The sequence below is a fragment of the Heterodontus francisci genome, chromosome 4, assembly GCF_036365525.1.
Source record: "Heterodontus francisci isolate sHetFra1 chromosome 4, sHetFra1.hap1, whole genome shotgun sequence".
NCBI classification, from domain to species: Eukaryota; Metazoa; Chordata; class Chondrichthyes; order Heterodontiformes; family Heterodontidae; genus Heterodontus; species Heterodontus francisci.
In genome coordinates this window covers 29,169,056-29,701,935 of record NC_090374.1, presented here as the reverse complement: position 1 = coordinate 29,701,935, position 532,880 = coordinate 29,169,056, and the positions used below count along the sequence as shown (strand labels likewise).

The 532,880-nt window shown below is 44.2% G+C and overlaps 1 protein-coding gene across 3 annotated transcripts; it reads left to right on the top strand.

The window, feature by feature from the left end:
- Nucleotides 1-46,070: 46,070 nt before the first annotated feature.
- LOC137368949 (proteolipid protein DM beta) lies at nt 46,071-332,442 on the top strand. Of its 3 annotated transcripts, none has more exons than XM_068029315.1 (8): nt 46,071-46,162; nt 46,742-46,803; nt 284,016-284,208; nt 289,105-289,261; nt 312,803-312,956; nt 314,187-314,263; nt 318,528-318,593; nt 329,719-332,442. In XM_068029315.1, the coding sequence occupies exons 2-8, from the start codon at nt 46,767-46,769 to the stop codon at nt 329,869-329,871; spliced, it is 837 nt and encodes a 278-aa protein (XP_067885416.1). In that variant the 5' UTR covers nt 46,071-46,162; nt 46,742-46,766; the 3' UTR covers nt 329,872-332,442. The 3 variants fall into 3 exon arrangements, with proteins under 3 accessions (XP_067885416.1, XP_067885417.1, XP_067885415.1); XM_068029316.1 differs by lacking the exon at nt 46,071-46,162 and adding an exon at nt 46,254-46,288; XM_068029314.1 differs by lacking the exon at nt 46,071-46,162 and having other exon boundaries at nt 46,340-46,803.
- The last annotated feature ends 200,438 nt before the right edge of the window (nt 332,443-532,880 follow it).

Genomic DNA, 532,880 nt, shown 5'->3' with positions numbered 1-532,880 from the left:
AGGTTGCTAGGTTAATTGGCCATTACAAATTGCCCCTAGTATAGGTAGGTGGTAGGGAAATATAGGGACAGGTGGGGATGTGGTAGGAATATGGGATCAGTGTAGGATTAGTATAGATGGGTGGTTGATGGTCGGCACAGACTCGGTGGGCCGAAGGGCCTGTTTCAGTGCTGTATCTCTAAAACTAAAAAAAACTAAAAATATTTACCCAGCTATTGAGAGCTATTTCCTAACAGCAGTGACTCACCAACCAATCACCTTGCAGCTCGCCCGTGACGTCACTGTTGGCGTTGTTTTTCAAAACTCAGACGCGCTGCCGCTGTACTTTCAAACTCTGCCAGTTTCACTCAGTCTTGCTCCTTCCTGCTGCCGCTGCACTTTTAATATCTCTGGCGGTCTCGCTCAGTCTCCTACAAGATGCACTGCAGTAATTCACCAAGGCTCCTTCGACATCACCTTCCAAACCCATGACCTCACAGGCCCGATGTGTCCATGCCGACCATAATGCCTATCTATACTAATCCCACCTGCCTGCATTAATTCCATATCCCTCTATGCCTTGCTCATTCAAGTACCTGTCCAGATGCCTCTTAAATGTTGCTACTGTTTCTGCCTCCACCACCTCCTCTGGCAGCTCATTCCAGATACCCACTATTCTTTGTGTGAAAAATTCAACCCTTTGATCCCCTTTAAACCTTCTCCCTCTCACCTTAAATCTATGCCCTCTAGTTTTAGTCACCCCTACCATGGGAAACAGACTCTGGCTATCTACCCTATCTATGCCTCTCATAATTTTATATACCTCTATCATGTCCCCTCTCAGCCTCCTTCGCTCCAGGGAAAATAGACCCAGCCTATCAAATCTCTCTTTATAACTCGAACCCTCCAAACCAGGCAACATCCTTGTGAATCTTTTCTGCACCCTCTCCAGCTTAATCACATCTTTCCTGCAATGCGGCGACCAGAACTGCACACAGTACTCCAAATGCGGCATAACCAACGTTATGTACACCCAACGCTTGTACTCAATGCCTTGGCCGATGTAGGCAAGCATACCATATGCCTTCTTCACCACCCTGTCTACCTGTGTTGCCACTTTCAGGGAACTATGTACTTGCACCCCAAGATCTCTCTGCTCAACAACACTCCCCAGGGCCCTGCCATTCACTGCACATGTCCTGCCCTGGTTTAACTTCCCAAAATGCATCACTTTGCACATGTCTGTGTTACATTCCATTTGCCACTGTCTTGCCCACATTCCCAATTTATCTATATCCTGTTGTAACATTACACAACCTTCTTCACTGTCCACCAATTTTGGTGTCATCTGCAAATTTACTAATCATGGCCCCTACATTCTCATCCAAGTTATTAATATATATGACAAACAACGGAGGGCCCAGCACTGATCCCTGTGGCACAGCACTGGTCACCGGCCTCCAATCGGAAAAACAACCCTCCACTACCACCCTCTGCCTCCTATCACCAAGCCAATTTTGTATCCCATATGTTCGAACCTTCCGGACCAGGCTACCATGCGGGACCTTGTCAAAGGCCTTGCTAAAGTCCATGTAGACAACGTCCATCGCCCTGCCCTCATCAATCCTCCTGGTCACCTCCTCAAAAAAACTCAATCAAATTTGTGAGGCATGATTTCCCACGCACAAAGCCGTGCTGACTATCCCCCTAATCAGATCTTGCCTTTCCAAATGAACAGCACTTGGAGGAAGCACTGAGGGCGGCAAGGGCACAAAATGTACTCTGGGTGGGGGACTTCAATGTCCATCACCAAGAGTGGCTCGGTAACACCACTACTGACCGACCTGGCCGAGTCCTAAAGGACATAGCTGCTGGACTGGGTCTGCGGCAGGTGGTGGGGGAACCAACATGAGGGAAAAACATACTTGAACTCGTCCTCACCAATCTGCCTGCTGCAGATGCTTCTGTCCATGAATGTATTGGTAGGAGTGACCACCGCACAGTCCTTGTGGAGACGAAGTCCCACCTTCACGTTGAGAATACCGTCCGTCGTGTTGTGTGACACTATCATCGTGCTAAATGGGATAGATTTCGAACAGATCTAGCAATACAAAACTGGGTATCCATGAGGCGCTGTGGGCCATCAGCAGCAGCAGAATTGTACTCTACCACAATCTGTAACCTCATGGCCCGGCATATCCCCCACTCGACCATTACCATCAAGCCAGGAGACCAACCCTGGTTCAATGAAGAGTGCAGGAGGGCATGCCAGGAGCAGCACCAGGCATACCTCAAAATGAGGTGTCAACCTGGTGAAGCTACAACACAGGACTATCTGCGTGCCAAACTGCATAAGCAGCATGCGATAGACAGAGCTAAGCGATCCCATAACCAACGGATCAGATCTAAGCTCTGCAGTCCTGCCACACCCAGCCATGAATGGTGGTGGACAATTAAACAACTAACTGGAGGAGGTGGCTTCACAAATATCCCCATCCTCAATGATGGGGGAGCCCAGCACATCAGTGCGAAAGATAAGGCTGAAGCATTTGCACCAATCTTCAGCCAGAAGTGCCGAGTTGATGATCCATTTCGGTTTCCTCCTGAAGTTCCCAGCATCACAGATGCCAGACTTCAGCCAATTTGATTCACTCCACGTGATATCAAGAAACGACTGAAGGCACTGGATACTGCAAAAGCTATGGGCCTTGACAATATTCCGGCAATAGTACTGAAGACCTGTGCTCCAGAACTTGCCGCGCCCCTAGCCAAGCTGTTCCAGTACAGCTACAACACTGGCATCTGCCCTGCAATGTGGAAAATTGCCCAGGCATGTCCTGTACACAAAAAGCAGGACAAATCCAACCCGGCCAATTACCGCTCCATCAGCCTGCTGTCAATCATCAGTAAAGTGATGGAAAGTGTCATCAACAGTGCCATCAAGCGGCACTTGCTTAGCAATAACCTGCTCAGTGACACTCAGTTTGGGTTCCGCCAGGGCCATTCAGCTCCTGACCTGCTTACAGCCTTGGTTCAAACATGGACAAAAGAGCTGAACTCAAGAGGTGAGGTGAGAGTCCCTGTCCTTACCATCAAGGCAGCATTTGACTGAGTATGGCATCAAGGAGCCCTAGCAAAACTGAGGTCAATGGGAATCAGGGGGAAAACCCTCCGCTGGCTGGAGTCATACCTCGCGCAAAGGAAGATGGTTGTGGTTGTTGGAGGTCAATCATCTGAGCTCCAGGACATCACTGCAGGAGTACCTCAGGGTAGTGTCCTGGGCCCAACCATCTTCAGCTGCTTCATCAATGACCTTCCTTCAATCATAAGGTCAGAAGTGGGGATCTTCGCTGATGATTGCACAATGTTCAGCACCATTCGTGACTCCTCAGATACTGAAGCAGTCCGTGTAGAAATGCAGCAAGACCTGCACAATATCCAGGCTTCGGCTGATAAGTGGCAAGTAACATTCATGCCACACAAGTGCCAGGCAATGACCATCTCCAGCAAGAGAGAATCTAACCATCTCCCCTTGACATTCAACAGCATTACCATCGCTGAATCCCCCACTATCAACATCCTAGGGGCTACCATTGACCAGAAACTGAACTGGAGTACCCATATAAATACTGTGGCTACAAGAGCAGGTCAGAGGCTAGGAATCCTGAGGCGAGTAACTTACCTCCTGACTCCCCAAAGCCTGTCCACCATCTAGAAGGCACAAGTCAGGAGCGTGATGGAATACTCCCCACTTGCCTGGATGGGTGCAGCTCCAACAACACTCAAGAAGCTCGACACCATCCAGGACAAAGCAGCCCGCTTGATTGGCACCCCATCTACAAACATTCACTCCCTCCACCACCGACGCACAGTGGCAGCAGTGTGTACCATCTACAAGATGCACTGCAGCAATGCACCAAGGCTCCTCAGACACACCTTCCAAACCTGTGACCTCTACCAACTAGACGAACAAGGGCAGCAAATACATGGGAACACCACCACCTGCAAGTTCCCCTCCAAGTCACACAGATTCCTGACTTGGAACTATATCGCCGTTCCTTCACTGTCACTGGGCCAAAAACCTGGAACTCCCTTCCTAACAGCGCTGTGGGTATACCTACCCCAAATGGACTGCAGCGGTTCAAGAAGGCAGCTCACCACCACCTTCTCAAGGGCAATTAGGGATGGGCAATAAATGCTGGCCTGGCCAGTGTCACCCACATCCCATGAATGATTTTTTAAAAATGCATCTAAATCCTGTCTCTCAGAACCTCTTCCAACAACTTTCCCACCACTGATGTAAGGCTCACTGGCCTGTAGTTCCCTGGCTTATCCCTGCTGACCTTCTTAAATAAAGGCACAACAAAGGTACAAAAATCTCTGCTGGGGCCCCAGCAAACTCCTCCCTTGTTTCCCATAGCATCCTAGGATACACCTGGTCAGGCCCTGGGGATTTATCCACCTTAATGCGCTTCAAGCCCTCCAACACCTCCTCCTTTGTAATGTTGATATGCTCCAGGATATCGTTGTTCCCTCCCTTGAACTCACTAGCTTCCATGACCTTCTCCATGGTAAATACAGACGAGAAGCATTCATTTAAGACCATGCCCATTTCCCGTGGCTCCACACATAGATTACCACACTGATCCTTAAGGGGACCTTCTCACTCCCTAGCTACCCTTTAACTCTTAATATACTGATAGAATCTTTTAGGATTCTCCTTTATCTTATCTGCCAGGGAAATCTCACGGCCCCTTTTCGCCCTCCTAATTTCCTTCTTAAGTGTACTCCTACATCCCCTATACTCCTCGAGGGACTCGCTTAATCCCAGCTGCCTATACCTGACATATGCCTCCTTCTTTGTCCTGACCAGACCCTCAATATCCCTCGTCAACCAAGGTTCCCTAAACCTGCTAGCCTTGCCCTTCCATCTAACAGGAACATGCCGGCCCTGAACTCTTCCTATCTCACTTTTAATAGCCTCCCACCTGCCAGACGTCCCTTTACCTGTAAACAGCCTCTCCCATTCAACTTTTGAGAGTTCCTGTCTGATGCCATCGAAATTCGCCTTCCCCCAATTTAGGACTTCAATCTGAGGACCAGTCCTATCCTTTTCCATAACTATCTTGAAGCTAATAGAGTTATGGTCACTGGTCCCAAAGTGCTCCCCCACTGACACATCAACCACCTGCCCAGCCTCATTTCCCAAGAGGAGGTCGAGTGTAGCCCCTTCTCTAGTCGGACCATCCACATACTGCTTCAGAAAACTATACAGGACACAGTTAACAAATTCTTCCCCATCTGATCCCTTAGCACTAAGGCAGTCCCAGTCAATATTCGGGAAGTTAAAATCACCTACTATTACAACCCTATAATTTCTACATCTATCTGTGATTTCCCTGCATATATGCTCCTCCAATTCCCTCTGACTATTGGGGGGCCTATAGTGTAATCCCATCAAAGTGATCACCCCTTTCTTATTTCTAAGTTCTACCCATACGGCCTCACTGGACATTCCCCCTGGAATATCCTCTCTAAGTACTGCCGTGATATCCTCTCTAATCAATAGTGCAACTCCCCCTCCTCTCTTACCTCCACCTCTGTCACGCCGGAAGCATCGGTACCCCAGAACATTGAGCTGCCAGTCCTGCCCATCCCTCAACCACGTTTCCATAATAGCTATAATATCACAATCCCATGTACCGATCCATACTCTGAGTTCATGTGCCTTACCTGTTAGGCTTCTTGCATTAAAGTAAATGCAGTTTAACCGACCAGACCTTTCACGCTACCTGTCCTGCCCCTGCCTGGCCTGCCTATTGGACTTGCTTGCTTTAACCTCTACACCTGCCTCAACTATCTCATCGGAGAAACTACTACTTTCGGTCCCACCCCCCTGCAAGACTAGTTTAAACCCTCCCGAGTAGTGCTTGCAAACCTCCCTGCAAGGATATGGTCCCCTGCCATGTTCAGATGCAACCCGTCACTCTTGTCCAGGTCACCTCTGCACTAGAAGAGGTCCCAATGATCCAAGTAGCTGAAGCCCTCCCGCCTACACCAGCTCTTCAGCCATGCATTCATTTGCCTTATTCTCCTATTCCTACCCTCACTAGCACGTGGCACAGGGAGTAATTTACAATGACAATGAGATTACAACCCTTGAGGTCCTGCTTTTTAACCTTCTGCCTAACTCCCTATATTCACTTTGCAGGACCTCATCTCTCTTCCTGCCTATGTCGTTAGTACCAATATGGACCACGACCTCTGGCAGCTCACCCTCCCCTGTCAGAATGTCCTGCAGCCGCTCTGAGACATCCTTGACTCCAGCACCAGGGAGGCAACATATCAACCTGGAGTCTCTTTTGCGGCCACAGAAACGCCTATCTGCACCTCTTATGATAGAATTCCCTATCACTATCGCTCTTCCACCCCTTTTCCTCCCCTGCTGTGCAGCAGAGCCCTCCGTGGTGCCACAAGCTTGGCTGTTGCTGCTTTTCCCTGGGAGGTCATCCCCCCCCCAACAGTATCCAAAGCGGTATATCTGTTTGACAGGGGGATGGTCACAGGGGACTCCTTCACTACCTGCCTGCGCCTACTACTCCGTCTGGTGGTCACCCATCCGTTTTCTGCCTGTGCAGCCATTACCTGCAGTGTGACCACCTCACTAAACGTGCTATCCACGACATCCTCAGCATCACGGATGCTCCACAGTGAATCCACTCACAGCTCCAGCTCCGTAATGCGGGGAGTCAGTAGCTGCAGATGGATACACTTCCTGCACACATGGTCACCAGGGACACTGGAAGCATCCCTGATTTCCCACATAGCGCAGGAGGAGCAATTCACGGGGCTGAGCTCTCCTGTCATGACTTACCTTAGATTAATTAGTTACTCCCTGAATCAAAATTACTAATTACACTAGGGGCCTTGTTCTACCCACTAATATCTAAAGTCCTTAATAAATTACACTGAATTTTTAAAAAACACTATAGTAGTACTCATCTTATCACCAGAGGTTTTTATTTTCAGCAAAAAAACCCTTTCCCCTTTTTTAAAGATATTTAAATACACTAACAGCAGTGACTCACCAACTAATCACCCTTCAGCTCTCCTCTGACGTCACTGTTGGCTTTTTTTTTTCAAAACTCCGGCACGCCGGAAGAGCTCCTCTCCCGGCAGGTAAGAGACCTCGATCCTCCGGCTCGATTTATAGGCTCCGCTCTCGGCGTTCTCCCCACAGGTCCGCTCCACTCAGTCAGGGGATTTAAGAAAATTATCATTGAACAAAACGCATTGGCGTAACACCTCCTGACTACGTGCCATGAAATGTGACAACTGGAACACTTCATTATGAGGTCACAAATTAATAAGAAACTGTACAAACACACTCATCATGGCCATTGGCCACTGTCATGGCCATACTTTAGTTTTTTTCTCATCTGGGATTGGGCACGAGCATAACTGGGGAACACCAAATGCTTCGACTGGGCTCAATCAGCTTGTGCTCCAGCCTACATTGAATTTCTTCATGTATTTCTACAATATCATCCTTTTTCAGTTTCTCTACATCAGTGAACTCAACCCTGGATTCAAAGTTGTTCATAACTTTGTGAAGATCATCCAGTGCTATTTGTACATGTTTTTTTTTGTGCTCATCCAGCCTGGCCCACAATTCCTTCTCAGTTAGGGTACTTAACTTGCAGTCACTACCACCATCTCCACCCTCCAAATCTGCAATAAAACCCTTTTTGGGCTTCGGGTTTACCTTTGGCTTATGAGATTTTCTGTATCCCTTCAGAATTTAAATCTTTAATTTTTAGGTCTTCAGTCTGAATTTCCTCCCGCACCTGGGTCAGTTTCCTGGGACCTAGGTGATATGGATTTTGCTTTTTTGGGAAGTGTCTCTCCTGCATCCACAGCATGTAGAGTTAGGGTTGTGCAATCTGGTTTGGCCCTGCAGATCCCTTTAAATGCTGTGAACAGCCTTGTTAGGTCTCCTCTCGGTTCTGCATTTAAATAGGAGAGTATGGTGTCTAATTTCCTGAACATTTCAGTGTTAGCTAACCGGACGGTAGGGGGTTCAATTTGGGAATCCTCAAGGCTTCCCTCCAACTCTTCCTTGTCCCTTTCACCCTCCTCTTTCCTGACTGCCTGACTTGTGATTGTTTGCCCATTTCCTGACTGTAATAATCTTTTAACATATTGATGTGGCACAGCCTTTGTTTTTTCCTACAATCTGGGGTGTTAGTTATATAATTCATCTGGCTAATTCCCTTTATTACTCTGTACAAGCCACTGAACCAGGCTTTCAATGGTTCTTCCTGTATTGCTAATAGCACTAACACATGGTCTTTGGGCTGAAATGTTCCGGCCTTGGCATGTTTATTCGTCTGCTTTTTCATAGCTGTCTGGGAGGTTTTTAGGTGTTCCTGAGAAACTACACAGGCTCTCGTGAGCCATTCTGGGAAAATGGAGATGTAGTCTAACAGAGAAAATTTGTCCCTGGGTTCCAAAAACCTCTCTGATTAGTTTTCGAAGACCTCTCAGCTTATGTCCATAAACTAATTCAAATGGACTAAAGCCAGTGGACTCATTGGGTGAGTCCTGGTAGCAAACAGAAAAAATCCCAAATTTCTGTCTGTAAGCTTCAGGGGCCAACTCATTAGCAACGAGAATAGCCTTTGTGCCATCTCATAATCTGCAGAAGCCTCCTCAGAAAGCATGGCATAAACTTCATGAGCTCTGCCTATCAACCTGCTTTGCATGAGCAGCGCCCAGGACGGTTTGAGGGCTCTTCGCTACTTCCTTGAACAGAGGCCCAATCAGTCCCCATCCACCACCACCCTCCTCTGCCTGACTGAACTTGTTCTCACATTGAACAACTTCTCCTTCAACTCCACTCACTTCCTTCAAGTAAAAGGTGTTGCTTTGGGTACCCGCATGGTAGTTATGCCTGTCTTTTTGTGGGATATGTCGAACATTCCTTGTTCCAGTCCTACTCAGGCCCCCTCCCCCAACTATTTTTCCGGTACATTGATGACTGTATCGGTGCCATTTCCTGCTCCCGCTTCGAACCGGAAAACTTTATCAACTTTGTTTCTAATTCCCACCCTTCTCTCACCTTTACATGGTCCATCTCCGACACTTCCCTTCCCTTCCTCGACTTCTCTATCTCCATCTCTGGGGATAGGCTGTCTATTAATATCCATTATAAGCCCACTGACTCCCACAGCTACCTTGACTACACTTCTTCACACTCTGCCTCCTGTAAGGATTCCATTCTCCCAGTTTCTCCATCTCTGACACATCTGCTCTGATGATGCTACCTTCCATGACAGCGCTTCTGATATGTCTTCCTTTTTCCTCAACCAAGGATTCCCCCCACTGTGGTTAACCGGGGTCTCAACCGTGTCTGGCCCACTTCCCGCACCTTGACCTTCACCCCTTCCCCTCCCTCCCAGTACCGCGACAGGGTTCCCCTTGTCCTCACTTTCCACCCCATCAGCCTCCATATCCAAAGGATCATCCTCCGCCATTTCTGCCACCTCCAGCGTGATGCCACTACCAAACGCATCTTCCCCTCCCTTCCCCTGTCAGCATTCCAAAGGGATCGTTCCCTCCGTGAAACCCTGGTCCATTCCTCCATTACCCCCACCACCTCGTCCCCTTCCCATGGCACCTTCCCCTGCAATCACAGGAGGTGTAATACCTGCCTATTTACCTCCTCGCTCCTCACTATCCCAGGCCCAAACACTCCTTTCAGGTGAAGCAGCGATTTACTTGTACTTCTTTCAATGTAGTACACTGTATTCGCTACGCACAATGTGGTCTCCTCTACATTGGGGAGACCAAACGCAGACTGGGTGATCACTTTGCAGAACACCACCGCTCAGTCCGCAAGCATGACCCCAAGCTCCCCCCTGCTCTCATGCTTACATCTCTGTCCTGGGATTGCTGCAGTGTTCCAGTGAACATCAACGCAAGCTCGAGGAACAGCATCTCATTTACCGATTAGGCACACTACAGCCTGTCCGACTGAACATTGAGTTCAATCATTTCAGAGCACGACGGGCTCCCATTTTACTTTTATTTTTAGTTATTTTTTTCCTTTTTTTTAATATATTTTTAATTTTAATGTTATTTTATTTCATCGTAGTTTGTTCAGTTTGCTTACCCACTTTTTTCACTTTTTTTCACGTTTGTACTTGCGGCTGTTCAATTTTCAGTCTGTTAACACCCTATCTGTCCTAATGCTTTGGCTTTCAACACATCATTAACATATTGTTTGCCTTTGCTCCATGACCTTCTGGTCAGCTATACTTTGACCTTGTCCTATCTACACCTTCTCCTTTGTTATCTCTTGCCCCACCCCCTCTTTACTTGCTTATAACCTTTTACATTTCTAATATTTGCCAGTTCTGAAGAAGGGTCACTGAGCTGAAACATTAACTCTGCTTCTCTCTCCACAGATGCTGCCAGACCTGCTGAGTATTTACAGCATTTCTTGTTTTTATCCCAGTTTTCTTTTGTTTAGTTAACTTTTCAAAAGAATGAACAATACCTGTACATCCCTGTCCTCAAACTTCGGGAGGGCTTGCACAAATTTAAACAGCTCTCCACTGGGTCCTGGGCTGGAGCCAAATCTTTCACCATCAGAATTTTCATCAGGGTCAAGAGTATTCTTTTTTAGTTCCAGCCTTTTTAATTGGAATACCCTTTCTCACTCCTTTTCTCTCTCATGCCTGTCTTCTCTTTCCCTTTGCAATCCTAGTTACAGCTTATGAAATGCTCTTTCTTTTTCCTTTTCTTCTGTTTCTCTTTCTTGGTCCTTTTCTCAATCCTGCTGCTGTGCTTGCTCCCTTTGAAGTGCCCTTTTTCCTTTTATTCTGTTTCTCTTTCAAGTTCAAGTTTCCTCATTTCTTTTTCCTGTTCAAGCTGCTTCATCTGCAACTGAATTCTAATAATTCAACTGAATTACCATATTGATTGCCTTTTCCTTCTTCCAATTTCAAACACACACAGACAGACACTGGTTAAAGGAAACATAAAGAAGCTTTCTCTGTAGAGATCAACTTTACAAATCAAAAATACTTTGGCCAAATACTTGCTAATTCTTGAAGAAAAAGGATGATATGGGATTTTCTAGATGTTCTTTGGTCTGGCATCCAGGTACACAGAGATGGGTATCAAGAGACACATGAGGTGGTCACTGGGATCTTTTCAGAAGCAGTTTGTTCAGGAGATGTTGAGAGAAAGTCTTGCAGAAGCTTCTCAGGCGAAATGTTGCATCAGTTTTTCCAGTTATCACACTGGATTCTCAGAGTTTCTCAAAGAGGTGTAATCGGATGAGCCGGTAGCCTTCCTATCTTAGCAGACTTACACCCCAACTGTCCATTCAAACTGTTAAAAAATGAAACCAGCTCCTGACCACCATAAATCTAGACATGTCCCTTCTCTGTAGCCAACTCCAATAGTCAACAAGGCTCCTGCTGTTTACTTAGCTCAAGACATGTGACTTCCAGTAAGTGTTTGTTTTTAAACAAAGTCCGAAGTATACTTCCAGTGACCCTTTAAAAAACAAGTCCAACATCTCCTCAAATTCTCCACAGACTTTTACACACAAGTCCTCAAAAATATGAACAATGGAACCACATTCATGCGAATAGTCTGATGAAATCTCATCAGGCAGCAATGAATAAACCTCATCTGCTTTTCCTGTTAATTTGCTTTGCAATAACAGTGTGCAGCTGTCTACTGGCCACTTCAACTGTTTTGCAAGATTTTCAAAACAGATTTTAAAAAATGCTTCTACATCCCCCTCATTGAACTTTGGTATCAACTGGGAGAACTTTTAAGAGCTCAGCACCCGGTCCTGAGCGAGGGGTAACACTCTCACTCGCGGTGCCTTCACTGGGAACACCACTAGTCATGTCCTTCGCATTAGAGAATGAACTTTAATACAGAAGAAAAATACTACAGATGCTGGAAATCGGAAATAAAAACAGAAAATGCTGGAAATGCTCAGCAGGTTAGGCAGCATCTGTGGAGAGAAAAACAGAACTCTGATGAAAAGTCATCGACCTAAAGCATTACCTCTGTTTCTTTTTGCATTTGCAATTTTCTAATTCAAAAACACAGTTCCTGAATCTAAAGACCTTTGGAAAATTATGACTAATCCATTTGTAATTATCACCTATATCTATTTTAATACCATGGAGTGTGTTAAGTTCCTCTCCTTTAGTATTTTAGTTTCCCTTGTATCTCTGGTATATTGTCCTCGTTCTCCATTTTTTACTACCCATTATTGGCTCACTTGCCTTAATGGGCCCACATTTTCCTCTATCACTCTATTTCTCTTAATATATTTATGAAAAAATGCTATTAGCTTTGATATCTAGTGTAAGTTTTTTATATTCCCTCTTTCCATCTCATTACTTTCTTTGTATTTTTATTGTTTTATAACGCTCCCTGTCTGCCGAGTTTCTACCTTTCCTTGCTTTCGGTAAGCCCTGTTAGCTATATACAACAACATTAATGGCTCCGATAATTGCGAGTCATAAAAACAGGTTTGTGATGACACAAAGTACAGTAAGGAGTGTAGATGGGAGCATAAAATTACAAAGAGACATTGGTAGACTGAGTGGCCAAAAGTGTGGCAGATAGATTTCAATGCAGGTAAGGGTGAAGTCATCCCTGCTGGGTCATGAAAAGGACAGATTTGAGTAATAAATAATTTATTAATCAATTTAATCTCAGTCTCATCAATTTTTTAAATGGTGAAAAGCCAGGAACAGGTGAGATCCAAAGAGATTTAGAGGTCCCTTTACACAGATCACTAAAAATGTAGTGATCAGATACAATAAATAATCAAAAAGGCTAATGGTATATACAATTTTATAACCAGAGAATTTAAAGGAGAAGTAGTTTTACTCCAGATGTTGTAACACACGGTTTGATATAGAAGTAGTAAAACTACTTCTATATCAAACCGTGTGTTACAACATCTGGAGTACTGTGTACAGTTCTTAGCACCGCACCTCAAAAAGGATGTATTAGCCCTGGAAGGAGGGCTGAACAATACAACAGAATGTTACCAGGGCTCCAAGGGTTAAATTATAAGGAGAAATTACATAAATTAGACTTGTATTCCCTGAAATATGAAAGGTTAAAGGATGATTTTATTGAGCTATTTTGGATTTTGAAAGGAGTTAATAGGGGTAGAAACAGAGAAACATTTTCTGTTGATTGAGGAGGCATAATTGGAAAATCAGAGTCAGGCCTTTCTGGAGAGAAGTTAGGAATCACTTCTTCATAGAAAAGATGGGAGAAGTGTGGAACATTCTTGCACAAAAAGCAATAAGTGTTTTCTCAATTAATAACTTTATATCTGAGATCGATAAATTTACCTTCTGGTTCTTTTGCCAGTCACCTTAAATTGGCGTCCTCTGGTTCTCAACCCTTCTGCCAGTGGGAACAGTTTCTCCCTACCTATTCTGTCCAGACCCCTCATAATTTTGAACATCTCTATCAAATCTCCTCTCAACCTACTCTTCTCTAAGGAGAACAGCCCCAGCTTCACCAGTCTATCTATGTAACTGAAGTCTCTCATCCTTGGAACCTTTCTCATAAATTTTTTCAGCACCCTCTCCAATGCCTTCACATCCTTCCTAAATTGTAATGCCCAGAATTGAACACAATATTCCAGTTGAGGCCAAACCCCCTTGAGAACTTTATCCTTTATTTTATTTTATTTTCCTCATTCTTCCCAGCTAATGTATCACTTCACATTTCTCTGCATTAAATTTCATCTGCCACGTGTCCACCCATTGCACCAGCCTGTTTCTGTCTTCTTGAATTTTATCACTATCCTTCTCACATTTCACGATACTTCCAAGTTTTGTGTCATCTGAAAATTTTGAAATTTTGCCCTGCACACCCAAGTCTTGGTCATTAATATAGATCAAGAAAAGCAGTGGTCCTAAAACTGACCCCTGGGGAAACCACACGATATAACTTCCTCCACTCCAAAAAGCAATCGTTCACCACCACTCTCTGTTTCCAGTTACTCATCAACTTTGAATCCATGCTGCCACTGTCCCTTTTATTCCATGGGTTTAAACTTTGCTGACAAGCCTATTATGCGGCATTTTTTCAAATGCCTTTTGGAAATCCGTGTACACCACATCAACCATATTACCCTCATCAAAACTCATTGTTACCCATCAAATTAGTTAAGCATGATTTGCCCTTAACAAATCCATGTTGGTTTTCCTTAATTAATCAACATTTGCCCAAGTGACTGTTGTTCCGGATTATTGTTTCTAAAAACTTTCTCACCACCAAGGTTAAACTGACTGGTTTGTAGTTGCTGGGCTTATCCTTACACCCTTTTTTAAACAAGAGTGTAGCATTCGCTGTTCTCCAGTCCTCTAGCACCACCCCTGTATGCAAAAAGATTTGGAAGATTATGACCAGTGCCTCTGTAATTTCCACCTTTACTTCCCTCAGTATCCTTGGATGCATCTGATCCGGTCCTGGTGACTTATCAACTTTTAAGTACAGTCAGTCTTTCTAATACCTCCTTTTTATCAATTTTTAGCCCATCCAGTGTCTCAACTAACTCTTTCACTATGGTTTTGAAAGCATCTTCTTCCTTGGTAAAGATAGATGCGAAGTATTCATTTAGTACCTCAGCCATGCCCTCTGCTTCCATTTACAAATCCCCTTTTTGGTTCCTAATCGGCCCTACTTCTCCTTTTACCACCCTCTTACTATGTATATGCTTTTGGAACACTTTTGGATTCTGTTTTATGTCAACTATCAGTCTCTCTCTCACTCTAACTTTGCTGCTTTTATTTGTTTTTTCACTTCCCCTCTGAACTTTCTACCTTCAGCCTGGTTCTTAGTTGTATCTGACATGTAACCTGACATCTGCCATACACACCTTTTTCTGCTTCATCTTACTCTCTATCTCTTTCCTCCCCCAGGGAGCTCTGGCATTATTTGCCCTACCTTTCCCCCTCACCCCAACAAGACCCTCCCTCAATTAATTATTTTTACTCTGGATTGCTCCTTGTCCCTTTCCATAGCTAACCTCCTTCCTTCGGTACTGGAAAAATACTAATCAAGGAAATTCGCATGAACACGCTTTTAGAAACTCTTTCCCCTCTCCGGTCTTTACACTATTACTATCCCAGTCTATATTAGGATTATTAAATTCCACATTATAACTACTATAAAGGAGAGATTTTGTGGAGGTGACGGGTGTCTCGGTTTCCAGCTGGAAAGCCAGGGAGAGACATGCACTCTCTCCTGCTGGAGATGCCCGCTGTATTACAAGCCAATCAGGCAACTAACAGGCCAACATTGCCCTTTCTTAGGATCAGGACCCTGGGGGTGGGAAGTCCCACCTGCCGAGAGCTGTCAGACAATCAGAGGCCAGCAGCTCTTCTGCTCAGTAGCGCCACTGAGGAGGTGATGGTTGCTGTGGGAAATACAGCCACAGAAGGCCCAGGATCATGGCATGACCTAGGCCAGAGGTAATTGACGGTGGGAGGGATTTGGCAGGGTGGGGGTTGTGGGGCATGGGAGTGTAGGGGACGTCTGCAGAAAGGGCAGGAGGGTATCTCTCAGTGAGCACTCCCCTTCCCGATGCTGAGGCCCTCAATCAGGCACTGACTGCCTTTGAACAAGGGAGCTGCCCAGGTGACCACAAGGTTTGCATGTCATGCTCCCTGTGTGGCTACAGGTCCGCCCATCACTGGGTTCATACCAGCTGGGACAGGAAAAGCCCTGAACTAGGGATTAATTGCCCACTTGAGGGCATCAATTGGTGTCAGGGCAGAAAGGCTGTCCAGGGGCCTTCCTCCACGTACTTAATTGGGGTGGAGGCAGGAAGGTGGTGGGATTCCCACCTGCCACCATCCAGCCCCATCAAATGCCCTCCCTGTCTCCAATTGCGCCACAGGCGAGAGCACAAAAAAACACCCATAGTTTTTGGCATCTCTTTTTATTTCCTTGCAAATTTGTTCCTCTAGATCTTTCCCACTAGTTGGTGGCCTACAGAATACACCCAGGAGTGTAATGGTACTGCTATTGTTTCTTAGCTCTAACCAAAGAGATTCTGTCCTTGACCCCTCTCGGACATCCTCTCTCTCCATTGTAATGCTATCTTGTCACCCCTCCTGCTTTCTTTCCTTCCCTATCCTCCCAGAGCACTTTGTATCCAGGAATATTTAATACTTAGTTCTGCCTTTTTTAAGCCGGGTCTCTGTTATTGCCAGAACATCATATTCCATGTGACTACCTGTGCCTGCAGCTCACCAGCCTTATCTACCACACTCCATGCATTCACATACGTCATAATAAAACCAATTTAGGCTTATTGCAATCCCTCTTACTCTGGCCCCACCTAATACTATTTCTTTCTGCAGTGCTATCTGTCTCTCCCAATTCTTTGTGCACGATGTTTTTCCTCTCTAATGTTACCTCCTGGTTGCCATCCCCCTGCCAAGTTAGTTTAAACCCTCCCCAATAGCACTGGCAAACCACCCCACAACGACATTGGTCCCGGCTCTGTTCAGGTGCAACCCCTCCGGCCTATACAGGTCCCATCTCCCCCAACACAGCGGCGCAGTGGTTAGCACTGCAGCCTCACAGCTCCAGTGACCCTGGTTCGATTCTGGCTACTGCCTGTGCAAATTTTGCAAGTTCTCCCCGTGACTGTGTGGGTTTTCGCCAAGTCCTCCGGTTTCCTCCCACAGCCAAAGACTTGCAGGTTGATAGGTAAATTGGCCATTGTGAATTGCCCCTAGTATAGCTAGGGAAATTGAGGGAAGGTGGGGATGTGAGAGGGTAATGGGATTAATGTCGGATTAGTATAAATGGGTGGTTGATGGTTGGCACGGACTCAGTGGGCTGAAGGGCCTGTTTCAGACCTGTATCTCTAAATTTTAAAAAAAATGATTTCACGGACCCAGAAATCTAAAGCCTTCCCTCCTGCACCATCTCTCCAGCCATGCATTGATCTTCCCTATCCACCTATTTCTATCCTCACTATTATGTGGCACTGGGAGCAATACGGAGATTACTACCTTTGAGGTCCTGCTTTCTAGTTTCTTTCCTAGCTAGATAAAGATGAGACAGTTAAGAGATGACCTCACAGAAATGTTCAAAATTATGAGGAACTTTGATAAGTAAATAGGGAAAACTATTTCCACTAGTCACTAACAAAATCTACAGATGAAACCAAACTGAAGGTTATAGCTGACACTGAAGAAGAATGCAGCATTATACGAGAAGACTTCAGTAAACTTGCAAACTGGGCAGTTAAGTGGCAAATGAACTTTAACATTGATAAATGCATTTTGGCAGTAATGATAGAAACATTATTTACACATTAGAAAATAAGGAACAGAATGAGATAGAAACACAAAGGGCTCTAGGGATCCAGGTGAATAAACCATTAAAAGCAGCATTTTAGGTCAGTAATGCAACTAAAAATGCCACCAAAACAGTGCAAGGCTGGTCAGGCCGCACTTAGAGTACGGTGCACAGTTCTGGTCTCCACACTGTTAAAGTTCATAAAGTCACCAGAGTATTTGCAAGGATGGTACCTGAGCTGAAAGATTATCTTTAGCAGCAAAGATTGAACAGTTTGGGGACATTTTCTTCAGAAAAGAGACTTAGAGGAAACTAGATAGAAGTCTTTAAAATAATCAATTGGTTGGACAATATAAATGTGGAGAGAATGTTTCCACTTGTGGGAAAACTTGATGCCATAAATACAAAACAGTTACACTAAATCCAACAGGGAAATAAGGAAAAATTTCTTTACTCAGGGATTGGTTACAATATGGAACCCGTTGCCACTGGAAGCGGTTGAGGCATATAGCTTAGATACTTTCAAAAGGAAGCTAGAGGAGTACAGGAGAGAAAAGGGAATAGAAAGCCATGCAGAAAGGCTGAGATTAGGTCGATGGAATGGGAGGAGACTCATGCAGATTTTAAACATGAGCACGGGCTCGTTGGGCTGAATGGCCTGTTTCTATGCTGTATATTCTATGTACTTCTTTATAATTGAAGGTCATAAATGTAATATAATCACAAAAAAGGAGACATTTTACTTGCACACAGTGGGGCTGGATTTTGTGTGTTTGTTGAGGGCAGGAATGGTGGGAGTGGTGGTGGGCGCGAGGGTGGGGGTTGCCAGAGAATCGCAACGCAGCCATCTGCCTGGAAATCCGGCATCGTGATGTCAGTTCCGGATTTTGTTAGTGGCGGGAAAGCACAAAGGCGGCACACTCACTGCAATGCTGAGATGCTGATTTACATGTATTTAAATATCATTATAAGCGATTTAATGTTCAATGTCTGATTCTCGGAGCGCGGGCAGCACTGACGTGCCTCTGTTTTCACGACCAGTGAAAGTTGGCGACACAAAAGCGAGAGGGCACATTGAAGAGATGGGTAGGCAGTATTGAGCACAGCTGCATAGGGGAAAAGTGGGGTTTGGAGGCCATTGTGGTAGACATTGCTGCAGGTTCTGTAAAGGGGTCCAGGATAGCAGGGATCTGTAAAGGGGTAGACAAACAGCTGTATGTTGGGTCAGTGTGATCACACAGCTGGAACAGAGGGTGGGCCACCATCAAGGTTGGGATCTGAGGTCCATGAGCGACCACACCAACAGAACTTGCACATCTTCATGTACTAAGGCAGGAGGCCAGACGGATAGAGCTAGGTGCGAAGGAGGCAAGAGAGAACCTCACAACGATCGGTTTGCAGCCATCCTGGTGGCCATTCACAGAGTGTGAAATAAAGGCTCACCTTAATGCCTGAGCTCTCTTATGCCCTTTCCATTTGTGGTCCCTGTCTTGCGTGCAGATGGGCAATGTGCACAAGTGCCCATGCGAGCTGCCCCTTGGCCTGTGATGACTTTGGCGGGCGTCCTCTGGCTGCCTGAGGCCTGGAAGGCCCTGGTTGCCTGGGGGCATCCTGGACTGGTGCTGGCTTCGCGACTGCTGGAGCTGGGCTCACTAGTGGAGGGGCTGGGGAGCCAGTGGCCACACTCGGAGCACCCTGAGGGGAGCCCCCAGATATGGATGACAGCCTCTCCTCACTTTGAAGACTCTCTTGAGCCTCCCTGTTCACCACTACAGAATAATCTGGGCTCCTGTTTCTTCTCTTGCCTTGCCATTGCTGTGCGAGCTCATGGCCAAGGCAATGGTTTGCAGGTCAGCGCGAATCTGTGGGATCTGACACTCCATGAGTGTCACCAACCTCTCAATGAAGGAAGTCATGTGCTCATAGGCCTGAGACATGGCAGCTGGCATGGCATAGATGGACTCCTTCATCATCTGCTCATGCCTGCACATGGCCTCTGGCATCTCAGCCGTATTTTGCCCTCCCCCTCTCTGCAACTCCAGCATGCCCTGTGCTGTCTACACCAAAAGCTCATCATGATCCTGGGGCTCAGCATGGGCCTGGCCACCCACCATTCTCCGACTGTCAGTGGCCTTGGCAGTCTCAGCCTCAGTCAGCTGCTCGCGCTTGTGTGTGCTCTCACCAGCTTGTGACCCTGATTCTAAAGCCAAACACAAACCCACTGAGGTAAAATTATCTGCACTAGTGGAGGGTGCAAAAGAGTCATGGGGCAGTGCCTCCTCTGAGTCGTCTTCCTCCTCAGACAGAGGTGGATGGCTGTCTCCCAGTGGTTACGGGCCCATGCGAATGGCTACCTGCATGAGAGAAGACAAACATATGAGTCTTAGGCTTTGCAGATTTCCTGATTCCTACGAAGCATTACGTTCGTCTCCAACATTGATGCGTATGCTGACGGAAGGCAATCCTCACGCTCCTCTGCAGGGACTCCAATCTCACCATCCGCTATTGAGCTGTCGCCCTGGGTGCCTGCCTGTGCCTATTCCTCGGCGGAGGTCACTGGATGCACGGTTGGAATTCCACCACCTGTCCGGAACATCTCCCTCCTATTTTGGGCCCTCTTGTCCTGCAAGAGGAAGGATGGAATGATTGAGAATGGGACATAAATCAGCATGACAGTTCTGCTCATTTCAGCCCCTCATCCCCTACTAGAGAATTTGATGTCTCTCATTCTGACACTCGCTGTCAGGGAAGTTAAGGGCAGGGGGGTTGCTAGCATGGGGGGTTGGTGGGGGATGGGTGAACTATGAATGAAAGTGGCCTGTGGCTAAGAGACTTCCATACATCTGTCAGGAAAAGACAAAACCCTAGCTACTCAGCCAATGCTGCAGCGCTGCTACCCTCCCAATGTCACGCAACCTCCTGTGTAGTGACATGCAATCCTCAAGAAGGTGATTGGGATGGAGCACTCACCTTGGCAGAATGCAGGAGGTCATTGACCTTCCTCCTGCGCTGGACCCAGTTGCATTGGGTGACCCCATGGCTGCTAACCTCCACTGTGATCTCCATGCAGTCTTGCTTGGCCAGGCGGGAAGAGCTCCTCTTGCCATTGTGGGGGAGGAGAATCCCCTGCCTCTCTCTTGAAGCTGGCAGGAGAGTCTGCGGGGATACATCACTAAACTGTGAGGCCATTCTGTGTGTTGCCTTGGCCATCGTCCTCTGCCCTCATTTGGGTACCGTTGGGTGGGGGGGTGGCGGGGGGTGGTGGGGATATTACAAGAACCAGTCAGACAGAGCTGTAGGCTGCACCAATCTGACAATGATTCCAGGACAGAAGTGAATGCAGGGCTGACAGGCCTTTAAATATGATACCAGCTCCAGCTGCAGAGACAACTGTCGCCGTAATCAACAAATTCTCTCCTACCCCTGAAGGACAACAAGGGGTTAACTCCATGTTTGAGATTCTTAAATTACAAGGTTTCAGTGGAAACAGACAGTTTCCCAGTTAAAAATCAAGGGTACAATAAGCATTTATGCCTTCTTCTTCTTCTTCTTTGGCCTCCTTGTCTCGGGAGACAATGGGTAAGCGCCTGCAGGTGGTCAGTGGTTTGTGAAGCAGCGCCTGGAGTGGCTATAAAGGACAATACTAGAGTGACAGACTCTTCCACAGGTACTGCAGAAAAAATTGGTTGTTGGGGCTGTTACACAGTTGGCTCTTCCCTTGCGCTTCTCTTTTCCTGCCAACTGCTAAGTCTCTTCGACTCGCCACACTTTAGCCCCGCCTTTATGGTTGCCCACCAGCTCTGGCGATCGCTGGCAACTGACTCCCACGACTTGTGATCAATGTCACAGGACTTCATGTCGCGTTTGCAGACGTCCTTAAAGCGGAGACATGGACAGCCGGTGGGTCAGATACCAATGGCGAGCTCGCTGTACAATGTGTCCTTGGGGATCCTGCCATCTTCCATGCGGCTCACATGGCCAAGCCATCTCAGGCGCCGTTGGCTCAGTAGTGTGTATAAGCTGGGGATGTTGGCCGCCTCAAGGACTTCTGTGTTGGAGATACGGTCCTGCCACCTGATGCCAAGGATTCTCTGGAGGCAGCGAAGATGGAATGAATTGAGACGTCGCACTTGGCTGACATACGTTGTCCAGGCCTCGCTGCCGTAGAGCAAGGTACTGAGGACACAGGCTTGATACATGCGGACTTTTGTGTTCCGTGTCAGTGTGCCATTTTTCCACACCCTCTTGGCCAGTCTGGACATAGCAGTGGAAGCCTTTCCCATGCGCTTGTTGATTTCTGCATTGAGAGACAGGTTACTGGTGATAGTTGAGCCTAGGTAGGTGAACTCTTGAACCACTTCCAGAGCGTGGTCGGCGATATTGATGGATGGAGCATTTCTGACATCCTGTCCCATGATGTTCGTTTTCTTGAGGCTGATGGTTAGGCTAAATTCGTCGCAGGCAGCCGCAAACCTGTCGATGAGGTTTTGCAGACACTCTTCAGTGTGAGATGTTAAAGCAGCATCGTCAGCAAAGAGAAGTTCCCTGATGAGGACTTTCCGTACTTTGGTCTTCGCTCTTAGATGGGCAAGGTTGTACAACCTGCCACCTGATCTTGCGTGGAGGAAAATTCCTTCTTCAGAAGACTTGAACGCATGTGAGAGCAGCAGGGAGAAGAAAATCCCAAACAGTGTAGGTGCGAGAACACAGCCCTGTTTCACGCCACTCAGGATAGGAAAGGGGTCTGATGAGGCGCCGCTATTCTGAATTGTGCCTTTCATATTGTCATGGAATGAGGTGATGATACTTAGTAGCTTTGGTGAACATCCGATCTTTTTTAGTAGTCTGAAGAGACCACGTCTGCTGACGAGGTCAAAGGCTTTGGTGAGATCAATGAAAGCAACGTAGAGGGGCATCTGTTGTTCGCGGCATTTCTCCTGTAGCTGACGAAGGGAAAACAGCTTGTCAATGGTCGATCTCTCTGCTCGAATGCCACACTGTGCCTCAGGGTAGACACGCTCGGCCAGCTTCTGGAGCCTGTTTAAAGCGACTCGAGCGAAGACTTTCCCCACTATGCTGCGCAGGGAGATTCCACGGTAGTTGTTGCAGTCACCGCGGTCACCTTTGTTTTTATAGAGGGTGATGATATTGGCATCGCGCATGTCATGTGGTACTGCTCCCTCATCCCAGCACAGGCAAAGCAGTTCGTAGAGTGCTGAGTGTATAGCAGGCTTGGCACTCTTAATTATTTCAGGGGTAATGCCGTCCTTCCCAGGGGCTTTTCCGCTGGCTAGAGAATCAATGGCATTACTGAGTTCCGATTTTGTTGGCTGTACGTCCAGCTCATCCATGACTGGGACAGGCTGGGCTGCATTGAGGGCGGTCTCAGTGAAAACATTTTCCCTGGAGTACCGTTCTAGGTAGTGCTCAACCCAGCGGTCCATTTGCTTGCGTTGGTCAGTGATTGTGTCCCCTGATTTAGATTTGAGGGGGGTGATCTTCTTGATGGTTGGCCCAAAAGCTCTCTTAATGCCATCATACATTCCTCTGATGTTTCCGGTGTCTTAACCACCATATAAAAAGGGATTAGCGCCTGATGAACTTAAGAACCAGACAATGGAAGGTGATGGACTCAAGCACTGTGTAAATGTGAGGATTGAAGAGGTGTGAAAGACTGGCCTTCCTGAAATCGATTATCAGCAGAATACAGGTGAGTGTGTCTTCCACGGAAGACCTTTTGTTCTTTAAAAAAAGGTATATCAAGATGAGGACATAAGTTGCCAATCAGAACCAAAGGTTTGGAGCATTGCCAAATTTGGAGATGAGGTGGCCCAGCCAGCAGCAAGAAAGGTATAACTGTACACGGAGATCGGGATATGTTGCTGTTCCTGTAGGCAGTCAAAGAAGATGGTAGAGCTTGGTCAACTCCACTGAGGGACATACAAACACTGACGGAAAACCGATCGAGGGGTGATTGTAAGTATTAAGCTCGGAAATTAAATTAGGAATGGGGGTTTAACCTATGTTTAGCCTCAAGCAGGACAGGGTCCTGGGTCATGTAACTGTAGTTGCAATTGTAACTTGTGATTGCTGAGCATAACCCTTCTCTAAGGATTGTGAATAATTGAATGAAGTTCCTTTCTTCCTTCCTTTTGGTCTCCTTGTCTCGAGAGATAATGGGTAAGTGCCTAGAGGTGGTCAGTGGTTTGTGGAGCAGCACCTGGACTGGCTATAAAGGCCAATTCTAGAGTGACAGACACCTGTTGCTGCTGCTCGGAGGCTGGAGTCCACTGGACTTTACACCTAATGTGACTTTGCGTCTGTTTTTACTGAAATTGCATTTATACATTTTATTTGTAGAGCCTTAATGGCTTCCAGGGCGACCGTGAGTCCGGGGCCGGTCTGGCAGTCACGTTTCGAGGGCTCGGAGAGCCGGGGTGCAGGGGGCAGCTTTGCTGGTGAAATGTTTCCGGGTGAAGGTGGATTCTCTTCATTCGGCACTCATTTGCCTCGAATTCAATAAAGTGATTGTAAGTTATCAGAAGAAACTTGTCTCGCTGGTTATGCTGTTCTAGTCATACATTTGTAATTCTGGTGTCACGAACTCAAGTGAAGTGGGGGTGGGGGGGTGGTCTTCAAGTGAGGAAGAGAATCCCCTACCCCCCGCCAATTGACTGGGCAGAACCTGCATCTCCCTTATGCAAAATGGGCACCTGCCGCATAATCACGGTGGGGCAGGCGCCCATGTGACGATGGTAAGGGCACTATTTGCCAGGCCCGTCACCAGGCTCGTCGGTGGGCTCATTAAATTCAGCCCACCGATGGTAAAGCATAGCATGCTCAATTAGAAACAGTGGAAGAAGCAGCATCCATAATACATTATCAATAAAGGGGGTTACAGTTTCAAAAAGAACATTTTTAAAGGATGTGAGGAAAGGACAGAAGCAGGGGAATGGTACATAGCTCTTTCCCAGGGCAACCATAGGCATGAGAAGCTAAATCGTCTTCTTTTCTGTATGATGCTATGTTCAATGTGAAATTTCTGCTTCAAAATATCTCTGCTTACCCTTAGCTAGATATAATGGATTCAAAACAGATTGCATAACCACTTTAATATTATGCATACTAACTGATGCTATTTTTGCAGCCTCAAGCACTGAGCGTCTCACAGATTTTTTTGTCCTGCATTTAAGATTGCCTCCTCAGTGCATTTCTTTGGTTAGCAGGAACTGAGGACCTATTAAGGTGATTAAGAAGTTAATTATGATTTAAGTCAGTAATGGCTTAACCTGATATGACTGGTTTTGTACTGGAAAGATAGGGCTGATCCGCTACAGGAGGCAGCATGCATGCATTATCACAGTTCACATCATGAGCTGTGATGTATAGGTAGTCCTGACAATCAAGGTTCAGGAATGTGAGAGGGGACCACTGTCTAACTATCAATATATATACTTCACACCTCAACCCTCCCTATCACTGCAACCTCTTCCAACCTTACATCCCTCTGAGATACTGTACTGTTCCAGTTCTGACTGATTTTAAGCACTCTGCCATAGATGGTCATGCCTTCAGCTGCTGAGTCCCTAAGCTCTGGAATTTCCCTCCCTAAACCACTAACATAGAACCATAGAAAAGTTATGGCACAGAAAGAGGCCATTCAGCCCATCGTGTCTGTGCCGGCTGAAAAAACAAGCCGCCCTATCAAATCCCACTTTCCAGCAACTGGTCTGTAGCCTTGCGGATTACAGCACTTCAGGTCCAGGTCCAGGTACCTTTTAAATGAGTTGAGGGTTTCTGCCTCCATCACCGATCCGGGCAGTGAATTCCAAACACCCACCACCCTCTGGGTGAAAATGTTTGAACCTCTTTCCCTCTCTTTCCTCCTTTATTTCGCTCTTTAAAACTTACCTCTTTAACCAAGCTGTTGGTCATCTTCCCTGATGTGGCTCAGTGTCTAATTTCATTTGGTATTCTTCCTGTGAAGCATCTTGGGATAGTCTACTATGTTAAAGGTGCTATATAAAGACAAATTGTGGCTGTTGATGGATATGGATGAGGGGAGTCATTGCTGCTGCAGAGAGCTGGCATGGACATAGTGGGCTGAATGGCCTCTTTCTGCGCTGTAACCATTCTATGATTCCGAGAAATGCCCTTGGACAGACCCTCATTTAGCTGTTACTACCATAGTCACAACTAGGTGCTGCCAAAGCCAGCATTAAAATCCATTTAAAAGAGCAAGTGTTAAGTCAAAATTAACATAAAGATGAACCAATACGGTCTACATTTGAACTGAGCCAAAAAGTGGGAAATTCGCCAATTGTAAGCGCTGATGACAGAATTGCAACAACTCACTGGAAGATGCAAGCGAGGCTGGTGGTGCAAAGAGATTATCAATAGACACAGCCATAAATTGCACAGGGGATCCTTTGATCTTTGTCATGTCAGCTACTTTAATACAGTTGATTGCCACCAGCAGGTTAGATAATTCCTCAAAGGAATTTCTTTCTTAACATTAAGAGTTCAATCAGAAATACCAAAAAGAAAATTGTTAATATCAGTGACCATTTTTCTATGAGAGTTTGCAGTGCAAACACAACACAGTGAAAGCACATAATAGAGTGCTCAGTCAGACACAACACTATTGGAGGAGGCCCATTAACGAGCATGGGGACCACAATGCACGGTTATTTCACACCCAACGGAAGTGATGCGGGCAGCACACAAATTTCCTGCGGCCTGGTCATCCACCTTATTGTGATGTGTAGCCTGGCATTAAATTTGCTGCTAAGTGGTTGCACCCTCAGGCAGCGGCTCCCAACATCGTATGAGGCCAGCACCAATTAAAACCAGCCTGCACCTCTTAAAAAGGAGCAAGTGCTGAAAGTGGCTGCGAAAGACTTTCTGAGCAGGATGAAATTTGGACAATGGAGCAGCAGGCCCGAGAGAGGAGTCCCAGGCTCTCAGATGCAGTGCTCGAGGCATTACTTCAGGAGTGGAAAGGAGGAGAGAGGTTATCTTTCCAAAAGGGGCCATAAGACCCTCCAGACAGTCAGTGGAAGCAGGTAGCCAGAGAGAAAAATGCCAGGTGTCTGGCCCCACGAACTTGGATGCAATACTGGAAAAAGTTCAATGACCTTATACGAGTGGTAAAGGTCAGCAAATGCATCTTCAAATGGCATATCCTATCAACTGCACCACCTACCTTGCTAAAGACATAGGCAGGAAGAGAGATGAGGTCCTGCAAAGTGAATATAAGGAGTTAGGCAGAAGGTTAAAAAGCAGGACCTCTAGGGGTGTACTCCCTGTGCCACGTGCTAGTGAGGGTAGGAATAGGAGAAGAAGGCAAATGAATGTGTGGCTGAAGAGCTGGTGTAGGTGGGAGGGCTTCAGCTACTTGGATCATTGGGACCTCTTCTGGTGCATAGGTGACCTGTACAAGAAGGATGGGTTGCATCTAAACTGGAAGAAGACCAATATCCTTATGGGGAGGTTTGCCAGTACTACTCGGGAGGGTTTAAACTAGTCTTGCAGGGGGATGGGACCCAAAGTAGTAGTCTCTCCGATGAGATAGTTGAGGCAAATGTAGAGGTTAAAGCAAGCAAGTCCAGTAGGCAGGCCAGGCAGGGGCAGGACAGGGAGCGTGAAATGTCTGGTAGGTTAAACTTTAATGCAAGAAGCCAACAGGGAAGGCAAATGAACTCAGAGCATGGATCGATACATGGGATTGTGATATTATAGTTATTACGGAAACGCGGTTGAGGGATGGGCAGGACTGGCAGCTCAATGTTCCGGGGTACCGATGCTTCAGGAGTGACAGAGGTGGAGGTAAGAGAGGAGGGGGAGTTGCACGATTGATTAGGGAGGATATCACGGCAGTGCTTAGAGAGGATATCCTGGGGGGATATGTCCCATATGGGTAGAACTTAGAAATAAGAAAGGGGTGATCACTTTGATGGGATTATACTATAGGCCACCCAATTGTCAGAGGGAAGTGGAGGAGCATATATGTAGGGAAATCACAGATAGGTGTAGGAATTATAGGGTTGTAATAGTAGGTGATTTTAACTTCCCTAATATTGACTGGGACTGCCTGAGTGCTAAGGGATCAGATGGGGAAGAATTTGTTAAGTGTGTCCAGGATAGTTTTAGGGGCTACACTTGACCTCCTCTTAGGAATTGAGGATTGGCATGTGGTTGATGTGTCAGTGGGGGAGCACTTTGGGACCAGTGACCATAACTCTATTAGCTTCAAGATAGTTATGGAAAAGGATAGGACTGGTCCTCAGATTGAAGTCCTAAATTGGGGGAAGGCGAATTTCGATGGCATCAGACAGGAACTCTCAAAAGCTGAATGGGAGAGGCTGTTTACAGGTAAAGGGACGTCTGGCAAGTGGGAGGCTTTTAAAAGTGAGATAGGAAGAGTTCAGGCCGGCGTGTTCCTGTTAGATGGAAGGGCAAGTCTGGCAAGTTCAGGGAACCTTGGTTGACGAGGGATATTGAGGGTCTGGTCAGGACAATGAAGGAGGCATATGTCAGGTATAGGCAGCTGGGATCAAGCGAGTCCCTCGAGGGGTATAGGGGATGTAGGACTACACTTAAGAAGGAAATTAGGAGGGCGAAAAGGGGCCATGAGATTTCCCTGGCAGATAAGATAAAAGAGAATCCTAAAAGATTCTATAAGTATAGTAAGAGTAAAAGGGTAGCTAGGGAGAGAGTAGGTCCCCTTAAGGATCAGCGTGGCAATCTATGTGTGGAGCCACGGGAAATGGGCGAGGTCTTAAATGAATATTTCTTGTCCGCATTTACCGTGGAGAAGGACGAGAAGAAGAGCACACCTCTGAGGAAGAAGCACCACCACTTGATCTGACACTTGCAGCCCACCAGCTCAGGTACTGGCACTGCACAAACTTTAGAGTTTAGAGGCGGAATCTGCACATGATGAATCACCAGGCCTGAGTGGGCTGCACCAGGGCAGGGGGAAAGGATAGCATGTATGTCAGCTCCCTGGAAGGTGAGGTCACAGACTAGTTCTGCTGCAGAAGACTCAGATAAGGACTTTGATGGGGTGGCATACAGAAGAATGATGATGGGCATGCACACTAAGATGGCTGGTCTGTCACGGAGCCTCTTGTCACTGTCAAGGAGCTTGGAGGAGTCCAGCTCCAACTTGCAGATGGTTCCATGCAAAGCTTGGAGCCCATCCTTTCCAGCATGGAAGTGGTGGCCAACTCCATAACCAGTTATGATGCAGCTTCTGATGGCCGACGTCTTAGATTCCATTGCAGCATAGGCAGAAGCCACACACCATCTCGTGCTGCAATGGAAGATCAGCCTAAGGTCATGAGATCTCTGCTTGCTGCCGTGCGAACCCAGTTTGGTGCCAGGCACGCTCAAACTGTTGCCATCATGGCTGCGGATACCAGTGCTCAAAGGGGCATGCAGGCTCTCACAGCAGTCCAGCAATCTGTGCTCCAGCAGATTACTAGGATTGCTGAGGCATTGCCCCAGGGGAGTGGCATTGGCTCCATGGAACACGAATATGCTGTCCTCTCTCTGGATGACAGCATTTGTGTTCTGACTCCCACTCTGATAGTGCCTCTGCTGTTGCCCGTCAGCCAGCCAGCCATCCCAGTCTGTTGCCACCAAGCTGAGGCCCAGGGCTGCTCAAGGACATCCTGCAAGGTCATCTGCATTCTCCTTCATTGAAAATCTGTAGCCTTCCACCAACCATGCTGCAGCCACTGGGCCAACATTGCATAGCAGCACGAAGGCAGGCAATGCTACCTGCAAGACAAGCACAAGGGTGAGTGTTGTATGGAGCATGGAATGTGCTGTTGGATAAAAGCATGGAAAAATTGCCTTGTGGTGGTTTCTATTTCAGGGTTGTGGTCAGAAGGAAAGTCTGATAATCTGTCACAGGAGAATGCAAAGGTGGGATTATGAGGAGCAATGGTGATCTGGGGATGTTTTCAAGGGGACCAGCGTCTGAGGAGATGCTCATGAACAGTCTGAAGTGATTATGTCCTGGATGCCTCCTTCCCTTCCTCCCCTTCCTTCGCCTCCTCCTCTTCCTGAGGTAGTCATCAAAGGCCTGGTGGCAAGCCTTGCAACTTCAAAATGGCTAGGTTGTGGACAATGCAGCAGACCACCACGAATCGCGAGGCATACACCAGTGAGTTCTGGATGGCTCCCCAATGAACATTCCAGGTATTGGAACTGTTGTTTCAGGATGCCTATGGTCTGTGGGAAGAAAATATTGTCACACCAACCTGCTTTGTTGAATGATAATTTTCTTTAATCCACTGACTGGAGATCTGAATTTATATTTTTTGAAGAAATTTTTAAAAGAACCAATAAAAAAGATGTGCTGGCAGCTTAGGATGGCCACCTAATTTGCAACACAATCCTCCCTTGCAATGCCTATAAGGAGGGAGATGAAATGTCTGCTCATTCCCCAGCAAGAACCAAGACCCAGGATGTTTAAGGGAGCTACCTGTTCTTTTTAGCAAGAAGAGAAACACTGCTACCATGTTGAATCAGAGTGAGTGTCATGTGACAAGCCCCTCCTCATCTGTGATTTTAAGCTTCTGTTTCTCTACATCAGAAAGGTAAAGCTTCTGAACATGTGTAGACCCAAGTGACGGTCCCTCTCTCTCACTTTCTCTCCATTTCAGCTTCCAAGCTTCAAACTCTGCCTGTTGACTGACCATCTTTGCACACTCTGGCTACAATCAGAAACCCTGTTGGAGAAAATCATCCATATCACTGTCTCCAAGAGACCCACTTAACCAGTCATCTACCGCTTCAAACTAAAAGCCTCAAGACCACTGAATTCAGCTAGAAGCCAGCCTAATCACCAAGCCGCACAGACTGTATACCTCTTTTTTTCCATGGACCCTAACTCAACCAATCTACCTTTCCCCATTCTGTAACTTATTTGAATGTGTGTAAACCTCTAGTGTGTGTGTGTGTATGTGTGAGTGAAAGTTGGCACATAATTTATTATTTTCATAAATTCTGTTTAGGCACAATAACGTTAACCTCTTTCTTTTTTAAACTCAAGAAAACCTGTCCAATTTGTTCTTGTTATGAGCATAGCAAGTAAGTAATCAAACACCTACTGAATTGGCCAGTACGTCCACTTTAAGAAAGAATTAAACCTGTTGTAGTCAAACTAGGAGAAGAAAAAGAGGGAAGCCCTTCGACCCCTCCTCACATGACCATAACAATAGTTACAGTTTCAGATCAATGGCCTTTCATCAGAACTGGGAATTCACTCCCTCTCCACAGATGCTGTCTGAGCTGCTGAGTATTTCCAGCATTTTCTGTTTTTATTTCAGATTTCCAGCATTCGCAGTATTTTATTTTTGTGTTTAAATGAGGTCCCCTCTGCTTGTGTACAGACTCTTGGTTACCTCCTTAATGCAGTGATGCACCATGTACTGAGAAATGTTGGCGATGTCACCGGCTCCAGCCTGGAAGGACCACCAGTTTAGAAATTGAGGGCTATGGTGACGTTGATGGCCACTGTTCGTGCTATCCTTCCCCTATGCTTTGGTTGCAGGTCTGGGTTGAGGAGGTGGCACAGTTTGGTCACCACCTCCTGGTGAAGCATAGCCCCCTCAGACACTGTTCCTGGCTGAGGTGGAGGTAGAAGAATTGCTCGCTGAAGACCCTGGGGGGGGCAGGGGGTGAGGGCTTCCGTTGACAGGTCTTCTCCCTCTGTGCTCAGCTTCCCCTATCTGTAGGCTCTGCTCCATCTGCCTGTCATACTGCAGCCCTAGACGGACTGCAATTATAGCGCCCATGAGTGTGAGCAAGTTTCTGCTCAGAGGCCTTTAAATCTATACCTTCCTTCCAAAGGTTCAGCACTATTCCCTTCTGACTGAAAATAAACCTCTGTCAACTCCTTCAACAACACAGTACTTCCACTAACTCTGCAGCAGTAAAAGCAAGTTGAACGGAGATCCCTTTAAGTAGCACTAGTGAGGGTTCCCCATGGCCTGATGGCCTACATCCCAGTGTTCTAAATGAGCTAGCTGCAGAGATAATGGATGCACTGGTTACGATTTTCTAAAATTCCCTAGATTCTAGAATGGTCCCAGCAGATTAGAAGTTAGCAAATGTAACACTATTCAAGAAAGAAGGGAAAGAGAAAACAGGGAACTATTGGCCAGTGAGAGTGACATCATTCATCGGGAAAATGCTGGGAACTATTATTAAGGAACCTCAAAACTTAGAAAATCATAGTATGATCAGACAGAGTCAAAATGGTTTTCCGAAAGGGAAATTGTGCTTGACAAATTTATTAGAGATTCTTGAGGATGTCATTAGTAGGGTAGATAAAGGGGACGTAGTATGCTTGGATTTCTGAAAGGCCAGATTGGGTGCCACATAAATAGATTAATATGTAAGTTAAGGGATCAAAGAGTTGGGGGTAATATATTAATATGGATGGAGGATCAGTTAATGCACCGGAAGCAAGAAGTCGGGATGTTTTAACCAATAATAAACTAAAGCATAAACACACAGATTGAAATTTTAAAATTCCCATTTTAACTTAGCTCCTCACATTCACATCCACACACACATCCGGTTACCGGAAAAATAAAAGGGATTTTTGTTTAGAGCTCTATACAGACAAAACAAACCCCACTTGGGCTGAATACTTGCTCATTCTTGAAGAAAATAGCAGATGAGATATGGTGTGTTCCGAAACTGGAAAAGAACAGGTCTTCTCAGACAGCGTTGATAATTAATTTGACAGGCTTTTCTTCAAAGACAGGAGCGAGATGAGTTGACACAGTGGACTGCTCAGTGTTTTTTAGACAGGTGCTGGAAAGCTGAGCTGGGTTGTGGTCATCTCCCCTTCCTTGAGAATTCTCTTCTCTCTTCCTTTTTCTGCAAGCTTCTAAATGAGATGGAACAGGCTGGGCTGAGCTGGGGTTCTGTCCTTCAGTTTTTAAAAAAAATTCCAACCTCTTTTAAAAAGTTCGTTCCCAACTCCAAACAATGCAAAAGTGAAGCCGGAAACAGAAAGTCCACCCTCCAACCCATCACCTCTCTGTACACATCTTCCCCAGTTACCAGGGTTTCTGTTCTATTTTTCACTTGAGTCATGTGACAACCAGTGACTGTTGTTGTCAAATAAGTCTTTTCTGTATTCTTTTGATGAACCGCTTGGAAAAAAAAACTGGTCCAACATCTCTTTAGCTTGACTATGAATTCTCAAAAAAAAACTTTTAACAAAAACAGAAGCACTTTCGAAACAAGACAAAGATAACAAAAGTAATGTATTTAAGTATTCTGATGATAAAAAGCTAGGTGGGAATGTAAGCTGTGAGGAGGACACAAAGAGGCTGCAAAGAGATATACACAGGTTAAGTGAGTGGGCAACAAGGTGGCAGATAAGCATAATGTGGGGAACGGTTGAGGTTATTTATTTTGGTAATAAGAATAAAAAAGCAGAATATTTTTTAAAAGGCGTGAAACTTCTAAATATTGATGTTCAGAGACTTGGCTGTACTCATAAAAGGAATACAGAAAGTTAGCATGAAGTGACAGCAAGCAATTAGGAAGGCAAATTGGCCTTAATTGCAAGGGGATTGAAGTACAAGAATAAAGTATTGCTACAATTGTACAGGGCTTTGATGAGACCACACCTGGAATACAGTGTGCAGTTTTGGTTTCCATATTTAAGGAAGGATATACTTGCATTGGAGGCAGTACAGTGAAGGTTCACTAGATTGGCTCCTGGGATGAGAGGGTTATCCTATGATGAGAGGCTGAGTAAATTGGGTCTATACTCTATGGCGTTTATAAGAATGAAAAGTGATCTCATTGAAACATACAAGATTCTGAAGGGGCTTGATAGGGTAGACACCTGAGAGGTTGTTTACCTTGCTGGGCATTTCGAACAGGGGGGCATAGTCTCAGGATATGGGATCAATCATTTAGCACTGAGAAATTTCTTAACTCAGAGGGTTGAGAATCTTTGGAATTCTCTACCCCAGAGCATTGCGAATACTCCATTGTTGAGTATATTTAAGGCTGAGAGAGACAGATTTGTGGTCTCTCAGGAAATCGAGGGATATGTGGAATGGCGGGAATGTGGAGTTGAGGCAGAAGATCAGCCATGCTCGTATTGAATGACAGAGCAGGCTTGAGGGGCCGTATGGTCTACTCCTGCTCATATTTCTTATGTTCTTATGTTCCCTTGCAGCTGATGCATGTTCAACTGGAGGTGTTTAAGAGAGGATGTGAACAGAACCTGCAAGGTCCAAAATGGCAGGTTGAGTGCCAAATCAATGTTAGATGCTGACTGACATCACTACCCATTTTGCTTCCAGCTCATGCATGGGACATCTGCTTTGTTGTCCGTCCTAACATGGTGATTAGGGCTCGCCATGCTGGACGTCGTTGGGAGCAGTCCTCCTGCCATTTTGTTCATCTGTTGTCTCCCATACTGCGGAAACACGCGTGCTATATAGCCAAATTTAGGGATCAGTGGATGCCGCTGATAGAATGTGCAGTGCAGTCACAATCCAGTGAAAACCTTTGGTACAGTGTGCAACACAGACAGAACACAGTGGAAGTACCTGATAGGGTGTGCCTTGTGTTAAAATTCCTGTTTAGGTATATTTTGTCACATTCCAAATATATTTACATTTCAGTTTCAAATATTGTCCAAATTTCTCAGCTGTTCAAGTGTTCAAGAGGATCGAACACGTCCACAGGATGGAAGATGGTCGCATACCCAAGAACCCAAAAATTGGCCTTCACAGCCATCAGCAAAGGTGCACCAAGAGAAGACACCCCACCTATATGGATTGTTTACTGCGTGTCCACCATTGTTCATAGGCAGAAGGATGCCAACCAAGCGCTAAAGTGAATCTTTCCAGTGAGATTTCCTGTTGGATTAGTTGTTGCCGTTAGTTTGGACAAACCATTATTTGTTGGTGGTATTTTCCTCTTTTGGGTGTCTTGTAGATGTTCTGATGAGAATGGGCTTCACTGCTCTGCACAAAACACCAAAAATGCCAATCTGAATAGTTTATCTAAATTGATCTGTTTGATATCTCATTACTCACACACTGTCAGTTCTACATTTGCATTCTTTCAATCCTAGGCTTTCAAACTGGGCTGCCCAAAACCTGGTGGCGAGGGGGGTCCGCCAAGGGGTGGGACCTGGAATGCAAAGTCACAGATGTAATGAGTTCTTTATGTTGTCTTATGCAACATAAATGAGATGCATGGAGTCCAGTTTGCTGAAGATCTCTAACAGATTTATTAACAGCTAAACCAGTATGTACAGTCAAGAGCAAACTATTTACAGAACCTTCCTCTGGGTGTTACAGTTGCAGAGTGACCTGGCTTGTAGTCACATGACTACATCTTGGTACTTAGCTCATAAGCATACTGAGATCTTAAAGTGACATCACTATTAAGGCAATCATGCAACATCCCCTTTCTTGCCAAAGATAAGTCTCGTAAACACATAAAATTAGATAATAACAAAATTATTTACACAGGATAGATATTATGAAATTTATATGTGCAGAAGCTTAAGAGTTCATGTATTGTTTCGGTGGTGTGTCGGAGACTTTGCTTCCAAGCTGTTGTGTTTTTTTCTGAAGTTTCTCCCTCTCTGTATTCAGTTTCTGTTGCTCTGCCTTCAGCCTGTTAAGATACTCTATTGCTTTTCTCAGGACGACCACTTTTGAGGCCTTGTCATTCTTGGAAAGTTCCGGCACCTTTTCTCGCAGAGCCAATAGACAATGCTACAACTCATTCCTCCTTTGCCTCTTCAGGACATTGTATGTCCTTCGCCTCTCCTCATCCTCAGCATCTGAAGGCCTGGGGCTAAAGGTCGAGGACTTATTGGGGGAGGAGTACGTGGCCTCATGGAGGTACATATCCATTCTGGCTCGTTTTGGTGCTGGCGGTTCTCTAGAGAGCAAAAGTGAGGCTGTGGCATAGTTGTGCTGTTGCTGGATTTCCAGACTGCACCGTTTGATGCTGGCCAGAGTCTGCGAGTGGGTTCTGGTGCTTGGAGATTTACTCTTGGCAGTGCTCCCCACTGCCAGCCTTTGCTTCTCAGTGGTTACAGCATCAATCTCTTCTTCAGCACAAAGAAACACTGCCTGTTGACAAAGAACTTTCACAATCTGAATTTAGATCTTCATTCTCTGGTGTGGCGTCTCTAGAAAGGGGCTGATACTTTCCAAACCAGAACCACTGAGATCCTGGAAGGACTGTGACTCAATGTGGGTACCCTTGGTCTCTTCTGTTGTAATGGGTACCTTGGTGACCTCGTGAATAGTCACAATGTTGAGGTCCTTACACGCTGGTAGGTCTGCCACTGCTGGTCCGCTCGTGCCTATCAGGTAAAATATTTGCAGTTTCCATGCCGACTTGCCAGAGCTGCATTGCATTATTAGTGTGCCACTGCAAGGGATGGGTGACCCATTGTATGCATATTACTTTGCAGTTTTTGTTTATATCATTGATTTTCAATGACTCCGGTACATATCCTTGAAGATTCGGACTGGTAAGATATTTGCACCAGCTCCAGTATCAATCTTAATCCTGAGTGTGTGTTTGCCAATTTTCTTTGGCACATGATATTAATGGTAGCAAAAGCTTCCAGTTGTTTGACTTCATCAACACAATGGGCTGGATTTTATAGAGGCCTTGATGTCCGGAACAGTGGTGGGGGGACGGGTATGAAGATTGCCCCAGATGAGGCCCGCCACGGACCTCAACGCCAGCAGGGCCTGTCCCAATATTGCCGCCGGCGGTGAGGCCTCGTGGCAGCCCCCCTGCCGCTCAGCGATGGGACCGTAATTTATATATTCAAATAAATGTTCATAGCTGCATCAATGACTTTCCCGTCACCTCTTGAAGTGCTACCGCGATCTTCATCCTGGCGGCCGGCACTGCTGCGCCTTCAGATCCCCGTCCGGGAAAATGAGGTGCAACACTGGTGAGCTGGTGAGGAGGGGGGAGGAGGTAGTTTATCAGTGTGGGTGGGGGCGGGGGAAACAGGGTCAAATGAATGTCACAGGTGTAGGGGATGGTGGGAAGGGTGATAGTTGAATGTTTGTACAGTTTGCCGGGGGGGAGGTCAGATTGTGAAGGTAAGTGTCTTTGGGAGGAAGGGCAAATAATTAAGTTAATTGATATTGGGAGGGTGGAAGAGGGGCAAAAGAAATGTATTTATTTTCTTGCATCCAATGTTTCTTTAAATATTTAAATTTACTGGTAGGACTAACAGCCCTTTAAAATGGTGTCAGCCGACGCCATTGCCAGGGACGGACAGCCCACCCCCTCCACGTGATTGGGGGGGTGCAGGGTGGTGGCCTGCCCCGGCTATTTAAATGAGCTGCTTCACTTGGAATAGCGGTGGCGCTTTGGCGTGCAGCCCGTGCGGGCGGGGGCTGGCTTTTAAAATTCAGCCCAATGTGTCAGGTGCACAATGTGAAATGACTGCTCGTCTTCTGGCTGAGAATCACTCCTCTCTGAGTCTTGTTTCAGTTCGATTTCGCTGTGGACTTTGTGTATCGGCTTGCGTTTACTCAGGTCTCTGGCTCTTTCCTTGCTGCTGTTGTCCTGTTGCTGTGCCTGTCTTCTGTTTGTTTGTGTCCTACTGTGACTTCTGGCTGAGTCTTTGGAGCCATATTTCTTGCATAAGCGGGCCCAGTGTCCTTTTGCACCACACGCCTTGCACAGGGCTTGAAATGCAGGACAACTTCACGGTGAGTGGGACCAACCACACTTACCACAGAGTTTTCTTGCTCTTTTCAACCTGGTTATCGTGTCAATAATGTTGACTGCACCTTGTGCTTGCACATGCTGTTGTCCAGCTACAATGGTTTCATATTTCCTACCATCTTCTAGCAGTGCATCAATGCTGTGACCTTTCTTTTTCCCCCTAGAGGTCTTTCTGAAATTCTTTACTGAGTGTTGAGACAATCACCAGCTCCAGTAGTCTCTCCGACAGCTCAGTTTCTAAAAAATCACATTCATTGCCCTTACTATGGCATCTGCTGCTGAATTGATCTATTGATTCCTGTGACTATTTCCTGTAGGATATCGATTCGAGGCAGTGAATTCTAAAATTCACTGTTAATCGGAGCTGATTTTCTAGCACTTTCCATATCTTTGCAGGATTTTTCTGGTCTTTTCAGATAGTCGAAAGGTACCGATTTTGTATAATCCCTCATTTCCGACTGCAATCAGTATTTTCACAGCCTGCTTCTACGAACATATGAACATATGAATTAGGAGCAGAAGTAGGCCATTTGGTGTCTTGAGCCTGCTTTGTCATACATTAAGATCATCCCTGATCTGTTTGTGTTTCTAATTCCACACTCCCATCTACCCCCGAAAACCTTTGATTCCCTTGCCTAACAAGAATATATCTACCTCCGCCTTAAGAATATTCAATGACCCCGCCTCCACCACCTTCTGAGGCAGAGAGTTCCAAAGTTGCACACCCTCTGAGAGAAAAATATTCTCCTCATCTCTGTCTTAAAAGGACGACCCCTAATTTTAAAACAGTGCCACTCGTTCTGGACTCACCCACAAGAGGAAACATCCTTTCCACATTCACATTCTCAAGACCATTCAGGATCTTATATACTTCAATCAAGTCTCCCCTCACTCTTCTAAACTCCAGTGAAAACAAGCTCAGTCTGTCCAACCTTTCCTCATAAGACAATCTAGTAAACCTCATGTGATCCACCTCCAAAGCATTTACGTCCTTCATTAAATAAGGAGACTAAAACTGCCTACAGTATTCAAAATGTGGTCTCACCAATGCCCTGTATAACTGAAGCATAACATCCTTACTTTTATTTTCAATTCCTCTCATAAGGAAGGATAGCTTTCCATTAGCCATCTTTATTACTTGCTGTGTCCTCAGTACCTTGCTCTATGGCAACGAGGCCTGGACAACGTATGTCAGCCAAGAGCGACGTCTCAATTCATTCCATCTTCGCTGCCTCCGGAGAATCCTTGGCATCAGGTGGCAGAACCGTATCTCCAACACAGAAGTCCACGAGACGGCCAACATCCCCAGCTTATATACCCTACTGAGTCAGCGGCGCTTGAGATGGCTTGGCCATGTGAGCCGCATGGAAGATGGCAGGATCCCCAAAGACACATTGTACAGCGAGCTCGCCACTGGTATCAGACCCACTAGCCGTCCATGTCTCCGCTTTAAAGACATCTGCAAACGCGACATGAAGTCCTGTGACATCGATCACAAGTCGTGGGAGCCAGTTGCCAGCGTTCGCCAGAGCTGGCGGGCAGCCATAAAGGCGGGGCTAAAGTGTGGCGAGTCGAAAAGACTTAGCAGTTGGCAGGAAAAAAGACAGAAGCGCAAGGAGAAAGCCAACTGTGTAACAGCCCCGACAAACAAATTTTTCTGCAGCACCTGTGGAAGAGCCTGTCACTCTAGAATTGGCCTTTATAGCCACTCCAGGCACTGCTCCACACACCACTGACCACCTCCAGGCGCTTACCCATTGTCTCTCGAGATAAGGAGGCCAAAGAAGAAAGAAGACCTGCATACAACTTATTGTGACTCATGCACTAGAACACCCTATATCCCTCTGCACCCCAGAATTCTGCAGTCATTCTCCATTTAAGTAATACTCTGTTTTTTTATTCTTCCTGCCAAAGTGAACAATTTCACATTTTCCCACATTATACTCCATCTGCCAGATTTTTGCCCACTCACTCAACCTATCTATATCGGTCTGCAACCTCCTTATGCCCACTTCATAACATACTTTCCTACCTATGTTTGTGTCATCTGTAAATTTAGCTACCATGCCATTGCTCCCCTCATCTAAATCATTGATATAAATTGTAAAATGTTGAGGCCCCAGCACAAACCCCTGCGCCACTCCACTCATTACATCCTGCCAATCAGGAAAGGTTGGCACAATGGTGCAGTGGCTAGCACCGCAGCTTTATAACTCCAGTGACCTGGGTTCAGTTCTGGGTACTGCCTGTGCAGAGTTTGTAAGTTCTTCCTGTGACTGTGTGGGTTTCCTCTGGGCACTCTGGTTTTCTCCCACATGCCAAAGACTTGTGGGTTGATAGATAAATTGGTCATTGTAAAAATTGCCCCTAGTGTAGGTAGGTGGTAGGAGAATTGAGGGAAGGTGGGATATGAGAGGGAAAAACGGGATTAATGTAGGATTAGTATAAATAGACAGTTGATGGTCAGTGCAGACTCGGTGGGCCGAAGGGCCTGTTTTGGGACTCTATGACCCATTTATGCATACTCTCTGTTTTCTGCCAGCCAGTCAATCTTTTATCCATGCTAATATGTTACCCCCTACACCATGAGCTCCTACTTTGACACCTTTTATGTGGCACCTTGTCAAATGTCTTATGGAAATCCAAGTACAGTGCGTCAACTGGTTCTCCTCCATCCACAGTGCATGTTACTCCTTCAAAGAACTCCAATAAATTGGTTAAACATGATTTCCATTTCACAAAACCATGTTGACTATTCCCGATTACCTTGAGTTTTTCTAAGTGACCAGCTACAGCCTCCTTAATGATTGATTTAACACCTTTCCCATGACAGATGTCAAGCTAACTGGCCAAGAGTTACCTGTTTTCTGCCTCACCCCTTCTTGAATAGAAGGGTTATATTTGCCACTTTCCGGTCTGATGGAACCTTTCCAGAATCTAACGAATTTTGAAAAATTAACACCAATGTGTCTACTACCTCATTAGTCACCTCTTTTCAGACCCTAGGAAGAAGCCTATCAGGACCCAGGGACTTGTCTGCCCACAGCTCCATCAGTTTGCTTACTGCTGCTTCCCTGGTGATTGTAATTTCACAAAGTTCCTCTCTTCCTTGCACCTCCTGATTTACAGCTATTACTGGAATGTTTTTTGTATCCTCCATAGTGAAGACAGAAGCAAAATACTGTTCATTGCATCCATCATTTCCTTATTATCTACTATTAACTCTCCATTCTCACTCTATGAAGGACCAATACACACTTTACTTACTCTTTTCCTTTTTAAATACCTGTAGAAACTCTTGCTATCTGTTTTTACATTTCTAACTAGCTTCTAATTTCTTTCTCCTGATTAACCTTGTAGTCATTCTCTGCCGTTCTTTATATTCTGACCAATCATCTGACTTGCCACTCATCTTTGAGCAATTATATGCTTTTTCCTTAAGTTTGATGCTTTCCTCAACTTCTTTAGTTAACCACGGATGGTGGGTCCTCCCCTTAGAATTTTTATTTATTGTAGGAATATACTTATTCTGAGTATTCTGAAATATCCCCTTAAATGTCTGCCACTGCTTCTCTATTGATCTATCTCCAAGCCTAGTAACCCAGTTCACTTCAACTAGCTCAGCTTTTATGCCCACATAGTTGCCCTTATTTAAGTTTAAAATACTAGTCTTAGACCCACTCTTCTCTCTTTCAACAAAAACAGAAAGTGCTGGAATAACTCAGCAGGTCTGGCAGCATCTGTGGAGAGAGAGGCAGAGTTAACATTTCAGGTCAGTGACCTTTCATCAGAACTGGCAAAGATTAGAAACGTAATAGGTTTTATACAAGTAAAGTGGGAGTGGGGAGAAGAGAACAAAAGAGAAGATGTGTGATAGGACAGATGGCCGGAGAGATTAACTGACAAGGCCATGGGACAAAAGCAAAGAGAATGTGCTAATGGTGTGCTAAAAGACAAAGCATTAGTGCAGAGGGAGTGTTAATGACAGAATAATGAGCAGCCCTAGCCAAAAGCACAAACATGAAAAAAAGTAGGCAGGCACATGGTAAAAAAAAGGAACAAAATAAAATAAAATAAAAATAAAAAAGGTCCAGTCATGCTGTGAAATTATTGAATTCAATGTTCAGTCCGGTAGGCTGTAGCATGCCTAATCGGAAAATAAGGTGCTGTTCCTCAAGCTTACATTGATGCTCACTGCAGCAGGCCCAGGACAGAAATGTGCGCATGAGAGCAGGGGGGTGTATTGAAATGGCAAGCGACTGGAAGTTCGGGGTCCTGTTGTCGGACTGAGTGGATTTGTTCTGCAAAGCAGTCACCCAATCTGCATTTGGTCTCCTCAATGTAGAAGAGACTGCATTGTGAGCAACGAATACAGTATTGAAAGAAGTGCAAATAAAGCGTTGCTTCACCTGAAAGGAGTGTTTGGGGCCTTGGATAGTGAGGGGGTGGGGGTTAAAAGGGTAGGTATTACACCTCCTGCAATTGCATGGGAAGATGCCAGAGAAAGGGGATGAGGTGTTGGGGGTAATGGAGGAGTGGACCATCAAACTGGATGTAAAATTCAATCATATTGTGGTCACTGATACCTAGAAGTACCTTTACTCTGAGGTCATTAATTTATCCTGTCACATTACACAATACCAAGTCTAATATAACCTGCTCTCTGATTGGTTCCAGAACATACTGCTCTAAGAAACTATCTCAAAAGCATTCTATGAACTCTTCATCCAGGCTACTATTGCCAATCTGATTTTTCCAGTTTATATGTAGATTAAAATCACCTATGATTATTGCTGTCCCTTTAGCATAAGCAACCCTTTTTCTTCTTCCATACTTCGTCCTACATTGTGGTTACTGTTAGGGAGCCAGTAGACCACTCCCACCAGTGATTTCCTTCCCCTACTATTCCTCATCTCCACCTAAACTGATTCTACATCCTGATCTCCTGAACCAAGGTCATCTCTAACTATTGTACCAATGCCATTCTTGATTAACAGTACTACCCCTCCACCTTTACCTAGCTTCCTATTCTTCTTGAATGTTATATACCCCTCAATATTCAGGACCTAATCCTTGTCATCCTGCAGCCACATCTCCGTAATGGCTGTCAGATCATATTTATTTACTTCAATGTGCGCTATCAATTTGTCTACTTTGTTATGAATGCTACGTGCATTCAGATACAGAGCCTTTAGATTTGTCTTTTTGTTATCTTTGTAACATCTAGTCTTGACTGTTGGTGTGTTCTTGGTTTTTTTCTCTCTGTCCCTTTTGCCATTCTCTGACCTTGATTTCCCATATTACTATTCTGCTCTCCTGCCTTGACTCTACCCCTTAATTTGTTACATCTGCCCAGGCTTAATCCCTCATCCCCTTGTTTAGTTTAAAGCCCTCTCTACTTCCCTAGTTATACGGTTTGCTAGAACACTGGTCTCAGCATGGTTCGGGTGCAGACTGTCCCAATGGTACAGCCCCCACTTTCTCTAATACTGGTGGCAGTGCCCCACGAATTGAAACTCACTTATCCCACACCAGTCTTTGAGCCACGTATTCATTTCACTAACCTTATGTGCCCTCTGCCAATTAGCATATGGCTCAGGTAATAATGTAGAGATTATTACCCTTGAGGTTCTGCTCTTCAATTTGTTGCCTAGCTGCTCATACTGTCTAAGCAGAACCTCGTTCCTATTTCTATCAATGTCATTGACACCTACATGGACCACAACAGCTGGATCCTCCCCCTCTCACTCCAAGTTCCTGTCCAGCCCTGAGCAGATGTCCCAAACCCTGGCACCTGGTAGGCAACACAGCCTTCTGAACTCATGCTCTTGGCTACATAGAACAGAGTCAACCACCCCCCACTCCCCCCAAACCACTATACTATCCCCTGCTACCACTACATTCCTTTTTGCTTCCTTCACTTGAACGGCTTCCTTTACCACAGTGCCATGGCCAGTCTGTTCATCCACCTTGCAGACCTCACTTTCGTCTACACAGGTTGAGAGCACCTCAAACCTGTTTGACAATTGCACAGTCTGAGATTCCTCCACTACTGTCTGCTCAGTCCCACTACCTGCCTCACTCACAGTCACATCCTCCTGTCCCTCACTGCTGACCAAAACATATGACCCTGTTCTAGGAGGTGTGACCGTCTCCCAGAACAAAGTGTCCAGGTAATTCTCCCCACACCCTCTCTGTTGCACAGTGTTGGCAGTTCAGTTTCCAGATCAATAATCCTGATCTGGAATTCCTCTAGCTGCTTACACTTTCTGCAGACCTGTTTGTCCTGGATCACCTTGGCATCCAGGAGCTCCCACATTCCACAGCTGCAACATAACACCTGTTCTGCCATTGTTACTTATGATATTAGTTAATTTACTTTAATCACTTCCTTAATTAAATTAGAATAATTCCTAGAATAATTCCTTAGAATAACTCCTCAATATAGTAGAATGTAATGTGCTTATTTAAAACTAGTACCACCTACAACTAAAGTTATACTTTCCTTCATTAAACAGATATGGTGTTTTAGGTATTTATTTTAATTATTTTATTTTACCTTTTTTTATTTTACATTTTTATTTTATTTTAAAGTGTTAGTTCTTTTTATAGATCTACCTTAACTCTGGTGTCCTAAGCTAGCTACTAACACACTGTCCCTTACATGAAGCACTTACCTGGCAAAAACTAGCAAAACAGAACAGTAGACATACCAGCTGTTTCCTTCTGCTTGTGAGCCTTAATTAATTACAAGGTAGTTACATCAATTTTAATTTTAAGTTTTTTTTCCAACTTGTAGCTATTTACACATGCACACAAACAGTAGTGTACTAACCCAGCTATTTACAGATACTCCCTAACAGCAGTTACTCACCAACCAATCACCTTACACCTTTCCTGTGATATCACTGTTCACTTTTTTTACAAACTCATGTGCGCCTAGACTCCTGTCTGCCGCTCTGCTGGAAGGTAAGTGTTGTAGACCATGATCCTCAGCCTTTATCTAACTGCTCCCCACTCTGTGTTCCTCCTGCAGGTCCGCTGCTCTCCCAGAAAGCTCTGGTTCTAAAATCACTTGAAGCATAACTGCATTCTATGCTTGAAAAGTTTGAACTTGGATAGGATATCAATGGCCTTCCAATTCATCCTGGGAAACTTGGTATCCATCTTTCTGCTGTTCTTTTGCTTTCTGGTCTTTATTTAACTTTGTTATATTCACTCTGCGCTGTTTTCCCTTCATTAAATTCTTTGTTGTTTAGACAGGCTGCTTTTATGGAGGGGAGCAGGTGTTTGATTGTGGTCTCTGTCTAACTTGTTTTCAGCACTCTAGCTTGTCTGTTTACACACCTGTTCAATAGGCAGTTCAGTTGCTTTTCTTAGAGTTTCTGTATGTTCTTTACGCTCAAATGGTTTAATGATTTAAAAAAAATTTTGGCTGCGTGAATGGAGAATCTGCAGTGTTCAGGTTTTTCCCGCCCTTTTTGCTATTGGACGCCTCCTGTAATGACACCGACCTCGATCAATTTGGGAGAAGAATTGGGTTTTCCTCTTTTTTTCTCTCCCACAGCGCCTTTGAAAAAAATCAATTTCTTAAGTACTTCAAAGCTTGTTTTTTTTAAAACTTGGTTTCCTCAACCATCGGCACAATGACTCACCCAATCACAGGAATTTACTTGCAGCCTGCAATTCTGTGCTCTGCTACAGTTGGACATAGGTTATTTCTTCTTTCCACTTTTGGGCTAGTATTTCTTTTGAACTTACTCTCTTTTGGCTGTAGGAAGGGTTGTTTTCAAAGCTGTTTTACCTGTGGTCTTCAAGCTTAGATCTTGTGTTTTCATCACAGCTGCCACCATGTAATAAGTTTTTTATGTTGTCTTATGAAACATAAATGAGATGCGTGGAGTCCAGTTTGCCGAAGATCTCGAACAGGTTTATTAACAGCTAAACTAGTACAGTACAGAACAAATTATTTACAGAGCCTTCATCAGGGTGTTACAGTTGCAGAGTGACCCTGGCTTGTAGCCACATGACTACATCCTGGTACTTAGCATACTAAGATCTTAAAGGGGCATCACTCTTAAGTTGATCAAACAACAGATACCAGTTCTTCTCTTATCAGGTTCCTGTGTTATCCTGTAACTATTGACAGATGAGTGTTCAAGTTCTGTTGTTGCACACGAATAAAAAAAATGTTCCTGCAGCGATTGCACAGCTTTCATTTGCATAGCCGATACTAGTGTTTGAAAGCACAGTCAAGGGAGGCATGAATCCTGATAAGGATTGAATATTTTTAAAGGGACCCCAACGTGGGAACATTTGAAATGTTATTTGCAGCTGTCCTTAACCATTAAAAATAAACGTTTTTCGAAGTGCCCACACTTTGTGTGTGTGCTCTTTTTAACTTTGTATTACAGATCTATGTGAGCAATGTTTGAAACACACACCTCTGCAATGTTGACTTCATTATAGAAAAAACAAAATGAACTCTCGACCCAAAGTCTGATTTTATTCCACAGGCATTAGTGTAAAATTGCTAATCTATTTCCAGATTGTACCATGTCATTTGCATTCAAAAGCATACTGCAGAATGCTCCCCGAATGATTAGGCACCCTGTGGTGAAATTTGCATAATATATTTCCAAAGCAACCCGCAGAAGTCTGGCAGAATTCATTTGGTGTTGTGGGGTAAAATTCTGTCCATGTTCAAGTGGCTATTTAATAGAAGTGCAATCTAAACTGTGTACCCATTTTATGGTGTTAAAATGTATCGTTATAACACCCTAATCAGCGGGGAAGTGCCGCTTCTGTGCATTTAACAAATGCTGCACACACAAGGGGTTACCCCCTGACCTGACTGGCAATAGGCAATAGTTATTTAAATGCGGTGATGGTGTTGACAGACCGATAATATTCAAGTTAGAGAGGTTTATAAACTTGTCAATGGAGATCCAGATTACTAGACACTAGCAGCGGATATCCAATTGCAAACAGATCAAGATAAAGGCTTATTTTTTTTCTCTGCAAGGTTTGTGTTCCTTTTTTAGAAAAAAAAAGGCATAAACACACACCCTGCATTTCTCTGGGTAAGAATGATCAGCACAAAAGCCCACAGGCAATCGGGCTTTCCCACTGTGGGAAGAGGGGGAGATGGGTTGGTGGTCTTTTCTCATGTTAATTGCACACCCCTTCCAGAAATGCTCTGTGCTAAAAAGCCTCCTCGTCGTCTAAGTCACCAAAATTCTGCACAAAACACAATTTGTTGAAATCATTCTGTTTGCAGGAGTAAATCATTCCGAAGGAAACATTTGTGTCACAGAAGAAAGCACAATTCAAAGTTGTGCCTGAATGCAGCAGACTAGTCATTTCAATACATGCTTACAGTGGTACACAATGGGCAGTATTCAGGAGAAAAATTGATAATCTTCACGGAAGAGTAATTTGAATGAAATTACACTTGACAAGCAATCTTGAGGCAAAAGAGGGGAGTGAGAGAGTAGGAGCCAAGCTCTGAATTGCCTAAGCCACAGCTACAAGGAAGATCCAGAGGGAAAAAAAATTTCTCTTCCTAAGCTCCTAATTGAGGCTTTTGTTTAATTCTGTGCAGCATCTTGGACTGACAGCAAACAGCAATGGAAGAAAATATGGAAGAGGGACAAACACAGAAAGGTACTGCTTAAAGAAAATACATTAAAAGGCATGATTTTTTTTTCTTGTTGATCTTACTTGGCTAAGGTTGCATGGTAAATGTGTAAGTAAATACCTGGTATTAGTTCGATGCTGTGATTTGGTCTATTCTCTGTTTCTTTCAAAAGCTGCTTTACCTCTGTGAATTACTGGGTATACATATGAATGTGTATGTATGTGGATATATATCTGTGTGTATGTGTGTCTATGTCAGCATATCTATATATGTATGCATGTATGTGTGTACATATATGTGTGTACATGTGTACATGTGTGCATGTATGTTGTATATATGTATATGTGTGTGTGTTTGCATCGCTTTATGCAGATTTATGGCTGCAGGAATTCTGAGTTTAAAATGATACAGAATTGTTTGAAATATTTATGCTGGGTGGATCTTGGACTGTCCATGAGAATTGTCTTTGTTAGCTCTCTTCACACTTCCTTACCCTGTCTGAGCAGGTCATGAGTGTCTAAATTCCAAAGAAAACAAGTTACTTATGTAGAGTGAATCTACAAAGTGAGTCATTATATATATAATAATTTAATATTTTTATACAATATTTTAATTTATCCTTTAAAAAAAAGTTATCCCTAAATCTCTGTATCACCTTTTCCATATCTCGTTTTTTTCCTCCAGTGATCATATTTTTTCTGTACAGACATATGTGTCTTCAGTTTGAAGATCTGATTTGTTTAGGAAAAAGAAAACATGTTGTGAAAATGCTGAGGCTCTTAAAATAAAACAGGAGTATTTGGCAATTGAATGCTTGTTGTTTAGTGAACAATATGCACATGAGCTTTATACTGGGCACCGTCACCAGTCCCTTTATACTGTTGAATGCTGGCCATCAATTAGCGGTCTGGCTGTTTTTTTTCTCTTGCTCCATGCACTGGATCTGATGTCTTTAGTCTAAATTTGGCATCAAGCTTCTGTCTTCCTAATTGCTTATTTGCCTTGGGGGCGTAGGACCTGGCTGTACTCTGTCCTGTGTACATTGTAAGGCCTTGTATAATGCATAAGATGTGGTGAATTGCAAGAGGTAGCAGAATGGTAGTAACAAATGCTTCTAACCTCAGCATAGCTGCCATTTTGAGTCATGGCATGAGACCTAACCTTATTGGATGATATAAATGTTACGGTTGCTTTATTTAAAATATATATGTTTTACTTCATGTGATGGTGATTTTTATTATCCAATTGCATCTTCTGATCAATCATTTGTCCACGTCTTGTCAGAAACTGCCAAGCTCACGCATTAGAAGAGACCCATGAGAAAAAATAGGCTTGATGGAAATGCATTCATTATCTTGACTTATGTTGCTGTTCTTTATCAACAGTAAATTTTATAAAAGCAGTTTTCACCTCAACATATGTGCCTCAAATGAGTTCATCTGGCACATTGTGGGATTTAACAGAGAAAAATGTCCCCATTCTGTACTTGTCGAAGGGTGTTTACATTATACTTTCTTTTAAATTAGTTAGGAGGAAAGAAACAACATTATCAGAACTAAAGTTAATGATGAGTGGAATTTGGACATGTTGTGGGGGGCGGCCGGGGGGGGCGGGGGCGGGTGTTGGGGTGGTGGTCACAAAACTGGAAATCTCAAACCTGAGATTTATCAGCAGCTGTCATGAATAAGGGGGTCTCACACAAAGAGTTTTAAACCACCATCTTTAGGTTGTGTCCTATGGAGGAGAATAGGGTTCAAAGCTGCCAATCAGCAGTCATTTTTTAAAAATCAGTAAGGAACCAAGCTTTAGGAGTCGAACAATTAATTTCCATTATCAATTAACCTGAGTGACTGAATCATGGGAATGTAGACAGAACAGCCATTTGCATTATAGGGCTGTTCCAGACCTATGATACGTTAATGCAGTAATTAGATCTCTATGCATTAAGTCCATTACACCAGCTGGTCAAATGTGTGGTGGACTTAGATATTATAGTCTCATCTATGCAATCCCAGAAACTGGTTTAAATGTTCTATAAATCTTAGGCTACTGAATTTATTGTGTTTTTTCCTTAAAACAGCAACTAATTTTCACCAAATCTTAAGATGAAAATTAAGCTTTCATTTTGGACGGTACACAAATGGTGAATTCAGGTATGATCTCCCCTTGCCTCTGCGCTTGCTGTCATTACCCTTGCAAGCGGTGAACCGAAGTTCCATGTCTAACTAAGGCCACTCCTGAAAATGGCAGAATCCAACACAACCATAGTTACGGTAAATGTCCGAAGTGATTTCGCCCCCTGTGGGATTTCAATCCCATTGATTCCTTTTTGTTGTTATCCACCAACTTCCATTAAGCACTGGGATGTGCATTGGCTCAATTATGGTGAATATTCAAGGTTTCAGTACAGTACACGAGAGTAATATTCTGCGTTCATATTTTCTGTCATTATAACAGTAATTTGTGTGGCATTACAAAATTCTCTGTATCATAGCATAAAAAAACTAGAACCGAACAGGAGCGCATAAGCCACTGTGCCATGATATGGTAAAGCATGAGTTCACACTCAGAATTCCCTAAATAAAAAGTGTCTTCACAGAGCCCTGTGTCGTGAGGAGAAGGTGTCAAGCAGAGGCCAGGCAGTTGCCAACAGAGAGGAAGTGAAAATCTGATGCTTTGCCATATTTCCTATGCCGGTTGTACACAACTGCCACAAATCTGGGCACGGGTAACCTGCTGTTGCTGTTGGCTGGGAATTAATCTGTTCTGAGCCCTGAAAGAAGAGAAAAAAAAAAATTCAATATGGGATAATAGATGAAAACAAAAAATCTCCATGAGCGACAGCAACTTGCATTTATATAATCCTTTAACTGTAGTAAAACCGCCCCAATGCAATTGACAGACTGGTGTAAGCAAAATTTGACACCAAGGCTGGAATTTTACTGCACCCCAACGAGCGGGCTGGTGGCAGGAGGCGGGCAAAACATTGAGTGGGAGGTGGGGGTGGGTGCATGGTGCCATTCCCGACACCTTCCTGCTTCTGCTGCAATTTTATGCGGGGTGGCGGCAGTGGGAAACGGCCTGCCTGTCCCAGGCCTATCAAGGCCCTTAAGTGGCCAATTAACTGCCACTTAAGGGCCTCCTCCTGCCGCCGCTGGTATTTTACCCACATCGCTGTTTGGCCGGCAGCTTCATGAGGCGGGATTTTCTGCCTCACGGAGGTGCAAGTTCTACCCAAGGCCAATTAAGGGCATGGGGGGGTGAAAAATCCCAGCATGGCTCTCCAGGCCCAGTGGGCGCGGCCTCCCGCCCAACGTTAAATTCCGGCCAAAGACTTGTAAGGAGATATTACAACAGGCGACCAAATGCTTGGTCAGAGAGATAGGTTTTACAAAGTGTCTTAAAGGAGGAAAGAGAGGTAGAGAAGTGGAGAGGTTTGGGAGGAAACTCCAGAGCTAGGGCCTCGACTGCTGAAAGCATGGCCGCCAAAGATGGAGCAATGAAAATTGCGGGTATTACAAGAGGCCAGAATTGGAGGAATCCAGAGCTCTCAGAGGAGGTTACAGAGATAGGGAGGGGCAAGGCCATGGAGGGATTTGAAATCAAGGATGAGAATTTTTAAATCCAGGAGTTGGCAGACCAGAAGCGAGCACACAGTAAACAAAATAGCCCTGTTTAAGATTTAATTAATTTATTTTGACTGCCCAAATATGGAAGTGCCCCAAAAATTTATGAGCTGATGGCAGAAGATTGCAGGAAACCCCTGTGACATTTTCTGGCAAAATACAAAAATAAGTGAGTCGAGGGAATGGAAATAACAGCAGAATATGCAAAAGCTCAAGTCAGAACATTAAAAAGATCAGATCATATTTCAGCTGGGGACAAGTTCCACATGGAATATTTTAATCATGATAAATGGATAGGATTCTTGAATGGCCTATGATAAATAAGGAGAGTTGCTAAACTGTGGATTTTCGGAAACACAGAAATGGAGGATCACTATGAAATGTGACTTTTATAACTATCCCATTGTGCTCTTGTAACAAATAATTGTTCAGTTGACACCCAGTTTATTGTAGAGCTTATAAAATGGCTTTGATAATATTTGTGGACCAGTGAAAGTCTTATACTTGACCAGGGCTAATATATTTTTAATTTCAAAGGGGAAATAAACATCACTGTTCTGTGTACAGTATCACACCGTGCTACAGCAGACATATTCAGTACTGTTCTATACTATAGCTTAGGTGTACAATCATATACTGTGCTATAGCAGGAATGCGTTATAGCAGGGTTTACAATGCTATACAATTCAAGGTTATGCTTTAGAAGGAGTGTACAGAATTGTATTGTGCTATAAATTGATACGATTAATGGGAAAATACTGAGAAGTGTAGAGGAAGTGAGGAACCTTGGAGTGAATGTCCACAGACGACATGTGGATAATGTGGTTAAGAAGGCATATGGAATCCTTTCCTTTATTAGCCCAGGTATAGAGTATAAGAGCAGAATATTATGCTGCAACTGTATAACTCATTGGTTAGGCCATAACCTGAGTACTGTGTGTCGTTCTGGTCACCTCATTACAGAAAGGATGTAATTGCACGAGAGAGGGTACAGAGGAGATTTATGAGAATGTTGCCGGGACTGGAAAAATGAAACTATGAGGAAAGATTGGATAGGCTGGGGTTGTTCTCCTAGGAACAGAGAAGGCTGAGGGGAGATCTGATTGAAACGTACAACATTTTGAGGGGCTTGGATAGAGTGGCGGTGAAAGATCGATTCACCTTAGCAGAGAAGTCAGTGACTAGGAGGCATAGATTTAAAGTGATTGGTAGAAGAATTAGAGGGGAGATGAGGAAAAACGTTTTCACGCAGAGGGTGGTGGGGTCTGGAACTCACTGCCTCAAAGGGTAGTTGAGGCAGAAACCCTCAAGTCGTTCAGAAGGAGTCTGGATATGCACCTCAAGTGCCGTAATCTGCAGGGCTATGGATCAAATGCTGGAAGGTGGGATTAAAATAGGTGAATCGTTTTTCGGCCAGCATAGACATGATGGGCCAAGTGGCCTCTTTCTGTGCCTTAAACTTTCTATGATTCTATAGGAAAGGCCACTCCTAGGTGGCATTGAAGCCCCAAAGATTTAAAGACCCTGTTGTTTTTAAAACCTTGGATTAAGCTAAGGCCTAAAAAAGATAATTTTTTTAGGGCCTACAGATGACCAATACTGGACAATTTTCCTGCAAACAAGGGTATCAGCAAACCTCTTGCTCCTTGCCTAGGATCATCCAACATTCCTCTCCGTAGTACCAGTAGCTGAAGGCAAGGAGATCAGTTAGGTTGCCAGGCCCTGCCTTCCTGCCTCTGTTCACATCCAGCAGGGAGGTGACGGGGCAGTTTGCGGCCTTCCCTGCTTAGAAAAAGGATAGACAATCAGATTGTGGATTGGGTGGTATGCCTCCCTACCTGATTTTTCTTCCCATTTAGCTGGTAAAGCAGAGGAAAATCCAGTCCTTGGATTTATTAATCATGGTTGTTTGGCTTTGAAAGTGTAAATATAGTTCAATGTCTATCTAGATTTCTACACAGTCACTGCTTGTTTACTGATGTCTGAGTTTAGGGGTGGAATTTAATTCCCCCCTCAGAAGTGGGTTGGAAGGTGGGGGGCACTGTTGATTCAGGATGGAAACCAAGGGGGGGGGAGGGTGGGTGGAGTGCCCATCCCATTCCCAACTCCCCCCTCTGATTAAATCAAGGATGGGGGGATGAGGACGTCCCTCTCACCCAGAGTCCAATTGAGGCCTGTAAGTGGCCAATTAAGGGCCTCATCACAGCGCCGCTGACATTCATCCAGCAGTGCTGGGAACCCTGCCATGTGGGACGGCCACCCAGTAAAACCAGGTGGCCTCCCTGTGGGCTGGGGTGAGGGCACTCCTGCTTGGGAAATCTGGGCCCATGGAAGGCCCCTGGCAGCCCCCTGATCCAACACGCCCTCTGTCCTCAAAACCCACCACTCTCCCACACCCCTCTCCCGGACCTGCCTAATTGGCCTCAGAGAGGCCCCCCACCACTTAACCTGCACTCTGGGGCTCCAGCACGGCTTCTGGTCCTGCAGTACCAGCGGTGGCCACCACTCCCAGTGGCACTGCTGAGCTGCCAACCCTCTGATTACCCAGCAGCTCTTGGAGGCGGATCCCTGTCCTTATAAGGGGCGGGGACCCGGTACCAGGCAGTTAACTACATGAGCATTGTGAAATGCAGCCTGGGGTCCCCTAAATGACTGAGGCAGGGTTCCCCTCGCCTTTCTGGCCTGGCCTCGGAAACCCTGCTGGCTGTATAAAATCCAGCCCTCGCATTCTGTTGCATTAATTGCTATAGATATGGAATGGTAAGATTGCTAAACTATTTGTGGAGGGAAGGGGAGGGGATTACTGACAGTGCTTGGAACCAGAAGTTTCCAACCCACTTGTGTTCCAGGATTGGTGCTTAAAGGGACTGTTTTGCCAAATTAAAGTTCATTTTTTGATGGGCTTAGTTGTTAGAATCATAAAAAAATAAATAAATGTCATAGATACCTTTAAGGGAAAGCGAGATAACTATATAAAGGAGAAAGAAATAGAAGGATATGTTGATAGAGTGATATGGTGAGAGGAGGTTCGTATGGAGCTTAAACATCAACACAGACCAGTTAGGCTGAATGGCCTGTTTCTGTGTTGCTGTGAAAATCCAACTGCATTGTCACCACATTGGCTGGTAGGATGGTTTTCTGTGACGGACAGACTCTGCATGGTGGCTTTCTAGAAATTTATAAAGTATTCAATTAAAGATTGGTGACAATAATTATCTTGCTGCCACAGGTGCAATGATATTGTTGCATCAATTAGCTCTTACATATGTTCAAAGACCATATTGTGTTTCACAGGCCATTTCACTGCTAAATTGCAGGCAATTGTGTATGAGGTCAACTGTCATAAGCTGAAATCTCTTCAAACATATAAAATAACCAGCACCCAGATTTCAAACTGTATCCGCAGGCTGAAAAGGCTGTTATGTGAGGCAAGGGAGGAGATAGCAGGGGCTCGAACACAAATTTTCAATTCCTGTCTGGCCACAGGAGAGGTACCAGAGGATTGGAGGACAGCGAATGTGGTACCATTATTCAAGAAGGGTATCAGGGATAAACCAGGTAATTACAGGCCGGTGAGTCTAACATCAGTGGTAGGGAAACTATTGGAAAAAAATCTGAGGGACAGGATTAATCACCACTTGGAGAGGCAGGGATTGTCAGCATGGCTTTGTCAGGTGGAGATCGTGTCTAACTAACTTGATTGCATTTTTTGAGCCAGTGACTAGATGTGTAGATGAGGGTAAAGCAGTTGATGTAGTCTACATGGACATCGGTAGGGCTTTTGATAAGGTCCCGCATTGGAGATTGGTTAAGAAGGTAAGACTCCATGGGATCCAGGGCAATTTGGCAAAGTGGATCCAAAATTGGCTCAGGGGCAGAGGGTGATGGTCGACGGTTGTTTTTCCAAGTGGAAGCTTGTGACCAGTGGTGTACCACAGGGATCGGTGCTGGGACGCTTGCTGTTTGTAGTAAACATTAATGATTTGGACATGAATATAGGAGGTTTGATCAGTAAGTTCGCAGATGACTTAAAAATTGGTGGTGTTGTAAATAGTGAGGAGGAAAGCCTTAGATTACAGGACGATATAGATGGGCTGGTAAGATGGGCAGAGCAGTAGCAAATGGAATTTAATCCTGAGAGGTGTGAGGTGATGCATTTTGGGAGGACTAACAAGGCAAGGGAATATACAATGGATGGTAGGACCCTAAGAAGTACAATGGGGCCTTGGTTTACTTGTCCATAGATCACTGAAGGCAGCAGCATAGGTAAATAAGGTAGTTAGGAAGGCATATGGGATACTTGCCTTTATTAGCTGAAGCATAGAATATAAGAGCAGGGAGGTTATGATGGAAGTGTATAAAACGCTAGTTAGGCCACAGCTGGAGTACTGTGTACAGTTCTGGTCACCACACTATAGGAAGGATGTAAAAACAAGATTTGCTGGAAATACTGAGCAGGTCTGGCAGCATCTGTGGAGAGAAAAGCAGAGTTAACGTTTCAGGTCAGGAAGGATGTGATTGCCCTGGAGAGGGTGCAGAGGAGATTCACCAGGATGTTGCTTGGGCTGGAGCATTTTCAGCTCTGAAGAGAGACTAGGGTTGTTTCCTTAGAGCAGAGAAGGCTGAAGGGTGACATGATTGAGGTATACAAAATTATGAGGGGCATTGATAGTTCAGATAGGAAGAAACGTTTACCTTAGTGCAGGTGTCAATACCCAGGGGGCATAGATTTAAATTAAGGGGCAGGACGTTTAAGGGGATTTGAGGAAAATTATTTTCACTCAGATGGTGGTTGGAATCTGGAACGCACTGCCTGAAGAGGTGGTAGAGGCAGGAATCCTCACAACATTTAAGAAGTATTTAGATGAGCACTTGAAATGCCATAGCATACAAGGCTAAATGCTGGAAATGGGATTAGAATAGTTAGGTGCTTAATGGCCGGCACAGACACAATGGGCCGAAGGGCCTGTTTCGCTGCTGTATAACTCTATGACTCTATAAAAGGAAAGATCATAGCTATTTCTGTGATGTCATTCTTGCTTCATATCAACATGAATTCTAATCCATGGGGCAGAACTTTCAACTTTAAAGGTTGGGTCAGACTCACCGTATCAGATAGATGAATGTCACATAACCCATCCGATCCTCCTTTCAAGCTAATGGAAAATAATCACACTGGTGCCACAGATTATATTGATGTTGTTGCTGATCTGCTGCTGAAACCCTTATCCATGCATTTCTTACCTCTAGACTCGAGTATTCCAGTGCTCTCCTGGCCGTCATCTAACTTGCACCGTCTGAAAACTTAAGCTCCTCCAAACCTCTGCTGCGTATCCTAACTCGCACTGAGCTCCATTCACTCATCACTCCTACAGTGACTGACCTACATCGGCTCCCAGTCCAGCCACACCCCGATTTTAAAATTCTCATCCTTGTTTTCAATTCCCTCTGTGGCTTTGCCCATCCCTATCTCTGTAACCTGCTCCAGCTCTACAACCCTCCAAGATCTCTGCACTAATTCTATCCTCTTAAGCACCCTAGCTTTCATTGCTCCACCACTGGCTGCCATGCCTTCAGCTGCCCAGGCCCGACGTCTAAAATTCCTTCCCTAAGACTCTCTGCCTCTCTCTCCTCCTTTAAGGCACTCATGAAAGCCTACATCTTTGACCAAGCTTTAGGTCATCCACCCTAATATCTCCTTATGTGGCTCGGTGTCAAATTGTGTTTGATAACCGCTTGTGTGAAGTGTCTTGGGACGTTTACTGTGTTAAAGATGCTGGACAAATCTGCCACGTATTGTTGCATCACACAATAATGACATCATTGAGCTCTTGCCCTTGATGACATAGTGACTCACGTGTCTTTTTACTGTTAAATGATGTTATGGTTTGATTTAGTCCCAAACCCCTCATCTTCCTCTCATATCACTCATAAATACAATAGAATTACATTGCACCAGGGTCCTCGAGGCTGCAGTTGGTCTTCAACACTATTATATGTTACTTGGCTAATGCAGCCCATTCTCTTGCTGCTGCTTGTGTAAATCAGTTTAAAATGTTTGGAATTAAAATTTCACCGTCAGGCTACAATTCCAGTATGCTTGCTGACAATCCAAATGGATGATCTGCTGTAGATATGGAATAGCTCGATTCAAATTGAATAACTATTTAATAGCTTGATTTTAAAAACTAGCTGGCTCACTGCTGCATTGTTGCAGATAAAAGGGATTGCATTGAAACCGTAGCATTTTGATCTGTTGGGCAGTATGAGCTATTGAGCATTTGGAATCTTTGTTTCAAAGAGCGTATGCCAGTCAATGCATAAAAAGCAGCAGGATGAGGCATCACAACACTTGATGTGCACTGTTGCTATGGTGACAACCTGAATTTGTTTCATGATCAAAGCTCTTCTTCACCATGACAGTTGCCTACAGCCCAAGATTAAGACCCGCTGGTCATCCAAAGGGACAATTTTAACACATAAGGTACATTATATCCTAATCTTCATTTTAAAAGAAATCTTGTTCCTTTGCACTCTTTTTTTAAAAAAAAAAGATGTCCATGGAATTTAGTTGCACTAGATATTAAAATAATGCAGTTGAAGAGCATTTCTACATAATTCACAATTTCCTAGTCGATTAGTCCTGACAATGAAGGTGCAGTAAGCTAAGCGGAATAGATTTTCAGCCTGAGCAATCTGCCACCCTGAATATTAATATTATATCAATGGTAAATCTTTTGGTTCTACACTCTGTTATGAGCGAGCAGGAGGAGTGCACTGTTTATTCTAGTTCCACTTCTCCATGGGTAACACTAGATTGAGTTATAAAGCACAGAAACAGGCCCTTCGGCCTATCGTGGCTGTGCCGGCTATCAAGCACCTATCTATTCTAATCCCATTTTCCAGCACTTGGCCTGTAGCCTTGTATGTTATGGCGTTTCAAGTGCTCAACTAAATACTACTTAAATGTTGTGAGGGTTCCTGCCTCTACCACCACTTCAGGCAGTGCATTCCAGATTCCAACCACCCTCTGGGTGAAAAAAGTTTTCCTCAAATCTACTCTAAACCTCCTGCACCTTACCTTAAATCTAGGCCCCCTGGTTATTGACCCCTCCGCTAAGGGAAAATGTTTCTTCCTATCGAACCTATCAATGCCCCTCATAATTTTGTATACCTCAATCGTATCTCCCTTCAGCCTTCTCTGCTCTAAGGAAAACAACCCTAGTCTTTTCAGTTTCTCTTCGTAGCTGAAATGCTCCAACCCAGGTAACATCCTGGTGAATCTCCTCTGCACCCTCTCCAGTGCAATCACATCCTTCCTATAGTGCGGTGCCCAGAACTGTACACAGTACTCCAGCTGTGGCCCAACTAGCATTTTACACAGCTCCATCATAGCCTCGCTGCTCTTGCATTCTATGCCTCGTCTAATAAAGGCAAGTATCCCATATGCCTTCCTAACCGCCTTACCTACCTGTGCCGCTGCCTTCAATGATCTATGGACAAGTACACCAAGGTCCCTCTGACCCTCTGTACTTCCTAGGGTCCTACCATCCATTGTATATTCCCTTGCCTTGTTAGTCCTCCCAAAATACATCACCTTACAGTTATCAGGATTGAATTCCATTTGCCATAGCTCCGCCCATCTTACCAGTCCATCTATATCGTCCTGTAATCTAAGTCTTTCCTTGTCTCTATTTACGACACCAACAATTTTCATGTCATCTGCGAACTTACTGATCATACCTCCTATTTTCACATCTAAATCATTAATGTACACTACAAACAGCAAGAGTCCCAGCACCGATCCCTGTGGTACACCACTGGTGATAGGCCTCCATTTACAACAACAACTCTCCACCATTACCCTCTGCCTCCTGCCACTAAGCTAATTTTGATCCAATTTGCCAAATTGCCTTGGATCCCATGGGCTGTTATCTTCTTGACCAATCTCCCATGCGGAACCTTATCAAAAGCCTTACGGAAATCCATATAGACTACATCAACTGCTTCACCCTCATCTACACATCTAGTCACCGCCTCAAAAAATTCAATCAAGTTAGTCAGACACGATCTCCCCCTGACAAAGCCATGCTAACTATTCCTGGTTAATCCCTGCCTCTCCAAGTGGAGATTAATCCTGCCTCTCAGAATTTTTTCCAATAGTTTCCCAACCACTGATGTTAGACCTCACCAGCCTGTAATTACCTGGTTTATCCCTGCTACCCTTCTTAAATAATGGTACCACATTCGCTGTCCTCCAGTCCTCTGGTACCTTTCCTGTGACCAGAGAGGATTTGAAAATTTGTGTCAGAGCTCCTGCAATCTCCTCCCTTGCCTCACATAACAGCCTGGGATACATCTCATATGGACCTGGGGATTTATCAACTTTTAAGCCTGCGAAAACAGCTAATACTTCCTCCCTTTCAATGCTAATATGTTCAGGTATATCACAATCTCCCTCCCTGATCTCTACACCTACATCGTCCTTCTTCATAGTGAACACCGATGAAAAGTAATTTTTTAAAACTTCACCTATCTCCTCCGGCTCCACACACAGATTGCCACTTTGGTCCCTAATAGGCCCTACTCTTTCCTTGGTTATCCTGTTGCCCCTAATATACTTATAAAACTCCTTAGGATTTTCCTTTATCTTGCCCGTTAATGTTTTTTCATGTCCCCTCTTCACTCTCCTAATTACTTTTTTAAGTACCCCCCTACACTTTCTATACTCCTCTAGGGCCTCCACTGTTTTCAGCACTCTGAATCTGCCGTAAGCCTCCTTTTGTTTCTTGATCCAATCCTCTATATCCCTTGACATCCAGGGTTCCCTGGACTTGTTGGTCCTACCCTTCACCTTAATGGGTACATGTTGGCTCTGAACTCTCACTATTTTCTCTTTGAATGACTCCCACTGATCTGATGTTGACTTTCCTACAAGTAGCTGCTCCCATTCCACTTTGGCCACATCCTGTTTTATCATCTTAAAATCGGCCTTCCCCCAATTCGGTACCTTTATTTCCGGTCCATCTTTGTCCTTTTCCATAACTACCTTAAATCGTACAGAGTTATGGTCACTGTCCCCGAAATTTTCCCCCACTGACACTACTAACACTTGTCCGGCTTAATTCCCGAGGATTAGGTCCCGTACTGCCCCTTCTCTTGTCGGACTTTTATTTATTTATTTTTTTAGTTAGAGATGCAGCACTGAAACAGGCCCTTCGACCCACCGAGTCTGTGCCGACCAACAACCACCCATTTATACTAACCCTACAGTAATCCCATATTCCCTACCACCTACCTACACTAGGGGCAATTTACAATGGCCAATTTACCTATCAACCTGCAAGCCTTTGGAGGAAACCGGAGCACCCAGCGAAAACCCACGCGGTCACAGGGAGAACTTTCAAACTCTGCACAGGCAGAACCCGGGTCCTGGAGCTGTGAGGTTGCGGTGCTAACCACTGCGCCGCCCAATGTGTGCTATGTACTGGCACAAAAAGCTCTCCTCTATGCATTTTAAGAATTCTGCCCCTTTTAAGCCTTTTGCACTAAGACTATCCCAGTTGATATTGGGGAAGTTGAAATCCCCTACTATTATTACCCTATTATTTTTACACCTCTCTGAGATTTCCCTATATATCTGCTCTTCTATCTCTCCCTGACTGTTTGGGGGCCTCTAGTAAAGTGATTGCCCCCTTTTTGTTTTTACGTTCTACCCATATGGCCTCATTTGAGGAACCTTCTAAGATATCATCCCTCCTTCCTGCAGTAATTGACTCCTCGATCAACAGTGCAATGCCGCCTCCTCTTTTACCTCCTCCCCTTTCATGCCTGAAGATTCTATACCCTGGAATATTGAGCTGCCAGTCCTGCCCCTCCCTCAACCATGTCTCTGTGATAGCAATACTATCATAATCCCATGTGCTAATCAATGCCCTCAGTTCATCTGCCTTACTAGTAAGCCTCCTTGCATTAAAATAGATGCAATCCAGCCTTGCATTTTTCACTTGTGCCTTAACAGGTCTATATTTGCTCTGCCTTCCAGACTGACTCTGTTTCTCTTCTATAATTTGACTGTGCATCACCCACTACTGTAAATCCACTCTGTATCCCACCCCCCTGCCAAATTAGTTTAACCTCCCCCCCCACCCCAACAGCACTAGCAAACCTTCCAGCCAGGATGTTGGTTGCTCCCGTTCCAGTTCAGGTGCAATCCATCCAACTTGTACACGTCCCACCTTTGCCAGAAACAGACCCAGTGATTTAGGAAACTAAAGCCCTCTCTCCTGCACCACCTCCTCAGCCACGCATTCATCTGCTCTATCCTCCTATTCCTATACTCACTAGCACGTGGCACTGGGAGTAATCCAGAGATTATAACCTTTGAGGTCCTGCTTATTAATCTGCTGCCTAGCTCCCTAAATTCTTGTTGCAGGACCTCATCCCTCCTTCTACCTATGTCATTGGTACCAATGTGTGCCATGACCTCTGACTGTTCACCCCCTCCCTTCAGAATGTCCTGCAGCTGTTCCAAGACATCCTTGACCCTAGCACCAGGGAGGCAACATGCCATCCTGGAGTCTCGTTTGCGGCCACAGAAACGTCTGTCTGTTCCCCTTACAATTGAATCCCCTATCAGTATGGCTCTCCCACTCTTTTTCATCCCCTCCTGTGCAGCAGAGCCATCTGTGGTGCCATGAACTTAGCTGTTGCTGCTTTCCCCGGGAGGCCATCCCCCCAACAGTATCCCAAGCGTTATATCTGTTTGAGTGAGGGATGGTCACAGGGGCCTCCTGCACAACCTGCCTGCGCCTACTACTCCTCCTGGTGGTCACCCATCCCTTTTCTGCCTTTGCAGCCATTACCTGCAGTGTGACCAACTCGCTAAACGTGCTATGCACGACGTCCTGAGCATCACGGGTGCTCCACAGTGAGTCCATCCGCAGCTCCAGCTGTGCAATGCGGTCAGCTAGTAGCTGCAGCTGGACCCACTTCCTGCACACATTGTCGCCAGGGACACTGGAAGTGTCCCTGATTTCCCACATAGCACAGGAAGAGCATGCCACGGGGCTGAGCTCTCCTGCCATGACATAGCCTTAGATTAAGCTCCTTAGTTACTCCCTTTAATTTAGCGTACTAATTACGCTAGGGACCTTATTCTACTCCAAACACTACCTACTACAATTTAAATTTAAATAAACCTTTATTTTTACTTCGGCTATTGAAACTAGTAAAAAAGGGTAGAAATACTCACCTGTTCCTACTTACCTATCAGCTGCCTCCCATTGCAACGTGTCACTTTCTGAACTGTTACGTCAGTCATGGAAATCTCTCGCTGTCCCTGTGAGAGTCTGTGAGAGTATGCCTTTTTAAACTGCTGGGACTCCTGCTCGCTGGTGCCTGTCTCCTTGCAGGTCCGCGTGGTCTCGCTCTGTCCCTGGTCTCTCGCAGCCTCTTTTAAACTTATTGAATTTTTTTCCCACTTACCGATACGGTCAATCATAGTCTCTATTTTTATCCCAGAATAAAACACACCAACCAGATTTCTTTCATAAACAATAAAATTATCCGTTTATTATAAAACAAGTCTTAACCAGTAATGAAATAAAGCATAAATACCCAGACTAAAATATTCAAGTTCCCTTTTTACCTTAGCCCCTCACACTCACACATACACTTGTTAACCAGAAAAATAAAGAGATTTTGTTTTTCAGGCTCTATTACAGACAAAAAAACCCACTTAGGCTGAATACTTGCTCCTTCTTGAAGAAACGGTAGATGAGATGTGTTGTGTTCCAAAACTAGCACACAGTCTGGCCTCCGAGTACACGTAGACGGGTCACTGGGATCTTTTAGAACAGTTCTTTTCAGGCAGCATTGAGAATTAATTTAGCAGGCTTTTCTTCAAAGACAGGAGACAAGATGTGTTGATACAGCGGACTTCTCAGAGTCTTTTAGAGAGGTGCTGGAAATCTGAGCTGGGATGTGGTCTTCTCTTCTTCCTTGGGAATTATCTTCTCTCTTTGGAATTTCTCTTCTCTTCTTGGAAGTTCTCTCCCTTCTTATACAGTTCAACTTCAACTCAAAATAATTGAAAAGTGAAACCGACAACAGGAGGTCAACCTTTTGACTTCCATCAATCTTGATCTGTCACTTCTTTTTAAACAACTTCTCCAGGTGTCCAAATTTCTCTGTTGTTTATTGAGCTGGAAATCAGGTGGTTTCCCGGAAAGGCTTGTTGTTGTTGCTGGAAGTCAGGTGGTTTCCCAGAAAGTCTTGTTTTCCTCAATGCCCCTTTTGAAAAACATTTGCAGGGACTGTTTTTCTAAGTCAAGTGTCCTTTACATGACCCCCTTTGAAAACCCCAAAGTTAAACATTTCTTCAAGCTTTCAAAAATGAATCCTCAAAAAATATATTTAACAGAACACAGAGGCACTTTTGTAGCAACTCCCACCGCAAAACCTCATACCAGACGTGCAGATCCCAACTGGGCATGGAAGGCCGCATGCCCACTACACTGCATAGCCGATTTTACAATCATTAAAGTGATTGGGTGAAGAATCAGGTGAGCCACACTGCAGATGCGCCCAAAAATGTGACCTGTTTCACCGTATGCAAAATCAGCCCTTCAGTTATATACTTTCAGATACCTTCATGGCCTCATCTCTTCCAATCTCTGTAACCTCCTCCAGCCCCTCAACTCTCTGAGATATCTGTGCTCAAATTCTGTTATTTTGCACATCCCCAATTTTAATTGCTCCACCTTCGGTAGCCATACCTTCATCTGCCTAGGCCCTAAGCTCTGGAATTCCCTCCCTACACCTCTCCACCTCTCTATCTCTCTTTCCTCTTTTAAGATGCTCCTTACAACCTACCTCTGTGACTGAGAACCTGTCCTAATAGCTCCTGATGTGATTTGGTGTCAAATTTCGTCTAATTACACTTCTGTGAAGGTGCTATGTAAGTGCAAGTTGCTGTTGACCTCTTTCAAACCAGGGTTTTTAAATGTTGCTCTTGTTAATGAACCAGCACTTGACAACGTCCTAGCCCTTCATACTTTGTTCACTATTTTAGCAGAGATGCCAGTCCATTTTAAGATGATGGGTGTTTCTGGTAAAAGGTCAATATTCTGTTACGTTAACTCGCTTCCTATCCCCATGGATGCTGTCTGACGTGCTGAGTACTGTTTTTAATTTAAAAATAAATTGGCTTAATGCCTGTATTAATTTAGTGGACAGAAGAATAGGACACAATCTCATTAAGTGTTAACTAAAACAGCACAGGCTGAAAATACACAGCAGATCAGGGAGCATCTGTGGAGAAACAGAATTCATTCTGTCAGTCAGCATTTCAGGGCTAAGACCTATGGGTTTAAAGAAAAGCTTGATAAGGCGTGAGGGAAAAGGAATAGAAGGTTATGCTGATGGGGTTAGATAAAGAGAAGTATGAGGAGACTAAAATAGGGAATAGACGCCAGCATTGACCAGTTGAATGGCCTGTTTCAGTGCTGTATATTCTATGTAATTCTATGTAAGACTCTTCCTCATGACTGATTTCATTAATTGCTCGGCTACAAATGTCACTAAAAATCATTTCCAGGTTCAATAAATGCTGCATTTGTCAGCCGGTAGCACGCTTGTCTCTAAATTGCAACATTTTGGGTTCAAATACCAATCCAGGGTTTGAGCACAATAATCAAGGCTGACACTCCAGTGCAGTACTGAGGGAGTGCTGTTGTTTAGATGAGATGTTAAACTCTGCCTGCTTTGTTGGATGTAAAATATCCGATCCACTATTTTGAAGAAGAGTAGAGGAGTTATCCTTGGTGTCCTGGCCAATATTTATCCCTTAATATCACAAAACAGTATATCTGATCAGTATCGCATTGTTGTTTGTGGGAGCTTGCTCTGTGCAAATTGGCTACCATCTTTCCTACATTGCAACAGTGACTACAATTCAAAAGTGCTTCATTGTCTGTAAAGTGTTTTGAGATGTCTTGTGGTCGTAAAAAGCCGTCTATAAATGTAAATCTTTCTTTTTTTTCCTTTGTATTTTCTAAGATTTAACACTCATGGTTGAGTAATCTTTAACTTCTCCACAAAAGGAGTAATGTGGCAAAACTGATCACTCACTGCTTAGAGGACCAGCTTGATCTTTATTCCATTGCGATCAGGTTAACACCCAAGTGATAAAGTTGAAAATTATGTGTGTGCTTATCTGTGTCTGTTTTGAATAATGAGTGATTTGTACAATGATGCCTGTAGTTATATGTTCATGTGCTTTATCCTTCTTTTTTTTTGGAAATGGAATTCCCTGCAAATTTCGTGTTATTGGATGCCTAGGAGGAGATTTACCAGAATGGTACCAGGAATGCGGGGCTTCAGTTAGTTGGAGAGACTTGAGAATCTGTGATTGTTCTGTGTAGAAGTTCAATGGGAGTTTTAGTTGAGGTGTTCAAAATCATGAAGGGTTTTGGTAGAGTAAATAAGGAAAAACTGTTTCCAGTGGCAGATGGGTTGGTAACCAGGGGACACAGATTTAAGGTATTTGGTCAAAGAATCAGAGGCATGATGAGGCGAAATTTGTTTACACAGCGAATTGCTATGAACTGGAATTCACTGCCTGAAAGGGTGATGCAAGCAGATTCAATAGCAACTTTCAAAAGGGAATCAGATAAATACTTGAAGGAGAAAAACTTACAGGTCTACAGGGAAAGAGCAGGAAACTGGGACTAATTGAATTGAATAGCTGTTTCAAGGAGCTGGCTCAGGCACGATGGCCTGAATGGCCTTTTTCTTTGCTGCACCATTTCATGATTTTTAGATGATTGTATTGCAAATTGCAAGTTCTTTGGAAAATATATTTCTGTGACTTCACATTCTTGCTGCTCTGCATTATAATGGAGCTTCCTTACCTTCATGGACAATTCCTCGGGGAATGCAGACAATATATTATGTGCAGAAATAGAAAGAATGGGAAATGTCTCCACATGAGCAGGAGATTCAGTGTCTGGAACTCTAAGATTGCTCCCTCGATGGGAGCTGTAGATAATGCCCATTTCTATTCATTAAGAGTGGATGGTTTTATAAAAATATGAATTGATTTTGATAATATGAATGTGCATACAATTCCATTGAGGTTGTTCAGCATCCCTGGCTGTGTTCCATACATTGGAAAGCCATCATACTTGATGGATTCTGCCTTCACACACTGTAGATTAAAGCCCATTGCTGTTCTTGCTGTCTTTTCCATGTATTGAGTTTCCATTATATCCACACTACTGCAGAGATTGTCAGGTTGGATAGCGAATTGGCGTGATATTGGCGATGCCCAACATGGCAGTCAGGATGGCCCAAACCACTGCAGGTTCGATCGTCATGGCAGTTTGTTGGCAGGAAAATCAACTACCTATTGCACGCAGGTGGTAAAGCCTATTGAGGAGGCTGGTGGTGGGGGTGGGGTGGGGGGGTGGGTGGGTGGTATTGCAGATGTCAGGAGGACCAAGAACGAGCCAGAGTATTCCTGCTTCTCTCGACCCCCAAAGAATTCAAAAACCCAAAATTCCCACCATTTGGGAGAAGACTTTCATTGTTCCTTTGAGAACATATTCCACACATTTCTCCTTGAAAGTTGTAATGGGGTCCTACAACAGCCACAGGACACCAATTTGCATATCTAAATAGTCTCCTGTCCCTTCTGCATCCAGTCTCTTCAAATTGTGGTCTCTTATGCATCCCCGATTTTCATTGCTCCACCATTGGTGGCCATGCCTTCAGCTGCCTGGGCCCTAAGCTCTGGAATTCCCTAAATCTCTCCACCTCGCTACCTCTCTTTCCTCCTTTAGGATGGCCATTAAAAACTACCTCTTTGACCAAACTTTTGGTGATCTACCCTCATATCTCCAATGTGACTCCTGTGAAGAGCCTCAGGATGTTTTACTATGTGAAAGGTGCTATATAAATACAAGTTGTTGATGTTTTTGTTTTCGGCAGGTGTACCAAGCGCCTATTTAAAGATTTGCCTGATAGTCGATTGAGACAGGTTAATGAGTGTACAAGGTCCCCACCATACTTTCAGCTGCCGGTTACCCCTTATTCAGGTGACAAATGCACAACCCTGCGTTGAAAGCCCTTCAGCTACATTTTTAATAGTTTAGTTGCAATTTCATTGCACATTGTTTAAGTCAATGTTTTCGTCGGAATTTCTAGATATATAGCTCAAGACCCTTGGCACTCACATTATCAGTTTTTATTTGAATTTGTTTTTGTCTTGTTTTATTTTATTTATCCCCTCTCCATTGTTTCAACTGAAGACAAGTCACCTTGGGCAAGAAATGAATATCTGATTCCTCAGTCTGGGGGCAAAGCTAAATGATTTGGATTGAAATAATCTCAGAAGAGGACGAAATCATATACATCAGTCTGGCCTGTCATGCACCCAGAGAAAGCATTTTGGCCTGTGTCCCTTGGAACATATGCATCACAGTTAAATTCCATCTAAGTGCCAGAATGGCCTTGTGATTTCTGGTGACCATGATATAATGCTGTCACTGTACTTGCGTTCATCACAGTATGTGTCTGGCCATCCTTCATTACTTGTTAACGTCATGAGTTTAAAAGAAAAGTCAATGGGGATACAAGTCTGCTTTTTGTCCTGAACAATGAGTGCTTGTAGAAAGAATCCATTGACAATCTTGTTATATATAATACATTCTGAGATCTTCCCTCAGGTATAGTTCCTTCACAGCATTGAATATATTATGATACCTCAGACAAGTGAAGAACTCCTGCAAATAAGCTTGAACAGCAGAAACATAAAGTATGACATGATAGAATCACATTTGAAGATGCTGACATGGGCCGGAGTGTTTTACAAGGGAGTGATCTATTGAGGAGTTTAAAATATGTTGCAGACAACAAATGCGATACATGAGGAAATAGCAATGCAACCTGAGACTAAGGAGGTGTTACATCCTTGAAATATGCTCCTGTGTTATACTGTTAGAGCTGGCGGACTATTATTTTCAGTTTTTGGCAAGCATTTCTTTGCTAACATTGGGTGACAGGTAGACTGTTGAAATCAAAATACACGATTTGAACTAAAGCCAGACTTTGCAGTGTTTGGAGCTGCACTTATACTGGATATTGTGTCATTGTCTGTCAATGAAAACACACTGTATGTCACACAGGAATAAATAAATCAATGCTCACTTTCGCTGTGAATTTGCATTGCTTTTCACTTGTTCTTAAAGTGGAAACATCTTCACAAAATAGTTTTTGTTTGGGCAGAGTGAAGAACCACATCATCATGTGCGTGTCAATTCATGAAAATATATTTGTAATCTGATGAGAAAGATGATTGCCAATTATTTTTTACAATGTTCCTTTAAATTGAAACTCTACTGTCAGTTTATCTTTTTTTAAGGCTGCTGCTTGTCTGTCAAGATGGATTGAATAATTTCTTCAAGTGTGGAACTGTATCCTGCATAATTTGAATACACTCTGCTCATGCAGTAGTATTGTAACCCATGTATTACATCTGGAAGCCTTTTAGCAGGAACCTCCATGCCGGCTATTATAAAAGATTATCCTTAAATCCCATTATTACCTGGGTGAATTCAATTTCAGGTCTTGCTGATCACAAATCATATGAGGTATACTCTTGCATTGCCTGGTATCATTGGAAAAATTAGATGCGAATTATTATTTATGATTCATTGCCAGGTTCAATTAGCCTCTGTGTCTATTGAGCAGTTATCTGGAACAATCGAGATTTATGCAACTAAATTTCCAGTAAGGAAATGCAACCTTTTGGACGTGCAACAGTTAAAAACCTTTACAACCCTGAGCAATTGATAGCTGACAAAAAGGACAGAGCCTTTTCAAAATATTAGATCAGTTTGGATATGTTGCTAATGATTAATTTCAGACAGGCTATCAAAAATTGTAAATTCCCCTTTGAAAGTTATTACTGAATTTCCTTCCTCAACTCTTTCAGGCAGTGCATTTCTGATCATAACACCTCACTGTGTAAAAATAATTCTCCTAATCTCACCTCAGGTGCTTTTCCTGATTACCTTAAATAGAGTCATAGAGTTATACAGCACAGAAACAGGCCTTTCAGCCCATCATGTCTGTGCCGGCCATCAAGCACCTAACTATTCTAATCCCATTTTCCGGCACTTGGCCCATAGCTTTGTATGCTATGGCATTTCAAGTGCTCATCTAAATACTTCTTAAATGTTGTGAGGGTTCCTGCCTCTACCAGCTCTTCAGGCAGTGCGTTCCAAATTCCAACCACTATCTGAGTGAAAACATTTTTCCTCAAATCCACTCTAAACCTCATGCCCCTTACTTTAAATCTAGGCCCCCTGGTTATTGACACCTCCGCTAAGGGAAAAAGTTTCTTCCTATCGAACCTATCAGTGCCCCTCATAATTTTGTAAACCTCAATCAGGTCCCCCCTCAGCCGTCTCTGCTCTAAGGAAAACAACCCTAGCCTTTTCAGTCTCTCTTCATAGCTGAAATGCTCCAGCCCAGGCAACCTCCTGGTGAATCTCCTCTGCACCCTCTCCATTGCAATCACATCCTTCCTGACCTGAAACGTTAACTCTGCTTCTCTCTCAACAGATGCTGCCAGACCTGCTCAGTATTTCCGGCAATTCTTGTTTTTACATCCTTCCTATAGTGCGGTGCCCAGAACTGTACACAGTACTCCAGCTGTGGCCTAACTAGCGTTTTATACAGCTCCATCATAACCTCCCTGCTCTTATATTCTATGCCTCAGCTAATAAAGGCAAGTATCCCATTTGCCTTTCTAACCACCTTATCTACCTGTACTGCTGCCTTCAGTGATCTATGGACAAGTATACCAAGGTCCCGCTGACCCTCTGTACTTCCGAGGGACCTACCATCCATTGCATATTCCCTTGCCTTGTTGGTCCTCCCAAAATGCGTCACCTCACATTTCTCAGGATTAAATTCCATTTGCCACTGCTCTGCCCATCTTACCAGTCCATCTATATCGTCCTGTAATCTAAGGCTTTCCTCGTCGCTATTAACGACACCAACAATTTTCGTGTCATCTGCGAACTTACTGATCATACCTCCTATATTCACGTCTAAATCATTAATGTACACTACAAACAGCAAGGGCCCCAGCACCGATCCCTGTGGTACACCACTGGTCACATGCTTCCAATCACAAAAACAACCCTCGACCATCACCCTCTACCTTCTGCCACTAAGCCAATTTTGGATCCAATTTGCCAAATTGCCATGCATCCCCTGGGCTCTTACTTTCTTAACCAATCTCCCATGCGAAACCTTACCAAAAGCCTTACATAAATCCATGTAGACTACATTAACTGCTTTACCCTCATCTACACATCTAGTCACCGCCTCGAAAAATTCAGTCAAGTTAGTTAGACACAATTTCCCCCTGACAAAGCCATGCTGACTATCCCTGATTAATCCCTGCCTCTCCAAGTGGAGATTAATCCTGTCTCTCAGAATTTGTTTCCAATAGTTTCCCTGCCACTGATGTTAGACTCACCAGCCTGTAATTACCTGGTTTATCCCTGCTACCCTTCTTGAATAATGGTACCACATTCGGGTCCATTGGTTACCAACCCTTCTACCAGCTCTATCTATCTACTCTACCAAAACAGCTTATAAATTTCAAACATCTCTATTAAATCTCCCTTTAACCTTCTCTGCTGTAAGAACAATACAGCTTCTCTAGTCTTTCCACATAACTGAAGTCCCTCATCCCTGATAGCATTCTAATAAATCTGTTCTGTACTCTCTCCAAAGAATGAATTTTGGAAAGGGGCCGTAGTTAAATACAGATCATCAGATGACAAACTAGGTACTGTTTAGAATTTGATAGATGGATAAATAGTCCTGAAGAAATTTTAAAGATCATAAATATTGTTTCACAAACATATTTCTGGAAACCTCTGACTATTTTGTATCTCAATTTTACTATTATCCCTTTTTTTAAACTAAGACTCTCAATCTCTGTACTTCTCTGGACAACTGTGTGAAATGGTACGCAAGTACTACAATATTAGCTGTCTGAAGAAGTGTCTCTCCTACTTCAGCCATTGTAAAATTCAATTTGAACGCGCACTCCATTTGGCATTTAACAGTTTCCAAAGAGCCCTGTCAATGGACAAGACAATGAGATGTTGTCATGTTAGACTCTTTCCTCTGTGAGAGACGAGCAGGGATGGAAGTAAGGCAAAATAAGTGGCCAGATTTGCAGTAAGGTAAATGTTACATTAGTCAGCTGCATTCTGTATTCATGGCTATTTTTCTTTGCAGGGCGACAGTTAATAACTGGCAGGCAGTTGCAAGATTGCCATTTAAATCTCTTGAAGCTTGAAAGTTGTTTTTTATTGGCTTAAGACATGTTCAATACTTCATGCTATTGTCTGCTTCCTGTCCTAACGAGTAGGTTTGAGAAAGAGCCAATGAGAGGAATCTGGATCAGTAATATCCAGATTTACTTATTTCCTGGGACGGCCATTTGGGAGGAAGATCTTGAGGCAAGGTGGAACATTTGGGCTCAGAGGCGTTCGAGTATATTAGAATTAGAATTAGAACATTACAGCGCAGTACAGGCCCTTCGGCCCTCGATGTTGCGCCGACCTGTGAAACCATCTGACCTACACTATTCCATTTTCATCCATATGTCTATCCAATGACCACTTAAATGCCCTTAAAGTTGGCGAGTCTACTACTGTTGCAGGCAGGGCGTTCCACGCCCCTACTACTCTCTGAGTAAAGAAACTACCTCTAACATCTGTCCTATATCTATCACCCCTCAACTTAAAGCTATGTCCCCTCGTGTTTGCCATCACCATCCGAGGAAAAAGACTCTCACTATCCACCCTATCTAACCCTCTGATTATCTTATATGTCTCTATTAAGTCACCTCTCCTCCTCCTTCTCTCCAACGAAAACAACCTCAAGTCCCTCAGCCTTTCCTCGTAAGACCTTCCCTCCATACCAGGCAACATCCTAGTAAATCTCCTCTGCACCCTTTCCAAAGCTTCGACATCCTTCCTATAATGCGTTGACCAGAACTGCACGCAATACTCCAGGTGCGGCCTCACCAGAGTTTTGTACAGCTGCAGCATGACCTCGTGGCTCCGAAACTCGATCCCCCTACTAATAAAAGCTAACACACCATATGCCTTCTTAACAGCCCTTTTAACCTGGGTAGCAACTTTCAGGGATTTATGTACCTGGACACCAAGATCTCTCTGTTTATCTACACTACCAAGAATCTTCCCATTAGCCCAGTACTCTACATTCCTGTTACTCCTTCCAAAGTGAAGCACCTCACACTTTTCCGCATTAAACTCCATTTGCCATCTCTCAGCCCAGCTCTGCAGCCTATCTATGTCCCTCTGTACCCTACAACATCCTTCGGCACTATCCACAACTCCACCGACCTTCGTGTCATCCGCAAATTTACTAACCCACCCTTCTACACCCTCTTCCAGGTCATTTATAAAAATGACAAACAGCAGTGGCCCCAAAACAGATCCTTGCGGTACACCACTAGTAACTATACTCCAGGATGAACATTTGCCATCAACCACCACCCTCTGTCTTCTTTCAGCTAGCCAATTTCTGATCCAAAGCTCTAAATCACCTTCAACCCCATACTTCTGTATTTTCTGCAATAGCCTACCGTGGGGAACCTTATCAAACGCCTTACTGAAATCCATATACACCACATCCACTGCTTTACCCTCATCCACCTGTTTGGTCACCTTCTCGAAAAACTCAATAAGGTTTGTGAGGCACGACCTACCCTTCACAAAACCGTGCTGACTATCGCTAATGAACTTATTCTTTTCAAGATGATTATAAATCCTGTCTCTTATAACCTTTTCCAACATTTTACCCACAACCGAAGTAAGGCTCACAGGTCTATAATTACCAGGGCTGTCTCTATTCCCCTTCTTGAACAAGGGGACAACATTTGCTATCCTCCAGTCTTCCGGCACTATTCCTGTCGACAATGACGACATAAAGATCAAGGACAAAGGCTGTGCAATCTCCTCCCTGGCTTCCCAGAGAATCCTAGGATAAATCCCATCTGGCCCAGGGGACTTATCTATTTTCACACTTTCCAAAATTGCTAACACCTCCTCCTTGTGAACCTCAATCCCATCTAGCCTAGTAGTCTGAATCTCAGTATTCTCCTTGACAACATTTTCTTTCTCTACTGTAAATACTGACAAAAAATATTCATTTAACGCTTCCCCTATCTCCTCTGATTCCACACACAACTTCTCACTACTATCCTTGATTGGCCCTAATCTAACTCTAGTCATTATTTTATTCCTGATATACCTATAGAAAGCCTTAGGGTTTTCCTTGATCCTATCCGCCAATGACTGCTCGTGTCCTCTCCTTGCTCTTCTTAGCTCTCCCTTTAGATCCTTCCTGGCTAGCTTATAACTCTCAAGCGCCCTAACTGAGCCTTCACGTCTCATCCTAACATAAGTCTTCTTCTTCCTCTTGACAAGCGCTTCAACCTCTTTAGTAAACCACGGCTCCCTCGCTCGACAACTTCCTCCCTGCCTCACAGGTACATACTTATCAAGGACACGCAGTAGCTGCTCCTTGAATAAGCTCCACATTTCGTTTGTGCCCATCCCCTGCAGTTTCCTTCCCCATCCTACGCATCCTAAATCTTGCCTAATCGCATCATAATTTCCTTTCCCCCAGCTATAATTCTTGCCCTGCGGTATGTACCTGTCCCTGCCCATCGCTAAGGTAAACCTAACCGAATTGTGATCACTATCACCAAAGTGCTCACCTACATCTAAATCTAATACCTGGCCGGGTTCATTACCCAGCACCAAATCCAATGTGGCATCTCCCCTGGTTGGCCTGTCTACATACTGTGTCAGAAAACCCTCCTGCACACACTGGACAAAAACTGACCCATCTAAAGTACTCGAACTATAGTATTTCCAGTCAATATTTGGAAAGTTAAAGTCCCCCATAACAACTACCCTGTTACTCTCGCTCCTGTCGAGAATCATCTTCGCTATCCTTTCCTCTACATCTCTGGAACTATTCGGAGGTCTATAGAAAACTCCCAACAGGGTGACCTCTCCTCTCCTGTTTCTAACCTCGGCCCATACTACCTCAGTAGACGAGTCCTCAAATGTCGTTTCTGCCGCTGTAATACTCTCCTTGATTAACAATGCCACACCCCCCCCTCTTTTACCATCTTCTCTGTTCTTACTGAAACATCTAAATCCCGGAACCTGCAACATCCATATCGGGTGGGCACCTGAACTATTAATGATGCAACGTGAGTGCATGACTCAGAAAGATAAGGGATGAGGCTGACTGTGTGCCATCCAAAAGAAGTTGGGGAAAAAATGACACTGCCTTTCTTCAATTGTCTGTTTTCTATGCAGCGTTTGATTGCTCTGCATTGGACCAACCTTGACTTTTAACAATTTTAGCAAACTTTGATGTGCCCAGCAACAGGCTGCAAAAAAGGAAGTGGCATTGCATGTCATACTGTACTTGGACTTAAATGCCTCTGATTGAGCCAGAAATTCCAATGAGCAATAACGAGCTGGGGAAGTATGAGTGTAAGTTGGGGGTATGGGGGGGATGTGGTGGCTGTGTAGTCGGATGCAAGGGGCATCTCTTTCAGACAAGGCTCATGATTCCTGTCAGGAATCCGGGCACTGACACAGAGCATGGCTACAGCGAGAGCCATCTTACCACCAGAAATAGCATTAAGCAACAGTTGGTGTGCTGATGTGACACTTCTGCTGTCATGTCCAGATTTGCAGTATGTCTATGATCATGCATCCAGATTTCTGATCATTTGCTGCATGTTGCACGACATTGCGATAATGAGGGACTGGCCTTGAGCACCATGTGAGCAGAAAGAAATTCAGGAGGAGGAGAAAGAGAAGGAAGAGCAGGAGCAACATCGTTCTCCAGTGCTCCTAATGGCAACTCATTCAAGAGCACCGAACATGAACTATCCCCACTCACCCCTAATAGACCTACAGTCCTGCAATGCTAATCAGCACTTCCTTACTATCATCTGATTGCCTTCCTTCAGTTCAATCTCATGAGTCTTGCCCTTCACTACAACTATTAGCACCAGCACCAGAAAAAAAAGTCAAATTTCAATTTAATCTGTGTACAAGGGTGCAGAAGTTGCTGAAATATTCAACAAACTGTGTTCACCATTAGTTAGACTTGCCCTTTCCTGTTTAATCATCATGATATTTCGTGTAGCAAGTTGCTGAAAGTGCTAAGTGATAACGGTGCAGTGCCTTCTCCAGAGCATCTGGGATCTGAGTGAACAGGGTAAACAACTTTGTTTAAAGAAACATAATCAGATTGAAGGACTATCAAATTAACAGCACAAGGACTGAGAAAGAAGCGTAAATTAGAGTGAGTGAATTCAATGTCAAATCAGTTACAGGAAGAGAAATAAAGAGAGGGATAAAGTGAAATAGAAAATAGAGACAGAAAGGAAAAGTAATTTAAAAAAAAAACTTTAATTTTAAATTTTATATTTTTGAAAGTTCCAACAATTAAAGCCTGAAGGAATGAGACTCCACATTTGTAATGGTTAATTTTCAGTGCTAGAGAGGTTAACTGGCAGTAATTGACATTTCTCGCAGTGTTAAAAGCATACCTAGACTTGAAATGACTTGACAACTTTCTGATGTGAGTTTACTTCATATCTACCATGCAAGTACAGGAACTTTATGCCATTCAATGCATTTGAATGAGAAGCCAGACAAGACAGCAAGATTCCGCTTTCTCAAAGTTAATGGTGGAGCAGCACATCTCTAACAGCAACTTCTGCATTTCAGTGTTTAATCAGGCATCTGCCCTAGCCTGAAGTTTTTATGGCATTTACCCTTAAATAATGGTGAGCACTATTAGCCTCAATGTTATTTCAACAACCAATTTTAGGCTAATATTTTACACCTGTCTTGTGTGCTTGTTTAGGTATACTAATACTCTTGCAAAGTGTTTCCTAATCGTTACAACTGGGAGGTGAATGACTGCTGACCTTCCACTGAGAAAACTGTAAATGGCCACGATGGACAACCTCGAGCAGCCTTGATGGCCCGATTGCAGACAGCAGCATCTAAGCTGGCTTTGTGGCTCTAACAAGGGCAGTAGCAGAGTGGGTAGTGAGGGAGCAGGGATGCTGTCTTCCTAAGAGAGGAGAGTAAATGTCTCTCCCATAGACCTATGGCCACTCTCGTGGGAGTGCACCTTAGCACTCTGAAAGCTCTGTGCAAGAAGGTGGTTCAGGAGTGAGGTGATGCTCCGGCAACTCCAGTCAATACTGGACTCCAGTGCCCAGATGGTAGCCATCAGTGTGGATTTTATTGGTATTATTAATGAACAAGTAATTCAGCATGCTGGACTATTACTCAAGGAGACTGTGAATTCAAATTCCATTGTGGCAAATTGAAGATTTGAATTCAGTTTAAAACAAAAAATCTGGAAATAAAAAGCTGGTATGAGTAAAAGTGAGCAAGGATCTGTCAGATTGTCATAGAAAATGAATTGATTCACTGTCGTCCTTATCCGGCATGTATATGGCTTCAGTCCTACATTAATTTCACTGCCCTCGAAAGCGGTCAAGCAAGCCACTCAGTTATATCAAGATTTGAGCAGTTCAAGATGAAGCACTTTGGTAGGGCAATTAGGGAGGGACAATAAATGTCATCTTGCCAGTGCTGTATCTTGAGAATGAATGAATGTATAGGACTATTAGTCAGTCTGTGCTGTATTCCTGGAATCAGCAGAGATAGATGAGCCAATTGTGTTGAAGTCTTTGTTGAACTCTGAAAAACAGCTCACTTGTAGCTGGTCATAACTCTCCTGTGATGCTGTAGTATACATTTTGCATTTGATAAAGAGGAAACACGAGATAATTGGAAACACAAGTGTAAGCATTGTGCCCAGCTGTTGGGCATGAGTGCAAAGCATACCAAATCAACATTGGCCCAACCTGCGGCCAACCTGCTAAATTCTTTGGGATAAGGATGCCTAAAACACCTAGTAGACCCCATGGTTATATTAATGAGGGGCCTAGTGGCCTTTTAAAGGACCTTTTGGCGATACTTGTCAGTACAGAGCAGCAAGTGGCTTGAAATTCCATTCAGTCCTTCTGAAGAGCAAGAGGTCTGTGCAGGCATGACACCCAGATTATTTAGCTGAGGCATGAAGCCCAATGTCATGCTGGCCTTGGGCCTCTAGCTCTGTTTGGGTAAGTGCTGCTCGCACAGTGATGAGTCTAGGGCCTAATTTCTTCCTTATTATGTACATATATGTTCTGAAATTACTTAAGGCGACGATGGCAAATGTACACAACAACAATTTGCATTTATATAGCACTTTTAAGTTGTAAAGTCCCAAGGTGCTACAAGGTATTATCAAAAAATGTTTGACACTGAGCCACATAACGAGATATTAGGACAGATGACCAAAAGCTTGATCAAAGAGGTAGGTTTTAAGGAGCATCTTAAAAGCGGAGAGGGAGCTAGAGATGTAGAGAGGTTTAGGGAAGGAATTACCCGATCTGAGGGACAAGGAAACTGAAGACATGGCCTCCAATGGTGGAGCAATTAAAATCAGGGATGCTCAAGAGGCCAGAATTGGAGGAGTACAGAAACTGTGGAAGGTGACAGGGCTGGAGGAGGTGACAGAGATAGGGAGGACTGAGGCCGTAGAGGTATTTGAAAACATTTATGAGAATTTTTAAATTGAGGCATTGCTGGACCGGATGTCAATAGAGGGGTGATGAGTCAATGGGACATGGTAGTATATGGTTTAGTATATGGGTAATATGGGTAGCAGAGTTTTGGATGAGTTCAGGTTTATGGAGGGTGGAAAATGGGAGGCCAGCCAGAAGTGTGCTGGAATAATTAAGTCTAGAGATAACAAAGGCATGAAAAAAGGTTTCAGCAGCAGATGAGCTGAGGCAGGGATGGAGTCAGGCAATGCTGTGAAGGTGGAAGTAGGTAGTATAAAGGATGGTCAGAATATCAAAAGCAGTGTAATACGAAACAAATTCAGTCCATTTGCTACTTACAGGACTTGGTTCTAAAATATTTAAAAGCACTTTAAAATGTGTTGGCTCAAAGCTTCTGCTGTCTAATAATCAATGGTGTAGTCCTTAGAGCATATGTCAGACACTACCATCCAGAACAACTAATTAGCAATTCTCTGATTTAAATAGCGGTTAATTTTGTAAATCCATTGTATCCTCTCTATCCCCTCAAATGGAAGCAACTAGCACTGCACTTCAGTCTCTCGCACCATAAAATGTGCATTAATGTTGCAAGAATCGAGGTGGACTAGACTATGCAATCCATTGTTGCTTTGAAACTTGCCGAGTGCATCAATACAGTCTAGGGCTGTCATCTTTTGTCAACTCAAGATCCAATAAAACCTGTGATGGGTTGGGCAGGAAGTGGGGATCATGATTTCAGTTCTGGGGCCAGCTTTGCTTCTGATGAAAATCACTGAGACACAGAAGTAAGTGGATAAAGTTGGCTCTCTTTTTTGTACTGTATTTTAGAAATTTTTACGTATTTGGCGGTTTGATTTCATAACATTCCTCCTGATAGGTAACCTTTTCTCTCCATGTTTTAAACCGTGCATAGGGCTTTTGAAAGCAAAGAGAAGCAAAATAGCTGAAGGATTTGCTTCTCAAATGTCTGCTTTATTCTTGAGATTTAATTTCTCACACTGAATAAACAGATATGGAAGAAGCGTTAGGTTTTAGTGCACACCCTGATTTTCACAGTTTTTACCTTATTTTCACAGACCCTGACTCTGTTATTTGTCACCTGTGAAATAAGAGCAACTTTAGTACCTGTCACCTGCTGCACTGTGCATATCTTTCACCTGATGAAAGCAGCAAGTTCACCTCCCACATGATTACCCCTCCTACACACAGGCACCACAAAAACACGAGAGATCCTTAGCCTCACGACTGTGCTAACTCTGATCATTAGCGTAATTATGTGTGTATGAATAAATTTCACAAATGCAGTTTAATAGACGAAAGATCCTATATCCAGCTGACCGCTGCATCGAGAAAGAGATGTGCATGCCTGGCATATGTTGTCTTTTGCTGAACCTTGGAATTTGTATAATTTCTGACAATCTTTTATGGCATGAATTTGACAAATCTGTCACATTTAACTAGTGCCATTACATTAGTGCATTTGTTTTATTGCTAGGCAAGATATAAAAGCCCAGAGCAATACAGCAAATCACTTTGATAATATTCCTTTTACATTGAACTTACATCATGGAAACTGGCCAACCAGTCCGTCTTGGGCAGTACTGAGCAGTGGTCCAAATCCTGTGGGCCAACTCTGTTCATATATCCGGTTTTTAATCCTTCTTTCCTTTAACCACTTACATATCCTGTTCTTCAGTGTTGACATAGTTTCTATTTCAATCTCAAGCCTTTAAGAGTCTGCTTAAAACACACCACTTTGACTAATCTTTCAGTTACCCCTCCTAAGATCTCCTCCGTCAGCTCATTATGCCTGATTGCGCTTCTGTGAAACACCTAGGATGTTTTTTATACATAGGAACACAACATAAAAAAGGAGTTGGAGTAGGCCATTTGTCCCTTCAAGCCTGCCCTTTCATTCAATAAGATCATGGCTGATCTACTTTAACTCCACCTTCCCTCACTATCCCCATAACCCTTAATGCCTTCAGTATCCAAAAATCTATCAACCTCTGTCTTAACTATACTCAACGATTGAGCATCCACTAAAATAAAAGCAAAATACTGCGGATGCTGGAAATCTGAAACAAAAGCAAGAAATGCTGGATTCACTCAGCAGGTCTGGCAGCATCTGTGGAAAGAGAAGCAGAGTTAACGTTTCGGGTCAGTGACCCTTCTTCGGAACCCTTCCGAAGAAGGGTCACTGACCCGAAACGTTAACTCTGCTTCTCTTTCCACAGATGCTGCCAGACCTGCTGAGTGAATCCAGCATTTCTTGTTTTTGATTGAGCATCCACAGCTTTCTGGTGTTGAGAATTCCAAAGATTAACAACCCTTTGAATGAAGAAACATCTCCTCATCTCAGTTCTAAATGACTGGCCCCTTATTCTGAGATTATGACCCTTTGTTCTAGATTCCCCTACCAAAGAACGCATTTTCTCAGCATCCATAGTGGTGTAGTGGTAATGTCACTGAGCTAGTAATCCAGAGGTCTGGGCTAATTCCATGGGGACATTGGTTCAAATCTGCGCTATGGCAGCTGGTAGAATTTAAATTCAATTAATTAATAAAACCATTTAATTAAAACAATCTGGAATTAAAAGCTCGTCTCAGTAATGGTGCCATGAAACTATCGCAGTTGTTGTAAAATCTCATCTGGTTCATTAATGTCCTTCAAGGAAGGAAATCTGCTGTCCTTACCTGGTCTGGCCTACAAGTGACTCCAGATCCATAGCAATGCGAATGACTTTGAACTGCCCTCTGAAATGGCCTAGCAACCCACTCAGTTCAAGGGCAATTAGGGATGGGCAACAAATGCTGACATGCCAGTGATGCCCATATCCCATAAAAGAGTTAAAAAAAAAACTGTCAAGCCCCTTCATCATTTTATGTTTCAATTAGATCACTTCTCATTCTTCCAAACTCCATAGACTGTCGGCCAAGTTTAGCCAATCACTTCTCATACGACAATCCCCTCATCTCACGAACCAGTCTTGTGAACCATCATTGTACTTCCGCTCAGGCAAGTATGTCCTTCCATTGGTAAGGAGACCAAAACTGCACAAAGTTCTCCAGATGTGTCTTCACCAATGTCTTGTACAATTGTATTAGGACTTCTTTACTCTTATATTCCATTTGTAACAAAAGCTAACATACCATTTACCTTCCTAGTTGCTTGTTGTACCTGCCTGTTAACTTTCTGTGTTTCATGTACAAGGTCACCCAGGTCCCTCTGGATGAAAACATGTCTCAGTCTCTCAGCATTCAAAAATATTCTACTTTTTAAATTTTTCCTACCAGTGGATAACTTCACACTTAGCTACATTGTGTTCCATCTTCTCTGTTCTTGCCCACTCACCCAATCTGTCTATATTCCTTTTCATCCTCCTTACTGCTTATTCTCCCACCTAACTTTGCATCATCAGTAAACTTGGATACTTTACACTCAGTCCCCATATCTAATTGTTAATATAAATTGTAAATAGTTGAGGCCCAAGTACTGATCCTTGTGGTATCCTGCTAGTTACAGCCTGCCAACCTGAAAAAGTCCCCTTTATTCCAATGGTCTGTCCATTACTTAATCCTTAATGAATGCTAATGTATTGCCCCAATGTCATGAGTCCTAATTTTGTGTAACAACCTCTCGGGTGGTACCTTGTCAAATGTTTTTTGGAAATCTAAATACACTATATCATCTAGTTCCCACTTATCCAACCTCCTAGTTACATCCTCAAAATTTTCTAACAAATTTGTCAAACATAATTTCCCTTTCAGAAGTCCATGTTGACTCTGCTTAATCATATTATGATTTTCTAAGTGTTATCACGACTCTCATAATCGATTTTAGCACTTTTCCTACTATTGATGTTCGGCTAACTGGCTTGTAGTTTCCCATTTTCGCTCTTCCTTCTTTCTTAAATAGAGGGGAACTGTTTGCTACCTCCCAATCCTTGGGAACTATTATAGAATCTAAGGAATTCAGAAAGATCAAAATCTTTCAAGTCACTATATCAATACAAGGGTTTTTTCTTATTTATTCATTCATAGGATGTGGGCATCACTGGCAAGGTCAGTATTTATTGCCCATTCCTAATTGCCCTTCAGAAGGTGTTTGTGAGGTGTTTTCTTGAACTGCTGCAGTCTGTGTGGTGTATGTACATCCACAGCGCTGTTGGTTCGGGAGTTCCAGGATTTGGGCCAGCGACAGTGAAGGAATGGCGTTTTATTTCCAAATCAGGCTGGTGTGTGACTTCGAGGGGGACTTGCAGATGGTAGTGTTCCCCTGTGCTTTCCCATGTTCTTCTAGGTGGTACAGGTTTGGAAAGTGCTGATGAAGAACCTTGGCAAGTTGCTGTAGTGCATCTTGTAGATGGTACACACTGCAGCCATGGTGCACTGGTGGTGGAGAGCATTGATGTTTAAGGTGGATGATGTTGAGTTCTTGAGTGTTGTTGGAGCTGCACTCATCCAGGCAAGAGAGAGTATTCCATAACACTCTTGACTTCTGCTTGCAGATGACGGAAAGTCTTTAGGGAGTCAGGAGGTGAGTTACTTGCTGCAGAATACCCAGTGTCTGACTTCCTCTTGCAGCCAGAGTATTTCTGTGGCTGGTGCAGTTAACTTTCTGGAGTTGAAGACTGGTGGGCAGAAATGTAATGGAGCAATGGGGAGCCTTTAAATAAGGGATGGTTCGGGTACAGCCTAAGCCTTGCCAGAGATGCTCACATCCCATGAAAGAATAAAAAGTTGATGTTGTGTACTTGGACTTTAAAAAGGTGCTTGATGAAGTATCATATTAGGCATGTTAGCAAAGTGAAGCCCATGGGATAAAAAGGGCAGTAACAGCATGGATACAAAAATGGCTAGGGGATAGAAAATAGAGAGTTGTGGTGAATGGCTGTTTAGGGGACTGGAGGGAGGTATACAGTTGAGTTCTCCAAGGTTCCACGGATATTTCCTCTGGCTGAAAGGATGCTTCCCCTGGCTGGGGGGATCGAGAACCAAGGGGTACAGTCTCAGTTTAAGATGTAGGCCGCTTAAGACTGAGATGAGGAGGAATTTCTTCACTCAGAGAGGTGGTGAATCTTTGGAATTCTCTACCCCAGAGGGCTGTGGAGGCTCAGTCATTGAGTATATTCAAGACAGAGATCGATAGATCTCTAGATATTAAAGATATCAAGGAACATGGGGATAGTCTGGGAAAATGGAGTTGAGGTAGATCAGGCATGATCTAGTTGAATGGTGGACCAGGCTTGAGGGGCCAAATGGCCTACTCCTGCTCCTATTTTCTACCTTCCTATGTTCCTATATTCAGTACGGGGACCACTGCTGTTTTTGATATACATTAATGACTTTGATTTGGGAGGCCACTGCACAATTTCAAAATTTGCAGATGACACGATTCTTGTAAGTGAGGAATATAGTAATAGACTTAAAGAGGACATAGACAGGTTGGTGGAATGTGCAAACACATGGCAGATGAAATTCAACACAGAAAAGTGCGAGATGATACATTTTTGGTCGGATGAATGAGGAGAGACAATACATGCTAAATGGTACAATTTTAAAGAGGGTGTGAGAAGGGAGAGACCTGGGGTTTTTTGTGCACGATTTTTTGAAGGTGACAGGAAAGGTTAGCAAAGCAGTTCATAAAGCATATGGGATTCTATGCTTTATAAATAGAGGCATAGAGTACAAAAGCCAGGAAGTTATACTAAACCTATAGAAAACACCAGTTCGGCCCAAGCTGGAGTGTTGTGCCCAATCATTTTAGGAAGGACTTGAAGGCTTTGGAGAGGGTACAAAAGAGATTTACTAGAATGGTTTCAGGGTTGAGGTAATACGGTTACACTGATAGATGAGAAACTGAGGTTGTACGTCTTAGAGCAGAGCAGATAAGAGGAGTTTTGATAGAGGTGTTTAAAATCATGAAGAACGTACACATGTCATCGGGGGGGTGGGGGAGGGCGGTCTTCCCTGTTCATTTAAATGAGCCGCTGTGCTAAATATCGAGGTGGCTCCATGGCGCACATCTCGTGCGTGCACCCCATCGTTTTTGAAGCTCGCCGCCAAGATCGGTGGCGAGATGGAAAAATTCAGCCCAAAGAGTCTACAGAGGGACTTCGATAGGTTAAGTGAGCAGGAAGAATTTTGGCAGATGGAATATAATGTGGGAAAATGTGAGGTTGTCCAATTTGGTAGGAAGAATAGGAAAGCAAAATATTAATTAAATGGAGAGAATGCTGCAGTACAGAGGGATCTGGATGTTCTTGTAAATGAATCACAAAAAGTCAGCATGCAGGTACAGCGAGTAATTAAGAAGGCAAATGGAATGTTGGCCTTTATTGCAAGGGAGATAGAGTATAAAAGTAGGGCAACCTTGCTGCAACTGTAAAGGGTGTTGGTGAGACCACACCAAAGTACTGCGTACAGTTTTGCTCTCCTTATTTAAGGAGGGATGTACTTGGTGGCAGTTCAGAGAAAGTTCACTCGATTGATTCTTGGGAAGAAGGGGTTGTCTTATCAGGAAAGGCTGAACAGGTTGGGTCTATATTTATTGGAATTTAGAAGAATGAGAGGTGATCGTATTGAAACATACAAGATTCTGAGGGGGCTGGAGAAGGTAGATGCTGAGAGGCTGTTTCCTCTCGAGGGGGAATTTAGAACTAGTGGGACAGCATCAAAATAAGGGGTCACCCATTTAAGACAGAAATGAGGAGGAATTTCTTCTCTCAGAGGGTCATTAATCTTTGGAATTCTCTTCTTCAGTGAGCAGCGGAGGCTGGGTCATTGAATATATTCAAGGCTGTGTTGGACAGATTTTTGATGTACAAGAGAGTCAAGAGTTATCGGGGGCAGGCAGGAAAGTGGAGTTAAGGCCGCAATCAGATCAGCCATGACCTAATTGAATGGCGGAGCAGCCTTGAGGGGCCGAGTGGCCTACTCCAGCTTCTATTTCTTATGTTCTTATGGTTTTCTTCTGTGCTGCATTATTCCACGATTCTATGAAAATTGTGGGATTTTTATCCACTATTCGTGTGAAGAAATTGTTGGATATTGGAATGTTATGGAAACATACTGGTACTGTCACCTATTCCGATTGTTAAGTTATTTATATGTTGTCACAGAGGCACACTTTACTCCTCCCTCCAGGTCATGCCAGCACACTTCCTCAATCAGTAGATTATGTCAGTACTCTCCGCTCCTTCCCATAATTCATGTTGATATTCTTTTCCTGCATCTCTAATTCATATGTTGCCCCTCTCTTCCTCCCCACTTTGAGACTGATACACTCCTCTCCCCTCTACATTGCTGTGCTTGCCCCGCTCTTAAATTTTAAATCTTTCCTCTCCTTTCAGTGTTACAAGCCTTGTCAGCCTTGGGTAGCACACTCTGAATCAAAAGTTTTTCAAGTCTCAATCCAGAGCACATAATCTAAGCTAACACTGCAGTGTAGTCCTGAGGGAGTGCTGCATTGTCAGAGGTGCCATCTTTCAGATGAGATGTTGAACCAAAGCCCTTTCAGTTGGATGTTAAAAAGTACTATTTCGAAAAAGAACAGGGGAATTATCCCTGGTGTCTTGGCCAATATTCATCCCTCAACTGCCATCACTAAGAGCAGATTATCTAGTCATTATCACATTGCTGTATGTGAGCTTGCTGTGCACAAACTGTTGCCATGGTTTCTACATTACAGCAGTGACTACATTCTAAAAGCAATTCATTGACTGTAGAGCAATTTTGAGACGTTCTGAAGTTGTACCCACTTTGTGGGTATGAGTTCCTGATCTCAAGACAAGCAACAGTGTCATCAGACTGGAGTTGGAAGTAGAACTGAGGGATGGATCTAGGAGTGGCACTGTTTATCAGGCACAAAGTGATCTCCAAACACAGATGATTAGATTGTGCAGATGACTGAATAATCCCATTTGTGGTTCAGTAGCTAGTTCCTGGTGCTCTTTTTATGGTGCTTCTCAAATACATCACAGCATGCTCCTTCCCTTATCAATAAAGAATTCCCAGCTATCAACCTGGCTCAGTTTAATCAATCTTACCTCAGTCAGAAGGTTTTGTGTGCATGCCTCACTCCAGGGAAGTTTTGAGGGAGTGCTGCTTTACTGAAGGTGCTCTTTTTCTGATGAGACATTTAGTTAAAGCCCTCTCTGTCTTGTTTAATAAAGATTTCAGTGTTCTATTCATTAATTACTAATAATTAATAATTACTACCCACACAATCTCAAGACAATCTCAGCAAGTTAGTGTTACACATTCACATCCATGCATAGCCTGACTGAACGAGTAACTTAAAAATTTGCATATTGAATGTGGTGAATGAACGATGGGAGATTGGTTAAGAAGGTAAGAGCCCATGGGATCCAGGGCAATTTGCCAAATTGGATCCAAAATTGGTTTAGTGGCAGGAGGCAGAGGGTGATGGTCAAGGGTTGTTTTTTCGAGTGGAAGCCTGTGACCGGTGGTGTACCACAGGGATCAGTGCTGGGACCCTTGCTGTTTGTAGTGTACATTAATGATTTAGATGTGAATATCGGAGGTATGATAAGTAAGTTCGCAGATGTCACGAAAATTGGTGGTGTCGTAAATAGTGACGAGGAAAGCCTTAGATTACAGGACAGTATAGATGGGCTGGTAAGATGGGCAGAGCTGTGGCAAATGGAATTTAATCCTGAGAAGTGTGAGGTGATGCATTTTGGGAGGACTAACAAGGCAAGGGAACACACACTGGGTGGTAGGACCTTAGGAAGTACAGAACGTCAGTGGGACCTTGGTGTACTTGTCCATAGATCACTGAAGGCAGCAGCACAGGTAGGTAAGGTGGTTAGGAAGGCATATGGGATACTTGCCTTTATTAGCCGAGGCATAGAATATAAGAGCAGGGAGGTTATGATGGAGCTGTATAAAATGCTAGTTAGGCCACAGCTGGAGTACTGTGTACAGTTCTGGGCACCACACTATAGGAAGGATGTGATTGTACTGGAGAGGGTGCAGAGGAGATTCACCAGGATGTTGCCTGGGCTGGAGCATTTCAGCTATGACGAGAGACTGGATAGGCGAGTGTTGTTTTCCTTAGAGCAGAGAAGGCTGAAGGGAGACATGATAGAGGTATAAAAAATTATGAGGGGCACTGATAGATTAGATAGGAAGAAACATTTTCCCTTAGCGGAGGGGTCAATAACCAGGGGGCATAGATTTAAGGAACGGGGCAGAGGTTTAGAGGGGATTTGAGGAAAAATGTTTTCACCCAGATGGTGGTTGGAATCTGGAACACACTGCCTGAAGGGATGTTAGAGGCAGGAACCCTCACAACATTTAAGAAGTATTTAGATGAGCACTTGAAATGCTATAGCATATAAGGTTACGGGCCAAGTGCTGGAAAATGGGATTAGAATAGTTAGGTGCTTGATGGCCGGCACGGACATGATGGGCTGAAGGGCTTGTATAACTCTGTGACTAATAGCGAATTCAAGAGAACCATCTTTACCTAGAGAAAGGTTAGAATGTGGAACTGGTTACAAGTAGTTGAGAGGAATAGCACAGATGGATTTAAGAGGTAAATAAGCTGGATATGTACATGAGGGAGAAAGGAATAGAAGGATATGTTGTTGGGGTGGGAGGAAGCTTGTGAGGAGGATAAGCACTGGCATAGACGTGTTGGGGCATGCGGCCTGTTTCTGTGCTGTTAATACTCCGGAATTAACCCAAACCCTCGTAATCCTGACATAGGTATTGTAAACAAGGGCATCGATGCAAGCAGTCCTATCTGTGTGCTGTGGGTAGCGATTCCTAATCTTAAAACGCTGTCACAATGTTCCTGCCCACAGCACGTTTCAAGGGCAGCAGCCATATCCCAATGGGAACTACAGGTGTGCTGATACAGCCTCCGAAACAGTGGCTGTCTGTGTCAAACCATGGACAGTTGGCACACTTAGCTAGGTTAGCCGAGCCCAGCTGGAGATCTGACAAGGGGTGCTTTGGGTTAAAAAGAGGATCAATGTAGTGTGATGGCTGCTGGAAGTGTGTGTGATTACTGGGAGAGTACATGATCAAACTTGCCTGTGATGTTCCCTTGTGATTGAGCAGATTACCATCTTCTCGCTGTCTGGGCTCACGAATAAAGCTTAGCCACCAAGGTGAGATACCTGATGCCAAATGCCACCTGCGACCATACCCCAGTGAGGAGAAGGAAAAGTGGAAAAGGAGGAAGAGGAAAAAAAATTGTGCCAGCTGGATTTATATTTTTAGTACTGCTGCCTGTAATTTTTAGTATGTAAATAAAGGCCTTACTACCCTCACTCTTAAATAGCTGTAGAAGACATTGGCTTATTTACAGTCCCTTTCTCATCCATCACATATATTGTGTTTACCTTATCGAGCCTCGAATGAGCTCAAAAACAACAGCTCGACAATCCCCAGCCTTTACGGCGGGCACATCTTTGTTTTCCCACCCATTATCTTTCTTGCTGCTCCCTGGGGTATGGTTCATAGATGCATTATAGTCTAGTTTCCCGAAGGCATTAATATGTGAGGACTGTCTGCTGCCATTGACTTTTGATGGGGATGCATCTCCCAGGCCATTCAAATTGTTTTGAACAGACCAGTGAGTTTCGCAGGAAGGAGTCAAATCAATCCATTCAATGCATTAAATGCATTCAAGAGAAATACTGATTGTAATTCCTTTAGTGCTGGGATATGTTCAAAGGAATTTGGACCAGTCTATTGGCAGTGATGCTCAAAGCCTACAGTCTGTCTGAAGCCACCAGAGATGATGAGTGGAGAGGGTGGTGGAGGAGGCGGAGTGTTTGGTGAGGTGGTGGGGGTGGGAACGCCAGCAATTCCATCTTAGCGTACAATCGCATAAGAAATAAAGAACCACATTTCAAGGCTCAGTTTAATGCTGAGGGTTTGTGCAAGTGATGCATCTTTTTGACATTTTGAAGAGATTAGTAATGTTTGTAATTACTATAAATATATTGTGTACAAGAAATACTGTTTCATGGTCAATAAATTTGTCTAGTGGTTTATAGTCTGTCGTGGTTAGATAGCCTATATATTTTTTCACCTACTGAGGATGAGGAGGTCATGCAGGGGCATTTGATATATTCCAGTGAACCGGAGTCCAGTGACAAGGGCCATCTGTTCATCCATTGGGCCTTGCTTCATTTACCCAGACATTGGGCACTTAAAGGCACACTCTGATTTCTGGTAGACATAAGATCCAATTGCTGTTTCCACTGACAGGAGAGTCAGTAATTAAAGGGCACAGATTTAAGATAACTAGTAAAAGAACAAGAGGGAAGCAGAGACAATACTTATTATGCAGTGAGTTGTTATCTGGAATGCATTGCCTGAAAAGGTGATGGAAATAGTAACTTTCACAAGGAAATTGGAGATATCCCCAGGAACATAACCCAATTACCCATGCGCAGAAAAACTAAGTTCAGTTTGGCTGAGTCAATGCTTAGGGATTCCCAAGTGGGTACAAGGATGCTGCAGCAGTTTAACCAGCGGTTACTTTTTATGAATATTTTATGTCACATATTTCCTGGTGTTGAGCCTCACTGGCTACTCTAGAATCATACAGCACAGAAGGAGGCCATTATACCTGTGCCAGCTTTTTGAATGGCCTCACACCCTTGCTGTTCAATATTTAAACCAATGTCTACTCATCCATCCACATACCAGAAATTTCCTCTATGCTGATGATCTGTGGATAGCATCTCAGGACCAATCCTTCGATATAGTAGAGAAGCCCCTTGGTGATGCACTAGCCGAGTTAACCAACTACTATGCGATTAATCATCTGCAGGCCAACCCTGAAAAGACACAGATCAGTTCTTTTCATTTTAGGAATAGAGATGCAAAGTGAGAACTTAACATATGTTGGTATGGGAGAAAACTGGCACACAACTTTAAGCCAGTATACCTTGGAGTAATGTTAGATCACACCCTAAGCTTCAAAGATCATGTCATCAAAGAAAAGGCGAAGGTGGCAGCTAGAAATAACATCTTAAGGAAGCGGTCCAACTCTAAATGGGGAACTGACCTGAGAACATTACAAACCACTGTCCTTGCCCTGTGCTACTCAGCAGCTGAATATGCCTGCCCAGTCTCAGAATGCTCTCCCCATGGCAAGAAGTTGGATCCTGTCCTCAACATGGCTTACAGAGCTGTTGTTGGCGCCTGAAACCTACCAAAGTGGACAATCTGTCGCCATTTGCTGGTACTGGTCCACCTGCCATAAGGAGGTAAGTTACATCAAGAGTAGAACCGACACAGCAGACCAGTGACCCTCGCCATCCTCCCTTCCAGAAAGAGCTAGCAACAAAGAGGCTCAAATCAAGGGGCAGCTTCTTACATAAGGCCCAGCCCCTAGACTGTAACCCCCACACCTGCCACCTTGCTGATTCGTCAATACATTTACAGATGAAGGCACATGAATTGTCAAATGACCCAGAGGAATCCCTCCCATCAGGACTCAATGAAACAGGGCCACTTGGCTGTGTCTCAATCTCCTTAGGACTGGTGTCAGCTGCTGCAAAGCCCTTATGCAGAAGTGGGGATACAGCCAAATGAATTCTGTGATTGCAGGGAAGCATCTCAAACAATGAGACATCTCCTAGAATGCCCTCTATTACCAGAGCCACCCAGCTCTGAAGATCTGAAGGTGTTCAACTCTCGAGCCAGAGCCTACGTGGAACAGTGATGAGGGAAGGTGTAGCGACATGATGAGAAGAAGACTCCCCGGGTCTTTCCCTGCAACGTTTCCCTTTTCAAGTGTCTATCCAATTTCCTTTTCAAGGTTATTATTGAACTGCTTCCAGCACCTTTTAAGGCACTGCATTCCAGATCGTAACAACTCGCAACGTAGAAGAAAAAAATTCTCCTCATCTCCCCTCTGGTTGTTTTTGCCAATTGTCTTAAAATTGTGTCTTCTGGTTACCAACTCTTCTGTCAGTGAAAACAGTTTCACCTTATCTACTTGATCAAGACCTTCCACAATAGTAAGATAGAATAGGGAAAAATGGACATTAATATTAGCTTTTTTTTAAACTTTAATATTTTGTTAGAAGTACAAATGTTGTTCTTGAATCAATAAATTCATCAACTAGAATCCTGATGGCAGATTGAATTAAACTCGTAAACATTGCCTATTGTGAATTGAAATGATGATACAAAATCTAAGCAAGCAAACCACTGGGGCTTATATAGAGTTAGGTGCTCTGGCAGTAATGATGCTCATTAAAATGATTATTCATCTCGTCCCTCAAGTCTCCCGGAACAATTATTTTTTATGCTCAGTTGCCCCTTAACATAGCATATTCTACTATTTAAATAGCAAGTATCCTTAGCTGAGTTTATTAGCTCTTGTTTTATTTGATTTTTAAAAAATTATTGGCTACCTGTAAAAAAGTGGCACCTCCTTACCTAGCAGGTTGCTTTTACATCCTGTGTATTCCATCATTCCTTTCAAGTATAGTGAGATCTCATTTCCTCAATTTTGTCTCAGAGCCTTGCTTGAATTGTAGCTTCACTGGAGGTCTATCCTCCTGTGCCTGGAGCAGTGGCTAGAATGCGAGTCAGATTCAGATACCCAGGCAGGGGCGAATTACAACGAAAGGTTTTCCTTTCCTTGGCAGACTGTCAAACTGATTGTCAGTTCTTAAACTCTTCTTAAAATGCTCGTTTAACGAGTGAGAAGAAAAAAATGGTCTGGAAATGATCACATTTGTAAATGGGGATCAGGATGACAGAAATGTAACATAAATATAAAATATAAATATATCATTTTGCCATTTGTTGTGCTATTAGTTATAGCAATCTACCTACCTATTCTACTGTGTTAAGCCCAGTGGACTGCGACTGGTTAACTTATATTCTCACTAATTATACCCCTTCCACAGTCTTGAGGTTTTATATTTATACATCTAAAAATGAAATTTGCTACTTCCCACACTAACTTCCCAATGTAGGCAAATCTCTCTGTATTTTGTCCCAATTCTTCTCTGTTACTTGTAACCTCTTGTTCTTCCCCCTAGTTTTCAACAGCTGTTTTTATTTTATCTGTACTCTATTCTAAATTATTCATGTACGTTGCGCAAATTGACATTTCTTATATTGCAACAGTGACTACACTTCAAAAGTACTTCATTGGCTGTAAAGCAGTTTGGGATAGCTGGTGATCATGAAAGGTGCTACATAAATGCAAGTCTTTCTTTTCTCCTTTTTTAAACAGCAAAGCCCCAGCATTGATCCCTGAAAAACCCCACCAGTCATCCCTTTCCATACTAATATGGCTCCATGTAGAACAAGCCTTTTCTCCCTATGAGTGGTACAATTTCTAATCCAGTTCAGACAATAGCTTCCCCCAACCGCCATACCGTATTTTTCAATCTCATGGGCCAATCACTTGCACGATATTGTAATTGACACCTTTGTTAGAATTTAAATTTAAAACATCCCGCTCGAGGTCTTTGAAATTATGAAGAAATTTGATAGAGCAGACGAAGAGAAGATGTGTCCACTGTTGGGGAGTCCAAAACTAGGGGTCATAAATATAAGATAGTCACTAATAAATCCAGTAAGGAATTCAGGAGAAACTTCTTTACTCAGAGAGTGGTTAGAATGTGTAACTCGCTCTCACATGTACTGGTTGAGGTGAATATCATAGATGCACGTAAGGGGAAGCTAGATAAGCACACGAAGTAGAAAGGAATAAATTAGAACATTACAGCGCAGTACAGGCCCTTCGGTCCTCGATGTTGCGCCGACCTGTGAAAACCATCTGACCTACACTATTCCATTTTCATCCATATGTCTATCCAATGACCACTTAAATGCCCTTAAAGTTGGCGAATCTACTACTGCTGCAGGCAGGGCGTTCCACGCCCTTACTACTCTCTGTGTAAAGAAACTACCTCTCACATCTGTCCTATATCTATCACCCCTCAACTTGAAGCTATGTCCCCTCGTGTTTGCCATCACCATCCGAGGAAAAAGACGCTCTCTATCCACCTTATCTAACCCTTTGATTATCTTATATGTCTCTATTAAGTCACCTCTCCTCCTCCTTCTCTCCAACGAAAACAACCTCAAGTCCCTCAGCCTTTCCTCGTAAGACCTTCCCTCCATACCAGGCAACATCCTAGTAAATCTCCTCTGCACCCTTTCCATAGCTTCCACATCCTTCCTATAATGCGGTGACCAGAACTGCACGCAATACTCCAGGTGCGGTCTCACCAGAGTTTTGTACAGCTGCAGCATGACCTCGTGGCTCCGAAACTCGATCCCCCTACTAATAAAAGCTAACACACCATATGCCTTCTTAACAGCCCTATTAACCTGGGTAGCAACATTCAGGTATTCATGCACCTGGACACCTAGATCTCTCTGTTCATCTACACTACCAAGAATCTTCCCAATAGCCCAGTACTCTGCATTCCTGTTACTCCTTCCAAAGTGAATCACCTCACACTTTTCTGCATTAAACTCCATTTGCCATCTCTCAGCCCAGCTCTGCAGCCTATCTATGTCCCTCTGTACCCTACAACATCCTTCGGCACTATCCACAACTCCACCGACCTTAGTGTCATCTGCAAATTTACTAACCCACCCTTCTACACCCTCTTCCAGGTCATTTATAAAAATGACAAACAGCAGTGGCCCCAAAACAGATCCTTGCGGTACACCACTAGTAACTAAACTCCAGGATGAACATTTGCCATCAACCACCACCCTCTGTCTTCTTTCAGCTAGCCAATTTCTGATCCAAAGCTCTAAATCACCTTCAACCCCATACTTCCGTATTTTCTGCAATAGCCTACCGTGGGGAACCTTATCAAACGCCTTACTGAAATCCATATACACCACATCCACTGCTTTACCCTCATCCACCTGTTTGGTCACCTTCTCGAAAAACTCAATAAGGTTTGTGAGGCACGACCTACCAGTCACAAAACCGTGCTGACTATCTCTAATGAACTTATTCTTTTCAAGATGATTATAAATCCTGCCTCTTATAACCTTTTCCAACATTTTACCCACAACTGAAGTAAGGCTCACAGGTCTATAATTACCAGGGCTGTCTTTACTCCCTTTCTTGAACAAGGGGACCACATTTGCTATCCTCCAGTCTTCCGGCACTATTCCTGTCGACAATGACGACATAAAGATCAAGGACAAAGGCTGTGCAATCTCCTCCCTGGCTTCCCAGAGAATCCTAGGATAAATCCCATCTGGCCCAGGGGACTTATCTATTTTCACACTTTCCAAAATTGCTAACACCTCCTCCTTGTGAACCTCCATCCCATCTAGCCTAGTAGCCTGAATCTCAGTATTCTCAACAACATTTTCTTTCTCTACTGTAAATACTGACGCAAAATATTCATTTAACACTTCCCCTATCTCCTCTGATTCCACACACAACTTCCCACTACTATCCTTGATTGGCCCTAATCTAACTCTAGTCATTCTTTTATTCCTGATATACCTATAGAAAGCCTTAGGGTTTTCCCTGATCCTATCCACCAATGACTTCTCGTGTCCTCTCCTTGCTCTTCTTAGCTCTCCCTTTCGATCCTTCCTGGCTAGCTTGTAGCTCTCAAGCGCCCTAACTGAGCCTTCATGTCTCATCCTAACATAAGCCGCCTTCTTCCTCTTGACAAGCGCTTCAACTTCTTTAGTAAACCACGGCTTCCTCGCTCGACAACTTCCTCCCTGCCTCACAGGTACATACTTATCAAGGACACGCAGTAGCTGCTCCTTGAATAAGCTCCACATTTCGATTGTTCCCATCCCCTGCAGTTTCCTTCCCCATCCTACGCATCCTAAATCTTGCCTAATCGCATCATAATTTCCTTTCCCCCAGCTATAATTCTTGCCCTGCGGTATATACCTGTCCCTGCCCATCGCTAAGGTAAACCTAACCGAATTGTGATCACTATCACCAAAGTGCTCACCTACATCTAAATCTAACACCTGGCCGGGTTCATTTCCCAGTACCAAATCCAATGTGGCATCGCCCCTGGTTGGCCTGTCTACATACTGTGTCAGAAAACCCTCCTGCACACACTGGACAAAAACTGACCCATCTAAAGTACTCGAACTATAGTATTTCCAGTCGATATTTGGAAAGTTAAAGTCCCCCATAACAACTACCCTGTTACTCTCGCCCCTGTCGAGAATCATCTTCGCTATCCTTTCCTCTACATCTCTGGAACTATTCGGAGGTCTATAAAAGACTCCCAACAGGGTAACCTCACCTCTCCTGTTTCTAACCTCGGCCCATACTACCTCAGTAGACGAGTCCTCAAACGTCCTTTCTGTCGCTGTAATACTCTCCTTGATTAACAATGCCACACCCCCCCTCTTTTACCATCTTCTCTGTTCTTACTGAAACATCTAAATCCCGGAATTTGCAACATCCATTCCTGTCCCTGCTCTACCCATGTCTTCGAAATGGCCACTACATCGAGATCCCAGGTACCAACCCATGCTGCAAGCTCACCCAACTTATTCCGGATGCTCCTGGCGTTGAAGTAGACACACTTTAAACCAGGTTCTTGCTTGCCAGTGCCCTCTTGCGTCCTTGTAACCATATCCCTGACCTCACTACTCTCAACATCCTGTACACTGGCACTACAATTTAGGTTCCCATTCCCCTGCTGAATTAGTTTAAACCCCCCCGAAGAGCACTAGCAAATCTCCCCCCCAGGATATTGGTACCCCTCTGGTTCAGGTGAAGACCATCCTGTTTGTAGAGGTCCCACCTACCCCAGAAAGAGCCCCAATTATCCAGGAAACCAAAACCCTCCCTCCTGCACCATCCCTGCAGCCACGTGTTCAACTCCTCTCTCTCCCTATTCCTCGCTTCGCTATCACGTGGCACGGGCAATAACCCAGAGATAACAACTCTGTTTGTTCTCGCTCTAAGCTTCCACCCTAGCTCCCTGAATTTCTGTCTTAAATCCCCATCTCTCTTCCTACCTATGTCGTTGGTGCCTATGTGGACCACGACTTGGGGCTGCTCCCCCTCCCCCTTAAGGATCCCAAAAACACGATCCGAGACATCATGAACCCTGGCACCTGGGAGGCAACATACCAACCGTGAGTCTCTCTCGTTCCCACAGAACCTCCTATCTGTTCCCCTAACTATGGAGTCCCCAATGACTAATGTTCTGCTCCTCTTCCCCCTTCCCTTCTGAGCAACAGGGACAGACTCTGTGCCAGATACCTGTACCCCATTGCTTACCCCTGGTAAGTCGTCCCCCGCAACAGTATCCAAAACGGTATACCTGTTGTTGAGGGAAACGGCCACAGGGGATCCCTGCCCTGCCTGCTGGTTCCCTCTCCTTCCCCTGACGGTAACCCATCTACCTACTTCTTTTACCTGAGGTGTGACTACCTCCCCATAACTCCTCTCAATAACCTCCTCCGCCTCCCGAATGATCCGAAGTTCATCCAGCTCCAGCTCCAGTTCCCTAACGCGGTTCTCGAGGAGCTGGAGTTGGGTGCACTTCCCACAGATGCAGTCAGCAGGGACACTCTTGGCGACCCTTACCTCCCACATTCTGCAGGAGGAACATACAACTGCCTTAACCTCCATTCCCACTATTCCAAATTCCCAACAAATCTACTGAAAAACCAAAAACAAAAAGTCAAAACTTGTTAGGTTAGCAATCCAACGGACAGAACTTCTTAAATAAAAAGCTTACCTTATCAACACACCAGAGTCCTTTTTTTTGGTTAGAGGAGGAGGGTGGGTGGGAGACACTACACGTGTAGTGTCTCGGGTACAGCCACCACACAAATATATACTTTTTACTTCCCCAGCAGTCCCCTGGTCCTCCAAAAACAAAAGGGAATTCACTTTTAAACTTACACAGAAATTGACTTCACAGCTGTAAGCCCGCTCACGCACCTCCGTTCCTATCAAAGCTGCAGTCACCGAAACTAAAAGAAAGAGATTTTACACCACACAAATATATACTTTTTACTTAACATATAGAAGTATATGTTGATGGAATTAGATGAAGAAGGGTGGAAGGAGGCTTGCAAGGGGCATAAACAGCAGCATAGAACATAGGAACATGAGTAGGCCACTTAGTCATTCAATAAGATCATGGCTAATCTGGGACCTAACCCCATATACCCGTCTTTGCCCCACATCCCTTAATGCCTTTGGCTAACAAAAATCTATCAATCGCAGTTTTAAAATTAACAATTGATCCAGCATCAATTGCCATTTGCGAAGAGAGTTCCAAGCTTCTACCACCCATTGCTTGAAGAAGCGTTTCCAAATTTCACTCCTGCAAGGCCTGGCTCTAATTTTTTGATTATGCTCCCTGTAGATCTATTGGCTTGTTTCTGTGCTTTAAATATTTTCTAATAGCATAGATGCGGTTAGAAGAAGCACGATAAGTACATGTGGGAGAAAGGAATAGAAGGAAATGCTGGTAGATTGAAATGAATTAAGATGGGAGGTGTCTTGTGTGGAGCATGGACACCAGCATAGACCTTTTGGGCCTAATGGCCTATTTCTGTGCTGTAAATTCGATGTAATTATGTAAATCCATTAACCTTACTACATTCACCAAGTAATTATTTCATCAAAGAACTCTAACAAATTTGTTAAGCATGATTGCCTTCCCATATGCCATATTGACTCTCTTATTTGATGCCGTTCTAGATGCTTCATTAATTTCTCCTTTGGTAGACACTCTAATGTTTTACCAGCTACAGATCTCTGACCTTTGGTTCCATGGCTATCTTTCTGCCCCTTTCTTTATAAATTACCATGACTTCCTTCCTTCTCCAGTCCTTAGGCACTGTTTCCTAATTCCAATGATTCCCTAAAGATACCTGCCAGGACATTAACAAATTAATGAGTCAATTTTGTTTCAGCATCTTGGTGTATAGCCCAACTGTTCCCGTTTCACATGATATATGGTTTATCCTTTCAGTTATGGTGTAGCAATCTATATTCTTTTAAATTCACCTCTTGATATATACCATGATTTAGCCAAGTTTACATGGATCCTGTGATATCGTAGCATAGATTCCAGTATTGTTCCCAGGAAGCTGGGCATTTGTGCACAGAATTTTAAAGTGTTTGTTACTTCCAATTCCTTTGTCTTACCTGATTTTTTTGCATACTTGCGATATCAATTTATCCATTTGTATTATCTTCTCCTGCCTCCTTTGTTCCATAAGTATGGGTTTTGTTTCTTTAAGAAGTCAACCTTTCCCCTATTCTACTTTGTTTATCCATCAGTGAAACAAGCATTCATATGCAGAGGATGTTACAATTATTTTTCTGAAAGGGTAAAGTAAAATTCCCAGCTACCTGTTAGGAGCAGAGGGCCCAGTGTTGGGAGGGAGTTTCCTCAATCAGATGTTGAATGAGTTTCCTCGCACTGGTTGGGACGAAATACCTCAGCCCCCTGATATTAGAAAGGGTGACCCCAGCCCCCCTGTTGTGGGGGATAGGTGGATGCAGGGTGTTGCAAAGGGGCCCCAGCCATCCGTTAGAAGGAGAAATCTTCAGCTGCAAGTTAAAAGATAACATAAGAAATAGGAGCAGGAGTAGGCCATTCGGCCCCTCAAACCTGCCCCGCCATTCAATAAGATCATGGCTGATCTGCCCCAGACCTCAACTCCTCTTTCATAGCAGCTCCTCATAGGCCTCAACTCCCCAATATTTCAAATATCTATCTACCTCCTCTTTAAATACTTTCAGTGATCTAGCCTCCACAACTCTCTGGGGTAGAGAATTCCAGACATTCACTACCCTCTGAGAGAAGAAATTCCTTCGCATCTCAGTTTTAAATGAGTGTCCCCTTATTCTGTAACTATGTCCCCTAGTTCGAGATTCCCCCACTAGTGGAAACATCTCAACATCTACCCTGTCAAGCCCCCTGAGAATCTTGTATGTTTCAATAAGATCACCCCTCATTCTTCTAAACTCTAATGAACCTGCTTAGCCGTCCTTGATAAGTCAACCCCTTCATCCCAGGAATCAGCCTAGAGATGGAGAATCCAGGTAACCTGTCAGGTGAAAGAGTTCTTGGCTGCCTGTTGGAAGAGGCCTGAGGTTTTGTCGGTAGTTGTGTGGAAAAGGTCAAAGAGGTTATATATACGAACATACATATATACGAACATATGAATTAACAGCAGGAGCACAGCCCCTCGAGTCTGCTCCGCCATTCTATAAAATCATGGCTGATCTGATTGTAACCTCAACCCAACATTCCTGCCTACCCCCAATAATCTTTCACCCCCAGGCTTATCAAGAATATTCAAAAACTCTGCTTCCAGTACCTTTTGAAGGAGAGAATTCCAAAGACTCTTGACCCTCAGAGAAAAAATTTCTCCTCATCTCTGTCTTAAATGGGTGACCCCTTATTTTTAAACAGTGACCCCTAGGTCTAGATTCTCCAAGAGGAAACATCCTTTCCATATCCACCCTGTCAAGACCCTTCAGGATCTTGTGTGTTTCAATCAAGTCATCTCTTACTCTTCTGAACTCTATTGGGTACAAACCTAGCCTGTCCAACCTTTCCTTATAAAATAACCTGCCCAGTCAGGTGTTAATCAAGTAAACCTTCTCTGAACTGCTTCCAATGTATTTACATCCTTCCTGAAACAGTACCCCAGATGTGGTCTCACCCTGTATAACTGTAGCATAACCTCCCTACTTTTGTATCCAATTCCCCTCAAAAATAAATGATAACATTCTATTAGCTTTTCTAATTATTTGCTGAACCTACATACTAACCTTTTGCCATTCATGCACTTGAACACCCAGATCCCTCTGCATCTCAGAGCTCTGCAATCTCTCACCATTTAGATAATATGCTTCTTTTTTTATTCTTCCTGCCAAAATGGATGGTACAGTGGCGCAGTGGTTAGCACCGCAGCCTCACAGCTCCAGGGACCCGGGTTCAATTCTGGGTATTGTCTCTGTGGAGTTTGCAAGTTCTCCCTGTGTCTGCGTGAGTTTCCTCCGGGTGCTCCGGTTTCCTCCCACCGCCAAAAGACTTGCAGATGATAGGTAAATTGGCTGTTATAAATTGCCCCTGATGTAGATAGGTGGTAGGGCATATGGGATTACTGTAGCGTTAGTATAAATGGGTGGTTGTTGGTCGGCACAGACTCGGTGGGCCGAAGGGCTTGTTTCAGTGCTGTATCTCTAAATAAATAAAAAATTTCACATTTTCCTACATTATACTCCGTTTGCCAGATCTTTGCCCACTCACTTAACCTATCTCTATCCCTTTGTAGCCTCCTTATGTCCTCTTCACAACTTACCTCCCTACCTATCTTATGGTGTGTTTTGACATGTGGGGCGGGAGAGGGTGGCTATGGTGCAGTTGTATCATTCAGAATTCTCACTTTGAAGTAACCTGTTAGAAAAAGAAGACGCATTTAATGTATTTGCATCACAGAACTCTTGTGGTACATTTTCAATGTGAGATAATATTCAATCTCCATTAGCAGTGACAATATTTCACCATCATTTGGTTATTAAGTTTGAGTTATGCTATTCTCAAGATCGTAAGAGGAACACATTCTGATTTAGTTTGGCAACTTAGTTAGGTTTCCTACATGACAACAGTCACTATACTTCAAAAGTACTTCGAAAACCATAGAACCATAGAAAAAGTATGGCACAGAAGGAGGGCAGTCAGCCCATCGTGTCTGTGCCGGACATCATTGGCTGTAAATTACTTTGGGCCATCCTGAGGTGGTGAAAAGCATTACACAAATGCAAATCTTTCTTTTCTATGGGAAAGGAGAAATTTATTCTTCATTATTATATCTAGTAAAAAGATATTCTCCAGCATCCCAACCTAAATTTAATTTTACATTCAAATTAGGGGACAGAAGGCAAAGGTGGGTAGATGGAGTCAGGTCACATGACCTATTTGAATGGCAGAACAGACTCGCGGGGCTAAGTAGCCTACTCCTGATCTACATTCCTGTGAGTTCCTGCATAATTATTTTTCAGTACAATATGTCATAGCAAATCAAATAGTGGTTTTCAAGCAACAGAAGAAATTGGGGGTGGGGCATGCATAAATTACTCGAGTGATAATAGCCCATTTTATACTCCGCCCATGTTCCTGTTCCACTGACTTCAATCGGAGTACAAAATGGGCTACCGATTCGCTGTAGAGAAATAGTCACCTACTGCCCAAGGTGAATTTACACCCACATTGAGTTCTGTTGGTGAGTGGAGTACTTCAGTGGTACAGCAGAATGGAGCACCACCTGCTGCACCACAGATGGATGGTATATGGGTCTATGCCGAGGATTTCCTGTGTGGTGTTCTCAGAGGCGCTGTTGTAGAGAGACTCTGCATTTGACCTTGAGCAGGACGGGAGACCAGTTGGTGGCAGGATCACGCCCAGGCTCTTTTTGTGTATCTACTGACAGCGGGTTTCACTGCAGAATTGTCTGGGAGCAGATTGCCTGAGGGTAACAAAGGAAGAGCCACTGGAGAAACCACTACCATAATGAAGGGGAAAAAACATCACCTGAAACCACTTAGATAATAAATGAGAGGAGGGACCTTGCTATAATTCTCAAACCTTAAGTAGTTTATGTGCATCTTTGTAATGTTAAAATTACCTATTCAGATAGTCTATTTTTTAAAATGTAGAAGTGACTGCCACATTTATAAACACTAATGTTCATTATTCCAAGACAGGCAAAGCACTGCATGTTTATGCTGTATGGACTAATTGGGCCATGTGTGTAATAGGTCAGAAAAGATTTTTTCCATCTGCTTCTCCTCATTAAATATTGAAAAGCCAGACTCTGAGAGATGGGAACTGATGGAAGTGTTAGTGCTTATTTTGTTTCTGAAGTGCTGTGAACCGGGTCTGTACCATCTGTGCTTTCTATGCGCCCAACGTATCACCTACTGTTGCTGTCACCATCTCTTGCTGCGACAGAATCACGCTCACCTGAAAAATCTCAAGTGAGTGACTGCAGCTTTTTCAGAATGTGGCCAGACTCGGAAACTGAAATTTGCACCTTAAGTAACATTTTTAATTAACAATACTTTACAAAGGACATCAAAGCATCTGGAGAAGGTGCAAAGGAGATTACCAGAGTGGTGCCAGGGATGGGAGGTTTCAGTTATCTGGAGAGACTAGAGAAGGTGGGATTGTTCCTATTCGAGCAGAAAAGGTTATGGGGAGATTTAATGGGAGTGTTCAAAATTATGAGAGGTCTTGATAGAATTGATAGGGAAAAACAAACAGTATCCACTGGCAGAAGGGTTGGTAACCAGATTGAAGGTAATTGGCAAAAGAACCAGAGGGAGATCAGGATATTTTTGCTCAGCGAGTTGTTACGATCTGGAATGTACCACCTGAAAGGGCGGTGGAGGCAGATTCAATGGTAACTTTTAAAAGGAAATTGGATGTCTACTTAAAAAGGAAAAAAATGTAGGGCTCTGGGGAAAGAGCAGGGAGTGGAATGAATTAGATATCCCTATCAAAAAGCTGGCACAGGCAGGAAAGGACTCTTTCTGTGCTGTATCATTCTGTGATCCCATAATGTAGTATTATGATGTACCCTCATATTGATGGAACATTGAAACTGCTGCAAGTGATGATTATCTTGCTATAAATTGCAGAGATTTGCTCACAAGCCGTGCAATGTGGAAAAGTGGAAGTGCACATTTGTCAAGTAATGTTGACTGACCTAATGCAGTAGGAAAAGTGCGAATGAAGACATATGTGGGACTGACTGGATTGCCCCACGGAGAGCCGGCATGGCCTTGATGGGCTGAATAGCCACCTTCTATACCTATGACTCTATGACTTTATAAAGACTCTATGTCAACAGAGTAGCTTATTATTTGAACAGTAATTCAAGCATTTGGGTTCTGTCATGCTGGAGTCAGGTCCAGTGGATATAATTCCCCGGAAGTGCAATTTTCATGTATTTTGTCTGAAGTAATCCTAATTAAAGGTAGATAGTGACCAAAGGTTGTAGTGGATGAACCAAAGATAGTCACAAAATAGTACATGCAGCTGATTTAAACACTTTGCAGTTATCAGTATTAATAGCTAAATCTTAAATTAGTTCTTTCAAAATTTTCTATAATAATTGAATAATGGAAATCTTTCCCCCACAATGGAAATTAATTTTACTGATGATTAAAAATAAATGAACATTCTATTTTTCCATTTTTTTTTAAAGCTTTAATTTCAATGATGTTGAGAAGGAAATTTGTCTCTGGCAGTATAACAAAGGCCACCTTTTACATGTCTCAATCAATACTCAGCACCAGGCATATATAAAAATGAGGTGTCAACCTGGTGAAGCTACAGCACAGGACTACTTGCATGCCAAACAGCAGAAGCAGCATGCAATAGACAGGGCTAAGCAATTCCACAACCAACGGATCAGATCAAAGCTCTGCAGTCGCGAATGATAGTGGACAATTAAACAACTAACTGGAGGAGGAGGCTCCACAAATATCCCCATCCTCAACGCTGGAGGAGCAAAAGAAAAGGCTGCAAAATTTTCGTACATCTTCAGCCAGAAGTGCTAAGTGGATAATTCATCTCGACCTCCTCCTGAGATCCCAGAATCACAGATGCCAGTCTTCAGCCAATTCGATTCACTCAATGTAATATCAGGAAACAGCTGAAGGCACTGGATACTGCAAAAGCTATGGGTCCTGCCAATATTCCAGCTGTTGTACTGAAGACTTCTGCTGCAGATCTTGCCGTGCCCCTAGTCGAGCTGTTCCAGTACAGCTACAACACTGGCATCTACCCAGCAATATGGAAAATTTCCCAGGTATGTCCTCTGCACAAAAAGCAGGATAAATCCAATCCAGCCAGTTACCTCCCTATCAGTCTACTCTCGATCATCAGCAAAGTGATGGAAGGTCGTCAGTGCGATCGAGCACCACTTAAGCAGCAACAACCTGCTCACCGATGCTCAGTTTGGGTTCTGCCAAGGCCACTCAGTTCCTGACCTCATTACAGCCTTTGTCCAAACATGGACAAAAGAGCTGAACTCAAGAGGTGAGGTGAGAGTGATTGCCGTTCATATCAAGGCAGCATTTGACCGAGTGTGGCATCAAGGAGCCCTGGCCAAATTGAAGTCAATGGTGTTACAACCAGGTGAAAAAGAGGTCTCGGGTTCCCTTTCAGCATTCACCTGATCTTGCTGTAACAGAGTTTAATTTTTAAAACACTGTGTTTTTAGCTCCCACTTGGTGAATTCTTGTTCACCGCTTTCTAATTATAAGGCAAAGAAACCAGCACAAACAGGTTTTCTTAGGTTTAAAGAAAAATAGGTTGAAATTTATTAAACTTAAACTCTAATTCAGTTAATGCCTATGGATACATGACACGCCCACACTAGCTTTAATTTATAAGTCGGTTTCCCTGGAAAGAACCTTTCCTAGTCACCCCCACAAATCCGAAAAGGACAAAGGGTGGTGAGGTGATAGAAGCCCAAGCAGTCCTGGGAGAGAAAGGAAAGCAGGAGACACAGGTGGTCCTCCTCTAGCCAAAACGGAAGGTGCTATGAGCAGGAGCAAGACCCGGAGACCCGTGTGCTTCCATTGTAATAAAGCAGGGCATTTAAAAGCTGAGTGCTGGAAATTGAAGGGAAAACCTGTAGGGTTAATCAGGGCACACCTGCTCAGCGAAGAAGGGAGCCTGATAGCACAGCAGAACAAGCTGTGGCTGTAAGAGTGAGACCCAGGAAGCTTATGGCTGCAAGTGCAGGAAAATAAATACCTGGTGCTCAAATTCCATTGTTGGTTAAATTGGATAAGGGAAGTAACCTCTCTTATTCCTATTGGTATGTAAATATCTTCCAGCCAAGTGTCTGGCAGTCCTTGTACCAGGCCTTCTCTTCTTCCTAGCAACAAATGGAAATTTAATCTCCAGATGGTGAAATTAATATGCCTCATTCTTGGCAGGTGGGGGTCTAGCCTGCCAATGGGAATCATGGGGAAAACTCTGCACTGGTTGAAGTCATATCTAGCACAAAAGAAGATGGTTGTTGAAAGTCAGTAATCTTAGCCCCAGGACATTGCTGTCGGAGTTCCTCAGGGTAGTGTCCTAGGCCCAATCATCTTCAGCTGCTTCATCAATGACCTTCCCTCCATTATAAGGTCATAAGTGAGGATGTTTGCTGATGATTGCACAATGTTCAGCACCATTCGCAACTCCTCAGATACCAAAGCAGTCCGTGTCCATATGCAACAAGACCTGGACAACATTCAGGCTTGGGCTGATAAGTAGCAAGTAACATTTGCGCCACACAAGTTACAGGCAATGACAATCTCCAACAAGACAGAATCCAACCATTGCCTCTCCATATTCAACTGCATTGCTATCGCATGTATCCCCCACTATCAGTGCCTTGGGGGTTAGCGTTGACCAAAAACTGAACTGGAGCAGCCACTTAAATATTATGACTACAAGAGCAGGTTGGAGTCTGGGAATTCTGCAGTGAGTAACCCACCTCCTGTCTCCGCAAAGGCTATCCACCATCTACAAGGCACAAGTCAGGATGGAATACTCTCTACTGCCTGGATGAGTGCTGCTCCAACAACACTCAGGAAGCTCAACATCATCCAGGAGAAAGCAGCCCGCTTGATCAGCAACCCATCCACCACCTTAAACGTTCATTCCATCCACCGCTGACACACAGTGGCAACAGTGCGTACCATATACAAGGTGCAATGCAGCAAGGCTCCTTCGACAGCACCTTCCAAACTCACGACCTCTTCCACCTAGAAGGACAAGGGCAGCAGAGATGTGGGAACACCACCATTTGCAAGTTCCCCACCAAGTCACACAACATCCTGACTTGGAAATATATTGGCGTTCCTTCACTGTCACTGGATCAAAATCCTGGAACTCCCTCCCAAACAGCATTGTGGGTGTACCATGCCAGATGGACAGCAGCGGTTCAAGACGGCAGCTCATCACCTTCTTCTCAAGGGCAATGAGAGCTGGGCAACAAATGGTGGCCTTGCCAGGGATGCCCACATCCTATGAAACAGGTCTAAAAAAAAGAGTTCTATTGAAATCAGGGCATATAACAGACAGTCAATACATGCCTAAGGAAGAAGAGACTGCCCTCAGTCTTCTTGAGCTAACCATGGTGTTAGGCCTGAGCTAGTATAGATCCACCTCAGAAAGTTCTTTACCATCCAAAGTGCCTGTTTCTATACCTTATATATCTCGGGTGCTGGTGGATGTCTCATGTCAATCACTTATTCATTTGTCCAATTACCAAGGGACAGATACCCAAGATAAATCCCACCTATTTCTGTCTACCAGCCCTTGAATTCAGCTCGTGGCTTATTTCTTGCGAGGACATCATGTTAACCTTACTCAGACAGTTTGTCTCGATATGGAGCATGAGATCCCATCTTTTCAGGCTTAGGAATGTCCTGTGCTAGAGTCATGTCCTTGGCAGAGATAACAGGTCTACGCTATTCTGTGTCTTTGTCAGCCTGATGGGCTGTGATAAAGTCTTTCTTAATAAGGGAGAGAGAAAGAGAGATAGTTATTACTATCATATTCAATTAATGTTTTAAGATTTTCTAAGGTGATTAGAGAGCCATTTCTTACATTTACATAATACCTTTGATGTAGAAAAACAACCAAAAACATTTTACTGAGGCAAAACCAGACAACAAATGTGCACTGAGTGAAAGAAGGAGCTATTAGGAGGGGTGGTCCACAGCTTGGGTCCTAATGAAGGTCTTAAAGGAGATGAAGGTGGAGAGATGGACGGATTTAGGGAGGAAATCCCAGAGCTGAACACACAATCACTAATGGTGAGGTTGGATGGGAAATGTACAAGACATTAGGGTTGGAAGAACAGAGTAATTGGAGAGGGGATGGTGTTACAGGGCTGGAGGAATTTAAGGAGAAAAGGGTTGCGTGGTGAAGCCATGAAATTTAACCATAAATCAGAGATTATTAAATATAAAGCATCGGCGTCAGGGGTCCAATGTGGGTATGCAAGGGGCAGGAGTGATGGGTGAGTGGGACTTGGTGTGGGATAGGATATGATTGGTAGAGTTTGGAGGAGCTGAATTTTATGGAATGTGGAGGATGCGAGGCTGACCAGGAGAACATTGGAATATTTGAGTCCAGTGGTGACAAATGCAGACATGAATCTTTCAGCGGCTACAAGATGCTTTAGAGATGCTCATCTTTCCTTTTTCCAGTTACTCCTACTCGCTGAGTTGTTGCAATACAGATATTCAAATGTTCCTCGTCCTTTGCCTTGACTGCAAGTCACTCTAGTGTGCCCATTCCAGCAACGCAGATGCATACATAGGGCTTTCTTTGAAGACGAAAACAAGCAGCAGTGGAGGACTGACATCATGCTGGGTGTACACATCACCCATTGTACTTACCCCGACACCAAAGCTCCCTGTTTTGGGAGCAGCATTGTTCTAACACATTTTTGACTTCCAGTTGAGTCATTACTGATGTAAACAAACTGCCCACAAAGCATTATTCATTTTGGTGACAGACTACCAGTCTCCAGTGAATAAGGAATACTGTTCCTGCAGAACTTTAAAGCGACGGTCACTTTTTAAATGAAATTCCCAGAATAGTCACAGTCGAAGCCTGACCTTCTAATTATCCTGATTCTCTCCGCCTGCCTCACCCTGAGATATTTCCATATCATTTTTGGAACGTAACACGGAACTTGGAGCTTGCTACAACGTGGAATAGTTGAGGTGAATGGCATAGATGCCTTTAAGGGGAACCTAGATAAGTATATGAGGGCAAAAGGAATGGATGGATATGCAGATAAGGTTGAATGAAGTAGGGTGGGAGGAAGCTCATGTGAAGCATAAAATCCAGCAGAGTCCATTTAGGCTGCATGGCCTGTTTCTGTGCTGTAAATTATGTGAAATTCAACGTAATAGAAATCCTTTCAGAGCATAATATGTGAGAATGGTTCCAGGGATCAGAATTTTCAGTTATGAAGATAGAATGGAGAAGTTAGGACTGTTTTCCTTGGAGAAGAGAAGGCTGAGAGGTGATTTGATAGAGGTGTTCAAAATCACGAGGGGTCTGGAGAGAGTAGATAGAAAGAAACTGTTCGCACTCGTGAAAGGATCGAGAACAAGAGGGCACAGATTTAAAGTATTTGGTAAGAGAAGCAAAAGTGACATGAGGAAAAACTTTTTCACGCAGCGAGTGGTTAAGGTCTGGAGTGCGCTGCCTGAGAACGTGGTGGAGGCAGGTTCAATTGAAGCATTCAAAAGGGAATGAGACAGTTATATGAAAAGGAAGAATGTGCAGGGTTATGGGGAGAAGGCAGGGGAATGGAACTGAGGGAATTGCTCTTTCAGAGAGCCAGTGCCGACACGATGGGCCAAATGGCCTCCTTCTTCACTGTAACAATTCTGTGATTCTGTCACTACAAGAAGAATGAATTCACTTCTGCATTTCCTTCATTCATTACGACCAATTATAACAAAATTGTAGGGATGTACATCCTATTCATCATTTTGGGATAGGCAGAGTTCCACAATACCACCATATTGTCTATTTGATTTCTGGTTCAAACACCTTGATGATGTTGGCTATGTTTTTACGCTATTGGCACTCTATTGAATATCTGTCAGTCCAGACATAGTCAGATACTGGAATTGTGCGGGAGTGGACAGCATTTTCGTTCATTTTAGTAAGTGAATTTAATAAAACAGAGAAGTTATGCTAAACATGTACAGAACCTTGGTTAGACTACACTCAGAGTACTGTGTACAGTGCCGGTCTCTATTATAAACAGAATAAACAGAATATAGAAGCACTGGAGACGGTGCAAGAAAGATTTACAAGGATGATACCAGAACTGAAATCAGGAATGATTGAACAGGCTGGGCTCTTTTCATGGGAAAAGAGATGGCTGAGAGTGTGACCTGAGAGAGTTTGATAGGTAGGAAAGTAAGTTGTGAAGAGGACATAAGGAGGCTACAAAGGGATATAGATAGGTTAAGTGAGTGGGCAAAGATCTGGAAAATGAAGTATAATGTGGGAAAATGTGAAATTTTCCATTTTGGCAGGAAGAATAAAAAAGAAGCATATTATCTAAATGGTGAGAGATTGCAGAGCTCTGAGATGCAGAGGGATGTGGGTGTCCCAGTGCATGAATCGCAAAAGGTTAGTGTCATGCCAGGCCCCCACCTGCCATGAATGAGGCACATCAATTTTGTCATGAATATTGGTTTTTAATTTGTTGGAGGGAGAAAATAACTTGTTAAACAGATCAGCCGTGGCTGGAAAAAAATATTTACATGCCAACAGACATCGAAGGTGAGGAAGCGCATTGCAGGGTCTGTTAAGGAGGATACAATCCACAAGGGCCAGAACTGGTTAGCCCAGCTGGTCACATGACTATCTGGCTGTTCCAGGGTTTTCTTTTGAACTGGCCACAGAGAGTTTGAAGGCAGAGTGTCTGTTTGCTCCTGGACTGAGAAGGTCACTGTCCTGTCTGCTCCCATCTCTTTCTCACAAGCCTCTGAATCCACTGAAGACACATGAACCCCAAGAGAGAAAAGTCTCCGAAAATGGACAAGGTTTAAGAAGAATATTAGGCCCCAACGAAAAGCAAGATCTATCTACAATCAAACACTCTACAGTGAGCTCAAAGAATCGTAGCAAAAACTGAAGACTTGCAGGTTGATAGGTAAATTGGCCATTATAAAATTGCCCTAGTATAGGTAGGTGGTAGGGAAATATAGGGACAGGTGGGGATGTGGTAGGAATATAGAATTAGTGCAGGATTAGTCTAAATGGGTGGTTGATGGGCGGCACAGACTCGGTGGGCCGAAGGGCCTGTTTCAGTGCTGTATCTCTAAATAAGTAAATAAATAACTAAATTGCCTCAAACATTTCCACTTTATTTCTTCTGCTCAGTTCTGTCTCTACCTGCATGTGTGTATTGCATATGCATGCTAGCCTGGGCACGTCGTGTATCCATAGGCGTCAATTGAATTAGAGTTTAAGTTGAATAAATTTCTACTTTTCTTCTTTGAACCTAAAAAAGCCTGTTTGTCCTGGTTTCTTTGCCTTATAATTGGGAAGTGGTGAATAAAGATTCACCAAGTGGGAGCTAAAAACAGGTGTGTTTAAAACTAAACCCTGTTACATAAGACCAGGTAAAGGCTGAAAGGGAACCCTAGACCTCTTTCTCACCTGGTCGTAACAGTTGGTATGCAGGTACAGCAAGTAGTTAGGAAAGCTTATAGAATGTTATCATTTATCACGAGGGGAATTGAATACAAAAGTAGGGAGGCTATGTCATAGAGTCGTACAGCATAGAAACAGGCGCACCGCGTCCATGCCGACATAATGCCTATCTATACTAATCCCACCTGCCTGTATTAATTCCATATCCCTCTATGCCTTTCTCATTCAAGTACCTGTCCAGATGCCTCTTAAATGTCGCGACTATTCCTGCCTCCACCACCTCCTCTGGCAGTTCATTCCAGATACCCACTATTCTTTGTGTGAAAAATTTACCCCTTTGATCCCCTTTAAACCTCCTCCCTCTCACCTTAAACCTATGCCCTCTAGTTTTACTCACCCCTACCATGGGAAACAGACTCTGGCTATCTACCCTATCTATGCCTCTCATAATTTTATATACCTCTATCATGTCCCCTCTCAGCCTCCTTCGCTCCAGGGAAAACAGACCCAGCCTATCCAATCTCTCTTTATAACTCAAGCCCTCCAAACCAGGCAACATCCTTGTGAATCTTTTCTGCACCCTCTCTAGCTGAATCATATCTTTCCTCTAGTGTGGCGACCAGAACTGCACACAGTTCTCCAAGGATGGCCTAACCAACATTATGTGCAACTGTAACATGACCTCCCAACTCTTGTACTCAGTGCCTCGGCCGATGACGGTAAGCATGCCATACGCCTTCTTCACCACCCTGTCTACCTGTGTTGCCACTTTCAGGGAACTATGTACTTGCACCCCAAGGTCTCTCTGCTCAAGAACACTTCCCAAGGCCCTGCCATTCACTGTATATGTCCTGCCCTGGTTTAACTTCCCAAAATGCATCACTTTGCACTTGTCTGTGTTAAATTCCATTTGCCAATCCCTTGCCCACTTTCCCAATTTATCTATATCCTGTTGTAACCTTAGACAACCTTCTTTACAGTCTACTGTACGACCAATTTTGGTGTCATCTGCAAACTTACTAATCATGCCCCCTACATTCACATCCAAGTCATTAATATATATGTCAAACAACAGAGGGCCCAGCACCGATCCCTGTGGCACACCACTGGTCACTGGCCTCCAATCTGAAAAACAACCCTCCACGACCACCCTCTGCCTCCTATCACCAAGCCAATTTTGTATCCAATTTGCTGGTTCATCCTGGATCCCATGTGTTTGAAACTTCTGGACCAGCCGACCATGCGGGACCTTGTCAAAGGCCTTGCTAAAGTCCGTGTAGACAACATCCATCGCCTTGCCCTCGTCATTCCTCTTGGTCACCTCCTCAAAAAACTCAATCAGATTCGTGAGACATGATTTCCCATGCACAAAGCCATGCTGACTATCCCTAATCAGACCTTGCCTTTCCAAATGCATATAAATCCTGTCTCTCAGAATCCCTTCCAATAACTTCCCACCACTGATGTAAGGCTCACCGGCCTGTAGTTCTCTGGCTTATCCCTGCTGCCCTTCTTAAATAAAGGCACAGCATTGGCTATCCTCCAGTCTTCCGGTACCTCACCCGTGGGTAACGATGATACAAAAATCTCTGCCAGGGCCCCAGCAATCTCCTCCCTTGCTTCCCATAGCATTCGAGGATACACCTGGTCAGGCCCTGGGGATTTATCCACCTTTATGCGCTTCAACACCTCCTCATTTGTAATGTTGATCTGCTCCAGGATATCAGTGTTCCCTCCCTTGAACTCACTAGCTTCCATGACCTTCTCCACGGTAAATACAGATGAGAAGTATTCATTTCAGACCTCGCCAATTTCCCGTGGCTCCACACATAGATTACCACACTGATCCTTAAGGGGACACTCTCTCTCCCTAGCTACCCTTTTACTCTTAATATACTTATAGAATCTTTTAGGAATCTCCTTTATCTTATCTGCCAGGGAAATCTTATGGCCCCTTTTCGTCCTCCTAATTTCCTTCTTAAGTGTAGTCCTACATCCCGGTACTCCTCGAGGGACTCGCTTGAGCCCAGCTGCCTATTCCTACATATGCCTCCTTCTTTGTCCTGACCAGACCCTCAATATCCCTCATCAACCAAGGTTCCCTAAACTTGCCAGCCTTGCCCTTCCATCAAACAGGAACATGCCGGCCCTGAACTCTTCCTATCTCACTTTTAAAAGCCTTACACTTGCCAGACACCCCTTTACCTGTAAACAGCCTTTCCCAATTCCTGTCAGATGCCATTGAAATTAGCCTTCTCCCAATTCAGGACTTCAACCTGAGGACCAGTCCTATCCTTTTCCATAACTATCTTGAAGCTAATAGAGTTATGGTCACTGGTCTCAAAGTGCTCCCCCATTGACACATCAACCACCTGCCCAGCCACATTTCCCAAGAGGAGGTCGAGTGTTGCCCCTTCTCGAGTAGGGCCATCTGCATACTGCTTCAGAAAACTATCCTGGACACACTTAACAAATTCTTCCCCATCTGATCCCTTAGCACTAAGGCAGTCGCAGTCAATATTAGGGAAGTTAAAATCACCTGCTATGACAACCCTATAATTCCTACACCTATCTGTGATTTCCCTACATATATGCTCCTCCAATTCCCTCTGACTATTGGGGGTTCTTCTTCTTCTTCTTTGGTCTCCTTGTCTCAAGAGACAATTGGTAAGCACCTGAAGGTGGTCAGTGGTTTGTGAAGCAACGCCTGGAGTGGCTCTGACGCCCAATTCTAGAGTGACAGACTCTTCCACAGGTGCTGCAGATAGAATTGGTTGTCGGGGCTGTTACGCAGTTGGCTCTCTCCTTGCGCTTCTGTCTTTTTCCTGCCAACTGCAAAATCTCTTCGATTCGCCATACTTTAGCCCCGCCTTTATGGCTGCCCGCCAGCTCTGGCGATCACTGGCAACTGACTCCCACGACTTGTGATCAATGTCACAGGACTTCATGTCGCGTTTGCAGACATCTTTAAAGCGGAGACATGGATGGGCGGTGGGTCTGATACCAGTGACGAGCTCGCTGTAGAGTGTGTCCTTGGGGATCCTGCCATCTTCCATGCGGCTCACATGGCCAAGCCATCTCAAGCGCCGCTGGCTCAGTAGGGTGTATATGCTGGGGATTTTGGCCACCTCGAGGACTTCTGTGTTGGAAATACAGTCCTGCCACCTGATGCCAAGGATTCTCCAGAGGCAGCGAAGATGGAATGAATTGAGTTGTCGTTCTTGGCTGACATACGTTGTTCAGGCTTCGCTGCCGTAGTGCAAGATACTGTGGACACAGGTTTGATACACTTGGACTTTTGTGTTCCGTGTCAGTGCACCATTTTCCCACACTCTCTTGACCAGTCTGGACATAGCAGTGGAAGCCTTTCCCATGTGCTTGTTGAATTCTGCATTGAGAGACAGGTTACAGGTGATAGTTGAGCCTAGGTAGATGAACTCTTGAACCACTTCCAGAGCGTGGTCGCCGATATTGATGGATGGAGCATTTCTGACATCCTGTCCCATGATATTCGTTTTCTTGAGGCTGATGGTTAGGCCAAATATGTTGCAGGCAGCCGCAATCCTGTCGATGAGTCTCTGCAGACACTCTTCAGTGTGAGATGTTAATGCAGCATCATCAGCAAAGAGGAGTTCCCTGATGAGGACCTTCCGTACTTTGGTCTTCGCTCTTAGACGGGCAAGGTTGAACAACCTGCCACCTGATTTTGTGTGGAGGAAAATTCCTTCTTCTGAAGACTTGAACGCATGTCGAGCAGCAGGGAGAAGAAAATCCCAAAAAGTGTGGGTGCGAGAACACAGCCCTGTTTCACACCACTCAGGATAGGAAAGGGGTCTGATGAGGCACCACTATGCTGAATTGTGCCTTTCATATTGTCATGGAATGAGGTGATGATGCTTAATAGCCTTGGTGGACATCCAATCTTTTCTCGTAGTCTGAAGAGACCACGTCTGCAGACGAGGTCAAAGGCTTTGGTGAGATCAATGAAAGCAACGTAGAGGGGCATCTGTTGTTTGTGGCATTTCTCCTGTAGTTGGCGAAGGGAGAACAGCATGTCAATGGTGGATCTCTCTGCTCGAAAGCCACTCTGTGCCTCAGGGTAGACACGCTCAGCCAACTACTGGAGCCTGTTTAAAGTGACTTGAGCGAAGACCTTCCCCACTATGCTGAGCAGGGTGATTCCACAGTAGTTGTTGCAGTCACCGCGGTCACCCTTTTTCTTATAGAGGGTGATGATATTGACATTGCGCATGTCCTGTGGTACTGTCCCCTCGTCTCAGCACAGGCAAAGCAGTTTGTAGAGTGCTGAGTGTATAGCAGGCTTGGCACTCTTTGATTATTTCAGGGGTAATGCCGTCCTTCCCAGGGGCTTTTCCGCTGGCTGGAGAATCAATGGCATCACTGAGTTCTGATTTTGTTGGCTGTACGTCCAGCTCATCCATGACTGGCAGAGACTGGACTGCATTGAGGGAGGTCTCAGTGAAACCATTTTCCCTGGAGTACAATTCTAGGTAGTGCTCCACCCAGTGGTCCATTTGCTTGCATTGGTCAGTGATTGTGTTCCCTGATTTAGATTTGAGGGGAGCGATCTTCTTGATGGTTGGCCCAAAAGCTCTCTTAATGCCATCACACATTCCTCTGATGTTTCTGGTGTCGGAGGCCAGCTGAATATGACTCCATAGGTGTTGCCAGTAGTCATTTGCCAAGCGCCAGGCTGTTCTTTGTACAGCGCTTCTGGCTGCTTTAAGTGCTACGGATGTTACCTGCCTGGGAGCTTTTTTGTAGTTCAGCAATGCAATGCACTTAGCGGCTATGACAGGTTCCATCTCTTCAAAGTGAGATTGAAACCAGTCTGCATTCTGCTTCACACGTTTGCCATAGGTGGTCATTGCTGAGTCAAAGATGGCATCTCTGATGTGGGCCCACTTGGTCTCTGCATCCCCTGTAGGAGTGTTTTGAAGGGCTATTTCAAGTGAATTTAGAAATTTATGTAACAGCTGTGGATGAGAAACTCTGCTCGTGTTGATGCACGGATGGCCCTTCTCCTTGGAGTGATGCAGCTTCATTGGTTTGAGTACAACCTTGTTGCACACCAGGGAGTGGTTGGTGTCGCAGTCCGCACTGTGGAAGCTGCGTGTGATTTGAACGATGTTTAAAAAGGCTCGCCTTGTGATGATGAGGTCCAGCTGGTGCCAACGACGTGATCTTGGGTGCCTCCAAGAAACCTGGTATCAGGGTTTAGTATCTCAGAATCACAGAATAATACAGCTCAGAAGAGGCCATTCGGCCCATCGAGTCTGCACCGATGAATTAAAGGCACCTGACCTGTCCACCTAATCCCATTTGCCAGCACTTGGCCCATTGCCTTGAATGTTATGACCTGCCAAGTGCTCATCCAGGGTAAAAAACTTCTTCCTCAAATCTCCCTTAAACCTCCTGCCCCTCACCTTAAACTTGTGTCCCCCAGTAACTGACCCTTCAACTAAGGGGAACAGCTGCTCCCTATCCACCCTGTCCATGCCCCTCATACACCTCGATCAGGTCACCCCTCAGTCTTCTCTGCTCCAGCGAAAACAACCCAAGACTATCCAACCTCTCTTCATAGCTTAAATGTTCCATCCCAGACACCATGCTGGTGAATCTCCTCTGCACCCACTTCAGTGCAATCACCTCCTTCCTGACGTTCCAGCTTGCAAAACGAAGGGCTAGTACCTTTCCTTTTTTTGTCGTGCTGTTTGGTGCGGTGTTGCAGTCCACTTTTCGGGCAATGACCCTGAGGTCCAAGCACCCATTGAAGCAGGTGGACTGTGGTGGGACAGAACCTTACTGACCGGGGGCTGCCCGGTTTGAGGCGGGCGGAAGCTGTCCAGTGAGATGCGATGACCTCTCCCACCGACAAACGCAACCTGTGGTGCCCAATCTCTACGCCAATTGGAGGGCCTATAGTATAATCCCATCAAAGTGATTACCCCTTTCATTTTTCCATGTTCTACCCATATGGTCTCGCTGGACGTTCCCCCCAGGATATCCTCTTTAAGTACTGCCGTGATGTCATCCCTAATCAATAGTGCAACTTCCTCTCCTCTCTTTGCTCCACCTCTGTCACGCCGGACGCATCGGTACCCCGGAACATTGAGCTGCCAGTCCTGCCCATCCCTCAACCACGTTTCCGTAATGGCTATAATATCACAATCCCATGTACCGTTCCATGCTCTGAGTTCATCTGTCTTACGTGTAAGGCTTCTTGCATTAAAGTAAATGCAGCTTAGCCTACCAGACCTTCCACGCTCCCTGTCTTGCCCCGGCCCGGCCTGCCTACTGGACTTGCTTGCTTTAACCTCTCTATTTGCCTCAACTATCTCATCGGAGAGACTACTACTTCGGGTCCCACCCCCCTGCAAGACTAGTTTAAACCCTCCCGAGTATTACTAGCAAACCTCCCTGCAAGGATATTGGTCCCCTTCCAGTTCAGATGCAACCCGTCCCTCTTGTACAGGTCACCTCTGCACCAGAAGAGGTCCCAATGATCCAAGTAGCTGAAGCCCTCCCGCCTAAACCAGCTCTTCAGCCACGCATTCATTTGCCTCATCCTCCTATTCCTACCCTCACTAGCATGTGGCACAGTGAGTAATCCTGAGATTACAACCCTAGAGATCCTGCTTTTTAGCCTTCTGCCTAACTCCCTATATTCACTTTGCAGGACCTCATCTCTCTTCCTGCCTATGTTGTTAGTACCAATATGGACCACGACCTCTGGCTGCTCACCCTCCCCTTTCAGATTGTCCTGCAGCCGCTCCGAGACATCCTTGACCCTGGCACCAGGGAGGCAACATACCATCCTGGAGTCTCATTTGTGGCCACAGAAACGCCTATCTGCACCCCTTACGATAGAATCCCCTATCACGTTAGCTCTTCCACCCCTTTTCCTCCCCTGCTGTGCAGCAGATCCCTCCGTGGTGCCACGGACCTGGCTGTTGCTGCTTTCCCCTGGGAGGGGGTCATCCCCCCAACAGTATCCAAAGTGGTATATCTGTTTGAGAGGGGAATGGACACAGGGCACTCCTGCACTACCTGCCTGCACCTTCTACTCCGTCTGGTGGTCACCCATCCCTTTTCTGCCTGTGCAGCCATTACCTGCTGTGTTGCCACCCCACTCAACGTGCTATCCACGACGTCCTCAGCATCACGGATGCTCCACAGTGAATCCACCCTCAGCTCCAGCTCCGTAATGCAGGTAGTTAGTAGCTGCAGATGGGTACACTTTCTGCACACATGGTTGTCAGGGACACTGGAAGCGTCCCTGATTTCCCACATAGCGCAGGAGGAGCATATCACGGGGCTGAGCTCTCCTGTCATGACTTACCTTTAAATAAATTTAGTTACTCCCTTTAAAAAATACTAATTACACCAGGGGGCTGGTTGTACTCCAAACACTACCCACTACAATCGAAAGTCCTGAATAAATTACTCTAATTTAAGTAGTACTACTCACCTTATCACTGGAGTTTTTTTTAAAAAACTTTCCCCTTTTTTAAGCAACGTAAATGCACTAACAGCTATTACTTACCAAACCAATCACCTTGCAGAATGCATCTATGCTTCAGCTATACAGGGCATTGGTGAGACCACATCTTGATACTGTGTCCAGTATTGGTCTCCTTTCTAAGGAAGGATGTAAGTGCGTTGGAACCAGAAGGTTTACAAGATTAATACCTGGAATGGGTGAGTTGTCTTACGAGGAAAGGTTGGACAGCTAGGCTTGTATCCACTAGAGTTTAAGAGTAAGAGGCGACTTGATTGAAACATATAAGATCCTTAGGGGTCTTGAAAGGGTGGATGTGGAAAGGATGTTTCCTTTTGTGGGAGAATCTAGAACTAGGGATCTTCTTCTTTGGCCTCCTTATCTCGAGAGGCAATGGATAATCGCCTGGAGGTGGTCAGTCGTTTGTGAAGCAGCGCCTGGAGTGGCTATAAAGGCCAATTCTAGAGTGACAGGCTCTTCCACAGGTGCTGCAGAGAAATTTGTTTGTCGGGGCTGTTACACAGTTGGCTCTCCCCTTGCGCCTCTGTCTTTTTTCCTGCCAACTAATGAGTCTCTTCGACTCGCCACACTTTAGCCCTGTCTTTATGGCTGCCCGCCAGCTCTGGCGAATGCTGGCAACTGACTCCCATGACTTGTGATCAGTGTCACAGGATTTCATGTCGCGTTTGCAGACGTCTTCAAAGCGGAGACATGGACGGCCGGTGGGTCTGATACCAGTGGCGAGCTCACTGTACAATGTGTCTTTGGGGATCCTGCCATCTTCCATGCGGCTCACATGGCCAAGCCATCTCAAGCGCCGCTGACTCAGTAGTGTGTATAAGCTGGGGATGTTGGCCGCCTCGAGGACTTCTGTGTTGGAGATATGGTCCTGCCACCTGATGCCAAGTATTCTCCGGAGGCAGCGAAGACGGAATGAATTGAGACGTCGCTCTTGGCTGACATACGTCGTCCAGACTTCGCTGCCATAGAGCAAGGTACTGAGGCCACAGGCCTGATACACTCGGACTTTTGTGTTCCGTGTCAGTGCGCCATTTTCCCACACTCTCTTGGCCAGTCTGGACATAGCAGTGGAAGCCTTTCCCATGCGCTTGTTGATTTCTGCATCTAGAGACAGGTTACTGGTGATAGTTGAGCCTAGGTAGGTGAACTCTTGAACCACTTCCAGAGCGTGGTCGCCAATATTGATGGATGGAGCATTTCTGACGTCCTGCCCCATGATGTTCGTTTTCTTGAGGCTGATGGTTAGGCCAAATTCATTGCAGGCAGCCGCAAACCTGTCGATGAGACTCTGCAGACACTCTTCAGTGTGAGATGTTAAAGCAGCATCGTCAGCAAAGAGGAGTTCCCTGATGAGGACTTTCCATACTTTGGACTTCGCTCTTAGATGGGCAAGGTTGAACAACCTGCCCCCTGATCTTGTGTGGAGGAAAATTCCTTCTTCAGAGGACTTGAACACATATGAAAGCAGCAGGGAGAAGAAAATCCCAAAAAGTGTGGGTGTGAGGGATCACTGTTTAAAAATAAGGGGTTGCCCATTTAAGACTGAGACAAGGAGAAACTCTTTCTGTCAGAGGGTAATGCGTCTTCGGAATTCTTCTCCTCAAAAGGCTGTGGAAGCCAAGTCTTTGAATATTTTTAAGGCAGAGGGAGATAGATTCTTCGATAGATAGAAATGGGGGTGGGGGGGTGGGCGGGGGAGGCGGGTGAAATGTTATCGGGAGTAGGCGGGAATGTGGAGTTGAGGTTACAATCAGATCAGCCATGATCTTGTTGAATGGAGGAGCAGGCTCGAGGGGCCGAGTGGCCTACTCCTGCTCCTAATTTGTGTGTTCGTATGATAGGGTAGTCTTTGAGAAGATGTTTCTACTTGTGAGGAAACCAAAATTAGGGGCCATAAATATAAAATTGTCACTAATGAATCTGATAAGGAACTCAGGAGAAACGCCTTTCCCCAGAGAGTGATTAAAATGTGGAACTCGCTCTACCAAAAGTCGGTGAAGTGAATAGCATTGATGTGTTTAAGGGGATGCGAGATAAACAGATGAGGGAGTAAAGAATAGAGGGTTATGCTGATTGAGTTAGTTGAAGTAAGGTGGGAGGAGGTTCGTGCGGAGTGTAACACCAAAGAAACAAACAAAGAACAAACAAAGTACAGCACAGGAACAGGCCATTCGGCCCTCCAAGTCTGCGCCGATCTTGATGCCTGCCTAAACTAACACCTTCTGCACTTCCGGGGCCCATATCCCTCTATTCCCTTCCTATTCATATATTTGTCAAGATGTCTCTTAAACGTCGCTATCGTATCTGCTTCCACCACCTCCCCTGGCAGCAGGTTCCAGGCGCTCACCACTCTCTGTGTAAAAAAACTTGCCTCGCACATCCCTCTAAACTTTGCCCCTCGCACCTTAAACCTATGTTCCCTAGTAACTGACTCTTCCACCCTGGGAAAAAGCTTCTGACTATCCACTCTGTCCATGCCGCTCATAACTTTGCAAACCTCTATCATGTCACCCCTCCACCTCCGTCATTCCAGTGAAAACAATCCGAGTTTTTCCAACCTCTCCTCATAGCTAATGCCCTCCAGACCAGGCAACATCCTGGTAAACCTCCTCTGTACCCTCTCCAAAGCCTCCACGTCCTTCTGGTAGTGTGGCGACCAGAATTGCACGCAATATTCTAAGTGTGGCCTAACTAAGGTTCTGTACAGCTGCAACATGACTTGCCAATTTTTATACACTATGCCCCGACCGATGAAGGCAAGCATGCCGTATGCCTTCTTGACTACCTTATCCACCTGTGTTGCCACTTTCAGTGACCTGTGGACCTGTACGCCCAGATCCCTCTGCCTGTCAGTACTCCTAAGGGTTCTGCCATTTACTGTATACCTCCCACCTGCATTAGACCTTCCAAAATGCATTACCTCACATTTATCCAGATTAAACTCCATCTGCCATTTCTCCGCCCAAGTCTCCAACTGATCTATATCCTGCTGTATCCTCTGACAATCCTCATCATTATCCGCAACTGCACCAACCTTTGTGTCGTCCGCAAACTTACTAATCAGACCAGCTACATTTTCCTCCAAATCATTTATATATACTACAAAGAGCAAAGGTCCCAGCACTGATCCCTGCAGAACACCACTAGTCACATCCCTCCATTCAGAAAAACACCCATCCACTGATGCCCTCTGTCTTCCATGACCGAGCCAGTTCTGTATCCATCTTGCCAGCTCACCTCTGATCCCGTGTGACTTCACCTTTCGTACCAGTCTGCCATGCGGGATCTTGTCAAAGGCTTTACTAAAGTCCATATGGACAACATCCACCGCCCTTCCCTCATCAATCATCTTCATCACTTCCTCAAAAAACTCAATCAAATTAGTAAGACATGACCTCCCCTTCACAAAACCATGCTGTCTCTCGCTAATAAGTTTGTTTGTTTCCAAATGGGAGTAAATCCTGTCCCGAAGAATCCTCTCTAATGGTTTCCCTACCACTGACGTAAGGCTCACCGGCCTATAACTTCCTGGATTATCCTTGCCACCCTTCTTAAACAAAGGAACAACATTGGCTATTCTCCAGTCCTCTGGGACCTCACCTGTAGCTAATGAGGATGCAAAGATTTCTGTCAAGGCCCCAGCAATTTCTTCCCTTGCCTCCCTCAGTATTCTGGGGTAGATCCCATCAGGCCCTGGGGACTTATCTACCTTAATGCTTTGCAAGACACCCAACACCTCCTCCAGCATGGACTATTTGGGCTGACTGTCCTGTTTCTGCGCTGTAAACTCTGTGTAATTTTACCTAAATTCTATGTGGCATTGCAGCTATAGCCATTTAAAAATCAGAGGGAGAATCAGCCGCTTCTCACATTAGACCTTAGGCTCAATTGTCAGCAGCATTGAGGATAGCCTGGGAAGAGGCCACCTGTCCTGGTGGGGTTGACGCCCCTTTGCCAATCCAAGGAGTACGCTGGCATCCCTGGCAAAGGGCCTCTCATTTAATGGCATATGTTGCATCGCGTGGCTGCTGCGAACACGCAGAATGTGACAAAGCCTGTCACAGACTGCACCACCATAGGATGTCAGGAAATCAAGAGGGCCGTCACAATCTCTTGGGCGATTGTGTGCAGTCAAGATGGTGCCTGAGCTGCAGACTGTGCAAGTCCACTGAAACAAGAGGATAAATGGGCTAGTAGCTTAAACAATTGTCCAGAGAGCTGACAAGTGCATGTCCGACAGTGCCAAACGATTTGGGAAATAAAACTTACAGATATTTTTGAAACTTTACTATTCTTTTTAATGTGTTCAGCAGCACTCCTGCCCTCCTTGCAATATGGTGCGCCCCTGCTCATTCTCTGGTTGCCTGAGGCTCAATTTCCTCTAGTTCTGTTGATCTATAGTGGGCCATATGTATATAAACTTGCAAGAGATTAAGTGAAGACTTTTATGAAAATTCAATTTCTCTATGGTGCTACACGAACACTGGATACTGATCCTGTGAAATTTGGGTCCATAGCGCCACTGACTGACAGGGCACCAGAGTGGGTATATTGTGCATGTGCTGGACGCATGCAGAGTGATTTGACATGCGTTCTGCTATTTTGGACTGCACAAGTCCAGTTAATACCCTCTCTTCTTCACTCCCAGCTGAAGATGCATCCAGCTGCACAAGGGACTCCTCGCCCCTCAACTAGAAAAATTAATGAGCCAGCTGATTAATCAACTTCCAGCTGAGGTGCTTTTGACTTACTTAAGCTGGTGCAGAGTTGGTGGAAGTACTGTGTTGATAGTTACTGGAGGGCTTTTACAAACTATTTGAATATTCAAGGGAGTGGTGTCCTCAGTACCTTGCTCTTTGGCAGCGAGGCTTGGACAACGTATGTCAGCCAAGAGCGAATTCTCAATTCATTCGATCTTCGCTGCCTCCGGAAAATGCTTGGCATCAGGTGGCAGGACCGTATCTCCAACACAGAAGTCCTCAAGGCGGCCAACATCCCCAGCATATACACCCTACTGAGCCAGCGGCGCTTGTGATGGCTTGGCCATGTGAGCCGCATGGAAGATGGCAGGATCCCCAAGGACACATTGTACAGCGAGCTCGTCACTGGTATCAGACCCACCGGCCGTCCATGTCTCCGCTTTAAAGACGTCTGCAAACGCGACATGAAGTCCTGTGACATTGACCACAAGTCGTGGGAGTCAGTTGCCAGTGATCGCCAGAGCTGGCGGGCAGCCATAAAGGCGGGGCTAAAGTATGGCGAGTCGAAGAGACTTAGCAGTTGGCAGGAAAAAAGACAGAAGCACAAGGGGAGAGCCAACTGTGTAACAGCCCCGACAACCAATTTTATCTGCAGCACCTGTGGAAAAGTCTCTCACTCTAAATTGGCCTTTATAGCCACTCCAGGCGCTGCTTCACAAACCACTGACCACCTCCAGGCGCTTACCCATTGTCTCTCGAGACAAGGAGGCCAAAGCAGAAGGCACTAATCTCGACAGGGAGATCAGAGGTGTTGGATGGTGTGTCAGGAGAAAGCCTGCTTTGCTCATGGTGGCTATAGTTGCAGGCCCTCTTGGGAAACAGGCAGCAGAGGAAGGAAGCAGTATGCAGAGGGAGAAGGAGGAGGGCTCTCAATAGAAGAATCCACCCACCAAGGGTCTTTAGCGAGCATTTCTCCTGCCTCCACCTCAACTAGTGTGTGATGTATCTGCATTTCACAAAGGAGGTGGTCACTGAACTGTGCCACCTCCTTCAACTCGACCTGCAGCCTCAAAACAGGGCGAGGATGGCGCTGCCAGTGCTGTCAAAGTCACTGTCGCCCTCAATTTCTATGCAGGAGCAAGCGACATTAGCAACATCTCACAGTTTGCCATCCATCACTACATCAGGGAGGCCTGTCTGGAAGGAGAGGGGACTTCATCATCGTTTCACTGGCCAGAGAGGAGCAGGAGGAAAGACCACGTAGATTTGCCAGACTGGCGAGATTCCCAATTGACTGCACTCAGGTGGCTCTACAGACTCCACATGTTAATGGGGAAATATTATGTAACCGTTATATGGACATCCAGTTGGCATGCTCATGCAAAGAAGATGCACGACACGTTCATCCTGTGCCAGTCAACCTACCTGCTATCTTTGGCCCATTGCACACCAGAGGCTGGCTGCTGAGGGACAAGGGATACATACATCTGGACATACGAATTAGGATCAGGAGTAGGCCACTTGGCCCCTCGAGCCTCCTCGCAATTCAATAAGCTCATGGCTGAACTGATTAATTCTCCTCATCTTTGTCTTAAATGGGTGACCCTTTATTTTTAAACAGTGGCCTCTTGTTCTAGATTTTTCCACAAGAGGAAACATCCTTTCCACATCCGTCCTGTCAAGACCCTTCAGGATACCTGCTATACACCTGGCTAATGACTCCCCTCCACCACCCAACCACATGAGGACAGCTTTCCTATAATGAGAGCCATGCAGCAACCAGGAATATGGTGGACCAAACCATCGGTGTGCTTAAGCAATGGTTCTGATGCCTGGATTGCTCAAAGGAAACTCTCCAGTCCTAACAAGAGTGTGTTTGCTGCCACCTGTGTAATCTTGCTATCATGAAGGTGTCGTCTTTGCCACCAGATCTATTAAAGCGACCTTGGGAGGAGGAGCAAGAGGAGAAAGGGAGGAAGCATCTGGGGCCTCTTCGCTCTGGCTGAGCTATCTATGAGCAGATATTCAGACTCTGATCCGCACTTCCCTATTTTTAAATCCATCTGCTACAAAGCATCATAGATTCACTTGGTCCAAATCCTGAAATAAAGCCACGAACAGGAAACATCTCAACAACATTATCCAACAACACTTGCAATAACGTATACACAATTGAACTATTCACCCTAGTGCATTGCTTTGGTGCCTTTGCCTATCCAAGTGCTCCTGCGCAGTGCTACCTCAGTGGTTGCATAATGGCTGGTGGAAGGCTGCTGACTTTCTGTGGGGGAGACTGCAGATGGCCTTGTAGGACACCCTCCAGCAGTTCTGGGTCTTGTGGGCCAGCTTCGGACTGCACCACCTTGGCATGGGCAGCATCAGTCTGCACTGGCTACAGCAAGGGCACTGGCAGTGTGGCAGTGGTGGGAGTATGAAAGCTGGCATCCCGAGAGAGGGCAGCAAGTTCTTGCATGATGGAGTCATTGCCACTCCCTCAGGGCAGCACTTCAGCAATGTGCTAAAGCACATATTGCTGGCCTGCTGTGAGAACCTGCAAGCCCTTTGAGCACGGGTATCTGCGGCCATGATGGCAACAGTCTGAGCCTGCATGGCAACAAGCTGGGTTTGCATGGCAACAAGCATGGTTGACAGGACCTCAATCTGAGCTTTCACTGCAGCACTCAGACATTAGAGTCATAGAGAGATATAGCACAGAAACAGGCCCTTCAGCCCACCGAGTCTGCGCCATCAACCACCCATTTATACTAATCCTACATTAATCCCATTTTTTCCTCTCACATCCCCAGCTTCCCTCAATTCTCCTTCCACCTACCTACACTAGGGGCAATTTTTTACAATGGCCAATTTACCTATCAACCCGCAAGTTTTTGGCATGTGGGAGGAAACCGGAGCACCCGGAGGAAACCCACGTGGTCACAGGGAGAACTTGCAAACTCTGCACAGGCAGTACTCAGAACGGAACCTGGGTCGCTGGAGCCGTGAGGCTGCAGTGCTAACCACTGTGCCACTGTGGTTAGCACCGCAGCCTCACAGCTCCACATTGGGTGGCTTCTGCCTGAGCTGCAATGGAAACTGAAACCTTGGTAATCAGATGCTGTGTCATGGCTTGGTCTGCCAGTCCTTTCATGGAGTCAGACACACCTTCAATGCTCCAAGCTCTGCGTGAAACCTTGTGCCAAGTTGGATTCAGATACCCCTGTGCCCCTTGACAGTGAAAATAAGCTCTCATTGTGCATGTCCATCAGGGTTCTCCTGAACACTACCCCATTGAAATCTTCATTTGAGTCCCCTGCAGCAGAACTCATGTGCATTCTTGCTTTCCGGGAAGTTGGTGCACTCACCATCCTTTCCCCCTGGCCTGGCTGCTGCTCAGTCGTACTCGGTGACTAACCATGTGCTGATGCCTACTCTACCCTACCCTCTGAGGTATACACAGTGCCAGTGTCTGAGCTCATGGCTGCAAGTGTCAGATCAAGTGATGGTGCTTCTTCATCAATGGACTTGTGTGGCTATCTCCCTTCAAACTGAGGCTGCAGTGTCCGGCCAGGTGGCAAATCTTGGGTATCTGAACACAAAATTACAGATAGGGAAGGTTAGGGTTGGAGGGGTGGGGCTGAAAGCAAGAGGTCCATGGTCACACCCTCTAGCTTGCACTTCACACCAGATAGCAGGATGAGCTCAGAGTTGAGAAAGGGCTTAAGGTAGGAACATACCATCATCCTGAATGTCCTCAGCAATGCAACGGGCTCAGTCATGCTGGTCCCATGATGCTTAGCACCATTTCCTTCAGCAGACTCAGCAAATTCAGGCATGCATTTCCCCGGCCGGTTCTCTATTGCTCTCTGCAGTTGCGTGTGACCTGGTTCTACAAGAGAGACAGAGAAGAATATCAGTGAATGTGTTGCAATGTGTTTGTGAGATATGCCTGTCATAGCTGAATAGCTGGAGGTATGTGGAATTGGTGAGAGATTGTGCGACTGGCAGCATTGGTAAGTATGTGAGAGTGAGGTGGAGTACCTCAATGTTCGGCAAGGACCCTGATTGCTAATGGGCAAGTGATGATTGAGCAGTGTGAGAAGATGGTGGTGCAGTGGGTAGGAGATGTCATGTAATGCCTTCACTGACCTTGACCACCCCATGTGAGGTAATTGAACTTCTTGTGGCACTGCTGCCAGAACCTTAGGGCCAGACTCCAGGAATTTACCTTGCTGGCCATCTGCTTGCATTCTATTCTCAGGGTGTCCTTGAAGGCCTCTTGCAGCCCCTCACCACAGGAAACATGGCGTCTCTCCTCCTTTCCACTTCCATCACTGATGCGCCACATCAGAAATGCTCGGAGCCCTCCCTTATGCCTGTTGCTCCATTTTCTGTGCTTTTACTTCCAACTAAGCTTACCAGAGACAGTTGTATCAGCAGGAATGCAGCTCCCCTTTCAGAGATGCTGGCTATCTTTATGATCTGCAGGTTACCTTTAAATACTTGCTGGTCACTTATGCTGCCGGCTGTGCAGCCAGTCAGCAATGCATGTTGTGCTATGTTGCATGCTGAAATAAATTAGATGACGAGGCAGCATGAAGTTTGCATGCTGCTTGCCTCAATAGGACTGGTTGTGCCTCGCAATACGCGCGCTTGTAAACAAGCCTCTTGGACTATTTCCCCCTCAGCGTCCCATCACAGTAACACCACAGAATTGCTTACTTCATGTAAAAGGAGAGGTGGGCGCTGAGCTGGAGGTTCAAGAGTTTGGGGACAAGTTACCAAAGACAGTCTAAGCTTTGAGGAGATTTTCAAGAGAGCAAAGTAGCGAGACCGAATTAATTTGGTGAGTTCTGGAGGTCAGGGGTACAATAACAAAGGTCAGTCCCTTGCGTACAGAGCAGAAGCAGAATTCGATATTTAGAGGAATGAAGGGTTTAGTCTGGTATGTATGGCTGAGGCAGATGTCCTAAAGGTATTGGGGTGACCAGTGTCTCAGGCCAAACCAGACTTAATGGCCGGCACAGACACGATAGGCCGAAGGGCTGTTTCTGTGCTCTATGACTCTATGTCTCTATGTTGAAACTTCAGCATTCAGTTTGACCCTAGACTGTGCTTCCAGCCTTATATCCTCTCCATCACAAAGACGAGCTGTTTCCATCTCCATATTCTATTCTCCTTCCTGGCCTCAGCTCATCTGCTTCTGAAATCCTTATTCTACCTGATGCTTTTGTTACCTCTGGGTGCGACTATTCCAATGCTCTCCTGGCCAGTGTCCCATCTTCTACCCTCCATAAACTTGAGCTCATCCAAAACTCTGCTGCCCATATCCTAACCTTTTCCAAGTCCCATTCACATACAAGCAGTGTTCTCGCTGTCCTACCTTGACTCCTGTTCTGGCAAAAACTTGATTTTAAAATTCTCATCCTCTTGTTAAAATCCCTCAATGGTGTCCCTTCCTATCTCTGTAATCTCCAGCTCTACAACTCTTCATGGACTCTGCATTCCTCCAACTCTCGTCTCTTGTGCATCCCTTACTCCCTTTTCCTACCATTGGTGACCGTGCTTTCAGTTGTCTACGCCCTAATTCCCTCAAACCTCTCTGCCTCACCACTTCTCTCTCCTCCTTTAAGATGCTCCTTAAAACCTATCACTTTGACCGAGCCTTTAGTCACCTTATTTGGCTTGGTGTCAATTTTTCTCTGATTATGCTCCTGCCTTGGGATGTTTTCCTATGTTCAAGGTGCTATATAAATGCAAATTGTTGCTGGAAGTGAGAGTGAGAGTTTTGAAGTTCAAGGAATCTTTACTCTATTCAGGGTCCATCCAACATATGAGGAATGAACAGGTAAACATTTCTGATGATGGGATAGGATTGACTACAAAACTGCACAATTAAAATGACTCATTGCACAATTTTTGTATATTTGTGATGTTCATGGGTGGCTTTTTAAAAGTCGGAAAGGCAAGAAATGTGGATTTTGATGGAATGGAGCAAACTGTTAGGAAAACAATCATAATGATTTTTTTTAAATAGCCATCTGTTATTGAGTTCCTCTTCCAGAATAATAAAGCCTAGGAGTGATTTATTTCTCTTGAGCTGCTTGAATTAACTCAACTGAAACATGGCATAAGCTGGATAAGTTGTGAACAGTGGTTAATGAGTAAACAACTCCTAACATCAGGATGGTTAAGTACAGTTGTCCTGTGGGAATATTGGTTTTGTACTCTGTGGATATCATATTAAAGATCAAAGGACCCATATCCTATATTGAGTACATGGTAGGTAGTTTATTCAACAATAGTTTTGTTGAGAAATGTTGATTATAAGATGCAGACCACTAGGTTTCAGAATAGCTAGGTTCCCTTATCAGGTAAGTAATGAAAAATGTAATATAGATTATAAATAATATAGATTACATTTTTAGGTAACTTTGTAATATTAGTGTCTTGATTTATTAATGGTTGTTAGAAACTTAAATTGGCTTGACTATGTGATAAACTCTTCCTAGTCCCTAATGATCCTTAATGCTCAGTATAGACCTAAATCATGTTTGACACTTAATTTGGCTGTATTAATCTGGAGGGACTCAAGATTGAAGGTGAGGAGACTTGAAACATTTAAAAATCGGGGTGTGTTGGAGAAGAATCAAGAAAGTGATGTGCTGATGTAACCATTGAAGCTCACTGAATGGACTAACAGAGGAACTGTTGTTATCTGAAGTGTTAGCGCTTATTCCTGAAAATACACGATTTGTCATGAGTTGGAATACATTGCCTGAAAGGGTGGTGGGAGTTGATTTAGTAATAACTTTCAAAACGGTACTGGATATATATTTTTTAAAAAGGTAAACAAATTGCAGGGCTATGGGGAAAGAGCAATGGAGTTACTAATTGGATAGCTTTTTCAAAGATTCGGCATAGGTACGGTGGACGAGAAGGCTCCTATCTGGGCTCTATAATTCTATGAATAATTACTGAATAACTTACATTATGTATTGGTAACTAGTATAATTTGTTGTGTTAAATTATTCATTTTTACTGTGTGCCCACTGTTCAGGATCTTCTGAGGGGCAGGATTAGGACTGGATTTGAGGATGGGGATTCCATACACTATTCCTGTTCTACCATCCCAGCCAAGATCTGGCATAAAACATGGAGGCTTGCATGAGAGAGATGAGGTGTACCAGGGAACTATGATTGGAGGGGATAGATGTGGTATAATAGACTAGTAACCCAGTAGCCCAGGCTAATACCCTGGAGACACAGGTTCAGATCCCATTTAGTGGAATAAAATTCAATTAATTGATAACAAATTGAGAGCTTGTCTCAGTAATGGTGCCATGAAAGTAGCATTGATTGTTCTAAAAACCCATCTGGTTCACGAATGCCCTTTAGGAAAGGAAGATATCTGCCATCCTTACCTGGTCAGCAAATGTGGTTAGTCATAGAGTCGTACAGCATAGAAACAGGCCCTTCAGCCCACCACGTCCATGCCAACCATAATGCCTATCTATACTAATCCTGCCTGCATTAATTCCATATCCCTCTATGCCTGGCTCATTCAAGTACCTGTCCAGATGCTTCTTAAATGTTGCTCCTGTTCCTGCCTCCACCACCTCCTCAGGCAGCTCATTCCAGATACCCACTATTCTTTGTGTGAAAAATTTACCTCTTTGATCCCCTTTAAACCTCCTCCCTCTCACCTTAAATCTATGCCCTCTTGTTTTAGTCGCCCTTACCATGGGAAACAGACTCTGGCTATCTACCCTATCTATGCGTCTCATAATTTTATATACCTCTATCATGTCCCCTCTCAGCCTCCTTCGCTCCAGGGAAAACAGCCCCAGCCTATCCAATCTCTCTTTATAACTCAAGCCCTCCAAACCAGTCAACATCCTTGTGAATCTTTTCTGCACCCTCTCTAGCTTAATCACATCTTTCCTGTAGTGCGGTGACCAGAACTGCACACAGTACTCCAAGTGCGGCACAACCAACGTTATGTACGACTGTAAGATGACGTCCCAACTCTTGTACTCAATTCCTCGGCCGATGGTGGCACGCATGCCATACGCCTTCTTCACCATCCTGTCTACCTGTGTTGCCACTTTCAGGGAACTATGTACTTGCACCCCAAGGTCTCTCTGCTCAAGAACACTCCCCAGGGCCCTGCCATTCTCTGTATATGTCCTGCTCTCGTTTAACCTCCCAAAATGCATCACTTCACACTTGTCTGCGTTACATTCCATTTGCCAATCCCTTGCCCACTTTCCCAGTTTATCTATATCCTGTTGTAACCTTAGACAACCTTATAGGTTGACTCCTAACTGCCCCCTGAAGTGGCCTAACACACTACTCAGTTGGGATGGGCAATTAGCAACATCCACATGCCATGAAAGAATAGAAAAAAGTGGAAGTGGGCCACTGAAGACTGACAATTTAGAGAAAAATCCTCATCAGTCTGCTGTATACAGGCACTTCTTGGGGCCTGAGCAACCATCCCTCTTTGGTGGTTATAGGCTGGAATTTCTGGCTTTGTGGGGTAGGCAGGAACACAAGATGCACTAGTAGTGCAGGCACTCACTGACCCTGTGCAAAATAGGTACCATTCCACTGACCGTGTTAACTCTGGTGATTTCCCAGCATGACCACCCAGATTTCAGCCTGTGGATTTTCTGAGCCAATCCTACAACTTATCCTGTAATTGAGCTAACTTAATCCTTCCTGTACTTCAGAATATCCATACAACAGTAATAAAATGATACCATTTATTTCTATCATGGACTGGTGTTAGCATTTAATTTGCACTGGGAGTGTTAATATGTCTGTCAATCTACCAAAGCATCTTCCTTCCTGCTTTGCCATGTTTTAGTAGACATTCATCAATCATTCTCAGCACATGACCCTTGAGTTGCCACTTATGGAATATCAGGTTGCCTGTCACTGAAAGTTGTTCAATTCTTTCCTCTTCAATCAATCATTGCCAGCGGATCTTCAAAATTCTCCTCATACATTGGTTTTCAATCATCTCAACATCTTTCAGACCTCTCTAGCTTGGAGGAATACACTCAATGGAATTCGACCTCTCAAAGATTCCGACCTTTGATGTAGCATGAATATCAGCAACTTGGCTAAATCCAGAGGATGGGAGAAAATACAACATTCAGGAGTATACAGTGTTCAGAAAAGGAAACTTATGTATCCATGTACCTGGGAGATAAAATAAGTTGTTCGTGCTGCCTACGAGGGTGGTGGAAGCAGAGACAATGAATGATTTCAAAAGTAAATTGGATGGGCATTTGAGGAAAATAAACTTTCAGGGCTATGGGAATAGAGTGGGGGAATGGGTCTGATTAGATTGCTCTACAGAAATGGACTCGATGGGTCGAATGGGCTCCTTCTGTGCCGTAATGTTGAGTAGGTAATTTTGGTGTACAACAGCAACCAAGAAATAGTGGAATACTCAATCATACTTTGTCTTGCACCAACTAGTCACAACCCCCACCCCCACTTAGTGAAATTAGACTCATTTTCCACTACAAAACTAACAGGATTATTTCAGAGGATTTAATCTTGAGGCAACTGTACTGCTAAACAAGCTGCCTGGTCTAATTCACTGATGGTAGTGGGGTGGCTAAAGCTTTAGTCACCAACTGATTTGCATCGCCCCTTTCCTTAATAGACTGTGGAATGCTGTATCACTTGCTTCCTAGCCTCAGTAAAATTGAAGCTTTAGTAGGCTGTAGAAAGTAACACCACTACTCCCGGCCAGAATGGTGATGATTAGTAATTCCTCCATCAATCACGCCGGGAGTCTGCACTGCTGTAATTGATTTGGATTGATTGCACGCACATTATTTGTATATGCAACTATCCTCCACTGACTGCAATTTTCTGGAGAAATAATTCATTTGTATTATTGCAACTACTCTTTACTCAGTACTTTTTGTCGGAGACATCATCTTGCTTTTATCAAGAGGAGTTGCTGTAGTTCCAGTCATGAGTTCTGTTTGCTATAGTGTACTGTTTAAATAGATTCTGTTTGTTGAGTAAATAGACTTTGTTTGCTGTCATATGGATGTTCTACTAGGAGCCCTGCCATAAGTCCTGCCCCACCTCAAACTCATTGGCTGACACATGGTGTCAATAAACACTTGGGCTTTTAGAGGGCCTAATGGACGGCAAATTTAGGAGCTCATTCTTCTTCTTGTTTTGCAGCCAGTTGTGCTGCAGACTCCCCAGCAAAGCAAGTTTCACTAATTCTAAAATAAAAACAGAAAACGCTGGAAATACTCAGCAGGCCTAGCAGCATCTGTAGAAAGTGAAACAGAGTTAACGGGGGTAATTTTATGTTCTCCCCTGCGGTGTGTTTTGAGGTGGGGAGAGCATGTAATCAGGTGGGATGGTGGCGTGGGAGGACCTCCGCTGAAATTAAGTCCAGGGCGGGAAGGCCTGTGAACGGCCTTCCCACTCAGCTGCCAATTGATGGCCATAGTGGGCAATTAATACCCAATTAAGGGCCTCATCACACCGCTGCCACAATTAGCTCAGCAGTGTGTGGACCTGTGCTGCACAGGGAGCACAGCAAGCAAATCCCTGCTGGTTGTTTGCCAGCTCTGGGTGTTGGGGGGTCGGTTATGGAGGCCTCTTTAAAAAGGCACTTAAAAGTGCCTGAACGAGGGACCGAGCATCAGGAAGGAGTGGTCTGCTGAGAGCCACCACCTCCGTGGTGGCACTGCTTAGTTAAAGAGCTGCCAGCCTCTGATTGGCCGGCAGTTTTCAGAGGGCAGGACTTATGTCGCCAGGGTTCTTGATCCCACAGAAAGCCCACCATTGTCCAGTTAAGTGCCTAATTGGCACTTAATTCGGCAGGCCTCCCATAGAAGTATCGTGATCCCAGTCGCCTGGATAGAATCCCGGCCAACATTTTATGTCGAAGGCCCTTCATCAGTAACTCTGCTTCTCTCTCCATAGATGCTGCCAGACTTGTTGAGTATTTCCAGCATTTTTTGTTTTTATTTCAGATTTCCAGTATCTGCAGTATTTTGCTTTTGTTTCACTAGTTTCATCCTGTCTTATTAATTAGTCTGTTTGCTGCAGCACTCGAGATTAGTCCCACTCTGCAACTGCTGACGAGCCACTGTTTTTTCTGTGCTTTCTTCAAAGTTGGTCTGTGGCACTGAGTAGCTCAGCCATACAAATCAAGAAGTCCATGATTCATAGCCTGGTCTCTGCTAAGTTTATTGAACTGATCCATCAAGGCAGTTGGCCCCAGCGATTTGTCGTCAGAGAGGAAATAACAGTAGTAGGGGAAGACCCAGGATAGGTGAAAGAAGTGCACTTGTAGCCACCTGGGCATGGTGTTTAGAAATATTATTTTTTACATTGCAGTTTATTGGAGCAAAATAGAACCCACACTGTCATCATGCTTTGTTCTTCAGGGAGGATAGATTCATAGAGGACTTGTTTGCTGCTGATTTACTCAATAATGTGTTAATTATTGGCATGTTCGTGTAGAAGCAAAGAAGACTAAGATGCTGTCATGCTGTGTGTATGGTGGTGGATTGAGGGAATATGTCTTTATTAGAAAACAGGGGAGAAGGAGGTAAGGAGGTAGCGTCAAAGGCTGTGTTACACAGAAGAGAAGACTTGGTTGATGAAACAGGCTATGATGCTTCTTGCAGCAGTTATTGAGGAATCCCCTGAGAGCACAGCAACATGGCAGACTCTGCCATGTAATGTGGTTCCACCAGATCCAGGGCCTCCTCACTAACAAGGTCAAAGTCTGCTCGAGCCATTGTTAGTGGAGTCATTGTACATGGGAGCCTGGGGTAGGCTTTGTCACCCAGAAGAAAGAAAAAAATGCATTTATATAAATGCCTTTCAAGACCTCAAGATATGGCAAAACTCTTTACAGCCAAAGAATCTGGGATGTGTAGTTGCAGTTGTAGTGCAGGAAAGAAGCAATCCACTGACATAGTTTTGTTCACCAAAGAATTCAGAGAGAGCTGAAATTTTTAAGTACGAATGCATTGTGTCAACTCTCACAATTGCACATGCCGCCGTGCAGCATCCTCTGTAGGTCACACGCAATCTGTGCGATGAGGGAACGCAAAACTCCTCATGTTGAGATAGTTTTGAGGGGTTGGGAGCACGCATTGAGCCATTGATTCCACTCTGCTCTTTGGGAGAACCAGCCACCCTGTTAAACTGAAAACTGAAGAACTCGTGCCTGCACTGCAAGCTAGTTGAGATTTCCGAGATCACTGGTGACTCCCTGAAATGAATCATAGAAATTATAGGAAGTTTAAGGCACAGATAGAGGCCACTTGGCCCATCGTGTCTGTGCCAGCCGAAAAATGATCCACCTATTCTAATCCCATCTTCCAGCATTTGGTCCATAGCCCTGCAGCGTACAGCACTTGAGGTGCAAATCCAGACTCCTTTTGAATGAGTTGAGGGTCTCTGCCTCAGCTATCCTTTCAGGCAGTGAGTTCCAGACCATCACCATCCTCTGGGTGAAAAAGTTTTTCCTCATCTCCCCTCTAATTTTTCTACCAATCACTTTAAATCTATGCCCCCTCGTCACTGACCTCTCTGCTAAAATGAACAGACTCTGAACAAAAAACAAAGAACAGTACAGCACTGTTGCCTAAACTAAAACCTTCTGCATTCCACTTCTACTCTATCCTTCACCTCCACTCTAACCAGGACCCTCAAAATTTTGAATCAGTGCCATACAAGTTGAGTTCGATGACCACTTTCATAGCAATGGAGACAGCAATGCAGGCAGATGAGCAGTTCTCATTCAGAAATATGACAAAGCTGCCCTCTTCCTTCTTTGGCGATGCGCAATCTTCTTATACATATTTGCCTGTATATTCTATGGTTGGGGAGGTTATGCACTTTGGTAGCAAAAACAGGAAGGCAGATTATTATCTGAACGGTTATAAACTGAGAGAGGGGAATATGCAGCGAGACCTGGGTGTTCTTGTACACCAGTCGCTGAAGGTCAGCATGCAGGTGCAACAGGCGGTAAAAAAGGCAAATGGTATGTTGGCCTTCATTGCGAGAGGATTCGAGTACAGGAGCAGGGATGTCTTGTTGCAATTATACAGAGCTTTGGTGAGGCCACACTTCGAATATTGTGTGCAGTTTTGGTCTCCTTATCTGAGAAGGATGTTCTTGCTATAGAGGGAGTGCAGCGAAGGTTTACCAGACTGATTTCCTGGGATGGTGGCACTGACGTATGAGGAGAGATTGAGTCGGTTAGGATTATATTCGCTGGAGTTCAGAAGAGTGAGGGGGGATCTCATAGAAACCTATGAAATTCGAAAAGGACTTGATAGGGTTGATGCAGGAAGGATGTTCCCGATAGTGGGGGAGTCCAGAATCAGGGGTCATAGTCTAAGGATACGGGGTAAACCTTTCAGGACTGAGATGAGCAGAAATTTCTTTACCCAGAGGGTGGTGAGCCAGTGGAATTCGCTACCACAGAAAGCAGTTGAGGCCAAAACATTGTATGTTTTCAAGAAGGAGTTAGATATAGCTCTTGGGTCTAAAGGGATCAAAGGGTATGGGGCGAAAGTGGGAACAGGCTACTGAGTTGGATGATCAGCCATGATCATAATGAATGGTGGAGCAAGCTTGAAGGGCCGAATGGCCTACTCCTACTTCTATTTTCTATGTTTCTATATCTGTTTGGCTGCATCTTCATAAATGCTGCCTGACTGTCCTTTGCTCCATCCTGTCCTGCTCCTTCTCCTTCATAATGCCATAGAAGGATATGCTCATAGGGAATGCCATACCAGTTCATAGAATCATGGAATAGTATACACAGGAGGCCATTTGGCCCATCGAGTCTGCGATGGCACTTTCGAAGAGCAATCCACTTAGTTCCACTCCCCTGCTTTTTCCCCATATCCCTGTAATTTTTTTTCCATCAAGTACTTATCCTATCATCAATATCATCAACAACTCCCTTTCCTTGGGCTCTAATCCTTTAAAATTAACCTCATCACCAATGTTCAAAAGACCTAGCTTTGATCCCTCCATCCTCTTGAACCATTACCCTCCCTCTGATCTTTTTTTCCTGTCTAGGGCTATAGAACATGTCATCATCACCCAGCTGCACTCTCACCTCTCCTGTCAATCCATGTTCAAAACCTTATAGTTTGGTTTCTGATTTTCACAAAGTACCAAATTCACCAATGACATTGTTTGTGACCATGAACCCAGTGCTCTATCCTTTATTATTCTCCTTGTGCTCTCTGTGGTGTTCAACAGAGTTGACTAGATTGCCTCGCACAACTGCCTCTTTTGTATTGTGCATCTCCATTGATTAAACTTCTGCTGTTTTAATTGCTACCTGTTCCAATGCAGCTAGCACACCTCCAGTAATATCTTCACCCTCCACCCTTGCACAGTCAACGCAGGAGTCTCCCAAGGTATCACCCTTAGCTCTCTCCTATTCTTTGTCTACATTATCTGTAGGCATGGATTCAGATGACACCACCTCTCTGTCACCGACGTCAACTCCTGGGAAGTCCTCACTGCAGGTAGGGAGTTGATAGTAGGGGTGGGTGGGGAAATGGGAATCTGAGGGAGTTCTGAAGCAAACCAAGATGTGTATTGGCAGGACGGCAAAATAAATACCTCTGTAAAAATGTTGTTCTTGGCTGCAGACATTTTGCATGATTCCCCCCCAGACTCTTTAGGCTCAGAAACCCCTCATTTCAGCCTGTCTCAGTCGATATCAGCCAACAGCTGCTCCTTTTCATTCTTAGCCTGTCTTCCTGAGTGCATTTCAAGTGTAAAACCAAAAAACCTTGAGTGCAATGCCACCGGCCTTCATTATATAGAACATACAGCATAATAACAGGCCATTCAGTGTGTGCCAGTGTTTATCCTCTAAAGGAGCCTGTTCCCAAGCCTTTTCTTCTAATCCGCATAACCTTCTATTCCTTTCTCCCTCTTCTCTCTCATGTGCTTCTCTAGCTTCTCCTTAAATAGATCTATGCTATTTGCCTCAACTGCTTCCTGTGGTAGCGAGTTCTACATTCTAACCACTCTGGATAAAGAAGCTTCTCCTGAATTCCTTATTGAATTTATTGGTGACTATCTTATATTCATGGCCCCTAGTTTAAGACTCTCCCTCCAGTGGTATGTAAATGAGGACAGTTGGGACTCTGTGGGCAGAGCCACAAAAAACGGAATGGATTTTGGGGATGGGGTGCGATTTTCGGAGAAAAATTAGCCGAAACAGTTTTGCCCCATTTTCCTGCCACAAAGACGAACCTTGACCATGTGCCAGAAAAATGCTGAGTAAATTCATCTCCACAATTGTAGCTAACCAGGGTGATACTGGCTCTGTGTAGCCATTGTAATACCCAGACAATGAATGCCGATGAGAATGTTAACAGTTTTGAGAAAAGGATAAGAAGATTTGAGGGAGGGCGAATCTCACTGTTCACTGTTTCATGCTGAAGGCAAGGTACCATTTGCTGTCCCTGACTCCAACTGGCTTGCAAGCCATTGGAGTCCACAGAATAATCCAATATTGTTGAGTTGAGAAACAATAGACACATGGATCATCATCTTCTTTTGGAAGCAAACTTGCATTTTTGCTATTCACTGTTCCTGATCTCAGATATTGTCAAAGCCATCTAAATCCACAAGATAATCCAGTCCTGTTTGGTTTTAGACATATGTTTTTGAACTTCATAACAAAACAAAGACCCTGAGGTGTATAGGACCCACATTAACAAAAACAGCATTTACTGAGAGCTGCTAAATATTGGTCTAAGTCTCCTTTATTTATTTCACACGTGGGTCATGTTACTCTGTGCATTAACAGGGATCAATAGTAACTCCAAGACATTTGCTTTACTCGTTGCTGAGTAAACAATTTTTTTCTTAAATGATTTAAGGCTATTTCTTGGTCCCATAAGAAGCACAACATTTCCTACCTATATAGCGCTGTCTGCGGTAATACAATTACATCCTGCTGTCTCAACAGATGGGCTACATCTTCCTGCTATCACTCTGTAATAACTCCTGCTGGTGCCCAGTTCTTCTTTTTGTTGTTAATCAGCTTTAGGCTCAGTGGTTTACACTGGCATCAGTGCACCCACCTAATTGGAATTTGTCGTGAAAATAAAGGAGTTTCCTTTGGATTTGACTGACGAGGGCGAACCAGTCAGACAGCTAGCACTTCCGTTTCCTCCCTGAAGCATTTTTCCATTTCTGTTTAGTTTCGTTTGATTTTAAATGCTCCAGTACAAGGTAGATGTTAATCAACAACAACTTGCATTTATATTGCGCTTTTAACAAAGTAAAATGCCCCTATGCGCTTCACAGGAGCATTATCAAACAAAATATGACAGTGAGCCATATAAAGAGATATTAGGACAGCTGATTGACCAAAAGCTTGGTCAAAGAGGTAGGTTTTAAGAAACGACTTAAAAGGAAGAGAGAGATGTAGAGAGGCAAAGAGGTTAAAGGAGGGAATTCCAGAGCTTAGGGCCTTGCCAGCTGGATTTAATGTGTACCAAGTGATAGGCCACTTATGGTAGAGCAATTGGAAATCAGGGATGTAAACGAGTCCGGAATTTTAGAAGCGCAGAGATCTTGGAGGGTTGCAAGGCTGGTTGAGGTTACAGAGCTAAGGAAGGCCAAGATCATGGAGGGATTTGAACACAAAGGCGAGAATTTTAAAATTGAGCTGTTGCCGGACCTGGAGTGAATGTAGATCAATGAACACAGGGATGACACCCTCTCCCGTATTTATGCTGGTAAAACGGAAAGTTGACAGGGGTAGTCAATTGCCTGAGCTTAATCAATGTTTGGAGGTAAACGCTATTGTGGCTGCATTCCCACTCCAATGTTGGCGGGGGATCAGTGGAAATTGGGAAGAAACAGCATTAATGGTCGTTTACATTGTTTCTCTGTGAATCTGCCACTGACGTTACAGATTTGGAAGAACCCATGTGGAAGTTTCACCCTGAGGCATTTTCTTTTTCTTTATATTTTCTTACCGAATGTCAGAGGCCAATCCAATCATGAAGTAAAGCAATACAACTGAACACAATCCTGCCTCCATCTAACACACACTTTGAACAGTTGGCAGCAGGAACCTGATGTGTTTATTAACACCTCACAGCCCCTTCCTCTACCTTGCCAGGTGGTTGAGCCCAATTGTACTCTGACTCCAGCTCGGACCAGTACTTGTTACTGATCAAAGATCCAATCTAGGACACTTCTGATCTGTGTGTGGCTCAGTACCAATGCAGCATGTTTTTTTAAAAATTCATTTTGTGGGATGTGGGCATGGCTGGCAAGGCCAGCATTTATTGCCTATCCCCCATTGCCTTTGAACTAAGTGGCTTGCTAGGCCATTTCATAGGGCATTTTTAAGAGTCAACCACATTGGGTCTGGAGTTACATGTAGGTCAGACCAGATAAGGACAGAAGATTTCCTTTCCTAAAGGATATTAGTGAACTAGATGGGTTTTTAAACAATTGACAATGGCTTCATGGTCACCAGTAGACCATTAGATTCATTAATTGAATTCAAATTTCACCATTTGCCATGGTGGGATTTGAACCCCTGTCCCCAGAACATTAGCCTAGATTCTGGATTACTAATCTAAGGACATTACCACTACGCCACCACCTCCCCTTAAATATTATACACTGAACCACAGCAAGGCATCATGCAATGCTCAACTCCAGACACTGAAAATCAAAAATCTAGGCTGACATTTCAGTGCAGTACTGAGGGAGGGCTGCACTGTTGGAGGTGCCATCTTTTGGATGAGACATTAAACCAAGAACACCGTCTGCCCTCTCAAATGGTCATAAAAAATTCCATGGCATTATTCAAGGAAGGGTGAGGGAATTTTCCCTCAGTAACCTGGACAATATTTATCCTGCAACAAACATCACCAGAACAGATTATCTGGTCATTATCTCATTGCTATTTGTGGGACCTTGCAGTGTGAAAATTGGCTGCCTTTTTCGCTTTACAACAGTGATTACACTTCAGAAATACTTCATTGGTTGTAAAGCGCTTTGGGACATCCTGAGACTGTGAAAGGTGCTATACAAATACAAATCTTTCTTCTTTCTTTATACATTGAACCATTGGGGATGCTTAAAAGGAAAATATTTAATTTTTGTTTTCTTTAAACACTTCACAGCCATGAATGATAGGAAACATTAACTAAAAGACAATGAGCACTGCAATGGTGACCATTACCCCTGCTCTACTCACTACTGTTTCCAAAACTGTATTAAAGTGTCACCCGCAGTAGCAGTAACCCATTCATGCCTGGTGAGCACCATTGAGGAAACCATTTTAGCTCTCAGTTACTGCCAAGAAAACTACCTACCGCTAGTAAAGTAAGCCCACAATGATGGTTTGCTGTTTTTTCAATCACATGCAACAATAACTTGCATTTATATAGCACCTTTAACATCACAAAATGTCCCAAGGCACTGCACAGGAGCAATTATCAAGTAAAATGTGACACCAAGATATTTGGACAGGTGGATATAGGTTTTACGGAGAGGCTTAAAGGAGGAAAGAAAGAGGTGCAGCGATTTAGGGAGAAAATTTCCGAGCTTAGGGCCCATTCAGCTGGACTTAATGTGACAAAGTGATAGTTACTTAGCATTATTATTGCTGCTATCTGCGATAGTAATGACATATTTGAGTGCCAAGGTGCTAGACAAGAAATAACTCTTGAGGGCTTACTTTGGATTAGTATCCCCCACATAACTATTCACATTATGGTTCAGTTAAACCGCCAGCCTACTTTTGTGATACTGCTGTGTTTCATTGTGAAAGTGTGGTCAGGGATCGACACAGCATGTTTCAAGTATCCGCTGAGAAAATGACTAATAATGAAAAGTATAAAAAGCATTTGCATCACAATCCTTACCAGGGAATGTTTCTGAGTTTCAATCTCCTTACAGAATTAATGATGATCACTGTGCTGCAATTTTCATTTTTGTAATCCTGCGTCTTGTTGCTGGCAGTGTTTCGGCAACACTAGTGTGAGCAGAAAGTTCTAAATGCCAGCAGTGAATGTGGTGCACTATTAATCAATGTTTTCCTGCCTCTGTTACCACTGCAGTGATGTGGAAATCCTACAGTATTGTTGGAATGAGGAACAAGAAGAGACGATCTTTGCATTGCTTGTGTTATACTAAATATGGCAGATGTGGCTTAGTGAGTAGCAGACTTACCTCTGAATCAAAAGATTGTGGGTTCACATCCCATAAAATCTCGGCTGACAGGCTGAGTGAGTGCTGCACTGTTGGTGGTGCTGTCTTTTGGATGAGGCCTTATCTACCTTTTCAGGTGAATGTATAAGATCTGAAGGCACTATACAAAGAAGAGCAGTTGAGTTCTCCCTGGTGTCCTAGCTAATCTTTGTACCTCAATCTACGTCGCTAAAACTGATGATCTGGACTTGTTTCGCATTGCTGATTGTGGGACCTTGCTGTGCACAAATTGGCTGCTGTGTTTCCTGTACTATAACAGTGAATACACTTCAAAAATTACTTAATTGGCTGCAAAGCATTTTAGGACAGCCTGAGGTTGAGAAATGTGCTATAAATCTTTCTTTAAACTGACTGGTACCATATAATATGGTGCCAGTGTGCAATAGCAACAGGCCATTAGTAATAAAATGTGGGCCTAAGATTATGGCCCGTTCTGTTGCAGTCACTACCTTCACAATCAGTTGCAAGTGCAACTCACCACACTGCTGAGCGAACAGTGAAAGGACCAGGAGCCTGGGAGAAGGAGATTTCATAATCTCCTCAAGCCTGACAGACGGCGGGCACAGGTGAGGCTTATGTACTTCAGCTATTGCGACACTAACAGCTTGGTTCGTGCGCGAGAGAAGATGTGCCGAGTGCATAGATTCATGAATTATTCAGGTTGCTGTTCTGATTATACTTTTTATGTGGTATTTTTTCAAGAAGGGCTGGCCTTTATTCAGTTACCTTCTCAGAGCCTGATAAGTGGTAAATATCTTACTGAATTTATTCGCCTTTTGTGTATTTTTAACTGAACCGAGAAGGAGTGGGTCAAGAATTTTCACTATAATTGCATGTACACAATTCAATTTATGCAGTTCCCAGCTGCAATGGAATCGTTAGTATGTAGGAGTTTGTCAGGCGTCTGAGTCATTATATCTCTTCAGCGAGATCTAGGGGTATTAAACTTAGAGCTTTGATCCAGTAGTTTAGAACAATAAGTTTAGTTTAGAGATACAGCACTGAAACAGGCCCTTCGGCCCACCGAGTCTGTGCCGACCATCAACCACCCATTTATACTAATCCTCCACTAATTCCATATTCCTACCACATCCCCATCTGTCCCTATAATTCCCTACCACCTACCTATACTAGGGCAATTGCTACTGGCCAAGTTACCTATTAACCTGCAAGTCTTTGGCATGTGGGAGGAAACCGGAGCACCTGGAGGAAACCCACGCAGACACAGGGAGAACTTGCAAACTCCACACAGGCAGTACCCAGGATTGAACCCGGGTCGCTGGAGCTGTGAGGCTGCAGTGCTAACCACTGCACCACTGTGCTGCCTCTGTGCTGTGCTGTGCATGAATAAGGTTGGTTCAATGAGTAGGGCATGGCCCTTTGTCCCTTGTTCCAACACTGTCAGTTACCATGGAAATGTCTTTCCGGTCAGGCGCTTGCAATTATAAATTTTAATATTCATGTGGCGAAATCATATGTGCCTCAATCTTGGAAAGTGGAGGGTTTGCATGACAGCCAAGTTGAGGGGAAATCCCAATCCACGGTGAAATCTGCACCCCTAATCCCTGTATCAACTTTTGGAAAACCCTCCAGCAGAGGACTGGTGAATTGCAAGGGACCACTGCCAAGAACAAAATGGGACAGACAGGCACAGGGCTGGCAAAAAGTTAGAGGGGAAAGGGGAAAAAGGGACAAAGGGGACAGCTTAAAGGCGATCAGAGAGGATTCCCAGATGAAATCCGCTACTGCCCAGTCAGTCAACCCCAAAAGGTTAGAAAAATTAGACCCCACATCCTCCTATGTAAATGCAGACACCCCCAGAAGCACCCCACCAGAGTTGCTAACAGCATTTACAGAAACTTGCAGGGACAAAGAAAGTCCTCAAGAGGGCAGAGAAACTGGTCAAAGTGCCATAGGAGAGTGCAGTAGAATCTGGACAAATACCTGCAAGCAGGACAAAGGGAAGATTAGCAAAGAATCTGCCCCTACAGTCAGGAGAAAGGGGAACCAACCATATCATAAAGTGAAAAGCTCTTGTATGACTCATCAAAGCACTGAAAGAGAGATCAGAGTGGATCCACCCACTGCTGACTCTCATGAGCAGAACTCCAAACCAGAGCTAATTAAATATAACCCTCCCACTGCAGACCTTAACAGGAACAAAGGCACCTTAGTCAGTCATGTAAATGTGCAACCAGCAAAGCACCCCAAAAAAAACACGTTTATTGGGATGTCCATTCCCAACGTATTGCAGGCTGATAGTGAAGGAACTTCAAACCTTTTTAGGCAATACATAACTATCTCAAAGCCATCAAGGGAAAAGGAGCAGTTTAAAGTAGCAGTGCTGCAAAGGAAAGAGAGGCTCTAACAATTTCTAAGATTTCTGAATGAATGAGAGAAATGCATGTGCGTTTTCCTGTACTTTCTCTTCTCTCTATTTTTTTAATGAAATTCTCTGATATTGCATTTAAGTCTGTTGGATGTGGAGGTGTGACAAAAACCACACCTGTCAAAAATGAGACATACTAATTTTGTCACATGGAACATTGTTTTTGAACTGTTACTGGACTTGAAACAACTTATTTAAAAAGACAACAGCAGCTGAAAATATGGTTGCACATTTGCATTCTAAAAGACAGCTGCCTGAAGAAGACAATGGGAGTGCCTCCCTGATTCAATTAGCCAGATGGATTTTGTGAAAGAGCCAACATTCAAGTTTTTAGGTTAATAAACCTACACCTTTCTTGTTTAAATCTGAGAAAACCTGTCTGGTTGATTTCTTTGCCATTACAATTAAACAGCAGTGAGCAAGGACTCACTGAGAGGGATTCTAAAACACGGTGTTTTAAAAGTTAAACCCTGATACAGCCAAACCAGGTAGAGGCTGAGAGGGGGAGCCATGGACCCCTTTCTCACCTGGTCATAACACCTACAATAGTTCCCGGTTCAGCAAGGCATCTATTTTAAAATTTTCATTAGTTTTCAAATCATAGAATATTTGCAGCACAGAAGGAGGCCATTCAGCCCTACATGTCTGTACTGGCTCTCTGCAAGAACAATTCCGCTAATTCCGCTCCTTTGCCGTTTTCCCGTAGCCTTGCAAATTTTTAATCCTTCAGACAATTTCCTTTTGAAAGCCACGATTGAATGTGCTTCCATCACTCTCTCAGGCAGTGCATGCCAGATCCTAACCACTCGCTGCATAAAAAAGGTTTTTCCTGATGTTGCCTCTGGTTCTTTACCAATAATCTTAAAGACAGCAGAAACAACAATGGTAAACACAGCCCAGTCATCCTTACTATCAGGGGGCTTGTGCCAGACTTGGGAGAGCTGTCCCATGAGTCAAGCAACAGCCTGACATAGTCATACTCACGAAATCATACCTTGCAGACAATGTCCCAGACACCACAATCACCAAATCTGGGTACGTCCTGTCCGAGCAGCACAGTGGTGTATAGTTGGGAGGGAGTTGCCCTGAAAGTCCTCAACATTGACTCCGGACCCCATGAAGTCTCATAGCATCAGGTCAAACACTGCCAAGGAAACCTCCTGCTGATTACCATCCCCTCCCTGGGCTGATGAATCACTGCTCCTCCATGTTCAACAGCAATTGGAGGAAGCACTGAGGGTAGCAAGGGCACAAAATATACTCTGGGTGGGGGACTTCAATGTCCATCACCAAGAGTGGCTCAATAGCACCACGACTGACCAAGCTGGCCGAGTCCTAAAGGACATAACCGTTAGACTGGGTCTGCAGCAGGTGGTGAGAGAACCAAGAGGGAAAAACTTACTGACCTTGTCCTCATCAACCTACCTGTTACAGATGCATCTGTCCATGACAGTATTGTTAGGAGTGACCACGGCACTGTCCTCGTAGAGGCGAAGTGCCGTCTTCACTCTGAGGACACTACCACCGTGCTAAATGGGATAGATTTCGAACAGATCGAGCAATGCAAAAATGGACATCCATGAGGCTCTGTAGGCCACGAGCAGCAGCAGAATTGTATTCAACCCCAATCAGTAAACACATGGCCTGGCATAGCCCCCACTCCACCATTACGATCCAGGGGACCAATTCTGGTCGCCACACTACCAGAAGGACGTGGAGGCTTTGGAGAGGGTACAGAAGAGGTTTGTAGTATATATAAATGATTTGGAGGAAATGGAGGCAAGTTCTGTTGCCTGGTCTGGAGGGCATTAGCTATAAGGAGAGGTTGGAAAAACCCGGATTGTTTTCACTGGAATGACGGAGGTGGAGGGGCGACATGATAGAGGTTTACAAAGTTATGAGTGACATGGACAGAGTGGACAGTCAGAAGCTTTTTCCCAGGGTGGAAGAGTCAGTTACTAGGGGACATAGGTTTAAGGTGCAAGGGGCAAAGTTTAGAGGGGATGTGCGAGACAAGTTCTTTACACAGAGGGTGGTGAGTGCCTGGAACTTGTTGCCGGGGGAGGTGGTGGAAGCAGGTACGATAGCGACGTTTAAGAGGCATCTTGACAAATACATGAATAGGATGAGAATAGAGGGATACGGTCCCCGGAAGTGCAGATGGTTTTAATTTAGACAGGCATCAAGATCAGCGCAGGCTTGGAGGGCCGAATGGCCTATTCCTGTGCTGTACTGTTCTTTGTTCTTTGAATGTTAATTGCCACTTATCAGCCCAAGCCTGGATATTGTCCAGGTCTTACTGCATTTCTACACAGACTGCTTCATTATCTGAGGAGTTGCGAATGGTGCTGAACATTGTGCAATCATTAGCGAACATCCCCACTTCTGACCTTATGATTGAAGGAAGGTCATTATTGAAGCAGCTGCAGATGGTTTGACCTAGGACACTACCCTGATGAACTCCTGCAGTGATGCCCTGGAGCTCAGATGATTGTCCTCTAACAAACACAACCATCTTCCTTTGCACTAGGTATGATTCCAACCAGTGGAGAGTTTTCCCCCGATTCCACGTGACTTCAGTTTTGCTGGGGCTCCTTGATGCCATACTCGGTCAAATTCTGCCTTGATTTCAAGGTCAGTCACTTTCTCTTGCGTTCAACTCTTTTGTCAATGTTTTAACCAAGGCTATAATGAAATTAGGAACTGAGTGGCCCTGGCGGAACCCAAACAGTGCGTCACTGAGCAGTTTATGGCTAAGCAAGTGCTGCTTGATAGCATGTTGATGACACCTCCTATCACTTTACTGATGATCGAGAGTAGACTGATGGGGCGGTAATTGGCTGGGTTGGTTTTCTCCTGCTTTTTGTGTACAGGACATACAATTTTCCGCGTAGATGCCAGCATTTTAGCTGTACTGGAACAGCTTGGCTTGGGGTGCGGCAAGTTCTGGAGCACAGGTTTTCAGTACTATTGCCAGAATGTTGTCAGGGCCCATAGCCTTTGCAGTATCCAGTACCTTCAGTGTCTCAATAGTGTTGCATCAACAATTGTGTCATCGTGCTACTCAATTTCCAAGTCTGATAAACTGGCGCACAAATGATTTGTTCTGGATGCCCATATCCTACTAAGGATGGATGTACAAACACGTCAATTAATTTTTGAAGAAAATCTTGAATAAAATTTTATTTGCTGTTTGTTACTTGTTCTTTGGCGGTGGGTAATGATGAGATGGCCACTATTGATTGTCTATGAGGAGATGCTGGTTGGCCTTTCTCATGAGCCACTGGAGTCCTTATGCTGATGGTGCTATAATGATGTTGCTAGATAGGGATTCTGAAGTAACGTGTGATATCTGCCCAAGTGAGGGTAGTGCTTGGCTTAGGGGACAATTTGGATGTGATGGGGTCCTACCAGTCTCCTGAATTGAGCCTTGAAGATGGTAGAGGTCTTGGGATCAAGAGGTTTGATATATCTCTATCATTCCAGTCATGTTTGACCCCTTATAATAGAATTTAAGATTAATTCTTGTTATTACACTGACACAAAGACTTAAGAGTAGAAGCACTGATTGGCAAATTAGTATGAATGTTCAGTGCACTCCCACTATTCCTGTATGCTCTTTTTTTTTACACAATTGTTAGTCTGCTTCCTTTAAGAAATTTGGATGAGACTATTTTTGAAAGCAAATATTTCCCAATTTCTTTTGAAGTAATAAAACAAGAGAAGTATTGCCCAGGATCATTAATAATAGCTGCTAGTTCATGTGATTTTTGAACTGAACATTGTAAGCATAGTGATGTGAGCAAAATTCAAATACTTATTCTGCTTTTCAACCTTTGTTTTGTTGGAAAACACAAAACGCCAACTCCCGCCACTTAACCATCAGGCCATTATTGACCTCAGAAATCTGCAAAATCAAGCAGGAGATCGTAATTAATGTTTAGGTAAAAATTTCCTGTGGTGTTTGCTGTTCTATCTCCTTTAGGGAAGGAAACTTGCTGTCCTTACCTGGTCTGGCCTATATATGACTCCAGCCCTACCTGGTTGACTCTTCACTGCCATTTGAAATGGTCCAGCAAGCCATTCAGCTGTCTGAGGGCAATTAGGGATGGGGAATAAATGCTAGTCTTGTCAGCAATGCCCACATCTCGGGAATGAATTTAAAAAATATGTGTGGGAAAATCTAGAGGAGAAAGGGGGAGAAATGTTTCCACTCAGAGTGTTGGGATCAGGAATGCTCGACCTGAAAAGGTGGTGGAAGATGATTCTATAAATAATTTGAAAAGAGAGTTTGACAGGTACCTGAGGCCAAGGAGCTGACAGAGATACAAACTGTAATGAGTTCTTTATGTTGTCTGATGCAACACAAATGAGATGCATGGAGTTCAGTTTGTTGAAGATCTCAAACAGGTTTATTCCAACTTATCTAGCATATACAGTGCAGAGCAAACTATTTACAGACCCTTCCTCTAGATGTTACAGTTGCCGAGTGACTCTGGCTTCAAGTCACATGACTAGAGTCATAGAGTTGTACAGCACAGAAACAGGCCCTTCGGCCCACCGCGTCCATGCCGACTATAATGCCTATCTACATTAATCCCACCTGACTGCATTAATTCCATATCCCTCTATGCCTTGCTCATTCAAGTACCTGTCCAGATGCCTCTTAAATGTCGTTACTGTTCCTGCTTCCACCACCTCCTCAGGCAGCTCATTCCAGATACCAACTATTCTTTGTGTGAAAAATTTACCCCTTTGATCCCCTTTAAACCTCCTCCCTCTCACCTTAAATCTATGCCCTCTAGTGTTAGTCACCCCTACCATGGGAAACAGACTGGCTATCTACCCTATCTATGCCTCTCATAATTTTATATACCTCTATCATGTCCCCTCTCAGCCTCCTTCGCTCCAGGGAAAACAGACCCAGCCTATCCAGTCTCTCTTTATAACTCAAGCTCTCCAAACCAGGCAACATCCTTGTGAATCTTTTCTGCACCCTCTCTATCTTAATCACATCTTTCCTGTAGTGCGGTGACCAGAACTGCACACAGTACTCCAAATGCGGCCTAACCATTGTTATGTACAACTGTCAGATGACGTCCCAACTCTAGTACTCAATGCCTCGGCCGATGAAGGCAAGCATGCCATACGCCTTCTTCACCACCCTGTCTACCCGTGTTGCCATTTTCAGGGAACTATGTACTTGCGCCCCAAGGTCTCTCTGCTCAACAACACTCCCCAGGGCCCTGCCATTCACTCTGGTTTAACTTCCCAAAATGCATCACTTCATAATTTTGATTGTCTGTGTTAAATTCCATTTGCCAATCCCTTGCCCACTTTCCCAGTTGATCTATATCCTGTTGTAAACTTAGGCAACCTTCTTCACTGCCCACTATACCACCAATTTTGGTGTCATCTGCAAACTTACTAATCGTGCCCCTTACATTCATATCCAAGTCATTAATATATATGACAAACAACAGAGGGCCCAGCACTGATTCCTGTGGCACACCACTGGTCACTGGCGTCCAATCTGAAAAACAACCCTCCACTACCACCCTCTGCCTCCCATCACCAAGCCAATTTTGTATCCAATTTGCTAGCTCAACCTGGATCCCATGTGTTTGCACCTTCTGGACCAGTCCACCTTGCGGGACCTTGTCAAAGGCCTTGCTAAAGTCCATGTAGACAACGCCCATCGCCCTGCCCTCGTCAATCCTCTTGGTCACCTCCTTGAAAAACTCAATCAAATTCGTGAGACATGATTTCCCATGCACAAAGCCATGCTGACTATCCCTAATCAGACCATGCCTTTCCAGATGCGTATAAGTCCTGTCTCTCAGAATCCCTTCCAATAACTTTCCCACCACTGATGTAAGGCTCACCGGCCTGTAGTTCCCTGGCTTATCCCTGCTGCCCTTCTTAAATAAAGGCACAACATTAGCTATCCTCCAGTCTTCCGGTACCTCACTCGTGGCTAATAATGACAAAAATCTCTGCCAGGGCCCCAGCAATCTCCTCCCTTGCTTCCCATAGCATCCTAGGATACACCTGGTCAGGCCCTGGGGATTTATCCACCTTAATGCACTTCAAGACCTCCAACACCTCCTCCTTTGTAATGTTGATATGCTCCAGGATATCAGTGTTCCCTCCCTTGAACTCACTAGCTTCCATGATCTTCTCCACGGTAAATACGGACTGCAACCTGGTACTTAGTTCATTAGCATACTAAGATCTTAAAAGGACAACATCCTTAAAGGCAATCATACAAAATCTCCTTTCTTTCCAAAGATAAGTCTGGTACAAGTGAAAACACATAACATTAGCTAATATCAAAATTTGCGGGATATAGATTATAATATTTACATGTCTAGCAGCTTAGGAGTCCATATATCATTTCGAAGGTTTGACAACTGTTCCAGATCTCAAAGGGACATCACTCTTAAAGGCAATTATACCACACGAACAAAAAACGGCACAGTTGGACTAAGCTTAACTGCACTTTAACAGAGCCAGCATAGGCATGATGGGCCGAATGGCCTCCTTCTGTGCTGTAAGTTTCTATGATTCTATGAAATGTTGACTATGGAGAAAATTGGTTCTTCTGTATCCTAATTTATCTCATTCAACGTTCTATTGAATAATACAGCAACTTTTTTATGTTTTGTTTTCGCCTCAAGAAGATGTAATTGCCGCCTTGTCTCATCTTTATTTGTGATACCCGGGGCTCAATCTTGGTAATATGTCAAGTTTGCTATTGTCCCAGCAAATCTGTTGACAGACAGTAATTGGGTCACTGCAGAAAGCCCATGATCTACGCTCAGATCTAGCAGCAATGGTTGGCATGGCAACCACACTGGTCGATTAAAAATGCATAAGGAGAACTTGTGAGCCTGTGGTTTTTAGACACTGGAGAGGGCATGAAGCCAAGTGCAAAAACTAATACTGAAATCTGTCGAGGATTATTTAATTATTTATGGTTTCCACCTTCTTTTTGTTTACTCCACTCCCATCACCGATTTGGTTTTAATACAAATTGTTTAATGTACCAGCATATCACATAATCATAACCAAGTCAAACTGCATCATCAATTCGGGATAGCTTTGTTTGTGGGGATAATTAGAATACACACTGTGGATGTTTGGCCAAATATTTTCTTTGAGATTGCAGTCTGTACTGAGTATTATAATACCATATGCTGTCTCAAAGGGGGAATAAAATGATTCATGAGATGCTTTGTTGAAGGGAGAAAATCCTTCTCTCTTGCATATTTTTGTAGCATAAAATGATAAAATTTATATCAGAAAATATTGAAGCAGTAGCACAGTGCCATCGTCCCTACACATTACCAAAGCAAGTCCCCATGTACAATTAAGCTGTTTAAGAGAGATATCCAGAAAAAGAATCAATATTGTATCATGGCAGTTCAGGCCAATTGGAACTAGTGTGCCATGAAACAGATAACATTATAGGGTCAGATGAAGTAAGTTGGGATGAAGCTCATGTAATGCGTCAACACTTGCATAGGCCAATTAGGCTGAATGGCCTGTTTCTGCACTGAAAAATGTTGTGTAATTCTACTTAGTTTATACCAAGACCCCAACTCATCAAGCTACTGAACATCAACTGCGCTTCCTGGGATGAGGCAATGAGAGGATGCCAGATGATTTCCCCTCAGATGGAGGGAGAGTAACGAGGCTGAGGCACTAGCCTGAGCCAGGTCTGCACCCCTCCCACTTTGGCTGCGTGTGCCGTATGGTTGATGGAAACCTGAATAAGTGGAGGGAGAAAATAGGTTAAATAAACAGATGACTGTGTACCTGTTGAGTGTCAGATCTCAGTATGGAGTATTTCATGGCATGGAGCACTCCATAGGGTTGGCTGTCAATGGTTCGCTGCAGTGACTTAGCAAGCCACTCAGTTGTAATACCACCATCTCAGGGCTACTGGGGTGGGCAATAAATGGCAGCCTTTCCAGTGATGCCCACATCCCAAAAATGAATCAAAAATAAATTCCAGTTTAACATCAGTGATGGGTAAGGTTTTAGAAAAAATAATCAGGGAAAAAATCAACAGGCACTTGGAAAGGTTTGAGTTAATTAAGGATAGCCAGCACAGATTTGTAAAAGGCAGATCGTGTTTGACCAATCTAATTGATTTTTTTGATGAAGTAACAGGGAAGGTTGATGAAGGGAAAACAATGGATGTTGTCCATAAGGATTTTTAGAAAGCATTAAACAAAGTACCACATAAAAGGCTGGTTAACAAAATTGAGGCTCATGGAATAGGAGGGTCAGTGTCAGCCTGGATAAAAAAAATTGGATTAAGGTCAGAAAACAGTGAGTTGTGGTAAATGGTTGTTTTTTAAAAATTTGTTTATGGAGAAGTGGGCGTTGCTGGCCAGGCCAGCATTTATTGCCCATCCCTATTTGCCCATGAGAAGGTGGTGGTGGCCTTCTTGAACTGCTGCAGTCCATGTGGGGTAGGTACACCGACAGTGGTGTTACGAAGGGAGTTCCAGGATTTTGACCCAGCGACAGAGAAGGAGCGGCGATATAGTTCCAGGTCAGGATGGTGTATGGCTTGGAGGGGAACCTGCAGATGGTGGTGTTCCCATGCACCTGTTGCCCTTGTCCTTGCAGGTGAAAGAGGTTGCGGGTTTGGAAGGTGCTGTCTAAGAAGCCGTGGTACGTTGCTGCAGTGCATATTGTAGATGGTACACACTGCTGCCACTGTGCACGGTGATGGAGGGAATGAATGTTTGTGGATGGGGTGCCAATCAGGCAGGTTGCTTCGTCCTGGATGGAGTCAAGCTTCTTCAGTGTTGTTGGTGTTGCACCCATCCAGGCAAGTGGAGAGTATTCCATCACACTTCTGATTTGTGCCTTGTAGATGGTGGACAAGCTTTGGGGAGTTAGGAGATGAGTTACTCGCCACAGGATTCCTAGCCTCTGACCTGCTCTTGTAGCCATTGTATTTATATGGCTACTCCAGTTCAGTCTCTAGTCAATGATAACCCCTAGGATGTTGATAGCGGGGACTCAGCAATTGTAATGCCAGTGAATGTCAAGGAGAGATGGTTAGATTCTCTCTTGTTGGAGATGGTCATTGCCTGGCACTTGTGTGACGCAAATGTTACCTGCCACTTATCAGCCCAAGCCTGGATATTGTCCAGGTCTTGCTGCATTTCTACATGGACTGTTTCAGTATCTGAGGAGTCGCGAATGGTGCTGAACATTGTGCAATCATCAGCGAACATCCCCACTTCTGACCTTATGATTGAAGGAACGTCATTGATGAAGCAGCTGAAGATGGTGGGGCCTCGGACACTACCCTGAGGAACCCCTGCAGTGATGTCCTGGAGCTGAGATGATTGACCTCCAACAACCACAGCCATCTTCCTTTGTGCTCTGTATGACTCCAACCAGTGGAAGGTTTCCCCCTGATTCCCATTGAATTCTGTTTTGCTAGGGCTCCCTGATGCCATACTCGGCTATTGGAATACAGAGCAACATTTGAAATTTGCCGATGATACCAAACGTGGATAAAATCAAAACAGAAAGTGCTGGAAATACTCAGCATGTCAGGCAGCATCTGTGGAGAGAGAATCAGTGCTCTTGCTTCGCTCTACAGATTCTGCTCTGACCTGCTGAATATTTCCAGCACTTTCTGTTTTTATTTCGGATTTCCAGCATCTGTAGTTTTATACCAAACTTGGAGGTGTGGACGGAGTGAGGATAATACCAATTAACTGCACCAGGACATAGGCTAGCAGAATGGGCAGACAAGTGGCAGATGAAGATTAATACAGAGAAGTGTGAGGTGATGCATTATGGCAAACGGGTTAGGAAGAGGCGATGAGGATATTGGGATGAGGAGATTTTTTTTTCTCTCAGATGGTGGTGAGTGTGTGGAGCTCCCTTCCTCGGAGAGCAGTGGAGGCAGGGTCATTGAATGTTTTTAAGGCAGAGGTAGACAGATTCTTGACAAACAAGGGAGTCAAAGGGTATTGGGGTATGCAGAAAAGTGGAGTTGGGTCCACAGAAAGATCAGTATGACCTTATAAATTGGCAAAGCAGGCTCGAGGGGCTGAATAGCCTACTCCTGTTCCTAGTTTGTATGTTGTATAGGCACTGGAGACTAAATGACAGTTCTAAAGAGTGTACAGGGACAGAGGGACCTGGGGGTTCATGTACATAGATATTTGAAGATGGCAGGACATATTGAGAGAGTGATCAGCAAAGCATATGGGATCTTGGTCTTCATAGATAGAGGTGTTGAGTACAAATGCAGGGAAGTTATGCTGATCCTTTATACAGCTCTGGTTAGGTCACACCTAAAGTATTGCATCCCATTCTAGTCACCACACTTCAGGAAGGATGTGAGGGTCCTTGAGAGGGTGCAGAGGAGATTTACCAGCATGGTTCCAGGGATGGAGTATTTTAGTTGCAAGGTTAGGTTGGAGAAGCTGGGTTTGTTCTCCTTAGAACAAAGGAGATTGAGGGGAGATTTATTAGAAGTGTACAAGATTATGACAGGCTGAGATAAGTTCGACAAGGAAAAACTGTTCCCATTAATATATGGTACAAGGACTAGGGGACACAGATTAAGGGTTTTGGGCAAGAGATGCAGGGGAATGTGAGGAAGAACATTTTTATGCAGCGAGTCATAATGACCTGGAACTTGGTGCCTACAAGGGTGGTGGAAGTAGAGACAATGAATGGTTTCAATAGGAAATTGTATGGGCACTCGAGGGAAATAAACATGCCGGGCTATGGAGATAAAGTGGGGTAATGGGACTGACTAGATTGCTAAACAGAGAGACGGCATGGATAGGATGGGCTGAATGGCCTCCATACATTCTGTAATGCCTCTACGACTCTGTGCCCTGCACTGCCACCCTGCAATATTGATTCTTGTTCTAAATGCCCCAGTGAGCAGGTCGAACTTAATTTTGCATGGCAATATGTGGTAACCTTGAGTGTACCATATCTTTGTTTCCCCATTTGTTGAGTTCTGTCAAGTAATTTTGACATTTCCTGATTACAAACATTTTGTTTTATCTTTGATTCAATTTCTTTTTAACTCTCTTCCCTACCACCTCCAAATTCAGGGAACGAAAATAAAACCCAGAAGTCAGACACTTGCAGAGTTTTGAAAATTAAAAAAAAAGACCAATTGTTAACATGGGAGGAACACTACAGGTGCTACAATGTATCTTAAATCACAACAGGACTTTTATCTTGAGAAAAAGACTGACTTTGAGCAGATCTGATAGAGAGGTCTTTAAAAACATGATTGGGTTGGACAGGGTAGATGTGGAGAAAATATTTCCACTTGTGAGAGAATCCAAAATTCGGAGCAATAAGTACAGGATAGTTGCTAATAAATCCAATAGGGAAATAAGGAGAAATTTCTTCAGTCAGAGAGTGGTTAGAATGTGGAACCCGCTACCACAGGAAGTGGTTGAGGCAAATAACTTGGATGCTTTCAAAAGGAAACTAAATGAGTACGAGAGAAAGGGGAATAGAAATGTATGCTGAAAGGCTGAGATGAGATAGGTGGAATGGGAGGAGGTTCATGTTGAGTATAAACAGCAACACAGATAAGTTTCACCAAATGGCCTGTGTCTGTGTTATATATTCTGTGCAATTCTAAAATAAAAGTAAATCGGTATCAACCTTACTTCAATGGTAGTACTCTGCCTCTGAGTCAGAAAGTTGTGGATTCAAGTCAAGGCTTCAGAGACTTGAACACAAATTCTAAGTTGACACTTTAATGCAGTACTGCAGGAATGCTACACTGTCAGAGGTTTTGGATGCAATGTTAAACCAAGGCCCTGACTGCCTTCTCAGATAAACAGGAAAGATCTCATGGCACTACTTTGAAGAAAAGAAGTTTACCCCATTGTCCTGGACAATATTTATCCTTCAACCAACAAGGCTTAAAAAAAATCTGCACATGACTGTGCGTAAGTTGGCTGCTGTAATGCCTACATCAGTGACTATACTTGCCTGGCTGTGAAGCGCATTGGAACACAGGAAGATATAGGAAGATAGGAGCAGGAGTCAGCCATTTAGCCCCTCAAGCTTATTCCACCATTCAATGAGATCATGGCTTATCTATACTTGCCTTTTCCCCATATCCTTCAATATCTTTAGAAGTGTTCCCTTGGCTGGAATTTTATGCGAGTCAAGGAGGTCTTGTCAGTGGGACTGCAAGTTGGTCGTGAGCCCACGGGAGTGGACGGCAGGACCTCAGGGAGATTTTATTGGCAGCAGACAATTAGGAAGCCGGCACTGGGACTGCCATCCAATTAAGGACAGCAGCCTGCCTTTCAGAGCTGCTGGCCCAATCAGAGTCAGCAGCTCGGCAGCCAACAGAGGTGGCCGCTGCTGTGGCTGCAGGGAGAAGGAGAGAGCATCACTGGTGCATGTAAGAATTTTATTTTAATCTGCTGGGGCCAGGCAGGCAGGCCCCGGCGATTGGAAGGGTAAATCCTCCAGTGGCAGGTCAGAATGGCGAGGGCAGCAATTGCCATGGGGGGGGGGTGGTGTGGGAGGGCCCTTCATGGGACATGGAGCAGCCAGAAAAGAAGGGCCCCACCCCCACCCTGGGAGGCCACTTCGATATACCTGACTGTCTCCTCAAGCAGCGGGGGCCCGACCCCGACATCAGTATAATGCTGGCGGGGGCGGAAAGTAGCCACTAATTGGCCAATTAATTAACTAATTGGCTGCCTGCCTCCATTCGGTGGGTAGTCGCGCCACTACCAATCCCACTTCTGGGAAAATTCCGTGAAGTGGGAAGACGTCAGACTTCTCTCCTGACATCTTCTGCTGTCATTTTACTAGTTTTCCCGCCTCCCAGCCCATTTCCAGAGGGCTGCTAAAATTCTGGCCTTGATTTCACTCCTGAAAGGTCTGGCTCTAATTTTTAGAAGCTCCGAGGTCATGAAAGACACGATATGAATGCAAGTTCTTCTTTTTCGTTCAATTGTACAACCTCATCAACTAGAAGAATTGCTTGTGGCGGGATCTTGTCCTCATCCGGAAGACGTGTTTCGTGGCGGTTGAGCGGGAGAATCGGAGCGGAGCCGCCTGCCACAGAACCCGATGCTGGGATTCCTGGTTTCGATCTTCCTGGGGCAGGATAGGTCGACGACGACCATCCCGCCCAGAGGCCAATTGAAGGTCTTAAGTGGCCTATTAATGGTGGGTGGGGGAGGGTGCCTCTGCCATGCGGAATGAAGTGCGCTCCCTGCAGGCTGGTGGTGGGGTTGGGGGTCCCTCCTTCGTGGGCAATTTGTGGCCCATGGAGGACCCCTCCCCCCCACTCCTGGGAACAATTGTACCCCCCCCCCCCCCCCCCCGGACCCTCCCTTCCTCCGCGACTGAATGACCACCCCCCCACCTCGCCAGGGCCTTCCGGACAGGCTCCGGCGACCCCGCCTCATCTACCTGTGTTCTGGGGTTCTGCCACTGGGCCTGAGGCCTCTGCAGTATTGGTATTGGCCACCTCTCCTGGCTGAGCTTGGCCCTTTGATTGGTCGGCAGCTCTTGGAGGCGGGAACCCCCTCCCTATGAAGTCTTTCAAGGGACGGGGATCCCGCCTCCTAAAACTTCGACCCCAAAAGACTGGAGGATTGTTCTGGCAGGCCGGAAAAATGCAGAGGCGGGGTTCCCCCGTCTTTTCTGCCCAGTGCCAAGAGCTGCACGTCCTGCACAAAATCCAGTCCTTAGTGTAGAAATAGATGTTTATATACCTTATCTGAAAGTACATTTTGGAAATTATTCCTCCATTACAAATTTTAGGATATATTATTCGTGACACATTAGGTTTGGGCTTAGGAGCAGAATGTTGACAAACTGTTGAGTAATCAATTGTTCCTCCTTGACATATTTGACAGGGAAACATAATTACATAGCTTTAAGGACAGAAGAAAATGGCAGGCTTTGTTAAATCACCAGTGCAAAACAGGACAAACAAAGTGATTGCACAGTAATGAACTTAGTTGTGTACATGTTGTATGTACCTTTAGAAATCACACCGTGTAAGGTATTAGTTCAATTAAAATGGATTTCGTCACTATCTATCTGTGCGTTGCATCTCTTGGGTATCAGTAATCTCCCAGGAGCTACTAACATGATCATTGAAATCAGTCCTTATTGTACTTTATCTCTGAAATAAAATTACATTATTAACTACCACCCATCCTGCTGCGAAGTGCCTCGTCTTCCCCATTTAATTGGATTGTTTATAATGAATTTCTTCAGAGGCTGGAAAGATAGGTCTATATGCATAGTTATCTGGGTTTGTGCTTTTGTTAACTGCCTGTTAACTCCATGGGATTTTGCATGGAACATAAAAACCTACCTATCTTAATTTAAGAGTTTGGCATGCAAGCCGTAAATATACATTGGACCTTACCTAGTGTTTGTACAGCATTTAATCGTTATCACAATTTGTTTAACAGAACCCTAGTGTTTTATGGCTCGTTAACTTGCAGTGCATTTTTTATAGATTTCCTTAATATATATTCTGCTCTCTGCAAACTGCATACAAGTCATTAATGGATCTGAAGAAACTTGCATAATATTCAGAAGCCATATTACTGCTGTTCACATAGTCAGTGCCAATAGCAAGCAAATCTGAAATTCACAAAGCAAATTCCGAATAAGAAATGCTACAAACAAGGCAAACTAATCTCTTCCAGTGCTGCTTGGAACTTGTAATTACCCTGGGTACACCTTCCTATGAATCGTATCAATGTATAATTCTGGAGTGATGATATCAAAATGACTTCTCACAGTCTAAAATCAACATAATTGGATTGGAGGACTGCTAATGTTGTACTAAAATAAAAGCAAAATGCTGCAAATGCTGGAAATCTGAAATGAAAACAGAAAGTGCTGGAAATAATCAGCAGGTCAGGCAGCATCTGTAGAGAGAGAAACAGAGATAACGTTTCAGGCCTGTGACCTTAAAAGGCTTTGACATGGTCCCACATGGCAGACTATTTAAAATAAAAGTCCATGGGATCCAGGGAAATGTAGCAAGGTAGATACAAAATTGGCTCAGTGGCAGGAAACAAAGGGTAATTGTTGACGGGTGTTTTTGTGACTGGAGGGCTGTTTCTAATGGCGTTCCGCAGGGCTCCATACTTAGTCCCCTGCTTTTTGTGGCATATATTAACAATTTGGATGTAAATGTATGCAGCATGGCCAAGAAGTTTGCAGAAAGCACAAAAGTTGTCCATGTGGTTTTTAGTGAGGAAGATAGCTATAGGCTGGAGGAAGGTATCGATGGACTGGTCAGGTGGGCAGAATGGTATTCAACCCGGAGAAGTGTGAGGTGATGCATTTCGGGAGGTCTAACAAGGCAAAGGAATACACGATTATTGGGAAATACTGAGAAGTGTAGAGGAAATGAGGGACTTTGGAGTGACTGCCCACAGATCCCTGAAGGTAGCAGGACAGGTCGATAAGGTGCTTAAGAAGGCATATGGAATCCTTTCCTTTATTAGCCGATGCATAGAATACAAGAGCAGGCAGTTTATGCTGGAACTGTATAACTCATTGGTTAGGCCACAACTTGAGTACTGTGTGCAGTTCTGGTCACCTCATTACAGAAAGGATGTAATTGTGCAAGAGAGGGTACAGAGGAGATTTACGAGGATGTTGCCGGGACTGGAAAGATGCAACTTTAAGGAAATATTGGATAGGCTGGGGTTCTCCTTGGAACACAGAAGGCTGAGGGGAGATTTGATTGAAATGTACAAAATTATGAGGGGCCTGGATAGAGTGGATGTGAAAGGCCTATTTGCCTTAGCAGTGACTAGAGGTCAGATAGGTTTAAAGTGATTGATAGAAAGATTAGCGGGGAGATGAGGAAAAACTTTTTCACCCAGAGAATGGTGGGGGTCTGGTACTCACTGCCTGAAAGGGTCGTAGAGGCAGAAACCCTCAACTCATTTAAAAGGAGTCTGAATATGCACCTCAAGAACCATAACCTGCCAGGCTACAAACCAAATGGTGGGTGACTTACTTTTTGGCTGGCACAGACACGATGGGCCAAGTGGCCTCTTTCTATGCTGTAAACTTTCTATGATTATATAATAGCCTGGAGTAGTAGCTTCTGTAACAACAACAATTTGCATCTATACTTTTATTCATATTCTTCCATGGGATGTGAACATCACTGGCATGGCCAGCATCTGTTGCCCATCCTTAATCGCCTTTGACAACTGAGTAGCTTGCTAGGTCATTTTAGAGGGCAGTTAAGAGTCAACTACATTGCTGTGGGTTTAGAATTACATGCAGGCCAGAGCAGGTAAGGACAACAGATTCAGATTTCCTTTCCTAAAGGGCATTAGCAAACTAGATGGGTTTTTATGACAATTGATGATAGTTTCATGGTAATATGACTAGCTTTTAATTCCAGATTTTTATTAATTACTTGAATTTAAATTCCACCAGTAGCCATGGTGGGATTGGAACCCATGTCCTGTATCTCTAGATTACTATCTTAGGGCCATTACCATTACACCACTGTCACCCCATGGAAAAGGCAAGGTAATAAAACGTCCCAAGGCGCTTCACAGGAATGTTCTCAGGCAAAAATTGACACCGTTAGAGAATGAGATATTAGGACACGTGACCAAAAGCTTTCTCAAATAGGTAGGTTTTAATAAATGTCTTAAAACAGGAAAGAAAGTGGTAGAGAAGTGGAGAGGTTTTGGGAAGGGAATTCTAGAGCTTAGGGCCTAGATAGTGGAAAGCATGGCATCAATAGTGGGGTGACGGAAGTCAGGATTCCACAAGAAACAAGAATTGTCGGAATGAAGATCTAAACATTCCTCAATTTGTATAATCTAGAAAGAAAAATATTTGAGTACTCTTGCATCTTTTTGGAAGTACCTTCAATTTACTAAGTCATTCTCCTTGCCTTGAGGTTCACGATTTCACATTTCTACTTATTCCCAGAGCTGTTTGAAGACAAAAGCTGGAAAGACCATATGGATGAGTTGAGAAGTTCTCCAAGCCACTTGGCACTTGGCACGTCAGGGTCTTCCTGAATACTGATCCAGAGGTGCCTGAGCCAGCAAAAGTTAATATTGACTTCATGTTTAGTAGATATAAACTAGTAGATATTAAACAGGCTTGTGTTTCATGGGAAGTCACTTTCAGGGTTTTTAATGTTAAAGTACTTTGAAATGTGAACAATTTATTTTTCTCCTGCTTGCTCAGCTGGGAAGGCTGCTGACCATTCTTTCTCCACCTGCCACACCTAAACAATGGTGGGAAGCCAAACCTCCCAATTTCCCTGACTTCCACCTGTGCCACCACTGCTCCCAGGGACGACTAGGAAACGGGTGGCATAAATGCTACTGCTGCCCCTTTTGATGAGAGAGGGCAACATAGTCGGCACCTCCTTCGCTCCTCAGACTCCAAAACCTAAACTTTGCCTGTGCTTTAACCTCCAATCTTCAGGGTTCTGTTTCGCCTTTAAGCTAGGCTCCAGGTGCAAAATTAATGATCCTCCTGCATCATCGCCACACCTTGCTCCTAGGCAATGGCGTTTTGTCGCTTGGTGATAGAGTTCCTGGTGGGAGCTTATCCTGCATACTTAATGGTGCTCAAGAAGGAAACTGGGCCAGGTTGATAGAGGGTCAGAATGAACTGTTCTTGCCTTCCTGGGCTGGATTCAGGAATATGCAGCCCAGGGTCTTGTCTCCACAATGCAAAAACACTCCATGGTGCATTGTGTCATTACTGATGTGCTAAACTGGCCAGACTAAGGAAAGATTTAGCAGCCCAAAGCTAGGTACCATGAGGTCATAATCAGCAACAGAACTGCATATCTCTACAACCTGAAGCATAATGACTTGTCACATTCCTCAGTGCCATCATGCCTATCCCAAATTCAATGGGGAGTGTAGATGGGCATGCCCAGAGTAGCACCAGGTATACATTAAAATGAGATACTGATCTAGTAAAGAAACTATACAAAGCTACCTTCATGCTAAACATTTCCTACCTTACAATAGTGATTGCACTTCAAAGTACTTAATTGGCTGTAAAGAACCTTGGGATGGCCTGAAGATGTGAAAGGCGCTGTAGAATTGCAGGTTCTTTCTTTTGCTGTAGGTGAACACATTTCATGTTGCTTAAACCGCTGGCATTACCCCTGCGCACACTTGGGGACAGATAAATCTTGTCTCTGCCAATATGAATACACTCTCTCAGGACTGAAGTAACTAAGGTGTGGTGTTGCAGAGAGAGAGAGAGAGAGTGTGCACTTTATTTTGGTACCATTGCCCCAAGCGCTTAAGCATGGTACTAGGTTGCAACAAGTATTCGACACATAGCTTCTGATGTAAGAAGATATTTCATGGTCAAAACTAATAGCCATTAAACAGGCTTGTGTTTCATGGGGACTCACTTTCAGGGTTTTTAATGTCGCAGTACTTTGAAATTCGATCAATTTATTGGAATATGATTTTATTGCAGTATTCGTACCTTTGTACTCCTGCCTTTGTTCTGTGTTTTTATTTCTGTCTGTGTGCCATGTAGCAGGTTGTGCTCGGTGATGCCAGTAATATAATCTCAGCAATTCTTAAAATATGCCGTGTAAGGACAGTCAGAAGCGATAGCTGATTAAATAAAACTATATAACTGTGATTTTGCTGGTATAAAAACGTTATTAAAATCAACCAACACTTGGGATTCAAATGACAGCTATACTGTGCGAGCAACAGACAGAGGTACCAAGATCCGACTCTAACTAAAATACTGTTCTCGGATAATAATGGGGTATTTAATCTTTCAGTTGTTGATATTCATTCACACATATAATACCATGTTCTAGTCTGTTTTGTGCTTTAGTCTATCAAACCGTTTCCCATAACCCAGTAGCTAAAGGTCGTGGCCTTTTTCCGTCTCAAAGAGGTAACCACTACGTGGCCATAACTCTGACCCTCCTTAGATAAATGGAGAATGTAACCGTATGTTTCTGTCATAAGTAAAGCTTGACAGATGGGCTGGGAGCTGTACAAGCAGATGGGAGGGGTTCGCGGGGGGGCGGGAACTGTTGGCAGAGGAAAGGATAAGTACCGCATTGAGCACGTGCAATAAATTTGATTCTCAAAGGGTTTTTCTAGTCTATATCTGCAATTTTCCCCCAACGATGGTGGTTTTTGATACAGGAGGATTGATAAGAGATGCTTCCAGTTTTAAGGATTTGAATATTAACATGATAATTCATTGATAGTGAATAAGGGGGAATTCACTTGTGTGCATTGCTAATTTTAAGAATTATTTGGTAACAAGAATGAAATTCTGTCCATTTGGAGTTACCACAGTTTGGAAAGTTTTTGTTTGCAGCAATGTTCCAGGGTGAGCATATTAGGCAACATTTGTTTTGTCAGATAACGATGGTGAAAATGTTTCTTGTGACCATGTTGTCCTCAGTGACTTACAATATCCCACATGAGCTTTGAAGAGATCACTGCCACCTGTCAGAATCAGCTGCCATTAAGTGGAAACAGCAAGAAGCCACTTTCCACAGACCTATCAAGGGAAGGCAACACCAGAGTCACTTTATTGACATTTTTAATAATTAAAACTATATTCCCCAAACACGTGGCAAAGTGTTGGTAACAGGCAAATTTATTATACGCTAATTGACAGACCATTTGGTGTCTTATAGATCAGGATGTTGTGTCTTGTAGCTAAACTTTATCAACAGTCCTTGCTTGTGGCCTCATAGAATCCTTCATGACTGAAGGAAGACATTTGACCCATGCCTGTGCTGGCTCTTTTGTAGAGCTATCTAACAAGTACCTGCTCTTTCTCCAATAGAGTCCTTCAATTTCCCACCCCCCCCCTCCATTTTATCCAATTCCCTTCTGAAAGTTTCTATTGAATCTGCTCCCACCGCCCTTTCAGGCAGTGCATTCCAGATCGCAACAGCTCGCCTTCTCTTGCAAACACCTTGAATCGGTATCCTCTGGTACCAACCCTTCTATCAAAACCATTTATGATTTTGAACACTGCTATAAATCTCCTCTTAACTTTCTCTGCTGTAAAGAAAACAACTCCAGATTCTGTAGTCTCTCCACATTATTGAGCTTCCCTCATATCTGGTGCCATTCAAGTAAATCTCTTCTCCACCCTTTCTAAGGCCTTGAAATTCTTCCCAAAGTGTGGTGCCCAGAATTGAGCACAGTACTCCAGTTGAGGTCTAACTAGTATTTTGGAAGCTTTAGTTTAACTTTCTTCCCTTTTCACTCCATGCCTCTTTATTTAATAAAGTCAAGGATCCCATAAGCTTTTTAACAGCCTTCTCAACTTGTCCTGCCACTTTCAAACACCCCCAAGTCTCTCTGTTCCTGCACTCCCTTCAAAATTGTGCCATTTAGTTTATGTTGCTGCTCCTCATTCTTCCTACCTAAATGTATCATTTTATATTTCTCTGTGTTAAATTTCATTTCTACCACACTATGTCGTCCTGAAGTCTTTTGCTATCCTCCTCATTCTTTATACATTTCTGGGCTTTGTGTCATCTGCAGACTTTGATATTGAGCCCTGTGTACCAAATCAGCCCAAATCTGAGCAAATTTCTTCAGTGGGACTTTGTGATATTTTACAAATTAATTTACACAGTCAAAATGGCAACATGGAGGCATTGCATTTCAAATTTTTACAATTGTACATGGTTTTAAATTATGTGTTATGCACTTCAGCTGCAATTTTTTTTATGTCGTTTAAAAACCATTGTGCATAAGAATTTCCAAACAATTAAAATAAAGGTGTAAGCTATTAAAAGAAACTGTTATTTAACTGTTTGCATTCTTTCTCTTTCTTTCTTCTTTTGGGCCTCCTTATCTCGAGAGACAATGGATACGCGCCTGGAGGTGGTCAGTGGTTTGTGAAGCAGCGCCTGGAGTGGCTATAAAGGCCAATTCTGGAGTGACAGGCTCTTCCACAGGTGCTGCAGAGAAATTTGTTTGTTGGGGCTGTTGCACAGTTGGCTCTCCCCTTGCGCCTCTGTCTTTTTTCCTGCCAACTACTAAGTCTCTTCGACTCGCCACAATTTAGCCCTGTCTTTATGGCTGCCCGCCAGCTCTGGCGAATGCTGGCAACTGACTCCCACGACTTGTGATCAATGTCACACGATTTCATGTCGCGTTTGCAGACGTCTTTATAACGGAGACATGGACGGCCGGTGGGTCTGATACCAGTGGCGAGCTCGCTGTACAATGTGTCTTTGGGGATCCTGCCATCTTCCATGCGGCTCACATGGCCAAGCCATCTCAAGCGCCGCTGACTCAGTAGTGTGTATAAGCTGGGGATGTTGGCCGCTTCAAGGACTTCTGTGTTGGAGATATAGTCCTGCCACCTGATGCCAAGCATTCTCCGAAGGCAGCGAAGATGGAATGAATTGAGACGTCGCTCTTGGCTGGCATACGTTGTCCAGGCCTCGCTGCCGTAGAGCAAGGTACTGAGGACACAGGCCTGATACACTCGGACTTTTGTGTTCCGTGTCAGTGCGCCATTTTCCCACACTCTCTTGGCCAGTCTGAACATAGCAGTGGAAGCCTTACCCATGCGCTTGTTGATTTCTGCATCTAGAGACAGGTTACTGGTGATAGTTGAGCCTAGGTAGGTGAACTCTTGAACCACTTCCAGAGCGTGGTCGCCAATATTGATGGATGGAGCATTTCTGACATCCTGCCCCATGATGTTCGTTTTCTTGAGGCTGATGGTTAGGCCTATATATGGTTTGCATATAGCTGTGGAAACTGATGAGTAAATTTCCTATCTCCTATAATGGAACCCAGAATATATATTTGAAGGATTTATAAACGATCATTATTTCACATGATTCGGTAAAGCTATTGTTGGAATGTTAGCACTGACGTTGTACAAATGGCGCAATTTTGATGAATTCTGATGAAATGTTCCTGTGCTCAGAACTGATCAGAGGTCTGAAAACAAACCTGAAAATGCTAGGAATGCACAGCAGATCCATGAGCATCTGTATGGAGAAAGGACAGGCCATGTCTTGGATGTAGGCCCTTCATCAGAACTACTAGCTATTGTAGGTTTTGTTTTCATTGTGAACATGGTTTTACCAGCTTTGAATTTGTTGTGTCCACTTAAGCTCCTGCATATTCCACGTCTTTAAACAGTTTGAATGTCCTTCCTCTATGATAGTGTGGGTCCCAATGAGGTTTACACCATTCATCAAGTCTTGCAGTTGTCGACGTGTCTTTTCACACAATGCTGGTGTATGGTTATCAATTGTTTGCATGAATAATAAACAATGACACTGAGAACAGTGGCTTTTGTGCCTGGAAAATTTTCATGGGAACAGTGAGGATGTTTAGGCCCCCCGAACGACTTTTGACCTTACAGATTATTTCAAGTAGACTGGTCATAAAAGTGACTTGACCTTGTCATTTGATGGTCAGGATTTTCTCAGCTGGCTCTGCCAAAGTGCCAGGTAAGAAGCAGCATAATTATTGCAGGCCATGGTGCATTTGACACAGAAGCCCCCTACTTTTAAAAAATTTTTTTCAGTTTATGAATATAGCCATTCAGCCTCTGGAGCCTGTCCTGTGATTCAGATAGTTCAGGCAGATGTGTATCTTAACACCATTTTCCTGCCTTGATTCTGTAGCCCTTAATATACTTTGGAAAAGTATTGGCAAAAGAGACAAAGGCAGCATGATGTAAAATGTTTTTATGCAATGAGCGGCTTCAATCTGGAATGGACTGCTGAGAGTCTGGTGGACGCAGATTCAATCGTGGATTTCAAAAGGGAGACAAAATCTCGCAGGCCTACGGGGAGAGGCGGGGGAGTGAAATAGCTGAGTTGCTCTTGCAGAGTGCTGTCATAAGCTGGATGGGCTGACCCATTCAAAGCTCGAACCATTCTATGATTCTATGATATGCAAATGAGTAACCTACTCGATAATAGCTTTGGTAACTCAAGGAAGGGACTAAAGTAAATACAAAAACAAAAAAGGAAGAAAAGTAGATGTGAAAGTGAGAAAACAGATTCAAATGGTAGGCGTGGGAGAACAAGACAAAAGGAATAAAAGCAAAACAGCCTGCCGGACTGAACATTGAGTTCAATAATTTCAGAGCATGACAGCCCCCCATTTTACTTTCATTTTTAGTTATTTTTTCTTCCTTTTTTTTTTACATTCCTTTTTACATTTTTTACAATCTTTTTTTGCATTTATTTCATTTCATCTTAGTTTGTTCAGTTTGCTTACCCACTGTTTTTTTCAGGTTGTTTTTCTTCAGGTTTGCACTTGCTGCTGTTCAATATTCAGTGTATTCACACCTAATCTGTACTAATGCTTTGTCTTTCAACACACCATTAACATATTGTTTGCCTGTTCTCCGTGACCTTTTGGTCAGCTATGTGGCCTGGTCCAATCTGCACCTTATCCTTTGTTATCTCTTGCCCCACCCCCACCTCACTTGTTTATAATCTGTGACTTTTCTAATATTTGTCAGTTCCGAAGAAGGGTCACTGACCCGAAACGTTAACTCTGCTTCTCTTTCCACAGATGCTGCCAGACCTGCTGAGTGATTCCAGCATTTCTTGTTTAAGACAAAAGGAATAACTGACACCATTCACCTCTTTGTTCATGACTGCCTACATTCAATTGTGTGTAAAAAAAAGTGTATAAAATCAAAGCAAGGTGCTTCAGGGCCCCAAGGTGCAAGTTTTCAACAAATAATCATTTAAATTATGCGAGCAGATCTTCCATGTTGATGCTCTCAGATCATTTGAGATCTGAAGGACATATGTGATGCTTCATTGCTTAGATGGCCTGTCCCTTTAATGCCAATCTTGAGGTAATCCTGCAGGGAAGTGATCTAAGTAAGCACATCTTTGGGTCAATTGGAGGCTAATTACTGTTACTGTTGGAAAGTTCTGTAGATTGGCAGCTGCTTGGCTCCTCTCCTTAGGGAGATTGCCTGCACTAAATCTGCCATTGACATCTTGCACTAGCTCATTTGGATAACCCCTCTTAATCAGCATTCTTAGCTGACCCCTCCATGACCTCTAGGTGCTCCGACAGGGTCAGGAGCAGAGGTCACTGGTATATCAAAATTCCTGCTTTGCTTCGTTTAAGGTAGTGGAGTGGGACAGCAGGATTTCAGGCAAGCAGATAGCACTGTGCATATTTCTGGAATAGCAGACTTGATGTGACACATTTGCAAAGGGAATGTAACTGTATCTCGTAACTGACTAATAAATGCCCATTATTGAAGGAGGACCGTTCCCAATAAGATTTGATCTCATCGGGGGTGGGGGGAGGGGGTGCGAGAACTGGAGTGTATCATAACCCTGGGAATGTCATCTTAATTTGATAGACTAAAAAGAATAAGATTTGATCTTAAGGCAGGTACTACTGCATTTTTACAATTGATGTTTGAAAGCAATCCACTTTGGGTGTAATAAAGTGAAGCAGCTGCTCACATAACTCTGTATCTCATTTGTTTTCTGAAAATGTTTTGCCGTGGTTCAGTCCAGTACTTTTCTTCGTGCTCTAGCAGTGTAATTGAAGTAAAGCTGCTGTTTCACTTTTTCTTTGGGGACAATGACACCAATCATTGGGAAGTGTCAGGCAGTTACCGTTAAATGATACCCTGCTAGTTTCTCGATGACCCATTATACTGTCACTGTCAATGGAATCTCCAGTCACTCACAGCCCTTTACATGCATTGTGTGTCAGTAATTAGTGACACCTACCAGTCCTTACCTTCTTGGCTTGTTTCACTCCGTGCCATTGACAGCTTCCTCCGTGCTAATTTGGTTTCAGCCTTTTAAAGCATTTGGACGGTAAAGCTGCTCTATTGCTGGTTGTCTTCATACGACAGAGGAATGTGATGAGAAATTTCTGGTGGTTGTGCAGGGTTTGAAAGCAGCCTTTTTGCTTCTGCCCTATTCAAAGCACCCACTACTCAACAATAACTTGAGTTTCTACATTGCTTTTAATGTAGTAAAATGTCCCAAGGTGCTTCACAGGAGCATATTCAGACATAGCACAGTTCTGCAATCATGCATGCAAATGCATGGACATAGCTTCACTCGCTACCTTGTCATCTTTTGGTTGAGATGTTAAACCGAGACCCTGTCTGCAATTTCAGGTGAATGCTAAAGTTCCTATGGCACTATTCAAAGAAAAGCAGGGGCGTTCTCCTGCTGTCTTGGCCAATATTTATCCTTCAACAATATTTATCCCTCAGTCTAGGAAGGCCTGTTCTCTAGTTGGTTCCTCAACGTATTGGTCCAGAAAACCATCCCGTATACACTCCAAAAATTCCTCCTCTACGGTATTGTGACTAATGTGATTTGTCCAATCTATATGCAGATTAAAATCACTGATAATTACAGATGTTCCTTTATCGCCTGCATCTCTAATTTCCTGTTTAATGCCATTCCCAACATCACCACTACAGTTTGGGGGTCTATATACAACCCCCACTAATGTTTTTTGCCCCTTAGTGTTTCTCAGCTCTACCCATACAGATTCCATGTCGTCAGAGCTAATACCTTTCCTCACTATTGCGTTAATTTCCTCTTTAACCAGCAATGCAACTCCACCGTCTTTTGCTTTTTGTCTGTCCTTCCTAAATTCCTGAATATCCCTGGATGTTCATTTCCCATCCCTGGTCACCTTGCAGCCATGTCTCCGTAATCCCGACTATATCATCCCCGTTTACATCTATTTGCACGATTAATTCATCCACTTTATTGCGAATGCTCCGCGTGTCAAGGCACAAAGCCTTAAGGCTTGTCTTTTAACATTACTTGCCCCCTTCCCACTATTTTTCACTGTGGCCCTGTTTGATTCTGGCCCTTGATTTCTCTGCCTATCACTTTTCTTATGCCTCTTACTGTCTTTTGTCCTTGTCTTTGATTCCCCCCTCCTCTGACTCCTTGCAAAGGTTCCCATCCCCCTGCCTGCCATTTTAGTTTAAACCCTCCCCAACCACTCTAGCAAATACTCCCCCCAGGACATCAGTCCCAGTCCTGCTCAGGTGTAACCTGTCCAGTTTTTACTGGTTCCACCTCCCCCAGAACCGGTCCCAATGCCCCAGGAATCTAAAACCCTCCCCCTCACACCATCTCTTCAGTCATGTATTCATCCGATATATCCTGCTATTTCTACTCTGACTAGCACGTGGCACTGGTTGTAATCCTGAGATTACTTTGAGGTCCTACTTTTCAACTTACTTCCTAGCTCCCTATATTCTGCTTTTAGGACCTCATCCTTTTTTTACCTATGTTGTTTGTACCAATGTGTATCACGACCACTGGCTGTTCACCCTCCCCCTTCAGAATGTCTTGTAACCACTCTTAGACATCCTTGACCCTAGCACTAGGTAGGCAACGTACCATCCTGGAGTAAAAACAAGAAATGCTGGAACCACTCAGCAGGTCTGGCAGCATCTGTGGAAAGAGAAGCAGAGTTAATGTTTCGGTTCAGTGACCCTTCATCGGAACTGACAAATATTAGAAAAAATATTTCCATTCTGGAGTCTCTTTTGTGGCCACAGAAACACCTATCTATTCCCCTTACAATTGAATCCCCTATAACTATTAAATTAAATTAAACCTACTGGAAGATCTTAATGTCCAATAATATCACTTACTCTAGGGGCCCTTCTTCCCTATCCTCGTTACGACAGAACTCCCTAAAAAAAAACACTACCTGCTATATTTGAAAGAAACTTTAAACTTTTCTTACCTGAGATACTTACCCAGCTATTTAGAGCTATTCCCTAACAGCAGTGACTCACTAACCAATCACCTTGCAGCTCTCCTGTGACGTCACTGTTGGCTTTTTTTTTCAAAACTCCGGCGCGCTGGAAGAGGTCCGACTGCTCTCCGCTCCGCTCCCGGAAGGTAAGTGACTGGGCCTTGATCCTCGGGTTCGATTTATAGGCTCCGCTCTCGGCGTTCACCCCGCAGGTCCGCTCCGCTCCTCTCCCGGAAGATAAGGAGATTTATCTCCTTACTCTTAGTGGAAGCTTGCTGTGCGCAAATATGCTGCTTTGTTTCCCTATATTACACCAGTGACTGCACTTCAAAAGTATTTCATTAGCTGTAAAGTACTACCTTGAAGTGTCCTGAGGCCACAAAAGGCGTTGTATAAATGCAAGTTAAAGAACATCAAAACAGAAAAATCGGAGAAGGAGTAGATGCTACAGCCCCTCGAGCCTGCTCTGTCATTGAAGCTGATCTTATGCTTCACTTTCCCGCCCACTTCCCATATCCCTTGAATCCTCGAGAGACCAAATATCTGTCTATCTCAGCCTTAAATATACTCAACGATGGAGCCTGCATGACCCTCTGGGCTCGAGAATTCCAAAGATTCACAACCCTCTGAGTGAAGTTCTTTCTTTATACTGCCAGTGAATTTCTTTAATGTTAGAAAAGGCTACACTGGGCCAATATGCTTTTTTTCCCCCAATGGGAAACTTCAAGGTGGTCCGATATTGGTTGCAGTTATACTGCTGCAAAGCCAAAGCAGAGAAAGTTGTTGAGGTATTCTTCCCCCTAGTGGAAAACCCTGAACTGAAGCTGATTTTGGCTGTGGTTGCACGACTACGAACTGCAAACCATCTCCGCTGTTCATCGTACTACTGCACTATTACATGCCAGCTGCCAGGAGATGGCACCCAATCTACTTGATGTAATGGGAAAGTTAATGTCAATCAATTAAGAACCACAAAGGATGGTCCAGTTTTAAGAGCATTTATTCATCCAGTCATAAGGCATTACACAGAACAGCTGTTGTGCATGGTGAGTGCCCCCAAGCAGTGTGGGCAGGTTGCCCTGCCATCTCCAAGAATTAAAGGCACTGCTATGAGCAACCCAGGAGAAATATCATAGGGGTGTTTAACAAGAATTATGCCTTTTCTTTGAACACTTTCATTTATCAAGGAAAAGAAGGGCTGTTTGACTGTGCGGGCAGTTGGAGGCAGGAAGTCATATGAGGGATCCATCCAATCAGAGTTGGCAACCCAATGAGCAGGTGACAATTGGCTATGTGTTTTGGCAGCTCTTTCCTTGCTGCTGGTGAAACCAGCCTATGCTATAAAAAAAAAAGTGGTATTCTATGAGCAGAAGGGGGAAACATCTAGATATAGTTTTTAAAAGTGCCCCTGAGGTAACAATGAAGCTGAAGTTAAAGTACTTTTTTAGGGTAATGTACGAGATTTCCTGAATTACAAGTACAATGAGTTTGCCAATATCCTCTGCATGTTGTCATGCAGACCCCCACCTGCCAAGAATAAGGCATATAAATTTTGTCATATGAACATTGATTTTAAACTGTTGCTGGAGTGAAGAAATGACTTGTTTGAAGATCACCAGACACTGGGCTGGAAGGACATTTGCATACTAAGAGACAGTGCTTGTGAAGACAAAGGCATATTCCCTGTTCCAATTAAGCCAAACGGTTGATCACCAGACGTTGAAGGTGTAAGAAAGTGCATTCCAGGCCCTGCTAAGATGATCCAATCCACAGAGCCAGGAATGGTTAAACTAGCTGGTCACATGACGAACTGGCTGGTCCAGGTTTTTTGATTTGTGCCATAGGACAGTTTGAATTTCGAAGGCAGTGTGCAACTGAGGCTGGAACAAGGAAGGCTCTCTCTCTCTCGCTCGCTTTCTCACAAGTCACCGGACCCAGGGAAGACACATCAACCTCAAGAGAGAAAAGACCTCGACATCGGAACAAGTTGAAGTGTGAACTGGGCCCCAACGAATTGCAAGACTTACCGGCAACCAAAGACTCCACATTGAACTTAAAGGACTGACTACCAGATATTTTATTTTTATTTATTTATTCAGAGATACAGCACTGAAACAGGCCCTTCGGCCCACCGAGTCTGTGCCAACCATCAACCACCCATTTATACTAATCCTACATTAATCCCATTACCCTCTCACATCCCCACCTTCCCTACCACCTACCTATACTAGGGGCAATTTATAATGGCCAATTTACCTATCAACCTGCAAGTCTTTGGCTGTGGGAGGAAACCGGAGCACCCGGTGAAAACCCACGCGGTCACAGGGAGAACTTGCAAACTCCACACAGGCAGTACCAGAATCGAACCCGGGGTCGCTGGAGCTGTGAGGCTGCGGTGCTAACCACCGCACCACTGTGCCACCCCCTCAAACTTTTCCCCTTTAGTCCTCTACTTTTTCTTTTTCCACCTGCATGTGTGTTTATCGCGTCATATATTCATAGTTGTTAACTGGGTTAGAGTTTGAGATTAATAAACTTCTACCTTTCTCGTTTAAATCTAAGGAAACCTGTTTGATTTCTTTTCCTTACAATTGGAGCAGTGAACAAGGATTCACTAAGGAGGAGTTAAAAACACAGTGTTTTAAAATTAAACCCTGTTATGGTTAAACCAGGCAAAGGCTGAGAGAAAACCCCCTAGACCCCTTCTCACTTGGTCGTAACAATGTAAAAATGCTCTGCACACTGGACTGGATTTTGTGTGGCCCCCTGAGGAGGTATCAGAGGCAGGGTGGAGGGCCCGTTGCGAAGCACCCTTCCGAGGATGGGATAGGCAGACAACAACCTTCCCGCCCAGAGGTCAATTGAGGCCTTTAAGTGGCCTCTTAATGGCCAATTAAGGGGCTTTTCCCGCCGCTGCTGGGATCTTACCAGTGGCGGGGGGGTGGGGGTGGGGGGGTTGCCTTTGCCGCACAGGGAGGATGCCCTGCAACACGAGGCGCCCTCCCTGTGGCCATGTGGGTGGGGGAGGTTCCCTCCTTCGTGGGCAATTTGTGGCCCATGGAAGACCCATCAGGAACAACTTTACCCCCCTCCCCCACCCAGGACCCCCTCCCCCTGGACTGCACAACCACACCACCAGCACACCCCCAATCCCCCCTCATTGGGGATTTCCGGACTGGCCCCAGTGACTCCACCTCACCTACTTCTTCGGGGTTCCAGCGCTGGGCCTGGGCCGAGGCCTTTGCAGTACTGCAGTGGCCACTGGTCCCAGTGGTACTGTCGATACTGCTGAGCTGCTGGCCCTATGATTGGCCAGTAGCTCATGGAGCTGGGATCCCTGTCTTTAAAGGGCTTTTCTCTCTTGAGGTTTATCTTGGCTCGTGATTCTTTGATTTAAAAAGACTTGAGGATCGCTCTGGAGTTGGGGGGGGGGTGGGCGGGGGCAGGTGGGTGTTGGTGCGGGGATGCAAAAATGCAGAGGCGGGGATCCCCCTCGTCTTTTTGGCCCAGTGCCTGGAGCCCTGCCTCCTACACAAAATCCAGCCCACTGAGTGCTGTGCCCTTGATGTTCGGAAAATGTCACTCTCCACACTTTTTAAAGCTTCAGCTGTTTCGCTGCTCCATGTTGAACAGCACTTGGAGGAAGCACTGAGGGTGGCAAGGGTGCAGAATATACCCTGCATGGGGGACTTCAATGTCCATTACCATGAGTGGCTCGGTAGCACCACTACTGACCAAGCTGGCCGAGTCCTAAAGGACATAGCTGCTAGACTGGGTCTGTGGCAGGTGGTGAGGGAACCAACAAGAGGGAAAAACATACTTCACCTTGTCCTCACCAATCTGCCTGCCGCAGATGCATCTGTTCATGACAGTATTGGTAGAAGTGACCACCGCACAGTCGTTGTGGAGACGAAGTCCCGTCTTCACTTTGAGGATACCCTCCATCGTGTTGTGTGACACTATCACCGTGCTAAATGGGATAGATTTCGAACAGATTTAGCATTGCAAAACTGGGCATCCATGAGGCGCTGTGGGCCATCAGCAGCAGCAGAATTGTACTCAACCACAATTTGTAACCTCATGGCGAGGCTTATCCCCCACTCTACCATTACCATCAAGCCAGGAGACCAACCCTGGTTCAATGAAGAATGCAGGAGGGCATGCCAGGAGCAACACCAGGCATACCTAAAAATGAGGTGTCAGCCTGGTGAAGCTACAACAGAGGACTACTTGCGTACCAAACTGCGTAAGCAGCATGCGATAGACAGAGCTAAGCGATCCCATAACCAACGGATCAGATCTAAGCTCTGCAGTCCTGCCACATCCAGCCGTGAATGGTGGTGGACAATTAAAAAACTAATTATAGGAGGTGGCTCCACAAAAATCCTCATCCTGAATGATGGGGGAGCCCAGCACATCAGTGTGAAAGATAAGGCAGAAGCATTTGCAACAATCTTCAGTCAGAAGTGCCGAGTTGATGATCCATCTCGGCCTGCTCCTGATGTCCCCAGCATCACAGATGCCAGACTTGTAATATCAAGAAACGACTGAAGGCACTGGATACTGCAAAACTATGGGCCATGACAATATTCTGGCAATAATACAGAATACCTGTACTCCAGAACTTGCCGCGCCCCTAGCCAAGCCGTTCCAGTACAGCTACAACACTGGCATCTACCCGGCAATGTGGAAAATTTCCCAGGTATGTCCTGTACACGAAAAGCAGGACAAGTCCAACCCGTCCAATTACCACCCCATCACTTTACTCTCAACCAGCAGTAAAGTGATGGAAGGTGTCATCAACAGTGCCATCAAGCAGCACTTGCTTCGCAATAATCTGCTCAGTGATGCTCAGTTTGGGTTCCGCCAGGGCCACTCAGCTCCTGGCCTCATTACACCCTTGGTTCAAACATGGACAAAAGAGCTGAACTGACGAGGTGAGGTGAGAGTGACTGCCCTTGACATCAAAGCAGCATTTGTCCCAGTTTGGCATCAAGGAGCCCGAGCAAAACTGGAGTCAATGGGAATCAGGGGGAAAACCCTCCGCTGGTTGGAGTCATACCTAGCGCAAAGGAAGCTGGTTGTGGTTGTTGGAGGTATATCATTTGAGCTCCAGGACATCACTGCAGGAGTTCCTAGGGTAGTTGCCCTAGGCATCTTCAGCTGCTTCATCACTGACCTTCCTTCAATCATAAGGTCAGAAGTGGGGATGTTCGCTGATGATTCACAATGTTCAGCACCATTCACAACTGCTCAGATACTGAAGCAGTCTGTGTAGAAATGCAGCAAGACCTGGACAATATCCAGGCTTGGGCTGATAAGTTGCAAGTAACATTCGCACCACACTAGTGCCAGGCAATGACCATCTCCAACATAAGAGAATCTAATCATCTCCCCTTGATATTCAATGGCATTACCATCGTTGAATCCCCCACTATCAACATCCTAGGGGCTAACATTAACCAGAAATTGAACTGGAGTAGCCATAGAAATAACGTGGCTACAAGAGCAGGTCAGAGGCTAGGAATCCTGTGGCGAGTAACTCATCTCCTGATTCCCCAAAGCCTGTCCACCAACTACAAGGCAGAAGTCAGGAGTGTGATGGAATACTCTCCACTTGCCTGAATGGGTGCAGCTCCAACAACACTCAAGAAGCTTGACACCATCCAGGACAAAGCAGCCCGCTTGATTGTCACCCCATCCACAAACATTCACTCCCTCCACCACCGATGTACAGTGGCAGCAGTGTGTACCATCTACAAGATGCACCAAGGCTCCTTAGACAGCACCTTCCAAACCCGTGACCTCTACCAACTAGTAGGCCAAAGGCAGCAAATGCATGGGAACATCACCACCTGCAAGTTCCCCTCCAAGTCACACACCATCCTGACTTGGAACTATATCGCCGTTCCTTCGCCGTCACTGGGTCAAAATCCTGGAACTCCCTTCCTAACAGCACTGTGGGTATACCTACTTCACATAGACTGCAGCAGTTCAGGAAGGCAACTCACCACCAGCTTCCCAAGGGCAATTAGGGATGGGCAATAAATGCTGGCTTAGCCAGCGGCGCCCACATCCCATGAATGTATTAAAAAAAACTGCAACAAGTGATTCTCTTAGAACCTAGCCTTGAATAAGTCAGAGCAATTCAAATGTCTGACTTGACCAGGTTCTATTTGACAGCTTTTAAAAACCCAGTGTCCACAAATTTAACAGAGACTTTGGGTGATTCAGTAGTTTTAGCACACTGTCCTCTCGCACAGCTGTTAACATCAGAGTTAACATCATGAGGTAGAAACCTTAAGCATAACGTTTAAAATCTGACATCTCAAATTTAAAATTCCAGTCCTTGTGTTTCAATTTCTCTCTGGTGTCTTCCCCCATCTTCTTAACCTCCTTAAGCCCTACAATATCCTCCTGAAGAACACTTCATTTACCTGACTCTGGATTCTTGTGCATCTCCCCCATCCTTTATCCCACAATAGACTGCAATGCCTTCAGCTGCTTAGACCCCACATTTTTCAATTCCCTTCCCAAATCCCTCCATCCATTCCTTCCTCCTCCTTAAAAAACATGTTTCGCCAATCTATTGGCCAACACTTTTAATTTCTCCTTCTTTGGCTTAGTCTTTGTTTTCCTCTGTGGTTCTGTGCAGCAGTTTGAGCTATTTCCTGACATTAAAGGCATCTTAAATATATGCAAGGTACTTTGCTTGTAAGCAAAAGAAATAAACTTGGTCCAAGTGGGAAGCTGTGTCTGTTACATGAGCCTCACAATATGGGGATATTTCATTAATGCATTTCCTTTTCTGCTTCTGCTTTCAATTTTATTTTCTCCTGGCCAGCCTCCCAGCTTCCACCCTCCATAAACTTGAGCTCATTCGAAATTCTGCTGCACAGGTTCCGTTCTCCAGTAACTCCTGTGCTCGCTAACCTGTGTTAGCTCCCAGTCCAGCAATGCCTTAATTTTAAAATTCTCATCTTTGTTTTCAAATCCCTCCTTGACCTCCAATTCTGGCCTATTGTCCATCTATGATTATAATCACTCCTCCATTGGCAGACCTGCTTCAGATTCCAAGACCCTAATCTCTAGAATTCCCTCCCTAAACTTTTCCACCTCCCTTTCTTCTCCTTTAAGACACTTCTTTAAACCTACCTCTTTAACTATGCTTTCAGTCAAAGTCCTAATACCTCCTTACGTGTTTCGGTGTCTAATTTTGTTTGATAATGTTCCTGTGAAGTTCTTGGATATTATGTGTTAAAGGAGCTATATAAATGCAAGTTCTTGTTGTATCTCTCTTCCATTTCCCTCTTTCTCAGGGTTGTCCAACATATGGCCCGTGGGCCAGGATCCGGCTCGCAAAAGGTTTCTATCGGACCCACGGGTGTAAACTGTACCCAGCGCTGTTCCTTATCCTCGCCAGGAGTCCGTGACTGGAGATGAGAAGTTTCCCATTGTCAGACTGGCATTTAAAAAAAGTCACAATTCAGTTTCACAGCTGACAGCTGCTGACATCAGAAACAGCAGTTTCCCAACTTCAGACAGATGTAGGGTTTTTTGGCGGGTTACGACTTTTTTTTTGAAAAGCTGCCGGAGAGACAACCTTGCTTGAGTCTACAACATGGAACTCAGTCTGACATGTGGACCCATGGGAGGATTTGAGAGTAACTTGGATCATCCCTCAGACTGATAGAGGGGTATCTGATCCGTAGGAGAAGATTTTAGATATTGACTTGTTCAATTGCAGTTTCTTTTCTCTCTGTAACTCAGGGAATGTCAGCGAATCCTTATGTTGACTGTTGCTCCTGAGTCAATTACTGCAGAGAATGTTGAATTGCCTATAAATACATCACACATGGGAAAGTGTTGGTACTTGTGGTTACGAGCAACAAAGATCTTCTCCTGTGTTGTGAAGATGTTACATCCTCATTCTGCATTGAACTCTTAATGTCTTCTGCAGGCTTTGACTGGCATACTCTTGCGAAATGTCCCATTTTTCTTCAGGCATTACACTTCTTTGCTATTGCAGGACAAGTTTTGCAGTGAGGATATGCACCACTGCAATGACTGCATGTTCAAAGGTGATTTTTTAAATTCATACATGGGATGTGGGCATCGCTGGCAAAGCCAGCATTTTTTCCATCCCTAATTGTCCTTGCGAAAGTTGTGGTGAGCTGTCTTCTTGAGCCGCTGCAGTCTGTGTGGGATAGATACACCTGAAGTGCTACAATGCTCACACTTGTTTAGCTTGCCTGAAGACATAAATTTCATAGTGAGGGTTTTCCCTCTGTTGAAAATATTTTGTGAGAGCATTCGTTGCTGCGTCATAATTAGCCTTGGTTCCGGTATCAGTGAGTGTATTGAGGATATCATCAGCTATTGGTTCAGCATAGTGTAGGAGTAATGCTCTCTTTCTTTGGGGTGTATTGATATCAAGTGTCACCATTAGGCGTTCGAATCTTACTAGCCATTTGCACCAGAGTGACTCTGTGTTGCTGTCTGCCTCTGTAAAGGCTAGAAAGATTGGCAATTGTTTTGCTTAGAGCTTGAACAAAATGTTTTTTTTTCAGTTCCAGCCCAGATTTTCTCTCCACTCTAGTTCACTTTTTCTCTCTGATTCAGTCCTGGTTTTCTCGACTTTTTTTTTCTTTGTTTGCTTTCTGTGCTTGGATTCTTCTGTGCCTCGTCTTTTTTTCTCCTCGTTGCCAGAAAATATAGTGTTGTGCTGTGTTCTTAAGTCTTCCTTGAAGATACATGCAGGCTTCATATACGGATTCATCACAAACACTATTTATTATCTTACTTAACTACATTGCATGATTTCAGGTCCAAGTCTTTTCCTGACTGGTGTACATGTCTGCTCTTTGCAAGCCATGTGTTGAGTATGTCTCTCAAAATGGTGTATCATTATATAGATAATATATATATGATGTCATCAGTTGCAACAGTAGCCTGGTTTCTTAAAGGTGATGTTTCTTGAAGGTGAAGTCACCACTACACTACATTACATAGACCTGCCTACAATACAGTAAAATGCTTGAAGATACTGTAGAAGCTTTCTCTGCACTCCTCCAATTCTGGCCTCTTATCCATTTCTGATTTCCATTAATGACTGTGCCTGCAGCAGCCTAGGCCATAAGCTCTGGAAGTCCCTTCCTAAACCTCTCCGTCGGTCTCTCTCTCTCTCTCACTTGCTCCTTCTTTAAGCAACTCCTTGACCAAGCTTTTGGTCATCTGTCCTAATATCTTTCTGTGGCTCACTGTCAAATTTTGTCTGGTGACTATGTTATAGGCGCTACATCATTGAAATTGTTGTTGTTAGAATAAGGCCCATCGCTGAAGCAGTTGGAACTTTATTCTGCATCTGATCTGTCCTATTCCTAAACTGGAAGTCCTTGATGTGGATACTTGGTGCCAAAAGTGTGAAGAAAAACTTAATCACCAGCATCCCTCACTTTACATGAGCACAAGAAAAAGGCAAACAAATTCAACAAAATACTGAACCAATGCATTAAATTCAGTTGCAAAATTAACTTTCATGATGATGATGATGCCATGGACTGAATGAGATTAATAGGGAAACAGGAGTGAAACATACCATTGAACATAGGAAGCACAATGTGGGAAAGAAAAAGGAATACCTTATATGGCACATTACGCAATATCAGGACTTCATAAAGCTGGAAGTATATCAGGAGTTTGAAACTTAAATCATTGTCTTTTTAAGAAGGAATTAATCACCACTTGCAAATAATTTTTTTCATTCATGGGATACAGACATTGCTGACAAGGCCAGCATTTATTGTTCATCTTTAATTGCCCTTGAGAAGATTGTAGTGAGCTGCCTTCTTGACCTGCTACAGTCCCAGCTGGTGAAGGTACTCCCACTCCCACAGTACTATTAGGCAGGGAGTTCTCAGATCTTGACCCAGTAATAGTAAAGAAACGGCAATATATTTCCAAGTCAGGATGGCATGTAACTTGGAGGGGAACTTGCAGGTGGTGGCATTCCCATTTGCCTGCTGCCCTTGTCCTTCTAAGCAATCGAGGTCACGAATTTGGAAGGTTAACTTTGAAATGCAGTAAATGCTATTATGTAAGCAAATTATTGCCCACAGCAAAATCCACAAACAGCAATGAGGTGAATGACCATCTAATAGGATGATTCCACAGTCCAGCACCCTCAGTGAGGAGTGATGTTTGCAGAGAATGTGTTTTGGGACATTGTCACCTGCCCCATAATTTCCTGAGATGTGATGACTGCAGACACTGCTGCCCAGCAGGAGTGTTGGGCAGTTAATTCAGTTGCTGGGAGGTGCTGATTAGGGAGAAATGTTGGTCAGGACACTCAGTGGCCTCTCTGCACGTTTTTCAAATAGTATCAAAGAATCTTTAACATCTACCTGAACCACCAAAACAGTCAATGTTTCGGCTTGACATCTCACCTGGACGGCGGCACCTCTAAAACTGCAGCATTCCCTCAATACTGCAGCCGGGGATCAACCTAGATCACATGAACTCACAGTCTTCAGACGCAGTGGGGAAAGTGCCAGTCTTTGAGCCTGGCTGGCACACACCAGATAGAAAGCGATTAAAAAAAAAGCTAGCTGACTTATATAAACAGGTTTAACTTCGAGTGAACTTTTTATTCTCAGAAAAGTAGCCAGTTTGTCCTAAACTTGTAGGAGCCAATCCATTTATACAGAGTCCCTCATGCAGAATGTCACAGAGGATTTAAACCAGTTTAATTTACTTCCTATCTAACTACTTTTGGGGCTTACTTTCCGCCTCAGTACTGCTTCTCAAAATTAGAACTGGTAACTAACATCCTTTTGTACTTTGAATTTAAAAATAAACTTCCAAATGTACGTTTTCATTTAATTTAATTTTTAATCAATGACTGGCTTGAAGAGTTGCTGAGCTTAGTGTCTCATTTAGTTTTAATCTGGCTATCAGTTTGCACATAATTTAAAGCAACACATCAGTGCAACACTGGAAGGGTTGACTGCAGTGTCAGAGCTAACAGAGGAGATGTTAAACTGAGGTTCTGGCCAATCAGGTGGATATTAAAGATGCCCTTTTTCCGTCAGCAGGAAGCAACCAGTACTCTCCTCGTGGATAGACATAAGAATAAGGGATCAGCCATTTAGGACTGAGATCAGGAGAAATTTCTTCACTCAGGGTTGTAAATCTTTGGAATTGTCTACCCTAGAGGGCTGTGGATTCTCAGTGTTGAGCATATTCAAGCCTTAGATGGATAGATTTTTAGAATCTAAGAGATCCAAGGGACACGGGGGATTGGGCGGGAAGTGGAGTTGAGGTCGAAGATCAGCTCCAGATAACCCTTCCACCCAATGCCCTATTGTGCACTGTAGGCCTAACCAGACAATCAGCAGGAAGATTGCCAGTGTCCTGTGCTGGCAAGCTACGTGATTTTAACAAGTTCAACTCCAGCAGTACCCCAGTACACATTTGGGAGTTCCTAAACCTTAGCTCTGTCAGTCTGCACAGAGTCTAAGCTCTCCAGACTTCATTCAGTACAGCATGCTTTCATGGTAAGATACTCTATATTAGGCAAGCACAAATCCTGCCGACATGGATTACTCAGTAACAGCTTAAAGCGATGGGTTTCTGTGCTTGTCAACCAGCTGAACAAACAAAATCTTCACAGTCTGCTACTGTAAGTATCCTCTTGCTCACTCCGAATCTTCGTCCATCAAGAATTAACTAACACTCATCTTGTGCCAGCTCTCCCCACACCTGCAAAAACCTCTTCAAAACTCCTTGATCTTGGCCTCTCCCAGTATCTGCATGTTGGCCCACCTTCTCCCTTTCTTCTGAAATACCTAAGATTAAGACGTTCATATAAATGTAAATCATTGCTATTGCCATCCTTTGACTGTACCATTGTGTTCGATGATAGGTTGCCTGGTGAGATTTTCCTCGCTGAGTAAAAGGACTCCTGTTATATTTGTTCTGAAGCAGCGAGTTCTTGAGCGATTCTGACAGATCTTTAGTGGGTTTGAAGTTCATTATTTTAATAAGTTCTCAAGACAAAAAAATACTGATTGTGTTGGAATGCAGTTTTAGGTGGGGGGATTGTCTGGCTTTGTAAGGTCTATTGCTTTGAGAAAAGCATGGATTTGCATTTTGTTTTTGACCAGCTACATCATTTTCTGACACTCCAATAGGCAATAACGGTTGTTAAGGTCGCACTGTTGTATTGTTTGAGATCAGCCCTGAAGCTGTGGGGAAAATGCTGGAATGCTAATGGAAACTCATGCCAGGAAGCTTTAGTTATAATGAATTAAAGAACAGTAGAGTTGACACTTACATCACAGTTATTTACAAGAATATTTTCAGAATTGAGAGGATGCAATCATTAGGAGAAATTGAGAAAGATGGGGCTCTGTTCTGTGGAAAAGAAACTGAGGAGAGCTGAAAGATGTTTTTGTTTAATTATTAATGGGATTGACAGGGTGGATGTGAAGAAACTGTTTCCACTTGTGGGTGACTCCAGAACAAGGGGGCATAAAGACATGACAGTCACTAACAGATTAAATAAAGAATTAAGAAGGAATTGCTTTACAGAATTCACTACCACATCGAGTGATGGAAACAGATGGCTTTGATGCATTTTTTTAAATTCACAGGATGTGGGCATCGCTGGTAAGGCCAGCATTTATTGCCCTTGACAAGGTGGTGGTGAACTTCCTTCTTCAACCGCTGCAGGCAGTGTGGTGTGGGTACATCCACAGAGCTGTTGGGGAGGGAGTTCCAGGATTTTAATTCAGCGACAGTGAAGGAACGGCAATATATTTCCAAGTCAGAATGATGTGTGACTTGCAGGAGAATTTGCAAGTGGTCGTGTTCCCATGCTTTTGCTGCCCTGGTCCTTCTAGGTGGTAGAAGTCACGGGTTTGGAAAATGTTGTCGAAGGAGCCTTGGCTCTTGTGGAGGGAGGGAATGTTTAAGCTGGAGGATGGAGTGCCAATCAAGCGGGCTGCTTTATCCTGGGTGGTATCAAGCTTCTTGAGTGTTGTTGGAGCTGCACTCATCCGTACAATTGGAGAGTATTCCATCACAATCCTGAGTTGTGCCTTGAGATTTTTAAGTTACTAAGCTTATTCCCCACTGACTCTTCAAAGAGCAGTATTGGTGATGATATATCAGTGGCTAATCGGGAATCAAAAAGTATTATGTAGATAACATCTTATCATGTCTCACAACACTTCACACACTAAGAGTTACTCTGAAATGTGTTGGCATTAGGCACACAGCAAGATCCACAAACAGTAATGTTAATCTGTTTTTGATGGTAAGGGTCAGTGCTAGGACCACTGCTTTTTTTGCTATGTATAAATGACTTGGATATTGGAATACAGAGTAGAATTTTCAAATTTGCCGATGATACCAAACTTGGAGGAGTGGCAAACAATGAGGATGATAGGAACTGCCTGCAACAGACATAGATAGGCTAGCAGAATGGGCAGACAAGTGACAGATGGAATTTAATAAAGAGAAGTGTGAGGTGAAGCATTTTGGCAGAAGGGATAGGGTGAGACAATATCGACTTAATGGCACAGTTCTAAAGAGTGTGCAGGAACAGAGGGAACTGGGGGTGCATGTGCATCGATCTTTGAAGGTGGCAGAACATATTGTGAGTCTGGTTAGCAAAACACATAGGATCTTGGGATTCATAAATAGAGGCATAGAGTACAAAAGCAGGGAAGTTATGCTGAACCTTTATAAAACACAGGGTAGGCCCCAACTAGATTATTGTATCCATTTCGAAGGTTTTCATCAAGAGATGCAGGGGGAGTGTGAGGAAGAATTTTTTTACGCAGCAAGTGGTAATGACCTGGAACTTACTCTCCCACGAGGGTGGTGGAAGTTGGGACAATCAATGATTTCAAGAGGAAAATGCATGCGCACTTGATGGAAATAAACTTGCAGGTCTACTGGGATCAAGTGGGGGAGTGGGACTGACTGGATTGCTCCGTGGAGAGCTGGCATAGACTTAATGGGCCGAATGGCCTCCTTCTATGCTGTAAATGACTCTATGACACTATCGTTGAGGATGAATACTGGTCAAGATATCAGTGGAGCTCACTGCTCTTCTCTTACAGTTCCATCTTCAATACCCAACCGAACCACTAAAACAGGCAAATGGGTCTTTGGATTAACAATGCACCACCTCCCTCACTACGACACTGGAATATAAACTTCAGTTTATGTGCTTAGTTGCTATGCTCTTCCATAGGAACATAGGAAATTGGAGCAGATGTAGGCCATTCAGCCCCTCAAGCCATCTCTGCCATTCAACTAGAACACGGCTGATCTTCTACTTCAATGCTAATTTCCCACACTATCCCCATATCCCTTGATATCTTTAATATCTGCAAATCTATCAATCTCTGTCTTAATTATACTCAATGACTGAGCCTCCACAGCCCTCTGGGGTAGAGAATTCCAAAGATTCACCACCATTTGCCTGAAGATATTCCTCCTCATCTCAGTCCTAAATGGCCTACCTCTTATTCTGAGACTGTGTCCTTTGGTTCTTGATCCCCCAGCCAGGGGAAACATCTTTACTGCATCTACCCTGTCACGCACTGTAAGACTTTTTTAATACTTCAATGAGACCATCTCTCATTCTTCTAAACTCTAGAGAATATCGGTGAGGTGAGAGTGACTGCCCTTGACATCAAGGCAGCATTTGACCGAGTATGGCATCAAGGAGCTCTAGCAAAACTGGACTTAATGGGAATCAGGGGGAAAACTCTCCACTGATTGGAGTCGTACCTAGCGCAAAGGAAGTTGGTTGTGGTTGTTGGAGGTCAATCATCTGAGCTCCAGGACATCACTGCAGGAGTTCCTAGGGTAGTGTCCTCAGCCCAACCATCTTCAGCTGCTTCCTTCAATCATAAGGTCAGAAGTGGGGATGTTTGCTGATGATTGCACAATGGTCAGCATCATTCGTGACTCCTCAGATACTGAAGCAGTCTGTGTAGAAATGCAGCAAGACCTGGACAATATCCAGGCTTGAGCTGATAAGTGACAAGTAACATTCGTGCCACACAAGTGCCAGGCAATAACCATCTCCCTTTGACATTCAATGGCATTTCAATCGCTGAATCTCCCACTATCAAGATCCTAGGGGCTACCATTGACCAGAAACTGAACTGGAATAGCCATATAAATACCGTGGCTACAAGAGCAGGTCAGAGGCTAGGAATCCTGCAGTGAGTAACTCACCTCCTGAATCCCCAAAGCCTCTCCACCATCTATAAGGCGCAAGTCAGGAGTGTGATGGAATACTAAAATAAAAGCAAAATACTGCGGATGCTGGAAATCTGAAACCAAAACAAGAAATGCTGGAACCACTCAGCAGGTCTGGCAGCATCTGTGAAAAGAGAAGCAGAGTTAACGTTTCGGGTCAGTGACCCTTCTTCGGAATACTCTCCAATTGCCTGGATGGGTGCAGCTCCAACAACCCTCAAGAAGCTCAACACCATCCAGGACAAAGCAGCCTGCTTGTTTGCTCGTCATTTGGCACAGCAGTCATTGCCTTCAAATTGGTATTTTCAAAGGACTGGGGATTCTATTAGAAGGCTGAAATATTTTAAAGAGCATTTTCCCTATACTGATGTCAGGTTAACTGACGTCTGTAGTTCCCCATTTTCTCTCTCTCCTTTCTTAAATACTCGGGTTACATTTGCTACCTTCCAATCTGCAGGAACTGTTCCAGAATCTATAGAATTCTGAAAGATGGCCACCAACGCATCCAATAGCCAGTCTAGTTGTGAACAATTTCTGAGTGAGAATATTGAGAGAATTTGCATCCTTCACAAGCTTCAGTTCATCGAAAACTCTGCTGCTGTTATACTATCCTGCACCAAGTTCCATTTACCAATTCCTCCTAAACTTGCTGATTTACAACTGTAATTTAAGATTCTCATACATGCATTTAAGTATTTGCAAGACTTCACCCATCACTAACTCTAATTTCCTCCAGCCACACAGCACCCCCCCCCCCCCCCCACCCCCACACCACACTACCACCCCAGATCTGTTGTTGTTACTCTGGCCTTTTGTGCCTACTCCTGTGCCTTACATCCTATCATTGGCAGCCATATCTTTAGACATCTAGGTCCTAAACTTTGGAATTCCCACCCTAAACCTCTCTCCTTCTCTACATCCCGCTCTTCCTTTAAGACCCTTCTTAAAACAATCTCTGACCAAGCCTTTTGCCACCCCTCACAACAGGCAGATAGTTATTTGCTGACCATTGTAGGACATGTCTGATGTTCAGTTCTATCAAAGTCTGTGAGACTGAACATGGGACAGGAGGTATAACAGGTGACTAATGCGATATCAGCCATTTTGCATCCCTGCCTATTTTCAATTTGACCTCCCTCCCCTCCCCCACCCATTTGCTAAAACTTATGTTTGCTTTTTCATTGACCAATATACGCTGTTGGTACTCACATCAGTTCCACCATCTTGGAACAAAGCCAGTGCAGGAACTACAGGTAAATGCTTCAATCAGTAACTTGTTTTCTAATCAATATGTGAGGAACAGATGCAATTGAGACAAACATTCCAGGAAATTAGGGTGTGAGTGAGTTAAACCATTAAGTACGCAATGCTATATTTTACTGGGGCTTTTGCATTGCTCCACAGAGATGCCCAAGTAACAACGAATAAACATAGCTCCGTCCCTGTTAAAATTAAAGATGATATCGAGTTTGCTGAACTAATGCCTTTATGATTATCATAGCCACATAGATCATTACAGAATGGGGAGTGCTCAATTTGTTTGGTGTAACCTGAAGAATTGTAGCCTGGTTCTTAAATTAAGAAGTAATCGTGTTGCCCACATTAAGTGCTTTTTAAAAAAATTATTATTCAGTGAGCGGTGTCTAGATTCATTGGTGTAAAGTACAAACCCAGAAGAATTCAATATATATCTGATGGGAACAGGTGCCTTAAACTACCATCTAAATGTGACTATTTTTAATTATAATTTGGAATGCTCATCATATGGATTGTGAATGTGGCTGTCAGTGAGCATAATGTGCCCTTTCACATCTTATTAAAATCCAAGTAGCAAACCGTTTGAGCAACCGAAGACAAGAAGCATTTGGTTTCAGTTTTGTTTGTGCAAGCTCAATGGGAAGGGGAAGGGGGAAGGGGGGGGGGGTTATCTAATTAACTAACCAACTAGATACAAAAAGTGAATCAGCTCCCCGTAATTTGAATTTGTGCTTGTTTCTGCCCATCAGTTCAAACTTCAGACATCTATTTTAAACAATTGCAGGCCCAAGTGGCATCAGATTGCAATGGGTTTTTACTTTGACCGTTGGCCCCACTGCTTCTGATTCCCCCTATGCTCACTGTGGCACATTCCAGTTAAATTCGGCACTGGAGAATGGGTAGCACTCTGATCTAACTTACGGTGCTTGTCGCCAGTGACGCAGTTGCAGCAAATTCCAGGTGCTGTCATATCTGTCTCCAAACTCTGGACAATGCACAGGAGGGTGACAGCAGCCATTTCAGGGGTTACATGGAATATGCAGCACAGAAACTGACCATTCGGCTAATTAGTCTGTGCTGCTTTTGATACTCCACATGAGTCTCCTCCCACTTCATCTGCCTCACTTCAGCCTTTCAGCGTATCTTTCTAGTCCCTTTTCTCTCAAGTACTCATCTACTTTCTTTTTAGAAAATATCTAAGTTAATTGCCTCAAACATTTACTGTGATAGCTATTTCAACATTCTAATCACTCTCTGAGTAAAGACGTTTTTCCCTCTTTCCCTATTGAATTTATTGGTAACTATCTTGTGTGTTGCTGCAGTGCTGAAACTTGCTAATCTGTAAATCAGGGTCAATTTTTTCATCATAATTGTTTTGTTTATTAAAGGACAAAATTATCTTGGGCACCTCCTGTAAAGTATTGATGGTTCTCTGATTTATGAAATACTGAATGAATATTGTGTTTAAAAAAAAAACTGTGGGGGAGTCAAACAGCTTTTAGAACCCTGAATAAAAGTAGATTTAATGAATTTTGCTGAGGGTGATTGTTATTCAGCTCATGTAGTCACTAGCTGCAGCAATGGAGCTTGTCAACTCCGCTAAAGCTGTATGTTATGAAGCATCTCTATCTCTTTCCCGCCCCCCCTCCCCCCCTCCCCCCCTCCACCCCTCCACCCCTCTCTCTCTCTCACTGCATTTAATTAGCTGGGAAAATGACAGTGATTGCTGGTCATTACTGGATGCAGGGTCTTATTGAGATACTTGAGTGATGGTGAGGAGGGGATAAATGAAATGCAAATGATCTGCAGTTTCTATTTATAGCACACCAATATCATCCAGTATTTTACAGAACATAAGATATTTTTATCCTTTACAGTGGCAGCATAGCAATTTTGACTGGAGTTTAGGGTCCTGTTTTCTAAACTCTTAACTATAGTTTTGCAGAATACAGTTTATTGCGGACAAATTGGGAATTTGCAGTATCTTGGTCAAAGATGTTTTCATCATTCTGCATGATAACCACATCAACATTTCAGATGTGTGGCTTACAAATTATACAGGTCCAAACTAAAAATGTACGATCAACTTCAGTATAATTTAGGGGTGTGATAACAAAGTGGATATGTCACTGGAAGCCCAGACTAATGATCCAGAGACACTGAGTTCAAATCCTGCCATAGCAACTGGGGAATTTGAATTCAATTAATTACTAGATTTTTATTTAATTAATCAGTAATGGTGATCATGAAACTACCAGATTGTCTTAAAACCCATTTGGTTCTCTAATGTCCTTTAGGGAAGGAAATCTGCCATCCTTACCTGGTCTGGCCGATATGTGACCTTTTTTTTATTCATTCATAGGATATAGGCGTCACTGGCCAGACCAGCATTTATTGCCCATCCCTAATTGCCCTTGAGAAGGTGGTAGTGAGCTGCCTTCTTGAACCGCTGCAGTCCATGTAGGGTAGGTAGACCCACAGTGCTGTTAGGAAGGGAGTTCCAGGACTTTGACCCAGCGACAGTGAAGGAACGGCGATATAGTTCCAAGTCAGGATGGTGTGTGACTTGGAGGGGAACTTGCAGGTGGTGGTGTTCCCATGTATTTGCGACCCTTGTCCTTCTAGTTGGTGGAGGTCATGGGTTTGGAAGGTGCTGTCTAAGGAGCCTTGGTGCATTGCTGCAGTGCATCTTGTAGATGGTACACACTGCTGCCACTGTGCGTCGGTGGTGGAGGGAGTGAATGTTTGTAGATGTAGTTGAGGCAGGAGGAGCAAGAGTGCCCCACCGACTCCACAGGTGTCACGTTCATCCCCTCCCTTCCCTTTATCCCGATTCAAGCCTCTACCTGGGATTTATTCCTGAGAGCCACTGCTATTTCGCCGGCTGACTCAAAATTGAAGTTACCAATTGAATGAGCTGCCTGTGGAGGTGTGACCAACACCAGAAGCTCACCCCAAGAATTCAAAATGTGGCTCCAGGATTGACTTCGAGCAATCCTTGACCTCTCCCTTCAGGCCGCCTCTGTAGTGCCAAGTCTGGGCCTGGTAAAAAACCCATGCAAATTTTTATGGCCGAGACTTTAGGTAACTACTAATAACTGCATTCTATTGATTTGCTGTACAACCACAGCATTATAATTTTACTCACATTTATATTATACCTCAATACATTGAAAAGTCCCAAAGTGCTTTACTCAATCAATATTTTTTGAAGTGCAGTGACTATTATTGTCTCACAATTATGGCATTGAAAAGAATTTGATCTACCAAATTGAGTTAGCTCAACAAAACACTGACTTAACTGACCTTGTTGGGGGAGGCGGTGGCATAGTTGTAATTCTTTTTATTCATTCATGAGATGTGGGCATCACTGGTTAGGACAGCATTTATTGCCCATCCCTAATTGCCCTTGAGAAGGTGGTGCTGAGCCACTTTCTTGAACTGCAGCAGTGCATGTGGGGTAGGTACACCCACAGTGCTGGTCAATGGTAACCCTCCAGGATGTTGATAATGGGGGATTCAGCAATCGTCATGCCATTGAATGTCAGGGGGAGATGGTTAGATTCTCTCTTGTTGGAGATGGTCATTGCCTGGCACTTGTGTGCTGCGAATGTTATTTGCCACTTATCAGACCAAGCCTTGATATTGTCCAGGTCTTGCTGCATTTCTACATGGACTGCTTCAGTATCTGATGAGTCATGAATGGTGCTGAACATTGTGCAATCATCAGCGAACATCCCCTCTTCTGACCTGATGATTGAAGGAAGATCATTGATGAAGTTGCTGAAGATGGTTGGGTCCAGGATACTACCCTGAGGAACTCCTGCAGTGATGTAAAAGCAAAATGCTGGAAATCTGAAATAAAAACAAAAAGTGCAGTGATGTCCTGGAGCTCAGATGATTGACCTCCAACAACCACAACCATCTTCCTTTGCGCTAGGTATGACTCCAACCAGCAGAAAGATTTCCCCCGATTCCCACTGACTCCAGTTTTGCTAGGGCTCCTTGATGCTATACTTGGTCAAATGCTGCCTTGATGTCAAGGGCAGTCACTCTCACCTCACCTCTTGAGTTCAGCTCTTTTGTCCATGCTTGAACCAAGGCTGTAATGAGGCCAGGAGCTGAGTGGCTCTGGCGGAACCCAAACTGGGTATCACTGAGCAGGTTATTGCTAAGCAAGTGTCGCTTGATGGCACTGTTGATGACACCTTCCATCACTTTACTGATGATTGAGAGTAGACTGATGGGGCGGTAATTGGCCGGGTTGGATTTGTCTTGCTTTTTGTGTACAGGACATACCTGGGCAATTTTCCACATTGCCGGGTAGTTTCAAGTGTTGTAGCTATACTGGAACAGCTTGGCTAGGGGCGTGGCAAGTTCGGGAGCACATGTCTTCAGTACTATTGCCGGAATATTGTCAGGGCCCATAGCCTGTGCAGTATCCAGTGCCTTCAGTCGTTTCTTGATATCATGATGGGTTAATCAAATTGGCTGAAGACTAGCATGTGTGATGCTGGGGATTTCAGGAGGAAGCCGAGATGGATCACCAACTCGGCACTTCTCGCTAAAGATTGTTGGAAATGCTTCTGCCTTATCAGTTGCACTGATGTGCTGGGCTCCGCCATCATTGAGGATGGGGATATTTGTGGAGCCACCTCCTCCTGTTTGTTATTTAATTGTCCACCACCATTCACGGCTGGATGTGGCAGGACTGCAGAACTTCGATCTGATCCGTTGGTTGTGGGATCGCTTAGCTCTGTCTATTGCATGCTGCTTACGCAGTTTGGCATGCAAGTAGACCAGGGTTGTAGCTTCACCAGGTTGACACCTCATTTTGAGGTATGCCTGGTGCTGCTCCTGGCATGCCTTCCTGCACTCTTCATTGACCAGGGCTGGTCTCCTGGCTTGATAGTAATGGTAGAGTGGGGGATATGTCGGGCCATGAGGTTCCTGATTGTGGTTGAGTACAATTCTGCAGCTGCTGATGGCCCACAGTGCCTCATGGATGCCCAGTTTTGCGTTGCTAGATCTGTTTGAAATCTATCCCATTTAGCACGGTGGTAGTGCGACACATCCTGCGGCACAGTGGCGCAGTGGTTAGCACTACAGCCTCACAGCTCCAGGGACCCAGGTTCGATTCTGGGTACTGCCTGTGTGGAGTTTGCAAGTTCTCCCTGTGTCTGCGTGGGTTTTCTCCGGGTGCTCCGGTTTCCTCCCACAAGCCAAAAGACTTGCAGGTTGGTAGGTAAATTGACCATTATAAATTGTCACTAGTGTAGGTAGGTGGTAGGGAAATATAGGGACAGGTGAGGATGTTTGGTAGGAATATGGGATTCGTGTAGGATTAGTATAAATGGGTGGTTGATGGTCGGCACAGACTCGGTGGGCCGAAGGGCCTGTTTCAGTGCTGTATCTCTAAACTAAACTAAAAAACATGTCACTGAACTAGTAATCTAGAGGTCCAGGCTACTGTCTTGGGGACATGGGTTCAAATCCCATCTTCGCAGCTGGGGAAACTTAAATTCAATTAATTAACAAAAATCTGGAATTGAACGCTCGACTCAATAATGGCGTCATGATGTTATCATCGATTGTCATAAAAACCCATCTGTTTCACTGATATCCTTTTGGGAAGGAAATCTGCCTATCTGTGACTCCAGACCCACAGCAATGTGGTTGACTCTGAACTGCCCTCTGAAATTGGCTAGCAAGCCATTCAGTTGTCAGGGTTAAATAGGGATGGGCAATAAATGCCAGCCTTGCCAGCAATGCCCACGTCCTATGAAAGAATTGTTAAAAAGTGCCTGTCCATCAGTACTTCATGATAAAACTTTAGAAATAACTCCTTTAGGGTGATTTCATTCTGCTTGCTTTGAGCTAGTGGGATGTGGATGTGGCAGGTTTAGCTGCTGTCCGAGTGGAGCATTCCGGGCGACCTGCTGCTTCAAGTAGTGCCTGGGATTTGCAGTTTTCCCAATAGGATGGCAGGAAATCATATGTTACTGCAGGTCTTAAATGGCATGCCTCAGCTTAAAGGGCTACTCCACTCCTGGAGCACAAAGAGGAACAATGAGGGACTGGAACTTCTGAATGAAATCCAGTGGCTAGCTTTGGTCTCTCAGAAGTCAATCCGGAGCTTTTTGTTCAGGGCAAAACAACGGGGAAAATAAAGGATTGCTGGAAAATAAGGGCCTCATGTCGGCTACTGGAAATGTGGACAATAACCTGTGTGATCCTGCGAGATGGAGACAAACCAGCTAAACGTTAAAGGAGTGGAATTCTTTGTGATTTGCAAAGATGGTAGTATTGTGGACAGGGGCATGAAGGACATCTTGGGTGCAATCTCGGCACAAGCCCTGGATTTTGGGGACTCCTGCATTGTAAACAAAACTCAGAGCACTGTCCTGTTGTTTACTTTATGTTCATGGGGTCAGCAAGGAGGCTATTTGTCCTGTCACCTCCTTTACACATGTATGGATGGTGGACTGGCTGAGATTACCATTGCCTCCTGTGGCAGCCTGAAAGGAGACAAAGAAAGTTCAGAGCTCTAATAATCTTTACTGCAGCAGATGGTGTTGAGCTTGCCCTGGAGACTAGCTACAAGTCACCTTGCAGCTATCAACACAGGTATGCCACTGCCTTCCTGCTGAACTGGTCCTCCTCATGTATTGTTACTCTCTCGTGCAAAAACATTTGCCTTGGCTCCTCCGATTGTGACATCTTGCGCAGCCGCAATTTCTTTCACCCGACTATTGGCCATGCCTTCCCTTTCCGAGGCCTAAAGCTCTGGAATTCCCTCCCTAAACTTCTTCACATCTCTACTTCTCCCTCTTCCTTTAAGACACTCCTTAAAGCCTATGGCCGGAATTTTACGCACCCCCCCACCCCCCCCAAAGAGTGGGATGGTGGCGGGCGGGGGCGTAAAATGGAGTGGGAGGGTTGGGGGTGCCCCTTCCCGACCCGCTCCCGCTTCTGCTGTCATTTTACGTGGGTGACGGCGAAAGCCAGCCTGCCCGCCCCAGGCCAATCAAGGCCCGTAAGTGACCACTTAGCCTCCGCCTGCCGCCACGTGGATTTTAACCTTGGCCGGTCGGGCAGCCCAGGCCTGAGAAAAGCCACCTGTCAAAAGCAGGCGGCTTTCTGATGGCCTGGGCGGGGGCCCTCATGATCAGGCACCCTGTGCCCGATGGAGAGCCTCCCCGATAGCCCAACCACCCCCAACACCCAACGCGCCCCCCCCCAACCCCCCAATCAACCACCCTTGCCTCACCAGGGCCCGACTGATCACCCCCGGCGAGACTCCAAAAACATACCTTTTCCCAGGGCGTCCTTCCTCCTCTTGTTGATGCTGGGTTGCATTCCCAGCAGTAGCCACCGCGCCCAGTGACACTGCTGGGACTAAGAGCTGCCGGCCCGCTGATTGGCCGGCAGCTCCATTAGGTGGGACTTCGTGCCTCAATGAGGTGGAAGTCCCGCCTCACACCAGTTAAGGGCCTGGGGACCATAAAATGCTGTCCGGATCCCCAGGCCAGGTAACAAAAGTAAAAGTCCGGCCTATCTCTTTGACCAAGCTTTTGGCTGCCTATCCTAATATCTCCTAAAGTGGCTTGGCATCAAATTTTGCTTGAAAACGCTGTTGTGCAGCACTTTGGGACATTTTACTACATTAAAGGCAGAATATAAATACGAGTTATTGTATGTTCTGTTGTATTGTTAAGGGTAGGCTGCAGTCGTCCTCCTTTGACCTTACAATGAACTTGTAACTTACAACTGCCCCGTTTCCTTGATCCTCCTTTATCTCCAAATATGTTGCGATGGCTAGAAGAAGCCCCACTGAGCAAAGGGCTCAGATACTTGCAACGATAGGGCCAAGGACATCCCTCCTGCCAAACCCTCAATAACGTGTGGATTGGGGTAGGTCTTGACGTTGTGCAATAGTATAAAAGATAGCCAGTCAGCAGCCAGTTTCACAACCCTCCCATTAGCATTTCCACTTGGCTTCCTTTTGAAATATAAGTAGGGGAGAGATGTAAAGCAGACTGCAGACTCCCTATCATCCAGTTTGCACTATCGCTCCAAGTCCAGATCTATTCCCAGTGCCTGTAATTATCAAATCACTTGCTGCAGTGCAAACCACATTAAAACATTTTAAATAATACATTGACTAATCTGCCATACATTTTACAACCTTCCCATATGAAGTAATTAACTAATTTACACAATGCCTGAGGCTTGTGGATATGGATAGGACCTGGAGTTACTAGAAGGGCATCACAAAATGGCATCAACACTCCTTTTAAGCATATTCATGAAGCTCCTGCTTAGTTTAGAATGGAGACCTGAATAGAAAATAACAGCATCTGGGAATCAGTCTGTGCTCTGTTTCACTCTGTGCTCAGATTGGAGGGATAATAAACACAGCTTTGGTCTTCAAACTTCAGTAGTTTATTTTGATAGCTGCATTTTTATATGTATTAAATTATTATTTAAATATAACCTGTTGGAACATAGATACAGGGGTGGGCCATTTAACCTCTTGCGTCTGTTCCGCCTATCAATTAGATGCTCCATAATCTCTTGATACCTAATAAAAAATAGTTGATTTAAGTCTTTAAAATTTGAATTGATCCCTGCATCCATAGAATGTTGGGGGAGAGAATTCTGCACTTTCACTGCCCATTTTGTGGAAAAAGTGTTTCCTGATTTCATTCCTGAATGACTGAGTCCTAATTTTAAGATTGTACCAGCTTCTGGATTCCCCCATCAGGGGAAATCGTGTCTCTGCATCTATTTGATCGAATTTCTTTAACATTTTAAGCACCTCAACTAGATCAGCCCTCAACCTCCTAAACTCGAGGGTTGACAATCCAGGTGACTACATAGCTAGTGGTTAAAAATACCCTGAGATCAATGCATATCATTGTGGGAAACGTTCCCTGTGTACAGTGGGGAGAGCCCTATATAAAATATAATAATGGTGCTGAGGTACCTGTGTATCACAACATATGGGAGCTCTACTTATATAGCTCACAGTCATGCTCTAGTGGTAGAATGCTGAATACATATTTGAATTTAAATAGGAACAATTTCCTTTTCCAATTTGGGTTGAAAATTTAGGAACTGGATTTTAAAGGTGGGGGTGGGAGGTGATTTGCATGCATGCGTTCTGAAGTGAATAGGTGAACCCAGTGAGTCCAGGGAAACGGTGACTGGATATCTTGGTGGCCTGGCCTCATTGAAATAAATTTCCTCAGAATCCCACACAAACCCAGCCACATATCTGGTCAGAGGGTGGGCGCAGAAATTTGGAGGCAGGAGGCCATAACCTGAGTCCCTGGGAACGGTCCTCTCCAGTAATTTGTCGGGCGAGGTGGCATGCTGGAGGGTGGTGGTGGGTTGGGTGCGGGAAGAGCCCGGGACTTTGGAGGCCCAAGGCTTCCTCGTGAAGGCTGCAGGATTGCAGCTGCCCAGCCTACAAGAAAACCTAAAATTAAGGGGCCTCTTCTGTCTCCCGGCAGGTCTGACTTGTAGGGGAGTCTGTGACTGCACCCACACTGAGGCATTGGACTAAAACCGCAGATGATGTTGTTAGGCCCGGTCTGCATATCCAGAAAAGGAACCCAGTTCCTTCCTGCGGATGTCCCGCTCAAAGGAGCAGGTTAAGATCAGTAGAAGGTGGAAAAGCAGCAGGATCTGAGCGGATAAGTGATTGGCCTCAGTTAAAATCAAGGCCTTAGATTCAGGAGCTAAAATGAGCTGTTCCAAAGCATTATAGCCACAGAAATCTTTCAATCCCTGACTCTATTCTGAAGGAATTCCACGTTATTTAAGATCATATTTCTTTTTAACAAGCAAAGATATTTAACTGGAAACAAATGATATATACTGCAGTTTGACAATTCAGGTAAGGGACATGACGAAATCTGATAAAGGATCATGCAGAAAACATTAACATGCCTTTACACTTTTCAGGAACTGATGAACTTGGGACGTGTTTCTGTTTGAAAGTTCAAATTTGTAGCACTCCTTTTTTCTCTTCATGTTGCATGTGTTTACAGTTCTGTTTAGTTTGTGCTACAAGATCAGATGTATCACTTTGCACTGGAGTGCGGACTTGGGTTGCATTAGAGTGTGAAAGTGGAAGTTTGGTGACTGATGATAATTAAGGGTTAATTTTATCTTAAGTCGAGTCTGTCTTTTATTTAGCAGATTAATTTAACAGTTGCTGTTTGGATTGGAGAAGGTGAGTTTTAGACCAGCTTTAAACAGAGTTCACTCAGGCTCTGCGTGCAGCTGCACCTAGTTAATTAGAGAATTGGCTTAAACCAGTTTTCAGGGGCGAGAGTCAGTCAGTATAAAAGTGGGCCATCTTACAGTGCTGACTTTGTTTGCATTGGAGTACTGACTTGGGTTGCATTAGAGTGTCATAGTGGAAGTTTGGTGACTGAGGCAGTTCAGTGAAGAGGGAACAAGGAGCCCCTTTCATTTCCTCCCTGTCCTCAGCGTGAGGGGAGCCAAGAATTTCCAAAGAGCACAGCTGACTGGTGAGTAAGTCCTGGTGGGTATTTTTCAAAGTGGATTGAATTGTAAGTCATTGTTTTAGCAAGACTTAGTTGTTTATTTTAAATTATAATCTTCTAAAGTTTTAAATTTAAAAGGTTTAGTCATGGCAGGAGAGCATGAAGCCGTGGTTTGCTCCTCTTGCTGCATGTGGGAAGCCGGGAACATTTCCAGTCCCGGGACCAGCATGTGTGCAGGAAGTGTGTCCAGCTGCAGCTCCTGGAAGCTTGGGTTTCAGAGCTGGAACGGCGGCTGGAAACACTGTGGAGCATCCGCAGGTCTGAGAGCATTGTGGATAGCATGTATAGAGAGGTTGTCACACCGCAGCTGAAGGGACTTGAGGAAGGAAGGGAATGGGTGACCACCAGGCAGTCCAAGAGAATCAGGCAGGTAGTTCAGGAGTCCCCTGGGGTCCTGCTTGCAAATCGGTATTTCATTTTGGAGGCTGGTGAGGCTGGTTCCTCCAGGGAGTGTGGACAGAGTCAAGCTTCTGGCACCACAAGCAGCCTGTCTGCACAGGAAGGGGGTAAGAGAGGAAGAGCAATAGTAATAAGGGATTTTATAGTCAGGGGAACAGATAGGCGCTACTGTGGCCGTCAACGTGACTCCAAGATGGTGTTGCCTCCCTGGTGCCAGGGTTCGGGATGTCACTGAACGGCTGCAGGGCATCCTGAAGGGGGAGAGGGTGATAAGGCAGAGGTCATGGTACATGTTGGTACCAATGACATAGGTAGAAAGAGGGATGAGGTCTTGCATCAAGAATTCAGGGAGTTAGGCGGTAGACTAAAAAGCAGGACCTCTCGGGTTGTAATCTCTGGATTACTCCCAGTGCCACGTGCTAGCGAGTATAGAAATAGGAGAATAGCACAGATGAATGCGTGGCTGAACAGTTGGTGCAGGAGGGAGGGTTTTAGATTCCTGGACCACTGGGACTGTTTCTGGTGAAGGTGGGACCTGTACAAGCAGGACGGTCTACATCTGAACCAGAGGGAGACTAACATCCTTGCTGGCGGGTTTGCTAGTGCTGTTGGGAGGAGTTTAAACTAATTTGGCAGGAGGTGGGGATGCCGACTCCGAGCAGAATAGGGAAACAGCCAAACACAGGAAAGCGAAGAAGTCAGAGGGAATACAGCGGAAGTAAGTTTCAAGGGAGTAAGACCAGGATGGAAGGCCTCTACTTTAATGCCAGGAGTATTGCAGGTAAAACAGATGAGTTAAGGGCAATGATTGACATGTGGAATTGTGATATAGTAGCCATCACGGAGACATGGTTGAGGGAGGGGCAGGATTGGCAGCTCAATATCCCGGGATATAGAATCTTCAGGCGAGACAGAGGAGGGGGTAAAAGAGGAGGGGGCATTGCAATATTAGTTAAGGAGGCAGTTACTGCAGTAAGGAGAGATGATTTCTTGGAGGGGGCATCAAATGAAGCTTTATGGATAGAGTTTAGGAATAAAAAAGGGACAGCCACATTGCTAGGTGTTTATTATAGACCCCCAGATAGTCAGCGGGAAATTGAGGAGCAAATATGTGCGCAATTTGAAGAGGTGTGTAAAAATAATAGGGTACTTATATTAGGTGATTTCAACTTTCTCAGCATTAATTGGGATAGTCATCGTGTTAAGGGCTTAGATGGAGTGAAGTTCTTAAAATGTATACAGGAGAACTTTTTACCTCAGTATGCAGAGGATCCAACAAGGGAGGGTGCAGTGCTGGACCTAATTCTGGGGAATGAAGCCAGACAGGTGGTTGATGTGTTGGTGGGGAAGCATTTTGGTGATAGCGACCACAACATGGTACAATTTAAGCTTGTTATGGAGAAAGAAATAGACAAGTTACAAAAAAAGGTTTTGGATTGGGGGAGAGCGAATATTAGTCAAATAAGGCTTGATCTGGCCAAGGTAGACTGGAAAGAGTTACTTGTCGGGAAATCTACAGAAGAGCAGTGGGGGGCATTCAAGAAGGAAATGGGGAGGGTACAGGCCCAACATGTTCCCTCGAGGGTAATAGAACCATGGATGACCAGAAATATTCAGGGTACGATGAGAAGGAAAAGAGAGGCTTTTAGCAAATACAAGAAGAGCAAATCAATGGAAACACTAGTGGAGTACAGAAAGTATAGGATGGAGATTAAGAAAGCAATTAGGAAAGGAAAGAGGGAATAATAGAAAGCTCTGGCTGGTAAAAGTAGGGAAAATCCCAAGATATTCTATAAGTATATCAATGGGAAGAGGATAACCAGGGAAAGAGTAGGACCCATTAGGGACCAAGGGGGAAATTTGTGGGTGGAGCCAGAGGACATTGGTAGGGTGTTGAACGAATACTTCACATCTGTCTTCACCCAAGAGAAAGAGGATGTAGATATGGAACTTAGAGAGAGAGACTGTGAGGTTCTTGAGCAAATTGACATAGGGAGTGACAAGGTATTGGAGGTTTTGGAAGGCTTAAAAGTGGACAAATCTCCAGGTCCAGACGATTTGTGTCCCAGGATGCTGTGGGAGGCGAGGGTGGAGATTGCAGGGGCTCTGACCCTAATTTTTAATTCCTCTCTGGCCACGGTGGAGGTGCCAGAGGACTGTAGAACAGCTCATGTGGTCCCACTATTTAAGAAACGTTGTAGAGATAAGCCAGGGAACTACAGACCAGTGAGTCTCACGTCAGTGGCAGGGAAACTATTGGAGAAAATTCTGAAGGAGAGAATCTATCACCACTTGGAGAGTCAAAATTTGATTAGGAATAGTCAGCATGGCTTTGTCAGAGGGAGGTTATGCCTAACAAATTTGATTGAATTTTTTGAACATGTGACCAGGTGTATAGATGAGGGTAGTACAGTTGATGTAGTTTACATGGATTTCAGCAAAGCCTTTGACAAGGTCCCACATGGGAGACTTATCAAGAAAGCAAATGCACTGGGATACAGGGTAACTTGATAAGGTGGATTCAAAATTGGCTTAGCTGCAGGAGACAGAGAGTGATGACAGACGGCTGTTTTAGTGACTGGAAGCCAGTGTCCAGTGGCGTACCACAGGGATCTGTGCTGGGTCCCCTATTGTTTGTCATTTATATAAACAACATAGATGACGATGTGGGGGGTAGGATCAGTAAGTTCGCGGATGACACAAAGATTGGCCGAGTGGTTAACAGTGAGGTGCAGTGTCTTAGGTTACAGGAAGATATAGACGGGATGGTCAAATGGGCAGAAAAGTGGCAGATGAAATTTAACCCTGAAAAGTGTGAGGTGATACACTTTGGAAGGAGTAATCTGACACAGAAGTATTCAATGAATGGCCTGACACTGGGAAGTTCCGAGGAACAAAGGGACCTTGGCGTGTTTGTCCATAGATCTCTGAAGGCAGAAGGGCAGGTTAATAGGGTGGTGAAAAAGGCATATGGGACACTTGCCTTTATCAATCGAAGCATAGATTACAAAAGCAGGGAGGTCATGTTGGAGTTGTACAGAACTTTGGTAAGGCCACAGCTGGAGTACTGTGTGCAATTCTGGTCTGCACATTCTAGGAAGGATGTGATTGCATTGGAGGGGGTGCAGAAGCGATTCACCAGGATGTTGCCTGGGATGGAACATTTAAGCTATGAGGAGAGGTTGGATAGCCTTGGGTTGTTTTCACTGGAGCAGAGAAGACTGAGGGGTGACCTGATCGAGGTGTACAAGATTATGAGGGGAATGGACAGGGTGGATAGGGAGCAGCTGTTCCCCTTCGTTGAAGGGTCAGTTACGAGGGGTCACAAGTTTAAGGTGAGGGGCGGGAGGTCGAAGGGGGATCTGAGGAAGAACTTTTTTACCCAGAGAGTGGTGACGGTCTGGAATGCCCTGCCTGGGAGGGTGATAGAGGCAGGTTGCCTCACATCCTTTAAAAGGTACCTGGATGAGCACTTGGCATGTCATAACATTCAAGGCTATGGGCCAAGTGCTGGCAAATGGGGGATTAGGTAGACAGGTCAGGTGTTTTAATGCATCAGTGCAGACTCGATGGGCCGAAGGGCCTCTTCTGCACTGTATTATTGTGTGATTCTGTGATATCAGTGTAGAACGGAAATACCAAATAACATTGTACCGTGGCGTAGCGTGTGTACCAGGTGGCTCAATGACACAGCAACAAATCACTCATTTTGATTTCCATTTATAATTTATTGATACTTAGTTTATTCAAGTGTTAAATTATTTGCCGAAAAGCCAAATCTCAATGGAGAGAAGCTCCTATCGGTTGGGTACAAAGCACTAATGCCAAAAAATATATGTTAGTAAACCAACGGGAACCAATGAAATGCCTGGGATAGTTCCTAAGTGAGGGAGGCTGAAGTAATGAGTAAATGCAGATTAAATGAATGTTTATGAGCTCTTAATCTGATACCTGGATGATGCTGTTCTGAGGATATGCGAAATCAGAAGTGGTGTGTTTTCAGTGAGTTGTGAAACTAAGGTTTTGTCCATCTCCCACAGCACTATTTAAAGAAACAAGGGGAGTTCTCCTCAGTGTGCTGGCCACTATTTCTTCCTTAATCAACAGCTCCAAAATAAACTGATTATCTCATTGCAGGGACCTTGCTGTGTGCAAACTGGCTGCTGTGTTTGCCTGCCTAACAGTGACTACACTTCAAAAGTAATTTATTAGCTGTGAAATACCTGGGACACCTGAGGATGTGAAAGAGCTTGTATGAAATGCTCAAAAAACCCGCTTACATCTGTGTTCTATTTTGGTGCTTCAGCAAGGACAAAGTCAGACAGAGGGCAATGGATAAGAAAATATTGTGTAGCTTGATCTGGGTATCTCCAGCACAAGTCAACAGTGCATTATCCAAATGGAAGAGTAGAAAAAAAGCACAAGGATCATAAGAACATAAGAAATAGGAGCAGGAGCAGACCATAGGACCCCTTGAACCTGCTCCGTTATTCAGTGAGATTATGGCTGAACATCACATCAACTCCCTTTTTCTGCTCTATCCCCATATTGTTTGATTCCCTTGGTGCCCAAAAATGTATGGATCACAGTCCTAAATATGCTCACTGAGCAACCATATCCCTCTGGTTTAGAGCATTCCAAAGATGCACAACCCTCTGAGTGAAGAAATTTCTCCTTATCTCAGTCCTGAATGGCTGACTCCTGAGACTGCAACCCCTAGTTCGAGACCTCTGGCCAAAGAAAAACAACCTCTCCGTATCTACCCTGTCAAGCCCTTTTTTATATACATTTTTAAATTTTATTTCACATTTTATTCAGATCACCTCTCATTCTTCTAAACTCCAGAGAATATAGGCCCAGTATACTCAATTCCTCCTCATAGGACAGCACTCTTATCCCAGGAATTAATCTCGTGAACCTTTGTTGCACCCCCTCCAAGGCAAGTATATCCTTTCTGAGGTTAGAAGACCAAAATTGTCCACAGTACTTTCTGTGATTCATGCACTAGGACCTCCAAAATCCTCCGAATACCAATATTTAAAAAAGAAATTCAGTTTTTCCATTCTTCCTTCCAAAGTCAATAATTTCACATTTCCCCACATGATACTCTGTCTTAACCGGCAACCTTTTTCCTCGCTGCTTATTTTCCCTTCAGCTTTGCAAAAGCCATGGTTAAACTACAGTCAAAGGATGCTGGCAAATAACTGCAAGATAATCTAACATTACCCATTGTAGAGCTCAGTACTTTGTAGGGATAGTTGCGGTATAAATGTGCCTTGGGCAGGAGTGCAAAATGGGTGATCGCAAAACAAAATGCAGTTTTGCACTCTGTCCAATTTTCTGTTCCAGAAGAAAATTTGGTGGAGTGTAAAATGGACTGCAAATTCTCTACCACCCAACACGGATTAAGACTCCATTGTTAAAGTATATAAAAACAGAAATTGCTGGAAATACTCAGCAGGTCTGGCAGCATCTGTGGAGAGAGAAGCAGAGTTAATGTTTCAGGTCTGTGACCTTTGTTAAAGTATAGTTTGAATTGCTGTAATCTTTCAGTTACAGGGAAAGTCAATCACTGACTAGCAAGTTGAATCCAGATGAATGAAAATGGACTGTTAGCACAGAGTTACGCGAGCATTTTTATCACTGGGGCATATAATCCCACCAGTAGTGAAATATATGTCCCCATAAACTAAACCTTAGTTTCATACAACGAGAGTATACAGACACTTTTGGTCTCCGGCACGTATGAGGTGTGGGAAAATTAGACAGAGTACAAAACTGCATTTCGATTTGCTATCACCCATTTTGCAAAGTTATTTTTGTGCCCTTCACTTCTCAAGCAGACAGTTGGGCTCCATTTCCAGACTCCCTCACTACTCACAGTGCAGGTCAGCTGTGCCATTTCCTATTCCGGACAGTCTTGCCACTCAAACTGGCCAGTCATCGGTCCACTTGTTCTTTACTGTCACTTCGCATAGCCAATTCAAATGTCCTACCCTCCAAAGGCAGAGACTGCTGGGGCAACTTATAGCAGCGAGCTATGAGCAAAGGCGATCAGCGCAGCCTTTGCTTACAGAACTGCAATGTGGAAAACGCACGCATAGGAGAGGCCAGCAGCACATCAGAGTGAAGGGGAGCCAAGTCCACCTCAAAGCAGGTAAATAAGTATATTAAGGAAGAAATATTGTGAGATGGGAAATTCTATGTGAAACTGTAGGAGTCTATGTAAAAGTTTTGGTTACATGATCCAATAGTCCAAGATATAACATGATTAACAAACCTGTAATCTAGTGATGAGGCAGTTTTACATTTCTGTTCAGGTTTGGAAGAACTTGAGGTGTAAATAAATTATTCTTATGAGGTGGTTGACAATATTTCCTATCTCTAGTTGCCCTGAGAAGATGGTGGTGAGCCTTCTATATAGAAACATAGAAAATAGGAGCAGGAGTAGGCCCTTCGAGCCTGCTCTGCCATTCATTATCATCATGGTTGATTATCCAACTCAGTAACCTGTTCCCATTTTCGCCCCATACCCTTTGATCCCTTTAGACCCGAGAGCTATATCTAACCCCTTCTTAAAAACTTACAATGTTTTGGCCTCAACTGCTTTCTGTGGTAGCGAATTCCACAGGCTCACCACTCTCTGGGTGAAGAAATTGCTCCTCATCTCAGTCCTGAAAGGTTTACCCTATATCCTTAGACTATAACCCCTGGTTCTGGACTCCCCCACTATCGGGAACATCCTTCCTGCATCTACCCTGTCAAGCCTTGTTAGAATTTTATAATCCTTTTTATAGTCCTTTGAAACCTTGTCGTGAACATAATACACTAATTGTATTTGGCAAGAGATTTCAGGATATTGACTTAGTGATATTTCCTGCACCTGTAGTAGTAATCTTCCTGGGTCTCACTCTTACTGCAGTTAAAGCCACAGCTTGTTCTGCTGTGCTTTCCATCAGGTTTGCTTCTTCACTGAGCAGTTGTGCCCTGATTAACCCGACTGGTTTTCCCTTTAGTTTCCAGCAGTCAGCTTTTAAATGCCCTGCTTTACTACAATAGAAATACACAGGTCTCCGGGTTTCACTCTTGCTCATGACACCTTCCTTTTTGGCTGGTGAAGGGCCCCCTGTGTCTCCTGATTTTCTTTTTCTCCCAGAACTTTTTGGGCTCCTATCAACTTCCCACCCTGTGTCCTTTTCGGATTTGTGAGGGTGACTAGGAAAGGTTCTCCCCTGGGAGACCGACTTATAAATTAAAGCAAGCTCATTGGCCAGAACGGCTGCTTGACGGGCTCTCTGAACCTGCTGCTCCTCTACATGGATCTTTATGGAGAGTGGGAGAGAGTTTTTAAAATCCTCTAATAGAACTATTACCCTGAGATTCTCATAGCTGAGCTGTACTTTAAGAGCCCTCAACCACAGGTCAAAAGCCGGCTGCTTACTTCTTTCAAACTCTAGATAAGTTTGATTAGCTTGCTTTTTGAGGGTTCTAAACTTTTGGCAATAGGCATCGGGTACTAATTCATCTGCCCCGAGGATAGCATTTTTTGTCAGTTCATAATTTGATAAACTGATGAACTCTCATATGGCAAAAGGGCATAAACCTCATTGGCTTTTCAGTTAGCTTGCTTTGCAGTAAAAGAGGCCAGGTCACAGCTGGCCATTTTAGCTGCCTTGCCAATTTCTCAAAGGATACAAAAAATGTTTCTACATCTTCCTCATTGAATCTTGGAATTAGTTGAGCTAGTTCTAACAATTCTGTACCCAGCCCTGAATTATGTTCCTCCATATTGACCATGCTTTCACTGGGGTTACTCTGTCGCCCCTAGTTAACTCAAGCCTCCTTAGCTCCCTTCACATTCTTTCCGCAATATTCTCTCTCTCTCTCTCTCTCTCTCTCTCTCGTTCCTTCTGGAAGGCTCTTTCTCCCTCTCCTGTCTCTCTCTTTCTCCCTTTCCTCAAATTCAAGTTTCCTCTGTTCCATTTGTATCTTTGCTAACAATACCCTGTCGGATTCTGCTTCTAATCCTGCTTCTGTTTCTTCAGATTCAAGGGAAAAATGGTTCGCCACTAGTCTTAGGAGTTCAGACTTCCTAGCCTTGCCACGTACAGTGATCCCACACTGCTCAGCCATTTACCTCAACTCCTCCTTAGACAGTGCTTTTCACTTATCCCAAGTTACTTCACCTTGGCTTGGAGAGCTACTCGCTTTAGTTGCAGACATGTTAGTATTCAATCACACACAACCACAAGAAAACCTGCATTGAAATCTTGCTCTTTTTTGCCTTCCCACTTCCAATTCCCCATTTGTCTCTGCGTCAATTCCAGACGCTAGCCCCCAAATTTCTGTTACGACCTGGTGATAAAGAGGTCTAGGGTTCCCTTTCAGCCTTCATCTGGTCTTACTCTAACAGGGTTTAATTTTAAACACACTGTGCTGCGCTTCTGCCTTCAACAACAACAGCCAAGGTTTAGCAAGTAGCACTCACACCTCTGAGTCAGAGGTCGCGGTTCTAGTCCCACTCCAGAGACCCGAATGCAGAAATCTAGGCCGGCCCTCCAGTGCAGTACTGAGGGAGTTTTGCATTGTCGAAGGTGCTGTCTTTCAGATGAGATGCTAAACTGAGATTTTTGTCTGCTGTCTCAGGGTGGATATAAAAGATCCCATGGCTGAAATTTCAAAGAAGAGCAGAGGAGTTATCGTTGATGTCCTGGCCAATATTTACCCCTCAATCAACATCACAAAACCAGGTTATCTGGTCGTTATCTCACTGCTGTTTGTGGGAGCTTGCTGTGCACAATTTGGCTGCTGTGTTTCCTACATTACAACAGGACTTTTTTTTCAAAAGTACTTGATTGGCTTTAAAGTGCTTTGGGACATCCCGAGGTCATGAAAAATGCTACATAAATGCAAGTCTTGTTTTCGTACTTTACCAATATACATGTGACTTTAGGTACATGGGGTTGTCTTTCAAGCAACAGGGAGGAGAAGAAAAATTACTACTCACGATTTGCTCTTACGCTGCATGTTGGTGTAAAAATGATGATATGAATTATGCTATTTTCAGCAGGTTCACAGAAACATTCAGAATTCATATGTTGCTGAATGAAGTGAGTGCTAGAAGCTGCTTGAAATTTTGCTGGTTCAAAGGATTTAAATAAAAGTCAGTGCAGTGTATCAGAAATTTGGCTCTCTATCATTGACTTTATCATACAAAATTAGTTCTTCAGTTCTGTGTCACAAGCTGAATTGTCCTCAGCTATTGTGCACATGAAGTGCAAACTGGAAAAGCAGAATAACTCATTAATAGAATGCAGTCACTGAAGAGTAACAATCTCTGAAGCTTTCTGCTGTCCTCTCCTTTATGTTAAGTTGTCCACCTCCGTAACATTGCCTGCATCTATCCTGAACTCATCCCAGCTGCCACTGAAACCTTCATCCATGCCTTTGTCACTTCCGGATTTGACCATTCCAATGCTGTCTTTCCCAGTCGCCAGACATCAACCCTTTAAACTCCAGCTCATCCAAAACTCTGCTACTTGTATCCTATCCTGCACAATGTCCTGCTCACTCCTGTCCTTGCTGACCTATATTGGTTTCCAATCCCCTAACATCACATATTTAAAATTATCATCCTTGTGTTTGAATTTGTCCTTATCGTTGACTCTCCCTCTCTCTGTAGCATCCTGCCGCCCTTTAAATCCTCCCCCGCCAGCACTTTGTTTCTTTGAATCTGACCTCTTGTGCGTTTGCCCCTTTCTTATGACCTTAATTGAAACCTGGCTGCAGGGTAATGACACCTTACCCCTTAATGAAGCCTCCCCGTCTGGCTACGTTTTTCACCACTTGCCCACCAAGGCTGCTGTGGTGGTGGTGCAGTGCTTATCACTAGATCACACCTCGGCCTGACCCCCTACTCCTCTGGCACTTTCTCCTCCTTTCAGCAGCTCACCTTGTTCCACCCCTCTCACCACTCTTTCAAAATCATCATTCTCTACTGTCCTCCCAAGTATAATACAAATGTTCTCACCAAGATATCTTCACTGCTTTCCTCCCTCAGCCTCTGCACTGAGCAACTTATCCTCGGTGGGCAGCACAGTGACGCAATGGTTAGCACCGCAGCCTCACAGCTCCAGCGACCCGGGTTCAGTTCTGGGTACTGCCTGTGTGGAGTTTGCAAGTTCTCCCTGTGTCTGCATGGGTTTCCGCCGGGTGCTCCGGTTTCCTCCCACAGCCAAAGACTTGCAGGTTGATAGGTAAATTGACCATTGTAAATTGCCCCTAGTGTAGGTAGGTGGTAGGAGAATGGTGGGGATGTGGTAGAGAATATGGGGTTAATATAGGATTAGTATAAATGGGTGGTTGTTGGTCGGCACAGACTCGGTGGGCCAAAGGGCCTGTTTCGGTGCTGTATCTCTAAATAAATAAATAAATAAATAAACCTCCATCTCAACTCTTCATATTCTCTCTCCTCCAGTTCATGCCCTCGATCCTCCCTAAATCACTCCTTCCATGTAAATTCCCCAACCCATATTCAGGGCCACCCCTTGACCTTGCCATCTCATATGGTCTTGCTGGTCCCATCATATCAATTACAGATGAGGATATCTCTGATCACTTCTTCGTATCACTCACCACCCACATCCCCCTTCCACACCTCAAGCCTACTCGCTTCTGTATCCACCCCTGGAAAAACCTGTCCCTTAATTCACTTTCAACTGCACTTTCAAAATCTCAGCTGTTGAGCCTCTGGTCCCCTGTTCATCACAACATTTCTGCAGCTACTGATCTGCTCAACTGCAACCTCACCTCCACCTTTGATGTCCTAGTCCCCAGTAAAACCATTACTCTCTCTCACCGTGGCCAGTCGTCCAGTACAGCCCTCATCTCCACTCCCTTAAGTCCAAGTGTCACAAACTTGACAGGATATGGTGGACAACTGGTTTAGCCATCCATCACCAGATCTGACTAGACCACATAAAACACTGCAGGGTCCTACTCTCATCTGCTAAAACTGCTCACTATTCCAGGATCATCCTGGAATGCAAAGATAGCCCAGAGCTTCTTTTCTCTGCTGAAAACCATTTTCTAAGCCCCTTTCCTCTGTCCCCTCCACCCTCATCTCCAACAATAAGTGTGAGGAGCTCATGGACTTCTTTATCATTCAGATTGACACCATCTAATCAGCTGACTCCTCTGTGACTCTTCCTCTCACTAGCCTAGCTGGCCAAATATCCTCCAAGGATCCCTGCAACACCTCCCCCCCCACCCCGCCCGAGCCCTGAACTTGCATCTTTCTCTAGTTTCTGTCCTATCTCCCTTCGTGCCCTCTCTGAGTTCATCTTGTCACATGAAACCCACCTGCTATTCCCTCGATCTTATTCCCGCTTACCCTGCTGATCATCCAACTTCCCCTCCTGGTTCCAATGTTAGCCAGTATTAATGGTTCTCTCTTTTCAGGTGTTATCCCTCACTCCTTTAAACTTGCTGTCATCGCCCCTCTCCTCAAAAAAACACTTGACCCTTGCAAACTACTGCCCTATCGTCAACCTCCCTTTCCTTTCCAAAGTCCTTGAACATGTAGTCTCTGCCCAAATCCATTCCCATCTTTCCCGGAATCCCTCCAATCAGGTTTCTGCCCCTGCCACTGTACCAAAACAGCTCTTATCAAAGTCACAAATGGCATACTATGAGACTGTGACAAAGGTAAACTTTCCCTCCTTGTCCTTCTTGACCTGTCTTAAGCCTTTGACATAGTTGACTACACCATCCTCCAATGCCTCTCCACTGTTGTCCAGCTGGGTGGGACTGCTCTCACCTGGTTCTCATATCTCTCGAATCATAGCCAGAGAATCACTTACAATGACTTCTCTTCCTGATACCACACCGTTACCTCTGATGTCTCCTGAAGATCTATCTCTTGTCCCCTCCTATTTCTTGTCTACATGCTGCTCCTTGGTGACATCATCCAATTGTTTTCACGTGTATGTTGATGACACTTAGCTCTACGTCACCAAAACTTCCCTCAACTCCTCCACTGTTGCTAAATTTTCAGACTGCTTATCTGACATCCAATAGTGGACGAGCAGAAATTTCCTCCAATTAAATATCGGGTAGACTGAAGCCATTGTTTTCAGTTTCCTGCTCCAAAGCCTGTTCCCTAGCTACTGACTCTAACCCTCTCCCTGGCAACAGACTAAAATTAAGTCAGTTCGTTCACAACCCTAGTGTCACATTTCACCCTGAGATGAACTTCCAACCTCGTGCCATCACTATTCCCACCTCCATCAGCAGCTGGAAGATCTCAAATCGATCTAAAGAACCCAGGGAGTGGGGGGGGGGGGGGGGGGTGGAGGTGAGTGGGGGTTGGCAGGCTATGGAATCAGAGATTAGGATTATAAGGAGTCCTATTTGCAATCTTTGCACTAGCTGTAGACAACCCACAGCTTGCTTGTATCACCCGAGAACTTTTAAACCTTTGCATAGAATCTTTCAATGTTTGGAGAAAGGAATTGCTCCATCTACACGGTGAATGTTGAAACCTGATGTGTTGAGTGAGCTCCTTTGCTATCACCATATTCTTCGAAATGATGCCATGGGATCTTTGGCGTCCACTTGAGAGGGGAAGTGGGGCATCGGTTTAATGTCTCATCTGAAAGACGGCACCTCTGACATTGGAGCACTCGTTCAGTACTGCACCGGAGTGTCAGCCTAAATTTTGTGCTCAAGTCTCTGGAGTGGGAATTGAACCCGTGACCTTATGACTCAGAGGTGAGACTGCGACCCACTGACATGCCCCGAAGGTAGATGAGTTACCAATATATAAAGGGTTTAAATAATCTGCTTTGCTTGAAATCAATACCCAATACTTGATTAACTGCATCAATGCTTCGCATGGATCAGATACATAATCACAACCAATATCTTTACCTTCTGCCTCGCCTTTGTGAATTGAAATCCATCCACTGGTAGATATTTGGATTCAAGGTGCACACAAAATCTGTACAGTTTATGCAATAGAAGCAAAGCTTCATAGAAAGCCAGCGATGACCTGTTGAAAGCATGTCAAGTGTACTTAAACAGGGATAAAATGTTATTGCTGTCATGCACTGCTCTTCGTTACTTGTTTACCTCACTAAATTTGCCCTCAGGTTTAGTTCAGTTTGCTGTTTTTGAGATGCGAATAAACAGATTGTCCTCTTCCGTGTTTGGGTGCAAAACATCAGGTGGGTGGAAAGGAGAAAGCTCAAGTGGGGACGATTATATATTATAATGTAGCCCACCTGATAATTCCTCTGCACGCTTCACTTAGCTGATGCTTTTCACCCAAGCGTCAAAGGGGACAATCGAGGTACTCAGAATGATTAAGAGAAACAGCTCCCCACCCCTCTGTGCCCCCTGGCACAGTCAAAGGCCGGAAGGGATTTCAGCACATCGCATTGGGAGTGGGATGCTGAACTTTCCTTTCCATCAGCAACTGCTGGAGGTTGGGATTGAGGATTCCTCAATGATAGGCTGGGGGAATGCCGGGCTGGGGATTCCTGAAGATCCTGGGAATGCTTGGGCTGGGGTGATCCAAGGATACCTTGAGGGGCCTGGAGGGAGGTGCAGGGGTGTATATGGCAAGGGGATAGTAGGGAAGCAATCCTGCTCCTCTTGATTCACAAGGAGTTCAAAATTTTTAACACTTAACCTTGGCCTCTTCAGGTCAGGGAGCTTCTCCTGCCATGTTTCTGCCTCTGGCCAACAGAATATGTGGAAACTAAAGTAACATTGTGACATTTATAACATCAATGAATCTTAAGTAGCCTGCTTCACGTGGGAGGCTTGTCCCTGGCCTTAATCATCACAGTGGCCAGGAATGCAGCGACTTGGAGGTGAGATCTCAATTTTTATTCGCCCAACCCTTTCCTCCTGCCAAGAAGGGATAAAATTGAGGCTCCTCTTTCTTTGGAAGAGGCATCTAAATATTCTGGATTTGCTTTTGTTGTGGAACAGTTTATACAAATAGTCCATTATTGTGCTGCTGGAGTCTTGCTGTGTGTTCCTGCCTCTGTAATTAACCTACTTATGAATAAAACCAATTATTACTTTTTTGCTGATTGCAACCATCTGAGAATATGACAGTTTTTGCCTTTTGAAGTAGATTGAAGTAGGTGTTGGGCAGCCGATGTAATATCCGGTGCAGCATCATGTAGTGACAGAATACTTATTAATCATGTAACACACCAGCTTCACATCTCCATAAGTCTGCAAGTTGCAGTTCATAAAAGATGCAAGTGCTTATGGTAACTTCCCATTTTCTGTGTAAGTGAACAGTGTCAGGAGAAAGTAACAGGCCTAATTGGCCTTTCTTGCTTTTGACTTCCTTATGTTTTTCATTTATTTATTCATTCACAGAACATGAGCATTGCTGGAAAAGCCAGCATTTGTTGCCCATCCCTAACTTCCCTTAAGAAGGTAGTGGTGAGCCGCCTTCTTGTACCACTTCAGCCTGTATGGTGCTGTTAGGTAGGGAGTTTCAGGATTTTGATCCAGTGACAATGAAGCAACAGTGATATATTTCCAAGTCAGGCTGTTGTGTGACTTGGAGAGGTAATTGGAAGTGATGATGTTCTGATACAACTGCTGCCTTTGTCCTTCTGGGAGCTTGAGATGGTGGTTTTGGAAGGTGCTGTTGAAGATCCCTTGCTTCAGTCCATCTTGTTTATAAAGATTCAATGGATTTGAGAGACTTGGTTAATGTTGTGTGTGAATCCATTCACTGGAACCCACAGTATTTTAAGCAGAAACAGAGACCTGAAAGTTCATGTACACAAATTGTTGAAGGTAGAAGGAGAAGTGCATAAGGTTGTTTAAAAAAGCATATGAGATTATTGGTTTTATAAAGTGGGAGAGAGCACACAATCAAGCAAGTTGTGGTAAACCTTTGGAAGTCACTGGTTAGGCCTCAGCTGCAGTACTGCTTCCAACACCAGCCACCATGATTTAGGATGGGTTTCAAATTTGAAGAGAGCCCAGATGAGATTTAGCAGAATGGTACCAGGAATGTAGGTCTTAAATCATACGGAGAGAAGACAGAAGCTGGGATTGTTTTCCTTGGAGCAAAGAAGGTTAAGGGGAGATTGATATCGGTGTTCAAACACTATGAAGGGGTTTGATAGAGTAAACTAGGAGGGTAGAAGGGTCGGTAACCAGAGGACATGGAATTAAGATAATTTGAAAAGAATCAGGGCGAGATGAAGAGAATGTTTTCACGCAGCTGGTTGTTATTTATGATTTGATTTAGAGATACAGCACTGAAACAGGCCCTTCAGCCCACCGAGTCTGTGCCGACCATTAACCACCCATTTATACTAATCCTACACTAATCCCATATTCCTACCACATCCTCACCTCTCCCTATATTCCCCTACCACCTACCTATACTAGGCCAATATATGGCCAATTTACCTATTAATCTGCAAGTCTTTTGGCTGTGGGAGGAAACCGGAGCACCCAGAGGAAACCCACGCAGACACAGGGAGAACTTGCAAACTCCACACAGGCAGTACCCAGAATTGAACCCGGGTCGCTGGAGCTGTGAGGCTGCGGTGCTAACCACTGCGCCACTGTGCCGCCTATGATCTGGAATGAGCTGTCTAAAAGGGTGGTGGAAGCAGATTAAAATAGTAACTGTCAGAAAGGAATTGGATAAATATTTGAAAAGGAAAAATGTGCAGAGCTATGGGAAAAGACGGCCTCCTTCTGTGCTGGAAGATTGTATGATTCTATGAAAGAGAAGGACTGGCTAATGCTTTAGGTGCTTCAGACAAGATGCTGATAAGCCCAATGCCTGTTTTCAGGATTTTCTGTATTTACTTCATAGCTTTTTTTGCAGGTTTATAATAAAGGAGTGATTAAAGAGAATAGTCATGTGTATCATTCAGATATATACTGAGCAGACTATAAAACCATTGACGAAGGCAGCTAAAGCACTTGTAGCCTCCAGGCAGTAAGTTTACAATGCTCCTGATTGAAGCAGTTTGCAGGCAGTCTCACTTTACATGCTATCATTTGGTACACTCATATGTGGCCCTATAATGTTTGGCTTTTTGGCATCAGAACAGAAGTGAAAATTGACTTGCGTTTGATGTTCTCAGTCAAGTATATCAAGCAGCATGGCTTCATATTCAAATATCCTACTCATATCATGAATTGGCTGTCCAAATCGCTCGGGTAATCTGGAAACATGAAGAATCCCACAGATAAAGGACTTGGCACTGAGATTTAATTCACTCAGGTGTTCAGTAAAATGGGTTCTGCTAGGTATCTCAGAAAACAACAGGGTCCTCAAAAAGGAGACTCAAGTGAGTACATCATTTTCTATTGTTATATAGGTAGTTTGCCCAATGAATTGCATAGCTGCCATGAATACCAAGGTGCCCTCTTCTGTATATCCACCTGAGAGTGCCAGAGATAATGATAAAGAGCTGAATATCAAGCAGTTGATAGACAGGCCTTATAACCTAACCTCCATACAAGGATCTTTGCAAATTCCTTTTTTCCTTTTGGGCCTCCTTATCTCGAGAGACAATGGATACGCGCCTGGAGGTGGTCAGTGGTTTGTGAAGCAGCGCCTGGAGTGGCTATAAAGGCCAATTCTGGAGTGACAGGCTCTTCCACAGGTGCTGCAGAGAAATTTGTTTGTTGGGGCTGTTGCACAGTTGGCTCTCCCCTTGCGCCTCTGTCTTTTTTCCTGCCAACTACTAAGTCTCTTCGACTCGCCACAATTTAGCCCTGTCTTTATGGCTGCCCGCCAGCTCTGGCGAATGCTGGCAACTGACTCCCACGACTTGTGATCAATGTCACACGATTTCATGTCGCGTTTGCAGACGTCTTTATAACGGAGACATGGACGGCCGGTGGGTCTGATACCAGTGGCGAGCTCGCTGTACAATGTGTCTTTGGGGATCCTGCCATCTTCCATGCGGCTCACATGGCCAAGCCATCTCAAGCGCCGCTGACTCAGTAGTGTGTATAAGCTGGGGATGTTGGCCGCTTCAAGGACTTCTGTGTTGGAGATATAGTCCTGCCACCTGATGCCAAGTATTCTCCGAAGGCAGCGAAGATGGAATGAATTGAGACGTCGCTCTTGGCTGGCATACGTTGTCCAGGCCTCGCTGCCATAGAGCAAGGTACTGAGGACACAGGCCTGATACACTCGGACTTTTGTGTTCCGTGTCAGTGCGCCATTTTCCCACACTCTCTTGGCCAGTCTGAACATAGCAGTGGAAGCCTTACCCATGCGCTTGTTGATTTCTGCATCTAGAGACAGGTTACTGGTGATAGTTGAGCCTAGGTAGGTGAACTCTTGAACCACTTCCAGAGCGTGGTCGCCAATATTGATGGATGGAGCATTTCTGACATCCTGCCCCATGATGTTCGTTTTCTTGAGGCTGATGGTTAGGCCAAATTCATTGCAGGCAGACGCAAACCTTGCAAATTACCTGTCACAAATAACTGCTCCCTATCCTTTTTCCTTTTTGGCCTCCTTGTCTCGAGAGACAATGGGTAAGCACCTAGAGGTGGTGAGTGGTTTATGGACCAGTGCCTGGAGTGGCTCTAAAGGCCAATTGTAGAGTGACAGACTCTTCCACAGGTTCTGCAGGTGAAGTTGGTTGTCGGGGCTGTTACACAGTTGGCTCTCCCCTTACACTTCTGTCTCTTTTCCTGCCAACTTCTGAGTCTCTTCGACTAGCCATTTTTCAGCCCCACCTTTATAGCTGTCGCCAGCTCTGCTGATCGTTAGCAACTGACTCCCACGATGCACAAATTAAAGACAATCTTTGGCCTCCTTGTCTCGAGAGACAATGGGTAAGCGCCTGGAGGTGGTCAGTGGTTTGTGAAGCAGCGCCTGGAGTGGCTATAAAGGCCAATTCGAGAGTGACAGACTCTTCCACAGGTGTTGCAGATAAAATTGGTTGTCGGGGCTGTTACACAGTTGGCTCTCTCCTTGCGCTTCTGTCTTTTTTCCTGCTAACTGCTAAGTCTCTTCGACTCGCTACACTTTAGCCCCACCTTTATGGCTGCCCGCCAGCTCTGGCGATCGCTGGCAACTGACTCCCACAACTTGTAATCAATGTCACAGGACTTCATGTTGCGTTTGCAGACGTCTTTAAAGCAGAGGCAAAGACGGCCGGTGGATCTCATACCAGTGACAAGCTCGCTGTACAATGTGTCCTTGGGGATCCTGCCATTTTCCATGCGGCTCACATGGCCAAGCCATCTCAGGCGCCGCTGACTTGAGTAGGGTGTATATGCTGGGGATGTTGGCCACCTCGAGGACTTCTGCACTGGAGATACGGTTCTGCCACCTGATACCAAGGATTCTCCGGAGGCAGCGAAGGTGGAATGAGTTGAGGCGTCGCTCTTGGCTGACATACGTTGTCCAGGCCTCGCTGCCATAAAGCAAGATACGGAGGACACAGACTTGATACACTCGGACTTTTGTGTTCCGTGTCAGTGCGCCATTTTCCCACACCCTCTTCGCCAGTCTGGACATAGCAGCGGACGCCTTTCCCATGCGCTTGTTGATTTCTGCATCGAGAGAAAGGTTACTGGTGATAGTTGAGCCTCGGTAGGTGAACTCTTGAACCACTTCCAGAGCGTGGTCGCCGGTATTGATGGATGGAGCATTTCTGACGTCCTGCCCCATGATGTTCGTTTTCTTGTGGCTGATGGTTAGGCCAAATTCATTGCAGGCAGCCGCAATCCTGTCGCTGTGTCTCTGCAGACACTCTTCTGTGTGGGATGTTCATGCAGCATCATCAGCTGCATTATGCTGGTGAAAGTAGGTGGTTTTAGAGATGCCTCAGATGGAGTGTTTGGAGCTTGGTTCCTTATAAAAATGACAAGAATACTGTTTTTCCATGGAGGAAGTGGGAAAACCTTGTGAGATACAAATTCCTGATATAAATGTAACAGTTTTAAGCAAATTCATCAAATGCTACAGCTTAGAAACAGGGCTTTTGGTTTATCGGGCATTTTGGTTCTATTATGAAGCTTTCCTCCATGTTAACCATCTAGTCTAATCTCACTCTACTGCTCATTCTCCATGCCCCTTAACCTCCCATCAGAGAGAGTCCTAGGGAGTCCAACTATAAAAGGTCTTCAGACCATGCAAAGTAACAAAGACATTAATCAGCCTTTGGTGGTATGATGGGTTTACAGAAAGACTCCCTTACACCTCCAGTTAACTTCATCAGATGTTCTCTCAAAGGGTTTACCCCACCAAGGGAAGGTGATAAGCTAAATCTTCCCACAAAGTTACCCAATAATCTTAAAGCAAATATAGATTCCAAAAAATATAGATTCCAAAAATAGGCCATCATCATCCTCTAAACAAATAAATGATCCTGATACCAAAAGACTAGCCTTTTCCATTTAACAGGCTGTTCTTTCAGAATGAATGCTCTCCAGGGTGGTAGGTGTGCTCACTACTTTTTTTCAATCCTTCTTGGGATGTAAGCATTGCTGGCTAGGCAAGCATTTATTGCCCATCACTAATTACCCTCAGGAAGGTGGTGGTGAGCTGCCTTCTTGAACCGCTGCAGTCCACGTGGTATAGGTAAATGCGCAGTGGACTGGATTTAATGCTCTACCCCATGGCGAGTTTGAAGCTGGGGAGAGCATTTAATCAGGCAGGATGATGGCAGGTGGGGACTCCATCACCTTTTCGCCTCCACCCCAATTAAGTCCATAGTGGGAAGGCCCATGGACGGCCTTCCTGCCCCACTACCAATTGAGGCCGTTAAGTGGGAAATTAATGCCCAATTAAGTGCCTCTTCCTGCCACCGCCTGTAAAAGCCAAGCGGCAGTTGGGCCTGTCGCCACATGGGGAGCATGAGGAGTAAAACCGTGTGGGTTCCTTGCTCGTTCCCAGAGGGGGGAGGTGTGAGTGGTCCCTCATTCACAGGCAGTCAGTACCTGATTGAGGGACCTGGCATCAGAAAGAGCGAGACCACTGAAAGCCACTCCCTGCCATTGCTGCCAACACCCCTAGAAACCCCTCCCCCATGACACCCATCCCTCAAAATTCCTGCCACCTTCGCTCACCTGTGGCCTGAGTCCATCAACAATCCTAGGCCTCCAGTGGATGCATTACTGGCAGCAGCCACCACATCCTTGGTGGCGCAGCTGAGTAAAAGAGCTGCTGGCCTCTGATTGGCCAACAACTCTAAGCGGGCAGGACTTCCATCCTGGAGAAGGCCCGCAGCTGCCCAGTTAAGTGCCTGATTGGCATGTATGTGGCAGGCCTTCCGCAAAGCGGTGACGAATGTGGAGAAGAGCTCATGTCATCTCTATTAAATACCGTCCAGTGCTGCTAGGGAGGGAATTCCAGGATGTTAACCCAGAGACAATGAAGGAACAACGATATAGTTCCAGGATGTTGACATAGAGGGGAACTTGCAGGTGGTGGTGTTCCCATGTGCCTGCTGCTCTTGCTCTTCTAGGTGGTAGAGGTCACGGGTTTGGAAGGCCAAAGGAGCCTTGGCGAGTTGCTGCAGTGCATCTTGTAGATGGTACACACTGCTGCCACTGTGTGCCAGTGGTGGAGGGAGTGAATGTTTACTGTGGAAGATGGGATGTCGATCAAGTGGGATGCTTTTTCTTGGACAGTGTCGAGCTTCTTGAATGTTGTTGTATGGGCCAGCTTTCCAGGGGGCACTGAGTCAAGGCGTTGGACAGGCACAGCACACTCAAAGAACACTGCACCTGACCAGGCCTCAGAATGCTCAACTTTGGTGGGCTGACTCATTATCATGGTCCAGTTGAACCTCCAGTGCAGGCAGGTAGGTAGATTAGTGAAGGGAACCAATTGCAGAGGATGGGAGTGACGGGGAGTGGGGGAGGTCAGCTGCAACCCACAGTATTCCTCGGGAGTCCATGGGAGCACACTTGTACCTCCTGGTCCCACAGAGATAATTCTGCTCTTAGCTTTCGGGGCCTATTCTGTTTCACCACAGGGTGAAAAGCACAGAGTACAAGCTCTACTCAGTTGTCCCACCACAAAATTGCATCGGCGGTCTATGTAAGTCATCAGACCCCGATTTGCATGCAGTGCTGAGCCTTCCACCTGATTCAGACAGGCTTCCGGGCTACTCGAAAAAGGTCCCTGGAAATATGGCAGCGGGTAGCTTTTAAGTGGGCTGGAGTGAGTAAGTGCAGCACAGCTATTATAGAGCCATTACTGACCTGTTCCTGGTGAGCAGGATGAGATAAAGTTGGCCCTGAAATGTCAATGTGCATCACTATCTAGTTCATGGCTCTCACTAGGCTGGACCAGTTCATGAGACTGTACTCAGCTACAGCCTTTCTTGATTACTGGGCATAAGCACAAAGCCCCATTAAACTTAATTCTACTGCTACTCACATATAACTGATGTTTCAAAAGGTCTTAAATTTGAGCTTTATGTAACGATTGAATACACATTCCGTCGATAGTGGAACCAGTTATTTTCACAACAACAGGAGCTCAATGGGTCATTAAATTGCTGATTAATTATGACCCCTGGTAGCCGACTCCCACTATTTCACAGAATAATCACAATAATTGGGCCTTTTCTGTACTTATAATTCAGAAAATACATGAATTTGAAGAGAAATTTCACAGATTTGAGTATTCCTCATGGGTGGAAACCTGCTGGATTAAGCAATAGTAGAGACTCCACAAATGTGGAGTTATCGGTTTATGCAAAATCTACCACAATTACTACAGGTATGAAGACAATCTGGGTGGCCAATGTCTTATATTTCAGACCATGAAGAAAGAAGCACATATTCTAATCAACGAGGGGCTGATAACAGATGGTACCATTTGCTACTGGACACCTCAAATGCTGCCAATTGATAGACATCTGCCCTGGAATTGTCTAGCCCCAGTTTCTATTCAGCTAATGTGCTGGCAAAGTTCCAACTGGAGCTTTTCCAGGTTTAGCTGATAATCCATCCAGAGGACAGCTGCCTTGGCTTTTTTCCATTCCATCCCCAGTCATTCAGATAAGTACTTATTCTCAAGGTATAGTCATGGATGAGCTGGACGTACAGCCAACAATATCGGAACTCAGTGATGCCATTGATTCTCTAGCCAGCGGAAAGGCCCCTGGGAAGGACGGCATTACTCCTGAAATCATCAAGAGTGCCAAGCCTGCTATACTTTCAGCACTGTACGAACTGCTTTGCCTATGCTGGGACGAGGGAGCAGTACCACAGGACATGTGCGATTCCAATATCATCACCCTCTATAAGAACAAGTGTGACCATGGTGACTGCAACAACTAAAGTGGAATCTCCCTGCTCAGCATAGTGAGGAAAGTCTTCGCTCGAGTCATTTTAAACAGCCTCCAGAAGCTGGCTGAGCGTGTCTACCCTGAGGCACAGTGTGGCTTTTGAGCAGAGAGATCCACCATTGACATGCTGTTCTCCCTTCACCAGCTACAGGAGAAATGCCGTGAACAACAGAAGCCCCTCTACGTTGCTTTCATTGATCTCACCAAAGCCTTTGACCTCGTCAGCAGACGTGGTCTCTTCAGACTACTAGAAAAGATTGGATGCCCACCAAAGCTACTAAGTATCATCACCTCATTCCATGACAATATGAAAGGCACAATTCAGCATAGCGGTACCTTATCAGATCCCTTTCCTATCCTGAGTGGTGTGAAACAGGACTGTGTTCTCGCACCTACACTGTTTGGGATCTTCTTCTCCCTGCTGCTCTCACATGCGTTCAAGTCTTCAGAAGAAGGAATTTTCCTCCACACAAGATCAGGTGGCTGGTTGTTCAACTTTGCCTGTCTAAGAGCAAAGTCCAAAGTACGGAAAGTCCTCATCAGGGAACTCCTCTTTGCTGATGATGCTGCATTAACATCTCACACTGAAGAGTGTCTGCAGAGACTCATGGACAGGATTGCAGCTGCCTGCACCGAATTTGGCCAAACCATCAGCCTCAAGAAAACGAACATCATGGGACAGGACGTCAGAAATGCTCCATCCATAAATATTGGTGACCATACTGTGGAAGTGGTTCAAGCGTTCACCTACCTAGGCTCAACTATCACCTGTAACCTGTCTCTCGATGCAGAATTAAACAAGCGCATGGGAAAGGCTTCCTCTGCTCTGTCCAGACTGGCCAAGAAAGTGTGGGAAAATGGCGCACTGACACAGAACACAAAAGTCCAAGTGTATGAAGCCTGTGTTCTCAGTACCTTGCTCTACGGCAGCGAGGCCAGGACAACGTACGTCAGCCAAGAGCGACGTCTCAATTCATTCCGTCTTCGCTGCCTCCAGAGAATCCTTGGCATCAGGTGGCAGGACCGTATCTCCAACACAGAAGTCCCCGAGGCGGCCAACATCCCCAGCATATACACCCTACTAAGCCAGCAGTGCCTGAGATGGCTTGGCCATGAAATTCAATTAATTAATAAAATTCAGGGCGGCACAGTGGCGCAGTGATTAGCACCGCAGCCTCACAGCTCCAGGGACCCGGGTTCAATTCTGGGTACTGCCTGTGCGGAGTTTGCAAGTTCTGCCTGTGATCGCGTGGGTTTTCGCCGGGTGCTCCGGTTTCCTCCCACTGCCAAAGACTTGCAGGTGATAGGTAAATTGGCCATTGTAAATTTCCCCTAGTGTAGGTAGGTGGTAGGGAATATGGGATTACTGTAGGGTTAGTATAAATGGGTGGTTCTTGGTCAGCACAGACTCGGTGGGCTGAAGGGCCTGTTTCAGTGCTGTATCTCTAAATAAAAGGAATAAATAAAAAATAAAAAGAAGCGCAAGGACAGAGCCAACTGTGTAACAGTGCCGACAACCAATTTTATCTGCAGCACCTGTGGAAGAGTCTGTCACTCTAGAATTAGCCTTTATAGCCACTCCAGGCGCTGCTTCACAAACCACTGACCACCTCCAGGCGCTTACCCATTGTCTCTCGAGACAAGGAGGCTAAAGAAGAAGAAGGACCTGTCTCCAGAGATCTCTTGCCCTGAACAACAATGAAATTCTCATACATTCCTTTGTTATCTCCCATCAAAATCTTTCCTCTTCAGTCTTCTAGTTCCATATTGCAGATACTGGAACTATACCAAATTGTCCCACCCTCATCCCATAGTGCACAATGTTTTATACATCACCGCTGACTTCATCAACCCCCATTGGATTTCCATTTTTTAATACATTGAATTCAAAGTATTATCGACAAGTCCCTCCAGGGCATCATTGTTCCCTCCCTTTTGTAACCTCCTCAAGCCTGATGTACCAGCATGTGCCCTCTGATCTGCCAACAATCCCCTCCTTTCAAAAAAAAAGAAAAAAAACTTGCATTTATATAGCACCACGCAGAACCACCAGACATCCCAAAGTGCTTTATGGCCAATGAGGCACTTTTGAAGTGTAGTCACTGTTGTATTGTAGGAAACACAGCAGCCAAATTATACACAGCAAACACCCACAAACAACAATGTGATAATGACCAAATAATCTGTTTTGGTGATGTTGATTGAAGGATAAATGTTGGCCAGGGCACCAGGGAGAACTTCCCTGCTCTTCCTGAAAATAGTGGCATAGGATCTTTTACATCCACCTGAGAGGGTAGACAGGACCTTGTTTTAATATCTCATCGAAACAATGGCAGCTCTGACAGTGCAGCACTCCCTCAGTCAGCAAAATCAAGCATCAGCCTTGATTTTTGTGCTCAAGTCTTGGAGTGGGACTTGTACCCTCAACTTTTTTTATTTTATTTCCAAAATATACTTTATTCATAAAAATCTGTAAAAATTACATTGCCAAACAGTTTCCAAACAGCACCAAAAAATACAAACATTGCAAGGGAGATCAGTTTCCTTCAATACTGTCATGAGTTTCTTCCCAACCCTTCCGTTTCACAATTGTCATGTCAATTACAGTTTTACATTTACAGCAATTGAGAATATTAACGATACAGTTCGAGGGGTTTCCCATGGATCCAGCCCCTCAGTCCAGCTTGGTGGGGGGACCTTACACTGTGGTCTTTCCCCATTGAGCCTTTGATGCGGCTGCCCCAAGCTTTAGTGCGTCCCTCAGCACGTAGTCCTGGACCTTGGAATGTGCCAGTCTGCAACATTCGGCGGTGGACAACTCTTTGCGCTAGAAGACCAGCAAGTTTCGGGCAGACCAAAGGGCGTCTTTCACCGAATTGATAGTCCTCCAGCAGCAGTTGATGTTTGTCTCGGTGTGCGTCCCTGGGAACAGCCCGTAGAGCACAGACTCCTGTGTTACAGAGCTGCTTGGGATGAACCTTGACAAAAACCACTGCATCTCTTTCCACACCTGCTTTGCAAAGGCACATTCCAGGAGGAGGTGGGCGACCGTCTCTTCCCCACCACAGCCAACGCGGGGGCACTGTGCGGAGGGGGCGAGACTTCGGGTGTGCATGAAGGATCTGACGGGGAGGGCCCTTCTCACCACCAGCCAAGCTACGTCTTGGTGCTTGTTTGAAAGTTCTGGTGATGAGGCATTCCGCCAAATGACTTTGACGGTCTGCTCGGGGAACCATCCGACAGGATCCACCATTTCCTTTTCCCGTAGGGCCTTGAGGACATTCCGTGCAGACCACTGCCTGATGGACCGGTGGTCAAAGGTGTTTTTCCGCAGAAACTGCTCCACGAAGGATAGGTGGTACGGCGCCGCCCAACTGCATGGTGCATTCCGCGGCAATGTGACCAGGCCCATCCTTCGCAACACCGGGGACAGATAGAACCTCAGCACGTAGTGACACTTGGAGTTTGCGTACTGGGGATCTACACATAGCTTGATGCAGCCGCACACGAAGGTGGTCATCAGGATGAGGGCCACGTTGGGTACATTTTTCCCGCCCATGTCCAGAGATTTGAACATCGTGTCCCTCCGGACCCGGTCCATTTTAGATCCCCAGACGAAGCGGAAAATTGCTCGGGTGACTGCCACGGCGCAGGAGTGGGGTATGGGCCAGACCTGCGCCATGTAGAGCAACAACGTGAGCGCCTCGCACCTGATGACCAGGTTCTTACCCACAATGGAGAGAGATCGCTGCCCCCACATGCCCAACTTTTGTCGTACCTTGGCTACTCGCTCCTCCCATGTTTTGGTGCACGCCCCGGCCCTTCCGAACCATATCCCCAGCGCCTTCAGGTAATCTGACCTGACGGTGAAGGGGACAAAGGATCGGTCAGCCCAGTTCCCAAAGAACATGGCCTCGCTCTTGCCGTGGTTAACTTTGGCTCCCGAGGCCAGTTCGAACTGGTCGCAGATGCTCATCAGTCTGCGCACGGACAGCGGATCCGAGCAGAAGACGGCGACGTCATCCATGTACAGGGAGGTTTTGACCTGAGTGCCTCCGCTGCCTGGGATTGTCACCCCTCTTATGCTCGCATCCTTCCTAATAGACTCAGCAAAGGGTTCAATACAGCAAACAAACAAGACTGGGGACAGAGGACAGCCCTGTCTGACTCCAGATTTGATCGGGAAACTTTCAGATTCCCACCCGTTGATTGACACTGCGCTACTGATGTTTGTGTAGAGCAGTTGGATCCAATTGCAGATTCCCTCCCCAAACCCCATTTTGGAAAGCACGTCCATCATGTAGGTGTGCGATATCCTGTCAAAAGCCTTCTGCTGGTCCAGGCGGATGAGGCAGGTGTCCACCCTCCTGTCCCGTACGTAGGCGATCGTATCCCTGAGTAGCGCGAGACTATCAGAGATCTTCCTGCCGGGTACAGTACAGGTCTGATCGGGGTGAATCACCAACTCCAGAGCAGACTTGACTCGACTGGCTGTGACTTTGGACAGAATCTTGTAATCAACATTAAGCAGTGAGATGGGCCGCCAATTTCTGATTTCTGCCCTCTCCCCCTTCTGCTTGTAAATGAGGGTGATGATGCCTTTTCTCATGGATTCTGACATGCTGCCGGCCAGGAGCATACTCTCGTATACTTCCAGCAGGTCTGGGCCGACCCAGTCCCACAGGGCCGAGTACAACTCGACCGGTAAGCCGTCGCCCCCGGGAGTTTTACTCGTCTCGAAAGACTCGACGGCCTTTGTCAGCTCTGTACCCTCAACTTTCCCATTCAGAGGTAAGAGTGTTACTGACAGAGCTGCAGCTGACAAATTGCACCTACCCCTTCCAGCTTCAATCTAACAGCTTTAAAGTCATGGCCCCACATTTTGGAGTGCTCCCTCCGCCTGATAACTTTCGGCTTTTTCGAAAAGGCTTCTTAATGATACAATGACCACACATTTGGACACCTCCTCTGACTCCTCTTCTGTCATCTATGATGCCTTGAAGCATTTTATGACATTAAAGGAGTTATTTAAATGCAAATTATGGTGTAAGATCTTGGCTTTCCACATAGATGGAACCAAGGATACTCAACAGTCTAGGGAATTGTTTAATTTGTTGACAAGCAATTGGCAAACCCATTGCCAAGCAATATATGGCTAAATGAATAGTAAAGTCTGTCCCTCTGAGCATTTTAGCTAATCAGGAAACAGCTATCACAATAAAAGCTCATTTAACTCTGGTTATGAATCCATGTATGAAGGGTTTGGCTTAACTCCTATCTGTTGGCAGTCGTGTGTTTTGGGCTGGAACCCGTGAAAAACCCCTCAGGCTGTATGCACCAAAATGCTTTTTTGCTCTGTAATGCCAATGTACAGTGCATTTAAAATGGAATGGCAAGAATTGTGAGGCACTTCATGTTTTCTGTATCGAAGAAATATGATCTCGATTGTACTTCCCGGAATGAGAAATTTGAACTCTTTTGAACTGTTTTGTAATGTATTTTTGCAAATCTTTATGAATAAAGTATCTTTTTGGGGAAAAAAGTAGTGGCGTGTTTTCACTGCCTTAAAGTGAATATTCAAATTGGTGAACATAATTCTAGCTAGCCTAAAAACTGAGGTTTGGTTTCCTCCTTCTGTTGCAGTGTTATTATGGTGCAATTCAGTTAGAAGTGAATGTTGACTGCAGAAGAATATTAAGTTGCCCACACTCACTGTGGCTTTACTAATCCTATGAATGTAATTCAACTGCCATGTAAAAGATTCTTTCATCTTACCTCTTAATTCTGTTTTGCTCCTACCAGGGACTTTTTATTTGCTTCTCTATATGTGCTGCCACTTACTGAGGTGCAATCCCAGCATAAGATCTCATGTACAGAAATCTGGGCACAGGAGGAGGCTATTCCACTCAGTTTGCTTGAATTGAACTTAGGTTCCTTCTTATGGATTGATTTCAAACAGTTTCATTTTCCAACTTTCTCTCCAACAACATCAAGGGATGTGCAGCAAAGACGGGTAAATGGGGTTAAGTATAGATCAGCCATGATCTAATGCAATGACAGAACAGGGTTGAGGGGCTGGCTGGCCTACTCCTGTTCCTAGTGCTTATAGCCCTCCTATAATGAAGAACATAAAACTCCAATAAAAACAAAAAACATTTTTGAAAATACTCTGCAGGTCTGGCAGCATCTGTGGAGAGAGAAACAGAGTTAACGTCTAAGGTCAGTGACCTTTCATCAGAACTCATGAAAGTTCACTGAAGAAAGGTCACTGACCTGAAACATTAACTCTGCTTCTCTCTCCACAGACGCTGCCAGACCTGCTGAGTATTTCCAGCATTTTTTTGCTTTTATTTCAGATTTCCAACATCTGCAGTATTTTATTTTTAACGTAAAACTCCATACAGTATTCCAGATATGGGCCAGCTATGATTTCATATAGAGTCATCATGACCTCCTTATTCATGTGTTGAATCCTTCTCACCATGAACCCTGAAATTAAATCAGCCTTACTTATTTTTTATTTGGCCACCTATCTGCCACACTGCTTTCTGCTGACCTGAGAAATTTACTATTTGAGGTTAATTTCCTTTATTCCTGTTCTCAAAATCTACTAGCTCCATTTTTCTACACTAAACTGCATGTGCCACCTATCTGTCCATTCTCCTGACCTATTTGTGAGTGTATGTCACCTCCTGCATTCTTCTTGATAGTTTGCTACTCCTTTCGATTTAGGGATAATTAAAGGGAAGTGACATAACAAGGTGTTAAAAATGCTGGAAGTCTTTGGAAAGGATCTGAATCCATTAACAGCTTGTCCCAAGGGAGAAAAGACTGAGAAGTGAAATGAACTGAAAGGAAGCCCAAGATGCGGGCATGAATCTATAGGCAAGTGATGGTATAGACCACCCAATGACCCCTGATTGAGGACTGCTGAAGCAGAGGTGGTTGTGATGAAGGCTGTCCTTTTTGCCACTGTAAGGTACAATCTGTACAGGTCTGCATTGCAGCAAGTCTGCAAATAGATGGAGATGGTTTGAAGGTTGTAGCAGACTGGTACTTTTGTTGGTTATGCCAGCCAAACACTGCATGGTAAACAAAGGGATATTATCAACAGAAAGGAGCTGTGCAACTGGCTGTGTGCTAATCTGGACTCAGTGAAAATAGTTCCTTGTGACCAACACTGGGTAAATTCAACAGTGCCTGCTGATATGATTGGGGACATCTTGGTTGGTGTGGTCAGTTAAAAGATGCTAACTTTTGATCACTGTTTCTTCTTTCATATAGTGTCATTGATGGCATGACATGCGAGACTGAGAACTTTCCAAGGAAACATACAACACTATAGTTAATCAGGCATTCATATATCGTTTTAAATCTACTGTCCCATCTTCCTTTGCTAACACAAACCTTCACCTGCACGAAATATTTGCCAAAGTGAAATACGTATAACTGTGTCAATATGAATAGCAGAAGGTGGACACCGAGCTCTTCTCATGCAGCTTGATCTGCCTAGAATCTCTCTTTTATTTTTCGTCGTTTGAAACACTTCACTTTGAGGGTTTGCCATTGGGAAACTCATTCGTGAGTCAAAGCAAATCGAATGATTGGCACAAAGGCTTATGAGAACTTAAGTTCTGACAGAGAGAAAAAAAACAATAAAAGTGAAAAATTGATTAAGAAATGGCTTTAAAACTGCAAAATTAATATACTTACATGTCCTTTAAATCAAATACTGCTCACAGTTAGCAACATTAACCCATTTGAAATGACCTGATTTGGAACCAATATCCTACATCCCAGAACGTTAGGCAAATGGCGGGCTTTTTTCCCCCAACCACACGTGAATGTTTAAGTGAAGTTCCTGTTTGTTTGAGGCAGGTCCTCCACAACCAATGCTCTTCACCTCCGCCCCTCTCCAAGCAGACGGAGGAAATAACGTACAACAAAAATTAATTGGACATTTCGCATGATTACAATTTCCACATGGGAAAATTATAACATGAATCTGGTAGATCTGACTGGAAAATCTAGGCTGCAAAGTAATTCTAAGGTGAGTTATATTTCCCACAGATTTTCTTATATACTATTTAAACATTTTCAATATCCATCCATGGGTTCTGGGTGTCACTGGCAAGGCCAGCATTTATTGCTCATCCCTACCTGCTCTTGAGAAAGGGGTGGTGAGCCAACGTCTTGAAAACAACAGAATGACTTGTGAGGTCAATTCAAAATGCATTTGCAAGTCAACCATATTGCTGTGGGTTTGGAGTCCTGTATGGAGCAGATAAGGTTCCTTCCTTAAAGGACATTAGTGAGCCAATTGGGTCTTTATAAAAACCCAGTGGTTTCATTGTCGCTATTACTAGTACAGCCTTTTTATAACAGCATTATTGAATTTAAACTCCCCAGCTGCTATGCTGGGATTTAAACTGATGTGTTATGGATCCTTCGAACAGCAACATAACCACTACGCTACTATATCCTACAGCAGGGAACCCTCAAACATTTTTCACTGAAGGATCATTTTCAAATGGAATCGTAATCACGGACCCCACCATCTAAATTATAATACTATATAATGCTCATAATATGAAAGTGCTTCAGGTAAAGGTTGTTTTAATAATACTTTTAAGAAGCCAATGTTTACTGCCAGATATCAGTGAGATGTGTGTGTCTGCTTCTCACTACAGAGTGTGTCTATCCTTGTCAGGGTCATGAGAGAGCAGGAGCCAAGGTAGAGCAGGAGACCAGGTAGAGCTGGAACTCAGGTAGAGCAGGAGACCCCAGAGATAACATGAGCATGGAAAGAACAGAAGCAGGGGAGATGCAGATCATGCAGAAAGCGCAACAGGAGTGGGGGAGAGCAGGAGCATGGTTTTGGGGGGGTGGTGTTGGGGGGGAGGAATGCAGGAGCAGAGCATGCCTGTGACCGGCACTCATTTGCTTACTCTTGACCACATGCCTTGGCTGGTCGCCCAGCTGTAAGACTGGCCCTCTGTCATGGAATTCCTGGAAGGTATCTGTGGATCCCAGTTTGAGAACCACTGGCCTGCAGTAACATAGTCCACTACATCTTACAAATAAATTGTTGGCCGGGGGCTGCAAGAAATACAGAATCTGTTACAAACTACTCTTTGGACTAAGCCATTAACTGTAGCCGGTGAATTAGGTGGAGGGTGGCTCTCCTGTAACCCAATATCCCAAACACCCAGCCTAAGCCTGAATTAGGAGGACTTAGTCCCACTTGACGGCCAGGATCAAGTGGGTGAAGGGAATAAAGGGGCCAAGGGGGAGTTGACTCTGCGCCACGGTTTGCAAAATTGAGAGATTCAAAGGACATGATCCTTTAAGACAACTGACCTTCACAGTTGCCATATGAATTGTCTAATCACCTGATGCTTTGCCATATGTTCCCTGATGATTGCACAATATTCAGCACCATTCACAACTCCTCAGATACGGAAGCAGTCCGTGTGGAAATGCAGCAAGACCTGGACAATGTCCAGGCTTGGGCTGATAAGTGGCAAGTAACATTCACGCCACACAAGTGCCAAGCAATAACCAACTCCAACAAGAGAGAATCAAACCATCTCCCCTTGACATTCTTCAGTGGCATTACGATCGCTGAATCCCCCACTATCAACATCCTGGAGGGTTACCATTGACCAGAAATTGAACTGGAGTAGCCATATAAATAGTGTGGCTACAAGAGCAAGTCAGAGGCTAGGAATCCTGCGGTGAGTAAATCAGCTCCTGACTCCCCAATGCCTGTCCAGCATCTACAAGGCACAAGTCAGGAGTGTGATGGAATACTCTCCACTTGCCTGGATGGGTGCAGCTCCAACAATACTCAAGAAGCTCGTCACCGTCCAGGCCGAAGCAGCCTGTTTGATTGGCACCCCATCCACAAACATTTACTCCTTTCACCACCGATGCAGGGTGGCAGCAGTGTGTATCATCTACAGGATGCACTGCAACAATGCACCAAGGCTCCTTAGACAGCACCTTCCAAACCCGCGACCTCTGCAACCTAGAAGGACAAGGGCAGCAGGTGCATGGGAACACCACCACCTGCAAGTTCCCCTCCAAGGCACTGTTGTACAATTTGAAGCCACCACTCCTGACTTGGAACTATATTGCCGTTCCTTCACAGTCGCTGGTCAAAATTCTGGAACGCCCTTCCCAACAGCACTGTGGGTGTACCTACCCTACATGGACTGCAGCGTTTCAAGCAGGCAGCTTACCACCATCTTCTCAAGGGCAATTAGGGATGGGCAATAAATGCTGTCCTAGCCAGCGGCGCCCACATCCCATGAACAATTCTGTGGAATCACCTCAGTTCACAAAAGCATTAAGTATGTTTAAGAAATCTTGCCAGAAACCAAATCCTGCTTCTAGCTGGCATGAGGCAGTGTCCAGCAGAAAGAACAAAGAACAAAGAACAAAGATAATTACAGCACAGGAACAGGCCCTTCGGCCCTCCAAGCCTGCGCCGATCCAGATCCTCTCTCTAAACATGTCGCCTATTTTCTAAGGTTCTGTATCTCTTTTCTTCCTGCCCATTCATGTATCTGTCTAGATACATCTTAAAAGATGCCATCGTGCCCGCATCTACCACCTCCGCTGGCAACGCGTTCCAGGCACCCACCACCCTCTGCGTAAAGAACTTTCCACGCATATCCCCCCTAAACTTTTCCCCTTTCACTTTGAACTCGTGTCCTCTAGTAATTGAATCCCCCACTCTGGGAAAAAGCCCCTTGCTATCCACCCTGTCTATACGTCTCATGATTTTGTACACCTCAATCAGGTCCCCCCTCAGCCTCCGCCTTTCTAATGAAAATAATCCTAATCTACTCAACCTCTCTTCATAGCTAGCGCCCTCCATACCAGGCAACATCCTGGTGAACCTCCTCTGCACCCTCTCCAAAGCATCCACATCCTTTTGGTAATGTGGCGACCAGAACTGTACGCAGTATTCCAAATGTGGCCGAACCAAAGTCCTATACAACTGTAACATGACCTGCCAACTCTTGTACTCAATACCCCGTCCGATGAAGGAAAGCATGCCGTATGCCTTCTTGACCACTCTATTTACCTGCGTTGCCACCTTCAGGGAACAGTGGACCTGAACACCCAAATCTCTCTGGACATCAATTTTCCCCAGGACTTTTCCATTTACTGTATAGTTCACTCTTGAATTGGATCTTCCAAAATGCATCACCTCGCATTTGCCCTGATTGAACTCCATCTGCCATTTCTCTGCCCAACTCTCCAATCTATCTATATTCTGCTGTATTCTCAGACAGTCCCCTTCACTATCTGTTACTCCACCAATCTTAGTGTCATCTGCAAACTTGCTAATCAGTCCACCTATACTTTCCTCCAAATCATTAATGTATATCACAAACAACAGTGGTCCCAGCACGGATCCCTGTGGAACACCACTGGTCACACGTCTCCATTTTGAGAAACTCCCTTCTACTGCTACTCTCTGTCTCCTGTTGCCCAGCCAGTTCTTTATCCATCTAGCTAGTACACCTTGGACCCCATGCGCCTTCACTTTCTCCATCAGCCTGCCATGGGGAACCTCATCAAACGCCTTACTGAAGTCCATGTATATGACATCGACAGCCCTTCCCTCATCAATCAACTTTGTCACTTCCTCAAAGAATTCTATTAAGTTGGTAAGACATGACCTTCCCTGCACAAAACCATGTTGCCTATCACTGATGAGCCCATTTTCTTCCAAATGGGAATAGATCCTATCCCTCAGTATCTTCTCCAGCAGCTTCCCTACCACTGACGTCAGGCTCACCGGTCTATAATTACCTGGATTATCCCTGCTACCCTTCTTAAACAAGGGGACAACATTAGCAATTCTCCAGTCCTCCGGGACCTCACCCGTGTTTAAGGATGCTGCAAAGATATCTGTTAAGGCCCCAGCTATTTCCTCTCTCGCTTCCCTCAGTAACCTGGGATAGATCCCATCCGGACCTGGGGACTTGTCCACCTTAATGCCCTTTAGAATACCCAACACTTCCTCCCTCCTTATGCCGACTTGACCTAGAGTAATCAAACATCTGTTCCTAACCTCAACATCCGTCATGTCCCTCTCCTCGGTGAATACCGATGCAAAGTACTCGTTTAGAATCTCACCCATTTTCTCTGAGTCCAAGCATAACATTCCTCCTTTGTCCTTTAGTGGGCCAATCCTTTCTCTAGTTACCCTCTTTCTCCTTATATATGAATAAAAGGCTTTGGGATTTTCCTTAACCCTGTTTACTAAAGATATTTCATGACCCCTTTTAGCCCTCTTAATTCCTCGTTTCAGATTGGTCCTACATTCCCGATATTCTTTCAAAGCTTCGTCTTTCATCAGCCGCCTAGACCTTATGTATGCTTCCTTTTTCCCCTTAGGTAGTCTCACAATTTCACCTGTCATCCATGGTTCCCTAATCTTGCCATTTCTATCCCTCATTTTCACAGGAACATGTCTCTCCTGCACGCAAATCAAGCTCTCTTTAAAAGCCTCCTACATATCACATGTGGATTTACCTTCAAACAGCTGCTCCCAATCTACATTCCCCAGCTCCTGCCGAATTTTGGTATAGTTGGCCTTCCCCCAATTTAGCACTCTTCCTTTAGGACCACTCTCGTCTTTGTCCATGAGTATTTTAAAGCTTACGGAATTGTGATCACTATTCCCAAAGTAGTCCCCTACTGAAACTTCAACCACCTGGCCGGGAAAGAGCAGCATTCTTACCTGGTGCCCCTCATGTTCGATGAGGTTGGATGGTTCAGTGTTGCAAAAGTGCTGCTATTCTTGAGAAATAGCTGCAGTGATTTACTGTAAACAGTGTATTCCTTAGTTTTTTGTTTGGCAAAGATACTATCAATCTCAGTTTTGAAATTTTCATTTGACCACCCCCCCGAGCTTCAACAGCTTTTTGAGGGACTGTGCTCCAGATTTCCACTGCCCTTTGTATGAAGATGTAACATCAGCTCTGAAGTTATGCCCTTTCCTCCTTTGCTGGAGGAAATAGTTTCTCTCAATCTGCCCTGTCAAATTCCTGAATTATCTTAAACATCTCAATTTAGATCATCCTTTAATCTTTTGTCACGCTAGACCCCTACCTGCCAAGAATGAGGCATATTAATTTTGCCATATGAACATTGATTTGAAAACTGTTGCTGAAGTGAAGAAAGGACTCGTTAAAAAAAATCACTAGGCCCTTGGCTGGAAAGATATTTGCATATTAACAGACAGTGATTGTGGAGACAAAGAGGTTGCTTCCATTATCCAATTTAACCCACAATGGACTTTGAGCACCAGGTATTTTGTGTAAGAAGAGACATTCCAGGGTCGGCTAAGACCAGAGAATCCACAAACAGCCGTGGTCAGACCAGCTGGTCACGTGACTAGCCTGCTTGGCAACCTGGTTTTTCTGAATTGTACAAACAGTTTGAACTCAGAGACTGCAGGATGCTCCTGGACTGAAGAAGACCTGTCCTGTGTGGCTCTCTATCTCTTTCTCAAGGAACTCCAAGTCCACTGAAGACACATGAACCCCAAGAGAGAAAAGTCTCCTACAGCGAACAAGGTTTAAGAAGAATACTGGGCCCCAACGAAAAGCAAGATCTACCTACAATCAAGGACTCTACAGTGAGCTCGAAGAACCATAACAAAAACCCTCTTCAGATAGTGCCTCAAACTTTTCCCCTTTATTTTTCTTCTGCCCTTTTCTGTCTCTATTTGCATGTGTGTATCCCGTATGCATGCTAGCTTGGGCGCGTCTTGTATCCGTAGGCATCAACCAAATTAGAGTTTAAGTTCAATAAATTTCAACTTTTCTTCTTTAAACCTAAGAAAGCCTGTTTGTGCTGGTTTCTTTGCCTTATAATTGGAAAGCAGTGAACAAGGATTCACCAAGGTAGAGTTAAAACATGGTGTGTTTAAAATTAAACCCTGTTACGGTAAGACCAAGTGAAGGCTGAAAGGGAACCCTAGACCTCTTTCTCACCTGGTCATAACAAGCAGGGTGGATAAAGGGGAACAAATAGATAGAGTGTATTCCAAAAGGCATTCAACAAGGTGCCCCATAAAAGGTTACTGCACAAGATAAGAGCTCATGGTGTTGGGGGTAATATATTAGCATGGATAGAGGACTGGCTAACTAACAGGAAACAGAGTTAGGATAAATGGGTCATTTTCAGGTTGGAAAACTGTAAATAGTGGGGTGCCACAGGGATCAGTGCTGGTGTGTCAACTATTTACAATCTATATTAATGACATGGATGAAGGGACCGAGTATATTGCAGCCAAATTTGCTGATGATACAAAGATAGGTAGGAAAGCAAGTTGTGAGGAGGACACAAGGAGTCTACAGAGGGATATAGATAAGTTGTAAGTGACCAGAAATTTAGCAGATTTGAGTATAATGTGGGAAAATGTGAGGTTGTCCACTTTGCTGGGAAGAATAGAAAAGCAGAATAATATTTAAATGGAGAAGAGAGGGTGTCCTTTTACATGAATCACAAACATTTTTGCATGCAGTACAGCAAATAATTAGGAAGGCAAATGGAATTTTGGCCTTTATTGCAAGGGGGAATGGAGTATAAATGTAGGAAAGTCTTGCTACCACTGTGCAGGGCATTGGTGAGACCACACCTAGAGTACTGCATGCAGTTTTGGTCTCCTTATTTAAGGGATATACTTGCATTAGAAGCAGTTCAGAGAAGGTTCACTGGGTTGATTCCTGGAATGAAGGGGTTATCCTATGAGGAGAGGTTGAGCAGGTTGGGCCTATACGTATTGGAGTTTAGAAGAGTGAGAGGTGATCTTACTGAAACAGATGAGATTCTGAGGGGGATTGACAGATCAGATGCTGCGAAGATGTTTGCCTTCGTGGGGGAGTCTAGAACTATTGGGCACAGTTTCAAAATAAGGGGCCTCCCAATTAAGATGGCGATGGGGAGGAATTTCTTGTCTGAGAGGGTCATTAATCTTTGGAATTCTCTACCCAGAGATCAGTGGAGGCCAGTTCATTGTATATATTCAAGGTTGAGCTAGACGGATTTTTGATCTACAAGGGAGAAAAGCATTCTGGGGGCAGGCAGGAAAGTAGAGTTAAGGCCACAATCAGATCAGCTACGATCTTATTGAATGATGGAGCAGACTCGAGGGGCCTAATGGCTCCTATTTATTATGGTCTTCTCTAATCTTCTGTATCTGCCATGTTCTGAAATGGTTCAATGTGAACCATTGTTTCCAGGCTAGACCAAAGTCTAGAAAAATGTTCATGGTATCAGCAATCAGAAGTCCATTTGGAACATTAACATTGTCCCAGAACTCTTTCCCGTGTACCTTGGGATTCAAAGAGGATGCTTTAGAAACATTAGCCCAATCCCAAAAAAGCTTGCAAGATTGCTTCAAATGTTCTGGAGAGCCTCATAAATTGGTAAGTTCAGGTCGACCATGGTTCTGTTGTACTCACAAGTTGCGCATGTACTTCTCGTTTTTTTTTAGCTGGGGTGTAGGTTCCTCAGTGGCAGGAATAGGCACCGATGTGTTGCACCACAGACATTTGACAAATTTATTGACTCAGCCCTGGACATGGGGGCCATTAATCAGTATATAAAGTGTATAACCAATCTAATGCCTTCAAAACACAGTCCGATTTAAAACATATTTCTCCCCTTAAATAAAGTAGCTCAGCATACAAACATCAATGGAGAGCAGCACAACTCTAATAGCTAGCTAGCAAGCAAAATAGTATGCAATGACAATGCAAATTACTTTTGTTGACAGAATAGAGTTAGCTACACCATGTCATGGGTGGTAGATGGACCTTACCAGATGACCTCTGTGGATTCACAGTGTATCACCCAATAAACCATGAAACTCAAGGAGAGGATTGTTATTGTGGTCATTGAGGTGAGTCAGTAGAAAAATCAGCAATAAGAAAATGGACCATTTCTCACACTGCTGTTGTCACAAGACAATTTAACCCATGATGTTCAATGTTTGTGCAATTTCTCCACCTGCGTGTAATATGTGTCTGAAGACAAGGTAGCCAACAAAAAGGCAGTGATCTCCAAATCAGGAGAATTTTATAGGATGGAGCAGATAGTACTTCAGAAGAGTCATGTAAAACAGAAAAGCAGAGTAGGGCAGGAAGGGACAAAGAGATTAACGGTAGTTAGCCAAGACTAGTTTATTCATCTTGACAAACTAGGTTCTGGATTCTAAAATACAAAAACAACAGGATCTGTCACGAACAAATTTGTCATTTGTTTTTTCCAATATCACTCAGTCCCATTATTTATTTATTTATTTAGAGATACAGCACTGAAACAGGCCCTTCGGCCCACTGTGTCTGTGCCGACCATCAACCACCCATTTATACTAATCCTACACTAATCCCATATTCCTATCACATCCCCACCTGTCCCTATATTCTCCTACCACCTACCTATACTAGGGGCAATTTATAATGGCCAATTTACCTATCAACCTGCAAGTCTTTTGGTGGTGGGAGGAAACCGGAGTACACGGCGAAAACCCACGCAGACACAGGGAGAACTTGCAAACTCCACACAGGCAGTACCCAGAATTGAACCCGGGTCCCTGGAGCTGTGAGGCTGCGGTGCTAACCACTGCGCCACTGTGCCGCCCATAACCACTGCGCCACTGTACCATGCTGTTTATTCATGAGGAACCTACAGTGCGGACTTCTGGAGATTCCTTGGATTTTCTTGCCTGTTTTTTCCTCAATACAAGTTCTGGAACAATGTGATTCCAAATGGATAGTGGCGGAATTGTAACATTTATATAGAAGTAAAAGTCCAGCAACTTTCAACATGTCACTGAGCTTTTGTCCCAGGTGAAGGTAATGCATGCCAGAGTGTAGAAATTGAGACATTCCTTCAGTGACTTTTGCCATTTTAAAATGAGTTTACATAACACCAGCCAGTGTGTTTTGAAATAACCTAGCTGCTAGATTATTTCAAAACACAAGGTTAAAGGCTTGAAGCAGGCGTGTCCAACTTTTTTGAGTGGGGTGTAACATCGGGGGCCGGTGACATAATTTCAGAAAGATAAAGGCATTAAAAATTTATCTTACAATTAATCAAAACAACAAATGTGCATTTTTATAAAGAAGCTTTAAATGAGAACATTAATTTATTGACTTACTTTTTCATCACTATGTTGGACACTGATTTAGTGAGACTTGGCATTTTTTTGCTTGCACAAGTAGTCAGTGTTTGCCCGCACACATGTTGTAGTGATGCAATGTATTCAGGATAGATGGCCATCTGTCAGGTGTGATCATGATCATTTTTTCTACTTCCTCTGCCTATGTTTCTCTCCATCCATCTCTCGCTCTTCCCTGTGCCAATCTTTGTGTCGTCTGCAAACTTCTTGATCATGCCCCTACATTTAAATCCAAATCGTTAATATACATCACAAAAAGCAGGGGATCCAGTACTGAGCCCTGCGGAATGCCTCTGGAATCAGCCCTCCAGTCGCTAAACCACCCCTCAACAATTACCCTTTGTTTCCTGCCACTGAGCCAATTTTGTATCTACCTTGCTTCATTTCCCTGGATCCCATGGGATTTTATTTTTTTAACCAGTGTGTCATGTGAGACCTTGTCAGAAGCCTTGCTAAAATCCATGTAAACCATATCAACTGCACTATCCTTATATATATTCTTTGTTACTTCAAAAAATTCGATCAAGTTGATCAAACAAGATCTTCCCTTAACAAATCCATGCTGACTATCCTTGATTAACCTGTGCCTTTCTAAGTGACAGTTTATCCTGTCTTTACGAATAGATTCCAATAATTTGCCCACTACTGAGGTTAGACTGACTGGCCTGTAATTATTCGGTCTGTCGTTCGCTCCCTTTTTAAACAGAGGTATAACGTTAGCAGTTTTCCAGTTCTCTGGTGCCACACCTGTATCCAGTGAGGACTGGAAAATGATAGTCAGACCTTCTGCTATTTCCTCTCCTGCTTCTTTTAACAGCCTAGGGTACATTTCATCTGGCGCTGGTGATTTATCAACTTTCAAGGATGCTAATCCCATTAATACCTCCCCTCTCCCTATGTTTATCACATCCAATACTTCACACTCCTCCCCCTTAACTACAATATCTGCATTGTCCCCCTCATTTTTGAAGACAGATGCAAAATATTCATTCAGAACCATACCAACATCTTCCGCCCCTACCCATAGGTTACCTTTTTGGTCGCTTATGGGCCCTACTCTCTCCTTATTTATCCTCTTACTCTTAATATATTAATAAAACATCTTTGGGTTCAACTTGATTTTGCTTGCCAATATTCTTTCATGTTCTCTGTTTGCTTTCCTAATTTCCTTTTTGATTTCACCCCTTCACTTTCTATATTCCTCTCAGCTTTCTGTAGTATTGAGTTCCTGGTGTTGGACATAAGGTTTCCTTTTCTGCCTTATCTTACCCTGCTCCTTGACATCCAGGGGACTCTAGATTTGGCCATCTCACCCTTTTTCTATGTGGGAACATGTTTACTCTAAACCCCTTGAATTTCGCCTTTGAATGCCTCCCACTGAACTGACATTGATTTACCTTCAAGTAGCTGTTTCCAATCCACTTGCCCTAAATCACTCCTCAGTTTAGTAAAATTGGCCTTGCCCCAATTGAGAACTCTAACTTCTATTCTATTGCGTGCAGTTCTGGTCACCGCATTATAGGAAGGATGTGGAAGCTATGGAAAGGGTGCAGAGGAGATTTACTAGGATTTTGCCTGGTATGGAGGGAAGGTCTTACGAGGAAAGGCTGAGGGACTTGAGGTTGTTTTCGTTGGAGAGAAGGAGGAGGAGAGGTGACTTAATAGAGACATATAAGATAATCAGAGGGTTGGATAGGGTGGATAGTGAGAGTCTTTTTCCTCGGATGGTGATGGCAAACACGAGGGGACATAGCTTTCAGTTGAGGGGTGATAGATATAGGACAGATGTCAGAGGTAGTTTCTTTACTCAGAGAGTAGTAGGGGCGTGGAACGCCCTGCCTGCAACAGTCGTAGACTCGCCAACTTTAAGGGCATTTAAGTGGTCATTGGATAGACATATGGATGAAAATGGAATAGTGTAGGTCAGATGGTTTCACAGGTCGGCGCAACATCGAGGGCCGAAGGGCCTATACTGCGCTGTAATGTTCTAATTCTAATATCTTTGTCCTTTTCCATAATTATGTTAAAACTGACTAAATTATGATCACTACCACCAAAATGCTCCCCCACTGCCACCCCTTCCACCTGCCCATCTTCATTTCCTAAAACTAAGTCTAAAACTGCACCCTGTCTTGGTGGAGTTTCCACATACTGGGCAAAAAAGTTGTCTTGAATGCACCTCAAGAATTCTGCTCCCTTAATTCCTTTCACACTAAAATTATCCCAACTAATATTGGTGTAGTTAAAATTCCCCACTATTACTCCTCTATTGTTCTTGCACTTCTCAGAGATTTGCCTACATATCTGCTTTTCTATCTCTCTCTGACTGGGGGTCTATAGTAAACTCCCAGCAGTGTGATTGCCCCTTTTTGTTCCTTAGCTCAATCCATATGGACTCATTTGGTGAACCTTCCAACATGTCATCCCTCCTCACAGCTGTAATAGTTTCCTTGACCAAAATTGCCACTCCCCCTCCTTTCTTATCCCCCTCCCTATCGCGTCTGAAAACCCTGTAACCAGAAACGTTGAGCTGCCATTCCTGTCCCTCCTTAAGCCATGTTTCTGTAATAGCTATGATATCATGCTGCCACTCGTCTGTGCCCTCAGCTCATCTGCTTTATTTGCTATACTCGTTGCATTGAAATAGCTACCCTTGAGCACGGCCAAACTTTTTTTTATTTTCTAACCTTTGGTTCCTCAGTCTTCCAGACTCATCCAATAATTTTCTGCCTTCCAGTTTCATTTCTGATTTTGTCCCAACTGAGTCTACCCTCAGGTCCCCATCCCCCTGCCAAACTAGTTTAAACCTTCCCCAACAGCATTAGCAAAACTTCCCGCAAGGAACTCAGTCCCAGCTTTGTTCAGGTGCAACCCATCCGGCTTGTACAGGTCCCATTACCCCAGAGCCAGTCCCAATTTCCCAGGAATCTAAAGCCCTCCCTTCTGCACCATCTTTCCAGCCACGCATTCATCTGTCTGATCCTTCTATTTCTATACTCACTTGCGCGTGGCACTGGGAGTAATCCGGAGATTACTACTTTTGAGGTCCTGCTTGCCAATTTCTTACCTAGCTCCCTAAATTCTGACTGCAGGACCACATCCCTCTTTCTACCTGTGTCGTTGGTTCTGATGTGGACCATGACTGCTGGCTGTTCACCCTCTCCCTTCAGGATGCTCTGTAGCCGCTCTGTGACATCCTTGACCCTGGCACCAGGGAGGCAACATGCCATCCTGGATTCATGTCTGTGGCTACAGAAATGCCTGTCTGTTCCCATGACTATTGGATCACCTATCACTATGGCTCTTCCAGACTTCCCAGTACCCCTCTGTACAGCTGAGCCACCCATGGTGCCATGGACGTGGCTTAGGCGGCACTCCCCATATGAAGCATCACTTCCTCAGTATTCAGAACGGAATACCTGTTGGAGAATGAGATGCACTCAGGGGTCTTCTGCACTACCTGTCTGATTCTTTTTGACTGCCTGGTGGCCACCCTCTCTTTCTGCATACTCTTAAGCTATGGGGTGACTGCATTTATAAACGTGCTTTCCACATAGCTCTCATCCTCACAATTGCACCATAGTGTCACCAGCTGCCACTCAAGTTCCAAAACCTGGATCTCAAGCTGCTGCAATTGACAACGCTTCCTGCAGAAATGATCCTCCAGCATACGGGAAGCATCCTGGAGCTCCCACATAGCACAGGAGGTGCACTCTTGAAGTTAAAGCACCTCTGCCATTCCTTTATTCATTAGTTGACCCTTTGCTACTGCTAAAAAAAACCTTACCAATACTGCAACACCTTAGAATTTACTAATTAAACCTTATGAGTACTGATAATTCCTACGAAAAGACAATACAGTTTAATAGTTAAAATAAGCCTTACTAAAAAAAAAAATACTCAGCAGCTACTCACGTGTACCTTATTATTAATACTTAATTTTTTACTTTTTCTTAGTCTGCCAGTTGTTGAGACGCTATAACCCAGCTATTTAAACACGCACCCTAAAGTAATGTACTAACCCAGCTATTTACTGATACTCCCTAACAGCAATTACTCACCAACCAATCTCCTTGCAGCCTTTCTGTGATGTCACTGTTCACTTTGTTTTCAAACTCAGTGCTGTAGGCCACGATCCTTGGGCTGTATTTATCGGCTCCCCACTCTGTGTTCTTCTTGCAGATCCGCTCCTCTTCGCTGCTCTCCCGGAAGACACATGCCTTTTCCCTCTCTCACTCTCCCCTCTCTCTCCAACCCCCTCTCTCTACCCCCTCTTTTTCTCCCCCTTCTCTCCTCTCTCTCTTCCCTCTCGTGTGCTTTGCCTTCCCTCTCTCACTGCCTCCTCTCTCTCCCTCCTGGTTCCCTCTCTGTCTGCCCCCATCCCTCTCTCCCATCTCTCTCTCCCATCTCTCTCTCCCATCTCTCTCTCCCATTTCTCTCTCCACTCCCTCTCTCAACGCCTCTCTGTCTCTCCCCATCTCTCCCCCCTCTCTCTCGCTACTTTCTTCTCTCTCCCCATTTCTGTTACCCCCTCTCACTCTTTCTCTCTCTCCCTCTCCCCTCTCTCTCCCTCTCTCTCCCTCCTCCTCTCTCTCCCCCTCTCTCTCTGCCCCCACCCTCTTACTCTCTCTCTTCCCTCCCTCTGTCCCACTCTCCTTCTCTCACTTCCTCTGCCTCTCTCCTCTCTCTCTCTCCCAGCTCTCTCTGCCCCCTCTTGCTCTCTCCCTGCCCCCCTCTCTCTGTCCCCATCTCCTCTCCCTCCATCTCACTGTCTACCCTTTCTCTCTCTCTCCCTCCCCCCTCTCTATGTGCCCTCTCTCTCTCCATCCCCTCTCTCTCTGCCCCCCTCCCTGCCCCCCCTCTCTGATTGTTGCAGAGAGCAGGAGCTCTCCATAGAGCAGCATCATGACTAGTCCATTTAAAAAAAAAAAATTGCAGTCATCAGTTTTGCAGATGACAGGTACTTAGAGCAGAGACAGTGCTTCCGAACCTCAGACAAGTTTGTGGTTTTCCAGCGGGTTCTGATTTTTTGAAAAGCGTGTTTGAGGCTTGGAAACGCTGTCTCTGCTCTAAGCACCTGTCAGCTGTGAAACTGATGGCTGTGATTTTTGTTAAAGTCACACTGGTCTGGAAGAAGAAGCCAATGGGAAATTTCTCATCCCTGAAATTACCAGTCACTGACCTCAAAATATTTTACCACGGACACTGATGTCCATGTACGGACATGTTGCCGACCCTGCTCAGTGGGCAGCTATTCATTAGCTGATGCTACAGCATTTTGTTGTAGCAGTGTAAAGGGAACTTACTTCGCATGAAACATCTAACATGAGAGTACATGTTACCTGATAATAGATGCAATAAGTGAAAATAATAACTTATTCCTGAACATTAACATCCTTAACCTGAGCACAATATTCTTTCAAAATAAAAGCGCATTACTCAAATTGTTTCATTTTATTGGTGATATAATATTTAGCAATCACATGAATTGTTATTGGATATGCTGTGTCCTGTTATTTATGTCTCTGTAGATGTAAGTCAAATGTACCATTACTGATAAGATGTAGTTATCAATCAGTCTATTGTTGCTGAATCCATCTGAACTGTGCTTACTATAACATCAATTTCACTTTATCTGTTCAATAAAGCAAATATTCAGAAGCCAAGGAAATAGTTTCAAGTTCTTGTGCTCTGCGTTAATGCTGATGTTTAATCATTAAGGTAATTCCATTAAAGCATCGGCTGTGAATCAGCCATTAAATTAGGAATATTTATGATCTGAAAAGCATACAGCTTCCTGAATTTCTGAATGAATAGCGAAAGCTATTGATCTTCCCTCTATATAATGTCATGAAGACCCCACCTGCCATGAATGAGGCATATTAATTTTTTCACATGAACATTGATTTTAAACTGTTGCTGGAGTGAAGAGATGACTTGTTTAAAGAGATCAGCAGTGGCTGGAAAACATTTGCATACTAGGAGACAGTGCCTGGAGACAAGAGAACGTCTCCCTGATCCAATTAACCCAAATGGATTTTGATCACCAGACACTGAATGTGTAAGAAAGCCAGAATTCCAGGGTGTTTGCTAAGCTGGAGAATCCACAAATGCAGGAGTTTGTTAAAAAACAACTAGTCACATAACTAAAATAAAAACAAGAAATGCTGGAACCACTCAGCAGGTCTGGCAGCATCTGTGAAAAGAGAAGCAGAGTTAACGTTTCAGGTCACTGACCCGAAACGTTAACTCTGCTTCTCTTTTCACAGATGCTGCCAGACCTGCTGAGTGGTTCCAGCATTTCTTGTTTTTATTTCAGATTTCCAGCATCTGCAGTATTTTGCTTTTATTTTAGTCACATAACTAACTTGCTGGTCAGGTTTTTGGTTTTGAACTGCTCACAGGACAGTTTGGGTCAGATTGTAACTGAACCTGGAAGAAGAGAGCCTCTCGACTGGATAGCTCTCTCTTGGCTAGCTCTCTCTCTCTCTCACAAAGCTCCGAATCCAAGTAATTCACTTAACCCTCAAGAGAGAAAAGACTCCTACATTAAAACAGGTTTTAAAGCGTGCACTGGGCCCCAACGAAACAGCAAGACTTACCAGAAATCAAAGACTCTACATCATATTCAAAGGACCATTAATAAATCCCAGCTATTGCCTCAAACTTTTCTCCTTTATTCTTCCTACTTTTCCTATCTCTATCTAAGTGTGTGTTTATTGCATATGCATGCTTGCATGGTCGCGTCGCATATTCATAGTCATTAACCGGATTAGAGTTTAAGGTTAATAAACTTCCACCTTTCTTGTTTAAATCTAAGAAAACCTGTCTGGTTGATTTCTTTGCCTTACAATTGTAGAGCTGTGAACAAGGATTCACTGAGGGGGAGCTAAAAACACAGTGTTTTGAAAATTAAACCCTGTTATGGCTAAACCAGGCAGAGGCTGAGAGAGAACCCCTAGATCCCTTTCTCACCTGGTTGTAACAATAAGATCAGTTATGGTGCAGTTCATACAAACAATGACAAGACAGGACAAAATGCTCTGGTGCATCCAGCCTTTCCCACACAATTTGTGATACCTTGTATGTCACAATATCTGCACTCTACATCCCACCCAAAATCACATCATCTTTGGGGAGAGGCGAAAAAATGATTTAAAAAACCCAGGCCTAATTTGGTGAAAAAAATCTGGAAAATTCCACTGCAACCCCCTTAGGTGATCAAAACTCATCCAGGGTGATTCATTGATGATTGCATTATGTTCAGCTTCATTCACAACTCTTCTCATTTTATTTCGCCTTTAGCAAAGAAAATTGTCTCAAGGTGCTTCATGGAAATGTGAGGAAAAGATGGCACTGGGCCAAAGAAGGAAAGATTAGGAGGGGGTGACTAAAATCTGGCCAAAGAGGTGGGTGGATAAGAAGGCTCTGAAGGATGAGATGGAATTGGGGAGGCAGAGGGGTCTGGGGAGTGAATTCCTGCAAATGGGAATAGCTCCAAGATATGCCTGCAAACATTGGGTCAAAGAACTGGAGTCAGACAAATGGATTGTTCAGGCATTTGGGGCAGTCAAGGTGGAGGGGTGGGGGGTGATGTAATTGTTGTCGGGTTGGTGGAGATAGAGAGGGAATTCAATTAGAATTTTCAATAGAACTGAAAAAATTACATCATTTAATCAACATCATAAAGAAATAAATATTAATATATCCTGTATTATTTATTATATGCCCGTGGAATAAAAGGGACAATAGCAGCATGGATACAAAATTGACTGAGTGACAGGAAACAGAGTAGTTTTTTTTTAGAGATACAGCACTGAAACAGGCCCTTCGGCCCACCGAGTCTGTGCCGACCATCAACCACCCATTTATACTAATCCTATACTAATTCCATATTCCTACCACATCCCCACCAGTCCCTATATTTCCCTACCACCTACCTATCCTAGGGGTAATTTATAATGGCCAATTTACCTATCAACCTGCAAGTCTTTTGGCATGTGGGAGGAAACTGGAGCACCCGGAGGAAACTCACGCAGACACAGGGAGAACGTGCAAACTCCACATAGGCAGTACCCAGAATTGAACCCAGGTCGCTGGAGCTGTGAGGCTGCGGTGCTAACCACTGCGCCAGTGTGCGTGAATGATTGTTTTTTCGACTAGAGGAATTTATACAGTGGGGTTCCCCAGGGGTCAGTATTAGGACCACTGCTCTTCTTGATATGTATTAATGACCTAGAATTGGGTGTACAGGGCACAATTTCAAAATTTGTGGATGAAACAAAAGTTGGAAGTATGTAAACTGTGAGGAATGTCACGCAGGCCTCCACCTGCCAAGCATGAGGCATATTAATTTCGCCACATGGACATTAAAATTCAAACTGTTGTTGAAGTGAAGAAAGGACTTGCTTTAAAAGATTGCCAGATCTTGGCTGGAAAGACATCTGCATATTAACAGACAGTGTTTGGGAAAGGACAAAGGACCCACAATGGACTTTTGATCACCAGATGTTGAAGGTGGAGGAGCTGACATTCCAGGTTGACTACTAAGATGGCCGAATACACAAACAGACATGGTCAAGCCAGCTAGTCACATGACTAACCTGCTGGGCGACCTGAGTTTTTTTGAATTGTATAAACAGTTTGGGGAGAAAGTCTGTTTGCTCCTGGACTGAGACGATCTCTCCTCTCTGCTCCCATCTCTTTCTCACAAGCCTCTGAATCCACTGAAGACACATGAACCCCAAGAGAGAAAAGTCTCCTACAGACAACAAGATTTGAGAAGAATACCGGGCCCCAACGAAAAGCAAGATCTACCTACAATCAAGGACTCTACAGTGAGCTCGAAGAACCGCAACAAAAACTCTTCAGATATTGCCTCAAACATTTCCACTTTATTTTTCTTCCCTTTTCTGTCTCTATTTGCATGTGTGTATCGCGTGTGCATGCTCGCGTGGGGCACGTCGTGTATCCTTAGGCGTTAACCAAATTAGAGTTTAAGTTCAAGTTTAATACATTTCAACTTTCCTTCTTTAACCCTACGAAAGCCTGTTTGTGCTGATTTCTTTGCCTTATAATTAGTAAGCGGTGAACAAGGATTCACCAAGGTGGAGCTAAAAACACAGTGCGTTTAGAATTAAACCCTGTTATGGTAAGACCAAGTGAAGGCTGAGAGGGACCACTGGACACTTTTCTCACCTGGTCATAACAGGAGGATAGTGATAAACGTCAAGAGGACATAGGCTGGTGGAATGGGCGGACAAGTGGCAGATGAAATTTAATGCAGTATGAAATGATTCATCTTGGTTAGAAGAATGAGGAGAGGCAATATAAATTAAAGGGTACAATTCTAAAGCGGGTTCACTTTGGCAGGAAGAATAAAAAAGCAGAGTATTAGTTAAACGGAGAACAACTGCAGAATGCCGAGGTGCAAATGGATCTAGGTGTTTTAGTGCATGAGTCACAAAAAGTTAGTATACAGGTACAGCAAGTAATAAAAAGGCTAATGGAATGCTATCCTTTTTTACAAGAGGAATTGAAAATAAAGATAAGGATGTTATGCATGTTATGCTTCAGTTATACAGGGCATTGGTGAGACCAAATCTCGATTACTGTGTGCAGTTCCTTATTTAAAGAAGGATGTAACTGCTTTGGAATTGGTTCAGAGGAGGTTTACTAGATTGATACCTGGAATGAGCAGGTTGTCTTATGAGGAAAGGTTGGACAGACTGGGCTTTTTTTCACTGGAGTTTAGAAGAGTGAGGGGAGACTTGATTGAAGTATATTAGATCCTGAACGGTCTTGACAAGGTGGATGTGGAAAGGACATTTCCTCTTGTGGGGGAGTCCAGAACAAGGGGGCACTGTTTTAAAATTAGGGATCACCCTTTTGGGATAGAGATGAGGAGAATTTTTTTCTCACAGAGGGTTGTGTGACTTTGGCACTCTTTGCCTCAGAAGGTGGTGGAGACGGGGTCATTGAATATTTTTAAGGCGGGTTGATGGATTCTTGTTAGGCAAGGGAATCAAAGGTTATCAGAGATAGACAGGAGTGTGGAATTCGAGACGCAAACAGATCAGCCATGATCTTATTGAATGGCGTTGCAGGCTCGAGGGGCCGAATGGCCTACTTCTGCTCCTAATTCGTATGTTAGTATGGGTGCAGGAACAGAGGGACTTGGGGGTATGTGTGCACAAATCATTGAATGTTGCGGGGCAGGTTGAGAAAACATTTAATAAAGCATATGGGATCCTGGATTTTAGAAATAGTGGCATAGAATACAAAAACAAGGAAGTTATGATAAATATGTATAAAACATTGGTTCGGCCTCAACTGGAGTATTGTGTCCTGTTCCGGGCCCCACACTTTTGGAAAGATGATAAGGTATTAGAGAGGGTGTAGAAAATAATCACAAGAATGGTTCCAGGGATGAGGAACTTCAGTTATGTGGATAAGTTAGAAAAGCTGGGTCTGTTGTCCTTGAAGAAGAGAAGATTTGATAGAGGTGTTCAAAATCATGAGGGAACTGGACAGAGTAGAAAGGGAGAAACTGTTCCCATTGGCAGAAAGAACTGGAACCAGAGGACACTGATTTAAGATGATTGGTAAAAGAAGCAACAGCGACATCAGGAAAAACTTTTTTTATGCAGCAAGTGGTTAGAATCTGGAATGCACTGCCTGAGAGTGTGGTGGTGGCAGGTTCAAACAAGGCCTTCAAAAGAGGACTGGATAATTACCTGAAAAGAAGCAATTTACAAGGCTATGGGAAAAAGTAGGAGAGTGGGACTAGATGAGTTGCTCGTGCAGCGAGCCAGCATGGACACGATTGGCCGAATGACCTCCTTCTGTGCTGTAACCATTCTATGATACTACGATTAGTTATATTCTATAGTAGGGTTTGCATTTGCTTTGCTGAAGGTGACTTCTGATTTTGTCGCCGTGTCAGTTGAAATTCAGAATGTAATGTGAATAAGAGTTCAGCTATCTTTAGAAAATGTGGTTAATGAGAATCCACAGCATCTTGACTGGAAGCAAAAATAATTCTTTTTCCTCCTTTCTTGTCACGTTTCCTTCCTTTTTGAAATGGTGGACTTTTGCTGCTATATGGTTCGTCTATCTGCCAGCAGTCTCCTTTTACCTCATTCAAACAGGCTCTTTGGTTAAGGGCAGAATCACAGCTGAGGTCATACATGTGAACTTTCCAGTGGTGAAGCGGGACTCTGTATAACAATGAGTAATGGCCATGTTGGCTGATCTTTTTGATTTTTAATTTGCCCCACTTCCCACACTCATACCTTCCTCAGTCTTAGAACAAGGAGGTCAATTCTAGCACCTCACTGCTCTCCTGCTAAGATTAGCACACTCCAAACAGGCTAGGGATCAAATCTAGAACCTATCTAACCTACCTGGAGTCAGCACCGCATTGGAACAGGAGTACGTTCAACCCCTTGAGCCAACGAAAAATAAAAATTCCAAGGGGAGGACCCACCATCCATGGTTAATTTAAAAAGTTAAAGATAATATCAGACTTAAAGAAAAAGCATATAATTGCGCAAAGGTGGGTGGCAGGTCAGAAGATTGGACAGAATATAAAAAGCAACAAAGAAGGACTAAAAGATTAAGAAGGAGAGAAAGCTGGTAAGAAATATAAAGTCAGATAATAAGAGTTTCTCAGGATATTTAAAAAGAAAAGAGTTAACAAATTGAGTGTTGTTCCGAAATAGGGGATGGGGAATTAGTGAGGGAAAATAAGGAGATGGCAGATGAATTGAACAGGTCTTCACCATAGAGGATGCAAGTAACATCCCAGAAATAGCTATAAATCAGGAAATGGAAGGGAGGGAGGAATTCAAGAAAATTACAATCACCAGGGAAGTAGTACTGAGCAAATTGTTTGAGCTGCGGGCTGACACGTCCCTGGGTCCTGATGGACTTCATCCGAGGGTCTTAAAAGAAGTGGCTAGTGAGATAGTTGATGCGTTGGTTTTAATTTTCCAAAAGTCCCTAGATTCAGGGAAAGTTCCATTAGATTGGAAATTAGCGACTGTAACGCCTTTATTCAAAAAGGGAGGGAGACAAAAAGCAGGAAACTACAGGCCATCCACAGGCTAGTTAGCTGAACATCTGTTTTTTTATTTGTTCCAGGAATGTGGGCGTCGCTGGCTAGGCCAGCATTTATTGCCCACCCCTAATTTCCCTTGAGAAGGTGATGGTGAGCTGCCTTCTTGAACCGCTGCAGTCCATGTGGGGTAAGGACCCCTACAGTGATGTTAGGAAAGGAGCTCCAGGATTTTGACCCAGCGCCAGCGAAGGAATGGCGATATAGTTCCAAGTCAGGATGGTGTGTGGCTTGGAGGGAAACGTGCAGGTGTTGGTGTTCCCATGCATCTGCTGCCCTTGTCCTTCTAGGTGATGAATATCACGGGTTTGGAAGGTGCTGTCTAAGGAGCCTTGGTGCATTGCTGCAGTGCATCTTGTAGATGGTGCACACTGCTGCCACTGCAAGCGGTGGTGGAGGGAGTGAATGTTTGTGGATGGGGTGCCAATCAAGTGGGCTGCTTTGTCCTGGATTGTGTCGAGCTTCTTGAGTGTTGTTGGAGCTGCACCAATCCAGGCAAGTGGAGAGTATTCCATCACATTCCTGACTTGTGCCTTGTAGTTGGTGGACAGGCTTTGGGGAGTTAGGAGATGAGTTACTCGCCACAGAATCCCTAGCCTCTGACCTGATCTTGTTGCCATGGTATTTATATGGCTACTCCAGTTCAGTTTCTGGTCAATGGCAACCCTCAGGATGTTGACAGTGGGGGATTCAGCGATCATAATGCCATTGAATGTCAAGGGGAGATGGTTAGATTCTCTCTTATTGGAGATGATCTTTGCCTGGCACTTGTGTGGCACAAATATTACTTGCCACTTATCAGCCCAAGCCTGGATATTGTCCAGGTCTTGCTGCATTTCTACACAGACTGCTTCAGTATCTGAGGAGTCACGAATGGTGTTGAACATTGTGCAATCATCAGCGAACATCCCCACTTCTGACCTTATGATTGAAGGAAGGTCATTGATGAAGCAGCTGACGATAGTTGGGCCTAGGACATTGCCCTGAGCAACTCCTGCAGTGATGTCCTGGAGCTCAGATGATTGACCTCCAACAACCACAACCATCTTTCTTTGCGCTAGGTATGACTCCAACCAGCGGAGGGTTTTCCCCCTGATTCTCATTGACCTCAGTTTTGCTAGGGCTCCTTGATGCCATACTCAGTCAAAGGCTGCCTTGATGTCAAGGGCAGTCACCCTCACCTCACCTCTTGAGTTCAACTCTTTTGTCCATGTTTGAACCAACGCTGAAATGAGGTCAGGAGCTGAGTGGCCCTGGCGGAACCCAAACTGAGCATCACTGAGCAGGTTATTGCTAAGCAAGTGCCACTTGATGGCATTGTTGATGACACTTTCCATCACTTTACTGATGATTGAGAGTAGACTGATGGGGCGGTAATTGGCCGAGTTGGACTCGTCCTGCTTTTTGTGTACAGGACATGCCTGAGCAATTTTCCACATTGCAGCGTAGATGTCAGTGTTGTAGCTGTACTGGAACAGCTTGGCTAGGGGTGCGGCAAGTTAAAAAAAAAAAGCTCATGGTGTAGGGGGTAACATTTTGGCATGTCTAGAAGGTTAGCTAGCTTGTAGAAAACAGAGAGTAGGCAAAAATGGGTAATTACTTGGTTAGCAAGATGTAACGAGTGGTGTGCCACAGGGATCAGTGCTGCGGCCTCAACTTATTACAATTTATATAAATGACTTGGATGATGGGACCGAAGGTATGGTTGCTAAATTTGCTGATGACACTTCCCTACCTATCTTTGTAAGTTGTGAAGAGGACATAAGGAGGCTGCAAAGGGATATAGATAGGTTAAGTGAGTGGGCAAAGATTTGGCAAATGGAGTATAATGTGGGAAAATGTGAAATTGTCCATTTTGGCAGGAAGAATAAAAAGAAGCATATTATCTAAATGGTGAGAGATTGTGGAACTCTGAGATGCAGAGGGATCTGGGTGTCCTTGTGCATGAATCGCAAAAGGTTAGTATGTAGGTTCAGCAAAAAATTTGGAAAGCTAATAGAAAGTTATCATTTATTGCAAGGGGAATTGAATACAAAAGTAGGGAGGTTATGCTTCAGTTATACGGGGCATTGGTGAGACCACAGCTGGAGTACTATGTACAGTACTGGTCGTCTTGTTTAAGAAATGGTGTAAATGCATTGAAAGCAGGTCAGAGAAGGTTTGCTAGAATAATAGCTGGAATGGGCAGGTTGTCTTATGAGGCAAGGTTGGACAGGCTAGGCTTGTATCCGCTGGACTTTAGAAAAGTAAGAGGCTACTTGATTTAAACAAGATCTTGAGGGGTCTTGACAGGGTGGATGTGGAAAGGATGTTTCCCCTTGTGGGAGAATCTAAAATTAGGAGTCAACTGCTTAAAAATAAGGGGTCATCAATTTAAGACAGAGATGATGAGACATTTTTTTTCTTTCAGAGGGTCATGAGTCTTTGGAATTCTTCCTCAAAAGGCAGTGGAAGCAGAGTCTTTAAATATTTTTTAAGGCAGAAGTAAATAGATTCTTCATAAGCAAGGGGTGAAAGGTTATTGGGGGTAGGTGGGAATGTGGAGTTGAAGTTACAATCAGATCAGCCGTGATCTTGTTGAATGGCGGAGCAGGCTAGAGGGACCAAGTGGCCTACTCCTGCTCCTAATTCGTGTGTTCATATGCCTGTTATGCATTCAGTTAGCTTGTGGCTGATCTGTTCCTCAACTTCAGTGCCTTCTGGGGGAGATAGCTCCAGATTTCAATTTTCCTTTGAGTGAAAAACTGCTTTGAGACTTAACTCCTAAATGGTGTAGCTCACAGTTCAAGTTTATTCTCTCTTGTTCTAGTTTCCCACATCAAAGAAATAGTTTCCCTGCATCCACCCAGTGTTGTGTTAACCTGAAGAATCATCATGGGAGTCCAAAATCTTTTTCCTTAAGGGTAAAAAAAATTCTGAATTTCTGGTCTTAGTGATATACTTTGCGTATTTCAATATTTCTCAGTTTTTAAAAATTCATTCTCAGGATATGGGCAGCGAAAACTGATATTTATTACCAATCTGCAGTTGCCTTTGAGAAAGAGGTGATGAGTTGCTTTCTTGAACTGCTGTAGTCCATGTGATGAAGACACACCCACAGTACTGTTGGGTAGGAAAGTCCAGGATTTTGACCCAGCGATGATGAAGGAATGGTGATATATTTCCAAGTCAAGATGGTTTAAGACTTGATTGGGAACTTGAAAATGATAGTGTTCCCATGCACCTGATGCCTCTGTCCTTCTCGGTGGTGGAGATTGCAGGTTTGGGAGTGGGGTTTCTTTGCCTGTTCTGTGGTTCTGGTTCGGTGTGAGAGCCATTTTCTCTTTGGCATGCGTGCGGAATCCCACCATGTCAAAACAAAAGTGAGAAGGAAATAGATATGAAGAGCCTCATTGATCTTTGTTTAGGAGTACAAAATGGCACATTGTGCTGCTGGGGTTCGGGGAGGGGGATGGGTAGAAGGGATAAGAGTCACTTGAAGAGATACTTGTTTGTTTATGTTTAGAGATACAGCACTGAAACAGGCCCTTCGGCCCACCGAGTCTGTGCCGACCATTAACCACCCATTTATACTAATCCTACACTAATTCCATATTCCTACCACATCCCCCCTGTCCCTATATTTCCCTACCACCTACCTATACTAGGGGCAATTTATAACGGCCAATTTACCTATCAACCTGCAAGTCTTTGGCATGTGGGAGGAAAACGGAGCACCCGGAGGAAACCCACGCAGACACAGGGAGAACTTGCAAACTCCACACACACTCCACACAGCTGATAAAAATTCAGCTGTAACTGTGGCTGTCACTGCCAAGATGATCTGTGATTTGGTCACGATAAATGTGTGATGTATGTACCAAAGCTACACTGAGGAAAGTAAAACCAGGACACTGGCTTTTGCTTCTGTGTTGTAAAAAACATTATGGGATGTTCGCAGGTAAGGAACCTTAGGAGGTACAGGGACCTGAGCTAAGTGTGCAAAGTGAAAATGTCTTAAACTAATACATTTTGTGATAATGCAGGTACAATGAATGAGTGCTAAACACTGAGCTAGGCTGCAGGAAAGCTAGGTGCGAATTCTGACTCAATTCATGGGTGAGCACGTCTATTTTTATGAAGGGTACTTTCAGATCCTTGGTTTTAGGCACATAAACGTTCTCAGTACATTGACAACCCAAAATTATTGTGTCTCTGTACCACCAGGCTGCCTAACCAAATGATTTGATTAATTGTAGATAAATGCTTTGAGAAAGGACTGAGTGAATCAATTCCACCCAACAATTAGCCTACTCCACACATTTCTACTGAGGTGGTAATGACAGGGCCCATCAGTAGTCCTCAGCATCAAAACAATGGAAAGCATAGCTCAGATATGTCGGGAGCTGTTTTTCCTCCCAAGTCTAAGCACAGCTTTTAATTACCTGCTGCAATGCAGGATCCACATGAGTCGGGTGGGGGTGAGGTGCGGGGGGGGGGTGGGGGGGGGGGGGCCATTGCTCGGGGACAGGGGAAGGACACAACCTGAATGACTGAATCTGATTTAATCAAAACCAGCATGCCAGTGTAGCTATTTGACCTTGGAGCTTGAGTGTGAAGTGTTAGCCAATACCAATACGTCTTTATGTATTTCAGTATTATGCACATTGATTGAAGTGGAAGAAATCAAATAGCAACATCTCTCACTGCATTCTTCTAATAACAGGTTGTAAAATGAATTATGGTATGTGCTCAAATCCTATTAAACTGGAAATGGTCTTCTGGATTTCACACTTCTCTTTACAAATAGTTATTGAACAAAATAATTTTTTTTTCTTAAAGCACACTGGCTAGGACATCACTCAACTTGGATGTGTATTGAACACGTGTTCAAAAACACAATCGGTTTGGCTATTTTTAATGTATATGGTGATATATGACGATGTTTTGTTCTCTAACGATTTTTAAGTCAATATTTACTTTTTTGTTTTCCACGTATTTTCTGGGCTTCACAACTTACTTAAAAAAAAAATGAATAGCCAAAATAATGGACTCAGGCCAAAGTTCTCAGTAAGAAGCCAGATGCATCAGCAACAGGGTTGAGGCATCCATCTTAGAAAAGATGTTGCTATCCTAAAAAGGGAAGAACACAGACTGTTAGATATATTCAGAGACAATTGGAATGCTTCCAATTGGTTGCATAACAAGATTTCAGTCACACTCAGCAAGGCCTGAATTATACAGTGCACACCCAAAATGGCTGAGTGGCAAAAGAATCAGCAATGGATTTGGAGTGTCATTTACTTCTGCAATTGAATATTCCTTCGATTTTTGTTGTGTGCATTTTCTGCATTTCATAAAGAGAGTGGAGAAATCTCATTGCTGTTTGTGGGAGCTTGCTGTGCACAAATTGGCTGACATGTTTCCAACATTACAACAGTGACTACACTTAAAAAGTTCTGAGTTGGCTGTAAAACACTTTGGGCCTTCCTGTGGCTATGAATGACGCTCTCCAAGTGCCAGTTCTTATAAATAGAGAAGTAAAAGTAATTGAGAATTGTGAAGCTTTGGAGCATTTTGACTATACCCGCAAGAACCTTATAAATAAAATTGAGGATGCAGAATGTGTTAGCGGTGAACAGATGGTCTTAGATGTTAATTTGTTAAAATGGTGGCATGAAATTTTTAATAGGCATTGTAATTGGCTTTGTTTGATACTCCTGATTTAACATTATTATCTGGCAAGTCATATGAGGTTCTTAAAAAACAATTTATTTGTGTTTCTGAATTGTGAGGCATGACTGCTTGTTATGGCGCTCAGTAATATTGGATTTTTTCTTGTGTTCAGAGAAAAATATCATAAAACCAAATAAGGTAGGCCATTCAGCCCTTCGCTCACTCATTACAGGCACATAACATCTAAATGTCCCCTTGATTGTCTCCAGAGTTTTTAGTAAGATTATGCCTCCTTGTTCTGGACACCCCCACTAGAAGTAATAGTTTCTCTTTGTCCGCCCTCTCATGTCCTCTAATCAGCTTAAACCCTCAATTAGACCATCCTTTAACCTTCTATACTATCATAATACTAGTCATTTAAAGTCAGATTTTAAAGAAGTAATTGTAACTGAGTAGTTTTGGTCTAAGACTTGATACAATAGTCTTTTAAATGTTCAGGCATGTTTAGTTTAAATTTATGACACTGATATTAGCAATGAACCTAAATTTCTACTGTAAAATGTGTCACATATGCACAAAATGTTTACAGAGGTAAAATGAGCAATTTGTTTTAAGTGTTAATTATTTTTGTTTCCATTGTTTAACTGTCTGATTCCCATTGTGTTGTCACTGATTGAGGATCCATTTATTGTTATGTGAGTCTGTCAGACTTCATTCGGCCACACAGGTTAGTATAAGCCAAGCTTTTTAACAATTTTCTTTTTGCTTGGACTTAGCATGGGCAATTTTTACTGGATAAGGGGCAATTTTCACAAAGAATTTACGGTACAGAAATGGGCCATTCGGCCCAACTGGTCTGTGCTGGCATTTATGCTCCACACAAGTCGACCCCCATCCCTCATTTTTTTACATCGCATTTCCACTGGGGCTGTTCAGCTGCTGGGAACTTGCAGTGAAAATTCATGCAGCAGCAGTGGAAAGCTATCCATAAAAAAAGCAAAAATTGTTGGCCCTATTGTGAAAATGCTAATGTAGACAATAGATCATTAACTAGAGTCTCAGGATCTTTGAAGGGCTTGAGAGGATCCCAGGGGTCTAAGAATTCAAGAGATTTCCTGCCATTTTCTGTTTTTGGTGACTTACTAGCATATTACTTCTGTTACTGTCTATAAATAACCAATGTTTTCTCGACAATGACAGCCCTCCTTTTCTTTAGGAACTTAGGATAGAAATTAAGTCCTTGGGAATGTTCCTGTATTTGAAAGCTTCATAATTCACTCGGGTAGACCTTAAAAGAATGACTATGGTTTTGCAGCAATAATGAATATAAATCATGCATACTGTTGTTATTTGAAATAGCTGTGCAATTGTTTAATGCTTTGTATTTAATATAGCTCACAGCTTATCAATTTAACAGAAGTTAAAAATTTGTAAAGTAGCAAATTAACTTTTTACAGTTTAGTCAGCATAAAAATTAATTGTAATTTAACTAGAATGAATTGCAAGATTGTGAGTTGATTTATCTGCCTGCTAGGAAGACATGACTTTATATACTCGCTCTGCTAATTGCTTTCCGGTGTGGTGCATAGATGACTTTCTCTCTTCTGTAACATCATGAATAAGATGTTATTTCTGTGGCTGTGGTTTGGAATAGTCCTCCCTCCAGGGCACTAGTGAACCAGATGGGTTTTTATGACAATCCGGTAATTCCATAGTCACTATTACTGATACTAGCTTTTTATTCCTGATCTATTTATTACATTAACTGAACTTAAGTTCCTCAACTGCCATGGTGGGATGTCAACTCATGTCGCAGGTCATTACTCCAGTAACATGACTACTATGTTGCCTTACTCCAGCATTGGTAATATTCTTGCTTCTGAAACAAAAGTCTCTGGGTTCAAGCCCTGCTCCAGAATTTGGAGCACATAACTAACATTTATACAGCACTTATAACACAGTAAAATGTCCCAAAGCATTTCACGGGCGAATTATCAGAAACAATTTGACACTGAGCCATATAAAGCCATATATTAGGACAGGCAAGTCGAAGGTTGTTCATAGAGGTAGGTTTTAAAGAGAAACACAAAGGAAGAGGGAGAGCTGGAGAGGTATAGGGTGGGAATTCTGGAGCTTAGACCTAGGCAGCTGAAGGCATGGCCACCAATGAATGAACAAAGAATGCGGAGGATGTACAAGGCCAGAATTGGAGGAGTGTAGAATTCTCAGAGGGTTGGAGGTCTGGAGGAAAGACGGGCAAGGCCATAGAGGGATTTAAACACAATGATGCTATTTTTTAAATCTAGACGCTGCTGGATCAGGATCCAGTGCAGGTCGACGAGCGGGACTTGGTGCTGTGTTTCGTCATGGTGGAATGGAAAATATTCCTTCAGCTGTCCAAAGCAGGTGGTCCTCTCGGAGCAATCCCTGTGCTGCTGGGATACAGAACCTCAACAGACAAAAGGAGACGTAGTCTTTGAATTTGAGCTAAGATGATATTTAAAAAAATAAATGAGAAACCTCTTCACACAAGGGGATGCAAGAATGTCCCACAAGTAGTGCACTGAAGAGGCAAACTAAATTGGGTTTTAAAATTCTCATCCTTGTGTTCAGATTCCTCCATGAGCTTGCCCACTCCCTATCTCTACAACCTCTTGCAACCCTATTACCATCTGAGATCTCTACACCCCTCCAATTCTGGCCTTTTGTGCATCTGCTACTTTCTTCAGCTCCCAATAACGGCTGTACCTTCAGCTGCCTAAGCCCTAAGTTTTGGAATTCTCTCCCTAAACCCACTTCCTCTCTACCTTTCCTTTTTTATGTTGCTCCTTAAAACCCCTACCCCTTCAACCAAACTTTTGTTCATCTGTCCTTCAATCTCCTTATGTAGCTCTGTGTCAAATTGTGTTTAATAACACTCCTGTGATGTGCTTTAGGACAATTTACTACGTTAAAGCTGCTATATAAATGTAAGTTGTTGTATTACAACTACATCTAAAAACAAGTATTTAAATGTCTGTAAAGTGCTTTGCAACATCCTGACTTTGTAAAGCGTGCAAGTGTTTCTTCTTTCTCTCTAGTCAACAGCCAACAACAACTTATATTTACATAGTTCCTTTAACGTAATAAAACATCCCAAGGCATTTCACAGGAGCATTATAAAACAAAATATGACACTGAGACACAAAGCAGGTATGAGATCAGATGACCAAAAAGTTGGTTAAAGAGATAGATTTTAACGAATGCATTAAAGGAGGAAAGTGAGGTAGAGAGGCAGAGAGGTACAGGGAGGGAGTTCCAGAGCTTATGGTCGAGGCAGCTGAAGGCATATCCGTCAATGGTGGAGTGATTAGACTCGGGGTGGTCCAGAGGCCAGAATTAAATGAGTGAAGATACCTTACGGGGTTGTGGGTCTTGAAAAGATTACAGAGATAGCGAGGGGTGAGGACACGGAAAAGATTTGAAAAACAAGGATGAGAATTTTAAAATCAAGATGTTGCTTGACCGGGAGCCAATGTAGGTCAGCATGTATAGGGGTGATAGGGGAATGGGACTTGGTGTGAGTTAAGACACAGGTAGCAGATTTTTGGATGACCTCAGGTTTATTGAGGGTGGAATGTGGGAGACGAGCCAGGAGCGCATTGGAATAGTCAGGTCTAGAGCTAACAAAGACACGATTGAGGATTTCAGCAGCAGATGAGCTGAGGCAGGGTTTAGGTAAGGTAATGTTACAAAGGTGGAAATAGGCGTTCTTAGTGATAGCGCACATATGTGATTGGAAGCTCATCGCGTGGTCAAATATGACAGCAAGGTTGCAAACAGTCTGCTTTAGTCTCAGGCAGTTGCCAGGGAGATGGATGGAGTTGATAACTAGAGAATGGAGTTTGGAGCAGGAACAGAAAAATATGGCTTCTGTCTTTCTAATATTTAATTGGAGGAAATTTCTGCTCATCCAGAACTAGATGTTGGATAAGCAGTCTTTTTTAAATTCTTTCATGGGCTTTGGGCATCACTGGCAAGGCCAGCATTTGTTGCCCATCCCTAATTGTCCTTGACAACTGAGTGGCTTGCTGGGCCATTTCAGAGGATGGTTAAGAGTCAATCACATTGCTGTGGTTCTGGAATCATATATAGGCCAAACCAGGTTAGAACAGCAGATTTTCTTCCCTAAAGGATATTGGGGAAGCAGATGTATTTTTACATTAATTGATGATAGTTTCATGGCATCATTACTGAGACTAGCTTTCAATTCCATATTTCCTCATTAGTCAATTGAATTTAAATTCCACCAGCTGCTATAGTGAGATTTGAAGCCATGTCCCCAGGACATAAATCTGGGCTTCTGGATTACTAGTTACACTGCCATCTCCCCAGATAGTCTGATAGTTTAGTAACAGTGGAGGAGTTAAGAGAGGTAAAGTAGAGTTGGGTGTCTTCAGCATTTGTGTGAAAACTAACAGTGTGCTTTCGGATGATGTTGCCAAGGAGCAGCGTGTAGATGAGAAATAGGAGGGGAGCAAGGATAGCTACAGTTGTACAGTTTTGGTCTCCTTATTTAAGAAAGGATATAATTGCAATAAAAACATTTCAGAGAAGGTTCACTTGACTGATTCCAGGGATGAAAGGGTTACAGAGTGGGGAAGGATAGATTGGTTGGATTAGAGTCTGAAGCAATAAACAGTCTGTGGACTTTGGTGACTCGGTTGTCTTTGGCTGAACTCGGTGGTCCTGAGGCTTTCGGCTTGTAGATGTGGCCAGCAGATTCATTTGTCCTCCAGGAAAATAGCGATGCGGATCAGTTCCTTCATGGGATCTCTGTCTGCTGCAGTGATGCTTTGGTGGTTATGGCCAGCAGGCAGGGATTTAAACTTGCCAGGTGGACTGGGTAGAGAGAGAGAGGGTCCCCCACTTGGGTCTCTTCTGATGAGTGTCCAGTTGTTTGTCTGCTGCAGAGAGAAAAAAGCCAGCTTAAAACACGCAGATGGTGAGCCTGTTACATGATGACTCAATGCGTATTTCCTCTTGCAACTTAATTAGTTCATATCTAGAACTTCCCTTCTCTCCACCAGGGTCCCATTGTTCAAGTGATTACCTTTGAGTGGTCCGTCTCCACCAGTTTAATGTCCCAAGATTGTCTTTAATGTCTTGTTAACGGAGATTGACTAGGTGAGGCACTCCAAACCTCTTAAACCATTGTTCTGGAGGGGACTAGCCAGACAATTTCACACCCTTCCAATGCAGTGGAATGCAAGGGATTTTGATGCAAATTTCAGTGGTCATTTTAGTTGCTCGCAGTCACCTTTTGTCTGTTCCTTTTTCCATTTTTAACATTTAATTCAGGTTTACAGCTGATATGTTAAATATTCATCATTCAGCATAGCATGTGTTCGTGACAGGGTGGATGCTGAGAGGATGTTTCCCCTTGTGAAAACTAGAACTAGGGGACACAATTTAAAAATAAGGCATCTCCCATTTAAGATGGAGATGAGGAGAATTTTTTCTGTCAGAGGATCATTAAACTGTGGAATTCTCTTCCCTAGTTGAGACAAGGTCATTGAATATTTTTAAGGCTGAGTTAGATAGGTTCTTGATTGGCAAGGAGTCAAAAGGTGGACAGGAAAATAGAATTGAGGCCACAATCAGATCAGCCATGATCTTATCAAATGGCAGAACAGACTTGAGGGTCTAAATGGCCTACTCCTGCTACTAATTCGTATGTTTGTATGTTTGTATGGCAGGATGAGAAGCCATTGTAAGTGATATTCTGACTACAATTAGGTAGATAAGAATGGAACCAGGTGAGAGCAGTCCCACCAAGCTGGAGGACAGCGGAGAGGCATTGGAGGAGGTGGCGTTGGAGGAGGATGGTGTGTGGTCAACCATGTGCAATACGGCAGACAGGCCAAGAAGGACGAAAAGAGATAGTTTTCCTTTGTGACAGTCACACAAGATGTCATTTGTGATTCTGATAAGAGCTTAAGTACGGTGGCAGGAGCGGAAACCTGATTGGAAAAATTCAAACATGGAGTTCCGGGAGAGATGGGCAGTTATTTGGGAGGCGACAAAAAGTTTAAGGACTTTGGTGAGGAAAGGAAGGTTGGGGATTGGGTAGTAGTTCACAAGGATGGTGATGTCAAGGGTTGTTTTTTTAAGGAGAGGTGTGATGACAGAAGATTTAAAGGAGAGAGAGACACCACATGAAGAGATAGAACTATTAACAATATCTGCTAACATGGGGACCAGGAGTGGAAGTTGGGTGGACAACTGTTTAGTCAGCATAGGGTCAAGGGAGCAGGAGGTGGGTCTCATGGTCAAATGAGTTTGGAGAGGGCATGAGGGAGAGAAGCTAGAGAAAGATGTGAGTTTAGGGCTAGGGCAGGGCAAAGTTTTAGAGGAGGTTTGGCCAGGTGGGCTAGTGGAAGAGAGGGGCATGGCAGAGGCAGCTGATTGGATTGTCTCGATCTTAGTAACTAAGAGATCCATAAACTCCTCGCACTTACTGTTAAGCTGAAGGTGGAGGAGACAGGGGCGATTGCAGTGGAACCTGCTAATTAAAATTGCATGCTGAGAAACAACAACTGCATCGATACAGACTTTCTAATATAAAGAATTGTGCTAAGGTGCTTCATAAATATGGAAAAGCAAAATGAATACTGAGGCAGGAAAGGAGAGATCTATAGGGTTAAGTAAAAGCTTGAACAAAGAGGTAGGTCATGAGTAGGTTTTTAAAGGTGGAGAATGAAGAAGAAAGGCAGAGAAGGTGCTCCACAGAGTTTGCCACCGATTGTGGGGATGCAAACAAAGGTCTAACTCAGAGGAAGCACATTGCATGATGTCACTTGTTTCCAGGAACCAAATCCATGCTACTAAAATTTTAGAACAGAAATATTTTCCACATTCCTGTAGAGATTACAATTACATAGGAACAGGAGTAGGCCATTCAGTCTCTTGAGCCTGTTCTGCCATTTAATTAGATCATGGCTGATTTTTGTCTCAAACCCATTTGCGCGCCTTGCTTCCATTTCCCCTAATAACCTTACCAAACAAAAATCTATCAATCTCAGTTTTGGCATTTTCAATTGACCTGCCCTCAACAGCTTTTGGAGGGAGAGAGTTCCAACTTCCACTACCCTTTGTGTGAAGAAGTGCTTCCTGACATCACCCCTGAATGGTTTAGCTCTAATTTTGAGGTTTGGCATCCTTGTTCTGGATTCCAGCAGCAGAAGAAATAATTTCTCTCTACCTACTCTATTAAATGCTTTTTTTGATGAAGGGACCACATTTACAATTGGTTGGGTCAGTAATTACAGAGTAAAATACAAACATTATCGTTGAGAAGAAATTTCGGCCACCAACTGAGAGAACCTTTCAGACCTTAAATACACAGCTCTTGAACAATTTGTACCAGGACTGCACCAGCCAAGCCTCCTCAGGGTTTTATAAAGTGCAATAAAGCAATTGGAAGACCTCCCTAAAATGAGTTAAATCAGAGGCCTTTGGCAGGCCATTCAATCTTCTGCTAGTTTTAGTACCTAGTGCACAGAGAACTAAAGTACCAATCAAAAGGATTTAACACCACTTTGTTCAATAAGAAGGATATTACTGTGATAAATCACAACACAATGGTTTTGTTTCTCCACTGCTTAAGCATTCTCAACTTAGAATGAAAAGACTCTTGCCTGTTTATTTTTACAATGCATTCAGAAACCAATAATGCAATAACAATTTAATGTTGTCTTTCGTCTTCATGCAAATAACCCTCTCATGACCTTAGTAACCTGGACCACCAACATAGCAATCTTTCTTTTAAGTCAGCTTGGAAATTTTCTTGGTAGTACTTCTAAGCCTCCAAATAATTGTGTTGGCATCATGCACATTGAATTCATTTAAGAATCGATATGAATCTGAACCTATTAAAGATGGCTCTTTATTTTAAAAAATCAATTTGATAGAATCCATAGAGTTTTAATTTGCTTCATTGTCCTTTAGTTATTGGCATTCAGCTGATTATTTTGGTTTTTAAGAAAGGAAACTTGTTGGACGGAAAAGAGGAACTAACTTGACGGAGGCAGTTACTGACCTTGTTTACAGGGCACCATCAGGTAGCAACAGGATTTGTCAATTATTTGGATCAGTTCTCATTATCAGATGAAGGAGTAACAGTGAGTGGTTAAATCACTATTTAGGCATTAAGACTCAGGAACTCAGTGTTTGAAATACTGGATGTTAATTGTCAGAAGAACAGCTCCTTTATTTACTTGCTTTTAATTAACTATGGAGACCTGTCCTTAGATTCAGTAGAAGTCATACTTCCAGAAATAACTATTTTGAGACTTGTTAACCAAACAAAGCCAACTCCAACAAATTGACAAATTCTAAACTGCATAAAACCGCTTGGAATAATTTTTCCAATTTTCATAAAATTCAGAAGAGATTTGCTTCATGAATTTATATTTCTAGGTGTGTATCTTCCACTGTGTTAGGTGGAAGCCTGCACATACTATTGACCTAAACACTGCATTGCTGGCCTGGACTGACAGATCAAAAGGTCAGCAGAAGAAAACGGTTGCCCCAGTTTGGCCTCTGGTGGTCGTGTGCCACTATGGGAAGGGGAGTGGATGGGGTTGTTGGGGGCAGGGATTGAGAATTGTTATCCTGCGTTTGATAAGGTTCCCCATGGCAGGCTGATGGAGAAAGTGAAGGCGCTTGGGGTCCAAGGTGTACTAGCTAGATGGATAAAGAACTGGCTGGGCAACAGGAGACAGAGAGTAGCAGTAGAAGGGAGTTTCTCAAAATGGAGACGTGTGACCAGTGGTGTTCCACAGGGATCCGTGCTGGGACCACTGTTGTTTGTGATATACATTAATGATTTGGAGGAAAGTATAGGTGGACTGATTAGCAAATTTGCAGACGACACTAAGATTGGTGGAGTAGCAGATAGTGAAGGGGACTGTCAGAGAATACAGCAGAATATAGATAGATTGGAGAGTTGGGCAGAGAAATGGCAGATGGAGTTCAATCAGGGCAAATGCGAGGTGATGCATTTTGGAAGATCCAATTCAAGAGTGAACTATACAGTAAATGGAAAAGTCCTGGGGAAAATTGATGTCCAGAGAGATTTGGGTGTTCAGGTCCACTGTTCCCTGAAGGTGGCAACGCAGGTAAATAGAGTGGTCAAGAAGGCATACGGCATGCTTTCCTTCATCGGACGGGGCATTGAGTACAAGAGTTGGCAGGTCATGTTACAGTTGTATAGGACTTTGGTTCGGCCACATTTGGAATACTGCGTACAGTTCTGGTCGCCACATTATCAAAAGGATGTGGATGCTTTGGAAAGGGTGCAGAGGAGATTCACCAGGATGTTGCCTGGTATGGAGGGCGCTAGCTATGAAGAGAGGTTGAGTAGATTAGGATTATTTTCATTAGAAAGACGGAGGTTGAGGGGGGACCTGATTGAGGTGTACAAAATCATGAGAGGTATAGACAGGGTGGATAGCAAGAAGCTTTTTCCCAGAGTGGGGGTTTCAATTACTAGAGGACACGAGTTCAAAGTGAAAGGGGAAAAGTTTAGGGGGGATATGCGTGGAAAGTTCTTTACGCAGAGGGTGGTGGGCACCTGGAACGCATTGCCAGCGGAGGTGGTAGATGCGGGCATGATGGAGTCTTTTAAGATGTATCTAGACAGATACATGAATGGGCAGGAAGAAAAGAGATACAGAAGCTTAGAAAATAGGCGACATGTTTAGAGAGAGGATCTGGATCGGCGCAGGCTTGGAGGGCCGAAGGGCCTGTTCCTGTGCTGTCATTATCTTTGTTCTTTGTTCTTTTTTTGACTCCGTAGGCTTGTGTTGTTGCATTATCTTTTGATATAGTACTTCAATATGAAGGAGTTATTGATATTCATTTAGCTACGATCCCTCTGTGCCTGTCTTGTAGGTGCCCTTGCTTGTCCTAGTGCTCCTATGTTGTGCTACTCCAGTGGCTGCAGCATGGCTAGTGGATGGCTGCTGACTTTGAGTAGGGGAGATTGCAGATGGCCTTGCAGAACACCCTTGAGCAACTCTGGGCATTAAGGGCCCAGCAGCTCATTTCAGTGGAGACATTTCAGAGAAGGTTGACTAGGTTGATTCGTGGGATGAAGGGGTTGTCTTATGAGGAAAGGTTGAGCAGCTTGGGCCTGTACACATTAGAGTTTAGAAAAATGAGAGGTGATCTTATTGAGGGGGCTTGACAGGGTAGATGCTGAGGGAATGTTTCTCCGTGTGGGGGAATCTAGAACTAGGGGACATTGTTTCAGAATAAGGGGTCATTTAAGGCAGAGGTGAGCAGGATTTACTTCTCTGAGGGTTGCGAATCCTTACAATTTTCTATACCTGCGGAGGCTGAGTTATTGAATATATTCAAGGCTGAGACAGACAGGTTTTTGAACTACAGGGGAATCAAGGGTTATGGGGAACAGGCAGGAAAGTGGAGTCGACGCTAAGATCTTATTGATCTTATTGAATGATGGAGCAGGCTCAAGGGGCTGAATGGCCTACTCCTACTCCTACTTCTTATGTTCATATGTTACTGTTGATTGGGCATCAACCTGCAAATTGATTTTAAAGTCTCAAGCCTCAACGACTAAACAAACGATTAATCCTGAAAGGGTATTAAAAGTGATATTTTCACACAGTGCAGTACTGAAGCAGTGCTGTGCTGTCAGGGGTGCCATCTTTCAGATGAGCTGCTAAACCGACGTCTGCCCTCTTAAGTGGACATAAAAGATCTCATGTTTTGAAGCATTTTTTAATCTTGAATAAACATAAATAAAACAGATTATTTGATTATCATTGCTGTTTGTGGGAGCTTGCTGTGTTACATCAGTGACTACATTCAGTTGTTGCAAAGTGATTTGGTATGTTCTGAGTTTGTGATAGGTGCTATATAAATACAAGTCTTTCTTTTTTCCACCAAACATGCTTTTGTTTGTTGTGATTTGGGATGAATATATAGTTTGAAACTTTAATAAGAAACTTTGCTGCTAATCTAGAGTTTCTTTACAAGGCTTCCTATATGTAGTATTTCAGTAAAATGACATGTAAATGGACTCACTTTCCATCCACTGTTTTATGCACACCATCAGTTTTTTTGACAAAAATAATAAAGCGGTCTTCTAAGGCTGATAGGCTGTACATTCATCAATCAGCTTGCACTCTTGAGTGAAAGTTGACATTCCACAGTCAAGGCTCATGGTCAACAACCATTAAACACTTAACTACAGTTCATTAACCCACCTCAGTGTGAAAGGCAGATCTTGAGAAGTGGAGCAGGAGACTGAATGGAATGATGCACGACCCCCGACAGAGTGACTTGGGAGTTCTCTCACTCATGTGAAAGTGGCCACTCTACTCTTCCTTAGCGTGAATGGAAGTATCTGTGGCACTGGTGAATCATTTTGCATGTGTTGTGGAGAATACTGTCGTGATGGCACTGCTAATAAGGCCCGTCACCATCATTCTCAAGGGCAACGAAGGCGGGGGGGGGGGGGGGGGCAATAAATTCCGACATTTGTAGCGATGCCTGCATCCCGAGAATGAAGAGAAAAGGTGAAGCATCGAAATTGATACTTGAACCTGTGAGCAGACCAGGACATTCACAGATGTTGCCATCGTTAATTCTTATTTAGTTAACAGTTTGGTTGTTAGAATGAACTCCTGCATGTCTATTCCTATCTCCTTTCCTAAGCTCACTGTACTATACAACAGGCACTGCCCTTGCAGGGCTAGTGCTGTTGGGGAGAGTTTAAACAAACTTGGCAGTGGATGGGAATCAGGCTGTAACATTGGAGAGGAAAAACAAGATGTACAAAGAATTGGGGGTGATAGAGAGCACTAGAGTAAGAAATTGTAAAGTGTCAGGTGGGGTCAGAGTAATAAGGAATGCAATAATGTTTAAATTAGATTTGCAGTGCATGTATGTGAACACACAGAGTGTGGTAAATAAGGATGGTAAGTTGCAGGTGCAGGTAGCTGCGTGGGAGCATGATGTTGTGGCAAGAACGGACACCTGGCTCAAAAAGGGGCAGGCCGAGGTACTAAATATTCTTGGATACAAGGCAGGAGGTAGGGAAGGAAAGAAAAGAGGAAAGATGGCAATATTGATTAACGATAATGAGCTGGATTTGTTCCAAGCCCGACGTCGGGTTCTGTGGCGGGAGGGTTCTGGGAGATCGCAGTGGCAGTGGCCCACCAAGGAGCCCGACAACGGGATTGCCAGGCCCAATCATCTTGGCAGTGGGGAAGCTCCGTGGCAACACCTCTGCCGCTCTGCTTTAAATATTAATATTTACCAGTTTGCATACATTATAAATGGAATTTACCGCGATCCTACCAGCTGCTTCCAATGTTCACCTTGAAATGTGGCACTCACGTGCCTTCGCATTCCCGTCCTTGAAAAGCTGCTGCAACCAAGACGAGAGTCCTCGGTGTCCGCAAAATTTGGTAGGTAATTTGGTCTTATTCATTGTTGCAGCAAACAGACATTTACATTAAATTTAAGTAGCCAGAAATGAGGGTGGGTTGCCATCTCGTCTCCTTTCTCCTTCCCTTTCCTATCTGTCCTGAACACCTTGTATCCAAGACTATTTAGTACTTAGTCCTGCCCTTTTATGAGCCAGGCCTCCATTATCGCCACAACACCATGCTCCACACAGCTCCCACACTGCAGCTTATAAACCTGTTCATATTCTAGGGCGCGTTTGGAACTCTGCATCCATTAATCAGGCGTCTGCACGGGGTGTGGGGGGCGCAAAAGGGTGAACTCTGCACGTTTTGCACAGGGGAGGGGGCTAGGGGCAAACTCTGCATCTTTGGAACTTTTAAAAATGGTGCCAGCTCTTGCTCCTGTCTCAAGTGATGCTATTCATGGTGTTGCCAAGGCCGCCCCCACCACCTGATTGAGGGCAGGGGTTGGCCGCCGTGCGTATGTTAATGAGCTGCCGGACGCAAGATCATGGCGGCATGGTGGTGCGTGGTCCGTGTGTGCCGGCCACCATTTTTTTCGCCCGTTGCCACTCCTGGCGGTGGGACAACAGGATTCATCCCAATATTACAGTGCTAGAGAGAGAGGATGTCCTCGAGGAGTCAAGGGCAGAATCTATTTGGTTACTGTTAAGGAATAATAGAGGTACCATTACACTACTGGGTGTATTCTATAGTAGGAAAATATAGAGGAACAAATTTGTAGTTTTTGCATCTCTCTGTATGTAGTTACCTTGCAGAGTATTTATAATGGGGGTCTTTAATTATCCTAATATAGACTTGGATACTAATAGTGTAAAGGGCAGAGAAAGGGAAGAGTTTCTGAAGTGTGTACAGGGGAATTTGTTACATCAGTATGTTTCCAGTCTAACAAGGAAGAAGGCATTGTTGGATCTGGTTCTGGGGAATGAGGTAGGACAAGTGGATCAAATGTCAGCAGGGGAACATTTAGTACAGTTATCATAGTATCATAAGGTTTAGGTGAGCGATGGAAAAGGAAAAAGAGCAGGCCAGAGTAAAGTTAATTAACAGGTAGAGCCAACTTTAATGTGGTAAGAATAGATCTGGCCCAGGTAAATTGGAATCAAAGATTGGGAGACAAAACTGTAATGGAACAATGGGCTGCCTTTAAAGAGGAGATAGTTCGGGTACAGTAGAGGTACATTCCCACGAGGGGTAGAGATAGGTAAAAAAAATCCAGAGTGCGCATGACAGATGTCAGGTCGATAATACAGGTGAGAACCAGGCTGAATATAAAAAAGTTCAGAGGGGAAGTGAAAAAGAAATAAAAGCAGCAAAGAGAGAGGATGAGAAGAGACTGGCAGCTAACATAAAAGGGAATCCAAAAGTCTTCTATAGGCATATAAATAAAAAATGGATTCCTTAAAGGCAAACGTGTTTAACTAATTTGATTGAGTTTTTGATGAAGTACCATTGTATTGATGAGGATAATGTAGTTGATGTGGTGTACATGGACTTCCAAAAGGTGGTTGAAAAAGTGACACATAACAGGCCTGTCAGCAAAGTTGAATAAAAGGGACAGTGCAGCATGGATATGAAATTAGCTGAGTGGCAGGAAACAGAGTGTAGTGGTGAACGATTGTTTTTCAGACTGGAGACCCCAGGGGTCAGTATTAGGACCACTACTTTTCTTGATCTATATTAATGATCTAAACTTGGATGTATAGGGCACGATTTCAAAATTTTCAGATGACACAAAGCTTGGAAGTATTGTGAACTATGAGAAGGATAGTGAAAAACTTCAACAGGACATAGGCTAGTGGAATGGGCGGACATGTGGCAGATGAAATTTAATTCAGAGAAGTGTGAAGTGATACATTTTGGTTGGAAGAACGAGGAAAGGCAATATAAAATAAAGGATACAATTCTAAAGGGGTTGCAGGAGAAGAAGGACCTGGGGTATATGTACACAAATCAGTGAAGGTTTAGGGCAGGTTGAGAAAATGGTGAAAATGGGCTTTGTAAATAGAGGCATAGAGTACAAAAGCACAAAAGTTATGGTGAACCTTTATGAAACACTGGTTTGGCCTCAACTGGATTGTTGTGTATTATTTTGGGCACCACTCTTTAGGAAGGATAAGAAGGCATTGGAGAGGGTACAAAAAATATTTACAACAGTGGTTCCAGGGATGAGGGACTTCAGTTACGAGCATAGATTGGAGAAACTGGAGTTGCTGTTTAGGGAAACGAAGGTTGAGAGGAGATTTAATAGATGTGTTCAAAATCATGAGGGGTCAGGACAGAGTAAATATGGAGAAACTGGAGAAATAGCCTGAAGGGTCGGGAACCAAAGGACACCGATGTAAGATGATTGGCTGAAGAACCAGAGGTGATAGGAAGAAAAGCTCTTTTGCACAGCAAGTGTTTAGGATCTGGAAGGCACTGTCTGAGAGAGTGGTGGAGACAGCTTTAGAACTCAAGAGGTGAGGTGAGAGTGACCGCCCTTGACATCAAGGCAGCATTATTCTGAATATGGCATCAAGGAGCCCTAGCAAAACTGGAGTAAATGGGAATGGGGGAAAACTCTTCACTGTTGGAGTTGTACCTAGTGCTAAGGCAGATGGTTGTGATTGTTTAAGGTCAATCATCTCAGCTCTAGGACATCACTGCAGGAGTTCCTCTGGGTAGTGTCCAATGCCCAACCATCTTCATCTGCTTCATCAATGATCTTCCTTCAGTCATAAGGTCAGAAGTGGGGATGTTCGCTGATGATTGCACTATGTTCAGCATCATTCGCGACTCAATCCACAAACATTCACTCCCTCCAACAGTGGCAGCAGTGTGTATCACCTACAAGATGCACTGCAGCAAGACTCCTTAGACAGCACCTTCTAAACCCACGACCTTTACCACCTAGAAGGACAAGGGCTGCAGATGCATGGGAACACCATCATCTGCAAGTTTCCCTCCAAGCCACACACCATCTTGACTTGGAACTATATCGCTGTTCCTTCACTGTCGCTGGGTCGAAATCCTGGAACTCTGTTTCTAAAAGCACTGTGGGTGTACCTACCCGACATGGACTGCAGCGGTTCAAGAAGGCATCTCACCAGAACCTTCTGAAGGGCAATTAGGGATGGGCAATAAACACTTGCCTGGCCAGCGACGCCCACATCCCATGAATGAATAAAAAAAAGTCAAGGCTTTGAAAAGGGAATTTGATAATTATCTGAAGAGGAAAGATTTATGGGGCTATTGGAAAAGGCAGCGGGGTGGTGGTGGTGGGACAAGCTGAGTAGCTCTTACAGCGAGTAGGCATGGATACAACAGGCCGAATGGCCTCCTTCTGCATTGTTACCGTTCTATGCTTTTCTGGTGACTCACTCAAATTGCCATTCCACATATTCAAGCCAAAGCAGTCAAGAGGCTATTCAACTTTCGAAAACTCCCAGTGAAGCCTGGTGCTGCCCATACTCACTGTCCTCCAGTGGTACTTTGCAGCCTCTTCTTGTCGGAAGACTTTAGACAGGTTGCCTTCACCATGATCTGCTGCTGTAAGCACGCTTGCCTAATATGAGTTAAATCCAGAGATTTGAGCCCATAATCCAGATTGACACTCCAGTGCAGTACTGAGGGAGTGCTGCACTGTCGGTGGTGCAGTCCTTCAGATGAATTGCTCAACCAAGGTCCTATCCACCCTCTCAGGTGAATGGAAAAGATCCCATGATGCAATTCAAAGAAAAGCAGATGAGTTCTGTCTGATGTCCAGGCCAATATTTATTCCTGAGCCATAGATGGAGGCCATTTGGCCCATCATATCTGTGCCAGATCTTTGACAGAGCTACCCAAATAGTCTTTCCCCACAGACCTGAAAATTACACCTTTTCAAGTATATGTCTAATTCCCTTTTGAAAGTTACTATTGAATCTGCTTTCACTCCCTGGCTATGTAAAAAAAAAATTCTCCTTATCTTCGCCCCCGTTTTTGATCTCTTTCCTTTGGTTACCGACCATACTGCCAGTGAAAGTTTCTTCCTATCCACTTTATCATGCAGTATATTTGCTCTGAAACCCTCTTAAGTGCTTCTCAGCCCAGCTTTGTGGAGTGTCAAGTCATTCTACACAGAGTCCATCATCTCTGAATTTCTTTCTATGACTTATTGAAGAAACAAAGGTTCTCCTTGTCAGGAAGCCAAACTGAGCTGCGATCACTTGTCAAAATGCTATTGTTTGGCAAACCACTTGAAATCTTCTGCTCTTCCTTTAAGGATGTGATTGATTTGTAAAACTAAAAACATTCTCAGAGTTGCTGGAATTGCTATCTTGGTTGTGTAAAATACACTGCTTTTTATTACTGATGCTGTTCTCTGCAGGAAAGGATTTACAGATTTCAGATTCTATGGAAACATGACTGTAGTTAAAACCAAGCAATGTGGACTGTGTGCATGGCCTGCATTTCTCGAAATACCAGGTATTCACGGCATGTAGCAGACTCATCTTTTCCGCTCATTTTGTGGATGCCTTTGCACATTAGAATGTGCTGTTTGAATAGAAAGTGACAGTGTGTACTGCATTCCAATTGCTTTATTAGTATTTTCAGATCTGGCAATCCATTATTCTGTTGCAAATTAGACAAGAATTGTTCTGGATTTGCCTTTTGGCTTTTTATTATTTATGAACAGGATGTGGGTATTGTTGTGGTATTGCTGTGGATGTTTGTATCTTCAGCATCTACCTGCTGCCACCATATTACATGATTCACACGGACACAATCAGTGAATCTGTAAAGTAAGTTCTTTTATTGAAGATACAAATATCCACAGGAATACTGGGGAAGGACCTGTTCTTGGCTGTTACATTGTTAGGTGCTTGCAGTGAGTGCTCAGCAGTCACACAGGTCTGTGCATCATATCATGTCTGGGTGATGGTCAGCCATTTAAGGTAAGCCCTTAAAGCAACACTAGCATTTAAAGCAATACCACAACAGGTATCACTGGCAAGGCCAGCATTTATTGCCCATCCCTAATTGCTCTTGAAAAAGTGGTGGTGATTTGTCTATTTGAATACAACTGAATGGCTTGTTAGGCCATTTCAGGTGCAGCGAAGAGTCAACCCATTTGCTGTGTGTCTGGATTCACACATAGGTCAGACCAGGTAAGGATGGCTGGTTTCCTTCCCTAAAGACCATTAACGAACCAGAAAGGTTTTTATGACAATCCAATAATTACCCATTACTGATACTAGCTTTTTATTCCCGATTTATTTAATTAATTGAATTTAAATTCCCCAGCAGTGTGACTTGAACTCACAGTTCTAAATCATTCATCAAGTCCTTTGAATGAGTGGTCCAGTAACATAATCACCATGCTATCGTATCCCAGCTGTGTTGATGTTACCATGGTCACAGGTCATGTTGTAGGCCAATCACGGGCATGCTGATAATAATAACAGAATAGCAGTTACAGGGCTGTGAATTGCAAAATTGTAAGTAGGATTGCTTTTTAAAAGTCTTGGCTTATTAGTTTTATTGGTCCGTAAAAAAAAAAATCCTTCACATGATAATTTGATTTACTTTGAGGAATCACAACACTTTACTCCTACACAAGAGAACATTTTAGGTGAACCAAGATTGTCAGGATATTCAAGCAGTTTCCCTGCTGAATTTCAGGTTTTGAAGATGTTGTTCCAAGCCGAACCTTCATTAATTCTTTGTCACTGTTATGATCAGGTGAGGAGAGGTTGAGGGGGTCTCCTCCTTTCCCTCTTCTTGTTTGACTGCAACAGTGTTTATTTCTTTTTAAAGTGATTGTACTTGCTAATTCAGAGAGTATTTCACTATTTATATGCTATGATCATCAAAGAACCAGTCGGACAGGTTTTCTTGAGTTTAACAATGAAAGAGATTAGCTTTATTGTACTTAAGCTGATCTAAGTAAAATAATAAACTACACTGCAACATTCACTCACTCACGCACTCGAGGGTCACACGTACATACAAATAGGTTACAAAGTGGGGAAGGATAGATTGGTCGGATTAGAGACCAGAGCAATAAAAATGGGTAGACAGTCTGTGAAGTTTAGTGACTGGTTGTCTTCCAGGTGAACTCGGTGGTCATGAGGCTTCCGGCTTGTAGATGTGGCCAGCAGATTTGGTGGTCTTCCTGGAAAACGCCAATGCAAATGAGTTCCTTCATAGGGTCTCTGTCTGCCACAGTGATGCTTAGGTGGTTATGACCAGCAGACAGGGTTTTAAACTTGCCAGGTGGACTGGGGAGAGAGAGAGAGAGAGAGAGAGACCCCCACTTGTGTCTCTTCTGATCAGTGTCAGTTGCTTGTCTGCTGCAGAGAAAATAAAAGCCAGCTGAAAACATTCAGATAGTGGGCCTGTCACAAGAAGGCTCAATGTGTATTTCCTCTTGCAACTTAATTAGTTCATGTCCCAGACTTGCCTTCTCTACATCAGGGTCCCATTGTTCAAGTGATTACCTTTGAGTAGTCTGTCTCCACCAGTTTAATGTCACAAGATTGCCTTTAATGTCTTGTTAATGGAGACTGACCAGGTGAGGCACTCCAAACATCTCACGTCATTGTTCTGGAGGGGACTGAACAGACAGTTCGACTCCCTCTCAATGTAATAGAGTGCAAGGGATATTGATGCAAATTTCAGTGGTCATTTTAGCTGCTAACAGTCACCTTTTAAAAAAAAATTAATTCCGGTTTCCAGCTGATGGAATAAAAAAATCATTTGGCATAGCACATGTTCGTGACAACACAGCCACAAGCTCTCTAAATGGGGGCTAAGATTTAAGACTGATGAACTGGTGGAACACACTGCCCAAGGAGATGTTGGCTCTGGATCGAATCATATAATGTTACAGTACAGAAGGAAGCCATTTTGCCCGTTGTGCTTCTTCTGGCTATTTGAGTTCAAGATGAAGCAGAATATTTCCACCTACACCACCCCAAATATACTGACGCTGGAATTTTATGGCTCCAAAACGGTTGGCATTGAAGGCTGGGTAGGTGTAAAATCGTGGCTGGTGGCATTGGGACAGACCTCCAACTTCTTCCTGCCGGGTGTGCATTTTACCAGCGGCGGATGGCAAGTTGAGTGAAAGTAGCGCGCGCTTCTGTAAAAATGGCAATTGAGAGCTTGTTAAGATTGTTGAAGAGCCAATTGAATGTCATTTTATGTGCCCGTTCAAATTTTATGAGGAGTGCAAAGGGTCCATAGGGCGTCGAAGCCCCAGCAGGTATACAAGAGTGGCAACGGGTGGCAGCCGAGGTCATTGCTGCATTTGACAGCTGTGGGGTCAAGGAATTCACCTTCACAAAAAGGCTGGTGCAGCATGGCCACAGCGTTGAGCATGGAGGAGGGGGAGTTGAGGAGCCAGGACTCTGGAGTCGAACCTCCATTGCGACATTAAACTCCTGGCACAGTTGAGAGGGGGCTGGGATGGGCAACGGTGAGGAAGCAACTAACAGAGTGGCCCTTCAGTCTGGGAATGCCCAAATTCCATGGGCATTGTTGATTCAGGAGGAGAACCTGAGAGGGAGGGAGGTGCAGATACAGCCAGTAGCAACTGACGACCTGTAGGAGCACCCTTGGGATGGGGAAGTGGCAGAAGATGGCATTGGTGCCCTCTTTGCCCTCTCCCCATGGCAGGTCTACACTGCTGGCTGGAGGTCTTCTGAGGCTGCTGCAAAGTTGATCACAGGCAGCTAAGCAGGAAGTGTTCTGGTGCTGGTGGCCCTTTAAAGATGGCGCCAGCACTTCGACTGCATCAGCTGACGACGTGGCGGCCACTACCTCAGTCCCCACTTCTAGTCAGTGAATGGTCAGCCACCCCGCCTGCCAGCTGTTAATTGGCTGGCCGGCCCGCGTGAGATGGCTCTGAGGACAAGGGTGTGAGCAGGAGTACCAGCGCCACTCGTTTCCAGTCCTGATTTCCCCTCCCCACCGGGTCACATCAAATCCCAGCCTAAGTGTTTTTGGAGATAGGGTGCAGTTTCAAGGACTGGAAATTCTAGATGCAATTTAGGGGAATCTTCAAACTACAGCAAAACAGTCTCCTGAATATAGCAAATTTATTTCTCCAGGAAATTGCAGTTAGTGGAGGATAGCTACATGCTGAGTGTAATTTGTTTTATTCTTTCATGGGATGTGGGCATCAATGGCAAAGCCAGCATCTGTTTCTGGCTTCCCTTGAACTGAATGGCCTGCTAGACCATTTCAGAGAGCAGTTAAGAGTCAACCACACTGCTGGGGGTTTGGCATCATATGTGGTCCAGACCAGGTTAGGATGGTAGATTTCCTACCCTAAAGAACATTAGTGAACTCAGATGGGTTTTTACAACAATCAATGATAGTTTCATGACACCAGTACTGAGATTAATTTTCAATTTCAAATTTGTATTTATTAATTGAATTTAAATTTCACTCGCTGCCATGGTGGGATTTGAATAAATGTCCCCAGAACATGTGCCTGGATCATTAGTTTAGTGACATTACCACTACACCACCATTCAATCTCAGTTGTTTAGAGAATTGCAGGCATGATTGATGGGACAATTACTTAATCATCTCCATTCTGACGAGGACTTGTGGCTAGTAATAAACGTGAGAAAGTTCTCACCATACTGTGATAATTAAACCTATGTTCTTAAAGCTTCTGGAGGGAGGAATTTAAAACAATCACTATCACTGGAGAAAAGGTGCAGGGAACTTATGGGACTAAAGGTTGACAGGTCCCCTGGACATGATGGCGTACATCCTAGGATTTTAAAGGAAGTGGCTGTGGAAATAGTGTCCATTGGTTACAATTTTCCAAAATTTCCTAGTTTCTAGAAAGATCCCAATGGATTAAAAAACCACAAATGTAACCGCTCGACCAAGAAAGGGAGGGGTGGGAGACAGAAAGCAGGAAACTATAGGCCAGTTAGCCTAACATCTGTCATTGGGACAATGATGGAATCCATTATTAAGGAAATAGTAGCAGGACATTTAGAAAATCTTAATACAATGAGGCAGCGTCAACATGGTTTTATGAAAGGGAAATTGTGTTTGACATATTTATCAGAATTTTTTGAGGTTGTAACAAACAGGCTGGATAAAGAGGAACCAGTAGATATAGTGTATGATAGAGCTCTATTGTAAATGTTTTACTTCACAACGAAGAACCCAGTATTTAACTACCATTCAGCTCAAGATTGCTTGGTACCTTATTGCTGAAGAAAGCAATAACACAATATGATGGCAGCGATGTGTATTTGAAGACCACAGCGCGGAGGCAGTAGAGCACAGAGCACATCGAAGTAGCAGTACTGCAGATAGGCTCAGCAGTGGTGTTCAATAGGGGCAGCCATCTTGAGCTAGACATCAGTGATCTCTCCCCTTGGAATCCATTGCAGACAGGACAACACGACACATTGTTGGAGGTAGCAGTGGCAGCACGATGACCATCCATTGAAATCGGTGCTCAGAAGAGTGTCAGTACACGAAGGGAGTTGTTTATTTGGACAGTGGCTGGCAAGAAAAGGCAGTAATTGGGTGGAATTAGTCTTGAGAAAAGCGAGCAGCGTCAGTTCACACCTTAATTTTCACGTCATAATTTGCTTCGTGGGCAAAGTCTCCCCAGTCGCAGGCAGAAAGCCCAAGCTGCAGGCACAGAGCTCAGGGCATGGCTAACACTGTAGCACAGCAAAGCTGCAATTTTTTCTCTTCAGGGAAAGCCTCAAAAATAAAGAAAGAGGAAGCCATTTAAAGGGGAAAGCTCCAGCTAAGAATTCTTATACACAAGAAATTTGGCACCATAACTACCAAATGCCTGTCAAAGTCCAAGATCTTCTCCACAAATTGCAACTCTTCAAACAACGCATGGAGTTGTGCTTTTTAGGTATTGCTGTCACAGAGCTCGTCAAGCAAACGATCAAATTAGAAATTGTGATTGGCAACGAAGGGCTTCACTGGATTAACACCTCAGGACGATCTGAAGCAGACCAGAAGGACGCAGTGAAACTCTGGACTACATTAGACGACCAGCTGAAGGTCAAGATTAATTTTAGAATCCATTGTCTGGAACTGATGGCATTCAGACAGCAGTCCAAGGAGACCATCGATCAATTTGTCAGCAGGTGCCACAAGAAAGGAAAAGTCTGTAATTTCTCAGAAATGGAGTTACCGAAAAGGATAATGGAATTGGTAATTGCATCTACCCTGATAGAAGTTTTTCAGAAAGACCTGTTAGACAAAGGGAAAGGGTATGACATTGAAAGTCTCTTGAAAGAAAGCAGGAAGTTTGAGGCCATGGCTGCAAGCAAGTATTGTATACGAGGGCTTGGAGCAACAATCATAGGCCAGGTAACCTAATCATCTCAGCAAGGTGTGGCAAGTGCGGTCTGATGCACCACCCAAGAAATTGCTCTTATTACGTGGATACCTGCAAGGTGTGTGGTCAGAAATGGCACTGGGTAAGGCTGTGCAGGAGGTCTGGAAAATTAGCCAGAAGTCACAGCAGGCCATGGCCTGACAAGAAGCAAACACCACTTTGTGGGAGAAACAGGGTGCATTCGTTAGAACACTGACATGTCCATGAGATAGACAAGGACATGAGTAACAAAGAGGGCACTGAAGGTGAGCAAGCTTTTCATACAGTAGCTGTTGCACACCAGATGAATACAGTGACTCAGCAGGAAGCATTCACCATCATCGACATCATATGCCCAAAGAAGAGTGGCCAGCATAAGCTGTGACTCAAGGTCGTGACAGGGACAAGTTCAGTTACTTTGCCACTGAGAATACTAAACAATATGTACCTGGCAAGATGGGAAGACATGATACAACCTATAAAGGCAAGACTTACTTGGTACAATGGTTCACAAATCAACTGCATGAGAGCACTAACGTTGGAGTGCAGGTATGAAAACTTTGCATCATCACCACATGTCTTTGACATTGTTGACAGCAAGCTTGGATTTTATGTGGAGGTAGAAGCTCCACCCACTGACTGAAAAGTCAGGGGCGAGCTCACCTCAGCCAGGCCTGAAAGCCTTGCTGCGATTTTGCGTGGCCCTGGCTCTTAATTGGCCCTGGGCATTGCCCCTCTGAGTCAGGAAGACCTGCCTCCAGGAACTGCCAGCCAATCAGGGGGCCGGCAGCTCCTCAGTCCCAGCAGTGCCACCGGGAACGATGGCCACTACTGGGACTGCACCCTACAAGAAGAGGATCATGGACACTGGCACCAAAAGGTGAGTGGGGTCTTCCCTCGCCAGGGAAAACTAGCTGGGCCCTGGCGAGGGGGTCTGGGTTGATTAGGAAGGTGGGGGGAGGTGCTTCAGCAGGGTTGGCTTGTGCCTCGGGGGGCCTTCCATGGGGCACAGGGAGCCCAATCAGGATGGCCCCAACAGCCAGCGAGGAGGCTGCCAGGTTTAAGTGGGCAGCCTCCCCAGGTGGATAAGTGCCTGGCAGCTGCTGGTAAAATGTAGCGCTGATGGAAGGAGGCCCTTAAGTGACAATTAATTGACCACTTAAGGGCCTCAATTAGCTTGGGGCAGGCAAGCTGTTTTTAACCTGCCCCCACTGCTGGTAAAATGGCAGCGGGGGCACGTACCAAACAATCTTGAGCTGAATTTTAGTTAAATATTGGGTACTTTATTGTGAAGTAACAAGTTTACAAGAGAGCTCTATCATACACATGTGAATAGACATGTGAACAGAGTACACATGCAAATTGGATACAAAATTGGCTTGGTGATAGAAGGTAGAGGGTGGTAGTGGAGGGTTGTTTTTCAGATTGGAGGCCGGTGACCAGTGGTGTGCCGCAGGGATCGGTGCTTGGCCCTCTGTTGTTTGCCATATATATTAATGACTTGGATGTGAATGTAGGGAGCATGATTAGTAAGTTTGCAGCTGACACCAAAATTGGTGGTATAGTGGACAGTGAGGAAGGTTGTCTAAGGTTACAACATGATATAGATAAATTGGGAAAGTGGGCAAAGGATTGGCAAATGGAATTTAACGCAGACAAGTGCGAAGTGATGTATTTTGGGAAGTTAAACCAGGGCAGGACATATACAGTGAATGGCAGGGCCCTGGGGAGTGTTGTTGAGCAGAGAGATCTTGGGGTACAAGTACATAGTTCCCTGAAAGTGGCAACACAGGTAGACAGGGTGGTGAAGAAGGCGTATGGCATGCTTGCCTTCGTCGGCCGAGGCATTGCGTACAAGAGTTGGGATGGCATGTTACAGTTGTACATAACCTTGGTTAGGCTGCATTTGGAGTACTGTGTGCAGTTCTGGTTGCTGCACTACAGGAAAGATGTGATTAAGCTAGAGAGGCTGCAGAAAAGATTCACAAGGATGTTGCCTGGTTTGGAGGGCTTGAGTTATAAAGAGAGATTGGATAGGCAGGGTCTGTTTTCCCTGGAGCAAAGGAGGCTGAGAGGGGACATGATGGAGGTATATAAAATTATGAGAGGCATAGATAGGGTAGATAGCCAGAGTCTGTTTACCATGGTAGGGGTGACTAAAACAAGAGGGCATAGATTTAAGGTGAGAGGGAGAAGGTTTAAAGGGGATCAAAGGGGTAAATTTTTCACACAAAGAATAGTGAGTATCTGGAATGAGCTGCCTGAGGAGGTGGTGGAGGCAGGAACAGTAGCGACATTTAAGAGGCATCTGGACAGGTACTTGAATGAGCAAGGCATAGAGGGATATGGAATTAATGCAGTCAGGTGGGATTAGTATAGATAGGCATTATGGTCGGCATGGACGTGGTGGGCCGAAGGGCCTGTTTCTATGCTTAACGACTCTATGAAGGCCAACATACCATTTGCCTTTTTTACCACCTGTTGCACCTGCATGCTTACCTTCAGCGACTGGTGTACGAGAACACCCAGGTCTCGTTGCATATTCCCCCCTCTCTGTTTATAGCTGTTCAGATAATAATCTGCCTTCCTGTTTTTGCTACCAAAGTGGATAACCTCACATTTATCCACATTATACTGCATCTGGAATGCATTAGCCCACTCACTCAACTTGTCCAAATCACCCTGAAGCCTCTCTGCATCCTCCTCACAACTCACCCTCCCACCCAGTTTTGTGTCATCTGCAAATTTGGAGATATTACATTTAGTTCCCTCGTCTAAATTGTTAATATATATTGTGAATAGCTGGGGTCCTTGCATCGATCACTGTGATACCCCACTAGTCACTGCCTGCCATTCGGAAAAAGACCCATTTATCCCTACTCTTTGTTTCCTGTGTGCCAACCAATTTTCTATCCATCGCAATACACTACCCCCAATCCCATGCGCTTTAATTTTACATGCTAATCTCTTATATGGGACTTTCGAAAGCCTTCTGAAAGTCCAAATAAACCACATCCACTGGCTCCCCCTCATCAACTCTACTAGTTACATCCTCGAAGAATTCTAGTAGATTTGTCAAGCATGATTTCTCTTTTATAAATCCATGCTGACTCTGCCCGATTCTATCACTGTTCTCTAAGTGCTCTGCTATAAAATCTTTGATAATGGACTCTAGAATTTTCCCCACTACCGACATCAGGCCTATAATTCCCTGCTTTTTCTCTACCTCCCTTTTTAAATAGTGGGGTTACATTAGCAACCCTCCAATTTGTAGGAACTGTTCCAGAGTCTATAGAATCTTGGAAGATGACCACCAATGCATCCACTATTTCTAGGGTCACTTCCTTAAGTACTCTGGGATGCAGACCATCAGGCCCTGGGGATTTATTGGCCTTCAATCCCATCAATTTCCCCAACACCATTTCTGTACTAATACTGATTTCCTTCAGTTCCTCTCTCTCACTAAGCCCTGTGTTCCCCCACATTTCTGGTATGATATTTGTGTCCTCCTTTGTGAAGACAGAACCAAAGTATGCATTTAGTTGGTCAGCCATTTCTTTGTTCCCCATAATAGATTCCCCTGTTTCTGTCTTCACCAATCTTTTTCTCTTCACATACCTATAGAAACCTTTACAGTCAGCTTTTATGTTCCCCACAAGCTTGCTCTCGTACTCTATTTTCCCCTTCTTAATCAATCCCTTGGTCCTCCTTTGCTGAATTCTAAACTGCTCCCAATCCTCAGGTCTGTTATTTTTCCTGGCAAATTTATCTGCCTCTTCCTTGGATCTAATGCTATCTCTAATTTCCGTTGTAAGCCATGGTTTGGCTACCTTTCCCGTTTTACTTTTGCGCCAGACAGGGATAAACAATTGTTGCAGTTCATCCATAACTGTTTTCCATTGCCTATCCACCGTCATCTCTTTAAGTAACGTTTCCCAGTCCGTCGTGGCCAACTCGCGCCTCATATCTTCGCAGTTTCCTTTACTATAAGATTCAGGACCCTAGTCTCAGAATCTACTATGTCACTCTCCATCTTGATGAAGAATTCTATCATATTATGGTCGCTCGTCCCCAAGGGGTCTCGCACCACTAGATTGTCAATTATTTTGTGCATGGATCACAAAAAATTAGCATGCAGGTACAGTGTTACGGACGGGGGTGGGGGGTGGGGAGATATGTGGGTGACTTCCTCTAAACTGATTGTAGACAGTGTTTTAAAAAATATATTTTTTTTTAGTCCCTGGGTGTTTTAGAGGTCAAATAAATGGCCAAACAACAGATTTTCTCATAGGATTAAAAGAGAGATAAATTATTTAATAAACAATATCTGAAAAATATCGCAACCTCACCCATTCACATCTGCACACACTTGCATGCACACAAGAGACAGAGATTAGGGGATAGCGTGCATTTAAGTCTGATTGTTGTAAAAAGAGTTCACCTTGAAACCTTCATGGTTTTCTGGGAGTAACCTTTTAACAGTGGTGCAGGTCTGGTGATCCTTTTCTTAGTTCACTGAAGTATTGCAGACTCCATTGGTTAATATTCAGTCAAAGTCAGTGACGAGAATCCTGTTCTGATTTCTCAGGTGGGGAGTTTTCAAGGTCACCCTGCAGTATCCCTGCCTCTGCAGTTTAAAGATGTTGCAGGCAGTGTCTTCTTGGCTGGAATGGGTTTTCCAGCTTCCTGGCTTTCTGTCCTGCCTTTCAGAGAAGTCTCTTTTTTCAGGAAAAAAATACATTATCAGGTCTGATTTTGGTCAGGTGACCATAGATGCTCTCCCCTGTTGTGTTCATACGATGTCTTTGAATGTGGGGCCATTGTTACACAATCTGATTTGAATTATTGCTTAACTTGATGAAGTGGTGTTGTGTCCCATCTATTAACTTGGCTTTGAATCCTTCTTCTCTCAGAGGGTCATTAATCTTTGGAATTCTCTTCTCAAAAGAGCAGTGGAGGCTGGGTCATTGAATATATTGCAGGCTGAGTTAGACTGATTTTTGACTAAAATCAAGGGTTATGGGAGGGCAGGCAAGAAAGTGGAGTTAATGTAATAATTAGATCGGTCATGATCTTATTGAATGGTGCAACAGGCTCGAGAAGCCTAATGACCTACTTCTACTCCTATTTCTTATGATCTTAGGGTAGAACAGTACACACTTTAGATCTCAGTTATCCATGGCATCAGAAAAACAAATCAAAAGCACAATGTTGTCATTATAGGCTGGGAATTTCCTACATTTACACTCATAAACAGGGTTTACATTGTACTTTCAGTGAAGTTATGGAAGTGGAGCAGCAGCAACTTCAAGTAAATTTCTGGCTATGGTCTCGAAAGGAGATTCCATATAAGTCATTGCTATTTGTGCTGTTAAACCCACATTGTATTCTCCATCGTAGGTAACAATAAAGAAAGAACTTGCATTTGCAAAGTGCCTTTCACATCCTCTAGACATCCCAAAACACTTTTCGAAGTGTCGTCACTCTTGTTATTTAGGAAAATGAGGAAGCCAATATGTACACGGCAATTTATTTTTTATTTTTCTTTGTATGATGTTAAATGAGATTGGAGGACAGACACACAACTCTAAGCTTTGGACTAACTTGAGCTTTCCACAAGAGGAGATAAGACAATATAAATGGTGTGGAAATCGAGAAGCCAGACATCCTTCTGTGTAGAGTTGGACAAGCAGGGTAGTGAAACAGAGAGGCCCAAGAGAGGAAATCAGTCCGGGCCCAACCAGTCCCAACCTAATGGAAGCTTTCTCATTGCCAGTCTTAAAACGTGTCTCTTGAGAATAGTGCTGTTTACAGTTTTTAAATGTACTGTTAATGGAGGACTTAATAAATCACTCAATGGACAGATCAAGTAAACAATATTTTATCTGTTGTTTGCAGGTAGGAGTTTCTGTCTTGAAAAGAAACTGTGATGTCACCGTTAATAGGATTAACTGTTACTACATTATTAGATTGGATAAGACAGGAGGGAGTGAAATTGTGGGGTTTTCTTTTTTAAATGTTTTATTTTGGGATTGAATCATTAGCAGTAATGTCACTGAAAATAGGGAAGAAAGTTGTGCACAATTCAAACTTAAGTCACCTTGCCTTACATTTTCATTCATGCTGTATACTTAAGAGTTGTTAGATAAATATAAATATAACATCTTGAAGGTCAATTTGTTTTTATTTTGTTTTTTCAGGGTGCTTTGAGTGTTGCATCAAGTGTCTGGGCGGTATTCCCTATGCATCTCTGATCGCCACCATCCTACTGTATGCTGGTGTGGCACTGTTCTGTGGCTGTGGTCATGAAGCTCTCTCTGGAACAGTCACAATCCTGCAGAATAACTTTGAGGTGGTAAGAGGTGCTGGAGACACCATAGACGTTTTCACTATGTAAGTAATTCTACTTATTGTCCATTCTCGTTCACAGGCCTTGGTGTGGCCTACAGTCTCAGCTGTATCAGTTGTGGCTCAATTGGTAGTACTCTTGCCTCTGAGTTACAAAGGTTACAGGTTTAAGTCTTTCCCCTGAAACTTGAGCACATAATTCATGCTGACTCTAGTGCAATACTGAGGGCATGCTGCAGTATGGAGGGGCAGTCTTTTGGATGAGATGTTGACCCAAGACCCAGTCTGCCCTTTCAGGCAGATGCAAAAGATCCCATGGCACTATTTCAAAGAAGAAAAGGAAGTTCCACCTGGTGTCCTGGGATTTATCCCTCAACCAACATCACTGGAATATATTAACTGCTCATTCCAGCAGTGACTACACTTTGAAAGTGCTCAGTTTGCTGTAAACAGCTTTGGGATGCCCCATAATCATGAAAGGGGCTACCAAAATGCAAGTCTCATTGTTTCTCCTTCATTAATACATTTCAGTTTTATCCCAAACTTTAAGCAGTCGATTTCTCTAAAGGTTAAGTAATATTGTCTTAAGATTAGTTTGCACTAAAAATCCTTTTATTTATTTCAACTGTCCAGTTTGGGGCAAGATTATACCACAAACTGCAATGTTGTGTCAAATAGCTGAAGACTTATCAAAGCATTACAGACCAGTAGGTCCCATGTTTGATTTGCAGGTTTAGTTGATCTCTGCCAAGCTAGTAACCAGGTACTGAATGCTCGTAGTCCGTGAGATGGGAAATCGTTCAGGTTTGCTGCTTCTGACCACTGTTCTTCACCCCTTTCAGATAGCGTGGACTTTGTGCAAGAATAGGATTGGGGTCATGAGATCGTTGTTTTGTTGAATAGCTGTTGATCACTATTAAGACACCCCGTGTGAAGAATAGTTTGAAGCATAAGGTAGCAGAGGGCACCTGGTCCCTGTGGAATTGTCTCCTCAACAGTAGTCCGTGCCTTTACGAGAGGAAGGGGAAAAGAAAAATGGCCTTAAAAATGGAGTGAATGTGAACCAAAGTCTTGACTGTTTGTTATACATGGGCTTTCCGAGGTTAGCATATAATATATATATATATATCAATCAAGACCATTGCATGAATGGTATCTGTGAAGAAGTCTTCAACTTAGAACTCCTAACTGAAGTATCAGAAAAGCATGAAAGATGGGTGAGAGGATTACTCTATCATACAAAACAAAGACCTAATGATATTAGAGACGTTGGTTTCTGTAGTTTCGCTACTGGCAAGGGAACCAGAATGAGAGTTCAAATTTCCTTCTGCCTTTGAACAAAAGTACTATTAGGCAATAGGAAAGTATTACTTTCCACACTTTTTCAAGTAAAACAAGTGCAGTGTTGTAAAGATATAGTCCACGAGGAGCAAACTGCTTTGAAAGGTGTTACTCTCATCCACCATGTGGACTTAGCATTGTTAAATCTGTATTATTGTATGATGCACTAGGAACAGGAGTAGGCCATTCAGCCCCTTGATCCTGTTCTGCCAATTAATTAGATCACAGCAGGTCTGCAAGTTAATTCCATTTATCTGCCTTGGTTCTGTGTACCTTAATATCCTTGCCTAACTAAAATCTATCAATCTCAATTTGGAAATTTTTAATTGATCCCTAGTCTCAACAGCTTTTTTGGGAGAGAGAGTTTCATTTCTCCACTAACTTATTGTGTGAAGAAATACTTCCTCACATCACCTCTGAACGACCTAGCTCTAATTTAAGGTTATGCCCCCTTGTTTGGGACTCCCCCACCAGAGGAAATAGTTTCTCTTTAACTACCCTTTCAACTCCTATAATCATCTTAAACACCTCGATGAACCAGAGCTTTATATATATCTGTAACATAATAGCAAGAATTATCTGTGTATACCATGTGTAGCATAATTGAAAAGTCTGGACCTATCGTCTATCACCTACTTTGTGAAAGTTTTTATCTTAACACAGTTGAATTGATTCTTGGATGCTCTTTCTAGCCATCCATGGGAATTCAAACTATCAATTGCCAGTTCTAAAACAGGTTGGCAGAAGCAAAGCACTGGAGGAACATTATTGTCTGGCTTATGACATTTTATGCTCATTGATTGTACATTCCAATGATTTGATCTTGATGTTTACAATTCTTTGTCACAAACTGAATCTTTCCAAGTACACTTTAAATCTGTTTAACAAAGGACATGGTCAGGTTCCCAGTTAGGTACTTTAGAGTGCAGACTAGGAATACAAACATACTATGCTACTTGTAGTCAAATTAATTTATTTCTGAAATTGAGCTTAGCAGAAGGTTATGGGTGCAAGGCCCCACCCCAGAACTTGCTGGTACTTCAGTGTAGGACTGAAAGAGTCCTGCAGTATCAGAGGTGGTTTTCTCTAGGTGAGATGTTAAACCCTTTCTGGTGGTTGAAGTCACAACGCCACAAAGTCACAATACTTATTTAAAGAAGAGCAAGGCTAGCTCAATGGAAAATTTCTAAACTGAGACTGATAGATTTTTGTTTGGCAAGAGCATTAATGGTTATAGAACCAAGGCAGGTAAATGGAGTTAAGTTACTTATCAACAACCATTGCAGAACAGGCTTGAGGGGCTGAATAGCCTATTCCTGTTCGTATATTATAGAAGGTAAAGTGAAAGATGGTGTACATATTCTTATGCATTAAATATAATTTTGTGAAAAGGAAACCTTAACTTGAATTACTTTAAGGTTAATAATGTTATTAAACTCTTTTCCATGTGTCCAAAACAAATGTTGCAAATGAGCTAGTCAAATTTGCAGAGCTGCCTTGGATATTGAAACAAGTAACAGTACAGGAGCAACCTCTGATCAATGTATGTGTTGTTTCCCTCAGTTCCTTTCGCTGATGTATTTTAATGAGATGGTATTTCATTTTTATGGATGACTGAACACTTTGATGTGTTTCTTGAAAGAACCAGTCTTATGTGGGTTTGAATGGACCTAGTTTATCAGTGGGTTTAAAAAAAAAACATTTTAATAATTCATTCATGGAATGTAAGTGTTGCTGGCAAGGCCAGCATTTATTGCCCATCCCTTGTTGCTCTTGAGAAGGTGGTTGTGAGTCACCTTTTTGAACCGCTGCAATCCGTGTGGTGAAGGTACACCCAAAGTGCTCTTAGGTAGGGGGTTTATGATTTACTGCTTCCCATGACGGGAATCCATAGTGAGAATTTGTAGCTCACATGACTTTCCACTCATTATATGTGAAATAACAATTTTCTGTATGTGTCAGAGAAAGAGTGTTTCAGAGGGGACGGAGTGGGCTACAGTCTTTTGATGAAGGCACAGTAAACCTATTCAATGCTAGGATCACTACTTTTCATTTATATATATAAATGAATGGATCTTGGAATACAGAGTAACATTTCAAAATTTGCCGATGATACCAAACTTGGAGGACTAGCAAACAATGAGAGTGATACAAATTGACTGCAACAGGACATAGGCTAGCAGAATGGAAGACAAATGGCAATTGGAATTTAAAACAGGCAAGTGTGACGTGATGCATTTTGGCAGAAGGGATTGGGAGAGGCCATATAGACTTAATGGCATATTTCTAAAGAGTGTACAGGGACGAAGGGACCTGGGGGTGCCTGTGCATTGATCTTTGAAGATGGCAGGACATATTGAAAGAATGATCAGCAAAGTGTATGGGATCTTGGGCTTCATAAGTAAAAGTAATGAGCACAAAAGCAGGGAAGTTATGCTGAACCTTTATAAAACTCTGTTTAAGCCACAACTAGAGCATTGCATCCAGTTTTGGTTACCACACTTTAGAAAGGATGCAATGGTCTTGAGAGGGTGCAGAGAAGACTTACAAGATGAGGGATTTTAGCGACAAGGATAGGTTGGAAAAGCTGAGGTTGTTCTCCCTGGACCAAAGGAGATTGAGGGGAGATTTGATAGAGGTATACAAGACTTGGATAAGGTGGACAAAGTAAAACTGTTCCCTTTAGCTGATGATACAAGGATTAGGAGACACAGATGTAAGATTTCGGGCTAGAGATGCAGTGGAGACATGAGAAAGAACTTTTTTTAAGCCGTGAGTGGTAATGACCTGGAACTCACTGCCTACCAGGGTGGTGGAAGCAGAGACGATGAATGATTTCAAAAGGAAATTGGTTGGGCACTGGAAGGAAATAAACTTGCAGGGCTACTGGGACAGACTGGATTCCTCTACGGAGAGCTGTCATGGATTCAATGGGCCAAATGGCCATCTTCTGTGCTGTAAATGGCTCCAGCTGCAGTGCTGAGGATGTGGGGTAATAGTGGATCTTCCCAGCACTGGTAATATTTTTGACGGATGTGAAGAAAAATTTTGAGAGGCAGTGGTTTTTGCCAATCTGATTCCAATGGGAAATGAAGAATGTTTTCCCCTGCCTCCACCCACCTACCTGAATAACTTCCCTAAATCAGTATGAGAAATGAAAAGGTCCCATTTTGATCTTCAGAAATAAAGGCCATTTTTAATGGGTATCAAGTGCACACAGCTTTTAAACAAGTTTTGCTTCTATTTCCCTGTCGGAACTCGAACTGGGGGACCGACAGAATAACTCACCATTCCAAACTGAAAGGAACATATCTCCGGACTTAGATATTAGCTTCCTAACTTCTGCACTAATTAAAAGGGAATTCTGCCCTGGGGAAAAATACCTGCAAAGGCAAAGGGGTAAAGTACGGCCTAAATCATTTGATGCACTCACATTGATTATTTTCATTCTTTTTTTAAAAAATACTAAGACAAGAAAATTGAAACTAAGTACGAGAGTGGTACATGATAGAACATGTCCCTGATGGTGTTACAAATCTGTACGTACTGCTCATCCATGGTATTGTTTGTAAATTGATACTTGTAAATTTGACCCTACAGGATTGATATCTTCAAGTACGTAATCTACGGTGTGGCAGCTGCCTTCTTTGTCTATGGCATTTTACTGATGGTAGAAGGATTTTTCACAACTGGTGCCATTAAGGATCTCTATGGAGACTTCAAAATCACCACCTGTGGCCGCTGCGTTAGTGGCTGGGTATGTAATATTATTTCATTGTTTGCTGCCTTAGTGTAGGTCCATACTGAACGCAATTGAATGCTAGTCGAGTGTAAATCACATCCTATGCTTTCTTCAGTTAAGAGCCTTCCCTGTCAGCATTGGCTAATTTAATTTTCTATCTGCCACCAATATTTTTAATTCATTCTGCGTATATGGGCATTGCTAATAATGCCATTATTCATTGCCCCGAGAAGATGATGGTGAGTACTTGAACTGCTTGAACCACAGCAGTGTGGTGAAGGTACTCTTACAGTACTGTCAGGTAGGGAGTTCCACGATTTTGACCCAGTGGCCATGAAGGAGTAGTGATATATGTCCAAGTCTGGTTGTGCCTGGAGCACTTGCCTCCACACCTCATTACAGCCTTGGTCCAAACATGGAAAAAAAGCTGAACTCCAGAGGTGAGGTGAGAGTGACTGCCCTTGACATCAAGGCAGCATTTGACAGTGTATAGCATTAAATAGCCTTCCTAGAACTGAAGTTAATGGGAATCAGGAACAAAATTCTCCAATGGCTGGAGTCATACCTAGAACAAAGGAAGATGTTTGTGGTTGTTGGAGGCCAAGCAACTAAGCCCCAGGACATTGCTGCAGGAGTTCCTCAGGGTAGTGTCCTCGGCTCACCATCTTTAACTATGATCAGTAACCTTCCCTCCATCATAAGGTCAGAAATGGGGATGTGCGCTGATGTTGGTACAGTGTTCAGTTCAATTCGCAATTCCTCAGATAATGAAGCAAGACCTGGACAACATTTAGGCTTGGGATTATAGATGGAAAGTAACCTTTGCACCACATAATTGCCAGGCAATGACTATCTCCAACAAGAGGGAGTCTACTTATCTCCCCTTGGCACTTAATAGCATTACCATTTTTGAATCTTCTACCATCAACATCGTGGGTATTACCATTGATCAGAAACTTAACTGAACCAGCCACATAAATATTGTGGCTACAAGAGCAGGTTAGAGGTTGGATTTTTTGCACAGAGTGACTCACCTCCTAACTCCTGAAAGCCCATCCACCATCTACAAGGCACAAATAGGAGTGCGATGGAATACACTTCACTTGCCTGGGTGAGTGCAACTCCATCACTCAAAACACCATCCAGAACAAAGAAGTCAGCATGATCAGCACCGCATCCACTGTGTCCCTCCACCACCATCACACAGTGGCAGCAGTGTGTACCATCTACAAGATGCTCTGTAGCAACTCACTACTTCTTCAACAGCAACTACCAAACCCACAACCTCTATCGCCTAGAAGGACAAGGGCCGTAGGAGCATGGGAGCACCACCAACCCCAATTGCCCCTCTAAGCCACACAGCATCCTGACTTGGAAATATATTGCTGTTCATTCATCTTTGCTAGATTAAAAGCCTGGAACCTTCTCCCTAACAGCACTGTGAAGGTACCTTCACAACACGCACTGCATCATTTCAAGAAGGCAGCTCACCACCACCACCACTTTCTCAGGAGCAATTAGGGATGGGCAATAAATGCTTGCATTGCCTGAGTCGCCCACATCCTGAGAATGAATAAATAAATTCTTTCTAAAAAAAAGTCAGGATAGTGTGAGGCTTGGAGGTGACGGTAAGAATTTTATGGCCTTATTGAATTTCACGGCCTTGAAGTTTTAGTAGAATAAGGTACAACATATGGTCTAAGACTTCAAAGCAACAATCAACAGAACAAAAAGAATTCTAAAGTATGCCGCCAAAATGGTTCTGGGACAATTTCACTCATCTCTTTCTCATCTGGGTGCAAGTCGTCTAAATCGTGCTCTGCTTAAGCTGATCCCACCTCCATTTTCTGCTTCAACCCACTGCAATTCGTCCAACATACTTCAGGTGTGAAACGATGCCATGGCGATGAACATGGAAACAGAAGTTGAAACCTAATATCCGCTACTGGCTTCAGAGACCAGTGTGAGGAGTATTGGCCATTGTCTCTGGGACCTTCTGGTCACTGTCCAAAAGCAGCCGCCTCTAACCCCGAGAATCTTTCTACTGACCCTGGAAACAGTGGCTGTAAATACCAAGTTTCACTGACTTGGACCTCCACGAGGGAGAAAACAGGAAATTGAGGCAGGAGGTGTAGAAACATTAACATAAACGCATTTACAAAGCCTTTGAATAGTTTCTTCCTCTGGCAAAACCCTCCGAGTATGATGGGAATGCAAAAATTACACACCAGAAGAGAAGATTGGGTGTTAAAAGTGAATGTTGAAGGAAGTTATGTAGAACTGTACAGCACCCTGTCAAGCCTCACTCGTACTCCAGGCGTGGTCACTGAGACGCAAACGTTTGAGCTGGTTCAGAGAAGAGCTACAAAGCTGACCCCAAGTGGGCAATTTGATTGTAATTCACACATTGGCAGACTGATGGAATCGGGTGTAGTGCTGGTTATACATCCTGCCTGACTTACTCTCCATTAAAGTCAATATTAGGTGGGGTGTAAAACTGCTATTCCACTTGATCCCATCAGTTCCTTAATGGGAGAGTTAGTTAAAATTATCCACTTACCGTCTGTACGCTGAGGTATGAGTAAAGACTGGAAAAATTCTTTTTAAGTCCAGAATGCTACAGCTGAGAAGTGAGTTTTGGAGGTTTGTAAACAGTTTGGAAAAGGTAGATCTAGAAAATTATTTGAAGCCACATTGTGCGAACAGGGGAAAAGGACACAAAGTTGAAACTAGTTAATGAAAAATGTAACATTGAGATCAGGAAGGTCCTCACACAGACTGATTTACACATGGAAAGGACATCTCAATGGAGTAATAAAAGTGAAAATCATGGAGTCACTTAAGAAACAGCTGGATCCTGCAATGGGAAAGGGGGAAACTGCGATGTTTCTGGTTGGATAACCTAAAATAGGCGAAATCTCTTTTACTCTCCTAGCACAATCAATGATAGAACTTGGATAAGTAGTGAGGAGTCAGCAATACGAACATGGACTTTCCAGGTTTTCCTCTTCTGTTAGCATGTGCTACTATTGGTATAGTCTGGTAGAAAGCTGCCATTAAAATGCTGTGCGAGCCGAACTTGTGCTCATGTCATTGCTCATTCAGTTCGTATCAGCAGAGCTCTGTTTTCTACAAGCAGGAACTCAAACCATTCTGCCTTGTAACAAATAAAACAAAACAAAAACAGAATCCCAGGAGAGAAGACTACTAGCTGCAGTCTGGCACCCTCAAACGATTACTGCCTTGAGGCATAAAATGTAGACATGCATTGTTCACACTGTTGTAACGATGCGGTGAAAATCTAAAGTAACAACCAGGTGGTGGCAGATTGTCGACTGGCATTGCCAGCAGTAACACTATTGTCACCTGCCAAAGGGAAAATCGTTGCCATCGTTCAGCCCTGGCACAGGCACGAGGGGTTGAATGACATCCATCTGTGTTTTATCATGATATTATTCAAACCCTCTTTCACGTTAAACCTCACATTATTGCTACTCCCACTTGCAGATGCAGAATCGATCGGCTATTCTGTTGACATACCATAGTTAAACAGCAGCTTTTTTAAATCACTTACTAATCAATACATGCTATAGATTGCGGTTAAGAGCATGAAACTGTGTAAGGACTCCTTCAACAAAAGCCTCTTGCTGTTTAAAAATGCAAAAGCAAGGTTGCCAATAAGACAGCTAAAGCAATAAATGTTGCAGAGGGTGCATCAGTGCAAAACCTGTCATGATAGTACTACAGTGTGCATGCATGATGATATGGAGTAGTGTTTTGCCAGTTTGATACCTCGCCGTATGCTCTGAGAATTGCAGTGATGATGGTAGCCCCAAATTGATCCATTCCTCAGTTGGTCATTTGTTTACACTTTATTGTCATCGACAATAAAAGTAACTGAACCGGCACAGCAAAAGGGCAGACTTTACCGTTTTCTCATTTTCATCCATGTCTTCAAATCCCTCCATGGCCTGGCACCCCCCCCTCCCTCCCATCCCCTCTCTATCTCTGTAACCTCCTACAGCCCTACGACCCTTCAAGATCTCTGCACTCCACCAATTCTGACCTCTTCCACATCCCTGATTTTCTTTGTTTCACTTTTTGTAGCTGTGTCTTCAGTATGTGACCTAAGCTCTGGAATCCCCTTGCTCTTGTTAGACCGCATGACGGCTCTCGAGCTGCGGATGGACTCACTTTGGAGCATGCGCGATGCTGAGGAGGTCGTGGATAGCACGTTTAGTGAATTGGTCACACCGCAGATTAGGATTGCTGAGGGAGAAAGGGAATGGGTGACCAAAAGGCAGAGAAAGATCAGGAAGGCAGCGCAGGAGTCCCCTGCGGTCATCTCCCTCCAAAACAAGTATACCGTTTTGGATACTGTTGAGGGAGATGGCTCACCAGGGGAAGGCAGCAGTAGCCAGGTCCATGGCACCGTGGCTGGCTCTGCTGTTCAGAAGGGCGGGAAAAAGAGTGGAAGGGCTATAGTCGTAGGGGATTCGATTATAAGGGGAGTAGATAGGCGGTTCTGTGGTCGAAAACGAGGCTCCCGAATGGTATGTTGCCTCCCAGGTGCACGGGTCAGGGATGTCTCAGATCGGCTGCAGAACATTCTAAAGGGGGAGGGTGAACAGCCAGTTGTCATTGTGCACATAGGCACTAATGATATAGGTAAAAAACGGGATGAGGTCTTACAAGCAGAGTTTAGGGAGTTAGGAGCCAAGTTAAAAAGTAGGACCTCAGAGGTAGTAATCTCAGGATTACTACCAGTGCCACGTGATAGTCAGAGTAAAAATGAAAGAATAGTCAGGATGAATGCGTGGCTTGAGAGATGGTGCAGGAAGGAGGGGTTCAGATTTTTGGGACATTGGGACCGGTTCTGGGGGAGGTGGGACTATTACAAATTGGACGGTCTACACCTGGGCAGGACTGGAACCAATGTCCTTGGAGGTGCTTTTGCTAACGCTGTTGGGGAGGGTTTAAACTAATGTGGCAGGGGGATGGGAACCAATTGAGGTCAGTTGACAGTAAGGAGGTAGTAACAAAAGCCTGTAAGGAACTAGATAATGAAGTCAGTGTGACTAAGGGGAAGAGCAGGCAGGGAGCAGATGATGAATATAAAGGGACTGGTGGTCTGAGGTGCATTTGTTTTAATGCAAGAAGTGTAGTAGGTAAGGCAGATGAACTTAGGGCTTGGATTAGTACCTGGGAGTATGATGTTATTGCTATGACTGAGACTTGGTTGAGGGAAGGGCATGATTGGCAACTAAATATCCCAGGATATCGATGCTTCAGGCGGGATAGAGAGGGAGGTAAAAGGGGTGGAGGAGTTGCATTACTGGTCAAAGAGGATATCACAGCTGTGCTGAAGGAGGGCACTATGGAGGACTCGAGCAGTGAGGCAATATGGACAGAACTCAGAAATAGGAAGGGTGTGGTAACAATGTTGGGGCTGTACTACAGGCCTCCCAACAGCGAGCGTGAGATAGAGGTACAAATATGTAAACAGATTATGGAAAGATGTAGGAGCAACAGGGTGGTGGTGATAGGAGATTTTAATTTTCCCAACATTGACTGGGATTCGCTTAGTGTTAGAGGTCCAGATGGAGCAGAATTTGTAAGGAGCATCCAGGAGGGTTTTCTAGAGCAGTATGTAAATAGTCCAACTCGGGAAGGGGCCATACTGGACCTGGTGTTGGGGAATGAGCCCGGCCAGGTTGTTGAAGTTTCAGTAGGGGACTACTTTGGGAATAGTGATCACAATTCCGTAAGCTTTAAAATACTCATGGACAAAGACGAGAGTGGTCCTAAAGGAAGAGTGCTAAATTGGGGGAAGGCCAACTATACCAAAATTCGGCAGGAGCTGGGAAATGTAGATTGGGAGCAGCTGTTTGAAGGTAAATCCACATGTGATATGTGGGAGGCTTTTAAAGAGAGGTTGATTAGCGTGCAGGAGAGACATGTTCCTGTGAAAATGAGGGATAGAAATGGCAAGATTAGGGAACCATGGATGACAGGTGAAATTGTGAGACTAGCTAAGAGGAAAAAGGAAGCATACATAAGGTCTAGGCGGCTGATGAAAGACGAAGCTTTGAAAGAATATCGGGAATGTAGGACCAATCTGAAACGAGGAATTAAGAGGGCTAAAAGGGGTCATGAAATATCTTTAGTAAACAGGGTTAAGGAAAATCCCAAAGCCTTTTATTCATATATAAGGAGAAAGAGGGTAACTAGAGAAAGGATTGGCCCACTAAAGGACAAAGGAGGAATGTTATGCTTGGACTCAGAGAAAATGGGTGAGATTCTAAACGAGTACTTTGCATCGGTATTCACCGAGGAGAGGGACATGACGGATGTTGAGGTTAGGAACAGATGTTTGATTACTCTAGGTCAAGTCGGCATAAGGAGGGAGGAAGTGTTGGGTATTCTAAAGGGCATTAAGGTGGACAAGTCCCCAGGTCCGGATGGGATCTATCCCAGGTTACTGAGGGAAGCGAGAGAGGAAATAGCTGGGGCCTTAACAGATATCTTTGCAGCATCCTTAAACACGGGTGAGGTCCCGGAGGACTGGAGAATTGCTAATGTTGTCCCCTTGTTTAAGAAGGGTAGCAGGGATAATCCAGGTAATTATAGACCGGTGAGCCTGACGTCAGTGGTAGGGAAGCTGCTGGAGAAGATACTGAGGGATAGGATCTATTCCCATTTGGAAGAAAATGGGCTCATCAGTGATAGGCAACATGGTTTTGTGCAGGGAAGGTCATGTCTTACCAACTTAATAGAATTCTTTGAGGAAGTGACAAAGTTGATTGATGAGGGAAGGGCTGTCGATGTCATATACATGGACTTCAGTAAGGCGTTTGATAAGGTTCCCCATGGCAGGCTGATGGAGAAAGTGAAGGCGCTTGGGGTCCAAGGTGTACTAGCTAGATGGATAAAGAACTGGCTGGGCAACAGGAGACAGAGAGTAGCAGTAGAAGGGAGTTTCTCAAAATGGAGACATGTGACCAGTGGTGTTCCACAGGGATCCGTGCTGGGACCACTGTTGTTTGTGATATACATTAATGATTTGGAGGAAAGTATAGGTGGACTGATTAGCAAGTTTGCAGACGACACTAAGATTGGTGGAGTAGCAGATAGTGAAGGGGACTGTCAGAGAATACAGCAGAATATAGATAGATTGGAGAGTTGGGCAGAGAAATGGCAGATGGAGTTCAATCAGGGCAAATGCGAGGTGATGCATTTTGGAAGATCCAATTCAAGAGTAAATGGAAAAGTCCTGGGGAAAATTGATGTCCAGAGAGATTTGGGTGTTCAGGTCCACTGTTCCCTGAAGGTGGCAACGCAGGTAAATAGAGTGGTCAAGAAGGCATACGGCATGCTTTCCTTCATCGGACGAGGCATTGAGTACAAGAGTTGGCAGGTCATGTTACAGTTGTATAGGACTTTGGTTCGGCCACATTTGGAATACTGCGTACAGTTCTGGTCGCCACATTATCAAAAGGATGTGGATGCTTTGGAGAGGGTGCAGAGGAGGTTCACCAGGATGTTGCCTGGTATGGAGGGCGCTAGCTATGAAGAGAGGTTGAGTAGATTAGGATTATTTTCATTAGAAAGACGGAGGTTGAGGGGGGACCTGATTGAGGTGTACAAAATCATGAGAGGTATAGACAGGGTGGATAGCAAGAGGCTTTTTCCCAGAGTGGGGGTTTCAATTACTAGAGGACACGAGTTCAAAGTGAAAGGGGAAAAGTTTAGGGGGGATATGCGTGGAAAGTTCTTTACGCAGAGGGTGGTGGGCACCTGGAACGCATTGCCAGCGGAGGTGGTAGATGCGGGCACGATGGAGTCTTTTAAGATGTATCTAGACAGATACATGAATGGGCAGGAAGAAAAGGGATACAGGACCTTAGAAAATAGGCGACATGTTTAGAGAGAGGATCTGGATCGGCGCAGGCTTGGAGGGCCGAAGGGCCTGTTCCTGTGCTGTGATTATCTTTGTTCTTTGTAAAACTCCTCCACCTTCTCAAGCAGTGCATTCCAGATCATAACCACTCATTGCATGCAAACGTTTTTCCTCATGTCACCGATCAATTTAAGTCAGTTTCCTCTGGGTCTCGACCCTCCGCCAATGGGAACAGTTTCTTTCTAACTATTCAGTCTAGGCCCCTCATGATTTTGACCACCTCTATCAAATCTCCTGTCCTCTTCTTTAAGAAGAACAACCCCAGCTTCTCCAATCTGTCCACATAACTGAAGTCCCCCATCCCTGGAACCATTCTTATAAATCTAAATTCCTAAATTCGTAAATTTAATTTTCTCTGTGGCTTTATGGCTTGGTGGCCAGAACTGAGCATGATAGTCTAATTGTGATGTGACCAGCTTCAGCAGGATATCTCTTGACCTATACTCAACTGGCCTCGCAACATAACTAAACACCCTGTGCTTTCTTTTATTGTTGCTCCACAGTGATTTGTCACCATCCAGATTGTTTTCCAATTTGCCCTTAAGTACTTCTTTGTATATGTGTGATAGCCAACTTTCTTTCCTATATATTACCTTGCACTTCTCCATGGTGTGTTTCATCCGCCACTGATTTGCTTATTAGTAGTTTTAGCAAACTCCTTTTGTCAGCCCCCGGCTATTTTCTCAGACCTTGATTTTTCAGCTTGACATTAATATAAAATGGAGTGATACCTGATCAAACCTGACGTGGCCACTCTTTCCTCAGTGAAGAAACACATAATTTCAGATGTTCTGTCATTACTGGGTAACTGCACATACTGAGAGGGTTAGGCCAGGCAATTTCATGTGATACGCAGAAGTTCATCCTTTCCTTAAGTGCATCCGCTCCACACATGCGTGCAAAACGGGATTTACTTAATTTCTGCTTTCACTGTGGTATGCAAATATGCTTTGACAGCTGAATGATAGACCCAACCGACCCAGCATCCACTGATAAACTCTTATTTTGCTTCACATTTCCATATGCAGTCAGAAAAATAGTCCTTTATATTCTGCTGATAGACACATTGCATAAAATTACATAGAATGCACAGCAACAGTCCATTCAACCCAACTGGTTCAAGCCAGTGTTTATTCTCCTTGTGAGCAATCTCCTGCCCTACTTACTCTAACCCTATCTGCTTTTTTTTTTATTCTTTCGTGGGATGTGGGCGTCACTAGCCAGCATTTGTTGCCCATCCCTAATTCCCCTGAGTGGCTTGCTAGGCCATTTCAGAGGGCAGTTAAGAGTCAACCACATTGCTGTGGGTCTGGAGTTGTATGTAGGCCAGACCAGGTAAGGATGGCAGATTTCCTTCATTAGTGAACCGATGGGTTTTTACTGTTTCAATTCCAGAATTTTATTAATTATTTGAATTTAAATTCCACCAGCTGCCATGGTGGGATTTGAACCCATTACCAGTTCAGTGACATTACCACTACACCACCGTCTCCCTCTAGATCCTCGACTACAACTTTCCCTGCCTGGTGGAAACTGGATGGAATGGCAGTTTTTTTCAGGTGTCAGCTGTGACTTAGCTGGTAGCACTCACCTCTGAATCAGAAGATTCTGGGTTCAAATCCTAGTGCAAAAATCCAGGCTTTTGCTTCTGTGAAGTACTGAGGGAGTGCTGTACTGTTGGAAGTGTTGCCTTTTAGATAAGATGTTAAACTGAGTTAAACCTTCTCAGGTGGACAAAAATGATTCCTATTGTGCTATTTTAAAGAAGAGCAGGGGAATTATTCCTGGTCAATATTTATCCCTCAATCAACATTGCTAATAAAATAAGTTTATCTGATCATCATTACATTGCTATTTGTGGGACCTTGCTCTTTGCAAATTGGCTGCTGTGTTTCCTACATTACAACAGTGACTGTGCTTCAAAGAAATACTTCATTGGCTGTAAAGCACTTTGGGATATCCTGTGATCAAGAAAGGTGCTATATAAATGTAAGCCTTTCCTTCTTTTGTTTAAAATGAGATCAATCACTTACCCCCTAATCCCACTCCTTGCCATGTCTCACCCCTGATTCCTCCCACTCCTTAAAATTGGAACCATTGCCACCTCTGGCTGGTCATTGGCAAATAACTGTTGTTTAACAGGATTGTATTAGCCCAAACTGCAAATCTTAATCAAAGTTCCCCCTTTCCTCAACCTCTACAAAGTTACTCCTTTAGCGGATTGTCTGTGATATGTAGGCAATATCAAATGACAAATAGATTAATTCTCTCTATTGTTCATTATTCATCAAATGAAGTTACTCACTGCTGATCATATTCCCTGTCCTCTGTCCTTCTAGGCCATTGTCCAGTGAAAATTGGATTTCTATGACTGGACTTTATTCATGAAGCTGCAACTGTATAGTATTGTGCCAAAACTGAGAAAGCAGATCTAAGCCTCAAAAGTTTTGACTTTTAAAATATTATTTGCACAGCAAGAATTTCCATTTCTCCTTTTTTGGTAATTTATAAAAAAAAAAATCTCTTTCCCCTATTGTGATACTGTGCATAACATTTCAAGTGGGACTGTGACCTGCTTTCAATTCATTGTCCAATGTGATCATGTACAGCTTGCCATTACGAAATTAGCAGTAGCCTCTGATGATCCTTTAGTTGTTTGTTCCTCCCTCAGACATTCAGCACCTGTCCGGTGGCAGAGTTATTACCAGGAACTTGTCATGTAGCAATCATAGGGCTGGGTTTTACGTAAGAGCTGACCACCGACGTAAAATTTGGTGGCGAGCCCGCTTCCGCCAAGCCTGGGGATCCGTCCCGTATTTTATGGGTCCCCAGGCTTTAATTGCTCCGAGGCAGGACTTCCACCTGCTTGAGCGAGGAAGATTGGGCCCGGCAATCCCAGCATTGGACTCCATGGAGGGCCACTGCCAGTGTGATATTCTGGCCTCCCCCCGTCATGGGAGCTCAACAAAATCCTGGCCATCGTGTCATGGTCCTGTAGTTTTTTTCTGAGAATATGCGGTTTGCCTTTAAGGCTTGCAAAGGATCAGTATTGCTTTAAGAACCAGCAAGCCTCAGGAGTTATAGGAAGATGCATTTTTGTTGCCTTAGAAACAGCCATTTAGAGACTATGATTCAAAGGGTGCATTCTCATTACCATAGAAACAGCCACTGGGAGTGAGTCTCATGCGATTTATTTGTTACAATTCAGTTTTGAACTGGCTTTTAGTTGAAGACAGTTTGTTCCAACACAGACAGCTGTGATGACAGCACCTGGAAAAAGAGCTCTCCAATAAATATGTTACGACCGACCACTCCTGCCAAAACCCCCAATCAAAATATACGATTCTGTTTGTGGTGGGGCCAACGCACAGTTAATTCAATCCTGTCGCTCCACAGATCGACTAACATATCATTTAAAACTTTCCAAATTAAAGAAAGACCCAGCCAAATTTTACCATCTATTAACCCCCGAATGAGGCTAACCAAACCAGGTGTCTTTAAATCAACATATTAACTCTTTAATTCAAAGAACTAAATTCATAAACACTATGAAGATATAAACAACATTTAAAATAGAAAAAAAAGTGTCCTTGCAAATTTACAGTCCAATGTTGCTCGAAGTCCTCACAGAATGTTGCTTTCCTTCTCCAGCGAATTTCAACAATTAATGACTTGCAAATATTTCAAAATGGAATAAAGCTAACTTTAGAGTTTTTTTAGGGATAAAAGATTGTCACAGTCTAACTTCCCTTTCTTCAATTTCAATTACCAGAGATCTCTGTTTTGGCTTGACTTTTTCTTAGAATTTGAGAGAATAATAAACAGACTAAAATCCTATTCCTTCAGTTTAAATGGTTGAGAGCTTTTTTTCTAGTGTGTTAAACACAGCTGTGTTCTCTGTGTCTGTGTTAGAACAAACTGTCTTCAATTAAAAGCCAGTTCAAAACTGAATTGTAACAAATGTATCGCATGAGACTCACTCGCAGTGGCTGTTGCTATGGTAATGAGAATACACCCTTTGAATCGCAGTCTCCAAATGGCTGTTTCTAAGGCAACAAAAATGCACCTTCCTATAACTCCTGAGGCTTGCTGGTTCTTAAAGCAATACTAATCCTTTGCAAGCCTTATAGGCAAATTGCATATTCCCGGAAAAAATACTACAGGACCATGACACCTCCACCCCTAGTGGAATGAACCGCCATTCCTGAAATGCATTTCATTACAATGGGTAACAAAAATACAAATTGAAAAAACGCTAACACATTTTTTTCCCATTTACAGATATACACATTTCTAAAAAAAAATCTTTAGACTACAGCAACAAGTTCCACCAGAAGATTTTGGCTTTAAATTTTCAAAAGGTTGTTCCAATTAACCCATTTCAAATTTACAAGCATAGTCTTCCAATCTTCCAATTGTTTTGTGTTTTCCTTCCAAGTATGCCTATTTTCCATCACCTCAGCCAGGTGAACTGCACAGCTAGAAGCACTGACCACTACTGGGTTCACTATTCTCTGAGAAGTTTCTCGAGTACCCCTTAACCTATGTGGCACCACTTGACACTGGAAAATCCTGTCCAGTGTAACAGAAGCTGATTTTTTCTTACCCTGGGGTGTCAAAGGAATTTGACAGTATCCTTCCAACACATCTGTCTTTTTAAGACACATTGTGTTACCCACTCTGTCTATACAGTTCTTTAAATGCGAATTTGGGTAGGAGTCTGTCTTCTTTACCACAGTGACTTTTCGAGAGTCTATCCAAGTTTGAGCCATCCCACCAGGTTTAGACATCAAGACCACCTGCAAATTCCAGATGACTAGGTTCATCTAAGCTGCCCTTCAGCATGCATTGTACCTCAGCTTCCACTTGGGCCTGTCTGTCTGGACCTAAGCAACAAGGTTGTCGTTTTAAAGGAATGGTTCCCCCCTATACCCACATCACATGTGACTAAGGTTGTACATCCTGGCTTATCCCTACAAACTTTTTGAAACGTTGTGAAAACCCTGGTTAGGACTTCACACTGTTTTGCCTCTAAGTGTAAAAGCCTATTGTTTAATTTTCCTAGCCATTCTACATTTGCTAATGGGATAGTTGGAGGTTCAGTCTGAGAATTTCCTAAGCCTACTTCTGTCCCATCCCCACTATCGTTTTCGTTCTCCACAGTCCCGATAACCTGACATACCTGTACTGGCTTATCCTCCTCCCTGCAGTAATATGGTTTGAACAATTTAATGTGACACAACCGGTTCTTCATCCGGTGATCAGGGGTGTCAATCATGTAATATACCTTACCCACTCTTTTGATCACTCTATATGGGCCACTGAACCATGTTTTCACTGGTTCTCCCTGTGACGGTAACAACACTAATACTTCATTCCCTGGTTTTATTGTAGGTTGTGGTTTTTCCACTGTTTGACAGGTGTGGCATGCCCTACAAAATTGTCTCACATCCTTTGTAAGACCTGGTCAGTAACAATGTTTGCTTATGTGTGATTTGGTCTTCCGAATTCCCCTATGTCCTGAAAAAGGAATGTAGTGTGCTAACGTTAATAACCCTTGTCTATGTTTAGGTGGTACCACTATCTGTTCAACAACTGTCCAGTCTTCGTCAGCAGGTCTATGAGGCGGTCTCCATTTCCTCCTCAAAACCCTGTTTGCTATATAATAACCTTCCGGAACTCCTTTCACCTCAGCTTCTGACAGAGCCGTCCGTGCTATTTGGTAGATCTCTGGATCAGCTTGCTGTGCTGCAATGATAAACATCGCATTTGGGTTATCTAAATCCCTAAATAAGGTTTCAGATGCCTGATTATCTATTTGTGGTGCCCCTTTTACCTCCGATAATGGATCCTGTTTAGCCATTGCTTGGACAACTACACACGCAGGAAATATTCCTGGAACTTGCTCCTGTATTTGCTCCATTTCCTTAATTTCACTTAGTTCCTCTGTAACTACAGGAGAAACTGATACTTTTGATCCAGCCAAATCGTTTCCTAGGGGTAAATCAATTCCCTTTACTGGTAAATTGTGGACAACACCCACAGTTACTATCCCAGTTATTAAATCACTCTCTAGGCATACTTTATACAAAGGTACGGGTATACACACCCCGCCAATTTCATTTACTAAATTTTTAGCGTCCAAGGCGCTCTCTGGTGGAAACCTCATATCATTCCCCAGCAAGAATGTTTGGGTTGCTCCTGTATCCCTGAGTATAATGATAGGTTTTCTTGCCTCACTTACAGGATATGGAGTTACTCTCCCTTTTGACAAAAAATCATTATAACGCTCAGGTATTTTATTCTTAACCTCTACACTCCTTTTAGTTTTAGTATCTGGTTTCACATTCACAGCTGTCATTAAAGCTATAGCCTGGTCTGCTATACTCTCAGTCAGAGTCTTTTCCTCTGCACTAACTTTGCGTACTCCAACAAGTCCTATGGGTTTACCTCGCAATTTCCAGCACTCTGAACGAAGATGACCCGTTTTGTTGCAATGATAACACTTTGGCTTCTACACTCAGCACCTTCCTTTCCGACCTGAGGAGGTGATGCTGGGGCATTCCCAGCTGTTCCTTCTTGTCCCTGGCTACTTGCCTTCCTTTCACTCTCGCACTTTCTATCCTTCTCGGGTTTATGGGGGTGACAGACGAAATAGGTTGGCTTATTCACAAGCTCAAAATCATCAGCAATCTCTGCTGCTTGCCTAGCTTTCAAAACTTTCAGGTTATCTATATGAGTTCTCACTGCTGAAGGAATGGAGTTTTTAAACTCTTCTAAGAGAATCAATTCTCGAAGGTTCTCATATGTGGTTTCTATCTTTAATGTCCATATCCAACGGTCAAAATTCATTTACTTCACCCTCTCAAATTCTAAATTTGTCTGCCCAGTCAATCTCTGTAAGTTCCTAAACTTCTGACGGTAAGCTTCAGGGACTACCTCGTACGTAGCGAGAATAGCCTTTTTTGCCATCTCATAATCTGCAGAAACCTCTTCAGAACGCATAGCATAAGCTTCATGAGCTCTGCCTACCAGCCTGCCCTGCACGAGGAATGTCCAGCTTTCTTTCGACCATTTCATCTGTTTGGCTATTTTTTCAAAACTCGAACTTCGGAAGAGCCTGTATAAATATAAACAAATTCTCACTGGGTCCTGATCTAAACTCAGATTCTTCCTGACCCAAATTTTCCCTGGATTTAAGACTACTCTTTTGTCTTAGTTCCATCTCTTTTAACTTAAGTTCCCTCTCTTCTCTTTCACTTTCTCTCTGAAATGCTCTCTCTTTCTCCCTTTCCTCTTTTTCCAATTCAAGTTTTCTTAATTCTTTTTCCTGCTGAAGCTCCAGTTTTTTCATTTCTAACTGAATCCTAGCCAATTCCACTGCATCGCTCTCGGACCTACTACCCTCTTGTCTCTCACATTCCTTTTCTTGTTCCTCATATTGCCCTTCATCTGCATCATCATCATCATCATCTTCTACCAATTCCAGATGTTCCGCTATCATGCCAATTATCTCTGCTTTTTTGGCACCTGATTTCAATTCCAACCCCAATTTCACTGCCAATTCTTTCAATTTGTTCTTAGTTAAAGTTATCAAGTCACTCAGGGAAACATTCTTTCATGCTTTCATGCATGCTTTCCCAAAAACTCTGCTACAACCGCTAATGCCATAACAATGGTAAAGACTGTACCTTATTATACAAGAGACCTGGTTCTTTTAATTTCTTTTTGTAATTGGTGTCAGATTTAGATCCCAACAATCAAGTTTCCAATTGATAAGGTCCCAGACTCGAGAGCAATTAATCTGATGCCAAGCGCAAGACCCCAATTTAAATCTGTTATCCCAGAGACGAGTAATTACTATGATTCCAAATGTGAGCCCTCCAGATTAGTCTGATTCTGATACCAGACGTGAGTCACTGAATTAAATGTGATTCAACTGCGAGTGAACCCCCAATTAAGATATGATTCATATACAGAAAAACCCAATTAATATGTGATTCAAATCTTGAGTGAGCCCCCAATTAATATGTTATTCAAGTTGCGGACGAGCCCCCAATATATATGTTATGACCAACCACTCCTGTTAAAGCCCCCAATCAAAATATACGATTCTGTTTGTGGTGGGGCCAACGCACAGTTAATTCAATCCTGTCGCTCCACAGATCGGCGAACATATATATCATTTAAAACTTTCCCAAATTAAAGAAAGACCCAGCTAAATTGTACTATCTATTAACCCCGAATGAGGCTAACCAAACCAGGTGTTTTTAAATCAACAAATTAATTCTTTAATTAGAAGAACTAAATTCTTAAACACTATGAAGAAAAAAACATTTAAAATAAAAAAAAGAGTCCTTGCAAATTTACAGTCCAATGTTTATTTATTTATTTAGAGATACAGCACTGAAACAGGCTCTTCGGCCCATCGATTCTGTGCCGACCATCAACCACCCATTTATACTAATCCTACATTAATCCCATATTCCTACCACATCTCCACAATTCCCCTACTACCTTCCTATACTAGGGGCAATTTATAATGGCCAATTTACCTATCAACCTGAAAGTCTTTGGCTGTGGGAGGAAACCGGAGCACCCGGCAAAAACCCACGCAGTCACAGGGAGAACTTGCAAACTCCGCACAGGCAGTACCCAGAATTGAACCCGGGTCGCTGGAGCTGTGAGGCTGTGGTGCTAACCACTGCGCCACTGTGCCAACCAAGTCCTCACATTATGTTGCTTGAAGTCCTCACAGAATGTTGTTTTCCATCTCCAGCAAATTTCAACAATTAACGACTTGCAAATACTTTCAATGGAATCAAGCTGTCTTTAGAGTTTTTTGGGGGTAAAAGATTATCACAGTCTAACTTCCCTTTCTTCAATTTAAATTACCAGAGATCTCTGTTTTGGCTTGACTTTTTCTTACAATTTTGAGAGATAATAATAAACAGACTAAAATCCTATTCCTTCAGTTTAAATGGTTGAGAGCTCTTTTTCAGGTGTGCTAAACAGAACTGTGTCCTCTGTGTCTGTGTTAGAACAAACTGTCTTCAACTAAAATCCAGTTAAAAACTGAATTGTAACAAATGTATCGCATGAGATTTACTCGCAGTGGCTGTTTCTATGGTAACGAGATTGCACCCTTTGAATTGCAGTCTCCAAATGGCTTTTTCTAAGGCAATGAAAATGCACCTTCCTATAACTCCTGAGGCTTGCTGGTTCTTAAAGCAATACTGATCCTTTGCAAGCCTTAAAGGCAAACCGCATAGTCCCGGAAAAAAACTACAGGACCATGACAATAGTATGTATTAAAATTTCAGAAAGACATGTAATAATAGTGTTCTTCCCAATGCTCCTCCAAAGCAACAGCAGGAAAATAGGAAGAGAATTAACTTCTCCAGTTAAAAAGCTAGCACCAGCACCAGTACAATGGGCCAAATGGCCTTCTTCTGTGCTGTTCTGTGATTCCTTGAGAAACAGGCCAGTTAGCCCAACTGATCTATGTCCGTGTTTCTACCCCACGCAAGCTTCCTCCCACTATAATTACCTTGTTCCCTGTACCCAAATCCCTCTATTGCCTTCATCAAGTATGTATCAAGCCTTCTTTAACTGCATCTCTCCAACCATGTGGAAGTGAGATCCACATTCCCACCACTCACTGTGGAAAGAGTTTCCTCCTAAATTCTTTATTTGATCTGCTAGTGGCCACATATATGATACTGTTAACAAAAATAAGAGTGCACGGAATTGGAGGCAAACTATTGATATGGGTAGGAAATTGGTTAGAAGGTAGGAGCAAAAGAGTAAGGATAATGGGTATGTATTCAAATTAGCAGGATGTGACTATAGCAGTGTCCCTCAGGGATCTGTACTGGGGTCTTAGGTTTTCACCATATTTATAAAGGAGTTAATAAATGCAGGAAGAGAGAGCGACATACCCAAGTTTGCTGATGACAGTGAGTTGGGTGGCACAGTAAATAGTGTAGATGGAAGCAGATGGTTACAGTGATAGGTTGTGAGTGTGAAAAACTTTGGCAGATGAAGTTTGGTGTGGGCAAGTGTGAGGTCATCCACTTTAAATCTAAGAAAGATAGATCAGATTATTTTCTCAATCATGAGAAGCTGAGAACTGTGAAGGAGTCAAGAGATTTGTAGGGGGCTGAGTACAGAAATCACTAAAAGATAGTGGTAATGTACAAAAAATAATGGAATGTTGGCTTTTATCTCAAGGGGGCTGAAATACAATGGGGTGGAAGTTATGTTACAGTTACATAAAGCTCAGGCTAGATCCCATTCAGAGTATTGTGATCAGTTCTGGGCATTGCACCTCAGGATATTTGGCTTGGAGTGGGTGCAACACAGATTGACCAGAACAACAGTGGGGCTAAAAGGGTTTAATTACGATACAAAAGCAAAATATTGCAGATGCTGGAAATCTGAAATAAAAACAGAAAATGCTGGAAATACTCAGCAGGCCTGGCAGCATCTGTGGAGAGAGAAACAGAGTTAATGTTTCAAGTTGTGGCTACAAGAGCAGGTCTGAGGCTGGGAATTCTGCAGCGAGTAACTCACCTCCTGACTCCCCAGTGCCTGTCCACCATCTACTCTCCACTGACCTGGATGGTTGCAGCTCCAACAACACTCAAGAAGCTCAACACCATCCAGGACAAAGCAGCCTGCTTGATTGGCATCCCATCCACCACCTTCAACAGTCACTCCCTTCACCACTGACACACAGTGGCAGCAGTGTGTACCATCTACAAGATGCACTGCAGCAATGCACCAAGGCTCTTTTGACAGCATGTTCCAACCCCGCGACCTCTACCACCTAGAAGGACAAGGGCAGCAAATGCATGGGAACACCAACACCTGCAAGTTTCCCTCCAAGTCACACACCATCCTGTCTTGGAACTATATCGCTGTTCCTTCACTGTTGTGGGGCCAAAAGCCTGAAACTCCCTTCCTAACAGCAACGTAGGTGTACCTACATCCCAAGGACTGCAGTGGTTCAAGAAGGCAACTCACCATCATGTTCTCAAGGGAAATTAGGGATGGGCAATAAATACTGGCTTAGCCAGTGCCAGCCACATCCCATGAATGAATAAAAAAAAGTCAATGACTTTTCATACATTTCTAACTTTTTCCAGTTTGTAACAGGTTTTAAGCAAGTATAAAGGTCAGGAAAGGGAGAAGGGTGAATAAAACAAAAAGGAAGGTCTATGATAGGGTGGAAGGCAGGAATGATTAAATGACAAAAGGGGATGGCAATAGGACAAATAAGGAAAGAAAAGATGAGTCTAAAGGAGGTATAAATGACAACAGCAGAATCATTACAACAGCTGCTGTCTGAAAAAAAGGGAGCGGTGGTTATGATCTGAAATTGTTGAACTCAATGTGGAGTTTGGAAGACTGTAAAATGCCTTAAATTATGAGGACAGATTGCATACACTAGGCTTATTTTCCATTGAGTATAAAAGATTAACAGGTGAGCTAATTGAGTTGTTTAAGATGATTAAAGGAGCTGAAAGGGTAGCTAGAGCGATATTATTTCCTTAGGTGGGAGAGTCCAGAACAAGAGGGCATAACCTTAAAATTAGAGAGAGATCATTCAGGAATGATATTAGGAGGCATATCATTCTTCTAATATCACACACGCCATCGGGGAAATTGGGAACTCTCCCCGCCATAAAGGTTAGGTCAATTGACAATGTAGAAACTGAGATTAATGGATTTTTGTTAGCAAGGGTATTAAGTGATATGGAACCAAGGTTGGTATATGGAGTCAAGATACAGATCAGCCATGATCTAACTGAATGGTGGAACGGACTCAAGGAGCTGAATGTCTTACTCCTTTCTGATGTTCCTAAACAGATCTCCACACTCCCTTCTATTGAACCTCTTCATTATTTAAAGGAACTCTATCAGGTCTCCTCTTAACCTTCCGTTTTCCTTAGAAAAGTGTCCCAGCCTTCTCAATCTTTCCTGGTAGTTGCATCCTCTCAATTCTAGTCACATAGTTCTTTACTTTCTCCAGTGCTTCAAAATCCTTTTCGCAAAACAGAGACCAGAACTGCTGATATTTTTGATTCAGTCAGGTAAATTTTCACGGATGGTAATCTGGTAGAGCAGAACCTGTCTGATTTTCACAGCCTTGACATCAATGGAATGAAAATAGGCAGCGTGTTTTGTAATGGTTCGGCAATTCACTCTGCCAGATTACCCTACCATTCAGTGAGGAAAATATATATGTAGTGATACATGACTTACGCACATTGAAAAATTAAAGAAAAAGGGGGCAGCTGGAAGGTGAGAAATCTTCTTCATCAACAGTTATGACCAGTCGTGAGCTGGATTTTCATATAACTGTTTTTACAATGATTATGCATCTGTGATTTTTTGTACCTAATGTTCATAATAAACCTCTTGACAGATGATTTATGTGCTGTCTGTTGTAATTTCAGAGAGCTGGAAGGTTATAATTATTGGGAAAGTCTGAACAGACTGGAGCTCTTTTCTCTAAAAAAGAGAATGCTGATGGGCGACCTAATAGTCATCTTTAAAATTATGAAGGGGCTTGATATGAGACGTGGAGAAAATGCTTCCACTTAGGAGTAATCTAAAATTAGGAGCCATTAATATAAAGTAGTCACTAATAAATCGAATAAGGATGGAATTTGAACAATAATTACATTCTGAAAAGTAACCTGTCAAAATGATTTAGAGTACTATGCTAACGCACTGGAGATGATAATACCTGTCTGAGTATTGCTTCTACTGAATGGAAACTGCACTGGATAAACCTTGTGAATTAGGAAAAACTAATCGAACTCACTGAAATTCAGGAGAAACTTTTTTTATCCAGAGAGCAGTTAGAAAGTGGAACTTGCTACTACATGGTGTAGTTGAGTCAAATAGCATAGATGCCTTTAAGGAGAAGCTAGATACGTACATAAGTACAAAAGAAGACACCCCACCTAAATGGATGGTTTGCTGCAAGTCCATCACAGACGGAAGGATGCCAACCTCTAACCAAACACATGGAGGAAAAAGGTAAGAAGGATATGCTGATGGAGTTAGATCCGGAGGGGCAGAAGGAGGCTCGTGTGGAGCAGAAATCAGTTGGACCGAAAGGCCTGTTTGTATGAGGTAAAGTTCTAGGGAAATGGTGCTATAGCAGTTAGTGAGAAGGTGGTGTAGTGGTAATATTGCTGTATTAGTAATCCTTTGGGGACACAGGTTCAAATCACACCATGCAAGCTGGTGGAATTAAAATACAATTAATAAAAAATCTGAAATTGAAGCCTAATGTTAGTAATGGTGCCATGGCACTTCATCAATTGTGTAAAAACTCATAATGCCCTTTTGGGAAGGGAATCTGCGGCCTGGTCTGGCCTACATGTGACTCCAGACCTACAGCAATGTGGTTGACTCTTAACTGCCCTCTGAAATGGCTTTGCAAGCCACTCAGTTGTCAAGGGCAATTAGGGATGGGCAACAAATACAGGCCTTGCCATTGATGCCCACATCACATGAAAGAATGAAAAGAAAACTTCTATATAAGGTGCCTGAATGAAAGACATTTTTATGATGTACGGAAATAATGTTAAGGTCGTAATATATATATATTATTGGGTAAACTTGGGCAGTTATATAATTTAAAGACGGAAAGTATCCTGCAAAAAATAAACTTTTGCACAACTCAAGTTAAATATATATATATACTGAAGGGGTATTTCCCCTTGTGGGGGAATCTAGAACTAGAGGGCACTGTTTCAGATTAAGGAGTTTCCCATTTAAGATGGAGATGAGGAGAAATTTCTTCTCTCAGAGGGTCGTTAATGTTTGGAATTCTCCTCTCCAGTGAGCAGTGGAGGCTGGGCCATCGGATATATTCAAGGCGGAGTTAGATAGATTTTAATCTACAAGGGGGTCAAGAGTTATGGGGGGCAGGAAGGATAGTAGAGTTAAAGCCACAGTCAGATCAGCCATGCTCTTATTGAATAGCAGAGCAGGCTCGAGGGGCCAAATGGCCTACTCCTGCTCCTATTTCTTATGTTCTTATATACATCAAGTGATTTATATTAAAAAAACTCTATTTGTGAAATATTTATCTTTTTTATTTAAGTCTCCTGCTTCACGATATGACCAGTTTTGATGAGGTAAGTGGGTGAGACAGTAACTGGAGACCATGAATCTAAAATCAGCACCAAAAGACCAGAGCAGAGAGATAAGGAAACATTTCTGATCTGCAGGAAGTTGTTGGGATATGGACTGTTCTACCAGAAACAGGGACTGAAGCAGAATCCAGAACAGATTTAAAAGGGAATTGAATAAATATTCAAAAATAAAAATGAAACGGGTGTGGGAAAAGGAGAGGGCAAGGGGATGAAGGGGACAGGTCTTTCTATAAACTTCTATGGCTGTCAGAACCTTGTTGGGAAGCTGGAGAAGAGACCGGGTGCTCCGGTTTCCTCCCACATGCCAAAGACTTGCAGGTTGATAGGTTAATTGGCCATTATAAAAATTGCCCCTAGTATAGGTAGGTGGTAGGGAAATATAGGGACAGGTGGGGATGTGGTAGGAATATGGAATTAGTGTAGGATTAGTATAAATGGGTGGTTAATGGTCGGCACAGACTCGGTGGGCCGAAGGGCCTGTTTCAGTGCTGTATCTCTAAACTAAACTAAAGAGATCGACCGCTCCTATTGCACACTGCCTGATACTACTTTAGACTGAAGTCAAAGGGCAAACTGGGCCTGTTGCCATAGCTATCTACCAGGTGAAGTGAGGTCAAATGACTCCATTCATTGATAAAGGAATTGGATAAATATTAGAGAAAGAGGAATGTTAAAGATTGAGGGAAAAGGAAGGGTAGGCAAATCACATATGTGTGGGGGTGTCCAGTTGAAGAGCTAGCAGCGGCACAGACACGATGGGCTGAATGTTCTCCTTCTGTGCCGTAAATGTCTGCGATTGTCTGTGACTGAGACAATGGGTAGGTAATTTGCCCTCAAGTCTTCATCAGTGTTATAGTCTCACTCGTATTTTGGAGGTGCATGATCATGTCCTGCTCTGTTTTCCCTCCCTACTCACTGCCCTTGGAATATCTCAGGCACAGGGACCATAACCTAATACGTAGTGTGTTGTTACCTCTATTTCCTGTGCCGACTTGCTAGCTGTTTCTGTTTCTTTTTGTTTGCAAATGAAAGGAAAATTCATGAAAAATAAGGAAAAGTCATTAAAAACATGCTATCATGATTTTTAGTTTAAAAATTATTAATTAACAAATTAATTATAATTTGCCTAGTAATGTTGAAAATGTTCATGCTATGTATATATGCAAATTTGTGCGTTATGCTAGCACCTAACTGAGGAAAGCAAAACTACAGTATAAAAGTAGTCAACTTCTGCAGGACAAATAGTAGCTTCAGTGTTCAGTGTCTTAGTGAGGTCGAATGGAGGTGTTTGAAAGATAGGAATTGCTAGACTACAAAAGACTGGGGTCAATCTCTTCCTCCTACTGTTAGGGCTCTGTAAAATCAGCCACACACAAGGTCTCAGTAGTTTTAAACAGTGCTCATTCTCTTTTTCAGTTCATCATGCTGACCTATATCTTCATGCTGGCATGGCTGGGCGTGACAGCCTTCACCTCACTGCCTGTCTTCATGTACTTCAACATCTGGACACTCTGCCAGAATGTCACCATTATGGAGTCCACTGATCTCTGCTTTGATCTCCGTCAGTTTGGTACGTAATAGCTCAAACTGAGCCATGAAATAAAAACATATAAGAATGATTACACTTTGATATGAATGCGCATTGCTTCCCTCCCCCTCTAACCACCAACCCCCACCCCCCACTTCCTAAGCCGCAATTAGTAGCACTCTTGTCTCTCAGTCAGAAGGTTGGCCGTTCAAATCCCAACCCAGAGAATTGAATACAAAATCCAAGCTGACACTCCCAGTGTAGTACTGAGGGAGGTCGGAGGTGTCACCTTTCAGAAGAGTCATTCAATTGTGTCCTGTCTGCCCTCTGAGGTGGATGTTAACAATCCCATGGCTCTATTTCATAGAAGAGCAAGGGAATTCTCTTCCGTGTCCTGGTCAATATTTATCCATCAGTCAATATTCCGAAAACAGATTGTCTGTTAATTATCTCATAGTAATTTGTTGGAGCTTGCTGTGCAGAAGTTGCCATGTTTCCAACATCACAAAAGCAGCAAATACACTTCAAAAGTAAGGCACTTTGGGATATCTTGAGGTCAAGAAAGATACAGTATAACTGCAAATCTCCCTTTCTTTCTTTGGTCAGCTGTGGCTCAGTTGGTAGCATCTGAGTCAGAAAATTGTGGGTTCAATCCCACTCCATGACCTGAGCACAAAAATCAAGGCTGACACTCAAGTGCAGTACTGAGGGAGTGCTGCACTATCAGAGTTGCAGTCTTGCAGATGAGATGTTACACCGAGGTCCTGTCTGCCATCTCAGGTGGATGTAAAAGATCTCATTGCACTATTTCAAAGAAGAGCAGGGGAGTTCTCCTCAGTTTCTTGGCCAATATTTATCCATCAATTAACATCACAAAAACAGGTTATCTGATTATTATCACATTGCTGTTTGTGGGAGCTTGCTGTGCGTAAACTGGCTGCTGCATTTCTTACATTACAATAGTGACTACACTTCAAAAGTACTTCATTGACTTAAAGTGCTTTGAGATGTCTGGTGTTTGTGAAAAGCGCTATATAAATGCAAGTCTTTTCTTTATTGCTTTCTTTCTTTCCTAATGTCCTACAAGTTAAGGCAATCAGGTGAATTTTTGCAAAGTCCCTGTTGATGCTGTTCAATAATTAGTTGCTAGAAAGTGTGCCAGAGCAATCTAAATCAGGGTCATTAATCAGGACCCTGCTGAATGAAGTCCACTTGAAGCACTAAGGCTGTCGATTCCTAATGACAATTGATTCGCAAACATTTCTGTTTCAGGTATTGTGCCTATTCATGAGCAGAAGACGGTCTGCACCTTGAATGAGAACTTCAGCAAGCTCTGCCAATCCAATGACGTAAGTTCATTCTAGAGTTTACAGCCTATGATAATGAACACTGAACATTGAGTAGATACGCACTTTGGGATGCTTAATTATGCTAAAGGCACTTTATAAATACAAGTTGTTGATGTACTTTCTGGGATCTTTCCTATCCTCCTGTTTATTGCTACATATAAAATTCAAAATCCTTCATGGGACATATACTTCCTGTCCAAAAACTTTATTTCATGTTGAGATTATTGATCAACTTTTCTCTTTCCCATTCAGTTTTGCTACATCAATTATATACTGTAGTTGCAAGCTCTGGCCAACAGCCAGCATTGTATATTAAGATGATTTCCCATCACTGTCACTGGGACTCTACATACCCCAACTTAAACCAGAGTAAGGCATTTAAAATGCACTGGAGTACTTACCGTCCAGACCATGCTACTTTCAGGAACTGTTCCTTTTAATTAGGAAATTGTGCATCTCATTCCATTATTTAAGAAAAGTGAGAGAGGGAAACCAGGGAACTATAGACCAGTTAGCCTAAAATCTGTTGTTGGGAAGTTACTATAACAGGGTTTCCCAACATATGGCCTGGGGGCCAGGATCCGGCCCGCCAAAGGTTTCCATCCAGCCTGCAGATGTAAATTGTAGCCATGCTGTTCCTCATCTTTGCCAGGGGTCCGTGACCGGAGATGAGAAATTTCTCATTGTCGTCTTCTTGAAGACTGTTTTTAAAAAAAAAAATCGGAAGTCAGTTTCAAAGCTCACCGTGGGAACAGCCATTTCCCAACTTCGGACAGATTCGGGACTTGTTAAAAGTGCGCCGGAAAACCCCAAATCTGTCCGAAGTTGGGAAACCGTTGTTCTCGCTCCGAGCACCTGTCAGCTGCGAAACTGACTTCTGATGTCTTACAAAAAACTGATCAACTATCTGCTGAGCGTTCCCACTTTCTGCAACTGTGAGACAGAGAGGGGAGACGGGGGGGGGGCAGAGAGAGAAGGGGACAGAGAGAGAGGGGGACAGACAGAGAGAGAGAGGGACAGAGAGCGAGAGTGGGGACAGAGAGAGAGAGGGCAGAGAAAGAGAGGGAGACAGAGACAGTGGGGCAGAGAGAGAGAGAGTGATCAAGATCACTCTTGACAGATAAACATCTTTCTGGAATACTCTACATCGCTACAAGTGTACGGGCAAACATTGACTACTCGTGCAAGCAAAAAAATGACAGGTATCTCACTAAATCAGTGTCCAACATTGTGAAGAGAAAGTAAGTCAATAAATTTGTCTTCTCATTTATAGCTTCTTCACAAAAATGTATATTTGTTACTGTTGTGATGAATAGTAAGATACATTTAATCTTTCCAAAATTGTCTCACTGGCCCCCTATGTAAGCAAAAACATTGTAATATGGCCTCCCATGTGAAAAGGTTGAATACCTCTACTCTATAATTAAGGACAGAGTGACTGAACACCTTGAAAATTTTCAGCTGATCGGACAGAGCCAGCATGAATTTGTAAAGGGTAGGCCATATCTGATGAACCCGATTGAATTTTTTGAAGAGGTGACTAAAATAGTGAACAGGTGCATGTCTGTAGACTTCCAGAAGACATTTGGTAAAGTCCCTCATAAAACACTGTTAGCTAAAGTTGCAGTTCATGGAATTGAAGGTAAATTATTGACCTAGTTAGGAAATTGGTTGAGTGGCAGGCAACAGAGAGTAGAGATAATGGGCAGTTACTCTAATTGGCGGGATATGGCTCATGGTGTCCTACAAGGATTTGTGTTAAGGTCTCAACTATTCACTATATTTATTAATAACTCAGATTATGGGATAGAAAGCCACCTATCCATGTTTGCCAATGACACAGATAGACAACATTGTAAGCAGTCTGCGACACAAAAGAAAAAAGCAGCTTGTTCCAGAGATTCACTGTTCTCTGGGAAAAGGACACATCTACTGACACTTTAGAGCAGTTCTGATAGACCTTTGAAAAGGTTATGCTTTGTTTGAGATTCTTAAAGCTCTGTCTGCCTGTTCTTGAGGTTCAGTCCCAACCAAAAAAAATCCCTCCTAAATAACAACATCTTTTATCACATTGTCATTGAGTCACATAGCATCACAATGGTGTGATTCGAAATCAACGCCCTTCTTTGAGTATATTTAAAGCAGAGATTGATAGATTTCTAAATACCAATGACATAAAGGGAAATAGGGATATTGTGAGAAAAAGGCACTGAAGTGGATGATCAGCCATGATCATATTGAATGGCGGAGCAGGCTCGATGGGCTGAGTGGCCTACTCCTGCTCCTATGTTCCAGTGTAGTTAGAAGCATAAAGTTACAAAGAGATATTAATAGATTCAGTTAATGGGCCAAACTGTGGAAAATGGTTTCAGCGTAGGCAAATATAAGGTGTACCTAACAAGGCTAGAACGAAGTACTTTAATTTCGCATTTGATCTTTCCCTAAGTGCCAATCCCAGGGACCAATTTGAGACCAATAAACACTTAACTGAACTTTAAGTAGGTTTAAAAATTGCTGAGGAAATCCAAGTCCACTGGTACCATCTCCAACCCACCCCAGTCCTTTGTACTTTTTAAACCTGGAATTATGCTCCAACCTTGGTGGAATATCACTTTCACTTTAGCCTGGTGTTATGGCCACGTGGTGAGGGGTGTGGGTGCTTCCCACTGTTCAACTCCCACCTGACCACAGCAAGTGTGCTTTGTTATTAGGGTTTAACCCCTTTGTGTTTTATCTGTCAAATAAACAAACAGTGACAGGTGGGTTCTTGTAGGTTTAAAACGGAACAGTAATTATTTATTGAGCAATATGCGTTATTCCGAAATTGTCACAACCGCATCCACTCGTCTATTCACTCGAGCACACACACAGGAAGAGACAGATAGAGAATGGTTTTCAAGTGAGGTAGGGTTTCAGGGTTCATGGTAAACCTGTTGAACGTACGAACATGTGAACTAGGAGCTGGAGTAAGCTATTCGGCCCTCGGTTCTGCTCCGCCATTCTGTAAGATCATGGCTGATCTGTTTGTGGACACAGCTCCACTTTCCTGCCTATCCCCGATACCCTTTGACTCCCTTGTTTGTCAAGAATCTGTCTACCTCTGACTGAAAAACATTCAATGACCCTGGCTCCACTGTTCTCCGGTGAAGAGAGTTTCACAGACTCACGACCCTCTGAGAGAAAAAATTTCTCCTCATCTCTGTCTTAAATGGGAGACCCCTTATTTTTAAACTGTGCCCCCTAGTTTTAGTCTCTCCCACTTGAATTCTCTCAGCGGTCAATTTCTCGTTGGTTGCAGGCCTGAGGTGTTTGTAGATTTCTCTCTTGGTTGAAAGTTCAGTTTGAAGACAGAGGATCATTGAATTGTGTGGAATTTGCAGCAGGGCACCTTCCTTCTGGCTTGCTGCACTTTTCCCTGCTCTTAGCTGACAGCTTTTTGGTGAAGCTTCTTTCTGGATCTCTCTCTCTCTCTCTCTCTCTCCCTCAAGGGCTACCTTTTTAAGTTAAAAAGTTTGTCACATCATTCAGGTAGGAGACACTTTGTTCTCTCCCTCATGGTGATCACACCATGGCCCAGCGTGAGAATAATCCGGTTATGATGTTTCCACTTCGTATCTTCTTTGTTTCAGTAGAACCCATTCAATTTAGGAATATTTCAGGATGGGTGTAATTGACACCTGTCAACCTATTTAGGCATCCTTTGTTCTAAACAGTGTGGCAATATTCAAATACACATGTGGCCATCTTTTGCAGCTTTCTTCAATTTTAGAAAAAAGAAAGGTCCATTTTTATAACCCTTCAGTTGAGTTTGTATTTTTTCATTGTCGCACTTCTCATTAGCATGACACTGGAGTTAGGTCAGACACTGACTGGAGAATTAACATTGGTGCTTGGTGGAAGCTCGTATTCAGGTTGTGGTGATGCACCATTAAGTTCTACAGAAAAGGGACAGAATTTTTGTTTAGAATATTTCAAATATGTTTTGACTAAAAATAAAGTAAGAGGCCATATGGGCACATTGGTGTTGAAATCCTACAGATCAAAGTGGTAGCTAATTTGGTTAAGTGTGTTTGTACAAAACCCCCCTCCACTCGCTATTTGACTGACTTATTTAATGAAGCAAACTGAGCAGTTAGATCGATGAGCGGCAAGTTTCGCAGAGCTGAGTTTCAATCCGGCTGTGTTTTCACAGAATTTTCGATTTCCTGACTATTTGCAGCACGGACGTCAAATAACATTTATTTTTTTCTGCTCTACCTCCTAGCTGAACATGACATTCCATTTGTTCATTGTGGCCCTAGCTGGAGCAGGTGCCGCAGTCATTGCTATGGTGAGTACAAAACGAAGCCCATTGTAAGACTTAAGATGAGGCATGACCTGCATATTAATGGATACAATGAAGAAGTTAGTTCACCTCATTAGTGCCATGTTATCCCATAAAATGTGCACAACTTCAAGTGACAATGAAGTTCAATCAATAAGAAATTTCTAAATAACTGTATTTATTTTCTAATGGAGGCAGATGTAAATCTCCAGTAACCAGATTTACAACTGCAGTGAAAATGATGGGTTGTTCTATGATATGGGATGGCTTTTCGACTGCAAGATAAACTTATTGACCTCAACTATGTGATGATTGATTCTCTGTCGCAGAAGACAATCTCAGCAGTAGCGGTTGGAGCTTCATTCAGTCAGTAATTTGATAACAGCATGACTCAAAGCTGGAGTTCTATATATGCTGTAATTACATTTTACCTGAGTACAGCTAGGAGTTAAAGGAAACAATTTCTGGAGGGAATTTCTCCATTTAGAAGCCACACAGGCCTGGAGATTTCTTTGCATTTACACCCAGGTGCACACGTAATCTGGGCGGAAACCAATTATGTGGCTTGAAAGAGTGAGGAGTCACGGGCAGGGCTGAGTTAACATATGTAACTATGATGTGCCCAAGTCTCCTCGATCTTTCACCTCCGTCCATCCCACCATTCCAGCCAAATGAAGCCACGTCCACAAAACTGACCACACCCTGACTCGCAAACACGAATGTCCTCCAATCCCACTCATTCTGAGAGGGCTCTTAACATTGCAAACAGAGTTACAGGTGCAGCAAGAAACAAAGTCATTTTTCCCCTTCTAATTGCAACTTCTTTGAGTACTTCTTAAAAAGAAATCCTCACCAAAACCTGCTCTGTAGTTCCTTTTACTTTGAATGCATTTTTATGGCGTAAGTGTAAGTTATATTAAAAATTGAAAAGTTTCATCGGTTCCAGGTTCTTTAAACATGCAGTGTCTGCTGTCCATGAATGATGATGATGTGAGATGAAACTTTAAATTTTTGAGGAAAATGCTGTGTATTTGATATTTCCTTGGGCCCTGACTGTTTAGGTTGGTTTATGCCCATTTTAAGTTCTGGCATATTCTAATGGGATTTGGAGGGTACTGAGTGTAACTTGACGCTGGAAAAACAGCTGAAAATTTGTCTGCAATTTCTGCATTAGGGCCAAGGAGCAAACTCCAGATCTTTGTATTGTGGCCATCAGTGCACAATGGTGAATATCCCCTTGAGCAAGGCTGCCCGATAACTCAGCTGTCCTGGTAATTCCTCCCACCGTCATAGTATCACTAGTATATTATATTGGCCTGTCTCATGATTCAGTACATAACGGGCATTTGTCAGGAGCAGTGGTTTATAGGGAAATAAAGCAATATCGCAGGCTAAAATTAAATGAGTTATAGAAGCTGCAAAATCACTCATTCATTTTTCATGCCTCAGCCCTCTCTGACATGTGGAATAAAAACAGAAAATGCCAGATGCCCTCAGCAGGTCAGGCACCATCTCTAGAGATAGCTACACAGGATGAACTCTTCAGGTCAATGACCTATTGCTGTTCGTGCAGCACAGTGGAGCCTGAACATGGATCTTGATTTTGGAATTTAAGTATTGGTATAGTGGGAGACTAGAGAAACCAGGACCAATATACAACTTTAAGATTTTTTTTTTATCTATTCATTCAGGAGATGTGGGCGTCGCAGGCTATGCCAGCATTTATTGCCCATCCCTAATTGTCCTCGAGAAGGTGGTTGTGAGCTGCCTTCTTGAACCGCTGCACTCCTTGGGGTGTAAGTACACCAACAATGCTGTTAGGTTGTGCTGTGCAGTTATTAACTGAAACCTATTGTGTAAAGCAAACAGACGTTGGAGGATCTTTAAACAAAAAACATCTGTCACAATTTCTTTGAATTAAAAGAATGCATTGAAATGTTTTAGCAGAGCCCAATCACGGCAAATCCGTTTGTGCATTTTTCTCACAGAATAGCTAACCCCTGAACAGCACAGAAAGGAATTTCAATCCAATGGATCCCCTTGAGGCCCATAAATTTCTTAGAAAAGTCCCCCTGTACTCTTGCAAACATGCGCTGCATATATCTGTCATTTCATGCACTCTCTGCATGATGTATTCTATTTGAAATGCTTTGATCTTAAAAACAAAGATGCACAGTCTTTCGAGTCGGATTCTCCGACCCGTATGCCCATCTCACGAGGCTTCATGCTGGGAGCAGAATCTCTCAAAATAATCACCATATTTTTTTGAAGTCGTAGAACATGAATTGAAGACTGTTTCAGGTGTCACATCTGTGATAGCAACTTCTGGTTTCCACAGGCGTTCTTATACAAGGTTGCGTAGCCCTTCGGCTGACCTCTCCACTTTGCCCCAAGGCAAGGAGCAGGGTTCAGTGCTGTTAACTGGGCTACTAATCCAGCAGGCCTGCACCACTAATCCAGAGAATGCGAGTTCAAATTCCACCACGGCAGTTTGAGAATTTGAATTTAGTTTTCTTTTAAAAATAAGCCGGAAATAATTTAAAGTACTGCTATCAGTAAAGATGACCATGAAGCTGTGGATTGTTGTAAAAACCCAACTGGATCAGTAATTTCCTTTGGAGAAGAAGAGACAAAAATCTGGCAACCTTACCTGATCTGGCCAATGTTTGACTTCAGTCCCACATCAAGGCGATTGGCTTTTTCTTGACCACTGAAATGATCACGCCTCCAAGTTATATAAGGCCATTTAGTAATGGCCAATAAATGTTGGCCTTTCCAGCAACGCCCACATCCTGAGAATGAATATTTTAAAAAAGCTGCATAAACAAAAGTAAACCTTTACAGAAAATTGTCAACTATCCTGGCAAGAATATCAAGACTTGGAGGTGGTCCAGTGGAGATTTACTCTTTGAAAGAATTGGCACAGACACTATGAGCTGAAAGGCTGACTACTGTGTTGCTTGATTCTGTGATTCAATGATCCTCCAATCAAGTGGTGTGAGAATTGCCGATTTAAATGAATTTGAACGCATGCAAAAATAATAATTAGCTGGGACAAGCAGGAGACTCTGCGACATTCAACGCTGTCAACTACAGCGCAGTTGTGTTGCTACTGCTCATTTTAACAGTAGTCGAACGGAGGGTGCTCTTTTTTAATATCTTCAATCTCAGTGCTGTGGGTTTTCTGGCGGAGAAGATATGTGGGTTATAATCAGCGATGCTCGTGCATGGCTAGAGCTATTTGTCTGGAAATGTATCCATGAAGTAATCTTGTCTGTTGCCAGATGCTCGCTATATAGATAGATGGCGCTTTCACAATGGGGTTAGATTGTGTATCATACTCCATGGCGTGCGTGCAGACTGTCACTGATCCCGATCCCAGTTGCCGTGGCACTCGATCGGCTTCACCAGGTGCACACGTGACCAAATCATTTGGCATTTTGTGATTTGAGCTTCTTTTCTCAGGCTGGTAATATTTTCAGTCCCTTACCCTGTGCCACCCTTCATTTAATGGGATATTGGGAAGGTGTTGCATCAAAAAAATCCTTGTTCTCAAGAACACATAGTCACATTCACAAAGTGCCCAATGAAGTGTTCGCAAATAATTATTCTTCACATATTTGAATACATTTTTGCAGTTTAGCAGGTATGGGATGAAACATCTTGAATGAATATTAATTGCGTTGGGCTCTTAGAAGATATAATAGCAGAGAATTATACCCAAGTCTAGAAATTACTGTGGCTGTTATTGTGTTTGCACAACATCCCTCTGCCCACAGTTACATAGAGGCATCTAGTCGCTAATTATAACATTTCTGTCACAATAGCAGTCAGAGGAATGTCATACTAGTGTGTTAAGGGTTCATCCACCAATATCACCAGGAGTAATTTCCTACTCTGGCATTAAGACCTTTGCCCAGTTTAACAGCTTCCTCCATTTTCATCAGTGTCTTCTTAACCTGTGTCATTTTATGTCTTGCATCCACCTTGATTGAGAGAGTACGGGGTAGAGGTTTACCAGAATGATACCAAGGATTGGGGACTTTGGTTACGTGGAGAGACAGGAAGGTGGGATTGTTTTCCTTAGAGCAGAGCAGGTTAAAGGGAGATTTAATAGAGGCACTCAAAGTTATGAAGGGTATTGTTACAGTAAATAAGGAGAAACTTTACACTGGTGGGTGGGTCAGTCACCACAGGGCACAGATTTAAGTTAATTGGAAGAACCAGAGGCCAGATGAGAGGAAATATTTTGCACACGTTGTTATAATCTGGAAAGCACTGCCTGAAGGATGGTACAATCAGATTCAATCATAACTATCAGAAGGGAATTCGATGTATACTTGGAAAGGAATCATTTTCAGGGCTATGGACCAAGTGCCTAGGGAGTGGAGCTAATTGAATAGCTCTTTCAAGCAGCTGCCACAAGATCAATGGGCTGAATGGCCTCCCTCTCTTTGTATAATTCTATGACTTATGCTATGGCTTCCCCAATGGTCCAGTGAATAGCTGAAATATACAGACTTGAAAGATTGAAGTTTGATCTCTAGTTTGCTGTTTGAATCCACGGTACCATTACAATTGACCTCAGCAGCCCCTCTGTCAGGGAAAAGAGTAGCTGGCCAGGGTTCCTGCTCTTGATTGCCAGCCTGCAAAAACCTCCCAGAAGAACCTAAGTGAGGACGGGGTCATGCTCAACTGTGAGAGCACCTATGGTGCAATAGCCTGTGACACTCATCCTCAAGGTGTATATATGAATAGTGGTCACTTCAGTGAGGATCTGTACTCCTGGAAGGAACCATGACCTTCAGGAGAACAAGGAAGAAAGTTGATTGTGGGGAGAGAAGGGAAAAAAAATATTTAAGGCCTGGCCCCTCCCTATCTCTGTAATTTCCTCCAGCCCTGCAATCCTCTGAGATCTCTACACTCCCCCAATTCTGGCATCTTGAACACCCCGATTTTTATCGCTCCACCAAAGGCTAGGAGAGAATCAACCTAATGAATAAAGGTGGGCATTTATTCCTGCCACAAAATAAACATCCACAGCCAAGTTAGATAACGGGTGCTGTAAACAGTGCTTCTGGCTCTTTGCCTTTGAAACATCTGAACAAGAACTGTTCCTTATCTGACCTTGTTATCCATCTGTTTCCACACACACAAAAAAACAGGCCAGTCTTCTTTTGGCTTTGACATACAAATCTGCTGTAACAAAGGTTATCGGCCTGCTCAAACTACTGAACAAAGCTGTAAACAGGCAATCCCTCTAAATACTAAATCCACTGGATTAAAGGCATCTTTATATCAAACCAGCTGTCCGACTGAACTAAAATCCACCCTAATAAAGTGTAACTAAAGAGCAAGGGCCATGTACATGAATGTACCAGCACTTCGCTCCAAGGTCCCAGAAATGCTTTAGTGAGTATCATTTCTGCTTAACGCTGCAGGCCTACACAACCTGCTTTCTGCTTTTCAGCACTCACAGAATAGCCAAAGCCATCAGGCTGAAAATATCTTGCTAGACTATAAGCTGCACAGGGAGTGAGTGATACAGTGTGCATGAAATAATTATCACTATTTTCCCCTAATATTGCCAAATACCCCTGTGGCAGATCTGCAGCAATAATTTCCTGAGAGAATTAATTCCTTTGATTCTGAACTAACCTGACCATCAGTCACCTGGTCCTCTGTCTGTGACAAGTCTCTCTTGACATTGTCTGTCCAGTGCTTCCTTGGCCTTCATCAGCTCCTGTTCCACATACCTTTGTGTGCAGGGCCATGACAGGTGTTCTAGCTGGTTCCATTCTCAAAACAAGCCCAAAGCATTGCATTCGTATTTTTGGGGTTTTCTATACAAGCATTGTTTCTTGTCCAAGACATGTGAGCCTTGACTCAGTTGGTAGCATTCAAAGTCTCATTCCAGAGTTCTGAGCATCAAATCTAGGCTGACCTCTCAGACAATGTAATAGCTTCATGCCACTATTTTCGAAGAAAACCAGAGGGTTTCCCTCCAGTGTCCTCAAACAGCATTACTAAAACAGATGATCTGGTCATTATCACATTATTGTCTGTGGGGCCTTACAATGCCTTAATTGGCTGCCTTATTTCCTACGTTACAACAGTGACTACACTTCAAAGGTACTGGATTAGCTGTAAAGCGCTTTGGGATGCCCTGACGTCATGAAAGGTGCTACTTAAATGCAAGTCTTTCATTTTTTCCATGTTATATCACTCTTGATTCCTGGATATTCCCAATATTCCTCTCAACCAACTTATCTCTGCTGTTAGTACCTTTGCTGGTCGACTTTTTCTCATGTTCCAACACTCAGATCTGTATAATAATAAGGGGATAACCATTGCTTCATAAACTCCTATCTACATTTTTGCCAAAATATCTTTAGCTTTCTATATCCTGCTTAATTTTTCAAAATGGAGCATAGTGTAGTATAGAGTGTATTATCGGTAGTAAAAATAATTTTAAAATTCCAAGTTGCTAGGTTTGTTCTGCAGTTTAGTTTTAGCATGTCAGTAGAACCGAGAACAATTGGAAGGAGCCAGTGAACAACTCTGCCCCCTAGTGATCACTCGCATTAGTGAAGCTGCATCTGCGAGAAGCTGATCTGACTTCATAGTCATAGGCCGGAATTGTACGCCCCTCCCCCGCGGGAGCGGGCTGGAGGTGGGAGGGTTGGCGGGGGGTGGGGGGGGGGGTGACGTAAAATTGAGTGGGAAGCAGGGGGTGCCGTTCCTGTCGCTTTCCCGCCCAAGCTGCAATTTTACAAGCAGCGACATAGGTGAAAAAAGACCCGCCCGCCCCAGGCGAATTAAGGTCTTTGATTTAATTGCCACTTAAGGGACTCGCCGCCGCCATTCATATATTCCAGTTTTAATCCAATCAGCCGATGAGCTCCCCGCCTGCCATAACACAAGCTGCCCGCCACTGGAGCTCGATCCCCCGCGTCAACCGACCCCACCACCCTGCCTCACTGGGGCCCAGCCTACCCAGACTGGTCATCAACATTGCCTGGAAATAACTGTTTTTGGAAGATTCCATTGGTTGTAACAACAGAATGTAATATTCCCTGCCTTACTCTCATCCCATGACACTTATTAATCTGTTGGTATTTTAATATTTCCAGTGACAATAAGTCACAGTATTAAAAATGTACATTGCAATGGGATTTATAAATATATATATATAAAAGCGGATGTGATTTCATGAGCATATGAATTATAGAATCAAAGACTTGCAGGTTGATAGGTAAATTGGCCATTATAAATTGCCGCTAGTATAGGTAGGTGGTAGGGGAATTGAGGGAAGGTGGGGATGTGGTAGGAATATGGGATAAATGTAGGATTCGTATAAATGGGTGGTTGATGGTCGGCACAGACTTGGTGGGCTGAAGGGCCTGTTTCAGTGCTGTATCTCTAAGTAAATAAATAAAATAAAAGAATGATAAAGCACAGAAAATGGTCATTCAGCCCACCATGCCTGTACCAGCACCTTGAGCTCACCATTCGTCCAGGTTCCCCTCTGTCTGACAGGTGACCCCATTGTCTTAATGATAAGTGAACTGTACTCTTAAATGAAGACGAGAAAGGTAATGTGGTACAGTAATGTAGTGGTTATGTTAGTGGACAGGTATTCGAGAGATCTGGGGCAGTGACAGCCCTGACGGTGGGCCAGAAAGCCGGGGGCAAGTCCGCCTTGTCAGTTTCTGGTGCCCCGATCCGATTCTGTGCCCATTAGTCAACTAACTGCTTGGCACCATCCTGGAACACGTGAGTGTGATTGGGCAGGGCCCGATGAAGGGGTGGTGTGGTGGGGTCGTTGATGAGGGCGGGGGGCCTTTTTCCTGTGGGGGCAGCCCTTGCCACTAGTGAGCCCTCTGTGGGCCACAGGGTGCCCGATCAAGGAGGCACCCCCAAGTCCCCAGGGAGGCTGCCAGCTTTTACTCGGTGGTCTCCCCATGCGTTGGACGAGTAGAATGTCAGCAGCAGTGGGAAGAGGCTATTAATTGACCACTTATGAGCCTCAGTTAGCCTCTGGTTGGGAAGGCTGTCCTCGACCTTCCCCGCTGCTGAGATAATTGCACGGTGTCAACAAGGTGGTGGGCACTCCATCATCACACCCACCCACCACACCTTCCCTCCCCTACATAGTTGCTGCCTAACCATGCTCTGAAATGGCTGAACATTGCTGTCAGTATTCAGCTCCAGAGTGGAGTAAGCTGTTCAAAAGCCATGTACATTAACAGTGGGTAAAATCAGCATGACTTATTGGGAGATTGGATTCATTAAATCATATTAAAATGCGGCAATCTGAAAATTGACTCCTCAACAAAACTGCTGCACTGATGAATTTTATATTATTTCCAGCAAGTGTCTTATTTTGGGCAAACTTTAACCTCTGAGATTGGCCATTCTCACTGAAACTTATGCCACAAGCCACGACTTTCTAAAATGTAGCTCTAAGTGTACCATTGTAGACCTTCTTTAGTCAACTTATTCTGGTTCAGACATGAGAATGACAGGAATAATAGAGTGCACGCAAACTTCTGAGTTAATTATCCAACTTTATTCGATTCACTTAAAACATGAAATAGGAACCTATACTCTACTATGGATGATCATTTAATTGTTTCAAATATGAAGGAAGCGACTAACCTACAATCACATGAGAGTGGTTAACTCCCTGTTGATTGGAGTTCTCCATTGACTGACCAAGTCACTCCTTCCCTGTAGTTGCAACAACAAGGTTTCTTTAACAGTATCTTTTATACATTAATTCTAGGGAGAGAAAAGATAGTATACTGACAGAGGCTTATAGTCTAATTAGTATTTATTTTAGGCCAAAAATACCCTATCATACTGATCCCCTTGTTTGAAAAAGCCCGCCCTGGCAGTGTCAATCTTCTTTCAACTTACTCCAGTTAATTTCCATCAGTTGGGGAATGGTTCCTTAACCTCTGATGCTTAGATGGACTTGGCTCTGTTGGCATTCTTCCAAATGAATTTATGTCTTTAGCCCACCAGCTATTGTTAGTTGTTAGAGTCTTATCAAACCTCATTAATTCTCAAGGCTCAAGACCTGTTCCCTCATTTCAAACACAGATGTTTCATCTCTGAACATGATCATGAAGCAGCTTTGTTCAATTTGACAGCACTGTCTAGGGAAACACAATGACTACAGAATGCTCTCGTTCAGCAAGTTTTAACAGCAACCAGTAGATTTCCCATCAGACTGTCCTCAGCTGTCAAGGCTTGATGGTGATCAAGCCTTAGCATGAAGTTAATTGTTTTATTGAAGCCATTAATATTTTACACCATTGACTTTTCATTAAGAAAATGGGGTGAGTTTCCGTCTACCATTACCGCACCACTCATCCCCAAGCAGAATCCACGTCATTGGCTGACTGGTGGTCAGGCCAGGAGGCTGGGTCCGTGTTGAGGGCCAGACCTCATTTGCCTCAGGCCAGTGAGGCACAATGGGAAAACGGGAAGTGGTTCTGGCATGAAAGAAGGTAGGTAGGTTCCTTAGCGTGATCTAAAGATGGGGGGATTGTTGGACTGACAGCATACCCATGCTGGCTTTGTGGAGCCTATGGGGGGAGCATTCTTCCTCTTCCTGACCTCACAAAATGTAAGATTAAATCCACTTTGGGATCCTTCTTCAGCTAGACCGCCATGTGTCAGTGGTCGGAGCGTGCGGGCATGGGGTTGGGGTGCGCAGTGCTGCTCCCGCTCAGTCCAAAATTGGCAGTCAGGGTCCTACATGAGCCATTGCATCCTGATTAGTGTTGTAAGTGGATCTACCAGTTGACTCGGGTCGCATCATGTCATCCAAGGCTATGATGATGGGGGTAGGTCATTGCCCAACATTTTCAAGGCAATACAGCCTCATTTCTACTAGGAAGGCTAAAAACACATCCTAGTGTTTCCCCGTTGTCGTTGTACCTAATTCAGATTACAAACTGATGTTTGCTGTTGGGACCATTGTCAACAAGTAGGCCTCAACAAGTCCCAATCCACTGTTGCTCTGAGGCTTCCAAACAGAAGGCAACTGGCGAGGCTCGACGCACAGCTGAGAATAGGCCTGTTTTTACAACAGTAATGGTTGAAATATTCGACCTCTACTCACTCAATCCTCACATTCCCAGCCTGTCTGACAGGTGTTTAAATCTCAGGCATCACTGCTGGTGATCACAGTTCAAAGTTCAGTAATCATTATATGTAAATAGTCATGTGTAGAACTTGAGTTATCATCAGGGATTAGAGAATTCGGAAATAGACACACGATTAATGAAAAGAGAAGTTAGAATACGTATCGGTCATTCATGAAGCGCACTGAGAATTCGATTACATCGAATATTTGGTATGTTAAGTTTATATTGCAAAGCTTGGTATAATTACACTTTATATAAAATGGATGACGCGTTTTTATAAATCCTTGTTTCTATTCATTGAACCTATTGATAGGGGCTGTGTTATTTTTGGCCTTTCACCTTCCTTACTTACTGTTACTTGTCTGCTTTGTGAACCTTTTCTTTTTCCTTCAATATTTGTTTAAATTCTTTTATTATGTCCTTTTTTAAATTTCCTAATTCTGCCGCACTTTTCTCTAGGTGAACAGGCAACCTGTCTCCATCCACTCCCCTACATCCTTCTCTACCACGCCTCCAAACCACCCCAACCCACTGATCTCAGCTGATGCAGTCCTCGAGTGAGCTGTTAGAGGACAACTTGGTAGCTCATTGCTGACTTTATCTTTCCATGTCTCCAGTTCATGCCCTCGAGGTTACTCTCAGGAGGACCAGTGGCCTGAGCCAGTCATTCCAGGGCTCAGGAGCATTGTTTTCACATGCCATGATTGAGCACTTTTCATTTTCAAATGGTCATCACTGCAATTCCCTTAACCATTTTTGTCTGTGCAGGTAGTGTATGAATGCACATCTGTGTATACATGTGCACGCACATGTGTCTGTGTATACATGTGAGTATGCGCGCACGTGTATAAATGTGTGTATGTATCTACATAGTTGTGTACATCTTTGTACACATCACTATTGATCACCATTGTCTGCCACTGAGCTTGCTTGTTACTCAAGGTTCCCCCATCATGTATTTTGTCTTGCAGGTTCATTACTTAATGGTGCTGTCTGCCAACTGGGCCTATGTGAAAGACGCCTGCAGGATGCAAAAATACGAGGACATCAAATCAAAGGAGGAGCAGGAACTGCATGACATCCACTCCACCCGCTCGAAAGAGCGGCTAAATGCTTATACATAAAAGGTCCCGCCCCCTCGCTCGCACCAGTCACTGCTTTGTGTCTGACTAAAGCTTAACAACTGACTCATGACCCTGGTTATTGGTTCAGTAAGTTCCTATGCGACTTGACCACGTGTTTTTTGTTTAAAAAGTGATGAAAAATCTGAAAGCCTTGTCACTTAGTAAGGGCACAGCTCCCACTTCATTCACACAATTCGATCAGGTTTGTGAAACTTTTCTTTTTTTTTAAAAAGAGACTTTGATAATTGTATTTTTTTTAAACAGTCCTCTCTTATTTTTACTGATAGGAAATTTGAAATGGGACCATATATCAAGGGAAAGGGAGGGAAGAAAACTCAAGCTGGGAAATCACTGTGGTTGATCTTATTGTATTGATGCCAATGCACTCATATCAAATTCCTCTATCTGCTATTTTAATGGAGTTTGCAAATGGGTTATCGCTTCGGTTAAAGGAGAAGAATTTGATACCAGCGTGATAACTGTTCATATTATTCATCACCTGCAGTCATTTCCAGTCTTCCTACTTTTTTTTCCTTATTTAAGCTTTCCTGATGCACGATGTTCCTTGGAAATACTTGTAACCTGATGAATTCCTGAACTTAATAATCATGCTCATTTTTTAAATAACATTACACCCTGAATTTTTCTAATTATCGGTAGAGTCACTGACTTACATTGACCAAGCAGTTCCATATTCATTTTTAATGCAAGGGATTGAAGAATTTTTGCCAGGCTTTTCGCTTTCAATGACTAGACTCATTGATAATCAGGGCCTCTGGTATATGGCAGCCAAAATGGGTCAAATTCCATTAAAAAGATGTCGCTGTGGGAACCCGTATGGGTCCTAGCTATGCATGCCTTTTCGTGGGATTCACGGACCATTCTTTGTTCCAGTCCTACTCAGGACCCCTCCCTCACCTCATTCCAGTATGTTGATGTCTCTGTTGGTGCCTCTTCCTGCTCTTGTCTTGAACGGGAAAATTCCAGCATCCAGAAATTCCATGGCTTTTGGAGGTAAAGAGTAAAATAAAAGGGTCTACTCCTGAAACATTAACCTGTATTTTCTCTTTTTGAATGTTGCCGGGTCAGCTGTGTATTTCCAGTCAGGCCATTTTGATTAAATGGGATTGTGGATGGTTTGCCATCATTTTGGCGATCACATTCTGCCATTTCATTCACTTCTGGATAGAGCCCGTTATTTATGGCGACTAAACTAGTCTACTTCCATTTTGATTCCTTAGAATTCTGAGGATTTTTTTTACTAAGCACGATTGGATTCTGCCTGTTCTCCCCATGAAAGCTGCCTGTCAGTGGCCTTGATCTTGTGGGAAGGGAGGACATTTTCATGAAACATGAAGGCCTGACAAGTTTCTCACTGAATAATGAATGTTTTCCTCACAGCCAATGCACTTCACAGTAGGCAGTGCAAATGTAACCCGTTTCATAGGAGCTTACTGCTACAAAACACACACTCTCACATTCCGTTTCGTTTAGGCCTTTTTCTTAACTATCGCGTTTCACGAAAATTTTACTCGAGTACTTCTTAGCTAAGGTGGGGGGGATTAACGCTTTGGGGCTTTTTGTTTCCCAATTCGGTTCCGAAAACAAATAGCCGCTTCGGATCTGACGGCCAATCTTTGGCATTTTAATCAATCATTCTTTGTCGAGTGAAAGTAGTCTCACATGTAAAATATGTAGTATCTGACATGACTGGGGACAATAAAAGAAGAAATCTTTCATCGTGAACATGATTTGGCCGCTAATGGCAAAAGTTGATGTTAAATATTTAGACGAGGGAAAATGCAAAAGCTGCCAGTGAAATTTGTACGGTAACCGTCATTGAGAGTGATCCATCAATACTGGAAGAAAATGGTTGTTAAATTTTATTCTGTATTGCCTATTGCTACTGCTCTTTGTATGCAGTACGGTGTCTCCCCAAACCCTGTAGCTTGAAGAAGATCTCCATCGGTGTTTTTGGAAGTAAAAACCTAGTTTGTTTTTCTTTTGGTCCATCTCTCGGACCTTGTGGAATATGGTGAGCTGTTTCCTGATGTAAGTGCATTTCTAATGAAGTTAAAGAAGTCGAGATCTGCTTTATACTGTAACAGTCATGCAACATTTGGTAATTTCTAAACGTTTTCTGTATTAGATAAGAACTTTGACGTGGTTGTTATTCGTGGCATGGTTATACACTAGATATGGGGATAGTTTCTCAAGAGTTGACAGCAAGTTTTATTTTAACACTAGGCTGTCTTACTGTATCAGTACTGTGTGCAGTATTATGGTTCCTATGTTGCCAGTATTATGCTGCGACTCTCTTTACAATATTTTAATGTAGTGTTTGATTCCTTTTGTGTGATATCTATAGGTTGTGTCAATTTAATCCATGTCCTTTGATTCATATATGATGTCTTGTATTCAGTAATAACTAAACGCTATTGGCTTTCTGGTACTAGACTTTGTATTTTCACAAAGAATGCTTTGTAGCAGGCTGTATAATTAATAATGTTTTTGTACATGAATGTGCCAACAGCTTGACAGTGGCTTTTATTTGACTGTAGGAAGAAAGTGCTTGCAATTTAATTAATAAAAATAAATTGTGTACTTGTTCCTTTCGTGGAGATTTTGCAAGTTTCTTGATCAACTCGATGGTGAGATTTGTTGAAACCTAGTCAGTTAAAACCTAGTAGTTAAAATGGCTACATGTGTGCGTGCATGTGTGCGTGCATGTGTGTGTCAGAGAGAGGGAGACAATTTTTCTGATTAAGATGAGGGTGGTTAGTGTGGGGAATTGAACATCTTCCACTTTTGGCCTACACAGTATTAATAGCAAGCATTTCCAGGAAAAGTACAGCATATTTTTGTAGATCAATCGAAAGAAATTGATTGTCATATAGTCAACGACTCCATTATTGAGATACCATGTGACTGTCAGGATGGTTAAAGGTGAATGAGATGGACCTTGTTCTTGTAGCTCCGACAGGGAGTCTCACTGACCAAAATTTATTATCGCAAACTAGGATGCACACTAAGCATGATTTCTCAATCGTCTCTGCCCCTGATCATACTATATAACATCCCACTGGAAGTGGTTAGAAAATTCTGATATCTTGGGGCCACGGTAACAGACAATCTGTCCCTTGATGCAGAGCTTGATACACACAGGGGAAGCAGCTACCACCTTTAGCCGACTCACAAAATGCTCAAAAGCTGACCCTTACGACCACGCTGATGGTTTATAAGGCCTGTGTTTGCAGGACCTTGCTATATGGCTGTGAAACATGGGAGATTTACAGCTACCAGGAATAGGAGCTCAATAATTTCCATCTTCACTGTCTGGAATGCATTATGGGTATATCCTGGCAGGACAATATCACAAATGTGGCAGTTCTCTCAAAGGCAGAGGTCCCAAGTGTGTTGGCACTAATCAAACAGAGGTGGCTTTGGTGGAATGGACACGTCTGCAGGATGGAAGACGATCGCATACCAAAAGACCTTCTGTATGGTGAGGTAGCCGGAGCCAGATGACCAGTGGGGCGCCCAAAACTCCGCTTCAAGGATGCTTGCAAGTGTGACATGAAGCCCTAAATGTTGATTATCAGCCCTGGGAGTCACTAGCTGGTGAAAGAGGGAAATGGCAACACATCCTGTAGACAGGTGTGCACTACCACAAAGACCAGTTGCTATGGCTGCTTGGCAACAAGTGCCATCATCAAAAACAACAACTCACAGCATCACTTGGCAGCTTCATGTGCGGCACTTGTGGCAGAACCTGCTTCCTGAGAATTGCCCTTCACAGTCATCAGCAAAGGTGCACCAAGAGAAGACACCCCACCTAAATGGACTGTTTGCTGCATGTCTGTCATCTTTTGTAGATGAAAGGATGCCAACCAGCCAAATAGTTGTGTGCAACATTCTTGAACTCATCTTATAAGATTCCAACAGATGAAGCTATCCACCAGCGGTGTAAATTCAGTAGAATTAAGTGTTGAAGCCCTCTCTATTCTGCCCCACCAATGGGGCTCAATCTCAGTGTCAGAAACACATCTTCTGACTTTACCAGCTGTGGCATTTTTAATTGCACAGAGCAGCCATACTATCTTTCTGGGTGAGGTAGCATTGGTGCAAAATTAGGGTTAGTTTTGTAATCTGGGACCACACCCACTAAAATTAGCATTAGGTCTGACCAAACACATTTCATATAGGGCCCTTACAGCCAGTGGAGATTTAGGATTTGCTGGATCTGAAGCCGGGTTCTGCAAAGAAGAAGACATTGCACTAACCCATTCCCAAAAATGTCTTTTCATTACATAGAATATTTAATACAAAATGACTTGGAAATAAAGCATTCGGGTCTATGGAGTGAACAACTCGTGTTAGATGACATGAAGAATTTGACTGACTAAAAATGATGTTAAAATCTGTAATAAACATACCATAATTTTAACAGAGGAAAATCTGTTTTTGCAGAATTCCTTTGGAGCCAAATAATTTTGGTGCTCATTATGTCTTTGTGCACTTTAGCTGTTTGCCAGTAGTGGAGCTGATCTGTAGCAACTTGAAATGCAGCAAAACAAGACTGAATCTTCCTCACTTCACCACAGTATGTACAATAGCTTTGTGGTTGTGTTACTGGATTAGATTTGGGCTAATGATCCAGTGACATGAGTTCAAAATCCCACCATGGCAGCTTGGGAATTTAAATTCAGTTAATTAAATAAATTTGGTGTTAAATGTCTAGTAGCAGTAATGGTGTCCATGAAACTACTGGATTGTTGTAAAAACGCATCTGGTTTACTAATCTGGCCTATATGTGACTCCAGACCTATCTTCTGAAAATGCCTTCTGAAATGTCCTAACAAGCCACTGAGTTGTCTACATGTCAATCAGGGATGGGCAATCAATTCTGGCCTTGCCAATGACAGCCACATCCCCATGAATAAGTTTAAAAAAATCCCAGAACAAGGAAAATGACCCCATTCTCCCACCTGACAAGCTGACTAGAAAGGAACTGCAATTTGTACCCAATTAAACCTTTCACTTCATTAACATTTGCAGACTTGTCAACCTCAGGAATGCTACAGACATTATAATCAGTAAGAGTTACTCTGATTGTAAACCCATTTAACTATGCAGAGGTGTTTTTATTGTTACAGGGTGACGTACATTATAACAGCAAAGATTTTAACTTGAGGTGACTGCTTGTCAGTCATAATGAGTGATATTTGGAAGGCCTGTGGGCAATGACTAGACAGTACAATCATGGTGTGATGATCAAATGAATGAAACCTGCCACACTGGAATTGGGGATCAGCTGCTGCCATTATATAAAACACCTGATGTTTTGTTGCCAAATGGCAGTAATTTGAAAATCAACCTGCGTAATGTTGCTGAAAAAAGCAAGTCTGAGCTTTGAAGCCATCTGATTGAGTGGGAACCAAATACTTCCCTACAGGGAGAAAATAACAGAAGGAGTTCCCGTGTCTCATCATGACCCCTTCTTTCTCTCTCAAATTTGATGCTGAATGTTTGGCTTTTGAAGATGAGCTGTTTTTGTATTTTAAAGTGCTTTGCATATTTCGTACCCAGTGTCAGTGATAAACATTCTCAGGTGGATCTATGATCCCTTTTATTAGATCCCTCTATTTTGCCTCAATAATGTACTTTAGTTTCAGAAGCACATCTCCTACTGTGGCAGCATGATGCTTCCATTTCCCACATTAACCATTTCCTGACCTGCCTTTGCTGACAAAGCCAGTTTAGTGGTAAATTAGAGGTAGTTTTATGCTCAAACCTGTGTTGAGGCTGTTCAAATACATTTCACAAAGGACCTTTAAAGCTGGCACAGAGAGGAAACTTCTGTCCCATTAATCTGGACTGAATTGAAAATCAGGCCCCAGTTGTGAAAGGACTAATCCACAATACAGCTGAACCTGGAGATGTCTAGCAGTGCAACTGCACGTACAGTGGCCATGGGGACGTCGGGAGACGCTGGCTGATGGTGATGAGGCTTTTAACGAAGGGGCTAAATGCGAAATGAGTGACAGCACTGGGATCAGATCCAAAGAAATAGCTGTTCTTTATAATCATATCACCTCAACTGTTTGCTTTCAGGTTTACAATGTAATAAGTCAAAGCTTTGAAATTCCCAGCCAGTAAACAAATCCCCACAGCACTTATGGTTTAACCGCTCCATAAACAAGCAGGAATTGGCTGTCGACTGCTAACTGCCACAAATTTGCATTAAATAGAGTGGAAAATGTAAAAGTTAGTGCAAGATAATGCAATGATATGTTTAGTTTAGTTTAGAGATACAGCACTGAAACAGGCCCTTCGGCCCACCGAGTCTGTGCCGACCATCAACCACCCATTTATACTAATCCTACTAATTCCATATTCCTACCACATCCCCACCTGTCCCTATATTTCCCTACCACCTACCTATACTAGGGGCAATTTATAATGGCCAATTTACCTATCAACCTGCAAGTCTTTGGCATGTGGGAGGAAACCGGAGCACCCGGAGGAAACCCACGCAGACACAGGGAGAACTTGCAAACTCCACACAGGCAGTACCCAGAATTGAACGCGGGTCGCTGGAGCTGTGAGGCTACGGTGCTAACCACTGCGCCAATGTGCATTGTTTGACCCTGAGCTTCAAATTTATCCATCCGCTTCCTTCCACTAGGATGTCCTAAAGCATTTTAGAACCAATGAAATATTTGGAAAACTTAACATTTCCTACATTACTGTTGTAATGCAGGAAATACAGCAACCAATTTGCACTGTGAGTTCCCACAGACAGCAATATAATAATAAGCAGATATTCTGATTTAATGATGTTGGTTAAGGGATAAATATTGGCCATGGTCCCTGCTCTTCATTAAAATAGTGGCCTTGTGATGCTTTACATCCAGCTGAAAAGTCAGATGGGGCCTTCCTTTAATATCTCATTCAAAAAAATAGCATATCTAATACTCCCTCAGTGTTAGCCTAGATTTTAAGTTAAAGTCTCTGGAGGAGAACTTGAGCCCATAACCATCAGATTCGCAGGCAAGAATGCTACGACTGAGCTGCAGTTGACAAATAAACCAACATCTCTAGTGGGAGTTCAAGACAATACAATCTGGAAATGTCAGGTCAGAGTAGTTTCGACAAAAGAACTGGGTAAATAATCAGTTTACATTTACATTCATTCTTATGAACAGGTAGTTAATTTTCTTTGAACCAATTATCCTATTTTTCTAACTACTTGTCCGTAAATAGATAAGTGATTGAATTTCTTTCCCTCCCTTAAACTCTAATAATAAATGATCGCATCAACAACACTGTTTTTAAAGTCAAAACAAAGAAGTAGGGTTTTGCTGAAAATAGAGACGTTGTCGAAGCTTTTCACCTTGCACTCATCAGGACAATCCGCAAGAATAACCAATGTAAGGGAAAACAACAACTAATACTGCATGAGAAGAGAGTGCTGATTGAGCTTCCTTTCCTTGACGTACTAGTTGAGAAATCTGTTCAAGGGTTCTCGCCCATGTTCTACCGCAAACCTACCTTCACTGGTCAATACATGTGTTGGGATTCTTACAGTTCCATGCGCTGTAAGATTGGCCTTATCGGCAACCTCGTAAATAAGGCCCGAGCCATTTGCTCACCATGCAAGCTTGATGCTGAAATAAGGTGAATCAACGACATCTTGTGTGACAATGGCTCCCCTGATCAGATCATTTCTCACTGTGTATCGTGCAAACTTATGAATGGGCCTAAGGCCATCATTTAGAGCCCTGAAAAGTGCGCTGTCGACCACAAATTACCCTCTAAGGGTAATGTATCCCAAAAATTTGAGCAGCAGGTAAAGCTAGCTGTTTCGCGCTACTACTATGCAGTAGCAACACGGGTGGTGTTTGCCACGAACAGGATGCTGCCGTCAAACCAAAAAGACGTCCTGCCTATCACACAAATGAATAATGTGATATATGAATTTCAGTGCTAGTGTGATGCTAGGTATATAGGCCGTATGTCCCAAAGACTGATGGATCGTATCAAACAACATATCCATTCTGTTGTTCATAACGGGCAAGGTATGGGCCATGCCCAACCAGCCCATGCTTGCAAACTCAAAACACAGTGTCCACATTAGGTATGATTTCACGATTGGACAACATTTGCTAAATAATCCACGGTGTTCTAAGACTTATGCTGACAACCAACTTAAGATTGTCAGTAGGGCTCGCAGTGTGGCACGCATACTAGAAGCTACATGTATTAATATATTAATACCACAGGGCCCTGTCATTTGCAGACAGAAAGAATATGTGCAAACATTGTGCCTGTTTCAGCTGAACAAAGTAAGTGACAGCCATTCGCTAGTTCATTCCTCAATGTAATGCCTTGACCAATCAAAGTCAATCTGCCTGATTTAAATTTCAAACAAAGCTTGGCAGTTAACTGTCAGTCACCGTAAACTGGTGCATTCTCCATGGCAGTGCCTCTACCAATCAGAGTTCACTTGCCAACCAATCAGCAGTGTCTTCTCATGCAGTGTAAGTTGTTTTTTTCCCTTACCTTGGTTATTCTTGCGGATTGTCCTGATGAGTGCAAGACGAAAATCTTCAACAACATGTCTCTATTTTCAGCAATATTGAAGTAGGGTTTATTAACACACTCTTAAACTCGGAAAGGGGTTTAACTTCGCCACACACACTTACAAGCATTCAGGGAAAGGTTAAAGGCATAAAAAAGGCAAGAACATTGACTAAATGGAAACTTATCTTAACTACTAGCTAATATGGATTTCAGTTAACACGAGAATCCTTTTTTAAATATCAAAAAACAAGTCCCAAGATGGAGATCACTGACTGAAAATGTTGGATAGGGGTAGGAGTTGCTAAGAATAACTCTTCTCTGACAACTTCTTCTTCTGGCACTCTCACATAATAATGGAGGCAGATAAATTTCTGAAGTCACCTTCTTTTGGATGGAGAGGAAACTGGTAGAAATCAGACTTTCTTGCTGTTTTTGCAGCTTGTCCTCTTGTTGATTTTTCTTGCAGGATTTTTCAATGTGTGGCTCCTTTTTAATTTTTTTTGTTGAAAAGGCCTTAGAGACAGAGATGTGAAGCTTCAGGCACGTTGTGGCTGTCTGCTAGCCAGGTGTGTATTCCGAACTGGATGTTCCCTCAACTGCTACAGTTTCAGATTCAGCAGGATGAAAAAGGTGGTCTCTTGGACAAGTTGTACTACAAGATCTCCTGCCCCCATTTTAACAAATGGGAACATAAAAGTAAAACTTAAAACATGCTGTATAAAATGACGGTTGGCATTCATACTCAAATGCACAAACACAATTTATCGGGGGTTCGCATCTCTTCGTGACATCGTACATATCAAATATAATACTAAAAACAATGAGCAGATCTTTCAAACACATGGACAGAGAGGATCCAGCAAGTGAGGACAGGGAAATAACCAGAGATTGCTACTCTAAAGGTCCTTTGCTTCAATTTGACAAACTCATCATGGAGAAGGAGAACAATAATAACTTGTATTTATATGGCAGATTTAATTATTAAGCCATCCTAAGATGTTTTACAAGAGTACTATAAAAGAAAATTTGACACGGAGCCACATATGGAGATGTTAGGGCAGATGACAAAAAAGGTAGGTTTTAAGGAGCAGCTTAAAGGAGAACAGAGAGAGGTAGAGAGGCGGTCAGATTTAGGGAGGGAATTCCAGAGCTTAGAGCCTAGGCAGCCGAAGGCATGGTCACCAATGGTGGAGCGATTAAAATCAGGGGTGCTCAAGAGACCAGAATTTGATGAGCGCAGATGTCTCGGAGGGTTGTAGGGCTGGAGGGGATTACAAAGGAAGGGAGGGGCAAGTCCATCAAGGGAATTAAAAACAAAAATGAGAACTTTAAAACTGAGGTGTCACTTAACTCGGAGCAAATGTAAGTCAGTGAGCACAGGGGTGATGTGTGAACAGGATTTGGTGCGAGTTACAATAAGGGCAGCAGAGTTCTGGATGACATCATGTTTATGGACCACAGAAAGTGGGAGGCCAGTGAGGAGCGCATTGGAATGATCAAGTCTAGAGGTAACAAAGGTATGGATGAGGATTTCAGCAGCAGATGAGCTGAAGTAAGGGCGGAGTCAGGCGTTGTTACGAAGGTGGAAAGAGGGAGTCTTAGTGATGTTGTGGATATGCAGTCGGAAGCTCATCTTGGGGTCAAATACAGCACCAAACTTGCAAACAGTCTGGTTCAGCTTCAGTTTGGTTCAGCTTCAGCGAGGGAGAGGGTTGGAGTTGGTGGCTAGGGAGCAGAGTTTGTGGCAGGGACCAAAGGCAATGGCTTTGGTCTTCCCAATATTTAGTTGGAGGAAATTTCTGCTCATCAGTACAGGCAATTTAGAGACAATGGAGACATCCAAAGAAGTGATGGCGAGCAACATCCCCTTTAATTTTTTTTTGTAGTGCACAGCTGATTCGTTTAAGTGCGTGGCCCCTTTAAATTTTTTCGCACGACTGCACACGAGCAGTAACAAACTGGCCAACCTTTTACCTGCCTGCCTGGGAACTTTAGGGTTGCTGCACGGGCATACAGCCTAGAGGGAGCATTGGTGGCGAGGTAGAGCTGGGAGTTGCCAGCGTACATGTGGAAACTGACATTGTGTTTTCAGATGATGTAGACGATGGCACAGGTAGAACCCAGGATAGATCTTGGGGGACATCAGAGATTTTGGTGTGGGAGCAGGAAGAGAAGCTTTTGCAGGTGTCAACAAAAAAGGAGACACTTCATTTTGCGAAACCCTACTTTACGGGAATAAGGAAGAGGTTAATGAAAGTGAGCTGCAAAGATTGTTGGAGACCAAAGCTCTGAGAAGTGATACACTTTAAAGGCACAATGCAGGGTAACAAACACAAATTATTTCACCTGAGTACATGAAACAATAGAAATAAGAATAATGTGTGTGTTTGTATATGTGTGTGTGTGAGTTGGTGAGAACTGAAGTAGACTTGTCTGTGATGATCCCTGCAGCCTCCAGGCATTCATAATTATTGCCCACACATGACTTTTGACCACTGGACAAGTTACTAAGGGTGCCTGGGGCACGTAGAACAGGACAGCAGCAGCTCCAGGAGTTTGAGAGAGTGGGAGAGGGGAGCAAATTAGGTGAGGGTTAGGGTGATGGTTGGGTTAGCAACAGGGGTCAACAGGAGGCTGAGAATGAGGGGAAGGGCAGCAACTTAAGACAGGAAACAACAGAATGAAAATAATAATAAAAGCAAAATACTGCGGATGCTGGAAATCTGAAATAAAAACAAGAAATGCTGGATCACTCAGCAGGTCTGGCAGCATCTGTGGAAAGAGAAGCAGAGTTAACGTTTTGGGTCAGTGACCTTCTTCGGAACTGACAAATATTAGAAAAGTCACAGATTATAAGCAAGTGAGGTGGGGGTGGGGCAAGAGATAACAAAGGAGAAGGTGTAGATTGGACCAGGCCACATAGCTGACCAAAAGGTCACGGAGCAAAGGCAAACAATATGTTAATGGTGTGTTGAAAGACAAAGCATTAGTACAGATTAGGTGTAAATACACTGAATATTGAACAGCAGCAAGTGCAAACCTGAAAAAAAACAGTGGGTAAGCAAACTGAACAAACTAAGATGAAATGAAATAAATGCAAAAAAAAGATTGTAAAAAATGTAAAAAAAATATCTTTTCTCCGCTGGTCCAGTCTCTTCCCACCTATATCCGTGACTCTTCTGACGCCCTACGTCATTTTGACAATTTCCAGTTTCCTGGTCCCAACCGCCTCCTCTTCACTATGGACGTCCAATCGCTCTACACCTCCATCCCCCACCAGGATGGTTTGAGGGCTCTCCGCTTCTTCCTGGAACAGAGGCCCAACCAGTCCCCATCCACCACCACCCTCCTCCGCCTGGCTGAACTTGTTCTCACATTGAACAACTTCTCCTTCAACTCCACGCACTTCCTTCAAGTAAAAGGTGTCGCTATGGGTACCCGCATGGGTCCTAGTTATGCCTGTCTTTTTGTGGGATATGTCGAGCATTCTTTGTTCCAGTCCTACTCAGGCCCCCTCCCCCAACTCTTTTTCCGGTACATTGATGACTGTATCGGTGCCGTTTCCTGCTCCCGCCCCGAACTAGAAAACTTTATCAACTTTGCTTCCAGTTTCCACCCTTCTCTCACCTTTACATGGTCCATCTCTGACACTTCCCTTCCCTTCCTCGACTTCTCTGTCTCCATCTCTGGGGATAGGTTGTCTACCAACATCCATTATAAGCCCACCGACTACCACAGCTACCTCGACTACACTTCTTCACACCCTACCTCCTGTGAGGACTCCATTCCATTCTCCCAGTTTCTCCGTCTCCGACACATCTGCTCTGATGATGCTACCTTCCATGACGGTGCTTCTGATATGACCTCCTTTTTCCTCAACTGAGGATTTCCCCCCACTGTGGTTGACAGGGCCCTCAACCGTGTCCGACCCATTCCCCGCACCTCTACCCTCACCCCTTCCCCTCCCTCCCAGAACCGTGACAGGGTTCCCCTTGTCCTCACTTTTCATCCCACCAGCCTCCATATCCAAAGGATCATCCTCCGCCATTTTCGCCACCTCCAGCGTGATGCCACTACCAGTCGCATCTTCCCCTCCCTTCCCCTGTCAGCATTCCGAAGGGATCGTTCCCTCCGCGACACCCTGGTTCACTCCTCCATTACCCCCACCACCTCGTCCCCGTCCCAGGGCACCTTCCCCTGCAATCGCAGGAGGTGTAATACCTGCCCATTTACCTCCTCTCTCCTCACTATCCCAGGCCCCAAACACTCCTTTCAGGTGAAGCAGCGATTTACTTGTACTTCTTTCAATGTAGTATACTGTATTCGCTGCTCACAGTGTGGTCTCCTCTACATTGGGGAGACCAAGCGCAGACTGGGTGACCGCTTTGCGGAACATCTCCGCTCAGTCCGCAAGCAGGACCCTGAGCTTCCGGTTGCTTGCCATTTCAACACTCCCCCCTGCTCTCATGCTCACATCTCTGTCCTGGGATTGCTGCAGTGTTTCAGTGAACATCAACGCAAGCTCGAGGAACAGCATCTCATCTACCGATTAGGCACACTGCAGCCTGCCGGACTGAACATTGAGTTCAATAATTTCAGAGCATGACAGCCCCCCATTTTACTTTCATTTTTAGTTATTTTTTTCTTCCTTGTTTTTACATTCTTTTTTACATTTTTTACAATCTTTTTTTTGCATTTATTTCATTTCATCTTAGTTTGTTCAGTTTGCTTACCCACTGTTTTTTTTTCAGGTTTGCACTTGCTGCTGTTCAATATTCAGTGTATTTACACCTAATCTGTACTAATGCTTTGTCTTTCAACACACCATTAACATATTGTTTGCCTTTGCTCCGTGACCTTTTGATCAGCTATGTGGCCTGGTCCAATCTACACCTTCTCCTTTGTTATCTCTTGCCCCACCCCCACCTCACTTGCTTATAATCTGTGACTTTTCTAATATTTGTCAGTTCCGAAGAAGGGTCACTGACCCGAAACGTTAACTCTGCTTCTCTTTCCACAGATGCTGCCAGACCTGCTGAGTGATCCAGAATGAAAATAATGTTGGAAACATTTGTTAATGGACAGTGAATACGAAGGCTATAATTTAATTTCGAAGATGAGGGCATATCCATAAAGCCAGCTTTAAAACATTATTATTCATCATTGATTTTATTGATTCACCAATTAGATGACAGATGAGAGAACATGAATCTGAAATTAAACAACTTGATTATACTGAGTAATCAATAAAAATAAATCTGACTGAGATCAATTTTAGTTCCTGGAGGGAAAAAAAATCACCAGAAGCTCTGCACAGCAGAACACAAAGGGGGAACTTCAGTTTGATTGTGCTCTTAATCAAACCTTTGCAGCATATTGCTGTCTGGGCTATTGACACAACTCACATCTTTTCTGTGCCTTATAGTTATTCTGCAAATCTCACCTTGCGGCTTGTAGAGCAATCTATTTTGAAATGAAGTAAATAACTAGTCTCGCTGGACTTAACAGGACACGTTTATTAACACCAATGTGCATTTAAATAGTGCCGTGAGCATCGCAAAATGCTTCAAAAGAGGGTTATCAAACAAAATTTGACACCAAGCAGGCGATATTAGGACCAAAAACTTGCTCACAGAACTAGATTTTTAAGGAGCATCTTTAAGGTGGAGAGAGAAAGTTCGAGAAGCAGAAAGATTTTAGGGAGTTTTCTCAGACATGTTGGCCATCTGGAGCTTTTCCCCGGCGACAATCAGGATTGGGCAGAAGGCTGCAGTGTCGATGATTTCTACTGTTATTCCGCAATGTCAAGTGGATGACTGGCCTTTAATAATCCAACACAAATATATGAAAGATGACAGGGAGGAAAAGACTGGCAGGTCCATGAAGCCTGCCCCGCACTCATGATGCCTGGGGCATGAGGCCTAGATGCGTCCAAATACCCCCACCCGCTCATGTATATAATCTCCTGGGAGAGGCAAAGCAACAGAAAAACAAAAGACCAATAAGAGGGGGAGGGGAAAGATCTGAAAAAATTCCTCTCTGACCCCCCTCAGGTCTTTGCGTAGTCACAGCAGACTTTGTACAGCAAGCTCAGAAGACTGTCCAATATAAAGCAGCTTGGGATCAAAATACTATGATTAATTTTTGCAAGCAAATTATCACAGTTCATCTCACACTCAGAATACTTCGGGTTGCCGGAGAAGATGCACGCAACATTTTGAAAATGTGGCAGCAGCACCATCTGGTGTCAAAATCTAGAATAGATCTTTGCATTCAATGGAGTCTGAAAATGCACTAACCTGCGATAAAGAATTTCTATCTCAGACATTACTCCCATTGATTATTCAGAAAGAAAGCCGACAAACATTATATTGAGTACCAAATGGAAAGTCACAGATTTCCTTGTGTTCTTTGAACTCTGGCCTCTTGTGCACCCCTCACTCACTTTGTCCTACTATTGGCTGCCCTACCTTCAGCCACCAAGGCCCTAAGCTTATCATACAAAGCACAGTAGAAATCAGGATTGCTCTGCCCCAAAAAGCATTGGATGCTATGGTAATTTGAGTTTCAAGATTGAACTAGATTAGGATAGTACTAGTGCAGTATTGAAATCTATATTATAGAATCAAAGGGTAATTATGCACAGAAGGAGGCCATTCAGCCTATTAAATCCATGACAGCTCTCTGTAGAGCAATCCAATCAGTTCCAATCTCCCACTCCATCTCCATAGCCCTGCAAGCTTATTTCCCTCAAGTGCCCATCCAATATCCTTTTGAAATCATTCAGCATCTCTGCTTCCACCACCCTCCTCTGCAGCAAATTCCAGGTCATTACTACTTGCTGCATAAAAAAGTTCTTCCTCACATCCCGCCTGTACCTCTTGCCTAAATCTGCATTCCTTAATCTTTGTACCACCAGCTAATGGGAGCAGCTTTTCTTTGTCCAGCCGATCTAAACCTGTCATAATCTTGTACACCTCTATCAAAACTCCCCTTAATATCCTTTGCTCCAAGGAGAGCAACCCCAGGTTCTCCAACCCAACCTTGTAGCTAAAATCCCCCATCACTTGAACCATGCTGGTAAATCTGCTCTGCACCTTCTAATGGATGCTCACATCCTTCCTAAAGTGTGGTGACCAGAACTGGACGCAATACTCTAGTTGAGGCCTCACCAGAGCTTATAAAGAATTTCAAATCGCATGCAGTGATGGGCACACAGAGTGGAGACTTCGCTGGAATGAAGCATAGTCAGAATATGAAGGTGGAAATTTGGTTCACAGGAGAATTCGGTGCAGAGGAGGAAAGAGGAATTGACATGTGATGTTCCAGCATAGGAGTGATCGGTTGGTGAACTTTTTCTCTTATCTAAACTAAGGAATTTTAATTGGTGTTAGTATAACATTAATTGGAATAGTGACCATAAGAATCTTCTTAGACTCAGGTGATTTATTTGTAATGTTTTAGTTGTAGTAAAGTTTACCAGCAGTAGAAAAGCTTACTAGAAGTGGGACTTAGTAGTAGTGGGGTTTATTAATTATAAATTAATTAAGAAAAACAAATTAATTAATACATCATAAAGATGCCAGGGCAGGTGATGTGTTGTGTCTGCAGTATGTTGGAGCTGGTGGACGCAAAGCACTTCTGCAGTAAGTGTCTGTGGCTCGAGGAGCTTCGGCTCAGAGTCAGTGAGCTGGAGCCCGAGCTACAGACACTGCGATGTATCAGGAAGGGGGAAGGTTACCTGGACACTTTGTTCTAGAAGGCAGTCACACCCCTTAGGATAGGGTCGTCTGATTTGGTCAGTGGTCAGGGACAGAATGAAATGATTTCGAGTCAGGCTGGTAGGCAATCAAGAAGGTGGGAATAGAGGAGCCTCAGCCCTTGCAAGTGAGCAACAAGTTTGAGGTCCTTGCAGCTTGAATGGACAAGAGCGAGGGCTGTAGAGTGGATGAGCAGACTGACAATGACACCATGGTATAGGAAGCCATTCAAGTCGGGGGAGGATTGAAAAGGAATGTAGTGGTAGTAAGTATAGTTGGGGGATAGACACTGTTCTCTGCAGCTGAGAATGAAAATCCAGAAGGCTGCGTTGCCTGCCCAGTACCAGGGTTTAGGATATCTGCTCGGGGCTACAGAGGAATCATAGAATCATAGAAAAAGGCCATTTGGCCATCATGTCTGTGCCAGCCGAAAAACGATCCACCCATTCTAATTGCATCTTCCAGCAGGTGCATATCCAGAGTCCTTTTGAATGATTTGAGGGTTTCTGCCTCAACTACCCTTTCAGGCAGTGAGTTCCAGACCCTTACCACCCTCTGGGTGAAAAAACATTTCCTCATCTACCCTCTAATATTTCTACCAATCGCTTTAAATCTATGCCCCCTAGTCACTGACCCATCTGCTATGGTGAATAGACCCTTCACCTCCACTCTATCCAGCCCCCTTACAATTTTGTACATTTCAATCAGATCTCCCCTCAGCCTTCTCTGTTCCAAGGAAAACAACCCCAGCCTATCCAATATTTCCTCATAGCTGCATTTTTCCAGTCCTGGCAACATTCTCGTAAATCTCCTCTGTACCCTCTTCAGTGCAATTACATCCTTTCTGTAATGAGGTGACCAGAACTGCACCCAATACTCAAGTTGTGGCTTAACCAGTGATTTATACAGTTGCAGCAAAAGCTGCCTGCTCTTGTATTCTATACTTTGGTTAATAAAGGAAAGGATTCCATATGCCTTCTTAACCACCTTATTGACCTGTCCTTTTACCTTCAGGGATCTGTGGACATTCACTCTAAGGTTCCTTACTTCCTCTACACCTCTCAGTAGTTTCCCATTAACCGTGCATTCTGTTGCCTTGTTTGACCTCCCCAAATGTATCATCTCACACTTCTGCAGGTTGAATTCCATTTGCCACTTTTCTGACCATCTGACCAGACCATCAATATCTTCCTGCAGCCTACAGCTATCCTCCTTGCTATCTACCACATGGCCAAACTTTGTGTCGTCTGTAAACTTCTTGATCATGCCCCATACATTTACATCCAAATCGTTAATATATACCACAAAAAGCAGGGGACCCAGTACTGAGCCCTGTGGAACGCCAATGGAAACAGCCCTCCAGTTGCTAAAACGCCTGTCAACAATTACCCTTTGTTTCCTGCCACTGAGCCAAGTTTGTATCCATAGAATCATAGAGTCATAGAGTTATACAACACAGAAACAGTCCCTTCGGCCCATCATGTCCATGCCAGCCATCAAGCACCTATCTATTCTAATCCCATTTTCCAGCACTTGGTCTTGTTGCCTTGTTTGCTATGGCGTTTCAAGTGCTCATCTAGATACTTCTTAAATGTTGTGAGGGTGCCTGCCTCTACCATCCTTTCAGGCAGTGTATTCCAGATTCCAACCACCCTCTGGGTGATAAATCTTTTCCTCAAATCCCCACTAAACCTCCTGCCCCTTACCTTAAATCTATGCCCCCTGGTTATTGACACCTGGCAAAGCCATGCTATATTTCCCTGGATCCCATGGGCTTTTTTTTTAACTGGTCTGCCAAGTGGGACCTTGTCAAAAGCCTTGCTAAAATCAACTGCACTACCGTCATCTATCTTCCTTGTTACTTCTTCGAAAAATTCGATCAAGTTGGTCAGATAAGATCTTCCCTTAACAAATCCATGCTGACTATCCTTGATTAATCTGTGCCTTTCTAAGTGATAGTTTATCCTGTCTCTCAAAATAGATTCCAATAATTTGCCCACTACTGAGGTTAGACTGACTGGCCTGTAATTATTCGGTCTATCCCTCGCTCCCTTTTTAAACAGAGGTACAATGTTAGCAGTTCTCCAATCCTCCAGCACCACACCTGTATCCAGTGAGGACTGGAAAATGATGGTCAGACCTTCCTCTCTTGCTTCTTTTAACAGCCTGCAGTACATGTCATCTGGCCCTGGTGATTTATCAACTTTCAAGGATGCTAATCCCATTAATACGTCCTCTTTCCCTTTGTTGATTACATCCAATACTTCACACTCCTCTTCCTTAACTATAATATCTTCATCGTCCCCCTCTTTTGTGAAGACAGACGCAAAGTATTCATTAAGAACAATACCAACATCTTCCGCCCTTCACACGGTTACCTTTTTTGTCCTACTCTCTCCTGAGTTATCGTCTTATTCTTAATGTATTGATAAAACATCTTTGGGTTCACCTTGATTTTGCTTACCAATATTCTTTCATGCCCTCTTTTTGCTTTCCTAATTTCCTTTTTGACTTCACCCCTCCACTTTCTATACTCCTCTCGGCTTTCTGTAGTATTGAGTTCTCGGTGTCAGACATTCTGCCTTATCTTACACTGTAAGCTCCTTGACATCCATGGGGCTATAGATTTGGCCGGCCCACCCTTTTTCTTTGTGGGAACATGTTTACTCTGAACCCCTTGAATCTCCCCTTTGAATGCCTCCCACTGCTGTGATACTGATTTACCTTCAAGTAGCTGTTTCCAGTCCACTCCTCAGCTAAGTAAAATTGACCTTGCCCCAACTGAGAACTCTAACTCCTGTTCTATGCTTGTCCTTTTCCATAATTATGTTAAAACTGACTGAATTATGATCACTACCACCAAAATGCTCTCCCACTGCCACTCCTTCCACCTGCCCATCTCCATTTCCTAAAACTAAGTCTAAAACTGTGCCCATTCTTGTTGGACTTGCGACATACTGATCAAAATAATTCTCCTGAATGCACCTCAAGAATTCTGCTCCGTCAATTCCTTTCACATCAAAACTATCCCAGTTAATATTGGGGTGGTTAAAATCTCCTACTATTACTGCCCTATTGTTTTTGCACTAATCAGAGATTTGCCTACGTATTTGCTCTTCTATCTCCCCCTGACTGGGAGGGGGAGGATGCAGTTGTCGGGGTACATGTAGGTACTAACGACATAGATAGGAATAGGAAAGAGGTTCTGCATAGGGAGAATGAGGAGCTAGGCACTAAATTAAAAAGCAGAACCTCAAAGGTAATAATCTCTGGATTATTTCCTGAGCCGTATGCAAATTAGCATAGGGTAAATAAGATTAGAGAGATGATTACGTGGCTCAAAGATTGGTGTGGGAGAAGTGGGTTCCGGTTCATGGGGCACTGGCACCACTACTGGGGAAAGTGGGGGCTGTTCCATTGGGATGGATTTTACCTGAACTGTGCTGGGACTGGTGTTCTGGAGAGTTGTATAACTATGGAAGTTGAGAGGACTTGAAACCAAATAGAGGTGGGAAGGGATCCTGTAGGGAAAGATTGAGTAAATTAAAGGGAAATGACAAGGTAGCTATCAAGGTATTGATAGTATGGCAGGAAGGGACAGTGATTGCAAACTTAAGAGTGTGCCAACAAATAGGGCTAGAGTTTCCAAAAATAGTAAAAAAAATGAATTAAGGGCTCCGTTTCTGAATGCCCTTCTGCCATCTCCATGCCCATCTCCTTTAGAAACCTGGGATGCAAGCCATCTGGACCAGATGACTTATCCATTATAAGCATAGCCAGCCTTTTCAGTACATCTTGCTTATCAATTTTCATCCCATCCATGACTTCTACCTCTATTTGGCCTGGTTCTTGCTTGAAGAATTCACCTGATGTTTATCATACAACCTCTTTTTTGGTTTCATCATATTCTCTATCTGCCTTGTCATCCAAGGAGCCCTGGCTTTGGTTCCCTTACCTTTTGCCCTTGATGGAATCTACTTAGTCTGTACCTGAAACATAGAATCATAGAGTCATACAGCATAGAAACAGGCCCTTCGACCCACCGCGTCCATGCCGACCATAATGCCTATCTATACTAACCCCACCTGCCTGCATTAATTCCATATCCCTCTATGCCTTGCTCATTCAAGTACCTGTCCAGATGCCTCTTAAATGTTGCTACTGTTCCTGCCTCCACCACCACCTCTGGCAGCTCATTCCAGATACTCACTAGTCTTTGTGTGAAAAATTTACCCCTTTGATCCCCTTTAAACCTCCTCCCTCTCACCTTAAATCTATGCCCTCTTGTTTTGGTCACCCCTACCATGGGAAACCCCTACCATGGGAAACCCCCCTCAAATCTAAATCGGGGGACATAATCACTGACCAACGCAAACAGATGGACCGCTGGGTTGAGCACTACCTAGAACTGTACTCCAGGGAGAATGCTGTCACTGAGACTGCCCTCAATGCAGCCCAGCCTCTACCAGTCATGGATGAGCTGGACATACAGCCAACCAAATCGGAACTCAGTGATGCCATTGATTCCCTAGCCAGCGGAAAAGCCCCTGGGAAGGACAGCATTACCCCTGAAATAATCAAGAGTGCCAAGCCTGCTATACTCTCAGCACTACATGAACTGCTATGCCTGTGCTGGGACGAGGGAGCAGTACCCCAGGACATGCGCGATGCCAACATCATCACCCTCTATAAAAACAAAGGTGACCGCGGTGACTGCAACAACTACCGTGGAATCTCCCTGCTCAGCATAGTGGGGAAAGTCTTTGCTCGAGTCGCTCTGAACAGGCTCCAGAAGCTGGCCGAGCGCGTCTACCCTGAGGCACAGTGTGGCTTTCGTGCAGAGAGATCGACTATTGACATGCTGTTCTCCCTTCGTCAGATACAGGAGAAATGCCGTGAACAACAGATGCCCCTCTACATTGCTTTCATTGATCTCACCAAAGCCTTTGACCTCGTCAGCAGACGTGGTCTCTTCAGACTACTAGAAAAGATCGGATGTCCACCAAAGCTACTAAGTATCATCACCTCATTCCATGACAATATGAAAGGCACAATTCAACATGGTGGCTCCTCATCAGAGCCCTTTCCTATCCTGAGTGGTGTGAAACAGGGCTGTGTTCTCGCACCCACACTTTTTGGGATTTTCTTCTCCCTGCTGCTTTCACATGCGTTCAAATCCTCTGAAGAAGGAATTTTCCTCCACACAAGATCAGGGGGCAGGTTGTTCAACCTTGCCCGTCTAAGAGCGAAGTCCAAAGTACGGAAAGTCCTCATCAGAGAACTCCTCTTTGCTGACGATGCTGCTTTAACATCTCACACTGAAGAATGCCTGCAGAGTCTCATCGACAGGTTTGCGTCTGCCTGCAATGAATTTGGCCTAACCATCAGCCTCAAGAAAACGAACATCATGGGGCAGGATGTCAGAAATGCTCCATCCATCAATATTGGCGACCACGCTCTGGAAGTGGTTCAAGAGTTCACCTACCTAGGCTCAACTATCACCAGTAACCTGTCTCTAGATGCAGAAATCAACAAGCGCATGGGTAAGGCTTCCACTGCTATGTCCAGACTGGCCAAGAGAGTGTGGGAAAATGGCGCACTGACACGGAACACAAAAGTCCGAGTGTATCAGGCCTGTGTCCTCAGTACCTTGCTCTACGGCAGCGAGGCCTGGACAACGTATGCCAGCCAAGAGCGACGTCTCAATTCATTCCATCTTCGCTGCCTTCGGAGAATACTTGGCATCAGGTGGCAGGACTATATCTCCAACACAGAAGTCCTTGAAGCGGCCAACACCCCCAGCTTATACACACTACTGAGTCAGCGGCGCTTGAGATGGCTTGGCCATGTGAGCCGCATGGAAGATGGCAGGATCCCCAAAGACACATTGTACAGCGAGCTCGCCACTGGTATCAGACCCACCGGCCGTCCATGTCTCCGTTATAAAGACGTCTGCAAACGCGACATGAAATCGTGTGACATTGATCACAAGTCGTGGGAGTCAGTTGCCAGCATTCGCCAGAGCTGGCGGGCAGCCATAAAGACAGGGCTAAATTGTGGCGAGTCGAAGAGACTTAGTAGTTGGCAGGAAAAAAGACAGAGGCGCAAGGGGAGAGCCAACTGTGCAACAGCCCCAACAAACAAATTTCTCTGCAGCACCTGTGGAAGAGCCTGTCACTCCAGAATTGGCCTTTATAGCCACTCCAGGCGCTGCTTCACAAACCACTGACCACCTCCAGGCGCGTATCCATTGTCTCTCGAGATAAGGAGGCCCAAAAGAAAAAAAGACCATGGGAAACAGACTCTGGCTATCTACCCTATCTATGCCTCTCATAAATTTATATACATCTATCATGTCCCCTCTCAGCCTCTTTCGCTCCAGGGAAAACAGCCCCAGCCTATCTAATCTCTCTTTATAACTCAAGCCCTCCAAACCAGGCAACATCCGTGTAAATCTTTTCTGCACCCTCTCTAGCTTAATCACATCTTTCCTGTAGTGCAGCGACCAGAACTGCACACAGTACTCCAAATGCGGCCTAACCAATATTATGTACAACTGTAACATGACGTCCCAACTCTTGTACTCAATGCCTCGGCCGATGAAGGCAAGCATGCCATACGTCTTCTTCACTACCCTGTCTACCTGTGCTGCCACTTTCAGGGAACTATGTACTTGCACCCCAAGATCTCTCTGCTCAACAACACTCCCCAGGGCCCTGCCATTCACTGTATATATCCTGCCCTGGTTTAACTTCCCAAAATGCATCACTTTGCACTTGATAGCATTAAATTCCATTTGCCAATCCCTTGCCCACTTTCCCAGTTGATCGATATCCTGTTGTAACCTTAGACAACCTTCTTCACTGTCCACTATACCACCAATTTTGGTGTCATCTGCAGACTTACTAATCATGCCCCTTACATTCATATCCAATTCATTAATATATATGACAAACAACAGAGGGCCCAGCACCAATCCCTACGGCACACCACTGGTTACTGGCCTCGAATCTGAAAAACAACCCTCCACTACCACCCTCTGCCTCCTATCACCAAGCCAATTTTGTATCCAATTTGCTAGCTCACCCTAGATCCCATGTGTTCGAACTTCTGGACCAGCCTACCATGCGGGACCTGGTCAAAGGCCTTGCTAAAGTCCATGTAGGCAACGTCCATCGCCCTGCCCTCGTCAATCCTCTTGGTCACCTGCTCGAAAAGCTCAATCAAATTCGTGAGACATGATTTCCCATGCTCAAAGCCATGCTGACTATCCCAAATCAGACCATGCCTTTCCAGATGCATATAAATCCTGTCTCTCAGAATCCCTTCCAATAACTTTCCCACCACTGATGTAAGGCTCACCAGCCTATAGTTCCCTAGCTTATTCCTGCTGCCCTTCTTAAATAAAGGCACAACATTAGCTATCTTCCAGTCTTCCGTACCTCACCCGTGGCTAACGATGATACAAAAGTCTCTGCCAGGGCCCCAGCAATCTCCTCCCTTGCTTCCCAGAGCATCCTAGGATACACCTGGTCAGGCCCTGGGGATTTATCCACCTTAATGCACTTCAAGACCTCCAACACCTCCTCCTTTGTAATGTTGATATGCTCCAGGATATCGGCGTTCCCTCCCTTGAACTCATTAGCTTCCAAGACCTTCTCCACGGTAAATACGGACGAGAAATATTCATTTAAGACCTCACCCATTTCCCGTGGCTCCACACATCGATTGCCACACTGATCCTTAAGGGGACCTACTCTCTCCCTAGCTACCCTTTTACTCTTAATATACTGATAGAATCTTTTAGGATTCTCCTTTATCTTATCTTCCAGGGAAATCTCACGGCTCCTTTTCGCCCTCCTAATTTCCTTCTTAAGTGTAGTCCTACATCCCCTATACTCCTCGAGGGACTCGCTCGATCCCAGCTGCCTATACCTGACATATCCCTCCTTCTTTGTCCTGACCAGAACCTCAATATCCCTCATCAACCAAGGTTCCCTAAACTTGCCAGCCTTGCCTTTCCATCTAACAGGAACATGCCGGCCCTGAACTCTTCCTATCTCAGTTTTAAAAGCCTCCCAGTTGTCAGACGTCCCTTTATCTGTAAACAGCCTCTCCCATTCAACTTTTGAGAGTTCCTGTCTGATGCCATTGAAATTAGCCTTCCCCCAATTTAGGACTTCAACTTGAGGACCAGTCCTATCCTTTTCCATAACTATCTTGAAGCTAATAGAGTTATGGTCACTGGTCCCAAAGTGCTCCCCCACTGACACATCAACCACCTGGTAGTTGCCATCAATAGCATTGACTTTGAAAGCCAAGTATGTCTGAACAGCTTGAGGGGAGAGCCTTGAATTTCAAAGATGCTTCTGGAAGATTCTGATTCAAACACAAAGAGGTGGTCATATCAATCTGGAGATTTGTGAGTGGTGACTCAAGCAAGGGAACATCTCTCTCTCCTCTCGCCAGTAAAGTCCCAGAGAAGCCTTGGCTGCAGCTACTAAGCCTCAAGTCTACAGATCCTTACAGTCAGCAACTAGGGGACAGGGATAAAGCCCCTGTTCTGCCTTCCAGAACCCAAGAAGCAAGCCCGAATTGTGCACATGGCCCAGTGAGGACTTCAGGACTACAATTTCAACTAAAGACTATGAGACCGAGATTCAGTATTTCACAGAATCACAGAATCACAGAGTAATACAGTGCAGAAGAGGCCCTTCGGCCCATCGAGTCTGCACCAATGCATTAAAACACCTGAATCAAAGCAAAATACTGCGGATGCTGGAAATCTGAAACAAAAACAAGAAATGCTGGATTCACTCAGCAGGTCTGGCAGCATCTGTAGAAAGAGAAGCAGAGTTAACATTTCGGGTCAGTGACCCTTCTTCGGAACTGACAAATATTAGAAAAGTCACAGATTATAAACAAGTGAGGTGGGGGTTGGGCAAGAGATAACAAAGGAGAAGGTGCAGATTGGACCAGGCCACATAGCTGACCAAAAGGTCACAGAGCAAAGGCAAACAATATGTTAATGGTGTTTTGAAAGACAAAGCATTAGTACAGATTAGGTGTGAATATACTGAATATTGAACATCAGCAAGTGCAAACCTGAAGAAAAACAACCTGAAAAAAACAGTGGGTAAGCAAACTGAACAAACTAAGATGAAATGAAATAAATGCAAAAAATGTAAAAAGGAATGCAAAAAAAAGGAAGAAAAAAATAACTAAAAATGAAAGTAAAGTGGGGGGCTGTCATGCTCTGAAATTATTGAACTCAATGTTCAGTCCGGCAGGCTGTAGTGTGCCTAATCGGTAGATGAGATGCTGTTCCTCGAGCTTGCGTTGATGTTCACTGGAACACTGCAGCAATCCCAGGACAGAGATGTGAGCATGAGAGCAGGGGGGAGTGTTGAAATGGCAAGCAACCGGAAGCTCAGGGTCCTGCTTGCGGACTGAGCGGAGATGTTCCGCAAAGCGGTCACCCAGTCTGCGCTTGGTCTCCCCAAGCAGCGATTTACTTGTACTTCTTTCAATGTAGTATACTGTATTCGCTGCTCACAGTGTGGTCTCCTCTACATTGGGGAGACCAAGCGCAGACTGGGTGACCGCTTTGCGGAACATCTCCGCTCAGTCCGCAAGCAGGACCCTGAGCTTCCGGTTGCTTGCCATTTCAACACTCCCCCCTGCTCTCATGCTCACATCTCTGTCCTGGGATTGCTGCAGTGTTCCAGTGAACATCAACGCAAGCTCGAGGAACAGCATCTCATCTACCGATTAGGCACACTACAGCCTGCCGGACTGAACATTGAGTTCAATAATTTCAGAGCATGACAGCCCCCCACTTTACTTTCATTTTTAGTTATTTTTTCTTCCTTTTTTTTGCATTCCTTTTTACATTTTTTGCATTTATTTCATTTCATCTTAGTTTGTTCAGTTTGCTTACCCACTGTTTTTTTCAGGTTGTTTTTCTTCAGGTTTGCACTTGCTGATGTTCAATATTCAGTATATTCACACCTAATCTGTACTAATGCTTTGTCTTTCAAAACACCATTAACATATTGTTTGCCTTTGCTCTGTGACCTTTTGGTCAGCTATGTGGCCTGGTCCAATCTGCACCTTCTCCTTTGTTATCTCTTGCCCAACCCCCACCTCACTTGTTTATAATCTGTGACTTTTCTAATATTTGTCAGTTCCGAAGAAGGGTCACTGACCCGAAACGTTAACTCTGCTTCTCTTTCTACAGATGCTGCCAGACCTGCTGAGTGAATCCAGCATTTCTTGTTTTTGTTGCATTAAAACACCTGACTTGTCTATCTAGTCTCATTTGCCAGCACTTGGCCCATAGCCTAAATTCCATTTAAATTCCATTTTTATTAAGGACTCTACTCCAACCTCCCAACTCTGTTTTTCCCTCTGTAAACTATTTCTGTGTGTGTAGCTCTTGTGCGAATGTGAGCATATCCATCATGTATTTTAATAATTTTAACCGGTTTAGAGTGATAAGGTTAATAAACTTACATCTTTCTTGTTTAAGCTCAAGAAAATCTGTCTGATTAGTGCATTTGCAATTATATTAGAGAAACAGGAGCAAATGCTCACTGAGGTGGTAAGTTAAATCACTGTGTTAAAAAAGCTAAACCCTGTTGTGATCAAACCAGATAAGGGGCAAAAGGGAGCCTGAGACTCCCTCCTCACCTGGTTGTAGCAGAAATTTGGGGGCTCTCATCTGGCATTGTACCCACAGACAAACAAGAAATTGGAAGTGGGAAATAAAATTGATCCAATCAAAAGAAAAAACTTCAATACAGGTTTTCTGTGATTTGTGTTGCTAGAATACTAACATGTCCACATCCGAGGCCAGTACCTTCACAAGCCAGGGTGAAGTAAAAGCACTGTCTATGAAAGAGTTGAAAAATGTAGCTGGGCAGTTTGGGATCACTTTCATGCAAAATCTAGGAATTCCGAAATCCTAAGACTTGCGGCCAAGCACTTTTCCCTCGAAGCTGAAGAGTCTGAGACAGGGTTGGAGTCGACTCAGACAGGGTAGTGTTATCTATGATACAATTGGAACAAAGTAAACTTGAATTGGAAGACAGGGAGAGAGAGAGAATGTTCCAGAAGGAGCAGGAGGAAAGGGAGTTGAGGCGGCTTGAGTTAGGTTGGGGGGGGGAGGGTGCGACATGGTAACCCCAGTGAAAACATGGCCAATATGGAAGCTACACTTAACCCGGGACCGTGTACTGAGCTCTTCAAGTTCTCCCAGTTGATTCCAAAGTTCAATGAGGAAGATGTGGAAGCATTTTTTGTCACTTTTGAAAAGCTTGCAAGGCAGTTAAAATGGCTAGCTGAGAGCTGAACACAATTGCTACAAAACAAGTTAACCATAAAAGCCCATGAGGTTTATTCACTGTTGCTAGAAGACAGTTCATCAGACTATAAATTGACTAAAAATGCTATCCTCGGGGCATATGAGCTAGTACCAGAAGCGCGTCACCAGAAATTCTGAACCCTCCAGAAATAGACTGATCAAACTTGAGTTTGAAAGAAGTAAGCAGCTAGCTTTTGACCAGTGGTTAAGGGCGCTCAAAGTGCAGCCCATGTTTTATTTTTATTTTATTTAGAGATACAGCACTGAAACAGGCCCTTCGGCCCACCGAGTCTGTGCCGACCAACAACCACCCATTTATACTAATCCTACACTAATCCCATATTCCCTACCTAAACTAGGGGCAGTTTACAACGGCCAATTTACCTATCACCTGCAAGTCTTTTAGATGTGGGAGGAAACAAGAGCACCCGGCAAAAACCCACGCAGACACAGGGAGAACTTGCAAACTCCGCACAGGCAGTATCCAGAATCGAACCTGGGTCCCTGGAGCGGGAGGCTGCCGTGCTAACCACTGCGCCACTGTGCCGTCCATGTATAAAACCCTCAGAGTGGTGATTTTACGCAAGGAATTTAAGAACTCTCTCCTCCTTTCTATAAAAGCCCATGTGAACGAACAAAAAGTTCAAAGATCGAGGCAAGCCACAGTTCTAGCTGATGAGTTCACTCTCATATTTAAGTCTGTACCCCAAAGAAAACTCTTCCCTAGTCACCCCCACAACCTGGAAAAGGATAAGAAGTGGGAGGGTGATATCAGCCCTAACAGTCCTGGGAGAGAAAGGAAAGCAGACACACAGGGGGCCCTCCTCAAGCCAAAAGAGATAGTGCTGAGAGCAGGAGTGAGACCGGAGACCTGTATGTTTCCATTGTAACAAGGCAGGTCACCTCAGAGCTGATTGCTTGAAACTATGGGGAAAGCTTTAGGGTTAATCAGGGCACACCCAACCAGTGCAGGAGAAGGGACCCTGATGGAAAGCACAGCAGAGAAGGCTGTGGCTTTAAGTGCAACAGCAGTAAGATCTAGGAAGCATACTGCTGTGTGTGCAGGAAATTTACAAGATCCCTGAAGGCTATCAGGATTTTGTGTCCAAAGGGAAAGTAACCCCATACCCTTCGAGTGGGGCATGCAAGCCCATCGTCATACTCCGGGTTACAGGGGCCACCAGATCCCTTTTCCTGGGAAAAGACCTGACCTCTCCCCCAGTGAGTTCAGTAAATACGAAAATGTTAGTGAATGGTATCGGAGGGCGGTGGACACCCCTATCTTTATATTGGATGCATTTGGAGTGCGACCTAGTTTCGAGACTGATTACCAAGGGATTGTCCCTAGTTTGCCTGTGGATGGGGTTGACCTGCTCCTAGGTAATGATCTGACAGGCGAGAAGGTTGTAGCTTCCCCAGTAATGAAAGAGAGACTGAAGGAGGTCAGAGAGACAGGACAGTGGCAGGAGACTGTCCCCTGCAGTCCCCCTGATTGTGTAGTGACTCAGGCTATGGCCAAACCAGCTCCCTCAGAGGAGACTGAACTGGCACTACAGATAGATAACCAGGATGTCTGGTTGTATGAAACTTTCCTTGGGGAGTTAGAGGACCCAGAGAATGGATTAAATGAATCTTCTCTAGTTGAGGCTCAGCAAGCGGGCCCAGTATTAGGGAAATTAGCACAGGCTTTTTTTTAAGAGGGAGTCCCTGATTGCTACTATGTAAAGAATGAGGTGCTGATGAGGAAGTGGAACTCTCCTCACAGACCTGAGGACAGAGAGTGGACAGTGGGTCACCAATTAGTGGTGCTGCCGAGGTACCATAGAGAAATGGTTGACAATGGCTGTACATGTTGGTGTATGAAAAACCAAAGCCAGCATAAGACAACAGTTTGACTGACCAAAGTTCCACAAAGATGTAGTGGAGTTCTGTAAAACTTGCCACACATGCCATGTTATGAGGAAGCCCCAACCTGCAGTAAAACCTACACCCCTAATTCCTTTTGGGGAACCCTCCAGCTGAAGGCTGAGATCAAAAGGAGGCAGACAAAAACAGTTCTGGCAGACAGTCTGGGAGGAAGGAGATGAAAAGGACTGTGAGGACAGGTTAGAGGAGGTCTGGGAGGATCCCAAATGGAACCACATACTGTCTGGTCAGCCAACCCCGAAATGTTGGGAAAGTTGTACCCCACACCTTCCTATGTAAAGGCAGACCAGGGCTGCTAACAGCATTTACAGAAACCTGCAGGGACAATGAAAGTCCCCAAAGGAGAAAACTAACAATGAGGGCGATGCCTCACCTAGTCGAAGTGCTGCAGGGGACTGCAATGGCATCCGGACAAATACCTATGAGCAGGAATGTCCCAGAGGACATGGGGGAGATTAACAAAGAAACCCTCCCACAGTCAAGAGTAACGGGAAACAAAAATGCCCTAAAGTGAGCAGCACCAGAGCACCAAAATTGAAGTGAGAATGGATCTACCCACTGCAGACTCACGTGATCAGAACCCAGAGCTAATCAAATCGCACAATATTACTTCAGTCTCCAGCAAGAGCAAAGGCCCAGAAGAAATCTCAGGCACCTCACATGGGCTTAAAACCAATTAATCATCCAGTACCACCATAGGGAGAGAAATTAGCAAGGTACTGGAACCTGAACGGTTAGAAACACATGTTGCAGAAACCGCAGCCAAGGGGTTAAAGCTTGTGCATAAAAGGAAACTCACCCTAGACAATTATGGAAATTTACAAGACACAAAACTTCCCCAACAATCACATGTTTATTAAGATGCCCCCATCCCCAGCTTATTTCAAACTGGCACGAAAGAAACTTTAAACTCATTAGACAAGACCTAACCATCTCAGACCAACCTCAAGGGAAAAGGGCAGTTTAAATCAGCACAGCTGCTGCAGAGAAAAAAAGGACAACCTGCAACAATTTTAAGATATCTGAGTGGATGAGAGTCAATGCAAAATACATACGTATTTTCCCGTGTTTTCCTGTGTTAACTCCTATAATGAAATGCTCCCATTGTCGCATTTCATTCTGCGTGGTACGGAGGTGTGACGAAAACCCCACATGCCAAATGAAAATATTAATTTCACCGTGTGGAACTTTGCCTGAGATTTTTCCTGGAAATTGTTACAAATAACTTTTAAAATAGACACAAGGGGACATAGCTTTAAGTTGAGGGGTGATAGATATAGGACAGATGTTCGAGGTAGTTTCTTTACTCAGAGAGTGGTAGGGGCATGGAACGCCCTGCCTGCAACTGTAGTAGACTCGCCAACTTTAAGGGCATTTAAGTGGTCATTGGATAGACATATGGATAAAAATGGAATAGTGTAGGTCAGATGGTTTCACAGGTCGGCGCAACATCGAGGGCCGAAGGGCCTGTACTGCGCTGTAATGTTCTAATTCTAATTCTAATTCTAATAGCTAGCAGCCAAAATAAAAGGAAAATACTGCGGATGCTGGAAATCTGAAATAAAAACAAGAAATGCTGGAAATACTCAGCAGGTCTGGCAGCAACTGCGGAGAGAGAAGCAGAGTTAACGTTTCAGGTCAGTGACCCTTCTTCAGAAGCAGCCAAGGTGGCCATGCACAATTTGCATATGAAAAACCCAAAGGATCAGGCTGGAGACAGATGTGATTAACTCAGCCTAGTCAGAACAATGGGGTGCTCTCTGATTCACTTATCTGCGATAACCTTATCAATGTGGTCATCAAAAGCCATCAACACCCATTGACTTTGAAAGAGCCAAACCACCCCCCCCCCCCCCCCCCCCACCCCCACCCCGCACCAAGTATGTCTGAACAGTTTGAGGGGAGAGCCTTGAAATTCAAAGATGCTTCCGGAAGATTCTAATTCAAACACAAAGAGGTGGTCATATTGCATGACTGCTTGGGCCACTCTGGAGATTTGTGAGTGGTGACTCAGAAGGCAGACAGTGACTGAAATCTAGCAAGGAAGCATCTCTCTCTCTCCTCTCTCCCTCTCCCAGTAAAGTCCCAGAGAAGCCTTGGCTGCAGCTACTAAGCCTCAGGTCTACAGATCCTTACAGTCAGCAACCAGGGGACATGGATAAAGCCCCTCTTCTGCCTTTCAGAACCTGAGAAGCAAGCCCGAATTGCACACATGGCCCAGCGAGGACATCAGGACTACAATTTCAACTAAAGACACTGAGACTGAGATTCAGTATTTAAATTCCATTTTTGTTAAGGACTCTACTACAACCTCCCAACTCTGTTTTTCCCTCTGTAATCTATTTGTGTGTGACTGTTGTGTAAATGAGTATTTTACATAGAAAAACATATAAAATAGGAGCAGGAGTAGGCCATTCGGCCCTTTGGGCCTGCTCCGCCATTCAAAAAAGATAGTGGCTGATCGTCTAATTCAGTACCCTGTTCCTGCTTTCTCCCCATATCTCTTGATCCCTTTGGCATTAAGAAATATATCTATATCCTTCTTGAATATATTTAATGACTTGACCTCCACTGTCTTCTGCAGTAGAGAATGCCACAGGTTCACCACCCTCTGAATGAAGAAATTTCTCCTCATCTCAGTTCTAAATGGCATACCCCATATCCTGAGACTGTGATCCCTGGTTCTGGACTCCCCAGCCATCGGGAACATCCTCCCTGCATCTAGCCTCTTAGAATTTTATAGGTTTCTATGAGATCCCCTCACATTCTTCTAAACTCTCGTGAATATAGGCCTCGTCGACCCATTCTCTCCTCATACGTCAATCCTACTATCCCAGGAATCAACTAGTAAATCTTCTTTGCACTCCCTCCATGGCAAGAACTTCCTTCCTCAGATAAGGAGACCAAAACTGCACACAATACTCCAGATGTGGTCTCACCAAGGCCCTGGATAACTGCAGTAAGACATCCTTACTCCTGTACTCAAATCCTCTTGCAATGAAGGCCAACATACCATTCGCCTTCCAAACTGCTTCTGCTTGCCGCACCTGAATGCTTGCAAGGACACCCAGGTCTCGTTGCACCTCCCCCTTTCCCAATCTATCACCATTCAGATAATAATCTGCCTTTCTGTTTTTACAACTAAAGTGGATAACCTCACATTTATCCACCTTATACTGCATCTGCCATGCATTTGCCCACTCACCTAACTTGTCCAAGTCACATTGGAGCCTCTTTGCTTCCTCCTCACAGCTCACATTCCTCCCCAGCTTTGTGTCATCTGCAGCTTGGAAAAGTTACATTTAGTTCCCTCACCCAAATCATTAATATATATTGTGAATAGCTGGGGCTCAAGCACTGATCCCTGCGGTACCCCACTAGTCACTGCGTGCAACCCGGAAAAAAAACTTGTTTATTCCTACTTCTGTTTCCTGTCTGTCAACCAATTCTCAATCCATGCCAGTATATTATCCCAATCCCATGTGCTTTAATTTTGCACACTAACCTCTTATGTCGGACCTTATCAAAAGCCTTCTGAAAATCCAAATACACCACATCCACTGGTTCTCCCTTATCTATTCTACTAGTTACATCCTCAAAAAACTCTAGTAGATTTGTAACCCATGCTGACTTTGTCCAATCCCATTTATGCTTTCCAGGTGTTTTGCTATCACATACTTTATAATAGACTCTTAACATTTTCCCCACTACTGATGTTAGGCTAACTGGTCTGTAATTCCCTGTTTTTTTCTTTCCCTTCTTTTTTAAATAGTGGAGTTACATTTGGCTCCCTCCAATCTGTAGAAACTGCTCCAGAGTCTATAGAATTTTGGAAGATGACCACCAATACATCCATTATTTCCAGGGCCACTTCCTTCAGTACTCTGGGATGTAGATTATCAGGCCCTGGTGATTTGTCAGCCTTTAACTCCATTAATTTCCCTAGTACTATTGTTTTACTAATACTGATTTCCTTCAGTTCCTCCCTCTCATTAGACCCTCGGTTCCCTAACATTTCTGGGATGTTATTTGTGTCCTCCTTTGTGAAGACAGAACAGTATGCGTTTAATTGTTCTGCCATTTCTTTGTTCCCCAATATAATTTCCCCCGTTTCTGACTGTAAGGGACGTACATTAGTCTTCACTAATCTTTTTCTCTTCACATATTTATAGAAGCTTTTACAGTCAGTTTTTATGTTCCCCACAAGTTTACTCTCATACTCTATTTTCTCCCGCTTTATCAACCTCTTTGTCCTCCTTTTGCTGAATTCTAAACTGCTCCCAATCCTCAGACTTGCCGCTTTTTCTAGCAATTTTATATGCCTCCTCTTTGGATCTAATACTAACCCTAATTTCTTTTGTAAGCCACAGTTGAGCCACTTTTCCGTTTTTATTTTTGTGCCAGACAGGAATGAATAATTGTTGTAATTCATGCACACGTTCTTTAAATATTATCCATTGCCTATCCACCGTCAACCCTTTTAGTAAAGTTCCCCAGTCTACCACAGCCAACTCATAAGAACATAAGGAATAGGAGCAGAGTAGGCCATTCAGCCCCTCAAGCCTGCCCCACCATTCAATAAGATCATGGCTGATCTGTCCCAGGCCTCAACTCCTCTTTCGGGCCTACTCCTCATAACCCTCGACTCCCCGAGAATTCAAAACTCTATCTACCTCCTCCTTAAATATATTTAGTGACCTAGCCTCCACAACTTTCTGAGGTAGAGAAATCTAGAGATTCATCACCCTCTGAGAGAAGAAATTCCTTCGCATCTCATGCCTCATACTTTTGAAGTTTCCTTTATTTGGATTCAGGACCCTAGTTTCGGATTCAACTACTTCACTCTCCATCTTAATGAAGAATTCTTCATGTTATGGTCACTCCTCCCAGGGACCCCACACTACAAGACTGTGAATAATCCTTTCTCATTGCACAATACCCAATCTAGGATAGCCTGTTCTCTAGTTCGTTCCTCAACATATTGGTCTAAAAAACCGTCACGTACACACTCCAGTAAATCCTCCTCCACAGTATTATTGCTAATTTGGATTGACCAATCTATATGTAGATATGGCCCTCACTGTTCCTCCACATGACCCCTTGGATTCCTCACTGGTGTCATGAGCCATGTCTTCAGTGGATAACCCCTGTTGCCAAGTAGCCATCCCTCCATTCTGTCTGGAGGCCTGAAAAGTGCAGGTACGTGGGAGTTTCAGAGAATGAAGGCATCATGACAACTCCCAGGGTAACGTACACACACCTACATGATTCTCTAACGATGATCACAGACGAGCTGAACGTTCATTGAATGGTATCCCAATGCCCCCGACTGACCTGCTGGGGCTCTAAAGCCCACATGAGTACAGTCGATCACGCCCTGTTCCATTGGAAACCCAGATATAGTGCTGAAGCCTCTGGCTCTCTCAGCCTCACAAGTGTTGTCTGCCTTGAACGTGATGAATTGGTTAGCACATTGGAACAATGCATTAGTCACAACCTTGATGCAGTGGTGCGCTGCTGCTTGTGAGACTCCGCACAAGTCTCCCTGTGTCTGCGTGGGTTTCCTCCGGGTGCTCCGGTTTCCTCCCACAGCCAAAAGACTTGCAGGTTGATAGGTAAATTGACCATTATAAATTGCCCCTAGTATAGGTAGATGGTAGGGGAATATAGGGACAGGTGAGGATGTGGTAGGAATATGGGATTAGTGTAGGATTAGTATAAATGGGTGGTTAATGGTCGGCACAGACTCGGTGGGCCGAAGGGCCTGTTTCAGTGCAGTATCTCTAAATCTAAATCAAATCAAATCAAGTCTGCTGCTGAGGCTTGGAATGAGCCAGACGTTTAGAGGTTAAGAGATATTGTAACCTTTAGAGCAACCGGCATTGGATGGCTTCCAATACAGTTTGAGGAAACATCCAGTGCCAACATCTCACAAAGAGATGTCACAGTCTCCCGTGACAGCCGCAGTCTTCTTCTGCACTGGCGATCTGACAGCTGCAGGTAGCTCAGACGCAGCCGGTATGCCCCTCCTGCTGGGTAGGCACGTCTCCTGACGTGTTCGCTCCCGAGCGGCTCTTCCACCTGCTCTCCCTCCCACATCACGATGTTGCACTGGGTCAGCTTGTTGCACGTTCCCCTGCCCATTTGTCCTTCTGTCCCTCATCGGGGCAAGGTCCTCCTCATCTGATGATCCACCTCCACATTGAACAATTCTCATTGCTGTACTACTCACCAGATGCTCTGACCACACGTATTAGCTTCCAGCTGTTAGGACTGGCTCACGAGATCCCCTTCCTTTCACCACATAAATCAAAGTTGATGGGTCCCCATCAGCAGTGCAGAACATTCAGATGAATCCTTTAGCACTAGTTGCAAGTCACACACCTTGTCAGGATATACAAATAGCATGAGAATTATTTCAGAGTAAAACTGAAAATTGTACTTCTAACTCCCTCCTGAAACAATGCCTGCCACCCTTATGCACCTGCCGGATGGCCGACACGCCCCACGAGCCGATTTACGGATGTTAAATCAGACCTCAGACGTAAAAGTGTAGTCAATTGCTTTGTAAACGACCTCAATTGCCTTTCAATTACTGGTAGTCGGGCGGAGAGCACAGACTCGCTCACGCCCGACTTCCGGCGTTGGTGAAATGACGTCTGCGCGTAATGACGCAGGGGACACGGCCCAACGTCATCGCGCTTCATTTTACCATCTGGACCCCTTGAAGAGACACGTTTAATGCCGGTAAAATTTCGGCCATAAGGTTAATAAACTTGCACATTTTTTGTTTAAATTCAAGAATACCGGTCTGATTGGTTCATTTACAATTCTGTGAATGGACAGAAGCAAGTGCTCACTGAGGTGGTAAGTTAAATCACCATGTTAAAAAAGATAAACACTGTTGTGATCAAACCAGAGAAGGGATAAAAGGGGAGCCTGAGACCCCCTCCTCACCTGGTCATAACAATATTATATTTATTACGAAAGAAAACTGATCTTAACTTTATTTCAATGTGATACTTAACACTGCATGTCAGCATGGTCAAGCGATCACCGTACTTGCTGGAGTCCAGAAGCCCAGCAATAGCTTCATTGAGTGGTTGGTGTCCATTTAGCAATGCCAGCTCCCCTGGAATCCACCTCCGTTGACAGACTGACATTGGAAATTGTTGGGCCCGACTGGGCTCAAAAGTATTCAGGGTTAAATCCAACAGCTTCTCCTCCATCTGCACTCCAGCACAAACTGATGCAACAAAAAAGACCTACACAGGAATTCTGCATCCAACACCCACCCCGATCCAAACTATCTATGTTTCTCAACTCAGTTCTGTGAGCAATGCCTGTAATAAAACAAAAGTAAAATACTGCAGATGCTGGAAATCTGAACTAAAAGGACAAAATGTGGGAAATACTAAGTAAGTCAGGGAGCATCTGTGCAGAGAGAAACAGTTAACATTTCAGGTGCATCGAGCCACTGCAGCCTGGAACTCAGAGTAGGAGAAGGAGGAAGAATGAGGAGAGGTAATATAGTCCTACACTCACAGCAAACTACAGTCCACCTATATTAGCATGATAGGGAGACAGAGTTTAGAAACAGTCACCAAAACGACTCCAGTAAAACATCCCACGAGGAAAAATGGGGAGCAGTAGCTGTGCCTGCCTCCTAACCTGTGTTGTGAACCAAATGCTTTCTCCCTCCCCTTCCCTAGGTCTCTTTATAACTCAGCTGTTTCCTTTAAAGTTTTGGGGTTTGATGTTACAGTTTATTGATCCTTAGTTTCTGCAAAAGAGTTAGAAAGCTGGCGGCCGATAACCTGGGCCTGTCATTGGGAGAAGCCCCGCAGCTGCCGCCCCGCTCGGTGCAAACACATGACAGGTAACTTCTTTTGGGGGTGTTTGAGGCCTATACTGGGTGTTTACAAAGCCTCTCTGCTCACCTGCTGGCTCCATTCCTCTCCTGCACTCAGTGGTTTCTCACCCGCTGTGGATCCGACACGACCGCCTCCGTCCAGCTCCAGCAGTCGCACTGCACATGCTCCAGTCACAGCCCCCTGGCCACAAATGCGACTCCCAGAGGACCAATGGTTTCCTCAAAGCTTTATATGAGCTACTCAAAGACTATCAGAGAGCTATCAGTAGCTCTCTATTGACATGTTGGCATCTCAGCTCTAACCAAATGGATTCTGTCTTTGCCCCTTTAAGGACATCCTCTCTTTCCAACTCTAAAATGTCTTGCCTAATCAGTACTGCCACCGCACATCCCTTATTTCCTTTTCTATCCTTTCTGAACACTTTGTATCCTTGAATATTAAGCATCCAGCCCTCACCATGTTTAAGCCACATTTCCATTATTGCCACTACATCACATTCCCACACGGCTATTTGTGCTTGGAGCTCATCAACTTTATTCACCACACTTTGTGTGTTTAAATACGTACATACATTGTAAACCTGCCTTTGGATTCCTCGGAGTCCTTCCTAGTCTGCTGCTATCTAATATGGTACAATTTCCTTCTCAAGCACTATCCAACACTCTCAATCCTTTATGCACCTTATTCTTCTTTTCTACTTCTATATGCTAGTGCCCATGCTCGGCCAATTTAGTTTAAACACTCCCCAACCACTCTAGTGAACCTCCCCATGGCGACATTGCTCCTAGTCCTGTTGAGGTGCAACTTGTTCCTTTTGAATAGGTGCCTCCTTCCTCAGAACTGGTCCCAATTTCCCAAGGTTCTGAAACCCTCCAGAGATTACTGCCTTCGCAGTCCTACTTTACAACTTAGAATTAGAATTTTTTTTTTCAACTTCCCAGTGATTAACTGCAAATTTCTCTGGCAATAATCAATCACGCCCTTTGTCATGATGGAAGTTATGGGAGTTAATGAGGAAATGTGGGACATCTTTAAGGACTCAGAAATAGGAAGGGTGCGGTAACAATGTTGGGGCTGTACTACAGGCCTCCCAACAGCGAGCGTGAGATAGAGGTACAAATATGTAAACAGATTATGGAAAGATGTAGGAGCAACAGGGTGGTGGTGATAGGAGATTTTAATTTTCCCAACATTGACTGGGATTCATTTAGCGTTAGAGGTCTGGATGGAGCAGAATTTGTAAGGGGCATCCAGGAAGGCTTTCTAGAGCAGTATGTAAATAGTCCAACTCGGGAAGGGGCCATACTGGACCTGGTGTTTGGGGAATGAGCCCGGCCAGGTGGTTGAAGTTTCAGGAGGGGACTACTTTGGGAACAGTGATCACAATTCCGTAAGTTTTAGAATACTCATGGACGAAGACGAGAGTGGTCCTAAAGGAAGAGTGCTAAATTGGGGGAAGGCCAACTATACCAAAATTCGGCAGGGGCTGGGGAATGTAGATTGGGAGCAGCTGTTTGAAGGTAAATCCACATTTGATATGTGGGAGGCTTTCAAAGAGAGGTTGATTAGTGTGCAGGAGAGACATGTTCCTGTGAAAATGAGGGATAGAAATGGCAAGATTAGGGAACCATGGATGACAGGTGAAATTGTGAGACTAGCTAAGAGGAAAAAGGAAGCATACATAAGGTCTAGGAGGCTGAAGAAAGACGAAGCTTTGAAAGAATATCGGGAATGTAGGACCAATCTGAAACGAGGAATTAAGAGGGCTAAAAGGGGTCATGAAATATCTTTAGTAAACAGGGTTAAGGAAAATCCCAAAGCCTTTTATTCATATATAAGGAGCAAGAGGGTAACTAGAGAAAGGATTGGCCCACTCAAGGACAAAGGAGGAAAGTTATGCGTGGAGTCAGAGAAAATGGGTGAGATTTTAAACGAGTACTTTGCATCGGCATTCACCGAGGAGAGGGACATGACGGATGTTGAGGTTAGGGACAGATGTTTGATTACTCTAGGTCAAGTCGGCATAAGGAGAGAGGAAGTGTTGGGTATTCTAAAAGGCATTAAGGTGGACAAGTCCCCAGGTCCGGATGGGATCTATCCCAGGTTACTGAGGGAAGCGAGAGAGGAAATAGTTGGGGCCTTAACAGATATCTTTGCAGCATCCTTAAACACGGGTGAGGTTCCGGAGGACTGGGGAATTGCTAATGTTGTCCCCTTGTTTAAGAAGGGTAGCAGGGAAAATCCAGGTAATTATAGACCGGTGAGCCTGACGTCAGTGGTAGGGAAGCTGCTGGAGAAGATACTGAGGGATAGGATCTATTCCCATTTGGAAGAAAATGAGCTTATCAGTGATAGGCAACATGGTTTCGTGCAGGGAAGGTCATGTCTTACCAACTTAATAGAATTCTTTGAGGAAGTGACAAAGTTGATTGATGAGGGAAGGGCTGTAGATGTCATATACATGGACTTTAGTAAGGCGTTTGATAAGGTTCCCCATGGTAGGCTGATGGAGAAAGTGAAGTCGCATGGGGTCCAGGGTGTACTAGCTAGATGGATAAAGAACTGGCTGGGCAACAGGAGACAGAGAGTAGCAGTGGAAGGGAGTTTCTCAAAATGTAGACATGTGACCAGTGGTGTTCCACAGGGATCCGTGCTGGGACCACTGTTGTTTGTGATATACATAAATGATTCGGAGGAAAGTATAGGTGGTCTGATTAGCAAGTTTGCAGACGACACTAAGATTGGTGGAGTAGCAGATAGTGAAGGGGACTGTCTGAGAATACAGCAGAATATAGATAGATTGGAGAGTTGGGCAGAGAAATGGCAGATGGAGTTCAATCAGGGCAAATGCGAGGTGATGCATTTTGGAAGATCCAATTCAAGAGTGAACTATACAGTAAATGGAAAAGTCCTGGGGAAAATTGATGTACAGAGAGATTTGGGTGTTCAGGGCCATTGTTCCCTGAAGGTGGCAACGCAGGTCAATAGAGTGGTCAAGAAGGCATACGGCATGCTTTCCTTCATCGGACGGGGTATTGAGTACAAGAGTTGGTAGGTCATGTTACAGTTGTATAGGACTTTGGTTCGGCCTCATTTGGAATACTGCGTGCAGTTCTGGTCGCCACATTACCAAAAGGATGTAGATGCTTTGGAGAGGGTGCAGAGGAGGTTCACCAGGATGTTGCCTGGTATGGAGGGCGCTAGCTATGAAGAGAGGTTGAGTAGATTAGGATTATTTTCATTAGAAAGACGAAGGTTGAGGTGTACAAAATCATGAGAGGTATAGACAGGCTGGATAGCAAGAAGTTTTTTCCCAGAGTGGAGGATTCAATTACTAGGGGTCACGAGTTCAAAGTGAGAGGGGAAAAGTTTAGGGGGGATATGCGTGGAAAGTTCTTTACGCAGAGGGTGGTGGGTGCCTGGAATGCGTTGCCAGCGGAGGTGGTAGATACATGAATGGGCAGGAAGCAAGGAGATACAGACCCTCAGAAAATAGGCGACATGTTTAGATGGAGGATCTGGATTGCGCAGGCTTGGAGGGCTGAAGGGCCTGTTCCTGTGCTGTAATTTTCTTTGTTCTTTGTTCTTTGACTCAATGTTATTACAGTGCCCGCCACCTATATGTAGTGACTCTGCTGTGTTGTATCCAAGTAACATCAAACTGTTTCAAGGTTAGTCTGCAATAAAACATGCCAGGAAGTCTGAAAATAATACAGGGGGATAAATTCTTACCTCTCAAATCAACACTTTATAAGTGAAATAAAAACAGCAAACCATACTTACTAAATTAAACTTCACATGAAGAACAAATGGCCCATGTGTTGCAGTTGCTGTGAATTCGTCCTTAGGGACAAAATAATCAATACTTGTTAAACGCATCCCACCAATTTTTCTGTCTTAAACTATTCATTATTGCATTCAAAGGTCACATGTACCATTTTTACAAGTTCTGGGGCCTATTTTCAGGTCACATCCATTTAAGCACGTTTGGTGGTAATTATGGCCAACCCTGCCCACTCACCACTGAACTAGAGTCATAGAGTCATAGGCCCTTCGGCCCATCGTGTCTGTGCCGGCCATCCAACACCTAGCTATTCTAATCCCATATTCCTGCGCTTGGCCCGTAGCCTTGAATGCACCGTTTATAATTATTCATTTAAATAATTTAGTTAGGAACAGAATTGATGTGACATGTACATGATCAAAACCTGCCTAGAATAAGATGCGTTAAGGAGTCCTCTGGTTGCCATGAACGTTCATGAAAATTTCCTCTTTTAGACCATGTTTAAAATGCCACTAGAAATATTGAACAAAAAAATATTTCACAGACACTACAACGTTTCATGTAGCAACCAGCGGGCGTCGTACCTCATGGTGATATGATTTTAAGGGGACTAAATAGTGCAGCACATAACAAGCTATTTCACCTTGTTCAGAACAGTGCAACCAGAGGACATGGCCTGGTGCTTGCAGAGGGCAAAGTAAATTCAAAACTGATCTGCTAATCTAATCCAAAATTAATCCAATTAGATTCAGCGAAAATGTTCCTGTTGTGGAGGAGTCCTAAACTAGAGGGCATAAAAATAAAATGGTCACTTAATAAAGCCAATAAGAAATTCAGGAGTAACCTTCACCATGAGAGTGGTCAGAATGCGGAACTTGCTACCACATGGAGTAGTTGAGGCAAATAGCATAGATGCATTTCAGGAGAAGCCAGATATATACTTGAGGGAGAAAGGAATAGAAGAATACGTTGATGGAGTTAGATGAACCAGGGTGGGAGGAGGCTAGAGTGGAGCATAAACACCGACATAGACCAGTTGGGCTGATTGGCCTGTTTCTGAGCTGTAATTTCTATCTAATTCTAGGTAATGTAAAATTGCAATGAGCAATCTATGGAACAGGATCTCGAAGGAGAAGATGGAAGCAGTTAGTATTGATTGATTCCAATGCAAATTATAAGAAATCCTTTCAGAAAATAGCAATTTTGGATATAGCATATGAGTAATTTGAGTCATGGCTGTAGCATGCCTGCGAGGTTAAAGGTGACTTTGGACCTATCGTTCCCAATTGAGGTTTTCCTCATGTTATGTCTGTGTCTGTTGTAGACTAATTGATGGAAATTGATTGCTACGATTAGTCAACAACTCCCTTATTGTTGCATTATGTGACTCCCAGGATGGTAGAAGGTGAACTCGATGCACCTTGGTCATTTTTCCTCTATCAATCCTTATGTTCCCAAATTCGTGGTCCCTGAGAAACAGAAAGAAAGAAAGAACTTGCATCTATTTAGTGTTGGACATGGAATGTATAATCTCAAGCAAGGAAGGAAGCTACGAAGAAGGGTCACTGACCCGAAACGTTAACTCTGCTTCTCTTTTCACAGATGCTGCCAGACCTGCTGAGTGGTTCCAGCATTTCTTGTTTTTATTCAGGAAGGAAGCTACTTATGTATGATTAATATGGAATGTATATTGATAGATATCTGGCGTTTGCTTAATTTACCTTCATGGGGTAAAGAAGAAATTTCATAGAACTGAACTAATATTGCTGAAAATAGAGACATTTTGTTGAAACTGTTCGTCTTCCATTCATCAGGACAATCCGCAAGATTACCAATGTAAGAGAAACAACAAATTTATACTGTATGAGAAGAGATTGCTGATTGGTTGGCAAGTGGATTCTGAATGGTCGAGGTGTTGCCATGGAGAATGCACCAGTTTATGGTGACTGACAGTTAACTGCCAAGCTTTGTTTAAAATTTACATGAGGCAGCTTGGATTTGATTTGAGGAATGAACCAGCGAATGGCTGTCACTTAGTTTGTTTAGCTGAAACAGGTGCAATGTGTGTACATGTTCTCTCTGTCTGCAAAGAATGGGGCCCTGTGTATTAATATATGTAGCTTCAATTCCTCGCAAATACGCCACACTGCGAGCCCGGCTGACAATCTTACATTGGTTGTCAGCGTAATTCTTTGCACATTGAGGATTATTTAGCAAATATTGTCCAATTGCAGAATTACATCTAATGTTGGACACTTTGTTTTGAGTTTTGCAAGCATGGGCTGGTTGGGTATGGCCTGTTCTTTGCCCATTGCAAGGTATATAGGCTGCACATTCCAAAGACTGGCAGATCATATCAAACAGCATGTCCCTTCCGCATTAGATGTTCCATACTATTTGCAACCCATTTGATGCAGAAGCAGTCCATGCCTGCATGCAGCAAGACCTAGACAACATTCAAGCTTGGGCTGATAAGTGGCAAGTAACATTCATGCCACACAATCATCTCAAACAAGAGAGAATCTAGCCATCTCCCCTTGACATTCAACGGCATTCACATCACTGAATCCCCCACCATCAACCATTGACCAGAAACTTAACTGGACCAGGCATATAAATACTGTGGCTACAAGAGCAGGTCAGAGGCTGAGAATTCTGCTCCTGACTGATCAAAGCATCTTCAAGGCACAAGTCTCCACTTGCCTCAATGAGTGCAGGTCCAATAACATTCAAGAAACTCACACTATCCGAAACAAAGCAGCCAGCTTGATCGGCACCCGATCCACCACCTGAAACATACACTCCCTCAACCACCCGCGTAGAATGGCAGCAGTGTGTGACATCTACGAGATTTTTTTTATTTGTTCAGGGGATATGGGCGTTGCTGGCAAGGACAGCATTTATTCCCCATCCCTAATTGGCCTTGAGAAGGTGGTGGTGAGACGCCTTCTTAAACCGCTGCAGTCCTTGGGGTGTAGGTATACCCACAGTGCTGTTAGGAAGATGGTTCCAGAATTTTGACCCAGCAACAGTGAAGCAATGGCGATAAAGTTCCAATTCAGGATGATGTGTGACTTGGAGGGGCACTTGCAGGTGGCAGTGTTCCCATGTATATGCTGCCCTTGTCTTTCCAGGTGGTAGAGGTTGTGGGTTTGGAAGGTGCTGTCGATGGAGCCTTGGTGCGTTGCTGCAGTGCATCTTGTATATGGTACATAATTTTTTTTTTATTCATTCATGGAATGTGGGTGCCACTGGCCAGGCCAGCATTTATTGCCCATCCCTAATTGCCCTTGAGAAGGTGATGGTGAGCTGCCTACTTGAACTGCTGCAGTCCATTTGGGGTAGGTAGACTTACAGTGGTGTTAGGAAGGGAGTTCCAGGATTTTGACCCAGCGACAGTGAAGGAACGGCGATATAGTTCCAAATCAGGATGGTTTGTGACTTGGATGGGAACTTGCAGGTGGTGATGTTCCCATGCATCTGCTGCCCTTGTCCTTCTTGTTGGTAGAGGTCGTGGGTTTGGAAGGTGCTGTCGAAGGAGCCTTGGTGCATTGTTACAGTGCATCTTGTAGATGGTACATACTGCTGCCACTGTGCATCAGTGGTGGAGGGAGTGAATGTTTGCTGTTGGGGTGCCAATCAAGCGGGCTGCTTTGTCCTGAATGGTGTTGAGCTTCTTGAGTGTTGTTGGAGCTGCACCCATCCAGGCAAGTGGAGAATATTCCAACACACTCCTGACTTGTGCCTTGTCGATGGTGGACAGGCTTTGGGGAGTCAGGAGGTGAGTTACTCACCACAGGATTCCTAGCCTCTGACCTGCTCTTGTAGCCATGGTATTTATATGGCTACCGCAGTTCAGTTTTTGGTCAATGGTAGCCCCTAGGATGTTGATAGTGGGGGATTCAGCGATGGTAATGCCGTTGAATGTCAAGGGGAGATGGTTCGATACTCTCTTGTTCGAGATGGTCATTGCCTGGCACTTGTGTGGTGCGAATGTTACTTGCCACTTCTCAGCCCAAGCCTGGATATTGTCCAGGTCTTGCTGCATTTCTACACGGACTGCTTCAGTATCTGAGGAGTCACGAATGGTGCTGAACATTGTGCAATCATCAGCGAACATCCCCACTTCTGACCTTATGATTGAAGGAAGGTCATTGATGAAGCAGCTGAAGATGGTTAGGCCAAGGACACTACACTGAGGAACTCCTGCAGTGATGTCCTGGAGCTCAGATAATTGACCTTCAACAACCACAACCATCTTCGTTTGCGCTTGATATGACTCCAGCAAGCGAGGTTTTTCACCCTGATTTCCACTGACCTCAGTTTTGCTGGGGCTCCTTGATGCCGTACTCGGACAAATGCTGCCTTGATGTCAAGGGCAGGCACTCTCACCTCACCTCTTGAGTTCAGCTCTTTTGTCCATGTTTGAACCAAGGCTGTAATGAGGTCAGGAGCTGATTGGCCCTGGCGGAACCCAAACTGAGCGTCACTGAGCAGGTTATTGCTAAGCAAGTGCCGCTTGATGGCACTGTTGATGACACCTTCCATCACTTCACTGATGATTGAGTGTGGGCTGATGGGGTGGTAATTGGCCATTGGAATTGTCCTGCTTTTTGTGTACAGGACATACCTGGGTATTTTTCCACATTGCAGGGTAAATGCCAGTGTTCTAGCTGTACTGGAACAGCTTGGCTCGGGGTGCGGCAAGTTCTAGAGCACAGGTCTTCAGTATTATTGCCGGAATATTGTCAGGGCCCATAGCTTTTGCAGTATCCAGTGCCTTTAAACATTTCTTGAGATCACGCGGAGTGAATCGAATTGGCTGAAGTCTGGCATCTGTGATGCTGGGGACTTCAGGAGATGGATCATCAACTCGGCACTTCTGGCTGAAGATTGTTGCAAATGCTTCAGCCTTATCTTTCGCACTGAAGTGCTGGGCTCCCCCATCATTGAGGATGGGGATATTTGTGGAGCCACCTCCTCTAGTTAGTTGTTTAATTGTCCACCACCATTCACGGCTGGATGTGGCAGGACTGCAGAGCTTAGATCTGATCCGTTGGTTATGGGATCGCTTAGCTCTGTCTATTGCATGCTGCTTACGCAGTTTGGCATGCAGATAGTCCTGTGTTGTAGAATCACCAGCTTGACACCTCATTTTGAGGTATGCCTGGTGCTGCTTCTGCAATGCCCTCCTGCACTCTTCATTGAACCAGGGTTGATCTCCTGGCTTGATGGTAATGATAGAATGGGGGATATGCCGGGCCATGAGGTTACAGATTGTGGTTGAGTACAATTCTGCAGCTGCTGATGACCCACAGCGCCTCATGGATGCCCAGTTTTGCATTGCTAGATCTGTTCGAAATTTATCCCATTTAGCACGGTGGTAGTGCCACACAACACGATGGACCGTATCCTCAATGTGAAGGCGGGACATCGTCTCCACAAGGACTGTGCGGTGGTCACTCCTACCAATACAGTCATGGACAGAAGCATCTTCAGTAGGCAGATTGGTGAGGACGATGTCAAGTATGTTTGTCCCTCGTGTTCGTTCCCCCACCACCTGCCGCAGACCCAGTCTAGCAGCTATGTCCTTTAGGACTCGGCCAGCTCGGTCTGTAGTGGTGCTAACGAGCCACTCTCGGTGATGGGCATTGAAGTCCCCCACCCAGAGTACATTTTGTGCCCTTGCCATCCTCAGTGCTTCCTCCAAGTGGTGTTCAACATGGAGGAGTACTGAGTCATCAGCTGAGGGAGGGCGGTAGGTGGTAATCAGTAGGAGGTTACCTTGCCCATGTTTGACTTGATGCAATGAGACTTCATGGGGTCTGGAGTCGATGTTGAGGACTCCCAGGTCAACTCTCTCCCTACTGTATACCACTGTGCCGACACCTCTGGTGGGTCTGTCCTGCCGGTGGACAAGACATACCCGGGGATGGTGATGGCAGTGTCTGAGACATTGTCTGTAAGGAATGATTCTGTGAGTATGACTATGTCAGGCTGTTGCTTGACTAGTCTGTGGCACAGCTCTCCCAACTTTGGCACAAGCCCCCAGATGTTAGTAAGGAGGACTTTGCAGGGTTGACAGGGCTGGGTTTGCCGTTGTCGTTTCCGGTGCCTAGGTCGATGCCGGGTGGTCCGTCTGGTTTCATTCCTTTTAATTGACAAACATGGACAAAAGACCTGAACTCAAAAGGTGAGGTGAGAGGCATTTGTCCGAGTATCGTATCAAGGAGCCCCGCATTTTTAATGCGGCCACTGTGCGTCAATAGTGGAGGGAGTAAATATTTAAGGTTGTAGATGGTGTGCCAATCAAGCAGGCTGCTTTGTCCTGGATGGTGTCGAGCTGCACCCATCCAGCAACTGGAGAGTATTCCATCACACTCCTGGCTTGTGCCTTCTAGATGGTGGACAGGCTTTGGGGAATCAGGAGGTGAGTTACTCGCCACAGGATTCCTAGTCTCTGATCTGGTCTTGTATTTATATGGCTACTCCAGTTCAGTTTCTGGTCAATGGTAACCCCAAGAATGTTGATAGTGGGGGATTCAGTGATCGTATTGCCATTGAATGTCAAGGAGAGATGGTTAGATTCTCATTTGTTGGAGATGGTCATTGCCTGGCACTTGTGTGGCATGAATGTTACTTGCCACTTATCAGCCCAAGCCTGGATATTGTCTAGGTCTTGCCGCATTTCTACACGGACTGCTTCAGTATCTGAGGAGTTGTGAATGGTGCTGAACATTGTGCAATCATCAATGCACATCCCCACCTCTGACCTTATGATTGAAGGAAGGTCATTGATGAAGCAGCTGAAGATGGTCAGGCCTAGGACACTACCCTGAGGGACTCCTGCAGTGATGTCCTGGAGCTCAGATGAATGACCTCAAACAACAACAACCATCATCCTTTGCGCTAGGTATAACTCCAAACAACAGGGAGATTTCCCCCTGATTCTCATTGACTCCAGTTTTGCTGGGCTCCTTGATGCTATACTCGGTCAAATGCCTCTCACCTCACCTTTTGAGTTCAGGTCTTTTGTCCATGTTAGAACCAAGGCTGTAACGAGGTCAGGAGCTGAGTGGCCCTGGCGGAACCCAAACTGAGCATCAGTTAGCAGGTTATTGCTAAGCAAGTGCTGCTTGACAGCACTGTCAATGACACCTTCCATTACATTACTAATGATCGAGAATAGACTGATGGGGTGGTAATTGGCTGGGTTGGATTTGTCTGCTTTTTGTGTACAGGACATACCTGGGCAATTTTCCACATTGCTGGGTGGATGCCAGTGTTGTAGCTGTACTGGAACAGATTGGCTAGGGTTGTGGCAAGCTCTGGAGCACAGGTCTTCAGTAATATTGCCAGAATATTGTCAGGGCCCATAGCCTTTGCAGTATCCAGTGCCTTGAGTCATTTCTTGATATCACATGGAGTGAATTGAATTGGTTGAATGCTGGTATCTGTGATGCTGGGGACCTCAGGAGGAGGCTGAGATGAATCATCCACTCGGCAATTCTGGCTGAAGATTGTTGCAAATGCTTCAGCCTTTGATGCACTGCAGCAAATCGCCAAGGCTCTTTCAACGGCACCTTCCAAATCCGTGACCTCTGCCACCTAGATGAATAATGGCAGTAGAAGTATGGGGACACCATCAACTGCATGTTCCTGTCAAATCCACAAACCATCCTGATTTGGAACTATAAAACTGTTCTTCACTGTTGCTGGGTCAAAATTGGACAAGTTGAGTGAGTGGGCAAATGCATGGCAGATGCACTATAATGTGGATAAATGTGTGGTTATCCACTTTGGTAGCAAAAACAGGAAGGTAGATTGTTATGTGAACGGCTGTAAATTGAGAGAGGGGAATATGCAACGAGACCTGGGTGTTCTCATACACAAGTCGCTGAAGGTAAACATGCAGGTCCAACAGGCGGTAAAAAAGGCAAATGGTATGTTGGCCTTCATAGCGAGAGGATTCAAGTACAGGAACAGGGATGTCTTACTGCAATTATACAGTGCCTTGGTGAGGCCCCATCTGGAATATTGTGTGCAGTTTTGGTCTCCTTATCTGAGGAAGGATGTTCTTGCTATAGAGAGAGTGCGGCGAAGGTTTACCAGACTGATTCCTGAGATGGCGAAACTGGCGTATGAGGAGAAATTGAGTCGGTTAGGATTATATTCGCTGGAGTTCAGAAGTTTGAGGGGGTATCTCATAGAAACCTATAAAATTCTAACAGGACTTGACAGGGTAGATGCAGGAAGGATGTTCCTGATGGTGGGGGAGTCTAGAATCAGGGGTCACAGTCTAAGGATATGGGATAAACCATTCAGGACTGAGATGAGGAGAAATTATTTCACCCAGAGAGTGGTGAACCTGTGGAATTCATTCCCACAGAAAGCAGTTGAAGCCAAAACATTGTACGTTTTCAAGAAGGAGTTAGATATAGCTCTTGGGATTAAAGGGATCAAAGAATATGGGGTGAAAGCGGGAACAGGTTACTGAGTTGGATGATCATAATGAATGGTGGAGCAGGCTCGAAGGGCCGAATGGCCTACTCTTGCTCCTATTTTCTATGTTTCTACGTTAAAATCCTGGAATTCCCTCCCTTAACAGCACTGGGAGTACCTAGACCTCAAGGACTACAGAGATTCAAGAAGGCAGCTCACCACCACCTTCTCAAGGACAATTAGGAATGGGCTATAAATGCTGACCTTACCAGCGACACTCAGATCCCATGACTGAATTTTTAAAAATGCATGTCAAAAAAATTATAGGCAAAGGTCAGCAAGCCAACAGTTTTCATCCTGCTTTTTGGTCCTTGGCAGCCTCAGTGGGGTTTTAATGCTTTGTGTTTAATTATACATGCAAGTATAGAAGTGCCTGAACGAAAATTATCTATCGTGTCGATGTTAATCTCTTTGAGAAGTAAGATGAGAAGAGAATGTACTTATTATTTATTGATGTATTGAGTGCTTATCAGTTGTTGTTGATATATGTACACTGATTGTTATTGATAACATCCTCTATTTATGATTGATCCATGAGTTTTAGTAACTCCCTGGATAAAGAACTAGTATTTGTTAAAGTGAGCTCAGCATAGTGGGGAAAGTCTTCGCTCGAGTCATTTTAAACAGGCTGTAGAAGCTGGCTGAGCGTGTCTACCCTGAGGCACAGTGTGGCTTTCGAGCAGAGAGATCCACCATTGACATGCTGTTCTCCCTTCACCAGCTACAGGGGAAGTGCCGCGATCAACAGATGCCCCTCTACGTTGCTTTCATAGATCTCACCAAAGCCTTTGACCTCGTCAGCAGACATGGTCTCTTCAGACTACTAGCAAAGATCAGATGTCCACCAAAGCTACTAAGTGTCATCACCTCATTCCATGACAATATGAAAGGCACAATTCAGCATAGCGGCACCTCATCAGACCCCTTTCCTATCCTGAGTGCCGTGAAACAGGGCTGTGTTCTCGCACCTACACTGTTTGGGATTTTCTTCTCCCTGCTGCTCGCACATGTGTTCAAGTCTTCAGAAGAAGGAATCTTCCTCCACACAAGATCAGATGGCAGGTTGTTCAACCTTGCCCGTCTAAGAGCGAAGACCAAAGTACGGAAAGTCATCATCAGGGAACTCCTCTTTGCTGATGATGCTGCATTAACATCCCACACAGAAGAGCGCCTGCAGAGACTCATCGGCAGGATTGCGGCTGCCTGCAACAAATTTGGCCTAACCATCAGCCTCAAGAAAACGAATATCATGGGACAGGACGTCAGAAATGCTCCATTCATCAATATCGGCGACCACGCTCTGGAAGTGGTTCAAGAGTTCATCTACCTTGGCTCAACTATTACCAGTAACCTGTCACTCAATGCAGAAATCAACAAGTGCATGGGAAAGGCATCCGCTGCTATGTCTAGACTGGCCAAGAGAGTGTGGGAAAATGGCGCACTGACACGGAACACAAAAGTCCGAGTGTATCAGGCCTGTGTCTTCAGTACCTTGCTCTACGGCAGCGAGGCCTGAACAACGTATGTCAGCCAAGAGCGACGTCTCAATTCATTTCATCTTCGCTGCTTCCGGAGAATACTTGGCATCAGGTGGCAGGACCGTATCTCCAATGTAGAAGTCCTAGAGGCGGCCAACATCCCCAGCGTATACACCCGACTGAGCCAGCGGCGCTTGAGATGGCTTGGCCATGTGAGCCGCATGGAAGATGGCAGGATCCATCTTCCAGGGCTACAGAGTGGCGAGTTGAAGTGAGTTAGCTGTTGGCAGGAAAAAAGACAGAAGCGCAAGGGGAGAGCCAACAGTGTAACAGCCCCAACAACCAATTTTATCTGCAGCGCCTGTGGAAGAGTCTGTCACTCTAGAATTGGCTTTTATAGCCACTCCAGACGCTGCTTCACAAACCACTGACCACCGCCAGGCGCTTACCCATTGTCTCTCGAGACAAGGAGGCCAAAGATGAACGGTTATGACTGAGAAATTCTTTGGAGATATTGTATGATTCTCTAGTAGTTAGCCAAAAGTTGGTCATTGTGAGAAGACAACCACCTGACTTACAGTAACCTACCCCACGCATTATTCTCGAACCCATGTTATTTGAATAATGTAATCAGGCTGAAAACATAGTAAATAACTGTGATATGGCTCCACTCTTTGTTGGATGGGTAGTTATTTGGCATTGCAGGATTGAAAGGAGCAGGTGGTGTGCTTTTGCCAATTTGGAGCACAGTAAAATCTGGTCAGAGAACTAGCCTCCTTCAGGAATGTTGGAGGCTGGAGAGCATCCCATTTCACAAGTGAGGCCATTGGAATTTTCCTGGAGGATGTGAGGTAGAGGGCCCCATTCACAGCAGCCTGGGGAAAATGGAGATGCCCATCAGGATGAATTCGATGAGCCATGTAGGAAAGAGTTTAATGATCTTACTAGGTTAGCTAAGGGATGAGAGCCCACCAATACTTTCCATTACTGGACTGGACTGACCATGTATGACACTTAGAATAACCTCCACTTTCACTGTTTAAAGGTATTTTCAAATCTCACAGCAATGTCTATGAGGCCCCTTATCACCTTACCTTCACCTGAATGTGCTTTCACACCAAAGCTAAATGTTCAGGGAATTCTGGCCTTGACAGTCACTGGCAGTAAAATGCCTGGATTGGAGAATATGGCACAACTCTTCCATAGCATCACTTGCAAATCAAATCCTCTGCGGGCATTGCCTGTCTGGCAAGTTGAGGTATGGGCACTTCCGCCTGAAGATTCTGGTATGGGAGTGCCAGTGGGTGGGTATAGAGTGCCCTGGTGCATCCTCAACTATCAAGCATTCCTCCATGGGGTGTCCTCTTAGGATCGTCTACATGTTGTCGATTATGTATTATTGGGATTCAATCTATCGGAATCTTCAAAAATATCTCTGTACTTTTCTCCAGAGTAAGCAATTCCAAGTTCCTCAACTTCTCCTCTGAGCTCTGATGCCTTAAACTAGGATCAGTTTGGTTGATCTCATCTGCACTGCCTCCAATGCCCAGATATCCGTGCTGTACCACAGGAATCAGAATTGCACAAATTGCTCCAAACTCCTAATTACATTACAATACTCTCACTCCTAACTGTAGCAATGCATCACATAGCTATATAATGATTTATTGGGATTTGTACTCCATGCCTCTGACCGGAGTACAGACAGGATGAAAGCATTCACAGAGCAGGGGTCATTTCGCAGGCTGTGTGAGCCCAATAGTTTGCAGATGGTAATTTCAATGCTGCTATATTATGGTTCATTTTCAAAAGATAAAACTTTACAAAACATTTTAAACTCTTCCCTTTATTTTCAGAAACTTAATACTTTTACTCTTTGAATTGGATTGTAATTGCATAATGACGAGTGCTGACAGAATCATCTTTTCACTGGAGTTCAGACTCTATTGATGCCTGTTGCCTATGGTATTAGGATGCTTATGACAAGGCAGCTACAATGTCTAACATGTTGGTGGTGCTATTGCCTTGTGATTAAATTTTGTGTGAAACCTCAATAGAGGTTTGTTGGTATTTTGTGATTAAAAGGCACCACAAGTACAACTAAATAATAAATCTTATTATGGCAATATAAATAGAAAATGCTGAAAGCAATTGATTTTCTTTCTTCAACTTCAAGTCAGGTAACAGTGTAAAATAAAACTAAATATTCATTTTATTACAATTTGTTTTCATGCAATGCATTTGAACAAATCCGAATCTTTGAATTTTATAACACGGCTGGCTCACTGAAAGTTATATCCATTTAATCCCAGGCCCCTGCCCTCAGCCCATTCTCTTTTAATGCATTTTTTATATTTACCTATTTACTTGACTTCTCTTCAGTAAAGTAATACTGATGTGTTATGAGGTCTGTTCGTAGATAAGGGAGATGAGGAGAAATATTTTTATGCAGTGAGTTGTTATGATCTGGAATGTACTGAAAGAATGGTGAAAGCAAATTTAGTAGCACCTCCCAAAAGGAAATTTGTTAAGTACTTGTAAAGGAAAACTTGCAGGGGAATGGGTCTAATTGGACAGCTCTTTCAAAGAGCTGGCACAGGCATGATGGGCCAAATGGCCTCTTCTGTGCTGATGATTTTAGGAAAGGGGTCGGAAATTTACGCCACCCCAATGAGCGGGATGGTGGCAGGGGTGGAGGTGACGTAAAATTGAGCAGGAGGCTCCGGGAGGCTTTCCCGACCCGCTCCCGCCTCCGCCATCCTTTACGTAGGGTGGGGGAGGGCGAAAAACCGGCCACTTAAGGGCCTTCGCCTGCCTGCACGCGGATTTTATGTGTGGCAGGCAGGCCTCCTGGAGCCAGGAAAAGCCATCAGGGAAAACCAAGTGGCTGCTGATCGTCCCGGGGGGGGCCCTGATCATTGGGCACAGGGTGCCCGATGGAGGGCCATTCCCACTACCCAAACCACCCCCAGCACCCAACACACCCCCTTCCCCCAACCGACCACACTTGCCTCGTCGGGGCTTGACCGATTACCCCCAGCGAGGCAACCAAAACTTACCTTTCCTCCCGGCTCCACATATTCCTCTATCTGTGGCTGGGCTGCAGTCCCAGCAGTGGCCACCGCTCCCGGTGGCGCTGCTAGGACTAAGAACTGCCGGCCCGCTGATTGACTGGCAGCTCAATGAGGCGGGACTTCCTCCCTCAAGCGGGTGGAAGTCCCGCCTCGGAATAATTAAAGCCTGGGGACCTGTAAAATATGGAACGGATCCCCAGGCGAGGCGGAAGCAGGTTCGCGACCGGCTTTTACGTCGGAGGCCGACTCCCGTCCACCCACCGTAAAATCCCGGCCAAGATGTTCCTGTATGTACACAGTGAATGACCAGTTTTTTATCCACAATATAGTGTAACAGCAGGACCTGATAGCAATAGAAGCTTGATCCATACTTATCTAAATAATGGTTTGTACAAAATGGAAACTGGAGATGTTTCGCATCTTCTGTACATCTTTTAAATAAAACAAATGTTATGTTTAACGTGAAATAAAATTTTCTATTTGCCTGAGAAAAATGTTACTTGCTAGTAATTAGGATTTGCTTGTAGTATGTTAGCTATTGTCATCTGAATTGTTGCTTACTTCCTGCACTTTTTCTGATTGCCACTGATCTTCAGATTGGCACATTTAATTGTGTGAATGGAATTTTAGCTAAACCAATTAGTAGCAATCCTGTGAAAAAGTTAAGCTCAATGCAGGTCAACATCTTAATAATAAACTAAGTGCAGAGAAACGTCTTAATGAAATGAGACCCGTTCCGTTTGCAAGTGGTCGAGGAAGAAGACGGAGGAAGTTAATATTATAACTGATTCAAAAATTAAATCACTTTGTTAAAATAATTTGCGTATGGGGACACCACAAGCTTTAAAACTGGCTTATCCTCATTAAACAATACTTTTTAATGACAGTCAGAAACTAATCTTGAGTTCAAATTCAGTGTAAGATCCAACAGGCCTGGGGCTGGATATAATCAGCACTGCTATTACTGGCCTTTTATTGGAATTAAACCAACCAGATGAATCAAACAGTGAAAAACAAAGGATAATTATTTAGCTCTTGTGGCCAGACAAACTTTGTTTGAATAGTTCACTCATAAATGTGATAAATCGCATCCAATTTTGGTTAGGTGTTGCCTTAAGGAATGTTCCTGGCATGCATCATTCAGTGTCAACAACCTTTACAATGTTTGCTGTAATAAAGACCTATGCTGAACTGGACATAAAGTCCTAAATCTGCTTTAAAACATGGGCTGCTGATACTGATCAGTTCTAAAACATTTACAGATACAAGAGGGTTTAAAAGAAGATTTAAAGGGTATCACATTGAAAGAATTCACAATACTGTCCTTCTAAAATTAAATCCCAATCCAATTCAGGTTAATTTGCTGAACATCTAAATTTGGCTCCAATTTCCACCTTGGGCTTTGCATGTATCTACCACTTATACAGCATGCTGTGTATATTTTTTCAACATCTGTGGCACTTCTTCATTCCCCATAATAATTTTTCCTGTCTCTGCCCCGAAGGGACCAATAAACTTTAGCTACTCTTCTTTTATTTAGAGATACAGCACTGAAACAGGCCCTTCAGCCCACCAAGTCTGTGCTAACCATCAACCACCCATTTATACTAATCCTACATTAATCCCATATTCCTACCACATCCCCACCTACCTATACTAGGGGTAATTTATAATGATCAACTTACTTACCAACCTGCAAGTCTTTGGTCGTGGGAGGAAACCGGAGCACCCAGCGAAAATCCACACAGTCACAGGGAGAACATGCAAACTCCACACAGGAAGTACCCAGAATTGAACCTGGGTCGCTGGAGTTGTGAGGCTGCGGTGCTAACCACTGCATCACTGTGCACTTATACAAGCTCTTACCCTCTCTTTTTACATTACTGGCTAGTTTACTCTCATATTCTCTTTGTCCCTTTTTATCAACTTTTTGTCTCCTTTTTCTGGTTTCTAAAATTCTTCCAATCCTCAGGCTTACTGCTATTCTTCACAATATTGTAAGTCTCTTCCTTTAATGTAATACTATCCTTAACTTCCCCGGTAAGTCACAGATGGATCTTTCTCACTGAGTTTGTGTTATTAATGGATGTTCTTTTCTTAAATATTTTGAATTGTTTCTTCAAATGTTTTCTAATGTTTATTTACTACCATGTCATTTAGGTTGTTTTCCTAATCAACCTTAACCAGTTCTCTCCTTATACCTATGTAGTTGGCTTTATTTAAGTTTAATTTTCTTGTTTTATGTTTGAGTATGTCACTCTCAAACTTAATATAGAATTTCATTGTATTATGTTCACTTTTTCCCAGCCAGATTACTAATTAACCCTGTCTTATTACACAATACTAGATCTATAATAGCTTTATCCATAGTTGGTTCCACAATGTATTGTTTGAGGAAACTGTTGCAAAAGCATCCAACAACTCATCTTCCAGACTACCTTTGCCAATTTGATTTGTCCAGTCTATATGAAGATTAAAGTCCCCCACAATTATTACATTGCCTTTGTTATAAGTTACAATTATTTCTTGCTTAATACTCTGTCCAGTCGTGTAACTATTTTTAGGGGCATATAAACAAGTCCCGCAAGTGTTTTCTGACCCTTGATATTCCTAATCTCCACCCAGATTGTACTTCCTGATCTGAGCCAAGATGATTTCTTAAGCCTGTCCTGATTTCATCCTTTACTGTCAGGGCTCCTCCTCCTTTTCCATTCTGTCTGTCTTTTAAAAAATATTGTATACCCTGGAATATTATTTCCCAACATTGGTCACCTTGCAACTGTGTCTCTGTTGGTTAGATCTAAGCCATTTATCTCTATTTGTGTTGCTAATTCATCTATTTTATTACAAATGGTTTGTACATTCAGATAAAGAGACTTTTAATTCTATTTCTTTACTACTTTACTTTGCATGAACCTTATTCGCTGTTGCACTATTACCATTAAACTCTGTCCATTCCTGTCCCAGTCTGTCTTTACCCAAATCACTGCCCTGCTCTGTTGCCTCAACGTTTCTCTTTAGAGTTTTAAATTTCCCTTCACCTAACTGTTCCCCACCCCTTTTAGTTTAAAGCCCTATCCACAGTCCTAGTTATACAATTCACCAGGACGATGATCCCAGCCCGGTTTAAGTGAAGCCCATTCCAACTGAACAGCTCTTTCTTTTCCCTGTACTGGTTCCAGTTCCCCATGAATCAAAACCTGCTTCCCACACCACTCTTTCAGCCAGACCTTTAATTTTCTAATCTGCTTGATCCTAGGCCAATTTGTGTGTGGCTCTGCTGGTAATCCAGAGATTATTATCCTTGAGGTTCTGCTTATTCATTTAGAACCCAATTCCTCAAACCCCCTCCAATGAAACTTATTCTCAGTTCTAACTATGTTGTTGGTTCCTATATGGACCATGACAACTGGATCCTCCTCTTCCTACTCCAAGTTCTTCTCCAGCCATGAGGAGATGTCCCGAATCCTGACACTGGGCAGACAGCACAGTCTTTGGACCTCCCGGTCTCATCTGCAGAGAACAGTAACTATTTCCCTGAATATTCCGTCCCCTAACATTCTTTCCACTCCCATCACTTGAATGGGCTCCTGCACCATGGTGCTATGGTCAGTTTGTCCATCCACTCTGCAGCTTTGCTCTCACCCATACAGGTAGCTAGTACCTCATACCTGTTGGACAAAGACAAGTGCTGCAGCTCCTCCATCACTACATCCTGGATCCCCATACATGTCTGACTCACAGTCACACTCTTCTGTCCCTGATCATTGACCAACTGGAAAGTACTACATAACTTAAGGGGTGTAATTGCCTCCTGGAACGAATTGTTCAGGTAACTCTCCCCCTTCCTGATGCCCTGCAACATCTGCAGCTCGGACTCCAGCACGACAATTCTGAGCTGAAGTTACTTAAGGTTGAGACACTTACCGCAGATGTAGTTGTCCAGGATTGTAATGCTGTCCACAAACCTCTATATGTTGCACTTCTGGTGCACCACCTGCTCTGCCATGTCTTCCTAAACTGTTTACTTATTTACTTAGTTAAAATTATTGTTCAATCGATTACTTTAGTTTTATAGATCAGTTAATCTTATTTTCTTTCTTTTGGGCCTCCTTATCTCGAGAGACAATGGATACGCGCCTGGAGGTGGTCAGTGGTTTGTGAAGCAGCGCCTGGAGTGGCTATAAAGGCCAATTCTGGAGTGACAGGCTCTTCCACAGGTGCTGCAGAGAAATTTGTTTGTTGGGGCTGTTGCACAGTTGGCTCTCCCCTTGCGCCTCTGTCTTTTTTCCTGCCAACTACTAAGTCTCTTCGACTCGCCACAATTTAGCCCTGTCTTTATGGCTGCCCGCCAGCTCTGGCGAATGCTGGCAACTGACTCCCACGACTTGTGATCAATGTCACACGATTTCATGTCGCGTTTGCAGACGTCTTTATAACGGAGACATGGACGGCCGGTGGGTCTGATACCAGTGGCGAGCTCGCTGTACAATGTGTCTTTGGGGATCCTGCCATCTTCCATGCGGCTCACATGGCCAAGCCATCTCAAGCGCCGCTGACTCAGTAGTGTGTATAAGCTGGGGGTGTTGGCCGCTTCAAGGACTTCTGTGTTGGAGATATAGTCCTGCCACCTGATGCCAAGTATTCTCCGAAGGCAGCGAAGATGGAATGAATTGAGACGTCGCTCTTGGCTGGCATACGTTGTCCAGGCCTCGCTGCCGTAGAGCAAGGTACTGAGGACACAGGCCTGATACACTCGGACTTTTGTGTTCCGTGTCTTAATCTTATTTATTAATGTAATAAAGTAACAGTAAGTTACAGATTCTTAACTCTTGAGTTTATCACAACTCCCTAGCTTAAAGAGCAGAAATAAAACTGCAATATTCAGCCACCAATCACCTACTTACTATCCTGTGAGGCCGCACCTTAATTTTTTCTTGGTCATACTGAAGCACCAGGTCGTAACTCTCTGCTCCTCTCGCTGTCCTGCTGGATCTGCTCCTGGGTCTTGTGTTTATCCTAGCTCACACCTCTCATCTCCCGCAAGTCTCCTTTCGGGTCTGGTATTTATCTGAGGTCACTCCTCTCGCTCTCTCGCAGGTTCATTCTCGGGTCTTGTATTTATCCAAGATCACTCCTCTTGTTCTCACACAGTGGTAGCAGGGAAGTGTGGCTGGGCAATGAGGGATCATGGCAAATGGGGACATCGGAATTGGGTCTCCACTCAAAATGCCTCCATCCATTGCCACCCCCACCCAGTAAATACCTTGTGTCCCGATGGCACCCTGCACAGATGAACTTGAACAATCTTTGGTGGGGTCTTCACAGACTCCAAAATCCAGAGGGTATTGGCCAAGAGCAAATCAACAGTGTTGTGCATTTGAGTATTAATGTCAACCGCCATTTTATTCATCATGTTTAAGTTTGTACTTCTTGTTCCAATTGTCAAAATGGAGGAGAGAGATCATGTGGTACAGCTTGTCCATGAGCCACACTATTCAAACTGCTGAATTGGAAACTGTAACAATTGAAGGGACAGCTTGTTCATTATACAGCTGCCGTGTGCCAGAGACACAACTACCTGCAAGAAGCCACAGCCTGTCTTCAAGCTGCATTGACTTTTCTCTCTAAAGCCTTTTCAACAAGAAAAATTAAAGAGAAGCCACACTTGGAAAAATCCAGCAAGAAACAAAACAACCCAAAAACAGGCTGCAGATTTCTACCAACTTCCTCTCCATCCAAAAAGAAGGAGTCTTCAGAAATTTAGCTGTCTCCATTATCACCTTTGAGAGTGCTAAGAAAAGTAAATTTTCAAGAGAAGAGATATCTCCAACATTTCGTCCTCTATTCAGCATTTCTAATCGGAGATCTCCAACTTTTGAACACTTCTTTTGAGATTCATAGACGCTAGTTTTAAATGAAATCCATATTAGCTAGTAGTTAAGATAAGTTTCTATTTAATAAATGTCCTTGCCTTTTTATGCCTTTAACCTTTCCCTGAATGTTTGTAAGCATGTGTGGCGACGTTAAACCCCCTTCCCGAGTTTAAGAGTGTGTTAATAAACATTACTTCTTTGTTTTAACTTTAAAATCTGTGTTGTTGAAGCGGCCATTTATTATTGGGGTATAAGGGAGGGAAAGAAATTCAATTACTAATCTAGTTACGGACAGGTGGTTGAAAAAATAGGGAAATTTGATCAGAGGGAAAAAAATTTAATTAACTGCCTGTTCGTAACACATCCCTAGTTGGCCTTGAAGTAAATGGCTTGCTAGGCCATTTAAGAGTCAAAAAGACATTGCTGTGGGTCTGGAGTCACATGTAGGCCAAACCAGGTAAGGCCGGCATATTTCCTTCCCTGAAGGACATTAGCGAATCAGATGGGTTTTTACAACAATCGAGAATTGTTTCATGACCACCATTAGGTTAGCTTTTTAATTCCAGATTAATTAACTGAGTTCAAATTTCACCATCTGCCACTAGCCTGGGCCTCTGGATTATTAGTCCAGTGATATTACCTCTACACCACGGCCTCCCCTAGACTGTTAAAACCTAAGAGAACCTTACAATAATAAGAACATCCCCAACATCTCAGGCATCCAAGACAGTAATGTGTGCAGCTGGTGGTGCATTGCCCTAATCACCTTTTGGCCCCTCGTCTTCTTGTCTTTCCTCTCCTCCTTGCTGTCCTCCTCCTCTGAATCCTCTGTGTTATGTGCCTTGTTTCTCCTGCAGTTCCAAACCTCTCTGCTGTGCAGTGTTGTGTGGAGCACAGCACACCATGACCATTATAGAGGCCCTGGGTGGTGTGTACTGAATATCTGCCCGGACACCTGAAGTGCATCTTCAGCTTGCCAATGGCTTGTTTGATTACCCACCTGGTGGTCATACAGTATTCATTCTAGTGCTCCTGGGCCTCATTCCTCAGGTTTCTAAGAGGCGTCATCAGCCACATTTTAAGTAGATACCCATGCCACCAAGCAGCCAGCTGGTAACTCTACTTCCAGCCGCAAATATATCTGGGAGGGTGGACTGTTGCAGGAAGAAAGCATCGTGGAAGCTGCCCAGGAATCTTGCGCATACCTGCATAAACAGCCTTTTAATTCTGTCTATTCAATCTGGGCCAATTCTTTAGAAGTGTCCAGTATTAAAGACCACCCCAACCCCAATGCAATTTTGAAGTGCCAATAGGCAGAGAGGGTGCAGATGGAATTTTCTAGAACGGTCCCAGGGATGAGAGCCTACAATTATCTGGAAATATTGGAGAGGCTGGGATTGTTTGCCTTAGAGCTGAGAAGGCTAAGGGGAGATTTATTAGATGTGTTCAAAATTATGAGGGGTTATAATGGAGTAAATGAGGAGAAACTGTTTCCACTGGCAGGAGAGTTGGTAACCAAATGACACAGATTTAAAATAATTGGCAAAAGAAGCTGAGGAGGAGGTGAGGAGAATTATTTCACACAGTTGGTTGGTCTGATCTGTTGTGATCCGCAGCCTCTATCCTCTTATTTCTGCCGATGGTGGTGGCAGATTTTAGTTTGTCAGTTTGTGATTGGTGGCTGCATGGATAGCTTCTAGGAGCTAGCTGCTACATAGAGTTTACAGAAGCCTGGATTTTATTGTGCAGGAGCACGTGGGTTTAGGAGTGGATGGAGGGTGAAAATCAGCGGAATTGACAGTGCACGGGCAAGCCAGCTCCAACTCGCCTACTTCCATGTTTCACTGCAACTTGTTAGGCTGCGTGTGTGCAACCGCCTCAGGAAAGGCAAGTTACCACTTAAAATATGTTAATTGCTCAATTAGAGTGATATTGACATGGGTTTTTCTTCTAACTTTGGGTCCATGGCTTTCCCAGGCTTTCCGGAACTCATCGGTGAAAGCAAGGCAAGAACAGAGAGGCTATTGAGAGGCTCGTGAACACCTTTAATAAATTCCCCCATCGCCTTCTCTGCTCTCAGGCAAACAATCCCAGCCTCTCCAATCTTTCCAGATAATTTAAGTCTCTCATCCCTGGGACCATTTGAGTAAATCCCCTCTGCACCCTCTCCAATGATGTTGATCATCATTAAATATCAGTTACCGCACAAGCTCCACCTCCGCCTGCATGAGGAGTTGGGGGTGGACGGCTCGAGATGTCGTGGGGCCCACATTTACACAAGATATTGAGGCTTCTATCCTTTTCCGGCAGACATCTCAGCAAGCCATTTCAAGGCCGCAGAATGACAGAGGCCCGGACGTCGGCAGAAACGAGGCAGTAACTCCAGCCCTGCTACTTAAATCACGCCACGACCCTGTTCCTGCTGAGTGAAGGGAATGAAAATCAGCCCATTCATGTTCTACAAGGGCGAGGTAAGTGAGATCAATACTTCGTGAGTTCACATTAAGCAAATTTATTCCTTGAGAAATAAGATTGCTTTAATACTGGACACCTCTGAAGAATTAGCCCAGAATGAATAGACAGAATTAAAAATTGTGAATTAAATATCAGCAGCTTTCATGCTTCTTCAGTGCATTAAGTCCTGTTAGTGTAGATTTCACAGCAACCCACATGAGCATAATTAAGGCGCAGACCTCACATGTAGTTTAAACAAAAAAAAGAAATATAATCCCTAAAATTTAATAAAAACTAAATGAACTGTATGTAACAAACTTAGCATTGCTGGGAGGTTCACTAGGAGTGGAGAGGCCAGTGTATTCCCTGACAGATTAGGCAGAGTAATTAAGCTATAGATATTCAGTAAATGTGTTGCTGTGACTTTATGTAACCAAGCCGCTTTTTTTTCCTGGGGGAGGAAATATTTTGCTGCAGCAAATGTGCCGTAGTTGACGGTCATGGGAAATGTAGACTGCAGTGCATATCCCAGTTTGTTTTCACCCTGTTGTGGAGGTGTTAAGGCTGCCTGGTCGCTACCATGCCAGCATAACCTTAAAATTAAAATGAGGCTGTTCTAGAAGTACTTGCTTACATGAAGGGTAGCAGAAATCTGGAAATTTATTCCCCCAAAAGGCTGTTGAGGCTGGGGGTCAATAAACCTGGGGCTTAGCTAATCTCTTTAGTTTCAGAACATATAAATACATGCATCTCAGTGCAACTTCGCATTAAGTGCAACTTGAACAGACAGCTGGGATTTTGTTGAGTTGAGGGAATTCTAATCTCTTTACAAAAATCTAATTTTGTCTGTATTTAACATTTAACATTGAACTGAAAGTTACTGTTTAAATTATAAATTTCATTCAGGGGCCTAAGCAGGAATATATAGCCATCCACTGGGAAGCAGCTGTAGTTAGTTAATTAAGGAATCTAGCTTGAACTGTTTTTTCTGTACCTGGGGCTTTAGTTTCAGAACATATAAATACAGGATCTCAGTGTGACTTAGCACTAAGTGCGACTTGAACAGAGTGCAGGGAGTTGGGTGAGTTGAGGAAGTTGGGTGAGATGGGGAAGGAGGTGCTGCTTTGCTTTTTTTTTTAACATTTTCACCCTGTATGTCTAGGGCTCTGTTACTATCTTCACCTGGTCTTATTGTAACAGAGTTTAATTTAAACACACAGTGTTTTGAGCTCCCTTTTTTGTGAATCCTTGTTCACAGTTTTCCAATTATAAGACAAAGAAACCAATTCACACAGGCTTTCTCAGGTTTAAAGAAGAGAGATGAAATTTTATTGAAACTTAAACTCTAATACGGTTCATGCCTACGGATATATGGCGCACCCATGCTAGCATGCACACGCGATATCACATGCAGATAGGGACAGAAAAGAGAAGAGGAAAATATAGTAGAGAGGGGTTTGAGGCAATATCTTGTTACAGTGCTTTGATCGCAACATACTCCTTTTGTAAGTAGTCTTGCTTTTTGTTGGGGCCCTGTAGTCTTCTTTAAACCCTGTTTATGTACGAAACCTTTCTCTCTTTGACTTTCATGTGTTTTCACAGGATTCAGTTCCGTGAGAAGGAGCTGGAAGCAGGCAGACAGGAGAGGCTGTATTTCTTGCTTCAGATCCAGGAGAGATCTTTACTCCATCAGCACACGGCTTTGACTGTTCAAAATCCTTTGTTGGAAGTTCAAATTCAAAAAAACTCCAGCCAGCTAGTCATGTGACTAAAACTGGTTTGACCACTTCTTCTGTGTACTGGGGAAGCAACGACTGTGTCCCTTTTGTTCCAACACTGTTAGTTACTATACAAAAATGTCTTTCCAGTCAGGGGCTTGTAATTTTAAGTTTTAATGTTCATGTGGTGAAACAATGGGTAACTCAGTCTTGGTACTGGAGGGTTTGCCTGACACTAAGGTTTAAAATAGTACTGGAACTGGTGGTAAGGTTAAAATATATGCAAAAAAAGAAAATCAATAATTGAATCAAATAATAAAGTAGTTAATTAAAACACATTAAGGATGGCAAGACAGGTGATGTGTCATGGCTCCAGCATGTGGGAGCTCCTGGATGCCAGTGTGATTCAGGGCAAATACATCTGCACTAAGTGTTTGCGGCTCGAGGAGCTTTGATTCAGAGTCATTGAACTAGAGGCTGAGCTGGAGACTCTGCAACACATCAGGGAGGAGGAAAGTTACCTGGATGCTTTGCACCAGGAGGCAGTGACATCCCTTAGGATAGGGCCTTCTGATTTGGTCAGTGGTCAGGGACAGGAGAGTGTTGCTGCAGCTGAGTCAGGTAAGGGGACTCAGAGGGCAGGAGTGCAGGAGCCTCAGCCTTTGCGATTGTCGAACAGGTTGAGGTTCTTTCAGCTTGTTTGGATGAGAGTGGGGGCTACAGGGTGGATGAGCTAACTGACCATGGCACCGCAGTACAGGAAGCCATTCAAGTGGGGGTAGCAAAAATACTGGTTTTAGGGGACAGTATAGTGAGGGGGATTGACACTGTTCTCTGCAACAAAGAACAAGAGCCCAGAAAGCTGTGTTGCCTGCCCGGTGCCAGGGTTCGGGACATCTGCTCAGAGCTGGAGAGGAACTTACAGTGGGAGGGGGAGGACCCAGTTATCGTGGCCCATGTAGGTACCAACAACATAGGAAGGACAAGGAAGGAGGTTCTGCATAGGCAGTATGAGGAGCTAGGCACTAAATTAAGCAGCAGAACCTCAAAGGTAATAATATCTGGATTATTACCTGAGCCACGTGCAAATTGACATAGGGCAAATAAGATTAGAGAAATTAATGTGTGGCTCAAAGACTGGTGTGGTAGAAGTGTGTTATGGCTCATGGGGCACTGGCACCACTACTGGGGAAAGTGGGAACGGTCTACTCCTGAACGGTGCTGGGGCTGGTGTTCCAGAGAAGTAGAGAGGGCTTTAAACTAAATAGTAGGTGCAAGGGATCAAATTTGGGAAGATGCAGGAAATCAAAAAGTAGAGTCAAGGCAAGAGAGAAAGATATTAATATGAGAAATGATAAACAGATCATGACAGGAAGGGACAGAGAGTACAAATTTAAGATTAAATTAGCAGTCAAGGCTGAATGTTACAAAAATAATAAAAGGGCAAAACTAAAGGCTCTGTATCTGAATGCATGTAGCATTTGAAACAAAACAGATGAACTGATAGCACAAATAGAAATAAATAAGTATGATCTTGATAGCCATTACAGAGACATGGCTGCAGGATGACATAGATTGGGAGCTGAATACTGAAGGGTACATGACATTTAGGAAGGACAGGAAGCTAGAAAAGGGTGGAGGGGTGTCTCTGTCAATTAATGATGGCATGAGCACATTAGAGAGGGATGACCTAAGTTCGGGAAACCAGGATGTAGAAGCAATTTGGGTAGAGGTGAGAAAATGATAAGCAAGAAGTCACTCATGGGAGTGGTGTACAGGCCCTCTAACAGTAACCACACAGTAGGACAGACTAGAAAGGAAGAAATAATGGGAGTTTGTCAGAAAGGTACAGTGATTATCATGGAGTATTTTAATCTACTAATAGACTGGAGAAATCAGATGGGCAAAGGTAGCCTAGATATGGAGTTCATAGAATGTTTTTGGGATAGTTTCTTCGAACAGCATGTACTGGAGCCAACCAGAGAGCAGGATATACTAGACCTGGTATTGTGCAATAAGATAGGATTAATTGATGACCTCATAGGTAGCCCTAGGTAGCAGCGATCGTAATATCATTGAATTTTACATTCAGTTTGAGGGAGAGAGGAATAGATCCAAGACTAGTATTTTAAAATTAAATAAGGGCAATTATGAGGGCCTTTTTTTTTATTCGTTCATGGGATATGGGCATCGCTGGCTAGGCCAGCATTTATTGCCTAATCCCTAATTGCCCTTGAGAAGGTGGTGGTGAGCTGCCTTTTTGAACTGCTGCAGTCCATATAGGGTAGGTACACCCACAGTGCTGTTAGGAAGGAAGTTCCAGGATTTTGACCCAGCGACAGAAAAGGAACGGCTAAATAGTTCCAAGTCAGGGTGGTGTGTGGCTTGGAGGGGAACTTGTATGCGATGATATTCCCATGAATCTGCTGCCCTTGCCCTTCTAGGTGATAAAGGTCGCGGGTTTGGAAGGTGCTGTCTAAAGAGCCTTGGTGAGTTGCTGCAGTGAATCTTGTAGATGGTACACACTGCTGCCACTGTGCATCGGTGGTGAAGGGAGTGAATGTTTGTGGATGGGGTGCAAATCAAGCAGGCTGCTTTGTCCTGGATGGTGTCAAGCTTCTTGAGTGTTGTTGGAGCTGCACTCATCCAGGCAAGTGGAGAGTATTCCATCACACTCCTGACTTGTGCCTTGCAGATGGTGGACAGGCTTTGGGGAGTCAGGAGGTGGGTTACTCACCGCAGGATTCCTAGCCTCTGACCTGCTCTTGTAGCCACGGTATTTATATGGCTACTCCAGTTCAGTTTCTGGTCAACGGTAACCCCCAGGATGTTGATAGTAGAGCTAGCTAAAGTGAACTGGCAAATTAGGTTAAGGGATAGGTCAATAGAGATGCAGTGGCAGACATTTAAGGGGATATTTCAGAATACACAGAATAGGTACATTCCAACGAGAAACAAAAATTCCAAGGGGAGGACCCACTCTCCATGGTTAACTAAACAAGTTAAAGATCGCGTGAAAATTAAAGAAAAAAACATATATTTGCACAAAGATGGGTGGAAGGTCAGAAGGTTGGACAGAATATAAAAAAAACAGCAAAGAATAGTTAAAAGATTGATAAGGAGGGAGACATTAGAGTACAAGAGAAAGCTAGCTAGAAATGGAAAAAGATAGTAAGAGTTTCTATAGATATTTAAAAAAGGAAAAAAGTTAACAAAGTGAGCGTTGGTCCTATAGGAAGTGATTCTGGAGAATTAATACTGGAAAATAAGGAGATGGCAGATGAATTGAACAGGTAGTTTGCATTGGTCTTTATGACAGAGGATACAAGTAACATCCCAAAAATAGCTGTAAGTCAGGAAATGGAACAGAGGGGTGAACTCAAGAAAATTACAATCACCAGGGAAGTGGTACAGAGCAAATTGTTGGAACTGTGGGCCGTCAAGTCCCTGAGTCATGATGGACTTCATCCTAGGGTCCTAAAAGGAGTGGCAGGTGAGATAGTTGATGCGTTGCTTTTAATTTCCCCAAATTTTCTCAATTTGGTGAAGGTTTCATTTGATTGGAAAATAGCAAATGTAACTCCTTTATTCAAAAAGGGAGGGAGACAGAAAGAAGGAAACTACAGGCCAGTTAACTTAACATGTCTTAGTGAAAATGTTAGAAGCTGATATTAAAGATTTTATAGCAGGGCACTTAGAAAAATTCAAGGTAATCAGGCAGCGTCAACATGGTTTTGTGAAAGGGAATTCACGGTTAACCAATTTATTGAAGTTCTTCGAAGAAGTAACATGTGTGGTGGATAAAGGGGAACCAGTGGATGTAGTGTACTTAGATTTCCAGAAGGCATCCGGTAAGGTGCCACATCAAAGGTTATTGCGGAAAATAAAAGCTCATGTTGTAGGGGGTAACATATTGGCATGGATAGAAGATTGGCTAGATCACAGGAAACAGAGAGTAGGCATACATGGATCATTTTCTGGTTGACAGGATGTAACGAGTGGTGTGCCACAGAGATCGGGGCCTCAACTTTTTATAATTTCGATAAATGACTTGGATAAAGGGACTGAATTTATCCCTAAAGGGATGCTAAATTTGTTAATGATACAAAGATAGGTAGGAAAGTAAGTTGTGAAGAGAACATAAGGAGGCGACAAAGGGAGATAGATAGGTTAATTGAGTGGACAAAGATCTGGCAAATGGAGTATAATGTGAGAAAATGTGAAATTGTCCATTTTGGCAGGAAGAATGAAAAAGAAGCATATTATCGAAATGATGAGAGATTGCAGAACTCTGAGATGCAGAGGGATCTGAGTGTCCTAGTGCATGAATCACAAAAGGTTACTATGCAGGTATAGCAAGTAATTAGGAAAGCTAACAGAATGTTATCGTTTATTGCACAGGGAATTGAATACAAAAGTAGGGAGGTTATGCTTCAGTTATACAGGGCATTGGTGAGACCACATCTGGAGTACTGTGTACAGTAATAGTCTCCTTATTTAAACAAGGATGTAAATGCATTGGAAGCAGTTCAGAGAAGTTTTACTAGATTAAAACCTGTAATGGGCGGGCTGTTTTATGAGGCAAGGTTGGATAGGCTATGCTTGTATCTGCTGGAGTTTAGAAGAGTAAGAGGCGATTAGATTGAAACATATATGATCCTGAGAGGTCTTGACAGGGTGGATGTGGAAAGGATGTTTCCCCTTGTGGGAGATTCTAGAAACAGGGGTCATTATTGAAAAATAAGGGGTCTCCCATTTAAGACAGATGAGGAGAAGTTTTTTCTCTCAGAATGTCGTAATTCTTTGGAATTCTCTTCATCAAAAGGCAGTGGAAGCAGAGACTTTAAATATTTTTAAGGCAGAGGTAGATAGGTTCTTGATAAGCAAGGGGGTGAAAGGTTATTGGGGGTAGGAGGGAATGTGGAGTCGAGGTTACACTCAGATGCTCTTATTGAATGGTGCAGCAGGCTCGAGGAGCTGAGTGGCCTACTCCTACTCTTAATTCGTATGTTTGAATGTTCGTAAAAATTTCAGATCTTAAACTGATAGATTTTGTGAGGCAATGATATTAAGGATTGAGGAACTAAGGAGGTTGATGGAGTTGAGATACAGATCAGTCATTATTGAACTGAATGGCAGAACTGTCTACTCCTGTTCCTATGTTCCTGCATTCCAAAGCTCATAACACGTAAATGCAAGTTTCATCTTAAGGGGAAAATGCACTAAATTTTGCATGTTTTATTGTCCATGTGATATGTAAATGACTTGGATATCGAAATACAGAGTAAAATACCAAACTTGGAGGTGTGGCAGTTAGGTTGATACCAATCGACTGCAACAGGATATAGATAGGCGAGCAGATTGGGCAGACAAGTGGCAGATGAAATTTAATACAGAGATGTGTGAGCTGATGCATTTTGGCAGAAGGCATTATAGACTAAATGGCACAGTTCTAAAGAATGTACAGGGACAGAGGGACCTGGGGATTTTTGCGCAGAGATCTTTGAAGGTGGCAGGACACATTGAGAGAGTAATTAGCAAAGCATATGGGAACTTGGGCTTCAGAAATAAAGGTATTGAGTACAAAAGCAACAAAGTTATGCTGAAAGTTCACAATGCTCTGGTTCGGCCACAACTGAGGTATTGTGTGCAGTTCTGATCATCATACATTAGGAAGGATGTGAGAACCCTTGAGCAGAGGAAAACTATCAGAATGTTTCCAGCTACTAGAGTTATGTTGGAGAAGCTGGGGTTGTTCTCCCTGGTAAAAAGGAGATTGAGGGAAGATTTGATAGAGTTGTACAAGATTATGACAGGTGTAGAAAAGGTGAACAAAGAAAATCTGTTACCCTTCGCTGATGGTACAAGGGCTAGGGGACAAAGATTTAAGGTTTTGGGCAAGAGTTACAGAGTGGATGTGAGGAGGAACATCTTTACAAGGCGAGTGGTAATAACCTGGAACTTGTTGCCCATGAGGTTCATGGAAGTGAAGACAATCTATGATTTCAAAAGTAAATTGGATGGGCAAATGAGGGGAATAATCTTGCACTGCTATGGAGGTTCAGCGGGATAGAAAATTGGTTGGTAGGCTGGAAACAAAGAGTAGGAATAAATGGGCCTTTTTCCAAATGGCAGGCAGTGACCAGTGGGGTACCGCAGGGATCAGTGCTAGGACCCCAGATATTCACAATATATATTAATGATTTAGATGAGGGAACTCAATGTAATTAGAATTAGAATTAGAACATTACAGCGCAGTACAGGCCCTTCGGCCCTCGATGTTGCGCCGACCTGTGAACCCATCTGACCGACACTATTCCATTTTCATCCACATGTCTATCCAACGACCACTTAAATGCCCTTAAAGTTGGCGAGTCTACTACTGTTGCAGGCAGGGCGTTCCACGCCCCTACTACTCTCTGAGTAAAGAAACTACCTCTAACATCTGTCCGATATCTATCACCCCTCAACTTAAAGCTATGTCCCCTCGTGTTTGCCATCACCATCCGAGGAAAAAGACTCTCACTATCCACCCTATCTAACCCTCTGATCATCTTATATGTCTCTATTAAGTCACCTCTCCTCGTCCTTCTTTCCAACGAAAACAACCTCAAGTCCCTCAACCTTTCCTCGTAAGACCTTCCTTCCATACCAGGCAACATCCTAGTAAATCTCCTCTGCACCCTTTCCAAAGCTTCCACATCCTCCCTATAATGCGGTGACCAGAACTGCACGCAATACTCCAGGTGCGGCCTCACCAGAGTTTTGTACAGCTGCATCATGACCTCGTGGCTCCGAAACTCGATCCCCCTACTAATAAAAGCTAACACACCATATGCCTTCTTAACAGCCCTATTAACCTGGGTAGCAACTTTCAGGGATTTATGTACCTGGACACCAAGATCTCTCTGTTCATCTACACTACCAAGAATCTTCCCATTAGCCCAGTACTCTGCATTCCTGTTACTCCTTCCAAAGTGAATCACCTCACACTTTTCCGCATTAAACTCCATTTGCCATCTCTCAGCCCAGCACTGCAGCCTATCTATGTCCCTCTGTACCCTACAACATCCTTTGGCACTATCCACAACTCCACTGACCTTCGTGTCATCCGCAAATTTACTAACCCACCCTTCTACACCCTCTTCCAGGTCATTTATAAAAATGACAAACAGCAGTGGCCCCAAAACAGATCCTTGCGGTACACCACTAGTAACTAAACTCCAGGATGAACATTTGCCATCAACCACCACCCTCTGTCTTCTTTCAGCTAGCCAATTTCTGATCCAAAACTCTAAATCACCTTCAACCCCATACTTCTGTATTTTCTGCAATAGCCTACCGTGGGGAACCTTATCAAACGCCTTACTGAAATCCATATACACCACATCCACTGCTTTACCCTCATCCACCTGTTTGGTCACCTTCTCGAAAAACTCAATAAGGTTTGTGAGGCACGACCTACCCTTCACAAAACCGTGCTGACTATCGCTAATGAACTTATTCTTTTCAAGATGATTATAAATCCTGTCTCTTATAACCTTTTCCAACATTTTACCCACAACTGAGTAAGGCTCACAGGTCTATAATTACCAGGGCTGTCTCTACTCCCCTTCTTGAACAAGGGGACAACATTTGCTATCCTCCAGTCTTCCGGCACTATTCCTGTCGACAATGACGACATAAAGATCAAGGACAAAGGCTCTGCAATCTCCTCCCTGGCTTCCCAGAGAATCCTAGGATAAATCCCATCTGGCCCAGGGGACTTATCTATTTTCACACTTTCCAAAATTGCTAACACCTCCTCCTTGTGAACCTCAATCCCATCTAGCCTAGTAGTCTGAATCTCAGTATTCTCCTCGACAACATTTTCTTTCTCTACTGTAAATACTGACGAAAAATATTCATTTAACGCTTCCCCTATCTCCTCTGATTCCACACACAACTTCCCACTACTATCCTTGATTGGCCCTAATCTAACTCTAGTCATTCTTTTATTCCTGATATACCTATAGAAAGCCTTAGGGTTTTCCTTGATCCTATCCGCCAATGACTTCTCGTGTCCTCTCCTTGCTCTTCTTCGCTCTCCCTTTAGATCCTTCCTGGCTAGCTTGTAATTCTTAAGCGCCCGAACTGAGCCTTCACGTCTCATCCTAACATAAGCCTTCTTCTTCCTCTTGACAAGCTCTTCAACTTCTTTAGTAAACCACAGTTCCCTCGCTCGACAACTTCCTCCCTGCCTGACAGGTACATACTTATCAAGGACACACAGTAGCTGCTCCTTGAATAAGCTCCACATTTCGATTGTGCCCATCCCCTGCAGTTTCCTTCCCCATCCTACGCATCCTAAATCTTGCCTAATCGCATCATAATTTCCTTTCCCCCAGCTATAATGTTTGCCCTGCGGTATATACATGTCCCTGCCCATCGCTAAGGTAAACCTAACCGCATTGTGATCACTATCACCAAAGTGCTCACCTACATCTAAATCTAACACCTGGCCGGGTTCATTACCCAGCACCAAATCCAATGTGGCATCGCCCCTGGTTGGCCTGTCTACATACTGTCAGAAAACCCTCCTGCACACACTGGACAAAAACTGACCCATCTAAAGTACTCGAACTATAGTATTTCCAGTCAATATTTGGAAAGTTAAAGTCCCCCATAACAACTACCCTGTTACTCTCGCTCCTGTCGAGAATCATCTTCGCTATCCTTTCCTCTACATCTCTGGAACTATTCCGAGGTCTATAGAAAACTCCCAACAGGGTGACCTCTCCTCTCCTGTTTCTAACCTCGGCCCATACTACCTCAGTAGACGAGTCCTCAAACGTCCTTTCTACCGCTGTAATACTTTCCTTGATTAACAATGCCACCCCCGCCACCCCCTCTTTTACCATCTTCTCTGTTCTTACTGAAACATCTAAATCCCGGAACCTGCAATATCCATTCCTGCCCCTGCTCTACCCATGTCTCCGAAATGGCCACAACATCGAGATCCCAGGTACCAACCCATGCGGCAAGCTCACCCACCTTATTCCGGATGCTCCTGGCGTTGAAGTAGACACACTTTAAACCAAGTTCTTGCTTGCCAGTGCCCTCTTGCGTCCTTGTAACCTTATCCCTGACCTCACTACTCTCAACATCCTGTACACTGGAACTACAATTTAGGTTCCCATTCCCCTGCTGAGTTAGTTTAAACCCCCCCCGAAGAGCACTAGCAAATCTCCCCCCCAGGATATTGGTACCCCTCTGGTTCAGGTGAAGACCATCCTGTTTGTGGAGGTGCCACCTACCCCAGAAAGAGCCCCAATTATCCAGGAAACCAAAACCCTCCCTCCTACACCATCCCTGCAGCCACGTGTTCAACTCCTCTCTCTCCCTATTCCTCGCTTCGCTATCACGTGGCACGGGCAACAACCCAGAGATAACAACTCTGTTTGTTCTCGCTCTAAGCTTCCACCCTAGCTCCCTGAATTTCTGCCTTAAATCCCCATCTCTCTTCCTACCTATGTCGTTGGTGCCTATGTGGACCACGACTTGGGGCTGCTCCCCCTCCCCCTTAAGGATCCCAAAAACACGATCCGAGACATCACGAACCCTGGCACCTGGGAGGCAACACACCAACCGTGAGTTTCTCTCGTTCCCACAGAACCTCCTATCTGTTCCCCTAACTATGGAGTCCCCAATGACTAATGCTCTGCTCCTCTTCCCCCTTCCCTTCTGAGCAACAGGGACAGACTCTGTGCCAGAGACCTGTACCCCATTGCTTGCCCCTGGTAATTCGTCCCCCGCAACAGTATCCAAAACGGTATACCTGTTGTTGAGGGAAACGGCCACAGGGGATCCCTGCACTGCCTGCTGGTTCCCTCTCCTTCCCCTGACGGTAACCCATCTACCTACTTCTTTTACCTGAGGTGTGACTACCTCCCCATAATTCCTCTCAATAACCCCCTCCGCCTCCCGAATGATCCGAAGTTCATCCAGCTCCAGCTCCAGTTCCCTAACGCGGTTCTCGAGGAGCTGGAGTTGGGTGCACTTCCCACAGATGCAGTCAGCAGGGACACTCTTGGCGACCCTTACCTCCCACATTCTGCAGGAGGAACATTCAACTGCCTTAACTTCCATTCCCACTATTCTAAATTCCCAACAAATCTACTGAAAAACCAAAAAGAAAAGTCAAAAATATCTCCAGATTTGCAGATGACACAAAACTGGGTGGGAGCGTGAGTTGAGAGGAGGATGCAGAGAGGCTTCAGGATGATTTGGACAAGTTGAGTGAGTGGGCAAATGCATGGCAGATGCAGTATAATGTGGATAAATAAAAGCAAAATACTGCAGATGCTGGAAATCTGAAATAAAAACAAGAAATGCTGGAACCACTCAGCAGGTCTGGCAGCATCTGTGGAAAGAGAAGCAGAGTTAACGTTTCGGGTCAGTGACCCTTCTTCGGTTCCGAAGAAGGGTCACTTGGTCCCGAAGAAGGGTCACTGACCCGAAACGTTAACTCTGCTTCTCTTTCCACAGATTCTGCCAGACCTGCTGAGTGGTTACAGCATTTCTTGTTTTTATAATGTGGATAAACGTGAGGTTATCTACTTTGGTAGCAAAAACAGGAAGGCAGATTATTATCTGAACGGCTATAAACTGAGAGAGGGGAATATGCAGTGAGACCTGGGTGTTCTCTTACACCAGTCGCTGAAGGTAAGCATGCAGGTCCAACAGGCGGTAAAAAAGGCAAATGGTATGTTGGCCTTCGTAGCGAGAGGATTCGAGTACAGGAGCAGGGATGTCTTGCTGCAATTATACAGGGCCTTGGTGAGGCCACACCTGGAATATTGTGTGCAGTTTTGGTCTCCTTATCTGAGGAACGATGTTCTTGCTATAGAGAGAGTGCAGCGAAGGTTTACCAGACTGATTCCTGGGATGGCGGGACTGACGTATGAGGAGAGATTGAGTCGGTTAGGATTATATTCGCTGGAGTTCAGAAGAGTGAGGGGGGATCTCATAGAAACCTATAAAATTCTCACAGGACTTGACAGGGTAGTTGCAGGAAGGATGTTCCCGATGGTGGGGGAGTCCAGGACCAGGGGGCGTAGTCTAAGGATCCGGCGTAAACCTTTCAGGACTGAGATGAGGAGAAATTTCTTCACCCAGAGAGTGGTGAGCCTGTGGAATTCGCTACCACAGAAAGCAGTTGAGGCCAAAACATTGTATGTTTTCAAGAAGGAGTTAGATATAGCTCTTGAGTTTAAAGGGATCAAAGGGTCTGGGGGGAAAGCGGGAACAGGTTACTGAGTTGGATGATCAGCCATGATCATAATGAATGGCGGAGCAGGCTCGAAGGGCCGAATGGCCTACTCCTGCTCCTATTTTCTATGTTTCTATGAGACTGGGATTGACTGGATTGCTTTGCAGAGAGCTGGTATGGACTCAATGGTCCGAACGGCCTTCTTCGGTGCCGTGATTACTTTATGACTCGATGACTATTTGGTCTTTTGCAAGTTCTCACTTGTTAAGATTGAGAAGGGAAATGCTGTTTCAATGAGTTTCTGCTGACAGAAATCCACTGCACACCACCATGATGAATAGAATTAAATAACATGTCTGGCTTAGTTCATTCAATAAAGGATAAAGCCATGGCAGGGGATGGCAATTTTTATAATATGCATGCCTGCAACTCAATCTGATTTTTAGGTCTAGAATTTAATTTTTTTGTTTACGTGCATTCAATGTTACAAAAAGAGGATGTGAGGACTAACTGCAACAAATTTACAGCACAGAAACAGGCCATTTAGCCCAAGTGATTAATGTTGGTGTTAAGAACATAAGAAATAGGAGCAGGAGTAGGCCATTCAGCCCCTCAAGCCTGCCCGCCATTCAATAAGATCATGGCTGATCTGTCCCAGGCCTCAACTCCTCTTTTGGTCCTGCTCCGCATACCCCTTGACTCCCGGAGATTTCAAAAATCTATCTCTCTTCTCCTTAAATACATTCAGTGACCTAGCCTCCACAACTCTCTGTGGTAGAGAATTCCAGAGATTCACTACCCTCTGAGAGAAGAAACTCCTTCACATCTCAGTTTTAAATGTGTGCCCCCTTATTCTGTAACTATGTCCCCTAGTTCGAGACTAGTGGAAACATATTCTCAACATCTGCTCTGTCGAGCCATCTCAAAATCTTATATGTTTCAATCAGATCACCCCTCATTCGTCTAAACTCCAATGAATAAAGGCCTAACCTGTGTTTTGTCGTTCTTTATAAGACAATCCCTTCATCCCAAGAATCAGTCTAGTGAACCTTTTCTGAACTGCCTCCAATGCTAGTCTATCCTTCCTTAAATATGGGGACCAAAATTGTACGCAATACTCCAGGTGTGGCCTCACCAACACCCTGTACAGTTGTAACAAGATATCGCTATTTTTAATAAAAGCAAAATACTGCAGATGCAGGAAATCTGAAATAAAAACAAGAGATGCTGGAAATACTCAGCAGGTCTGGCAGCATCTGTAGAGAGAGAAGCAGAGTTAATGTTTCAGGTCAGTGACCCTTCTTCAGAACTAGCAAATATCAGAAATGTAAAAGGTTATAAGCAAGTAAAGCGGGGGTGGCGCAAGAGATAACAAAGGAGAAGGTGTAAATAGGAGAAGGTGGCACAGTGGCGCAGTGGTTAGCACCGCAGCCTCACAGCTCCAGCGACCCGTGTTCGATTCTGGGTACTGCCTGTGTGGAGTTTGTAAGTTCTCCCTGTGACTGCGTGGGTTTTCGCCGGGTGCTCCGGTTTCCTCCCACAGCCAAAGACTTGCAGGTTGATAGGTAAATTGGCCATTGTAAATTGCCCCTAGTGTAGGTAGATGGTAGGGAATATGGGATTACTGCAGGGTTAGTATAAACGGGTGGTTGTTGGTCGGCACAGACTCGGTGGGCCGAAGGGCCTGTTTCAGTGCTGTATCTCAAAACAAAAAAATAAAAGCTGACCAGAAGGTCATGGAGCAAAGGCAAACAATATGTTAATGGTGTGTTGAAAGACAAAACATTAGTACAGATAGGGTGTTAATGGACTGAAAGTTGAACAGCCACAAGTACAAACATGAAAAAAACAGTGGGTAAACAAACTAACATGAAATAAAATAAACACAAAAAAATTTTTAGGAAAAAGAAAAAAAATAACTGAAAATAAAAGTAAAATGGGGGCCCCGTCATGCTCTGAAATTATTGAAGTTAATGTTCAGTCTGGCAGGCTGTAGGGTGCCTAATCAGTAAATGAGATGCTGTTCCTCGAGCTTGCGTTGATGTTCACTGGAATACTGCAGCAATTCCAGGACAGAGATGTGAGCATGAGAGCAGGGGGGAGTGTTGAAATGGCAAGCAACCGGAAGCTCGGGGTCCTGCTTGCGGACTGAGCGGAGGTGTTCCGCAAAGCGGTCACCCAGTCTGCGTTTGGTCTCCCCAATGTAGAGGAGACCACATTGTGAGCAGCGAATACAGTATACTACATTGAAAGAAGTACAAGTAAATTGCTGCTTCGCCTGAAAGGAGTGTTTGGGGACTGGGATAGTGAGGAGAGAGGAGGTAAATGGGCAGGTATTACACTTCCTGTGATTGCAGGGGAAGGTGACGAGGTGGTGGGAGTAATGGAGGAGTGGACTCGGGTGTCACAGAGGGAAAGATCCCTTCGGAATGCTGACAGGGGAAGGGAGGGGAAGATGCGTTTGGTAGTTCCCGCGCCTCTACCCTCACTCCTTCCCCTCCCTCCCAGAACCATGACAGGGTTCCCCTTGTCCTCACTTTTCACCACATCAGCCTCCGTATCTAAAGGATCATCCTCCGCCATTTCCGCCACCTCCGGCGTGATGCCACTACCAAACTCATCTTCCCCTCCCTTCCCCTGTGCAATAACCTTTTATGTGGTACCTTATCGAATGCCTTCTGAAAATCCAAATGCATTACATCTACCAGTTCCCCTTTATCCACTCTGCTTGTTATATCCTCAAAGAACTATAACAAATTTTTCAAACATGATTTCCCTTTCATAAAACCAAGTTGACTCTGTTTGCTTGCATTATGTTTTTCTAAATAGCCTGCTATTTCTTCCTTAATAATGGACTCTAGCATTTTCCCAATGACAGATTTTAAGCTAACTGGTCTATAGTTTCCTGCTTTCTGTCTCCTTCCTTTCTTGAATAGGGTCGGTTTCCCAATCTAGTGAGTTTTGGTATATTATGACCAATGCCTCCACTATGTCTGCAGCCACTTCTTTTAAAACCCTTGGATGCAGGCCATCAGGTCCTGGCGACTTGTCTGCCTTTAGTCCCATCAGTTTGTCCTGCACCTTTTCCCTTGTGATAGAGATTGTTACAAGTTCCTCTCTCCCATTTACACCTTGCTCATCTATTATTGTCGGGATGTTTATAGTGTCCTCCACCATGAAGACCGATGCAAAATTTTGGTTTAAATTATCTGCCATTTCCCTGTTCCCTGTTATTAATTCCCCAGTCTTATCCCCTCAGGGTCCCACACTTACTTTAGCTACTCTCTTCCTTTTTATATACCCGTAGAAGCTCTTAGTGTTTGTTTTTATATTTCTTGCCAATTTACACTCATAATCAATTTTCTCCTTTATTAGTTTTTTAGTCATCCGTTGCTGGTTTCTAAAAAATTCCCATTCCTCTAGCCTACCACTAGCTTTTCCGATTTGTATGCCTTTGTTTTTGATTTGATACTCTCCTTAACTTCCCTTGTTATCCACGGTGGTTCATCGTTCTCATTGAGTCCTTCCTTCTGACTGGAATAAATGTTTGCTGAGTGTTATGAAATATCTGCTTAAAAGTCTGCTCTACTGACTTTCCCTTTAGTCTATTTTCCTAGCTTGCTTTAGACAACTCTTTCTTCATACCTCTGTAATTGCCCTTGTTTAAATTGAAGACACTGGTTTGAGACTCGAGTTGCTTACCCTCAAACTGAATTTGAAATTCTACGATGTTATGATTACTTCCCCCTAGAGGATCCTTAACTACGAGATCTCTTATTAATCCTACTTCATTACACAATACCAAATCTAAAATAGCCTGTTTCCAGGTAGGTTCTGCAACGTATTGTTCTAAGAAACAATCCCTGATGCACTCTACAAATTCGTCTTCCACGCTACACTTGCCAATTTGATTTGTCCAGTCTATATGCAGATTAAAATCACCCATGATAATTGCAGTACCCTTCTTACACACCTCCATTACTTCCTGATTAATCTTTTGTCCTACAGAGAGGCAACTGCTCAGGGGCCAATAGACCACTCCCACCCATGATTTCTTTCCCTTGCTATTCCTTATTTCCACCCAAATTGATTTTACATCACAATCTATTATTACTCACAACTGCACTGATCCCTTCCTTTAATAACAAAGCTACCCCACCTCCTTTTCCTTTCTGCCTATTCTTCTGGAACGTCGTATATCCTTGACCATTGAGTTTCCAGTCCTGGTCATCCTGTAACCACATCTCTGATAGCTATCAAATCATACTCATTTGTTTCTATCTGTGCCGTTAGCTCATCTATCTTGCAAATGTTACGTGTATTCAGATAAGCTTTGACTTTTTACCATTTTTACCTACTCTGGTTCTAATTTCTGCTGTACTCTTATGCTTGTATTCTCTGTCCCTTCCTATCACACCCTGATTGATGTATGCTTCTTCACTAGCCTGCGCCTCTGCTCTCTCGTTATTTAACGACTTTTTAAACTTCCTTTCAATTGAACCCTCCCCCCCACTATTTAGGTTAAAGCCTTAGCTACAACCCTAGTTATACGATTTGCCAGGACACTGGTCCCAGCATGGTTCAAGTGAAGCCCATCCCAACGGAACAGCTCTCACTTTCCCCAGTACAGGTGTCAATTTGCATGTGGCTAAGGTAATAATCCAGAGATTATTACCTTTGTGGTTCTGCTTTTTAATTTAGCCCCGAGCTATTCATAGTCACTCAGCAGAACCTCTTTCCTAGTCCTACCTATGTCATTGGTACCTATGTGGACCATGACAACTGGATCCTTTCCCTCCCACTCCAAGTTCCTCTCCAGCCCAGAAGAGATGTCCTTAACCTTGGCACCAGGTAGGCAACACAGCCTTCAGGACTCTCTATCTCTGCTGCAGAGAACAGTATCTATTCCCCTAGCTATGCTACCCCCTATTACAACTACATTTCTCTTTTCTCTCCCACTTGAATGGCGCTCTGAACCACAGTGCTGTGGTCAGTTTGCTTATCCTCCCTGCAGTCTGTGCCCTCGTCCACACCGGGAGCAAGAACCTTATACCTATTGGATAAGGGCACTGGCTGAGGCTCCTCCAAAGCTAAATTCTGGATCCCCATACCTACTTCACTCGCAGTCACACCCTCCTGTCCCTGACCATGGCCCAGATTGGATGGAATTAATCTTTGAGCTCCACATGTGCTTGTCATTTGACCCTGGTATTTGCTAGGAAGACCTATTGACTTGGAGAAATAGAACATCAGTAATAATTGATGAGGCCAGATATGACCCATATTTTTGTGTATCCTCAATCATGTTTAAAAGTGGTGATTTATTTGAACTCCTACCGATGCAAGACGTAGCTTCGGACAATAGCATTGTCTGTAGCAGAATGCCTGATAAGCGTGTGCTGTTAAATGGGAATCCGTGCTATGTAACAATTTGAAAGCTTCCTGAAATTATTTGTCTACATTCATCTCTGATGAGTGAGAGGTTCTGTGGAGGAAATTTAAGTGAGCACCTGCAGAGCAGTCAGTTCAGAAGTTCACCAGAACCTGAACTGCTACACGAGCAGAGACAGATTGTCTATTGTTACAGAAAGGCTGCCAGAAATACTAAGTCAAAGCATACTCTGCAAGGCCCAACATCATTGCCACCCATTGGACCTCCAGGCACAAAACTTTCAGGATGGCAATGATTGAACAAATTTGCCCGGATTTTGCAATGAGAATATCAGCGAGGCTATCAGTGCTGACCATTATTATGGAGTAAAAGAGACAGCAACTTCCAGCATCTACACATGCACAGTTAAATGTGGAAATCCAAAAGTTGTCTGATTTGCTCTGCTCTTCCACAAGCTTCACTACACTGGTACCTCGGCGATAGATTTGACATTAAACACAGGAAGGATGTGAAGATTACCCACAGGTTACCCACTAAACATGCCAGAAAAAGTAAGGGCCAGTGCATTCAATTGTAAGTGAATTTTTAATGGTATTGTAAGCCTTAATTACTGCCAAACAACCTCTTTGGCCCTGAAAATTTCATTTTACAAATGTGGGATCTTATTCCTTCAAAATTTAATTATTGTTGTCGATATAATTTTTAAATACTTTTTCTGTCTCTTTTATCTCTTTCTTAATCCTTTGTTACTTTGCCTTTCCTTATTTTGCTATCTGTATATGATCTTACATTGTATTAAATATTCTAATTTATTTTTCCTGGTTTCTACTCTGGGGGCTAGATTTGCAGCTCCCATTGGGGCCAGGATTGGAGACAGATGGGCTTACTCTTGTCTTTCAGGTGGAAAACTAACCAACTTGTGAAGGGTGTCAACAGATAGAGTAGGGTCATGCTTGACCATATTACGTGGTTGTTGATAATACGTCTGCTTCCTTGAGGGAACCCTTTAGAAACATTGCAATGATCTTATCTAAATCTCTGCCACCATAACCTAACTCGCACTAATTTCATTCGCCAATCACCCCTGTGCTTGCTGACCGACATTTACTCCTGTCCCGGCAGTGGCTTGATGTTAATCTTTTGTGTTCAAATCCCTCCATTGCCTCATCCCTCCTGATCTCTGTAACTGGCTCCAATCCTACAACCTGTCAATTTTCTCTATGCTCACCCAATCCATGTCTCTTCTACATCCCTGATTTTACTCACTCCACCATTGGCGACCATGCCTTCAGCTGCCTAGGCCCGAAGCTCTGGAATTTCCTCCATAAATCTCTTCACCTCTCTGCCTTTAAGATGCTCCTTAAACCTTACCTGTTTGACCAAGCTTTTGGTCACCTCTTGAATTTCTGTAATGTTAAGGTAAACTTCCTTGACAAGCATGTTCTCAGTTCAACTAGGAGAAAGGCATTGCTGGATCTGGTGCTGGGGAATGAGGTTGTCCAAAATGGACCAAGAGTCTGGGGAACACTTCGGTAAGAGTGATCATTGTATTATAAGGTTTTGGTTCGTAATGGAGAACAGCAAGGAACAATCTAAAGTAGAACTTGTAAATTGGAAGAGGGCTAACTTCAATGAGATGGGAGGGAATTTTGCCAGAGTAAAATGGAATGAAAGATTGACAGGAAAATCTGTAACAGAAGAATGGGTGATCTTTAAGGAGGAGATGTTTCAGGTATAGGCTAGGTATATTCCAACAAGGATGAAAGGTAGGGAAACCAAAGACAGGGCTCCTTGGATGAGGAGGGAGAGAGAGAATATGGTGAAACAAAAAATAGGGTGTATGATACATGCCAAGTGAATTCTTGAAGTGAGAACCCTGACAAATAGAATAAGTTGAGAGGGGAAGTGCAGAGGACACTAAGACTGGCAAAGAGAGAAATGAGAATTAAATGACAATTAACATAAAAGGGAACACAAAAACTGCACCGGCATGTAAATGGCAAGTGGGTACTAACAGGCCAGTGGGTCCTATTAGGGACAAAGACGGTGATATATGCTTAGAGGTGCAGGGCATGGCTATGATATGGAATAAGTCATTTGTATTGGCATTTACTAAGGAAGAGGATGCTGACAAAATATTGGTAGAAGTGGAGGCGGTAGAGGTAATGGATGGGGTGAAAATTAATAGGCAGGATGTACGGGAAAGGCTGGCTATGCTTGGATTGGATAGGTCTACAGGTCTGGATGGCCTGCATCCCAGGTTGCTAAAGGAATTGGGAGTGAAGATAGCAGAAGGGCTTGCCATAATCTTCCAATCTTCAGGGGAGGTGTCAGAGGATTGGAGAGTGGAAAATGTGACACCTTTATTCAAGAAAGGGTGTAAGGACATTCCTCATAATTACAGGCCTGTCAGTTTAATATCTGAGGTGGGTATGGTTTTAGAAAAATAATCAAGGAAAAAACCAACAGGCACTTAGAGGTTTGAGTTAATTAAGGGGAGCCAGCATGGATTTGTAAAAGGAAGATCATGCTCGACTAATCTAATTGATTTTTTTGATGAAGTAATGGAGAAAGTTGATGAAGGGAGTACATGGGTTTTGCCCATGTGGATTTTAATAAAGCATTTGACAAAATACCGCATAAAGGGATGGTTAACAAAACTGAGGCTCATGAATAAGAGGGTCAGTGCCAGCTTGGATAAAAAATTAGCTTAAAACAGAAAGCAGCGAGTTGTGGTAAATAGTTGTTTTTCAGACTGGAGGATGGTAGACAGTGGTGTTCTCTAGGATCAGTGCTAGGACTACTTTGTTTTTTGATATATATAAATGACTTAGATATTGGAATACAGAGTAAAATTTCAAAATTTGCTGATGATACCAATCTTGGAGGTGTGGCAAACAGTGACGATGATACCAATTGACTACAACAGGACATAGATAGGCCAGCAGAATGGACAGACGAATGGCAAATGGAATTTGATACTGAGAAATGTGAGGTGATGCATTTTGGCAGAAGGGATAGGGAGAGGCAACATAGACTTAATGGCACAGTTCTAAAGAGTCTGCAAGGACAGAGGAACCTCGGGTTCATGTACATAGATCTTTGAATGTGGCAGGGCATATTGAGACACTAATTAACAAAGCATATGGGATATTGGGCTTCATAAGTAGAGGTATTGAGTACAAAAGCAGGGAAGTTATGCTGAACCTTTATACAGTTCTGATTAGGCCACAACTGGAGTATTGTGTGCAGTTCTGGTTACCACCCTTTACAAAGGATGTGAAGGTCCTTGAAAGGGTGCAGAGGAGATTTACCAGAATAGTTCCAGGGATGAGGGATTTTAGCTACAAGGTTATGTTGGAGAAGGTAGCGTCATTCTCCTTGGAGCAAAGGAGATTGATAGGAGATTTGATAAAGGTGTGCAAGATTATGACAGGTTTTGATAAGGTAGACAAACAAAAGCTGTTCCCATTAGCTGATGGTACAAGGCCTAGGGGACATAGATTAAAGGTTTTGGGCAAGACTTGCAGGAGGGTTGTGTGGAAGCACTTTTTTACGCAGTGAGTGGAACTTGCTGCCTACGAGGGTGCTGAAAGCCTGGACAATGAATGATTTCAAAAGGAAATTGGATGGGCACTTGAGGGAAGTAAACTTGCAGGGTTATGGGGAAAGAGCAGGGGAAAGGGACTGATTGGATTGCTAAACAGAGAACCAGCATGGACTCGATGGGCTGAAGGGCCTCCTTCCATGCTGCAATGACTCTATAACTCTATGACCTGTCCTAATATATTCTTCTGTGGCATGGTTTCAATTTTGTTTGACAACATTTCTGTGAAGTAACTTGGGATGTTGTAGCATGTTAAAGGTGCTATATAAATGCAAGTTGTTGCAGAATGATGATGGTCGTTCTTTGAAGGTGTTACATCACCACTTCTACAGTTCATCGGTTATGCCACAAGAGGTCCACTCGTCAACATATTTTGAATGTCACTGTTGAAAGCTAAAGAAATATCACAAGTATCCGGTCTGACATTGTGCCGGGCTTTAAGAGAACCAGGCTGTTTGTAAGCTGTAAAATTCAAAATGAAGATTTCCTCTGAAGCCCGTTAAAATGATTGACAGTAAGGGATACAGGTCTGAAGTAATCAGATTCTGACTTTGACCCCTTGTTTGGTTGGACATATTTGCTGGAGTCTGAAGCCTTCTTTAAAATAATGTTAGTGCAGTTGATATGGCATTCTTTCTAGGGGTCACAAAGCTCATTCGATGCGATCTATAAATAGTCAAATATAGCAATCTTCCCTCAATGTTAATGTTTATTGACCTCACAGGATAAATTCAGCAATGCTGTACTCTTAATGTGGAATTTTGTTTGTCCTCGGTGTCAACTCAGTGAGGGGAAAAATTGTGTAATTATATTGTATCAATAAAATGTACAAATGGCAGAAGCATTCAGTCACAGTTATCAACATTACCAAACTTGAGCTCAATTGGATTTATCCCTGCATGGAAAAATCTTTCTGACAAGATTAACATACAATGGGTGAATCAAACTGGTAGAAATTTAGGAAAAGGTCAGGCTTTCACCCAAAGGCAGAGAAATGACTGAAACTAAAAATACAATTAGCCACAACTTTTGGAGCACTGGAGAGCTGCTTAAAAGATCTGTTTTGCCCCAGAGGAAGATTTTGTCAGTGGCACCTTAGGTTGTGTAGCGAAGTGAGAGATACTTCAATATCTCTCCTCCTTGGAAATCAACTTTATAGTAACATTATAGGCATGCTGACTGGATAGAATCTGTGCATATAAGGAATTAACTTGAAGAGACAAACAAAAGGATATGGAAACGCAGAAAATAAACTATTTATAAATTTCTAACCAGTAAGGAGCAGTATAGGGCTTCCTTTATCTTCTGTCAACATTTATTTTATTTTCTCTGTGTTACAGATGATTTGCATGTCAGATAATATCTTCATTATGTGTGAGATGGTTTTAAAGGGTTATAAAATGCCACTGATATTCTGAAGCAAATAGCAGCAGACAGCATTTCCAAAGCTATAAGGAAAGCAGTGGGAATGCACATATGACAAGAGGCACTTTGGCCCTTTCTTGTACAAGCCTTATTTTCACACTTGGTAAACACAGCCAGGGCTTGGGTTGAACTGCTTTGATTTAGCAATGCAGGAACATAAATGGGAATAGATATGTACATTTTGAAGCGGATTGTACTGATCAGTAATACATAAGGAAATCAACACTGCTTCATGTAAAAATTGTTTTAATTTGGAGTTGACAAAGGACAGAATGTCATCTTACATTAAGCCATTGGATGGTTTAAGTCACGAATGCTCTAATTTCTGACTTTATCCATATTAAGCACATTTCCAACATCATTGAATTTCCCCTCCCCTCTGTGCGACCATCAGTGGTACAGCTTTCTGCCACTATATCCTCAGTTCCCTTTCCACACCCTGGGCTGGATTTTGCAGGCACCCCCAAGGCAGGATTGGAGGCGGGTCAGGGCACAGAGTGTCGCAATGGGTGGCGGGAGAGGGAGTGGCAGGGCGGAGGGCCCATCGCCCAACAATCTTCCCAGGGGCAGTATATGCCAATGATGGCCTTCCCGCCCAGAGGCCAATCAAAGCCCTATTAATGACCAATTAGGGGCCTTCTTCCACTGCCACTGGGATCTTATCAGTGGCAGAGGGGGCCTCCACCATGCAGGGAGGCACCATATAAATTTGTGGCTCATGGAGGACCCCATGGGGAACCAAATCAGCCCTGGGACACCCCTCCCCCGGATCGCAAGAGCACCCTCCAGTTCCCCTCGCTGGGGTCTTCCAGACTGGCCCCAGCAGCCCCATCTCACCTACTGCTTGGCTGGAGTTCCAGCGCTGGGTCTGGGTCCGAGGGCTCTGCAGTACCGGCAGCTGTCATCACTCCTGGTGGCACTGCCGATACTGCTGAACAGTCAGCCCTCTGATTGGCCGGTAGCTTGTGAAGGTGGGATTCCTCTCTTTAAAGGGACAGAGATCCCGCCTCCTGAAACTTACATTAAAAAACACCAGAGGATCGCCCCGGAGGGGCCGCAAAAATGCAGAGGCAGGGTTTCCTCTGCAATTTCATCCTGGCGTCAGGAGGCTCGGCTCCTGCACAAAATACAGCTCATAGTGTCAGCCATGGTTCAGTTGATAGCACTTGCACCACTGAGGTGGAATGTTGAAGAGTCAAGTCCCACTCCAGAGACTTGGGAAAGGATTTTCCTTCTGGGGTTAGGGAATGGATGCTGGGACTGTTTCTGGGTCTTTTGCCTGCACCTAGGGGCAAGCAGTCACAGCCCCTGATTTTGATGGAGACAGGCTGTTAATTGGATAGAGTGCAGACTTTGCAGCCAATTAGTGGGCACGGGAGTGGAACGGAGGGGGTCAAGAAGAGAGTGCGTTAGATTTAAATACACACTGACAGTGATTACTGTGGCTGCCATTCACTGCATTACTTGATGCAATAAACATGGTGCAGGTGAGGCTGGGGCCTGGAACCCAGGGCAGGGCTGCCCCTCGTTTTGCTGATGCAGACCTGGAGTTACTCCCTTCCTTGAGGCAGTGAGGTAGAGGAGGGTGGTCCTCTTCCCAGAGGGGAGAAGAAGGAAACCACCCTCCCAGACCAAGCAAGAAGTCAATAAAATAGAATGAAACCAGAGGGACCACCCAGCATCAATCTAGGCACCGGAAACGACAACAGCAAACCTTGCAAAGTCCTCCTTAATTACATCTGGGGGCTGGTACCAAAGTTGGGAGAGCTGTCCCACTGACTAGTCAGGCAACAGACTGTCATAGTCAGACTCACAGAATCATACCTTACAGACAATGTCCCAGACACTGCCATCACCAGTCTTGGGTATGTCCTGTCCCACTGGCAGGCCAGACCCAGCAGAGGTGGTGGCACAGTGGTATACAGTCGGGGGGAATTGCCCTGGGAGTCCTCAATATTGACTCCAGATTCCATGAAGTCTCATTGCATCGGGTCAAACATGGGCAAGGTAACCTCCTACTGATTACCACCTACTGCTCTCCCTCAGCTGATGAATCAGTACTCCTTCATGTTGAACACCACTTCGAGAAAGCACTGAGGGTGGCAAGGATGCAGAATGTACTCTGGGTGGGGGACTTCAATGTCTATTACCAAGATTGGCTTGGTAGCACCACTGCTGAACGAGCTGGCCGAGTCCTAAAGGACATAGCTGCTAGATTGGATCTGTGGTAGGTTGTGAGGGAACCAACAAGAGGGAAAAATATGCTTGACTTCACCCTCACCAATCTACCTGCCATGACAGTATTGGTAGGAGTGACCACTGCACTGTCCTTGTGGAGACGAAGTCCCGCCTTCACATTGAGGATACCCTCCATCGTGTTGTGTGGCATTACCACCATGCAAAATGGGATAGATTTTGAACAGATCTAGCAATGCAAAACTGGGCATCCAAGAGGTGCTGTGGGCCATCAGCAGCAGCAGAATTGTACTCAACCACAATCTGGAACGTCATGGCCTGGCATATCACCCACTCTACCATTACCATCAAGCCAGGGGACCAAACGTGGTTCAATGAAGAGTGCAGGAGGGCATGCCAGGAGCAGCACCAGGCATAAATCAAAATGAGGTATCAACCTGGTGAAGCTACAACCCAGGACTACTTGCATGCCAAACTGCGTAAGCAGCATGTGATAGACAGAGCTAAGTGATCCCGTAACCAACTGATCTGATCGAAGCTCTGCAGTCCTGCCACATCCAGCCATGAATGATGGTGGATAATTAAACAACTAACTGGAGGAAGCGGCTCCACAAATCCCCATCCTCAATGATGGGGAAACCAAGCACATCAGTGCGAAAGATAAGGCTGAAGCATTTGCAACAATCTTCAGCCAGAAGTGCCGAGTTGATGATCCATCTTGGCCTCCTCCTGAAGTCCCCAGCATCACAGATGCCAGACTTCAGCCAATTCGATTCACACCGTGTCATATCAAGAAACGACTGAAGGCACTGGAAACTGCAAAGGCTATGGGCCCTGACAACATTCCAGCAATAGTACTGAAGACCTGTGCTCCAGAACTTGCCGCGCACTTAGCCAAGCTGTTCCAGTACAGCTACAACACTGGCATCTACCTGGCAATGTGAAAAATTGCAAAAATCAGGACAAATCCAACCCGGCCAATCACTGCCCCATCAGTCTACTCTCAATCATCAGTAAAGTGATGGAAGGGGTCATCAACAGTGCAAGCAAGCAGCACTTGTTTAGCAATAACCTGCTCAGTGATGCTCAGTTTGGGTTCCACAAGGGCCACTCAGTTCATAACCTCATTACAGCCTTGGTTCAAACATGAATAAAAGAGCTGAACTCAAGAGGTGAGGTGAGAGTGACTGCCCTTGACATCAAGGCAGAATTTGACCGAGTAGGCATCAAGGAGCCCTAGCAAAACTGAAGACAATAAGAATCGGGGGGAAATTCTCTGCTGGTTGGAGTCATACCTAACACAAAGGATGATGGTTGTGGTTGTTGGAGGTCAATCATCTGAGCTCCAGTACATCACTGGAGGAGTTCCTCAGGGTAGTGTCTTCAGCCCAAGCATCTTCAGCTGCTTCATCAATGACCTTAGTTCAATCCTAGAAGTGGGGATGTTTGCTGATGATTGCAATATGTTCAGCATCATTCATGATTCCTCAGATACTGAAGCAGCCCATGCCCATCTGCAGCAAGACCTGGACAATATCCAGGCTTGGGCTGATAAGTGGCAACTAACATTCGCGCCACACAAGTACCAGGCAATGACAATCTCCAACAAGAGAGAATCTATTCATCTCCCCTTGACATTCGATGGCATTACGATCGCTGAATCCCCCACTATCAACACCTTAGGGGTTACTATTGACCAGAAACTGAACTGGAGTAGCCATATAAATACCATGGTTACAGGAGCAGATCAGAGGTTAGGAATCCTGAGGTGAGTAACTCATTACCTGACTCCCCAAAGTCTGTCCACCATCTACAAGGCACAAGTTAGGAGTGTGATGGAATACTCTCCACTTGCCTGGATGGGTGCAGCTCCAACAACACTCAAGAAGCTCGACACCATCCAGGACAAAGCAGCCCGCTTGATTGGCACCCCATCCGCAAACGTTCACTCCCTCCACCACTGACACACAGTGGCAGCAGTGTGTAACATCTACAAGATGCACTGCAGCAATGCTCCAAGGCTCCTTAGACAGCACTTTCCAAACCCAGAACCTCTTCCAACTAGAAGGACAAGGGCAGCAAATGCATGGGAACACCACCACCTGCAAATTCCCCTCCAAGTTACGCACCATCCTGACTTGGAACTGTATCGCCATTTTCTGCACTGTCGCCGGGTCAAAACTCCCTAACAGCATAGTGGTTGTCCCTACCCCACATGGACTGCAGTGGTTCAAGAAGGCAGCTCACCACCACCTTCTCAAGGGCAATTAGGGATGGGTAATAAATGCTGGCCCACCCAGCGATGCCCACATCCCATGAATGAATAAAAGAAAACGCCTGGACTGAGGTCGCCGACGTCTTGTGCAGACCGAGTGTAGTCCGCAGACTGGATCCGGTGCTGGATGAGGGTCAATGACCTTATTAGCTCTGGTCAGGTAAGTGCAATGCTGGGCCTTCAGGACAGGCCTCCAGGTTTTCAACCTCCAGCAGACACTCCAGTTGAGGAGACGGAGGGCACATGCTGCTCCTGAACATGAGAGGAAAGTGTGCCCAGGGTACTTACTGACCCATCAGCAAACTCAGAGCCATAGAGCTGCTGAGGATTTTCCAGCATTGATACATGCAGCTTCTTATATATATGAACTGTTCCCATTCGCCATAGAGGCCAGCAGTGCCTTATCTCTTTTTTTGACATTTCAGGAGTGTTACGACCATCCTGTCAAGTCAAAGCCCCCAATCAAAATATATAATTCTGATTGCGGTGGCAGCAATGCACTGTCAATTCAGTCCTGCCACTCCACAGATCACCTAACATATCAATTTAAACTTTCCAAATTAAAGAAATCCATAGCCGAATTGAACCATTGAACCCCCGAATGAGGCGAAGCAAACCAGGTGTCTTTAGATTAACGAATTAACTGTTTAATTAGAAAAACTAAATTCTTAAACACTACTAAGATATAAACAACATTTAAAAAAATAGTAAATACAATAAAGTCCGTGCAGATTTACACTCCTGCTGAAGTGGAATCTTCCAATGTGGAACAGTCCAAGGTTGCTTGATGCCCTCGCAGCCATCTGATGGGAATAAAAAAAATGTCCAACATTCAAAGCTTCAACTCCTTGTTTGTCCAGTGATGACCACCATAGATCAACCACTCACAAACACTTTTCAATGAATCAATTTGGCTTTAGAATTTTTGAGAGATAAAAGATAGTCACAGTCTAACTTGCCTTCCTTCAGTTTAAATTATCAGAGATCTCTGTTCCGTTTATGCTGGTCCAGCTGTCTGTCTGTTAGAACAGTCTTTCTCCACTATAAGCTAGTTCAAAATTTAATTGCAATATTGAATCTCGATCCCTAGTCTCTGAATGGCTGTGTCCAAGGCAACCACCATGTACTAGTTGAAATTGGTTGGTTCCCTCTCTGCAGGGTTGTATCCAACGGCAGCAGAATGCACCTTCTCTATGACTCCTGCTAACTTCTGAGGCTGACTTGTTCTGAAAGCAGTACTGATCCTTTGCTGACTTAAAGACACACCGCACACTTCCTTTAAATATAAATACTAGGGAGTAACGGGCACATAATGCCCGTGAGAGGACCCAGATAACAGGAGGGGTTCCCTAGCTGCAAGTAATTACCACCATGGAAGAGGGAGCTATGGAAATCGCCAGGGTTGCTGACAAGGAATAAGTTGGGGAAGGCAAGATGGGCATCCCTGGTGGAGAGGGTGAGTAGAGGCTGCAATGCATTCATTAAGGGGACATATTGCAATACCGCCCATCTGACAGCATGCCAAAGACTCCGCTGCATTGGGACGCCTCAGCCCTGCAGAGGCATCTGCTCTTCAAAGCTAGTTCTCATGGTCTCTCCTTGTCTCTCCCACAGGTGCTGACATCGACGCACAACAAAGGACTCCTTCACTCTCACTGGCTCAAGTAGTGCCAGAGCAGAGCTCAGACAAGCACGATCACACCTTACCAGTGCACCCTCCACCTGTGCAGATGCAGTCACATTGGTGAGTGTCTGATTAGATCGGGTGGTACGGGGTGTTGAGCATGTCACAAGTGTGCAGGAGGAGGTGGATCATTTTTCAGCCAGCACAGACACAATGGACCACGTGGCCTCTTTCTGTGCCTTAAACTTTATATGATTCTATGACAGAGACAGAAGCAACTGTGGGAAGACCCCTTGGAGCATGAAGGACAGACACAACCATGCTCAGCTGGGTCCAGATGCAGGGCCTTGGGAGTCACATGAAAGAAGGCTCTACTTAGATCGGCAGCAACAGATGTGCTCGCACATGTCAGAGTTCCCTGAGGTGCGGTCAAAGGTTAAGAATGGAGGAGTCCATCCAGCTCATGTGTGCCACCATGGTTCAGGGATTTGAATACATGAGCACTTCATTGAGAGAGGTCACTCTCCACCCAATGGAGAGCCATATGTAGCAGCACTTGGAGTGAATGCAGGAACTGAGCACTGATCTTCACTGGATGCATGCCATACTTTGTAGCCTTGACCAGTCAGTAGTGCTGATGGTGAAGAGATGTTTGGAGAGATGCCAGTTGCACCTCCAGCCATCCAGAGTATCAGCCAAAGACTGAGGCACAAGAGGACATCATGAGAACTAGCTTTGAAGAGCAGATGACTTTGCAGGGCTGAGGCTTCCCAATGTAGTTGAGTCTTTGGCATGCTGTCAGACGGGTTGTATGGAGGATGAAGGTGCCACCCAACTTGGGGCCCCATCATCATCGGCCTCCTTGACCCCTCTATCTGAGGGAGCATCTATGTAGCAGGGCCCAGTGATGGAGGCTGCTGCTGTAATGATGCTGCTGCAGCAGCCTCTGGAGGTGCCTCCAATGGCACCGCTACAATGAGGATGACTACCACGTGCATCTCAGCCACAGGCCGAGATAATTGAGCAGGCTGCCTCCACCTCATCTGATGCCGCAAATGGAGCACCACATTGAAGTGGCGGACAGCAGAGGTCACCGCTGTTGTGAGACGACCTTACGAAGGGACTCCTTAAGAGAGGACCCCTTTAAGATCTGTAAGTGAAGATCACCAGAGGAAGTGATATCATGTCACACATGACCAGGAAGTTGTGTATAGCCTGACAGAGTGAAATGTGTTTAGATATGCTCATGCAGTAACTGTTTGTATATATATGTTCTAGTTTAAAGTATAATAAAACCCAACATGTTCTTTGGATATCACTTGGAGTCCTGTGAATCTTGCAATAGGAATATTACAACCATGTTGGCCAATACCCTGAGTGGGTCACTTGTGTGTCTATCACATGTAACTGTGCACTGTCTTTTTGAGCACCATGTAAATGTTGACACATGAGACACATTGACATATATATGAGCCTCATTTTTAATGGTGGTACGGTAAAAGAGAGATGAAGTGGTGAAGAGGAGCAAGGGTCCATGAATGGTGACAGTGAAACCTTTGAGCAGATGTACATCCTTCATTAACAGCAAGATTTGAGCTGTTCAAGCCTATGTTTCCAATGGAAGTTTTCTCACAGGCAGCTCAAAGTGAGTTCCAGACCATGCCATTCTTCCTGGGTTAGAGAGCCTCAGCTGAAACATGCCTGGATCCGATGATCCCTGATGTTAATGGCATCCTGATACGATCCTTGCGCCCCCACCAGGCCGAGGCACCTTCCAGTGCAGCCGGGGCACCTCTTTCACGCATGCTCCTCCTCTTCCTCCGATGAGCTGTGACCATCCAGCGCTTCACTTTCTTCAAGGTCCACCTTTCTCTGGAGGGCCAGGTTATGGAGAGTGCAGCAGACCACCACCAGGCACAAGACCCTTGCAGGTGTCTACTGCAGGGGGCCACCTCACCAGTCCAGGCATCTTCAGAAGGCTGTTGGCCCGCTTGATGGTGGTCCAAGTGAGCAGATGGCTTCAGTTGTAGTGGCTCTGTGTCAGGTTCTCGGAGAGGGGTGAGTAGCCATCTCTTCAATGGATATCCCTTGTCCCCTGGAATCCATCCACAGAGTTTGGGGGGGGTGGTGGGGGCAGGCAGTTGAGGTGGAATGAAGATCTGCAGCCACTTGGATTGGCAGAGGATGAAGAAGTCAAGGCAGTTGTCAGGAAAGCAAGCGCACACATGCAGGAAGCTCTTGTTGTGGTCTCAGAGCAGTTGAGGGAGTGGAAGCCGAATCTCACTGGGCAGTCACTTGTCGGCCACATGGCTGCAATTGATTATGCTCTGAACCTGGAGGAATCCTGCGATTGTGGCGAAACCCACTGCCCTCTGTGTCTGTGAGGTCTCATCTATCTATGTACTGCCCAGCTTTTGCAAATAGGGTGTCAGTGACCTGCCAAATGCTGTGGTTATGCAGTCGTTTGCGAGACCCCGCCAAGACCTGCAGCTGATCCTTGAATGGAGCCAGAGGAAAAGATGTTCAAGGCCACAGTGATTTTGACAGCCACTGACTGGGCATGGTGAGCACTGGTGCGAGGTGTGAGGCCTTCCGTCGGGGGTGGGGTGGGGGGCACAAATTTTTGTGACCATCTGCCTGGATAGCCGCAGTCTCCTCCAGCACTGGTTCTTGGTCATCTCAAGCTAGCTCCATCTTCAGCAGTAGTTCCTATGCTGAGCATATGGTCTGTGTTGCCTTCTAGCCCCTCATCCCTCTCCTCTGCCCTCCTGATGTCTGAGGCTCTGCCCTTCCTGTAGAGGATGTTGCTCCTCATCGCCACTGGACCTAAAATCTGACAGTCACACTCCCATTGCCAGCTGTTGCCTCCTTTGTGCTCAGGTGGCCTCCCAATGGTGTTTAGCAGCCCTGCCCCCTCCTCTTCTGCCCCCATGGTGCTAGCAGGGTGATGACAGCCTGTGCTACCCAAGCACTTACTGAATACTCTCCCCGCAACCTGCGCTGACCTGAGTCCCCCTCTGCATTGTCTGACTTTTATGGATCTCACTTAATTCCCTGGGCTGGCCATGAGTGGCTGCCCACTATGTACCTGCCTCCCTGCGTCTAGTCTGCCCCAGACCCAGTGTGCAGCCCATGTGCCCCTGGTAAAATCTGAGCATGGTCCTCAACAAGCTCTTAATGAGCTTTTCAACAAGCTTAATTATGGTCTTACAGCAGGTTCTTGGGCCGCACTCCCCCTCCCTGGTGAATCTTTCCAGCACCAGGAATGATGACAGGAAACTGGCACGCTGGCCAGCACCAGTATTTTCATATCCTACCCGCCTCCATTCTCGCCCCTGGCAGGACATAAAAATCCTACTCTTGAGCATAAAATACAGGCTGACATTCCCAGTGCAGTACTGAGGAAGTGCTGCACTGTCAGAATTGCAGTTTTTTGGATAAGATGTTGAACTGAGACCCCATCTGCCCTCTCAGGTGAACCTAAAAGCTCCCATTGCACCGCTGGAGAAAAAGCAGCAGAAATCTTCCTTGTGACCTGCTCAATATTTATTCTTCAATCAACATCACTAAAATAGATTATCTGCTCATTGTCACATTGCTGTTTGTGGGAGCTTGCTGTGTGCAAATTGACTGCTGTGTTTCCTGCATTACAACAGTGACCAAACTTCAAAAGTACTTCATTTGTGATGTCCTGAAGCCATGAAACTATATAAAGCACAATTTCTTTCTTTATCTCTTCACACCTTCACAACAGCCTCAAGCGCTGCCTTTAGCTTTGTGCTGAGAGTGTGTTGGAGGCAGGTTCAATTGAAGCATTGAAAAGGGAATTAGACTGTTTTATGAAAAGGAAGAATGCGCAGGGTTACGAGGAGAAGGCGGGGGAGCCCAATGGCAGGTCCTCTGCTCATCTCTCCACATCTCACAATCATGCACTTTCCTCTTCAGTTGCTCGTAAGAGCCTGCCATCTTTTAACTTCCATGAGAAATGAGCAATATGACTAGGAAAAAGTACATGAAGTCACAGAATCACAGAATTGTTACAGTGCAGAAGGAGGCCATTCAGCCCATCGTGTTTGCACCGGCTCTCCGAATGAGCAATTCACCTAGTGCCACTCCCCCGCCTTCTCCTCGTAACCCTGCACATTCTTCCTTTTCATAAAACAGTCTAATTCCCTTTTGAATGCTTCAGTTGAACCTGCCTCCAACACACTCTCAGGCAGTGCATTCCAAACCTTAACCGCTCGCCGTGCGACGAAGTTTTCCCTCATGTCGCTTTTGCTTCTTCTACCAATTAATTTAAATCTGTGCCCTCTTGCTCTCGATCTTTTCACGAGTGGGAACAGTTTCTCTCTGTCTTCTCTGCCCAGATCCCTCATGATTTTGAACACCTTTATCAAATCACCTCTCAGCCTTCTCGACTCCAAGGAAAACAGTCCCAATTTCTCCAATCTATCTTCATAACTGAAGTTCCTAATCCCTGGAACCATTCTCATGAATCTTTTCCACACCCATCTAATACCTTCACATCCTTCCTTAAGCGCAGTGCCCAGAACAGGATGCAATACTCCAGCTGAAACCGAACTAGTGTCTTATACGAGTTCAACATAACTTCCTTGCTCTTGTAATCTATGCCCCTATTAATAAAGCCCAGGATACGGCATGCTTTATTAACCGCTCTCCCAACCTGTCATGCCACCTTCAAACACTTATGTACAGATACACCCAGGTCCCTCTGCTCCTGCACCCCCTTTAGAATTATACCTTTTATTTTATATTGTCTCTCCATGTTATTCCTACCAAAATGAATCACTTCACATTTCTCTGCATTGAACTTCATCTGCCACCTGTCTGCTTATTCCACCAACTTGTCTATTTCCTTTTGAAGTGCTACACTATCCTCCTCACAGTTCACAATGCTTCCAAGTTTCGTATCATCTGCCAACTTTGAAATTGTGCCCTGTACACCAAGGTCTAGCTCATTAATATATATCAGGAAAAGCAAGGGTCCCAACACTGACCCCGGGGGAACTCCACTACAAACCTTCCTCCAGCCTGAAAAACATCCATTAACCACTACACTTTGTTTTCTGTCATTCAGCCAATTCCATATCCATGTTACTACTGTCCCATTTATGCCATGAGCTAAAACTTTTCTCACAAGTCTGTTGTGTGGCATTATATCAAATGCCTTTTGAAAGTCCATGTACACCACATCAACTGCTTGCCCTCATCAACCCTCTCTGTACCTCTTCAAAAAACTCCAGCAAATTAGTTAAACATGATTTTCCCTTAAGAAATTTGTGCTGGCTTTCTTTAATTAACCCACATTTGTTCATGTGACAATTAATTTTGTCCCAAATTAATCTTTCTAGAAGTTTCCCCACCACTGAAGTTAAACTGACTGGCCTGTAGTTGCTGGACTTATCTTTACATCCTTTTTTGAACAAGGGTGTAACATTTGCAATTCTCCATTCCTCTGGCACCACCCCCGAGTCTAAGCAAGACTGAAAAATTATGGTCAGTGCCTCTGCGATTTCCATTCTCACTTCTCTCAGTATCCTTGGATGTATCTCATCCGGTCCTAGTGCCTTATCCACTTTAAGTACAGACAGCCTATCCACCATCTCCTCCTTATCAATTTTCAACCCTTCTCGTGTCTGAATTATCTCCTGTTTCGCCATTGCCTGGGTTGCATCTTCTTACTTGGTATCTCAGCTATGCCCTCTGCCTCCATATGCAAATCCCCTTGTTGGTCCCTAATCAGTCCCACTCCTCCTTTTACTACCCTTTTACTATTCATATGTCTATACAAATCTTTGGGATTCCCTTTTATGTTAGGTGTCAGTCTCTGGTCATACTCTCTCTTTGCTTTTCTTATTTGCTTTTTCATTTCCCCTCTGAACCTTCTATATTCAGCCTGGTTCTCAATAGTATTTTCTCCCTGGCATCTCTTAATCTCTATATCTTTTGTCATCCAGGGAGCACTGGATTTGTTTACCCTACCTTTCCTCTTCTTTGAAGGGAGCCATTGTGTAGCCACCATTTTTCTTGCCAACCTTTGACTCCAATTTATTTGCCCCAGCTCCATTCTTACCCCATTGTAGTTGGCCTTCCTCCACTTAATTATTCTTACTCTGGATTGTTCTTTACCTTTTCTATAGTCAGCCTAAACCTTATGATACAATGATCACCGTCCCCTAAATGTTCTCCTACTGACACTTGATCCATTTGGTCCACCTCATTCCCAAGAACCAGGTCTAGCAGTGCCTCCTTTCTCGTTGGATTCACAACATAATTCTGCAGAAAATTTTCCTGAACAGACTCTAGGAACTCTTGCCCCTCACTGCCCTTTACACGACTCCTATTCCTGTCTATATTTGGAAAATTAAAGTCCCGCATTATAAATACCTCTCTGTAATTTCCTTGCAAATTTGTTCCTCCACGTCCTTCCCAATAGCTGGTGACCTAGAGACAACATTGAGCAATGTAACCGCACCTTTTTTGATCCTTAGCTTCAGCCAAATTGATTCTGTCCTCGAGCCCTCTGGGACATCCTTTTTCTCCAGCACTGCAATGCTCTGCTTCATCAATGCTGCCACTCCTCCCCCTTTTGTCCCTTTCCTATCTTTCCTGAACACCTTGTATCCAGGAATATTTAACATCCAGTCCTGCCCTTCTTTGAGCCATGTCTCTGTTATAACCACAACATCATGTTTACACATGGCAATCTGTGCCTGTACCTCACCAATCTTATTAATCTCTGTGCATTCACATAAATGCACATTAACTCGGATTTAGACTTTATTACTTTCTCCCTTACTCTGACCCCACCTAATAACTTACTATTCCCTACTCCAGTGCTATCTATCTCCCCCAGTATTCTACCCAACACTCCTCACCTTGGGATTCTCGACCAAGAAAGACCTACAAGGTACAGACTCAAGTTCTGTGATCAAGGCTTAACTAGGATATGCAAAGTTAATACTTAACAACAGCAATAGGTATACAGCAACTCTGAGCACCTGTTCTTGCTTCTGAGCTTGCTGGGGCATGGACTTCTCCCTTTCTGTTTTTTCTGCTGTGTTCTGTTGACCATAGTCTATCTCCTCCTTCTAAGTGTGCTGACAATGTCCCAAACTCTACTCTTTTTAGTCCTCTTAGGGCGTCTCTGTCTTACCATATTAGACCATGATCTAATTCAGCCAACATGATTGGGTTAAGACTGCATCATTGTTTGCTCCTAGTCTCCTTAGCAGATAGACTCTCACAGATGATTCCTGTTTTTAATCCTTGCCAGATACCTAAAGTTCCCCTTTTTCTTGAGATAGCTCTATTTCTCCTGCTTTGTGGTTTTAACGACTAGACTCTTTGACCTTTTTATCCTTGTTCTTGCATTAATGCAGAAAAAGATATTTCCCAGACTCTACAAATGTTAATTCAACATTATATAGCTATGTATTGACCTGTTTTAGTCAAGCCTGTCCATCATGCCTTGCAGTCAAGCCTTGACACTAGGTTCCTGCAGAAAGAGTATTACAAAGTTATTCATAAAAGTAAGCAATGAAAATGCTCTAAATCTGACAGTTCCCACCTTGAGGATGAAGTACTCCTGCACTGATTCCTTGCACAATTTACAAACGCCTTACTAATCCATCATAAACCCCTGCTGGCTGTCCTTCAGTCAGATTAGTATAAAGGAGTCTTGGTGTCTCTGTGATCAATAAGCATTGTCTCAAATTTTTCATGAGGGTGTCTGTGTGCAAGACACCGTGCGCATTAAGGGACTCAATAACCTCTTGGAGACAGGGGAAGCTGTCTCTAGGAATGGGATACTGTTTACAGGGCCGATGGGCTGGCCATTCATACATTCCTGTCATTCATCCACAAATAGTGTCATGGGATCTTTTACATCCACCTGAGCAGGCAGATGAGACCTATGATTGCCTATGAAAACGCAATCTTTTCTGATTGAAACACATTTACCTTTTAAGAATTTCAAAAGAATTGAGCCCATTCCCCTGTCAAAATGATTACTACCAAGCACCCTGTAAACATTGCCCTGTTATGATCAGCTACAGAATTTATTTGAAGATGTTAATTCAAATCACTTTAAGTGAAAAGTACACATTCCTAGACTTTCCTTCTCCTTCAAGCACCAGAAGCTGCTTGGCATTCGAATGGGGAGAGCATTTATTGGATCTCTGTCATCCTGCTCATTTTAGAACCCTGCTGTGCCACGTACCTGTTAATAAGGATTACGTTTCCATCCTATTTCCAGCTCTTTGGCGTATGATGAATGGACACATAGAAAATAATAAAAATATTTTGCAAGGCAGAACCAAAATACACCTGTGTCATGCATAAAATAAGCAGCATTGTAATGTCATGCTAGGCCCCCACCTGCCAAGAATGAGGCACATTCATTGTGTCATGAACATTGATTTTAAACTGTTACTGGAGTGAAGAAAGGACTTGTTAAACAGATCAGCCGTGGCTGGAAAATACATTTGCATATTAACAGAAGGTGACTGGAAGGACAAAGGACCATTCCCTGACACATTCAAACCACAATGGACATTGATCACCAGGTATTGTGTGTAAGAGAAGCATTCCAGAGACTGCTACAGTGATACAATCCAAGACATGGCCAGACCAGTTAGTCACATTACTAAGCTGCTTGGCAACCTGGCTTTTTCTGAATTGTACAAACAGTTTGAACTGAGAAAGTCTGTTTGCTCTGGTACTGAGAAAATCTCTCCTGCCTGCTCCCATCTCTTTCTCACAAGCCTCTGAATCCACTGAAGACACACAAACCCCAAGAGAGAAAAGTCTCCTACAGTGAACAAGGTTTAAGAAGAATACTGGACCCCAACAAAAAGCAAGATCGACTTACAATCAAGGACTCTACAGTGAGCTCGAAGAACCGTAACAAAAATTCTTCAAATAGTGCCTCAAACTTTTCCACTTTATTTTTTCTTCTGCTCTTTCCTGTCTCTATTTGCATGTGAGTATCATGTATGCATGCTAGCATGGGCACATTGTGTATCCGTAGGTGTCAACTGAATTAGAGTTTAAATTTTAACTTTTCTTCTTTAAACCTAAGAAAGCCTGTTTGTGTTGGTTTCTTTGCCTTATAATTGGAAAGTGGTGAACAAGGATTCACCAAGAGGGAGCTAAAAACACGGTGTGGTTAAAATTAAACCCTGTTATGGTAAGACCAGATGAAGGCTGAGAGGGACCCCTGGGCACCTTTCTCACTTGGTCGTAACAGTAATTTAAAGAATAGAAATCTGTGCTGCATATTTTGTACAGTGCCTTGAAAATAATTTTCTTTCACAATATATTCATACTTGTTTGTGATTAAAACAAATCAAAAATATCACAATATATTGCATAAGATATCAATTATTATTGCAGTTAGCATGGGGGTAATTTTAATCAATTTCATTGAGAGGGAAACACAGGAGATTGGGTGGAATGATGGAATTACACTCCACGCAATATTACTCTCCATTGAATTCAGTTTACCGATGAATAGGTTTGGTTAAAATTGCCCCCCTCCCCTTATTTTTTGAAATAAATATACAAATGTTTGAAAGGCTTTGAGATAGTGCATCTTGTTCCATATTTATCCCTCAGCCAATGCCTGAACAGGTTATCCAGTTACCTAAAATACAGCAGATTATCAGATTGTTATCCCATTTCTGTTTGTAGGATCTTGTTGTGCACAAATTGGCTTTTTTAATTCATTCATGGATGTGAGAATCACAGGCAAGGCCAGCATTTATTACCCATTCGTAATTGTCCTCTAGATGGTGGTGATAAGCCACCTTCTTGAACCGCTGCAATCCATGTGGTATAGGTGCAGACCTGTTCGGAAGGGAGTTCCAAGATTCTGGCCCAGAGACAGTGAAGGAACGGCGATATAGTTCCAACTCAGGATGGTGTGTGGCTTGGACGGGAACTTGCAGGTGGTGGTATTCCCATGCATCTGCTGCCCTTGTCTTTCTAGGTGGTGAGGTCGCAGGTTTGGAAGGTGTTGTTGAAGGAGACTTCGACAAGTTGCTGCAGTGCATCTTGTAGATGGTACACACTGCCATGTTTCCAACATTACAACTTCAAAATAAGTACTTCAATAGTTGTAAAGTGCTTTAAGACATCCTGAGGTCATGAAAAGTGCTACATAAATGCGTCTATCTTTTTCATTATTTAGTGATCACTTCGTTTACATGTTGTCAAATGGAAAAATTATATATTTATAATTCTGAACCTGGAGTAATGGAGATTACAATGTGGAGGCCAATGCAGTGTTGTACCATACACGGGAAATGAGGCTGAGTTCAAAATCTCACTGGGTTGAAATACACATTCAATACTATAATTTTTATAATTAAAATGTTGTAGCAAATTCTCCCACAGCCTGAGAACACTTCAGACGTTGAACATAAGGAAATAGCAATGGTGTGAGCAGATGGTAATGCGGGAGGAGAAAGTGACTAACAATATTGTACTTAAAGCATGACCTGCCAAAACTGAAATATTCTCATTCATTGTTTAGTAATACAGACAGGTTTTGCCAGAGGAAAATAAACACTAAAATTAGCCAGTCAGGGAACTAGGTCTTGTTCTGCGCTGAGATAAACCATTGTAAGTAGTAATGGTTTTCGATGGGGGAATCTCATTTACCATTAGCATTAAAGCAGGAAAGGGGAAGGTGACATCTGCCTTTAACAGAGATAGGCATTTAATACAGTGTGGGATTTTCCAGTCTTTATTAAGTGTTTTCGTATATTAACTTCATAGCCATTTTCTGAAACAGCACCGAGATTGGGAAGCAATTGGTACAGTTCAAATGCTAGATTTAGAAAAAATGGATTTCAAGATTTTCAATACCACTAAAACTGGTAAAGTTTAAAAGATGGAGCTGTGCTCACTTCTGAGCTGTATTATATTGACTTTGAGTGGTCCAAATCTCTTACCAAATGCAATATTCTGAACTCAGAGTGGGTTGAACTGAATCAGATATTCAAAATGAAGTGTGTTCACTCAGCCACAGAAGCTGGTCTTCATATGAATCAAAACAAGGTGGTGCCAACCCAACATTACTGAAATTCTACTACCCTCCTAACCAAGAATAACTTGCTGAGATTTTAGGAGAGCAATTAAAGGAAGAATGTATGAGCCCAGCTCTTGACATATAACCACTTTAACAATACTCGGTTTGGGTAAACCTGACCTGTGAGATTGAAAGTAGAAGTATGACATAAAATGCAGGAATAAAATAACCATAATAAACATAACAAAGTCTTCCAAAGCACATTGATAGCCACCTACTGGGTAGGAAGCAGAATTAAGTGTAAAACCTGCTTTCTGCTTGCAGTTTTATAGGGGAAAATATTTTCTTGAGAAAATAGACCCTTTAGTTTTTATAACTTCTTTACAACCTACTAATGGAGTAATTTCCTTCAGAGTGGATAAATATCCACCACACAGATGTCATACTAGGCCCCCACCTGCCAAGAATGAGGCACATTAATTGTGTCATGAACATTGATTTTAAACTGTTACTGGAGTGAAGAAAGGACTTGTTAAACAGATCAGCCGTGGCTGGAAAAGACATTTGCATATTAACAGACGGTGATTGGAAGGACAAAGGACCATTCCCTGACACATTCAACACACAATGGACCTTGATCACCAGGTATTGTGTGTAAGAGGAGCATTCTAGAGACTGCTAAGGTGATACAATCCAAGGCATAGTCAGATCAGTTAGTCACATGACTAAGCTGATTGGCAACCTGGGTTTTTTTCTGAATTGTACTAACAGTTTGAACTGGCAGTGTCTGTTTGCTAGTGGACTGAGATGATCTCTCCTGTCTGCTCCCATCTCTTTCTCACAAGCCTCTGAATCCACTGAAGACACACAAACCCCAAGAGAGAAAAGTCTCCTATAGTGAACAAGGTTTAAGAAGAATGCTGGGCCCCAATAAAAAGCAAGATCTACCTACAATCAAGGATTCTAAAGTGAGCTTGAAGAATCGTAACAAAAACTCTTCAGATATTGCCTCAAACTTTTCCACTTTATTTTCTTCTGTTCTTTTCTGACTCTATCTGCATGTGTGTATCGTTTATGCATGCTAGCGTGGGCATGTCGTGTATCCATAGGCATCAACCGAATTAGAGTTGAAGTTTAATAAATTTCAACTTTTCTTCTTTAAACCTAAGAAAGCCTGTTTGTGCTGGTTTCTTTGCCTTATAATTGGACAGCAGTGAACAAGGATTCACCAAGGGGGAGCTAAAAACATGGTGTATTTAAAATTAAACCCTGTTACAGTAAGACCAGGTGAAGGCTGAGAGGAAACCCGACACACCTTTCTCACCTTGTTGTAACACAGAGAGAAGATAATTTATTTTTGTGGGGAGATGGGAAATAAAGAATAATCCTTGTTCTTTGGTAGGCTTCGCACAACTCTAGACTGACTTTATTATGGCCTTTTTTTGGAAACAAATCACAAGTCATCTCTTAGTACATCTTTAAAGTACATCTTAGTACATCATATTAATTAACAATGGAAACAGGAAGGAGTAACAAACAAGGGATGCTCAGCCAGCAAATCCAATGAGGTATCCATTTATGTTTTGCTTCAGGCATCATTTATTATTAATAATAGTTGGGTTTACATACTGCATTATCAGTCCTCAAAGAGTTTCACTGAATGGGCAACCTTTGAAATACAATGACTGTTATTCAGTCAAATAAAAGGATAATGCATGTAGAGGATAGATTTCCATCCACCACTTGTGGTAGAAATCTTGCAGAGTGGAGAGACCGCTCGGTTTACCGAATGCTCCTTGATTTTCATTCCATTTGACATCAGCCGTGGTTCAGTGGCATCACTTCCGATTCTGTGTCGGGAGGTTATGGGTTCAAGTCACTGTTAAAAGGCCTGAGTGCAGAATCCACAATGAAAGGGAGATTTGTGGGCCTATTAGAGATGCTGGGCATGATTTTAGTCTGCCCTTGGAGACAGGAACGGAGGCAGGGGGCACACAAAACGGCATTGGGTGCATGCCTAATGTTGTTCTGGACCCATGCCATTTTGTCTGGGGCTGGGAAGGCCCAAGGCCAATTGAGCCACTTAAGGGCAGCTTCCCACCCCCGCTCCGCTTTTACCAACATCGGAGGGGCCTGCCGCCACCATGTGAAGACATAGCCAGGTGAGTCCTGGCAGCCTCCTAGCAGGTTCAGAGAGAGCTCCTTCTCCTGGGGGCAATCCAAGGCCGTCCCCGTGGCAAGACCCAGCCCCACCCTTACTATCCCCTCCCACCCTCACTAACACGCCGCCCTAAGCCCCTCACTGGGGCAGTCAGGCAGGCCCCAGCAACCCTGACTTCATTTACCTGCGTCCCCGGGTCGCCAAGACTTCTGGCACTGCAGGCCTCCTGCAATGTCGGCAGTGGCCACCAGTCCTGACCCTCCAATTGGCCAGCAGCGTAATTGACTGTTCGCCGGTGGATTTCCATCAGGGATCTGGCAGAGGGCAAAGGTGGGCTCGCCCCCTGCCTTCTGACCTGCTGCCGCAACCCCATTGGTGGGATCAAATTTGAGGTGCTGTCTTTCATATGACAGATTTAACCAAGACCCTGTCTGCCCTTTCAGGTGAACATAAAATCCAATTGCACGGGTTTAAAGAAACCAACAAGGGGAAACTAAACAAAGGGTTGTTATCTAACAACATGAACAGCGTCAGTCGAAATCCAATGCATGATAACATGTGTTTTCATTGTCTCTGAACCTCATGCTAAAACCATTGTGGCACGTCCTTTAAATTCTTAAGCTGTTCTTTTTCCATTACAGCAAGATTGAATTTGGTTGCATCAACAGTAGGGAGAGATTACAGTAGGTGGGGGTGGATGATTGTTTTTAATTCATTCATGGGATGTGGACGTCGCTGGCTAGGACAGCATTTATTGCCCATCCCTAATTGCCCTTAAGAAGGTGGTGGTGAGCTGCCTTCCAGAACGGCTGCAGTCCCTGGGGTGTAAGTATACCCTCGGTGCTGATAGAAAGGGAATTCCAGGATTTTTATCCAGCGACAGCGAAGGAACGGTGATATAGTTCCAAGTCAGGATGGTGTGTGACTTGGAGGGGAACTTGCAGGTGGTGGTGTTCCCATGCATTTGCTGCCCTTGTCCTTTTAGGTGGCAGAGGTTGCGGGTTTGGACGGTGCTGTTGAAGGAGCCTTGGCAAGTTGCTGCAGTGCATTTTGTAGATGGTATACACTGCTGCCATCGTGCATCAGTGGTGAAGGGAATGAACGTTGAAGGTGGTGGATGGGGTGCCAATCAAGCGGGCTGCTTTGTCCTGAATGGTGTCGAGATTCTTGAGTGTTGTTGGGGATGCACCCATCCAGGCAAGTGGAGAGTATTCCATCACACTCCTGACTTGTGCCTGGTGGACAGGCATTGGGGAGATCGGAGGTAGATTACTTGCCGCAGAATTCCCAGCCTCTGACCTGCTCTTGTAGCCACAGTTTCTGGTCAATGGTTGATAAAAGGGGATTGGGCGATGGTAATGCCATTGAACATCAAGGGCCGGTTGTTTGATTCTCTCTTATTTGAGATCCTGGAGTAGGGGAGAGATTGAAGAGGGTTAGATTGCATTGGCGGGTTGGCCTATCATGAGGAGGTTGCCCAATCAGAGGGAAGATTGTCTAATTGCTGGGGAGATTGACAGATCGTGGGGAAGGAGGGAACGTGTGGTGGAGGGGTGTTGACCGATTGCTGAGGGAGAGATCATGGGAATGGAGGGGTTGTGGCAGAAGATTCACTTGAGATGCTGGAAGAAAGCAGTCCTGCTCCTTCTGACCCACAACCAGTGCTGGAAAAGCACGTACCTCTCGTCTCCTTTTAGCTGCAGGGTTTACTGAACCCTGAGAAACCAAGCCCACAGCCATTAAATTCAGATGGCTCCCAAAATTTGAGGAACGTAGCTTCATTAACATATTGTAATCACAGTCCTGCCTTCCCAGAGCAGGATACTCAGAGGCCTCCAAACTTCCTGCAGTTATAATGGAAATAGGCCCACTTACTGAGTGTTGGTGTTGGTTTTACCCACTTCCCAACCCTCTCCTGTCCATTATGGAGTGGGTTTGGGTGTGAGATGGAGTGGGTGGGTTAAAATTCCTTCCTTCATTCGTTTTGTTGTTTTTAATGAACTGTACTTTTCTAGGAAGTGCTGCCTCCTCTAAGTCAACACAAACGACCACAAAAGCTAGACTTTGTTTGGAGAGTTGGGCTGTTAAACTGAAGTACTCTTTCATTTTGAGAAAACTCTATTTTTTTTGTTGGTATGTTATGTGGCACAACAATGGAGCCCAGTGATTATAAATTGTATTAAGATCAGTTTCCATTTTTCATATTTTCATATTTTTCATAGTTGTTCAAATGGGAACTTCAGAAGAGTAGGCAAGTCGTGAACAGAGCACCTAGATAGGACAAGGCACCTAAAAGTATCAAATCTTTAGATTCAGAGGATGAGTACTGTTGGGCAGTATCTTGAGGTACAGCTTTTGGCATTAGACTGAGATTGCAAGACAAAATTGGAAAGGAAGAGAGACACATTCTCGAAAGAATGAAATAAATTGCATTTATATAATGTCTTACACCTCTTCAGGATGTCCCACCATATTCCTAGCTGATGAAGTACTTTTGAAGTGCAATCGCTGTTCTAGTATAGGCCCATTAGCTTAACTTCAGTAATTAGAAATCGGTTACAGGAATCATTAGAGGTATTTTGTATAACAACCTGGATAAAATAGACATTATTAGAGACTCTCAACAAAGCTTATGGAAAAGAAAGACACGTCTCACCGCCTGGTTGAATTTTCTGTGGAGGTAATTAGGTTGATGGATGAAGGTAGCCCTGATGACTTCTTTATTTGGATTCCCAGAAATCTTTTGACAAGATGCTACACTAAAGTCCTGTGGTAGAGGAGGGCAGACCTTGTGTTAGATAAGCAATTGGATGAAATCTTGCATTGAGAGAGGTATTATTATTGGAAGTGGCTCTGTGCAGAGAATGGCCACTATTGGTGTCACAAAGGGATCCATGTTGGGGCTGTAGCTCTTCATAATGTACATTAATGACTGAGCTGATGGTGTTGCAAGTATTTCCTACATGTTTATGGGCAGTGCAAAGATTTGTGCTTGTGTTAGGACCCTAGTGATCATTATAATCTAGATGTGATGGGTAAATGGGCTTACATTTGGCAGATATCATTTAACGGAAGTAAATCCAATGTCATGATGTGGGTAGGACTAAGAGCAAGAATGCATATACCATGCTTGGTACAGAACTGAAGACAGCTGGTCGGTGGGGGGGGGGGGGGGGGGAGCTTCAAGAACCACAACAACTTAATTTATATAGTGCCTTTAATGCAATAAAATGAGCAAATGTGCTTCATAGGAGCATTATCAGACAACATTTGATACCGAGCCACGTAAAGAAATATTCGAACAGGCGACCAAAAGCTTGGTTAAAGATATAGAATTAGAATTAGAATTAGAACATTACAGCGCAGTACAGGCCCTTCGGCCCTCGATGTTGCGCCGACCTGTGAAACCATCTGACCTACACTATTCCATTTTCATCCATATGTCTATCCAATGACCACTTAAATGCCCTTAAAGTTGGCGAGTCTACTACTGTTGCAGGCAGGGTGTTCCACGCCCCTACTACTCTCTGAGTAAAGAAACTACCTCTGACATCTGTCCTATATCTATCACCCCTCAACTTAAAGCTATGTCCCCTCGTGTTTGCCATCAACATCCGAGGAAAAAGACTCTCACTATCCACCCTATCCAACCCTCTGATTATCTTATATGTCTCTATTAAGTCACCTCTCCTCCTCCTTCTCTCCAACGAAAACAACCTCAAGTCCCTCAGCCTTTCCTCATAAGACCTTCCCTCCATACCAGGCAACATCCTAGTAAATCTCCTCTGCACCCTTTCCATAGCTTCCACATCCTTCCTATAATGCGGTGACCAGAACTGCACGCAATACTCCAGGTGCGGTCTCACCAGAGTTTTGTACAGCTGCAGCATGACCTCGTGGCTCCGAAACTCAATCCCCCGACTAATAAAAACTAACACACCATATGCCTTCTTAACAGCCCTATTAACCTGGGTAGCAACCTTCAGGGATTTATGCACTTGGACACCAAGATCTCTCTGTTCATCTACACTACCAAGAATCTTCCCATTAGCCCAGTACTCTGCATTCCTGTTACTCCTTCCAAAGTGAATCACCTCGCACTTTTCCACATTAAACTCCATTTGCCATCTCTCAGCCCAGCTCTACAGCCTATCTATGTCCCTCTGTACCCTACAACATCCTTCGGCACTATCCACAACTCCACCGACCTTAGTGTCATCCGCAAATTTACTAACCCACCCTTCTACACCCTCTTCCAGGTCATTTATAAAAATGACAAACAGCAGTGGCCCCAAAACAGATCCTTGCGGTACACCATTAGTAACTAAACTCCAGGATGAACATTTGCCATCAACCACCACCCTCTGTCTTCTTTCAGCTAGCCAATTTCTGATCCAAAGCTCTAAATCACCTTCAACCCCATACCTCCGTATTTTCTGCAATAGCCTACCATGGGGAACCTTATCAAACGCCTTACTGAAATCCATATACACCACATCCACTGCTTTACCCTCATCCACCTGTTTGGTCACCTTCTCGAAAAACTCAATAAGGTTTGTGAGGCACGACCTACCCGTCACAAAACCGTGCTGACTATCGCTAATGAAGTTATTCTTTTCAAGATGATTATAAATCCTGTCTCTTATAACCTTTGCCAACATTTTACCCACAACCGAAGTAAGGCTCACAGGTCTATAATTACCAGGGCTGTCTCTACTCCCCTTCTTGAACAAGGGGACAACATTTGCTATCCTCCAGTCTTCCGGCACTATTCCTGTCGACAATGATGACATAAAGATCAAGGACAAAGGCTCTGCAATCTCCTCCCTGGCTTCCCAGAGAATCCATCTGGCCCAGGGGATTTATCTATTTTCACACTTTCAAAAATTGATAACACCTCCTTCTTGTGAACCTCAATCCCATCTAGCCTAGTAGCCTGAATCTCAGTATTCTCCTCGACAACATTTTCTTTCTCTACTGTAAATACTGACGAAAAATATTCATTTTACACTTCCCCTACCTCCTCTGATTACACACACAACTTCCCACTACTATCCTTGATTGGCCCTAATCTAACTCTAGTCATTCTTTTATTCCTGATATACCTATAGAAAGCCTTAGGGTTTTCCTTGATCCTATCCGCCAATGACTTCTCGTGTCCTCTCCTTGCTCTTCTTCGCTCTCCCTTTAGATCCTTCCTGGCTAGCTTGTAACTCTCAAGCGCCCTAACTGAGCCTTCACGTCTCATCCTAACATAAGCCTTCTTCTTCCTCTTGACAAGCGCTTCAACTTCTTTAGTAAACCACGGCTCCCTCGCTCGACAACTTCCTCCCTGCCTCACAGGTACATACTTATCAAGGACACGCAGTAGCTGCTCCTTGAATAAGCTCCACATTTCGATTGTTCCCATACCCTGCAGTTTCCTTCCCCATCCTACGCATCCTAAATCTTGCCTAATCACATCATAATTTCCTTTCCCCCAGCTATAATTTTTGCCCTGCGGTATATACCTGTCCCTGCCCATCGCTAAGGTAAACCTAACCGAATTGTGATCACTATCACCAAAGTGCTCACCTACATCTAAATCTAACACCTGGCCAGGTTCATTACCCAGTACCAAATCCAATGTGGCAGGTTTTAAGGAGCATCTTAAAGAGCGATAGAGAGGTTGAGAGGTTTAGGGAGGGAATTCCAGGGTTTACGGTGTTGCCAGCTGTAAGTCTGGCCACGAATGATCGGGCAAAGGAACCAGAATTGGAGGAACACAGAGCTGTCAGAAGGTTGTAGAGCTGGAGGAGATTACAGAAATCATGATAAAGGTTCATCCTGTATCTTTAACCTTTTAGGGCTATGTGCATTTGGTAAGTAATTTGTTAACTATATTCTCATAGTGCCAGTCAATAAACTTCATGGGAGCCCAACCAAAACTCCTTTTGCAAATGTCAGTTATTGCTGTCCTGTTATTTGTGTGGGTGACAAGCACAGTTCCAACACCAAAATAGAGCAAGCTCTGAACTAACATTTGTTGACTTGTATCTAATATGGCAGATATGTAGAAACATGTCTGAAAGTTTAAACAGGGATTAAGATTTAAATTTTACGAGACCTGTGGTCAAGTCTGCAGGATTGCCTCTTTTCACTGAAATGCATAAATTGCTTAAGTCTCAATTAAAATCATCTGCCAAACCAATGCTTACACTAAGTCTAGGCATTATAGTACATGAGGTGAAAAGGTTAGGGTAAACGAAGGTTCATGAGTATACACTATGCAAGCATAGAGGTTTTTCTTTACGCAGAGGGTGGTCGACACTTGGAATAAATTGCTGCTCATCATGTTGTATGTGGGGATTTGTCACAGCAGTTGTAAAAGAATCTGGCCAAACTCCTTGCTGTGGCTAATGTCATGCAGGCTCCCACCTGCCAAAAATGAGGCACATTAATTTCACCACATGGACATTAAATTTCAAATTGTTGCTGAGAAGAAGAGAAGGTCTGTGACAAGGGGTGGGCAGGCCCCTGGCTGGAAAGACATTTTTGCATATTAACAGACAGTGTTTGGAACCAAGGAGCTATCCCCTGCTCCAATGCAATCCACAAACAAACGTAGTCACGTGACTAACCTGTTTGGCAGTCTGTTTTATTTTCTAAATTCTACAGTTTGAACTGAGAGTCAGCAGAAAGCTGAATGCACCAGGACTGAAGAAGACCCCCTGTCTGTATGCCTGCTCCCATCTCTTTCTCACAAGCCTCTGGATCCACTGAAGACACATTAACCCCAAGAGAGAAAAGTCTCCTGCAGTGAGCAAGGTTTAAGAAGAATACTGGGCCCCAACGAGAAGTAAGATCTACTTATAATCAAGAACACTACAGTGAGCTCAAAGAACCGTAATAACAACTCTTCAGATATTGCCTCAAACCTTTCCACTTTATTTTTCTTCTGCTTTTTTCTGTCTCTGTTTGCATGTGTGTATTGCATATGCATGCTAGCTTGTGCACGTCTTGTATCCATAGGCGTCAATCGAATTAGAGTTTAAGTTTGATAAAATTTCACTTTTCTTCTTTAAACCTAAAAAAGCCTGTTTGTGCTGGTTTCTTTGCCTTATAATTGGAAAGCGGTGAACAAGGATACATCAATGCGGAGCTAAAAACATGGTGTGTTTAAAATTAAACCCTGTTACAGTAAGACCAAATGAATGCTGAGAGGGAACCTTAGACCTCTTTCTCACTTGTTCATAACACTAATGTCCCTGTGCACAAAAGGTAAGTCGAATTTTGTGTATGTACGTCCAGTGATCGCCTGGAACTCATTTTGATGATTTTTTTTTAAATCTGAATTTTCACCTTTCCTAGATTATATGATTATAAGTGGGAGGGTGCACTATGAATCATGATGCTTAGTTGCATCATGATGGTTTTGGACAGATTTGATGACCAGAGGGTCTTTATCTGCCTGTCTTTTAGTATGTTTGTATGCGCTTCTAATGTAAGGTAAAACAGCAGCCAAATTGCACACCACAAGGTCCCAGAAACAGCAATGGCATAAATGGATAGATAATTCATTTTTTCAGTAATGTGCATTGAGGGATAGACTGTGGCCAGGACAACAGGAGAACTCCCTTATTCTTCTTTGAGATTTCTTTACATCCATCTCAGAGGCAGACGTCTTATCATCTTATCTTAGCTTAAAGTCTCATCTGAAAGACAGCAGCTCCGATAGTGTTGCATTCCCCCAGTACTGCACTGGAGTGTCAGCTAAGGTAATATGCTCAAGTCTCTAATATGGAAGAACAGAGCGAGGGAGAGAGAAATAAAGAGAGAGAGAGAGACAGACAAACAGACAAACACAGAGAAAGATCATTGGTGGAAAGGGAAAGCCTTAATGTTTGGGGACGGGTCTTTACTGATTAGGAAGGGAGGAACTTCAGTGGTTAGGCAGAGGGGGAACAACAATGGCTGGAGAAGGGACATCCATGGCTAGAAATGTTGGGGAAGAGAAATAAGATTGTTTTAATGGAAAGTTAGTAAAACCTGCTTGTGATTGATAAACAACAAGAGTCAAAAGTTAGCTCCATTGAGAATCTTCACAAGAACTGATTGTTTCCTTACTATGAAGCACTTGAACATTTTCTGGTCTGAATAATTATTCTGTTTTTCTATAATGTTTTTGGTCAGTGAGTGTGTAGCTCTTTAACCAAATAAACTGAAGAATCTTCACTGAGGCACGTTGAACCAGAAAGTATAAGTTAGAATATTTAATTCAAAGCCAAGTCACATACAGAAAACAAAATAACGAGTGGGAAAGAAAGATGGGACTAAGAGAGATAAAAGATACAGAAAGTAAAAGTTAAAAATAAGTAAAAACAATAATTAAAATCTGTAGGAATGAGATACCACACATGTAAAACTTAATTTTCAGTTTCAGAGTGCTTGCTTGGCAGTAATTAAGACTTAACACATCATTAAAAATTTACTTACACTGGAATGGTCCAGCCCTATTTTTTTCTGATGTATTTTAGTAGGTATCTATCACATAAGTAACCCAACTTCATACCATTTCATGTGTTTCAATGCCGAGTCTCTCAGTGAGATAGCAATATAACAAAGATTCTGCAGGAGTAGGAAGACTTGGGACAGTAACTTCCTGATTTCCATGTTTAACTGTGCAGAAATTACTGTCAGATTTACACTTTAATAATGGTGAGTGTTGATCACTTCACTGTCATTGCTACTGCAAAATCCAGGCCAATGTGTTTTATATTTTAATAGTGCCTGGATATTAATTGATCAGCTAATTTCTAGGTACTTGGGTATTTTATTACCATTTCCTCTATTAGAATCTTAAATGAACATTTCTTTCATTTTTAAAGTAGCTTCACTGCTTTAAATGGAACTAAACTTACTGCAGAATAAATATTCCATATTAATTCTAAATTGATCATCAGGGAGGAGGTATCTCGATGGCTAGACTTGTTATCTATGCAGTATAAGTGTCAAGAGGCTTTTGAGATGTTGATCTTTAGTGTGAAAAAGTTTTGAGAAATAGGCAGTACCTTTGTTCAGAAATTTCAAACGGTTTTGCTTTTTTCCAGTGCAGCAGGTGACTGTGCAGGATTCAGTGCTACTGACAACCCAATTGAAGTTTGACCACAGTTTTCAATCCTAGGTCTTCTGGCCGCCAGTACCAATGCCGAAAGTGATCATCTCACTCGGCAATATGAAAGATTTCTTTGTTTCCATAACAATGCCTTTCCGCTCTATGTGGTCCATATGATTGTATTTCTCATTACTGTCATCCATTTTCCTCACATAAATGTGACATATATATTTCTTAAAATGTTAACAGTCTGTGTTGGTAGCATGTCTGATATTATTTTCTCCAATCTATAATGTGTTAAAATTTTTGTGTAAGTAACATGGCCAATTGACATCAATGGGCAATGCTGTGCCCATGGCATCTATTATTCTTAATTTCTCCAGAGGTACCACCTGCAACCTCTGAAAAGCAGTGTGACAAATAGCCTGTTATTTCTTGCTTGCTCCAGAGATAATGCTGTAACTTGTCTCAGCTTATGACAGCTGTTATAACTGAGGCTGGAGGAGTGCATTGTCTTTCTCTAATTCCACTTCTCCACGGGTCACAACATGTGTTTAAATGTTTTACCCAATTACCAATATGGCCAATTATACACTTTATGTATTTTAGTTTCAGAATAAAAATCCACCAACCAGGTTTCTTTAATAAACAACAAAATTATGAATTTATTATAAAATAAGACTCATTCAATAAAGATGCAAAGCTTATAAACGCACAGGTTGAAATCTGGAAGTATAAATATATTCCCTTCTAAATAACCCAACACATGCGCGCACACTGGTTAAAGGAAAAATAAAGAAGCTTTCTCTGCAGACATCAACTTTACAGAAACAAAAATACTTTTGCCAAATATTTGTTAATTCTTGAAGAAATAAGGATAAGATTTGGAATTTTGCAGATGGTTCTTTGGTCTAGCATCCAGGTACGCATGGACGGGTGTCACTAGACACATGCAGTGGTCACTGGGATCTTTTCAGAAGCAATTCATTCAGGAGATGTCAAGAGAAAGTCTTGCAGAAGCTTCTCAGGAGAAATGTTGCATCAGTTTCTCCAGTTCTGACACTGGATTCTCAGAATTTCTCAAAGAGGTTGAACAGGATGAGTCAGTAGCCTCCCTCTCTTAGCAGGTTTACACCCCAACTATTCATTCAAACAGTTCAAAGCAAAACTACCTCCTGACCACCATAAATCTAGACATGTCACTTCTCTATAAACAACTCCAATAGTCATCAAGGCTCCTGCTGTTTATTTAGCTCAAGACATGTGACTTCCAGTAAGTGTTAGTTTTCTAAACAAAGTCTGAAGTGCCCTTCCAATGACCCTTATAAAAAACAAGTTCACCCCATCTCCTCAGGTATTTCCATAGTCTTTTGAACATGAGTCCTCAAAAAATATTAAAAATGGAAGCACCTTCATAGCACAACACTAATGACTAAAATAAAAGCAAAATACTGCGGATGCTGGAAATCTGAAACAAAAACAAGAAATGCTGGAATCACTCAGCAGGTCTGGCAGCATCTGTGGAAAGAGAAGCAGAGTTAACGTTTCGGGTCAGTGACCCTTCTTCGGACCTTGACTAATGACTAAAAGATTGATAAGGAAGGTAAAATTAGAGTATGAGACAAAGCTAGCTGGAAATATAAAGACAGATCGAAGAGTTTCTATAGATATTTTAAAAAGAAAAAAGAGTTAACAAAGTGAGCATGGGTCCTATAGAAAGTGAGCCTGGGGATTTAATAATGGATAATAAGGAGATGGCAGATGAATTCAACAGGTATTTTGCATCGGTCTTCACTATTGAGGATACAAGTAACACCCCAGAGTTAGCTATAAGTCAGGAAATAGACAGGAGGGAGGAACTCAAGAAAATTACAATCACCAGGGAAGTGGTACTGAAGAACTTGTTGGAGCTGCGGGCTGACAAGTCCCCGTGTCCTGATGGACTTCATCCGAGGGTTTTAAAAGAAGTGGCTAGTGAGATAGTTGATGCTTTAGTTTTAATTTTCCAAAATTCCTTCGATTTGGGGAAGGTTTCATTAGATTGGAAAATAGTGAATGTAACTCCTCTATTCAAAAAGGGAGGGAGAGAGAAAGCAGGAAAATACAGGCCAGTTAGCTTAATATCTGTCTAAGGGAAAATGTTAGAAGCAATTATTAAAGATGTTATAGCAGGGCACTTAGGAAAATTCAAGGTAATCAGGCAGAGTCAACATGGTTTTGTGAAAGTGAAATCATGTTTAACCAATTTATTGGAGTTCTTTGAGGGAGTTACATGTGCTGTAGATGAAGGGGAACCGGTGGATGCAGTGTATTTAAATTTCCAGAAGGCATTTGATAAGGTGCCACATTAAAGTTTACTGCAGAAAATAAAAGCTCATGGTGTACGGGATAACATATTGGTATGGGTAGAAGATTGGCTAGCTAACAGGAAGCAGAGAGTAGGCATAACTGGGTCATTTTCTGGTTGGCAGGATGTAACGAGTGGTGTGCCACAGGGATCGATGCTGGGGCCTCAACTTTTTACAATTTATATAAATGACTCAGATGAAAGGGCAGAAGGTATGGTTGCTAAATTTGCTGATGACACAAAGATAGGTAGGAAAGTAAGTTGTGAAGAGGACATAAAGGGGCTACAAAGGGATTTTGATAGGTTAAGTGAATGGGCAAAGAACTGGCAAATGGAGTATAATGTGAGAAAGTGTAAAATTGTCCATTTTGGCAGGAAGAATAAAAAGGAAGCATATTATCTAAATGGTGAGAGATTGCAGAGCTCTGAGATGCAGATGAATCTGGATGTCCTACTGCATGAATTGCAAAAGGTTGGTATGCAGGTACAGCATGTAATTCGGAAAGCTAATAGGATGGTATCGTTTATCACGAGGGGAATTGAATACAAAAGTTGAGCAAAAAGGTTATGCTTCAGCTATACAGGGCATTGGTGAGATCACATCTGGAGCACTTATTTAAGAAAGGATATAAATGCATTGGAGGCAGTACAGTTTACTAAACTAATACCTGGAATGGGTGGGCTGTCTTATAAGGAAAGATTGGACAGGCTAGGCTTGCATCTGCTGGAATTTAGAAGAGTTAGAGGCAACTTGATTGAAACATATAAGATCCTGAGGAGTCTTGACAGGGTGGATGTGGAAAGGATGTTTCCCCCGTGGGAGAATCTAGAACTAGGGGTCACTGTTTAAAAATAGGGGGTCGCCCATTTAAGACAGTGATGAGGAGACATTTCTTCTCTCAGAGGGTCGTGAGTCTTTGGAATTCTCTTCCTCAAAGGGCAGTGGAAGGAGAGTCTTTGAATATTTTTAAGGCAGAGGTAGATAGATTTTTGATAAGCAAGGGGGTGAATGTTTATCGGGGGTAGGAGGAACTGTGGAGTAATCAGTTCAGCCATGAACTTATTGAATGGTGGAACAGGCTTGAGGGAGCGAGGGGCCTATTCCTGCTCCTAATTCATATGTTTGTATGTGAGTATGTATCACACACAGTGAAACAATATACCACGTCCGCTAACCATGAATACTAATTATTAATTATGCGGTGTTTGTGAGCTCTCTTTTTAACCTTTGATAAAGATAATAGATCCCATCTGTGGGGCGGCACAGTGGCGCAGTGGTTAGCACTGCAGCCTCACAGCTCCAGGGACCCGGGTTCGATTCTGGGTACTGCCTGTGTGGAGTTTGCAAGTTCTCCCTGTGTCTGCGTGGGTTTTCTCCGGGTGCTCCGGTTTCCTCCCACAAGCCAAAAGACTTGCAGGTTGGTAGGTAAATTAGCCATTATAAATTGTCACTAGTGTAGGTAGGTAGTAGGTGGGGATGTTTGGTAAGAATATGGGATTAGTATAAATGGGTGGTTGATGGTCGGCACAGACTCGGTGGGCCGAAGGGCCTGTTTCAGTGCTGTATCTCTAATCTAATCTAAATCTAATCATCCCATTATATTCAAAATTCATCTGGTAACAACTGCACCATCTCTGTGCAATCGGCCTTTTTCCATTCAACATGGCTGTAAAACACAGTTGGGGTAATTTGCACTGTCAGCAAGTGCAGAAATTGGATGGCTCTGTATCAACCATCTTTCCTTTTTTATTGGTGTCAATAAAAAAAGAACATCAGGCAAGGTGCAAAACAGGCAGCCGGTCCACTACTGACAGTTTCCAGCGAGAATGAAAATTACCCTCAATTTTACGATTGCCTGTTGTGCTAACCCGATTGGAAAATCCATAAAAAACTGTATGAAAACAAAATTACAGCAGTGATTTCAGCCACTTTTTCCTCAGTGAACGATCAGTCAACGACTTCCTTGTGCAACCATCGACTCTGTTTAATCATTACAGTAAGCAGAGGGAGGAAGTACATTGTTCCCTAAGTGTACGCGTTCCTGAAGATTTCCTTGGATTCATATTTCCAGAACTCTGAGCAGAGAAGAACATTGTAAATGCATTTATGATGTTACTACCCGTTTGTTGCAAACAGAGCAGTTCTCCACCTGCACCTCCCCACCCCCCTACAACACGCCCACAACTGCCACCCTGCCCCACTTGTGAAAATGACAGACCAGATCCCAGAGCAAAGGAAAACTCTTCCGATGTTTTTGATGTAGGATCGCAACTCTGTACCTTTATTTTCCTTTTTAATCAGTAGATAATTAAGAAGGAACAAATAAAACCAGAAAAAGGAATCTTAGTGTAAGGTAAAACCTTTCTATTGGAGCAGATGACTTTCCACACGTTCCCTTCTACTTACACACTCTCGGAGAGCCTCTGCAATTACTGACACACTTCTGGAAACCCCTGAAAATATTGATGTACACACAATTCTAACTTCTGAAGTGTCAACAACTTTGCACCAATTTTTTTTTTATTTAGTAAGTATAGAGCAACAGAAAGAATGGGCTGAGTTTTTCCAGCCCCATGGAGGTGAGTTTGGAGGCAGGCTGGTGCCGGTCAAATAGCGGACAGCTGCGTTGGGACAGTTTCCTGCTGCATTCCTGCTGCTGGGAACTTTCTCAGGGACAGGCTGGGAAGCGGGTCAGCTGTCTGCTCCACTGAGGTTGACAACCAGTTTGCATTGTTAAGGCCCCAATTAGGGGTGATTTTACAGCCTCTCTACCATTTTCTCAGTGGCTGAGCAGCACCCTCCCACCCCCGCCACATTCAGAGGCTGCCAGCTTAATATAGGCGGCCTTCCTGCAGCAGGTCAGTGGGGAAGAGGGGGCGGCCATCAGAGCTGGAGGCTCCATGCTACTACGAGGGAGTTGCATGTATAAAAAGCTGCAGCCACGGCCGAGATCAAGCCATTGGAGAGGTTCCGCCTCCAAACTGCCTGACCTCCCGGTCTAGATCCTGAGTTGTTTTACTCCATGCTGTGAGGTCCAGCGAGAGAGCCTCCATGTAGAGGCACCCTTGCGGCCCTTGACCTGTCTCGGCAGTGTCCACCTCTCCTGATGGGGCTGCTGAGGCTCCAGAGCTGCTGGCCCTCTGATTGGCCTGCAGTATTGAAAGCCTGCCCGCCGTCCTTACTAGATTGCCTGGCACAGAGGCGGACAATTAAGGGACTGCCTCCAGGAAGGTTGTTCCGCTGGTCTCACTGTCGGCAAATGCGGACTTTGGGACCCCCATTTGGTCCCGCCGTCAGGGTCCTGAAGCCCGCATTAAAATCCAGCCCAAAATGCTCGCAAGTCAACTAAAACCAGCAACACAGAAGTCTAATTACCACAGATCCTTGCAGACTCCTTTGGGATCATTTACTCAATTTATCAACATTCATCTGAAGTTGTGAGGGTTCCAATGTTGTCAAGACATAAAATAACTTCTGTAGAAACTTGAATATATACATAGTGTAAAAATATTAATACAGGCAAGCATCAGAAATAGAATCTTGATCAATTAAAGGGCAACATGTTTGCACCTTTATAATGCTCCAGTAAATGCAGTATTTGTGGAGAACAACAGTGCTCCATTTAGAACTTTCCTTTTGGATTTCTGCGCTCCTCCAATTCTTGCCTTGTGCAAATCCCCAGTTTTCATTGCTCCACTATTGGCGGCCATAGCTTCAGCTCCTAGGCACTAAATTCTGGAACTCCCCCCCCCCCCCCCCCTCTAAACTTATGAACCTCTCTAACTCTCTCTCTTCCTTTAAGATGCTCCTTAAAACCTACGTTGTTGACCACGCATTTGGTCACCTGTCCAAATAGATCCTTAGGTGGCTAATTTTGTTTGATAACACTTCTATGAAGTGCCTTGGGTGGTTTACTTTGTTAAAGGCATTATATAAATGCAATTTGTTGTTGTTGATATGGTTCTTATTCAAAGCTCAGTTCTTGAGAGATGTACACACTGTCTGGTATAGCCAGCTAAAACTCATTAAGTTTACTTGTGTCAACTCAGACATGGAGCCTGTCAATGATGAGGAAACAGTCTCAGTACGTGGAACTCTCATATCTCAGTTGTTGTATCATGACTCGTCTACTGAAAAGGCCTAGAGGACAACAGCCAGTAAGATATCTCCTGCCTGGTGAAGAATGCGAACAAATACAAAAATAAAGTTTGAAATAATGGCAGTAGCTCTTGCTTCTGTATCAGATTATTCAGCCACACACTGCAGGGCTGAGATATCTCCATCTCGAAAGACATTCTGTTATCTATAACGGTGAAATTGGAATGACGTGTCCCTGCGGTGCATAGCTGAACATCTCTTTGCTAATTGTAGCAACCAGAAGTAATATGGAGAAAGAGAAGCAGAGAGAATTTTAGGCAGAGATTTCCCCAGTGAAGCAAGCGAGAGCCTTGCAAACTCATAGAGCATGTATGGGAATGATTAATCACGTGTAACCATTAACCCATTCATTGCATCTGTGCTCTGGTTGGGTTCAATGCACTTTGGTTGCATTCAAGTATTAAGCTGTAATAAACTTATTTTTCATCCTGCATCAGTTTGCTTCAAGAATCATATATCTTTTTTTAAATGCCGTTTGAGGGGGCAGCAGCTGGAATACAGAAATGTTGCTTTCATCTGTCAAACAAGTACCTGGTTGGAAAAAAGCTCAGCTGACAGAGAGTAAGTCATTGGTGCTTCAAAATCAAATTTCTATTGCTGGAGAAAAAAATACATTAAAATGTCTTGCATCATTCTGAAAGATCTAGTCGTTGGCAAAATGCCATTTTTGGAACCATAACAATACACATTTGAGTCTTTTGAAAAGTTCATGGAACAAACAGAATGAATTGGAGCTAACATTGAGTGGACATGATTGTGGTCTCCATTAAGTAAGTTGCAAAGATGAAGCAGGTCCTGAAATAGAACGTCAAGATTTAAAAAAAATAAAGTAAGAATAGCAGATATGAAATGTGTCTTTTCCCGTTGCACTCTAGGCAATTGCTGCAATCCACTTCTGTGTTTCCAGCAACTATAAGAGACAATTTTGCAATGAGTAATTGGCATGAGAAAGATAATCTAGTGGAATCATAGGATGATACAGCACAGAAGGAGGCCATTCTGCTTATTGTGCCTGTGCTGACTCTTTGAAAGAGCTGTCCGCTTATTCCCAGTCCTCTACTCTTTCCCCACAGCCCTGCGAATTTCTCCTTTTTAAGGTCAAATGTGGGGGGAGGATGGAGAAGGAAAAAGTAAAAGGAGTGATGAACAGAACAAATAGAGGTCTTTAGTGATGAATAATGTGAGACTGGAGAGAAACATAAAACAGCACAGCTTTTAAAACATTTAGAAAGTGGACAGTTTTCATTGTATGACATGTCTATGCAGGTTTATTAATAATAGTAAGGTTTATTAGAATTGGCAAAGCTTTATTAGCATTGGTAAGGTCCATTATCACTTGGAAGGTCTACATATTTGTGTAATCAAGAAAAGTATAACTTCAGTTGAAGGTGGTACTAGCATTTAATAAGCACAGTAAATTCTACGATATGTAGGAATTATTCTAAGTTAATGAATAAAGTAATTAAAGTAAATTAACTAATATCATAAGTAACAATGGCAGGACAGGTGTTATGTTGCAGCTGTGGTATGTGGGAGCTCCTGGATGCCAAGGTGATCCAGGACAAACACGTCTGCAGAAAGTGTAAGCAGCTGGAAGAATTTGGGTCAGGATTATTGATCTGGAAACCGAACTGCAAACGGTCCCAACGGTACAGCCTCCACTTTCCCCAGTACTGGTACCAATGCCCCAGAAACTGAAACCCACTTCTCCCACACCAATCTTTGAGCCACGTATTCATTTCACTAATCTTATGTGTCTTCTGCCAATTGGCATGTAGCTCAGGTAATAATCTAGAGATTATTATCCTTGAGGTTCTGCTCTTCAATTTGTTGCCTAGCTGCTCATACTATCCAAGCAGAATATCTTTCCTTAGTTATTCAGAGATACAGCACTGAAATAGGCCCTTCAGCCCACCGAGTCTGTGCCAACCATCAACCACCCATTTATACTAATCCTACATTAATCCCATATTCCTACCACATCCCCACAATTCCCCTACCACCTACCTATACTAGGGGCAATTTATAATGGCCAATTTAGCTATCAACCTGCAAGTCTTTGGCTGTGGGAGGAAACCAGAGCATCCAGCAAAAACCCACGCAGTCACAGGGAGAACTTGCAAACTCCAAACAGGCAGTACCCAGAATTGAACCCAGGTCGCTGGAACTGTGAGGCTGCGGTGCTAACCACTGCACCACCTATGTCATTGATACCTACATGGACCATGACAGCTGGATCCTCATAATGCGCAACATAAAGGGAGGGGAGAAATACCTGGACACTTTGTTCCAGAGGATGGTCACACCTCTTAGAACAGAGTCATCTGTTTTGGTCTGCAGTGAGGGACAGGAGGATGTGACTGTGAGTGAGGCAGGTAAAGGGACTGAGTAAACAGTAGTGGAGGAATGTTAGACTATGCAAATGTCAAACATGTTTGAGGTGCTCTCAAGCTGTGTGGATGAAAGCGAGGTCTGCAAGGTGTATGAGCAGACTGGCTATAGCACAGTGGTACAGGAAGCCATCCAAGTCGGGGTGCAAAAAGGAATGTAATGGTAGCAGGGGATAGTATAGTGAGCGGGATTGACACTGTTCTGTGCAGCCGAGAGCATGAGTCCAGAGGCTGTGTTGCCTGCCTGGTGCCAGAGTTCTGGAAATCTGCTCATTGTTTTCCTGGTGCCTGAGTTCTGGAAATCTGCTCAGAGCTGGACAGGAACTTGAAGTGGGAGGGGCAACTAGGCTACAAATTGAAGAGCAGAACCTCAAGGGTAATAATCTCTAGATTATTACCTGAGCCACGTGCCAATTGGCAGATGACACATAAGATTAATGAAATGAAAACATGGCTCAAAGACTGGTGTGGGAGAAGTGGGTTTCAGTTTATGGGGCACTGGCACCAGTACTGGGGAAAGTGGGGGCTGCACCATTTGGACGGTCTGCACCCGAACCGTGCTGGGACCAATCTTCTAGCAAACTGTATAACTAGGGAAGTAGAGAGGGCTTTAAACTAAACAAGGGGGGTGAGGGATCAAACCTGGGTAGATGTAGAAAACCAAGGGGAAGAGTCAAGGCAGGAGAATAGAATAGTAATATGGGAAATGAAGGTCCGAGAATGTTTTAGTTTAGAGATACAGCACTGAAACAGGCCCTTCGGCCCACCGAGTCTGTGCCGACCATCAACCACCCATTTATACTAATCCTACACTAATCCCATATTCCTACCACATCCCCACCTGTCCCTATATTTCCCTACCACCTACCTATACTAGGGGCAATTTATAATGGCCAATTTACCTACCAACCTGCAAGTCTTTTGGCTTGTGGGGGGAAACTGGAGCACCCGGAGAAAACCCACGCAGACACAGGGAGAACTTGCAAACTCCACACAGGCAGTACCCAGAATTGAACCCGGGTCGCTGGAGCTGTGAGGCTGCAGTGCTAACCACTGTGCCACTGTGCCGCCAGGCAGGAAGGGACAGAGAGAAAAAACCTAATAACACACCAACAGTCAAGACTACATGTTACAAAGATAACAATAAGATAATACTAAAGGCTCTGTATCTAAATGCATGTAGCATTCATAACAAAGTGGACAAACTGATAGCACACATTGAAGTAAATAAATATGATCTGATAGCCATTATGGAGACATGGCTGCAGGATGACAAGGATTGTGTCCTGAATATTGAGGGGTATATGACGCTCAAGAAGAATAGGAAGCTAGGAAAAGGTGGAGGCATAGCACTGTTAATCAAGGATGGCATTGGTGCAATAGTTAGACTTTGGTTCAGGATGGCTTTGGTTCAGGAGATCAGGATGTAGAATCAGTTTGGGTGGAGATGAGGAATAATAGGGGAAAGAAGTCACTAGTGGAAGTGGGCTATAGGCTGCCTAACAGTAACCACAATGTAGGACGAAGCATACAAGAAGAAATATTGGGTGCTTGTGATAAAGGGACAGCAATAATCATGGGTGATTTTAATCTACATATAAACTGGGAAAATCAGATCGGCAATAGTAGTCTGGATGAGGAGTTCATAGAACGCTTTCAAGACAGTTTCTCAGAGCATCACGTTCTGGAACCAGAGAACAGGTTATATTAGACTTGGTACTGTGTAATGTGTTAAGGATTAATTAATGACCTCAGAGTAAAGACCACAATATGATTAATTTTTACATCCAGTTTGAAAGAGAGAGGAGTGGGTCTAAGACTAGTATTTTAAACTTAAATAAGAGCAACTATATGAGCATGAAATCTGAGCTAGCTGAAGTGAACTGGGTTACTAGGCTAGGAGATAGATCATAGAAACAGGAAAATAGGAGCAGGAGTAGGCTATTTGGTCCTTCGAGCCTGCTTCACCATTCAATACGATCATGGCTGATCATCCAAACTCAGTAACCTGTTCCCACTTTCTCCCCGTATCCCTTGATCCCATTAGCCCTAAGAGCTATATCTAACTCAATGGAGAAGCAGTGGCAGATATTTATGGGGATATTTCAGAATACTCAGAATAAGTATATTCTTAATATAAAGAAAAATTCTAAGGGGAGGACCCACCGTCTGTGGTTAACTAAAGAAATTAAGGAAAGCATCAAATTTAAGGAAAAAGCATATAATTGTGCAAAGTTGAGTGGCAGGTCAGATGATCAGTCAGAATATAAAGAACAGCAGAGAATGACTAAAAGGGTAATCAGGAGAAAGAGATTAGAGTATGGGAGGAAGCTAGCTAGAAATGTAAAAATGAATAGTAATAGTTTCTACAGGTATTTAAAAAGGAAAGAGGATGTAAAGTGAGTGTTGGTCCTTCATAGAGTGAGAATGGAGAGTTAATCGTAGATAATAAGGAAATGGCAGATGAAATGAACAAATATTTTGCTTCTGTCTTCACTATAGAGGATACAAAAACATTGCAGTAATAGCTGTAAATCAGGAGGTGGAAGGAAGAGAGGAACTTGATGAAATTACAATGACCAGGGAAGCGGTACTGACCAAACTGATGCAGCTGCGGGCTGACAAGTCCCCGGGTCCTGATGGGCTTCATCCTGGGGTCTTAAAAGAGGTGGCTAATGAGGTAGTAGACGTGTTGATGTTAATCTTTAGGATTAGGAAAGGTTCCATCAGACAGAAAAGGAGCAAATATAACCCCTCTATTCAAGTAGGGGGAGAGGCAGAAAACAGGCAATTATAGGCCAGTTAGCTTGACATCTGTCGTGGGGAAGGTGTTAGAATCAATCATTAAAGAGGTTATAGCTGGTCACTTAGAAAAACCTCAAGGTAATCGGGAATAGTCAGCATGGTTTTAAGAAAGGGAAATCATGTTTAACCAATTTATTGGGGTTCTTTGAAGGAGTAACATGCACTGTGGATAAAGGGGTGCCCATTGATGTACTGTATTTGGATTTCCAAAGGCATTTGACAAGATACCACATGAAAGGTTATTGCGCAAAGTAGGAGCTCATGGTGTAGAGGGTAACATATGAGCATGGATAGACGATTGGTTGGCTGGCAGAAAACAGAGAGTATGCATAAATGGGTCCTTTTCTGATTGGCAGGATGTGAAGACTGGAATCCCGCAGGGGTCTGTGCTGGGGCCTCAACTTTTTACAATTTATATCAATGACTTAGATGAGGGGAGCGATGGCATGGTAGCTAAATTTGCAGATAATACAAAGATAGGTAGGAAAGTATGTTGTGAAGAGGACATAAGGAGGTTGCAGACCGATATAGATAAGTTGAGTGAGTGGGCAAAAATATGGCAGTTGGAGTATAATGTGGGAAAATGTGAAGTTGTTCACTTTGGCAGGGAGAATAAAAAAGCAGAGTATTTCTTAAATGGGGAACTACTGCAGAATTCCGAGCTGCAGAAGGATCTAGGTGTTCTAGTACATGAGTCACAAAAAATTAGTATGTGGGTACAACAAATAATAAAGGCGGCTCCTGGAATGCTATCCGTTATCATGAGAGGAATTGCAAATAAAAGTAAGGATGTTATGCTTCAGTTATACAAGGCATTGTTGAGACCACATCTTGAATACTGTGCACTGTTTTGGTCTCCTTATTTAAGGAAGGATGTGGATGCGTTGGAGGCAGTTCAGAGGAGGTTTACTAGATTGATACCTGGAATAAACAGGTTGGACAGACTGGGCTTGTTTTCACTGGAGATTAGAAGAGTGAGGGGAGACTTGATTGAAGTATATAAGATCCTGTACGGTCTTGACAAGGTGGATGTGGAAAGGATGTTTCCTCTTGTGGGTGAGTCCAGAACAAGGGGGCACTGTTTTAAAATTGGGTGGGGGGGGGGGGTCGCCCTTTCAGGACAGAGACAAGGAGAAATTTTTTCGCTCAGAGGGTTGTGCAATTTTGGAATTCTCTGCCTCAGAAGGTGTAGGCGAGGTTATTGAATATTTTTAAGGCAGAGGTAGATAGATTCTTGTTCGGCAAGCAAATCAAAGTAAACCTGTTATGCAGAGGGGTAGATGGGAGTGTGGAATTCGAAACAGAAAAAGATCAGCCACAATCTTATTGAATGGTGGGCGGACCAGACTCGAAGGACTGAATGGCCTATCTCTCCTCCTAATTCGTATGGTCGTATGGTATCCAGCGCTACCATTTACTTTGCTTTTAGCTTAATGTTCATTCAATACTGACACACAACAGAGTCCTGACAGAAGATCAAAACTAAAAGCAAATAAATTACAGTAAAGATAGTCAACTTCTAAAATGAAACATTTGTTTTTCAAATGACACTAAGTAGTGGAAACAATCTGTTTCGGTCCATCCATCTCTTTATAATTTTAAACCTCATCAAATCGCCTTGTAATTTCCTCTGTTCTATTGAAAATGAACCCAATTTTTCAAGTCTTTTTCCGATTTATATTTCCTCACACTAGACAGAATTCTATTGAACCTATGCTGTACCCTCTCCATTAACTCATCATCCTTCCCATAATCTGGAGAAAAAGCTGCACACAGTACTCAGTCTAAGGTTTTAAGATTCACTTTTACCGCGGATCTTTTATACTCTATGTCACTTATCATATAACACATTGTTGATTAGTTTCTTTAAGCATATGAGGTGTTGCTATTAATGTCTTGTAAACCTGTTATGCAGGGGTGTCATCAGACAATGCAGCAGTAAAGATTCCATGGCTGAAAAGTTTGGATGTGTAGCACCTTATTTTGGCACTATGAGCGCTGTTTTGCCTCCAAAATAGCATCCATGACACACATGCACATTTCTGGTGCTGGCCGTGCTGGCCAGCATTTTGGTGAAGGCATTAACGTGTGTACAGGCAGTGTCCACCGGAAGTATGCAGAATAAGCAGATTGCGATGTCAATAAGTATTACACGCTGATATGGAGCAAGTGCTGCCATTTTGGAGTTCAATGCTTCAGCTAACACCCTCTCTGAACCTCATGCAACTGAAAATATATTCCACAGCAGGAAGAACCAGTGTTATTTAAGTAGATCGTCAACTACTTTCATGTTATTTGCTGATTGATTTCTATTGGCTCTTGCTGTGATTGTAGAAGAATTTGGTGCTTTCCAGAGTTGTTCACCATGTGTGGTGTGACATACTGAAGAACTTTGTTGTGACTTGAAAGACTCTGCATTAACTACTTGCTCCCAGACATGGGTGCAGTTGTTTGCATCCTCCTTGGTCTACAGAATGACAGGGAGAATGAGCAGAGGTAATGCAGAGCAGGACAAGCTGCTGGAAGAGAGAGGAGGAGGAGAAGGGCTCTCAGCAGGAGGCCACATCTGCCCAGGGTTTTCAGGGAATAATTTTCCTATGTGAATCTCAGTGAGGAACAGTGTGTCAGACATCTCTGCTTCAGTAAGAATGTCCTTGTTGAAAGCTTCCACCTAATGCAGCTGCAAAGCAGGCCAAGGATGGCATTGCCAGTGGCCATGAATGGTTATGCATCTGGCTCCTTCCATGTGGGAACTTGCAATAATTGTAACATCCTGCAGTTCACTGTCCACAGTTGCAGAAGGGAGGTCACTGAGGCTCTTTATTCCAAGAGAGCTGAATACATTTCATTCTCCCTTTCCACAGAGAAGCAGGTGGAGCAAACATACGGCCTTGCAAGCATTGCAGGCTTCCCTGTGGTGCACATCACTTTGTGGGCACGTCATGTCAACTCTGGGATGTACTGCAACCAGGGGGAATTCCACTCCCTCAACATGTAGCTGGTATGCCTTCCTAAGCATTGTATCATGCAGGTCAGTGCTCGGTATCCTGGCTGCAGTCACAATGCCATCATTCTGCATATGTCTGCCGTACCATCTGCATTTGAGACACCATGACAAACCTAAGGGTGACTGCTTGGTGGCAAGAACTATTCACTGACCACCTGGCTCATGATTCCGCTGTGTAACCCACGTACAAGAGAGCAGCAAGCATATAACAAAAGTCATGCTGCCACACAAAATGCACACTATTGTGCTTAAACAATGACTCTGCTGCCTGAACCGCTGTGGAGGAGCCCTGCAGCACCTGGAAGAGTGGCTGTCAAGATTTGTGGTGGTTTGCTGCAGAGTACACAAACTCACCCTCATGAGGGAACACCCTTGTCACCAGCTACACTGTGACCAGTTGAGGAGGAGAAAGAAGAGAAGGAAGAAAAGGAGGCGGAAAAAAAGTGGAGGAGAATGATGAAGAGGAGGAGGAAGAGGAGGAGTTAATCAACATGCCCCCTTTCTGGCTGGCCTGTCCGTGATTGGCTCATCTGATTACAGTACAAGTAAACACAACCTCAATTCCCAATTCACCAACAGTCACACACTATCTTCCCTCTGTTACTGGATACAATGCTGACATAAAAGCCACCATAAAACATGCCAAATTAAATGTATAAATCAAAACATATCATATTGCACACTGACATCAATTAATCACACTTGTGCATTCCCTTAGTGCCTGTCTTCCATGTGCCTTTGCCTGTCCTAGTGCTGCTATGCAGTCCTACCCCAGTGGCTGCAGCATGGATGATAAAAGGCTGCTGACTTTCAGTGGAGCAGACTGCTGATGGCATTTCAGGACAACTTTAAGCAGCGCTGGTTTTAGAAGACCCAGCTTTGGAATGCATCTCCTTGGATTCATAGCAGCAGTCTGAGCTGGCTGGCTGCCAGCATCAGCAAGGGCACTGGTGGCGTGGCAATGGTGGGAGGACAAATGCTGACATCCTGATAGAAGATAGCAGGATTGTGGTCCACAGCGCCACTGTCACTCCCCTGGAGTGGAGCTTCAGCAATCTGAGCAATGTGTGGGAGGGCAAACTTGCACGAATTCAGTCCAAACTACTGCTGCTTGGACTGCAATGGAAGTTGAGAGATCAGCCATCAGATGATGCATCATGGATGGGTCCGCAAGTGTTCTTATGGAATTGGTCACTGCTTCCATGCTGGCAAGAATGGGCTTCAAGCTTTGGGCAAAACCCTGTGCCAAGTCGGTACCAGACTCCTCCAAGCTGCTTGACCACAGACTTCCTGGCAGTGTGCATAACCATTATCCTCCTTCTGTAGGACACCCCCTCAATCACCTCATCGACTCTTCTGTAGCAGAACTCATGTGTCACCTCATTCTCTGGCAAGCTGGCAACTCTGCTACCCTTGACCCAGCCCTGGCTGCAAACTATTTATGCCCAGTGTCTTACCATGTGCAGATCCCTCCTTTAAAGTAGCCTCTAAAGTGCGAGCAGTGCCAGTATCTGAACTGGTGGCTGTGAGTGTGAGATAGAGTGACGATGTTTCTTCTTCATCACTGCCGTCCTGCCCTTCTACCTCTTTCTCTTCTACCACTGTCCATCAGGTTGCAGTCCTTGCGTATCTAAAAGAAGAAAGGCACTAGGAAGGGGTTGTCGTGAAGGGAGGCTGGGGGAAGGCATGATGATCACGTTTAAACCATCCGCAGCTTGTAAATCAGAAGAGATTATGGAATGAGGGGGAAGGAGGATTAGGTAGGAATCTCCCCGCAGCTTGACTGTTTCAGCCCTGCTGCTGGCCGCAGCCTCAGCCATGGCCACTCCAATGGTGGCAAGCACCATCTCCTCAATTATGGGTAAGGTCATGCAGCAATGCCCGCAAACCGCCAGTTAACTTCTGCTATCTCCGGTTATTTACTGCCTTCTCCTGAAAGAGAGAGGGAAGTGTGTCAATGAGTGTGGTGCAATGTGTTTGGGTGATGATTTGGTCATGGTGGAATAGCTAGTGAAATGTGCAAGTTGTGAGATGTGGGTGTGTAGCATGCAGCAGTGCTAAATGTATGAGAGTGAGGTGAAGTTATAAATGTTGGCTATAAATCGTGATTGATAGATATTGTTGGTAGGGGAGTGATGGTGGGGTTGAACATTTTGCAGTGTGTGAGGCTAGAGGTGAAGTTCTTAAAATATGGCATTTGAAGATGTATTCACTGACCTTGATTACTCTTGTGAGGTCATTGAACTTAGTCATAGAGTTATACAGCACAGACACAGGCCCTTTGGCCCATCGTGTCCATGCCGGCCATCAAGCACCTAACTATTCTAATCCCATTTTCCAGCACTTGGCCCATAGCCTTGTATGCTATGGCATTTCAAGTGCTCATCTAAATACTTCTTAAATGTTGAGGGTTCCTGTCTCTACCACCTTTTCAGGCAATGCGTTCCAGATTCCAACCACTCTCTGGGTGAAAAACCTTTTTCCTCAAATCCCCTCTAAACCTTCTGCTCTTTACCTTAAATCTATGCCCCCTGATTATTGACCCCTCCACTAAGGGAAAAGTTTCTTCCTATCTAACCAATCAATGCCCCTCATAGTTTTGCATACCTCAATCATGTCCCCCCTCAGCCTTCTCATTCCATGGAAAACAACCCTAGCCTTTTCAGTCTCTCTTCATAGCTGAAATTCTCCGGCCCAGGCAACATCCTGGTGAATCTCCTTTGCACCCTCTCCAGTGCAATCACATCCTTCCTATAGTATGGTGCCCAGAACTGTACAAAGTACAGCTGTGGCCTAATTATCTTATACAGCTCCATCATAACCTCCCTGCTCTTATATTCTATGCCTCAGCTGATAAAGGCAAGTATCCCATATGCCTTCCTAACCACCTTCTCTACCTGTGCTGCTGCCTTCAGTGATCTATGGACAAGTACACCAAGGTCCCTCTGACCTTCTGTACTTCCTAGGGTCCTACCATCCATTGTATAGTCCCTTGCTTTGTTAGTCCTCCCAAAATGCATCACCTCACACTTCTCAGGCTTAAATTCCATTTGCCACTCCTCCGCCCATCTTACCAGCCCATCTATATCGTCCTGTAATCTAAGGCTTTCCTCCTCACTATTTACGACACCAACAATTTTCGTGTCATCTGTGAACTTACTGATCATACCTCCTATATTCACGTCTAAATCATTAATGTACACTACAAACAGCAAGGGTCTCAGCACCGATCCCTGTGGTGCACCACTGGTCACAGGCTTCCACTCGCAAAAACAACCCTCGACCATCACCCTCTGTTTCCTGAAACTAAGCCAATTTTGTATCCAATTTGCCAAATTGCTCTGGATCCCATGGGCTCTTACCTTCTTAATCAATCTCCCATGCGGGACTTTATCAAAAGCCTTAGTGAAGTCCATATATACTGCATCAACTGCTTTACCCTCTTCTACACATCTAGTCACCGCCTCGAAAAATTCAATCATGTTAGTTAGACATGATCTCCCCCTAACTATCCCTGATTATTCCCTGCCTCTCCAAGTTGAGATTAATCCTGTCCCTCAGAACTTTTTCCAATAGGTTCCCAACCACTGATGTTAGACTGACGGGCCTGTAATTACCTGGTTTATCCCTGCTACCCTTCTTGAATAATGGTACCACATTTGCTGTACTCCTGTCCTCTGGTACCTCCTCTGTGGTCAGAAAGGTTTGAACATTTGTGTCAGAGCCCCTGCTATCACCTCTCTTGCCTCACACAACAGCCTGGGATACATCTCATCTGGGCCGAGGGATTTATCCACTTTTGAGCCTGCTAAAACATCTAATACATCCTCCCTTTCAATGCTAATATGTTCAACTTTATCACAATCCCCTTCCCTGATCTCTACACCTACATCGTCCTTCTCCATGGTGAACACATATGAAAAGTAATCATTTAAAACCTCACCTATGTCCTGCTGCTCCACATACAGATTGCCACTTTGGTCCCTAATGGGCCTCACTCATTCCCTGGTTATCCTCTTGTCCTTAATATACTTATAAAACACCTTAGGATTTTCCTTTATCTTGCCCACCAGTAATTTTTCATGTCTCCTCTTCGCTCTCTTAATTATTTTTTTAGTAACCCTCTACACTTTCTATAGTCCTCTAGTGCCTCCGCTGTTTTCAGTGCTCTGAATTTGCCATAAGCCTCCTTTTTTTTTCCCTGATCCAACTTTCTATATCCCTTGACATCCAGGGTTCCCTGGACTTGTTGGTCCTACCCTTCACCTTAATGGGTACATGTTGGCTCTGAACCCTCATTATTTCCCTTTTGAATGATTCCCACTGGTCTGAAGTAGACTTTCCTACAAGTAGCTGATCCGAGTCCACTTTGGCCAGATCCTGTTTTATCATATTGAAATTGGCCTTCCCCCAATTCAGTACCGTTATTTCCGGCCCGTCTTTGTCCTTTTCCATAACTACCTAAAATCTTACAGAGTTTGGTCACTATCCCCCGAAATGCTCTCCCACTGACACTTCTACCACTTGTCCAGCTTCATTCCCTCGGTTTAGGTCCAGTACTGCCCCTTCTCTTGTAGGACTTTCTACGTATTGGCTCAAAAAGCTCTCCTGTATGCATTGAGAATTCCGCCCCTTTTAAACCTTTACAATTTTGCACCCCTGTTCAGGCGTGCAGCCACTCAACAGTATGCTTAGTGCTTGCTGCATGCCACAGACATTTCAATGAGCTGGCAGCATGAAGTTTGTATCGGAAGCAACGAGCGTGGGTGAATCATGTATCGCAATCACCCCGCTATTTTTCATGTCTCATCAAATTTTGCGAAATATATCTCCGAAGAGCCAGCCAATCAGTCCTCTTTCTACTTGAAAGGGATGTGTCACAATTGATTGTTTTCCTTTCTGAAACAATGTGGAAAGGCATTGTGAGCATCCACCGAGGTCCATTATGTTTAATGCTGATCATGTTCCATTTGTAAAATTTGTGGGAACAGTTCTTTCCATTCAGGTATATCATTGTATTGTTGGCAGGGGTAGAAAGAAATGCCAACTTGCATTAAAAGAATGTGTCTTGAACAATAAGGAAGCTTCCAATCTTGTAAGATTGCAGCTATTTTTACTCCTGATGCTAATCTGCAATGAAGTGTTTGTTGCTGGTTGCAGATGGACTTGAAATGCCATCTTAATAGAGTAGTGCTCAGAAAGATGTCTGATATGTTTCCCTGTGATTGCCTGTCCCAATAAAGTTGAGGCTGTGCAGTGGAATAATTGGGCTGGATTTAGTTGTGCCAGCAGAACTCCCGGCACAGGGCAAAAAAGGCAAAGTGAACCCTGCCTCAGCCTTTTGGAGCCCCCCCCAGCGCGATTCAACTGCATTTAAGTGCCTGGCGCCAAGATCCCGTCACTTTAAGGACGGGGATCCCGCCTCCAAGAACTGCTGTTCAATCAGAGGGCTGGCTGCTCAGTAGTATCAGCAGTGCCACCAGGAGAGGTGGTCACTGCCAGTACTGCAGGAGGCCTGGTTGCAGGCCCAGCATTGGAGACCCAGATTTGAGGTAAGTAAGGCGGGCTCGCCCGGGCCAGTCCAGCAGCGATGGAGGAGGGGAGAGTGGTCGTTGAAGACAGGGGATTAGCATTACCGGAGGGGTGGCTTTGGCACCAGGGGCCCTCCATGGGTCACGGATTGCCCACGGAGGAGGCTCCTCCCCCACCAAGCCGGCAGGTAGGTCGTCTCATTTTACTAGTTTAATTCCAGTGGCGGCAGGACTAGGCCCTTAAATAGCTACCAACTGTGTGACTTTATTACAATGTCAGCTGTGGTTCAGTTGGTAGCACTCTAATCTCTGAGACTGAAGGTTCTGGGTTCAAATCAAAGGATTTGAGTGCATTAACCAGACAATACTAAGGAAGTGCTGCACTTTGTTTCCTGTTGGATGAAATGTTAAATCAAGGTCCCATCTGACCTCTTAGTTGGGTGTGAAACATCTCATGGCATTATTTTGAAGAATAGGGTAGTTCTTCTCAGTGTTCTGGCCAATATTTATCCTTCAATCAACATCTCTTAAAAAGAAAATCCGATTATCTGGTTATTGTCTCATTGTTGTTTGTGGTAGCTTGCTATGCACAAATTGGCTGCCATGTTGCCTATGTTACAACCGTGACTACACATGAAAAAATACTGCATTGGAATGTCCTGAGGCTGTGAATCATGCCATATATATGCAAGTCTTTCATTCATCATATACCGTAGGACAAAATCAGCTTAAAATAACTGACAACAGAGGTTAAATGGGGAACATTGTCCTGGTCCTCCATTGGCTGAGGCTGAATGCATATGTTTTGCTCCTCTGTTATTTCCAGGCAATGCCTGGGGCGAGTTCTGAGTGCAAGGTCCGTTTTCCCTATTCACTGCCTGTGTTCCTGCATTAGCCTCTTCTCGTACTTTTGCTGCACTAAGAGATTGTGGACCCTGGCCACTGCACTTAGGCTAGAAGGCAGAAAACCCATCTGGACTATTACCTTTCTCTGCTTTGTGCTATTTTGAAATCTTTTTACTCTTCATCAGGTACATGAACATCAGATTTGACTTGGTGTCAAATGCTCCTTTTATGATTAATTTACCCTCTCTTTCTCCCTGCATAGTTCTGCCAGAGCTTTCCACCATTGGCCTTTAACAAGCTTAAGAAGTGAAAATATACTTTTATCAACTTTTGAGAATCACCTTGGATCCATTTTCAAATGGTACAATTCTTGGTGCCAAACAACATGCAGGTGCTTTTATTGGCATTTAGCTTACACTGGGCCCAATGGCATCTGCTATTATTGACTTCACTAGAGTATGCACAGTCCAGGAGAGGTCATCCAATCCTGGGTGGAACTCCTGTGCTGCTGGGAATGTATCTCAAATGCCTGCCTGCCCTAGGAGGCTGAAAAATGTGGCATCAGAAGCAGGGTCTTGGGAACAAGGGTGGGGGTGTACTGGAGGGGTGGGAAATGCATGGTTGTCAGCCCTCTGTCCTGGAAACCTTCTGACTAAGGCCCCCAGCAGCCTGTGCAAATTCAAATCTGAAACCAAATACAGTTTCAATTAAATGTTTTATTGTGTTTGACCAAGACTTTACACATTCAATGTTTAAACAGTAGTGATATGATGAAATAAATTATCTTACCCTGTTTTTCCTTTATGTAGAGACATAACCTTCATTGAACCTTTCCTTCTTGTCTCTCTTTCTCTACAAATTATGAAGGATAGCTCAAGTCTTTATAGACTGCTAGTCATGCATACTATTCTGGATGATTATAGCATGACAGTAATTACTTGTGAACAGAACCCCCAGGAATGAGGTCGTTCCTGACAAAACACCTGATGCCAATTTGTTCACCATTAAGCATGTAACTCATCATCTTGAGTTCATTATCCCGTTTCTAGCTTGTTCCATTGGGCATCAGCAAATTTTAGTCAAACAAGCCCAGATCACACATTCGTACTGCAGCAGGAAGCAAACAATGCCATCAGCTAAACTATGCACTTATACATTAAACTCTGAAGCATCCTGGGAATGAACAGTTTAACCATTTCATTACTTCTAACTACAGTACAAATCCAAAAGCCATTTATGTTAAAAGATGGTAAAAGTCTTTTTCATTTGAGATTAAACCAAATCCTGATAAATTTATACACAAATAGGATATGGTACAGGTGCCCTACCCCACCCACCATTCTTCTCAGGTTACTCTTTGGGAAATATTTAATTTCTTAAAATCATAACATTTTTTGAACATCCTTCTCTCTGGGGGAATCCAGGCCGAGGCCCAGACTACGATCCCTGTGTGTGGACTCCCTGCACAATCATCACCCACCTTCCACTGAGAGCTTCAGCTCCAGCCACATTCTTGTTAATATAGTCAAACAAAATAAAATGTGGCCCTGAGTGATTTGATCTTCACTGCATTTTACCCAAGTCTTGGTTAATTTTCAATCGGTCTGAGACAGGAAAATATGCCTAACCTCTCCTTTCAGGTCCTGACTTATCTGTAATTAGTACTTGAAGCATAGCATTAGAATAAAGCTTGTCGGCTTTACATTGTTGGAGAACATGTTAATACATTAGTGCCTCAGAAGTGTGAATATGTAGTCTTAAAATGAAATAGCTCAAAGGCAGATTCTGATTAAAACTTGAAGTTTTAGGACAGAGTCTCTGAGATTACTTCTTACTTTAGATATTAAAGAATGTGATTAATCAGCTGCTCATCACCTCCTCTGCTTTAATCAGTTGACTGAGTTTGATTCCTTGTGTTCAGTCAGAGAAGCTATTATAGCCCATAGGTTTAGAATGGAATCAATGATTCCCCAAAGGCTCAGTAGGTAAATATATTTATTGTGGAATTGGCCAGAAAGATCTCAGCATTGGTCTCCAGTCTGTGACTGCTTTTTTGGAGGTAGCACGCCTTACCCGTTCGATCAATGGAACGTATTTCTGTTCTTTATTGCCCCCCAAGCCACCACCCCTCCCCCCACCCCAGATACTCTTGTTGGGAAACGTGTGTGTGGGTTGATGTGTGCAGGCTGAATGTTATGGGTCCCCCAGAGATGGGCTAAGAGGTGGGGGCAGCCCTTAGATTTGCGACGGGAGGCGGGGAGTGGAGGGCCCCCATCACCTTCCTGTCACACCGCAATTTAGTTGGGGCGGGATAGACTGACGTGTTAGCATTCTGTGAGGACACAGTTAAGTTCAGCTGAGTGAATAACCGATAGCTAAATCGGGCTGAATTTAGTGGCCCGCAAGGCTCCTGGCTCCGTGCTGAAAAGGCAGGGGGAATCCCGCCTCAGCCATTTGGAGCCCCCACCTCGGCGCGATTCTGCGGTGCCAGGCCAATTAACAGCCTGGCGCTGGGAGCCCCGTGCCTTGAAAGACAGGGATACCGCCTCCAAGAGCTGCTGGCCAATCAGAAGCCCAGCAGCTCAATACTATCGGCAACGCCACTAAGAGCAGTGGCCACTGCCGGTACTGCACCAGGCCTTGGAACCAGGCCCAGTGCTGGAGACCCAGATCTGAGGTAAGTGAGGCAGGGTTGCTGGTGCCAGTTGGCAGGCCTTGGCGATGGGGGCAGAGTATGGGTGTTGAGTACAGGGGGAGGGCGGTGCAGGGAGATGGGTTGTTTGCTGGTGGGGGCCCTCTGAGGGCCACATAGAGGAGGGTCCCCCCACTGCAAGCCAGCAGGGAGGATGCCTTGTTTTACTGGGCAGCTTCCCTGCGTGGCAGAGCCACACCCCCAGCCCACGCCACCACTGGCTTAATCCCAGCAGCGGGGCGAAGGGGCACCTAAATGGCTGTAAATAGGCCCCTTAAGGGCCTCAAATTGCCTCTAGGTGGGATGGTCGTCATCAGTCTATCTTCCGCCCTCCCCCCCATCGCAATTCTGTGGGACACTCCCACCCCCAGCCTGTCTCCGGGGGTGGGGGGGGGGCCCATAAAATTCAGCCCATAATGTGCAAACAAACCTGGTCTAGACTCACACATGAGAAATCAGAAGCCTCTTTGTTTTGATTCGAGAGAGGGTGCTATTGTCCACCAAGGGAGGGTGAAGAATGGAATTAAAAAGTTTCAGTGTTAATTAAACTTCACCTTTGGAACAGTTATCTTTACAGGAGTATTTAATTTCTTAAAAGCCTTTAAAATATTCATGACTTTATTGGAATAAGTGAAATGGAAAGGCAACCATCAGATGCAAAATAGCAGGTGGCCATTGCACCCCATCTCATCCGGCAGATATTAACCTTACTTGAATAATTTTGTGGAGAATTTATTACGTGATGTTTGCCATTATTTTGCTGCACTTAGCAAGATGGTGTGTTTCAACTTTGGGAAATGGAGAATGTTTTTAGTTCTGCATCTAGTGCCCGCATTGTTTAGTTTAGTTTGCATCACAGGTGTCAGCATTCTAACATGTGCTTCAGTCTGTAACCATCTATGTTTATTCTCGTGTGTCTGGATGGGTGTGTGGCCCTAGCTACTAAAGGGAGCCATAATAAATAGACTCACATCAGGTCACAAGCAAGGTCTTAAAGGTAGCCTGCTCTGGTTATCACAACAGCACAGCAAACAAGACATACCATAACACACATCAGTCATTCCAAGGTCAACAGTCATGAGGGTTAGCCACATGATGAATAGTGCATAAGAGCATAGCTATCATTGTTTATACTGAATCAGGCAACACATACACATGAAATTCCACGTTCTCCATTTTACAAAGTTTTTAAGCTATTTGAAAGAACTATGTTAACATTCAGAGAAACATCTTACAACTGCATTAACCAATGCATTGTAAAATATCGCAAAGCTGCCCTAAACGTTGGAAGATCTTCCCTCTACTCACACGCCCTCTTTTCTGCCCTCCCCATATGACATTTCCATTTCCTACTTCAGCAATTCCTTTGGCTTCTGTCATCGTGATATAGTTAGTGTCGAGCAATACTGAACTACAGGTATTTTGTGTGGTGGAATTGTGCTCATTAGAGCTGGATTGTGTGTCTAAACTCATTTCACTTACTATCCATAGCTCTATCAGAAAGAGAAAACTGGCACCTCAGCAATATTAACTAAATTTAAACCCAGAACCTGGAGGAAAGCTGTTTTTAAATCACTGCACAACCATGAAATACTTTATCCCTCCCCCAATAAAGTCCCCATGAAAATAAACAGTTTTTGGAAGGTTCCCATATGGTGGCTATTCCAAATATTATTAATAATCATAATTATTGAAGTTAATTCAAAATTATGAATACAGTAATCAGAAGTTTTGTACATCCATACATAGTATTTACAGCACAGAAACAGGATATTCAGCCTAATGGTCTATTAGCATGTGTTAGTGCACCAATACAAGCCTCCTCCCACCTTACTTCTTCTTACCCCACCAACATATCTTTCTATTCCTTTCTTCCTCATGTGTTTAGCTAGCTTTGATTCCACAGTACTTTTACTCATATGCTGAAACAAGTATAAAACATTTGCTATCTAAGAGGTTCTACACAAGTTCACTTAGCATAAGCTTCAGATAATTAGATTTCACAAGTCGTAAAGTTCTTTGTCTAACAAGCTGCATCTGCAAACTGAATGGATTGAGACTTACTCAACCTGGGAGGCACCAGATGTTCCACATTGACTCCAACTATTTGCTTTCTTGTCCTGGGGTGTCTTGGGGCAGGGTGGTGTGGTGGGTGGGATTGGGTGCAATCAGTCAACTAGGTCACCTAACTGCCCTCCTATTTAAGGCCAGAAACTAGGGTCTATGTGACTCTTGGCATGTCATCATACCAAAAACAAATTAAGGGGGAGTTGAGGAGAATTTTTTAAAAGCGGTGGGTTATTATGATCAGGATTGCACTGTCTAAAAGAGTGGTAGAAGCATATTCAATAATAACTTTCAAAAGGGAATTGCATAAACACTTGAAGGGGAAACATTTTCAGGACCATGGGGAAAGAACTGGAGAAGTGCACCTAATTAGTAGCTCTTTCATAGGCAGGAAGGGCTGAATGGCCTTGTTCTGTGCTGTATAATTCTATAATTAATTAGCTTACAAAGACCTTTCTTTTATTCGTTCCTGGGGTGTGAGCATTGCTGACTAGGCCAGCATTCATTGCCCATCCTTAATTACCCTTGAGCTGCCTTCTTGAACTGCAGCAGTCCATGTGGGGTAGGTACACCTACAGTGCTGTTAGGAAGGGAGTTCCAGGATTTTGACCCAATCTATCTAATTGAAGGAGTGAATTTCTATCTAATTGAAGGAGTGAATTTTCCCCTATCAACTGTTACATTCTTCCCATGCAGGGAATGCCAGTTTATTGCTGCACAAACCTACAGCCACTACAAAGATATCACACAATTGCCATATCCACGCGAGGCTGGGAGAATTGATAGCCTGGGAGCTGCCACAATGTCTCACAGCACTTAGGCCCAAGATGTTGCAGAAGTCCTTGTAAGGATTGTTAACACCAAAAGGGTAATTAAACTGCTGGTGCTGCAAGGGTCTGCTTCAATTCAAAAATTCACTGGTTTACATGATACTTTAATTCAGAATCTAATATCCGACGAGCACAGCTGTCGATACTTTAATCTCCGATCCTGCTGTCTTCACAGTCTAGAGTGTCTGCAGCCACGGCATGCGGTAAGTCCATTGAGGTGAAGAAGGAGCAGCGGGACCCGAGAGAAGTCCTGTGAAAAGGTGCCCCGAACACCCAAAACATCCACGAACGGCCCCCCCGGCCGCAACTTCAAAGCGCCCGCGGGAGATGGCTCGGAGAGCATCTGCAGCGCACTGTCGGCAATGCTGCATGCCTTTATTTAAACCACTGCAAAAAAAAAAAACCCTTAGCAAATGTAATCACCTCTAAGTCTGCCAAATGATGCTTCACTTCCCGAAGGACGTGGATGAGCTTTCCGGACGTCGATGGTGGGCACTGAGGAAATGGCTTATTACCTGCACCAGATTCCACCCCCCCTCCCCCCCACTTTACCCCCCTTCCACCCCCCCCCCACCCCCGTCCCCTTCCCTGCTCCACCCTCTCAGCTCACCCCCTCACAACCCCGTCCCAGCCCGCCCCCCCCTCGCACCATCTTCACCCCGCACCCCCTTCCCCTGCACCCCCCCCCACCCCCTCCCTCTACCCCTCCCCCTTGCATCCCCTCCTCCCACCGGCACCATCCTACACCTGTGTAGGGGCCCCAACAACCCCACTGCCTTGTGGGCGTCTCGGGAGAGACCAAGGCTAAGGGAGTAAACCCTAACAGAAAATCCGGAGCGGAACCCCGTAGGCGGTCATGTGTCACCTTTGGCATGTTTCCGGCAGTTCCTGCAGCCATACTGGTGCCAAACGTCGTGTCCTGCACTCCTTTGGACCCCACCAGAAAGGCCGAGAGGGGGGTTTTGACGACTGGGCAACTCTCAACCTCCATAAATTTGCCCAGGCATGCGCCATGGAGAGGTCACTCCATAGTTGCCTCACAGCGACTGAAACAACACGGAAGGCAGCAGTTACGGGTTATAAGTCCAGATAAATTGGCGTAGAAACTGGGCGCCACGGGTTGCCTTTGTCGGTGGGAGAGGTCATTGCACCTCACTGGACAGCTACCGCCCGCCTCAAACCGGGCAGCCCCCGGTCAATAAGGTTCTGTCCCGCCACAGTCTGCCTGTTTCAATGGGTGCTTGGAGCTCAGGGTCATTGCCCGAAAGGTGGACTGATACACCGCACCAAACAACATGAAAAAAGGAAAGAAGGTACCAGCCCTTCGCTTTGCAAGCTGGAACGTCAGAACTATGTGTCCTGGCCTGTCGGAAGACCTTACACAAATCAACGATTCTCGGAAGACCGCCATCATTAACAACGAGCTCAGTAGACTCAATGTGGACATTGCAGCACTTCAGGAGACTCGCCTCCCCGCGAGTGGCTCTCTAGCAGAGCAAGACTACACCTTCTTCTGGCAGGGCAGGGATCCTGAAGAACCAAGACAGCATGGAGTGGGCTTCGCCATCAGAAACTCCTTGCTCAGCATGATAGAGCCTCCCTCAAATGGCTCGGAACGCATACTGTCCATCCGACTGCTCACCACCTCTGGTCCAGCACACCTACTCAGCATCTATGCTCCAACACTCTGTTCCGCACCTGAAGCTAAAGACCAGTTCTATGAACAACTCCATAACATCATTAGCAGCATCCCCAACACCGAACACCTATTCCTGCTGGGGGACTTTAATGCCAGGGTTGGGGCCGACCATGACTCATGGCCCTCCTGCCTTGGGCGCTATGGCGTTGGAAGGATGAATGAGAACGGGCAGAGACTGCTTGAGTTGTGTACCTATCATAACCTCTGCATCACCAACTCGTTCTTTCACACTAAACCCTGTCACCAGGTTTCATGGAGGCACCCAAGATCACGTCGTTGGCACCAGCTAGACCTCATTGTCACAAGGCGAGCCGCCTTAAACAGTGTTCAAATCACACGCAGCTTCCACAGTGCGGACTGCGACACCGACCACTCCCTGGTGTGCAGCAAGGTTAGACTCAGACCAAAGAAGTTGCATTATTCCAAGCAGAAGGGCCACCCGCGCATCAACACGAGCAGAATTTCTCACCCACAGCTGTTACAAAAATTTCTAAATTCACTTGTAACAGCCCTTCAAAACACTCCCACAGGGGATGCTGAGACCAAGTGGGCCCACATCAGAGACGCCATCTATGAGTCAGCTTTGACCACCTACGGCAAACGTGTGAAGAGAAATGCAGACTGGTTTCAATCTCATAATGAAGAGCTGGAACCTGTCATAGCCGCTAAGCGCATTGCACTTTTGAACTACAAGAAAGCCCCCAGCGATTTAACATCCGCAGCACTTAAAGCAGCCAGAAGTACTGCACAAAGAACAGCTAGGCGTTGCGCAAACGACTACTGGCAACACCTATGCAGGCATATTCAGCTGGCCTCAGACACCGGAAACATCAGAGGAATGTATGATGGCATGAAGAGAGCTCTTGGGCCAACCATCAAGAAGATCACCCCCCTCAAATCTAAATCGGGGGACATAATCACTGACCAACGCAAACAGATGGACCGCTGGGTTGAGCACTACCTAGAACTGTACTCCAGGGAGAATGCTGTCACTGAGACTGCCCTCAATGCAGCCCAGCCTCTACCAGTCATGGATGAGCTGGACATACAGCCAACCAAATCGGAACTCAGTGATGCCATTGATTCCCTAGCCAGCGGAAAAGCCCCTGGGAAGGACAGCATTACCCCTGAAATAATCAAGAGTGCCAAGCCTGCTATACTCTCAGCACTACATGAACTGCTATGCCTGTGCTGGGACGAGGGAGCAGTACCCCAGGACATGCGCGATGCCAACATCATCACCCTCTATAAAAACAAAGGTGACCGCGGTGACTGCAACAACTACCGTGGAATCTCCCTGCTCAGCATAGTGGGGAAAGTCTTTGCTCGAGTCGCTCTGAACAGGCTCCAGAAGCTGGCCGAGCGCGTCTACCCTGAGGCACAGTGTGGCTTTCGTGCAGAGAGATCGACTATTGACATGCTGTTCTCCCTTCGTCAGATACAGGAGAAATGCCGTGAACAACAGATGCCCCTCTACATTGCTTTCATTGATCTCACCAAAGCCTTTGATCTCGCCAGCAGACGTGGTCTCTTCAGACTACTAGAAAAGATCGGATGTCCACCAAAGCTACTAAGTATCATCACCTCATTCCATGACAATATGAAAGGCACAATTCAACATGGTGGCTCCTCATCAGAGCCCTTTCCTATCCTGAGTGGTGTGAAACAGGGCTGTGTTCTCGCACCCACACTTTTTGGGATTTTCTTCTCCCTGCTGCTTTCACATGCGTTCAAATCCTCTGAAGAAGGAATTTTCCTCCACACAAGATCAGGGGGCAGGTTGTTCAACCTTGCCCGTCTAAGAGCGAAGTCCAAAGTACGGAAAGTCCTCATCAGAGAACTCCTCTTTGCTGACGATGCTGCTTTAACATCTCACACTGAAGAATGCCTGCAGAGTCTCATCGACAGGTTTGCGTCTGCCTGCAATGAATTTGGCCTAACCATCAGCCTCAAGAAAACGAACATCATGGGGCAGGATGTCAGAAATGCTCCATCCATCAATATTGGCGACCACGCTCTGGAAGTGGTTCAAGAGTTCACCTACCTAGGCTCAACTATCACCAGTAACCTGTCTCTAGATGCAGAAATCAACAAGCGCATGGGTAAGGCTTCCACTGCTGTGTCCAGACTGGCCAAGAGAGTGTGGGAAAATGGCGCACTGACACGGAACACAAAAGTCCGAGTGTATCAGGCCTGTGTCCTCAGTACCTTGCTCTACGGCAGCGAGGCCTGGACAACGTATGCCAGCCAAGAGCGACGTCTCAATTCATTCCATCTTCGCTGCCTCCGGAGAATACTTGGCATCAGGTGGCAGGACTATATCTCCAACACAGAAGTCCTTGAAGCGGCCAACACCCCCAGCTTATACACACTACTGAGTCAGCGGCGCTTGAGATGGCTTGGCCATGTGAGCCGCATGGAAGATGGCAGGATCCCCAAAGACACATTGTACAGCGAGCTCGCCACTGGTATCAGACCCACCGGCCGTCCATGTCTCCGTTATAAAGAAGTCTGCAAACGCGACATGAAATCGTGTGACATTGATCACAAGTCGTGGGAGTCAGTTGCCAGCATTCGCCAGAGCTGGCGGGCAGCCATAAAGACAGGGCTAAATTGTGGCGAGTCGAAGAGACTTAGTAGTTGGCAGGAAAAAAGACAGAGGCGCAAGGGGAGAGCCAACTGTGCAACAGCCCCAACAAACAAATTTCTCTGCAGCACCTGTGGAAGAGCCTGTCACTCCAGAATTGGCCTTTATAGCCACTCCAGGCGCTGCTTCACAAACCACTGACCACCTCCAGGCGCGTATCCATTGTCTCTCGAGATAAGGAGGCCCAAAAGAAAAGAAATATCCTCTATTCCAGGCAGACCAGTGCTGATCTGCACTGTTAATAAAATTTCACTCATTTACATATTTGCAGTTCCATTACAACAGCAACTACACTTCAAAAAATACTTCATTCATTGTGAAGTGCTTTAGGACATCCAGAGATTGTGAAAGGTGCTCTAGAAATGCAATTTCTTTCTCTATTGGAAAAGGGTAGATGAATGTGATTGGAACAACTTGCACGTGCGGAAGAGAAATGCTGATGTGCACAGGTTGGGATGAATGGCCTGGTTCAATATTGTATCTGATCCTCCTCGTAACTTGCCTAAACACTTTGCAGGAAGCAGCTTGCAATAAACCACTTTGTGAAGTGCATAAATGGCCTATCTTTTTTAAATAAATCACTGTAGGGCAGCCTTACCTGAGTGGATTTCACAGATTGGCAAACATTTTTTTTGTCTCTGGTCATACATTCCCTTCCTGTTAGAGACATCATTGACTCCCTGTGGCACCTCTCCCAGGTATTCTTCTGCCCTGTGAGCAGAGGACGGCAAGGTCGCAAAGGAGCTCCATACAAATCAACTCTCCTTTCCCAGTCCTCCTGGTAGCATCTTAGACAATGCAGCACTCCTTCAGTACTGCATTGAGAGTGCAAGCTGAGATTTTATGCTCTGGAGTGGAGCTTGATCTCACGACCATCTGACTCAGAGGTGAGGGTGCGACCCACTGAGCAAGAGCTAACACTTCAATCTGGATTTCTTCAGGATTCTTGAAATCTCCTACCTTAGCTTTGGTGGGAGGTTGCAGATTCCCCACAGAAATGGTGCAATGACTGTTTTTAGCCTCGTTTGTCGTTTCTTTCGCAGTTCGGCCTCTTTCCTGCAGGAGAACGCCCATAGAAGTTGTAGGTCAATGCGGACCTTATCTTGGCGCTAACTATATGCACCAGCATTCAAATTGAAGAGAATTGTGTGCTCAAAAGCACCGACCTGTTTTAACACATGAAACAATTCATTCTTAAGTCATTCTCAATTTATTGTTGAGTTTTTCTACTGCTGGTTTTGAGACGAATGATGTGAAATGAGGTGTTATCACAATACGGTGTGATATAGATTTTCCAATTGGTGCGATAAGATGATAACTGAATTTTCTATTTAATTGGTACCTTATGTTGAGAAATGATATGATGGTGTAGCATTCATCGTTTGCTGAACAGAATTTTTTTTTTGATTTTGAACAGCACATTTGGTAATATAATCTATTTTGCTCTACTTTGCGTAGAATTATGTAACTAAATACTCACAGCAGCTCTGTAACTCATTTGTGAATGACATTTGCATCCCATGCAACACTGTGAATTAAATACTTCAGTGTTCTTGTGGGAATTTAAAGTATACTAATTACTTGCATCAGAAAAGATAAGTGAGAAGCAGTGACATAAAAATTTCACTAGTTCAAAATGGTCTCATGTCTGTGTATAACGAGCATTGGTATAATTGTATAATGCGTCGTGGCCTCAAAATTCAGTTCCATAGTGGTGTTTTGCCTTCAAATGCGAGCACACTTCTGGCGCTAGCCACAATGAACGCCATTTTGGTGAGGATGTTATGGTAGCATAGGAAGCGCCACTGGAAGTATGCAGAGTAGGCAGATTGTGGCGTCAATATGTGTTGTGCCCTGATTTGATGTCTGCACTGCCATTTTGCATCTTAACACTCCAGTTAACGTCCTCTCTTAATCTTGCACTGCTGAACGTGCTTTCGGTAGCAGGAAGGACCTTCTCACCAATGCTATTTAAAAGGATCACTAACTACTTTCTGGTTAGTTGCTGATTGATTCCTGTTGGCTATTGCTGCACTTGTAGATGCTTGGTGGTTTTTAGAGTTGTTTAAGCCTACGGGGAGTGGTGTGGCGTGTGCTGAAGGACTTTGGCCAGACTTCAAGGCTCCTGCAGAAACCACTTGCTTAAAGACGTGATACAGGAGTTTGCATCCCTTTTGGCCTATAGCATGACAGGGAGAATGAGTAGAGATAATACAGAGCAAGACAAGGTGCTGGAAGAGGGAGGAGGAGGCAGGAAGAAGGACTCTCAGCAGGAGACCATTGCCACACAGAGTGTTCAGGGAGGAATTCTTTGACCTGAACCTCAGCTAGCAATACTATTTCAAACATCTTCACTTTAATAAGGAGGTTCTCACTGAAATCTGTCACTGGGTGCAGCCACAACTGCAGCCTCAGAGCAGGGCACAGGCAGCATTCCCAGTGACTGTGAAGGTGACCATGGCCATGAATTTTATGCATCAGTATCTGAGCTGGTGGCTGTGAGTGTGAAAAAAGTGAAGGTTTGTTCTTCCTCATGGTGTCCCTCTTTTTCTTCCACCACAGCCCAGCCAGGTTGCAGATCTTGGGTATGTGAGAGGAGAAAGGCACAAGGGTAGGGCTGTGATGAGAGGAGGGAGTTCGGGGGGAAGCAAGATTGCTTGCTTCATCGTCACTTTGTAAATTAGAAGAGATTGTGGGATGAGGAGGAACCATCATCTTCAATGGTTTCTGCTCCGCTGCTGGCCATGGCTTCAGTGAGAGCCGCTCCAATGATGATGAGCACTGTCTCCTCCATGGGAGTAAAGGCACAGCTACCTCTGGTCTCCTGAGACCTGGTGGCACAGTTACCTTTGGTCATAATAACAAGAGCATAAGAAATAGGAGCTGGAGTAGGCCATTTACCCCTCGAGCCTGTTCCGTCATTCAACAAGATCATTGCTGGTCTTCCACTTCAACGCCACCTTCCCGCACTAACCCCACATCCCTGAATCCCCTGAGTATCCAAAAATCTATTGACATCTGTCTTGAGTATACTCAGCAATTGAGCATCAACAACTCTCTGCGGAGAGAATTCCAAAAATTTGCAACCTTTTGAGTGAAGAATTTTTCTTCATCTCAGTCCTAAATGGCTGACCCCTTATTTTAAGACTGTGACACTGTATTCTAGATGCCCTAACCCGAGGAAACATTTGCTCAGCATTTAGTGTGTCAAGTCCCTTAAGAATTTATTTCAAATAGGTCACCTGTCGTTCTTCGAAACTCCAGGGAATAAAAAGAACAAAGAACAAAGATAATTACAGCACAGGAACAGGCCCTTCGGCCCTCCAAACCTGCGCCGATCCAGATCCTCTCTCTAAACATGTCGCCTATTTTCTAAGGTTCTGTATCTCTTTTCTTCCTGCCCATTCATGTATCTGTCTAGATACATCTTAAAAGACTCCATCGTGCCCGCATCAGGTCTTGTTTACTCAATCTCTCCTCATAGGACAATCCCCTCATCCCAGGAATCAGTTTAGTGAACCTTTGTTGTATTCTCTCAAGGGCAAGTAGGAGCAGGTCCCCTGAAATCAGATGGCATCTCTACCTCTGGTTTCCTGAGACAGAATGGCACTGTTATCTTTTGTAGTATAATATGGGTAGATTATGTATATAGACTTTAACCATCATCACAGGATATGATGTCATGAGTCTGTACCTCATGCTATTCAGTTTTCATGCAGGTACCTAAATAAGAAGAACCCTGTCAATAAACTCCTGTTACTTTAACCCAGAGTTTATTTTCCTCATTCAATACCAATAGCCGACAGACAAGATAGTATCTGGTGGCAGCGGTAAAAATAACTTTTCCAGCATAAGAACACAGAAGCGATCGAAAACTTTGAAGAGACATGGAAAAATCAATACCATTACTGGAAAGTTTTGAGCGAGTGGCAGAGCCCATCCAGGCCGAGATGGTTTTGAAGATTCGACAGGTATCATTCCATGTCAGGTTTAACAGCACAAACAAAGAAGAGGTCAGTGTTTTGCTTTACACCATGGGAGACAGTACGGAAGACATTGTGACTACCCTGGGGATCCATGAGAAAGAAACCCCATATGGCGAGGTGATTAAAGTATAAGAAGGATACTTTCAGGTCAGGAAAAATATAATCGTGGAGAGAGCTATGTTCAACAGGCACACCCAGAAAGTCAGTGGAAGTACCAAACAGGTGGGCGCAGTGAGCGATGTCAGGAGATGGAACAGTGCTACCATAAAAGGAAGTTTTTATTTTCTTCTTTGGCCTCCTTATCTCAAGAGACAATGGGTAAGTGCCTGGAGGTGGTCAGTGGTTTGTGGAGCAGAGCCTGGAGTGGCTATAAAAGCCAATTCTAGAGTGACAGACTCTTCCACAGGTGCTGCAGAAAAATTTGTTTGTCGGGGCTGTTACACAGTTGGCTCGCCCCTTGCGCTTCTGTCTTTTTTCCTGCCAACTGCTAAGTCTTTTCGACTCGCCACACTTTAGCCCCGCCTTTTGGCTGCCCGCCAGCTCTGGCGAATGCTGGCAACTGACTCCCACGACTTGTGATCAATGTCACAGGACTTCATGTCGCATTTGCAGACGTCTTTAAAGCGGAGACATGGACGGCCGGTGGGTCTGATGCCAATGGCGAGCTCACTGTACAATGTGTCTTTGGGGATCCTGCCATCTTCCATGTGGCTCACATAGCCAAGCCATCTCAAGCGCCGCTTACTCAGTAGTGTGTATAAGCTGGGGATGTTGGCCGTCTCGAGGACTTCTGTGTTGGAGATACGGTCCTGCCACCTGATGCCAAGTATTCTCCGGAGGCAGCGAAGATGGAATGAATTGAGGCGTCGCTCTTGGCTGGCATACGTTGTCCAGGCCTCGCTGCCATAGAGCAAGGTACTGAGGACACAGGCCTGATACACTCGGACTTTTGTGTTCCGTGTCAGTGCTCCATTTTCCCACACTCTCTTGGCCAGTCTGGACATAGCAGTGGAAGCCTTACCCATGCGCTTGTTGATTTCTGCATCTAGGGACAGGTTACTGGTGATAGTTGAGCCTAGGTAGGTGAACTCTTGAACCACTTCCAGAGCGTGGTCGCCAATATTTATGGATGGAGCATTTCTGACGTCCTGTCCCATGATGTTCGTTTTCTTGAGGCTGATGGTTAGGCCAAATTCATTGCAGGCAGCCAAAAACCTGTTGATGAGACTCTGCAGACACTCTTCAGTGTGAGATGTTAAAGCAGCATCATCAGCAAAGAGGAGTTCCCTGATGAGGACTTTCCGTACTTTGGACTTCGCTCTTAGACGGGCAAGGTTGAACAACCTGCCGCCTGATCTTGTGTGGAGGAAATTTCCTTCTTCTGAGGACTTGAACGCATGTGAGAGCAGCAGGGAGAAAAAAATCCCAAAAAGTGTGGGTGCGAGAACACAGCCCTGTTTCACGCCACTCAGGATAGGAAAGGGGTCTGATGAGGTGCCGCAATGTTGAATTGTGTCTTTCATATTGTCATGGAGTGAGGTGTTGATACTTAGTAGCTTTGGTGGACATCCGATCTTTGCTAGTAATCTGAAGAGACCACGTTTGCTGACGAGGTCAAAGGCTTTGGTGAGATCAATGAAAGCAATGTAGAGGGGCATCTGTTGTTCACGGCATTTCTCCTGTATCTGACGAAGGGAGAACAGCATGTCAATGGTCAATCTCTCTGCTCGAAAGCCACACTGTACTTCAGGGTAGACACGCTCGGCCAGCTTCTGCAGCCTGTTTAAAGAGACTCGAGCAAAGACTTTCCCCACTATGCTGAGCAGGGAGATTCCACGGTAGTTGTTGCAGTCACCGCGGTCACCTTTGTTTTTATAGAGGGTGATGATATTGGCATTGCGCACGTCCTGAGGTACTGCTCCCTTGTCCCAGCACAGGCAAAGCAGTTCATGTCGTGCTGAGAGTATAGCAGGCTTGGTACTCTTTATTATTTCAGGGGTAATGCTGTCCTTCCCAGGGGCTTTTCCACTGGCTAGAGAATCAATGGCATCACTGAGTTCCGATTTTGTTGGCTGTACGTCCAGCTCATCCATGTCTGGTAGAGGCGGGGCTGCATTGAGGGCAGTCTCAGTGACAACATTCTCCCTGGAGTACAGTTCTAGGTAGTGCTCAACCCAGCGGTCCATTTGCTTGCATTGGTCAGTGATTATGTCCCCTGATTTAGATTTGAGGGGGGCGATCTTCTTGATGGTTGGCCCAAAAGCTCTCTTAATGCCATCATACATTCCTCTGATGTTTCCGGTGTCTGAGGCCAGCTGAATATGACTGCATAGGTGTTGCCAGTAGTCATTTGCGCAGTGCCTGGCTGTTCTTTGTGCAGTGCTTCTGGCTGCTTTAAGTGCTACGGATGTTAACTCGCTGGGGGCTTTCTTGTAGTTCAACAGTGCAATGCGCTTAGCGGCTATGACAGGTTCCAGCTCCTCAATATGAGATTGAAACCAGTCTGCATTCCTCTTCACACGTTTGCCATAGGTGGTCAAAGCTGACTCATAGATGGCGTCTCTAATGTGGGCCCACTTGGTCTCAGCATCCCCTGTGGGAGTGTTTTGAAAGGCTGTTGCAAGTGAGTTTAGAAATTTTTGTAACAGCTGTGGATGAGAAATTCTGCTCGTGTTGATGCGTGTGTACCACCACCTAAAAGGCCCCTTCTTTCGAGGCTAACGTGAAATGGAGGAATGGGAGGAAGAGGAAATGGCTCAAGAGGACCTCCCTCATGCGAAAGGGATGGTTATGGTTCGCCTCCATCTCCCAAAGAGATGATACCATCTCCGAAAAAAGAATTGTTGAAAGATCAAGAGAATCAGCTACCAGAGAGAGCTGATGAATGGTGATACAATCAACAACAAAATGCCCAGATGACAGTGAAGACAGAGAACGTGAATCATCCAATATTTCCACGAAAACACAAGAAAGTGAGGAACTGAAAGACTCAATACCTCACACAAGTAAAAGAAGAACACACTGTGGCAGAATCGCGAGAACCCCACAGCATTGCAGACCTGATGAATGAAGCCAGAGACTTGGGGGGAGATGTAGTATAATGGACATAAGCTGTTGCTGGGTAGATTATGTACATAGACCTTAAGCATCTTCATAGGGTGTGATGTCACAAGTATGTACCTTGTTCTGCTCAGTGTATACCCTAGTAAGAAGACCCCTGAAAATAAACTCCTGTTACTTTAATCCAGAGACTACTCTCCTCATTCAATATTAATAGCACACTGACAAGATAATAAACCTTTGGTTTCCTGAAACTGGGTGGCATATGAACCTCTGGCCTCCTGAGTTCAGGTGGTCTATGAATAGCATGCTACTCTGTTGGAATTAAATGTCCAATAACAGAATTTCAGATGTTATGTTCCAATCATGGCATGCTCTTGCAGATTTCCTTGAGTCCCCAGATTTGAAAGCCAATGGAATACAGAACCATGAGACATGATGAGAATCACTGGTTTAAAGCAGTACTTTTTAGTCTCAAGCCCGCAAATGATTTGTATGTGTCCCGACATTAATTCTATGCAGGATTTTCAGTTTCCTCTTGATTTAAATTATCTGTTTTCAATATGATCAGCTTCAAAAAGCTCCCTGGTAGAAACTCGTGCGCATATTTTAAATGTACTGGAACAGCACGCAGCAACATTTTAACATCGGTTCAAGACAGCTTGTAAGTGCATAGCAGTCTGATGAAAGAGATTACTGAAAGTTCTCGTGCTGTGCATCACAGCTTTTGACAATGTTAATTGAAGTTGTTCATAGTGAGCAGACATTAAAGGGGATGTTACACTGCATAATATTAACACTGACACATTTCAAAGTGTTTTAGGAGAATAGACATCTTTTTGAAAACCAATATCTCTACCTTTGAATGACTCATCAATGAAGGATTGGAACAATAAGTTATTCCAAATTCAGTGAATTTTCTGGTATGGAAGTGAATTATTTATGAGAATTACTGTGGATTTTATCAAAAATAGCCTGCATTTAGTAGGAAATATGAATGCTAAAACCCGTAGGATGCCCTTAATACGTAAGAAATATTGGAAAGGAAAATTTTACTGTACAACATAGATTAATTTAAGGTTATCTGAAACTAAATTTAACTTTTATGTCTGGGCTTTCATCTATTATGCCTGAATTAGCCCAGTCCAAGACATGTTGAAGTCCATCGTTGACTTTGGGCAGAGGGTAAATCATCCCCTCTTTTCAGCAGTGAAAAGGCCAGAGCAATTTTGAGGCCCAGGCTGCACTTAAGTGCAACTGGCAAACTGTTGACACCAAATGGCCATTCTGATTCCACTTTCCAGATTCAACCTGGCACAACGTCCAGAGATCCAGAGGTCACCCAGCCAGCGGCAAGGTAGATCGCAAATGCATAGAGTGGATACCCTGGAGCAGTAAGGGCCCAGACTGCTTTTTCAGGGAAACACATTTGCTGTTCCTGGCTCTGCAAAAATATTTTAAAGCTTACATTTCAGTGGCCTTTGCAACCCAATCACCAGTAAAACTGATCAGAGAATGCACAGAGTATGCTTCAACTAGTTCTATCCGAAGCTGGCATTTGGGATCCTATGCATGTCATAGGTCACAGATTCGCATATTAAAATAGGCCTATCATCTGAAACAGTTGGGCGTTTTGGCCACCTGGCGTTATGCCCTTGTAAAGTGGCAGAGGTCAGTGTATTGACATTAACTGTGCAGTATGTCCAGCATAAATAAAAACAGAAAATGCTGGAGTACTCAGCAGGTCGGGCAGCAACTGTGGAAGAGTGAAACAGAGTTAACATTTCAGGTCAATTAGAGTCATAGAGTCATAGAGTCGTACAGCATAGAAACAGACCCTTCGGCCCAACGCGTCCATGCTGACCATAATGCCTATCTATACTAATCCCACCTGCCTGCATTAATTCTATATCCCTCTATGCCTTGCTCATTCAAGTACCTGTCCAGATGCCTCTTAAATGTCGCTACTGTTCCTGCCTCCACCACCTCCTCAGGCAGCTCATTCCAGATACCCACTAATCTTTGTGTGAAAAATTTACCCCTTTGATCCCCTTTAAACCTCCTCCCTCTCACCTTAAATCTATGCCCTCTAGTTTTAGTCACCCCTACCATGGGAAACAGACTCTGTCTATCTACCCTACCTATGCCTCTGATAATTTTATATACCTCTATCATGCCTCCTCTCAGCCTCCTTCGCTCCAGGGAAAACAGCCCCAGCCTATCTAATCTCTCTTTATAACTCAAGCCCTCCAAACCAGGCAACATCCTTGTGAATCTTTTCTGCACCCACTCTATCTTAATCACATCTTTCCTCTAGTGCGGCGACCAGAACTGTACACAGTACTCCAAGTGCGGCCTAACCAACGTTATGTACAACTGTAACATGACGTTCCAACTCTTGTACTCAATGCCTCGGCCGATGAAGGCAAGCATGCCATACGCCTTCTTCACCACCCTGTCTACCTGTGTTGCCACTTTCAGGGAACTATTAATTGCCACATGAATGTCAATTTTGGCTTTTAAACATCGACCCCATTGATTTTTAACCAAGCTAGTTTGATGCTTAATATTAATCAATTGAATATAAATCATATTCACTTAAGTGCATGATATTATCTTAGCTGTAGCTATGTTTGGCTTAGTAAAATTTTTATCATACAGCACAGCAGGAAGGAGGCCATTCTGCTTATTGTGCCTGGGCTGGCTCTTTGAAAGAGCTATTATGTAGCATTTCTGCGTGGTTTCTCTGAATTGTCCATTATATTTTTGGCAGAAGATTGGTGGCAAAGTTTAAATGAGTAAACGACTATTTAAACCATTCTTCTGGGGTTTCTGCCAATTTCCTAGGCTGTCGTATTGGTATTGTGATCCCTTCCAGTCAGGTGATTTGTTTTTTACAACTGACTATAATATTTTCTGAAGCTTTATTTAAAGGCACTTTCATTTTTGGCACTCCTGCATCTCAGGTCATGGGAAAGTGATATCTGTACACTGGCTATCTACTTTTATCTTGCTAAAGTTGGGTTACTTTTTTATTCAGTTATGTGATGTAGGCATCACTGTCAAGGTCAGCATTTGTTGCCCAACCCCTAATTCCCCTTGATAACTGAGTGGCTTGCTAGGCCATTTCAGAGGGCAGTTTAAGAGTCAACCACATTGCTGTGAGTCTGGAGTCACAAGTAGGACAGACCAGGTAAGGATGGCAGATTTCCTTTCCTAAAGGACATGAGCGAACCAAATGGGTTTTATGACAATCAATGATAGTTTCATGGCACTATTATTGAGAGTAGCTATTAACTCCAGCTTTTTATTAATTAACTGAATTTAAATTCCATCAGCTGCCATGGTGGGATTTGAACCCATTTCCCCAGTGATTATCCTGGGCCTCTGGATTACCTGCTCAATGACATTACTACTATGCCATCATCTCCTCAAGGTGCAATTGTAGATCAATGAAGATGTGTGCTTCTCATTCTGCTGTCATTATAAGAACTTTCTCATTATTTCCTTTTAGCCCTCCTCATCTCATTTTTACCATTTAATATATTTTCTCTGCTGTTCATGAATTTCTTTAATATTGTTGGCCTTAACTTTCACATATGTCTAATTTTTAGATTTCTCTTTAGATTTAAGCCCTTTATTTATCCACAGATGTATTAATGCATGTATTAATGCAATTCCTTTTTAAATTGTAGAATTATATTTATTTTATACGCTAACCATCGCATATTTAAAAATTTCAACTTCTGATCGATCGACCAGTTTGGTAACTTTTCTGTCCCATTAATTTGAACCAGATCTCATGTCTCACCAACCATTGCCTTCTTTCCAGCCCTTTGACTCTTCATCATCCTTCTCTGTTCTTACAATCATGTTTAGATAACCATTTCCCAATTATTCTCCAACTTTCACATGTTATTTTCCCAGAACTAAATCAAGTAATGTTTCTTTCTTAATTGGATTCGAAACCATGCATTGGAAGTTGTTGGAGTGGGGTATCTTGTGGTATGCTCAGTTAGTCAAACTTTTTCCTGTACCCTTCCATTCAAAAATGTTTTGCCCACAAGGTGGCTGGAAGTGCAAGCTGATAACAGTTCAGTAAAAGCAACAGGGCATCTAAGATAAAAACAGTAAATGCTGGAAATGCTCAGTAGGTCTGGCAGCATCTGTGGAGACAGAGACAGAGTCAACGTTTCAGGTCGACAATCTATGAACACCAAACCTTCTTCATAATAAGAACGTAAGAGCATAAGAAATAGAAGCAGAAGTTGGTCATATGGCCCTTCAAGCCTGCTTCACCATTCAGTAAGATTATGGTTGATCTTCTACCTCAACTCCACCTTCACACACAATCTCTAAATCCCTGAATTCCATTCGTCGCTAAAAATCTATTGACCTCTGTCTTGAATTGACGCAATGAACAAGCATTCACAGCTCTCTGAGGTAGAGAATTCTAAAGATTCAAATGCTGTTTGAAAATCCAAATACACTACTTCCACTGGTTCCCCCTGATCCAACCTACTCGTTAAAACCTCAAAGAACTCTAACAGATTTGTCAAGCATGATTTCCCTTTCATAAATCCCTGTTGACTCTGCTGAATCACACTATGATATTATAGGAGCCACATTATCACATCCCTTACAATAGATTCAAGCATTTTCCCTACTACTGCTGTCAGGCTAAAATCCACAGGGGTCAATTTAGGATGGAGGGAATTCTGGAACATCAAAACCAATGCACCCACTTTCTCTGTAGCCACCTCTTTTAAAACCTTAGGACGTAGGCCATCAGGTCTAGGGCCTTTATTGGATTTTAGTCCTATTAATTTCTCTAGTCTATTTCTTGACTAGTACGAATTTGTTTAGGTTCCTCATTTTGCCTCTTTTTTGTGTTTTCTACTGTGAAGGCGAATGCAAAGTATTTATTTAATGCTTCCACCATTTCCTTATTTCCCATTATAATTTCTCAATTTTCTGCCTCTAAGGGACCCACATTTTCTCTCATTAACTCATTATTACATATGAAGAAAGATTTCCTCTGATAACTATTCATCAGTTGCATTAAAAATGTAATGCGAGATTTTGTCTCATCACAATTTTAAGGCATTACGAATAAATCTCATTTTGCAATTTTGTTGAGAAGTAACAGATCAAAAGCTTGGTCAAAGGGATAGGTTTGAAAGAGTGCTTTCAAAGAGGAGAGAGAGGCAGAAGTGTTTAGGGAGGGAATTCCAGAGTTTAGTGCCTATACAGCTGAAGGTGCAGCCATTTATTGTAGACCATGTAAATGGAAATAGCAGAATAGCCAGCAGCTGCTGTCTGAAAAAATGGTGACATGAAATTGTTGAGCTCAATGTTCTGTCTAGAAGGCTGTAAAATGCTTAATCGAAAGATGAGGTGCTGTTCCTCGAGCTTACGTTGAGCTTTATTAGAACAGTGTAGGAGGCCAAGGGCAGAAGGGTCAGAGTGGGAGTGGGGCGGAGAATTAAAATGACAAGTGACTGGAAACTCTGGGTAATGATTCAGCTGTTGTAGTTTACAGCTCCTCCAGGCCCATCTTTTGTTCCTTTACTTGTACCATTATCATCTCCTTTTGCCTTGCACCATCATCCCATCTGAAATTTAATCCCTCCTGTCTTCCACCCTATTACAGACCTTCTCTTTTGTTATTTCTTCCCCTCCACCACTCCGTTTCTGTGCTTGCTTAAAACCTCTTACATGCCTAAACTTTTCCTGTTCTGATGAAAGGTCATTCACCTGAAACTCTGTTTCTGTCTCGACAGATACCACCAGACCTGCTGAGTGTTTCCAGAATTTTTAGTTTTTATTTCAGATTTCCAGCATCCGCAGTATTTTACTTTACTATTTACTGATTGTGTGATGAAAGGTGTTTGTGTAATATTTTGCTGGAACTAATTGATAATACTAAGAAAAGGGTACATTTGGTGACCAAAATATCACTCTCACTTTCCATTGCCTTTTAACTACCCATTGCATCCAGAAAGATAATGATTTAATTAACCAAATATCGATTAGGATAATTTTAGAGTAAACGGAAAGGAGGGAGGAATTTCTGAATTGTGTTCAGAAGAACTTCCTTGATCAGTGTGTTCTCGTCCTAACTAGAAAGGAGGCATTGCTGGGTCTGGTGCTGGGAAAAGAATTGGGCCAAGTATACCAAGTGTCGTGGCGGAACACTTGTTTATGAAAGGTCTGCCTCTGTCCACTTAGGTGCTTGATTGGCACTAAGTTCGGTGGGTCTTGCCGGAAAACAGGCAACGCGGGTTTCCCCCAACGTCAAGACCTCCGCCGCCAGCATAAAATTCTCCCCACAGAATACAAAAGCTAGGAAGTTATGCTGAACATTTATAAGGCCCCAACTGGAGTATTGCGTCCAGTTCTGATCACCACACTTTAGGAGAGATGTGAGGGTCCTTGAAAGGGTGCAGAGGGGATTTACCAGAATGGTTTCAGGGATGGGGGACTTACTTTAGTTACAAAGTTAGGTTGGAAATGCTAAAGGAGATTGAGGGGAGATTTGATAGAGTTGTACATGATTATGACAGGCTTAGATAAGTTAGATAAGGAAAAACTGTTCCCATTAACAAATGTTACAAAGACTAGGGGACACAGATTGAAGGGTTTGGGCAAGAGATGCAGGGGGAATGTGATGGAGACATTTTTATGCAGTGAGTGGTAATGACCTGGAACTCACTGCCTACAAGGCTGGTGGAAGCGGAGACAATCAATGATTTCAAAAGGAAATTGGATTGACACTTGAAGGAAATAGACTTGCAGGGTTAGTGGGATCAGGTGGGGGCGTGGGACAGAGTGGATTGCTCTGTGGAGATCCAGCATGGACGTAATGGGCTGAATGGCCTCCTTTATGGCATAAATGATGTTATGACTATATGATTACCAATCTCTGCAGGATTCTGTGCAAGCAAGTTACTGCGTCCTCTATCTCTTCTATAATAACCTTTCTAATTATACTTAGTACGGTCTTGAACATCGGTATTGAGTGTTATTGACTTTGCTCATGACTTCCCCTGCTCTGCCTTCTTTTTCCAGATTTATGGAGAACAAATTTTGCTTCCTCAACCACAATTGTAGGTCATTGATTTAGAGCTGCTATCATCTGCACTGTCAATTTGAAGCTTTTCCAATAACTCCATGCTATTTTATGTACAAATCTGTCTATAATCTTTTACGGTCCATGAAGGAAAATAAATGTATTATTCATTCCCTGACATCCTTAGTGCGAAAGTATTTTCAGTGTAGGCCAAAGTCAATTAAGAAGTGTCCATTTTGCAATGGCCTTCTTTAACTGCACTGTTTGTGATGATGTTAGAGGATGTTAGGAGAGTCTGGAGAAAATTCTTTACAATTTTTCTTGATCTTATCAGCTCTAGCTGGTCAACTTCTTCTTCTGTAAATATCTTTCTTTTGTTATCAACAAAGCAGTCCTGTTTTATATCTGTCTAGACCTGTCCAGCAAATGAACACGACGAGGACACTAAAATCAGTGAAGGTATCTGCTAAAGAGAATCACAATAAAGCATTGTAGCCACTAAGGTACCTGATTAAAATATCATGTGTACAATATTCAGAGATATTCATCTTGATTACAAGGGGGCATGTGACAAGAGTATACCCTTACTGCCATGCATCAATAAAAAAGTGGCTGTAAAACTTCGGACTCGGTTCATGTTTGCAATGGCGCCATGTATCTCCAGTCCAGACAGCAGCGGACTTCCTGGGGAGCGTAGCAACTTATTTTCCAGCTTTTAAATATTCAACAATAAATTTCAAGACTAATGTTAGACAAGGCTGAGAATGGAGCAGTCCGGTAGAGAATGGAGTAGAGACAGGGGAGCTAAGCAATCAGGTTTGGCATGTAACGCAAGGCCATAGAGTGGAGTAGTTAGATTAAGAGGAAACTAGAACAGAGGATAGAGCATAACACCAGGCCCAAACTGGAGCTAGAAGTTGAGTCGACTCAGTTTGCAATTATCAAATAACTGAAGGTGGAAAAGCCTAGGGCCCGAGTTAGATAGAGGTGTTTCTGTTGCTGGGAGTGGGCGAGGTGTTGATTCTGGAAGTGAGGATGGGTGAGGAGGTTTATCTGGAGGTGAGCGTGGGTGAGAAGGTGATCCTATGGCTGTGGGCAGGAAGTGTCATATTCCTGGAGCTGAGCCACAGACCAGGGGCATTTGTTGATTGAATCGGGGCAGAAGCTAAGAGCAGAGGCATTTTAGTGAGGCTGTCTTTTCCTAGTTGAGACGAGGACAGAAGTTGGTGAGAGCAGCGACATGAGTTTTGTTCTTTATAACACAGCATTTCTTACTGACAGTTGTTGTTTTGGGAGCCTGGTTAGACGGTGTTTGCTGACATAACTCAGTGCTGCTCCAATCTCCTTCCTGTCCCTTTTCCTCCAGCTTAGGGCCGCTTTCTCCTCCATGCTGCTGGTGGAAAGTAATCCCAGTTACTGTGTACTGTAGACAGAAATTCATTTAAGGCCTGAAGTTCCTGCCTACAGCACAATGGCTGGAATCCCTGCTATTGGCTACAGGAATGAAGGAGGAGGAAGAGTACTAGCTGAATCCATTAGCAGTCAGACTCAGGTGGAGAAGAATGGGGGGAAATGGATCTCAACACAGGGGAAAGGGAAATGGATGACAATGAAGAAGAGAGGTTGATGAACTGAAGGGGCAGAAGCAGAGTGTCACTTTGGGCCAGGGATAAGAACAAAGAACAAAGAACAGTACAGCACAGGAACAGGCCATTCGGCCCTCCAAGCCTGCGCCGATCTTGATGCCTGCCTAAACTAAAACCTTCTGCACTTCCAGGAACCGTATCCCTCTATTCCCATCCTATTCATGTATTTGTCAAGATGCCTCTTAAACGTCGCTATCGTACCTGCATCCACCACCTCCCCCGGCAGCAAGTTCCAGGCAATCACCACCCTCTGTGTAAAGAACTTGCCTTGCACATCCCCTCTAAACTTTGCCCCTCGCACCTTAAACCTATGTCCCCTAATAACTGACTCTTCCACCCTGAGAAAAAGCTTCTGACTATCCACTCTGTCCATGCCGCTCATAACTTTGTAAACCTCTATCATGTCGCCCCTCCACCTCCGTCGTTCCAGTGAAAACAATCCGAGTTTATCCAACCTCTCCTCATAGCTAATGCCCTCCAGACCAGGCAACATCCTGGTAAACCTCTTCTGTCGGAGTAGGATGCCAGTATTAACTGATGAGGTGTGCAGAAGGACATTAACCAGCATTAATTGGGAGGTGGAGTGAGTGCCAGGATGAATTAAGGGAGGAGAGAGAGAAAATAGTTCCAGTATTTATTTTTTATTGCCCTTGAGAAGGTTGTGGTGATCCGCGTTCTTGAACTGCTGCCGTCCACCTTGTGTAGGTACCCCCACAGTGCTGTTAGGAAGGGAGTACCAGGATTTTAACCTAGTGAAGGAACAGCAATACATTTCCAAGTCAGGATGCTGTTTGACTTGGAGGCAAACTTGCAGGTAATGGTGTTCCCATGCATCTACTGCCCTTATAGAGTCATAGAGTCATAGGCTTGGATATCCTGTCGCCTTGGAGGCAATGGGGGGGGGCGGGGGGGGGGAGCGGGTGGAGGGGGTGTTGTGGAGAGGGAAAAATCACGCTGGGTGCAGATTTTACTAGAGATGGGCAGCAAGTCATGTGACCGGTGCTTGCTTTTGGAAAAATACCAATTTCAGAGGTAGTTGAGGTAATTAAAGTTGATATTTTACAGACCCGTTCAAATTTAGGGCTGTAGATAGGGCTTTAAACTAAATAGTAGGGGGAGGGTTCAGTTGCATGGAGAAACAGGAAGTTAAAGGAGAAGGTGGGAGTGCAGGTTAGTGGTGAGGCTGATTGTTACCAAACTGCAAGAAGTATACTGGTTAAACCAGAAGAGAGAAATAATAAACAGGTGAATAAAGCATCAGTGCTGAGGGATAGGTTAGGGGGTATAGCCCAAATAAGAGTTCTAAATACAAATGCAAGGAGTGTAAGGAGTAAACTAGATGAACTGCAGGCGCAAATTCAAATGGAAGATTATGATGTGGTGGCCATTGCGGAGACGTGGCTGTAGAATGGTCGGGACTGGGAACTAAATATACTTGGTTATAAAGTTTACAGGAGGGACAGGGAAAATGGCAGAGGGGGTGGAGTATCCTTACTGATTTGAAATAATATCACCTCATTGGTGAGGGAGGATATAATGAGGGGAAAGCATCCAGAGACCTTATGGCTGGAATTGAGGAACAGAAAAGGATCTAAAACTGTAATAGGTGTTATGTATAGACCCCCTGGTAGCAGTCCTGAGGTGTTAGATTGTATAAATGCACAAATTAGGCAAATGTGTAACAAAGGCAGAGTAGTATTCATGGGGGATTTTAACTTACACATAGATTGGGAGAGGCAGACTAGCACCTGTCAGAAAGGTAGTGAATTTCTGGAATGTGTCCGGGATAGTTTCCGACAGCAGTATGTCCTAGATGTAACAAGGGGACAGGCAATATTAGATCTAGTTATGAGTAATGAGCCAAATTTAATGAGTAGCCTAACTGTGCGTGAACATTTATCAAACAGTGATCACAACATGATCGAATTCAAGGTAGCGTTTGAAAGTGAAAAGCACGAATCAGCTACTGGAATTTTAGACTTGGGTAAGGCTGACTTTACCGGGATGAGACAGGGACTGTCCACGGTAAACTGGATAGATCTGTTAATGGGTCAAACGACTGAAGAACAGTGGAGAATATTTAAAGAAACGTTTAATGAAATTTAGAGCAAGTATATACCCCTGAGAGGAAAAAGCTCCACTTCACAGAAAAAACAGCCATGGACAACTAAAGAGATTAGGGATAGCATAAAACAAAAAGAAAGGACTTACAAAAATGCAAAATGCAGCACAGATCCGGCCGAATGGGATCGATACAAAGACCAGCAAAGGATCACAAAGCAGCTTAGAAGAGCTACTAAAAGAGATTATGAAAGGAGACTTGCAAGGGACATCAAAATCAATAAGAAGAAATTTTATAGTTACATAAAAGGGAAAACGGTTGGTCAAGAGCAATGTCGGCCCACTAAAAGCTGAAACTGGAGATATTGTCATTGATAATGGGGAAATGGCAGACATGTTGAGCATGCCTCAGTATTTACAGTTGAAAAGGAGGATAACTTGCTGGAAGTCCCGAAAAAATTAATAGCCGATAGGGGACAGGGACTTAATACCATTAACGTAAGTAAAACATCAGTAACAAGGAAATTAATGGAACTAAAGAGTGAGAAATCCCCAGGACCTGACAGTTTACATCCGAGGGTGTTAAAGGAAGTAGGGGAGCACATTGTAGATGCCCTAACTATAGTCTTTCAGAGTTCCCTAGATTCAGGAATGGTCCCCCTGGATTGGAAAGTTGCACATGTCACTCCACTTTGAAAGAAGGGTGAAAGTGGGAACCAAGGAAATTACAGACCAGTTAGTCTGACATCTGTGGTGGGCAAGTTGCTGGAGTCTATAATCAAGGATAAGGTGACTGAACACCTAGAAAATTTTCAGTTAATCAGGGACAGCCAGCATGGATTCATGATGGGAAGGTCATGCCTAACAAATCACATTGAATTTTTTGAAGAGGTGACTAAGTTAGTGGACAGGGGAATGTCTATGGATGTTATTTATATGGACTTCCAGAAGGCATTTGATAAAGTCCCACATAAGAGACTGTTAAGGTAGAAGCCCATGGAGTTGACGGCAAATTATTGACATGGTTGAGTGGCAGGTGACAGAGAGTGGGGAATAACGGGTAAGTACTCCGATTGGCAGGATGTGACTAGTGGTGTCCAGCAGGGATCTGTGTTGGGGCCTCAATTATTTACATTATTCATTAACGACTTGGATGATGGCATAGTAAGTCATATATCCAAATATGCTGATGACACAAAGTTAGGCGGCATTGTAGACAGTCTAGATGATAGCATAAAATTGCAAAGAGATATTGACAGACTAGGTGAGTGGGCAAAACTGTGGCAGATGAATTTTAATGCGGGCAAGTGTGAGATTATCCATTTTGGACCAAAAAAGGATAGAGCTGGGTACTTTCTAAATGGGAAGAGGTTAAGTACAGTGGATGTCCAAAGAGTTGGGGGTTCAGGTGCATAGATCTTCAAAATGCCATGAGCAAGTGCAGAGAATAATCAAAAAGGCTAATGGAATGCTTGCTTTTATATCTAGAGGATTGGAGTATAAAGACACAGAGGTTATGCTGCAGCTGTACAAAAGCCTGGTTAGACCCCACTTGGAGGACTGTGAGCAGTTCTGGGCATCACACCTTAGGAAGGATATATTGGCCTTGGAAGGAGTGCCACATAGGTTTGCAAGAATGATACCTAGACTACAGGGGTTAAGTTACGAGGAGAGATTACACAAATTAGGCCTGTTTTTGCTAGAATTTAGAAGGTTAAGGGGTGATCTGATGGAAGTCTTCAAGATATTAACAGGAAAAGACAGGCTGGATAAAGATAAACTATTTCTACTGGTTGGAGATTCTAAAACTAGGGAGCATAGTCTAAAAATTAGGACCAGACCATTCAGGAAAGATGTTCGGAAGCACTTCTCCACGCAAAGGGTGGTAGACGTTTGGAACTCGCTCCCACAGACAGCAGTTGAAGTTAGAACAGTTGTTAATTTTAAATCTGAGATAGATAGATTTTTGTTAAGCAAAGATATTAAGGGATATGGGCCAAAGGCAGGTAAATGGAGTTAGGCCGCGGATCAGCCATAATGTCATTGAATAGTGGGACTGGCTCGAGGGGCTGAATGGCCTACTCCTGTTCCTATCTTCATATGTTCCTATAAATGCATGGGGGTCACGGGATATGAGACCCCCGGCAGGTATATCAGGAAAGCATCAGGGTGGCAACTGAGGTCATTGCTCCATTCAGCAGCTGCCGGGTGAGGCAGTGCCTTCACAGGAAGGGTGGGGCAGCATGGCCAGAGCAATTTGCATTGAGGAAGGGGCGTTCAGGTCCCAGGGCTTTGGGGCCAAGCCTCCATAGTGTCAGCTGGCTGCTGGCATGTGGGTATCTTGAGAATGGGCTGAGAGGGGGTGAGGTGTATGGAGGAAACATCTGGCAGAGTGGCCCGTTATGGACAGGTGGGAGGTGGTGTTGGTGACTTCGACTTTTCAGCTCTCAGCTGACTGCAGATAGTGTTTTAAAAATAATGTTTTATTCCTTGAGTGTTTTAAGGGTCAAATGAATAATCAAATGACAGGTTTTCTCGTAATTTAAGAAAGAAAGATAACTATTTATTTTACACAATAACCAAAAATGTTCACAACCACACCCACTCATGCATTCATTTACACACACACACAAAAGACAGAGAGAGTAGAGTGGTAGCATCTGGTTAAAGTCAAGTTGTAGTAAAAGAGTTTATTGTTTTAAGAAAACTTTTAGAAGCTTTTCAGGAGGAAATCTTTCAATGGTGCTGGCCTGAAAGTTCTTTCTCTTGAAAAGGATGAAGCATTGCAGGCTCCTTGTGCTTAAGCCTTAATCCGAAGTCGATGGTGGAAATCCTGACTCACTTTCACAGGTGGGAGAGTTCCTGCTCCGCTTAGCTGGAACTGTCTCACAGCTGTTCTGGCTGAAAAAGACCTTCTCTGGCTGTTCTGCTGTTAATGCCCCTCTCTCTCCAGAGAGATACCTTTTAAGGTAGAAACTTGACAGGTTGGGGTGTCGGTCAGGTGACTAAGAGCTCTGTCCCCTGGGGTGATTCATAAAATGTTCCAGGATCTGGGAACCATTGTTCCATGATGGTGTCTGAATGTGGTCCATTCTGATAAATAGGTGCTACTTCACACCTATTATTTTAGTCTTTGAGTCAGTCTGTCTACAACAGACTTTGTTAGCTCCATTCCTGAGTTGTTTACATGGAATGGGCTGTTTATTTCCCTCATGTGCCCATCCAATTTTATCTTGAAATCGCTAATCATCTCCACTTTCACCACCCTCATAGGCAGTGAGTTCCTGGTCCTTCTATGTGGTAGAGATTGCGGGTTTGGAAGGAGACTTGTTGAGTTGCATCTTGTATACGGTACACACTGCTGCCACTGTGCGCCGGTGGTGGAGGGAGTGAGAGTTTAAGGTGTTGAATGGGGTGCCGATCAAGTGGGCTGCTTTGTCCTGGATGGTGTTACTTGAGCTACTTGAGTGTTGTTGGAACTGCACCCATCCAGGCAAATGGACAGTATTCCATCACACTCCTGAACTTAACCAATTTCCACTCTCGATTATACTATGCGTAGAAGCCTGAAGGCCTCCAACATTGACCTTTGTATGTGAAAGAGAACAGGGATTATCTTGGTTCTATGTTTCTTACTGCATACTCTTTGATCCTTGTTCTAAGTTTGAGTGTGTCACTCAGCTCACTTGCTGTCTGTTTGATATCACACTGTTAGGAAACAAGTTGGAAATGGCACAATAAATGAAATCCCACTAGATTGAAGAAAATATAGAACAGTTACATAATCTTGCTATTCATTAAGAGAGCATCATCTCCTAGTTATATTGATATTGTAATATTTATTTCCAGTGGTGGATTAACTTTCTGATGGTTATGTGACACAGAAGAAGCCTGAATTATAATTTAAAGGTTGGAAGTGACATTGGTGGTTGATTTATTTCAATGTGCTTCACATTCTTTTTTCTTAGGGCCAACTCTAACACATGCCATATAAAAAAAAACCTTGCATATCCAATGAGATATCAGTCTGACTGGCTGACTTTGCAGAGTTTCATAGACTTATTTAAATCAGCCTCTTACTGTAACGTTCAGCTGAGAAAATATATGAAAGGATAATATCATGGATGCTGGAAGTAATAAAAACAAAAAATGCTGGAAACATTCAGCAGGTCAGGCAACATCTGGACAGAGAAACAGTTAAGAGGAGTGTGGGTTTCCCAAACACCCGAGCAGGGCATATTTTAGATTTTGTCTGCAGGTTTCCTGTCCGACAGCCAGCCTGGCTGCCTGTTGGGCAGCACAGCCTGGTGCACAAGCCCGCAGCCAGGGACTAGAGAGCAGGTAGGGAGGGAGGGAGTGATCACAGACGGGGCTGTATCTTATTAGGAGGAAGATAGCTGGTGGTTGGGGGAGGGGGAGACCGTGGGGAGTGAGATCACAGGGGAGAGATGATGGAGGGAGAGACCGTCGGGCAAGACTGTGGCCGGAGGGGTCAGGATGGTGGTCAGGGGAGCAAGATGGCTGTCAGGGGAAGTGAGATAGTCATGGTGGGGCGGGGGGGATGGCGGTGAAAATTGCAGAGTTGGGAAGCAGGTGAGCTTGATGTGCTTGGAGAGAAGCACTCCTGCTCCTCCTGACCCACAGGCAGTGCTATAAAAGAACTTTTTTTATTCCTTCGTGGCATATGAGCATCACTGGCAAGGTCAGCAAGCCCATTGCTTATTGCCCATTTCTAATTATTCCTGAGAAGGTGGTAGTGAGCCCTCTTCTTGAACCGCGTAGTCCATGTGGGGTAAGTACACCCACAGTGCAGTTAGGAGGGAGTTCCAGGATTTTGACCCAGTGGCAGTGAAGGAACAGCGATATAGTTCCAAGTCAGGATCGTGAGTGACTTGGAGGGGAACTTGCAGGTTGTGCTGTTCGCATGTGTATGTTGCCTTTGTTTTCGAGGTGGTAGAGGTTGCGGATTTAAGAGGTCCTGTCAAAGAAACCTTGACGAGTTGCTGTAGTGCATCTTGTAAATGGTACACACTGTGCACTGGTGATGGAGGGAATGAACATTTGAGGTGGTGGATCGGGTGCTGATCCAGCAGGCTGCTTTGTCCTGGATGGTGTCAAGCATCTTGAGTCTTGTTGGAGCTACACTCATCCAGGCAAGTGGAGAGTATTCCATCACACTCCTAACTTGTGCCTTATAGGTGGTGGACAGGCTTTGGGGAGTCAGGGGGTGAGTTACCTGCTGCAGAATTCCCTGCTTCTAGCCTGCTTTTATAGCCATTTGGTTAGTCCAGTTAAGTTCCTCGGCAATGATAATCCTCAGGATGTTGATAGTGGGGGATTCAGCAATAGTAATGCCATTAAATGTCAAGGGGAGATGGTTACATTCTCACTTGTTGGACATAGTCATTGTCTGGCTGTTGTGTGGCACAATGTTACTTGCCACCTATCAGCCCAAACCAGAATGTTGTCCAGGTTTTGCTGCGTGTGGACACAGATTGCTGCAGTATCTGAGGAGTTGCAAGTCATCAGGGAACATCGCCACTTCTGACCTTATGATAGAGGGAAGGTCATTGATGAAGTAGTTAAAGATGGTTGGGCCGAGTACACTACCCTGAAGAACTGTTGTAGCGACGTCCTGGGGCTGAGATGATTGCCTTCCAACAACCACAACCATCTTCCTCTATGTTTGGCATGACTCTAACCAGTGGAGCATTTTTCCCTTGATTCCCATTGACCTCCATTTTGCTAGGGCTTCTTGATGCCTCTTCCCTCTTAGATCCAGCTCCTAATGTCTCATTTTACCTGCCAGAGTTCCCAGGGAAAACTGGCCGACATTAGTTAAAAATAAAAAGCTTGTTAAAATGGAGGCAAGCAGCCTCCTTTAATAGTTTCACCAATTGACAGCGGATTAATCATCCACTCCATCCCCTTCTGTCCTGCCGTCATTAAAACCGGTAGTTGGAGGGTTAGAGGTGGCTTAGAGTTGGGTTTGTAATTGCAAAAATTTTACCCCTGTTCCATTTATTTATCACAAAAAATTAACATTTCCCCATGTACCATACTATTTCACACCAGAGGTAGCACTATCTGCCCACCATGCAAAAGCAAAGAATGATATCAGGCCATTTCATTGAGGATGAAACTAGTAGACACATTTATTTGCAAGATTTATAGTTACACAGGAACAAAAGGAATGCAGAAAATGATAAAAGGAAGACTTGGAAAGGTGGACGTCAGTGGCTCATAGTGGCCCAGACCGCTGCTTTTCCCAGCTCTACCTCCAGGGAGGTCTGGGGTCCTAGTCGGTTAGTGCCATGTTGTGTTGTGCGAATACAACCATTGGCGAATGAAGTGCTGGGGCAGTCGAAAATCTACAATGGTTCCTGCAAGACTTGCCTTTATATTGCATTTTTCCTTTCACAAACTCAGTGTGTCCCAAAACAATTTACAGCCAATGAAGTACTTTTGAGGTGTAGTCACTGTTGTAATGTAGGAAATGCAGAAGCCAATTTGCATACAGCAAACATGATAATGACCAGATAATCTGTTTTTGTTGATGTTGATGGAAGGGAGAAATATTGGCCAGGACACAGGGGATAACTCCCCTGCTGTGCTTTGAAATAATGCCATGGGATCTTTTATGTACATCTGAGAGGGCAGTTGGGGCCTCAGTTTAACATATCATCCAATAAACAGCACCAAAAGAAGTTGCCAATATAGCAGGTCAGATAGTGCACCGCCCACCATATTGGATAAGGTAGATGCCCTGGCAGCAGGTGGACACATTGGAAACATTTAAAGTTCAGAATAATTCACCTAAATTAGGATATTGCGTGTCTTGCAGAACTCATTGTACATTTCCCCAGCGCTTCATTCTCCAATGGTTAAACTTGTATGGTACAACATGGTGCTAAGCAGCAAGTAGGATCCCAGACCTCCCTGATGGTGGAGCTGGGAGTAGCAGGTGTGGACTACTATCAGCCGTTCCCGTCGACCTGTCACGGTTACCTCCTTCCCAACCACCAATCACAACCCCTGCGGCTACCGATCACTCCCGTCACCAAACCCTAAAGTCCAAATGTCTCACACCCACCACTGCGGCTTGAGATCAATTGTCTGTTCTTCCTCACTTACCTAGTCTCAATTACAATTCACTGGCAGCTCTGTGCACTTGCCGGTTCTATAGCTTAGGGTTTGTGCCCAGCATATCCAAAACTGTTTTTTTAAAAATTCATTCATGGGATGGCCAGGCCAGCATTTATTGCCCATCCCTAATTGCCATGGAGAAGGTTGTGGTGAGCTGCCTTCTTGAACCGCTGCAGTCCATTTGGGGTAGGTATACCCACAGGGCTGTTAGGAAGGGAGTTCCAGGATTTTGACCCAGAGACAGTGAAGGAACGGCGATATAGTTCCAAGTCAGGATGGTGTGTGACTTGGAGGGGAACTTGCAGGTGGTGATGTTCCCATGTATTTGCTGCCCTTGTCCTTCTAGTTGGTAGAGGTCACAGGTTTGGAAGGTGCTGTCTAAGGAGCCTTGGTGCATTGCTGCAGTGCATCTTGTAGATGGTACACACTGCTGCCACTGTGCCTCGGTGATGGAGGGAGTGAATGTTTGTAGATGAGGTGCCAATCAAGCGGGCTGCTTTGTCCTGGATGGTGTCGAGCTTCTTGAGTGTTGTTGGAACTGCACCCATCCAAGCAAGTGGAGAGTATTCCATCACACTCCTGACTAGTGCCTTGTAGATGCTGGACAGGCTTTGGGGAGTCAGGAGGTGAGTTACTCACCGCAGGATTCCTAGCCTCTGACCTGCTCTTGTAGCCATGGTATTTATATGGCTATTCCAGTTCAGTTTCTGGTCAATGGTAGCCCCTAGGATGTTGATAGTGATTCAGCGATGGTAATGCCGTTGAATGTCAAGGGGAGATGGTTAGATTCTCTTTTGTTGGAGATAGTCATTGCCTGGCACTTGTGTGGCGTGAATGTTACTTGCCACTTATCAGCCGAAGCCTGGATATTGTCCAGGTCTTGCTGCATTTCTACACGGACTGCTTCAGTATCTGAGGAGTCACGAATGGTGCTGAACATTGTGCAATCATCAGCGAACATCCCCACTTCTGACCTTATGATTGAAGGAAGGTCATTGATGAAGCAGCTGAAGATGGTTGGGCCTAGGACACTAACCTGAGGAACTCCTGCAGTGATGTCCTGGAACTCAGATGATTGACCTCCAACAACCACTGCCATCTTCCTTTGCACTAGGTATGACTCCAACCAGAGGAAATTCTTTCTCCCTGATTCCCATTGACTCTGATTTTGCTAGGGCTCCTTGATGCCATACTCAGTCAAATGCTGCATTGATGTCAAGGGCAGTCACTCTCACCTCACCTCTTGAGTTCAGCTCTTTTGTCCATGTTTGAACCAAGGCTGTAATGAGGTCAGGAGCTGAGTGGCCCTGGCGGAACCCAAATTGAGCGTCACTGAGCAGGTTATTGCTAAGCAAGTGCTGCTTGATGGCACTGTTGATGACACCTTCCATCCTTTACTGATGATTGAGAGTAGGCTGATGGGGCGGTAATTGGCCGGGTTGGACTTGTCCTGCTTTTTGTGTACAGGACATACCTGGGCAATTTGCCACATTGCAGGGTAGATGCCAGTGTTGTAGCTGTACTGGAACAGCTTGGCTAGGGTCGCGGCAAGTTCTGGAGCACAGGTCTTCAGTACTATTGCCGGAATATTGTTAGGGCCCATAGCTTTTGCAGTATCCAGTGCCTTGTTTCATGATATCACGCGGGGTGAATCGAATTGGCTGAAGTCTGGCATCTGTGATGCTGGGTACTTCAGGAGGAGGCCGAGATGGATCATCAACTCGGCACTTCTGGCTGAAGATTGCAAATGTTGCAAATGCTTCAGCCTTATCTTTCGCACTGAAGTGCTGGGCTCCCCCATCATTGAGGATGGGGATATTTGTGGAGCCAGCTCCTCCAGTTAGTTGTTTAATTGTCCACCATCATTCACGGCTGGATGTGGCAGGACTGCAGAGCTTAGATCTGATCCGTTGGTGTGGATGAATTTCTAGGCCTTTATTTCCCACTTGTATGAGCCTGAAGGGAAAACAAAATTGCACTTGATTCATGCTGCAGTCCTCAAATTCAGTCATGAAACAAAGGGATTAAGATTGAGGGTTAAGCAATATATCATTCTGTCGCTGATGGTTTTGAAGCATTGAGATTGAATTTTAACATATTCCACTGCTCACAGTATGGTAAGATAAGACATACTTAGTGTATTGACTTCATTCAGCTTTTCCTGTTCATTAATTTTCAATGTAGAGATTCTTGGCAATGAGGCTAGGCATCCATTTATTACATGTGACAGGATTGTGATGCACTTTGGCCAGAAATATGGACTGTCAGTGAAGTGATGTTCAGAGGAATTGACTGGCATGTGAGGCTCCAATAGAGATTTACATCACTCTGAATTGAGTTTACAACTCCAGAATAAATTAATTGCAATCATTAATCCTCCTCCCGAGGAAGGAACAAGAAACTTTCAGCATCAAGCATTATCTCAAGATGCTGCATGAATTACCGACAGACCCAAAATACTGCGATGAAACTGAATGTGTTAAGCCACCATGAATGTCTCTTGGTTACAAAACGTGTCGCTCAGAGGATCACTTATTGACTGATACCTTCTCCTCTGTGAAAGTATGTGTCAGCTCAAATTAATTATTGTGCATTTTGTAATCTATTAACTTGCTTTTCCAATCACTGAAATGTAGAATATCATTGACACACTTTTGCTTCAAATAGAATTTGACACCAACATCCAGATTTTGGAATGGCAATGTTTGAATCTGGAGAATTAAACTTTAATATTTCACAGCGCAGTATTAAATATAGATCGACAGCTATAAAATATTAAATTATAGCCTTTTGCACAAGTTAATACAAGTTCCCAAGTGCATTAGTATTCTTCTGAGAATAAAATTTATGTGCACCTTAAAGCTTTCCTTTTTTTATTATTGATATAATCCTCCCACATTATTTATTACTTTGGGGAATATTAAAAGATCCCATGACACTGTTTTGAAACAGCACTGGGGAGTCCTGGTCTATATACATCCATTGATCAACATCACTGAAACAGATCATCTAGTGATTGTCTCAATGCTGTTTGTTGTGCAACTGCATTACAACAGTGGCTATGGGCTGAATTTGCGGCAAGGCCGCAGGTCCTAATGCCAGGACTGGAAGCGGATGCCGCTTCTGTTTGGGCAGGGATTGACCGGCCAATTAACAGAGGGGAGGCGCACGGGCTGACCAACTGAGAGTGCGGAGGCGAGATAAGAGGCAGCAGAGGGACGTCAGGTGATGTATGTAATGGGGCTGCCTGGAAAGCTGAGAAGTTTAAGGAAAGCTGCAGCCAGAATGGTACAAGGAAGACCCAGGTGGCCCCAGAGTTCAGTGATGCCTCCCTGCAGGCTCTCCTCCAAGCTGCAAGGGAAATGTGGGAGGTCCTCTTTCCCAGAGACTGAAGGAGGACACCGGCCACACTGACCAAGCTAGCCTGGACAGAGATTGCAGAGGAGATCAGCAGCTATGGAGTCACTCCCAGAACCTGGGCCTAGTGCCACAAGCATCTCAATGACCTTGTTCATTCTGCCTAGGTGAGTACTCCATACCTCGTTTCCCTTTGTGGTTTGCATGTGGCAATGCGAGAGGGTGTGTTTGGTGGAGAGGGAGTGACCATGCAGTCATTGACAAAGGGGTCAGGCAGCAGCATATTGTGTCAGATATCTGGCTGCATCTCACTGAGAGGCACCCGTCTGTGATCACTGACTCCACAAGGTCCCTCAAGAGTGGCCGCATGCAAGAGGCATTCGTGTGCCTCCATCATCGGCCGCTAGGCTGCCACCAGCATAGAGGTTGTGATTGTCTTTGTGGGGAGACTAACAGTGTTTATCTTTCTGCTTGCAGGAGAAGACAGCCGATAACCCTAAGGAATGTGCGAAGACCGGTGGGGGTGTACCATTCCTGTCTATCCTGACCCCCGTGGAGGAGGAGGTCTTAGAACTGGCAGGGCAGCATGGCAGCAGCCGCTCCATTGCTGACGGCAAGACAGGAGTGCCAACCCAAGAGAGTGAGTGGCTGAGTGCAAGGGCACAAGAGTGCATCTGTCACACACAAGGCATAGTGCTCATACCACGAGACACATGGAGTTCCACAGTCAGGATAGTTGGAATGCAGCAATGGGAAGCTCATAACCCTTAAGTCTCTCTGTTCTCTCTCACAGGGCATGCCAAAGAGCTGAGAATTGGAGAGACCAGAGGACAGCTGGTAGCCTCTGATGGGAGGAGGGAGCTTCAGAAGATGCAATGTCACATCATTCCCCTGCACTCTCCACCAGCGCAGATACTCTCACATCAGTGGGTATCTGTTTGCCCAAAGATAGAGGGGCACAACCTTGTGAGTACAGTGCCTGATCAGCTGATGGAGGCTGTGACAGCTGAAGCCACTGTCCGTTGGAAGTTTGCCGGAGACCAAGCCGATGCTGAGCCCCAGGCTGATGATGTCCAACTGGAACTTTGGCAACACAGCAAATGCTGCAGCTACAGTGTGAGGTAAAGGAACATATGGAGCTTCCGGAGGGTAACGCATCCAAGTGTGGACAATGGAGGAGTCCATCTGTTGTGCGATTGCCTTTAAGAGTGATATCCTTTAAAGATCTTAATATGTTAATGAGCTGAGTGCCAGGATACAGTCATGTGACTACATGCCAGTCTCACTCTGTAACTGTAACATCAAGAGGCAAGTAATATAAATAGATAACTCTGCACTGTATATAATTGTTAGCTGTTTCATAAAACTTTTTGAGATCTTCAATCAACTGAACTCCATGCATCGTATTTATGTTGCATCAGACAACATAAAAAAGCTTCTCATTACATGGTGGCAGCTGTGATGAGAAGACAGAATCCAAGATTGAAGACCACAGGTAATCAGCTTTAAAAACTACCTACAGCTAGAAGAGATAGAGTTAAAAAAAACACTGGCCCAAACAGTGTAAAGAAAATAAAACTCACCTCCAGCTGTAGAAGACAGAGCTGAATGACAGGCTGCAAATCAATCTCTGTGATTGGGTGAGTCAGTGTGTCATGGGTACAGGAACCTCAGTTAAAAATAAAAGAAGCCTTGAAATCTTGAAAAGATTGATCTTTTTTGTCTCTCAAAGGCACCCTGGGACAGTAAAAAATTCAGAAAAGACCCAATTCCTCCCCCACACTGATCAGGTCTCTGCCATTAGAGGAGGCAGAGCTATGAATAGAAACCATTAAATCATTTCAGCATGAAGAGCTTTCATTCAGTAAGCCAGAGTAAAAAAATCTCATAAAACCTCTCAACTGTGAAGAATTGCTTATTGAACAGCTGCATAAACAAACCCTAGCAGAGAAAAATAGAGCACATGAAATGCCTATTGCACAGCTGTATAAGCAATCAGACTAGAGTTCTGAAAGCTAGATAAACAGACAAGCTGCATCTATCAATCAAAGCAACTAGTCTAGAGAACAGACATTTTTGAAAAGGAAAGCAGTACAGAGTCACAGAACCAGATCTTAAAGCAAGTTCTTAAAGCAAGCTTTAAAGCACAAGAACAGCAGAAAGATGGATACCAATTTTCCTAGCAAGAACTGGAAAGCCTTGTATATCCTATCCGAGTTCAAACTGTTCCAACAGATAATGCAATCATGCTTTGCAGACCAAGTAACTGTAGAACCAGAGAAGCAGGTTGTAAACATAATTAGAGCAATTGAAAATGAGGGATTGCACAGAATCAATACCCCTGGGTTATCTGAACAGGACCAGAAAGATCCCACAAAAAGTGGCAAGTGCTGGAAGATCAGCTCCAATGAGACTGAATTTTCAAATTCACTGCCTGGAATTGATGTCCTTTAGGCAACATCCACATAAATCAATAGACAGTTCCTCGGGCGATGTTGTAGCAAAGGCAATGAGTGTGATTTTTCAGAAGTTGAGCTGTCAGACTGAATAGTGGAATTGGTGATCGCACCAACACCCATTGAAGTGTTTCAGAAAGACCTGTGGGCGAAAAAGAAAGTCACAGCATCAATGCACTGCTGGAAGATGGCAGGAAATACAAAGCCATTGTAGCTGGACAACAGCACCTGCAAGTATGAGGTGCAACCAACAGTATCAGCACCATAAAAGGTCGAAAAGAGCAAGCAAGTTGTGTGGTAAGTGCAGTCTGTCCCACTCAGAACGAAATTGCCCTGCATTGTGAGACCAGTGCAAGACGTGCAGTGCAAAAGGACGCTGGGCCTATGCAGGAATTCTGGCTCCAAATACACAGCCAGAAATCATGGCAGAACACAAGAAACCAGAAAATGGGGCAACAGCAGTAAAAGAAAGTGCTAGACATCTGCATAAGTGCAAGCCGATACACGAGATCCACAGGAAAACAGACCTGATACAAGACTCAGGTAGGATCAAGGCTCAGTCTTTTTTTTGATTCGTTTGTGGGATGTGGGCATCGCTGGCTATGCCAGCATTTATTGCCCATCCCTAATTGCTCTTGAGAAGGTAGTGGTGAACTGCCTTCTTGAACTGCTGCAGTCCATGTGCAGTGGTACACCCACAGTGCTGTTAGGAAGGGAGTTCCAAGATTTTAACCCACCGACAGCGAAAGAACGACGATATAGTTCCAAGTCAGGATGGTGTGTGACTTGGAGGGGAACTTGCAGGTGGTGGTGTTCCCATTTGCTGCCCTTAGATATGGTACACACTGCTGCCACTGTGTGCTGGTGATGGAGGGAGTGAATGTTTGAGGTTGTGAATGGGGTGCTGATTCAGCAGGCTGCTTTGTCTTGGATAGTGTCGAGCTTCTTGAGTGTTGTTGGAGCTGCACCCATCCAGGCAAGTGGAGAGTATTCCTTCACACTCCTGACTTGTGCCTTATAGGTGGTGGACAGGCTTTGGGGAGTCAGGAGGTGCGTTACTTGCCACAGGATTCCGAGCCTCTGACCTGCTCTTGCAGCCATGGTATTTATATAGATATTCTATTTCATTTTCTGGTCAACGGCATCTCCCAGGATGTTGAAAGTGGGGGATTCAGAAATTGTAATACCATTGACTGTCAAGGGGAAATGATTAGATTCTATCTTGTTGGAGATGGTCATTGCCTGGCACATGTGTGGCACGAATGTTACTTGCCACTTATCAGCCCAAACCTGGATATTGTCCAGGTCTTGCTGCATTCCTACATGGACTGCTTCAGTATCTAAGGAGTTGCAAATGGTGCTGAACATTGTGCAATTATCAGCGAACATCCCCACTTCTGACCTTATGATTGAAGGAAGGTCATGAAGCAGCTGAAGATGGTTGGGCCTAGGACACTAACCTGAGGAACTCCTGCAGTGATGTCCTGGAGCTCAGATGATTGACCTCCAACAACTACAACCATCTTCCTTTGCGCTAGGTATGACTCCAACCAGAGGAATTTTTTTCTCCCTGATTCCCATTGACTCTAGTTTTGCTCGGGCTCCTTGATGCCATACTCAGTCAAATGCTGCCTTGAAGTCAAGGGCAGTCACTCTCACCTCACCTCTTGAGTTCAGCTCTTTTGTTCATGTTTGAACCAAGGCTGTAATGAGGTCAGGAGCTGAGTGGCCCTGTACTGGAACAGCTAGGCTAGGGGCATGGCAAGTTCTGGAGCACAGGTCTTCAGTAACATTGCTGGAATGTTGTCAGGGCCCATAGACTTTGCAGTATCCAGTGCCTTGAGTCGTTTCTTGATATCACATGGAGTGAATCAGATTTGCTGAAGACTGGCATCTGTGATGTTGGAGACTTCAGGAGGAGGCCGAGATGGATCATCCACTCAACACTTCTGGCTGAAGATTGTTGCAAATGCTTCAACCTTATCTTTTGTGCTGATGTGCTGGGCTCCCCCGTCATTGAGGATGGGGATATTTGTGGAGCCACCTCCTCCTGTTAGTTGTTTGATTGTCCACCACCATTCACGGATGGACATGGCAGGACTGCAGAACTTAGATCTGATCTGTTGGTTGTGGGATCACTTAGCTCTATCTATCACATGCTACTTCTGTTGTTTGGCATGCAAGTAGTCTTGGATTTTGGCTTCATCAAGTTGACACCTCATTTTGAGGAATGCCTGGTGCTGCTCCTGGCATTCTCTCCTGCACTCTTCATTGAAGCAGAGTTGTTTCCCTGGCTTGATGGTAATGATAGAGTGGGGAATATGCCAGGCCATGAGGTTAGATTGTGATTGAGTATAATTCTGCTGCTGCTGATGGCCCACAGCGCCTCATGGATGCCCAGTTTTGCATTGCTAGATCTCTTCGAAATCTATCCCATTTAGCATGGTGGTAGTGCCACACACCACAATGGGGGGTATTGTCAATATGAAGGCAGAACTTTGTTTCCACAAGGACTGTGCAGTGGTCATGCCTACCAGTACTGTCATGGACAGATGCATTTGCGGCTTTCACCACCGTTAACATCAAGTGCTCAAAGAAAGGTGGCAAAGATACACTCAAGGTTAAGATTGACACCAGCACCAGTCCAAAAATCCTACCAGACCGAATCCTCAAATCTATGTACCAGAGTCGTTGGAAGTCAATGATACAACCAACAACTGAAAAGTTATCTGCATACCTTGCAGTTGTACGTTAACAATGCAATGCAGATACAGCAAGTCGGCATGGAAAATACAATCGTTCTACCTTGTAGATATGAGCGGACCAGCAGTGGCAGGACTACCACAGAATCACAGAACCATTACAGTGCAGAAGGAGGCCATTCAGCCCATCGTGACCGCACTGGCTCTCTGAAAGAGCAAGTGTGTCAGGACCTCAACATCATTAACCTTTCACGACAGCATTGCCAAGGGGAAATCTCCAAGGAACGGAACCTGCTCACAGGCTTTAACTAGCATCAAATGGTGCAGTCTGGAAACCCAGCAACAGCACAAATATGCCGCACCTGCACTTTTTTTTTATACATTCATGGGATGTGGGCATCGCTGGCCAGGCCAGCATTTAATGCCCATCTCTAATTGCCCTTGAGAAGGTAAAGGTGAGCTGCGTTCTTGAACCACTGCAGTCCATGTGGGTTAGGTACACCCACAGTGCTGTTAGGAAGGGAGTTCCAGGATTTTGACCGAGCTACAGTGAAGGAACGGTGAATTGGTTCCAAGTCAGGATGGTGTGTGACTTGGAGGGGAACTTGCAGATGGCGGTGTTCCCATGCATTTGTTGCACTTGTCCTTCTAGTTGGTAGAGGTCGTGGATCGGCGCAGGCTTGGAGGGCCGAAGGGCCTGTTCCTGTGCTGTAATTTTCTTTGTTCTTTGTTCTTTTTATTTGGAAGGTGCTGTCTGAGGAGCCTTGGTGAATAGCTGCAGTGCATCTTGTAGATTGTATATACTGCTGCTACTGTGCGTCGGTGATGGAGGGAGTGAATGTTTGTAGATGGGGTGCCAATCAAGCGGGCTGCTTTGTTCTGGATGGTGTCGAGCTTCTTGAGTGTTGTTGGAACTGCACCCATCCAGGCAAGTGGAATGTATTCCATCACACTCCTGACTTGTGCCTTGCAGATGGTGGACAGGCTTTGGGGAGTCAGGAAGTGAGTTAATTGCCACAGGATTCCTAGCCTCTGACCTGCTCTTGTAGCCACGGTATTTATATGGCTACTCCAGTTCAGTTTCTGGTAATGGTAGCCCCTAGGATGTTGATATGGGGGATTCAGCGATGGTAATGCCGTTGAATGTCAAGGGGAGATGGTTAGATTCTCTCTTGTTGGAGATGGTCATTGCCTGGCACTTGTGTGCCACGAATGTTACTTGCCACTTATCAGCCCAAGCCTGGATATTGTCCAAGTCCTGCTGCATTTCTACACGGACTACTTCAGTATCTGAGGAGTCACGAATGGTGCTGAACATTGTGCAATCATCAGCGAACATCCCTACTTCTGATCTTATGATTGAAGGAACGTCATTGATGAAGCAGCTGAAGATGGTTGGGCCTAGGACACTACCCTGAGGAACTCCTGCAGTGATGTCCTGGAGCTCAGATGATTGACCTCCAACAACCACAACCATCTTCCTTTGAGCTAGATATGACTCCAACCAGCGGAGGGTTTCCCCCCTGATTCCCATTGAGCTCAGTTTTGCTAGGGCTCCTTGATGCCATACTCGGTCAAATGCTGCCTTGATGTCGCAAGGGCAGTCACTCTCACCTCACCTCTTGAGTTCAGCTCTTTTGTCCATGTTTGAGCCAAGGCTGTAATGAGGTCAGGAGCTGAGTGGTCCTGGCGGAACCCAAACTGAGCGTCACTGAGCAGGTTATTGCTGAGCAAGTGCTGCTTGATGGCACTGTTGATGACACCTTCCATCCTTTACTGATGGTTGAGAGTAGGCTGATGGGACGGTAATTGGCATGGTTGGACATGTCCTGCTTTTTGTGTACAGGACATGCCTGGCCAATTTTCCACATTGCAGTGTAGATGCCAGTGTTGCAGCTGTACTGGAACAGCTTGGCTAGGGGCGTGGCAAGTTCTGGAGCACAAGTCTTCAGTATTATTGCCGGAATATTGTCAGGGCCCAGAGCCTTTGCAGTATCCAGTGCCTTTAGTCGTTTCTTGATATCACGCAGAGTGAATCGAATTGGCTGAAGTCTGGCATCTGTGATGCTGGGGACTTCAGGAGGAGGCCGAGATGGATCATCAGCTCTGCACTTCTGGCTGAAGATTGTTGCAAATGCTTCAGCCTTATCTTTCTCACTGATGTGCTGGTCTCCCCCATCATTGAGGATGGGGATATTTGTGGAGCCACCTCTTCCAGTTGGTTGTTTAATTGTCCACCACCATTCACGACTGGATGTGGCAGGACTGCAGAGCTTAGATCTGATCCGTTGGTTATGGGATTGCTTAGCTCTGTCTATCTCATGCTGCTTACGCAGTTTGGCACGCAGATAGTCCTTTTTTTTTCGAGATACAGCACTGAAACCGGCCCTTCGGCCCACCGAGTCTGTGCCGACCATTAACCACCCATTTATACTAATCCTACACTAATTCTATATTCCTACCACATCCCCACCTGTCCCTATATTTCCCTAACACCGACCTATACTAGGGGCAATTTATAATGGCCAATTTACCTATCAACCTGCAAGTCTTTGGCCTGTGGGAGGAAACCGGAGCACCCGGAGGAAACCCATGCAGACACAGGGAGAACTTGCAAACTCCACACAGGCAGTACCCAGAATTGAACCCGGGTTGCTGGAGCTGTGAGGCTGCGGTGCTAACCACTGTGCCACTGTGTTGTGTTGTAGCTTCACCAGGTTGACACCTCATTTTGAGGTATGCCTGGTGCTGCTCCTGGCATACCCTCCTGCACTCTTCATTGAACCAGGATTGGTCTCCTGGCTTGATGGCAATTGTAGAGTGGGGGATATGCCAGGCCATGAGGTTACAGATTGTGGTTGAGTACAATTCTGCTGCTGCTGATGGCCCACAGCATCTCACGGATGCCCAGTTTTGCCTTGCTAGATCTGTTCAAAATCTATCCCATTTGGCACAGTGGTAGCACCACACAACACGAAGGAGGGTATCCTCAATGTGAAGGTGGAACTTCGACTCCACAACGACCGTATGGTGGTCGCTCCTACCGATACTTTCATGGACAGATGCATCTGGGGCAGGCAGATTGGTGAGGACGAGGTCAAGTATGTTTTCCCCTCTTGTTGGTTCCCCCACCACCTGCCGCAGACCCAGTCTAAAGCTATGTCCTTGAGGACTTGGCCAGCTCAGTCAGTAGTGGTGCGACCAAGCCACTGTTGGTGATGGACATTGAAGTCCCCCACCCAGAGTACATTCTGTGCCCTTACCACCCTCAGTGCTTCCTCCAAGTGCTGTTCAACATATAGGAGTACTGGCCCATCAGCTGAGGGAGGGCGGTAGGTGGTAATCAGCAGGAAGTTTCCTTGTCCATGTTTGACCTGATGCCATGAGACTTCATGGGGTCCACAGTCGATGTTGAGGACTCCCAGTGCATCTCTCTCCCTACTGTATACCACTGTGCCGCAACCTCTGCTGGGTCTGTCCTGCCGACGGGACAGGACATTCCCAGGGATGGTGATGGCAGAGTCTGGGACATTGTCTGTCAGGTATGATTCCGGGAGTATGACTATGTCAGGCTGTTGCTTGACTAGTCTGGAGGACAGCTCTCCCAACTTTGGCACAAGCCCCCAGATGTTAGTAAGGAGGACTTAGCAGGGTTGACAGGGCTGGGTTTTCCATTGTCATTTCCCGTGCCTAGGTCAATGCCCGGTGGTCCGTCCAGTTTCATTCCTTTTTATTGACTTCGTAGCGGTTAGATACAACTGAGTGGCTTGCTAGGCCATTTCAGAGGGCATGTATGTTTCATCGTTACACCATTACATCTTTACATTGTATCGTCGTTAGCCACAGGTGAGGTACCGGAAGACTGGAGGATAGCTAATGTTGTGCCTTTATTTAAGAAGGGCAGCAGGGATAAGGCAGGGAACTACAGGCCAGTGAGCCTTACATCAGTGGTGGGAAAGTTATTGGAAGGGATTCTGAGAGACAGGATTTATATGCATCTGGAAAGGCACGGTCTGATTAGGGATAGTCAGCATGGCTTTGTGTGTGAGAAATCATGTCTCATGAATTTGATTGAGTCTTTCGAGGAGGTGACCAAGAGGATTGACGAGGGAAAGGCGATGGACGTTGTCTACATGGACTTTAGCAAGGCCTTTGACAAGGTCCTGCATGGTAGGCTGGTCCAGAAGGTTCAAACACATGGGATCCAGGGTGAGCTCGCAAATTGGATACAAAATTGGCTCGGTGTTAGGAGGCAGAGGGTGGTTGTGGAGGGTTGTTTTTCAGATTGGAGGCCGGTGACCAGTGGTGTGCCGCAGGGATCGGTGCTGGGCCCTCTGTTGTTTGTCATATATATTAATGATTTGGATGTGAATGTAAAGGGCATGATTAATAAGTTTGCAGATGACACCAAAATTGGTGGTATAGTGGACAGTGAAGAAGGTTGTCTAAGTTTACAACAGGATATAGATCAACTGGGAAAGTGGGCAAGGGATTGGCAAATGGAATTTAATGCAGACAAGTGTGAAGTGATGCATTTTGGGAAGTAAAACCAGGGCAGGACATATACAGTGAATGGCAGGGCCCTGGGGAGTCTTCTTGAGCAGAGAGACCTTGGGGTGCAAGTACATGGTTTCCTGAAAGTGGCAACACAGGTAGACAGGGTGGTGAAGAAGGCATATGGCATGCTTGCCTTCATGGGCCGAGGCATTGAGTACAAGAGTTGGGACGTCATGTTACAGTTGTACATAACATTGGTTATGCTGCACTTGGAGTACTGTGTGCAGTTCTGGTCACCGCACTACAGGAAAGATGTGATTAAGCTAGAGAGGGTGCAGAAAAGATTCTCAAGGATGTTGCCTGGTTTGGAGGGCTTGAGTTATAAAGAGAGATTGGATAGGCTGGGTCTGTTTTCCCTGGAGCGAAGGAGGCTGAGAGGGGACATGATACAGAGAGATAGACTTGGCCTCTATTCCCTTGAGCAGAGAAGAATAAGGGATGATGTAATTGAGGTATCTAAGATGGTTAATGGAGTTGATATGGTATATACAGAGAAACTATTCGCTCTTGTGGAGGAGACTAAAATAAAGCGGTATAACCTTAAAATTAGACCTAGACCATTCAGGAGTGATGTCAGGATATAATTCTTCACATGAAGGGAAGTAGAAATTTGGAACAAAAGCAGTTGAGGTAAGATCAATTGAAAATTTCTGAACAGAGGTTTTTGTTATCAAGAGTATTAAGGGATATGAAAGTAAGGTGGCTAGATGGAGTTATGATACAGATCAACCATCATCTAATTGAATAGCTGAACAGACTTGTGGGACTGAATGGCCTCATCTTATTCCTATGTTTGAAGAGGATTGCGATCCATGTCTGTGTGAACCAAAATCTGAAAAAGAAGCAAATGTGAGTTGATAAATGCTAAAATTTCCCTGGTCACACTTTTTTTTGAAAGATTGACATATTTTCAAAGCAAGCAAGCTGTGCATCACCCACTGACTGCCCAGATTACCCCATCCATGTATATCACCTCCATATAGGAATAACCCGTCTGAACTCGTTACAATATCAGAGTTGTGAATGAGACAACAACTATAATCTTTAATAGTACTGGAACCTGTAATTTGAAAAGTTCAATTTAATTTTCAAAATTGCTGCAGTGCAGCAGCTTTTTCGGGAGCAGCGTGTGAGCGAGTGAGCAGCTGGGAAAGTCAGTTTGAAAGTAAATTTAATTTCCTTTTGTTTTTCGGCGGAGGCCAGGGGGCTGCTGGGTAAGTAAAACACTATATATTTGGGCGGTTTCTGAACCCGAGACACCACACTTGTAGTGTCTCCCACCCGCCCTCCTCCTCTAACCAAAAAAAAAAGGACTCGGTGGGGTGTTTATAAGGTAAGGCTTTTTCGATTTCTCTGGTTTTATTGTGATTGGTAAAAACTTTTCGTTCCTTTTTCATTTAACTAAGTTTAAACTTAAGATTAAAAAGGGCAGGAGATCTCAGACCCGTATCATGCTCCTCTTGCTCAATGTGGGAGCTCAGGGACATGGCTGATGACCCTGTCTCCTTCACGTGCAGGAAGTGTGTCCAGCTGCAGCTCTTGTTAGACCGCATGACGGCTCTCGAGCTGCGGATGGACTCACTTTGGAGCATGCGCGATGCTGAGGAGGTCGTGGATAGCACGTTTAGTGAATTGGTCACACCGCAGATTAGGATTGCTGAGGGAGAAAGGGAATGGGTGACCAAAAGGCAGAGAAAGAGCAGGAAGGCAGCGCAGGAGTCCCCTGCGGTCATCTCCCTCCAAAACAAGTATACCGTTTTGGATACTGTTGAGGGAGATGGCTCACCAGGGGAAGGCAGCAGTAGCCAGGTCCATGGCACCGTGGCTGGCTCTGCTGCTCAGAAGGGCGGGAAAAAGAGTGGAAGGGCTATAGTCGTAGGGGATTCGATTGTAAGGGGAGTAGACAGGCGGTTCTGTGGTCGAAAACGAGGCTCCCGAATGGTATGTTGCCTCCCAGGTGCACGGGTCAGGGATGTCTCAGATCGGCTGCAGAACATTCTAAAGGGGGAGGGTGAACAGCCAGTTGTCATTGTGCACATAGGCACTAATGATATAGGTAAAAAACGGGATGAGGTCCTACAAGCAGAGTTTAGGGAGTTAGGAGCCAAGTTAAAAAGTAGGACCTCAGAGGTAGTAATCTCAGGATTACTACCAGTGCCACGTGATAGTCAGAGTAAAAATGAAAGAATAGTCAGGATGAATGCGTGGCTTGAGAGATGGTGCAGGAAGGAGGGGTTCAGATTTTTGGGACATTGGGACCGGTTCTGGGGGAGGTGGGACTATTACAAATTGGACGGTCTACACCTGGGCCGGACTGGAACCAATGTCCTTGGAGGTGCTTTTGCTAACGCTGTTGGGGAGGGTTTAAACTAATGTGGCAGGGGGATGGGAACCAATTGAGGTCAGTTGACAGTGAGGAGGTAGTAACAAAAGCCTGTAAGAAAGTAGATAATGAAGTCAGTGTGACTAAGGGGAAGAGCAGGCAGGGAGCAGATGATGAATGTAAAGGGACTGGTGGTCTGAGGTGCATTTGCTTTAATGCAAGAAGTGTAGTTGGTAAGGCAGATGAACTTAGGGCTTGGATTAGTACCTGGGAGTATGATGTTATTGCTATTACTGAGACTTGGTTGAGGGAAGGGCATGATTGGCAACTAAATATCCCAGGATATCGATGCTTCAGGCAGGATAGAGAGGGAGGTAAAAGGGGTGGAGGAGTTGCATTACTGGTCAAAGAGGATATCACAGCTGTGCTGAAGGAGGGCACTATGGAGGACTCGAGCAGTGAGGCAATATGGACAGAACTCAGAAATAGGAAGGGTGCGGTAACAATGTTGGGGCTGTACTACAGGCCTCCCAACAGCGAGCGTGAGATAGAGGTACAAATATGTAAACAGATTATGGAAAGATGTAGGAGCAACAGGGTGGTGGTGATAGGAGATTTTAATTTTCCCAACATTGACTGGGATTCGCTTAATGTTAGAGGTCCAGATGGAGCAGAATTTGTAAGGAGCATCCAGGAGGATTTTCTAGAGCAGTATGTAAATAGTCCAACTCGGGAAGGGGCCATACTGGACCTGGTGTTGGGGAATGAGCCCAGCCGGGTTGTTGAAGTTTCAGTAGGGGACTACTTTGGGAATAGTGATCACAATTCCGTAAGCTTTAAAATACTCATGGACAAAGACGAGAGTGGTCCTAAAGGAAGAGTGCTAAATTGGGGGAAGGCCAACTATACCAAAATTCGGCAGGAGCTGGGAAATGTAGATTGGGAGCAGCTGTTTGAAGGTAAATCCACATGTGATATGTGGGAGGCTTTTAAAGAGAGGTTGATTAGCGTGCAGGAGAGACATGTTCCTGTGAAATTGAGGGATAGAAATGGCAAGATTAGGGAACCATGGATGACAGGTGAAATTGTGAGACTAGCTAAGAGGAAAAAGGAAGCATACATAAGGTCTAGGCAGCTGATGAAAGACGAAGCTTTGAAAGAATATCGGGAATGTAGGACCAATCTGAAACGAGGAATTAAGAGGGCTAAAAGGGGTCATGAAATATCTTTAGGAAACAGGGTTAAGGAAAATCCCAAAGCCTTTTATTCATATATAAGGAGAAAGAGGGTAACTAGAGAAAGGATTGGCCCACTAAAGGACAAAGGAGGAATGTTATGCTTGGACTCAGAGAAAATGGGTGAGATTCTAAACGAGTACTTTGCATCGGTATTCACCGAGGAGAGGGACATGACGGATGTTGAGGTTAGGAACAGATGTTTGATTACTCTAGGTCAAGTCGGCATAAGGAGGGAGGAAGTGTTGGGTATTCTAAAGGGCATTAAGGTGGACAAGTCCCCAGGTCCGGATGGGATCTATCCCAGGTTACTGAGGGAAGCGAGAGAGGAAATAGCTGGGGCCTTAACAGATATCTTTGCAGCATCCTTAAACACGGGTGAGGTCCCGGAGGACTGGAGAATTGCTAATGTTGTCCCCTTGTTTAAGAAGGGTAGCAGGGATAATCCAGGAAATTATAGACCGGTGAGTCTGACGTCAGTGGTAGGGAAGCTGCTGGAGAAGATACTGAGGGATAGGATCTATTCCCATTTGGAAGAAAATGGGCTCATCAGTGATAGGCAACATGGTTTTGTGCAGGGAAGGTCATGTCTAACCAACTTAATAGAATTCTTTGAGGAAGTGACAAAGTTGATTGATGACGGAAGGGCTGTCGATGTCATATACATGGACTTCAGTAAGGCGTTTGATAAGGTTCCCCATGGCAGGCTGATGGAGAAAGTGAAGGCGCTTGGGGTCCAAGGTGTACTAGCTAGATGGATAAAGAACTGGCTGGGCAACAGGAGACAGAGAGTAGCAGTAGAAGGGAGTTTCTCAAAATGGAGACGTGTGACCAGTGGTGTTCCACAGGGATCCGTGCTGGGACCACTGTTGTTTGTGATATACATTAATGATTTGGAGGAAAGTATAGGTGGACTGATTAGCAAATTTGCAGACGACACTAAGATTGGTGGAGTAGCAGATAGTGAAGGGGACTGTCAGAGAATACAGCAGAATATAGATAGATTGGAGAGTTGGGCAGAGAAATGGCAGATGGAGTTCAATCAGGGCAAATGCGAGGTGATGCATTTTGGAAGATCCAATTCAAGAGTGAACTATACAGTAAATGGAAAAGTCCTGGGGAAAATTGATGTCCAGAGAGATTTGGGTGTTCAGGTCCACTGTTCCCTGAAGGTGGCAACGCAGGTAAATAGAGTGGTCAAGAAAGCATACGGCATGCTTTCCTTCATCGGACGGGGCATTGAGTACAAGAGTTGGCAGGTCATGTTACAGTTGTATAGGACTTTGGTTCGGCCACATTTGGAATACTGCGTACAGTTCTGGTCGCCACATTATCAAAAGGATGTGGATGCTTTGGAAAGGGTGCAGAGGAGGTTCACCAGGATGTTGCCTGGTATGGAGGGCGCTAGCTATGAAGAGAGGTTGAGTAGATTAGGATTATTTTCATTAGAAAGACGGAGGTTGAGGGGGGACCTGATTGAGGTGTACAAAATCATGAGAGGTATAGACAGGGTGGATAGCAAGAAGCTTTTTCCCAGAGTGGGGGTTTCAATTACTAGAGGACACGAGTTCAAAGTGAAAGGGGAAAAGTTTAGGGGGGATATGCGTGGAAAGTTCTTTACGCAGAGGGTGGTGGGCACCTGGAACGCATTGCCAGCGGAGGTGGTAGATGCGGGCACGATGGAGTCTTTTAAGATGTATCTAGACAGATACATGAATGGGCAGGAAGAAAAGAGATACAGAAGCTTAGAAAATAGGCGACATGTTTAGAGAGAGGATCTGGATCGGCGCAGGCTTGGAGGGCCGAAGGGCCTGTTCCTGTGCTGTAATTATCTTTGTTCTTTTGTTCTTTAACAATGTGATCTTAATGTCACGAGCAATTTTGAATAACATTATTGTCAATAAACAAATGGTGGTTGAGCTGTTAATTGTTTTTTGGGGTCCCATACAATGCTTAAGATGTTACCCTTAGCTCAGTCCCACCAAGATCAATCATCATTCCCATCTTGGAGTACCATGGACCTGCTTGACTCAGGTAACAGATTAGCAAGACAGATTGATTAGTTCCAAACTCCTATTGTGTTATGTTGGAGCCTACTTGACCACAGAGTGATACTGCCTGCCCCTTCTCTTCCAAAGGGGCTTGAACAGCCCCAGGTGAGCCTCATTACTATCAGCCGAGTGGCTGGTACACCGCCTTCCAGCTAGCGTACTGGCCACCTGGTAGATCTCAGGTAAGGCTAAGAAAGCTCCTAGCAAGGGAGCCCCTCTCCCCGGCACGGGCTGCTCTGTCACAAGGGAGCTATTTATGGGTTGTCATAGGTTCTGTATTGTTGAAACTGGCAATTCAGCCTGGCATTTGACGTACGTGGATTCCAGGGTAATTTGTGATCCTTCTTCTGCACTCCTCCCTGATGTACAGCAGGAACATGCTGTAAGACCCTTAGATTTTCAGGGCCTTTAATTCTGTGCTGAGATACTGTTCAGTTGGTGCAAGTTGACCTCTATTTTTCATGGTGAGCAGTTCTCCGATGAGTGCCAACAGGCTAATTTACAGTAGGGTGTGTTATAGCCATCTGAATTGCTTTGAGTGGGTTCTGGTGAGCCACCTTCCTGAACCATTGCAGTCCCTGTGGTGAAGATGCTCTCACAGTGCTGTTAAGGAGTTCCAATGTCAATGAAGGAACAGTGATATTTTTCAAATCAGTATGCTGTGTGACTTGGGGGACCTTGCAGGTGGTACTATTTCCACATGCCTGCTGCCCTTTTCCTTCTAGAGTCATAGAGAGATACAGCACCAAAACAGGCCCTTCAGCCCAACAAGTCCACACTGACCATCAACCACCCTTTTATACTAATCCTACATTAATCCCATTTCCCTCTCACATCCCCACCTTCTCTCAATTCGCATACTACCTACCTACACTAGGGGCAATTTACCCATCAACCCGCAAGTCTTTGGCATGTGGAAGGAAACCCACGCAGTCACAGGAAGAACTTGAAAACTCCACACAGGCAGTACCCAGAACTGAACCCAGGTCGCTTGAGCTGTGAGGCTGTAGTGCTAACCACTGCACCACTGTGGTGGTAGATATCGCAGGTTTAGGAGGTGCTACCATGGAAGCCTTGGCAGCTTGTTGCAATGCATCATGTAGATGGTACACACTGCAGCCACATTGTGCTCGTTGTGAAGAGAGGGAATGTTTAAGGCGGTGGATGACATGCCACTCGAGTGGGCTGCTTTGTCCTGGATAGTTTCTTAACCGTTTTTGGATTTGCACTCTTCCAGGCAAGTGAAGATTATTCCATCACATTCCTAATTCATGCCTTGTAGGCAGTGGAAAGAAATTGTTGATTCAGGAGGTGAATTACTTGTGTGCCCTTGTGTGACTGGTCCAGTTAAGTTTCTGATCTATGGTGCCCCTCAGGATGTTGATGGTGGGAGATTCAATGATGATAATACCATTGAATCTCATGGGGAGGTGGTTAGTCTCTTTCTTTTCAGAGATGGTCATTGGCTAGCTCTTGTGGGGTGTAAATTTTACTTGTCACTTATCAGTCCAAGCAGATATGTTGTCCAGGTCTTGTTGCATGCAAGACTTCTTCATTGTCTGAGGAATTGCGAATGGAACTGAACACTACAAAATCATCAACAAACATTCCCACTTCTGACACAAAAGCAAAATACTATGGATGTTGGAAATCTGAAATAAGAACAGCAAATGCAGAAAATACTCAACAAGTCTGGCAATATCTGTGAAATAGAGTAACATTTTGATGAAAGGTCACAGACCTGAAATGTTAATTCTGTTTCTCTCATTACAGTTGCTGTCAAATCTGTTGAGTATTTCCAGTATTTGCTGTTTTTTTCCCACTTCTGACATGATGGAGGGAAGGTCGTTGATGAAACAACTGAAGATGGTTGGGCCTAGGACACTACCCTGAGGAACTCCTGCAGTGATGTCTTAGGGCTGAGATGATTTAGCTGTCAACAACTGCAGCTATCTTGCCTTGTGTTAGGTATGACTCTAGTCAGTGGAGTGTTTTCCCCTGATTTGCATTGACTTTAATTTTGCTAGGGCTCCTTGGTGCCACATTCAGTCAAATGCTGCCTTGATGCCAAGGGCAGTCACTCTCACTTCACCTCTGGAATGCAGCTCTTTTGTCCATGTTTGAACTAACGCTGTAATGAAGTCTGGAGCTGACTGATCCTGGTGGAATCCAAACTGAACATTGACGATCCGGTTATTGGTGAGTACCTTGCTCCTACTGCCAACCTACCATCTCTTTGAGGAAGAGAATTTCACATTACTTGTACCCTATGTGTGAAATTACCCAATTAAGCTGAGATCAGCTTAGTTAGCGGAGATAATGTCTAGACTCGGGGCCAGAATTTTATGGCCCCCCCCCACATGAGTGGGCTGGTGGCGGTCCGGGGCAGGGTGGGGGTGTCGTAAAATTGAGTGGGAGGTGGGGGCTGCCATTCCCAATGCCTTCCCGCCCCTGCTGCAAATTTACGCCGGCCGGTGCGCCGAGAAACAGTCCGCCCACCCCAGGCAAAACAAGGCCCTTAAATGGCCAATTAACTTCCATTTAAAGGCCTCCTCCCACCACCGCTGCTATTTTATCAACAGTAGCCAGGCGGCAAAGGCCTCCAGAACATTGCCAGGTAAAACCTGGTGCCCCTCTTGCAGGCTCGGGGGCCCTCTTGATCAGGCACCCTGTGCCACACGAAGGGCCTACCCCAAGGTCCAACTGCCCCACTGCACAGCACTGCAACGCACCCCCCCCGCCACCACAATCGACTCCTCTTACCTTACTGAGGCTCGGCCGATTGTCCCCAGCAAGGCCCCAAAAATTTGCCTTCTTTCCAGGGCCGTCATCCCTCTTGCTGCTGCTGACTGGATGCAGTCCAGCAGTGGCCACTGCTCCCGGTGGCGCTGCTGCGACTGAGAGCTGCTGGCCCGCTGATTGGCCGGCAGCTCCATTAGATAGGGCTTCCTGCCTCAGAGAGTGGAAGTCCCGCCCAAGGCCAATTAAGGGCCTGTGGAGCGAAAATTCTTGGCGTGGCTCCCCATGTCCAGCGGACTGGCCCCCACCTTTTTGGCCAGAGGGCGGGGCCTCCCACCCAACATAAAATTCCAGCCAGTGTGATTTATGGTTTGTATAGTTTGGCTCCACCCTGCATTAACTGGTTCAGCTACCAGCCTTTTCAACACTGAGTGTGATTAAACCCATCAACAATGGGGGTGTTACAGTAAAAAGATTTTTAAAAAATTGACTGTGATCCATTCTGTTTATATTGAAAATTACAGAAAAACTAGCAGCAAATTCAAAATGACAAGCTAGAAAAATACATTTTGCCTTCAAACAATTGTTCACATTCAGAGCAGTACAAAATAGGTCAGCCATGTTAATTTTTAAGCATGACTGTTAGTTATTTTTTCCTGACATTGTGATTATTGTGCTGTTTCGAATATTCGCTTGCATTTCATTACAAATGGGGAAAGGTGAATACTTTTAATAGGTTTATCTGAAGGAAGACTGTCTGTTTAACATGCATTTTAACTGGAATCATTAACTATTTTTGTAAGACAACAAAAGTGAAGTTGAAAGCATAATTCAGGAAAACCATTTGAGAGATAATAATAATTGTATTCGCCACTCAAACCTGATACCACACTAAAGCTAGCACTGTAACAGGAATGAGTTTGTCTGGTGACCAATACAAATTTATATAATTATAATGAAATTTCCATTTATATAGTTCCTCTTTATGCTACAAAGTACTTTACAGAATGAATTGCTTTCAGGAAAACAATAACCTGTTTTTATATTTGTAGTGACTAGCTGCCAAAAATGTGCTAAAAGGTAAGATACATTCAATACAAGATGTTGAAGTGTCTCTTTGTCAGGCTGGTAGCTCGCCTACATAGGACTGAACACACAGAACTGAATTTTAAAGTAAAAGGAAAATACTGCAGATGCTGGAAATCTGAAATAAAAACAAGAAATGCTGGAACCACTCAGCAGGTCTGGCAGCATCTGTGAAAAGAGAAGCAGAGTTAACATTTCGGGTCAGTGACCCTTCTTCGGAACTGACAAATATTAGAAAAGTCACAGGTATGCTTGGGGCATAGAGTATAAAAATTGGCAAGTCATGTTGCAGCTGTACAGAACCTTAGTTAGGCCACACTTAGAATACTGCGTGCAATTCTGGTTGCCACACTACCAGAAGGACGTGGAGGCTTTGGAGAGGGTACAGAGGAGGTTTACCAGGATGTTGCCTGGTCTGGAGGGCATTAGCTATGAGGAGAGGTTGGAAAAACTCGGATTGTTTTCACTGGAACGACGGAGGTGGAGGGGCGACATGATAGAGGTTTACAAAGTTATGAGAGGCATGGACAGAGTGGATAGCCAGGAGCTTTTTCCCAGGGTTGAAGAGTCAGTTACTAGGGGACATAGGTTTAAGGTGCGAGGGGATGTGCGAGGCAAGTTTTTTACACAGAGGGTGGTGAGTGCCTGGAACTTGCTGCCAGGGGAGGTGGCGGAAGCAGATACGATAGCGACGTTTAAGAGACATCTTGACAAATATATGAATAGGAAGGGAATAGAGGGATATGGGCCCCGGAAGTGCAGAAGGTGTTAGTTTAGGCAGGCATCAAGATCAGCGCAGGCTTGGAGGGCCGAATGGCCTGTTCCTGTGCTGTACTGTTCTTTGTTCTTTGTTCTTTGTTCTTCATAAGCAAGTGAGGTGGGGGTGGGGCAAGACATAACAAAGGAGAAGGTGTAGATTGGACCAGGCCACATAGCTGACCAAAAGGTCATGGAGCAAAGGCAAACAATATGTTAATGATGTGTTGAAAGACAAAGTATTAGTACAGATTAGGTGTTAATGGACTGAATATTGAACAGCAGCAAGTGCAAACCTGAAAAAAAACAGTGGGTAAGCAAACTGAACAAACTAAGATGAAATGAAATAAATGCAAAAAAAGATTGTAAAAAATGTCAAAAAGAAGAAAAAATGAAAAAATAACTAAAAATGAAAGTAAAATGGGGGGCTGTCATGCTCTGAAATTATTGAACTCAATGTTCAGTCCGGCAGGCTGTAGTGTGCCTAATCGGTAGATGAGATGCTGTTCCTCGAGCTTGCGTTGATGTTTACTGGAACACTGCAGCAATCCCAGGACAGAGATGTGAGCATGAGAGCAGGGAGGAGTGTTGAAATGGCAAGCAACCGGAAGCTCAGGGCCCTGCTTGCGGACTGAGCGGAGATGTTCCGCAAAGCGGTCACTCAGTCTGCGCTTGGTCTCCCCAATATAGAGGAGACCACATTGTGAGCAGCGAATACAGTATACTACATTGAAAGAAGTACAAATAAATCGCTGCTTCACCTGAAAGGAGTGTTTGGGGCCTGGGATAGTGAGGAGAGAGGAGGTAAATGGGCAGGTATTACACCTCCTGCGACTGCAGGGGAAGGTGCCATGGGACGGGGACGAGGTGGTGGGGTAATGGAGGAGTGGACCAGGGTGTCGCGGAGGGAACGATCCCTTCGGAATGCTGACAGGGGAAGGGAGGGGAAGATGCGTTTGGTAGTGGCATCACGCTGGAGGTGGCGAAAATGGCGGAGGATGATCCTTTGGATATGGAGGCTGATGGGGTGGAAAATGAGGACAAGGCGAACCCTGTCACGGTTCTGGGAGGGAGGGGAAGGGGTGAGGGTAGAGGTGTGGGGAATGGGTCGGACACGGTTGAGGGCCCTGTCAACCACAGTGGGGGGGAAATCCTCAGTTGAGGAAAAAGGAGGTCATATCAGAAGCACCGTCATGGAAGGTAGCATCATCAGAGCAGATGCGTCGGAGACGGAGAAACTGGGAGAATGGAATGGAGTCCTACAGGAGGTAGGATGTGAAGAAGTGTAGTCGAGGTAGCTGTGGGAGTCGGTGGGCTTCTAATGGATATTAGTAGAGAAGGACTGAAGTGGACAGAAACGGAGGCATGGGGGGACATAAAATTGGGATGGGACACATCGGACAGGAAGTCCGACAGCATGACATCCCATCCCAATTTTGTCCATGGCGGCAAACCTAGAGAGCGGAGGTCCAACAGCAACACGGTGGGGAGGCAATTAAGATAATTTGGAGGCCAAATGAAAATTATATTATAGTCCAGATTGAATTTTATAAGTGGCACACGGGGTTTTAGAGGCTCGCCTCCTTGAAGGAGGTGATATGAAGCGGGAGAGCATGGCTGTCTGCTAGGGAAGGCAACTATCAAGGCCTGGCAGGATGATGAAGGGAGGGCATCGCACATTGCATTAGGAGTGAGGGGACGTTGATTGAGCCGTCGGGGAGGGGGCACGTTACAAGGAGAGCAACATGCGAGTGACATTTTGGCAAGGCTCACAAGTATGCACAACAGGGGTGGGGTCACTGGCGGGGAAGGATGGGCTTCCAGGCAGAGGCCACCTATCATGGGGCTCATTCATCCAGGTTTCGGGGACCCCATTGATGACAAGATGCAGCAGAGCAGGAGGGAGAGCCAGGGACCTGCAGCGGCACTGCAACGACTTGTGAGCCCACAGGAGGGTCAGCAGTGGCCTCCAGCTCCTGGAGAAGGGTGCAGAGGAGAGAGAGTGCAGGCTGCCCCACCCTGAAGAAGGCCTACAGGTCAAGGCACACCGACCTTCAGATGTCTGAGAGATAGAGTCATAGAGTGATACAGCACTGAAACAGGCCCTTTAGCCTACCGAGTCTGTGCCGACCAACAACCACCCATTTATAATAATCCTACATTAATCCCATATTCTCTACCACATCCCCACCTTCCCTCAATTCTCCTACCACCTACCTACACCAGGGGCAATTTACAATGGCCAATTTACCTATCAACCTGCAAGTCTTTGGCTGTGGGAGGAAACCAGAGCACCAAGCAGAAACCCACACGGTCACAGGGAGAACTTGCAAACTCCACACAGGCAGTACCCAGAACTGAACCCAGCTCGCTGGAGCTGCGAGGCTGCGGTGCTAACCACTGCGCCGCACCAATGCCAATGCCAATGATAATGCCAATGAAGACTCTGCCTGTCCAGGGAGACCATCATTGACCACTGAGCTATGATGCAGTATGAGCTGTGCCTCAGGGGACTTAATGGAAGCCTGATGCCAGTGACCCTCAAGGTTACCGTGGCGCTGATCTTCTATGCCACTGGATCATTCTAAGGATCCACAGGGGATATGTGTGGGATCTCACAGTCAGCGACCCATTGGTGCATCAAGGAACAATGCCCTGTTCAGGAGGGCCAGCAATTATGTGCACTCCCACATGGATCCCAACTCTCAAGCTGAGTGGGCCATCAGGTTTGGGGCCATTACTGGAATCCACCAGGTGCAAGGGGTCATTGACTGCATGCGTGTGGCCATCAAGGCTCCGAAACACCAGTTAGCGGCCTTCATCAATAGGAAGCGCTGCCACTTCCTCAATGTACAACTAGTCTGAGACCACTGTAAGTACATTCCTGGGAAGATGTCATGATGCCTACATATTGAGGCAGACCCAGGTGCCAGAGCTTTTCCAGCCTCCCTCCCTCCTTCAGGGATGATCCTTGGAGTCCAGAGCTACACACTGAGGATGTGGCTACTCACGCCTATGAGGAGCCCACACGCAGATGCAGAGGAGAGATACAACTCCTGCCATGGGACAACACATGTGACCATGGAGCAGGTTATTGCTTTGCTCAAGATGAGATTCAGGTGCCTAGATCGGTCTGATGAAGCCCTTCAGTATGCCCAAGTGAGGGTCTCGCATATCCACATGGTCTGTTGTGCACTGCACAACCTGGCCCTGCAGTGGGGGGAGCCAATAAGCAATGAGGAAAGTGAGGAGCAGACTGCCTCCTTGTCAATGAGGATGCGGAGCGGAAAGATGGGCAAACCAGGCCAGGCGAAGGACCCTAGGGGCACAGGAGAGTGGTCATGAGATATGTGCAAGGGAGGCTCACTGTCATGCAGGCCCCCACCTGCCAAGAATGAGGCACATTAATTTCGCCACATTGACATTAAATTTCAAATTGTTGCTGGGAAGAAGAGAAGGCCTGTTACAAGGGGTTGCCAGGCCCCTGGCTGGAAAGACATTTTTGCATATTAGCTGACAGTGTTAGAACAAAAGAGCTATCCCCTGCTCCCGTACAATACACAGAACAGACCTGGTCAAGCCAGTCAGTCACGTGACCACCCTGTTGGCCAACTTGGGGAGTTTTACTTTGTCGAGACAGTGTTTGAAATGGCAGAAGGCAGTTTTGCTCCTGGACTGAGAACATCTTTCTCCTGTCAGCTCCCATCTCTTTCCCAACAGCTGCGGAATCTATTGAAGAGAGAAAAGTTTCCGACAGTGAACAAGGTTTAAGAAGAATACTGGGCTCCAATGAAAAGTAAGACCATATCTTCAATCAAGGACTCTGCAGCAAGCTCGAAGCACAGTAACAAAAAAACCCTCTTCATCGATTGCCTCAAACTTTATTTTTTCTTCTGCTCTTTTCTGTCCCTATCTGCAGGTGTGTATCACGCATGCATGCTAGCGTGGGCCAATCGTGTTACCATAAGCATCAACTGAATTAGAGTTTTAAGTTTAAGTTTAATAAAATTTCACCTTTCTTCTTTAAACTGAAGAAAGGCAGTTTGTGCTCATTTCTTTGTCTTATAATTGGAAAGCGGTGAACAAAGATTAAGACCAGGTGAAGGCTGAAAGGGAACCCTGGACCTCTTTCTCACCTGGTTGTATCAGAAAAATGGGTGCTAGCATCCGGAATTGACCCACAGACAAATGAGAGAAATTGGAAGTGGGAAGCCATTGTTCCCAATCAAATAAGAGCAAGGTTTTAATACAGGTTTTCTTGTGATTGTATGTGATTGAATACTCACATGTATGCAACTGCAGTTAGTAGCTCTCCAAGACAGGGTGAAGTAACTTGGGATAAAGTTAGAAGCACTATCTATGGAGGAGTTGAGGAAAATGGTTGAGCAGTGTGGGATCACTGTACGTGGCAAGGCTAGGAAGTCTGAACTCCTACGACTAGTAGCCAACCATTTTTCCCTTGAAACTGAAGAAGCAGAAACAGGGTTAGAAGCAGACTCTGACAGGGTATTGTTAGCAAAGATACAATTGGAACAAAGGAAACTTGAATTAGAAGACAGGGAAAGAGAAAGAGAGAGACAAGAGAGGGAGAAAGAAAGAACCTTCTGGAAGGAATGTGAAGAAAATGAAAGGCAGGAGAGAGAAAGAAAGAATATTCCAGAAAGCATGCGAAGAAAGATAGTTGAAGTGGCTTGAGTTAACTAGGGGGGTTTGGTGACAGAGGAACTCCAGTGAAAGCATGACCAGTATGGAGGAGCACAATTCAGGGCTGGGCACAAGATCGCTCAACTAATTCCAAAATTCAATGAGGAAGATGTGGAGGAATTGTTTTGCGTCTTTTGAGAAACTGGCAAGGCAGCTAAAATGGCCAGCTGAGACCTGGTCTCTTTTATTACAAAGCAAGCTAACTGGAAAAGCCCATGAGATTTATTCCCTGCTGCCAGATGAGAGTTCATCAAATTATGAACTGACCAAAAATGTTATCCTCGGGGCATATGAATTAGTACCCGAAGCCTATCGCCAGAAGTTTAGAACCCTCAAGAAGCAAACTAATCAAACTTATCTTGAGTTTGAAAGAAGTAAGCAGCTGGCTTTTGACCAGTGGCTGAGGGCTCGTGAAGTACAGCTCAGCCATGATATACTCAAGGAAGTAGTTCTGTTAGAGGAATTTAAAAACTCTCTCCCACTCTCCATAAAGACCCATGTAGAGGAGCAGCGGGTTCAGAGAGCCCAGCAAGTGGCTGTTCCGGCCGATAGGCTTGCTTTAGTTTATAAGTCGGTTTCCCAGAGGAGAACCTTTCCTAATCACCCTCATAAATCCAAAAAGGACAAAGGGTGGGAAGGTGATATCCGCCCAGGCGGTCCTGGGAGAGAAAGTAAAGCAGGAGACACAGGAAGCCCTCCTCCAGCCAAAACGGAAGGTACTGTGAGCAAGAGTAAGACCTGGAGACCAGCCACTCTTCTGCCCTAGCAAGGCAGACTTCTGCCTCTCTGCTGACCTGAGAGGACAGAGGATCTGGTGGTGACTCGAGGTCCCCTCACCCCTCTCATCCTTGCCACTGCTGCTTTACGTTCATGGCCAAAACGACAGTATGCAGGACTGCACAGATCCTGCGGACACTGAGTGCTCTGCTGATTGTGGCTGTCCATCAGAGCCACCAATCTCTCAATAGAGGACACCACTTGTGCAGTAGGCAGTGACAATGCTGAGCTTAAGGCCTAGATGGACTCCTCCATTATCTGCGCTTGGGCACTTATTGCCTCTGGCACCTCTCGCTGCAGCTGTAGCATTTCCCATGACGTTGGCAACACCAGAGGGACGTCATGATCCTGGTGCTCAGCAAGGGCATGGCCTCCCACTGTCCTCATCAGTGTCAAAGGCCTGGGCTGTCACAGCCTGTCAGCTGCTCGGGTGCTTCAGTGCTGTGTTCATCAGGTTGTGTGCCCGAATCTAAGCTCGAGCGCACACCCACAGAGATGTGAGTATCTGCATTGTTGGAGGGTGCAGGAGTATGTGGTGCAGATGGACACTCTGAGGCTCCTTCCTCCCCCCAGAAGTGGCAGGCTCCCCTGCAGCCTCAGAGACTGTCTGAGTAGGCACCACGACCTGCCTGAGGGAACAGAGACATGTAATGGTTAAGAGCTTCTCTCCGCACCTCCTCCCCCTACCATAGCACATTCCCCTAGGATGCAGACCGCTGTGGGCACCAGTTGGCTGATGAGTGGCATAATGCCATCGCTGCAGACGCAGTCCAGCCAGCTCCATGGTCTCCTCCTCCAGCGGAGTTAGTACATGGAGAATGGGCAGTCCACCTCCGGTCTTGGACCATTCTCTCTGATCATGTACTATCTTCTTCTGCACACATGGAAGGGAGATATTGGTCCCCCAGCAACATCAATCCCAACACAAAGGCTGCTGGCAGTCCAGCTGCCACAGAGGTGGGGCACCCAGATGACTCCTGGATGTGTTCTCTCTCCAAGGACCTCGCAAAATTGCTCTATGACAGAGGGCCTCCCTTTAGGGCCATCTTGCCATGCTGCTGTTAGTCATCTTGCATCTCCTGACTGTGTACCCATATCTGGCGGTTGATCCCCCTCCCCATAACGCACCCTCCTGCTTTGTCATATGCAAGGCCCAAGAGGATGAAGGCATTACGAGGTACTCACTTTTGCAGCCAGGATGAGGTCATTGAGCCGCTTGCAGCACTCAATCCATGTGCCCAGCATGACCCTATGGCTGTTGACTTCCTCTGCGATTTGGAGTCAGGCCTGCTTTGCTTGGCTCCCATGTCTCCTCCTCCCTTCCCTCAGGAACAATTTGTCCTTCCTCTCCCTTAAGCACCCAGAGGGAGGCATCAGTGATGTGTGCAGCTGCCCGGGGTCTCCTCTCAGCTACCTCTTCAGTTTCTGAAATCACCTGCTCCTCTCCTGCTTCACAATGCAGAGCTCAATGCAGGCTGGCAGCACTTTAAAAATAGTGCCAGCACCTGCCAAAGCATCAACTAATGCCATACTCCCCACGTTCAGGCCCGAAACTGACCATTCAATTGGTCAGATATGACAGCTCATTAGGCTGAATTGGCCAGTCGCTGGTGAATCGCATGCGACTGGCTGCTCCTGGTTCTGGTCCCAACAGTGGGACCGGCGTCTCAAAAATAAAATTTAGTCCGTAGTCTTTCATTGTTCCTCCACAATACTAGCATTGAAGTTTGCCCCCTAAGACTCCAGTACTGGACAGGTGGACCAATAGGCATCTCTGAACATTGAGCAGCAGCTAATCCACCTTGACCAATTTACTCTTCCCTAACCTAGGGACACTGAGGGCAACTGTAGCACCTCTACTGCCAGCTTAACTGAGTTGTGCTAACTCAGCACAAACTAAGGAATGAATCTGAGACCTTTGTGCTTTGTATAGTTCACCTAAGCACTTGATGAATTTGCTGGTTCAGTTGGGATCTGAGCTCATTTTCTTGAGGATTTGAGAGTAATTCTGTCTGGTCTTGGTGCCCTGAGGACCTGTAATACATTGCACATATTTCTTCTTAACATATGGCATGCTGATGCCAAAATTTTGCTACAAATTCCTGTGTCAGACTAATTAGATTTAGAATTTCCCGACAGTCTTCTTCTGTGAAGGCTAATATAATAATTTCATTTCACATGGGAAACCTGTTTTCTTAAAGAAAAAAAATCTACCAGGTTGCAAGGATTTTTGAAAATCCAATTTCAACCGTGAGTTTATAATTACAGAGAAAAAAAATGGAATCTTCATATTTCTTCTTCAAGTGAGTTTTGGGCTTAGCAGATCATTTATAATATTTCCACCCCAAGGGCTCATCTGGTATTTGGTGCCGAGATCCAATGAAGATTTGACTCTGTGTATACCATATAGCTGACAGTAATGATTCAAATTGTTTATCAAACAAAACAAACACACCTAAAGAGAGCTACATGTTTGTGCCAGTACATACTTTTACTTGCTATGATTGTTCTGCACCTGTTTTGGTCCTGATGGAAATTGTTGTGTTATTGGTTTCTAAAACCAACATACCAAACACTATGAGGATGATTGGTGAGTTGAGTGAGGGGCTCTTTGTTACAGAATAACAGAAGAGCTCTTCAATACAGGTGTTACCTGTTTACCAACACTACTCCAGCTATTGTGTCACATGTTAGGTTGCATCACTTCCTGTGATGATGTATACCAAACTATTTACATATTCAGTAGTATGTTAACTGGTCTTCAGGCAGTTAAAGCAATATCACAACATCCCCCTTTCCTTATAAGAATAATTATGTAAGGCATAAGCTATGTACATAATAAAATAGGATAATTGTTAACATTTACACATCTGTGGACTTTCATACTAATTACTCAAGTGGCTCTAAAATGTACAGGTGGTCTGCTGACTTGACTAGAGTCATAGAACCATTTATGGCACAGAAGGAGGCCATTTGGCCTATCAAGTCCACGCTGGCCCTCCACAGAGCTATACAGTCAATCCCACGCCCCCCCCCACCCCCCCCCCCCAACGGCTCGATCCCTGTAGCCCTGCAAGTCTATTTCTCTCAGGTGGCCACCCAACTTTCTCTTGAAGTCATTGCTTGTCTCCGCTTCCACCACCCTTGTGGGCCGGGAGTTCCAGGTCATTACCACCCACTGCGTAAAAAAGTGCTTCCTCATATTCCCCCTGCATCTTTTGCCTAAAACTTTCAATCCGTGTCCCCTAGTCCTTGTACCATTTGTTCATAGGAATAGTTTTTCCTTGTCTAACATATCTAAGCCTGTTATAAACCTGTATTAAATCTCTCATCAATCTCTTTTGTTCTAAGAAGAACAAACCCAGCATTTCCAACCTAACCTTGTAACTAAAATCCTCCATCCCTGGAACCATTCTGGTAAATCTCCTCTGTACCCTCTTAAGAACCCTCACATCTGTCCAGAAGTGTGGTGACCGGAACTGAACACAATACTTTAGTTGAGGCTTTACCAGAGCTCTGGTAACAGCAAAATTTGCTGAGATCTGGAATTGTCAATTCTTTTCTCTTGACTCATAGGTCTAGACTGACAATTATCTTCTACTTGAGTCTTGTGCATGTCATTTTTCTTAATTTCATGATTAGAACTTAAATGTGAACGTGTTCTTGAGGCTACAAGATTATTAGGTATGATGCTGTCGGTTAACTCTCTCAGCTGATTATTCCTTCTCAATCTCGCTCCTGTTGGGGTGGTTACCTCATCTGACTGTGGCTCATTACAGATCTTGGACACTTCCCTA

Bases quoted from the DNA above. Each gene is read 5' to 3' on its own strand.
- LOC137368949 (XM_068029315.1), top strand. From the start codon at position 46,767: ATGGAAGAAAATATGGAAGAGGGACAAACACAGAAAG. The intron at 46,804-284,015 runs GTACTGCTTAAA...TTGTTTTTTCAG, and splicing joins AGAGGGACAAACACAGAAAG to GGTGCTTTGAGTGTTGCATC. The intron at 312,957-314,186 runs GTACGTAATAGC...TTTCTGTTTCAG, and splicing joins CTTTGATCTCCGTCAGTTTG to GTATTGTGCCTATTCATGAG.